Raw genomic sequence first — 469,196 nt, 5'->3', positions numbered from 1 at the left:
CATCACCTCACATTTGTTTGGATTGAAATCCATCTGCCACTTTTCCGCCCAACTCTCCAGTCTATCTATATTCTCCTGTATTCTCTGACAGTCCCTTATGCTTTCTGCTACTCCACCAATCTTCGTGTCATCTGCAAACTTGCTGATCATACCAACAGTGCTCTCTTCCAGATCATTTATGTTTATTACAAACAACAGTGGCCCCAACACCGACCCCTGTGGAATACCACTGGTCACCTTTCTCCATTTTGAGAAACTCCCTTCAACTACTACTCTGTCTCCTGTTGCTCAACCAGTTCTTTATCTACATAGCTAGAACACCCTGCACACCATGTGACTTCAATTTCTCCATTAGTCTACCATGGGGAACCTTATCAAACACCTTACTAAAGTCCATGTAAATGACACCAACAGCCCTTCCTTCATCGATCAACTTGGTCACTTCCTCAAAGAACTGTATTGAGCTGGTAAGGCATGATCTCCCCTGAATAAAACCATGTTGCCTATCACTGATAAGCCCATTCTTTTCTAAATATAAATAGATCGTATCCCTCAGTACCCTATCCAGCAACTTTCCCACCACCAACATCAGGCTCACTGGTCTGTAGGTACCCAGAATATCCCTATTACTCTTCTTGTACAGGGGGACAACATGAGCAACCTTCTGGTCCTCCGGAACCTACTTGTATTTAAGGATGCCACAAAGATATCTGTCAGGGCCCCAGCTATTCCCTCTCTTGCCTCCCTCAGCAACTTGGGATAGATCCCATCCGGTCCTGAGATTTGTCCACCTTAATAACCTCTAGCCTACCCAACACATCTTCCCTACTTATGCCAATGTGATCCAGACTATTCAAACTTCTATCTCTAATGTCAAGATTCATGTTCCTCTCCTCAGTGAACACTGATGCAAAGTAATCATTCAGAATCTCACCCATTTTCTCAGGTTCGACACACAGCCTTCCTTCATTATCTTTTAGTGGACCAATCCTTTCTCTAGTTACCCGCTTGCTTCTTATATAAGAATAAAATGCTTTGGGATTCTCCTTAATTCTGTTTGCTAAAGCTATTTCATGACCCCTTTTAGCCCACTTGCTTCCTCATTTAAGATTTGTCCTACTCTTCCAATATTCCTCCAGGGCCTGTTCTATTCTTAGCTGCCTACACCTTATGTACACTTCCCTTTTCTTCTTGACTAGTCGTACAATTTCTCCTGTCATCCACGGTTCATGAATCTTGCCCATAAGACCATAAGACATAGGAGTGGAAGTAAGGCCATTCGGCCCATCGAGTCCACTCCGCCATTCAATCATGGCTGATGCGCATTTCAGCTCCACTTACCAGCGTTCTCCCCGTAGCCCTTAATTCCTCTAGACAACAAGAACCTATCAATCTCGGCCTTGAAGACATTTAGCGTCCCGGCTTCCACTGCACTCCGTGGCAATGAATTCCACAGGCCCACCACTCTCTGGCTGAAGAAATGTCTCCGCATTTTTGTTCTGAAATGACCCCCTCTAATTCTAAGGCTGTGTCCACGGGTCCTAGTCTCCTCGTCTAACGGAAACAATTTCCTAGCATCCACCTTTTCCAAGCCATGTATTATTTTGTACGTCTCGATTAAGTCTCCCCTTAATCTTCTGAACTCCAATGAATACAATCCCAGTATCCTCAGCCGTTCCTCATATGCTAGATCTGTCATTCCAGGGATCATCCGTGTGAATCTCCGCTGGACACGTTCCAGTGCCAGTATGTCCTTCCTGAGGTGTGGGGACCAAAACTGGACACAGTACTCCAAATGGGGCCTAACCAGAGCTTTATAAAGTCTTAGTAGTACATCTCTGCTTTTATATTCCAACCCTCTTGAGATAAGAGACAACATTGCATTCGCTTTCTTAATCACGGACTCAACCTGCATGTTTACCTTTAGAGAATCCTCGACGAGCAATCCCAGATCCCTTTGTGCTTTGGCTTTATTAATTTTCTCACCATTTAGAAATTAGTCCATGCTTTTATTCTTTTTGCTAAAGTGCAAGACCTCGCACTTGCTCACGTTAAATTCCATCAGCCATTTCCTGGACCACTCTCCCAACCTGTCTCGATCCTTCTGTAGCCTCCCCACTTCCTCAGTACTACCTGCCTGTCCACCTAACTTCGTATCATCGGCAAACTTCGCTAGAATGCCCCCGGTTCCCTCATCCAAATCATTAATATATAATGCGAACAGCTGTGGCCCCAGCACCGAACCCTGCGGGACACTGCTCGTCACCGGCTGCCATTCTGAAAAAGAACCTTTTATCCCAACTCTCTGCCCATCCTACCCTTTGCCTTCAACAGGACATGCCTATCCTGCACTATCTTTAACCTATCTTGGAAAGCCTCCCACATATCAAATGTGGACTTCCCTTCAAATAGGTGTGTCCAATCCACATTTCCGAGCTCCTGCCTAATTTTGATATAATTGGCCTTGGCTCAATTTAGTACTCTTTCCTTAGGACCACTCTCATCTTTATCTATGAGTATTCTGAAACTTACCCAATTGTGGTCACTGTTCCCAAAGAAATCCCCCACCGCAACTTCTACCACCTGTCCTGGCTCGTTCACCAGTACCAGGTCCAATTGGGCCCATTCCTTTGTCGGACTATTGACATACTGCTCTAGAAAACTCTCCTAGACGCTTCTTACAAATTCTACCCCATCCAGACCTCTGACGTTAAGTGTATCCCAGTCAGAAAGAAGATGGTATTAGTAATAACATTCGCAAATTTGCTGATGATACTAAGCTGGGTGGCAGGGTGAAATGTGAGGAGGATGTTAGGAGATTACAGGGTGACCTGGACAGGTTAGGTGAGTGGTCAGATGCATGGCAGATGCAGTTTAATGTGGATAAATGTATGGTTATCCACTTTGGTGGCAAGAACAGGAAGGCAGATTACTACCTAAACTGAATCAATTTAGGTAAAGGGGCAATACAAAGAGATCTGGGTGTTCTTGTACACCAGTCAATGAAGGTAAGCATGCAGGTACAGCAGGTAGTGAAGAAGGCTAATAGTATGCTGGCCTTCATAACAAGAGGGATTGAGTACAGAAGCAAAGAGGTTCTTCTGCAGTTGTACAGGCCCTGGTGAGACCACACCTGGAGTATTGTGTGCAGTTCTGGTCTCCAAATTTGAGGAAAGACATCCTGGCTATTGAGGGAATGCAGCGTAGGTTCATGAGGTCAATTCCTGGAATGGCGGGACTACCTTACGCTGAAAGACTGGAGCGACTGGGCTTGTATCCTTGAGTTTAGAAGACTGAGAGGGGATCTGGTTGAGACATATAAGATTATTAAAGGATTGGACACTCTGAAGGCAGGACATGTTTCCGCTGATGGGTGAGTGCCGAACCAGAGGACACAGCTTAAAAATACGGGGTAGACCATTTAGGACAGAGATGAGGAGAAACTTCTTCACCCAGAGAGTGGTGGCTGTGTGGAATGCTCTGCCCCAGAGGGTAGTGAAGGCCCAGTCTCTGGATTCATTTAAGAAAGAGTTGGATAGAGCTCTCAAGGATAGTGGAATCAAGGGTTATGGAGATAAGGCAGGAACAGGATACTGATTAAGGATGATCAACCATGATCATATTGAATGGTGGTGCAGGCTCGAAGGGCAGAATGGCCCTACTCCTGCACCTATTGTCTATTGTCTATTGTCTATTGTTTATTGTCAATGTTGGGAAAATTAAAATCTCCCATCACCACTACCCTATTGCCTCTACATCTTTCCATAATCTGTTTATCAATTTGTTCTTCTTCCTCACATTCACTATTGAGAGGCCTGTAATACAGCCCCAACAATGTAACTGCACCCTTCTTATTTTTCAGCTCCACCCATAATGCCTCACTACCCATGATCTCGATAGTGTTCTCCTTTAGCACAGCTGTGATATCATCCCAGACCAGCAATACAACTCCATGCCCCCTTTTACTTCCCTCCTGTCCTGTCTGAAGCGTCTATATCCTGGAACTTTAGTTGCCAGTCATCATTCTGATTTTTGCAAGAAAGTGTTTTTGTTTTCTTTTAAACCAAAAGAACTGCGAAAGTTGTAAACAGAAACAGAAATTGCTGGAAAAGCTCAGCAAGTCTGGCAGCATCTGTGGAGAGAAGTCAGAGGTAAAGTTTCAGGTCGAGTGACCCCTCTTCAGAACCAAGGTTAATTCTGATTTCTCTCCACAGTTGCTGCCAGACCTCCTGAGTTTTTTTCCAGCTATTTCTGTTTTTACTTTTGTTTATTGTTCTGTTCCCCCAACAGATCTAAAAAGACAGAGGGTGTCAAACTTCTCTCAATCAATAAAATAACCTCTCGGGCGACATGATTGGAATCAAGAGGTCTACATGCACTGTTAACATAGTGTTGCAAATTGTTGGATTGTCTTTCCCATAAAAGTGCAACTCCATTAATGTTGTAGTAGAGACCTCCCAAACTTGTATTTGTCTCCCTGACCAAATGCATTGGGCTACTTACAAAGTTAAAAATTGATACTGATTCAGATTGTTGTGACACTCAAAACTGGTCAGACCACTGTTATTTTTGTAGTAAATTCTATATGAGAGAGTACATAATTATTAATTAATGGAAAATAAAACACTAACAATTTAGGGTGACATAATTTGGAGATGCCAGTGTTGGACTGGGGTGGGCAAAGTTGAAAACCACACAACACCAGGTTATAGTCCAACAGGTGTATTTGGAAACACCAGCCTTCAGAGTGCTACTCCTTCATCAGGTGATTGTCCAAACCTGTTGCACTATAACCTGGTGTTGTGTGATGTTTAATTTAGGGTGAGGAAGAGATATAATCTGATATTCAGTTGGCCTCAAAATTAGTGAATGTTTTGCTCCCCCATCCTTCGGACCACAAAAGTGAAAACTTGCCCTCAACTTCTGGGCAATTTTCAAAATATTCTGTTTTTGCCTTGTTGAAGTTACAACTGTGACCTATTTGTCTGTTAAGAATCACAGAATCCCATAATTATTGCAGTGTAGAAAGTAATTCTGCTAATTTGTGTCTCAGCCAATGAACATTGTGGTTTGATGTCATTGTCCTGCCTAGCCTACACCTTGTTTATATTCAAATAGGTTTATTTGGAAGTACAAGCTTTCGGAGCTAACTTCCTGATGAAGGAGCAGGACTCCAAAAAATTGTACTTTCACATAAACCTGTTGGGCTATAACTTGGTGTTGTGTGATTTCTAACTTTGTCCACCTCAGTCCACCATCGGCACTTCCACATCATATATTAAAATAATCATCCAATGTCTTCTCAAATGCCTCAATCAAACCTGTTCCGGCCATATTTCCAGGCAGTGTGTCCTAGAGTCTAACTACTCACCATGTCTAAGTTTTTTTCTGACCTGGTTTTTGCTTCTTAAAATTTGCTTTGAGATGGACAGTGGTCATGACAATATAAATGCCTTTTACTAGACATTTCACTCAGCCATTCCAGAACAGAAATTGAAACATTGCAGCCATTCACGCATCTCCCAAATTGTTCCTTGAAATTCATTAAACATTTTCCTACTTTTCCTTCCTTTTTTTCTTTCTCTCCACTCTTCCCCCGCTCTTTAATGCAATCTAGAAATATTGGAAAAGTGATAGGCTATTCAGCCCTTTGAGCCTGTTCTGCCATTCAATGAGATCATGGCTTACCTGCAGTCTAATGCTGTATACTTGCCTATTGTCCATATCACCTAATACCTTTGCTTAATAAAACTGATTTTTCTTTCTCTCTTGTTTTGAATCTGATGTGACTGTAATTGACCCTATTTCCTTCTCTGTGATTTGCTTGTTTCTTGTTCTCTACTTATATCTGATTACACAAGGAGATGACACTATTTCTCCAGGCAGGGTCGTACATAATTTTCAGTGCAACACATCTTTCAAACTGAGGGGGAAATCAATTCTAACAAATGGGGCATAAGGTGATGCCGCGCTCCTACAAATTCTAAATGATTAAATCAACTTTCAAAGTTAATGATACTTTCAAAAGAAAAAAAATCAAAAACATATTTTGTTTTGGTATTTTTCCAGAAAAAAAAGTATATCTGAAGACAAATCTTTAAACATATGTGTTCTGGGAGAGGATCTGCAGACCATCTTTGATGAAAGGGAGAGGATGTGTGAGAAGCTTTTGGGGAATGTTGGATTGAGTCCTTCCCCCAGATTGACATGGATGAAGGTAGGGGAGCCCTTTATGTCAAGTGTCCCCTCCCGTTGACAGGAGGCCAGAGCAGGGAAAAGTGTAATGCCTTGACCAAGGCAAACAAGTTCATCATTTTCAGAGCTTCAGTTCATCACCTTGTATCAAGAGTACAAAAAGAATCTTTTTGAAGGAAAGGTTAAGCTGAGAGTTGTTCATGTAATTATTCAAAGGAGTGACCAAAAGTAAGAATGTGATAACATGGGCCTTGGGAGTCATCTTTTCTTTTCTGATGAATTAGAAGTTTATTTTTACTGAACTGAAGTTTCAATGCTTGGAAACAAGCCTCTTGTATTTAACAATGTTTTTCAAGATGATCGATGTTTTCAAGAAGGAGATAAATGATGCTGTTGCAACCGAAGGGATCAAGGGACTTGGGGGAAGGTTGGATTAACGTATTGGGTTTCGTGATCGGTCATGATCATAATGAATGGCTCAAGGGGTTGAGTGGCCTACTCCTGCTCCTACCTTCTATGTTTCTAAGTCAGAACTTAGCTGTTTTCCCTTCATGGGTCCAGTTAGCATTTCTTACTGAATGTGGGTCCAGTTTAGGGGCAGGGATCCCCTTTCATAAAGGGCTACAAGGATAGCCTCCTGCTGTCCAAAGGCTTCCACAATGCAGCTGCTGTGCCTTCTCACATGGTTGGACCCCAAATCAACAAATGTCAATATTTCTTGGTTTGCCTTTTGGCCACTGAAGGGGCAAATTTAGGATTTGTGAAATGCGCATGTTCCCCAGGCTGCATGTTGAAACCCTTAATTTTCCAGAGGGCCCAGGAAAGGAAGTTATAATGGGAATATGCTAATACTGCAAACGACAAGGCTGAAGCATTTACTATTGTCTTGAGCTAGAAGTGCCAAGTGGCTAATCCAATTTGCCCTTCTCTTGAGGCGCCCAGCATCATTTAGGCCAGCCTTCAAGCAATTTCATTCACTCCTGGTGATAATCAAGGAAAGGCTGAAAGTACTGCTAAGGCTATCGGTCCTGACAACAGTCCTGCAACAGTATTGAAGACTTGTGCTCAAGAACTAGCTGCACTCCTACTAGCTGAACTCCTAGCCAAGCTGCTCCAGTATAGCCACAACTGTGATTACTGCCCAAAAATGTGGAAAATTGCCAGGATACATTCTGTGCATAAAATCCAGCACAAATACAATCCAGCCTGGAGTGCTGCCCCATCAGTCTATTCTTGATCAGTAAACGGATGAAAGGGGTAATTAAGCAGCACTTGCGCAGAAATAGTCTGGCCACTGACACTCTGTTTTGGTTCCATTTGGCTCCTGAGCTCTTTACAGACTTTATCCAATCATAGGCAAAACAGCTGAACTCCAGGGGTAAAGTGAGAGTGATCATACTGAACGACAAAGCTGCACTTCACTGAGATATGAATACAAAATGCTGAAAAAATACAGAAGGTCTGGAAGAAGGATATTACTGGACTCAAAACACTAACTTTGTTTCTCTCTCCATAGATGCTGTCAGTCCTGTTGAGTTTCTCCAGCACTCTCTGTTTTTATTTCAGATCTCCAGTATCTGCAATATTTTGCTACTTTTTGATCATTTGTCTGAGTGTGGTATCAAAATGTCGAGAAAAACTGGAATAAGGGAGTAAACTCTCACTGGTTGGAGTCATATCTAGCATAGAGGAAGAAGCCTGTAGTTGTCAGAGATCAATCAATTCAGTTTAGGGTCATCTTTGCAAGAGTTCCTCAACATTATCTACAAGGTACAAATCAGGAGTGTGATGAAATGTTCGCCATTTACTAGAATGAATGCAGCTCCAACAACACTCAAGAATTTTGATACCATCCAGGACAAAGCAGCTGGCTTGACTGACATGCCACAGAGGTCATAGTTCTCTACCTGCTCACTGGTGTCAGTGGCCAGATTATGTCTTGGCAAAGTGCTACTTGATAGAACTGTGAATTACCCCTTTTTATCACTTTATTGATCGAGAATAGACTGATGGGGCAATACTCCAGGCTAGTTTTTTAGTTCTGATTTTCATGCACAGAACTTACCCTGGCAATGTTCCATACTTTTGGGTAGTAACCACAGTTGTAGCTGTAGTGGAGCAGTTTGGCTAGGGGTTCAGCTAGTTATTGAGTACAAGTCTTCAGTACTGTTGCAGAACTGTTGTCAGGACCTATAGCTTTTGCAGTGTCCAGTACCTTCAGTCTTCACTTGATTATCACTAAGAGCTAATCCAATTGGTTGAAGATTGGCCTCTTTGATGCTGGGGACCTCAGGAGAAGGGCATGATGGATCAATTGTCAGTGAAGAAGAATGCCTTGTGTCTCAGAATGACAAAGCAATTGGTCTCTGCATACACTTACACTTGCATAAGTTGTGCAGGCAATAGCCCTTCCCATTGGTGTTACACAAAAGTTCAGCAATACAATGCAAAAATCTGAAAATCTTTTCTAACAAAGGGAAGCATTAACTCTGCTTTCTCTTTACAAGTGTTGCCAGACCTGCTGGGTTTGTCCAACAATTTCTGTTTTTGTTTCAGAGTTCCTGCGTCTGCAGTTTTTTTATTTTCTATTAATGTGAAAATGTTGTTCTGATGCTTGATAATTGATGACCATAGATTTGATAGCACATTCCAAATACCTGCTACCAAGAACTTGAAATGTTTTATAAGCAGTCACTGCTGCTTATCACCAAGCTCCCATCTTGGTCTGCTTATGTGGTGTGTTCTTTAGCTCAACAAGGTCTTTTTACCTGAAGAGGCAATACTTATGTTAGCTCCTGTAACATAAGAACTAAACATGGGTAATGTCATACTGTAATATTTAACAGACATTTATTACAGACCCTGGTATCTACTTACATTCCAGTCACACAGACATCGGCTTTTGGGCTAAGGTTATAAACAGTTGCACACTTTGATCATTTTTATATTCACTTGTGGGATATGAGCATCCTGGCTGGGCAAGCATTTATTGCCCGTTCCTAATTGCCCCTTGAGAAGGTGGTGGTGAGCTGCCTTCTTGAACCGCTGCAGTTCACCTGCTGTGGGTTGACCCACAATGCCCTTCGGGTGGGAATTCCAGGATCTTGAAGGAAACATGATGTATCTCCAAATCAGCTAGGAGGGAAACTTGCAGGCGGAGGTGTCCCAATGTATCTGATGCCATTGTCCTTCTAGATAGAAAGTGTCCTGGGTTTAGGAAGGTGCCATCAAAAGATCTTTGAATTTCTGCAGTATATCTTCTACATAATACACTGTGCTGCTACTGAGCATCGGTGGTGGAGGGAATGGATGTCTATGGTTGTGGTGCCAATCAAGCGGGCTGCTTTTTCCTGGATGGTGTGAAGTTTCTTAAATGTTGTTGCAGCTGCATCCATCCAGGCAAGTCACACTCCTGACTTGTGCCTGATGATAAGGTCCCCCATGGTAGGCTACTGCAGAAAATACAGAGATATGGCATTGAGGGTGAGTTGGAGGTTTGGATTAGGAATTGGCTCTCTGGAAGAAGACAGAGGGTAGTAGTTGATGGCAAAGGTTCATCTTGGAGTGCCGTCACTAGCGGTGTTCCGCAAGGATCTGTTTTGGGACCATTGCTGTTTGTCATTTTTATAAATGACCTGGAGGAAGGGTTAGAAGGTTGGGTGAGCAAGTTTGCGGATGATACGAAAGTCGGAGGAGTTGTAGACAGTGAGGAAGGATATGGCAGGTTACAGCGGGATATAGAGAAGCTGCAGAGCTGGGCAGAAAGGTGGCAAATGGAGTTCAATGTAGCTAAGTGTGAAGTGATTCACTTTGGTAAGAGTAATAAAAAGATGGATTACTGGGCTAATGGTAGACTACTTGGTAGTGTGGAAGAGCAGAGGGATCTTGGTGTCCATGTACACAGATCTCTGAAAGTTGCCACCCAGGTAAATAGTGCAGTGAAGAAGGCATATGGCGTACTGGCTTTTATTGGTAGAGGAATTGAGTTCCGGAGTCCTGAGGTCATGCTGCAGTTGTATAAGACTCTGGTGCGGCCGCTTCTGGAATATTGTGTGCAGTTTTGGTCGCCATACTATAGGAAGGATGTGGAGGCACTGGAACGGGTGCAGAGGAAGTTTACCAGGATGTTGCCTGGTATGGTAGGAAAATCCTATGAGGAAAGGCTGAGGCACTTGGGGTTGTTTTCATTGGAGAAAAGAAGGTTTAGGGGTGATTTGATAGAGGTGTACAAGATGATTAGGGGGTTAGATAGGGTTGACAGTGAGAACCTTTTTCCACGTATGGAGTCAGCTATTACAAGGGGGCATAGCTTTAAATTAAGGGGGGGTAGATATAGGACTGATGTTAGGGGTAGGTTCTTCACTCAGCAAGTCGTAAGTTCATGGAATGCCCTGCCAGTAGCAGTAGTGGACTCTCCCTCTTTATGGGTATTTAAGCGGGCATTGGATAGGTATATGGAGGATAGTGGGTTAGTGTAGGTTAGGTGGGCTTTGATCGGCGCAACATCGAGGGCTGAAGGGCCTGTACTGCGCTGTATTCTTCTATGTTCTATGTTCTATGAAGTGCTTATGCCCGAAACGTGGATTCTCCTGCTCCTCGGATGCTGCCTGACCTGCTGTGCTTTTCCAGCATCACACCCTCGACTCTGACTCTCCAGCATTTGCAGTCCTCACTTTCTCCTTGTGCCTTGTAGATGGTGGGCAGACTTTGCGGACTCAGCATGTCATTCTTCAAGTGACTTTGGTATAGATGAAATCTAAGACTTTTATACCATTAGATCACATGACATGATATGGTGATGATATAATGAGCATGTCACTGAATGGAAAACTGCATACTGGCTGTAAGATATGACACAAGACAAGCCACACACTCTCTTGCCTTGGAACTATATCACAATTCCTTCACAGTTGCTGGGTCAAAATCCTGGTTCTCTCTTCTTAACAGTGTTGTGGGTTTACCAAGGACCACAACAACTCAGAAGGTGGCTGGCCACTACCTTTTCAAGGGCAATTGAATGTTGTCAATTGTTATGAAGGTGTAGAGGTGTACTGTATCTTTAAGAGAGAGAGGAAGCTAACAAGGACTGACTGAAAGCACAGAGTTTCCTGAGCAAGGTAAAAATGTAACACTTGGTTGAAACAAATAGCTGGAGTTGTGTTGCCATAGAACAAAAACAAATTCGAATTCGGCCAATCAGTTTAAATTATGCCCCAGATATCAAAATCCAATCAAATTTGAATTTTACTTTTTGAGATGAAATCAAATCAATGAAATGATCCAATGTTTTGTGATATAAAACTGGACACTAACTGAACAGTTAATGGGAGAACTGCCAAGAAAACCAACAAGTATAGATGCTAGCTAAATAGCTCTCTGAAAGGTACCTGTTCATATGAAAGACTCATGAAGCAGAATACTGAAGAAAAGATGACAGAGGAAAATCTGCTAAAGAAGATACAAAGAGAAGATTCGACAGCTGGCTGGTTTTGAAATTTGAATTTTTTTGTAAATCTTAATCAGTGTTGTTATTGGACCAGTATTATAGAGTGGGGAGGTAAGAGATAGGCTTAAAAGACAGGAGTCATAAATAGTTGATTAACATACTCTTGTGGACTTAAAGAATAAAATTGTTAATTTTTACTTTAAATAGTGACTTCTGGGATAGTTCTTTCCCTATTGAAATTTAACAGATTATGGCCTGAGTGTCAGGTTTAAATTAGCAGAGGGGTTTACCCCATGTCATTGCACAATAAATACTGGCCTAGCCAGTGATGCCGACCTCCTGTGAACAAATAGCAAAAGACATACAAACATGAAATTTGGATGAGGTGTAGGCCTTTCAGACCCTGTAGCCTGTCTGCCATTTATTACTGACCTGATTTGGCCTCAAATTCACAAGGCTGCCAGCCCAATAACATCAACGTCCTTGTTAGTTGAGAATCTACCTGCTCTGCCTAAAAGCATCTGGGGAAGAGGGAACAGCATTCTGAAGACCAAAGACTCTGAGAGTAAAAATTCCTCCCCGCCACTAACTTAAATGAGAGAAACTTTAACCTGTGTCCCTTAATTCTAGTCTCTCTCCTGACGGAAAACATCCTTTCAGCATCCATCCTGGTCAATTCTCTCAGGATCTGATATGTTTCAAAAATATCAAATCTCGTTCTCCTAATCTCCAATGGATCAGGCCAACCATATCCAAACCTTTCTTATCAAATAATCCCCCCATATCCCAGTTACCAGTTAAGTGAACCTTCTCTGAACTGATTCTAACAAGTGGATATACTTTATTAAATAAGAAGACCAAAACTCTACACAGTCCTTTAGCTGTGGCCTCACCAATGTTCTAATGCAGCTGCTATAACATATCCTTGGCTTCATGTTCCATCCCCTTTGCAATAAATGACAACATTCCATTTGCCTTCCTGTATCTCTGCAGCATCTCTGCATTAATGCTTTGTAATTCATTTACCAGCATAGCCAAATCCCTTTGAGTACCACTCTCCATTTAAAGTGTGCAATAGTTGGAATGAATTGCTTTTTCCATGTGAAACTGACTATCATAACAAATACATTTATTGTAACATTTTGTTCTTCTTCTCACAGATCAGTCCCAGGACACTGACACTGAGCAGAAGGAATAGGAAAAATGTGAGGTCCAGAAGGATGAAGAGGAGGATGTCTACAATAGGAGGAGGGTGAGAAAGCATGGCAAAATGGCATTGCATAAGCTGTCCCCGTGCTCCATTACAGCAGTGCTGATGTGATAGGGATGTTTGACTGTGACCAACTTTCCTACTTCTCCCTGGGAAATCAGCAATCACCTCTGTTTCCCAGTCCCTCTACCTCTTTGTGAGATGCATCAGTCTTTTCTCTCTATCTCTCTCTCTCTCACACACACACACACACAGTCTCTCTCTCTCTCTCCATCAGGCAGCTGCTTATATTAGCATTGATAAGTCTTTAGGCAGGGACTTGCAGTCTAGACTCTGACTCTATGTCAGGAGATGAGATCCTACTTGAAAGGGAATGAGATGAACACCGGGCTCTGTAAGGTCAGGTCAGAAACTGGACCAGTGTGTGGAAGACTTGAAATAAGACTACAAGAGTCAAACAGCAAGAATAGAGGAGCATCTCAAGTGCTTGTGGATTCTGCAAGGTCCGTCAGCCACTGAGTTACTCTCCTCTCTGTGATTGTCAAGAAGCAGCTGAAAATACTCTGCCATCTCTTCTCAGGCAAGTGACCCAATTGTCACAAGACATACATCCTGCGGCTGACACCAGTGCCCATTTTCCTTGTGGAGACCAGTCTGGCCATGAAGAGCAAACTGCTGCCCTGTAGGAAGGGAACAGTCCCCAGTGATCATCTCCTTGCACACACCTTATTCTGCTCGACTTGGTGCCCAACTCACAGGTCCTTCAGAATTGCTGAGGATGATTCCCTAGCGTGCAGCCAGCAGCTGCTCCATCATAAGAGATGGCTATTGGTCACTATGGGTCCACAGCCCCTCAAAGCAACAATGTGGAACCCAATTTCCAACACCCTCAGAGTAACCAACACATCAGATGCTGGTATTAGGCCAAGGACTTTGCATGTAGGAACATGAGGCTCACAAAGGCAAAGACTATTGGCTCTCCTGCAGAGTCTACCTCCTGCCACATATTGTGGACAGCTTCACAAAAGTTTCAAAATCTTCTAAACAGTTTGATGCATTTTTCTAAGCGTTCATCTTTTGGAAGTTGCAAATTGTTGTCTAGTGTTGTTTCTTAGGATTGATGTTGATGATGTTAAATTATTTCAAACTTTTGATACTTTGAAACTGTTCAAGTTCCTTTGACCAAATCCAACTTTGCAAGTGTTTGCAGATCTGCACAATTTTTAAGATAAGTTGTAGCTTTTCATTTGGCTACCCCAATGCAGTGTTGCCCTTGCTGCAGACTTGCCAGTTAGTGATGTATACATGTTTATTGTGGAACATTTGTTAATAAATCCTGTGATTTCCCCTTTCTTGGACTATTTAGAATAATAAGCACTACCTTTTGGTTGAATCCTTTTGATGAGAATGCACAGTTTCTTAGTTCAAGTTGTGTTGAATTTTGGTGTTTAAACTGTAATGTAAAATGATTTTTGAGAAGATTTGTAGCCTCAGGTTGATGATAAGTGTGTAAGTTAGCTTGCTGAGCTTGAAGGTTTGTTTTCAGATATTTCATCACCATACTAGGTAACATCGTCAGTGAGAGGCCCTGGTGAAGTGCTGATGGTACGTCCCACCTCTCTATTTATAGGTCTTGGTTTTTTAGGGTGGGTGATATAATGTAAAATAAACGTGCCGTTATTTAATTTGCTATTCCACTTCCCAATGTGCACACTGCATTGGGAAATCATTCCAAATCACTCCAGACAAAGTCCAAACTTCCTGGTTTTCCTCCGTTCCTCCTATTTTATTTCAAACACAGCTGTATTCAATGTTGTGGGATAGTGCTGGTTGAATTTGCCAGTGAGCAAGATTAGTAATACTAAATTTTTTCACATAGAAACAGACAATAGGAGCTTGACTAGATCATCTGGCCTTTCAGGCTTGATCCACCACTCAGTACAATCATGGCTGATCCAACTTGGTCCCCTGTTCCCGCTTTCACACCATACCCTTTAGCACAAAGAACTAAAACTATCTCCTCCTTGAAAAGAACTGGAACACTGACCTATGTCTAACAAATGTCAAAGTTGAGACTATGGAGGGATGGACAATGAAAACCAGTATGATGGAAAGTGAACATCCCTTTGTTTTATTTTCAAAACTTTTTGAACTTGAAAGAACAGAATAAGACAGTGCTGTGACTGGAGAAAAGGCCAGGTGGATCTCAATGAATATGAGATCCCTAATTTGGGCTGTTAACCTGACCCAATCAGGGAGCCCTGGCTGACAGATTTAAATAGGAGGTTCAGGGAGTCTTCTCATTCTAGGGACTGACTCTGACCCAGTTGGTTGGATCCCATATACTGTGCACATGTAAATAAAGAGTAACTTGTTGATGGGATACCAGCTACTGTTCAGTTATTTCAGATAGATAATGTCTCATACCACTCACCTGATAAGATAGTTTTCATAGGTTCAATTTAACAGTTACATCAGAAATCTGGGACAAGATGGTGAAAACAGCCAGCAGTGTGAAATGAAAAGGGAATGATCTTTATCAGGAAATGATCTTCAGTAAATCAACACAAGCTTTGTTGACATGTCTAGAGGCCTGTTTTCCACTGATTCCATGCAATTAGTGAAACTATTAAAAAGTATGAATGGCTAATTTTAAGATGTTTCCATCCTTTCTACTGTCTTTAAAAAAGTCTAAATAATATTTGTTATCACAAAGAATTTTGAAGAGTTACTCTGACTAATATTGAGAGGGCTACCCCATGAAAGAAAAAAAAAGCTTCTTTGAGCTTTTTTCCTATTCCCTGATCCCTTGAGCAACAGGTAATCACTAACTGGAACCAAAAGGATAAAACAAGACGGAACAGGAACCTATTCCATCTCTGTTCACCTTTTTTGTCCTATGCCTACCACAAGGGGAACAATAATAAACTGTAATTAAACAGCAGCAGAAACTTATCTTCGAAGTCTATGCATTTTCCCCACTATGACCATATTCCTTGATGTCATTAGTTTCTAGAGATCTATTGTTTCTATCTAGAACCTGTTTAATGATTGACTTTCCACAGCCCCCAGAGATAGAGAATTCTAATGACTCACCATACTGTGAGTCAAAAAGTTTCTTCTATCCTCATTCTTGAGTGGCCTGCCTCTTATTCTGAGGATGTATCCGCTAGTTGTAGAATCACCAGCTAAGAGAAACATCAAACCCACATTTATTTCATCATATCCTGTAAAACGTTTATGAGTCTCAATGAGATCATCTCTCATTCACAAACTCCAGAGAATCCAGTCCCAGTTTCCTCAATTTCTGAATCAAATGGTCTCAATTAGTCCTTCATCAGCCTCTGTTCAAATGCAAATCCATGTGGCGTCTGTAAAAAGTTTTGAGACAGGTCTGTCACTCACCATGAGCAGGGCATTGGAAGACCTACTGGTATTCTAGAAGAGAATATGCTGGAGCATGGTAGGAAGAAAAAGCAATGGGGATTTAACGTTAACATTTTGTACATGTCTGACTTTTGAAGGATATATAAAGCTTGGCTCGCTCCATAGACACAGGTAATGGATGTAATCTTCTGTTGTCTGGCTCGTGCATCACAACACAACAATTAAGGTTTTGTTTTAGCCAGCTGTATAGTTCATTTTGCCAGATGCATTTAATCACATTAAATACATTGGAAGCATCTGTTACCTCTGGGCTGGAAATTTCCACATGATAAATACCCAGGACTGAGTTAGAGTCCAGCTTTGGCAAAGCACAACAGCCCTTCAGTTTGTTTACCTCTCCATCATTAATCCCTTGTTGTGGTTCCTATGGCCCCTTTGCAGAGCATTGCAGCTGCTACTTAATCAATTGACCATCTACACTGCTGAAAGGCTACCAGAGCCAGCTCAACAATACTTTGCGGACAGGTTTCTCTTTGAAGTGGGCTGTCATTGCTGAAACATAACATATTCAACGATTGACAGATATATGCAAAGGGATTAAAGAAAGATGTGAACATTTAGGAAGGATTTAGGGCCAACAATTCTGATGAATTGCTGGGCAGTGAGTTTTTATATACGGCAACATCTTTCAAATATAGATTCAGGTTGAGCCAGGTTGCTGAGGAAGATCTCTTTCTGTATGGTTGCTCATGTTTAACTCATTAACATGAATGTAGGTGACCCTGCATTAGGTCATTGGGAGCATTCTGTGACCACTGGGCATAGCTAAATACATCATTACTTCCAATACAGGGTTGAAAGTTTTACCAGTTGTAATTTCCAGGCTGTCATTCAGGGTCCTCTCTTTTCTGAGAGAGTTGCATGACTTTTCTTGCTTAAAATTGAGATTGATAAATTTATGCTGATTAATAGGATCAAGGGATATGGAGCAAATGGACATTGTGACTTTTTAAAAATTCATTCATGGGACGTAGGCATCATGAGCTAGGCCAGCATTTATTGCCTAGAGGGCAGCTAAGGGTCAACCACATTGCAATGGGTCTGGAATCACGTGTTAGCCAGATTAAGGAAGGAAGGCAAATCTCTTCTCCAAAGGGCAGAAATGAGCCAGATAGGTTTTGTAACAACAAATGTTGCTCAACACAAATTAAAAACTGTGTTGTTAAGCCAGTGGTTGCATGCCACTATTAAGTTAACTTTTCATGGTGGGTTTAGCTGACCTTTGTGGTGAGTTTGTGAGGTTGAAAGGTAATCTAATGACTGAGATTGCAGTGAGTTTTGTTCAGGCTAAAACAGTGTGGAATAAAAACTGAAACAGTCCTGAAAACACTCAGCAGGTCAGGCGGCATCTGTAGAGTGAGAGACAAAGTGAGTATTTAGGATCGATAATCTTTCCTCAGAATTGTAATCAGGATGGAAATAACCTGGCAGTTTTGGGTACTTCACAGGGAGACTACAGGAATCAGGAATGTTTCTTTGCTCAAAAGTGGGGATGGGGAATATAGTCATTCCTTGGGATTTTGACATAGAATAGAATCCCAACATTGTGGAAACAGGCCATTAGGCCCAACAGGTCCACACCAATGCTCTAAAGAGTATCCTACCCAGAAGCATTCCTCTGACTAATGCACCTAACATATACATCTCTGAACACTATGAGCGCTGTGAGGCAGCAGTGCTAACCACTGAGCCACCATGTCATGTGTCCAATTATGCTAGTCAGATCTATAAGGCCAACAGAGACCTTGCAGCCTCAGAGTCGCAGTTGCAGTAAAGGTTAAAAGATGGAGAAGGTTTATCAACAAGAGGGTAAAAACAATGACTGTAGATGCTGGAAACCAGAGTTTAGATTCGAGTGGTGCTGGAAAAGCACAGCAGTTCAGGCAGCATCCGAGGAGCAGGAAAATCGATGTTTCGGGCAAAAGCCCTTCATCAGGAATACAGGCAGAGTGCCTGATGGGTGGAGAGATAAGTGAGAGGAGGGTGGGGTAGGGAGAAAGTAGCATAGTGTACAATAGGTGAGTGGGGGAGGGGGTGAAGGTGATAGGTCAGGAAGGAGGGTGGATTGGATAGGTGGAAAGGAAGATAAGCAGGTAAGACAAGTCATGGGGACAGTGCTGAGCTTGAAGTTTGGAGCTGGGGTGAGGTGGGGGAAGGGGAAATGAGGAAACTGGTGAAATCCACATTGATGCCCTGGGGTTGAAATGTTCCAAGGTAGAAGATGAGGCGTTCTTCCTTCAGGCGTCTGGTGGTGAGGAAGCGGCAGTGAAGGATGCCCAGGACCTCCATGTCCTCGGCTGAGTGGGAAAGGGAGTTGAAATGTTGGGCCACAGGGCAGTGTGGTTGATTGGTGCGGGTGTCCCAGAGATGTTCCCTAAAGGGCTCTGCTTTATCACAAGAGGCCCCCTCTCCAGTTGCTTTTTAAAACCTTCAATGAACAAACATGAAGAGCAGCCAAACCATTGCCTTTGGGATTTGAAGGGTGGGGGTGTTAATCATATCTAGAGAATCACCTTTGGCTGCACCTGCATTGGCAGGGAGGGCAATTGGTTTGTCTATTGGCACAGCAGTTTACTGAATGGTGCTCAGCTCTAATCTCCGAACTAATTTGTATTTGTGCCACGTCAGCTGTTTGGAAAATCCTACTCTTCTCTTATTTTGACCAGGGCTCTTAATGGGCTTACTGAGCTGCTGTTCTCTCAGGGGTGATCAGCCTTACTGTCCCTGTACCCATCACAGCCAAAGCACTGGTACTGTGGGGTGAAGGAAACTGACGTTCCTAACCTCTGCGGGATCTGAAGAACCCATCTGTTAAAGTTTGCTTTTCTCTTCACAGAAGTTCCTTGGACAGGCTGCGGATTTCCAACATGGACAGTGGAGTCATAGAGGTCTACAGCAGAGAAAAAAAAGGCCCTTCAGCCAGTCAAAAACACTTTGCCCCCACCACCCCCCCCTCCCCCCAACCCCTGACCATTCTAACCCATTTTCAGCACTTGGTCCACAGTTTTGTATGCCTTGCCATTGCAAGTAGACTTGCAAATGCTTCCTAAATTATAACAGCTCCTGCCTCGACCACTCTTAAAGGTCTTTGCCTCTACCATCCTTACAGGCACAGTGAATTCCAGATTCCCACCACTGTCTGTTTGAAAAAAAAAATCCTATATCCCCTCTAAACCTCCCACCCCTTACTATTGGACCACAAGATATAGAAGCCTAATTAGGCCATTTGACCCATCGAGTCTGCAGCGCCATTTGAACATGGCTGATATATTTCTCAACCCCATTCTCCTGCCTTCTCCCTGTAACCTTTGATCACCTTAATAATCAAAAAATCTATATCTGTCTTAAATACACTCAGATGGAGTCCACACTCAGCCTGCACACAAGATACATCAGTACAATTACGTGACATTGCCAAACAGACAAGGCGAGAAAACTACACCACGTACATGCACGCCAAGAACAAAAAACTGGAGAAGCTTGGCATTCTTACCAGTAATAGCAAAGCCCGCCCTGGAACCACAGTAGACAACATTATCACTGCGGGGAAGTCTATTGTCAACTTATCGGACCACACCCTGCGACCGGAAGAGATTGAAGTCCTGAGTAGGGGTCTCAACTTCTGCCCCACCACCAAAATGGACTGGTTGGTTCTGGCAGCAGACACAGAGGAGTTCATCAGATGAATGAGACTCGGGGAATTCTTTCAAGGTGCTGGCAGTGATCCCAATGAGCCCACTGATGAACTAGAACAGTCATCACAGGGATCTGTAGAGGAGCGACCAAAAAAGGTGTCAACATGGACCCCAACGGAGGGCCGCTGCCCTGGGCTTGACATGTATGCTCAAACCGTCAGGAAATATATAAATGCCAGATTCATCAGCCGTACCCATAAGGTAGTGCAAAACATCACCCGTTCACAATGCAATGCCATCCAGACTCTCAAAACCAATGACAACATTGTCATCAAACCAGCAGATAAAGGAGGAGCCATTGTCATTCAGAATAGAACAGATTACTGCAAGGAAGTGTACGGACAACTGAACAACCAGGAACACTACAGGCAACTACCAGCTGATCCAACCAAAGAACACACCCGAGAATTAAACACACTGATCAGAACTTTGGAACCAGTCCTTCAGAGCTCCCTACATGCCCTCATCTCACATACTTCTCGTGTAGACGACTTCTACTGCCTTCCAAAGGTACACAAAGCCAACACAGCAGGACGTCTCATTGTGTCGGGCAATGGGACCCTATGTGAGAATCTCTCTGGCTATGTGGAAGGCATCTTGAAACCTATTGTACAGGGGATCTTCAGTTTCTGTCGCGACACTACGAATTTCTTACAGAAACTCAGCACCCATGGACCAGTCGAACTGGGAACATTCCTCGACACAATGGATGTTTCCGCACTCTACACCAGCATCCCCCACAAGGATGGCCTCGCGGCAACAGCCTCAGTGCTCAACACCAACAACTGCCAGTCTCCAAACACCATCCTACAACTCATCCGCTTTATCCTCGATCATAACATCTTCACCTTTGACAACCAATTCTTCATCCAGATACACAGGACAGCCATGGGGACCAAATTTGCACCCCAATATGCCAACATTTTTATGCACAGGTTCGAACAATATTTCTTCTCTACGCAGGATCTCCAACCAACATTGTAGACCAGATACATTGATGACATTTTCTTCCTCTGGACCCATGGCGAGGAGTCACTGATAAAACTACATAGTGACATCAACAAGTTTCATCCCACCCTCAAACTCACCATGGACTAATCTCGACTGTCTGTCTCATTCTCGGACACGTGCGTCTCCATCAAGGACGGGCATCTCAGCACCACACTCTACCGCAAACCCACAGACAACCTCACAATGCTACACTTCTCCAGCTTCCACCCAAAACAAATTAAAACAGCCATTCCCGATGGACAAGCCCTATGCATACACCGGATCTGCTCAGATGAGGAGGAACGTGACGGACACCTGGAAGTATTCAAGGATGCCCTTACAAGAAAGGCTTACAATGCTCAACTCATCGACCACCAGTTCCGACGTGCCACAGCAAGGAACCGTAATGACCTCCTCAGGAGACAGACACGTGCTGCAACTGACAGGGTACCCTTCGTTGTTCAGTACTTCCCAGGGGCTGAAAAATTACGCCATGTTCTTCGTGACCTGCAATACATTATCAATGAGGATGAGTACCTCACCAAGACCTTCCCCACACCTCCACTACTTGCCTTTAAACAACCGCCAAACCTCAAACAGATCATTGTTTGTAGCAAACTGCCTGGTTCTCAGGACAACTCCAAACAACCCTGTCACGGTGGACGCTGCAAGACGTGTCAGATTGTGGACATAGATACCACTATTACGCGTGGGAACACCTACCACCTTGTACATGGCAGGTACTCATGTGACTCAGCCAACATTGTCTATCTTATACGTTGCAGGCAAGGATGCCCGGAGGCAAGGTACATTGAGGAAACCGAGCAAAGGCTACGACAACGGATGAATGGGCACCGCACAACAATCAACAGACAGGAGGGTTCCCTCCCAGTTGGGGAACACTTCAGCGGTCCAGGACATTCAGCCTCAGACCTTCAGGTGACCATCCTCCAAGGTGGACTTCGGGACAGGCAGCAGAGAAAAGTGGCCGAGCAGAGGCTGATAGCTAAGTTCGATACCCATAGGGAGGGCCTCAACCGGGACCTTGGGTTCATGTCACATTATAGGTGACCACCATTGCACTACACATACACACAGATATTCCTACACACACACATTCTCATATACACATGGACACAGGTACACACAGATGCACACACAGACACCCACACATACCCTTATAGACACATACACTCCCACACTCACACATGAATCCCCTCACAGACTTAAGACACACTACACTCACTACACACACACACATACACACTTTCTCACACTCACAGCCCCCACCCCAGACAGACACACACACACACAGACAAAGACCCACATGTACACATATATTTTGTGGGGTAAATTTGTACTTGCAGAGTTAAATTGCACTTTGCTCAAAAACTGCATACATTCATGTAGAGCTCTGAGCTCAAAAACTGCATGAATTTATGTAAAACTCTGTTATCTCACTTTTTAGATTAGAATCAATCTAAACATCAGGTCATAGACAGAGAACACAGGGGGCTAACACCTTTAACATATTGTCTAGCTATCACCATTATTAACAGCTAACCCAAGAATACAACTTTAAAAAAAAAGATTTTGTGATTTACACATAAAAGAAGCCTTTCATCTGTTAGAATACAGTGATAAACAAACAATCACTTTTTCAATGTATAATTTCAGTTACATCACACTGCAAATTTTTGCTATAAATTCTGTGTTACGATTGAGCCCTCCACTATCACCTGATGAAGGAGCGTCACTCCGAAAGCTAGTGTGCTTCCAATTAAAGCTGTTGGACTATAACCTGCTGTTGTGTGCTTTTTAACTTTGTACACCCCAGTCCAACACCGGCATCTCCAAATTTTAAATACACTCAGTGATGTGGCCTGCGCAGTCTTCTACGACAATGAGTTCCACAGATTCCACACCCTCTGGCTGAAGAAATTGCTCCTCATCTCAGTTCTAAAGAGCTGTCCCTTCACTCTGAGGCTGGGCCTTGGGCCCTGGTCTCTACTACTGGTGGAAACATCTTCTCCACATCCACTCTATCCATCTCTCTCAGTATTCTGTAAATTACAATGGGATCTGCCCTCATTCTTCTAAACTTCATTGAGTGCAGATCTACTGCTCTTCATATGACAAGCCCCTCATTCCTGGGATCATTCTTATAAACCTCCTCTGCACCTCTTCCAACACAAGCACATCCTTCCTTAGATACGAGCCCCAAAACTGCTCCCAATATTCCAAATATGGTCTGACCACAGCCTTATCCATCCCCTGCAGTACATTCCTGCTCTTGGATACCAACCCTCTTGAAATGAATGTCAACATTGCATTTACTTTCCTAACTGCCAATTGCAGGGAAGAAGTGAGGACTGCAGATGCTGGAGATCAGAGCTGAAAAATGTATTGCTGGAAAAGTGCAGCAGGTCAGGCAGCATCCAAGGAGCAGGAGAATCAACGTTTTGGGCATAAGCCCTTCTTCAGGTGCCAATTGCACCTGTGTATTCATCTGAAGAGAATCCTGGACTAGGAATCCCAAGTCGCTTTGTGCTTCAGATTTTCAAAGCCTTTTTCCATATAAAAAAAGTCTACATCTCTATTGTTCCTACCAAAGGGCATAACCTCACACTTTGCCACATTGTATTTCATTTGTCACTTCTTTGCCCACTCTCATAATCTGTCCAAGTTCTTCTGTAGCCTCCAGCTTCCTCAACACTACCTGTCCGTCCACCTATCTTTGTCACATCTTCCAACTTAGCTACAATGCCCTGAGTTCCTTCATCTAGGTCATTAGTGTATAATGTGATTAGTTGTGGTCCCAACACCGATCCCTGCAGAACTCTACTAATCACCAGCTGCCATCTCTACCCTCTGCTTTCTACCAGTCAGCCAATCCACTATCCATGCCAATATCCTGTCTCTAAAGCTATGGGGTCTTATTCAGCAGCCTCCTGTGTGGAACCTTGTAACAGGCCTTCTGGAAGTCCTTAAATCCCCAGTCACTGGTTCTTTCACCATGGGAAAGGTTTCTTCCTGTTTATCCCATCTATGCCCCAGATAATTTTGATACATTGGCTTGGGTGGGAGTGGGGAGGAATGGTGGTTTGGAGTGCGGGATAGTAAAGATTTGAGACAAAGATACGTCAACAGCATTTTTTATGTATTTATTTTTTCACAAGACGTAGGCATTGTCACAAAATCAACATTTGTTGGCCATCTCTTGTTGGCCTTGAACTGACTGGCTGTTAAGAGTCAACTAAATTGTGGTAGGTGTGGTGTCACATTATGCTGATAAGGATAGTACGTTCCATCAATGGGTTTTGATAGTTTTAAGATCACCTTTATCAAGACTAGCTTTCAATTCCAGGTGTATTGATTGTATTTAAATGTCACCAGCTTCTGACGGTGTGATTCAAATCCATATCCTCATCATGACCCAGGGATAAAAAAGAACAGGGATACTCAGTAGATCTGGCAGCATCTGTAGAGGGACAAATAGAGTTTAATATTTTGTGTCTGAACTGACTCATGTTCAGCATAAATCCGGTGACCATAATATTCCCAGATTTTCCGACCCCGTGCACTCGCAATAAGTTTTAAAAGGGGAAGAGTTAGATTAGATTCCCTACAGTATGGAAACAAGTCCTTCAGCGCAACGAGTCCACACCAGCCCTCCAAAGACCCATTCCCCCTGACTAATGCACCTAACTCTATGGGCAATTTGGTATGACCTGCGTATTTTTGGACTGTGGGAGAAAACCCACGCAATGTTCAAACTCCACACAGACATTTGCGTGGGGCTGGAATCGAACCTGGCGCTGTGAGGCAGCAAGTGGTAACCACTAAGCCACCGTTAAGTTTTTTTTGAGGTATAATTGATGCCTTGGATGGAATTTCTAATCGCATCAAACCCTTGTTCGTGTATTTGTGACAAATAATGGCAACATAGTCGTTTTATAAATGTCTCTTCGTTACCTTATTATATTTGTCATTTTTACGAATCATTCTGCCCTATTTGACTGCTCGATTTCCAATGTGGTGGCTGACTTTGCTTCCTGTATGTTTATTTGCCCGATATTTGCTGCTCGGGGTGATGGGAGGATTGAAAAGTATAAGAGTAGGAAGTGAAGGGAAGTTTTGTCTGTCTTCAGTGTTTGATGTGACTGGTTTGAATGTGAGTAATCCATCCAGCTCTCCTGGTGAGTGCGGGAAGAGGAGAGGTTGCTGGCGAAAAGCCACAGAGTGAGCTCGGTCCCTTCAAAGGTTTGGACTTTGCCGCCACTTGTGGCGCCCAAGACAAGCTCGGGAGGGAACAAGCTTCCTTCGAGCATCGCCCTGCCTCCGGAGAAGACCGCAAGTCGCTAGCAACAGCCACAAGTGCCCACACAGCAGATTCGGTACAAGACTCCAGAGCAGGTCGCTGCCTGCGACCTCAAGGTAAGGATTCAAGACGTGGAGCTCAAGCCGTCTCGTTTACTAAGTCACACTGACTACACATTTCAATCTGTCTCTTTTTCAGAGTGCTGAAAAGTGCTTATGCCAAGTATAATAGCACCAGAAACCTTTATAATCTATAGCTACCTTGCTATTTTAAAATGCATATTGTTCAACGTAGACATATGTGTACCATGGAGATTACGCATCAACTGGACAGATCTGTTTTTAAATTTGGAAATGTGTTTTTAATGAGTAGTTCAACAGCTACCATAAGCTTTCATTAAAAAAACTTCTTCCCTGTAAACTTTAAGAGTTGATTGGCTTTAACTTGCTTAGCACGTTTTAAATGCAGGACTGACTAATCCGATTTATTTCCTGTATAGATGAATTTAGTGATAACCGCTTTATCTGTGTAGTTTTTTTTAAAGCTTTTTAAAAAGAAGACATGTGTATCTGTATTATTGGCTATTTTTATAGCAAATCTGTTACAGTAATTATTGTAAAACAGCTGCTGTTTTTCAAAAAATGGCCATTTGCTGTTTATGATTTATCTAAGTGTATAATATTTTAAAGTGGATTAATAGCTTTTGAAGCTTAACATTCATTAAGGGAATCACCCTTAAATTGGGGGATGGGGCACCAATGGGCTGGTTGGGAAGGTTTTTATTCGCTAAAAACAGGTGTTGAAAACTAAACGTTGGATGAGTTTTGTCTGTCTTAAAACTTTACTTCTTGAGCCACAACTCACAAGAGGGTTGAGAGCTGATTTGCAGCTTGCATCTGTATCTGCTGTGCCCTGTCTGTTGCTGTCAATAAGAGCTGGAGCCGCTTGGTACATTAAATCATAAAGCCCATTAATTTTTTATTTCCTTCCAATTCACTACCTAAAAATACCCTGCTCATGAAAACCTGTTATGGATGGTTGTGCATCTTTCTTTATGAACACTCCAGGAACATCAAAGCAGTCAGTGGTCATAAATACTGCTTCAAAGGAACTCATTTTTAGGTTTAGCTTCTCTGTCCTCCTACATATTATTCTAGATGGCCAACGTGAACTGAAGACATTGATTTTCACCTTGGGTTTCAAAACCTTGTAAATGTTTCAGTCATTTAGCTTGCATTTTAGTTTCCACAATTTAATGGCAGTTTTGCCGTTTATAACTATCCTCACAGTCCTCTGGAAAGTATTCAGTATTAATCCATACATTTATTATTCCTCAAGGTAAAAACTTTCAGTTGTCAAAAATTTTCCAGTGCTTGGTGTGGTATCCTTCATGTGCTTACCACCAATCCATTTGGAATCTGGGACTAATTGACAATGTCACTTGACATAAAATATCACTTCATTTAGTATCTGTTAATAATTAATTTATGTCAAAGAAAGACAGATTTGAAATTCTCTAAAACTTCTGACTAAAGCACGTTGGAATTTAATGAATGAAGTACTTTTGAACTGTAGTCACTGCCATAATTGAGGAGATGCAACAACCAATCTGAACACATCAAAGTTGTCCGAACATAATAATTAGAAGCAGGAATAGGCCATTTGGCTCCTCAAGCCTGCCTCACCATTCAGTAAGAAGTCGCATGACACCAGGTTACAGTCCAACAGGTTTATTTGAAATCATAAGCTTTTGGAGTGCTGCTTTGAAGTCACTTCACCTGATGAATGAGCAGCGCTTCGAAAGCTTGTGATTTCAGATAGTTGATCTATAACCCAGTGTCGTGTCACTTCTGACTTTGTTCAACCCAGTCCAGACCTCCACATCATGGCCACCATTCAGTAAGATCATGGCAAGTCTGACAAATAGCAAGTGCTAATGACAAGATAATCTGCTGCAGTTGGTTGATTTGAGGGACAGATATTGGCTAGAAATGAACAAATTTGCCTGTTCTCCGACAAAACAGTTTTACAGCTGATTGTAAAGGCAGCAATCTCCAACAGTGCAGCACTCCCTCAAAATCTACTGACATATCAGCCTAGATTATGTGGTTAAATCTTTGAAGTGGAACTTAATCCCTCAGCTGGATGAGAAGGAATAATATTCTTTTTTATTATATTATATTTATTATATTATATAATATTCTGGCGTATCAGTTTCACTTGGGTGACTGTTTATGTGTACCTGGTGTATGATGAATAATTTGTAAGCATTATGGGTGAGTCTGAATCTCCATCGAAGTAACGTTTCATTGCATAATAAAAACACAAAGTGCTCAATGTACTCATATAGGATCCATAAGGGCCTGACATGATAAATTCTGACAGGATGTCTCCCCTCATGGGAGAGTCTAGGACCAAAGGGCATAATCACAGAAATAAAGAATGTCAATTTAAGACAGGGATGAGGAGGGATTTCTTTTCTGTTTTTGGAACTCCAGTGAGCTGTAGGGGCAGAGTGCTTGTGAATATTTAAAGCTGGGATAGATTCTTGATCAGTCAGGGAATCAATGGTTATGGGGAAAAATAGGAAAATGGTAATGAGGAATGTCACATCAGTTATGATCCTATTGAATAGTGAAGCCGGGCAGAATGGCCTACTCCTGTTCCTATTTCTTGAGGAGTTACACTCAGGAGGTCTGGCAACATTTATGGCAAGTCTGACTCTTGGACACTTTGCATTTTCATTTCAGATCCCCAGCATTCAAATAGATTTTTAAAAAAATCTAGGTTGCTAGTTTAGTTTGGCTCTCACTTGCCTGCTTCTCCCTTATGAACCAATTTGATCAAGAATTTGGTCAGTTGCCAAAATGTGTCCATCTTTTGCTATGTGTCATTTTTTTGTTTGTCTGACCATGTTCTTGTGAAGATCCTTGGGATGTCTTATGGGGAGTAAGGTACTACAGAAAACCAAGATGTTGTTATAGGGAAAATAATATTGTCACTTTGAAAGACTTTTGCACAGTGCGTCTAAGAGAGTTTATGGTTGTATTTTAAGCAGCTTCGAGAACTAATACTGTACATGTTAAATTTGAGGACTCAATGATTCTTTCATGAAACTTCCAGAGTGCAGGAAGCTCAGTGTATTAATACACTGTTGTGTGGTGTTGCAACAATGGAGGATGTCGATTTAATTTCTCTCTTATTCCTTTTGAGGAGATTGATTGCAGCTCCACAAGCCTGAAAATAAAAGATACTATTGTTCCAAGTCTGCTTTGTGTACCTTTTGGTTCAAACTGAACACTATCTTTTGACCTTGAAAATAGAACCTTAACTTGGTAGTTAGCTTGATAGTATGAAAGATAAGAGGGATGTGATTCATTTTGAAGTGAACAAGGTTTTTAAAATCAGAGAACCTTACAGTGTGGAAGCAGGCCATTTGGCCCATTGAGTTCACTCCGATCCTCCAAAGAGCATCCCACCAAGACTCACCCCCCTCTACCCGATCCATGCATTTTCCATGGCTAACCCACCTAACCTACACATTACTGGACATTTTGGAGGATTTAACATGGCCGATCTACCTTACCTGTATATCTTTCAATCGTGGGAGGAGACTGGAGCACCCAGAGGAAACTCACATAGGCGGGAGAATGTGCAAACAGACAGACAGCCACCCAAGGCTGGAATCAAACTCAGGTCTTTGGCACTATGTGACAGCAGTGCTAACCACTAAGCCACCACACCGCGTAGTCTGGAGACTGACTTTTTTTTACAAGGCCAATGGTTGAGAATGGAGCTATTTGTGAAGAAGAAAATGCAAATTGATTTATCTGCTAAATAATTTTGTCAAAGATGCACAGTCAGCACCTTCCAAACCCATGACAGCAGATACATGGGAACATCACCACCTTGCAAGTTCCCCTCCAAGACACTCGCCATCCTGAATTGGAAAAATATTCCAAGTGTTCTTTCAGTGTAGCTGGGTCAAAATCCTGGAATTTGCTCCCTAACAGCATTGTGGGTCTAACTACAACAAATGTACTGCAGCCGTTCAAGAAGGCAACTCATCATAATCTTCTCAGGACAGTCAGGGGCATCTATTGATTGCGAGCCCACATCCAATAATTGAAAAAAAATCAGTATCAATCTGGGGTCCGTAACCTGAGGATTACCTACAACTCAACGCATCAACAGTATGTCCCTCAAAGCTCCCTCTATGATGCCTTAATTTTCATTTCTGTTTATATTTATCGTTCTGATAATTTTGGGGGCCAAGGAGGTTTCGAAAGGGCTGGTGCCTCATTTATGGGTTAAATTTTAAACCAGGACCAAACTTTTGAAGTGAGGATTTAAATTCTTTGGTGGATGTATTGAGTGTGCAACAGTGTTTCTTGATACTGTGGGAGTTGCCAGCTGAAAGAATGTTTCCGTTTATGGAAGAATCTCGAATTGGAGGACACACTTTTAAAATACAGTACGTCCTATTTAAAATTGGGATGGGGAGGTATTTCATCTCTCCATGTGTCTTTAGTCTTCTCTTCTCAGGAAGCAGTAGAAGCTATATCATTGAATATTATCAAGGCTGAGTTGGAGAGATATTTGATCTACAAGGAGTCAATATTTATGGTGGGGGCAGGCAGGAAGTGGAGTTATGGCCACAATTAGATTAGTCATGATCTCATTGAATGGAGGAGCAGACTCGAGGGACCAATGGAACCTACTAATTTTTCTGTTTCTCCTGATCTTATAAACAGGTGAATAATAAATGTGCAACCCATGTTACATCTTTCCCAGTTTTCTCTTTAATTGAAAATTGGGACAGTCTTTCCCCAAAACCCCCACTCTCCAGATATGCCCCTGAGGCTATGAGAAGTATTTATGTGGGCCATATGACAAAAGGCTAGCAATACCAAAACAAAAGGTTGAAGATTACTAAGCGTTCATAATTTTCACCCAATTCACTTGGGAAACTCATTTCTTAAGATAGCACATATCATTAAAAAGAGGGAGAATTGTATCACTCAAGGAGAAAGGAGGGTACCGTAGGTTGGACTGTAGCTTGCATTTACTTTGAGCAAGGACCCGGTCTTTCCAACTTAATTAATATCTCTAGTAATTGTCGGGTGGTCCAAGGGTTCCAAATATAGATGGTGTGGTGCCAGTCTCTGAAACACCACTGTCAAGGAATCCTGTGGGGTCCTGGGCAGGACTGAGGAATTGCAAGTAGACCTCCTTGTGTTTCCTTTAATCAGTCCTACTCTTCAACCAGTTCTGTTTGAATATTTTGATTTCTAGACTGCATCTGCATTGGATGCCCTCAGTACCCAATCACATATGTCAAACTTAGAGGACTTCATTGGCAGGCCTGGGTGTTGTTTGAGGTGTTGGATGATCAGGGCTTTGCAAACGGCAGTGAATGGGAATAGCTGATAATGCTCTGGGCATGAGTGGATAGGAACAGAGGCTCACAAAATGTCAAGCACACTGTTCCCAAACATTCAGCAACCCATGGATGTGATGTGATATGAACTGAACATGTTTGATTATTAAAAGCCTCAAATGCTTCAGATTCTTCCCAGATTTTCAAATTCATATTATTTCTTTCAAATCACTCATTCCTCCCTATCTCTGAAACCTCCTCTGGTCCTTGAACACTCTGAGAATACTGCGTTCTTTAAATCCTGGTTATGTGCACATCCTTGAATTTATCTCCTTTTAAAATTAAGTTATATCTCATAACATAATAGGCCAGCATCTAAAGTTTTGTATTTGATCCCCACAGGATTCCTTGACAGTGGTGTTTCAGAGATCGGCATCGCACCATCTATATTTGGAGTCCTTGGACCACCTGACAATTACTGGAGATATTAATTAAGTTGGGAAGACTGGGTCCTTGCTCAAAGTAAATGGATTGGCACAGATTACCTCATGACTAGGCAAGTAAAAGAGCAATCTGGGGTACAGGCAGTGAGAAATCTACCTCTGGAACAGTTTGAGACCTTGAATTCAAGGCAACCTAGCTCAAGCAATGATCTAAATGTAGAAAACATCTCTCTTATGACCTCCTCAAATTCAAATTACTGAGGAATAAGCATCCCATGCCATTAAAAAGGATCATAACAGATTCGGCATTCCTTCTATCCAATTTACTGATTTTCCCCATAACCCTTGAATCCCCTGCTGATATTTATCTCAGCTTTAAATATACATGAATACTTTGCCCCCACAGTTCTGTGTGGCAAGGAATTCCAAAGACACTCAATTCTCTGAGAGAAGAAATTCCTCCTCATTTTTGTGTTAAATTGGCACCCCTTTATTCTGAAACTGTGTCCTCTTATCCTAGACTCTTCCATGAGGGGAAACATCCCCTCAGCATTTACTTTAAACCTCTTTATTCAGACTCTGATTTGTTTCAATGAGATCGCCTCTCATTCTTCTAAATTTCAGTGAGTAGAGTCCCAATTTGTTTAGCCTCCCCCGAATGAACCTTATCTGAACTGCCTCTGATGAAATGATATCTTTACTTAAATAAATGGACAAAAACCGCTGACAGTTCTTCAGATGTGGTCCCTTCAGCACCTTGTACAGTCACAATAAGACTTCCCTACTCTTATATTCCACCTCCCTTAAAATAAGGGCAACATTCCATTCGCATTAGATTTTATTCCAAGGTGAATGGTGCTGTATAAACGCAAATTGTTGATGCTGGTCTAGAGTGTGGATATCGGCAAACCAAGGGTGTGCATCCATAGGTGGGTTATCGACTGAGTTGTCCCCTGATATGAGCCCAGTTAAATGTATTACCCAGCAATGCAGCCGAATTTGATACATTGCCAGGCCAAACCAACAATCTGTGTCAAGTGGTTTTGAATAACTTTTCAAACCAAATGTGCGTGTATAAAATGTGCATTTTCAAAGTCATGTTTTGCATACGAAGTGAACTTGTTTCAACCCTGGGGATAGCCAGTTTGCGGAACCAATTTTGAGTGACCAATTAGAGCTGTTCGGTTTTTAACTGTACATTTTTTTCTGTGATCTGAGCATTCGGATTCTTAATCATTCTGACACATACCAGAAGTTCAGCTGTATCTGGCATTTACCATCAGTTTGATGGATGGGAGTGTGGCATACCCTGGCTATCCAAATGTCAGCTGTGGCTCAGTTGCTTAGCAGAGTACTCTCCATTCAAGTCCACTTGAGGAAACGGCACTCAGTCACATAGAACTCACTGATGTACAATCCTATTCCAGGGATGAAAAACCAGAACAAACATCAACTTACCGCGAGAAGATCATCAACTCAGTTCTTTGATTTGCCCAAATCTTGCTGGCCTCCTCATGATAGAGCTGTTGATGGTGAGGTGTTGATGATTGTCATGTTCCAAGATTCAAGATGACTTGCTGAAAGACACATTAAAACTTGGGGCAGCCACCGCGAAGGTTCAGTGGTGAAAAGCCACTCTGTCAGGCTTACCTAAACCAGGCTGGATACTGTGGAAAATGAGCTGAATGCACCCAAGAATATTTAGCATGAATCATACATGTATATTTCAAAACAAATCTGCAATTGGAAATGTAGTGAGGAACCTCACGATACCAGCTATGTACAAGGTTATAGCAGAGTAATAGTTATATAGCATGGAAAAAGACCCCTTGGTCCAGCTTGTCTGCACTGACCAGATATCCTAAACTGATCTAATCCCTTTTGCCAGCACTTGACCCATATCCCACTAATCCCTTCCTATTCATATACTGTCCCAGATGCCTTTTAAATGTTATAATTGTACCAACCTCCACCTCTTCCCCGGCAGCTCATTCCACACACACTCCACCCTCTGCATGAAAATGTTGCCCCTCAGGTCCCTTTTAAATCTCCCCCCCCCCCCCCCCCCCACCCCCAAACCTATGCCCTCTAGTTTTGGAGCATGGACGTGTTGGACTGAAGGGTCTGTTTCCGTGCTGTACATCTCAATAACTATATGAGTCCCCTATCCTAGGAAAAAGAACTTGGTAATTCATCCTATCCATGTCTCTAATGATTTTATAAACCTCTATAAGGTTACCCCTCAGCCTCCGACACTCCAGGTAAAAAAGGCCCAGCCTATTCAGCATCTTTCTGTAGTTCAAACCTTCCAAACCCAGCAACATCCTTGTAAATCTTTTCTGAACCCCTTCAAGTTTAACAGCAGTTTTCCTATAGCAGGGACTGTAGTATTCTGAAAAAGTGGCCTCACCAATGTCATGTACAGCCACAACATGACATCCCAACTCCTACACTCAGTGTACTGACCAATGAAAACAAAATGCTTTCTTCACCACCCTGCCTACCTGCGACTCCACTTCCAAGGAACTATGCCTGTATCCCTCAGTCTCTATGTTCAACAATTCTACGTGGGACCAGATATCCTATCATTTACTGTGTAAGTTCTGCTCTTGTTTGTCTTAGCAAAATGCAGCACTTCACATTCATCTAAATTACAGGGGAACTTCGATTATCTGAAAGGAAATAGCAGGAGAACTTAACAAGTACTTTGCGTCAGTTTTCACAGTGGAAGACATGAGTAATATCCCAAAAATTAAAGGGTGTCACGGGGCTGAGTTGAGTATGGTTGCCATTACAAAAGAGATAGTGCTAGAAAAGTTAAAAAGTCTTAAAATTGATAAATCTCCTGGCCCCGATGGGATACACCCTAGAGTTCTGAGAGAGGTTGCTGAGGAAATAGCAGAGGCATTGGTTGAGATCTTTCAAGAGTCACTGGAGTCAGGAAAGGTCCCAGATGATTGGAAGATGGCTGTAGTAACCCCCTTGTTCAAGAAAGGATCAAGGCAAAAGATGGAAAATTATAGGCCAATCAGCTTAACCTCGGTTGTTGGTAAAATTCTAGAATCCATCATTAAGGATGAGGTTTCTAAATTCTTGGAAGAGCAGAGTCTGATTAGAACAAGTCAACATGGATTTAGTAAAGGGAGGTCATGCCTGACAAACCTGTTGGAATTTTTTGAAGAGGTAACAAGTAGGTTAGACCAGGGGAACCCAGTGGATGTGGTCTATCTGGACTTTCAAAAGGCCTTTGATAAGGTGCCACACGGGAGACTGCTGAGCAAGGTGAGGGCCCATGGTGTTCGAGGTGAGCTGCTGGGATGGATTGAGGATTGGCTATCTAATAGAAGGCAGAGAGTTGGGATAAAAGGTTCTTTTTCAGAATGGCAGCCGGTGACGAGCGGTGTCCCGCAGGGTTCGGTGCTGGGGCCACAGCTGTTCGCATTATATATTAATGATTTGGATGAGGGAACCGGGGGCATTCTAGCGAAGTTTGCCGATGATACAAAGTTAGGTAGACAGGCAGGTAGTACTGAGGAAGTGGGGAGGCTACAGAAGGATCTAGACAGGTTGGGAGAGTGGTCCAGGAAATGGCTGATGGAATTTAACGTGAGCAAGTGCGAGGTCTTGCACTTTGGCAAAAAGAATATAGGAATGGACTACTTTCTAAATGGTGAGAAACTTAATAAAGCCAAAGCACAAAGGGATCTGGGAGTGCTAGTCGAGGATTCTCTAAAGGTAAACATGCAGGTTGAGTCTGATTAAGAAAGCGAATGCAATGTTGTCTCTTATCTCAAGAGGGTTGGAATATAAAAGCAGAGATGTACTACTAAGACTTTATAAAGCTCTGGTTAGGCCCCATTTGGAGTACTGTGTCCAGTTTTGGTCCCCACACCTCAGGAAGGACATACTGGCACTGGAACGTGTCCAGCGGAGATTCACACGGATGATCCCTGGAATGACAGGTCTAGCATATGAGGAACGGCTGAGGATACTGGGATTGTATTCGTTGGAGTTTAGAAGATTAAGGGGAGATCTAATAGAAACGTACAAAATAATACATGGCTTTGAAAAGGTGGATGCTAGAAAATTGTTTCTGTTAGGCGAGGAGACTAGGACCCGTGGACACAGCCTTAGAATTAGAGGGGGTCATTTCAGAACGGAAATGCGGAGACATTTCTTCAGCCAGAGAGTGGTGGGCCTGTGGAATTCATTGCCACGGAGTGCAGTGGAAGCCGGGACGCTAAATGTCTTCAAGGCCGAGATTGATAGGTTCTTGTTGTCTAGAGGAATTAAGGGCTACGGGGAGAACGCTGGCAAGTGGAGCTGAAATGCGCATCAGCCATGATTGAATGGCGGAGTGGACTCGATGGGCCGAATGGCCTTACTTCCACTCCTATGTCTTATGGTCTTATGGTCTTATGATGGGCGGATACTATTTCGTTCGGATAATTGATTATTTGGTTAATCGATTAAATGCTTTTACGCTGGGGCTCGGAGTTTTTAACGTCTGCTCCCTGTTCCGGAGACAGAGCGAGGCCCCGCCTCCAACCCTACCCCAACACCATTCGACACCGCCCACAACCCTGTGCAAAACCGTTTCCCCACACCCAAGCCCGTGCAACACCTCCACCCTCAACATCGCACTCCCGCCCCCAACCCCGTGCAACACCCCTTTGCCCCCAAACCCGTGCAACACCGCCCCCCCACCCCCAACACCGCAAACCCCACCCACAACCCCGTGCAACACCTCCCCCCCCCCACCCCCAACACCAGACTGACACAAACAATAAATTACTTGGAAATGCAGTTTCTGTGTTAACACAGATAACGATGGAAGCTGTTTTGTACAATGCAATTGGAGGAGCAAAAAGTTAATTATTTTATTCCTTCAGTGGTATTGTTTGAAAAAGCAATGCTGCCAATGACTTCAACTTGTACTTACCAAGCACAATCCTTAAATCTGGATGTAGGTTTGCTCACTGAGCTGGAAGGTTCATTTCCAGACGTTTCGTCACCCTACTAGGTAACATCTTCAGTAGCCTAGGATGGATATGTTGTCCCTACATTGGACACTACACTACATTGGACAAACAGGCAGAAAACTAGCCATCAGGATACATGAACATCAACTAGCCACAAAACAACATGACCCTCTCTTAGTAGTATCCTTACATACAGATAAGGAAGGACACCACTTCGACTGGGACAACACACCCATGTAGCACCACAGGAAATTATGTCACCACAGGAAATTACATCACCAACCCAAAGAAGCCTAAACATATAAGTAGAAAGCAGGAATTATCAACAGTGCTTCGCCCGGAGGCCCACTGAAGATGTTACCTAGTAGGGTGACGAAACATCTGGAAATGAACCTTCCAGCTCAGCGAGCAAACCTACATCCAGAATTCAGGATTGTGCTTGGTAAGTACAAGTTGAGGTCATTGGTAGCATTGCATTTTCAAACAATATCACTGAAGGAAGAAAATAATTAACTTTTTGCTCCTCCAATTGCATTGTACAAAACAGCTTCCATCTTTAACACAGAAACGGGATTGCCAAGTAATTTATCGTTTGTGTCAGTCGGGGAGCTAGAATTGAATGATGATGAGATGATAAGTCAGCGTAAATCTTCCAATTTTCTTTCATTAGACCATGAGTAAGGAACAGATAGTGAGGAGGAGCGAGCAACGTGGAGCTTCCACTGGGACATTCATACCATTTAGGATAGAAAGTCCTCACAAGCTCGATGGTAAGTTCATTATATCTTTCTAGCATGGAAAGCAATTGAATGTAATCCCATTTTCAGTATAACTTAAATGCTATGTCCTCTCTTTAAGATAAGCTGAAGATAAGTAGTGATGAAAACTATGGTTCTGAAGTTGAATCTGATTGAATTCATCATTAACTGTGTTTCCTGTCTGTAGACTGTTTCTCCAGCACTTTGTTTTTATTTTTGCTCTACTGCACCCATAGTATTTTAATTTTGTATAATTAAAATATTGCATATGATATTTTAAGTTGGACATTTATATTTATCTAGTACAATATTTGTGTCATTATGGATCAAAATAACCAATGCAATTATGTATTTGTAGCATTAGGTTACAGATCAAAAAAACACATAAATAATAAGGTATTTGAATTCCATACTGATTACTTCAAGCCTAATGGTGCATCATGCAGGCATGCAAGTATTGACGAGTAATAATTGACCATTTGGTCATATCTGGTCCACTTTCTGGATGGCTGAACATCATGACTAAACATATTCCTTCCTTCCAACCCACTCATTTCCCAGCCACAAATGCCATAACAGTATATAAGGAAGGAATAAACACGATTAATAGGGGAAAATATGTTGGAAAATTGATCTCCAACCCCATCAGGCAATCAAACCCATCCTTGAAGATCAAATTGAACAAATGCCACTTATAATGGCACCTCCATTCTATATGAGACAGTCCCAGTCCCAGCCCAATTGTGGCTGTAATTTGTGTACTATGGCTGGCGTAGAGGTTATCTCTTTGAATTACAATTTTTATACCACCAATCTCAGAATAACAGCTTGATGAATGGCAGGAGCTTAAGTTTTTGTTTTTGCAAAATGTTGTGATGTGTGTGCTTTTTAAGTTTGTCTAGTTCACATGTTGTTAATTTCTAGAAGTGGACTTGGCTTTGGACAATCTTCAAGAGGCCAAATCAGTGGTGAGTGCAATTTTGTCAGAAGGTAACATGATGCATTCTGCACAGATTTTCTCCTCCCACATGGGAGATGCAGGGGGTGAATCGTCATCTAACTGCCCCAGCCCTTACCAGATCTACCACATGCTATAGAAATTCATATTCTGTAGAAATCAGGCTATGTGCCATATTTCACCTCCTTCATTTAGCATTTCATCCATTGGTGAAACTATTATCATTCTGCCTTATTCTGTCAAAAATACAGCTTCATCCCAACCTTTAGTCAATGCTGTTGGCAGTCTAACATGCTTACGAGAAAGAGAAAAAAACAGGCAAATGGGATCAATTGGTTAATCCTTTCAAATAAATGATAGACTGAATGGTCTCCTTCCATTTGTATGATTCGATGAGCTTATAGCACACCAGGTAATGCCATGTGAGATTAGAGTGGACACTAAAAACAATTCTCACCTTCTTTGTCTCTTCTTTTATCCTGTTTATTTGTCTCTGTCATGCAAATTTGAGGATTATGTGCATCGTATGAAACCAAAAACAGTCTGGATGTATTCACAAGATTGATGCCTTTTCTGAACAATGTACTTGGCTTTATTGAGCTCAAGATGTCATTTGAAAACCTATAAATGGAGACTCCCAAAATGTATTTGACAAAATTCCATACAACGCCAATTAGCCAAGTTCAAGGTTAGGGGGAGTTAAGGTCAGTTGGAAAGACTTGAGCAATTCACTGATGGGAAGACAACAGTGAGTATAATTTAAATCCTCTTTTTTAAAAGTTCATTCTCCCTGTTTTCAAAGCCTTTCATTCTGCAACACTTCCTGCCCTTTCCCTTCTGGCACTCTGTACTCCTTTAATGCTGGCCTTCTACGGAACATTGGTTTTAATCAATGTTCCTTAATCCTTGAAATTCCTTCATTATAAACCTCTCTTATGCTTTTACCTTCTCAAAGAACTTCCCAATCAGCCTTCAATCATCCAAACTACTAATTTTTCATGTACTTTGGTATCACATTTTGATCGAGAATGTTCATGGAGTCATACAGCACAGAAAGAGACCCTTTGGTCTAACTCATCCATGCTGACCAAGTTTCCCAAACTAAATTAGTCTCGCTTGCTTTGGGCCCATTTCTGTCTAGAGTCTAGATTACAGTGGTGCTGGAAAAGCACAGCAGTTCAGGCAGCATCTGAGGAGCAGGAAAATAGACGTTTCGGGCAAAAGCCCTTCATCAGGAATACAGGCAGAGAGCCTGAAGGGTGGAGAGATAAGTGAGAGGAGGGTGGGGGTGGGGAGAAATAGGATAGAGTACAGTGGGTGAGTGGGGGAGGGGATGAAGGTGAAAGGTCAGGGGGGAGGAGGGGTGGAGTGGATAGGTGGAAAAGAAGATAGGCAGGTAGGACAGGTCATGGGGACAGTGCTGAGCTGGAAGTTTGGAACTGGGGTGAGGTGGGGGAAGGGGAAATGAGGAATTTGTTGAAGTCCACATTGATGCCCTGAGGTTGAAGTGTTCCGAGGTGGAAGATGAGGCATTCTTCCTCCAGGCATCTGGTGGTGAAGGAGCGGCGATGAAGGAGGCCCAGGACCTCCATGTCCTCGGCAGAGTGGGAGGGGGAGTTGAAATGTTGGGCCACAGGGCAGTGTGGTTGATTGGTGCGTGTGTCCCGGAGATGTTCCCTAAAGCGCTCTGCTAGGAGGCGTCCAGTCTCCCCAATGTAGAGGAGACCGCATCGGGAGCAATGGATACAATAAATGATATTTTGGTGGATGTGCAGGTAAAACTTTGATGATGTGGAAGGCTCCTTTAGGGCTTTGGATGGAGGTGAGGGAGGAGGTGAGGGCGCAGATTTTGCGATTCCTGCGGTGGCAGGGGAAGGTGCCAGGATGGGAGGGTGGGTTGTAGGGGGGCATGGACCTGACCAGGTAGTCACGGAGGGAATGGTCTTTGCGGAATGCGGAAAGGGGTGGGGAGGGAAATATATCCCTGATGGTGGGGTCTTTTTGGAGGAAGCGGAAATGTCGGCGGATGATTTGGTTTATGGGAAGCTTGGTAGGTTGGAAGGTGAGCATCAAGGGCGTTCTATCCTTGTTACGGTTGGAGGGGTGAGGTCTGAGGGCGGAGGTGCGGGATGTGGACGAGATGCGTTGGAGGGCAACTTTAACCATGTGGGAAGGGAAATTGCGGTCTCTAAAGAAGGAGGCCATCTGGTGTGTTCTGTGGCCCTCACCCCTCCAACCGTAACAAGGACAGAGCGCCCCTGGTGCTCACCTTCCACCCTACCAACCTTCCCATAAATCAAATCATCTGCCAGACATTTCCGCTTCCTCCAAACTGACCCCACCACTAGGGATATATTTCCCTCCCCACCGCTTTCCGCCTTCCGCAAAGAATGTTCCCTCCATGACTACCTGGTCAGGTCCACGCCCCCCAACAACCCACCCTCCCATCCTGGCACCTTCCCTTGCCACCGCAGGAATTGCAAAACCTGCGCCCACACCTCCTCCCTCACCTCCTTCCAAGGCCCTAAAGGAGCCTTCCACATCCATCAAAGTTTTACCTGCACATCCACTAATATCATTTATCGTATCCGTTGCTCCCGATGCAGTCTCCTCTACATTGGCGAGTCTAGACGCCTCCTAGAAGAGCCCTTTAGGGAACATTTCTGGGACACCCGCATCAATCAACCACACTGCCCTGTGGCCCAACATTTCAACTCCCCCTCCCACTCTGCCAAGGACATGGAGGTCCTGGCCCTCCTTCACCACTGCTCCCTCACCACCAGACGCCTGGAGGAAGAACGCCTCATCTTCTGCCTCGGAACACTTCAACCTCAGGGCATCAATGTGGACTTCAACAGTTTCCTCATTTCCCCTTCCCCCACCTCACCCCAGTTCCAAACTTCCAGCTCAGCACTGTCCCCATGACTTGTCTTATCTGCCTATCCTCTTTTCCACCTATCCACTCCACCCCTCCTCCCCCCTGACCTAGCACCTTCATCCCCTCCCCCACTCACCCATTGTACTCTATGCTACTTTCTCCCCACCCCCACCCTCCTCTCACTTATCTCTCCACCCTTCAGGCTCTCTGCCTGTATCCCTGATGAAGGGCTTTTGCCCAAAACGTTGATTTTCCTGCTCCTCGGATGCTGCCTGACCTGCTGTGCTTTTCCAGCATCACTCTAATCTAGACTCTGGTTTCCAGCATCTGCAGTCATTGTCTTTACCCATTTCCATCTAGACCTCTCCTATTCATGTACCTATCCAAATGTCTTTTAAATGTTGTAACTTTACCTGCATCTAACATTTCCTCTGGCAGTTCATTCCACATACGAACCACTCTATGTGAGAAAAGTTGCCTCTCAGGTCCCTTTTAAATCTTTCTCCTCTCATCTTAAAAATATGACCCCTAGCTTTTAACTCACCCAGTCTACGCAAAAGACCTTTGCTCTTCACCTTATCAATGCCACTCATGATTTTATGAACCTCTATAAAGTCACCTGTCAGCCTCCGAAGCTCCAGTGAAAATTGTCCCAGCCTGTCCTTATCATTCAAACCCTCCATTCCTGATAGCATCATGGTAAATCTTCTTGAACCTTCTCCAATTTAATAATATCCTTCGTATAACAGAATACAATAACTGTACACAGTACTCCAAAAGAGGCCTCACCAACTTCCTGTATAACCTTAACATAACATCTTAACTCCTGTCTTCAATGATCTGAGAAATGAAGGCACGCATGCTAACTGCCTTTTTAACTATCCTGTCTATCTCTGATGCAACTTTCAAAGAACTATATGCCTAAACCCCTCGGTTTCTGTTCAACAAATGACCCATGGTCCTACCATTAACCTGCCCTTGTTCACTTTACCAAAATACAACACCTCTCATTTATCCAAATTAAACTCCATCTGCCACTCCTCAGCCCATTGACCTAATTGATCAAGATCCATTTGTAATCTTAAAGCTAACCTTCTTCACTGTCGACAAAACCACTAATTTTGGTGTCGTCTGCAAACTTATGAAACATGCTTCCTAAATTCTCATCCAAATCGTTCATGTAAATGACAACCAATGGTGGACCCAGCAATGATCCCTGTGGAACGTTGCTGATCACAGGCCTCCACCCTCCACCACCTCTCTCTGTCTTCTGCCATCGAGCCAATTTTAAATGCAATTCGCAAGCTCTTCCTGAAAACACTATATAAATATTATGTCAGATCCCTTCATGATTTTGCACTTGTGCCTCATAAAAAAATTTCAATCTTTATTTTTAAATCTTAAACAGACCACAGCTTCAATAAAATTCTTTGGAGGGAAACAGTTCCTGATTTCCGATTTGCTTTTAGTTTCACCTTTGATGGGATGTGAGCAACACTGGCAAAGTCAACATTGGCTGTCCAGTTCTCAGTGCCATTTGAACTGAGTGGCTTGATTGGCCATTTCAAAGGACATTTAAGAGGCAGATGTTGTGAATCTGGTGTCATATGTCGGTCAGACTAGGTAAGACAGCCAATTGCCTACAATGGAGGATCCAGATGGTTTTTTTTCAAACACTGGTGATAGTTTCATGGCTATCATTACTGAAATTAGCTTTCAATTCCTGATATGTTATTATCTGAGGTGAAATTCAACCAGCTGCCCTAATGTGATTTGAATCTGTTGCCCTTGTTCGCTTGGCTTGCTGGATTACCAATCCATCTTCCTGACTTCACCCTTCGGTGGCTTGGCTCTACTTTTAATGTCATGCCCTGTTCTTCTGGACTTGCCTAACCCAAGACATTGTTTCTCTTAATCTGCTCCATCAATCTATTAATCACATTTAACACTTATGCCGACTCTTAATTTTCTATACTCAAGGAAGTACACTGTTTTAGCCCCGGTATCATCCAGGTTAATCTGTGCTGTAACTCACAGGAGCCAATGCTTGGGTAGATTTCCTGAATGGAACACAATAATCCCAATTTGAATTTATTGTCCTGTGTACTGCGCACACTGAAAAGCTTTGTCTTGCGAACAATACAGGCAGATCACATAGTTAAATAACATAGATAAGCAAATAATAGGTAAACAGCGGCAAAAACCAAACCACAGGTACAGGCGAATGCTAAGAATTTGTGAGTCCATTCAGTATTCTAATAACAGTAGGGTGGAAACTGTTTCAAAACTGGCTGGTGCATGTGTTCAAACACTGGTGATAGTTTCATGGCTATCATTACTGAAATTAGCTTTTAATCCCTGATCTGTTATTAATTGAGGTGAAATTCAACCAGCTGTACCTTCTCACCGATGGTAGAGGTTTTAGAAAAACATTGCCAGGTTGGGATGGATCTTTGAGAATGCTGGCGGCCTTTCCTTGACAGCGGGCCTAGTAGATAGATTCTGTAGCTGGGAGGTTGGCCTTTGTGATTGTCCGGGCCGAGTTCACCACTCTCTGTAACCGTCTCTGATCTTGAATGATACAGTTGCCATAACAGGTAGTGATACATCCAGACAGAATGCTCTCGAAGGCGCACCTATAAAAGTTGGCAAGGGTATTCGCCATCAGGCCAAACTTTATCAGCTGCCTGACGAAAAAGAGACATTGTTGGGTCTTTGTAACCAGTGCGCCCACATGAAGAATCCAAGACAGCTTGTTGTTGATGACCACTCCCAGGAGCCTGATACTCTCCACTTGTTCCACATCTGCTGTAATGTAATGTGTAGCGGGGCATGAGTAACATTCTGCCGAAGTCAATAATGAGTTCCTTGGTTTTGCCGGCATTGAGAGCTAATCAGAGCTTTATCAAAATAAGCATTTCCCAGACTGGTGACTTCTTCCACCTTGAAGGACAAGGGCAGATGATACATATAAACACCACAGATGCAAATCCCCTCCAAGCCACACACCATCCCAACTTGGAAACCTATTACCATTCCTTCACTGTCACCGGGTCAAAATCATCAAATCTCCCTCTCTGACAGCAAACCAGAGGGCGTGCCTACATCCCAAGGACTGCAACAATTCAAGAAGACATCTCACCACCATCTTTGAGAACAACGAGGAATGCACAGCCAGTGTTGGCTAAATCCTGTAAATGAATAAAAACTGTTGCATAACATCCTCCATAGTGTATCCTGGCCCCAGTCCTGAAGTGAGATGATCATTTGACATGCTTATTTGTAACAATTGGCAAATATTTTGGCTTATTCCTAGTACTCAGTGCTTTTCTTCAGTCAGTAAACAATTTTTTTAATGTGTGACATGTAATTGGGTCAGATTAACCCAGCTTTACAATCTTAAAAAATGAGTCGAAATCCTAAACTGCACAAAACAATGTTACTGTTGCAACCAATCTGTCAAGTACCCTTAATACATAATGATGTGCGCATTGTGGTTTGTCAAAGGCTCAGTCTTGTCTGAATTACACTCCGACTGGAGGTCACACTGTGTGTTAGTTTGAATATTAACAAGACTGGACTTGCCCATTTTTCTGAACTTTGATTTTTTTGGCAGAATTTGCCACACTTGTTTGCCAGAACCCATGTGTCTCAATCACTTTGCAATATATGAAAATAAAACAAAGGACTGCAGATGCTGAAGATCTGAAACAAACATAGACAATGTTGGAGAAGCTCAACAGTCCTGGCGGCATCTAGCCATAAAGCATGGAAACAGATCCTTTGGTCCAACCAGTCCATGCTGACCATAATCTCAAACTAAACTACTCCGACTTGTTTACTCCTGGCCCATATCTCTTCGAACATTCCCTATTCATGTATTTGTTCAAATGTCTTTAACAATTACAAAAGCATTGAAATTGTATCCACATCTACTACTTCCTCAGGAAGTTCATTCCACAACTGAACTACCCTCTGTGTAAAACAAAATTGCCCCTCATGTCTTTTTCAAATTTTCTCTCCTCTCACCTTAAAAATGTGCCCCCAGTCTTGAAATTCCCATCCTAGGGAAAAGACGATAACCATTAACTTTATCTATACCCCTCATTATTTTATAAACTTCTGTAAGGTTGCCTCTCAACCTTCTATACTCTAGTGAAAAAGAGAAAACAGCGTTTACGTTTCAAGACCAGTGCCACTCTTCTCAGAACAAATGCTACCAGACCTGCTGAGTTTCTCCAGCAATTTCGTCTGACTTACAATCTCCCAGGATCTTGTGAGGTTCTCATCGTGGATTCATTTTTGATTATTTTTAGTGTTTGTCTTCTGCTCTTCCATCCCTCTCCCAGCCTGTAGTAGTAGGATATAGTTCCATCAGCAGCATCTTCCCATGTGCACATTCTTCCAACATGTATGCCAGGATTGTGAGTGCGACTGAGCTATTTGACTGTAGGAGGCATTACAGTAAAGACCAGGCTGGTGTCACTCAGCTTTCAGCAAGGCAGAAACCTGGTTACTGTATTTGACTTCTCCCTTGACTTCATCTTTGTGCCATGAATGCTAATACTGATGCACCTACTGCTATACTCTTGGATGTGTAGGGCATAATCTGTCTTGCTCTCTTCCCTGTTCAACAAGTCCTGGAATGAGCTTCAATCTCTGAGCTTCTGTCCCAGAGGGAGGGTTTCAACCCACTGCACAACATGAACTCCTGCACAATGTGGAGGACAGGAACAGGCCATTCAGCCCAACTGATATACATTGCTGTATATATTCCTCTATCCATCTTCCTCTAAATCTAAAAAAAACTGTCCAATTCTTTTTCCTAGTCCTCATAGTTAGGTTTCCCCTTCAATGCATCAGTGCTACTTTCCATAGTTCTCTTAAATGTTGCTATATTTTCAATGTTCTTTGATTAAGGAGAATATCCTGAAACCCATGTTAATTTATTGATGATTGATAGATATTCAGGGCTCCTTATATGGATCTTCTGTGGCTGTTTGCTCGTTAGCTTAGGAACCAAATCTGGCTTTACACGGTTTATATGGGGGACTGATCACCAAGGAGTTTACAACACAATTTTAAATTCAAGTCAGAGAAACTAATAAATGTGATATCATGATTTGAAGCTCTGAATCCAATGAAGGTGCAGTCACAGTTCTTGTAGATATTCAATGGGATAGGTGCAGAGACGCTTTGGTGAGGGAATTCAGTGGAAGGGAGTACAAACTAGACATGAAAGTTAATCCATTTGAGGAGTGAAGTCAGGAAGCATTTCTTAATACAGGTATCATGGAAGTTTGGAATTTGTTCCCTCAGTAGATGATCAGGATTAAACCAAGTTCAGCCAGCACCTGATGAACGAGACAACCACCTGGTGAAGGAGCAGCGTTCCGAAAGCTAGTGCTTCCAAATAAACCTGGTGGACTACAACCTGCTATTGTGTGATTTTTAACTTTGTACACCCCAGTCCAACACCGGCACCTCCAAATCATGTTCAGCCAGAGTATCGCAGGTTATGGAGCAAAGGAGAATAAATGGGGTTGAGGACTAGATGGACCATTAATATTGGAACAGACTGGAAGAGCTAAAAGTTCCAGTTTGCTGTTGATGAAGGTGTCTATCCTTGATTCAGATTCTTCATTCAGTTCTTGTTCAGACCCGGGTTCAATTCCCGCCTCAGGCGACTGACTGTGTGGAGTTTGCACGTTCTCCCCATGTCTGCGTGGGTTTCCTCCGGGTGCTCCGGTTTCCTCCCACAGTCCAAAGATGTGCAGGTCAGGTGAATTGGCCATGCTAAATTGCCCGTAGTGTTAGGTAAGGGGTAGATGTAGATGTAGATGTAGGGGTATGGGTGGGTTATGCTTCGGCGGGGCGGTGTGGACTTGTTGGGCCAAAGGGCCTGTTTCCACACTGTAAGTAATCTAATCTAATCTTGTTTTCCAATCAACTTCATTCTTTGCTGGAGATTTGAGCATATCCAGCAAGGTCAGAACTGTTGCCTGTCCCTAATTGCTATTGGACTGATGAGCTCGTTTGGCCACTTTAGAAGGCAGTGAGGAGTCATCCACATTGCTCTCAGTCTGGAATCACATGTAAGTCAGACCAGGTAAGGATATCAGATTTCTGTCTCAGTGGGCATCATAGAATCCTACACCATGGAACCAGACCCTTCAGTCTAACCAGTTCATGCCAACCATGTTCCCAAACTAAACTAGTCCCACTTGCTTGTGCTGGGCCTATATCCCTCCAAACTTTTCCTATTCATTTACTTATCCAAACATTTTTTAAATGTTATAATTGTACCTGCATCCACCACATCTTCTGGCAGTTCATTCCACATGTGAATCACTCTCTCTGTAAAAAGTTGTTGCTCCTCATGTCCTTTATAATCTCTCCTCTCACCTTAAAAATATGCACTCTAGTTTTGAACTACCCCACCCCAGGGAAAAGACTTGTCATTCACCATATCGGTGCCCTTCATGATTTTATAAACCTCTACAAGGTCACCTTTCAACCTTCTACACTCCAGTGAAAAAATTTATTTTTGAAGATCATTGCTTTCAGTTGTCATAGTCATCATTAATAGGACTAGCTTTATATGCCAGATCTTTTATGAATTTAATTTACATTCCCCTAGCTGCCCTGTCAGAATTTCGTGAAGGTATTTCCCACTTGCTGCGGTAGCTTAGGATCAGGGGCAAAATCTCAAAATGAGGAGCAGGCAACTTAGATGGATGTATGGAAAAATTTCTTTACTCAGAAGGTAGTGAACTTTTGGAATTCTCTGCCTCCAAGGGATGTGGAAGCTGGGTTTTTGAGTTTGTTGAAGACTGAGAAAAGTAGATTTCTATGGGTGGAAGCTTACAGGGGTCTGAGTGACGTGGGCTGTAGGGAGATTTGTGACAGAATTGCAGATGAAATCCAGTGAGGCCGACCTTGATTTTGTAGCAGCTCACTGTATCTTTTCTGCATCAGTGGAGTGCTGGGGGAAAGTTTCTCTTTTAGCAGCGATACATTGCCAATTATGAGCTAACATAGGTCGTTAAAAGTCTCATTATTGCCACGACTCACCTTATTAATCATCAAGTTCCTCTCTTACCAGACCCTGTCAGTCAAGAAGGTAGCTCATCACCTTCTCAAGAGCAATGAGGGACGGGCAATGAATGATGGGCCCAGCCAGCAATGCCCACGTCCCAGCACTGAATTTAAAAAAAACCGAAGCTTTGAGAATTTCTCAATGTGGAAGTTAGAGTAGGAACCAATTAATTAAGCTCACAGCCTGCTCCAAGTGATCTCCATGTTGGGCACTGGGCATCAACATCTCAGGGCATGTGCCAACACACACCCCACATCTATAGACATTGGCATTCGACATGTTCCAGCCTCAAGGATCCATCATGGCACGTCTCTGATCCACCTACAGGATTCTTGTGCATTTTAATGCAGCACCCTGAGCTGCATTGGGTACATTGTCATCCAGGACACTATGCTCTGAGGGACACGCACCCAGCTCATGGACTAGACCAGTCTGCATCCATTCTCTCACTGTTACAGCACTCACTCACTCACTTCGAGCCTACCTGGATGCTCACAGCATCTCTGCTTTGCCTTTATATGCTTTTCCGCCTCAGCCAGGGATACCAGGCTCACAACCATCAAGCACTCTCACAAAGCTAGCCATAGTTATCAGCAGTCATCAGAGATAGCCTTTGCTCACAGGCTCCCAACACAGAAAGTCAAAGGCAGCCTCCAATACCAGTCAAGGGGCTTTTTTTTCTTATTTACTCATTGGATGTGGGCATCCCTGGCTAGGCCAGCATTTTTTGCCCATCCCTAATTGCCCAGAGTTAGGAGTCACCACATTGCCGTGGGTATGGAGTCACTTGTAGGCCAGTCCAGGTAAGGATGGCAGATTTCCTTCCCTCAAGGAGATTAGTGAAACAGATTAATTTTCACAACACTCAGGATGTTATTAGCTGAGCATTTATTTTAATCCAGATTTTTATCGGATTCAAAAATCTACCATCTGCCATGGTGGGATTTGAGCCCACGCCCTGACAGGGTGAACCCAGAATTCTGAATTACATGTTGAGTGACATTGCCACTGTGCCACCACCTTCCCTTAGGTCTTATGGTTATAAACATTCCAAAAAAACTGGTTGCCACTGGCACTAGACCAAAAATCCGAAGATTCATCTCTCCGTGATGAAAGATATGGGTATAATGCAGGAAGACGAAGTTGAAATAGAAAATCAGCCATGATCTCACTGACTAGTAGAGCAGGCTTGAGGAGCTGAATGGTCCTATTTCCTGTTTCTATTTCTCATGTTGTTCTTTCCTTTTCTTTTGTTAATACCGACCTCCTCTAACATACTTCCTTATGGGATTTCTTTTCAAATTTTGTTGTGTAATGCTTTTCTTTAAATACTTTACTATGTGAAAGTGCTTTGTTAATTCAAATTGCTACTTAAGTGGATACGTTTCTGGAATTCTGTCTTGTTCCAAGGGACGTTTTATACTAGCATTGTTTCAGGAAATGTTTTCAGTCACTTTGCATCTGCCCAGAATGTGCCAGCATTGCCTCATTGGGCTGAATGGCCTTCTTCTGTCCCATTTGTTCAGTGTAATGTCAGTTTTAGAAGAAAGAAAATGCTTCAGGTTCTAACCTAAAACTTCTGCGCTTTGTTTTCTTTTGATTTGGTTTGCTCTTGCTGACTGACAGCATTTTTCAAGGACTTTGTTTTGCCCCTGTTCCTGGATGCCCTTCCCTGTTTTATCCTGTGCTAATTATCTGTTGCTGTACCTGTCAGCGGGTGAGCTTTCGCCCAGCTGGGGGTGTTGACTCAGCTTCACCAAGTAATAAAAATGCAATACAAACAAAGACTTCTAAGCTGAACTCTCTGGATGAATGGATCACATTTACCTTCTCTACATTTGGAGCCCTATGGCATCTTCCTTTGTGAACACTAATTGTCCATTAATTCAGCTTTCCCTTTGTGAATGGCTTTGTTCAGCTGATTGAATGTGTCAAACGATCTGAGTTTTGTTTTGTGTACCCAGCATAGAGCACAAAACATCGAATTACATCTGCCATTTTCCATCTGCATGCACTTCTTTCTCATGTCATTTGTGTTCATGTTCCTCTTGCCTTCCAGCAATTTTCCACTATAACTATAATGTTCCCTCAGCCCATATGTAAAAATGTAAAGCTGTTCGGCTGTAATGCAAGTTTGTTTTTCTTTCTTCTCTCGCCTCAGTTGGCAGGACGGTGCAATTGCAATTTGACAGGTTGATGCAGCCAGTTCCCATTCTTGTATTCATGGAGATCTACAGCACAGAAAAAAAAAACCATTGTGTCTGTAATGGTCAAAAACACAGGTTTAGGGTGAGAGGGGAAAGATATAAAAGAGACCTAAAGGGCAACTTTTTCACGCAGAGGGTGGTATGTGTATGGAATGAGCTGCCAGAGGAAGCAGTGGAGGCTGGTGCTATTGCAACATTTAAAAGGCATCTGGATGGGTTTATGAATAGGAAGGGCTTGGAGGGATATGGGCCGGGTGCTGGCAGGTGGGACTAGATTGAGTTGGGATGTCTGGTCGGTTGGACCGAAGGGTCTGTTTCCGTGCTGTACTTCTCTTTGACTCTAAGTATTCCAATCCCATTTACCTGCACTTGACCCATAGCCTGGTGATGTCAAGACATAAATAGGGGAGGTGATGCCCTAGTGATATTATCACTGGACTGTTCATCTGGAGATCTAGGCAATGTTTTGGGGGCCTGGGTTTGAATCCTGCCATGGCAAATGTTGGAATTTGATTTCAATAAAAATCTGCAATTAACAGTCTGATGATGACCATGAATCCATTGCTGATTATTGGAAAAACCCACTTGGTTGACTGGTATCCTTTAGGGAAAGAAACTGCCATCTTAGTCCGGCCTAGATGTGATTCCAATCCCACAGCAAAGTGATTGACTCTGAACTGCCCTCAGGGTAAATGTTGGCTTGCCAGTGATACCCTCATCCTGGGAATGAATGTTAAAAGTTTCACCTGGACATGAGAATTTATATAGCACCTTTCAATGCCACAGAATGTCCCAAGACTTGTTACATCCAATGAAGGACATTTGGAGAGTAGACACTGTTTTCATGTAGGAAGGTGTAGCAATGAAACTGCACACAGCAAGTTCCCACAGCAATGTCGTTGATGAGATATTTTGTTTTTATGATGTTAATTAAAGATTAGATATTGCCTGGGATGCAGGGGATAATGTGCTCCTGAAAGATAATATCACTGAGATCTATTGTGCCCTGCTGGGAGGTGGGACGTTGGTTGAACATCTCATCCAAAATGTGGCATTTCTGAGAGTGGCACATTCTCTCAGTCCTGCACTGACAGACAGGCTTAGTTTTTAGTCCTCCCATCTCTGGAGTGCACTTGAACCTGCAGTATTCCAACTCACAGGATAAAATGCTATGAATTGAACCACAGAGAAAGCAAAGAATATATGATTGGATTATTCCTGCAGACCCTCGTCCAAGTATTTCCTCTGTTTAACAGATCCATAATCATTAGTTGAATTAGATAGCAAAAGATGTTTAGAGATTTACAAGGGGTATTATAGTAAATTTATAGCTCAGCACAAATACTCCTTTTCCTTCTGGACCTTTTCTCCATCTGGATGAAAATCCCCTCTGACCCAGGAAAAACCCAACTCTTTTTTTCCTTGGTTAACCTACATTTCTGGGCTTTTGCCCGAAACGTCGATTTCGAAGCTACTTGGATGCTGCCTGAACTGCTGTGCTCTTCCAGCACCACAAATCCAGAATCTGGTTTCCAGCATCTGCAGTCATTGTTTTTACCTACATTTCTAATCAACCTGTTCAAGGATATTATTACACATTTCTGGAGCACGTGGGAGTTGAACCAGGGTCTTTCAATTTAGGGGTAGAGGCACTACCGCTGTGCCACACGAGGGCCCTACTAGCTATTTTCTTTCGAAATAAATCACCTCAAAATCACTTGTGTCATTAATTAAACATCCACAGGGGCAATGCAACAATACTAAAATGGAAGGGTAGGGTAAGAAGGAGGAGTTGAAAAGTTTGGCACTGGAAAAGTACAGCAGGTCAGTCAGCATCCGAGGAGCTGGAGAGTCACGTATCAGGCATAAGCCCTTCATCAGGAATGTGGGGAGAAAGGGGACTGAGAGATAAATTGAAGGGTGGGGATGGGGCTGGGGGGCAGTTAGCTGGGAAGGCGATAGGTAGATGTGGGTGGGGGGTGATTTTTATAGGTCAATGGGGAGGGTGGAGCGGACAAGAGGGAAGGAAGATGAACAGGTTGGACAGTTCAAAAGAGTAGTGCCTAGTTGGAGGGTTGGATCTGGGATGAGGTGGGGAGAGAGGAGATGTGGAAACTAGTGAAGTCCACATTGATGCTGTGCGGTTGGAGGGTCACAAGGCAGAAGATGAGTTGTTCTTCCTTCAGTTGTCAGGTGGCTTGGCTTTGGTGGTGGAGGACGCCCAAGACTTGCATGTCCTTGTGAGAGTGGGAGGGGGAGTTGAAGTGTTTGGCCACAGGGCAGTAGGGTTGTTTGGTGCATGTGTCCCAGAGATGCTCCCTGAAGGGCTAATGCCCAATATATCAATTCACCTACTCCTTGGATGCTGCCTGACCTCCTGTGTTTTTCCAGCACCACACTTTTCAACTCTGAGTCTCCAGCATCTGCATTCCTCCCTTTCTTCTAAGAAGGAGGAGGTTAAATTAAAATGCAAGTAGAAGGAGAAATTATGCACTCCAACCCTATGATAACCACCTCCTTGAGAACCCAGCTCTGAAATGCAAAGTCCAGTTAGCATCACCTACTCTTAACCAGCTATGGAGCTGTTCTGTTTGACTGTTAGCTGGACCTGCATTTCTATCAGTGACAGTCTCTAGCACCACTTCATCTCAAGATCACACTTGGGGCCAGGTTTCATTCAGGGGGTGGGTATTGGAAGTTGGGAATTTTTCCCATTTCTGCCTTGGAGGAGCCTCTCTGCCCTATTGCATATTATAGATTCAACTGTGACCAGAAGGTGGATACACTCCCTTTGGAAGTAGGTGTCAAGCAGAAACAGGGGGAGGCAGAGGGTGAGACTGGCAGATTAAAAGGCCTGGCACCTTGTTGGCCCAGTTGTATCCACAGATATTACATCCTGTAATCCTCGGCTCTGTTCCCTTCCCTGCCCCCCTTATCTTCCATGCTTACTCACCCAGAATGTACTCTGTACACAACCAATGAATGATATAATAACACTTTTCCTGATGAAGGGCTTTTGCCCGAAATATCGATTTTATTGCTTCTCGGATGCTGCCTGAACTGCTGTGCTTTTCCAGCACCAGTCTAATCTAGGCTATGGCTTCCAGCATCTGCAGTCATTGTTTTTATCTAATAACACTTTTCAGTCTACACATGAGGAAAAAAGAACAGACGTTCACCATTCTCTTGCTTTTCCTACTTATAAAGCTGTCATAAGGTCATAGAGATGTACAGCATGGAAACAGACCCTTCGGTCCAACTCATCCATGCCAACCAGATATCCTAACCTAATCTGGTCACATTTACCAGCACTTGGTCCATATCCCTCTAAACCCCTTCCTATTAGTATACCCATTCAGATGCCTTTTTAAATGTTGTAATTGTACCAGCCTCCACCACTTCCTCTGGCAGCTCATTCCATACATGCACCACCCTCTACTTGAAAAAGTTGCCCCTTAGGTCCAGTTAAATTTTCCCCTCTTGCCCTAAACCTTTGCCTTCTAGTTCTGGACTCAATCAATTGCAGGCAGTAAATGTCTCATTGAGTCAACTTTCCACTTCACACTTCTAACTCTTGACCAAATAAACAATGAGATTGGGGGAAAAAAATCTCTTCAAAGACCGATGAGGTTGCTGCATTGCAATGGGATGGCAATGATACAAAAGAAGTGGCACTTGGCTTCAAGCTGTGAAAACAGATCTCTGCTGAGCTGATGTCATTATCCATTCTTAGAGCTCAGCCGAGCATTCATAATGGGGAAAAGCAATGCCTGATAACCTGCTATCACTGCTTCTATGATTTGGAGATGCCAGTGTTGGACTGGGGTGTACAGAGTTAAAAATCACACAACACACCAGGTTGTCATCCAAAAGGTTTATTTGGAAGCACTAGCTTTCAGAGCACTGCTCCTTCATCAGCTGGTTGTCAATGGTTGTCTATGGATGCAGTTGTCAATGTTGTGGGGTTTATGTGCATGACATCTAATTTCTTCAGTGTCTTGTTTGCTTTCAGTTGCAGCAGATTGAGAACAAGTTGCATTTTCAAGAGGAGGACCCTCTTGGAGAGCCGAGCTTCCCAAAACGATCACAGTCCGAGGCATTTGGTGAGCTCAGCTGATGTACTGACCGAGGGATTTCTAAGTGAAGGGGTTTTGTAGAATGATTCAGCACAAAATAGACCATTTGGCCCACTATACTTGTGCTAGACTTTTGGTGAAAGTATGTAATTAATTCCACACAAACCGGTCTTTTCACATCATCTTGTATTTCTTTCCCTCTTCAAATGTACATCCAATTCCCTTCAGAATGTTACTATTGAATCTGTTCCCATTACCCAATAAGCTTATGCATTTCTTTTAGCAACAACCTGCTGTGTAATTTAAAAAAAAATGTTTCCACAGCTTACTTTGGATTCTTTTGCCAATCACCTGGAATCTGTTTACCAATCCTTTGTGCTATCATCCATTAGAGTCTGGGAGGGAAGCCTGAGACCAAATCAAATCAGAGCAAGTGATTATAAATGTTAATTATAGTTCACATTACTGTCACCATGTGTCTGTGGCGCAGCGAGTGAGTGTTAACTTTGGAGTATGGGGCTGCTGATTGTGTGGGCTGTTTTGTTCTGAATGGTATCGAGCTTCTTGAATGTTGTTCTTGAGTGCACTTCTCCAGCTTTCTTTACACTCCTGCCTTAGGCCTTGCAGATATTGGACAGGCCCTGGGGGGAGTTACTTGCTGTGAATTCTCAGCCCCCGAGGATCATTGGACCTAAAACATTAACTCTGATATCTCTACACAGATGCTGTCAGATCTGCTGAGATTTTCCAGCAACTTCTGTTTTGGTGAGGGATTCAGTGATTCAGTAATGCGGTTGAAGGTTAAGATGGATGGACTCGCTCTTCGAGTTTGGGTGGTTTGAATTTCTCTTGCTGCTGATCAAACAGAGCCTGAAGGCTTTCCAGGTCTTGCTGTATTTGGACATTTATTGCTTCAGTATCTGAGGGATTGGGAATGGTGCTCAACACTGTGTAATTATCAGCGAATATTCCATTTGACCTTCAGTTTCATTGTTTAAATGTAAACCCATTGTCTTGGCAGACCATAGAAGTGCTCTTTCATTAGGAAAGATGGCTGTTGGTGGTTTAACCTTATTTGAGGTTAGAGTAGAGTTTGAGAAGCAGTGTGGGTATTGAGTGCTGCATTACTAACTGACCCCTCCCATCATCTACGTGATGCCTGCACACCGTCTAATATTTCCTGTAGTTGTGTGGACCTCCAAGGTCTGTGTGTGGCAGTGTCTTCAGGAATCAGAAATCACTGTGGCCACATTCCATGCATGGACTCTCCAAGCATCTGCACCTTTGAGAGAACATTACTTGAGGCTCCAGCTCAGATTCTTGTGCTGCCTTGCTAGTTACATTCCAGCCAGTTTGAGTGCTTGCCTACAATTAATGATTGTGATTAACAGTGTAGCTGGTATCAGCTCATTGAACCTTCAATACTCACAGGGGCTATGTTAAGGGGCTGCCATAGTATCATGCAGGAAACTGGAAACTGAGCTGTAAACTAGCTCCCTTGCTAGCAGTACATAGATTAGTTGTTTTTGAAAGTGGAGATTGGACGTTGTTGAGGCATAGTGAGTTTTTTTTAGTTTAAAATTAAGATGGAACAAGGTGATTTCTTTATGGCTGATGAGTCAAAGTTGGTTTCGTTGGCTGCTCAGTGTACAATGAAGGATTGTCACTGGCACTAACAGAGTGGGATGGGCTTTAAGTAATCAGCAGGTCCAGAATTTCAATAGACAAGGGCATGTCGGGGCTTGTTCTGCTCTACTAAACAACTGACCTACAGGAAAAGAGAAAACATTTCAGTGCATTTTCTTTCAAGCTCTCGAGGTTTGAGGTGGAAGTCTGAGAGATTGTTATAAAAAACAGATTGGCGATTAATTTATCCTGATTGCGGTTGAAGGCCTGACCTGCTGGAATTACAACAGAAAGGCTTGTGAGATGGTTACCATGCCGATGTACTATGCTGCCGTTGTGTTCTTGTTGTAGGATGTGGTGTGAATTGCACTGGCAACACTACAAAGCAAGATCGTTCTCCCCAACAACCACGTTCCCGAAAATCCTGTGGACCAGACAAACACAAAGCCCTGAGTTCTGAGTGGTCTTCTCCCTTAAGCAGGTAAAAGTCTTTTATTCTGAGACTCCTTGTTACAAGATAAAGAGAGCTCAGGTTTACAATCAGAGACTTTGCGAGTTTGGGAATGGATCGTCGATCCGTATGTTTGTGGAAAGAGTTCACGGCGGCCCATCAAGCCAGCTGCTTGGGACTACTTTGATTACCCTCTCCTCCTCCTGACCTGTCCTGCTGTCCTTCAGTAAGAGCCCTGCAGCCGTGGCTGAAATGTGTGGTTGTGGCTTTATTGAGGAAGCAATGCACAGTCAGAGGTTCAAATCATACTGACAACTGCAGCACATGAGTTTATCCCTATTTTTTTGCAGAGTTCACAGATGTCAAACGGGACAAAACCAGGGTTAAAACTGACTGCCTTTACTCTGGACTCAGAAAAAAATTGACAATTCCATCTCCTTGGCCACTACCAAAGTGGAATGAAACCACAAGCCAAAATAATTGCCCTAAAGAAGTAAGTGGTCAGTGGCAGCTGTATCACAACACTCAAGACCACTCAAGGGTGGATTTTATGACCACAAATCAGATGCACCCCACCCCCAGCTCCCCGACTTCCACATGTTCTGGAATGCTGTGTCCAGTTTCTGGTCGCCATGTTATAGGATATCATTAAGCTGGATGGGGTTCAGAAAAGACTTACCAGGATGAGTTATAAAGAAAGGCTGAATAAGGTGGGACATTTTTCACTGGAGCATAGGAGGTTGAGAGGCGACTGTATAGAAGCTTAATCATGAAAAGTATTGATAGCGTTAATGATAGGTGTACTTTTCCTGGGTGGGGGATTTCAAAGTCGAAGAGTGTTGTGCTGGAAAAGCACAGCCGGTCAGGTGGCATCCGAGGAGCAGGAGAGTCAACATTTTGGGAATAAGCCCTACATCAGGAATGAGACATCAGGATGAAGGGCTTATGCCTGAAACATCGACACTCCTGCTCCTTGACAGGCTGTGCTTTTCCAGCACCACACTCTTCAACTCTGAACTCCAGCATCAAGTCCAAAATCAAGTTTCAGGGGCACAAGATGGCACCGACAAGCAAAAAGTTGGTTTGAAGTGTGTCTGCTTCAACGCCAGGAGCATCGGAATGAGGTGTGTGAACTTGCAGCATGGGTTGGTACCTGGGATTTCGATGTTGTGGCCATTTCGGAGACATGGATAGAGCAGGGACAGGAATGGTTGTTTCAGGTTCCAGGATTTAGATGTTTCAGTAAGAACAGAGAAGATGGTAAAAGAGGGGGAGGTGTGGCATTGTTGGTCAAGGACAGTATTACAGTTGCAGAAAGGATGTTTGGGGACTCATCAACTGAGGTAGTATGGGCTGAGATTAGAAATAGGAAAGGAGAGGTCACCCTGTTGCGAGTTTTCTATAGGCCTCCGAATAGTTCCAGAAAGGTAGAGGAAAGGATAACAAAGATGATTCTCGATGGGAGTGAGAGAGACAGGGTAATTGTCATGGGGTCTTCACCTTTCCAAATATTGACTGGGAACACTATCGTATGAGTACTATAGATGAATCAGTTTTTGTCCAGTGTGTGCAGGAGGGCTTCCTGACACAGTATGTAGACAGGCCAACAAGGGGCGAAGCCACTTTAGATTTGGTACTGGGTAATGAGCCCGGCCAGGTGTTAGACTTGGAAATAGGTGAGCACTTTGGTGATAGCGATCACAATTCTGTTATGTTTACTTTAATGATGGAAAAGGATAGGTGTATACCACTGGGCAAGAGTTACAGCTAGGGGAAAGGCAATTACAATGCGATTAGGCAAGATTTCGGAAGCATAGGATGGTGAAGGAAACTGCAGGGGATGGGCACATTAGAAATGTGGAGCTTATTCAAGGAAAAACTCCTGTGTGTCCTAGATAAGTATGTACCTGTCAGGCAGGGAGGAAACTGTAGAGCGCGGGAGCCGTGGTTTACGAAGGAAGTGGGATCTCTGGTCAAGAGGAAGAAGAAGGCTTATGTTAGGATGAGATGTGAAGGCTCAGTTAGGGCGCTTGAGGGTTACAAGGTAGCCAGGAAAGACCTAAAGAGCAAGCTAAGAAAAGCCAGGAGGAGACATGAGAAGTTGTTGGTGGATAGGATCAGGGTAAACCCTAAGGCTTTCTATAGGTATTTGAGGAATAAAAGAATGAAGAGAGTAAGATTAGGGCCAATCAAGGATAGTAGTGGGAAGTTGTGTGTGGAGTCAGAGGAGATAGGGGAAGCACTAAATGAATATTTTTCGACAGTATTCACTCTAGAAAATAACAATGTTGTTGAGGAGAATACTGATATACAGGCTACTAGACTGGGTGGGATTGAGGTTCACAAGGAAGAGGTATTAGAAATCCTGCAGAGTGTGAAAATAGGTAAGTCCCCTGGGCTGGATGGGATTTATCCTAGGATCCTCTGGGAAGCCAGGGAGGAGATTGCTGAGCCTTTGGCATTGATCCTTAAATCGTCATTGTATACAGGAATAGTGCCAGAAGACTGGAGGATAGCAAATGTGGTTCCCCTGTTCAAGAAGGGGAGTAGAGACAACCCTGGTAATTATAGACCAGTGAGCCTTACTTCAGTTGTTGGTAAAGTGTTGGAAAAGGTTATAAGAGATAGGATTTATAATCATTTAGAAAAGAATAAGTTGATTAGGGATAGTCAGCACGGTTTTGTGAAGAGTAGGTCGTGCCTCACAAATCTTATTGAGTTCTTTGAGAAGGTGAGCAAACAGGTTGATGAGAGTAAACCGGTTGATGTGGTGTATATGGATTTCAGCAAGGCAGTCGATTAGGTTCCCCACAGTAGGCTATTGTACAAAATGCGGAGGAATGGGGTTGTGGGAGATATAGCAGTTTGGATCAGTAATTGGCTTGCTGAAAGAAGACAGATGGTGTTGGTTGATGGGAAATGTTCATCCTGAAGTCCAGTTACTAGTGGTGTACCGCAAGGGTCGGTGTTGGGTCCACTGCTGTTTGTCATTTTTATAAACGACCTGGGTAAGGGCGTAGAAGGGTGGGTTAGTAAATTTGCAGATGACACTAAGATCGGTGGAGTTGTGGATAGTGACGAAGGATGTTGTAGGTTACAGAGAGACATAGATAAGCTGCGGAGCTGGGCTGAGAGGTGGCAAATGGAGTTTAATGTGGACAAGTGTAAGGAGTAACGAGAATGCAAAGTACTGGGCTAATGATAAGATTCTTGGTAGTGTAGATGAGTAGAGAAATCTTGGTGTTCAGGTACACAGATCCTTGAAAGTTGCCACCCAGGTTGACAGGGTTGTTCAGAAGGCATACAGTGTTTTAGATTTTATTAATAGAGGGATCGAGTTCCGGAACCATGAGGTTATGCTACAGCTGGGCAAAACTCTGGTGCGGCCGCGCTTGGAGTGTTGTGTACAGTTCTGGTCACCGCATTATAAGAAGGATGTGGAAGCTTTGGAAAGGGTGCAGAGGAAATTTACGAGGATGTTGCCTGGTATGGAGGGAAGGTCTTACGAGGAAAGGCTGAGGGATTTGAGGCTGTTTTCATTGGAGAGAAGAAGGTTGAGAGGTGACTTAATAGAGACATATAAGATAATCAGAGGGTTAGATAGGGTGGACAGGGAGAGCCTTTTTCCAAGTATGATGATGGCGAGCACGAGGGGGCATAGCTTTAAATTGAGGGGTGATAGATATAGGACAGATGTCAGAGGTAGTTTCTTTACTCAGAGAATAGTAAGGGTATGGAATGCTTTGCCTGCAACGGTAGTAGATTTGCCAAGTTTAAGTGCATTTAAATCGTCATTGGACAAGCATATGGACGTACATGGAATAGTGTAGGTTAGATGGGCTTCAGATTGGCATGACTGGTCGAGGCAACATCGAGGGCCGAAGGGCCTGTACTGCACTGTAATGTTCTATGTTCTATGTTCTATCTGCAATTCTCACTTTCTCCATGGAGGATTTCAAGATTCGGGGGCACATTTTTAACATGAGAGGAGAGAGATTTAAAACAGGCACGAGGACAATATTTTTACACAGAGGGTGGTTCGTGTGTGGAATAAACTTCCTGAGGAAAAGGTGGATGTGGGTACAATTACAACATCTAAAAAACACTTAGGTAAGTACATGAATAGAAAACGTTTAGAAGGATATGAGCCAGGAGCAGGCAGGTGGGACTAGTTTATTTTGGGATTATGTTTGGCATAGGCTGAAGGGCCTGTTTTCATTTTGTATGACACTTATGTGTTAGTAACCTGATGTCATTGCACTAATCTCCAATTATTTTCATTTTAATTGTTCTTCGGAAGTGAGTGTTGCTGTCTAGGTCTGTATTTATTGCCTGTCCCTAATTCCCCTCAAGGTTGGTGGTGAGCGTCCTTCCTGAGCTGCTTTGAGTCCCTAGATGTGAATGATGCAGTAGAGGTGTAAGTGTGGAAACCTGGATTATAGCCGCCATTTTTAGACAACTAATGAATAAATCATTGAGCTTTTGGATGGCAAAGGTTTGTTCGCAATTTACAGCAACTATGAGGACAAGGGCACAAATAAAAGCCTGTCAATGGGACCAATGCAATAGGGTGCAGTAAAGTCAATGGCTCAAAGGGGCAGCACTTGTAAGCTATTTTGATTTCATGCCTTAAGTGCTTTAGAATCATAGAAACCTTACAGAGTGGAAGCAGGCCATTCAGCCCATCAAATCCACATCAACCTCTGAAGACCATTTCATCCAGAACCATCCTATCCCTGTCACCATGCAATTCCCATGGCTAATATACCTAGTGTGTACATTATGGGTAATTTAGCATGGCCAATTGACCTAAGCTTCACATCTTTGTGAGTGTGGGAGAAAACCCATGCAGACACATCGTGAATATATAAGCTCCACATAGACTGTCACCCAAGGGTGGAATTGAACCCATGTCTCTGATGCTGTGAGGCAGCAGTGCTGAGCACTGAGCCACCATGCCATTTGATGTTCAGCCTGTCAAAAGGAAGAAAGAGAGATTGAGAGGGTAATGGGCATTTAAATTGGTGTCTGTGCACATTTCCAGTTCATGGCAAGGCCACTGCCTCCCCATTATTGTGTAACATCCCAGACTAGATATCCACTTGGGTACAGAGCTATCCCTTTGCACCCCTAACTCGCTGTCTTCCCATTGGATAGCCAGTGACAAGCTTAGAAAGCAGGGGCAAAAGCAAGTACGCCCCCCCCTCCCCCGCCAGTTTTCATTTTATTGCTTTCTCACTGAGAAAGGAATGCATCTGCATTGGGCATTGGAGCTTGGCTGTGAGGCTGCTATTAAACTGTCCTGACCAGGGGAGGGAATGACCTATTGGCATTCTCAGTGGATTTATTAATCGAGCAATGCAGGTAATGTAATGGGGACCTGGGTTCAAACCTTACCAGGCACTTAGCAGAATCGGAGTTCAACAGAAGTGTGGAATTAAGAGCCTAATGATGACCATGGTGATTGTTGGTGAAAACACATCTAGTCCACTCATGCCCTTTCGGGAAGGAAATCTGCTGTTCTTACAACAGGCGTAGTTGCTCAGTGGTTAGTACTGCTGCCTCACAGCACTAGGCACCTGGGTTCGATTCCACCTTTGGGTGACTGTCTGTCTGGAGTGTGCACTTTGTCTGCGTGGGTGTGCTCCGGTTTCCTCCCACAGTCCAAAAGTATGCAGGTTAGGTGAATTGCCCATAGTGATGTGTAGATTAGGTGCATTAGTCAGGGGTAAATATAGGGTAGAGGAATGGGTCTGGGTGGACTTGTTGGGCTGAAGGGCCTATTTCCACACTGTAGTCTTTCTATGATTCAAAACCCACAGTAATCTTATTGACTCTTAAATACCCTCTGGGCAACACACACCTAGTCAGTAATACCCACATCTGGTGAATGATTTTCTTTTTAGAGAAAAACTCCAAATTAACATAGCAGAACATCTTGAATGGAAACCTGTTGGGATGGTGGGTTTTGCACTTGTTTTAAGTATAGGCTGGGATTTGCTGATTTACTTTTTGTTCAAGATCCATTTCAAGTATATTTATTTATCCTTATTTAGAGAAGTTAACTTTTGAAATGTTCTTAAAATTGGACAGGACAAATAACACTGGAAGTTTCAATTCCTTGGTGAAGAATTGTCATTCTTCAAGAAGAATGTTCTGGAATGAGAGATCGAGCCCCTTATACAATGACATAATTGACCAAGACATTTCACTGTCTGCACTTAATCGTACAATACTATCCAGCAACCAAGATAAAAATGATAGCCTATCAACAAGAGTTACTCCAACAAGATTGCATGCATTGGGTGATATGGACACGATGGAAAATTATTGGTTCATGGCTGGTGATCAAGAGACTTGCAGTGGCTTTGAACTGTCCAACCAACATCTGCTTGATGAAAGAAGGCTAGTTGGGAATGACAGCAATTTGGCCCTAGATTGTTCAATCGAAAGACGGATCTTACAAGAGAGGAAAAGATCTCCCGACGCATCAATCAGTGCCTTGCCCCCTACCCCACCTGGAAGTCCATTAACTCAGCGGCTGGAGCAGAGTCATTCTCCTGTGAACAAATTGGAGAGACTTAAAGAGCGGATCAGGAGACAGAGGAATTTGGAAAAGGTGAAGGGGACTCTCTCAAATCAACAACAAGCAGAGCAACCTGTCCCAGCTCTCAAAACGAAGTTTGGAGACACTTTCAATAATGGGTCAATGAAGCATTGGGTCAGGAAGATGACCTTTGCCCCCCCTGCGCCAGCTTATAAAGGTAAGTATACATCTCATTGATTATCTCATGTGAGCCTTCAGTTTGAGTGAAGACATTAGGGTGGCTGAAAGATGATCATTGTGACCAGCTCGTGATCATCTTCCTTCAACTTCCTTTCTCTTCTCTCATTCCAGCAACTCATGCAGCTCCCATCTGAGACTCTGCGCATTTGCTTGTTTCAATCTTCTTATCTGGTCAGTTCATGTGTGTTTTCTTCTGGCCTCTTTCCCATCCCTGATTCTAAACACTCCAATATTGGCAGGCACAGCTTCAGTTGACAAGGCCAGAGTTGCTCCCTTAGACTGATCTGTGTATCTCTGCCTGCCTCTCATTTTATGACACTCATTTATAAGTTATGTCTTTGACCAAACACCTGTCCAAATATTCCCAATGGCACTCAGTGTTAAATTTTGTTTGGCTTCCTTGAAGAGCTGTACGATGTTTACAGCATGCAAGGTGCCAGATTAACGCAAGTTTTCAGTATAGTTCTGACACAGTACCATTTCCCCTGTTCTTAACTTTCCAGTTTTTAAAAAATCCCTTCTATTGTATGCACACCTCCACAGGTTTAACTGTGTCAATTCCAAGCACTCCAACAAAAAGTTTGACTCTGCTTCTGTAACTCCACAGATTCACCCAGAACTGCTGAATCTTTCCAAAATTTTGTGTTTTATTTCTGATTTCCAGCATACAGAGTTTTGGGTTTGTATCAGTTGCCTCCTCCCTCTCTCTATCAATGAAAGGAGCACTGCAAATGTACCATCCACCACCAACCACGCCTGCCCGCCCCCTCTTGAGGGCAATTAAGGATGGGCAATAAATGCCAACTTAGTTAGCAACACCAACATCTTGTGGACAAATGAATAAAAAAATCCAATCCAAATGGCAAAGTAGAAAATGGGATCCAGGATCAGCCGTGATCATATTGAAATGCACAGCAGACTCGAAGGGCTGAATGGCCTAGTCCTCCTATTTCCCACATTTTTTCGTGTCAAATCTTATCTTTTTTAAGATGCGTTTGCTTGGATGCTATGTACCTGGGAATACCAATGGTTCAGGACTGCTATTAGTTCATGGATTGTGAAGTAACTTTGTCCAGAAATGACATGCAGACCAATATGACAAGGACTTGTCACAGGCCTCATTTGGCATAGGACTGAGATTATGACCAGAATTTCTTCAGTAATGATCATTCTGTAATTGTCCGATGACTTCATTGGGAAGGGTGTACTGATTATCGAGTCCCACTGCTCCACAAGCTGTTGCGAATGTGTAATTACCCAATTAAACCAAGGTGACTGCTATTCAGAGCAAATTAATTTGCACCACACATCATCATTAAGTGAAACTAACTCTGCTATGAACAAACTCCTTCCTTAACAAGTGGCAAGTAAAAGTGGATGCTCATTACTGTGGTGCAACTTAAGCTATACTCCTTTAAAACCCAAAATTTTAATTTATGAATAAATTAGCCAAAAACAGATAATTTAACAGAAATATTTTGGTCAGAAACTGAATTCTGTTGTTCAAGAGTCCAGTTCACAAAAGTAGGATGAGTTTATTCATCGTTCTTCTGAGGTTTTGATTGATGGTATTATTGACACAGCAATGGTTAAGCTTTGATTTATTAGGTGTTCAGGTGGACTTAGATCATTTTTCATCTCAGAACTTTATTTTCAGAGTCTCCAAGTTTTGCGTTTTTCATTCTGAGAGCTGATAGGACCGTCCGAATATCGCTGTGTGCATGATACTTAGATCTGCACCAATTCAAAGGCTATTGCTTGGCAGTTTTGCCTTATTCAAAGACTCCTAGTACCACTTTGTCTCATAAAATATCCATTACTGCACTGCCCTGAGAAGTAACGTAATTTTGTATTGGTAAAGTGTACAATCTCATTTGATTTTCAAGTTGCAAAATCTCTTCTGGTATTTCTAGATGTATAGCAGCTTCCAACTTCCAGTTTATGACCCAAAATGAAAATAAAAATGTTATTCCTTATAATTGGCAACCAATCTTAACCAGTGACTATGCTCAAATACGCCATCTTATTTCTTTTTTCAAAAACGTGCTCGGAGTTATTTGTCATAAAGCCAGAACATCTGTGAAGTGAATCAAACTGCACTTGGGAAAATGAAAACAGGAGGTTAGAAAGTTTTGTCAACACTGGTACACGTCTCTTGAAACTACTCGCAGGTTTGATTCCAAGTGACGATGTAAATGAATAAAGTGCCACTGAAAACAGAGAAATGGAAAAACAGCTTGACTTAAGTGAATTCATTTCAATGAATCTGTCAGCTTAATGGGTATGGTTGTGTGAACATTCCTTTTTGGTGTTTACCTATATAATTCCAACTCTTAGGTCTTCCTTCTCACCTCAGTGCTTCATGCTTCTTAATGTCAATATTCACAGTTCCTGCCAGACTTCACTGATGGGTCAACATAAAGTGATGATACAGTGATTGTAACAAGAGAGTGATACAAGCACCATGGTAACAGTCTTCCTAGATCATAGGCCTGCTCTTCCATGAGAGAAAGAGAGAGATAACTTGTGTTGGTTTTACCTCAGAGTTACAGTGTCTCCAGTGAAGCAAGAGGTTGAGAATCCTTCACACTAATCTCAGTTGGTGCAAGAATTGAATCTATGCGATTGGCATTAGTCAGTATTATAAACTGGTAGTAATTGAACTGAGCTCAACCAGATCCCCAGCTTAATCATATCCAGGGATGGGCAATAAGCATAACAAGGAATGACCAATAAATGCCATTCTTACTCATGATGCTCACATCCTGAAGAATAATCTTTCAATATGTTAGGAAATGGCAAACTTGTGTAAAAGCCAGCTGACTGAGAAACAAATGGAGAGGATATGAGAAGACCCAATAAAAATCCATTCCATTCCAAACATTTCTTTTTCTGACACAATGCTTTTGACAGGTATTTTCTTTTGTACATAGTTATCACAAGGTTTCTGAAATAATAGATGAACATGAGGAGAAGTGTCATGAACAGAAGGAGTATATTTATATGTCACATCATTCATTTAGAGTATGAATGGTTTGTGCCAGGTCCACGTACCCTCCAGTTGACAGTCGCTATCTCTAATTTTGGGATAAGGCAATACAAAATGGCATGAAAGGTGGATGTCTTTTCCTCCTCCCTTTCTTCATTGTAACACAATGGATATCAAAATAAAATCTCTTTTCCTTTCACATTGGGCCGTTGAATAATATGGCACAGAAGGTGGTCATTCAGCTCACCATGTTTTGACCTGCACTTTGGTCGAGTGATCTAATACATGCTGAATTGAATAGACTTTCGCAGTAATATGCTTGAAACAACCAGGCATCAGCAAGTCCTTTTTTACAAGGTTTTGACATGTCAGATCCAAGGAGCCTTACTCTATCCTGAAGAGAATACACTGCCTCAGAAGGGACCCCTATCCATGCCGTCCAACTAAGACTTGTTGTGCACTTTCCCCCCACCTCTGTGTCTGACCTGTGGCCTCTGGTGTTTGTTGTAACAGATGTCTGCAGTTGACACTTTGTTCAAAGGAGGATCTTTGCTCGTTGTTTACCTCAACAATGTTTGAAAATCATGGGTGAAAACAGCCTGTAATCCCTCTTGTCATACCAATCTCACTGGCTCGCTAAAGTTCAGTGGTGAAGGATGACCCTATAGATGTCTCAGTAGAAGTGGCATGTCTTTGAGTAACAAGAAAGGCTTATTATACAGTAAGATAATAAATTACAGTAGAGAAAGACTGAATAATTACTTTACAATGGCAGTAATACTGAATCATGTACAAGATAGGGCTAGATCGAAATTACAGGATTCCAGACTCCAGAAACTAACAGCAGACTGACTACTGCCACCTGGAGGCAGTCATATATATCTACTGAGAGGGCTCTTGAGCAGTGGTAATGCCCCTACCTCTGAGCCAGGAGGCCCAGGTTGAAGTCTCACCTGCCCTGGATGTGTGCCATGACATGTTTGAACAGCTTAATGAAAAATAATGATACAGTCATGAGCAGAACGACACTGAGTGCTCAGTATTAACCCTTTCAGGCCGACTGCCTTGCACAACAAAGTGAAACACATCCCTGTGATGCTGCAATGTTTGTGTTGCTGCTGCCTCTCAGGTTAAGCTTGAGTGGTGGGGATGGCAAGTCAAAAGATCTGTGCGGCCACTGCAATCAGGATTCTTATCAGAAGACAATAATGATTAAATAATTGTCTGATGATGGACCTTTACTTTGTCATTGTTGTTCAACCGTTTAAATCATTTTTTATTCTACTGACAGTCACGAGTTCACCATCATGATTTGCAACCATTGATTGGTGAGTTTGATGGATGGCCAGTCAAGGTTTGTTTTGCTTCTTGTGTGTGTTTTAAGACAAACATACCGCCCCAAGTGCAGGCTTGGGTCGCACAGTGTTCAACTGTGTTCAATGTGACGCTGTAGAAAGGCTAGGGGCAAGGAGAAGCAAACTCGGGCAGATGAGATTATGTTAAACGCATTCAGGCTCCCAGTTAGAAGATGTACTTAGAAGGATTGCAAATCAGGAAGTAGCTGTCTCAGACCAGCTCTATGAACAGCTGTGGACTTCTGCTGGTTAGCTTGACCAATGCGCTGAGGACTGGCAGATGGAGGCTCATTTAGATAAATATGAGATGCTGCATTTTGGAAAGGTGAATCAGGGTCGGACCTCAACATGAAATGGTAAGGTCCTAGGGAGTGTTGCTGAACAAAGAGACCTTGGAGTGCATGTTCATAGCTCCTTGAAAGTGAAGTCTCAGGTAGATAGGATAGTGAAGGAGGCATTTGGTATGCTTTCCTTTATTGGTCAGAGTATTGAGTATGAGGTTTGGGAGGACATGTTGCGGCTGTACAGGAGATTAGTTATGCCACTTTTGGTTAATTGTGTACAATTCTGGTCTCCCTCCGATAGGAAGGATGTTGTGAAACTTGAAAGCATTCAGTAAAGATTTACAAGGATGTTGCCAGGGTTGGAGGATTTGAGCTACAGGGAGAGGCTAAATAGGTTGGGGCTGTTTTCCCTGGAGCGTCGAAGGCTGAAGGGTGACCTCATAGCGGTTTATAAAATCATGAGGGGCTTGGATATGATAAATAGACAAAGTTTTTTCGCTGGGTTGGGGGAGTTCAGAACTAGAGGGCATAGGTTTATGGTGAGAGGGGAAAGATATAAAAGAGACCTAAGGGGCAACGTTTTCATGCTGAGGGTGTTGCATGTATGGAATGAGCTGCCAGAGGAAGTAGTGGAGGCTGGTACATTGACAGCACTTAAAAGACATCTGGATGAGTATATGAGTAGGAAGGGTTTAGAGGGATATGGACCAAGTGCTGGCAAATTGGACTAGATTTATTCAGGATGTCTGGTCGGCATGGACGAGTTGACCAAAGGGCTCTACACAAGCAAACTGTCTGGTTTGCTGATGATTTTAGTCACATGATCTCAATTTGTAGCTAGGCGGACTAGAGGGTAAGCCATTTAGATTTGATGCTTGGCAGCGAACCAGGTCAGGTGTCAGATCTCTCAGTGGGAGAGCATTTCGGTGATAATGATTACAACTCCGTGACCTTTATTATAGTCATAGAGGGGGATAGGAGCAGACGTTATGGTGAAATATTTAATTGGGGGAGGGGGAATTACAATGCTATTAGGCAGGAACTTTGGCATAAATTAGGAACCGATATTCTTAGGGAAATGCATGACAGAAATAGTTTAGGAAGTACTTGCTGCGAGTGCTGGATAGGTTTGTCTAACTAGGCAGGAAGGGGTGGTAGGGTGAAGGAATCTTGGTTGACAAGAGGTGTGGAACATCTAGTCAAGTGGAAATCTTGAAAGGTTATTTAAGGTTGAGGAAGCAAGGATCAGACAGGGCTCGAGAGGGTTACAAGCTAGCCAGGAAGGAACTGAAGAATGGACTTAGGAGAGCTAGAAGGGGGCATGTAAAGCTTTGGCAGGTAGAATTAAGGAAAACACAAAGATGTTCTACACCTACGTGAGGAACAAGAGGGTGGCCATAGTGAGGGTAGGACTGATCAGAGATTATGGAGGGAACTTGTGCCTGGAGTCGGAGTAGATGGGAGGTCCTTAATAAATACTTTGCTTTGGTATTCACTAGTGAGACGAACTTTGTCTTTTCTGAAGATAGAAATGAAACAGGCTAATGTTAAGAAGGAGGATGGGCTGGAAATTTTGAAAAACATTAGAATTGATAAGCCCCCTGGGCCAGACAGGATATACCCAAGGTTACTGCAGGAAGCGAGGGAAGAGATTGCTGCACCTTTGGCAATGATCTTTGCATCTTCAGTGTCCACTGGGGTAGTGCCAGATGATTGGAGGGTGGCAAATGTTATTCCCTTATTTAAGAAAGGGAATAGAGATAACCCTGGGAATTACTGACCAGTCAGTCTTACATTGGTGGTGGGAAAATTATTGGAGAGGATTCTGAGAGACATGATTTATGATTATTTGGAAAAGCATAGTTTGATTAGAGATAGTCAGCATGGCTTTGTGAGGGGCAGGTCATGTCTTGCAAGTCTTTTTGAATTATTTGAGGATGTGACAAACATATTGAAGGTAGAGTAGTGGATGTTGTGTATATGGATTTTAGTAATGCGTTTGGTAAGGTTCCCCATGGTAGGCTCATTCAGAAAGAACGGAGGCATTGGATACAGGGCAATCTTATTCCTGATGAAGGGCTTTTGCCCGAAACTTCGATTTTACTACTCCTCGGATGCTGCCTGAACTGCTGTGCTCTTCCAGCACCACTAATCCAGAATCTGGTTTCCAGCTTCTGCAGTCATTGTTTTTACCTACAGGGAAATCTGGCTGTCTGGATACAGAATTAGGTGGCCCATAGAAGACAGAGGGTGGTAGTAGATGGAAAGTACTCTGACTGGAGTTCGGTGACCAGTGGTGTTTCGCAGGGATCTGTTCTGAGGCCTTTGCTCTTTGGGATTTTTATAAATGACTTAGATGAGGAAGTGGAAGGGTAGATTAGTAATTTTGCCGATGACACAAAGATTGATGAAATTGTGGATAATGTGGAGGGCTGTTGAAGGTTGCAACGGGACATTGACAAGATGCAGAACTGGGCTGAGAAGTGGCAGATGGAGTTTAACCTGGAAAAGTCTGAACTGATTGATTTTGGAAAGTTGAATTTGAATGCAGATTACAGGGTAAAGACAGGATTCTTGGCAGTGTGGAGGAACAGAGGGATCTTGGGGTCCATGTCCATAGACCCCTCAAAGTTGCCACCCAAGTTAATAGGGTTGATAAGAAGGTGTGTGGTGTGTTGGGCTACATTAACAGGAGGATTGAGATTAAGAGCCGCGAGGCTGTGCTTCAGCTCTATAAAACCCTGGTTAGACTGCACTTGGAATATTGTGTTCAGTTCAGCTTCATTATCGGAAGGATGTGAAAACTTTAGAGAGTGTGCAGAGGAGGTTTTCCAGGATGCTGCCTGAACTGGAGAGCAGGTCTTATGAAGAAAGGTTGAGGGAGCTCGGGTTTCTTTCAGTGAAGTGAAGAAGGATGAGAGGTGACTTGACAGAGGTGTACATGATGATGAGAGGCATAGATAGAGTGGATAGCCAGAGACTTTTTCCCAGGGCAGAAATGGCTATCACAAGGGGACAGAATTTTAATGTGTTTGGAAGAAGGTATAGGGGAGATGTCAGAGGTAGATTCTTTACACAGAGAATGGTAAGTGTGTGGAATGCACTGCCAGCAATGGTAGTAGAGTCAGACACATTAGGGACATTTAAGCAACTCATGGATAGGCAATGGATGATAGTAAAGTGTTAGCGAGTTTTGAGAAGATTTATAGCTCAGGTTGAGGTTCTGGATGTAGATTTGCACGCCGAGCTGAAAACGAACCTTCCAGCTCAGCGAGCAAACCTACATCCAGAATAGTAAAGTGTGGGCTATGTAGGTTAATTGATCTTCGAGTAAGATTAAAGATCGGCACAACATCAAGGGCTAAGGGCCTTTGCTGTACTGTTCTATGTTCTATCTCACTGTGTTTTCCTTTACCTGCCTGTTAACTTGTCACCAGACAGTAATAATCTCAACAAACTTACCCTGTGCTTCCCCAGTCACGTGGTCAGTGTATTTTTTTTTATCTTACTTTGGTCTGTTTCATTGCTCTACCCTTTTGTATTTGCTTCCACCCTTTTCTTTCAGCCAGTGCATTCCAGGTTGGAGCAACTTGTCGATTTTACCAAAATATAAAACCTCCCCTTCTGCCTCCAGTTCCTTTGGCCTCTGGGTGCTGAAACATCTGGCAGGGTAAACAGCTTCTGTTCTATCAGATACTGCTGAGCAATTCCAATTTCTTTCAGGTTTCAATGCCGTTGAGTTGGCATCTGACAAGAAATTCTCAAGATCCCAGGAGTTTGGAGAGGCGACTGCAGTAAAATCTTGGTCCAGTCAGCAACAAGTAATGCGACGCAGAGACTGGGGACGACAAAATGCAGGTTTGAGACAAATCAGATTGTTCCCATTGATCATGGATGTGCCATCGTCCGTTCCCTCAGGGAGGTCGTATTGCTATCACTAAAATAGTAACCTGGAGACCAAGGTAAAGAAATTGGGACCCAAGTTCCAATCCTGCCATGGCAGATGGTGGAATTTGCATTCAAGAAAAAAATCTGGAACGAAGAGTCTAATGATATTGATTGTAGGAAGGAGGAAAGTCCATCTGGTTCATAAATGCACTTAAAGGAAAGAAATTAATAAACAGAACAAGTGGTTCAGAGAGGGCTGTTTTGGTGCAGTGGCAGTGTCACTCTCTCTGAATAAGGCAAGCCTGGGTTCAAATCCCACCTGTTCCAGAGATGTATTGGAACATCTCAGGAATATCTGAATACTTTAGAAAAGGAAAATGCTGGCCTGTATGTGACTCTAGACCCAATGTGGTTGACTCTCAACTGCCCTCTTGGTAGTTAGAGATGGGTAATCAATGCTGGCCTTGCTAGTGGCAGCTGCATTTTGTGAATTAATTATATTAGAAAAATGGGGTGAGAAATTTGAGATTCTATGCACAGTGTAAAGGCTAATGCTGGTGTACACACAGACCACCGAACAACATGCATCATCAGATATAGACAGAATGACAGGATTGATGGAGACCACTTGATTTATCATTTTCACACTGACTGTCAACAAGCAAGTTAGTAATACCATTGCCCTGCTTTCTCCTACACATTGTTCCTTTTCAGATAACAGTCCAGTTCTGCTTTGAATGCCTTGATTGAACTTGCCTCCTCTAACTCTTTGGCAGTGCATTCCACACCCTCGCTGAGAGAAAGGGTTTCTTTCTTCAATCACTATTGCTTTTTACCCATTATTTTAAATCTGTGCTCTCTCATTTTCTATTTTTTCTGAGTTAGAACTATTTTTCCTAACCTAATCTGTCCAAAATATTGCACAAAAGATGGAAAAATATTGAGATAAAACGTACATACACTTTCCACATACTGGGATGATGAATAGCAACATCATAAATATTGTCCTGCTCATAGTTTTTATTACATTTGCCAGTGGATTTATACTGAGTGTGAGTCAGATGGGTCTCAGTGAGTCACTTCCATCTTGGATGATATCCAGCTGGTTTGGAAGCAGATGTAGACCACTCAGCCCTTTGAGCCTGTTCCACATTCAGTCCGACCATGGCTGATCTGATTTCTCTGCATTTCTGCTTACTCCTAACTAACCTTTCACCCATTTACTTATCAAGAGTCTATCTCCCTCTGCCTTGCAAAAAGTTAAAAACTCTGCTTTCACCAGCTTTTGAGAAAAAGAATGTCAAAGTTTCACACTCTTCTGTGATAAAGAAATTCCTTCTTGTCTTTGCCTGAGTGCCTTATTTATAAACAGTGATCTATAGTTTGAGAATCTCCTACAAAAGGTGCCAGTCTTTCCACAGCTGCCTCAAGGATCTTATATGTATCTAGCCAGCTGCTACTTGCTTTTCTGAACTTCAGGAGATCCAAGCCCTTGGATTTCTGATCTTTGGTGATAAGGCAACTCACCCATTCTAGGTATCGGTTTGATAAACCTTCCCCTGAACTGTTTGCAACATTTTCACATCCTTGTTAAATAAGGAAAGTAATATTTTACACGGGGCTCCAGGTGTTTAGAATACTGTGTACAATTCTGGTTGCCCTGCTAACATAGAGCGTAGAACAGTGCAGCACAATACAGGCCCTTCAGCCCTTGATATTGTGCTGACCTTTTATTCTACTTTAAGATCAGACTAACCTACATACCTTTCATTTACTATCAGCCATGTGCCTATCCACGAGTGGCTTAAATGTCCTTAATGTGTCTGACTCTACTACCATCGCAGGCAGTGCATTCATGCACCCACCATTCTCTGCGTAACCCACCAACCTCTGACATCTCCCCAAAACCGTCCTCCAATCACCTTAAAATTATGCCCCCTCGTGATAGCCATTTCTGCCCTGGGAAAATGTCTTCTGTAGGAAAGATGTTGTAGAACTTGAGAGGGTACAGAAAAGATTTACAAAGGTATTGCCAAGATTGGAGGATTTCAGTTCTAAGGAGTGGCTGTATAGGCTGGGGCTTTTGTCCCCTGGAGTGTCAGAGCCTGAAGGGTAAGATTGCAGAGGTTTACAAAATCATGAGGGGCATGATAGGGTGAATAGACAAGGTCTTTTTCCTAGGGTGGAGGAATCTGAAACTAGAGGGTATAGGTTTAAGATGAGAGGGAAAAGATTTTAAAAGGACCTGAGAGGTAACTTTTACACACAGAGGGTGGTGCATGTAAGGAATGAGCTGCCAGAGGAAGTGGTGGAGACTAGTACAATTACAACATTTAAAAGGCATCTTGATGAGTATATGAATAGGAAGGGTTCGGAGGGACATGAGCCAAACTATGGCAAATAGGACTAGGTCAGATTGGGATGTCTAGCCGGCTTGGACAAATTGGACCAAAGAGGTCTGTTTCTGTGCTGTATGACTCTGTGTGGTCTCACCAATACCCTGTGTAAATAAAGCATTACTGCCCTATTTTTGGATTAAATTTTGCTCACAATAAGCAATGACATTCTATTAGCTTTCATTACTTGCTGTGGCTGAAAACTAAACTTTGCAATTCATACACAAGAATAGCCAGATGCTTCTGCAAGTCAGAACTCTGCAATCTCTCACCGTTTAGACTGAATGCTTCTGTTTTATTCTTCCTAACAAAATGAACAATTTCCAATTTCCTACGTTATACTCCATTTGTCAGAACTTTGTGCACTCACTTCACCAACTATATCTTTCATAGCCTTCATGTGTTCTCTTCACAGCTTTCTTTCCTACCTACTTGTCGTCAGCAAATTTAGCGAACATATTATCCATCCCTTTGTCCAAGCCACTTGTATAAGAGCAAATCACATTGCTATAAGCATGTGAAGATTGAATTTCCTAGGATTTTTTTTAAACAGCAATTAATAATGTCATGCTCGCCTTTACTGAGTCAATCTTTCAATTATAGATTTATTTTTGAAACTAAACTTCCCCAAGATGCTGGGGTGGGATTTGAACCCTTATATAGAGGATTAATTTTATGGATTTACTAGTCAAGTAGATATTATCACTATGCCACAATTTCACATTCATGCCCTCTCACATGCCTTACATTGCAACAGTGACTTAACAGAAAAGCACAAAGTTAGTTTGAAATCACTCTGGAAAGCCCTGATGCCATGAAAGGCACCACCTAATTCTACGTCCCATCCTTGGAAATGCATTTCATTTTCCACAACCCGCAATGAGAAGCTGAAGACTCTTGTGGTGCAATTGTAGTGTCCCTACCTCTTAGCCTGAAAGTCCAGATTCAAATTCCCACCTACTCCAGAGATATGTTGTAACGATCCCGAGAGGGTTGATTATGAATGTCTGTGAGGGGAAACTGCATCTAGACTGGAGCTGACACTGTTTCCCACTCATCCATGTTGGGTGGAGTGCTGTGATGAGAAAGATGAGTACAGCATAGGCAGCAACTTGCTTGACCCCAGTTCTCAACAAAGCTTGAGTCTGTGGTGCTGCATTGCTACTAGCTTGCTGTAGGCAGGGGAGGTACAGAATTTTGCTCCCAAATCTGATCCAACACTGAAAACAAGCATGCATTTCCAGTACGAGTTGGAATTTCCCATGCCACTAGTCTACGAACTCTGGGCAATCTCATGCTAACATCCAAGTTAAGAACAGAGTAAGACAAGATCAAAACTGCCCGTGCAGTATTTGAGATGTCATCTCACCAAGGTCCTACATACTTGAATCAGAGCATCCTTACTTTTTTTGTGTGTTCCTCTGGTAATAAAGAGAAGCTTTACATTAGCTGTCTTAATCACTTGCTGACAGCCAGCTCAAATCAGCCAGGGCATTTGAGGTTGGGAATTAATAAGACCATAAGACATAGGAGCAGACGATAGGCCATTCAGCACATCACGTCTGCTCTGCCATTCAATCATGGCTGATGTTTTTCAACCCCATTCTCCTGCTTTCTCCCCGTAACCCTTGACAATCAAGAACCTATCTATTTCAGTCTTAAATATACTCGATGACCTGGCCTCCACAGCCTTCTGTGGCAGTGAATTCCATAGATTCCCCACTCTCTGGCTGAAGACGTTTCTTCCTATCTCATTCTAAAAGGTCTTCTCTTTATGCTAAGGCTATGCCCTTGGGTCCTAGTCTCTCCGACCAGTGGAAACATTTTTCCAACATCCACTCTGTCCAGGCCAGCATTGGGCACAAAGCTGAGCAACACACTGCTTATACAACAAAGCTCTTAATGAAAGGTCTGATGAAAGCTCCCCAGCAACACTGACCTGTTTTCTCTTTCTGTAGCTGTGCATTTGAGCAATTTGCTGCTCATTCAATTGTGCAGGACTGATGTACTTCCTTTCTGTCAATGTGGCACAATCCATTTGTTGTGTAGAGACATCAGGCATTTTTGAATCTTCCATTTCAGAGCAGAAAAGAAACTCCCTCAAAGCTTCCGTTAAGAACTGGGAGGCAAATCTCCAAGCGCAAAGGCCCTCCAAGTCACCAAGCCCAAAGAGAACAATCAAATCTGAAGGTAAGTGGCTGAAAACTTGTACAAGTTAGCTACTGCAAGAAACTTATCCTTTCACAAAAGAGGCAGAGGGTTCAGTTATGCATCGGTGTATTAGAGACAAAGGCCAAACATGTATGCGTTACCCATGGTTCAGTGAGTAATGCTCTAACCTGCGAATCAGATGATTGTGGATTGAAATCCAACTCCAAAAACTGTTCACACAAAGTCTGGGCCAAAGTCTGGTCCTTTACTGAGGGCATTTCACTTTTTAGTTCATTCATGGATTAGGGGTTTCATTGGCAAGGCCTGCATTTATTACCAATCCCTTATTGCTGGAAAGTAACGGCTTGGTGATACTGCTGCTTAAACTAGTAATCCAGTAAACAAAGGTAACATTCTGGGGATTTCGGTTCAAATCCCATCATATCAGATGATGGAATTTGAATTCAATAAAAGAAAATGTGGACTTAATAATGGTGAGCCTGAAGCTATTGTAGATTGTTGTTTTAAAAACCCATTTGATTTGATGCCATTAACGAAAGGAAACTATGAGTCTATATGTGCTTGTGGACCCACAGCAATGTGATTGACTATTATTACCGAAGGGCTTACCAAGCCAGTGATGCTCACATCCCATGCGTGATTGTGAAAAGATGTTGATGAGCCACGTACTTGAGGCATCACTGCCCATGTGCTACAGGTGCACCCACAGTCCTGTTTGGGAGGGGACTCCAGGAATTTGACCCCGTGGCAGTGAGGATGGTGATAAAGCTCCCAGTCAGGATGATGTGTGTCTTAGTGTCTGCTGACTGTGAACTGCTAGGCAATACTGATTGCAGGTGTGGAAGGTAGGACCTTAGAAGCACTGCCTTTGAGATGGAACATTAAACTAAGGTCTCACATTCCTTTCAGGTTGATTGAAGAAATCCTGTTGAAGAAGGGCAGAGCTGATCTGCTCTGTGCCCTGGCCTGACACTAATAGCATAAATGGCCATCATCACATGTTATTGTTTATGGGAGCCGTCTTCGAGCAAATTGGCTCCTATATTTCCGGCGTAACCCTGTGATTATACTTGAACTTTAATTCAAAGTGCTTTCAGCTGGACTGCAATAATGAAATGCACTACATAAATGCACTTCTGTTGTTAGACGATCACAACATCAATAAGCTGTTGAAGTGCAGTTTAACTATTTTTTCCTGATGCAGGCACAACACACCAGCTGTTCCTTTCCTGCATGTCAGTTTTACAATGTGTTTTCTCATTTCAAAATGATCAAAATCCCACACCAGTAATCCCTTTTCAGTCTTGGCAATCAGACTCAGTTCAGCTTTGAACAAGATGTTGGCTAAGTACCAGTGTCCTGCCTTGGGATTCACTACAATGTGGTTTTATCATTAGGATCCCACACCTGCATCGCTCAGAGAGCCAAGCATCAAAATATTTTTTATGTAATATAAACATACAATGAAAGAAGATTTGTGAAAAATAGTTTAATGGGTCTGACTTTCCTAATGCAATGAGTGTAATCAGAGAGGCAAACAGGATTTGATTTAATCTGAGATTTGGATTTAATAATGCTACGCAATGCTAATTAGGGCTTGACATCTTATAGTAAAATATATTTTCAATAGCTAAATAATTTCTAAATCGCAAAATAAGATACAAAACTTTAACTGTGTTGCCTGCAGGAAATATGATTTTAATGCAAACCTGTCAATTTTGATTTCAACTGGCACAGGAAGTCAAATGTCAAAGGGTGAAGGTCACTGTCAATGTATCTTTGGAACAATGTCAGTAGCTCAGGGAGTGAAAGACCTGAGCAGACCAGGAAATGCCAAGGTTCTGTCTCCGGTCTGCATTGAGTTCCATGTGTGCTGGGATTAAGAGATGGGAAAATTGGCCAGCAATCCCTGAATGCTATCCAGCAACTTCGCACTGGAAGAGTGTGTGAAAGAATAGAGTGAGGGCAGTGCTGGTGTTTCTGACTAACTCCAGGCATTCCAGTAACCAATTGTTCAGAGCATCTTGTAAGAACAGGAGTCAATTATTTCTCCGCCTCACTCTTGTTCTGTCATTTCCTGTGACCTAAATCTACCCGCCTGCTAATCCAATATACCCCTCTGGTTGATAGAAATTCATCATCCTGTGTTTAAAATTAACAATTGAGCCTGGATCAGGTGCCATTTATAAAGGAGATTGATGATGCTGACATGTTTATAAGTGATACTGAATGAAGTTCTACTGGACAGTATGTCAACCATGGTGAGGACCTTTGTCCTACTCTTTACCCAACCCATCTGAATGACTGCATTCATTATCAGGCTAAGTCCACACTGGTCATCGAACATAGAACAATATAGGGCAGAACAGACCCTTTGGCCCTTGATGTTGCGCCGACCTGTGAACTAATCTAAGCCCATCAACATCCAAGTGCTTACCCAAGAATTGTTTAAGTGCCTGTAAGTGGCTGTGTTAACTACATTGGCAGGCAGGGCAAACCACATCCTTACCACTCTCTGAGTAAGGAACCTGCCTCTGACATCTGTCTTAAATCTATCACCCCTCAATTTGCAGCTATGCCCCCCTTGTACAAGCAGACATCATCATCCTAGAAAAAAGACTTTCACTGTCTACCCTATCTAATCCTCAGATCATCTTGTATGTCTCTATTAAATCCCCTCTTAGCTTTCTTCTTTCCAATGAGAACAGACCCAAGTCTCTCAGCCTTTCCTCATAAGACCTTCCCTCCAGACCAGGCAACATCCTGGTAAATCTCCTTCGCACCTTTTCCAATGCTTCCACATCCTTCCTGTAATAGGGTGACCAGAACATCAAACAATATTCCAAGTGAAGCTGCACTAGCATTTTGTACAGTTGCAGCATGACATCATGGCTCCGGAACTCAATCCCTCTATCACTAAAGCTTAACACACCGTATGCCTTCGAAACAGCACTATCAACCTGGATGGCAACTTTCAGGGATCTACATACATGGACACCAAGATCCCTCTGCACATCCACACTACCAAGAATCTTTCCATTGACCCAGTATTCTGCCTTCCTGTTATTCTTCCCAAATTGACTCACCTCACATTCATCTGCATTGAACTCCATTTACCACTTTTCAGCTCAATTCTGCAGTTTATCCAAGTCTTCTTGCAACCTGCAACATTCTTCCACACTGTCCACTACTTCACCAACTTTAGTGTCATCTGCAAACGTACTAACCCATCTACCTATGCCTGCATCCAAGTCGTTTATAAAAATGATAAACATCAATGGTCCTAAAACAGATCCTTGTGGCACACCACTAGTAACCGGACTCCAGGCTGAATATTTTCCATCAACCACCACTCATGACCTTCCTCCAGAAAGCCAGTTTCTAATCCAAACTGCTAAATCACCCTCAATCCCATGCCTCTGCATTTTATCCAATAGCCTACCATGTGGAACCTTACCAAGGGTTTTACTGAAGTCCATGTATACCACATCAACCGCTCTATCCTCATCCACATGCTTGGTCACCTTCTCAAAAATCTCAATGAGATTTGTGAGACATGACCTGTCCTTGATGAATCTATGTTGACTATTTCCAATCAAATTGTTGCTTGCGAGGTGATTATAAATCCTATCTCTTATAATCCTTTCCAAACCTTTTCCTACAACAGACGTAAGGCTCACTGGTCGATGAGGCTCACTGGGTCATCTCTACTGCTCTTCTTGAACAAAGGCATAACATTTGTAATCCTCCAGTCCACTGGTACTAAACCTCTTAGACAATGACGACTCAAAGATCAAGGTCAAAAGCTCCGTCATCTCCTCCCTAGCTTCCCAGAGAATTCTCAGAAAAATCCCATCCAGCCCAGGGGATTTATCTATTTTCACTTCTTCTAGAAATGATAACACTTCCTCCTTACTAACCCCAATCCTTTCTAATCTAATAGCCTGTATCTCAGTCTTCTCCTCTACAATATTCTCCTTTTCCTGAGTGAAAACAGTGTGAACTATTCACTTATCATCTCTCTGGTCTCCACGGGGTCCACACACAACTTCCCACTAATGTCTTTGTTAGGCCCTATTTCTACCCCAGTCATCCTTTTATTCCTCACATACATATAGAAAGCTTTAGGGTTCTCCTTTATTCTATTTGCTAAAGACTGCTCATGTCCTCTCCTTGCTCTTCTTAACTCTCTCTTTAAATCCTTCCTAGCTACTCTGTAACTCTCCATTGCTTCCTCTGAACCATCTCGCCTCAACGTCACATTGCCTCCCTCTTCCGCTTAACAAGAGATACAATTTCTGTAGTAAACCACAGTTCCCTTATCACTTCCTCTCTGCCTGACGTGGACATACCTATCAAAGATGCGCAATATTTGTTCCTTAAACCAGCTCCACATTTCAATTGTCCCCATCCCCTGCATTTTGCTGCCCCATTCTATACTTCCGAAGTCTTGCCTAAGTCATCCTTGGAGAGGGAGCACGCAAGTACACTTGAGGTCTTCCAATATCTGAGTGCACTGTTGTATAAAGCAGACATACAAAATGCTTAACTTAGAAATATTGGAATAGTTCCACACATTGATAAACAAATGACTGTTTCTGCAAGAAACTAGCCAGTTCTAGTTTATCAGTGTTAGTCACTTCTGCAATGAATAGTCATGCAGCATAGACCTGGTCACTATTGCAAAGGAGATGATGAGTTAATGTAGTTAACCAGTCATAAATTAATATAACCTGTTTCCTTACTATAATTTCATGCATTACTTACTGTTACTCATATAACACACTCATTCTTTTTAAGTATGTTTCTCTACTGGTGAAAACTTATTCGTGGTTGATGATCCTGTGATGCAAGATGTATAACCTAGATATTAGAGTTATAGAATTATAGGGAAGACACGGAGACAGACCTCTTGGCCCAACTCGTCCATGCCGACCAGATATCCTAAATTGAACTATTCACCATTTACCAACATTTCGTCCATATCCCTCTAAACCCTTCCTATTCATAGACCCGTCCAGATCCCTTTTAAATGTTGTAATTGTACCAGCCTCCATCACTTCCTCTGGCAGCTCCTTCCATACACGCATCACCCTCTGTGTGAAAACTTTGCTCCTCAGGGATCTTTAATATCTTTCCCCTCTGACCTTAAAACTATACCCTCTAGTTTTGGACTCCCCATCCCAGGGAAAAGACTTTGTCCATGTTCCCTATCCATGCTCCTCATGATTTTATAAACATCTGTAAGTTCAAACTTCAGCCTTCGAAGCTCTGGGGAAAACAGCCCCAGCCGGTTCAGGCTTTCCCAATAGCTCACACCCTCAAACCCTGGCAACATCCTTGTCGATCTTTTCTGAACCCTTTCAAGTTTAATGACATCTTTCCTACAGCAGGGAGACCAGAACTGAGTGCAGTATTCCAAAAGTGGCCTCACCAATGTTCGGTACAGCTGTAACATGATTTCCTCATCCTATACTCAATGACCAATAAAGGCAAGCATACCAAATGCCTTTTTTTCATTATTCTGTCTACCTGCAACTCCAAATTCAAGGAACTATGAACCTACACCCCAAGGTCTTTTTGGCAACACACTCCAGAGCCTTACCGTTCTCCTTAGTTACCTGTTCTCCTGAGCTTGGATGACATCAGAGGCAATGAGGAGTCCCAGCACAGAGTGAGTCCAGCGTGGACCTTGTGGTAGCAGCAAGTGACCCCTTACTTACTTTACTAGGGTGGGTGCGGGACCTGGAATCAGAATCAGCAGCTGCCACATTGGCTGAGGCAGCGTTTGTTAAGTGGGGCATGCAGTGAAAGATGTCACCTGAGGATTGGTGACTTTATCATTGGGTCTGGCACTATTGGCAGAAGGGCAACACCGTGACATTGAGGTAGGCTTAGCAAGAAGAGATGGTGGTTCGGGTGGCGGAGGAGAATCAGCTCAGCAGTGAACGATGGCCTCTGAAGAATGGCAACTTCAACATTAGTTGGGTCTGGTGTCGATGATGGTGAGGATGTGGAGGAGGTCTGGCGGTGCAGGTATTGATGATGTGGAGGAGGTCTGGCGGTGCAGGTATTGATGATGTGGAGGAGGTCTGGCGGTGCAGGTATTGATGATGTGGAGGAGGTCTGGCGGTGCAGGTTTGGATGGTAATGAGCTGGCTCAGCATTGATGGACTCCCTCTCAGCTACATCTTTGCATTTGGCTAATGGGCTGAGAAGTGGCAGGTGGAGTTTAATTCAGATAAATGCGATGTGCTGTATTTTGGGAAAGCAAATTTTAGCAGGACTTATAAACACTTAATTATAAGGTCCGAGGGAGTGTTGCTGAACAAAGAGACCTTGGAGTGCAGGTTCAAAGCTCCTTGAAAGTGGAGTCACAGGTAGACAGGATAGTGAAGGCGCCGTTTGGTATGCTTTCCTTTATTGGTCAGAGTATTGAGTACAGGAGTTGGGAGGTCAAGTTGTGGCTGTACAGGACATTGGTTAGGCCACTTTTGGAATATTGCGCGCAATTTTGGTTTCCTTCCTATCGGGAAGATGTTGTGAAACTTGAAAGGGTTCAGAAAAGATTTACAAGGATGTTGCCAGGGTTGGAGGATTTGAGCTACAGGGAGAGGCTGAACAGGCTGGGGCTGTTTTCCCTGGAGCGACAGAGACTGAGGAGTGACCTTATAGAGGTTTACAAAATTATGAGGGGCATGGGTAGGATAAATAGACAAAGTCTTTTCCCTGGGGTCGAGGAGTCCAGAACTAGAGGGCACAGGTTTAGGGTGAGAGGGGAAAGATATAAAAGAGACCTAAGGGACAACTTTTTCACCCAGAGGGTGGTACGTGTATGGAATGAGCTGCCAGAAGAAGTGGTGGAGGCTGGTACACTTGCAACATTTAAAAGGCATTTAGATGGGTATATGAGCCAGGTGCTGGCAGGTGGAACTAGATTGGGTTGGGATATCTGGTCGGCATGGATGGGTTAGACCGAAGGGTCTCTTTCCATGCTGTACATCTCTTTGACTCTTTCTGGGATTTCATTTTCAAAATAGAGATCTGGGGCTCTTACAGGAAGAGCAAGTGGCAGTGTAGTGGTAATGTCACTGAGCTAGTAACCCAGACCCTCTGGCTAATGTTCTTGGGACATGAATTCAAATCCCACCATACATATAGTTGAAATTTGAGTCAAACAATATCTGGAATTAAAAGCTAATCTCATGAGGTTTCTTGTCAATTGCTGTTTGAAAAGCTGTCTGGTTCCCTAATTCCCTTCAAGGAAGGAAATCTGCCATCCTCAGCTGGTCTGGCTTTCATATGACCCGTAGCAATGGGGGTGCCCTCTGAAATGGTGGAAAGCCACTCAGTACAGGGGAAATGGATGATGGGTAACAAATACAAACATCTCCGTTCCAGAGAGGAATATTTAAAGGAGACCGGTGATACAAACAGAGAGGGAGAGAAAAAGGCAACATAAATCGAAGTGCTTTCTTGTCATTTGACAAAGATGACAGCCCTGACACAGTGTTGGTCCCTAATCTGGAAAATATGCCACAAAAAGGAAGTCGCTCACTGTTGCTCAGTACAATTTAGCTTCAGCCTTGTGTGAGAGACTCCATTTCTTCAGACAGGTCAAAACGGAGAAAATGGGGAACGTTAATCTTCAAACTTAATGTATTGATTGGCAGACATGGAGCATTATAAGAGCCTTTTGTGTATTCCAGCCTTACTGTGCTGCTTTGAAATGCATTAAAATTATTTCCTCAAACAGATTGCTGTGTAAAAAAAAAGAGATTGCCTGGCTTTCCCTCAGTGACCAGGCGGTGAGTCTGTGACACAAGTGGCATTTATCATTGTAACTGCCACTGTCAAAGAGTTTTTATTGACCATTTGTTTCTGTCAGGCACAATGTCAGAGCAGTGTTGCTCAGAGATGAATGGCAGATCAAAGATCACGTTGCCAGGGCCACAGGATTTAATGGGAATAATCATAGTTTTAGTTTACATTTTATTTTTTGCCTCACATGGCAGCATTGTTTGTGTTTTCACCTTCTGAGCCTGTCCATTTATTTTACTTTGATGTTTTATTCAAGTCTTGGTTTGATGAGGATACCTCAAAGTCACCTTTATTTTCCCTTACTCTCAGGCTTTCTTTGAAGGGTGAGACACTATTAATACCTCCACCTTTCTGCCTCCATCAGTGCTTATGTCCCTGTGGCTCTGACTCCATCAATTTTCCCCACTTTCACAGTGGTTTGCTCTTAGCATTTTCTCAGATCCTAAGTCTAGCTTCTCATCCTACTGTTAAGGCTATCCAATGATGTCATCAGGGTAAAACCCTCACCCATCTGACTCTCACAATTCCTGGAACCATTGGTTCTGAACACTGTCTGGGGCTGTACTGAGGGAGTGCTGCAATGGAAGGTGTGCCACCTTTTCTGATGAGATGTTAAACTGAAGCCCAGACTGCTGATTCGGATGGATGTAAATGTCAACAAAGCATTATTTGGAAGAAGGATGGCTGAGTTATTCTGGCCACTATCTATCCCCAAATTTGCATCACATCTTCTAGATTGCCTGATTATTATCAGATGCTTGTAAGATCTTACTGCGTGCCAACTGGCTTCTGCATTTCCTCCATTACGACAGCAACAATGCTCAAAACTCACTAATTGTCTGTAAAGCACTTGGGCATGCCTGATGGTAGTTGGGAGTTGCTATATAAATGCAGGGATTTTTCTCATTATTTTTTATATCACAAACTTAGCACACATTGTACCTCTCACCATAAATTGGTCAGGCAGTGGAGTTGGAGCTTTTCCCAATAATAGGAAGACCAAGGCCAATGGAATATAATGTCCAATTCTGAGCTAGGCTCCCGATTAGTTAGGAAGCATTTCTTCACACAGAAGCTACTGGAAATCTGGAACTCCCTCACCAAAAACAGTGTTGAGGCTGGGTCTCAGTCGAACATTTCCAAAATGAGAATGATAGGTTTTTGTTCACAATTTCAGGGAGTTCTGAAACTAATGTTCCGATTGGCCATGAACGAATGAATGGGAAATTGTGCTCCAGGGCCTGAATGACCTACTCCTTTTCCCACCTAGGAACCTACATCCAGGCATTCACACCCTCCAGCCGGAGCTGCATTCCACCACACTGTGCACACCTTCCTCTTCCATTGTAACTTGAACTAATGCCCTCAGAAGTACAATTCACAACTATACCAGAGGAAAGGATAACAGCACTTTGATACTGTACACTGATCTTCTTTTCATTGCTTTTCTTGTGAGTTGCCCTGATGAGTGCAAGACAAAAACATTTTACAAACTGTGTACTTCAGTTCTGTGCTAACAATCCACTGTTTGTTTAAATCCACTGATGTGCTAATCCTTGTTTGAAATGTAACAGTTTCCAGTATTAATCAGAAAGTTGCACAAGACATTTTTTCACATTCACTGTGGAAAAGGGAATATCTGAGATCTTGCTAGAATTAGTTTAGGCACTGCGGTGGAAAACGGTGGGAAGCAATATTTTTAAAACAGCAAAATGGATTTCTGCCAACAGGTGATGGTTTGAAAAGAGCACTCATTCTCTTCCACCAAAGTGGTCTTCAAAAGAGATTGAGGGGACCATGATTTTCTGGTCACTTGCCATTTTAGTACAACAGATTTCTATCAAGCTCACATTTCTGTTTCAGGACCTGCTGCACTGCTCCACTGAAGCCCAATATAAGCTGGAGTGACAGCACCTCATTTTCTATTTTGGTACTTACAGCCATCTGGACTCAACAATGACTTCAACAACTGAAGACTGCAAACACTGTCTTCTATTTTTATATAATTTCAATCCCTTCCCCAACTCACTTCACCCTGTGTCACTATCTCGTTCTCCATATTCTTTGCTTCTGTCAAAGTTCAGTTTATTTTTGACTCAAGCCTAATCTGGATCTATGCCATGTCTCTTCTGCAACCATACTGATCTCAGCCTGGTATTGGAGTATCGATAGAACCTTTTGATCAAGAAGCAAACTGTAATTAACTTCCAGGCTCTGGCCTCACAAACAAACCACAGTCTGTTTGTTCTTTTTTTTTAACACAAGCTGTTGCCCACACTCTAACGGTCATATTTAGTTCACAGTTCTCAGTTCACAGCTCCGAACCAAAACTGATAACAGAATAAAATAAAAATAATGAAACATCAGCAAGGGTTCCAACAAAATGGAGACAATGACTAATTTAAATGGGAAATTGGATGAGCATTTGAGGGAACGAAACTTGGAGGTTACATGGTGGGGGAATTGCACTTATTTGATTGCTCTACATAAAGCCAAGCTAGACTTGCTGGGTTAAACAGTCGCACTTTGTATCTTAAAGTCTCTCTCGGTGATGCATGTCAGATTGGGAGAACTGGAGCAGGAGCTCTATTCAATGTTTGAGCCACAGGGCAAGGCTGAATAGACTGGAGTTTTATTCCCTGGAATGCCAGAGGCTGAGGGTTCACCTGACAGAGGTTTATAAAATAATGAGGGGTATGGATAGGGTGAATAGCCAATGGTAGGGGAGTCCAAAACGAGAGGCATCGATTTAAGGTGAGAGGGGAAAGATTTAAAAAGGACTGGAAGAACAACTTTTTCATGTAGAAGCAAGTGGGTGTATGGAACGAACTGCCAGAAGAAGTGGTGGAGCCTGGTACAATTATAATGTTGAAGACGCACATGAAAAGCAAAGGTTTAGAGGGGAATGGGCCAAATCAGACTAGATTAATTTAGGATATCTGGTTGGAATAAATGAGTTGGACCGAAGGATCTGTTTCCGTGCTGTACAACTCTACGACTCTAAATTGGCACAGATGCCAGGATTGAATCAACAGTCATTATTGTCATCTTTATCATCTTTATGATATATTTAATCTGCAATTTTTGCCATTCATGTGCTTCATTTTACTGCTTGTTTACGAAGGTGTGCATGACAAAAATTTGGTTCGATGTTGAAAAACTGAGACAAGTTGGTCTGGCTGAAGTTTGCCCTTGTGATGCCTCTTTGTAAAGTGTAAAGATGAACATGTTGTGTCTGGGCGATAGACCAGTTTTCCACTTGTATGAACAGCTGTTGGATTATTGGAGAAAAGGAAGGGGGTTGCAGAACTGAAGACAGCAGTCTGTCACCTTTCCTTCCCCAAAGTGATCATCTCATCAAATATTTGCTCCAAACTAATCCCGGTCTCTTTGCCTTTCCACCAGAGTCCCATACTTCTGGCATTTTTGCGTGGAGAGAAGGTCAGAAATTGGTCAGAATGTTGCTTGGTCCACCTCCAAAATGTCCAAATGTTCTGACCAAGGCTCTTGATCACGAGGACAGGAATGACTTTGATACATCAGGTAATTTTGCAAACTCTTTTGCAAAAGTGAAAAAAGAAATCCTGTCTGCTCCTGTGACTTTGTGCTTTTCGCTGGTGAGAAAGTGGTGAATATCGTCCATTAGATTTCACCTAATTTCAAAAGCATTCCAAAAACATTGCAACAAAATAGTGTGGGTGCTGGAGGTCAGCAAGAAAACCAGAAAATGTCAGTCTTCTCTGTTCTAAATCATCAACTTTGCATTGAAGCTAAAATGTAGATGAACTGCCTTAATGATTTAAGATAATGTACCAGCTAATTGGAAAATATTCAGCAGGAGCAGTTGGAATTGAATAGAATATCCTTTATTGTCATTGCATTCTATCAGATGAAAGGTCACCAGCCTGAAATGTTAACTCTCCATTGATAAGTTATTGAGTATTTGCAACATTTTATATTTTAATTTCTGAATCCCAGCATCTGCTGTTGATTGCTGTTGTTGAAAGTACTGAGATTTTTTGGAGGTGCTTTGGGAGAGGGAGTGTGATCCAATTCTGCTGAGAGTTGGGTTTGAGGAGCCTGTTTGGAAAGGTGTAACAAATAATCTGTTAGTTTGCAAAAGAATTGACTTATAATCAACAATTAGTAATTAAATACTTGGATTTATTTTGGTAATAAATCATGAAGACCCGAACACATCACCTTTCTGCTGTGTGACTGTCTAATATGTGAATATTCTCTCACTTTGGCTCAATCTGTTATGTCAGTATAATTTCCACCAACCTGTAATTACTCTTTCTGTTTAATAAACAGCTGACCAGCAAGCAAGAGACCCAGAGGAACATAATCCAACCATTTCACATGAAAGGAGTCCCAGAAGAAGACTTTGTATTACAAAACAGGGTGATCATAGCTATACGTCTGTTAAAACTGGTCTGTCAGACTCTGATCAGCCTATTTCAGATGTCTTGCCATGGACCAGAACCTTAGATGATTTGGAATCTGAAAAAGATATTGGAAAGAATCAAAGCTCTACTTTGAAAATGGGAAGTGGCAGTCCGACCCTTGAAAGAGAACATGGTGAATGTAGTCACAGGCATCCTACGGGACATGGCTACCACTTCTGTCATAAAGACAAATCAAGTAGTCCAAATCTTGGTCACACCAGCCCTGTGAGATCTTGCAACCCAAGATTGGGATCGTGTCCTAGCAGCAAGAGAAGTTTATCACCTCTGAAAAACAGGCTGTCTCCGAACCATCCTGGAATTGAAAACCAGGTGGGGGGAGAGGCGGGGCCTGAGGAGCTTCTGCGATCTCCACCGACCCGCAGTTACAATGCAGACGAGGTCCGTGAGTATATGAATAGGCAGCTGGTCGAGCGCAAGAAGAAGGAGAGGGAAGAGAAGCACTCGGTGAAGCATGCTATGGAGATGAGGAAGAAAAGACTGCAGGAAGTCTACAGGAAGCAAAAAGAGGCTCTCTCAAAGAAAATGAGAGGGAAACCAAGGAGCAGCTCATTGGCTGCAGGACAAACGTCGACAAGACAAGTCAGTTCCAGGCTCAAAAAAAACTTCATGATTTTACAATTATAAAGTATAATTTGGATCTTTTCCTATTTGATGCAAGGCGCTGCAGAAAACTATTAACACCTTGAAGAGTGATGGTGATACTGTTGGATTGCTGTAAATGTCCAATTGGTTCACGAAAGTCCCTTTGGGAAAGGAGACCTGCCCTCTTTACCTGATCTGGCCTTTGACTGATTTAATTCCCATACTGCTCCAAATGGTCCTCTGCAGAAGCCTAGTTAGCATTCCCATTGTATCAAAACACCTTCTCAGGGTAATAAAAAAATGGGCCTGGCCAGTGGCACCCATACCCTGAGAATGAGTAATAAAAGAGGAAAACAGGAACTTTGTGATTGGAGATTTATTGTTTTGCTTATGACTTGGTTCATGAGAAGAATATCAAGTTTCGTGCATTTGGCACCACACCACTCAGTATATTCTTTTTGCAGATGTATCCTCTCTCTTTGTGTCTCCACTCTGTACCACCTCCAATCCAACTGTACCAAGATCACTCAATGTTTGCTAATATACTGGTTTTATTCATATTTTTCTTTCCTGCATTGCTTGTTTTCTTTTCTTTTGATAAATGCTCCGAATTAATGTGATTTAATGCTTTCAATTATGTTCCTTTCTTGGAGGTTGTTTATCGTACAAAACCAAAGGAGAGTTGCCAAATAATTTAGTGGAGTCTATTATAGCCAGGATAGTGCACAAAGGGCTGCCATCTGTATTGTAACTATTTGAACCACTGACTTAGAAGTGCCTTAGTATATCCTTATCAAGGGCAACTATTTAAGATAAAAGAAACTCTCACTAGATTTCATCAATAAACAAGAAAATTTTTTTTATGAGAAATAACCTTTGACAAGTGCAAAGTGGATTATTAACTACAGCTACGTAACCTTAAACTACATCCCCTTTAAACCAACAGAAGCACACATTCATTCCTAGATAGAACAGGGAAGACAGAGAGTTCTGGAGAAATATCACGGGTGGAAAGCGTAGGCAATAAGGGAACAAATTCTGTGGGTCAGAAATCTAAACCACAAAGGTGAAATGAGCTGACATTCTCGCAAATCTTTTGTATTTTTGGTGGTAATGTTAACGTAGTTGTTGACCCCACAGTTATAGAAGATCTTTAGCTTGGTAGCCAGTCAGTTGGACCTTGGTCTTTGCTTGAGTTAGGCGTTCCTCTTTCCAGAAAATTTGAGAGTTGCTTTCTCCCACTCATAGTCTTTCTGAAGGACTGACTTCAATTGCTGCCTTCCTATGTCAAAACTACAGACTAAAAGTTAAAGAGGCTGTTGTTAAATCCAGCTGCTCCACACTGTTTTACTTTTGAGTTGCAGTAACAAAAATGCATTCCCCATACCACAGCAGAATCCAAACTTACATTTTATCAAGATAGGTGGAGGGAGAGGTGGTGTTGCGGCAATGGGCAGGCTGCAGTAGACTTGGATATGCTGATAATTGGGTAAAGAAGAGGCAGGTGGAATGCAAGGTGTGAGGTTATACATTTTAGTCAGCCGAATAGAGGCAAAGGCTATCATATAAACTAGGAATGGCTTCAGAAATCTGAAGCACACAGGGACTTGTGAGTCCTAGTTCAGGATTTTGTTAAGGTTAACATGTAGGTTCAGTTGGTGGTTAGGAAGGCAAATGCAATGTTGGCATGCATTTCAAGGGATCTACAATTCAAGAGCAGTGATGCACTGCAGAGGCTGTATAAAGTTCTTGTTGGACTGCATTTGGAATATTGTGAGCAGTTTTGGGCCCTGTATCTAACGAAGGTTGTGCTAGTATTGGAGGAGGTGCAGAGGAGGTTTGCTAGAATGATCCCGGGGATGAAGGTCCTGTCATATGACGAGCGGTTGGTGACTTTGCATCTGTACTTGATGGAGGTTCGAAGGATTAGGGAGGATTTCATTGAAAATTACGCAATACTGAGAGGCCTGCGTAGAATGGACATGGAAAAGGTCTTCCCACTAGTAGAAGAGACTTGGATCTGAGGAGACAGCCTCAGAGTGAAGGGATGACCCTCTAGAACTGAGATGAGGAAGAATCTCTTCAGCCAGAGGGTGGCGACTCTGTGGAACCCATTGTCACAGAGGCCTGTGGAGGCCAAGCCATTGAGATGGATGGGTTCTTGATTAATAAGGGGATCAAAGCTTATGGGGAGAAGGCAGGAGAATGGGGTTATGCAATAACTGCACAGAGGTCTTTTTTTACTACTGCACAGTACACTGGCTGTGGCCAGCCAGCTCAGAGTCAGTCCTCAACTGAGGAGATTATTCTCTCCTGGTTATATTGTTTTTCATTTGGGGAAAGTAAAGAAATCTCTCTTCCTCAGCAGAGGCCAACAGCCGCAGTATAAACTAGCTGTGTGGCCAGCCAGCTTGGAGTCAGTCCACAGCTAAGGAAACTCTAAATCTCCTGGTTATTAGATTACTTTACAGTGTGGAAACAGGCCCTTCGGCCCAACAAGTCCACACCGCACCCGCCGAAGCGCAACCCACCCATACCCCTACATCTACCCCTTACCTAACACTACAGGCCTGCACATCTTTGGAGTGTGGGAGGAAACCGGAGCACCCGGAGGAAACCCACGCAGACACGGGGAGAACGTGCAAACTCCACACAGAGAGTCGCCTGAGGCGGGAATTGAACCCGGATCTCTGGCGCTGTGAAGCAGCAGTGCTAACCACTGTGCCACCATGCTGCCCTATTTTTTTTTTATATATTTTTTTCAATACCAGTTCACAAATTGGCTATATAATTCAGCCAGTTCAGGAATCTCCTTGTTAAAATATATATTTTTTGTTTTCTCCTGTTTATTTTTCATTCTTTCTATTTTTTTGCCCCCACACTACCACCTAACTGTGATAGTGCTTATATTATACCCATCAGCCATGTTGTGTGTATGCAGGTGTGAGACACAGTGAAAGACATAAATCTTTATTCAACTCCCATCACCAGGAAGAAATGAAACACCCGAGTGGCCAGTGACAAGCAGTGCCCTTCTCATCAAAGGGCAATGCTGTGTGATCAAACAGTGAAGGGGAGGACAGGGATTAAATCAAAATAGAGGTGGGGGTGGGGAAATAAAGCACTCCACTCCCTGCAGTGCCCACCTCTCCCTTTTCTCCTGGTTACTTTTTTTTTGCACGAATCTTTATTCAATTTCCACCACCAGGAAGATAGGAAAAAAACACCCGAGTGGCCAGTGACAAGCACTGCCCTTCAAACCACAGGGCAATGCTGTGTGAGCAAAACAGTGAAGGGGAGGGTAGGGACATAAGCTTTGATCCCCTTATTAATCAAGAACCCATCCATCTCAATGGCTTGGCCTCCACAGGCCTCTGTGACAATGGGTTCCACAGAGTCGCCACCCTCTGTGGAGGGAGAAATCATGCACTCCACTCCCTGCGGCGCCCACCTCTCCCTTTTCTCCTGGTTACATCTGTCAGCCAAGGCTTTCCTTGATTGGCCCAGGTTAACAACCCCAATCAAGAAGCTCATAGTCAATGGGATCCCAATCACTACAGGTTGAGAAGCATATCAGCCGTGATCAAATGATGAAGCAGACCCAGTGGGCCAAATGGCCTCATTCTGCTCCAACATCTTGTGGTTCTGTGGTCAGTTTCTCATTTTATATTCCATAATGAAATTGGTCTTTCCACTGTGTTGTAGGAAAGCCAAGTTATCTAATTCCTTGAAACATGGGTCCTACTATATTGTTCCTATTTCTTCTAGTTACAATGATGACTTTAATTAAGCGCTGCAAGATGGAAATTGATGGGTTTTTGTTAGGTAAGGCTATCAGCCTTAGATCTGATCTAATTGGTTAGCAGAACAAGACTTAATGGGCTGAATAGCCAATCCCTACTTGTTGCTATATTTGTCTCCAGCTAGTGCGATATATAATTACAACAACAACTTGCACTTACATTACACCTTTCAGGTAAAAATTAAGTGCCAAATTACTTTGCTGGAAAGTTATAAGGCAAAAACCTGACCTTGAGTCTCATAAACACTATAGTAAGGCAGGTGACAAAAGGTCTTGTTCAAAGGGGCAAGAGTTGGTGGGATTTTGGGAAGGAATTGCAGAGCTGCTAGCTGAACGCACCGCCCTCAGTAGTGCAATGATTAAAATCAAGGATGCTAAATATAGCTTTCATTAAAATGTTAGCCACGACAGGCAACTCACACACTCGAGACTTTGTACCCTGGCTGAGAGGGCTGAATTATAAAGAATGTTTGTATTTCCTATCTGTCCTGATGCTGAAATTCATAAAATGAAGCAAATTTATTATTGATCTTCTCACTTCTTCCTCCTAGGAAATGAGAGTTGGTGCAGCACATGTGATTAAAGATCAGGCATCGGCACAAGCCAACACAGATCCTGAAAACTTCCGGGAAAGGTACTGATTATCAAAATCAAGTTGCAATTCGAGAGACAGTTGGGTAGATTGAGCCAGTACTCATTGAAGAATGAGAGAAAACCTTATTGAAACATAGAAGATTCTTAGGGAACTTGACAGGGTTGGTGCGGAATAGATGTTTCCACCTTGTGGGAGAGTCTAGTACCCCCAAAGGACATAATCTCAGAATAAGGAGTTGCACACTGATGACAGAAATGAGGAGGAACTCTTCTGTCCAAGGGTAGTGAATCTGTGAAATTCTTTACTGCGGAGGTTGGGTCACTAAGCATTTTCAAGATTGCAGAGACTAGGGAGATCCATGTTTTCAAGACTGAAACAGACAAGTTTTTAATCAGCAAAGGAGTCAGGGATTATGGGGAAAAGGCAGCAAAGAGGATCTGAGCATTGTCTGAACAGCCATGATCTCATTGAATGGTGGAGCAGGCTCGATGGCACATGATCTCTGCTCAGTTTATTAACCTTGATCATGAAAGTACAGTATTCTGAAATGGTCACTTGCAATCCTGATTGAAGAAACTGATCATTCAGTTTCCTGCTGCTCGTTCTCTCAATAATCTCAGTTGCCCTTGTTTTAATTCATTGGGGAATATGGGTGTCCCTGGCTCGGACAGTGTTTGTTGGCCAGTCCTAATAGTGGAGAGCTGCCTTGTTGTGCCTCTGCAGCTCACGTGGTTCAATGGCACCTTATATTGTATGGAGGCATGCTAAGTATTTGATCCAGCGTCAGCGATGGAGCAGCAATATCATCGCCAGTCAGGATGGTACATGTTCTTAGAGAGGAGGTTGCGGATGGTAATGCTCCCATACATCTGCTACTCTTTGCCTCTTGAGTGGTGGAGGTCTGGGGTTTGGGAGGTGCTGTCAAAGTAGCCTTTCTGAGTCACAACAGTGCATCTTGTTTGTGGTATGCATTGCCCACCTGTAAGCTCATTGATGGAGGGAGGGTATATTTGAAATAATAGGCAGGACGGTGTCAAGCTTCTTGAGTGCTGTTGGAGCTGCACCCATCCAGGCAATTGGGAAGTATTCCATCACAATCCTGACCCATGCCTTGTAGATAGAGGACAGGCTGGAGTCTGGATATAGGTTGAGAGCATCACACTCATCCTGTGCATTGCCAGCATCCATGTGGCAGCTCCAAACACGTCAAGTGACTACTTCAACGAATTGCATGAGGCTCCCCTTCAGAATGTCCCAAAATGCTTTTCAGACAATGAATTTCATTTCAAGTTTAGTCACTTGTAATGCCAATAACACGGCTAGTTGCCCTTGAGAAAGTGATGTTGAGCTGCTTTCTTAAACCGCTGCAGTCCACCTGCTGTAGGTTAGGTACAGTAAGTACACTACTTGTGCACAGCAAGTTCCCACAAACAGCATCATATAAAGACTAAGTCATCCCTTCTCCCAGTGATGTTGGTTGCAGGTGAGATTTTGGACAGGTTGCAGAAGAGAGACACCCCTCCCCAGCCTATTCTTCTTCAGAATAGGATGGTAAATTGCCATCTCCACCTGAGAATGTTTTTTTTTTGTTTCTTTCAAAAGACAGCACCTCTGACAGAGCCGCACTCCCTCAAATGATCAACCTGAGGCCCATGATAATAGTCCCAGCTATCAAGGATGAGGAACCAGGTAGTAAACCTGGCAGCTGCTCCAAATACCCACCTAGACAGCCATGGAGGGCTTAGTGAACCGTGTGAGTGTACATAGGGGGTTGAGGTAGGCAGTCATCAACATCCTGCACAGTGTGAGCTGAAGACACAGAGCACAGTACTTAACCTGTGTAAAAAGCAATTATATTCTCAAGCAATCTCTGAGATAGCCTGGTTCACAAGCCCATGTCACTCCCAAAGAGAAATGTTTTGTTTAATGACTGATACAATCCACTTCCTGTCACTGAAGTGCTACATTGTGGGCCTTTCAAATGCCAATTAAAGACTCGTGAATTGATTAGGTAATAAATTGATTGTCCAAACCCTTTCTGTTATAACTGAGGTCTCCTTCTGTTACTCCAGTTTTGATAAATGCAGCCATTATTGAGACGAGTGGATAGTGGTCGCTCATAGTTTCAGGTATTTTTAATCAACCAGTTCAGAGATGCTCTGACACATCTCGGGAGCAGATGGAGCTTGAACCCAGGCCTTCTGGCTCAGAAATAGGGGACGTTACCACTGCACCACAGGATCCCTGCAGTTCACTGCTTCAACTGTACTAAGCCCTTGCAGCTCAGCCAATCGATATAAGAGACAATGGACGGTGCAAAGGTATGAGAGAGGGAAAGGATTCTGGCATGACTGATATAATTAGTCCTGCAGCATCACTGTGCCAAGCTGTGCCCTGCCAACAAGTCACCACGTCCCTGCCAACCCCTCATCAATCTTCCTGGCCCCTACCTGCTCTACTCAACTCTCCTACCCTCAGCCTCTCATTCCCTTGAAGCATAACCCATCCTACCCCCACAGCCCCTCACAACCTCAGCCCTCATTAGTCCACACCCCCTTGTACTCTCACCTAACCCACCCTGACCACTGATGCCTTTATACCTTCACTCCTTTATCTCTTCAGACCCGCAACCTCCTGCCACTTGTAACCTCAGTCCTCAGACCCACACCCCTCCCTACACCTCATCCCTTCATAACCTTACCCCGCATACTCCTCCTATCTCTTCTTACCCTTGCCTCTCATCCCTTCATACCCCACCCCTCCTACACCACATTTCCTATTGATGTAATGGAGGCCAGTTAACTTGGTGTTGAAGGGGGAACTGCAGCCTCAGTCTTACCCCTGTGATAAGCATCTGGCAGTATCTTCATTTGCATAGGGGAGACTAAACTCAAATTAAGACTTTAATCTTAACTTCGCTACAAAGGCATTTGGGCCTAAACTCATCTGACAGCCATCCCCATTCAAATGGAACATCATTGAGCCACTCATGGGATAGAGTGAGGCCATTTGGCTCATCACAGCTCTCCATTGTCATTCTCTTTCCCCTGGTTGATCCTCATCACTCTGTTGCAACAAGTGTCCATCCAAATTCCTTTTTGAAATTGTTGACCATCACTGCCTTTGGCAGAGAGTTCTTGGTCTCCACTAGCTGCGTCAAAGATGAAAGTTCTTCTTCAAAATTCTCAATTTTACGAAGGATTCCTCAGTGTAATCGAATGCTCTCTTGTGCTGTTGATTGTAAAAAGTAACAATTGGTCTTTTGTTACACAGTGGGATGTATCAGCGGGAGCTGAATGATACCAAGAGACCGTTCCATCATTGTCTATCCAGCAAGTATAGCCCATTGAGACTTCAAGACTTGGAATCACATCGACGCTGTCAAGACCGCTCCTCCACTCCAGTTCAGCTTTCATGGTTTATCGGTGAGCCCCTACCCCTGGCACACTGTGAGGGGATGATGAGCTGTAAAGCCAGTGGTGTTGGGTCCAAGGATAGGCAGCAGCGTATTGATGCCATCTGCTCCATGGCAACCGCCCTCAATGGTCGCATTGAGAATGAAGCTCGGAGGCTGGCTGTGGAGACAGATGTCTGGAAAAGGCCCGGAAGCCCAGGTAGGGATGAAGGGCGGGAGCGGGCCGGTTTGGGTGGCTTCACACATTCTGTGGTCAGCTTGACTGACCGCTCTGACCTGAAGCGGCAGCACGTGCCAAGCCCTGAGCCAGCCCCGTCACCGCCGGCGTCACTGAGTGACTTCAAAGTCTCACCCGCATGCCATCAAGAGTGGGGGGAGCAACGGGGAGCCACTGCACCCGAGGACGAGATGGTGGACAAGAAACATGCCTTGCAAGATGACCATCCCGAGGACAGCCTGCTGGGCAGCTCCTCTTCACAGAGTGAGAGCAACGTCCCATGGACTGACTTGGAATCTTTGGCAGAGCATGGATTGTACAACAAACCCAGAGGGATTTACAACCCCCCGACAGGGAAGCCGGAAGGTAGGACAATACGTTCTGGCATTTACCCCACCTTCCCCGAATCTCTTCTGGAATTATTCTGCTGTCTGATTTCGTTCCTCTTGTGAAATTTTCAACCGTTAATGGCCATCTCGTCCAAGTCCAGGAGCAGATCCATGGAGAGGTCCCTCAACTAGCCTCCATTTCTGAGCAAGGCTAGCATTTTACAGCCTGCCCTTGAGTTGGCCTGAGAAATCGAAGCTTCATTGTGCACAATTCAGTTGATAAGATACAACAGCAGTGGGCATTCTTTAATGTACCTCGAGCATTTGAAAAGAGAAACTGCAAGATGGTTGAGGGACCCTTCCATGGATCTGCTCCTGGTCTTGGACAAGGTGGCCATTAATGGTTGCAGATAGCAGGCTGTAGAGGGGGTAGTTACACCCAACTGCTGGCCTTGCTTCTGTAGTTATGCCCACACCTGAGTAGCACTGGAAAGGGAACACATGGTGTCCATTGGCACACAAGAGGGCTTCAGGACCATGGGGACCACAGGGGCTGAAGTGCATTATCTTCCCCTCAAAAAGCAGCATTTTGAAATAATGTTCCTTTTGGACACATGTCTAGTGCTCCTCTAAGGGGCCATTATTTTTTAGTTTGGGTTCATTTTGTCTCTTTTAACATCCATTGTTTTCATTGTAAGGTGAAACCACTGGTACACTGAGTTAGTTGGGAAGAAGCAGATGTGTAGAACGCTGCCTTCCCTGAGAATTTCAAAAATCAAGAGGAAAGTCTCAGTTCACCACCTGACTTGAGATTGAGAAAATCTTCCAGCAATTATTCTTTCAACTGGGTGGTGACTTGCTTGGCCACTTGCGAGAGGAATTAATCAGGCAGTTTGAGACTCATGTGAGTCCCATGTAGACCAATCCAGGTTTAGGGGCATTTGATGTGGGGAGAAGGTTGTGACACGGACGGTAGTTGAGCAGTTTCCTGCTTTGTAGGGCATTAATGTATCAATGGGATGTTTTTCACAATCTGCCCAGTTTTCACACAGCTCAAGTTCCAGGCTACAGTGGCTGATTTGGAATGGACCCTCTGGGATAATAGTTTGATGCTGGAACCATTAAGGTGGCAAGGTGGTTCAGTGGTTAGCACTGCTGCCTTAGAGCACCAGGGACCTGGGTTCAATCCCTGCCTTAGGTGATCCTCTGTGTGGACTTTGCACACTCCCTTTGTGTCTGTGTGGGATTCCTCTGGGGGTGCTCCAGTTTCCTCTCACAGTCTAAAGATGCGCAGGTTTGTCAGATTAACCATGGTAAATGTGGGGTTGGGTCTGGGTGGGATGCTCTTTGGAGGGTCGATGCAGACTTGATGAACTGAATGGCCTCATTGTGCTCTCTCGGGATTCTACAATTCTAACCACTCTGCAAATGTACATGAGTGATGTCCAGGTCTGTGGAAGCCAGTCAGTTCCATTGGCTAGAGTGCAGAACGATGCAAATAGTTTGGGTTCAATCTTATACAGTATCTGTTGTTAATCATTCTTTCCATCACTCAATATGGAAGGACGCTTCTCAAGGAATGTCCTTCTAAGTCAATAACCTGCTGCATTGATCCCTGAGGTTCATGCTCAGCAGTGACTTCTAGATGTGGCATTCACTTTGACAGTGTGCTGAGCATTGTGTGTGAAACCTCCCAGCACTTGCATAGCTTCAAGAGAACCTTGCCCTCAAACTGCCTGACTACTCACTTTCCGTCCTGCAGAAAATGATGCCTCTGGTTTCTCGTGGACTCGGGCTAATCGGTGTCCGGGATAAAATAGCTTTTGTTCTTAATTTCTCAAATCCAGTGATTGAACAGCAGAAGCTTCAACCTCCTTTGTCATGCCGTGTCGGCACAACTCCAGGTGCCTTGTCATCCTGCCCCATTGACCATCAAGTGGGTGAATGGAGAGAGGTGGATCAAGTTGTGTTTAAATGGACCCAGTGTAATTATTGACCTCCCACAGTCCACTCTCTGTGTGTTTGACACATCCAAGTCTCTGCTCATTATGTCGCAGCAAGCCCCTATCCAATTTGGAAAACTTTACATCCTTAATTTCAAATCCTTCAAGACCTTGCCCCTCCCCTATCTCTCTAATTCCCAACCTTACAATCCTCAGATCTCTGAGCTCTTGATTTTATCCGAGCCATCATCCATGGCCCTGTCCACAGCTCACTCTAAACTCTGGAATTCCTGCCCCACATCTCTGCTTCTCGACCTCACTTTCTCCTTTCACATACTCCTCAGAATCTAACACTTCAATGAAGCTCTTGAGCGTCAGAAATAATGGCTCCTCATGTTGCACATCACACTGGAAGTCATTGCAAAACTTAAAGTTTTTAACATAAATACTCAAAATCCCTAAACTAGCTGATTTTCAGATAGAAACCACAGACCAGGTTCCTGAACTAAACAAGAAATCACTTTTTATTACAGGTTATTGTATTCTAGCTACAGATAAACAGTTAAATTACACTAAGTAAATTCTACAGATTAAAACCCTTACTTGACAAACACACCCTCTCTCTTTCTCTCTCTCACACACACACATGCTCTTACACATGCTGTAAACAGGGAAAATAAACCCATGGGAGGAAGGAAAACTGGGGAAAGGTTCCATCATTTTTGTTCACAAAATCTGTTGGATTGGTTCTTGATTTACAAGACGCACACAATGGCTGACCCACTTATGAAAGTTCTCTGGCTTATCCAATTCAAAGTCACAACTTGCAGCATCTGCTGAAAAAAAGGCATGTTTGATTCTGATTTAAAATGGCTTACTGCAGAGAAATATGTGTGTGTGTGTGTGAGAGAGAGAGAGTTTTCAGCTCTGCTGGTTTCTCTTTTGTTCTGAACTACTTTATATATGTCTCGTTCACAGCCTAAACTGTTTAACTGTTTGGCTAATAGATGTTGGTAGACAGGGGATCTTTGTTTTTGACAATTGATCTTGAGTCCGCAAACCAATCAGCTTTACAGTTCAAACCATTAGAATTGCGGATGCTGAAAATCAGAAGCGAAAACAGAAGTTGCTGGAAAAGCTCAGCAGGTCTGGCAGCATCTGTGGAGAGAAATCCGAGTTAACGTTTTAATTGTGTTCTGAGGAAGGGTCACTGGATCCGAAATGTTAATTCTGATTCCTCTGCACAAATGCTGCCAACCTGCTTGGCTTTTTTCAGCGATTTCTGTTTTTGATTCTGATTTTCAGCATCTGCAATTCTATCAGTTCAGCTTCATAGTTCATCAGCATATTGCTGGAACTCACAACTACACAAATAGAATTCACAAAAGATATCAAATTCTTACTGAAATGTGCAGCCATCCTTGTAAATCCCTGCTTGAAAGCAATTTATTTCTCATTTCAGTCTGTAGTTTTTTTCAAAAATCACAGAAGTAAAAAGACACAGTCTTTACAAGATTGATGCCAGATCTTTTTTGACTATGGTTCTGTATAGCAGCACGGGACATTTTATTACATCAAAGGTACGACATAAATATTTGTCGGCATTGATAGGTTTTGCAGAGATCTCTCAGCTTTGTAAAGAATCTGCACCAAAATTGGTCAATTTGATGAAAAATGATTCCGGTTACAGATTGAAGAATTGCATTACTGGATAACTCATCATCCAATGTCTTTACTTTTGTATTAACAAGATTTGTTTACAAACTATCTTAAAGACCATTTGTTAAATTTATTTTGCCCTGCCTTTCGAAGTGTCTGAAATATTTTAATCCATCTTTTCTTCTTTTCTGGCTCTGCCTTTGTTCTCAGAAATGGTTAATAAATGTACTGGTGTCCAGAGATTCTTCAGTGAATTGGACCATCAAGCAACAAGAAAGGTCAAAAGTCACGAGCTCCCTTTTGAAACAGTCCTATCTGAGAACAGATCCCTGAGTGGAAGGTACTGAATGATTGTGAGACTGTTGCTGAAATGACCCAATATCATGGTGTCTGGAAAACACCAGAATATTGAGGGTCACTGAAAAGTCATTGAGCACTGAATGAGGTCATTTAGCCTATTGTATCTATGCAAACCCTTGGAAGAGTTACTCATTCAGCCCTTTCTCATTCCTTCTTATTCCCTTCTTGGGATGGGGATGTCACTGGCAGGGTCACTATTCATTACCCCATCCATGGTTGGCCTTGAGAATGTGGTATTGGGTTGCCTTCTGGAACTGCTACTATCCTGAACCCTACTCTATCCTGCAGTCTCTTTCTCCCTCAAACATTTATTCCAGTTGAAAGTTGCTCTTGAACCTGGTCCTGCCAATCTTTGAGGCAGAACATTCCAGAATACAACAACACAACCATTTTTTTGTTTTAAAATGCTTCCTCGGGATACCTTCTGCTTGTTTAAGCAACTTGTGCTGTAATTTGTTGACTTGAAATGTGCACCTTCTGGACCTCTGACAGGAGTCTCTGCATTAAAAATGAGTTCAAAATGACATCCAAAAACTGGTCCCTTAACTCTGAAAATATCCACATGACAGATATCTGTCTTTACAAGGGAGTTGGACCTCAGTCAAAACTTCTTGTCGGCTGATAGGGTTGGACGCTGCCTATTAAATAAAATGAGTTCCTCCTGATTAGTTTTTTCAGTCTGCGTATGATATGATTTCAGTCCGAGAGCACTTATGGCATTGTGGTAGTGTCCCTACCTCTGTCTCAGGAGGCCTGAGTATAAGTCCCATCTGTGTGTAATAGCACCTCTGGTTGGATCATATTGTTGAGTATGATCCCAGTCAGGGAAAACAAGTTCCCCTAACAAACCTGCTCCCCAAATAGCATGATGAGAATTTACTTTCCCATATGCATTAACCAGATGGAATTTGGACCAGATGTCCAGTTTCTTTAAACAGTGCTTCTCTATAATATGGATATCATGATAAGGCAGCAGGGTACCTGCTTTTCACTGCTTGGGTTCCAACCTTCTAGCAGAGTCCCTGTCATGTGACTACTGAGGTGATGATGTACCTCAGAGGCTCATTTGCATACCCTTTCTCTCCACAGAAAGAATCGGTGCCTGTCTGTGTGTCCCATGGGAGCTATGGACAATAAAAAATCTTGTCAATTCTGATAATAATATTGCAGTTTAACTTGTGAGCTCAATTCCATTTCACGTGGATCTTGTATTAATCAGAGAGATACTTAGAGTTCTAAAGTTATGGTACAGAAAGAGTCCACTTCCCCCTTTAGTCCATGCCAGAACCCTCCATGCAACTTATTGATGATACTGGGGAAGCCTGCAAACATATTTAATATGGGAATGGGTGCTGACTCCAGCTTTTAATGAGGGATTCAGTCTCCAGTCCAATGTGTTCTGGAGAGCCCAGGCAGCTCCTTTCTTTTCTTCATTCAATTTCTTCCTCTCCAGGTTCTTATGTTTTAAATTCCATTGGCCTGGCCATTTGGAAAGCTTAGTTCTCTCATTGTAGAGGTATATCTGAAAACAAATCATTAAGATTTGCAGCATGTTAATAACAACAGCATTGCTGTCACTTGTACTGTGACTTTTTTTTTAGATTAGATTACTTACAGTGTGGAAACAGGCCCTTCGGCCCAACAAGTCCACACCGCGCCCGCCGAAGCGTAACCCACCCATACCCCTACATCTACATCTAACCTAACACTACGGGCAATTTAGCATGGCCAATTCACCTGACCTGCACATCTTTGGACTGTGGGAGGAAACCGGAGCACCCGGAGGAAACCCACGCAGACACGGGGAGAACGTGCAAACTCCACACAGTCAGTCGCCTTGTAAAGCTTTGTAGAATAGACGCAAAAACTGGTGGTTTAGAACCAAACACGAATTGTGAGGACTTTTAAGATTGATTGATCTTCCTGGATATACCTGTGAGCAACGTGAGAGGGGAATTTTGTTTACCATTTCACTCCAACTAGAGTGTCAACAAACATACCCAGGATATTATGAAGACCTAGGTGTCAAGAGAACTGCACAAACAATAGAGTGGTTTCGGGGGAGCAGAGGATTGTGGGTATTGCAACCACCATTGTTGACTAATTGCAGCCAGGTTTGCCATAAGGTGGGAGTGAGATGGAGCTATTTGCGGTGTTCGGCCTTGTGATAGAACTTCTGAAAAATATGATCCAACCAGAATCAAAAGCAGGAAATGCCGGAGACGTTAAGCAGGTCTGTCAGTATCTGAAGAGTGAGAAATAGAGTACAGGTTTTGGCTCCAGTATGACTCTTGTTTGGAAATGGTCCAACTAGAGCTGGCAGTTCAGAAGATTGTTCAAACTCTCTGCTAGAGACTTGAGCTCAAAATCTAAGCTGACATTCCAGGGGAGTACTGAAGAAGTGTTGCACCATAGCTTTCATGTGAGACTTTGAACCCCTGTAGGTAAACATAAAAGATCCTATGGCACTATTTGGAAGATGAACAGAGGAGGCATTCCTGGTGTCCTGGTCAAAATCCATTTCTCAATCAATACCACAAATATAGATTACTCTGGTCATGTGATTCACATTTTGGGAGCTTGCTGTACACAGATTGGCTGTTGAACTTCCCTTCTTAACAATAACATCTGCATTTACTGATAATTAATTCTGGGAAGTGCTTTGGCATCAGGAGCAGATGCAAAACGTGTGAAATAAAATCACATTCATACTGTATTTTTTAAAACCTGTGATATATACATTGTCCACTAGATGACACTCTCACTCTGTTTTCCTGTTCACTGGTCCACTGAACAAGGCAATTGAAACAGTTTGTCAACTTGTTTCTAAGCCTCGTGCATTTGAACTTGGACAATGTGACGTGCTCACTGATCTGACTTGGTTCTTAATCTGGCAACTCAACAATGTTAAAATTCTCATATTCATTTTCCATTTCTCCTTTGGCCTGACTCCTCCCTGTTTCTGTAATCTCCTCCAACTCCACAACTCTCTGAGATTCCTTCACTCCTTCAATTCTGGATCTTTTGCATCCCTGTTTTAATCACTCCTTCATTGGTGACTGAGTCTTCAGCTGCATTCACAAATTCCTCCCTAAACATCTCCATCTTTCCTTCCTCCTTTGCAATCTCTTAGAAACCCATCTCTTTTACCAAGCTTGTGATGACCAATCCTAAAATGTTCTGAACTGGCTCGACATCAAATTTCTTTGGTGTTGCTGTGAACCACCACTAATCATAAGGTGCTGTCTAAAGGCAAGTTGTTGTTATGTAACAAGGTCACAATATCAATACAGTGGTGACTCCTGGCCCCATACTTGTATCTGCAACACCCAGCCTTGGGTACACATCAAGTGAGGAATCAAAGATAACTGTTGCGACCACCCACAGGATCCAGAGTTCTTTTAAGGAGAAACCATTTTCTGCAACAGTGGTTTGGATTTAGAACATACCATCAGATTGGGTGGTGGATACAGATTCAATTGAATCTTCAGAAAGGAATTCAATTAAAATTTTCAGGGGAACAAATGCAGGGAAAAGGGGAAAGAGCTGGGGAGTGGAGTTGATGGGATTACACTTTGAAAGAGATGGGACAGAGTCAAGGATCTGAATGGTTTCCTTCTGTGCAGTACTATTCTCTGATTCTATATATGGAAGGGGATTTGGCAGAAAATAAGCTGTCCAAGATCAATGAGCGGCATTTGTCCTAAAGTTAATATAAGGAAGGTACATGAAATGTGTGTAGCTGCGTATTTGTGGCTCTGTCTGTGTGGCTGATGTGTATCTGTGTGACTCTAACTGTCTATTTGACTGTGTGAGTGTCTGTATATGTGCATTTGTATTTGATTGTGTGTCTGTATGACTGTGTCCATCTATTTGTGTGCCTGTGTGTATGTGTGTCTGTGTGACTGTGTTTGACTGTCTCCATGAATGTGTGTCTGTCTCTGTTTGTGTCTTTGTGAATCTGACTGTGAGTCTATCTGTATGTGTGAATTTGTATTTGTTTGTGTGACTGTTTATCTGTATGACTGTGTGTTTGTCTAAATCTGTGAATTGTGTGTAAGACTGAATGTAGAGTTTTGAGAAAAATAGAAAGCTGACAAGTCTTAAAAATGTGTTGCTGGAAAAGCGCAGCAGGTCAGGCAGCATCAAAGGAACAGCATATGCCCGAAACGTCGATTCTCCTGTTCCTTTGATGCTGCCTGACCTGCTGCGCTTTTCCAGCAACACATTTTTAAGCTCTGATCTCCAGCATCTGCAGTCCTCACTTTCTCCTAGCTGACAAGTCTGTCTTGTTAAGTGTAATTTCTAGTTAACAGGAAGAACTCTCAGTTTATGAGATTGTCTCTATAAAAGATCCTCTGTATAAGTGAAGTCTTTGCTCAGTGAAGCACACAGTTAATTTGTCAGCATTAACAGAATTGATTATGAACTGAAAGTAACTGTGCCAGTTGAGTTTCATTTTAAATCCTAATGCTCATTGATCATTATCTGTTGGTTTTCCCTCCTCTCCTCTGTTGAAATATTGGCATCAGCCATTCCTTCATCCTTTTTGACAGCAGCCAATCATGTTTGATGAACTCCTGCTACCTCCAGACCAGCCAAAGGAGCATTGTGCATTCTCTGAGAAGATGTCTTGTCGAGCATGGTTGGTTGAGCGGCCCTTTGGAACCTCCTGCTTTATGAGTGTTTCCCACCAGAAGATTAGGGAGCCTGACAGCTGGAGCCCCTCTTGTGTTGCTAGCTGTCTGCATTTCTTTGAACCCACTTTCCTTCTCTATCATTTTACTGTGCATTGTATCAGCCTTCAGCTGTGGCTTGGAGGGAAGCATGCTCACCTCTAAGTTCAAAGATTGTGGGTTCAAGTCCTGCTCCGGAGACTTGAACCCATTAAACTGAGTTTACGACTCTCTATAGAAGGAGTTCTTGTGGTGCAGTGGTAGTGTCTTTGCCTCTCAAGTTGGAGGCCTGGATTTATGTCTTGCCTGTTCCAGATGTGTCATATCTTCTCTGAACACTTTGACGAGGAACATATCGATGTCTGTCTGTTGTACCGAGGGTGTGGTATACCATTAGAGGTGCTGTCTTTACAGTGAGATGTCTATCCTCTCTCGTTGTATCACAGACAGACGGTAGTGGAGAAGGCATTTGGTATGCTTGCCTTCATTAGTCAGATCATTGAGTTACAGAAGTTATGTTACAGCTGTACAAGACATGTGGTAAGGCCACATTTGCAATACTATGTAAAATTCTGGTCTCCCTGCTATAGGAAGGATGTTATTAAACTGGAAAGAGTGCAAAGGATGTTACCGAGACTGGAAGGGTTGATTCAAAAGGATAGGCTGGGACTTCATTCCCTGGAGCATAGGAGGCTGAGGGGTGGCCTTTATAAATGTTTATAAAATCATGAGGGGCATGGATAGGGAGAATAGTCAAATTCCTTTCCCCAGGGTAGGGCATCCAAAAACTACAGGGCATAGGTTTAAGGTGAGAGGGGAAAGATTGAAAAGGGATCTGAGCGGCAACTTTTTCACACAGAGGGTGGTGCATGTACAGAATGAGCTGCCAGAGGAAGTGGTGGAGGCTGGTACAATTACAATATTTAAGAGACATTTAGACGAATATGTGGATAGGAAGGGTTTAGAGGGATATGGACCAAACACCGGCAAATGGGACTAGTTCAGTTTGGGAAAGCTGGTCAACATGGATGAGTTGAACTGAAGGGATTGTTTCTGCATTGTATGGCTCTGACTTTATGTGGATGTAAAGGATTCTAGAACACTATTCTGTGAGGTTGAACAAACTGTCAGAGGAAGTTAAAATCTAAAACAAATTCCTGCCCCATTCTAAATTCCATTGGTGTAAATATTCAGATTATAAAGACTCCTGTACTTTGTGTAACCTGACCTGAATAAGATGCGCAAGTTCAACTTGGGTCACTTCTGGTCATGCCAGTGACCCCCTGTTAGGAGCAGCTGTAACAGAGTGGAACTGTCTCAGAATCAAGGGTCAGTCATTCAGGACTGGGGTGCAGACAAATGTCTCGACTGAGAGGAGTTGTGAACCTGCTCAATGATGCCCAGTTTGGGTTCTGCCAGGGTCACTCAGCTCCTGAACTCATTCCAGCCTTGGTTCAAACATGGACAAAAAAGCTGAATTCCATAGGTGAGGTGGGAGTGACTGCCCTTGACATCAAGGCTGCATTTGACTGAGTGTGGCATCAAGGCGCCCGAGCAAAACTGGAGTCAGCGAGTAACAGGGATAAACTTTCCACTGGTTGGAGTCATACCCAGCACACAGGAAGATAGTCGTGCTCCAGAACATCTCTGCAGGAGTTCCTCAGTGTCCTGGTCCCAACCGTCTTCAACTGCTTCATCAATGACAAGCTCAGAGGTGGGGATCTTTGCTAATGATTGAACAATGTTCAGCACCATTCACAAATTGCCAGATACAGAAGCAGTCCATGTTCAAATGCAGCAAAATCCATGTAATATCCAGGCTTGGGCTGACATTGGAAGTAACATTTTCACCACACAAAGGTCAGGCAATGGCTATCTTCAATAAGAGACTAATCTAACCAACACCCCTTGACATTCAGTGGTGTTACTATCACTGAATCCCTCACTATCAATATCCTTGGGGCTGCCATTGACCAGAAACTCAACTGGACCCGACACATAAATACAGTGGCTATAAAAGCTGATCAGAGGCTAGGAACACTGTGACGAGTAACTCACTTTCCGCTTCCCCAAAGTCTTTCCTTTATCTACGAGGCACAAGTCAGTGGTCTAACGGAATGTTCCCCAGGTGCCTGGATGAGTGCAGCCCCAAGAACACTCAGGAAGTTTAACACAATTCAAGACAAAACAGCCTACTTGATTGGCACCACATCCACAAGCATCCACCACCAAAGCACAGTAGCATCAATGTGTACTGTCTCCAAAAGGCACTGAAGAAATTCACCAAAGATCCTCAGACAGCACCATCCAAACTCACGCTTACTCACCACCTGACTTGGAAATAAATGACCAATACCTTCACTATTGTTGGATCAAAAACCTGGAAGTCCGTCCCAAAGGGCAAGCAACCTACAGCAGGTGGACTGCAGAAGTTCAACAAGGCAGCTCACCCCGACCTTCTCAAAGTTCAACTCGGGACAGGCAACAAATGCTGGGCCCAGCCAACAATATCCCATACGTAATTTTAAAAAAATTCTCTTTCACACAGCACATAATTAGAGCCTGGAAATGCACTGCCTGAGTGTGTTGGAGGCAGATTGAATTGAGACATTCAAGAGGTTTATTCAACTGGATTGTTATTTAGTAGAAATAATGTGCAAAGGCACAAGAGAAAGCAGGAGATGAGCTCTTGGTAATGGTGTTTGTTTGAAGAGCCAGTGCAGAGATAGAGTCATAGAGATGTACAGCATGGAAACAGACCCTTCGGTCCAACTTGTCCATGCCGACCAAATATCCCAACCCCCCCACCTGCCAGCACCCAGCCCATATCTCTCCAAACCCTTCCTATTCATATACCCATCCAGATGCCTTTTAAACGTTGCAATTGTACTAGCATCAACCATTTCCTCTGGCAGTTCGTTCCATACATGTACCATCCTCTGCATGAAGAAGTTGCCCCTTAGGTTCCTTTTATATCTTTCCCCTCTCACCCTAAACCTATGCCTTCTTAATCTAGACTCCTTTACCCCAGGGAAAAGACTTTGTCTATTTATCCTATCCATGCCCCTCATGATTTTATAAACCTCTATAAGGTCACCCCTCAGCCTCCAATGTTCCAGGGAAGACAGCCTTAGCCAATTCAACTTCTCCCTATAGCTCAAATCCTCCAACCCTGGTAACATGCTTGCAAATGAAGCAAAATATTACAACACTTGAAAATTTGGGCCTCCCGTTTTGAAGGAACCATGCTGAGGCCTCCATATACCCAGGTTTCAGAAGGCATTGATTTTGTAGGTGGGGAAAGGGACAGAAAAGGAGGAAAGAAATTATTCTGAACTTTGCAGTATTAAATCTAATGGGCTGAATAGCCTTCTTCTACCAAATATTCCAGTGATTCCATGATTCTCCAGTCTCATTGCTGTCTTCCACCTGGATCTTATTGCTTAAATCTTCCCAATGAGAGATCATTAAAAATGATCTGGAATTGAAATCTAGTGTCAGTGATGTTATATTTGATGTTGTGGAAATTCATCTGGTTCACTAATGTTCTTCAGGGAGGAATTCTGCTGTCATTATCTGATCTGGCTGACCAGAACCACACTAATTAATTTCCCTGTGAAATGGCCCAGCATTTCCGTCAATTCATGGACAATTAAGGTTTGCCAACAAATGCTGGCCTTTGCCTGCGATGTTCACATCCCACACAAAAATACGATGCAGGAGATAATTGAAAAGACCAATCTTGACCGGCGAAGCAGCAAGCAAGATCACTTTGCCTGAAGCGGATTCACTTGTAACTTTCTTGGACAAATACTTGAAGGGAAAACATTTCCAGGGGGTACTGAGTGAGAGCGGGGGACCAGGATTAATTGAATAAATGTACCAAAGATCCAGCACTGTTAGAATGGGCTGAATGGCCTCCTTTTGCCCTCTGTCATTGCATGATTCTTTGACTGGCATCAAGCTGATTAACTTCAAGTTAGAGCAGGACACTTATCTGGGACATGGTCACCTGAAATAGACCGGTTGCTCCAAATGGCCTATTTCTGTGCTGTACATTATCTGTCATTCCATGAACCCACATGACTCTGCAGATAAGGGGAGCGAACTGGAAGATTTGGTGCCACCGAACAGAAGCGTTCAAATGAAAATGCATCGTTAGTATATTGCTTTTTTTTTGTCTGTTGCAAAACAACATAATCTTTCTTTGAACCTATGGACCACTTAATGGCAGATGAATGAGGGTTGAGGATAGAGCTTAATAATCTTAACATGACAAACAATGGTATGCATCTCAAGGGCTTATATCATCAAATTTAATTTGGCTGAGATGCTGTGAAGTGAAAGGTTGTTCTGTTAATCTGGGGGTGTTTCAAACACTTGGAGCTGTTTTTCTGAGATGCTGGTAATTTTATTTTGGTCGGTTAATATATGTAATGCACATGCACACAGACACACGCACCCCTCAAACAATAGATGCTGAACTGCTTAATACCGCGGAGATAAATTCTTTTAAGGAGATTGTTTGGTGCTTGACAATTGCGGATGGATTAGGCAATTGAAACACTTGCCCTGGATTTCAGTGCTCCCGCTTTGTTCTTGCCAGATCAAGGTCAGTTGCATTGTCAGCTTTTTTTTTAGAAAAAAAGAGATTTCTGTCCCCTTTTATAGACTTAACAAAATGTGTGTTGAAAATGTGTGCTTGAAAGCACCAAGAGTGTTGTGGAAGTCGATTCAGTCACACGATGAGCTGAACATTCACTTTCTGGCATTTTTGAAAGCTTTCAACTCACAACAGCCAGGATGAAAAATTTCACCATACAGGATCCCACCATCTAGCCCACAGTATTGATTAATTCCACCCAGCTCACAAAAGACAGATTTAAGGAAATATTTTCCTTTGCTCCTCATTTGCAAGATCTCCCACTCAGTTACAGGAGGCAGAAATTACGCAAAAAAGATAAATGAGAATTTAAGTTGTTGGTTGGTTCTCTGAGCTGGTTGATTTTGTTGCAAATGTTTTGTCTGCCTCCTGGGTGACATCTTCAGTGCTGTGTGACATCTTCAGTGCTGTGTAGCCTCTGGATGAAGCGCTATCATTGAGATCTGCCCCAAATTTACACGGTTCTGTCTGTTCTGGTGGGTGGTTCTACTCCCAGTTTTGTACTGTATTGGTCTGTAGATGGGGTCTATTTCAGTGTGTTTGCTTATGTAACTGGTGGATGAATACCAGCCCTCCAGGAAATCCTGAGCTTGTCTTTGTTTAGCCTGTCCCAGTATCATCGCGTACACACCCACGAGTTCCACATATTCACCACCCTCTGGCTGAAGAAATTCCTCCTCAACTCAGTCCTGAAGGATTATCCATTCAGTCTGAGGCTGTGCACTTCAATCCTAATCTGTCCGACTGCATGTCCACTCTACCCAGGCACTGTCTAGAATCTCTGGTGAATTTCTGCAGTTCTACTTGTACACACTGCTGCTAATTAACGTCTGTGGAGAGAGTGGACATTTGTGAATATAGTGCTAATGAAGTGGGCTACTTCATCCTGGATGGTGTCAAGCTTCTTAAGTGCGACACCCATCCAGGCAAATGGGGAATATTCCATTACACTCTGAACTTGTGCCTTTGTAGATGATAGACAAGCTCTGGAGAGTCAGGAGGTAGATTATTCACCACAGTATTCCTAGCCTCTGACCTGCTCTTGTAACCACTGCCTTTATGTGGAGAGTCCAGGATGTTGATATTGGGGGAATTAGGTTATGGTAACACCATTGAATGACAAGGGGCATTGGTTAGGCTATGTCTTATTGGAGATGGTCACTACCTGGCATTTGTGTGACACAAATGTTGCTTACCACTTGTCAGCCCAAGCCTTGAATGCAGATTACAAGGTTCAAGGCAGAATTCTTGGCCATGTGGAGGAACAGGGGGATCTTCGGATCCACATCCATAGATCCCTCAAAGTTGCCAACCAGGTTGATAGGGTTGTTAAGAAGGTGTATGGTGCATTGGCTTTCATTGGCAGTGGGATTGAGTTTAAGAGCCGTGAGGTTATGCTGTAGCTCTATAAAACCCTGGTTAGACCACACTTGGAAGATTGTGTTCAGTTCTGGTTGTCTCATTACAGGAAGGATGTGGAAGCTTTAGAAAAGGTTTAGATAAGATTTACCAGGATACTGCCTGGACTGGAGGACATGCCTTCTGAAGAAATGTTGAGGGAACTAGGGCTTTTCTCATTGGAGCAAAGAAGGATGAGAGGTAACTTGATAGAGGTGTCCAAGACAAAGGAGGCATAGATAGAGTGGATAGCTAGAGATTTCTCCCAAGGGTGGAAATGGCTATCAAGAGGGGATATAATTTTAAGGTTATTGGAGGAAGGTTTAGGGGAGATGTCAGAGTTAGGTTCTTTACACAGAGAGTGGTGAGTGCATGGAATACACTGCTCGCAGTGGTAGTAGAGTCATATACATCAGGGACATTTAAGTAACTTGTGGATAGGCACATGTATAATGAATGGTAAGTAGGTGAGTTTGATCTTAGAGTAGGATAAAAGTTCGGCACAACATCGAGGGCCAAAGGGCCTGTACTGTGCTGTGCTGTTCTATGTTCTAAGCCTGAATATTGTCCAGGTCTTACTGCATTTGGACATGGACTGCTTCAGTATTTGAGAAGTTGTGAATGGTGCTGAGCATTGTGCAATTATCAGCAAACATCACCACTTCTGACTTTAGGGATGGTCAGGGTGTGGGGCCTACATAGCTGGCATCACACTGGCACTGAGACTTGTATATTGTGTTGGTGGCAAAATGACTTTTTTGCTTGATGGCAGCACTCTGTTAGCGGCGAAGACCACTAACAGATCTCCTGCATAGTCAGAGTGTGATAGAGCAAAATTATACCCACTTGGGAAAGGATTGAGAGCCAGAGGACACAGATTTAAAATAGTTGGCTAAAGAAGTGAAAGTGATATAAGAATTTTTTTAAGGCAGTGAGTGGTATCAGTCTGAAATGTAAGTCTGAGAGTGTGGTTGATGCAGGTTCAATTGAGGCTTTTTGCAGAGAATGAGAAGGGTTATTAGCAAAGGAGGAAAGTGCAAGGTTACCAGGAGAAGACAGAAGAGGGGAGAGCCGTGCAGGCACAATGGACCTCCTCCTGCAAAGCAATAATTCTGTGATTCTCCGAGATGGTATTCGCAAAAGTGGGAAAACGAATTCTTGGAAAGGGTTGTGGCATCAACTCAGTTATGTGCTACTTGGGAGTGCGAATATATTAAGGTTTAGAAAAATCAGATCTTCTTTGTTTACAACAAAACAAGCGAAGTCATGATCATGAATAAAATGTCTAAAATTCTGGAACAATGGGACACGGCAGATCGAAGCAGGCAGATTTTGTAGGGTCAGCAGTAAGGAGCCGAAGGTAGAAAATTCAATTTAAATGATTAAGAATAGTCAGCAGGAGAACTTTCTTCTCATGGAGAGAGGTTTGGGAAGCTTTGGGATTCACTTAGTTCCTGCATCAGTCACAAACTCTATCTGAACATTTGAGATGAGGCTGGTTAGGTGCATTAGAGAACTGAGAATGCAAGAGGTTTACAACAGGTTATTTCAGTGAAATGAGGGCAGATTGTTTAGACCTCCTTCCATGTTATAATTTTTTTGGTGTTTTCAGTATTTGGGACAAAACACAATCTGTTAAGCTCCTTTGGCTGTTTCTGTGGAGTCTCATGCCAGGAAACGGAACAGCTTATTACGGTCGAAAAGCAATGAGATTTACATAAGCCGATTGTGGCATAAAACACTTTGGCAGCTGTGTTTCCGTGCAAGAAACATAAGACATCTGTCACCATCGTACATCTGTAGCATGAGCCAAGACAAGCAAGAAATTCTCCTCTCTCTCAAAGTCGGCTGACTTAAAGCACCATCGTCCTTTTCCTGTGAAAATTCATGAATTTAAAAAGATCAGAGAAATCATGTCAGCTTCTTACAGTCAAGCTGAAAAGCCCCAGTTGATGAGTAAGCTTCCAAAATATTGAAATAGAAACAAGAGTAGGTCATTTGGCCCTTTGAGCCTGCTGTCCCATTCAATATGATCATGGCTGATCATCCAACTCAGTCCCCTCTTCCTGCTTTCATCCCATATCTTTTGATCCCTTTTGTCCTCAGAAATACATTTAACTCCTTTCTGAAAACATTCATTGTTTCACCCTCAATCTCTTTCTGTGGCAGGGATTTTAAATATCGTCCTGCTGTCCCAGGAATCAGTTCGGTAAATCTACATTGCAATCTCTCCATGACCAGAACATCCTTCCTCGGATTATAAAACAGAATGTCATTCAATTTCATCTGTGGATACTTTGATTTGTAAATAATGGTGGATAATGCCAAATTGAATACTTTGTGTCTTGCAGATGAGTTGGAAGTACAGGTCAGGCCTTGTACATTGCAGAGTCTCGGCATTGTTTATAGATTTCGCCCATCTCTACTTCTCTATCCTCCTCCAGGTCTCTGAGATCACTGTGTTCCTTCAATCCTGGTTTCTTGCTGCCATGTTCCTAAGCTCTGGAATTTCCTCCCTAAACCTCTCCATCTCTCTTAGCTTCATGGAACCTGTTGAACCTACCACTTTGACCAAGTCTAGAATCTCACCCTGCTTTTATGTGAATTGGTGCCAAGATTTGTTTGACAGCACTCCTGTGCTCTGTTAAAGGTGCTACAAAAATGCAAGCTTTTATTGTTGGGACACGGTTGCCCCTCCCAGTGATTCATATTCTCCTACTTTGAATCAGGCTTTGGAATACAGTGGCACACCAACTCTGACTGAAAATGAAAGTGTCTTGCTTTGACAAAGTGAACAAGGTCTATTTCAAGAACATTTGGAGTGTAGTTACTGTTGTGATGTAGGAAATGCAACAATCAGTTGTTGGAGATTCAAGATGCACATTTCTGGACTGGAAGAAAAAGACATAGCAGCAGAAGTAGACCATTCAGCCTATCAAATCAGCTCTGCTGTTCAATGAGATCATGGATGATTGATAATCATCAAACCACTTTCCTGCCTTTTCCCAATTATCTTTGATTCCTTTGCTGATTGAAAACCTATCTCCACTGCGAATATACATAATGACCTAGCCTCGTCAGCCCTCTGGGGTAAAAACAAAATCCACAGATTCACTAACCTCAGATACAAGAGACTCCTTCTCATTTCTGTCTCAAATGGGTGACCCTTTACTTTGAGATTATGCTAGCTGGTCCTCGACTCTTCCACAAGGGGAGCCAACTTCTCCATGTCTACCATGGCAAGCCCCCTAAGGATTTCGTATGCTTCAATAAGGTCTCTTCCTATTCTTCTAGACTGCAATGAGCACAGGCCTAACCTATTCAACTTCTCCCCATCAGAAGAATCCCTCCAAACCTGGGATCAACCCAGTGAATCATCTCTGGACTGCCTCCAATCAAACTATATCTTTCCTGAGATAAGGGACCAAACTGTTCACACTATTTCAGCTGTGGTCTGTCTATTTCCTTGTATAGTTTCAGCAGTACCTCAATATTTTATACTCCATGCTTTCTGAAATATAAGCCAACATTCTATTTGCCTACCCTATTACCTGTTGAACTTGGATGCTAGCTTTTTTTTAACATTCGTGCACTACGGCCCCTACATCCCTCTGTTCTGTTGTTTTCTCCAGCCTCTCTGCATTTAAGGAATATTCATCTCCTGAATTCTTCCTGCCAAAGTACATAACCTCATACTTTCCCACGTTAGAGTCCATCTGACAAGTTTTGCCCACTCACTTAACCAGTCCGCATCCTTCTGGAGACTCTTGTGCAATCGTCACCACTTGCTGTCCCATCTCTTTTTGTGTCATCCGCAAATTTGTCGATAATACATTCACTTCCGAACATTTTTATTCAGGGACTGGTACGAATTTGGAACTCAGTACCACAAAGTTGAGGTGAAAACATGGTTACTACCAAGGGAAAGCTGGAAAAACATTATTCAGGAGCAAGGATTAAAGAATATTGTCAATAAAGTTGGAGGAACATGGCAAGAGAATGGTCATGTGGAGCATAAACACCAACAGAGAACCACTGGGGATAAATGGCCTCTTTCTGTGTTGTACTTTTGAATTCAAGAGAAACAACTTCTAATAAGGAATAGCTGGTCAACAATGCTCTGTTTTGTAACATAGAACTTCTTGGGAAATGAGTGGAGTCCAAGATGCCAACAATTTGTCTCAGGCGCAGAAAAGTCAGAGACTGGGATCAGACTGGTCTCCATCCAGGACAGCCTCAGGATCAAAACAGATGGACAAAAGGAAGGATTCTGGTAGGAACCATTGGCATTTCTGCTTTTTTTAACAATGTCATGCCTGGGATTTAGGCATTTTTGGCTCAGCCAGCCTTTACTGTCTTCCCCTATTTGCCTTTGAGTAGATGATGGCCATGCAGGTACACCCACAGTGTTGACAGAACGAGTTCTGGGAGGTTGGCCCAGTGATTCTGAAGGGATGGTAACATGGTCAGGATAGTGTGTGGCTTGAGTGGAATTTGCAGGGTTGACATTCCCAGGACTGCTGTCATTTCCCTTCTCAGGTGGTGGGGGTCACAGGTTTGCAAGGTGCTAACTAAGGATCCTTATAAGTGTCAATAACAAGGGAGGCTATCACCCCCACTCACCGTCCAAATCTGAATGTTAAAGGAATCTTTATGTCAGTCTCACAGTGCGTGGGTGTGGAATTTCCTCCATTAAAAATAAATGGAAGCCTGGATTAAAGGCACATCACTCCTCCATGTTAATCTCTTAACCTTTGATCCTGTGAAGGACTGCATAATTCCTGTATTGGTTTCAAAGAGTTGAATTGTGAGTCAATGCAACACTCGGCTGTTCAAACTGTGCCAAACTGGAAATGTCAGTGACTGCTCTTACATCTCTGCCTGTTCACCAAGACACAATGTTTTGAATTTTGTTCCTTGTATTTTTCATTATCAGGCTACCACCATGACTTAAGATGCCAGCCAAACGCAAGTGACTGCTTGGAGATGAGGAAGGATTTCTCACTGACAGGAAAGTCCCATCGGAAGAAAAGGCAATTACAGGATCCACAGCAACTGTGCTTAGGTTGGGGAGAAGTTCAGTTACTATTGACTAAACTAAGAACTACAGAAGTGCACCACATAAAACACTTCTTGTTTTAGCGAAATTCTGGGTTGCTATTGTTTTTTTTAAAAAAATTACTAAGAAATTATCCATAAGAACAGGGAACCCTTTGAACCTGCCCCATCATCCAATAAGATCATGGCTGATTCTGATTTTAACCTCAACTCTACATTCCTGAGCATCCCTTGATAATCAAGAATGTATTTACCTCTGCCTTAAAAATATTTAATGCTTCTCCACTCACTGCTTTTTGAGGAAGAAAGTTTGTTGTGATTGGGACCAGGTGGATCTCATTGACCATGAGATCCTTGATTGAGGATGTTCACTTGGGCTAATCAGGGAGCCCTGGCTGACCAATACAGGCAGGAGATTCAGAATCTCTTCACTGACTCTGAGCTGGCTGGCCACAGCCAGTGTACTGTACACATGTAAATAAAGGATGACTTGGTGACAGGATACCAGCCTCTATGCAGTTATTCCAAATTTCAAAGACACTCAACCTCCTGAGAGAAAAATGTTTCCCTCTGCCTTCAATGGGTGACCCTTCAATTTTAACTATCATTATAACTTGCTTTCTGAAAGTGCAAAGTCATTTTCAACTATGGGCAAATACAGTATTTGAACCAGCTCCCTTTCCATACCAAGAAAGTCTGGATTTCCAAAATTACCAGCTAGACCTTTCTGTTAATGTTAATAATGTGCATAAGGACATTGTCAGGTAGGGTGTGATCTGGAACATACACGCTGCAACCTCTCCAAAGGAGCCCTGTGTTAATTTCAAAGCAGAGTAGAGTTGGATAATGGAAGAAAGTGAGGATTGCAGATGCTTGAGATCAGAGTCAAAGAGTGTGGTGCTGGAAAAGCACAGCCAATCAGGCAGGATCCAAGGAGCAGGTGAGTTGACATTTCGGGCATAAGCCTTTCCTGATGAAGAGCTTATGCCCGAAATGTCGACTCTCCTCCTTGGATGCTCCCTGACCGGCTGTGCTCTTCCAGCACCACACTCTCGACTCTAGAATTGGATTATCCTTGGTGAACATATTGAATATTTATCCTTCATTCAACATTACTGAAAACAGATTATCAGAACATAATTACATCACTCTTTTTGGGAGCTTGCTGTGCACAATTTAGTTGTCACATCTCCTGTTATTAGAACCACGACCATAATAAATAACAAACAGCACGAGCCATAAGGTGCCTCAGTAAGTCTTGATGTTGTCATAAATGATGCATAAGTACAAATCTTTTTTTGTATTGAGTTATGATTTTCACAAATGGCATCATCTTGCTATTTTAAATTTTTTGTGACCTTACTTTACAGCTATAGTTGAAGAGAACTATAACCTTGTGAGCACACCGTTTCCCAGAAGCTCTGCTGTCTCCTCAACACTGGACACAAGGGTAAGAATGTACGGAAAAATTTGGTCATGTTGACAGTACAGCTGGGAAATGCAGTGTTCTTCTGTTTGTTTCTCTTTTCACACTTCCCCTCTCTGCTCATTATGGGAATGATCACAAGGTTTTCCTTGAGCATCCAACTTCTTTGATAAAGTGTGCCTCAGCAGCAAGATCCACCCAAGTGTCATAATGTACCTACTGTGATATAGTGATAGCATCCCTAACTTTGAGCTATGAGACCTGGGTACAAATCCCACTTGTTTCAGAAGTGTATAATAACATCTCTGTGCAGCTTGATTAGAGAATAGTTTTTTTTTCCAACTGTGCCCTTTTTTTTTCTTCTGGAGCGCTGAGTTTCTCAAGAGTAAAATACTGTTGGCCCCATAATGCCTGCTTGAACCAGGCATATTGATTGATCCCTGTGATGTCTTCATTTTAGCTTGTGACTTTGGTATCTACAAACCTGTTGATCACCTTTAATCCAAATCTATCAGGACACATCATTAATCAGTTAAATAGAACAAAAAACTGCCAGAGGAAGTCGTGGATGCAGGTACAGTTACAATGTTTAAAAGACATTTGGATAAGTTCATGAATAACCAAGTTTGGAGGGATATGAGCCAAACGCCAGCAGGTGGGACTAGTTTAGTTTGGGATTATAATCATCATGGACTGGTTGGACCGAAGGATCTATTTCTATGCTGTATGACGCTGTAACTGTGGACGCTGAAGATCTGAAACAGAAACAGAAATTACTGGAGAAACTCAGCATGACTGGTTGCATCTGTGGAGAAAGCAGCTCACTTGACCTGAAACATAAACTCTGTTTCTCTCTCCACAGATGCTGCCAGACCAGTTGGGGTCCTCCCGCAATTTGTGTTTCTATCACTGGTCAGTCATTCAGATTCTGATATTCTTACCTTTCCCATCTAATGTTCTTTATGGAAAATATGTCAACTTGCTGTTAAAATGATGAGGAAACATGTTAGCCCTGACTTTCCTGTAATGAAACCTCTCACAGCAATGCTCTGTTTGTTCATTAGACTTGGTTATGCAGGTTTAGATTAGCTGATAGACAGATAGTTAGGCTAATGGGGCATCTGGGAACTTGGTGAGTGACAAGATCAACAGTTTATCTCCTTCACTGACCTGAGTAAAAGAATGAAACAGATGAAGAAGTGAGAATGAGGATGTATTCAACATTGGGACAGATACAGAAAGAACGAAGAGATCGAAAGCAAGACTGGAATTGAGAAAAGGAGGCACAAAGAAGATGGAAAGGAAAAAGAAGTATCAAATCGAAAATTATAATGTTTTGTGCAATGAACAGCACAGTTTGCAGTGCTGCTTGGTGACCTTTATAATTAACAGGATATTTCTCCTCACCAGAGGTTGTGTTGAATGTACACAACAATTGAGGAAAGATCAGGGGATTCTTTATTCCTTCAATTTATTTTCCCCACCTTGATTCCTGTCTCTTCATGTTTGATGGCTGAGCCATTAGTCCTCGAGTCATACAGCACTGAAACCAACCCTTCGGTTCAACTCGTCCATGCCGACCAAGTTTCCCAAACTAAACTTAGTCCCACTTGGCACATATACCTCTAAACATTTCCTATTCGTGTACCTGACCAAACATCTTTTAAAGGTAATTGTACCTGCTTCCAGCACTTCCTCTGGCTATTCATTTCACACACAAACCACACTGCGTGAAAAGATTGCCCTCAGGTCCCTTTTAAATCTTTCTCCTCTCATCTAAAAAATATGCCCCCTAGTTTTGAACTCCCCTGTCCTAGGGAAGAGACCTTTGCTATTTACCATATCAATGCCTCTCCTGATTTTATAAATCTCTATAAAGTGAGCCCTCAACCTCCTATGCTCCAGTTTATGCAGCCTCTCCTTAAAACTAAAAGCCTCCACTCCCAGCAACATCCTGGTCAATCTTTTCTGAACCATCTCCAATTTAATAATATCTTTCTTATAACAGGGCGACCAGAATTGTAAGCAGTATTCCAAAAGTGGCCTCATCAACGTCCTGTATAACCTCAACATTATACTTTCAACTCCTATAGTCAATGGTTTGAGCAATTAAGGCAAGTGTGCTAAACATCTTCCCAACCACCCTGTATACCTGTGATACAACTTCCAAAGAGCTATGTGCCTGAACCCCTAGATCTCTCTGTTCATCAACACTCCCCAGGGCCTGATTGTTAATTGTTTCAGTCCTGCCCATTTTTTTTTCCAAAATGCAATACATCGCATTTATCCAAATTAAACTCTATCTGCCACTGCTCAGTCTATTGGACCAATTGATCAAGATCACTTTGTAATGTTAGATAACATTCTTCACTGTCAACTGTACAATCAATTTTGGTGTTGTCTGCAAACTTACTTGCCATGCCTTCAATATTCTCATCCATGGCTTGGTGTCAGTTTTTGTTTGACTGTGCATCTTATGAAGTACCTTTGCACAGTGCTATATGAATGCAAGTTATTATTGTTTTCACCATATTCCAAGGAATGGTACTGAAGGTATGTGTTTCCTTTGTTCAGTCTTTGGACAGGTCTGGACTATCAACCAGCTCCAGGAAAACATCCACAAATGATTTGGGAAAGAGAAAGAAAGATCCTGTGACCCAGAGACTGCCTGAAATGATGAACGAACTCCAAGAGGAATCTGAGCAGTTAAGGTGGGGCAAGGGTTTCTGTTTGAAGCAGATGCTCAATTCGTTACTCACAGAACTGTGTCCCAGTTCTCTTTTCTAAATTGCAAGAAGGCCTGATCTGACGGCAAGACTTCACCGAGGCCAAAACGGACGGGAAGCGCTATTAGGCACAGAGTGGGAGATTTGAACATGAGGGCAGCCACAGGGGCTTGAGTGGTAGATGAGGTTCTGTGGTTTTGAGGGAAATTATGCTATTGTGTTCACTGAGGGGCAGTTTTCACTGAAATTACAATTGGGAAGCTGGTGGGATCGGGTGTGAAATCAGGTCTGGCTGATATTTTGCCTGATCCTATACTCTGAGGAATCAACTTCATGACTCCCAAGTTTGACACTCAGTGGCTGTGGGAATCAACAGATCCCAGACACCTCTCCAACACAACAATTATCATTCAGAGGAAATGATGGTGTCGTCAAATGTCACTGGACTCATAATCCAGAGTCCCAGACTAATGTTCTGGGGACATTGGTTTGAATCCCCACATTGCAAGATGGTGAAGTTTGAATTCAATTAAAACAAGTTTGACTTAAAAAAGCTACCCTAATGGCAGCCAGAGAACCATTGTTGTAAACATCCATCTACCTGGAAATGTCTAGCAGCAGAAAGGAAGCTCTCAGTAACCAAAGAGACTGTGACCTTGTCTTATAGATTTCACAAACCAGCTAAACAGCCTCTCTACACCTTTCCAGTGACGTTCTTGTTCGAGAATGTCATATGTCATATGTGGTGGCACAGTGGCTCAGTGGACAGCACTGTTGCCTCACAATGCCAGGCACCCAGGTTCAATTCCAGCCTCAGGTGACTGTCTGTGTGGAGTTTGCACATTCTCCCTGTGTCTGTGTGGGTTTCCTCCTACAATCCAAAAACATGCAGGTTAGGTGAGTCGGCCATGCTAAAGTATTATGTTAGGTGTATCAGTCAGGGGTAAATGTAGGAAAAGGAGTCTGGGTGGGTTACTCTTCGGAGGGTCGCTGTGGGATTTGTTGGGCCGAGGGGCCTGTTTCCACCTTGTAGGGAATCTAATGTTTTGATAAGATTGCCTCTTATTCTTCTTAACTGTTGAGGTCCAGACCTTTTTGGCAAACAGAGATGCCATCTGTTCCAAGCTGTTCATCTTGGTTCACTGAGAGCCAATCAGAGAGCTTAGTCAGGCTGATGACTTCCAGCGTTCATGACTGGTCACAATGGCACAAACCAATCAGCAATCTGTTGCCAGATGGATCTCACTCTGCACACAGACCCCGGTGCTATAGTGACTCATCTCTCCTCCTCTACCCACTACGCGCAAGGCAGCAGTGTGAACGCAACTGACAGCGAGTTCCAGGAGCTTTTCAAAGTTGCAGTAACTGCACTTAGTTTTGAGAAACTCCTTTTCCCATTTCATCCACACTCAAAGATACAGAGAAATAAAAGGATGCAGTCTTCACAAGGTAAATACTCAATAGCCAAATGCTGGGAAATGGGATTAAAAGTGGTGCTTATTGACAGGTGTGGACACAGTGAGCTGTAAAAGATTGCGCTATTCAACCCAGTATCTTCTCAGAGCATAACCCTCTCATTCCATATTACACCTCATCTTCCCACTTAAATTTGATGTAATTATTTCCTGCAACTAAGAAAGAGTTGAAGAGAACAAAACTCTTGGAAAAGTGTTGCAGGGAATGGGGTGGAACATTTCATCCGTGTCTCCTTGTTCTCCTGGTTTAGTGTGATTTATTTCAGCAGCTTTGCAAGCTATTTGTCCCTACACATCTGTCACCTTGAGTGCACTGGAGAGGGACCTTTACACCATGTCTCTGTTTGTCCTTTCTTCAAAGGAGCTGTTTTTCACTTTAAGGTGAAATTAGATCTCTTTTATCCGGAATCACTGAGCTTGAATCGCTGTCAGCTGTGCAGAGATGGCAGGATTAATGACATCACAAGGAGGTTCAGTCAAAATCATAGAGCACCCTCCGGTCAGAAGTGGCAATGTTTGCAGATAATTGTACAATGTTCAGCACTGTTCATAACTCCACAGATACTGAAGCAGCCAGTGTTCAAATGCAACGAGAGCTGGTCAAAACCAGGTTTGAGCCGAAAAGTGCCAAGTAACATTCGTGCCACACAAATGTCAGGCAATGACCATCTCCAACAAGACAGAATCTAACCATCGTTTCTTCACTTCAATGGCATTATCATCATTGAAACGCCCCCTATAACATCGACACCCCGCGGATTGCTCTTGACCAGAAACTGAACTGGACTAGCCATATAAGTACAGTCATTACGAGGTCAGGTCAGAAGCTAATAATCCTGCAATGAGCAATGAACCTCCTGATTCCTCAAAGCCTGTCCACCATCTCACAGGCACAAATCAGCCGTGTTTTGGAATGCTCTCTATTTTGCCTGCATGAGTACAATTCCAACAACTGTGAAGAAGCTTGACAGCTTAACATCTAGCACAAGCAGCTGGCTTGTTTAGCACATCGACTAACGTGCTCCACCACCAACGCTCAGCAGTGTGCACTATCTACAAGATGTATTGCAGAAATTTACCAAAGATACTCAGACAGTGCCTTCCAAACCATGACACTAGCATCTAAAAGGATAAAGGAAGCAGATATATAGGATTGCCACCATTTGCAAATTCCCCTCCAAGTCACACACTGTCCTGATTTGGAAATATATCACTATTCCTTCAATGTCACTGGGTCAACACTCTGGAAGTCTCATCTTAATGGTATTGTGGATGTAGCTACATCAAATGGTTCAAGGAGGAACCTCACCACCACCTTCCCAAGGACAACTTGGGATGGGTAATAAATACTAGCCAAGCCAGCAATACCCATATCACATGAATGAATAAAAAAATTCAACAAAAGAATGCCACAATCACTCGATCACTGTATCCAACTGCCATAGTCCCAGGATTTGATTCCAGGAATCTTACCCCTCAAAACAATTTTTTAAATTCATTTGTGGGACTTGGGCGTCACTTGGGCCAGGAATTATTGCCCATCCCCAGCTGCCCTTGAACTGAACGGCTAGCTTGGCCATTTCAAAGGGTGGTTGAGAGTCAACCACATTACTATGGGTCTGGAGTGACGTGTAGGCCAGACCAAGTAAGGATGGCAAATTTCCTTTTCCCTGCAGGACTTTAACTAGCCAGATGGGTTTTTCTCACAATTAGGCAATGGTCATCCATGAAATATCATATCATATCTTCATTTTCCATTCATGGAATGTGGGTGTGTCTGGTATGTATTGCCTGGAGGAGGTGATGGTGAGCTGTTTCCTTGAACTGTTGCAGTCTTTATTGAATACTGTTGGTCACTCAGTGTTATGACCTTCCTGACACTAGTTCTAAATTTGCCTTGTAGTACTTTGATCCTTATCCTTGTATTATGGATTTAAGTATTGATCTGAATGTACCTTTTCAACACCTTTTACTGTCAATTCCTCACAAGCCTTAAAACACCGATTTTCTCTTGCATTCTCTCGCATGTTAGACCCCTGCTACCCAAGGTCAACCTTGCAATTTTTCTGTCTCTCATCCCTAGCATTTAAGTAGTATTGTGTGTTGGAAGTATGCTGGAGTTACTGAGAGATGTGTTGGAGATATAGCAGAACTATATCAGAAGGGCTGAGACTTTTCAAACCAAGTGTGTCCTGAATTTAAAAAAAACTACCTAAAGTTTTCTTTATTCCCTTCCTATCCTGCCTTCTCCAAGGTTCAACTCGAAGGCACACAATTCACTGAAAGAAAACTCATCATTGGAGCTGAAGGTGTCCCCCAGAATGACCCCAGTGATAACTGAGACCAGCAACTGTCTGAGGAGCAACACAAAGAGGAGAGTGGATGTAGATATTTCACTGGACAGAAAAGGTACAGTTTATGGTCAAGTAACCTGAAATTTGTTTCTCCCTTCTTTATGTCCTGTGTGCTCTGTCATGTATTAGTGCTTTGAAAAGTATCACGTTGTATGTATTATTCACTCATAGTTACCATAGCATTGTACCAGCAGAGGGAGTCTGATTTCAGAATGAAACAACCTCTCGGCTTCAAAGTAATTCTACATTTGTGCATAACAACAATCCTCTGAAATCACTGAATGTATAATTGTTTGGAGAGGAAATGTCTATGTTCAGCTAACCTGCATGATGTAAGCTATACTGGTGGCTATCTTGAGCTTATCAGGATGATCCAAGTATTTGGATAATTACTGTTGCAGTGTTTTTCCTGAAAACTTATTTCGATGCATGAGGTAGGCAGACAGAGAGACATTAGCTCAGGTGAGGTGATCAGCAGGTGAAACCTGGGGTTGAAGCTATCACACTGGAGCTGTGTTTCTCAGCAGTAACTTCTGCTTACTTTTTTGGAAAGTTTTCAGTTAACATAAAACATGCCCCTCTCCTGTGACTTTTCAAATATAACCTTACACCAATTGGCATGTCACTTGTTTGACATGAATTCCCATGGGGTCCCTGCAACCTTCAGGACTCAGTATCAAGTTCATTAACGTTACAGCCTGAACATCTTCTTAGGAAGCACTTCTGCACACAAAAGGCGGTAGATATTTGGAACTCTCTTCCACAAATGGCACTGAATGCAGGATCAGTTGCTCATTTTATATCCGAGATAGATAAATGGTTGTCACGCAAAGATGTTGAGGAATATCGACCAAAGGTGGATATGGGATCTCATTGAATAGTGGAACAGGCTCAAGGGGGTGAATGGCGTACTCCTGTGGGTGGCACGGTGGCACAGTGGTTGGCACTGCTGCCTCACAGTGCCAGAGACCCGGGTTCAATTCCTGCCTCAGGCAACTATCTGTGTGGAGTTTGCATATTCTCCCTGTGTCTGCATGGGTTTCCTCCAGGTGCTCCGGTTTCCTCCCACAGTCCAAAAATGTGCAGGTTAGGTGAATTGGCCATGCTAAATTGCCCGTAGTGTTAGGTGAAGGAGTAAATGTGGGGGAATGGGTCTGGGTCCATTGATCTTCGGACGGTCAGTGTGGACTTGTTGGGCCAAAGGGCCTGTTTTCACACTGTAAGTAAGTAATCTGTACTAATCTAGTAATCTATACTATGTTCCGAGATGGGTCTTCCCTGTCCGCTCTATCTTCCCAAGCAGAGAGGTCAGTTACCCAGGGGCACAGGTGGTTGTTTGAAGGATTAGAAGGGATCTGAAGGAAAACCCTTTCACCCTGTGTGTCTGGAGTTTGCTGCCCAGTTTAATGGTTGAGACAGAGCTGTGAACTCATTTAAAAGAAACCTTGAACTGCCCTTGAAGAGTTGGTATCTGCGATATTATCAATCTAGTGCTGGAAGGTGGGAATAGAATGGACAGCCTGTGCAGACACAATGGGCTGAATGGCCTCTTTCCACGCAATAACCTTGCTGTAAAAAGTGAGGAAACATTGGAGCCAAGTGGTTCAAGGACAGGACTGCAAGTGGAGAAGGCTCCTAAGTCTCTAGCTCCAGTTCCCCAATGGCCCCCTGGAGTGGTTTCCTCTCCAGCTGCTTTGCTTGTTGCCTCAACAGCTGTAGCTCTCTCAGTGGTTCCTGTGAGGCCATCGGCTCCATCCTTTGAATGGACCAGCAGTGCAGAAGGGCATTTACCTTCCTTCAATGGTGACGCAACAGAACATTCTGGCAACTCTCAGTCCAGCTACATCGCTGTGGAGAATAGCAGCGTCAATGCCTTCACACCTGCTTCCATAGAAAACACCACACTAGAGATGCTGGAGATCTGAAACAAAAACAGAAAAATAGCTGGAGAAACTTCAACAGGTCCAGCAGCATTTGCAGGGAGAGAGAGGGTTAACGTTTCAGGTCCAGTCACCCTTCTTCAGGACTGACAGCAACTGGGAGAGGGTGAGCGGGAGGAGGAGTGAGAGGATAGGCAAGGATGGAGCCCAGAGAGAGAAAGAAAGAATGACAGTTAGGGTGACAAAGGGATGGATAATAGTGAGCCAGGGAGAAAGAGAATCCAATAGTGGCGGCCATAAGTAGGTGAAAAGGGGTTGGCAGTGTTGAAAGCAGCCCATGTTGTGACAGAGCCCAGGATGTGGGAGTAGGTAAAGGATATAGAAGAAGGTGTTCACGTTCTGGTTGGATAGCTTTCTTCTGATGTCTATTGAAATGGAGCGGTCTGCTGTCTGGTTTAGAGATTGAGTCTCCACATTCACTTCCAGTCCTACTGAACATTCCCAATGTTTTCTGTTTTTATGTCAGAATTTCAGCATCTGGAGTATTCTGCATTACTCTATAACAAACTGCTCTACCCACCAACAGCATGATTTTGCCTTTGCCCTTGCCAACAATAATCTCAACCTTTGTAAGCTGATGACTTTCTCCTCTTTCTTTAAGAAACCGTTTATCTTAAAAAGAGCTCACAATGGTTACATTTGGAAAGTCTTTGTGCTGTCCATCCATAATTCCATCGGGAAGGTGTCAATCTGATTACTGGAGGGACTTCATTCATTTTGTATTCCTACGCTCGGTTTTCCATCGTGCAGGATAACAACCCGTCTTTGATTTTCTCTCCTTCTCCTTCTGGTGGAGAGCTCCTGCACCATCAGGAATGAGTACTATCATTGTCAGTAATCTCCATGCTCTTGTGTAGCTTTTTCCAGAAAGTCTGTTCCTCCAGTTCAATAAAAACAAACAATAGTGCATCCTGGAAGTCTGAAACAAAAGCAGAAATTGTGGTGAGAGAGACAGTTAATGTTTCAAGTCTAATTACACTTGGCCTCATGTTCTGAGTTCTGATGATGAGTCACTGGACTCGAAACATTAACTTGCTGTTTTCTCCCCACAGTAGTTGCCAAACCAGTTGAGTTTTTCCAGCCATTTCTGTTTTCTTGTCTTCAGTTCATCTGCCATCATAGAACATTGAACAGCACAGTACAGGCCCTTCGGCCCTCGATGTTGTGCCGACCTGTGAAACCAATCTAAAGCCCATCTAACCTACAGTATTCTATTATCATCCATATGTTTATCCAATGGCCATGTAAATGCCCTTAACGTTGGCGTCCATTGCTGTTGCAGGCAGGGCATTCCACGCCCTTACTACTCTGAGTAAAGAACCCACCTCTGACATCTGCCCAATATCTATCACCCCTCAGTTTAATCCTGGCTGTCACAATGGTATTGGAGTTATCGACAGATTCGCAATGATCAATTTCCATCAATGAGTCTAGGACAGACCCTGATGTGAGGTGAGGATTCCACTCTCGCCATCCCTCCCATCTGTCCCAGTGGGGAGAGTTTTGGGAACAAGTCCTCCCAAGGTCATTTGACACTGGCCACATGTCATTACAGAATCACAAAAGTGTTACAGTGCAGAAGGAGGCCATTTGGCCCATTGTGCCTGTACCATATCATGTGTCTCAAGTTGCTCGTACAGAGGTTCCCAAAATATATCTGAGCACATGAAATAGGGGCAGAATTGGACCATTCAACCCTCTCAAGCCTGCCTGTCCATTCAATAATATCATGGCTGATCTACTTGTGTTTCAAGTTATGCATTCCCACGTACGACCCATAATAACCCTTGATGCCCAAAATGCTACGTCTCAAGGAAACCAAATAGTTAGCATCTGAATGAATCAATATTATCCGATCCCATCATCTTCCCAGGTAGCCTGCTTCAGAGATTCCATTTTTGCTCACTGGAATAGATTAGTTTTTTTTTAAAGATTAGATTCCCTACAGTGTGGAAACAGGCCCTTCAGCCCAAATCGACCCTCCGAAGAGCAACCCACTCAGACCCATTTCCCTCAGACTAATGCTCTTCACACTATCAGCAATTTAGCATGGCCAATTCACCTGGCCTGCGCATTATTGGACTGTGGGTGGAAACCAGAACACCCAGAAGAAACCCACACAGACACAGGGGAGAACTTGCAAACTCCACACAGTCACCAGAGACTGGAATTGAACGTGAATCCCTGGTGCTGTGAAGTACAGTGCTAACCACTGAGCCACTGTCTTGTCCCATAAGATTTCTGTTTATTAGTTTTGAATTTACCTTCTTTCAAACACAGTCCATATCCTCTGCTTGTGTAGTTCTGGACAAGGGTATCCTGAAAGTTTTTAGGGTCCACGCTCTGTAAAAGTAACAATGTTTTTGATAACATTATACCTAAGTTCGATTTTCAGACAAAAGAGCAGGATTAAGCAGAGTCAGCCATTTTCAACCCCTTTCTTTCACTACGGACTGCCTTAATATAGCCTGAAATTCTCAGACTCAATCCTCTGACCCTACCTCTCAGGACCTTTGTCTATATTATCCAAAATTAGAAATAAAATAAAATAAACTGAAACAGTGCAAAATTAAATGACGCTGTTAAAACTGCCTACTTATAGTGGTATGGATTGTACAATGTTTGCGTGGCATAATTGTTTCATTTTGGAACAAAAAATTTATCCTGCATTTCCTGTAATTTTCACATTGCTCTGTAAATTGTGCAGACCCCTTTAGGGATGCATAGATCCTGGGGAGGCCTGGCTGGAAAGGCTGTGATACCAGTGGATTGAAACGACCACCAAACACCACCTCATAATTTGTAATATTGATGCCTATAATTGTTAGAAACTTTGTTTCCTCCTTTTTATTAGGCACTTGGGAGGCTCCAGTTTTTTCAGATTAATCTCTCTCCCAAGTGTCTGCAAGTTGCATCTGTTGACTCTGATCAATATGGTTGGAAGCCAGTTCTTGACAAGTAGCAGATAGACCTGTCTGTCTATGTTCAGTGACCAGAACGATTCTTTACAACTGTAGAATCGGTCTTGGGAAGCACCCACACATCATTCGCTGATGGGATGTTGGTGAAGGATACATTAGTAGAACAGTCCTTTTGGTCCCTGCTACCTTCCGAGAGTCACTGGAGACGGACTATGGAAAGTAAAAAGAAGTCACAGCCTGGAGATGAATTTGTGCAGAATGCAACGGACGGTCCTTTTGGAAAGGTAATTCCAACATAGGAAATAGGAGCAGGAGTAGGCCATTCAGCCCTCAAGTCTGCCCCTCCATTTATCCTCCTAGAGGAAGGATTGGCCTAGTGGTGTTATCAGTAGATTGTTAACCCACAGTCCTAGGTAATGTTTTGGGGATCCATGTTTGAATCCTGAATTTGGATTCAATAAAAATTTGGAATTGAGATTCTTGATGACCATGAATTGATTGTTGAAGGAAAATCCATCTGGTTCTCTTAATTTCCTTTAGGGAAGGAAACCTTACCTTGTCTGGCCTCCATGTAACTCTAGACACACAGCAAGGACTCTCACCTGCCCTCTGGGCAATTAAGGCTGAGCAATAAATGCTGGTGATGCCATCATTTCATGAATGAATTTTTAAAATAATCCTCTGCTTCCCTTGATATCCAGAAGGCAATCAATTTCTGTCATGAGCTTGCTCAATGATTAAGCTTCCAGAGGCCTCTGGGGTAGTACATTCCAAACCTTCACTGCCTTCTGAGTGAGGAAATTCCTCCTCGTCTCTTCCCAGAATGGTCTGCCTTTAATTCTGGGTCCCCTGATTCTAGAATCTCTACAGTGCAGAAAGAGGCTTTGGCCTATCAGGTCTGCACTGATCCTCTGAAGAGCATCCCACACAGACCCACCCATTCCCCATAACTCTGCATTTCCAGTGGCTAATCCATCTAACCTGCACATCCCTGGACACTACAGGGCAATTTCCTACGGCCAATCGATCTTCCCGGCACGTTTTTGGACTGCGGGAGGAAACCGGAGCACCTGGCGGAAACCCGTGCAGATACGGGAGAATGTGCAAACACCACACAGACAGTCACCTGAGACTGGAATCAAATCCAGGTCCCTGGTGCTATGAGACAGCAGTGCTAACCACTAAACTGACCATGCTGCTAGACTGCACTGACCCCACCACCCTGAGGTTCTATTTGACATCAGTCCTGCTGTGCTCTGGAAAACTTGAGGTCACCTCTCAGCAGCACTGAATTGTTATCACATTGTTGTGTGTCTGGAGTCAGAAAGAGGCCATTCAGCCCATCATTCCCACACCATCTTGTTTAATGAGCATCGTTACCAAGTACCGATCTCCTGCTTTTTCCCCATGCCCTTGTACATTATTTTTATCAAAGTGCTCCCCCTTTTGAACGCCTCAATCGAACGTGCCTCCACCACAATTCCAGACCATGCATTCCATTATAAATTAACTCCGGGAGAACACAGGCCCCAATTTCTTCAATCTCTCCTCAGAAACCGGAGTAGAATTAGATTTTCTTTTCATTCAGACATCATGAGATGTCAAAATGGTCGAAGAGCCTTGGGATGTTCTGCTCATGGAGGTGCTACACAAATGCAAATTGCTGCTGTCCTTTGAAAAGTAATATCGTCCATTCAATGGTCTAAGTGAGAATATTGAGGTGCTGGTTACCGCCTGTTGACCTTATTGAGATGGTGCTGTTTGGGAAGATGAGGATGTTGTTATTCATTCCCAGTGGCAGGAATCAGGAACGTCTATCTTTGGCAGCCAGGATGCTTTCAGCCGGTTTACGCTTGAGATGGCTCAGCAATACCTCAAGGAAGAGGAAGTTCGAGCCAGACACCAGGCAGCTCTGTTTCGACTGAGGGAGAGAGCACTGAGGGAGAAAACCCAGGCTGAGTTGGCCTGGTTGGAGCATCAGAAAACGTGAGCCCCCTTTTTAAGATAAATTCTACATTTTGATGAAATCTTGGGTCATGCAGGGGTGGGAGATTTTTTAAAATTATATATTCTTTCATGGGATATGAGAAGATTTTGCCAGGCCAGCAACTGTGCCCATCGTTGTCCATGTTGGATGATTGCCTTTGAACTAAGTGGCTTGCAAAGCCATTTCATAGTCAACCACATTGCTATGAGTTTGGAGTCACACATAGATAGTGCTTGCCTGGTGGTGTTATCACTGGATTGATCATCCAGAGATCAAAGTAATGCTATGGGCACTTGGGTTCAAATCTCACTACAACATATCATCAAATTTGCGTTCAATAAGAATCTGGAATTAAGAGTCTAATGCTTGGGAAAAATGCCATCTGGTTCACTAATGTTCATTAGGGAACAAAGCTGCCACCCTTACCTGGTCTGGCCTACACGTGACTCCACACACACAACAGAGTGGTTGACTTCTGCCCTCTGGGATGGGTAGACATCAGTGTCAGTGACGCCCTCATCCCATAAATGAAGGTTTATTTTTTTTTAAATAGGCTAAACTGGATAAGGTTGACAAGTATTCTTCCCTGTAGCACTAATAAACCAGGTAGCTTTTTGACCATGTGGATTCCATACCCACAGAAATATGGTTGAAAAAATAGGCAAGAAGGTAACAACACCTCTATAGGTCAAGTGTTCATGTGTAAAAGATAGAAGGGGCTTACTTCTCACAGTCCCCTTGATTTCCTTTTGGCAAGATCTGAGTGCTGTTGGTCAAAGGTCTTTTGAGTAGGTTTCAAATTCAACTGGGAAACAGTTAGGAACCTTGATATTTGAAACTTGCAGACTTCAGAAATACTTCAGTACAACAGAGAGAGAGGGCATTTCCTTGCAAACCTTTCCAGCAACTGCCGGATTTCTTTCAACTTCCACTTTTCAATAGAGACAGAATTTGCTACTTCCAGCTCGGATGTCTTTTTTCAAGCTACAAGTCTGTGACAGAACAGATAACCAAACATTCTGAGGCTGTTCTTAGTCAACCTTCAGCACAAAGCCTCTTCCAAAACTCAGTCTATACATCTTGCAATTCAGGCCATAAACACAATGGCTTACCTCCCTTTTAAGAACTTTACTGGACACTGTCTTTCAAAGTTACTGGCTTTTTCAGTGATCAGAAAATGACTCAATTTTCTTGGATTCCAAGACATCACACTGTAAACCTTTTGCAGCCCAATAATTGTCCTAATTTTCTATTTTCCAAATCTTAGAATCCATAAATATGGATGCCTCCATCCCCAAGAAATGAATTGCCATTCTAGATTACAACATAAACTTTACACATTTAACAACAAAACACAAATATAAGTACATTAATTACATTCATTCGCTCTTCATACAGGATTTATACAATTTCTTACGATACCTTTTAAATCTCCAAATATTACAATATCATTATATTCTTGATCACGGTCTGCATTTATCTTACCTTTCCCAGCAATGTGAATAATTCTTCTAAGGTTGAATTAACAAGCTGCATCCAAATATCCTAGCATTTAAATATCTCTGCAAAAGCCAAGGGATCATGGTCAGTCAGCATTAACATTCCTTTGTGGTTGTGACAGACATAAACTTCAAGTTGTAACAGAATCAGTAACAATCCTAGCATCTCTTTCAACTTTTAGTTATTTCTTTCGCAGAGATTTAGTTTCTTAGAAAAATACCCTTACTGTTTCATCTATCTGTGAAAGTTAAAAAAGTCACACAACACCAGGTTATAGTCCAACGGGTTTATTTGGAAGTACAAGCTTTCAGAGCGTTGCTCCTTCGTCAAATAGCCAGCTACCTAACAAAGGAGCAGTGCTCTGAAAACCTGTACTTCCAAATAAACCTGTTGGACTAAATCTGGTGTTGTGTGATTTTTAACATTGTCCACCTCAGTCCAATACCAGCATCTCCACATTATCTCTTTGTCAGAGCAACTCTCCTAATCCTAATCTTTTCCTTCGCTCCATAGCCTGCAAACTCTGTCTCTTTAGATAATGAACCAATTTTCTATTGAAAGTCACAATTGAAGCTGCCTCCAGCACATCCTCAGGCAATACATTCCCAGTCCTGGCCACTTGTTCATGGGTGTCTCTGAAGTAGGGAGGGTGAAAGCACCAGGCCTTTTGGGAGAATGGCCTGTTGCTGAAGTGTAAAAATTCTGGATAATTCTCCAGACGTGGGTTTGCTCGCATCCAGAATCTACATCCAGAACCTCAACCTGAGCTACGGATAATTCTCTGTCGATCAGTACCTCGTGATAGAGAGTAGGGGAAATGATCACTGGAGTGCAGGGGGAGGATGAGGTGGAAGATTGAGGTAGGAGGTGGAGTGCCAGGGGAATGAAGAAGCTTTATCATGCTGGGGTGGCATTAGTTCAGAAAGCAGGGGCATGGATGGAGCATCGCAGGTGGTTTTAGTGCTCAGGAAAGGGGTAATTCCAGGCCCCAAAAGGGTCACCCCAGTTTTCTGGCACTTAATGCCCTCAGTTGCAGGAACCCTCTTTTATTTTTGTTCATGGGATGCAGGCATCACTGACCGGGCCAGCATCTATCACCTCAAGCTTCACTGCTCTTGTGAAAGTGGTGGTGAACCATCTACTAGAACTGCTGGTGGTCTACCCCAATGTGTTCAGGAGGGGATGCCAAGATTTTGATCCATTTGGACAGTGAAAGACAATGATATAGACTCAAGTCAGGATGGTGTGATATTAACTATTTTGTTAGATAAGATGCAATATAATGGGAGGCATCGGTCTTGTCCATGATACTTATAGCTCCAGGTTGGTTAGCTCCATTATCTACACAGCTAGAATGTTGTGCAGAATAATGGCAACCCCTGTGCCAGTTATGGTAGTCCTTGGAGTCCCCCTCTGGGCCTTACACTATGATTCATATTGTGTGTTTTAGAAAGGGATTTAGACAATTCAGAATGGTTCAATTTGGTTGAACTCCCCTCATTTAAAGTTTTAAATTAACCTCTGCAAACTCTGTAGTTTAGATCCTTCAACTTTAAAAGAGATACACCATTGGGCAAGACCAGGACACTGAGTTAATGAATAATATCAAACTTGACTGATCATAATGGAACAAAATTATACAGTAATCTAATAGATCAAGACTATTTGAGTAATGAACAAAGGAGTTACCATAAATCTAAAATGGGCTTCAATACTGAATACAAAATCCAGTTTGTTGAGAGGAAACCCTTCCCTTCCTCAAAACAAAATGCCTTTAGTTTTGACAATGACAGACTGTCCCCAAAAACTCAGTCAAATTGAATCCTAGCCTGAGGCAGAATGACACTTCACCTACCATGGATTCTTGGGAATTCTCAGGAATAGCACTGTGGACCCTTCTTTTATACTCCTTACAGCATTAACCACCAGTAATTAAAACGTATTGTTGAAATCCAGTTTGGTAATAATGTGGTATTGATTGGTTTGATTGGATCTGAATTTGTACATATGTAGTCTCTTACCCTAAATGAAGTTTCATGGATGTTCATCTTATCTTAAAATAAGCAAACAATGCTTCATAAACAGTGTTCCGTCTAAATTTCTAACTGACCCACATGTGACAGGGACTTTCAGAGATGGGAATCAATGCCGTGATCAACTGATTGCCCTACACGGAATATCAGAGCAGCTGCACACACTCACAACTTAGAGGGAACATTGATCATAAATTGTATTTTTGCAATTTGTTTATTGTGGTGGTCAGTCGTTGAAAACGTTCTAGCAGGCTAGCTGTCAGACTGCCAATATACTTTAACAAAAGAATGCATATTTATTAAAGAAAATTTTTTATAAAGTTGCATGTTTTAAATAAATAGCAATTCAGTAGGATCTTAACATAAACAGGTAAAGTTAAGGTTCAACTCTATTCTCAGCAATATTCTTTACAGATACTCAAACCGAGGGAGCTATCGTTATTTTAAGATCACTTACTCAACTGCACATTTAGCAGGTGTGACCCAGACTGACTGATTGACCTAGCTGGCTGTCATTCTTGGACGGCTGAAAAGTATTTCTCCAGCTCTGATGACCGAGATGCTTCTTTCCAGCTCTGATGATCTGAAGGTTTCTTTCGAACTCTCACAGCTTGAAGACTTCTCCGAACTACATTCTTATAAGCTGGAGATGTTGACAAACTAAACTTTCATAGCTTGGATAATTCTACAAAATTAAAAGCTGCCCTTGATCATCTGAACTCAGCTTGCTTCTGACAAATTGTTTTTATAAATAATTTGCATTTAACTTCCCAGGTAGATTGCTAGTCACTTAACCTAAGTCACATGTTTTTTTGGAAAGACTGTTTTAACCTCTCTGATCAGAAATATTGATCTTCTTTTCTCTTCTCTTTTTTTAAGAAGTCCCCTCCAAAGAATTGAAACCAAAACCCATTTACCTCTACTTTAGAAACCAAACTCCTAAATGATAATAATGTATTATAAAACTCCATCACATAATATTGAGGCTAGCTGGTTACTACTCAGAATTTAGTTGGTCAATGTTTTGAGATTGTTGGTGGAACTGTGTGACAGCACAAAATAGCTTCTTTCAAAAATAATGTATTGGAACAAAATGGCCTCTTGGACCCGTTAGAATAGCAAAATATGTGTTTAGGAAAAAAAATCTCTAAAATTGACCAGTTTAGACAAACTAACTCATAAATCTAAAATATAAAGGCCAAATTAGTTACAATGGAGTGAGTGTTCCTTCTTCAGCTATTGAATCAATTCTGCATCTCTAATAGAGAGAGAAGGCAACTCCAGCCCTGCCAGAACTCTGGCTAATTACCTAACCAGATATATGGGCGCAGATTATCATTTGCAGGTAAAGAATATTTAATACGCTTCCACTGAATTGATTGGTTTCATAGACATCTTCGGGACAAAGGACAAGATGACAAAATGCCAGCCATTGTCCAGAAGCAGCGGGAGATCCTGATGAAGCTACAACAGGAGAAGGTGAGAAAAATTGGGAAGTCTCTTTTTTCCTTCATGAACGATCATTCCCTCTCCCCTTTCCAGTCCCTTGTCTCTTGTCCCCTCTTTACTCCTTCTTTTCTTCTCCCCCATTCTTCTTCCTCGCCTCTCTCTCTCACCCCTCTCTTTTGCTCCTCTCTCTCTCTCTCCCCTCCCCTCTTTCTCTGTCAGATAGTTGAGTGTCTTTGGAACTCCTTACCATAGAGAGCTTCAGGGGCAGTGTCCTTGTGTATATTTAAGGGTGAAATAGATAGATCCTTGGTCAGTTGGGGAATCAGCGGTTACAGAGAAAATACCGGAAAGGAGGTATGAAGAATGTCGGATCTGCCATTGAATGGTGGAGCAGGCTCAAGGAGCCAAATGGCCTACTCACATTCCTATTTCTTATATCTTACGGATACATGGAAATTAGCAGTCACATTTGGAAATTCACTTGGTCAAAGTCATTTCAGTCATCTCTAGGCTAAAGCTGGTGGTCATCACATTAATCATAGACGAGTAATAAAATTTCTATTCACAAGCATAGCCTTATCACCCCGCCTCCCCCGCCCCGACTCACAAGATTTGTGGGTTCCTCTCCCACTGCTGACGGCTGAGCACAGGCCCCAGGCTGACATTCCAGTGCAGTCTGAGGGAGTGCTGCACTGTCAAAGGGATTGCCTTGATGAGAAGTTGAATTGAGGTCTGTCCTCTCAGGTGGCGGTAAAAGATCTCATGATTGATGAAGAGCGGTGGTGTTCTTTCCATTGTCCTGTGTAATATTTATCCCTCAATTCCACCTCAACAGAACAGATTAACTGATATCATCTCATGACTGTTTGTGGGATCTTGCCGTACAAAAATTACCTGCATCTTTCCACACTTCAACAATGACTGCACTTCGAAAATACTGGATTAGTGGTGCTGGAAGAGCACAGCAGTTCAGGCAGCATCCAACGAGCAGCGAAATCGACGTTTCGGGCAAAAGCCCTTCATCAGGAATAAAGGCAGTGAGCCTGAAGCATGGAGAGATAACTCCTCTAGCTTATCTCTCCATGCTTCAGGCTCACTGCCTTTATTCCTGATGAAGGGCTTTTGCCCGAAACGTCGATTTCGCTGCTAGTTGGATGCTGCCTGAACTGCTGTGCTCTTCCAGCACCACGAATCCAGTATTTGCTTTCCAGCATCTGCAGTCATTGTTTTTACCTGCACTTCGAAAATGTCAAGTGCTTTAGATTATCCTGAGATAGTGAAAGTTTCCATTTAAATGCTTTGTTCATGACTTTGTTTTTTGCTTCTTGCATGGTCCAGCTTCTGTCTGGATGCCAATGCGTGTATCACAGTGATCTGTCCTGACTTTGCTTCTCCATTCCTGTGCCCAGGCAGAGATCAGGCATCTCCAGAATGTTTACAAAGCAGCCCATCAGGAGAGGAAGCTGCTCCTAAAACAGCAGCAAGAGATCTTCAGGATTCATCAGACAACTGCACACCTCCAGTGCCAGTTAGATAGATCAGCAATGGATCCCCAGGTAAGAGGAAAAAAGACTTTGTTACTTTTGCAAATCCAACTGTTGCAAAAGTTCTCCTGATCAACTTCCATTCTTCATTGAGTTCAACTGTTACAAAACTCTACTTCTCCACAACCCAACCTATAACAAGCCTCACTTGCCTATCACCTTTGAGCTCATGGACCTAAACTAGTTTCAGGGGTGCAGTTCAGTTATCTCAGTTGGCTAAAGAGCTGTTTTGCAATGCAATATGATACCAACAGTGAGGGTTCAAGTCTCACACTAGCTGAAATTGCCATGAAGAATTCTCAACTTTTCCCACTACCTGAGGCATGATAACCCTCAGGTTAAAACACCACCTGTTGTCTCTGTCTCTAATGACTGCAGGTTAGGCAACGTTATTTTATTGGCATCTTCAGAGCTGGCCCCCTCCAACCCAACAACACTGAATCTCTGAATGTCACTCATTCTGATTTTAACCCGAAGCTCTGGAATACCTTCCCTAATCCTCTCAGTTTCTCTGCACTCTTTAAGACACGACTTCAAATCACCTTCTCAGGCCAAGCTATTGGTCATTTGTTCTATTATCATCTTATGTGGCTTAGTGTCAGTCTATGTCAGTTTGTTAAAGGTGAAACAAAGCTGCACGCTGCTGTTGTTAGGCCTTCGCAGTCATGTGAATCTTATACACACCCTCACAAAGCTCCCAGTGAGTCTCAAAATAAATGCTTCCAGTGTTGCCATATTAATCAGTGGTCCAATTTGAATCATAGAAGGAGTACAGTACTGAAAGAGGCCATTTGGCCCATCAAGTCTGCAACAACCCTTCGAAGGGCATCCCACCTCATCCCCATAATCGCAAATGGGGTTTTACCATGGCTAATGCACTTAACCTGCACATCCCTGCACACTATGGGCAATTTAGCACATCTTTGGACTGTGGGAGGAAATCCACACAGACACAGGGAAAACGTGTAAACTTCACACAGACTGTGGCCCAAGGGTGAATTTGAGCCAGGGTCTCTGGTGCTGTGAAGCAACAGTGCTAACCACTGAGCCACGGTGCCGAGCCATAAAATGAGCAGCTTGACCTGGGCTGAGTTCCGAACCAAAGTGCTACAGGGCGCCCTCAATTTCCTGGACTTAAAAGACAAAATGAATCAGTGATGAATCCTGAGTCCAAACACGCCCAGTGATGCCTCACTGTGCTGGGAAGGACCCCGGCTGACAGGAGTTATGGCTACAATGAATTCTGTAGTCGGGTAAATCCAAGACGCATGATGATTCAGTGATGCATCTTGTGGTTGAATAGTATGCTGTCCCTGCTTGAAGACTGGCTGCTCGGTTGAGCTGCAGATTTGTGAGTGGGTGAGAGTTGTGGAAAAATGCAGCAAAATGACTTGCAAAAGGCATTTGCTACAAGTGGAAATATGAATAAAAATGCAAGGTAGTATATTTCACTCTATGGGACATAATTTGTACCATTCCTTTGTTCCGGGAGTCAGGGAATCTGTCCAGTTCAGGTAGCAGCTCCTGTAGCGGTGGTTACATTGATTACCCCTTCCACCTTGCCTGGTTTTTGGCGCTCTATGTTTAGGTTTTGGGATCGAGGGACACCTTGCTTGACTCAGCAGTCGCCAGTCACTCTGAGGGCTCAGCAAGTCCGGAACTCAGTCCCAGGATTCCCGACCTGGATGAATGGAGCTGCTCTTCTCTGTCAGCCTCTGGGAGCGAGGACAGCATCGCTATGAAGCAACTGAAGAAGATGCACAGCAGGTTGGATGAAAGGTGAGTCAATTCGGTCAACACGCACTGATCATTGGCTCATTCACTGGAATCAGATACAAGTATGATGGAGGACCTAATTGTTTCAGATCCTTGCACAGGCAGATAAAAATAGGGAGGCCATTTAGTCCCTCAAATCTGTTCTCCTGGTCAATGCCATTATGGTTACATTTCCTTAGACAGAGTAAAGTACTTCAATACTTCAAACATGCTTGAAATCTGAAATGAGAGAAGAAAGTACTGGATATACGCAACAGGCATGGGAGAACCTCTGGAGAGAAACAATGTTCAGATTTTGAGTCACTGATCTAGCATCAGAAATTATTGTTTGGATTTCACATCCAACAAGAAAGTACTTGAGTGGTAGAGTGGTAGAGATGCACAGCATGGAAACAGACCCCTCAGTCCAACTTGTCCATGCTGACCAGATATCCTAAATTAATCCAATCCTATTTTACAGCATTTGGCCCATATCCCTCCAAACCCTTCCTATTCATATACCCATCCAGATGCCTTTTAAATGTTGTAAATGTACTAGCCACCACCATTATCCCTGGCAGCTCATTTCATACACGCACCACCCTCTGCATGAAAACATTGCCCCTTTACTTCTTTACCCTCTCACCTTAAACCATGTCCTCTAGTTTTGGACTCCCCACACTCGGAAAAGGTCCTTGGCTATACACCTTATCCATTCCCCTCATGATTTTATAAACCTCTATAAAGTCACCCATCAACCTCCTCAGCTCCAGGGAAAATAGCCCCAGCCTATTGAGCCTTTCATTTTTGAGATGCTTTGGAATGTATCGTGGTTGTAAGCTTAGTAAATGCAAATCTTTCTGATCTGTGTCTCAACTCCATAACTCACTTTGCCTCCATGTTACTTAATGCCCCTGGTGAACACAAATCTCTCAACCTCACATTTAAAATGATAAATTGAGCCAGCAGCACATGCTTTTTTGTTGAACAGAGTTCCATGCACCTTTCTCACCCTTTTCATGCTGGAAAGCAACCAATATAATCAGCACCTCCTTCCTTGGTTATATTCTCTTCCACCCTCTTATGTTGGGCAGATATATACAAGTTTGAATACACTTAGGAACAGATTCAAGAACAGCTTCTTTGCTGCTGTTATCAGACTTCTGAATGGACTCTCAAATGTTAATGTTGATCTCCGCACCTTCTCTGTGTTTGTAACAGTGTTCTGCACCTTGTTCTGCTACCCTAAGACATTTGGTATGATTTACCTGTAGATCAAGCAAAGCAACACTTTTCACTGAATCTCGGTACACGTGACATGAATAAATCAAACTAAATCATGATGAGGTGTTCCCTAAATTCTCTCTGGAACAATGGGAAGAATATGTCCACTCGCCCTCTATTCTTTTTGGTGTGCAGCTAAACCGGGTCTACACCTCTCCATGTGGTCTGTTTGCTGCCACCACCTTCTTGAAATGTAGCGATCTATAAGGCCTGATTACTGTGTTGTGGTACTGGGAAACAACTACATTTTCATTTTATTCATGCATGGGATGTGGTAACACTGTGGGTGGAAAACACAGGCAAAAAGAAACAATGTGCATCAAGTGCCCATGAAGGGAAATGAAGAGAATGTCACAGAGTTCTTCTAATGATGTTATCACTTTGCTTCCAACTTTGTGGCAATCTTCAATTCAGTATCAGGTCAGTTAGACCTAGGTCTCAGCTTGTGTTAGGAGGGTTTTGTTTTTGTATCCTTTCAGAATCTTTGAACAGTATTTCCCTTTAATTTTCCAGAAGCAGAGAGAGTGTTCTGGCTTGCTAGCAGAAGTTTGGAGGTCTGAGAGCCCAACTGCCCCCTCTCTTCTCCATTCTGTGACAAACAGCTACTTAAAACCAACCTAAAAGCTGTTGCTGAGTAGTTTAATTTCAACTCTGGTGCCAACTAGTCCCACAAATGTACCAAACCCAGCTTCTTCCAATTGTTACATATTCTTCAGTAACCAGTAAGGCAACATTGCACAGTTTTGCTTTTCCTTTGAATTATAATAAACAAACAGCTGGCTCTTTCCCTGCAATGAAGTCATCCAATTTCCATTTCTCACTTATATCTCCAAATAATCATGACATCCTTACACCAGCATAGGCTGAGGAAAGGTGGTCTTTGAACATTTGAGAATTTTAACTCAGCTGCAAGTTGGCACTTTCAGCTAATGTTGGTGATAAGGTGAGTGAAGGGGATATGGTGCAACCACCTCTACTGGAAGCCTAGAACAAAGGGATTTTGGCTGAGGCCTGGCATCAGATAGCCTGTTTCTCCCCTTTTTTTATTATTCATTCATGAGATTTTGGCATCACTGGCTCGGCCAGCATTTATTGCCCATCCCTAATTTCCCAGAGGCCAGTGAAATGTCAACCACATTGCTGTGGGTCAAGAGTCACATGTAGGCCAGATCGGATATGGATCCCTAACGGATATTCATAAGCCAGTTTTCTTTCTCTCTGACAATGTACACTGGTTTCATGGTCATCACTCGAATTGATTTTTCTTGAATTCAAACTCCATTGCAAGATTCAAACCTGAGTCCCCAGAAGATTATCGGGGTCTTTAGATTTAATTCTGGAGTGAGAATGCCAGTAGGCCATGACCCCCCCCCCTGTTGATCTGAGGAAAGGTGGACACGATGGAGTGGAGTAGGAAGGTGGGCATAGTAGTGTTGGGGGAACAAGTAAAGAAGAAGGGGGGCATGGTGGCTCAGTGATTAGCACAGCTGCCTCACAGCGCCAGGGGCCCAGCTTCGATTCCAGCCTCGAGCGACTGTCTGAGTGGAAGTTGCACATTCTCCCCGTGTCTGCGTGGGTTTCCTTCGGGTGGTCTGGTTTCCTCTCACAGTCCAAATATGTGTACGTTAGGGTGGATTGGCCATGCTAAATTGCTCATAGTGTTCAGGGATGTGTAGGTTGGGCTCATTAGTCAGGGATAAATATAAGGTCGAGAATGTAGTGCTGAAAACGCACAGCAGGTCAGGGAGCATCCGAGGAGCAGGAGAATCAATGTTTCAGACATAAGTCCTTCATCAGGGGTAAATATAGGGTGTGGATAGGTGACCATTCTTCAGAGGGTCAGTGTGGACTTGTTGGGACAAAGCGCCTGTTTCCACACTGTAGGAATTCTATGATTCTATGAAGAAGCTAGTCTTGGGGAATGTTGCATGTTACTTCTGTTGGTTCCTGAGCGACTGAGGAGCTGGAATGGGGCTTTCCTCATTGCTTTTCCCAGGTTCTTGACGAAGAAAGAGAAGGAGCTGATCAAACGTCGGCGACAAGCTGAGGATTTGCTGGAGTGGAAACAACGCTGCGATGCAGAGCAGCTGGCTGTCCACAGGACTGAGTCGGGCACTGTTGCTCCTTGCAGTCCACCAGCCCAGGAGATAGATCCAGGCAAAACAGAGACTGGTAAGATTCAGCAGAAATATTGTGTCTCATATTCAATGTGTTCTCTTGCACAGACTCTGGCCTTCAGATAACAATAACACACAATAACAAAGCATGTGTCAGCACCTCCCTGACATTTGCAACTGCAGTTCTTTAGCTGGCCTGTAGGAGGTGTGTGAGAACTTCGTGTGACCTTTTTGGCTGATGTTCTGATTTCTCATTTTACCAAAGGTTCCTGCTTCTATTCATTGCCCACTTTCCCCATTACAGTCATTTCCTCCTGCAACTGCACCCACACACACACAAACACATCCGTTTGCCCCAAACCCCGTTCCACCTCCCAATCTCCAACCATGAACTGGTTGGAACACTAAGAGGAAGTAATCAGTATCAAGTCCCTCTCCTACTGTTGAAGTGATAACTAAATGTGAGGATTTAGCTGCACTTTAAAGCAGATATAGCCCTATTCTACAACAGCAACATATGCAGAAATAGGTCATTCAGCCCCCCTGTACCTGCCCTGCCAGTCAATAATTTCGTGGCTGATCTGAATACTGCACATTCGTTCTTAACCTCCCATACCTTTTCACCAGTCCTCATGCTGATAAAAAAATCGAAATACCCATGCCTTCAAAATACTCAAAAACTCTGCTTCCTTCTGAGAGAGTTGAGGAACACAATTCACAAAGTCTGACTTCTTCAGAAAATGTTATTTGCTTGAGTATAAGAATTGGTAGGTCACAGTGCAGATGTACAGGACATTGGTGAGGCCACTTCTGGAATACTGTGTTCAACTCTGGTTTTGCTGCTGTGAAACTTCAAAGAGTTCAGATAAGATTTACAAGGATGTTGCCAGGATTAGAGGGTTTGAACTATAGGGAGCGGTTGAATAGGCTAGGGCTGTTTTCCCTGGAGTGTCGGAGGCTGAAGGGTTACCTTATAGAAGTTTATAAAATCATGTGGTGCATGGATAGGGTAAACAAACAAAGTGTTTTCCCTGGGGCAGGGGAGTCCAAAACGAGAGGTCATCAGTTTAAGGTGAAAGGGGAAAGATTTAAAAGGGATCTAAGGGGCAATGTTTTCATGCAGAGGGTAGTGCATGTATGGAATGAACTGCCAGAGGAAGTGGTGGAGGTTGGTACAATTGCAACATTTAAAAGGCATCTGGATGGGTATATGAATAGAAAGGGTTTAGAGGGATATGGGCCAAATGCAGGCAAATGGGACTAGATTAATTTCAGATTAATGGTCGGCATGGACAAGTTGGACCAAAGGGTCTAGTTCCATGTTGAACATCTCTATGACCTTGTGATTAAAAGTTGGCTTGATGGTTTAAAGGGAACTGGCAAATTGAAAAGCCAGACTGGAGTTCATTGCCAAGTGAGGAAATCTGGACTAATTGCAATGGTTCATTTCCATTCTGGAGTGCCCTACTTTTGATTTGGGCTGCCTGGCTATAACCTATTGTCTCTCGATCACACTTTGTGGGTCCAGAAATATTGCACAGACTTAGCTCAGCAACAATCCAAGATGGTGGGGGCCATGGTGCAAGTGAGGTGATCTCAGGGTAGGTGGTGTGTGGGCAAAACAGACCCAATCTGCCTCAAACTCATGATAAATCTCTCAACATTGTCTAAGAAGAAAGATAGATGAGTGGAGGCAATGGCCTTATTGCTAGACTGTTAAATCAGAGACCCAGGAAATGTTCTGGGAACCTGGGTTTGAATCCTGTCACAGCAGATGGGTGAATTTGGGTCTGATAATGACCATCGGCAAGGAAAAACTCATCTGGTTCATTAATGTCCTTCAGGGAAGGAAGCTGCCATCCTTACCTGGTCTGGCCTACATGTGACTCCAGACCCACAGCAATGTGGTTGACTCTTACCTGCCCTCTGGGCAATTAGGGATGGGTAATAAGTCCTGGCCCAGCCAGTGACATGCTCATCTATAAAAGAATGTTTAGCTAGCATCTTTCACAACTTCAAGACACACTAGCCAGTGGCCTGCTTCTTAAATTCTAGTCAATGGAACAGCCGATTTGTACATAGAAAGCTCCAACAAAAAAAAATCAGATCATCTACGAGCAGTCATGTTAGCTAAAGGACAAATATGATGTGAGAGAAGTGTACTTCTTTGAGTCTTTGAACCAGGATGGAGTCACAGAGTCATACAGCACAGAAACTGACCCTTCGGTCTAACTAGTCCATGCTGGCCATAATTCCAAACTAAGCTAGTCCCACCTGCCTGCGATTTTATATTGAGCATAGAGCCTGGTTTCATATCTCATAGAGAGAGCCTCGAAAGTGAGGAGAGCTGTAGCCAGGAGTTTGAACCCACGATCTTCTCACATAGAAGGTGAGTGTGCGACTGTGTCGACTGTATGAAACATTTAGTCGAGGTGTAGGAAATTTGTTTGCAAGGAGGTTTGTAACAAAAATGTTCCATTGTCCACCATTAATATCCATGAGGAGCAGTAAAAGGAAGATGGAGAAGCCAATAGTCTGCACAGAATTAATTAGCACGGCTTTCTGTTATTTTCAGTTAGCATTTTAAGAGGATGAGGGTAACTTATGTTGCTTTTTAATACCCAATATTCTGTGGCTTCAGTCTGGCATAAATAAGGCAGAACTAATTGCTACTGAACTCTCTGTAAGAGATTTGAGAACTTGCCAATTGCTGCCAGCCATTATGGGTTTATTGTGCGACAATATCCCTTGGCAAAATTTCACATTGTGCATTAGGAGCCTCTTCAGGGGCACTTTCCACTGGGATTGTTGGCATGCTTTTTATCATTAAAAAAGATTGATTTAGGGGCTTTGTTCTGGTGTTTGGAATGCTGGGCTTGACAGGGATAGAGATTAATTGGAAGGTCAAAGTGGAAACAGAAGTAGCTCACACAAAAACTAAGTGGTGAATCTAATCAAGAGAGAGGGACCAATTTGGCTGGGGTTCATTTCTTGAGAAAGGAGAAGACTGAGGGGTGACCAGTTATTGGTCAATAACATTGTAAAAGGTTAAAGGGGGAGTAAGCTTTTCACATGAAACTGAGGCCAGAACTAGTTTTGTTTTTTTTTTCATTCCTGGGATGTCCGTGTTGCTGAGAATGCCAGTTATTGTCACACGTTCCTAATTGTTCTTGAACTGAGTGACTTTCTAGACCATTAGAGGGGAGTCAGGAATCAACCACGTTACTGTGGGTCTGGAGTCACATGTAGGCTAGACCAGGTAAAGGTGGAAGATTTCCTTCCACAAAGGATCTTAGTAAACCAGGTGGGAATATAAGATGGCATTAGTACATCTAATAAAGAATTTTGGGGGAAAACTCTTTATCCAGAGAACAACCAGAATATTGAACTTACTAAAACAGGATGTAGTTGAAGTGAGTAGCATTGTTGCACTTTAGGGGAATGTAAATAAAGACATGAAGGTCCAGGAAATAGGTGGGTATGTTGATAGCTTCAGATAGTGGGCTGGGAGGAGCATTAATGACTGGCATGGGTCTGATGAGTTGAATAGGTCTGTACTGTACTGTCAATGATTTCTAACTTGCAGGAGGAGGCATTCCACCTCTCAAGGCAACTGCCTTGACATTTAGTGAGAATTACTAATCTTCACTTATGTCCCCCACCCCCCAATGTAATTCCCTAACCCTTAACCCCTTACTCGAGAATAGTTCTGAAATTTCATTTGACACCAACCTCAAACCCGTTTTGAAAGAGAGAGCTCTGGCCTTCTACCATGCTCTCCGTGGGGAAGCATTCTTTCTTGACTTTTCAGACCTTTCAGGAATAGTGCCCACTCTCCCTCAGATTACCCTGGAAGGGCAAGATACCTCAAACGTTGAACAACAAGATGGGAATTGGAGGTGTAGTTGCAGTGCACAGGAGGATGAGACTAGGAAGGACAGGGACAGGATTTCAGGGTCACAGGAATGTGCTGGCAGACAGCGAAGTGGTTTGAAGCGTGTCTACTTCAACATCAGAGGTATCCGAAATAAGGTAGGTGAGCTTGCAGCATGGGTAGATACCTGGGACTTCAATGTTGTGGCCATTTTGGAGACATGGATAGAGCAGGGTGAGGAATGGATGTTGCAGGTTCCAGGGTTTAGATTTTTCATTAAGAACAGGCAAGGCAGTAAAAGAGGGGGAGGTGTGGCCTTGTTAGTCAAGGATAGTATAACAGCGACTGAGAGAACTTTTGATGAGGACTCGTCTACTGAGGTAGTGTGGGCTGAGGTTAGAAACAGGAGAGGAGAGGTCACACTGCTTGGGGTTTTTTACAGGCCTCCACAGAGTTCCAGGGAGGTGGAAAAGAGGATTAGCACAATTATTCTGGGTAGGAGTGAAAGGAACAGGATGGTCATTATGGGGGACTTTAACTTCTCCAACATTGACTGGAAATGCTATAACTCCAGTACGTCGGATGGATCAGTTTTTGTCCAATGTGTATAGGAGGGTTTCCTGACACAGTATGTCGAAGGGCCGACAAGAGGGGAGGGCACACTGGATCTGGTGCTTGGTAATGATTTGCCAGGTGTTTGATTTAGTTATAGGTGAGCACTTTGGAGAGAGTGACCATAATTCAGTTACGTCTAGTTTAGCGATGGAAAGGGATGGGTACATGCCACAGATCGAGTTATCGATGGGGCAAGGGCAATTATAACGTGATTAGGCAAGAATTAGGATGCATAGAATGGAGTAGCGAAATGCGGGGGATGCAGACAATGGAAATGTGGAGCTGGTTTAAGGAACAGATATTGCGTGTCCTTGATAGGTATGTCCCTGTCAGGCAGGGAGGAAGTGATAACGTAAGGGAACCGTGGTTTACTACAGAAATTACATCTCTTGTTAAGAAGAAGAAGGAGGCTTATATCTTGATGAGTCAAGATGGGTCAGATAAGACAATGGAGAGTTACAGATCAGCTAAGAAGGATTTAAAGAGAGAGTTAAGAAGAGCAAAGAGAGGACATGAGCAGCCTTTAGCAAATGGAATAAAGGAGAACCCTAAAGCTTTCTATAGGTTTGTGAGGAATAAAAGGATGATGAGGGTAGGAATAGTGCAGGTCAAAGACAAAAGGGAGAAGTTGAGTGTGGACCCTGTAGAGATCAGAGAGGTGCTAAATGAACATTTTTCATCGGTGTTCACTCAGGAAAAGGAGAATATTGTAGAGGAGAAGAATGAGGTACGAGATATTAGACTCGAAAGGATTGAGGTTAGTTACGAACAGGTGTTATCAATTCTAGAAGGAGTGAAAGTAAACAAGTCCCCTGGGCCGGATTGGATTTATCCGAGGATTCTCTGGGAAGCTAGGGAGGAGATAGCAGAATCTTTGGCTTTGATATTTGAGTCATCATTGACTACAGGTTTGGTACCAGAGGACTGGAGGATTGTAAATGTTGTGCCCTTGTTCAAGAAGGGCAGCAGAGATGACCCAGGTAATTATAGACCAGTGAGCCTTACTTCTGTTGTAGGAAAGGTTTTGGAAAGGATTTCAGATAGTCAACATGGTTTTGTCAAGGGCAGGTCGTATCTCACAAACCTCATTGAGTGTTTTGAGAAGGTGACCAAGCATGTAGTTGAGGGTAGGGTAGTTGACGTGGTATACATGGATGTCAGTAAAGCCTTTGATAAGGTTCCCAATGGTAGGCTGTTGGAGAAAATGCAGAGGCATGGAATTGAGGGTGATTTAGCAGTTTGGATCAGAAACTGGCTTTCAGGAGGAAGGCAGCGAGTGGTGGTTGATGGAAAATATTCAGCCTGGAGTCCAGTTACTAGTGGTGTGCCACAAGGATCTGTTTGGAATCACTGCTGTTTGTCATTTGTGCAGGCATAGGTGGATGGATTAGTAAATTTGCAGATGACACTAAAGTCGGTGGAGTAGTGGACAGTGTAGAAGAATGTTGCAGGTTGCAGGGAGACTTGGATAAACTGCAGAATTGGGCTGAGAGGTGACAAATGAAGTTCAATGCATATAAATGTGAGGTGATTCACTTTGGGAAGAATAACAGGAAGGCAGAATACTGGGTCAATGGAAAGATTCTTGGTAGTGTGGATGTGCAGAGGGATCTTGGAGTCCATGTGCATAGATCCCTGAAAATTGCCACCCAGGTGGATAGTGCTGTGAAGATTGCATATGGTGTGTTAGGTTTCATTGGTAGAGGGATTGAGTTCCGGAGCCACAATATCATGCTGCGACTGTACAAAACGCTGGTGCGGTCACACTTGGAATATTGTGTACAGTTCTGGTCACCCAATTACAGATAGGATGTGGAAGCCTTGGAAAAGGTGCAGAGAAGATTTACCAGGATGTTGCCTGGTCTGGAGGGAAGGTCTTATGAGGAAAGGCTGAGAGACTTGGGTCTGTTCTCATTGGAGAGAAGAAGGCTAAGGGGGGATTTGATAGAGACATACAAGATGATCAGAGGATTAGATAGGGTAGAGAGTGAAAGTCTTTTTCCTAGGATGATGACATCAGCTTATACGAGGGGGCATAACTACAAATTGAGGGGTGATAGATTTAAGACAGATGTCAGAGGCAGGTTCTTTACACAGAGAGCGGTAAGGGCGTGGAATGCCCTACTTGCTAATGTAGTCAACTCAGCCACATTAGGGACATTTAAACAATCCTTAGATAAGCACATGGATGATTTTGGGATAGTGTAGGGGGACAAGCTGAGAATAGTTCACAGGTCGGTGCAACATCGAGGGCCGAAGGGCCTGTTCTGTGCTGTATTGTTCTATGTTCTAAGAGAAACCAGCCATGTCATGCTGTAGCACAAGTGGTGTGTATTAATACCCAGCCCCTTTAGGTTTAGTGTGACCAAATGAATAGATAGTGTTACTTTAAGGAAGATTAGGGACTTCTTCCAGTCTTCTGTCCAGCTTTTATCCCATCAACAGATATTTCTTAAACAGATGATCAGATCATTATCACATTGCTGTTTGTTGGAACTTGCTGAGTACAGACTGTTTGCTTGCTCTTCTATATCACAACTTAAAGCAGTTTACTGTGAAGTACTTTGAGGTATCCTGCGGTGGTAAAAGATGCTATGTAAATGCTATTAATTTATTTACTATATATATATATATATGGTAAGGATTCCTTGGTGATGTCTCTCTTGCTAATTCAGGAGCAGGGGTACAAGTGTCTCTTTAATCATGTTCTGTCGTTTATTAATAAGCTCAACACAGACCAGCAATTGAAATAGCAATTATCTCAATCTATGTGACAAAAGGCATTTCCTCTCTCCTTGCTACTCTCTTCTGTTTTATTCTCAAATTAGATAATTGGAACAGCGAGGAATGCTCACACTCAACCGAATCAAACAAATCCCTCTGTGCTGATGAAGTCGTGACCTTGGCTGTAGTTGCCCCTTTGGATGAGCATTGCCAAGGGCAACAGACTGTGGTAAATACATGCTTGGTGACTCATGTAATTGTCCTTGTGGGATGGTTGACTCGTGGGGTTGTGCTGTTAAATAGCCCTCCCAATGAGGGCTTTCAGACCAGCGTGATATGAGGCTTGTGTTGTTGGTTTATCTTCCCTTGAAAAGATTTCTTCTTGAAGGAGTTAATGTTCTGTGTATACAATGTTGTGACTCTGCCTGTCAGTTTGCTGTCTTTGGGTTTGCAAGTTGTGAACACCGAAATCAGTCGGCTTGCTGTAATGTTTGTTTTATAGCTTATTATGTGTTTCACTGTTCTAAATAAACTAACTTATGTAATTAATCAATTCATGACAAGGGATTGATTATTGGACTAATAGCATGAAGACACCTCGTCCAGAATGAGTTAGTTGACTTCAACCACAATGAGAGCAGTTTGAAACCAAGGAAGCAAATCAATCAACTCAGGTCCTCCCTCCTAACAGGCCTTCAGTGACCCCTGCTGAAAAGTTAAAAATCACACAACACCAGGTTATAGTCCAACAGGTTTAAATGGAAGCAAACTAGCTTTTGGAGCGCCGCTCCTTCACCAGGTGGCTGAAGGAGCGTCACTCCGAAAGCTAGTGTGCTTCCAATCAAACCTGTTGGACTATAACCTGGTGTTGTGTGATTTATAACTTCGTACACCCCAGTTCAACACGTGCATCTCCAAACCATGCCTGCTGGAAAAGGCATGTATGACTGTTGAGTGGGGACACCACTATGCTCAGAAATGCTGTGTGCTCAGACTCTACACAAACAAAAAAATGAGAGGTGATTTGAGCCATTGGGATTCTAGAATGGAATGGGAAGAGATTCATTTCTTTAATTTGCCCCCACCCAACCAATCCACCTTGGTCCAATGGTTTGCCCATATTCAATTTCCAGGTTCACATCAGATAGCAACGCTCATAAAGTCATAACCCAGCAGGAGTCTCAACCAGCAAGAGAAATGGAATAAAAGTGAAAAGGGAGGAAAGAAAGTAGATGCTTTAATGATAAATGAACTGTAAATTTAATTAGATAGTTTGAAAAACTATAAACTCACAGTTTCAGCATCTGCCAAGGTGCAAATTGAAAGGTTTTCCTGACATACAGTAAAAAATGAATTTTCTAATGTACTGTATGTTAATAAGGTTTTACACAGGATAAACAAAACACTAATCGAATTCCCTGCAATCCAGTTGATCTATTCTAGTGCAGTATTGAAGTGAGCAGAGTTGCATCAAAAACTAAGCTCTCACACTGTACAACATGTACTTAAGTTAATCCGGAATCCCCAGATGTCCTATGAATGCTTCAAAATCCCTTCCAACTTCAGAAATAGACAATGCGTGCAAAGTTTGATTACTTCATTATTCCTTAAACAATTTAGCTGAAAGCAAACCAATGGAAAATACTTAACAAATACAAATTGATGACTCAACGATGGTTGAGCTAAATTGTGCGGCTGCTTTTGGTTAAAGTTTACTTTTGGACTTGTCCTCAGCATTAACAAATAGTCCATGCTCAGGAATGTTGTGTGCTAAGGTTCCATACCAGAGCAGTAAATGGGAGGTAATTCGGCCCCTTAGGATTCCATAGATGTGCCGCTGAATGGCAAGAGGTTGGAATTCCTACTGATGAGAAATGGTTGGTTCGTTTGGACTTGCAGCAGGAAATCAATGGAAAAGGAATTCTGTTGCAATGCTGTGGCAGTTTGCTTCATTATGATTCTGGGAGTGACTGGCATGAGGCTTGGTTCATTGAAAGTTCACCCTGGGATGAAGTATTTGTAGACTCAGGGGAGGATGTCGATAAATGACCTTGCAGTTTTGATATTATTTTGACAATATTATTAAACAGGGTATGATCTTGTTATTTAACGGTATGTTAGGTCAAGGTTTGACATTATTGCTGAAATGTGAGCACAGGATTACTGGGGCTTTTTGATGTCAACTTAAGAAGTAATGTTGAGTAAATATGACACATAATATGTCTATCATCAGTTTTGGATCTGGAGAACCCAAGTCACATTGAAAAGTGTCACAAATGCAAAGCATCCTGATGACTGGCTAAAGTACTGTTTTCAGAGACCAGTAACAAATCAAAAGCGAGCCATTCTTTTAAAGAAAAGACATACAGAAAGCTCATCATTTTCTGTAGATTTTGGTTAATTTTGATCATCTGCAAAGTAGTTACAAACATCTATCAATGTGGAGAAACCTCTGCATTCCTCATCTTAACTTCAGGATGGGCAGCATGGTGGCTCGGTGGTTCGCACTGTCTCCTCACAGTGCCAGGGATCCAGATTTGATTCCAGCCTTGGGTGACTGTGTGGAATTTGCACGTTCTCCCCGTGTCTGTGTGGGATTTCTCCGGATGCTCCAGATTCTTCCCACAGTCCAAAGATATGCAGGTCAGGTCGATTAGCCACAGAAAATAAGGTAATAAGGTGGACGGATGAGATTCTATGGGCCGAATGGTCTTTCTCTGCACTGTAGTGGTTATATGATTCTGTGGCACATTTGCAATCTCTGGAAGTTCTGAGCAGTGATCGCCTGAGGACAGGACTATTCATGACAGCTCCGGACTCAACCATAACACTCATAAACCTGAAACCAGAAGATGAACTAGACTCCAATGACTCACACTGGACAACTGATCTCAGTCTTGAAAATTCAACTTTGCTTTGTAGTTTGCAGTTAATACTGGAAGGTTTTTTTTGCGTTTCCTCATTTCAGAAACCTCCTGCTGAAAGCTGGGACCAGACGACTGCAATAGTTCTGAAACCTTTGGAAAAGTCAGCAATAGAGATGGCCAAGACTCAGACAGAGAAAGGTTTACTTATCACTGGTAAGATTGGGAAAATAAATCTTTCAATTCAATATTTCAATTAACGTTTTCTTGCTAGATTTCTCATTTTCACCTGCCAACATTTCCCCCAATCTTTCAGTTCCTTTCTAAGGTACCATACCATAGATGGCTTATGGTTTTGAAACTAAAGGCTGTCCTTTATGTGTGTTTCTGCGAGGGGATGAACATTATGTTTGTCTGCCCTCTCCTGCCATGCTCCCAAGCACACACAAGAGCTCTTGGACACTGAAAGCATTCCATTCTAGGGAGTATGATGCCTCGAGGGAGGGAAAAGAAAGGCTGGCCAGAGTGGATGTGTCTGGATATCCCACAATGTGAATCTGCCATTTTCTCTGATTATCTATGCGAGTGTCAGGGCCAGGGTATGTTGGCTGTGGCTCAGTGGGTAGCACTCTCACGTCAGAGTCAGAGGGCCTGGTTTTTAGGCCTGACTGGGGTTGGGCTGGGAGGTAGACAGATACTAGAAGTTGCACTATCGACTGTGTCCTGCACCCTCCATTCCTTCCCTCCTCTAGACCATTTCCTTGGAGACATTCTACAAATGGAAAGCCTACCAGCCCTCATGTGGGAATAGCTTTTTAAGCCAATTAATGACCTGACAGGGCTCACAAACCAGCAGGAATTTTACAATTAGTCTTCAGGTCCCTAAGTCTAGTAGGACAACTCAGTCTCATCTTTTGGAAGCAGAATGGGGAAACAATGGCCTAGAAATATTATCACTAGATTGTTAATCCAGAAAATCAACAAATGTTCTGGAGATGCAGGTTCTAATCCCACTATGGCACCTGGTGGAATTTGAACTCAATAGCAAATAATTGGAATTAAGAATCTACCCATGGCCTTGAAACCATTGTCAGAAAAACCTATGTGGTTCAGTAGTGTCCTTCAGGGAAGGCAATCTGCTATCCTCAAATGGTCTGGCCTACATGTGACTCCAAACCAACAGCAATGTGGTTGACTCGCAACTCATGTTGCTGGTGAAGGGCTTATGCCTGAAATGTCGACTTTCCTGCTCCTTGGATGCTGCCTGACCTGCTGCACTTTGCCAGTGCCACACTTTTTGACTCTGACTCTCCAGCATCTGCAGTGCTCCCAGTCTCCTGGTTCTCTGAAATGGCCTAGCAACCCCGTTCTATCAATCGCTACAAGGGACACGCAATAAATGCTGGCCAGGCAGTGACATCCACATCACAATTAAATAAAACAACCCTCCCCACCCTCCTCTCATGGCAGTGACTTTGCTGTGATATTTACACTTCAGAGAGTTTGGAGAAAGAGTTCCTCCATTTAGAAGTGCCCTCTCTCTCATATACCCTGACTGATATCCTGCTGTGGCTCACTATCTGACAGGCCTCTAGGAGAAAGCTTCTAGTTGGCACTCTAGCTTTGACAACCTGCCCATGTTCCTCAATTTAGCACCAAGCCCAAGAAGCTTAATGCCACATGTAACCAATTGCCCACTTGGTTGGCATCATTTCCATCACCTTTAAAGTTCACCCTCTCTATCAATGCATTCTGGTAGAAGTGGGTACCATCTACAACATGCATTGCATATGATTTCAAAACCAGCAACTTCTACCCCCCTGGAGGGACAAGGGAACTTGAGAACACCAACCCCTGCAAGTTTCCTTCTGAGCCACTCACAATGCTGACTTGTCAATATATTGCGGTTACTTCATAGTTGCTGGGTCGAAATCCTGGAATTCCTTTCCTCATGGTACTGTGGTTCATCTTAGACCACATGAAGTGCAGCAGCTCATTGCCACCACCTTCTCAGGGTAACTAGGGATGGGCAGCCAAAGCTGGACCAGCCAGCAATACCCACATACCGTGAATTAGTTTCTAAAATGAAAATGCTGCCCTCTGGCTATTAATTAGCTACTCTGAAGGAAATCACATCAAGCAACTGTTTCCAACACAGTGATGGCATCTCATACCCATTTAAGCTCGAGGAGGGTACAGAGGTTTGGGTTATGTTTCAGAAACCCGCAGGGAATATCTTCTAGAACATCCACACAGCCAGTTCCCATCATTCTGCCTTTCCAGACTCAGTAGCTGATTTTGGCGAAGGATTGCATGCACCTGACCAACTCTATCATTATTTCTGTGAATAGTTGATTTTCGATACCCTGAGCTATAAAGCGCCATCACCTTCCATTCTAAGCACAGTGAAAACTCCTCAGTTTCCATTGAAATTTTAACTTGAATCCCACCAATCGGCTCTCAATTAATGCTCCATATTCCTTCAGTATTGCAGTGGTGTGAAGATGTTGAGCTCAGAAATCACGATGCAGACTTCAACCTCAGAACTATCTGTCAAAATGCACATAAGACAACACAATTGGCACAATGCAGCAGGCCATTCCTTTTTTTTCTGTGGCTACTTCCCTCAAGAAATAACTATTGAGGGAACAGTACAAGCAGTAAAGATCTGCTGCCAAATATGTTTTGGGGAGCGCTTGTTCTGGTCCTACACCTGGATGTGGTTTGCATCTGGTCTGGACGAGTTTTAAGACAGTTACATTCCTCAGGTTTGAAATCCAAATGATTATTTGGGACAAAATGTGTGTCAGGCACGTATTGTTGTTCTTTTTCAAAGAAACGGAGGTGGAAATAAGAGCAAAAGAACTAGGATCAGGTGTAGGTCATCTGGCCCCTTGAGCCTGCTCCACTATTCAGTATGATCATGGCTGACCTTATCGTGGACTCAGATCCACTTACCCGCCTGCTCACCATTGCCCTTAATCCCTTTACTGTTCAAAAATCTATCTAACTTTGCCTTAAAAACATTCAACGAGGAAACCTCAACTGCTTCACTGGGCGGGGAATCCCACAGATTCACAACCCTTTGGGTGAAGAAGTTCCTCCTCAACTCAGCCCTCAATCTGCTCCCTCTTATTTTGAGGCTATGTCCCCTAGTTTTAGTTTCATGTCATTGGAAACAACCTCCCTGCTTCCATCTTATCTACTCCTTTCATAATTTTATGTTTCTATAAGATTCCCTCTCATTATAGAAACATAGCCACCAGAGGAAGTGGTGGAGACTGGTAGAATTGCAACATTTAAGAGGCATTTGGGTGGGTATGTGAATAGGAGGGGTTTGGAGGGATATGGGCCTGGTGCTGGGTATATGAATAGGAAGGGTTTGGAGGGATATGGGCCGGGTGCTGGCAGGTGGGACTAGATTGGGTTGGGATATCTGGTCGGCATGGACGGGTTGGACCGAAGGATCTGTTTCCATGCTGTACATCTCTATGACTCTATATGCAGATATTATGGTTTAAAAAATGAGGCATAATTAGAACAAGTGCAGTTACATTTTAACACTGTGACATGTTTACCCCAGGCAGTAGGGTGTCATGATGGAGTTGGCCGTATAGTGGGGTAATATTACTGAATGAGTTATTCAGAAGCTTAGGCAGGAGCAGGACCAGCAACAGAAATCCAGGTTCCTGGCCCAGCTCCCAATTCCCACTCGAGCACTGCAGCCTGCCAACGCTTCCCCCAAATAGGATTCAAATGCAGACCCTTTGAGCCTTGGGCCCCAGTTATTGGACCCTCTTATAAACCCTGTCCCAGGCCCCAGGTGGTGAACATGGGTTCAAATCCTGCATCAGCAGCTGTCAATATTTAAAGCCAATGAAGAAAATCTGAAATGAAAGTCTCGTCATCATTGAAAGATGGTGACCATGACAACTTTCATCAATTATTGCAAAAACACACCTGGGTTCTGAATCTCTTTATTTTTTGTTAGGAAGCAAATATGCCATTTTTCCCTTGTCAGGCCAACAGTAATGACTCTTAACTGTCCTCTGAAATATCCAAATTTTGCAGTTCTTCAATACACTGATCCCAACAATTGGGGATCACAGCACCAGGCACCCGGCTTCGATTCCAACTTTGGGTGACTGTCTGTGTGGAGTTTACACATTCTCTTGAAATGACTCTTAACCCCCCCTGCTCAGTTTAAGGGTGAATTAGGCATGCTAAATTGACAATAGTATCCAGGGATATGCAGGCTAGGTGAATTGGCCATGGGAAATGCAGGGTTATGGGGATAGGGTGGAGCGTGTGATCTGGGTGGAGTGCTCTTCAGTGGATAGGTGCACACTCAATGGGCCAAATGGCCTCTCTTCACACTGTAGAGATTCCATGATTTATTTATCTATGAGTAACAACATGTGCTGGCCTTGCCAATGGTGCCCACATCCCATGAAAGAATAAAGACGTGTCATGGTATCGGAGGAGTGAATTCTCACTCCTAAGTTACACTCCACCACAGAAAGCAGTGGGACATTTCATTGACCAATCAAGGCACACGTGCTTTTCTTTCCAGAGGCAGCCCAGGAGCCAGATGCTGGAGAAGACCAGAGATCCCCGCTGAGGTGTGAACTGGTGAATGGTAAGGCAATGCTGGTTGACCTGCAGACTGAGCAGAAGAGGCAGCGAAGAGAAAGATTAAAGATGGAAGAAGCTGATCTGTGCAGGCAGCTGGAGGTTCGTTGTGCACGTCAAAGAGAATAATGTATGAGTGTCATTGTCCTTTTTTCCCCACAGGATGTCCCATTCCTCATAGCTACTGTTATTCGTCCTGTGCACCAACCTAATGAATTATCTAACAACTTTGGATGGCACAATAACTCAGCGATTAGCACTGCTGCCTCACAGCACCAAGCACCTGGCTTCGATTCCAACGTTGGGTGATTGTCTGTGTGGAGTTTACACATTCTCCCTGTGTCTGTGTGGGTTTCCTCCGGGTGCTCCAGTTTCCTCCCACAGGGATGTGCAGATCAGGTGGATTGGCCATGCCAGATTGCCCAGGGACAGATAGGCTAGGTGAATTGGCCATGGGAAATGTAGGGTTATGGGGATTGTGTGGGGTGCGGGATCTGGGTGGGGTGTTCTTCAGAGGGTAGGTGTAGACTCGATGGGCCGAGTGGCCTCTCTCCGCACTGTAGGGATTCCATGATTTATTTATCTATATTAAATGCCACAGGAAATTAAAAGGTTTGCAGATTTAAAAATAAATGACTATACAACAATCTCAGTTAAGCAACTCAGCAGTATTTCTAAGACTGGCAGCTGCTGTATCTAGCATTAAGAAGCCAGTCAAACTGGAAGAGTGATAATTGTTTGTAATGTCAGCCAATCTTTGACTGCAGCATTACTTTAATGTCATCCTCATGTCTGTGTTTTGACTATTTACCTAGCCTTTGAGACAGTAACATTTGGTCATTCCTGCTGTTTTTTTACTTCCCCTAGGAGTACGACGCCTTCATCACTAAGACACAGGCTGAACTGATGTCAGATGCTGAATTTTACCTCATTTCAAAGCCACAAATTAAAGCCCCTATTACAGCCCTGCACAAGCCTTTCCATCAGCTACTGAGGTACTGAGATTACAAAAAGTATTACAAGTAGATCTTGAAAGTCAGGAGGACATTATTAATCTCTGGACATGATTTGTGTCACATTGTGTCTGTTGAAATCTACTCTGCAAATGATTGTCCTGCATTAGAGCATTAGAATTGTAGGTCCTGAGCTAGTGGTTGAGTAAGGTCAATGGCAGATGTCATCCCGCATTGTCTGAGTGGGAGGGACTGAGAATAGTTCTGTTGGGTCTTCTTCTCCTGATTGCTGTCCATAGGTCACACGCTGGAGTGTCACAGAATGTCTTTGTTATCATTAGTTTTAATGTCCTGAATGCTAACAGTGAATTTTGAGTCAGTCATTCAGGGAAGAGCGCAGAGCAGAATCCTCCAGACCATAAGACATAGGAGTAGAAATTGGGCCATTCAGCCCATCGAGTCTGCTCTGCCATTCTGGTAAGTTTCTTAACCCCATTCTCACTCCGCCTCCCCATAACCCTTGATCTCCTTTACAATCAAGAATCTATCTATCTCAGTTTTAAACACGCCCAATGACCTGGCCTCCATAGCCTTCTGTGGCAGTGAATTCCATAGATTCATCACTCTCTGGCTGAAGAAGTTTTTCCTTATCTCCGTTCTAAAAGGTCTTCCCTTTACTCTAAGGCTGTGCCCTCAGGTCCTAGTCTCTCCTACCAATGGAAATATCTTCCCAACATCTACTGCATCCAGGCCTCTCGGTATTCTGTAAGTTTCAATTAGATTTCCCCCCCGCCATCCTTCTGAACTCCATCGAGTGTAGACCCACAGTCCTCAAACGTTCCTCATATGTTAAGCTTTTCAGTCTTGGGACCATCCTCGTGAACCTCCTCTGAACACAATCCAGGGCCAGTACATCCTTCCTGAGATATGAGGCCCAACAGTGCGTATAATACTCTAAATGTAGCCGAAATCCTATGGGTACCGCTAACCTCGGCTGCCTGAATGCATTAGGGTTAGGGATGGTACATCTCTCTCCTTAAAAAGGTTTCCTTACCCTCATTGACCTGCTCCTAGTACTGCCTCAAATGTTTGCCTCTTGGTCTCAAGCCTCTCCTTGCTCCCAACTAACCTCTTATGAGCGTGGATCTGAAAATGGAGATGCCCACATCCACAGGCCAAATGTATTACACTGGAACAGGTTTTTTTAGACCGGGATGAATAAAACCTCCAGAGTTAAGCCTTTGAGGTTGCAACTCCTTTATTCCCTGTCTTACGAGGAAGTCGTCAAAATAGTTGATTTCCTACCTTCCAAAGCCACTTTTGCAAAGTTGTTTTGTCACTGTCCTCTCCTCCCTTTGGCTGCTGTTACTCCAGATCATGAACTAATGAGCAGCATTGAGGCAGGAGAACAGAAGGAACCAAAAGGAGAATGAGACAAATGCATCAAGAAAGCAAAAGAAAAGGGACCAGTGATTGAAAATGTTGAGAGAGCACAGAAACACTTGAGCGGGTTCCTTAAATCTGTTACACAGTTCAGTGAGATTATGGCTGAACCTCCCCTTTCAACTCGAACCTGATCAAAACATGGGACACATGCGCTCTCAGTGCTGGGGTGGTAATGTCACTGGGCTGCTCAACCTGAATCCCAGCTAATGCACTGGGGACATGGATTTAAATCCCACCATGGCAGGTTGTGAAAACTGAAATCAGTAAAAGTCTGGAATCAAAGTAAGTTAGCCAAATGGTGACTATGTTGATTACAGTAAAAACCCATCAAGTTTACCAATGTCCTTTAGGGACGGAAATCTGCCGTTCTTACCTGGTCTGGTCTACACATGACTACAGATGCATAGCAATATTGTTGACTCTTAGCTGCCCTCTGAAATTGTCCTAATCTGGTCAAGATGTAGTTCAGGCAATAAATGCCAGCCCAGCCAGCAATACCCACATCCCATGAATGAACAAAATAAAGAGCCCTTTTGGGCCTGCATTGTCTTTCAATAATCCAACTCAGTGCCCTGTTCCTGCTTTCTCTCCTTCCCCTTTGATCTCTTTAGCCATAAGAATGATAACTACCTCCTTCTTGAAAACACTCAATGTTTTTGACTCAGCCACTTTGTGTGTCAGGTAATTCCAAAGGCTCACCACTCTCTGGGTGAAGACGTTTCCCTGTATTTCAGGGAACAATTGAGCACAGCACTGGGAGTGAGAATTCCTAAAAGGAACTTCCTCCTCTTCTCAGCTAATTCTCCAACCAACTGGCAATTTACCTTGTCAAACCCTCCCCAAGTGCTACTCATTTCAATGGGATGAAAACAAAGAAGAAATTAGATAAATGAGAAAAACGAAGCAAGAAACTGAATCACAATTTGAGCTAGTGACCAACACTGCTCTCTGAATGTGTGCCAAATTGGTTCCCTTTTAATTTCTCATCCTCTCTGCCTGTAGTGAATGTGATTCCTTCCTCTTTCCTTACCTTCTCATTTCATTTTTGTCAAGGTTATTATCTTGAGCAAAATGACCAGCTGTTTAACTGCTGGTAAAATCTCATGTGAATTATTTTTTACAATATGTGAGAGCAGTTGTTAACAGAAAATCTTTTTTTTTGCTGAGGTCTACCATTCTGAAACATCCAGCAAAACCAAGTGCTGAGATCCTTCAATCACAAAACCTACCTTCAAAGCGAGGTAGGGAGACATACAATGATTGATAAAATAATTCATTTTTATAAGATTTGCTGTCAAACAGTGTTGAACATGCTCTTACCTTACTCTTATTGCATTTCAGGTGAAAGGTTTAATGGTGTGGAAGAGATATCAAAGCAGCAGGAGATAATAGGATCTGTGCATGCAAGTTGTCCACTGCGTAAGTCTCAGATTAGTGACCAACCATCTCAGTACCCTGTCTCCCAGCTTCTACCTTCCTCTGTGCCAGATGATGGGAATCTGTGTGTGGAAAGCCAATTAGAAATGCGAACTCATTGTGGGTCTGCAGAATCATCACGAAGTTCAGACATAGTTATTGAGTCTTCAGACTCATCAGACAACTGCAAGGAAGAAACCCTGAGTTATTGCAAGTCGGACAATTCAGCTTGCAAGAGGACTAAAGGCACTGACAATACTTTGACTGAAAAGTCTTCTATCCTACTTGAGACAGAAGGAAATGTGATGATATTGTCATCAAAACCGAAAGGATCATTGTTTGGAAGGAATCCCCAGTTGCAACTCCATGATGCCTGGATTGATATTGCTCCCCAAGCAGCAGACAATTTGTCGCAAGCCTCTGCCCACAACTTATTGAGTAACACGATCAACCTGGAAGCTGAAGAAGGAATGCAACATGAGAATATGCAACCAGATTGTGTTGTCAAAAATTCAGAAGGCACCAAACATTGGTTTGCATTGCCTAATCATTCTAGAAAGGTCTTTGACTCTGGGGCTCCTGCAAGCTTCCAGACCTCATCGCAGGTCCCAATGGCACAGAGTGAAATGATTAAACCTGAAATAGAGGTAGATTTTGAGGAAGGGACAGCTGCTGGACTGTTCCTTCAAAAGGAAGATAATTTTTGGGAACCAACTGCAACTCCACCTTCCCTGAGAAGCAGACATGATCTGAACAAGAGTGCAGCTTTAGCATCTGCTCAAATGGCTCCTGCCATTGGCTGCTGGACTGCAGAGATTATTTCACCAGTGCTCCCTCTGCCGTTCCTGAATGGCTTTGCTAACACTGAAGAAAACTCAAAAGGCCAAGTCTTGGGCCCATTATCCAATGAGGTGATGCATTCACCTGCAAATGGTACTTTGTGCACAAATGGTAATTTGCTATCTTCATTGGAACAAGCAAATCTGTTAAGAAGTGAAACAGTTGAAGGAATGGCCCTGCATAGAGTGGGGGGGTCACCTGGGTCTGACGACATTGCATCCAAAAGTGATGCATTGTTCCCTTTGAATGCAAAGCAAAAATCAGAGATGTTATCTCCAGTTTTAAGGGAAGAAGATCTAGTTTCACTCAAAGGAATTAGCTTATTGGCTCAGGGGGCACAGCCATCTCCTGTGGAAGAAATCTCACCTATCAATGAGGAGCTGCTATCTTCAGTTGAGGAAGACAGCACCTTCAATACAAGAGAGTTAAGCTCTCCAATTTATGAATTAATGTTGTGTGAAAGTGAAACCAAAAATGTTCCTCCATCACCTGAAGAAAATATTTTCTATGTGAGCAATAAGCTTCCATCTTCAATTAGAGAAAATACCTTTGATAGAACTGAAGGTCTACAACCACCATCTGTCGGTAACTCTTCATTAAATGAAGAGTTACCACCTTTAAGTGAAAAAGACAGTGTGATGAACGCCGATGATTTCACTACTCTTCTTCCTCCTCCTATTGAAGCACTAGAAGAAGAAAAGGTTGATGATATGAATGAGAAACTCAAGCACCCATTAAAAATAAGTGGGGAAGAAACCGGCACACGGTTGGAAGAGGAAAACATTTTTTCTGAATCATTAAGAATTCACATACTTCAAACGGACCAACAAGTGGCAGACCCTTTAAAGGACAATCATATTGGAGACCAGATACAAGTTAGCCACAGAGAGTCTGATACTTTACGGTGTGAAAGATCATTTGACCAGGGCTGCTGTGCTGGTGTGGAAGGAGACCGTGATGGAGTCTTCAGGGGAGGGATGTGTTTTGAAGATATGAATAATTTTGATGGTTTTAACGCTCCTGACAATCCATGGGCTGATTATGAATTTGACACAATTGTCGCTAGTGACAAAGTCTGTGATGGAGTATGTGACCAAAACTACCAAAAACTGGCCAACCAATTGAAAGAAGCTCATGGCTTTGAAGAAATATCTGAAGAGAAGGGAAATGAGAAGCAAAATACTTCCCAGCTAAAGGTCAAAAAGCCAATTTCCTGCCATTTTGGCCAGGGAGATATACATTCAGGCAGTTTGGACAAGCCCGCACTAGAGCAGATCATTCTGGAGTGTGCGAAATCCGTGGAATCATTTGTTGATTGTCAAGATTTGCTGGACGTGGAAGTGGAACGAGAATTGCATTTGGACTTCCATGTCAATGTAGGAGATTTAGACCACCCACAGATATTACAACATCCTCGGGGTAAGGGCAGTGAACAGTTGGTGAATGAAGTTACAGAACATCTCACGGAAAATCTGGGGGAAGAAACTTTGGATAAAGTGACTGGGATCTCAGGACAGCAAAATCAGAGCAGCAAAGAGATGAAAGGAACGATGCTTGATGGACATCAAAACACTCAAGACTGTCTTAAATTTGCTCAGCAAAGCAGCAGTCCACTAAAAGGACAAAGAGATCATGACAAATACATTATAAGTGTTCCTAACCTTTCAAAAACAAACTGTATACAACTGAAAGATCCAATTAGAATTGCAAAGAGAGGCTGTCATGAAGAAAGCATTGAAAATGTGACTGAAAATTTGATAGAAAAATTGGTGGATGATGCAGCAAAGGAATATACCCGAATCAAGAGCAAACACAGTGGAAAATTAGATGCAAACAATATCCTGTGTCCTCAGGCTATGGTGAATTGGGCTGTAAGTAAATACACTATTATACATAGCTAAAAGAAAGCATTTCAACCTAATTAGTAGAAAAACTACAATGGAATTTAGGTATTATGTTTTAAGCAACTTGTTGCTACGGTCTGGAATGCACTGCCTGGTGGTGTGGCAGAAGCAGATTCAATTGTAACCTTCAAAAGGGAATTGGATATGTATTTATAAGTTGAAGAATTGCAAGGCTATGTGGAAAGATTTGGAGAAGGGGGCAACAAAATAGATGCATCTCTTAAAGAGAAAGACACCATCTGTAAATTGGTGTTCTACTAGACTGTAATACCCATGCAATTTTCCTGAGTATACAGGAATACTGCTGATCAAGTGAGGTATTTTTCACCCATTCCAGAGATTGAGATAGACATTAAAGTGGAGTGACTGGAAAGAACCGAAGATCTTCTTCATGTCTTGGCCGAAATTCCTCCCTGAATCAAACTGTTTTTGAAATGTTTCTGGTTTAGAATAATTTCCTCATTTGGCTTTATAACAGTCATTATTGCATTTCGAAGATTCATTCATTGTGCAAAGTAATTTGAAACAAAATTTCTTGATACGAAAGGCAATATCGAAATGTGCCTGACTATTCAGCCTATGATACTTTCTTTAACTCTGTGAGAAAAATGCCTCATACCTTATTTCTGTGTCTATGTTTTGGTCAGAGATGAAGAAATATTTCTTCACTGAAAGGGTAGTGAATGTATGGAATCGAGTCCATAAGGTATAGGAGCAGAAGTAGGCCATTCAGTCCATCAAGTCTATTCCACCGTTCAATTAAATCATAGCTGATTAGATAATCCCCAATTCCACTTTGCTGCCTTTTCCGTATAACCCTTGATTCCCTTGCTGGTTAAAATTCTGTCTATCTCAGCCATGAATGCACTTAATGATCCAACCTCAACAGCCCTCGGTGGTAAAAAGATTCCACAAATTCACCACCATCTGAGAGAAGGAAGTCTTCCTCATCTCTGTATAAATGCATGACCCCACATTCAGAGATTATGCCCTCTGGTCATAGGCTGTCTCACAAGAGGAAATGACATTTCTTGGCAAGACCTCCCCCGCCCCATTGCCAAGACTATTTTTTCCAATAAGGTCATTTGCATTCTTCTATATTCCAAAAAGTACAAAAATCTGTGGAAGCCATGTTACTGAATATATTCAAGGAAGAGAAATACTTTTTACAGTTTAAAGGTGTCAAGTGGTGCAGATGAAAGCAGGAATATGACGTTGAGAAAGAGGACCAGCCATGATCATATTGGATGGCAGAACAGGCTCAAGGACAGAATGACCGTTCCTGCCCTGAGTTTCTATGTTCCAAGGAGTCACATTTCTTAAGATCATACAGACATAAAAACGAGAAAGAGAAGTAGGCAATCCAGCCCCTCGAACCTGCTCCGCTATTCACTGCAATCATGGTTGATCTCATCTCAGCCTCATCTCCATTTTTCTGCCCACTCTCCAATTCCACAGAATCACAAACCTTTGGGAGAAGTAATTTCACCTCATCTCTGTTTTAAATCCTCCACCACTTCTCATAAAATCGGGACTTCTCATTCTTTCACAGAAACACCCATTCTATGTCTACTTTGTCAATCCCCTTGAATAGCTGACCTACCTTAATTGGATCCCTCACATTGTTCTAAACTCCAGAGAGTACAGGCCTGAACTGCTCAATTTCTTTTCATAAGACAAATCCTTCATCTCTGGAATCTATCTATTAAACCTCCTCCAAACTGCCTCCAATGTACTGACATCGATCCTCAAGTAAGGGAACTAAAACTGCACTGATATTCCAGGTGGGGTCCCACTAATTCCTTGAAGAGTTACAGGAACACTTCCCTACTTCAATATTATATTCCTGTAGCAATAAAAGTCAAAATTCCTTTTTTCCTTATTATCTGCTGTACCTGCATACTAGCTTTCTGTGATTCATGCACAACAATACCCAGATCCCTCTGTACTGAAGCAGTCTGAACTTTCTATTTAGATAATAAGTTGTATTTCTTTTCCTCCAATCAAAATGGACAATCTCACAATTATCCATGTGAAACTTCATCTGCCAGAGTTTGCCCCATTCTCCTGACCTATTCATATCCATTTGTAAAATTCTTATTTCTTTATTGCAACTTACGTTCCCACCTATTTTAGTGCCACCTGCAGATTTGGCTTAGTATTTTATGTACTCCATGGGACCTGTAATGAAGGTCATAAAGCACTTGACATTGATGCATTGTGTCATTCCAGTCACTTTAAGGATGAGTTTGCATATCTATCTAACCTTCCCCCCATCCCATCCCAAAACTTGGTACCAACTGTGGGGTATTCTCACCTCTTAAGTCGAAAGATCATGGATTTGAATTCCATTTCAGAAATGTGACCTTGTAATCAAGGCTGACATGCCTGATGCAGTACCGTTAAAGCTACTGCCTTTCAGTCAGAATACTAAATTAAACAAAAGGTTCCCTTTAGCTCTCAGGTGATCTTCTGGAAAACTATTTTGAGAAGAACTAGGTTATTCCTGATGTTTTGGCTGATATTTGTTCCTAAGCCGCTTCATTAAAACAGAGCTTTTTATTGCATTCTTGTTTTTGGGAGCTTGCTGTGCTCAAACTGACTGCTGCATCTCCTACATTACATCTATAACTACTCTTGTAAAAACACACAATTTAGAACAAAGCTCTTCAGGACATTCTGAAGTGTTGAATGTAATATAAACATGCTATGTACACTATACCCTAATTTAATTCAGGTTTGCTGTCTATTGTATTGTCTTTCTCTTGCAAGTCACTCGATGAGACTTTTAACACGGATATTTTTGAAGGCAGCCAGGATGTCAGCTGTGAAAAATGCAAAGGATTCCAGCCTTTCCCAGACAGTAAAACTCCAGGACAAAGGTTTGCATTGGACAGGTGGTGCTCGGGAATTCGTAGGAAGCCAAAGGAAGCTATTTTTGCTGTACCTTATAACCTCATGGATGTTCAGCAGTGGGTTGATAAAGCCATCAATGTCCTGTGGAACCAATGTTGCCGTGTTCAAGACAACATGATTAATGTGTCTGAGAATCGAGAGCAGACTGATGAGAAGGATGGTGATGCAGGAAGCAAGGGAGTGCACAAGCAGGTGGACATCAAGTCTTTAAGTGGCATTCTCAATATTTGGGGATACGAAAGCATCTCACAGTCAAGTTAAGCTAAAGTATAAAATACAAAGTGTTGTACTTGCTGGAAATCTGTGGAGAGAGAAGCAAAGTTCACATTTAAAGTCTGTGACCAGCCATAACATTTTAGGTTTGAGATTTTCTGATGAATGGCTTTAGTCTTGCCTCATTAACTCCGTTGCTCTCTCCACAGATGTTGCTAGGAGTTTCCAGTGTTTTCTGTTTTGTTATTTAACTAAGGATATGTAGCCTTCAGTGAGCAATGCCAGTATGTAATGGAAATGCATTTAAGGGGAATGGAAATGGACATAAGGGAAAAAAATAATAGGAGTATATCTGAATAGGGTTAACTGAAGACAGGTGGGAAGAAGAAGCTAATGGCGTGTATAAAAGGAAGCTTGACTACTTAGGCAAATTGTCTATTTCTGTATTCTACATTCTCCCGTAGTTCTGCCACATGGAGCAAAACGCTCCAATTATACAAAAGTAGGTCGTTGCAGATGCTGGAAATCTGAAATAAAAACAGGAAGTGCTAAAATACTCAACAGATATCATGGCATCTGTGGAGAGAAAAACAGAAAGGGAATTAAACTCAAATGATGACCATGAAGCCATTTTTGATTGTCAGGAAAGAAACATCTAGTTCAAAAATGTCTTTTCGGGACTGAAACTGTTGTCCTTTCCTGGTTTGGCCTACATGTGACTCCAGACCCTCACTCTGGGTAAATAGGGATGGACAATAAATGCTGGCCCAGCCATTGGTGCCCACATCCCGTGAATGAATAAACAAAAAAGTAACTGTTATGTGTTTCGAAAGTTTGACTAAAAATAAAGTGGTTTGGGACATTCTTTTTTAGACGATTGCCGTGATTAGGAACAGGATGAAAGCAGAAAAAAAGGCTTCTCACAAGAGATGCTCGGTCACTAAGGTGGATGACTATTAGCTGAAAGTGTCTCAGAATCTGAGCCAGCTCCAGCTCCTTTTACTCCTTGTGTTCTGCTAAATGAGAATCCCAGCCTCAGTGAAAAGTGATTTTTTTAATACGTGACACCAAACAGGGAAGACATAGTCTCTGACGGTTTAACTCTTTCCCCAGCTCAGTTTCTTCTAGAATGCCCAAATGGTGCAAAAATCATTTTTCAGCACTTTCATCAACTAGATTTTAGACAGATGTCAGAGGCAAGTTCTTTACTCAGACAGTGGTCAGGGCGTGGAATGCCCTACCTGACAATGTAGTTAACTCAGCCACATTAGGGAGATTTAAACAATCCTTGGATAAGCACATGGATGATGATGGGATAGTGTAGGGGTGAGCTTAGGTGAGTTCACAGGTCGGCGCAACGTCAAGGGCTGAAGGGCCTGTTCTGCGATGTATCGTTCTATATTCTATATCAGACTTTATTCTGTTTTCTTATTTACCCAGGTCATTTTTGATTTGACTTCTGATCTTTTTCAAAACCTCTTAATGAAGGAGCCAATGTCCAAATCATACTCATGGCTGACACACAAGTCCTGGGCTGGACTCTTATCTAGCTGTGTACCTGATACACAGCAGCAAAGGCAAATGAAGGTACAATAACAGATTTCCTTCTGAACTTGAACATTTTACTCAGTGACAAATACTGCTTTGGTCTAAAAAATGACTTTGATATCCTGAGATTATGTAAGATTATATCAACCCAAATTTCTCCGTCTCTTTCCTTCCATTATTTGTTCCACTCTTCCTCCTGTCCTTTCTTCATCCTCTTCTCTCCCACTCTCCATCCTTTCATCTATCTATTCTTACTTGAGTTCTTCCTTTTTTCTGCCCTTCTTTACCCCTCTCTCATTCCTTCCTATAGCCTTCTGTTGTTCTACCATCTCTCTCTTTTCTTCTTTCTGTTCTTCTCTTTATCACACTCTTACTGTCCTCTACCACCCTTCTTTCCATTCATTTTCATCCTTCCTTCTCTCTCCTTCCTTCCAGCCTTCCCCATCTCATCTTATTTTTCTATCTTTTTTATGAGCTGACAGAAACGTCGCTATCTATTGTGAACTTTGTTCTTGATTTTCCAGAGTGGGATGTTGGCAGGTATATTATAATCCTTAGGAATATGTTTTGGCTCTGGAGGTGAGAAAGTGTATAAGGTATGAGCAGGTGGGGAAAGAGTTAAGTTTTGGGTTGCGTGACAAAGGCTTCAGCTAGGGGCATGACTTTGACCAGATAAGAACTTGCAGTAAACAATGAGGTGCTGGAGCCAAAGGCAGTGGTTTAACGAGGTAAAGAACATCCATTGTATAATGCCAGTTAATGAGTTGAGGAACATCCATTGTGAAATGCCAGATGACTTAATCTTTACTGTTGATACTCGCTGATTGTAATGTTCACCCAATCAATATAGATGTTGCCTTATTTGGATGCTGCTCCCTGTAAGTGACCATAAAATTCCTTAAGAATCTGCTGTTTGAGAGAAGACCAAGAACTCATGTCCCTGGGCACATGGGCAATGGTTCTCTCTCTCCAGGGCCCAGAATAAAGATGAAGAAGGTAAAGCCATACTGTGTCTCTGAGTGTTTGCTTTGACGGATACGGGGACAGGGAAACAGGATGACAGAGGGACGTCAGAGGTTTACAAGGATAATACCTGGAATTCAGAACTTAAGCAATGAGGAATGATTAGACAAATTAGGCCTTTATTCCCTAGAATTTAGAAAGTTAAGGGATGATCTAGTCAAAGTGTTCAGGATATTAACAGGAAAGGACAGGATAAATAAAGATAAACAATTTTCATTTGGAGAAGATTCCAGAACCAGGGGACATAGCCTAAGAATTAGGGCCGGGCCATTCAGGAGTGATATTAAAAACCACTACTATCCACAAAGATGTTTGGAATTCTCTTCCTCAAATGACAGTCAATGTTAATTCAATTGTTAAATTTAAATCTGAGACGATTTTTTATTGAGCTAAGATATCAAGGGATATTGGCCCAGTGCAGAAATATGTAGTTAGGCCACACACCAGCCAAGATCTTATTGAATGGCGGATCAGGCTCAAGGGGCTGAATGGCCTACTCCTGCTCCAATGTTCCTATGTAATGAGTTGACCTGACAGGAAGGTCACCTGACAAATACTGACATAAATCCTTGAGGGGTTGAGTGCTTATTTGTCCTCAGGGTGTCCAATATTGATAGAGCCCATTTAAATATTCCAAATGTCTGTGCAGTATATCACTGAACAATCAAGTCGTTAAGATACCAGATAATTGTTTGAACAGTACAGCGAACTATTTCAAGGTGCCCCTCTGTTTAAAAGAAACTTTGTGAGAATGTTTCCTTAAGGTGATTTAAAGGTTGTAACCACAAATTAATCTTTTTAAAATTTTCTTTGAAGTCATTCATCCAACGCCAAGTTGCCAAGTTACTAAATCTGGATAGAAATGACCTGGAAATGAGAGAAAAGCTCCAGAAACTGACAAAGTATTGCAAGAGCAAAAGGGACCGGGTTGACATTATCCTGGTAAGCATGTGGTGAATGTCAGTTGTCTCCATCAAGTCATGGTTGGAGTGAGTGAAAGAACGTAGGAGAAATGACCAGCCTGTCTACCAAACTGCACTTGGTCATCATACGTCACTTTTATCTCAGATTCTTAAAGGGGAGTGTATTCTGGTGGGAGTGATAGAGGCGACGCAGAAAGTCAATTTTGTTATAACTTGGGGAGGCAGTGGTGTAATGGTAATGTCAGTGAGTTAGTAATCCATAACACGAGTTAATATTCTGGGGACAATGGTTCAATTTCCACTATGGCAGTTGGTGAAATTTGAATTCAATAAAACAAATTTGTCGTAAAAAGCTCTCTGGTTGACTAATATCCTTTAGGGAAAGAAATCTACCATCCTTACCCAGTTTGACTCCAGACCTACAACAATGTGGTTGGCGCTTCTGGGCAATTAGGATTGGGTAATAAATGCTGGCCTAGCCAGTTGACACCCATATCCCATGAGCAAATAAAGAAAACATAAATATATTCTGGTTGGGGTACTGATCTCGATTTCATTAATGAACAAAGCAGTAGAGTCTGAGAACAGTCACTGCATATAAAGTCTCAATTTTCCAAACAGACCGTACTCATTTCATCCAACTCTGATGCCTGAAGGATTAATTGAATTCTGATGATATTCAAATTCAATATCTTCTCCATTAACACCAGCATTAAGACTACTAATCAAACTTCCTCTTTGAGCAACTGATTGGTTGCATGATGCTTCCTATTGCAAAATGAACTGTTTCCAAATTTACTAATATTTCTTGATACTTTTTGCTGTGTTTTATAGATCTCTCATGCGATTGTGATATTGAGGCAGAATTTTCTAAAGAATAATTCACTGGATACTTTCTCTGCCATGGCCATCTTTATAACTTAGAAAGAAGGCTGTCAATTTACCAGCATGGCTGTTCCAATGATATTCTCTCGCCATGGATAATTAGATTGGTGACAGTGGTTGACTCTTCCCACTGTACCTGCTTCCCCCTTTTCTTGAAGATAAAGGCATAAGCCTTTTCTTGCTATATGGAGTGGGACAGCCTACGTCATTAGTAAATCTTGGTGTTTCCATGCAAATTTAAAACCAAGAAAATCATTATCAAACACTATATCTAATAAAAAAAACCTACACTAATCTCTGCCTAAAGAGCAACTACCAGGTGCTGGTAGTTGAACATCTCTGAGTCCATTGCACTGCAAGCTCACTCTGGTGTCATGAATGCTTGGCAATCATGTTTTGGCACATTGCTGATTTGGGCTTGTTATGACACAGGGTAAACCCTCCTGCTTAATTTAAACTAGCATAATACAGAAAAGATTTATCCAATGTAGTAATCTGTGAAAATTTGAGAGGCCAAGAACTATTTAAAGTAAAAATTAACAACTTTATTTCTTAACATACAACAAAGAATAATTAGCTAACAACTATTTACAACTCCTTCCTCTAGCCTATGTTTTACTTTCCCTTCTATAATGCTAGTCTGATAAAAAACCCCAAATAAGATTTACTGAAAAATTCAAATTTCAAAACCAGCCAGCTTTCAAATCTTCTCTTTGCAGGTTTACTCTCCAGGTCAGTGTTGATGTTCTTCTCTGTGCAGGTTCCTTCTCAAGACAGGTATCTGTCAGACAGTTCTGACTAGCAGTCTACATCTGTTGACCTTTTGGCAGTTCTCTCCCAACTGTTCAATTTTTCCCAGTCTTATACTCAAAAACATCATTGTGTCATTGGCTTTTAATATTGTCAAGACATTAAATTCAAACTTGATTGAAAGTTGATATTTCGGGGTATAATTTAAACTGATTGGCTGAATTTGAATTTGTCTTTGTCTCCAGGCAACCAGCTGCACTAACTGCTGGACCAAAAGGTTACATAGTATCTTGTTCAGAACACTTGGTGCTGTCAGGTAGTTCTGCTAGCTTTTAACTTTCTTAAAGGTACAGTACAGCCACATCTTCATAACAGGCTAGCATACTTTTTTGAGCTCTGACTTTCCAGTGTGATTGTCCCTTTGCCAGTGGGGGACTCCTAATTTCAGTTGGAAGATGATACTTTTCTGGACCAAGGAAAGCACAATGTTTCAGGGGACTGACTTTGTCACCTTTGCATACCTTCAGAGAGAGAGAGAGAGAGAGAGACAAGCAGACAGACAGACAGTCCACCTGCTCAATCTAAGCTAAGGGGTTAGAATCATCCAGGCCCACATGGTGTATAGAAGAACAGAGAGGAATATAACTTAATTTGCCTAAATCATGAGATTGGGAGACAGAATTGACCATAAAGTTAACACATTCAGAGTAAACAGTTAACGGATTCCCAGAATCCATCCTTGCCATTCCCCTCAAGATTTGACATGTTTCAATAAGTTCACTTGTCATTCTTCAAAGCTCCAATTGATGTGGGCATAGGCTGTTCAATCTTTCTTCACAAGACAAGCTCTTCATCCCAGGATGAGTACCGTGAACTTTATCTGAACCTTTCCAAATAAGGACACCAAAACTGTACACAGTATCCAAATGTGGTCTCACCTTTACCCTGTATAGCTGCAGTAAAAATTTCCCAACTTTTTATATTCCATTCCCCTTGCAAGAACTGATGACTCCCCATTTCCCTTTGAAACACTTTCTGAATGTTTATATTAACTGTTTGTGATTCATGTACCTGGGCACCCAGATTCCTCTATCCAAAGAGTTTTGCAATCTCTCTGTTCTCTAATAATATACTGGTTTTCTATTCTTCCTGCAAACATTGGTAAGTTCACTTTAACCACACCATACTCTATCTGCCAAATTTTTGACAACTCACTTAATCCATACTTATCCACTTATCCACATCTTTATCGACTCTTGATAACTTATGTTCATACTTACTTTGGTGGAATGGAAAAAAAACTGTCACACATTTGGTCCCTTCATCCAAAATAGATTATAAATAGCTGAAGACCAAGGGCTATTCTTTGTGGTGCTCCACTGGTTATACATTGCCAACCTGAAGAAGACCCTTTTATTCCTATACTATACTTCCTGCGAGCTAAACAATCTCTTATCCATGCTCATTTGTTACCCCCTACACCATGGGCTCTTATTTCATTACCCACTCTCCTTCATTGTTCAGAAACCTGGAATTGAATTTAGCCTTGTCTGTCAGTTCTAACTATTGGTAGTAAACTTCCACAGTCAAATGATCTTCGGACATTTCAATTTCACTTTGATAGCTTTTGGACTACTTTGTCACTGAATCAGAATTTCATTATTTTTTGACCAATGGAAGATTTATTGCATTATTTCTTGCTGGTCAAAATGCACAGGATTAAAGTAATGGGTTTTCGAGCAGCAGACACTGCACAGTCCAGACTGACTGATACGCGCTCCACATAATACAGCCTTGATGCATTAAATTGAAGGCCACCATTGGCCTCGGACGAGGGTCCCATCTGACGGATGAATCCGTTTTGGAACTGATTGATAGGTCTGGCTATTTTGTTCGGTTCAAACACCTGTCGTAATTGAAACTCTGGGAATCTTTCTAATGTTGATTGAAGCCTGTCCTTGTGCTGAAGGCTCCAGTCAGGCTGGCGAAGGAGGTCATGACAGTCTTCTGTTGCCAAGGAGTGTGCAGTTGCAAGTTTCTATTGGATCTCCTGATGTCAGTTCATTAAATCAGCCAAGGCCTGAGCTGAGCTGTGTCAGGGGACTCCATGGTAACCACCAAAAAAAAATGATGTTGTTTGTGAGTTTTTATTGCATTCAGGGTGAGTGCAGGAGGTGCATGTTTTTATTGTATTTCTGACTCTTTTTGAGGAGATTACAGAAAGCTTATTATTTCTGTGATGAAGGAAAAGGAGCTGAAGGACTTTGGAAAGATAAATATGATTATGACTGTTTTGCATTAATGTCGAGCACAAAACAGCCACACACTATTTGGGCCACATGGTCTATGTCTCTTTTACCTAGTTATTGATGATGTAAGATTTTGGGCTTCACTTTTAAACTTAGCTGTAAGACTTTAGTGAATTAAAATTATGGATAATTTTAAATTGGCTTACTAATCCTGAATAGTTAGAAGACGCACTCCAGACACCAACATATCGTCACATGGGGTGTCACAGAATTTATTAAATTTATCAATAAATGCACAAACGAAACAATACTTGATACATACAGTCAGTCTAGTTCGAGGCATCAGCTAGTGACATTGGTTGACGGGACACATTTATCATTCTCTTATGTTGACTTAACTTCTCCTTCTGTCTTCAGTTTTCCTTCTTGTCCACAAAACCATAGAAATTGCCACTTATTTGCATCTAATAGAAGGAGACTATGGCATAGTGGTAATGCCACTGGACAGAAAATCTGTCATCCTTGTCTGATCTACATATGATTTCAGACCTCCAGCAACTTCTCTCTGGGCAATTAGTGACGGGCAATAAATGCTGACCCAGCGATGCCCACATCTCATGAATGAATTAAAAAATTACCCTCTGTGCCTGTCCAGAGCTATCATGATCTCAAATTAATTTGCCACTGCATGAACAGCATTTAATCAATCCACATTGACTAAACAATATTTGCCCATTTCCTCACTAGTTCCTTTAAAAGTGAGAGTCATCTTAGTGGCATAGCTTTCTATTGTCTCCTGATTCATTCCTTGACATGCCAATCATTTTTGTAATGTCTTTTTGGAATAGCTTATCTTTTTCAACCTAACAACTTCACATATCTTTAATATGGCACCAGTGTAGCCATTTGTGTGTCTGTCTTCTCAAGATTAACTATCACCCCAACTAATGATTCACCAAAATTCCAAAGTCTGTCAATAATCTTTAATTAAATGAGCCATGTCTGACACCACAATTGCAGTTGGTGTGTAAAACAAATTAAAGCCCAAAATAATCATACAGAATAAATACACAAAGGTGTGTTTTAAGTTCTAAAACGAAACCATTTTAAAATGTTCCTGCGTCCTCGAGTAAAAGCATTTTACCTCAAAGCATTTTCCCATTTGTTAGTCTAAGTTTACATTAGCCTGAGCTATAGCAATAACCATAAAACCCTAATCCCATGATCACACTTCTGACCATGAGAAAAGGAAATCTTCCATCTATGCCAAGTCAGGCTTACATGCAATTCCAGACCCTCAGCAATGTGGTTGATTTTGAAATGGCCTAGCAAACCACTCTGTTGTATTGAACAAGGTGGCTTACCAACCCTTTAAGGGCAATTTGGAATAGGAAATAAATATTGACCTTGCTAGTGATGCCCACATCTTGGGAATTAATTTAAAAGAGAATAGCAAATACCTCAGTTAAGTCTACGTTGCATGAGGTAACCTCAGCCAGAGTGGTATTCATTTGGCATAAATATCAACTGTGGCTCAGTGCTACAATCAGTTTTAATAGACCTGAGCAAAGAAGAGATAAAAATGTGCCAGGGTTCCCAATCTTGATCGTGACCTCTGTACATGTGGACTGGCGTCAGAAGAAATCCTGATTGTACCCTGAGGTGGGGAGTTTTGCAGTTGAACAGCTTGATGGAACAAAAGAAATATGCAGATGAGATCTGGCACCTTTCCCAGAATATCCCAGAATTGGGCTTTGGGATGTTGAAGTTTTTTTTTAACTTAATTCCAGGGACATCAGCATTGTTGGTTGGAGCAGCAATTATTGCCCATCCCTAGTTGCCCTTGAGAAGGTGGTGGTGAGCTGCCTTCTTAAACTGCTACGTTCCATGTGCTGTAGATACACCAAACTTTTAGGGAGGTTGTTCCAGGATTTTGATCCAGTGACGCTGAAGGGACATTGATATATTTCCATGTCAGGATGGTGAGTGGCTTGGAGGGGAAACTACAGGGGGTAGTGTTCCCATGTAACTGTTGCCCTTGTACTTCTGTATGTAAGTGGTCACGGGTTTGGAAGGAGCAGTCTAAGGAGCCTTAGTGAATTTCTGCAGTGCATCTTTTAGATAGGACACATGACTACTATTGAACTTCAGTTAAGTAGGGAAAGAAAAGGAACATAATTGGTTTTCTCGGTGTAACATCACTTTCCTCTTTAGATTCAAGAACTCCAAGAGGAAGAGAGCCAATGGGTTGAGTATACTGATGATGAACTAACTGTGAAGATGAAACTGACTGAGGACATCTTTAACATCTTGGTTCATGACACTGTGGATGTCCTCAACACCATCTGCGACAGAGGATCAGCAAGACATTCTGTCACCATCTCCAGTATGTAACAGATGAAGGCAATATATTGTTCACCCAGTTGAATGGATAGACCATCAAACCAAGGCAAACTTCTGCTAAACCTTCACAACTACCATAGAAAGTGCAGATTTTTATATAAAATCCAGGAAGTTCCATGTGGAGGTGAAAAGACTGAATTAATTGATAAAATCTTGATATCATCCAACCACTAGTATTAGCTGTGTATGAAAGGGTATCAGTCTTACTGCTGAATCAGAGTTTTGAGTTCATCATCCCATTCTGGGGCTTTCTGCAATCCAAGGCAGACACTCCAGTGAAATTCTGAAGAGTGCTGCCCCTTCAGGAGGTACCCTCAGGTGGGTTTAAAAGATTCACTGCATGACATTGAAGACAAACAGGGAAATCTTCTTTACTCTCCTGACCAATGTTGAAACACCAACCAAAATCACTTGTGGGAGTTTACTGTGCATGAATTGGTTGCTGTGATTCCTGGGGTTACAATATTAGCTAATCTTCAAATAGCTTCATTGCCTTGGACATCTGGAGGTGAAAGCTGCTATATAAATAACAACTATATATTTTCTGTTACTTCTTTCCTTACCGTGTCTTCCCTTCAATTTTTTTCAAGTTTTGCCCCTTTTTTTGCAAATATTATTCCCACAAATTGAAAAACTTTAAAGGGATCTGGTGAGTAATGGGGCTGAAGGTATTTGTGTAGTGCTGAATTTTCATGGACAGAGGAGGGAAAGTTTAATATTAAAGTTTTTTCAATATTATGCAGTTAAGGATATAGGTGCACGCTGAGCTGCAAGGTTAGTTTTCCAATGTTTCATCACCATGCTAGATAACATCTTCAATGAGCCTCAGGATGAAGCAATGGTGGTATAACCCGCTTTATATTTATGTGTTTGGGTTTCCTTTGGTTTCCTGTGGTGACATCATTTCCTATGGTGATGCCATTTTCTGTTCTTTTTCTCAGGGGGTTGTAAATGGAATCCAAGTCAATGTATTTGTATTCCAGTTCAAATGCCATGCTTCTAGGAATTTGCGTGTGAGTCTATGTTTGGCTTGTCTTAGGATGAATGTGTTTTCCCAGTCGAAGTGGTGCCCTTCCTCATCTGTATAAGATACTAGTGACAATGGGTCATGTCTTTTTGTGGCTAGTTGATGTTCATGTATCCTGGTGGCAAGTTTTCTACTAGTTAGTCCAATGTAGTGTTTGTTACAGTTCTTGCAAGGTATTTTGTAAATCTTCTCAAAATTTGCTAACATCATGCAGTTAACTTAATTTGTAAACATGGGGAAGGCCTCTTGCAAATCATACTATTGTCTGTCAGCAACAAACCTGAAGTGCTTTCTGAAATTCTAACAGAGCAGAAGAAGATTTAAAGTATACTTAAAAAGTTCTACAAAGTTTTAATTCATCATTCCCACCATCCTAGAATATATTGACAATATAGAGGAAGATTTGTATTTCTATTTTAATTGTTGAATTATCTTGTATTGTCCAAACCTTTGCCACCTTATCATGATTCAATGCACTGTGGAATTTGAGCTGAAGATCACTCACGCATTTTGAGAGCAAGGGCTGGTGCAAAGTAGTGCTAGCGTACTAACAATGTAGCTAAACAGTTAGTCTAGGGACCCAGACTAATACTGGGAAGGCAAATGTCATCATTTATTTGAATTAATAAATCTGGAATAAAATGGTCATCTTATTAATATTGATCTTTAAATTGCAGGTTGAAGCAAAATTCCAACTGGTTCATTCACTCTCCCCCAGGGAAGGAAATCTGCCGTCCCTGCTTGTCTAGCCTCCATGTATCTCCCAACCTACATCTATGTCTTCAACTCTTAATTGCCCACTAAAGCAGGGAATGATGGCCTAGTGATATTACCCCTATTAATGCAGACTACTAATCCAGAGACTCCGAGAAAATGAGAACTGCAGATGCTGGAGAGTCAGAGTTGAAAAGTGCAGCACTGGAAAAGCACAGCAGGTCAGGCAGCATTTGAGGTGCAGGACAATTGACATTTTGGGCATAAGCCCTTCATCCTGATGCTTTTCCAGTGCCGTACATTTCGACTATTAATCCAGAGACTCAGGTAATGTTCTGGGTGCCTGGGTTTGAATCCTGATAGTGGATTTAGAATTCAGTAAATGGGGCAGCACAGTGGCTCAGTGGTTAGCACTGCTGCCTCACAGTGCCAGGGACCCGGGTTCAATTCCCACCTCAGGCAACTGTCTGTATGGAGTTTGCACATTCGCCCCGCGTCTGCGTGGGTTTCTTCTGGGTGCTCTGGTTTCCTTCCACAATCCAAAGACGTGCAGGTCAGGTGAATTGACCCTGCTAAATTGCCCAGAGTGATAGGTGTATTAGTCAGGGGTACTCTTCTGAGGGTCAATGTGGACATGTTGGGCTGAAGGGCCTGTTTCCATGCAGTAGGGAATCTAACCTAGGAATCTGGAATTAAAAATTTAATGATGATCATGAAACCATTGTTGACTGTTGGGGGAAAACCCATCTGGTTCACTAATTCCTTTGTGACTCTTAACTGTCCTCTGGGAAATTATGGCTGGGCAACAAATGTGGCCTAGTTTGTGACGCCCACATCCTGTGCATGAATGTTTAGAAAACAACAAACTGTTCAGTTGCAGGTTGTTGACCATCAGACTGTTGTTCAAGAGCAATTAGGGATGGACAAGTCAACACGCATACCCGCTTTCAAAGACCAAATATAAAAGAAAGTTTTCATTTTTTTCAAAAAAGGCTTTACATATGGCAAGGGAGTAAATATTTGAGGCAGTGTCACCTCAAGATATATCCTGCATTATATAACTGGTAAGAGCAGTAATGCTTGAGCAATCGAGTTCTCCTTTCTCCCTTTCCTCATGCTGAGTGGCAGAAAAAACATTCGCTTACATGTGGCTTCCATGCCTAGTTTCTCATGGAACAGACTGCTAGCCTGTCACCACATGCTATAGCATCATGGGCGCCACTCTGCATCAGGCATGGCTGAGCAAGGGACTCTTCCACTCTGACCATCTGGCACTAGCACATGGGAAGAATTTACAGGCTGATAATCATCCTGTTTGGCTACTTCAGGTACATGCATTCTGTGGCCGTCAAGTCCTGGATTGCAATTCCATGTGTTAATCATAAACCTTTGAATGTTTCAAAGCAGAAGTATTTTATCAGCTTAAAGGACCAATGTGACCCTGCTTAGGAGCACGAGTATTTGCACATTATGCACTGAGTTATGGATAAATTGCCTTTCCTTTTTGTTGCCACAAGCTGAGTGCTGATAAAGTGAGGCACTTGTTTAAACACGTTAATTCAGGCAGATATTTAGTGAATGTCACCTGCACAACAAGATTAAAATACCTCATTGATTTGTGCAATTGGTGAAAATGATGAATTCCTACTTCATTTTGCATTTCTGTGTGTTATTTTTGCACAGGAATTGACTCACTAAATGATTGTTAACCACAGAGAAGAAAATTAGTATCCAATTCTAAAAGCTCAATCGGAACTGGATAAGTACTATGTATAAACAGCCATTATCTCCCAGCCTAACTGCCTGTTCTGTGGTGCTACGGAGTCCATGGGTCATGTATATATGGGGTGTGGACGTTTGCTCTCCCTTTTTAGTTTTCTAGAGAACCTTCTCCTCTGCTTTTGGCTGCAATTCAGTCACATGTTCCTGATCTTTGGGCACCCAGTGTGGAGGGGGGATGGTAGGTCAGACGATCTCCTCGTGGGTCTGCTCCTGGGCTTGGCCAAACTGGCCATAAACATGTCCAGGCAGGGGACCGTGGAGGGGGATGTTAAAACAGATTGCCTGCCCCTCTTCCGTGGCTACGTCCGAGCCCAGGTGTCTCTGGAGAAGGAGCACACAGTATCTACCAACTCCCTCGAGCTGTTCCAGGAGAGGTGGGCACCGCAGGGAGTGGAGTGTTTTATTTCCCCCTCCAACTCTATTCTGATTTAATCCCTGCCCTCCCCTTCACTTTTTTAATCGCGTGGCATTGCTCTTTGATGAGAAGGGCATTGCTTGTCACTGGCCACTCGGGTATTTCCTTTCTTCCTGGCGGTGGAATACAAAAAAAACAGCCATTATTGCAGTAACATGACAAAAACAGCACTAATAGAGACCCTGACAAGACTCTGGAGTGACACAGTGCAGCTGTTTTCTATTTGACTCGTCATCAACTCTAAACCCTGTTTTTCTCAGTTTTAACTGCTTGTTACATGTTGCATGCTGTAAGTCAGACATTGTGTGTATTGTGCAAAATAGTCAAATCCCTTACATGGATACTTTGAAGTAATTTTATATTTTGAAATAATATTTGAAGTTTTTAATATTGAGCATTTTTAATCAATATTCTCGATTCAACAGTTCAGACTTCATTTTTGTTTCTCCCCCGATGCATCAGCTGAACTGTGACAGATGTGGTTACCTTGGAGATGTCCTGTAAATGTACAAATCCTGAATGAAAATTTCAAATCTGGCGTCTTCCTGTAAGACATAAGACATAGGAGTGGAAGCAAGGCCATTCAGCCCACCCTTTCTAAGCCATGCATTATCTTGTAAGTTTCCATTAGATCTCCCTTCAACCTTCTAAACTCTAATGAGTACAATTCCAGGATCCTCCGCCGATTGTCATATGTTTGGCACGCTCCAGTGCCAGTATGTCCTTCCTGAGGTGTGGGCCCAGAGTTGGACACAGTACTCCAAATGGGGCCCAACTAGAGCTTTATAAAGTATCAGGAGCACATCGCTGCTTTTAAATACCAACCCTCTTGAGATAAATGACAACATTACGTTTCCTTTTTTAATCACGGACTCAACCTGCAAATCAACCTTTAGAGAATCCTAGACTAGCACTCCCTTTGTACTTTGGCTTTATGAATTTTCTCACCGTTTAAAAAAATATAGTCCATGCCTGTATTCTTGTTCCACAGTGCAAGACCTCACACTTGCTCACATTAAATTTCATCAGCCATTTCCTGGACCACTCTCCTAAACTGTCTAAATCTTTCTGCACCCTCCCACCACCTCAGTACTACCTGCCTGTCTGCCTAACTTCGTATCATTGGTGAACTTTGCCAGAATGCCCCCTGACTGTTCACCCAGATCATTACTATATAAAGTGAACAGCTGCAGCCCCAACGCTGAACATTACTCGACCCCACTTGTCACCAGCTACCAAAAGAACCTTTTGTCCCAACTCTCTGCCTTCTGTCAGATAGCCAATCCTCAGTCCATGCCAGTAGCTTACCTTGTACACCATGGGCCCTCACCATACTCATCAGCCTCCTGTGAAAGTCGAGATAGATGACATCCATTGGGTTTTCCTGCTCTAGCCTACCTGTTGCCTCTTCAAAGAATTCTAACAGGTTTGTCAGGCATGATCTCCCCATACTAAATCCATGCTGACTTGTTCTAATCCAACCCTGCACTTCCAAGAATTTAGAAATTTCATCCTTAACGATGGATTCGAGAATTTTACCTACAACGGAGCTTAGGCTAATTGGCCTATAATTTTCCATGTTTGGTCTTGATCCTTTCTTGGATAAGGGGGTTACAACAGCAATTTTTCAATCATCTGGGACTTTCCCTGACTCCAGTGATTTTTGAAAGATCACAGTCAGCGCCTTCACTATTTCCTCAGCCACCTCTCTCAGACTCTAGGACATAGCCTATCGGGGCCAGGAGATTTATCGATTTTTAGAACTTTTAGCTTTTCTAGCATTTTCACTTTTGTAATGGCTACCATACTCAACTCAATACTGTACAGTATTGATACAACTGCCAGCTCTAAATGAATGATTCTCTAACAAGTACGTATGTCAGATATTACCTGAAGGGCATCCAGCACATTTTCTGACATAAATACATTTTATCTACTCTCACACTTTTCCAAGGATTGCTAATTTCTGCTTGTCCTAGAAATACACTTTAGTATCCTTGTTGCAGTGGCCACACTGCATGCGCAGAGAACAGAAGGCTGTTTGATCTTGGCATCAGAAGGGGAAATGTGTGCAAACACCATATACAGTATATAACCTTCTCACAGATGCAGAAGCTTGTCAGGTTTTAGAAAGAAGGACCCAGGCTATGCATGTCCTTCTTTCACCCCACCTGCCAAACACCAAGTTAGAATTATGCAAGGTACACTAGGCAATGGGCAAAGAAACTGACATGTTGGTTTTTACTGCAAGGGGATGAGAGTACAGCAAGGAGGAAGCCTTGCTCCAATTCTTCAGGGCTCCAGTGAGATCACACCTACTGTTTACAACTTTGATCTCCATTTGCAATGAAGCATATACTTGCTTTTTCTTTATTCTTTCATGGACTGTGGGCAATTATTAGAGTCAAACATGCAGTTGGTCATATGTAGACAAGACCAGGTAAAGATGGTTGACTTCCTTCCCTTATGGACATGAGTGAACCAGATGGGTTTTCAACAGCAATGGATTGTGGTTACACAGTTACCATTAGACTGGCTTTTGTTTTGATTCCAGGTTTTTATTAAATTCACATTCTCACATTCCCCCAGCTGTCATAGTGGGATATAAACCGCTGTCCCCAGAACATTAGCCTGGGATTCTAGATTACTGTGGCATTACCACTACGCTTGTTTCCCTGCAGTGAAATTTTACTAGATTGATTCCTGGAATATGAAGGTTGCCTCTGACAACGGTTGTCTAGGCTGAGGAAATTCAACCTAAATTCTGTGAAATTTAAATGAATGAAAGTTGATGTCAATGAAACTGACAAGATTCTGAAGTGGTATGATAGGGTAGGTGCTGAGAACTTGTAGCCCTGGCTGGGGAATTTAGAACATGGGAGTAACGTTTCGACATCCGCAGCTGATCATTTAGTACTCTGGTGAGGAAGAGTTAACTTGCTCAAAGGTTTGTAAATGTTTCAAATTCTCTACCCCAGAGGGCTATGGATTATTTAAACTGAATCAACTCAGGCCATCAATGGATGTAGAAAGTGGACAGGAAAGTGAAGTTGAGAAAGAAAATCAGCCACAAGTATCTTGAATGGGTTTCAGACTCAAGGGGTCAAATGATCTACTCCTGTTCCTAATTTTGATATTCTAAAGCTCAAGATGCTGACTCTATTTCCTGTATCATCACTTCTGCTCTGACAAAGATCAGCTCATTAAAGTACACTCATACGGATTTCTGTCATTATGGATCCCACTATCCATATAAATTGAGGAAATCAATTTCTGGCAATGTCTTTTCAGAGTAGGACCATTTAAAAAATACATATCAGATTTGCCTGCAAATTAAATTTACTGTGCAACTTGTTAACATTTTGTAAAACAGAAAGCAAGGTATGATTAGAACTGCAACATGTGTAATTGTTATTTTAGCTGTATATAATTATAACTATTAAAGATAATTGATAGTATTTACAACTAGAAATGCTGTTTTAAAGCAACTTTTAAACATTGTAATCATATAGATGTAGAATAGTAAGAGTATAGCACTAACAAGGCAATGGTGTTAGCTGATGCTATGAGAATGAATGTGTTTATTCTACTATTGGCCATTGCTGCCTTTGTATAGATTAACCTTCCCAATCATGGCTCTGCCCTGTGCTAACAGCTTTGGGCTTTGTCTAGCATCTTCAACTTTAAAAAACACTGACTTTCAAGTTAACTCAGTTTCATATACAATGACATTGACTATCAAGAGGCTTAATAGACTTAATGAGCATGAGATCATTGCAGCAGAAGAGTATTTAGAAATTCGAAGAAAAATTAAAAAACACAATGGAGAAACAGCAGAATTGTAGAAAGAGAGTGATATTAATGTTCCATGATGGAATGAATCATCATGGTTGCTTTTCCAAATTATTCAAATCTCCATTTGGTCACTAAAGTGTCCACTTGAGAGATTTTGACTGTAAGCCTAAGTTTTTCCAAGCGCAATATTTTCAAGTGTCCATGCAACATTGTTTCAAGAAATATTTAGAGTAATGATGTAATCCTAACAGGAATTGACACCAGGACTTGTCGTACTACTGGGATATTAGTTTAATTGTTCATCTATTATTTTGGGATCGGCACCTTTTGTGGCACACGAGTTGGTTCGGGATCACAGTCATTCATAAAGCAAGTATTAGTTTGAGATCATGAGCATTCATGCAACATGTATCGGTTTGGGACCAGAATCTGTCAGACTACAAGTATCACTTTGACGCCAAGTCTTGAAGCCAGCAGTCCTAATGGTCAAACATGCAGAGTTCCACATGGTTCCAGCTTATTCCTTCGATGCTCCTCATAGTTCAATTGACATTTGACTGTCTGAGGAGTTAGATCAACCAGATTGTCATGTTCCCAGGATATTCATTAGTACCTTATTTCATACCAGTCGTAGCTGTCCTGTAGGCAATGTGAAATTGAAATAGTCTGATACCTTGTGGAAGTGATATCATATAGTTTGCCAAAGTACAAGACATTTTCAACTCAGTGACATTAATCCCTATTTAAATTGGGCTGTAGTTGTTTCATAATTAACTATTCTTAAAGATTTTGTTTTTCCTAGAATCATCCACAAAATGGCCTGTCCACTGCACAAAATCAATAATGAAAAGGTGATGAGCACATTAGTGACCAGCCATTGGACAATACTGGGTGAGAGCCAAGATAAGCTGTTACTCACCCTTTCTCCACTGAGCTTAACCTTTCCTTCATGCTAATTGTAGTTGGAGAAACCAGAAATCTGAAAAGGATTTCCTGGAAAAAAAACGTTTATTCAAGATTGGGCTCAAGAGTGGATTTTCTAAAGCTTTGCTATTGTAGCTTTCAATATGATAAAAAAAGCTTTCACTTGCTGTTGTCCAAGGCAGAGTAGATATTCATTTAGGATATGATTGAGATATACACATGCTTTACAATGTTTTTCCATCTTTAACAGTGATTGTTCGTCATTTGGTACATTGAGCATCATCATTTTATGTGATTCAACAGATATGATTTGAAGTAAATTCTGTAAGATACTTTTGTATTTTATTTAACATTGCTTTGTTCTTGGTGTTAAAGATTTCCTTTTCATTACATTTTTTATTAAAATATCTCAATGTATAATAATGAAGCAGCTAATTTATTCTGAAATTATTTCAATTTGTTGCTCAATTGCCAAATAATAACTACATAACTGTTGTAAATATTGATACCCAGGAAAGCTATTTTATTTAATATATTTTCTTTGTAAAAATCTTATCAAAATTATAAAATGATTGTATTTTCATATGAAATAAAGTTTGCAGTGTTTTATTAAATGGTTGAAAGTAACTTTGCACTTATTTGCTTGGTTTGGGATTAAACATTGTGGCTTTGATAAAATTAATCTTTCACAATTTATGGTGAGTCTATTAACAAAGGAATGTTGCCATTTGCTTGTGAATTACCTCAAACTCAAGTTGAAATCCTTGAATAAGTTGAATAAGGGGTACAAAGTGAATATTTACTGTACTTTTCTGAAATTCTCTGAACTGCCATTGTATTTGGTTAAACAAGATATGTATCCCTCCTCATAACTTTGTATTTCTTTGATATTTCATTTGTCAGTGCTACTGCCCAAATAGCCTAAAAAATGTTTTGGCATTTGGTGAAGTTGTGAATTTTCAGTCTGGTAATGTCATTCAGTTGTGAAACAATCTGAAGATTAATTTAAACACATATAAGAATGTCAAAGAGATGGTGATAATAGAAAGTCAACATGTAGAATTGCCAATGAAGTGTAAACTGTCGCTGCTCTTAATTTGGTACAAATTGAATGTCAATTGAAATGATAAGGATAAGTAGAAATAATGGCAGCATGCACAAACTTTATGTAGTGTAAGTTCAAAATTTTTCTGATCATTTAATTCTGACACATGCAGTGATGGCAGCATCCTGATGTGCATTATTTGTTCATGGAATGGGAGCATCGCCAGTATTTTTCATCATCCCTTATTTCCCTTGAAAACTTGACTGCTAAGAACACAGATATGAATACTGGGTGGGGACAAGATGAGGTTGAGTTGCAAGGCCCACTGTGGCATCACAAATTGTACTGGCTTGCACTGTCCTCTGACAAGACAGAGACTTTGGGAGGAGTACAAAAGTTGGAATTTTGTTTTTGAAGGGTTACAATTTCTGCTTAAATATTGATGCTCCCATTTATATTTCTCAAAAGGAGATTATTTGGTCCATCAAATTTGTAATGGCTCCTTTTGTTGAATTATTTCCCTGCATCCAAATATATTTGGAATCATTTTCTTTTCAAGAATTTCGCAATAACCTTTACCATTCACTGGTTCCATCACCCCTTCAAATCGGAAATAACTTGCTTATTTTCTTAAAAATTAAACCATCTCACCCCCACCAGAACCCCCTTTTTTCAGAGTGGCTGCACTATTTCCAATATCGTCATGCTCTCTAAATATTACCATGTATTTTTAATTATGACCAAGCCTTTTAGATTTCAATATATCTTTTTATATATTAAAATGTCCCTTTACATGTAGCTAAGCCCTTTAAATGTGTTATGTTCCTCTAATCGCAATCTTGCCCTCTATAATGTGTATTTACCCCTTTAGATATGACTGTCTCTGAACGAGATATTTCTGCTTATAAATAGGGCAGCGTCTCTTCGAAATGTAGATTCATTTAGATATAGTTGCGTCACTTTACATGTTAAGAAATCCCTTTTAATGTGCCCACATCCCTTTGAAATGTAATCTTGTCCATTTAAATCTCTTTATTTGCAGAAGTAGTCCGTTAAAAATGTCCATGTCCCTTCAAAATGCAGATTTCCCCCTTTGGATATGATGATGTTTCGTTGTGTGTCGGAATATCTGTTTAAATTGAGCCGTGAGCTTTCCCAGTGTAGACAGGGCTCCTCGAAACGTGGCAGTGTCCCCCCTGCAGCTGTAGAGTGAGACCCAGGAGAGTTTGTTTTTTTTGTGAATGAGCAGTTGTAGCGCGAGGAGGCTGTTGCTTGGTGACGGTGAGGCGCCCCCGGCCCGCCCTGTTCCCCGAGCTGACGTCACGCGGGGGCGAGGGCGGTTGGGGAGGAGAAAGTCGCTCGAGCGAGGAAGCGGCGGCCGTTAGGAAAATGGCGCCGCGCGGCCGGGGCAGATACCCGTCGCTGGTCATCGCCGCCGCCTTCCTGGCGCAATTGTGCCACGGCCACACCGCCCGGCTGTACAGCAGCCAGGACTCGGTGACCATCCTGGAGGCGGATGGGGTTAAGGGCCTACTTGGGAACTCGTCGGCCGCCTGGGTGGTGGAGTTCTACTCGTCGTGGTGCGGCCACTGTGTCAACTATGCGCCCACCTGGAAGGCACTGGCCCGGGACGTGAAAGGTGAGGCAGGTTGGGGGGACGGAGGGGAAGGAGCCTGTCCTGTCATAGTGACATTGTACACTGACTTTCCATCTGCTTTTACTGGTGCTTGTGCTTTTTACCCTCACTTTTTTTTTAATCTTTGTACTTTTTACTCTCACTTTTTTTTAATCCTTGTGCTGTTTATCCTTGCTGTTACTTGTGCAATTGCTTAGGCTAGTGTGTAAATACTTAGTGAAGGAGATTATGTACCAGCATGTATATGTTCCCTCAGTCATTGAAGGGGCAGGACCTGTTGAGGATGGTTGGTAAAGCATGTGATGTACTAAGCCTTGTTAACATGAGTATAGTGTATTATTTGTCAAAGTATATTTTTTATTATTTAGAGTCATAGAGATGTACAGCATGGAAACAGACCCTTTGGTCCAACCTGTCCATGCTGACCAGATATCCTAAATTAATCTAGTCCCATTTGCCACTTGGCCCATATCCCTTTAAACCCTTTCTATTTATATACCCATCCACATGCCTTTTAAATGCTGAAATTGTACTAGCCTCCACCACGTCCTCTGGCAGCTCATTCCACACACGCACCACTCTCTGCATGGAAAAGTTACCCCTTGGGTCTCTTTTATATCATTCTGCTGTCACCCTAAACTTATGCCCTCTAGTTCTGGACTCCCCCACCCCAGGGAAAAGATCTTGTCTATTTGTCCTATCCAAGCCCTTCATGATTTTATAAATCTCTGTAAGGTCACTCCTCAGCCTCTGATGCTCCAGGGAAAATTATTAGTATTTCATTTGAGCAATGGTGTTAGGTGCTCAATTCAATGCAAGATTGACTAAAAGTGATCAGAAACTGTGTAAGCTCCAGTTTAAACTATATGACGTTGTATAACTTACCCATGGGTGCTAAAGTGTATGTGAATTGCTATGCAAATAACTAAAGAATTGGAGATGCAGGAAATCAGAAGTTGCTGTACATAATGCAGCTGTTCAGGCATCACGTGTGGAGAGAAAGCAGATTTAATAGTTCTTCAGTTCTGAAGAAAGCTCACTGGATCTGAAACGTTACCTCTGCTTTACCTCTGCAGATATTGCCGGACCTGAGTTTTTCAAGCAATTTTTGATTTGTTTATGGATTGTTGTGCTTGTGCATTGAGTACCATCTGGCTAAACAAGTTTGTTAGTGCAAAGTTTTCCAATGTTTGCTGTGTGTGCTGTCAAGTTAACATAAAAGAATCACGCCACTGCCAAGAATCTTGTTTACCTTAGACTAGTGTTTTATTGCTCAGTCTTATCATTTTTCAATCATATATTGCTGTTTGGTCAGTACGTGCAAAGATTTACAAAACAATCAGTTATCCGAACAAAATATTTCCTGCCCGTCTAGTTCAGATAATCAAAGTTGTTCTGTATTCCCCTTCACCATTACAGGTATTTTGCAACTAAACTTTACCATGCTTTTGAAAACAATAGTTTAACAAATAGAAAAGGAAGCAGTGGCATTAAAATTATGATTTAAGTCTACTTCATCTAAAATGCCTGCTTGATCTAAAAGATTTGAAAATGTGCTCATGCTCTTTAGGGAAGGAAGCTGCTATCCTTACCTGGTCTGGGTTACACGGGACTCCAGACTCTGAGCAATATGATTGACTCTTAACTATTTGGTGGGTAATAAACGCTGGCCTCGTAACTTCCTCATGCTGTGAATAAATTTTTAAAAATCATTAGAATCCTTGGTGCAGAAGGGGCCACTCAGCCCATCAAATCTGCACTGACTGTTCAAAGAGCACCCCACCTTGACCCATCAAACCCCACCCCATCACTGGCTAGCTTGCCTAACCTGCACATCCCAGGACACTATGGGGCAATTTTTAACATGACAGATCTACCTAACCTGCACATGTTTGGACTGTGGGAGGAATCCCATACAGACAGTTGCCCAAGGCTGGAAACAGACTAGGATCCCTGTTGCTGTGAGGTAGCAGTGCTAGCCACTGAGCCACCATGCAGAGGTGGATGTAATTGTGATCAGTTCCAACCAGAGATTTATAATGACTGCAGTCCCTTCAGTGACACTGAATCAAGCTGTTCTCAAAGGCTATCTGCATTCGCACCTGCCAGCTTTTCCACTCCCTCAGCCCTTGGAGGAAACTGTGGACTTGTAATCTAGAAGCCAAGCCTAATGCTATGGGTTTTGGATCCCATCTGACTCTGGCAGCAGATGGAGTTTAATTTGAATTGGAATAAGACTGGTCTCACTTACGGTGACAATTAATTCATCATTTGCCATAAAAATCCACCTATTTTAAATTCACTCATGGGATGTGGATGTTGTTGGCTGGCCCAGCATTTATTGCTCATTCCTAGTTGCACTTGAGAGCCATGGTGGTGTGCTTCCTCCTTAAACTGCTGGTAGGTCCACAATACTGTTTGGGAGGAATGCCAGGATTTTGGCCGAATGAAACTGATTTGTTTCTAAGTCAGGATGGTAAGTGTCTTGGGATGGGAACATGCAGATGGTGATGTCACTGTGTAGCTGCTGCCCTTTTCCTTCAAGGTGGAAATGCTTGTGGATTTGGAAGGGGCTGTCTAAGGAGCCTGAGTGAATCTTTTGATAACTGTTTTAGTGTTGTTGCAGTTGTCCTCATCCAGGCAGATGTGAAATATTCCATTACTTTGCTGACTTGTGCTTTGTAGATGACGGTAAAAACAATGACTACAGATGCTGGAAACCAGATTCTGGATTAGAGTGGTGTCGGAAAAGCACAGTAGTTCAGGCACCATCCGAGGAGCAGGAAAATCGATGTTTCGGGCAAAAGTCCTTCATCAGGAATAGAGGCTTTTAGATGATGGCTTTGGGGAGTCAGGAGCTGTGTTACTTGCTGAATGTTCCTGCTGTATTCTGAGTTGTTTATGTAGCCACTTCATTAATATGACTAGTCCAGTTGAGTTTCTGGTTAGTGGTAACCTTGGGGATATTGATGGTTGAGATTTAGTGATAGTAATACTGTTGAATGTCAAAGTGGTGGTTATGATGTTTTGGCGATGGTCTTTACCTGGCATTTGTGGGGCATGAATGTTACTTGTCACTTTTCACCCCAAGCTGCATGCTGTGATATCCTGCAGGGAATGAAATCTAACCTTGTTTGGCTTGCAGGTGACTCCAAGTGTTGATTCTTAACTGCCTTCTGAAACATTCTAGCAAGCCTCTTATTATAAAGATGAAGATGGTTAGAGACAGGCATGAAATGTTGGCTTTTGCCAACAATGTTGATATGCCCATGGAAAAATATTTTTCAAACCCTTCAATTCAGCCCCATGTCAGTCTTTTTGATAGTTGGAGACCGAACCCTGAGGGGGAGAGAAACAGTTTGGCAAACAAAGGAATGCATGATGATATTCATGGGAAAAATAAATATTTCAATCAACCTGTTCAGAGATTAATTGGGACCGTAATAAGTAGAGTTATAACCGCCCCCTTATAATGCTATGTCATGGATTGTATAATTCCTAAAGTGCAGATAGAGGCTATTGGGCTCGTCAAATGTGTACTGACACTCCGAAGAGCATCACTCCCACCCTGTCCTCGTAATACTCGATTTCCCATGGCTACTCCACCTAGACTGCAGATCTGTGAACACTACAGGGCAATTTAGCATGGACAGTCCACCTAACATATACATCTTGGGACAATGAGAAGAAACTGGAGCACCTGGCAGAAATCTAGGCATACGTGGGGTGAACGTGCAGACAGTCATTTTGATGAAATTGGACTCCGGTCCCTAGTGCTGTGGTGCAATCATTGTGCCTTCCTTCCAACAAAATTTGTTCCAAAGCCTTACTCTTAAGAAAGGAATGCACATATGTGATGTCATTGCTTCATTTTAGTTATTCCTTTTATGGTTCCGTCCAGGTTGCGAGATTGGAAATTTTCTTTTGCACCATGGCAGGTAGACTTAGTTGTGTAGCTTCATAGCCTAAACAAGAGCAACGGCAGAAGGTCAAGTCCTTTTGGCTTCTGGATTTGATTGTGATTTGCTGTATGTCAGTAATAACAAGAATTTTATACAGTTTGCAAAATGTCTTGCATGAGATGTTTTGTAGTCCGTGCAATTGCAAAAGGGTAAGCAAAACCTGACTTCAGGGTGAACTAAGTTGTGGAACGTGTTTCATTGACAATCTCAAACAGAAAGTGAACTTGATCTTGACTGATGCACAAAGTCCGTGTCTTGCAGTTAAACCCTATCCATATGTCATTTGGGAAACTTCCATTTTTGACTTTTGCTGATGTGTCCTCTTTGTCCCTGACTATTGGTGGTTGGTTGTGAACTTGCAGGGCATAAGGGTGCTAATCAGAGAAATTGAAATAAAATGTTCTGTGAATTTGTTTGATAATTAATTTGGAAATTCTCAAGCACAATGGTAGTTCTTTGACAATTGGATATTGGCTGGCCAAAAAGTGATATGCAAGCTGTTACTTGGCATCTCTTCAGTGTGAAAACAGGCCATTCAGTCCATCGAGTCCACGCTGACCATCTGAAGTGCAGCCCACCCAGACCCACCTAATGCTGAAAGTTGCTTCCTGAATTCACTCCTAAATGACCTTGCTTAGATCTGCAAATCATTACTTTCTTTCTCTGGATGTTCCACCTGAAGAAATGGCTTCTAAGATGATGAATCCTGTGAAAACAAACATGAGAACATCTCTTAAACTAAGATTGTTTTCTCATATGGTTATGTGACTTGTGTAAATAGGACTGCCATCACTTTGTGTTACTGTTGTGTGCAGTGTATGATTTATACATGCTGTAGTATCATTTAGTTTTGGGCTTGGATTTTTGAATTTGAGCGATATGTGTTACTGTACATGGACAGTTTAACAATTCACCGCTTGTGTTCTGGTGATTTATTTTGAAACAGTGAAATTTTGTGGAGAGTAATTGATTTCTGATAACATTGGGATGATTTTAGAACTGAACAAAGTCTTTTTTTTAAAAAAAGTGTGCACTTCATTTTCAGTTTAGAAAGTCAGGGTTGTTTGTTTTTTAACTTTTGGTTTAGGGGAAATAACCATAGCTTGGAAAAAATATTTATAATCAGTTTGGCAACTCTGTCATGTTGTGTGCTGAAGTTAACTATAATGCAGTTGCTCTAGAGAGGGGATAATTGAGAATTGTTAAAAATATGTTGCCTCAGTAAGACGTCCAGGAAAATTTGAAGACCAAGTGTTGTAAGTCTTGAAGGGGTTATTTGAAGCTGAGAGTATTTCAGCTCAGTTGTACCAAGACTTCAGGAAGAGGCTTGTGCTCTCAAGAGTGGCTATTTAAACACAGTTAAAATAATCCCTATGGATGTGACAGAGAAAAGAAGTCTATCTTGCCTATGTACTATGAATGGGTGCTTTTGTCGAAATAGGGTTTTTTTACCATATGATTTGAAATTTAAATGTAAATAGTTTTTATTATATTTCATAATTTCTTGTGCATAATAAACTTCAGTGTTATTGTCAATTGCAAATCTGCCTCATTAAACGCAGTACACAATTTTGTTAAAGGTCAGGCCAGATTTCAGTCACAGGTCTGAGTTGTCCAGTATTAACATGAGCTGAGGTCATGACTTTTAAAAGCTTCATAATTTTCTTTTGCCCATTGCTGTACGACTATGTCAAATCTGCCAAAAGGGATCAGAGAACTGTTGGTGAGAGAAACTGCTTTGCAATTAGTGACAGATACTATGAAAGAAAGATCAACCCATTGCTCCTTTACAGTAAATTAATATTGTCGTTACAATTACTTTTCCGTCTCAAGGATAAATTTGTGGGCTGTGTAAAAACCCCTAGGGTTGATCTGGTAGTCTAATTCTGGTTGCTTCATTTGTCAATGAAAATTTAAATTTGTTGAAATACAAATGAAAGAGCACCTTCTTTGACTTTTTCTTCTTGCCAAGTTCTGGGACTGCATTACATAGTTTCTTGCTAAGTGTTTTTTCCTGGCAGTGCCATCATCAAGGAGTTTGTGTTTGAAGCATGTTGACTACAGTAATTGATTATTGGTTACTTGTTTTGAAATAAGGTAAATCTGCAAGCAGGGCAGGCAGTTCAGTTTCATCCAAATTAAGAACAGTCTGAATCTAACTTCTGATCTTGGCCATAATTGCAACTTGATCAATCTTAACCACCTCTGCACCCACTGTATCTCAATGTTGATTTGATTTGTGATAAATGACACTATTTCTGATTCCCTCAAGTCTTAATGCAATCTAACCAATCAAAATTGGCATGGACTGTATTTGATTCCTGATGAAGGGTTTTTGCCCAATACGTCAATTTTCCTGCTCCAGGAATGCTGCCTGACCTGCTTTGCTTTTCCAGCACCATGCTAATGGACTGTTTCATAGCACTCTGAGTGCAGATCTAAAAGCACTGAAGATGGTCAGTGTAGTACATAACAAAACAGCTGTTTGTTTGATTGGCACTATCAACCGCTGGCAGTTCATGGTTGGCATGTGTTCAGTTTACAAAACACACTGGATGCTTTAATACAGCCTCTAAAGGTCTGACCTAGACTGGACTTCGTGAAGTGTGGTCAGAAACCCTGGTATGGTCTTGAGCTCCAAGGCAGCTATGGCCACTGTGGAGCTGTCACTGAGTTGCGAACAGCTGTACTGCTGGTCTGATGTGCTCCAATTTATCCGCACTCCTCATCACCCCTGCTCTCCTCCCCATCATGTGCAGGACTTACTGAGGGACATATCTTGCAGTGGGAAGAAATCTGGGATGGGCTGGCTCAGAAGGACAATGACAGCAGGTGCATGGATACATCACTTTCAAGTGCCCCTGAAAGTCGCATGCCACCTTGAACTCTGAACTCTCAAGGCTGAGACTGAATCCTGGGACTCTATATCCTACAGTACTATAAATGTTGCGAAACTCTGTGGGGTTTCAACAGTTTAAGAAGATGGCTGACCACCTTTCTGGGAAATGACAAATTCACAAACTATGTTGGCTTTGCCTAAAATGAATATATTTTTAAATTAACTTGGTTACAAACAGAGGGTTTGGAGTTGAAATATTTCATTATTCATTAGATAACACCACTTTAACCCCAATTATGACAGATGAAATACACTTTTATGATATTTAATCTTCATGGAACCCCTAAAACTAATTACAAGTCCCAGTTTGGATGTTTGATCATTTGAATTCCATACCACCACTACTTGTCTTTTTGTAATCTTCTTCCCCCACCCCCCACCTCCCAAATCTCCAATGAAGGTTGCGAAACACATTGAAAAACATAGAACTATGCAGTCTCAGTGGCATCCAGAGTCCATTTCCTGACACACTGTTAATGCAAATTTCTCGGTAGCAAGAACCTTTTTATAAGTGTGGTGAGACCAAGAAATGTATTTGAAGCCATTGTGTCCTGTAACCAAACAACCAGGCTTTGTACCCAAAAGCCAATGATCTAATGTCAACTACAACTTCAAAGGAGTGGACTTCATTGTCACATTCCAACATTCTCTATCGTGGTCTCATTCGTGTAGTGTTGTAATTGGGTTGAAATTGCCCCTTCTGTCTGGGGCTCTTGCAGATCAAGAATTTTTTTCTAACAATAAACAAAAAGAACTACAGATGCTGGAAATCTGAGACGGCAGGTCTGGCAGCATGTGTGTAGAGAAAGTAGAGGCAATGTTTCTGGTCCAGTGACCCTTCTTCTGAAACATTACCTCTCCTTTCTCTCCACAGACACTGCCAGATCTGCTAAGAAAATGTTTTATCTTGGAGTTTTCTGTCTGTAGTCTTTGATTTGCTAGGATTTTCCCATTCCCTAACAAAAAGGCAATTTGCACATAAATTGAGTTTGTTTTACATTTCATAACCACTGTGGACAAATAGTGTGCTTACACCACATACTGTTGGATTCAAAATGAGTTTTGTCTTGTTAATTGTCCTTTAAATATTAACAGCTATTCTGTTAAAATCACTGAAAGGAAGTAGAACATTGGATGCTGGAGATCTGAAGCAAAAATGAAATTGCTGGAGAAACTCAACAAGTCTGGCTATCTGTGGAAAGAAAGCTAACATTTTGGGTCAAGTGACCCTTCAGAACTGTCTCTTTCTGAAGAAAGATGCACTGGACTTGAAATATTCTCTGAACAGATGCTGTTACCAATTGGACATCAGTTTGATAACTGAGCATATGTTGTGTGAGCACGTGAAAAGGTTACTGGCATTTGAATGTTCAAAAACCCTGCCAGTGTCAAATGAAAATGAAAAAAATTGAACATGCCTAAAAGTGTCCCATGGAGATGCGTTTCTGATGTTCTGCCTAAAACATTACTTTTTTGGGACTAAAACTGTGTTTTCCTCAAACTGCTTTGAATTCAACATTTTAAAATTCACTTGTGGGGCATATGCACTACTGGCGGACCAGCATTTATTGCCTGTCCCTAGTTGCCTTGGAGAAGGTGGTGGTGAGCTGCTTTCTTGAACTGCTGTAGTCCTTGTGCTCTAGGTAGACCCACAATGCCCTTTAGGGTTGGAACTCCATGTTATTGATCTAGTGACAGTGAAGGAATGGCAATATATTTCCAAGTCAGGATGACTAGGAGCTTGCAGGTGGTGCTGTTCCCATGTATCTACTGCTCTTGTACTTGGAGGTGAAAGTGGGTTTGGAAAGTGCTGGCTCAAGATCCTTGGTGAATTTCAGTGCATATAAAAAATGGTGCACACTGCTGCTAACAAGGGTCAGTGGTGGAGGGAATGGATGCTTATGCATGTAGTGCCAATTAAGTGGGCTGCCTTGTCCTGAATGGTGTCCAGTATTCCTAGCCTTTGACCTACTGTTGTAGCTGTTGCATTTGTATGGTGAGTCCAGTTGAGTTTCTGGTCAAAGTTAACCCTCCAGGATGTTGATATTGGGGTAATTAGTGATGAGAAAGCCATTGAATGACAAGTACAGTTATACTTTCTGTATAATTGAAATGATTATTTTGAGTTGGAGTTTAGAGTGAGAGGTGATCTTCTAGAAATATCATGTTTGAGGATTTGACCGGATGGATTCTGAAAAGATGTTTCCATTTGAGAGAAATTAATACTAGGCAATACAATTGAAGAAGGAAACCTCTCCTGTTTGACAGATGAGCATGTTTTTCATGGGTATATTAGTCTGTGAAATTCTCTACCCAGAAAATGACAAGCGTGAGGTCATTAAATTTATTCAAGCCTGAGTTGGATACACCTTTTTGATGGACAAGGAATTTCAGACTAAGGGGACCAGTCAAGCAAGTGGAGTTGACACCACAGCCAGAGTACCCATGTTTTAGAATGGAACAGAGTAGAATCCCTACAGTGTGGAAGCAGGCTCTTTGGCCCAACAAGTCCACACCAACTCTCCGAAGAGTAACCCGCCTAGACCAATTCCCCAACCCTTTTATCTTATATTTACCCCTGAACAATGCACATAACCTACACATCCCTGAAAACTATGGGCAATTTACCATGGCCAATCCACCTAACCTGCACATTTTTCGACTATGGGAGGAAACCGGAGTACGTGCAGAATGTGCAAACTCCACACAGCTACCTGAGGCTAGAGTTATTAAATGAAGCAGCAGACTCTAAAGGACTAAATCGTTTATCCTGCTCCTAAGTTGTGTTCATAGATTTGATAAAAGTGCATACCTTAAAAATATGAAAAGCAAATATTGAGTAGTGTAAGTTGCTCTGGTTTTTGAGACAAAATTTATCAAGGTGCGTAAGGCGAGATGGGAGTATGGCGTAGAGGTAGAAGGTCAGCCATGAATATGTTGAGTGGCGATGCATTCAATAGGCAAATGTCCCATTCCTATTTCCTGTATCTATTAAATGCTTTCCTATCAGGTTTACTCAGATTAATGACACACCAATGGCCACTCCCATCTCTGGACTAATAGCAGAAGCAGTCATGCTGAGACTTGAAAACACAGTCGTTCCTCTGATCCGACCAAAACAATTGATACTTGGGTGACACATTTGTTGCCGTCAAACACGCCTCCTTATCAACAGTATACTCACTAGGATCAAGTTTACCATGGAGGAAGAGAACAACCACCTTCCATTCGTAGATGTCATGGTAGAACAGATGACCATATGGGAAACCCACCCACACGGACCAGATCCTCAATTACAACAGCAACCACCCCAACATTCACAAATGGAGCTGTGTCAAGACACGAGTCAGAAGAACCATGACACACTGCAATCCACGAGAACTGTGCAAAGAAGAGGAACTCTAACACACAGTCTTTGTTAACAGCAGTTGGCTCATCAGCTTTGTTCACCGTTGCCTGTCCAACAGACAACGCCAAGAAGACACTGTATCTTCCAATATACTGGCCACCCTACCTTATGTGAAGAACATATCAGAATTAACTCAGGCAGTTACAACCACTAGGTATTATGGTGGTACATCAGCCTACAGCCACACTATGCCAGCTACTTAGCAGAACTAGCTAAGTAGGTTCCATTCTTGCAACATATAGGACCAATTTGGTATATAAAATCTCTTGCAAGAACTGCAGCAAGCATTAAGTTGGGCAAACAGGTCGAAAACTAGCCATCTGATTTCAAGAACACCAACTGGCAACTAAACGACATGATCCACTCTCCTTCATCTCCATACATACAGACCATGAAGGCTATCAATTTGACCATTCCAGGACAGGCTAACCAGAGATGCACAAGAAAGTTCGTTGGAATCCTGGTTTTCAACCAAAAACACCATCCGTAAACACACACCCAGCGTACAAACTATTGCAGAGGGGACCTGACAGTGACACTCACCTGAACAGATCGGACCAAAGAAAAAGAGAGACCCTCTAAAGTGGCCAAGAGCACTGGGAAATCAGAAGATTAAGAAGGCTACAAAAACAAACAGAGGATAACAAAGAGAGAAGTAAGGAAGGAGAGGATCAAATATGAAGGTAGGCTAGCCAGTAATATTAGAAATGATAGTAAATGTTTCTTTCAATACATAAGAAACAAACGACCGGCAAAAGTAGACATTGGGCCACTTCAAACTGATGCTGGAAGCCTCGTGATGGGGGATAAAGAAATAGCAGGAGAACTTAATAAGTACTTTGCATCAGGCTTCACAGTGGAAGACATGAGTAATATCCCAACAATTAAAGGGAGTCAGGGGGCTGAGTTAAGTATGGTTGCCATTACAAAAGAGAGAGTGCTAGAAAAGCTAAAAGGTCTTAAAATTGACAAATCTCCTGGCCCCGATGGGCTACATCCTAGAGTTCTGAGGGAGGTGGCTGAGGAAATAGCGGAGGCGTTGGTTGAGATCTTTCAAAAATCACTGGAGTCAGGGAAAGTCCCGGATGATTGGAAGATCACTGTTGTAACCCCATTGTTCAAGAAAAGATCAAGACAAAAGATGAAAAATTGTAGGCCAATTAGCCTAACCTCAGTTGTTGGTAAAATTCTAGAATCCATCGTTAAGGATGAGGTTTCTAAATTCTTGAGGAGCAGGGTCGGATTAGAACAAGTCAACATGGATTTAGTAGGGGGAGGTCATGCCTGACAAACCTGTTAGGATTCTTTGAAGAGGTGACAAGTAGGTTAGACCAGGGAAACCCAGTGGATATGGTCTAACTAGACTTCCAAAAGGCCTTTGATAAGGTGCCACACGGGAGGCTGCTGAGTAAAGTGAGGGCCCATGGTGTTCGAGGTGAGCTACTGGTATGGATTGAGGATTGGCTGTCTGACAGAAGGCAGAGAGTTGCAATAAGTTCTTTTTCGGAATGGCAGCCGGTGACAAGTGGTGTCCCACGGGGTTCAGTGTTGGGGCCGCAGCTGTTCACGCTATATATTAATGATCTGGATGAAGAGACTAGGGGCATTCTGGCGAAGTTTGCCGATGATATGAAGTTAGATGGACAGACAGGTAGTACTGAGGAAGTGGGGAGGCTGCAGAAGGATCTAGACAGTTTGGGAGAGTAGTCCAGGAAATGGCTGATGAAGTTCAATGTGAGCAAATGTGAGGTCTTGCACTTTGGAAAAAAGAATACAAGCATGGACTTCTTTCTAAACGGTGAGAAAATTCAGAAAGCCAAAGTATAAAGGGATCTGGGAGTGCTAGTCGAGGATTCTCGAAAGGTAAACATGCAGGTTGAATCCGTGATTCAGAAAGCGAATGCAATGTTGTCATTTATCTCGAGGGTTGGAATATAAAAGCAGCGATGTGCTACTGAGACTTTATAAAGCTCTGGTTAGGCCCCATTTGGAGTACTGTGTCCAGTTTTGGTCCCCCACACCTCAGGAAGGACATACTGGCACTGGACCGTGTCCAGAGAAGATTCACACAGATGATCCCTGGAATGGTAGGTCTAACATACGAGGAACGGCTGAAGATCCTGGGATTGCATTAATTGGCGTTTAGAAGATTAAGGGGAGATCTGATAGAAACTTACAAGATAATACATGGCTTGGAAAGGGTGGACGCTAGGAAATTGTTTCCGTTAGGCGAGGAGACTAGGACCTGTGGACACAGCCTTAGGATTAGAGGGGGTAAATTCAGAATAGAAATGTGGAGACATTTCTTCAGCCAGAGAGTGGTGGGCCTGTGGAATTCATTGCCGCAGAGTGCAGTGGAGGCTGGGACGCTAAATGGCTTCAAGGCAGAGATTGATAAATTATTGATGTCGCAAGGAATTAAGGGCTATGGGGCGAATGCGGGTAAGTGGAATTGAAATGCCCATCAGCCATGATTAAATGGCGGAGTGGACTCGATGGGCCGAATGGCCTTACTTCCACTCCTATGTCTTATGGTCTTATGAAATTTAATGTAAATCTCGCCATTACTCACTTGGGGGATGAAACCTTTTTAATGCCGTCTTGACCATTGTAGTTTAATTACAATATATCTTCAGAAAATTCTAGTAATTTACTACTTTACCTGTATATTCATACTATGTAGTTGGTGTATTCTGTGTCACTTTTGTTTGCTCCCTTATCTAATCTTCCCCACCTCTGCCTAAAACTACTTTGTCTGCGGCTAAGAGTGGCTAGAATTTAAAAATCTCGTTGCCCATCGAAATGGGGATTTATTATGGCCACAGCTCACATTGTTGGGTGATGCCCTATTTCTATTAGCATAACAGTTCCCCCTATTCATTACGCTTGTGGGAACAGACAGGTGGAAGCAGGCGAGTGCTGGGAAGCCAGTTGCCCTGAAACCAAGCTTTTCATTCCACTGTGTTAATGCAGAAACTGTTGCCTTTGTGTTCAGTCTGAATTGATGTCCATCTGCTGCTGAAGACTTGTAATTGGGGCTTGTGCCTGTTTTGAGTTACTGGACTGCAATGCAAAGGGCAAATATGTTTGCCTCTGTTGAATGCTTCGAATTGATGAAAGCCTTAACAAGAAGCTACCTCATTTTGTGCAGTATTAAGGTTCCACTCTTCAATCTCAAACTTGTACATTTTTCTGGCAGCATGCGTCTATCTTGGCATAGGGTCATTAGCATGCATGTCTTTATGGAGTCAGGTTTTAAGATGTGAACTGACATCTGGAAGAATCTTAGATTCATTTTACATGTGGATTTATTTTTCTCCTATCTACTTAATCTCTGTTTCCAAATTAGGTCAAATTGTATAGATTCGTTGAAGATCTATTGAGCGAGTGGATTAGTGACCTTGAGGTAAAAATAACCACAGCAATTGGAAAAAGCTGATTTCAAAACAAACATGAGGTAAATGTGCTGCCTGAATGTTAAAGCTGAATGTTATCAGCTTTTTGGCTGATAAACACATAGCCCATACTATGGACATGAGAACAATTCAGAAGTTGGTAACCTTGAAGTTGGCAGAATGCGCATTGCCCAAGGGCATTCGTCGAATAAGTTTCAGAACAAGACTGCACTGTATCACTTAGCAGTGTAGAATAAGCTGAATTTTCTTTGGCAGTGTAATCTACAATTGCAGTGAAAATTTCCAGGCTGCTTTGTCTCCCATTTCTTTGCAAGACAATAAAAGTAACAGTTGTGAAATGCATGTGTCTTGCTTTTCTATTTTTTTTCAATTTCCTGGTCTGTGTTGTTCTTCTATGATGTATTTGTTCTCATAGAGGGCATTGATTTCAATCTGACCTTATTCCATAAACATGCATTAGGAAAGATGTCAGTTGGTGTCAACAGGTGGTAATTCCCATGTTATCATTGCAGACTAGGTCTTCTGTGCAGACATTGCAAGGAGGCTATAACTATTTTCTGAAGTTTGGAGATTTATTGTTAAGCTTTTGTAATTGTAGTCTTGGCACCTTTTACAGATATTGAGCATCTTGGTCTTGCAGACCCAATGGCAAAAGTATTCTCACTACCTACTGTAGTTAAAATATAAACTAGCTGACCCCATTTGCTTGAAATAGCAAGATCCATTTAATTGTGGGTCTCATGGGTAGTTAGCTGATTCACTGTCTTTATTTGAATAGTTCTTTTTATTTTCTCGGTTTTTCATTTTGCCACTACCCAAGAGCAACAGGCTGGTCTTGTGAAACTGCTGCTGCTTTAAGTATTGTAGTGCAGAAGAACCTTCTCTTAATTGTGTATGATTGCTGTCAGTCTTCTCCTGCAAGTGTTGATGACTGGGGGATATGTGAACTAATTAGTTAGATTCAATCTGCTCTTTACTGGAAAAGTTTCTCCAAGGGGCAACTGTGTGGTGATTAAGGTTTATTGCTGCTTGTTTTTACCAATTGCTTTATCAAGCTAGAATCAGAGAAACTGGGACCTGAGCAACTTCAAGAATAAGTTGTTTTCAATGCCAGCTGCCAAACCTCACAGACGCAGACAGCACCTTCTCACATGGCCTTTAAATCTGAAGGTAAATTAATCAGTTTGGTTATAGCTGGACACAAGATGAGTAGAGTACTGGACTCGTTGTACTCCGATCAAAGAGAATAACTTAAAGTGCACAATATAAATAAAGGGGCCTGTGGGAAAAGCAAGTTTGGGGCAAACCACAAAAAATATCAGTAAAAGTTGAAACAAAAATAGAAGTTAGCCTACCACAAACAATAGGACAGTCTAAGTAAATCTTTAAATCATTTATTTTAATGAAATAATACAGTACAGTTAACACTACAACACTAAAATCACTGACTATGGCACTGTACCTTTTCATGAAATTCATCAGAGAGCGCGCAAGCCGATTGAGCACGTGATGTTGTCGTGGAAGTCCAGTCCTCAAGTTTCTCACCCGGTTTGAAATAAAGTTCCTTCTAAATATAGATACAATTCCCAGTTTCAAGGTGTGCATTCCTGTTTTAACTGAACACAGTTTGTATTGTGCAGACAGAGGATGCTGTTTCAGCTAGTGCCGGGGATGGAATCATGTAACAGTGAAAAGCAAAAAAAAAACTCCACAATTTACAAATCTCATTACAACCAAATCGCGTTTAATAAATGTCTGTTATCGGGAGCTACCTGTAAGAGCAGGTCACTATTTGAGAACGTTCGTCATTCAATGCGATCTTGGCTGATTTAATAATTCTTAATTTAACTTTTTGGCCCTTGCCCCATAATCCCTGATTCCTTTGATTAATAATCTATCTCAGCATTGAGTACACTTCATGACAGCCTCAACAGCTCTCTGTGGTAAAGCATTCCACTGATTCATTATCTTCTGAGAGAAGAAATTCTTCCTCATCTATGTCTTAAATGTGCAATCCCTTATTGTGAGGGGATGTCCTATGGTCCTAGATTGTTCTCCACTGTGAAACAACCTTTTGCATCTACCCTTAATTTCCACAAAATACTCTGTGTATCAATAGGGTTCCCTGTCATTCTAATATGTTCCAATGGGTACAGGCCCAATCTACTCAACCTCTCAGAAGACAGTGCTTCCATACCAGATGTCAACCTCCAGAGTTTTGTCTGGACTGCCACCTATGACTATGTATCTTTACTTGAGTAAGGAGGCTAGAACTGTTGATAGTATTCCAGCTGTGGTCTGACCAGTGCCTTGTGCAGTTTTGGTAAAACCTCCCTATTATAATATTCCATTCCCTTTGAGACGAAGTCTAACATTCCATTTGCCTTCCCTGTTACCCATTGAACTCAGCTTTTTGTGTTTCATGGATGGGGTCTCTCAAATTCCTCTCCAGTAGTTTTCTGCAGTCTTTGAGTTTAAACAATCAACTCCCCTCTGATTCCTGCCAAGTTGTATGACCTCACACACTTCCCCATGTTACATTCCATCTGCCAAGTTTTTGCCCACTTGCTTAATCTGTCTCTGTCTTTTGTATCATCCTCAGCACTTGCCTTTCCATCTATGTTCGTCGTCCATAAACGTGACGAGAGTCCATTTATTGTTCTCATCCAAGTCATTAATATGTATTGTTTAAAAACTGTGGCTCAGTATTAAACCCTGACCACCAGTCATAGTTGCCATTCTGAAAATGTCCTCTCCCTTATTCCAATTGTCTTGTATGAATTAATCCCATATCCATGCTGACATACCATGGGCTCTGATCTTAAGTAACCTAATGTATGTACCTTATCAAATAAATTTTGAAAATTCAAATGTACTCTATCCACTGTTCAATTTATCCTGCTTGTTACTTCTTCAGAATTAGCAAGTCTCTGGTTTAAGTCCCCTTCATGAAGCCATACCAATTCAAATTGATCATATTATATGCTTGTAAATGCTCTGCTATTACATCCTTGTTTAAAAAAGACTGATGTTTTCTCCCACTAACAGGTGTTAAGCTCACTGGCCTATAGTACCCATTTTTTAAAATGTAATATTACATTGGCAGTTGACCAATCTGGGACCCTTCCAGAATCTCAAGATTCTTCGAAGATGACAGTGTCACATTTTTGTTGCTTTCATTTTAGGATCTCGATCAGTTCACCTAAATTAAGTTACGATCAGCTTTCAAGCTTATTACACTTGGAACCTGAAGTAGTATAAACATAACTCTGTATCTGAAACTATTAAGGTCAGTTGCATCTGCTGATTTTATTTCCCTCAACTTCAACGAGACGTATGGGTGTTTGACTGGGTTTCCTGAGTCCAATTTGCTTCCACCCAAAGGTACAAAGCTAGCCACATTTTTCACCTTTTCTGGTGATATTATTCTCAATTCTTGGTTGCACTGTGATGTTGCCAGATGTTATAAACATCCGGGTTAAACTTTTTTTTTAGTACATATTTTCCCCATCAAAAAAGGATTGAGTCAACTTCATGTGAGAGCTTTGAAAAAGGGAAAAAAAGAGAAACAATTTAAGCTTGGAGTTTTAAGCATGGTTAGATGAAAAGCATGACAAAACTAAAATTAAGGGAAAAGATAGCTTGTTTCTGTTGAGAGAATGAAATTCAGACATTAATTGTTACTGATAGAATTTTTAAAAGTAAGGATATCATCAAGTATAATCATAACGTTACCTTTAATCCCACAGTCAGAGAGACAGTTGGTTCAAAACAAATCTGAAGTGAGTCTAACAATTCAAAATTACACAGGTACCTGCACACTGAAATAGTTTCATAGAAAATGTTAATTTGCTAAGTAAATGGACCACTCTAATCATTCACCAATACTTGTTGAAGAATGTCAAATGTCTGCGGTATTATCTTTGAATTTGTCATTATAAACTTGTTTTGGGCAGTAATTACATTTGTCCACTTTGTTTATTCAAGTTACAACATCTAACAAAGAGTCTTTAAACCAAGCACTTCTTTGGCTGTTTTACTTAGAGAAATTTAAAAAGTACGTGCTCGTGTAGAAGCAAGAATATGTTGGATACAGTTTTTGTGTGTGCACCTAATTTGTGTTGGCTGTTTCATAATTTGTAGAGTTAACAATGTTGTGCTTGTGAGCTGGTTTTTGTCCCTGTTTTTCAAAATATATATCCTGCTTTAGGTTTTACTGAAAAGTAACTTAGAACTTCATATTCCTCCATCAATACCATATATTTGGAACGTGGTTTCTTCACACGTCTTCCACGATCTCTGGGTGTCTCAAAGGATTTTACAGCCAATGAAGAAGGCATTTTGAAATGTTATAATGTCGGCTTAATTGGTGCTTTTTTGTGTAACTGCATTAAAAACAGTGACATGAGAGTTAGCTTAAGTAGGGTAATATCAGTAGTTGTGCAACGTTCTGCTCACTGCTCCGCTCCGAACAGCTACTCTAATAATAATCTTCTGGGTAGATAGCTGATTGAAGTTATGCACTGTAATATTAGTTAGGTAATCCCATTGGATCTGATTTTATTCCCCCAAAGCTGTCATTGCACTCTATACCTTGAAACTTTTGTGTCTTTTTTTGCCTTGTCCTTGAGCCATGATTTTTTTTACTGGAAGAATAGAATCGTCCTTTCCTTTTTTTGATAATCCAACAGCATGGTATGTTGTACCTATAAGCAAAATATCCCTAATTTGGAACAATCTTAACTCTGACCCTAACCCTCCATTTGTGATGAATTGCCTAAGGAACTGAAATCAGACTCTTGATCGCCATTGCAGTTAATGTCAGAGACTGCTGGAAAATAATGAAGTTCAATTTGCATCAGGAATGCAACAGTTCATAATGTGCAGCATCCCTGTTAAGAAAGATCTAATTTCTCATGAGACCATGTTCCTGCTCAACAACTAAACACCATCATTACTAACGAGTTCTGACCAGTTATTTTCTTAAAACCCAACCACAAAAGCTAGTGTAGAGCCATCTGCAACAAATGTGCTTCCACTTACTCTATGGTGAAAGGCAGCTCAGGTCACAGGAATTTTGGGAATAGCCATTCCATAGCTTTTGAAATACTGGGTCATGACACAAGTGACCTGTAATAAAGAATTCACCTTACGCCAGCTCAAAGGTCAAGTATAACCAAATCTTTGAACCATATCCTTTTTCTTCTGGATATGTTCTTTATCCAATTGAAATTAAATTGTTGCTTTATGATCCAGCATGTCCCTTACAGAAATCAATTTGATATAGCAACTATGTTTCTCATCCTTTTAATTTATCTGTCCAGGTTTTGGGTGAAAATATGTGTTTTCAATTAAGTATTTTAAATAATTCTACCTCTTCCTATAGTTTGAGAATTATTGTAAGGATATATTAAGTAATTTACCCTCTTAATTAATTCCTGTTGTGCAAGCACCCTTTATCTGTATAATGAAACTGACATTTATTGATGCCAGCCTTTGATATTCTTAATAGTGATGCTGCATATTATGAGCAGTAGCGTTCCTAATGCTGATTGGATTTAATTATTTTTCAGTTCCTTTTTTTTGATATAACTCAGTAGCACAACCTATAAAAATCACCCATATCCTCCTGTTTAAATGTTCACTTGCTCATTATCCACTGTAATCTCCTTATTTTGTTAGATATAGATTAAAACGAATAATTCTTTTTTGAGTGATCTAGATGGTTCATTCAGTTTTGTAGATTCTAGTCACTACCTAGTAAGGCGATCAATTTATTATCTCTTCTGTCACTTGCAGCAATGTGTAAAAATGTTTCGTCTTAATACTTTTACTATCAAGCCATTGCCATTTGATTGGCCTTAACTCTAATATGATAAAAAATTTAATGCTCTATACAAGACTTCCCATTGTCTATAACCTATAAACCCATCTCCATGCAATCCAACTGACAAATCTGTTAGCTACCAAAGCTCTCACTGAGTTGATTTTTTTTTCTTCTTTTCTCTCTTTCAGAAGGTGGGTGAAGTAATATTTTTGCCTCTATTGTGCTTATTAAGATTGACTGACTGTAAACAATGTAATAGTCTGCTTTTAACACAACTTGGCAAATACGGGTTGGCCAAACAAAATCTTCGTGAAATCCAAATTCTGGAATTTATTCAAGAATCCATTCCCATTAGGAATTTTGGAATTTGAACTGAATTTTCAATTAAGGAGTTTGAATCTGAACTCTATCAACAAACACTTTGTGTTAGACCCCATTTCTTCCCCCCCCCCCTGAGAAAAAGAACCGGAAATAAAGTTACCACAGGAAATGATGTCATCAACCCAAAGAAATCCAAACATATAAATAGAAAGCAGGAATTATGAACAGTGCTTCGCCCAGAGGCCCACTGAAGATGTTACCTGGTAGGGTGATGAAACATCTGGACATGAACCTTCCAGCTCAGCGAGCAAACCTACATCCAGAACCTCAACTTGAGCTACAAATCTTCTCAAAACTCCGAGTCCTATCCAGTTATTTAGTTCAAATCTAAGACCTAGTGTATCCACTTGCTGTATGTTGAAAGGCAGCTTAGATCACAGGAATGTTGGGAATAATCATTCTATGGGTTTTGTAATTTTGGAATCATTTTTTAAAATTGAAGTGATGTATTAGATTATACAGGTATTGTGTTGCTTGACATTTTGATTTACTTTTCTGACAGTACAGATATTGTGGAAGAAGAAATGTTGCTATCGCTTTGACCATTCATCTATAATGGATATTTTGACATTTTGTTTTGGTAATCTTTCACCTGTTGGGGTTATTTTACTTTCACCAGATTCTGTATCCAGTAGTGTCAAGTTTTTAGTTGTATTTTAGCAGTCATATTTTCTACCACTTACACTTTGCATCCAAAGTGCATGTCTCAGAAGAGGGGACACATGTTGATGTACATTATACTACATTTAAAAAAAATCTGTGGGTTTAAATGGAAGATAAGCCATTAATGTACTTGGCAAGAACCACTCAATCACACTCTAGGTGCCTGAAATGAGCTTCTGTAGTCCCCAACAAGAATAATTAGTACACGCAACAAAGGAAAAACACACAAACTGCCTTAAGGAGCATGAACATTTATTATCTCCTTCAATAGATATTAAACCTGCCATTTCCACCATTGCCTGTATTTTTGGCATTCACCTGGGCATATTCCAAAGGATTACTTTGTGCTGAATTCTTGCCTTGCTGGTTTACAGAACTGTTTTGAAAATCAATATTTAAAATTGTTCAGTTGAGCAATGACACATTCATGAGCTATGTTGGCAATTGTAAGGTTAGAATCAAGTATACATAAGGTTGAATCGGAGGCAGGCACATCAAATGGTTGTCCAAGTGGGCTGCTATATCTCTCACCGTGTTGTGAATTTCAATAAGCTTGCATTTGAATCTTTTTCATTAACAGTTCCTGCATGCATTCTGAGCTTTGGCTTGAGAGCAGAGCTCTATGCACCTGACCAGCTAAAGAGGGATAGGGTTTTAAATTAGTTATGACTAACTGAAATCTTATTGCATACAAAAAAAGTTGATTGCTAGGTTCATATCCTGGAAGTAATACTTTGAACTTTGCTATTTCAGAGTGGGAATTAGCAATCCGAATAGGTGTGATGGACTGTGCCGATGAGAAGAATTTTGCCATTTGTGCAGAGTATGGCATTCACTTCTATCCAACTTTTAGGGTAAGAACATCGCTGAAAACAGGCTTTTGAAGAGAATCATTCCCTCAGCTTTTCCAATTCACTCACTCAGCTTTTCTAATGTTTTACTCAATTCCATCAATGTGCCATGTATTTTGTAGAAAGTTGTTGCTTGATGTCCCCATGTATGGGAGTGCAAATAGCTCCTGCAGCATAGGTTTTGAACTTATTTCACAATTCTACTGTCGTGCCTTACAAAGTTAAGAAGTTCTAGTTTTGTATAAATGTGATCATCTCCAACAATATGTAGTATTGAATTACTGTTGGTTGTGTGGTATTTTGTTAGCTTCCCACAGGTTTGATGAAGTTAAATAGAAGTTAGAAAGCAGAGCATATGATATACGGTGCACAAGGGATAGTCGCTCTCTAGGTTGTACCTACTTGCCTATTGTTACAAAACTGAGACAGGCAGCCAAACCAATACCTCTATTTGAAACACAGTAAAATTAAAACCTTCAAAGGAGCTCAAAATCTACCCTCAATGGTTCCTAACCATTGTTTTGAATAACCAATCCCAGTCTTTGCTTACAATAAATTCCATACACCAGTTTGTATCTGTAATATAGTAACTTTGTTTAACACAGTGAAATTAAATAACAAAGTAACTTAGTTGATCAGTGCTATAAAATCCACAAATCCTCGTGTTTTCAGCCCCATTCAAACAATGCAGGCAAACAAACTGTTAAGGGATTAAAAGTTGAAAATAACACAAGTAGCCAGATCACTTATTTGGTTTTCATGATGGATTGTTAGACAGGCATCACTCACTTTCTGAATATCTGTCAGGGTAATCCTTTTAGCTCACTATGATAAAGACAGTAGTAATAATTTGATACTTCATTCCCTCAGCTTCCAAGAACTGATAAGGGAGGTAAGGCAGGAAAATTTGAAATATCAATGCTGTCCCATCTACAGACAGATTTATTTTCTCCAAAAACAGGTGAAAAACCAATTCCAACTCTGACCACTCCCTGACAAACAGACCATGAGGTCCCAGTTAGCATTCAGCATCTGCCACCTGGTTGACATTGTTAACAGTTGAAAAGCGTGACACTGGAAAAGCACAGCAGGTCAGGCAGTATCTAAGGAGCAAGAGAGTCGGTGTTTCTGGCAGAAGCTCTTCAATGGAAATGTTGGGGAAGGAAGGGAGCTGAGAGATAATTAGGAGGGTGAGGTTGGTGGGGGGATAACTAGAAAGCTGATAGGTTGGTGAAGGTGGGGGTGGGTGCTTGTAATAGGTCAGTGGGGAGGGTGGAGCAGGTAGTTGGGAAGGAAGATAGGCAGTGGGACAGGTCAAGAGGAGGGTGGTGGGATGGGATGGGAGATTTGGATACTAGTGAAGTCGACATTGCCATGCAGTTGAAGGGTCTCAAGGCAGAAGATGAGTCTTTCGTCCTCCAGTTGTCAGGTGGCTTGGATTTGGCAGTGGAGGAGGCCCAGGCTTGCATGCCCTTGGTGGAGGGGGGAGGTGAAGTGGTCAGCCACAGAGCAATGGAGTTGTTGAGTGCGTATGTCCTTGAGATGTTCCCTAAAACCCTCCATGAGTTGACGTTGTGCCTCTAATGTAGAGGAGACCACGTTGAGAGCAACGGTCACAGTAGATGAGATGGGTGGATGTGGAGGAAAATCTTGGTCGGATGTAAAAAGATCCTTTGGGGCTTTGAATGGAAGTGAGTGAGGAAGTGTGGGTGCAGGTTTTACACTTCACGCAGCAGCAAGGGAAGGGTGTGGAGGTTAAGTTGTTGGGGTGTGAGGACCTAACAAGAGAGTCTGAGGGAATAGTCTCTGCGGAACGCAAATTGTGATGGGTCGGGAAATCTGTCTTTAGTGGGGTCTGATTGTAGTTGGAGGAAATTGCTGAGGATAATGGGCTGCATCCGGATATTAGTGGGGTGGAAGGTGAGGGAGGTGGTGTTCTATCCTGTTGCAGTTGGAGGAGTTCGGTTCAAGGGCAGAAGTACGGCTAGTTAAGGAGATGTGCTGGAAGGCTTCTCATTGTTGATCACAGGGAGGGGAAATTGTGGTCGTGGAATTAGACCTTGTTAACACCCAACTTGTGCTATCTGTTTAAACCTAATGCTCTTCCTTGTTAAGGAAGCATCTGTGGAATCTTTTTGATCAAGAACCAACCTTCAATCAACTTCCAGGCCTGGCCTCTCAAATAAACAAAGAAGTTGTTTGGTCTATTGTTAGAAAACACCAGCTATTATCCACAGTCCAAAAATCATTTTAGTTCACAGCTCCAAACAAAATTGGTATAAGAATAAGATAAAAATAATGAAAAATCAGTAAAGGTTCTAACACAGCCGTGAAAAAAGTTTGGTTAATTGATTGTCAGCCCTTTTCATGTTCCAGTGACATTGGAGAAATGACAGTGTAGTTCCAGGTCAGTATGCATTGCTTAGAGATGAACTTGCAGGTCATGGTGTTCCAAAGTATCTGCGATCCTTGACTTTTAATATGTTTTGACAAAGCTGGCAAAGGAGCCTTGGTAAGTTGTTACATTGTATTTTGTAATTCCACTGCGGTTGTAGAATGACAGGAAGAACTCAAGATTAATTGGAGTGGATAAACTCATGCAGGCTACTTTGTCCTGGATGGTCTCTATCTATCTTGTGTATTGTTGGATCTGCAGTCATCAATTGCGGGGAGTATTCCAACAATCTTTTAGCATGGACTTTGGGGTTGGTGGACGGGGTTCAGAGATACCTGAATTGTTCACAAGAAGATTCCTAGCCTATGACCTGCTTTTGTAGCCACAGTATTTGTATGGTGGACAAGTAGGAGGCTTGAAGAACACAGCAAAACAGGCAGCATAAGGAGGTAGAGAGGGCAACATTTGAGGTGTAACCCTTCTTCAGGACTTGTATTTGGTGAGTCAAATTCAACCAGTGGTTATTCTGAACTGTTACTAGTGGGAGATTGAACAATGGAAATGCCATTGCATATTTGGGGGAGTTGGTTAGATTCTCACTTGTTGGAGATTGGTGGGTATATTACTTGCCTCTTATCAACCTTAACATAAAAGTCCTAGTTTTGTACATGGGCATGATCTACTTTTTATTCTGAAATGTCACAAATGATGCTAAATGTTCTGTACCCTTAGCAAAACCCCATTTCTGACTGTATGGTTGAATAGGCTGAGCGAGACTTGTTCAAGGCTGCAAGAGCAGAATTTTCATCATTGGGACTTAAGGGTTATGTAGAAAAAGTGGAGTTGAGGTTTCAGATCTGCCATGATTTCATTGAATAGCATAGCAGACTCGCTGATCTAGTTCTGTTACGACATCTTGTCATTTTTTTTGCAATATCTCCTTGACATTTCATTTTCACACAGTGCACTGATCCATTGATTGTATCATCTGTCAAATTATACTTGTAGTAATGATGCCAATAATTTCTAATGTTTTTCAAGAATTTATCTGCAAGGGGTATGAGTGTGGCAGGAAAGTTTGTAGCTAAGGCCACAATTCAATCAGTTATGTATTTTTTGTGTGGTACAGTCCCAATGGGTCAGGTAGCCAACTTCTCCGATTTGCTTTTGTCAAACGTTAACTCAGGGCTCAGTTAAAATCTCACTTTCCCATGATAAGGTATGCTGCATCTTGTGTTTCAGATTGTGGTATGACTTGTTTGGCTACTGGACCAAATTTGTTTAGAACACTGTGCTCTAGATTAAAATGTACATTAACAACTATTATGTCTGGGAGTGGGCAAAACTGCAGCTTTTGATCTAATTTTAGATCAAGTGGAATGATTGTTTCTTATGCCATATTTTTGTTTTCATTTTCGCAATAGGCTTCTGCTTCCTGGAGCTAAAATATAAATTTTAATTGGTTTTGGAGAGCCATTTTATTTCTACCAACTCTAGTAACTGTCACTAAAAGGCTGTTGTAACGTTGTTAATTTTTATTGTTTTTCCCTTTTCAGTACTTCAAAGCCCTTACAACCCAGTTCACAACAGGAGAAAATTACAAAGGTACAGTACACACCAAGCTTTACTGCAAAACATGGAAATTTGTGCAAAATGAAGTTCTGTTAATTCAGCATGGTAATTCATTTGAGATTTTGGAGAAGGTTTGTAGCTCAGGTTGTAAATTTGCTCACTGAACTGGTAGATTTATTCTGAGACATTTCATCACCGTGCTAGGTAACCTCATCAGTGAGCCTCCAGTGATGTGTTGGTGTTCTGCAATGGTTGCTGTTTATTTGTTTTGGCTTGTTGTGGTAGGTGACATCATTTCCGGTTCTGCTCCTCAGAGTGGTAGATGGAGTCCAAATCGATGTGTTTATTAATGGAGTTCCAGTTTGAACGCCAGGCCTCGAGGAATTCCAGTGCGTGTCTTTGTTTAACCTGTCCCAGGATGGATGTGTTGTCCCAGTTCTTTGTCTGTGTGTATGGATACGAGTGATTGGTCATGTCTTTTGGTGGCTGTTTGGTGCACATGTATCCTGATTGCGAGTTTTCTGCTTGTTTGGCCAATATAATGTTTGTTGCAGCCCTTGCATTTTATTTTGTGTGTGACATTGGTTCTGCTGGTTGTTGGTCCGGGTTCCTTTTAAATTGATCAGGAGCTGGTTGAGTGTGGTGGTAGGTTTTTGGGCTACCATGATGCTTAGGGGCCAGAGTAGTCTGGTCATCAGCTCTAAGATGTCTTTGTATGGCAGGGTGGCTAGAGTCTCTGGACAGGAAATTGCCTTCCTGTTAATGACTTGGAGATGCCGGTCTTCTTGTTTAGGTCTGTTCGGCAGGAATTGGCGAACTGTGCTTATCAGGTACCTGTTGTTCCTGAATATGTTATGTGCAAAAGGTGCATCACTTGATGCATACTCCTACAAAAGACAGGAGTGAAGCAAATGTTTTTATGGCAGTCAACACTGGTTGGTTTGTCACCATAAGCTTTGTAAATCAAGTTTTTTAAAAAACTTTCTCATTTTCACCATCTGTGATGGAATTTGAACCCATCTGCTCAGAACATTAGCCTGTGGTTCTGGATTATTAGTCCAATGACATTGCCATAACCTATCGCCTCCCGTTAACTATTAAGCAATACAGTAATTCGCTAATGTTGTCTCCAAAGGAGTTGAAAGCTTCCCTATTAGTAGATAGAGGCAATGTAGCATAAAATTTTAAATGATCAGGAAAGCTTTTAACCCTTTGAACCTTTAAAGACCAAACGAGACTTTGGTTTCTCTGCCTAAGCATTTATTCATGCATGCATAAAAGATGTACCCATCAAGGATGTCTCTCAACACTGATTTGTTTCAAATCAATGTTTGTATACTGTTCATACAGATAGTGGTTTTCCAATAAAATAATTACTCTTACACACTTATTATTTAAGTGTTCGTTCTAATTTCCATTCCAAATGAATGTATATGACTATTTTACAATCATATTTAAGATTGTACAAATGACAACTGTATTATCCAGTCAAATCATTAGATTCATTTCTGACTGTAAATATGCACATTACCAAAACACTCTACTGTTCTTCTACATTTTAAAGATGAAAGTGATAAAGGGTGTCTTTTTTTGACTAAAGCCTTATATTCACAACGTTTCTAAGTTAGTTATGTTTTAATTGACACTAAAAATATTTGTTTGTCTCAATTCCAGAGGATTGAGGGCAGAGTGGTAGATGTAATCTATATGGACTTAAGTAAGGCGTTCAATAAGGTTCCCATGGGAGATTGATTAGCAAGGTTAGATCTCTCAGAATACAGGGAGAACTAGCCATTTGGATACAGAACTGGCTCAAAGGTGGTGGTGGCGGGTTGTTTTTCAGGCTGGAGGCCTGTGACCAGTGGAGTACCACAAGGATCGGTGCTGGGTCTTCTACTTTTTGGTAATTTACATAAATGATTGGGATGCGAGCGTAAGAGGTATGGTTATTAAGTTTGCAGATGACACCAAAATTGGAGGTGTAGTGGACAGCAAAGAGGGTTACCTCAGATTACAGCAGGATCTTGACCAGATGGGCCATTGGGCTGAGAAGTGGCAGATGGAGTTTAATTCAGATAAATGTGAGATGCTGCATTTTGGGAAAGCAAATCATAGCAGGACTTATACACTTAATGGTAAGGTCCTATGGAGTGTTGCTGAACAAAGAGACCTTGGCATGCAGGTTCATAGCTCCTTGAAAGTGGAGTCGCAGGTGGATAGGATAGTGAAGAAGGCGTTTGATATGCTTTCCTTTATTGGTCAGAGTATTGAGTACAGGAGTTGGGAGGTCATGTTGCGGCTGTACAGGACATTGGTTAGGCCACTTGGAATATTGCGTGCAATTCTGGTCTCCTTCCTATCAGAAAGATGTTGTGAAACTTGAAAGGGTTCAGAAAAGATTTACAAGGATGTTGCCTGGGTTGGAGGATTTGAGCTATAGGGAGAGGCTGAACAAGCTGGTGCTTTTTTCCGTGGAGCGTCGGAGGCTGAGGGGTGACCTTATAGAGGTTTACAAAATTGAAGGGCATGGATAGAATAAATAGGCAAAGTCTTTTCCCTGGGGTCGGGGAGTCCAGAACTAGAGGATATAGGTTTAGGGCGAGAGGGGAAAGATATAAAAGAGACCTAAGGGGCAACCTTTTCACACAGAGGGTGGTATGTGTATGGAATGAGCTGCCAGAAGAAGTGGTGGAGGCTGCTATGATTGCAACATTTAATAGGCATTTGGATGGGTATATGAATAGGAAGAGTTTGGAGGGATATGGACCAGGTGCTGGAGGGTGGGACTAGATTGGATTGGGATATCTGGACAGGTTCGACCGAACGGTATGTTTCCATGCTGTATGCCTCTATGATTCGATGACTCTATTTCTTTCTTTGCTGTGAAATCAAGCTTAGTATTTCATTATCGTATTTCAACATTTCTTTAAATTGAGTAAGGTCATTCACTCTTTGACTTCTAAATCTCCCACCTTTCAATAATGATCTAGGATTCGAAAACTAGTTCTCAGCATATAATTGCTGTGGCTGACAAAACCTGTTCAAGTGTGGGGCTTTTGTTATTTGATCTTCTGAAGGCCAAAGATCGCAATTTCATGAACCTTGTCTTTTTTTTTAATTCAAAAATCGTATCATAGGATCATTTGTTTTTCAGGACCAAACAGAGAGTTAGAAACTATTCGACAAATCATGGTTGACTTTCTGCAAAATCACACTAGTACAAACAAGCCGCCTGCTTGTCCAGTACTGAGCACTGCAAGGTACAGTTGTTGAATGTTTTTCCCCTGTGACTCCATTTAGAACAATTAAAATGGAACTGTTCTTGCACATTTCAAGCATCTTTTTAAGTGTTGTAGTAACAATAATGAGGCTCCAATTGTCTGCAAAGCATGCTGTGTGACCTGTGGTTTTTGAGAGACATTGCAGTCTGTTGCACTCTTGTGGCATTGAGCAGTTAGACCTTGAGTTAATTTTGTAGCAAGTTACTAATTTTTGAGTGCTTGTGTAGTTTCTCCTTTTGTTTTCTATTTGAGTCTGGGACATTTTATCTACTTGCTCCACACTCCACGCTACTCCCAGCCCACCTCTGTTCCTTTTGCACCAGTTTATGGAAAATGGAAAAGCATGTCCCTGGTGATTATCTCCTCCTCCCTTTTCAGTGTATAGGTTTATTTGTTATATGTATAATGTCACTAAGTAGATCACTTTTTCTCCCAATTGCTATAAAATTGCAGAGAATTGGCTGATCGTCATGAGTCTTGGAGCGTTCCTGGTTTTAGTACCTGGATGTACAGGCAAGAATATCCTGAGTTCAATTCCCTGTTCCTGCTGAGTTTGATGAAAATTCAAACCATTGTAATTGACCTTTGATCCCATGATATATAGAGGGAATGTATTGTCCAGTGTTCCCGATCCAAATTTATGTTGCTCAAGACCTGCTTGAAATGTGATATGTCAAGAAGGTGAAGAAAAGATTTTGGTTTCACTGTCTGCTCAACAATCTCTTTGCCTGACAAAATGCATTATTGAGAGCAATGGTGATTTGGGTGAAGTACATGGTTATTGGTTTACTCCTGTTGTAAACAAGCAAAACTCTGCATTGAGATGATGGGAAAAATAACTAAAACACTTGGCTGTAAAGTTGTGCACTTTCCCCACATTGTGCTGACATGGCATCAAAAGCTAAATGTTCCAAAATGTATTGTCTTTTACTTTGCCATAGTCCAGAACATTAATTTAATTTCATTAAAAAAATTTGAAGCCAAATCCGGTGTGCGTTTTGACATGTAGAATTGATAGTCATAGATACCTTGTACATTTGCTGAGTAAAATGTCGTTTTATGAAAGGTTAATGGCCTTCAAAACATTTTCCTTTTTGTTTCAGCTCGAGTTCTGTTCTGTCTTTGTTGGGAAAACACCAGACGCACTATACAGCTGTTATATTCGAAAAAGAAGTTTCATATGTTGGTCGGGAGGTGAGTTTGAGTTTTGCTGACCTATTGTATCCATACTTATATGCTGTACTCTACCTTCTGATTGTCCTATCTACTTGACCATCCAACAGTATAGTCCTCACAGACGTACCACCAACAAATCCAAAGGTTTTCTGTCTTTTTTGTTTTACTTTGGCTAAAATGGAAACAAAACAGTGCTTGGAGTTGGTTTAAAATGGAAATAAGTCGGTGTGAATTTTGAGAAGGTTTGTAGCTCAGGTTGAGGTTCTGATTGTAAGCTTGATGTCTAAGCTGGCAGGTTTGTTTTTACACATTTCATCACCATGCTAGGTAACATCAGTGCGTCTCCAGTGAAGTCTTGGTGTTCTGTTCCGCTTGCTATTTGTGAGACTTGGTCTCTTAAGGTGGGTGATATCATTTCTGGTTCGTTTTTTCTCAGAGGTTGGTAAGGGGTCGAAATCGATGTGTTTATTGATGGAGTTCCAGTTTGAATGCCAGGCCTCAAGGAATTTCTGTGCATGTCTCTGTCTAGCCTGTCCCAGTCGAAGTGGTGTCCTCCTTAGTCTTCATGTAAGGATATCAGTGATAGTGGGACATGTCTTTTGGTGGCTAATTGGTGTTTGTGTATCCTGGTGGCTAGTTTTCTGCCTGTCTGTCCGATGTGGTGGTTACAGTCCTTGCAGGGTATTTTGTAAGTTATATTCGTTTTGCTGGTTGTTGGTATAGGGTCCTTTAGGTTCATCAGTTGCTGTTTGTGTGTTGGTAGGTTTGTGGGCTACCATGATGCCAAGAGGTCGGAGTAGTCTGGTGGTTATTTCCGAGATGCCTTTGATGTATGGTAGTGTGGCTAGAGTTTCTGGGAGTGTTGTTTCTACTTGTTTTGGTTTTTGTTTAAGAATCGGTGGACTGTGTTTATCAGGTACCCGTTGTTCTCGAATGTGGTGATTCGGTATTTTTCTTCTCGTTCTTGGGTGCTGCAGTGTGTTGTGGCTAGTTTAAATGTCCTAATGCAGCTCCGTTTGTGGGTTTTGGGGTGATTGCTTCTCTAGTTGAGTATTTGATCTGTGTGTTGCTTTCCTGTAGACACTGGTCTGCAGTTCTCCGTTAACTGTTCGTTCCACTGTGACATCTAGGAAGGGGAGTCTGTTCTCGTGTATGAACCAGTAAGGAGGATGATGGTGATGTTGTAGGTTTCCTCTAATTTATTCCATTTTTGTTGTGACAAAGGTGTCATCCACATAGTGGACTCAAAATTCGGGTTGGATTGTGGGGAGGGCCGTTCGTTTGAGTCTCTGCATTATTGCTTCTGCTAAGAAGACTGTTACTGGTGATTCCATGGGTGCTCTGTTGATTTGTTTCTAGGTTGTCATTGAAGGTGAAGTGGGTAGTGAGGTACAGGTCTACTAGCCTGAGGATATTGTCCTTGCTGCTGAAGTTGGTGCTGTCTGATATTTGTGTCCTTGGTTCGTCTAGTCATATGGTCAGTGTTTCTTTGGCCAGGCTGATGTTAATTGATGTGAATAGGGTTGTTACTACAAAGGAGAACAACATTTTGTCCTTTTATATCTCGGTGTCTTTGATCTTCAAAAATTCTTGGGTGGAGTGCATGGAGTGGCATGAGTCTTCTAGGTATTTCAGTTTCTGGTGGAGTTCCTTTGCTAATGTGTATGTCCACGTGCTCTAAGAGGGGCCCCCGGTTTGTTAACCTAGGTAATCCTTAGAAGCAGGGTGCATCGGATCCATCAGGTTTAATTTTTTGGAGATCTTATTAATTTGGCCTGATTTATAAAGCTTCTTCAATGTAGTTGTGAGACGGTTTTCTCGCTGTGGAGTCGGGTCCGTCACCAGGATTACAATGTTTCTGCCTTTTCTGAGTCCTTCTAGGGCTTTCCTGTGTATTGAGGGTGTTCCCTTCTTCCTTCCTGCTGAGTGTTGGTGCACCTGTCTGTCTGATGGGTTTCTTCTATGAGTCCATTGTCTTTCAAGGTTGATTCTAATGCTGCTAAGAAGTCCTTTTTGTCTGCATCTCTGTAGTTGCGTTCATCCCTCTCACTAGAATGGCTTTTTCTGTGGTCTGTTAGTGGTCATTCCAATAGGTTTTTAATCCAAGCTTCTGAGTTGGTTCTCTGTTAATTTTTAGTGTGAACTGGTCCAGTTTTTCTTGGAGGGATAGTTTTTTCTTGTTCTTCCCCTGCCATGCTGACTATCAGACAGGCGGTTGCACCAGCACTAAGCAGGAAGAAGGAAGGGAACACCCTCAACACACAGGAAAGGAAAGCCCTTGCAGGACTCAGTTTCTTTGGGTGAGCTGTTAAAACAAAACTCTGTTTATGAAAAGCAATCAGAGTAGTATTTACTTTGAAACAAGCTGATGATTTGTAATAGTTTATAATGATATTGATGTGTTTCAATTGTTATGATGTAATATGTTAAGTCTGTGTTTTCTCACAGGTAATACTTGATTTGATGCAGTATGAAAATATTATTGTGAAGCGAGTGTTGGATACAGACAAAAAGTTAATGGATAAACTTGGTATCCATTCAGTGCCATCTTGCTACTTGTTTTACCCTAATGGCTCCCATGGATTAATTTACATGTAAGTGTACGACAGCTTTTTGCAGAACAATGCATCAAGAACCCTTCACCATCTTTTACTAAATAAATATGATATTAATATCAGTAATGTTGACCATGAAGCTATCTGATTGACATAAAACACATCTAGTTTATTAATACCCTTTGTAGTGAAGGATATGTATTATCCTTAGTTGTGCCCATATGTTACTCCCAGATGCATGGCAATTTGACTCTTGGATGGCCAGCAAGCTATTCAATGGCCTGTTTCCACGCTATGGGTGGGGGGTGGTGTGGGGGGGGGGGGGGGGGGGGGGGAGAAAGAAGAGAGAGGGGGGGGGAGAAGAGAGAGGGGGGGGGTGTGTGGCATTGTTAATCAAGGGTAGTATTCCAGCAGCTGAGATCATGTTTGAGGCCTCTACCACTGAGGTAGTTTGGGCTGAGGTTAGAAACAGGAAAGGAGAGATCACCCTGTTGGGAATTTTCTATAGGCCTTCGAATTGTTCTAGGGATGCATAGGAAAGCATAGCAAAGAGGGAGTTAGTGGTCAAGCGAAGGAGCCATGGTTTACCATACAAGGTGAAGCTCTTGTCAAGAGGAAGAAAGTTTATGTGAGGATGAATGTGTGAAGGCTCAGTTAGGGGGCTTCAGAGTTATAAGTTAACCAGAAAAGATCTAAAGAGAGGGCTAAGAAGAGCGAGGTGGGGACATGAGAAGTTGTTGGCAGATAGGATCAAGGCCTTCTATAGGTAAGTCAAGAATAAAAGAATGACTACAATAAGATTTGGGCCAATCATAGATAGTACTAGAAGGTTGTGTGTGGAATCAGAGGACAGAAGGGAAGTGCTTAATGAATATGTTTTGTCAGTATTCACATTGGAAAAGGGCAATGTTAGTGAGAGCAGAGATACAGGCTACAAGATTAGATGGGATTGAGGTTGACAAAGAGGAAATTTGAGCAATTTTGAAAGATCTGAAAATACATAAGACCGCCTGGGCTGGATGGGATTTATTCTCTGATTTTGTGGGAAGCTAGGGAGGAGATTATAGAGCCTTTGGCTTCAATCTTGATGTCATCATGTCAACAGGAGTAGTGCCAGAAGACTGGAGGATAGCAAATGTTGCTCCCTTGTTTAAGAAGGGGAGTCGAGACAACCTTGGTAATTGTAGGCCAGTGAGCCTTATTTCAATTGTGGGTAAAGTGTTGGAAAAGATTGAGAGAAGGGACTTATAATCATCTGGAAAGGAATACTTTGATTAGGGATAGTCAACATTGTTTTATGAAGGGTAGTTTGTGCCTCGGTAACCTTTACTGAGCTCTTCGAGAAGGTGACAAAACAGGTGGATGAAGGTAAAGCAGTTGATGTGGTTCATATGGATTTCAGTAAGACATTTAATAAGGTTCCACATGATAGACTATGGCACAAATATGAAGCTTCTGGATTGAAGGTGATTTAGCAGTTTGGATCAGAAATTGGCTAGCTGAAAGACGACAGTGTGTGGTGGTTAATTGGAAATGTTCATTCTGGAGCTTCGTTATTAGTGGTGTGTCACAAGGATCTGTTTTGGGGCCACTGCTGTTCATCATTTTGGGCGTAGAAGGACAGGTTAGTAAATTTGCAGATGACACTAAGGTAGGCAGAGTTGTGGATAGTGCAGAAGGATGTTGTGGGTTACGGAGGGACACAGATAAGATGCAGAGCTGAGAAGTGGCATATGGAGTTTAATGCGGAAAAGTGGAAAGTAGTTCACTTTGGAAGAAGTAACAGGAATGCAGAGTACTGGGCTAATGTTAAAATTCTTTGCTGTGTAGATGACCAGAGAGATCTCATTGGTGTATAAATCCTTGAAAGTTGTCAGCCAGGTTGATAGGGTTGCTAAGAAGGCATGTGGTGTGTTGGCGTTTATTGATAGGGAGATTGAGTTTTGGAGTTGCGAGATCATGCTTCAGCTGTACGTGACACTGGTGCAGCCGCACCTGGAGTATTGCGAGCAATTCTGGTCACCGCATTATTGGAAGGATGTGGAAGCTTTGGAAAGGGTTCAGAGGAGATTTACTAGAATGTAGTCTGATATGGAAAGAAGGTCTTAGGAGACAAGGCTGAGGGAACTGAGGTTGTTTTCAGTAGAGAGAGGACAGTTGAGAGGTGACTTAATCGAGACATATAAGATAATCATAGGGTGAGTTAGGGTGAACAGTGAGAGCCTTTTTCCTCAGATGGTGAAGGCTAACCCAAGGGGCATAGCTTTAAATTGAGGGGTGATAAATTTAGGACAGATATCAGGAGTAGTTTGTTTACTCAGAGTAGTAGAGACGTGGAATGGCCTGCCTGCAACATCAGTCGACTTGCTGATGTCAAGGGCATTTAAATGGGCATTGGACATACATGTGGATAATGGAATAAAGATGGGCATCAGATTAATTTCACAGGTTGGTGCAACATCAAAGGCCAATACTGCGCTGTAATGTTCTATGTTCAGTGCTGAAAACTTAAGCTCCAGAACTTGCCTTCATCTGATTCCATAATTTCAGCAATATGGCTCCTAACTACCCTTTGAAATGACCTAGAAAGCTCTCGTTGTATCAAATCACTGAAAGGGTAGCAAGGCAGATTCAATCATGGTTTTCAAAGGTGTATTCGATAAGCATCTGATTGTGCAGGTGGTTATGGCTTGCAAAATTGTTTTTGCAGAGAACAAATAAGCACAGCTGACTGAACATACTGTAACCATTCTGATTGTGTCAGTTGCATGACCAACACTGCTTTTCCTGACTTGGATGCATTCTGCCAGGAATTGGCTAGTGGCTAGCTGCTAGCCTTCCAACTGCTGCTAAACCTGGTGGATCAAATTCAATATTGAATTGTTTTAGCTCTTGAAAACAAAGCTAAGCTCCAACATTCCGAAGTTTTGTTTGTAAACAATGTGAAATCCAAGTATTAATAGTTTTACTATTTAATAGGATTTTGATCTTCAACTTATTTGTGTTTTTGCTTCATCCCCTATCTCTTGAAAAGATTGAAAGATTAATGGTTTTGGGTGCAACAGTACTTTTGTCAGCCTGCATTTTAGTTTGGAATATTGGACATCTGATGGAGCTTAGACCATCATTGTTCATAAGTACAGTCCTCTAATGGACATCCTGTAGTTTTCTTACAAAGCAGATCTTCTTAAGCTGCATTTACAAGAAGCTTTTAAATTCACAATCAAATTTAGAATATGCATCAGAAATACATGAAATAACTTAATTCAGATTTGCATGGACAAATAAGCTTAAAATGTGTTTGTATCTCTGCTTGGAGTAACTTCAAAATCCTGACAAATGTTGACCCCAGTTCATTTATTGTGTACTTTTTCAACAAATGACTTAAAGGTTCCATCTAAGTCAAAATAATGCTGAATTGAGCATTTCCCCTCCTTGATTTGTATGTATGTAACCTTATTAATTTGCAATAAATGTCGTGTAAACAGCAGCACAATAAAGAAGTTAAAGAAAAGAGAAATCTAATGCTCAAAGTCGGAAAATAGAATGTGACTTGTAGAAGTATCCAAAAACTCGATCCTTAGTGAAAATTTCAATTGCAATTGGAATGCTATTTGAACTGTAAAACATGCCATAAAGGAATACCTTTGTGCATTGTTTGGGGCCTTCTGAATATAGGGACGAAAATGTTTTTCATGATTGCCACTCGAATGACGCCTTGTTTGAATTCTTTGAGGTGAAAAAATATTTTTTTTGTGATTTTCTAATTAACTTGTTCAGATGTTGTTGAATGTCTCTGGAGCAAGTAGGATGTGAATGAAACCTGGTTCTCTTGGCCCAGTAGCAGGACAATTTCACTGTGCCACAAGTTAATGCAGCACTGCCTTGCTTCATTTAGCTTGAATTTTGTAAGTCAACAAAGATAATCCTACAAGTTTAGCATGTTGATTATGGCATTTGTATTCTTCTGTTATTAACTTCTGAAAGGGAGTGGTCATTGTTTAAAGCACTATTAGAAAGCGAATTATATCTGTCAAACAGGCTATTTGTCAAGAAGCGTTTCTAATTTTATGTAGTTGAGTCCAAACGGTGTATATTGTGACGAAGAGTTATGGTATGGTTAATTGGAAACTTTTTGAGAAAAATAGGATTTTGATTTTTTGTGTGAAGTTGACTTTTAAGCAGAGTTGTATGTTTTGTAAGCATCAAGTTGTCACAGCATTTCCAAGGAATAATGACTTAAACTAAATGAGTAGGCTAGATAAGTGCAATAAACCAGTCAGTTAAGTTAGCAATTGAACGAAGAGTGGGAATGATGCTTCACTGAGGTTGAATGTTTGTGAATGATTTTGCTGGGCAAAAGGGTTGAATCTTTTTGCTGTTGATGGTAAGATCGTTCCGTATTGTTCCATATGTATGTAGGTTTGTTTTTGTATTCATTTATTGGAAGCATATTGGCAGCCTTGTATAAGTAAGTATGTCCAGTGATGACCACAAGATTAACAAAATCGCAAAAATAAAATTTGATGTTCTAACAAGGTAGATTTCATTCCGGAATCTGACTTGTTCATTGTTTCTATCAGTTTTGATCATAATTAGGGAAAGTGGCCTTGTATTTTGATATTTGGGCTTCCAAATCAAATCTAGCTCACTGATTTCACTTTCGCAAATGTCTGGCTGTCCACTTCAAATAGTTGGACATCCTTGCATGATATATTTAACTATCCTCTCTTCATAACTTGGTTGCATTTTGAGAAGCTCATGGCACTTTTGAGAAACAGTGCCATTCTAATGCTCAGTTTGTTCCTGATTGTGGGCAGTTCTGATCATTTTCACCAGTCCCTGAGTCTATCTCCAAATTAATTTCATTTAAAATTATCAACCAAACACAAAATATGGTTGTTTTTAATTTGAAGACAACTGTAACTTTGGATCCAGTTGTGCCATTTGCTTTCTTTACTTTATTCTGTCAGCAATGGCAAATCATTTGCCTTAAAGTATGCAATTAAGTGAACAAATGATAGCCAGTAACACCAAATCAAATACAATACCAAAATACATTTTAATTGCAATTGCATTGCCAACTGAAGCAAGTAAATATCCTAACTGTATGAAAACCCGTGACAATCTGAATAAGTGCAATAAAATCCTTTTTTTTCCGGTGTATGCACATCTGAGTTAATGGGCCAGAGGTAATTGCAGAATGAAGTGCACAGCTGAATGTGGTTAATGGAAAAATTGTGTAGAAGATTGTACCTGAAAATGTGTTGCTGGAAAAGCGCAGCAGGTCAGGCAGCATCAAAGGAGCAGGAGAATCGCCGTTTCAGGCATGAGCCCTTCTTCAGGAATGAGGAAAGTGTGTCCAGCAGGCTAAGATAAAAGGTAGGGAGGAGGGACTTGGGGCAGGGGCATTGGAAATGCGATAGGTGGAAGGAGGTTAAGGTGAGGGTGATAGGCCGGAGTGTGGGTGGGGGGGGCGGAGAGATCAGGAAGAAGATTGCAGGTTAGGAAGGTGGTGCTGAGTTCGAGGGTTGGGACAGAGATAAGGTGGGGGGAGGGGAAATGAAACTGGAGAAATCTGCGTTCATCCCTTGTGGTTGGAGGGTTCCTAGGCGCAAGATGAGGCACTCTTCTTCCAGCCGTCATGTTGCTATAGTCTGGCGATGGAGGAGTCCAAGGACCTGCATGTTCTTGGTGGAGTGGGAGGGGGAGTTGAAGTGTTGAGCCACGGGGTGGTTGGGTCGGTTGGTCCGGTGTCCCAGAGGCGTTCTCTGAAACGTTCTGCAAGTAGGCGGCCTGTCTTCCCAATATAGAGGAGGCCACATCGGGTGCAGCGGATGCAGTAAATGTGTGTGGAGGTGTAGGTGAATTTGTGGCGGATATGGAAGGATTACTTGGGGCCTTGGAGGGAAGTAAGGGGGGAGGTATGGGTGCAAGTTTTGCATTTCTTGCGGTTGCAGGGGAAGATGCCGGGAGTGGAGGTTGGGTTGGTGGGGGGTGTGGGCCTGACGAGGGAGTCACTGAGGGAGTGGTCTTTACGGAACGCTGATAGGGGAGGGGAGGGGAGGGAAATGTATCCCTGGTTGTGGGGTCCGTTTAGAGGTGGCGGAAATGACTGATGATACGATGTATCTGGAGGTTGTGGGGGTGGTAAGTGAGGACCACTGGGGTTCTGTCCTGGTGGCGATTGGAGGGGCGGGGCTCAAAGGCGGAGGAGCAGGAAGTGGAGGAGATGCGGTGGAGGGCATCGTCGATCACGTCTGGGGGGAAATTGCAGTCTTTGAAGAAGGAGGCCGTCTGGGTTGTTCGGTATTGGAACTGGTCCTCCTGGGAGCAGATGCGACGGAGACGAAGGAATTGGGAATATGGGATGGTGTTTTTACAGGGGTCAGGGTGGGAGGAGGTGTAGTCTAGATATCTGTTGGAGTCGGTCGGTTTATAGTAAATGTCCGTGTTGATTCGGTCGCCCGAGATAGAAACGGAAAGGCCTAGGTAGGGGAGGGAGGAGTCTGAGACGGTCCAGGTAAATTTGAGATCAGGGTGAAAGGTGTTGGTAAAGTCGCTGAACTGTTCAACCTCCTCGCTTCATCTTCCGCCTAGGAACCCTCCATCCACAAGGGATGAACTCCGATTTCTCCAGTTTCCTCATTTCCCCTCCCCCCCCACCTTGTCTCAGTCCCAACCCTCGAACTCAACACCACCTTTATAACCTGCAATCTTCTTCCTGATCTCTCAGCCCCCGTCCCCACTCTGGTCTATCACCCTTACCTAAACCTCCTTCCACCTATCGCATTTCCAACGCCCCTCCCCCAAGTCCCTCCTCCCTACCTTTTACCTTAGCCTGCTGGACACACTTTCCTCATTCCTGAAGAAGGGCTCATGCCCGAAACATCGATTCTCCTGCTCCTTGGATGCTGCCTGACCTGCGTTTTTCCAGCAACACATTTTCAGCTCTGATCTCCAGCATCTGCAGTCCTCACTTTCTCCTAGAAGATTGCACCATCATCTATAGTAATAGCTTGCTCTTTGTTGTTCATCTTGGCAATAAATCACTTCCAAATTTCATAATTGAAATTTTGTAACTTGCCTTAGTCAAATACTTAGCAAGATGATTATTTGGGTGACCCTTTTTCTAACTAAACTGCAAATCCAACTAATATTGAATGGGTTAAGGCGGTAAGATGCGTTTCTCAATCCCATTCTCCTGCCTTCTCCACATAATCGTTGATCCCCTTACTTGTCTACAATCTATTTATCTCCACCTTAAATACACTCTGACTTGACCTCCAGAGCCTTCTGTGGCAATGAGTTCCACAGATGCACCACCCTCTTGCTGAAGAAATGCCACCTCATCACAGTTCTGAAGAGTCGTCCCTTCACTCTCGTGCTGTGCCTTTAGGTTCTTATGTAAACTACTAGCAGGAACATCTTCTCTAAGTCCACTGTATCCAGGCCTTTTAGTATTCTGTAAGTTTGATTGAGAGTCCTCAACTGGAAATCTCATGACAAGCCCTTCATACCTGGGATTGTTCTTGTAAACCTCAGGACCCCTCCAACACCAGCACATCTTTTCCTTAGATACAGGGCCCTAAACAGCGATCAATATTCCAAATGTGGTCGTGAGAATGTGTATGGATTTAAGCAGGCAGGGAAAGAGTCATGTTCTGAGTTTTTGTGAAACGAGATTTTGCTGATCATGACTCAGATCAGATAGGAACTTACTGTTAACGATGGGGTGCTGAAGGCAAGGGTAATGGGTTAACAAGGTGGAAAAGCAGTCATTATGTAGAGGCATTTAACAATGTTGGAAGCATTCAGTATGTGAGGTCAGTATAACAAGGTGAGAAGTACTCATTATTTGAAGCCAGTTATTAATTGCATAACAACAGATGGCTTAATCTTTACTATTGACACTCGCTAATTGTAACAGTCACCCAATTAATATGTGTTGCCTTTTCTGGATGTTCCCCCCTGTAAAATGGCTATATAATTCATTAAGAAACTGCTGTTCGAGAGAAGACCGAGAACTCTTCTCTCTGTGCATATGGGTGATTGTTCTCTGTCCGTCCAGGGCCCAAAATAAAGCTGGAGGTAAAACTATACTGTGTCTGTCTCTGAGCATTTGCTTTGACTGAGGGAGGGGAAATGGGGTGACAGTCTGACCAGAGCCCTGTACAGCCTCAGCAATACAATTCAGTTCTTGAATTTTAGCACTTTGAAATGAATGCGAAGATTGCATTTGCCTCGCTAACTGCCAGCTGAAGTTGCATGTTAACCTTAAGAGAATCCTGAACTAGAATTCTGAAGTCTCTTTGAAACCTTTTGCCATTTAGAAAATAGTTTATGCCTCTTCTTCCTACCATGTGCATAACCTCATACTTGTCCACTTCTTCTTTTGCCCACTTTCCAATCCTGTCCCAAGTCCTCCTTCAGTCTCTTTGCTTTCTCAAACTTCCAGGCCTTCCATCTATTTTTGTCATCTGTAAACCTAGCAGCAATGTCCTCAGTTCCCTCCAGGATTGTTAATGTGTGTAATAGTTGTGGTCTTGACACTGACCCCTGCAGAACTCCTAATCAGTCTGATCCTAAAAATGACCCCTTTAGACACTCTCTCTGTTTTCTCCTTGTTACACAGTCCACTCTTCTCCAAACTGGTGCAAATCTCCACCTTGTTCACAGAAGGCCAAGCATTTCACCAGGGAGGAAAATTATGGTCTCGCTTCATGCGCACACTCTGCTTCTCACCCCCACCTCCAAAATCCTAATGACTGCTGGTGAGCTACAATGTTTAAAAAAAACAAGGTGGTTGACTTGTAAAACATGATTATGCATAAAGTGTGCAGGATAGGTAAACTGAGAAGAAGATAATTTCGAAGACATATTTTTCTTTCAAGAAGCTAACTTGCAGTGAGGTTGTGGATTACAAAATATTTAAATTATGATAACAGAACTTTCAATGCTGAAATATGGGAACACTCATTCAGAGATTGCTGCAAATCTTCATGCATTTCAATCTTGTTTCATGTGCAGAAATACACAACTATTATCTAAACCTAAATGCACGCCTAAGACTGCTACTTTGATGAAGTAGCTTGCTCCCTCAAGGGTATTAAATGCCACCTAAGCTTAACCACTTTATACAATCTCACTTTCCTTCGACAGGAGATCACAAACAGCAGAAACATTAATATTCAGTATTGGTTTTAAATTTGGTGTTTGGAATGCAGCCAGCAAAGTACTTTTAAGCCTGGTAGTAACTCTAGGCACTTTCTGCACACTTGTCACATTGTCTCACTTTCTGCTTTTCCTTGTAATAGTTTTCTTGTTGAAAATGGTGACGTGTTATTGTGTAAAGTTACTTAGGGGTAGAATTGGGGATGTTTGTTCTTTCCTCCTTTTTTATTTTCAAAAAGAGCACTGGCAAGGGTAAAAAGTACTTGCATATATGTATCAAATGATTGAAGCACCTCATAACTGTATAGACGTTAGACTGTTAATTCAGAGGTGTCATTAGCATTTTAATCATGCAGTTATGATTTAGCCTTTTTTGTTTTTGGTGCTTTACTAAGATATGTTTAAAAGAAATTCTCCCCAGCCAGGTGAAAGATATAAATTAGCTTTTACGCTTCCAAAATGACTGCGGTGGAGAGCAATCTCTGCTGATAGTATTAATGCAGATATTTAGTGCAATTTAGTTTAATCATGAGGTTTGGCAATGTTCATGTTTTGTAGTTTGGGAATATTTGAAGAGTTTGAGAATATCAAATTTCATTTGTATCTCAGTCCACCTCCTAGAACACATTCCACTTTGAAACAAAACGGATGAAGCTTCCTTGTTCCTATAAAAATGCATGTTGCCTTAATGTGAAGTAGTTCTGGTTTTTAGTATTAATTGCTTGCCTTAAGTAAAATTTGCACGCTTCCATCTTGAGGTTGAGTTTTGTCTGATTCAGTCTAAAATACTAGCAGTCTATTGTTTAACATCATTTTACAGTTCCCAGTTTTAATAATTTTACTTCAATTGCTATTAAGGGGCACATTGTATTCTCTATGGACATGTCTGTATGCTTTCAATTGTAATCCCAGTAACTTGACAGGATAAAAACACTTGTTAATCGTTGAAAACCTGTAATGTTCTTTATGTAGCAATGAATTCAAGTCTCCTTGTCATTTCATGACTAGTTATGCAATACGTTATTTAAGACAATGATGTTATGAGAATTTTTGTCTGATGTGTGAAATGAGCAAAAACACCATCGTTATTGCAATGAAGTCTGTCCATTGCTTTTAACCTTTTTAGCCTTCTGAATAAGCTGGCGTTGGTCTTCCTGGAAGTGTAACAGCTCTTAACCCTAGCTACTGTAACTCTTGTAAGATAACAGAAGGTAGCTTACCATGCATTTCAGAATATTTGCTGACTGTTGCTTCATGGATTAATGCTGCAGAACCACTGAGTTTAATGGAACATGCTAACATTTGTTGCCCATTTCACGTTAATAAAAGCACATTACCACAACTCAACCAATGAATGTGAATTGCCTATGTCTGGCACCAGCTTGCAGTTATAACTCATGAGAATTTTTAAAGAAACAAAATATATCGGCAGTCCATTTTTTAATATGTTCTTGACCATATGAGCAAAATACTTGCAATATATTACTTCCAATGTAACTTTCTCAATCTAAAAATTAAATCAGGTTATTTTAAGAATTCCTGTTATCATAAATGCTGATGCATACTGTAACATTTTTATCCCTGAGTCCTTTAATGTATTTTCAGAGTTACAAGGCTTTTTTGATTTATTTTACGATATCCAATAATTAGGTTCAGAAATGTTAATACACATCCTGTAGCAGGTAGGACCTGCTTTGACTGAGGGAGGGGAAATGGGGTGACAGTCTGACCAGAGTCCCGTACAGCCTCAGCAATACAATTCTGTTCTTGAATTTTAGCACTTTGAAATGAATGCGAAGATTGCATTTGCCTCACTAACTGCCAGCTGAAGTTGCATGTTAACCTTAAGAGAATTCTGAAGTCCCTTTGATCTTTGAAACCTTTTGCCATTTAGAAAATAGTTTGTCTCTATTCTTCCTACCAAAGTGCATAACCTCACACTTGCCCACTTCTTCTTTTTGAGGTAAGCAGCCTCTTGTAAGCTGTTAGTTCCTTGGGTGGAAGCAAATCACCTCCAAGAAGTTGCAGGGTTTTTTTTTTTGCTTGATTGAGTCCTGCCACATTACATGGTGGAATTTGAATTGAATAAAAATCTGAAATTAAGAGTTGAATGATGACCATGAAACCATTGCCGATTACCATTAAAAACCACTGGTTCACTCATCCCCTTAAGGGGAGAAAACTGCATCCTTACCTGGTCTGGCATATATGTGACTCCCGGTCCATAGCAATGGGTCTTAACTGCCCCCCAAGGCAAGTAGGCACGGGCAATAATTGTTGGCCTAGCCAATGAGACCCCATAAATGATTTTTTTTTTAATTTAGTGAAGTTCATTATACATGTGGAAGTTGTTTGAGAACTAATATTCCAATTTAATATTATACTTGAGTCTTGCAGTTGAATAATTTAATTCCATTGCTACCTCTGTTAGATGTTTTGGCTGTCATTTTCCTTGCCTCCCTCATATCCGTAATGATCTTAACCTGATTTTGGATTTTATTTTGAACGCCACTTCTGCTTTCCACAGGATTGTTTGCAGTGTATGTGATCTTATAATAACTTAATGGTTTCCTGTTTTTTGTTTGGTTGATGATAACTGGGATTGTTTCAAAACTAACTGAAGTATGAAGCATATGACTATGAAATTGTGTGCCTTCAAATACTTGGGGAGAAAATGAGAACTGCAGACGCTAGAGATCAGAGCTGAAAATGTGTTGTTGGAAAAGCGCAGCATGTCAGGCAGCATCCAAGGAGCAGAAGAATCGACGTTTCTGGCATGAGCCCTTCTTCAGGAATGAGGAAGGTGTAACCAGCAGGCTAAGATAAAAGGTAGGGAGGAGGGACTTGGGGGATGGACGTTGGAAATGCGATAGGTGGAAGGAGGTTAAGGTGAGGGTGATAGGCCGGAGTATGGGTGGGACCGGAGAGATCAGGAAGAAGATTGCAGGTTAGGAAGGTGATGCTGAGATCGAGGGTTGCGACTGAGACAAGGTAGGGGGAGGGGAAATGAGGAAACTGGAGAAATCTGAGTTCATCCCTTCTGGTTAGAGGGTTCCTAGGCAGAAGATGAGGCGCTCTTCCTCTGGCCGTCGTGTTGCTATGGTCTAACGATGGAGGAGTCCAAGGACCTGCATGTCCTTGGTGGAGTGGGAGGGGGAGTTGAAGTGTTCAGCCACGGGGTGGTTGGGTTGGTTGGTCCGGGTGTCCCAGAGGTTTTCTCTGAAACGTTCTGCAAGTAGGCGGCCTGTCTCCCCAATATAGAGGAGGCCACATCGGGTGCAACAGATGCAGTAAATGTGTGTGGAGGTGCAGGTGAATTTGTGGCGGATATGGAAGGATCCCTTGGGGCCTTGGAGGGAAGTAAGGGGGGAGGTATGGGCGCAAGTTTTGCATTTCTTGCGGTTGCAGGGAAGGTGCGGGAGTGGAGGTTGGGTTGGTGGGGGGTGTGGACCTGACGAGGGAATCACGGAGGGAGTGGTCTTTGCGGAACGCTGATAGGGGAGGGGAGGGAAATATATCCCTGGTGGTGGGGTCCATTTGGAGGTGGCAGAAATGACGACGGATGATACGATGTATCTGGAGGTTGGTGGGATGGTAGGTGAGGACCAGTGGGGTTCTGTCCTGGTGGCGATTGGAGGGGCGGGGCTCAAGGGCGGAGGAGCAGGAAGTGGAGGAGATGCGGTGGAGGGCATCGTCGATCACGTCTGGGGGGAAATTGCGGTCTTTGAAGAAGTAGGCCATCTGGGTTGTCCGGTATTGGAACTGGTCCTCCTGGGAGCAGATACGACGGAGACGAAGGAATTGGGCATATGGGATTGCGCTTTTACAGGGGGCAGGGTGGGAGGAGGTGTAGTCTGGGTATCTGTGGGAGTCGGTCGGTTTATAGTAAATGTCCGTGTTGATTTGGTCACCTGAGATAGAAATGGAGAGGTCTAGGAAGGGGAGGGAGGAGTCTGAGACAGACCAGGTAAATTTGAGGTCAGGGTGGAAGGTGTTAGTAAAGTGGATGAACTGTTCAACCTCCTCGTGGGAGCACGAGGTAGCGCTGATACAGTCATCGATGTAGCGGCGGAAAAGGTGGCGTGTGGTGCGAGTGTAGCTGCGGAAGATGGACTGTTCCACATATCCTGCGAAGAGGCAGGCATAGCTGGGGCCCATGCGGGTGCCCATGGCTACTCCTTTGGTTTGGAGGAAGTGGGAGGATTGGAAAGAGAAGTTGTTTGGAGTGAGGACCAGTTCAGTCAGTCAAAGGAGGGTGTCAGTGGAAGGGTACTGGTTGGTACGGCGGGAAAGGAAGAAGTGGAGGGCTTTGAGTCCTTTGTGATGGGGGATGGAGGTGTACAGGGACTGGATGTCCATGGTGAAGATAAGGTGTTAGGTACAGGGGAAGTGAAAATCATGGAGGAGGTGGAGGTATTGGGTTGTGTCCCGAACGTAGATGGGGAGTTCTTGGGCTAAGGACTCATGCTCCCTCGAGGAGGTTGAACAGTTCATTCACTTTACCAACGCCTTCCACCCCAACCTCAAATTTACCTGGACCGTCTCGGACTCCTCCCTCCCCTTCCTAGACCCCTCCATTTCTATCTCTGGCAACCAAATCAACACGGACATTTACTGTAAACCGACCGACTTCCACAGCGACCTAGACTACACCACCTCCCTCCCTGCCCCCTGTAAAAACGCAATCCCATACTCCCAATTCCTTCGTCTCCGTCGTATCTGCTCCCAAGAGGACCAGTTCCAATACTGTACAACCCAGATGGCCTCCTTCAAAGACCGCAATTTTCCCCCAACGTGATCGACGATGCTCTCCACTTCCCGCTCCTCCAATCGCCACCAGGTCAGTACCCCACTGGTCCTCACTTACCACCCCACCAACCTCCAGATACATTGTATCATCCGTCGTCATTTCCACCACCTCCAAACAGACCCCACCACCAGGGATATATTTCCCTCCCCTCTACTATCAGCGTTCCGTGAAGACCACTCCCTCTGTGATTTTCTCGTCAGGTCCACACCCCCCACCAACCCAACCTCCACTCCCGGCACCTTTCCCTGCAACTGCAAGAAATGCAAAACTTGCGCACACACCTTTCCTCCCCCCCATCTTACTTCCCTCCAAGGCCCCAAGGGATCCTTCCATATCTGCCACAAATTCACCTGCACCTCCACACACATCATTTGCTGCATCCGCTGCACCCGATGTGGCCTCGTCTATATTGGGGAGACAGGCTGCCTACTTGCAGAACGTTTCAGAGAACACCTCTGGGACACCCGGACCAATCAACTCAACACTTCAACTCCCCCTCCCACTCCACCAAGGACATGCAGGTCCTTGGACTCCTCCATCGCCAGACCATGGCAACACGACGGCTGGAGGAAGAGTGCCTCATCTTCCGCCTAGGAACCCTCCAACCACAAGGGATGAATGCAGATTTCTTCAGTTTCCTCATTTCCACTCCCCCCACCTTGTCTCAGTCCCAACCCTCAAACTCAGCACCACCTTCCTAACCTGTAATCTTCTTCCTGATCTCTCCGCCCTATCACCCTCACCTTAACCTCCTTCCACCTATCGCATTTCCAACGCCCCTCCCCCAAGTCCCTCCTCCCTACCTTTTTATCTTAGCCTGCTGGACACACTTTCCTCATTCCTGAAGAAGGGCTCAGGCCCGAAACATCGACTCTTCTGCTCCTTTGCTGCCTGATCTGCTGCGCTTTTCCAGCAACACATTTTCAGCTGCCTTCAAATACTGTTGACTTTATCATATCTGTGTTTCTGTCCACCTGTAGTTGAGTAAATACATGACCCAAGTAGCTCAATAATAAATTAGTGTATTATTAAGACTTGATCTTTTGAATGATCAGTAAGGAGCAGCTGAGAAACTAGCCAATCTAGGAAATCTAGCAAACGTATGTCACTTAGTACAATATCTGTATCAACAATCTAATTTGAATAATTCTCATCCTTTCATTTCTTTCCTTTCTACAACAGGCAGAAGCCTTTACGATCATTCTTTTCTTCATACTTAAAGTCTTTGTCAGGAGTAACCAAGAGACCGTCTTTGCAATACAATGCACCTGTTTGGCAGAAGGATGAGGCAATAAGTCTAATAAAGCCATGGAAGTATTTTGATAGGTAAGCCTTTCCAAAACTTGATCACTTTAAAGCAGATAATCAGGTTGTGAACTTATGGGAAAGTAAAATGTTTTAGATTTATATCTGCGACATTTTCTGTTTTATTTATGTCATTCTTTGCAACTCCATCCAGAAGTGTGGATATTCAGTCAAGAATGTTCAAGATAGAGCTCGATGGCATTCAAAAATCTAAGGGAATATAAGGGTAAATAAGTGAAATGAAAATAAGTGGCCAGACATGATCCTATTGAATGGCAGATCAGACTTAAGAGATCATATGGCTATTCCTGCTCTCATGTCCTTGCGTTAAGCACCATAACATTATGATCTGCTGAATTGGAATATTGTAATTTCACAGCATGACGTGTTGATATCACTTCATGGTGAAGCCTGCAGCAAATCTGGTCCTCTAGATGACTGAAAGTTCTTGTAAACATTGAGCTTTCTGTGGCCTACTTGATACAGTAAAGAGGGAGCATTAACTGTTATGTTTCGTCTTTTGTCCATTGCCCAGTGGAGCTGCTTCAATTTACTATTGCTTTCAAAATTCATCCTCAGTACTTTGTTTTAAAAAAAAACCTTCTGCTCTAACTTCATCCATATTTTTCAGTGAGTTTGAACAGAAAGTGGACAAATCCAATTCTGCTGTTAATGTAAACCAGAACAAAGTGTTCCGGTCTTGATTCTTTCCCACTGTATTGCCTTTACCAAGCATGATTATGGTGGTGGAAAATACATCTATTTTATAGATGTATGCAATGTCCCTGTTTGTATACAAATATACAACATATTGTGCGCAAGTTTATATAGAATCTTTGTGTTTCTGGACATCTGAGTGTTTTAGAACTCCGAACTGACTCTGGGCAGTACTGTTTGTCAATAAACCTTTTATTTGAAGTCAGTTCTTTATCGCAACCACTGATATGATGTTGAGATCAGAAATTTTGTATCTAAAGAGCAGCAATGTCCCCTGAAGAAGTGAACAAAAAATATAATTTTTCATTTCAAAAGGCTGAAGAATCTTATCCTGTGATGAATTGGTCCTAACTGGTAATCATTTCTGGCTTTTCTTTGATTATGTATATGTATCAGTAGCTTCGCATTCCAACCAAGCTGCTTCCCAAAATAAGTTTCAATTCAACTCTTGCCCTGACTTGGGTAAGGAAGAACACTGCAGCACGCATTAAATAGATCACATAGACAAATGAGAATGTGATTCTGCTACCTGTTGGCAAGGCAGGGTAGTGCAGTTTGATGTAGAAGATGAAAGGAACAAATCCTGGTTCTGGTGAAGATCTGAAAACAGTGCATGTTTAGACAAAAATAATGAATGTAAGCATTAGATCTTTGTTTTAAAGCCAAAACTTGTGATTCCATCTTGATTAACATTATGTATTGCTGAACTTTGATGACTTCAATGGCCAGGAAAACAAATCGTGCTTTTACAAATACATGCCAATAACAAAACAATGGCAGGAAAGGGGGTTTAATGACCATTATTAATGCTGCTTGTATGGCAGAGTTACAGAACATAGAACATTACAGCGCAGTGTCGGCCCTTCAGTCCACGATGTTGCACCGACATGTGAAACCAATCTGAAGCCCATCTATCCTACACTATTACATTTTCATCCATGTATTTATTCAATGACCATTTAAATGCCTTTTAAAGTTGGCGAGTCTACTATTGTCGCAGGCAGGGCGTTCCATGTCCCTACTACTCTCTGACTAAAGAAACTACCTCTGACAGCTGTCCAATATCTATCACACCTCAATTTAAAGCTACGTCCCCTTGTGCTGGCCATTACCATCCGAAGAATTAGGCTCTCACTGTCCACCTTAACTAACCCTCTGATTATCTATGTCTCAATTAAGCCATCGCTCAACCTTCTTGCTAATAAAAACAGCCTCCAGTCCCTCAGCCTTTCCTTGTAAGACCTTCCCTCTATACGAAGCAACATCCTAATAAATATCCTTTGAACTTTTTCCAAAGCTTCTACATCCGCCCTATAATGCGGTGACCAGAACTGTACGCAGTACTGCAAGAGCAGCCACGCTAGAGTTTGTACGGTTGCAGCATGACCTCATGGCCAGGAATGTCGATCTCTCTACCAATAAAAACTAACAAGTTGTAGGCTGCCTTAACAACCCTATCAACCTGGGTGATAACTTTCAGGGATCTATACACATGGACACTGAGATCTCTCTGCTCATCTGCACTGCCAAGAATTACTATTAACCCAATACTCTGTATCCCTGTTGCTCCTTCCAGAGTGAATCACCTCTCACTTTTCTGCATTAAACTCCATTACCCACCTCGCACCCAGCTCTGCAGCTTATTTCTGTCCCTCTGCAACCTGCAACATCCATCAGCACAATCCACAACTCCACCAACCTTAGTGTCATCCGCAAATTTACTAACCTATCTTTCTACGCCCTCATCTTTGTCATTTATGAAAATGACAAACAGCAGTGGCCCAGAACAGATCCTTGTGGTACACCACTTGTCAGTGAACTCCAGGATGAACATTTCTCATCAATCACCACCCTCTGTCTTCTTTCAGCTAGCTGATTTCTGATCCAAACAGCTAAATCACCCTCAATCCCATGTCTCCATATTTTGTGCAATAGCTTACCATGGGGCACCTTATCAAATGCCTTACTGAAATCCATATACATCTCATCAACTGCTTTACCCTCATCCACTTGTTTGGTCACCTTCTCAAAGAACTCAATAAGGTTAGTGAGGCATGACCTACCCTTCACAAAACAGTGTTGACTATCCCGAATCAACTTATTCCTTTCTAGATTATTATAAATCCTATCTCTTATAACCCTTTCCAACTCTTGGCCCACAACCAAAGTAAGGTTCACTGCTCTATAATTACCAGGGTTGTCTTTACTCCCCTTCTTGAACAAGGGGACAACATTTGCTATCCTCCAATCTTCTGGCACCATTCCTGTAGACAATGACAATGTAAAGATCAAAGTTGATTTTGTTCAGAATGAATTTTTTAATTGTCTATTTCTTTGGCTTTTGTGTCGTTATTTTTGTTAAATGACATTCTTAAGTAGCTTGGAAAATCTGCAATGCAAATAAAAATTTGCTCCTTCACAATATTTTTATTGTGCTCCTCAATGCTTTTAAGGTTTAAGTGAGTTCTGATATAGAATTCATAACGCATTTGTCAACCAGTGCACAAATTAAGGAATGCTTTATTTTGGGTGAGAAATAAACAAAGATCAGATTGTTGATTGCATGTTGGCATAAAATAAGAGAATTTAATAGTTAACATCCTGAAACTGCAGGAGACTTAAATTATTAAAACTTCACTGTTTTTCTGTTGTGGCATTAATCTGTCACATTGAAGCAAACATTTACCTTGACATTGTCACTAAAACTTTAAACCTGTCTGGCACAGAAAAGGAAAAATGAAGTTTCTGCTACCACCTTTCTTAATAATGAAAACTAAATATGTCAATTAAACAAATAATAGGCATTTATTTGAAATGTATTTGTTTCAAGCCTCCCTTTGCTTTCAGGAGTAAGGTGTATATGGCTGATCTGGAGTCTGGTTTGCACTATTTACTACGAGTGGAACTTGCTAGTCACAAGATATTGGAAGGGCCAGAGCTATCTACCCTTAAGGACTTTATTACAGTCCTGTCTAAGGTGCGTTTTTAATTTGGTAACTATTTTCAAGAGACCATTTAATGTGAAAATAGAAGTATATTCCTGTGGAGGCATCATTGAAGCTCCTTTAAATGCCAAGACTGGTTATATGATAAAGAACTTGTATTTATGTTGTCATAACCCTGGACCTTTCAAAGAATAGTCACTGCTGTCAGAAGTGCACAGGACGATCTTATAAATGGCATGCAATTGACCAGATAATTGTTTTTGGTGACCTGATTGCATGGAAGGTGTACCTTCATTTTGTTCCAATATCTGGAATGTGACAAACCTCGTATGGCCTCATGGAAGACTGATGTTGAAGCCATTGTGATTTGAAGAAGACTCTCCACTGTTTGGGGTCATACCTAACAGAAAACAATATGGTAGCTGTTGGAGGCCAATCATCTCCGCTTCAGAACATCACTGCAGGAGTTATCAGGGTAGTGCTATAGACAGAACCATCCACATCTCTCCTTCATTGTAAGATCAGAAGTGGGAATGTTTGCTGATGATTGCTCAGTGTTTGGTTCTATTTGCAATGCCACAGGTAACTAAGCAGTTGGTGTTTCCACGCAGGATGACCTAAATGGCATAAAAGAACCTTCAATTGAAGTAGGACAAAGCAGTTCACTTCACTGGCATCCTGTCCATATTTTTAAACATGCACATTTTCCACCACGGGTGTGTCATGGCTACAATGTATATCCATCTACAAGATGCACTGCAATAACTCACAATGACATCTTTGAAAGAACCATCCCAAATTCAACATAGCAAACCATTTCCATTTGAAGTATTCCAAATAATCATTTGAAACATGAGACTGTAAATCATCGGTTATTTTGTGAAAATCTTAATTTGTTTCTCATTTCTGAATCCAAGATGTTACTGAGAAATCCTGTGAAAGTAATATAGCTTGCGCTATTGAAATTGATTTTTGTTAGGCTAAATATTAATGAAAGCAGTACAAGATCATGTCATGAAATTATATTGTTGTAAATGCATTAAAATGTTACCAGACCAATTGCATGTGTCTTTAGGTAACCCAATGGTACCAGATGACAATGTCTTTTGAAGACATTGTTTTAATATTCCCTTGAGAAAACAGTTGCTGTTTGGAATTCAAGTACTGAGTTAGGAAAAATGTGAATTGTTGAAGAAATGAAAATAAAGCTTGTGTAATTGAGTATCTCAGGTTTTGTGGTTCTGTGCAATGTATATGACAGACCAGGCATTAGGCTAAGCTGGTCCATGCAGAGTTTATATACTAGCCTGCATGATTATTTGAACGATTGATTGGATTTGTCAGAAATGATTATTGGGTGGGTTGTTGGGGGCTCTATTTTGTGGTCATCATGTTACTTGGCTGAGTATAAGTTTTTGGTCAAGGTGTCAGGTATACCCCAATGGTAGGATCATGAAACAGTGAAAGCCAGTGAATTTTGAAATGGACGAAACAAATGTGTCTGTGTCACAACAAGAGGTGAAAACGTTTGGAGCATTGAAAAAGAATTTTAACACATATTTTACATGTGATGCAGATGACACCAAAATTGGAAGCGTAGTGGACAGCAAAGAAGGTTACCTCAGAGTGCAACAAGATTTGGATCAGATGGGTCAATGGGTTGAGGAGTGGCAGATGGAGTTTCATTTAGATGCATGTGAGGTGCATTTTGGAAAGGCGGATCAGAGCAGGACTTATACACTTAATGGGAAGGCCCTGGGGAGTGTTGCTGAACAAAGACCTTGGAGTGCACCTTCTCTCTCTGCTGTGTTATTTATATCATGCATCATGGCACACAAGGCTGATGTGACACCAAATTAATTTTGAAATATGGCATCTGCTACAAATTCTGCTCTCTGCACATTGAGGTACCAAATAGGGTTCTGAAAAGATGCACTTCCTGCATTTGTTCTCTGCTTCCATCAATATTGTTACAATTGTCTATTTTTGTTTGAATTTCATGAGAGTGTCTGTGACCAGTTTTCAAGTTCTTCCTTCCTTTTAGAGAAGGAAATAAACTTAGTTATGAGGAATGGACGTCCCAATCCATGAAAATCAATATTGGAGATCACAGGAACAATGACTGGACCTTACACACTTCCTTCCTTTTTGATTCAGCATCTCCAAGGATGTGGAGGTTCTGGACACAGTGCCTGTCAGCGATCTGGGGGAAAATGAGAAATTGTGCATCCCACTTACCATTGATCGTATCTTCATGTCTTAAATGGCTGGCTTGAACGCTTTCTTCCTTCACTTTTTAGTTTGTAAATGACAGCCCTAAAGTTAAAATTTGCATTCGAAACATGTATTTTGCCAACCAATTTCAGCATAATTTCCCTAAATGCCTGTTTGTGTACACGTTCAATTGAGAAATGTTATCCATATTTATCGATAAAGTTTTCCAAATATGTGTATTTGAGAGTTTTCAGAAACTGATTATTTTTTTAATCCAGTTATATCTAGGTCATGGTCTTGTAAAATCCATAGCAATTGCATTATTGCTGAAACCAACATTTTCACTTCCTCAATTCTAATATTTGAGTGTTCCTTCTTGCTTTTCATTTTGTCCTGAGTACTGATGATTCTTCCTGGGAAGACACAGGAATAAACATTCTGTTGGATCCTGCAGCACTTCTGAGCACTGGAAATCAGACCCAAGCCTGTTATCACTTTGCTTCAAACTGTATTGCAATCTGAGTTATGTAAGCCAAGGAATTGTTCATGAAGTGAAGTTGGGTGTACTGCTCACTTACTATCTAATCATTTTGTTTCCTTTTAAACTTTACTGATTATTGCATTCTGAAGTACCTTTAATGTTGATTTGAGTGCCAACCTGTGTTTCCATCTTGTTGCTGGTATGAATACATGTTTTTTAAGAACCCTTGTTTGTGAAATATGAATCTATTATCTGACTCCCTTCGCCATGTGCTGTAGTGTTTCTAGTAGCATACCATTTTAATTTCAAGTGGGAAAGAACCTGGGCCATGTAATTCCACTGCTGTAGGCTCTGAAGTGCTTTTTCAATCGGATAACTTTGAGACACTGTCTCTCTTTCAAGTTGAAATTGAGTGAGTTGTCTGTTGTCATAAATATCTTGTTTCATGTCTAGTTGTTGAATACACCTATTTCCCCTCAGCTTGTAGGCTGTCTGTCTCTGCAGCTGCTTGAGAGTCGCAATTTGACTTCCTTTTGATTTTGTCACTATCTTCTACTTGAGCATGTTTTTCAGAAAGTGATTTATTGTTTTATGGAAGAGGCACTATTTTTAACTGCTTGTCCCTGAGATTTCATTACTCAGTGGCATATTTATTATCTGCTGTCAGTCCACAGAACCATAGAAATGATATAGCACAAAAGGGGACCATTTTCCCTTTGTAATCCCATTTTAGTGCACTCAACCCATAGTCCTGCAGTTTTCAGCACTTAATGTGCAGTTCCAGGTTTTTGTTTTAGTTTAAGGTTTCTGCCTCCACCACCAACTCAAGCAGTGAATTTGGGACACCTACCTTTTATTGACTAGTCTGCCATGTGAGCTCTTATCAAATCCCTAGCTAAATCCAGGTAGACAACATCCACTGCACTACCCTCATTGATCCTCCTTTTAACTTATTCAAAAAGAACAATCAAATTTGTAAAGCATCTCCTTCCCTTAATAAAGCCATACTAACTATCCCTGACTAGTCCATGCCTTTCAAAATGACAGTTTATGCAATCTCACAGGATTGATTCTAACAATTTTCCCATGACCAAAGAAAGACTAATTGTTTGTCATTTCTTTCGTACCCTTTTTAAACAGAGCCACGCTTGCATTCCTCCAGTGCTTCACCTGTGTCTATAACGAAGAATAGAAACTAATCCTCAAAGCAACTGCTAATCCTTCCCTCACCTCATTCAGCATCCCAGGGAACAATCCATCTGGCCCTGGTAGTTTATCCACTTTCAAGGATTCTGATTCCTTGAACACTTTCTTTCTGTTTTTGATTAATTTGTTCAATATTTCACAGTGCTCCTGTTGGACTACTATGTCCACATATTCCTTTGCCTTTGTGAATACAAAGATGAAAAATTCATTTAAAATTCTTCCCATATCCTCTATAGTTTCACACAAATTCCCTTCTTCATCTCTATGTCCCATTTTTTTCCTTAGCTATCCTTTTGCTCTTTACATACTAGTAAAACTTATTTGGGTTTTTCTTTTATTTTGCTTGCTGATTTTTTTTTTAATGTCCTCTCTGATTTCCTTATTTCCTTTTTCACTTGATCCCTGTACTTTCTATGCTCTTCCAAGCTATTTGCAGTGTTGAGTTTTGTTTTGTGATTGTCGTAGTCTTTCCTTTTGTGTTTAATATTCCCCTGTATTTTTCTATGGCAGCACCATTCTTAATTTTGGAAGGGACATGTCTGCTTTGTGTCCTCAGAATCTTCCTTTTCAGTGCCTCCCCCAAAGCACAAACAAAGAAATTACAGCACAGAACAGGCCCTTTGGTCCTCCAAACCTGCGCCAGTCCAGATCTTCTATCTAAACCTGTTGCCTAATTTTGAAGGACTCTATCCCTCTGCTTTCTGCCCATTTATGTATCTATCTAGATATATCTTAAATGACACTATCGTGCCTGTCTTTGCCACCTCTGCTCGCAACCCATTTCAGGCATGAAGAACTTTCCATCCGTATCTCCCCTAAACTTTTCTTCTCTCACTTTGAACTCGTGACCCCTAGTAATTGAGTCCTCCACTCTGGGGGATAAAGTTTCTTGCTATCCACCCTGTCTGCACGTCAAGATTTTGTAGGCCTCAATCAGGTCCCCCTCACCCTCCTACTTTCCAATTGAAAATAATCCTAATTTACTCAACCTCTCCTCATAGCTCGCACCCTCCAGACCAGGCAACATCCTGGTGAACCTCCTGTGCACCCTCTCCAAAGCATCCACATCCTTTGGGTGATGCGACAACCAGAATTGTACACAATGTTCCAAATGTAGCTGAACCAAAGTCCCATACAACTGTAACATGACCTGCCAACTCTTGTCCTCAATACGTGTCCGATGAAGGAAAGCATGCCGTGAGCCACCTTGACCACATATTGACCTGTGTTGCCAACTTCAGGGTACCATGGGCCTGAACACTCACATCTCTATGTACATTAATTTTTCCCAGGGCTTTTGCATATACCATTATAGTTTGCTTTTGAATTGGATCTTCCAAAACTCCTCACTTTATGTTTGCCCGGATTGAACTCCACCTGCCATTTCTCCATCCAACTGTCCCATCTATAGATATTCTGTTACATTTTCTGACAGTCCCCTTCACTATCTGCTACTCCACCAATTTTAGTGTCAACTGCAAACTTGCTAATCAGACCACCTATACCTTCCTCCAGATCATTTATGTATAAGACAAACATCAGTGGTCTGATCACGGATCACCTTTGTGGAACACCTCTGGCCACAGTTTTCCATTTTGAGAAACTCCCTTCCACTACCACTCTGTCTCTTGCTGCCTATCCAGTTCTCTATCCATCTAGCTAGTTCACCCTGGACCCCATGCACCTTCACTTTCTCTATCAGCCTAATATTATCCTTGCCTTACTGAAGTCCATGTATATGATATCTACAGCCCTTCCCTCATCAATCAACTTTGTCAAGTCCTCAAATAATTCTATTAAGTTGGTAAGACATGACTTTCCCTGCACAAAACCATGTTGAGCCCATTTTCTTCCAAATGTAAATAGATACTATCACTCAGTATCTTCTCCAGCAGCTTCCCTACCACTGACATCAAGCTCACTGATCTATAATTACCTGGATCTTCCATGCTACTCTTAAACAAGGGGACAATATTAGCAATTCTCCAGTCCTCCGGGACCTCACCTGTGATCAAGGATGCTGCAAAGATATCTGTTAAGGCCCCAGCTATTTCGTCTCTCTTTTACCTCGGTAACCTGGGATAGATCCCATCTGGAACTGGAGACTTGTCAACTTTAATGCATTTTAGAATAGAAGAAGTTTTTTTTAATATGCTTAAGTGAATGCAGTAAATGCTCCACTCACTTTTCTCTGGAGGCTATTCGACAGGAGAGTATTGTGGACTATGTGGGTACTTTATTTCTCTTCCAGTCTCCATTCTGGATTCATCTTCTACCCTTGAAGAAGACCATGGGTAGGAGAAGACTTCAACTTGAATTTTTTGACCAGTGAAGAAATTTGTGTTGCACTAGCATAAATTCAGGACTCTTAAAGCATATTGTAGGCATTGTAGTCATTCTAATTTGATCTCATGTATGTTGTTCTTTTCTTTCCCCACTCTCCTTCCCCATCCTTGATCATGCCTGCAGTCAGAGTCCTGTAAATTGAATGTGCACCTTCAGCTGTCATGACAAAGGCCACAATGCTGTATTATTAGTTTGTTTCATGTCAAAACACAGCAAGTTGCAAATATGCCCACTTTTAGCACAATTTTGTTTGCACTTTTTTAATTTCCATGGACTGCCAGTCTGCCCTGTAATACAGGTGGAGCAACTCTGCTTAATCCACACAGGATTATGTGCTGAGCCTAGATTATGATTCCTGATTTTGGCACAAAAAACATATTGCTGTTCTTTTTAATTTGAAGTATATCTCAAATCAAATAAACTATATTGCTTGCAAAGCTCTCTTTTGAATTGAAATTTCATTTGTTAATCATGTGAAACACAAACTGCCTACAACAATTTGCAGATGCTCCTTGGTGGCAGAAGGAAATCTAATAGAGTAATGAACCATACCATCTGTTATTGGGATTTAGCAAGCTTAAGGTAGATTCTGTGTTGTATTTCTGGAGAGGAAGAGAGGGAAGAATCACATGGTAGGATAGTGAGGGGTATACTTAAAACCTATTTATTTGGGAACATTACACAGCGAATTCTCTTTCATTTGCCCTTAGGATATGGGTGTCACTGGCAAGGCCAATATTTACTGTACATCCTAACTGCCCATGAGAAGGTAATGATGAATTGCCTTCTGGAAGTGTTGTCATTCATGTGGCAGTTATACCCACAATGCTGTTGGGATGAGAATTTTGACCAGGGACAATGAGGGTTTATATTTTATAGTCAAGCTGGTATTGCACTCAGCCTTATGAGAAATAAGGTCAGTGTTGATAAACAAATAACAGCTGATTTGATTTCAAATTCTGTTCCATGTTTTACCCATCGAGATAGGAAGGAGGCAGGGAAAGATTGCTGAGCTTTGAGACAAAATTGAGGATTGTTTCTTTGTCTGTCTCAATACAGTTAACATTTTTGCTTGTGTTCTCAACTTACAATTTGCAAAATTTAAAGTGTTTCTGCAAACATGCGATCGTTTAACATTGTCATTATTTGAGAAAATGGGCAGAATTCAGAATTGGACAAACTACTATTCACCTGCACTCATCATCTTTTTCCCACAAGGCCATTCTCTTTTCATATCCCTTTTCCACTTGCCCTAAACTATCTGACTCATTTCTTGAATGTCTTCAATCACAGACTTCAGTAATTCCACAGTCCCCCAAGTCTTTGTTTTTTCAAATTTAATACATTTTTCTAATCAAACTGTTCAGCGATGCTATTTCACACCAGTGGAGCAGATGGGACTTAAACCGGGTATCTTGGTTCAGGGTAGGGACACTCCCACTTCCCCACAAGAGGGCACCTCCCTTGAGCATGACTGGCTGTATATCTAAGAAACTGATCGGAGTGATAATAGGATTTCACATGTGGTTTACTCTAAACCCATAACGAAAATGAATGCCTGAAATAAGCACAAGACAGTACTGTCCTGTAACCTAAAATCTTAACTTTTTTATACAAAAGTTAACTGGGAAATGGCTCTCAGCAAGCAAGATTAGACCATCATTATCAATCGCTGGATAGGTCTGTTAAGCTATAAATTGAGCACGCTGAAGACTAACTATTGAAATGGAAAACCTTCTATCACAGGATTCGTCAAATGGTCATATCTTGTTTCTTTATTAATCTTCAGCTCCTAAAGAAATCTGGTTTGACAAGTAACTATTTTCCTATTCTTTCACAGTTGTTCCCTGGTCAGCAACCAGCAGTGAAGTTACTGGAAACACTGCAGGAGTGGTTAGTCAGCCTCCCATTGGATAAAATCCCATACAATGCAATCCTCGATTTGGTGAATAACAAAATGAGGGTAAATATCTTGTATGCCACTGAAACCACTACCTGATATGTCCTTTATGCAAGGATTTTGTTTCTTTTGAGTTGTAATGTCTCAGGCTTCTGCAGATAATACAAATATAGTGGAAAGATCTTCTGTTAATCAACTGAATTTATTTTGGAAGAAACTAACAGCTATGACTCTTCAATTTGCCATTACCATGTGAATAAATATTATTTCCTCATTTTCTAACCCTTTTTTTAACAGCTGAGATTTCAATCAAAAAAACCATATCTTTAAAAGTATATTTCATCATTTGAAAATACTTGCCCACAAGCAAAGTTCTCTCTAGCCATTCATGGTTTTAGCTTAACCTTTGGTTCTCATTAGCCCTCCAGCTATATTTGTACCTGTAAACTTAGCAACAGTGCTGTCAGTTCCTTCATCCAGATAATTAAAGTATAATGTGAATAGTTGTGGTCCCAACATGAACCCCTGTGGTTTCTCCACTAGTCACTGGCTGCCATTTGAAAAAGAGCTCCTTTCACCCAACAGCGCTGCCTCTATCTATGCCAGTACCTTGACCCTAACACCATGGGCTCTTATTTACTAGTTTCCTGTGTTGTATCTTGTGAAAGGCCCTCTGGAAATCCAAGTAGATCACATCCACATGCTTGCTATCTCCTCCACGACTTGGTCTCCACAGTCTTGTATAGTAGAAAATTCCCATAGGTTTTACAAGCCTCTAGTGCAGCAGATTTTCCTTTTCAAAGTCCAGCGTTATCAACCGTGTTACTTGAGAAAATGACTTCCTTTTCCAGACTACTCAGGTAAAACATCATTCTGGCATCGAGCCTATCCAGCTGTGTCAAGATGTTTGTACGTCCGAATGTATGATGACCGCTTCAGCATCAAGTTCATTTTTTTTCTGTGCATCCTTCTTTTGCAGATATCTGGAATGTTTCTCACAAATCGTGTTGAGTGGGTTGGCTGTCAGGGCAGCCAGCCCCAATACAGAGGTTACCCGTGCTCACTTTGGACACTCTTCCATACCTTGACAGTACAAGCTGCGACGCATCCTACAATGCACATCCTTCCTGGTAAAACAATTTCTTTCCAAGGTTACTTTATCTTCTGTAATCCAGAAAGAATTGCGATGATGCAAATGACCAGAAAATCTGACCACTATATATTTGCCCTGCACACTTTATCCATCACTGCATTGAATTAAAAGTTGTATTTCATTTTAAGAAACCTAAGCAGTAGTAACACACTGAAGACGAATTCTGGTAGTTTAAAGGTGACTCATTGGAGCTACTGGGATGAAAGCAAATTAGCTTTTTTCTGTTAGCTTAAGTGTAGAGGTGTCTAATGCATTCTCGTCATCTATTTTATTCTAAAGTAACTTGATTGCAGACGTTTGATTGCCTTTCATTATTTGGTTTTCAACACAGGATGTTGCAAATACAGCATTACTTCTGAGACGTGTTAGGCAAACCATTGAACCAACTGAGCACTTTGGTTGTATTTTAAATCCTGGGTGATGATTGCACTACTTTGGAGTAGACCTTTTATATGTATGTAACTTGGGGAAGGAGACTTGTGTAGGAGATACAAGTTGTAACAAGTGTAGCTGCAGTCCTCCTTATTATGACGGAGGCGGGGGACAACAAACCAATACCAGAACAATGTTACTAGGCAGCTTGCAGCATATAAGTCTCAACTCGTGCCAACCAAGTTTATGCAGCCATTAAAACTATAAACTATATCCCATATTTATTAAGAGGTTTGTTTATCTCCTTTCTGAAGTCTTGACTTGCCTGGAATTAGCTAATTATTGTTGAACCATTCCAATAACACTAATGCCCCTTCCTGGTAAACCTGTTTTTAATCCAGGATATCCAAACAGTTCCATATTCAAGACCCATTTTATCCAAAAGGATAAAAATGTGTTCCTAACATATTGTGTGTTTGACTCCAAAGGACACCAAGCTTGTAGTGAGACAGAGCTTGTATTTACGTAGCACCATTACAACTTTTGAACATGCCAAGTGTTTAACAACCAATAGATTATATCTTTGAAATGTCATGTCCTTTATAATACAGGAAACAAAGCAATCTTTTTTTATGCATCAAGGTACAACAAATGGCAGTGTGATAAAGACAAGATAATCTATTTTTGTGATAGTAGCTGAGGGATAAATATTGACCAAAACACCAGACAGAACTTCTCTGCTTTTCAAAATAATACCATGAAGTACTTTTTGGTCAGCTGTTTGAGCAAATGATTTAATCTCTCATTTGACAAATGGAAACTCTCAAAATAGCAACTTTTCCTTAGGTGGGCCCTTAACTGGAAGTCTTCAATGTGCCTAATCCCTGGAGTGATTTAAGGTTCTATCTGGTAATGGCACTACCAGGAGAGAGAGAAACTGAATTAACATTTCAAATCCAATGTGACTCTTTGGAACCTAAGCGGAGTTACATTGGACTATTAACTATTTTTAATAGTGTTAACTATTTTTCTCACCATTGATGCCAGACTTGCGTATCTCCTGCCCTCATGGTTTAGTTTTTTAGTTTTTGTCACGTGTACAGGAATACAGTGAAAAGTGTGTTATGTCTCCACACATGGCGCCGTCTTAGATACCTAGGTATAAAAGAAAACTTAGGTGCAAAGTAGTAAGGGAAATGAGAGTTTAAAAGGTAGGCATAGAATAATGGAAAAATAAATAGGTAATTGATTTTCATGTCTTTCATAGTTTAAGTTAGGAAAATGAAGGATTAAGTTAAAAGTTCAACACGTATTAAGTCCTCTGCTTATCTCACTCTCTGGGGACACCTCAGTTGTCTGCTGTTGATACTATCACTGCTGCTGGAACTACCGCCACTGCGATCTCCTCCGGTGCCTCTGGAACATGCCTGGGCAGGATCCACTCGCACGCTGAGCTGGAACCCGCCACAGGGAAGGTGAATATCAAAAAAGGGGGAGAAAACATGAAAAAAAGGATTGGGGGGGGAAGAGAGCCTCACATCCACAGTGTTTTGCCTTTTATCTGACTCAGTTGAGTGCCTTGTCTCTGGTGGCTACAAACAGAAGGTTTTGTCCGGTATACTGATTCCTTATTTGCAGTTAGACAGTTGAAGTAGTGCTAATTACTCTTCAGTCAAAACTGTGTCAATTTGCCTGTGCTGAGTTTCTCTTTCTCATCTTTTCATTACTGATCCCAATCAACAATAACCTTTTTTTTAAACTTGATACATTACAAAGCAGTACAACCTAAGCTCTCTCCTGTTAAATCTGTGGTCTCTGCTGAGTTCGCTGATCTCAGCAGAGTGCCTGAGATTATCGTCATCGTTCACCTCAACTAGTGAGATTAAAAATCTGTTTGATTTTTCCTGATGCAGTGACCCCTGCTGGAAAATGTTGGTGTTTAGACTGCCTGTGGTAGGCATTAAGTAAAATCTTTTGCATTTAATGATTAATTTGTTAAGCCTGAAAGTAACTATTCCAGAATGAACTGTTTCCTTGGAGAGGTGGAGGTAAAATCAGGGAATAGTTTAACTTTGGTATTTGCCCTGAAAGATGACAGCTCATACAATGGGTTGCTGTTATTTTGGAATTTTAAGAGTTGTCATTTGAGAGAGCTGGATTATATGTAAAATTATCTGCTACTTATTAGATATATTGACTAGTGTAACCAGTGAAGATCCTGTAAGCCTGCACTGCAGGTAGGTTTAGGTTGCTGTCCACTTTAAAGATTAGGATAAATTAAATTGCTGAAATTGGCATGATGGTAGCAAGGACAGAAGGATTGTTTTAAAAGTGTCTTTTAACAAAGTATAAATCCACCTCTTAAACAAAATAGGTCCCAATAAAACAAATGTGAATGATTAAATATTTATGGTGGTAAATCACAAGCTCATTTTATAACTGATATATTAAGTTTTTGTAATGTGCTGCCATTTATTTGCACATGCTTTTTTTGAAGAATCATTTATGCTAATAGCTTTAAATATGCAATTTTCATTGTTGAATTTACATTGAACCTAAATAGACAATATTTTGGACTACATGAGACTTAAATGTATAAAGCATTACTACTGATAAGGGTTTCAGGTCAATTAGCATCTGTATGATAGGTTCAAGTACATCATAAAGTAATGTTTATTTTTCATTCCGTGCTGACCAAACTAATGTTGGACTATAATTTCGACCTTGATATTGAGATGAGTATTTACATCCTCTGATCGTTAATAAAGGGTTTCACTGAAGGAAAAGTTTGCCAAAATGTTTTCAAAAGCACCACACCTTCTATTGTTTTGTGCTGTTTTAAGGAAAGTGATAGTGGTATTGAAGGGAAGTAATTTTGCAAACTTTACAGCCAGTACTTGTATCAGACCCAGCCATGTCTAGCCATAGTAGTTAGGGTTCAGTTAAGTTACCAATGCTACAATAATTTCCCACTGTGTTATGTGTTTTCAATCACTTGCTCTTTTGTCTTCCTCTCTTTTGCCAACCATCCTTTTGTTTTTCCAGTTATTTTCACTCGTTTATATATGTTAGTATGAGATTGTCCATTCCTGTACTTGAAAATAAATCTCTGCCTACATTAGTATGTTCCCTGTGATGGTGCTTATGATAACAATGGTGAAAAGCTGGTTCCAAAGCAGCAAAAATGTCTTAATGTGTTGACCTCAGCAGCAAAGCTGTTCTTAATTTGACCAATTTCTTTTCAATACCACGTTCTAATTGTCCAGAGACACACTATTTATAGCAATCAGTTAAATTTAACCATTTAATGAGGAAATGGATCGGTCGACACCCAGTATGAAAAGTGACTGCATTTGAGCAGCTGAGGCAGTGAAGCTGGGAATGTAGTTCCTATGAGAATCAGAATGGGAAGAAAAAGACATGAGGCAAATAATTTTACACAAGGTGGTTTGCAAGTGGAATGAACTTCCTGCCAAAGTGGCTGTGGGTACAATTACAAAGTTTTAAAGATGCTTGGTTAGATACATGAATAGGAAATGTTTGGAGGGATATGGGCCAGGTGCAGATAGGTGGAACTAATTTTTAGTTTGGGATTATGTTCGGCATGGACTGGTCGGATGAAATGTTTCTATGCTGTATGACTCTGACTGTATAAGTCAATCTTGTGGAGCTTGTAATAAATTTCTGCACTGCCCATTTATTTTTAGTAATAGAAAAGTTCTGAAAGGGAAGGTTCGAGTGCCATATTATACTAAATGTTGTTAGAAGTTCGAAGCAAAACCAGAAAATGTAATTGTTAGTGTTGAGTAAGTTAGCCATATTGTCACTAATTCTGAATGTAGGTAAGACTAATGGCACTTCTGATTTAAGAATTTTTTAAAATCGGTAAATGCCATAGTTAGGATGTTAGATGTAATTCAAAACAGTTTTGCACAATGCAAGCATGTAAATTGTATGATTTTCCTGTATTGGCTGGTAGACTGTTTTGATAAAGCGTTGTAGATAAATGCTCTTGGATTGAATACTTTAATTCCTCAATTACTGAATGGTGGTAAATCGTTAAGTGAATATCAACACAGCCTCTATTGCATTTTATGAAATAAACTTTCTATTAAAGTAATGTGTAGCTAAAAGTGTCACCCAGCCTAGATTTGAGACTGGGCAGTGCTGATTTAAAGATGAGAACAAAACTCATGCCAGCACTTTTTGTCCTTATTACACAGTCCAGCTCTGAATTTTTCTTTCTGGACTCCTTTATATCTCCCTGCTGAGTATATTCAATTAGTTCAATCACTAACAGAGATTAGAAAGATCTGCCATACAAGAACCACAATTGTCTTCCCCCCCCCCCCCCCCATTCTTTAAAAGATCTTTTTAGTATGCATCTGAAAGATAGTGGGTATTTTCACGAGCTCCATCTTTTGGCAATCACTTACAAAGATTGTGATGTTGATGTCAGGTAAAACCAAGGGCTAAGAAGCTAATTTGTATGCTGATCATGGGTCTATTTTAACATGAAATTAAATTCAGCCTTGTTATTTCATATTCTGAGTTATTTGCGTTTCTACCAGATGAGGGGGCAAACAAATTTATTGCAAGTCTCCTTCAAAAGGTACTGACTGTCGCCCCTGAAAAGAACTATGATTTCATATAGTTATATAGGAAAGTATATTTAGCTGTGTCAAGCTATTCTTGAATTTCCTATGATATAAATCATAGCCTGCACATCATCGTAGACCATAAGTCTAATTTGGCTAATCTCAGGAATGCTCACAGGCCTTGGTGCCCTCTGTTTAATGTGGTGTTAATCAGTTGTTAATGCATTGGAAGGAATTTAGAGAAGATCTTTGGACACCTGGAATAAGTGAATTTCCTATGAGGAAAGCTAGGAGTAAGCAAGGACTGCAGATGCTAGAGATTAGCATTGAGTGTGTGGTGCTGGAAAAGCACAGCAGGTCAGGCAGCATCTGAGGAGCAGGAAAATTGACGTTTTGAGCAAAAGCCTGTCATCAGGAATCTAGATGTAATTGAGGAAAGTTAGACAGGCTAGGTCTTTATCCTCAAGTTTAGAAGGATGAAAAGTGAATTATTTGAAACAAGTAAGATCCTGAGAGGCATTAACTAGGGGGAGGTGAAAAGGATGTTTACTCTTGTGGGGCACTCTAAAACTATGGATTGTAGTTTAATAATAAGGTGTTGCCTATTTGAGATGGATAAGGAAACTTTTTTTCTGAGGGTTGATTATTTGTAATTTCTTTCCTTGGAGTGCGCAGAATCTTGAAACATTTTTAAGGCAGAGGTACACGTTCCCAGTTACAAAGGGGGCGAAAGATTAGTGGGAATAGACAGGAGTTGTAGAGTTGAGATTATATCAGCCATGATATTGAATGGCAGAGCAGACTTGAGGGGCAGAGATGCCTACTCTTGTACACCTTGCATGTTTTTATTGATTGGCTTACTTTAATTAAAGATTCACATTATAGATATTTTTGATCAACCTGGTCAGACAAACGACTGGGACAACTGGGACTTCAGTCCTGACTTTCTTGTCCAGAGGCAGGGACCAAACCATTGTACCAGAAGAGTCCGCACAGTCAGAATATATGTTTTGAATTTCATGGTCACAGAAGTATTGGGCAGTGCGCTTATTTCCAAACTACTTTTGGGAATTAGTTGCAACAATTCTCAAACCAGAACAATGACAATCCAAACATTGTTTTTTTTTAAAAAAAGTTTGAACTGCACAGTTTATGAAGTCTTCCTATGTAATTTGTCATTGATTTACTTAGAAAAGGTTGTTAGGGGTGACTGGAGAAGCGGGCAATCCTTGATGTAATTGACTGCTAGTCAAATTACGTGATAAAATTCAGGCCTCGTGAAGAATGACTAGTGTGATATATCAGTTACTTGAAAAGAAATGAGCAAATTAGGATCACATAGGTAAAGGAGTACAGAGAGCTTCACACTTAGTTCTTTGGTTTAACACAGTTGATGTTTTTGCCTGAAACTGTAAAGTATCATGTTTTGCTCATTAACGATGACTTGACTATGCTAAGCTTTTCCAAGGTTAGTACGAGACTGATACCAGTTGTGTGAGGATCGATTCAAGTCATTTTAATTTGTTGCTCTGTGCTATATTTGCAATTTTTTTGCAATTAATAGGTAACTACGATCTGCCAAAGATCAAAAATAATTGCAAATAAAGTAGTGACTAGTTTCTTGACAAAATGTTTTTCAATTTCTTGGGTGCATGTCTAAGAGAACACAGAAACAGTGTGTTCATTCAGTTGCTTGCAGCAGGCAGAGTATGGTCCCAGTTGTTCTTGTAAAACCCAAAATTAAAATTCTACTGTTGATTGTGACTACGCAATTGAGCAGAACTTGCTGAACAGTCTTAAGTGTGCTGATAACCATGCCATCAACCAGTTAATGATATTCAAGCTCTAATCTTGCATGACTGACTTAGACTTACTAGAAGTGACAAATATTCAAATGTATGGGCATGTTCTGTGTGAAGGGAATATTTTCATGCCCTGCACCTTTGATTCTCAGGAAGCTTGGGGAGCCCATAATTTCCCAATACTTTGTCCACGGCAGTGCTTCTACTTCCCAGAGCCAACCTATTAGCACTTTTCTCCTGCCTTATGAATTGATTGTCCTAAGTGAAAGACACGCAGCTTCAACAGCGCATCTACTTTCAGCAATGTTTCTTAATTGTTGCGAGTTGCATTGCATGTTAATGTTTTGCGTGAAGGTTGTCTTTATTGAGGTAGAATATTTTTGCTTGCTGTCTTTTTAGAGAAAGAAAAACATTTAGCCTAACTTTCAGCATTAAGGCACCCAACATTTATCTTGTCCTAAGCAGCTTCTTAAACCCAATGTATTTTGGAAGGAAAAGTTAAATAGAAGATGTGAGAAGGTAGAGACCATCAAAGTAGGCATCGACTAGTTGGGTAAATTGATCTTTTTTATTGCTGTTTTAAATTCTGTCATTTTCTTTTATGTCTAGGCTTCGACAGCCCTCAAATACTTCTACAGGTTATCAGGAAATACATTCATTATTTCTTTGGATGCAGGGAGTGTGCACAGCACTTTGAGGAGATGGCAAAAGAATCTATGGATAAAGTGACCACGCTGGATGATGCTATTCTCTGGCTATGGAGAAAGCACAATGAAGTGAACAACAGACTGGCAGGTACAGACTGAGTTGTTTGATACTTCATGTCTAGGCATCCCAGGTTGTGTTGCAATAATGTTTAATGCAGTCAGTGTCTGAGTACTTACAGAAGAAATTGAAAGTGTGGGTTCTAAGACTTCAAAATTGAAGTCACTGAAATTGTGTATTACTTAAAACCCACCAATACTGTCACATATTTTGCACTCCCCCCATGAATATGCCAAGTGTTTACAGCAGTGAATAAATTTAAAGTTTTTAGTAATCTAGGAAATGCAGTAGCTAATTTGGACATAGCAAGATCCCACAGGCAGCAGTGTGAGAACAACCAAGTAATTTACCACTTATTTGTGTTGTTTGAGCAATTTATATTGGCCAAGTGACCACATGGATACTTTTATTCTAAGAAAACTCTCAGCGGAGAGTGTAGCCAGTACTTTGGTTTAACATCTTGTTTACAATGCATTACTTCCTTTGCAGTACACTGGAATGTAAATCAAGATTGTTCAATTCTCTGAACCTTACAATCTTCTGACTTGGGGATGAAGCATTCGCAAATGAGCAGTAGCTGATGTTCCTGAGAAACATTGCGCAATTCAGAATGAACCACAAAAGACTTGCATTTCTATGGAGTAGTTTTATTGTTTATCTTGTGTCTCCAAGAAGCAGTGTTGGAATCACTACATACAGAATAAATGACACCAAGCTTGTCTATGTTTGGAGGATGCTTCAGATGTGAGACCAGCGGGAGGTGGCAATATCTCATGATGCCACATGAGTGATCACCTCCAATCCCATCAAGTGGGAGGCAAGGGAAATGATTGCTGGGCCTTTTGCTGAGATACTTGTATCATCAATAGTCACAGGTGAGGTGCCAGAAGACTGGAAGTTGGCTAACGTGCCACTATTTAAGAAAGGTGGTATGGATAAGCCAGGGGACTATAGATCGGTGAGCCTGACGTCGGTGGTGAGCAAGTTGTTGGAGGGAATCCTGAGGGGTAGGATGTACATGTATTTGGAAAGGTAAGGACTGATTAGGGATGGTCAACATGGCTTTGTGCATGGGGAATCATGTCTCACCAACTTGATTGAGTTTTTTGAAGAAGTAGCAAAGAGGATTGAGGGCAGAGTGGACGTGATCTATATGGACTTCAGTAAGGCGTTCGACAAGGTTCCCCATGGGAGACTGGTTAGCAAGGTCAGATATCACGGAGTACAGGGAGAACTAGCTATTTGGATGCAGAACTGACTCAAAGGTAGATGACAGGGAGGCGATGGAGGGTTGTTTTTCAGACTGGAGGCCTGTGACCAGTGGAGTGCCACTAGGATCAGTGCTGGATCCACTACTTTTCATCATTTACATAAATGATTTGGATGTGAGCATAAGAGGTCCAGTTAGTTTGTAGGTGACACCAAAATTGGAGGTATAGTGGACAGCGAAGAAGGTTACCTCAGATTACAATGGGATCTTGACCAGCTGGGCCAATGGGCTGAGAAGTGGCAGATGGAGTTTAATTCAGATAAATGCGAGGTGCTGAGTTTTGGGAAAGCAAGTCTTAGCAGGACTTGTACATTTCATGATAGTCTTTTGAAGTGTGACTGAACAAAGAGACCTTGGAGTGCAGGTTCATGGTTCCTTGAAAGTAGAGTCGCAGGTAGATAGGATAGTGAAGGCAACATTTGGTATGCTTTCCTTTATTGGTCAGAGTATTGAGTACAGAAGTTGGGAGGTCATGTTGCGGCTGTACAGGACTGTACCACCCTCTGCATGAAAAAGTTGCCCCTTAACTCCCTTTTAAATTTTCACATCCTCACCTTAAACCTGTGCCCTCCAGTTTTGGACTCCTTCCATTCCAGGGAAAAGACCTTGGCTATTCAGTCTCACCATGCCCCTCATGATTTTATAAACCTCTTAAAGGTTACCCCTCAGCCTCTGCACCAGGGAAAATAGCCCCATTCTATTCAGCCTCTGCCTAGAGCTCAAGCCTTCCAAGCCTGGCAACATGCTTGTAAATCTTTTCTGAACCCTTTCAAGTTTCACAACATCATCCTAATAGCAGGGAGGCCAGAATTGAACACAATATTCTGAAAGTGGCCTGACCAATGTCCTGTACAGCTGCAACCTGATCCCCCCCCCCCCCCCACCAACTCCTATAATCAATGCTCTGATCAATAAAGGAAAGCAAGCACCTCGAGGAACTCCAAGGTCTCTTTGTTTAGCAGCACTCCCTAGGGCTTTACCATAAAGTGTATATGTCTTGCCTTTCCAAAATGCAGCATGTCACATTTATCTAAATTAAACTCCATGTTCCGCCACTCGGCCCATTGGCCCATCTCATCAAGGTTCCGTTGAACTCTAAAGTTTCCTCCTTCGCTGTCTACTACACCACCAATTTTGGTGTCATCTGCAAACTTAATAACTATACCTGCTATGTTCACATCCAAACTGTTTACATAAATGAAAAACCAATATGTGCACAGAAGGCTCACTCAATACAGCAATGACCACAGGGAGCATATTTGTCACAATCCTGATGAAGGGCTTACACACAAAATGTCGACTAACCTGCTCCTTGGATGCTGCCTGACCTGCTGTGCTTTTCCAGTGCCATACTTTTCACCGAGCATATTTCTCACATTGACTTTAAGACAAAAGATCCAACTTAATTTATGAATACACTGCCAGTGACAAAACTGCAAATCGTCATCAGCCTTGAGGGTAAATTTTATTTTATCCCCTGACTGGTTCGGAAAGTAATTGCAGGATGGTGTGAACAAGGATATTCAGAGGCACACATCATGGCCCCAATTTTTCTCATTCTGTGTTGACCTTGCTAATTGTTTGAAGGAACTTGTACACTTATCATGAACTGAGCTGTGGCATTTAGTGAACAGCTGCGAAGTCCAAAAATCTACAAAAGCCTGATGTCATCATAATTGTTAAAAGGTAAGTTAGTTACATTTTTTATTTACCTATTTTAAGTGGGATTAAGTAAGTCATTGATTCAACAATTTAAAAATAAAACTTTAGGAAAAATTGCACAACTGAGATTCAGCCACTGGGGGGTGCACTGAACCTATCTCCCAGATTCTCACTTGCTTTCTCTTCCTTATTGCTATTGTCGTGGCTATTTGAGTCAGATTTGTGCAAAGTTGCACCTGTTGCAGTCTATCCTTTCTTATTCCTCCTCATTTTTCTTCCTTCTGGGTCAATGTTCATCTTAACTGTGGGACTTATAAGAGTAACTTTTGCTTTCTGTTTGATTGTGGCAAATGAAGTATAATATTTGTGTATCCTAATGTTTTGCTGCATTGTTGTAGGTTTGCCAAAAAATAATCTTTTTGCTTAAGCTCTGCATTCATTTCAAAGACTTGGCTGAGAAGTTGTCTTTCTGCTAATTCATGGCAATTAATATCTCTTAAATTATGGCCACATTTCTATCTTTTTAAATGATCAAAGCAAAGAAGTTTTGAATGGATTTCTATTTCAGTAAAAACCTTCAGATGCAGCATTTAATTGTGTAGTATTGTGCCTGGTTTACACTGCCAACTTTGCATCAACACAACTTGCGTAATGCAGTTTAAGTGTGAAGTTGCCTAAGATGCATGAAATGTGGTAGTCTCATTCACATTGCAACAGGACAGTGTACAGCTTCACTTTTAATTACTTCACTGACTGCCAATTGGTACAGCTGGGAATTTGTCAAACCTGAGTTTTAATGGATGTCTGGAGTAAGCCATTACACTAGTGAAAATGTTTTAACATTTGAATTGCTTTCAGACTGCTCGTTGGTGCCTTGAGTAAGTGCATGCTTTAGGTATTGCAATCTCCCTTAATAAGGGATCTCCCATGTTGGGGGTTTTGAGTCTTCCGTTGCTCTTCATTTTTGGAGGTTTTGAATAGTACTTATTATATAACCGACACCGCAGGCAGTGCAGCTTGCGCCCCTAAAACTCTTTGCTTCTCTACCCCTTTGTGTTAAGGTGTGTGTTAGAACCTATCAGTTAGAGTAAGCATATAGCCATGTCGTAATATTGATTTGCTTAGTCTTATTTTAATTGTAATGTGCTACACCCCGTGGAACAGGCCTTTTATGCACCTACACTGCATTTTCATTTTCTATTTGATGGCAATCCCTCATTTCAAGAAAAAAGGTAGAAGAGAACTGGCCCATAGATGAGACAAGACAGCCAATAATCACTTAGAAAATCAGCTCTTTAAAGTCACACTTCTAATTATTGCCTTCCTTTGCTTTAAAAGCAGTACATCCATTATCAACACTCTTGAAGTGACATAACGTATCAATACTACGATCTAACAAAGAATATTGTGCAGGGCGCCTTCATGAAATTCACCAAATTGATAAATAATTATTACAGCCTTTTTCCTCACGTCATCAACCATAAACACTCTCAATCTCTAGTAAATTATGCTTCAGTTACACATGTTAAAAGATCACATCTCCTGTTGGTTTTGGTTTCCTTTTTTAAGAAAGGATTTAAATGTTCTAAGGTGGTTTGGAAGAGATGGCTAGATTGGTACCTTGAATGTGCAAGTTACCCTATAAGAGAAGATGGGACGTGCAGGGTTTGGTTTAATAGAATTTGAAAGAGTGAAGGATGATTGAATTCAAATGTATTTCATCATGATGGTCTTGACAAGATGGACATGAAAAGAGTTTCTTTTGTGGCTCAATCCAGAGCTAGGGGCACTGATTTAACATTAGGGGAAGCCCTTTTAGGATAGATTGGGGATTTGTTTAGTCAGTCATATGACTTCAGAATTCTCTGCCTCTGAAGGTGGTGGATGCAGGGTCAATTAATATACAGGCAAGGTTGGATGGACTCTTGATAGGCGATGGAAGCAAAGATTATTCACCTTGATGGGCATGTGGAATTCAGAACTCAGACTGATCAGCCATCTCTTTATTGAAAGACATGGCAGGCTCAAAGGTCTGAATGGCTTACTTCTGACCCTAATTTGTACATCTGCAACCTACCCAATTGTTGGAGACGTGGCAGTACTACACCTCCAAGTTTTGTCTGAACTGATTCCTTTTCCTCCAGCCTTTTTAACAGAGATGATGGGCCGAATGGCACCCTGTTTTGTATATGTTCTGAGATTTTATTTCAATTGGTGTTTTGCTGTCCAGACATTTACTGTGAGGTTCCACTATTAATTTATTCAAGGTAGAAATGTTTTCTTTTATCACGACTGCCATTTTTGCGTTTCTGAATAGTTGTGGGCATTTTCATTGGTGAACTGTGATTTGCTTAACCTGGCTATGAGCACATACTGTGATGTTGTAAACATGTAATATGTAAATTGTAGGTTTTGTTCAGTATCTCTATTGTTGAGTAAGGTCATTGTCTGAGTTGTATTCAATTACCACTTGAATGCAAGTGGACTGTTAAGTGCCGTTTCACTAATGTTGAAACGGAAAAGAGGGGGCACCTTCTGAAAGGCAATTTTTGAATTATTGCAGCCCAATATAGATGGGTTGTCTTCGTTTTGTGAAGGGCCACCCTTAGAGGGCAGCGTGGCCTGTCTGTTCAGGCATTGTTGCTGCAGTTTATTCCAGATATATTTTTCCTTATCTATACCATATACTGAATACCCAAGCCTGTGTAATGATCCATAAAATAGGACCCATTTACTAACACAAGACCAAATGGCGAGAACAATGATTGATACTGACAAACGTACAATAACACCACAGCAGGGGTGTGCGTAAATTAATTGTGCTCTGCAGCTGCAGCTACACTGCTCGACTTGTAGTGGCTACCTCAGTGCTTCTGCCCATGCAACTGAATAGCAGTCTGTTTTGTGTGTGAAGGAAGAAATGTCTAAGTCCTACCGGACAGCTGTGTTGTAACATTTATTTTAAAGTTTTGCTGCTACAAGTGGTGTAGGCTTGCATGTCTCCAAATAATTAGTTTTAAAAACATAAGTATCAATTGAAAGATGACCATGGCCTCTGAGAAACTGTCACATTTTCAGATGCAGCTTTTTTTCCATCTCTTTCTCCCCTCCCAAACAAAAAATGTACACACACCACAGCCAGCACCATCTCTGTTCCATCTCAGGAGAGTTATGACATGCAACCTGTCATCTGTCAACCAGTAACCAGTGAAAGAGAGAATCCCTTATTCACAGCCCACCGAGTGGGAGCCAGTTGGTTTTGTTTTACTTGTGTTGTAATGAATTGTTAACCAGGCTCAAGGCCTATACAGAACAGGCTTCAAAGAAACAGCTGGTAGAGGAGGCAGTTAAAACTGAACAATGCATCTGTCAGACCATACCTTTTTAGGCACAATGTACACATAAAACTTTCAGCAGTTCTTGGCCTTTCTCATTTAAAAACCTGGAGACTGCTTTTATTTTCTTTACTATTTTTTATATTTGTTTATATTTGAAAAGTGCCTGTATAATTTTCACACAAATGTGCACAGAAATGCAAATTCATTAACTATGTACATTTTCCTCCTCTGTAATAGTCTAATCTCTAGTCATTCATTGCAGTCTTGGTATAAATGGTTTTCATTTCCTATAGGTACATTTAAAAATGATTTTTTAAAAAATCATTTCAGTGAGGTCTGTTCTTTTAAAAAGTCAATGATTTAAACTCAGTCCCTGGGATTAAATGATCTGCAATGACTTGTAGTATGCCATTGGATATGATATAGACTGTTGGTTAATATTATTTAGAACAGTTATCACTTGCATTCTAAGCCTGCTGTAGCTTGACTTAATTCTGGACATACTGTTCAGTGGAAGGCTTGTGTCTTGCATATCCCTTCTGTGCTGGTGGTGTTCTTATTTTGTTGAGATGTTTTAAATGACCAATTTAGACAAAATATTCTTATGCCAAGTGGAGGAAAGCCTTTCAAAGTCAATGTTCCTAATATTTGTAACTTTAAAATGGTGGATTTTGTAGGACTGTTCACATGAAAGGCAAGAGTTGACATTCACTCTCTCTCAAGCCTGTTCTGCCATGTTCAGAATTTCTTGTTGCTGTATAAAGTGAGACTCTTCTTTAGGAATAGCTTTGTGTATCAGGTCTTTATTGTTTCTTTAAATAATTAACTAACTCATTTGAGATTACTCGTGTATTAGTAGCTAGTTCTGTCAAGACATTGGATGCAGGTGGGTGGAAGAGGAATAAGCTGCTTCAGCTCCAACCCAGTCTGCTCCTGACTTAATTTCTCATGTCCTGACCAGTCTTTTGTAGTCGTAGATGTCTACAGCACAGAGTAAAGGACCTTCAATCCATTGAATCTGCACCAAAAACCATGTCTAACTCTTAAAATCTCATTTTCCAGTACTTGCCCTGTAGTCTTGTATGTCTTGGCATTGCAAGTGTATAAGTATATACTTAAAAGTCATGAGGTTTTCAGCCTCTACCACCTCTTTCCATCTGACTTCTCAGCTCTAAAGAAGGGTCACTGGACTAGAAATGTTGACTGATTTCTCACCAAACCTACCCAGATTTTCCAGCAATTTGTTTTGTTTCCCATCTGACTGGTTGGTTGTGACCTCAGTCCTTTTCTCAGTCCAACCACTTTATATTCTCCATCAGAGCACATCTCAACTCTTTCACCCCCAAAACTGCCACCACCAAAAAAAAAATTGCAATTTATCATCAGGCTCCATGCCTGTGTCACCTCCTGACTTCATTATTCCAATGCTCTACTGACTGGCTTTCCCTCATTGGTTTGTGTAAACTTCCACTTGTTAAAAATTCTGCTCCCCCATCCATCCTGCTTTGCATGCAATTCAGCTGTTCTTCTGTCCTTTAATAGTTTTGGTTCCCTGAACATACACATTGTTAAATTAGGTCAAACATGCTTCATTAGTTTTGTAGCCTTCTCAATTCCTACAATTCCATCCAGGACCCTCCATTTGTCTGATTCCCGTGTCAACTTCCACTGGCACTGGCAACTATTTTTAGCTACCAAGGTCCAACCCTCTGGAATCCCTCAACTATACTCCCTTCCTTTTAAGACCCTCTCAGAAGCCCCTTTGACTGTGCTCTTGATTCTGTCACTACTCCACCTATTACTGTGGCTAGTCTCTCACTGTTCCCTTTCCACCCACTTCCAAATGTTGTATGTTTACTATCAATGTACTTTCAAGGTACTGAGACAGTACCAAGAAACATACTGTCGCTTTATTAATCATTTTGGGTCTTTGGAGGTCAAAATGGAGGTCGACTTGGAAACTTAACTGATTTAATCAGTCTGAAATAATGTATAGTGACTGTTCCACATTAGTGGAATGTTAACTGCATTTAAGTAATTTGGCAAGGCATATAGCAACAGATTTTCCAAACATTTACTGAATTTGACTTGCTATGTGGAAATGCATCACAAGATGAAGAGCAGTGAGAATTCTGATTATATTTTTCTGGGCAAGAAAACAAATACCAATCGCTATGAATACCGCACCTGATGTCCAGGTGTTCAATTATCTGTTGCTTAAGTGGAATTTTTTTCTCAAGGCTGAATTTGAGCATGGGATTAGTTCAATCTTATTATCCAGTTGGATAATATTAAGACCATTCTGACAAATATGTCCTTCGTTAAACACCAAATCTGAATAGAAAATAAGAATGGAAAGAGAAATTCATCTGTTTAACTCTTGTAAATGTTAGTCTGAGTGCTAGCCAGATGGATGTTGGATCTGATTACAGGTGAAGGGAGTGGGGGAGAAGATAGTTATTTGGAGCAAACAGGTGCCTGTAAGGCCTCATGCACTTAAAACTCTTTGTTTATATGCTGTAGAGGTTGGAACAAATGGATGAGTTGCAACTTTTAATTAAAACATTGGAAAATATGTAGGTTCTTGTTAGCGTTCAAATTTGCCATTGTACTGATGGATTCATGGGTTTGCATTCACTGGATTTAAGAAGAGTGAGAGGGGAAATATATAGAATTGTGCCAGGGGTTGACAGACTGGATGCAAGGCTGTTTCTGCTGCTGGATGGGACTGGGGGAAATATTGATGTTTGAGAATAAGAGGTCACATTTAATTTTGGACAGAGTTGAGAGCTTTTTTCATTTGAGTGCTGAATCTGTGGAATTCTCAATCACAGAAATCTATGGAGACCAGTTCACTATACTTCGATTTCTAGAGGCTAAAACGTAAAGAGAGTTATGAGGCGAGCAATAATGTGACATTAAACAGAAAATTGAATGGCAGAAATGGTTTAATGGGCTGAATGGTCTACTTCACCTCCTTTTTCCTTTTCTTTTTGATGCATCCAATGAAACATTTTCCAATGTGTTGAACTTTGTGCTCAGTATCTTGAGAATTAAGTGTACTATGGATAGCTATTCAGTGGCATGTACAAGGGAGATTAAAACTTTGATTCATTAGCTAACAATAAATGAGAAGCAGCTCTAAAAGACTAAACCCAAAAAGCTCTTTAGATTTACCTCTGAATGCTCACATCCAATTTCAAAATAATGTCTAGACTTGGCATTTAGGATATAGTACTTCTCTTGGTTTTGACCTTCTTATTTTTTTTATTAGGTGCTCCAAGTGAGGATCCAATGTTCCCTAAGGTGGCATGGCCAACTCCAGACCACTGTCCCACATGTCATGAAGAAATTAAGGGCCTTCATACGTGGAATGAGAAAGAAGTTCTCACATATTTGAAGTCTTATTACAGCGTGGACAGCATTTCTTTGAAATATAGTGAATATGAATTGCAAGCTAATAAAACAAAGAAACCAGCTCTAGAAAATAATGAAAGCCAGGATAAAAATAAAGTGTCCTCTCAACTGAGTAATGGCCATAAGGAGCAAAATGGCATCCCTCAGAACCCAGCCCAAAACCCTAGACTTAGTGCCTTGATAAAACAAGAAAAGGGCAATTTGGCTGATAGTAATCAGAAAAGAATTTCATTTGACCAGGAAGCAGCCAGCCTGAAGAAAGACCATAAACAATCCGTTTCATTTTTTGGAATCGGGTTTTCCAGTGTAGACATGAGCTTGTGTGTCATGTTATATGCAGCATCGTGTTTTTTCCTGATGGTCATGTGCTTCTACTTTCAAATGAGGTCAAAAAAATGGAAAACCAGGTATGTCTGTCCTATCGTTTAAACGGTGTTGCAGAGGGAAAATGGTTCTGTGTTCCAGCAGAAGTAGTCCTTGGTGAGGCTTTGTTTTCTCCAAAGCACGTCTTTACTTTTAGCATATTCAATCCGGACTGTAGACTTCCAGTTTAGTTCTAACATGTAACTTCATCATGGATGCATTTTACAGATACTCCTACAATGAGCATTATTTTCAATGCTTGATTGCCTTTTTAAGTGCATCTGCAGTCATGTCCCAGCAGTTAGGTTAGCCCCTTTTCTCTGGTATAATTCTGACTGATTCTTGTCGGGCTATGATTCTACACGGGTTGGGTACCCTTCGTGTCTCACCTGAGACTTGGTTTTTGCACTTAATGTCTTGACAATATTTCAGGCAGCTCAAATCCAGGGAGAGCTGAGCAGATGGTCCCAAACCCAGCCCAATCCTGTCTGACCAAAATTGGTGGTGCAATTCTGAACATTTCCTCCCAACTCTCTTTTGCCCATTTCCCCACTTCATTGATGTCAACTTAGTCAAAAGATATGAATGAAGCTTGCTATATGAAGGTCAGGGATAGCAGGGAGATATCAGATGTTTGCTTCCACCACTCTGCCTGACTGATTCCAAATGTTCATCACTCAAGTCCTTCCTAATCACTCATTCAGATTAATTTTCCAGTATAGTGTGTCTCCTGATCCTACATTTCTAGCTGTATTTTAAAGTGGTATTCAGGTACGTTCTACACAGGCCATAATTGCTGAAGTATTTCCCCACCCAATCTATATGTTCACAAAATCTTAATTTATTTTATTCTTCACAAGTTGAAATGTTCCTACTCAGCTCAGCTGTTGGGGTAGGTTTGTGTCTGATATTCCAACTTTGCTACTCTCTATAACCACACTGCTTTATACCAAGGATCAATCTCCTTACTCTACTCTATGTAAACCATTTCTCCTCCATGTTCATTGTGAATGGACAAGAATTGAATGCAATAATTCACCTCTGTTCTGACCAGTTTGTTGTTTAGTCCCTGCGTGGCCATTACTGGATGTGTACACTGTCACTTATTTTAGCAACTTCAACTCATTGTCCCTGCATTAGCAGTAATGATTTTGGCTATTGCTGGCAAGTTCCTTTCTATGTCCCTGAATCAAGCACATTCATTGCTAATTTGTGTGCACTTGCTTTTCATGTGTCTCTGTTATTTTACATGGATCATACTGAAACTTTCTAATTTTAAATAAGTCTGAGATTCTATGAAGTATTTTGCCTCTATTTTTGGAAGGTGTATTTTTCAACCTCAATTTTAACGAAGATAATAAAAACAGTTAATTCTTTTCACACTTTTTTTGCGGTGCCTACACTAAACCAAGCATCATGCTCATCTGTCTGTGAGGTGGGGTGAAGATTTTAATGCATTGATGCAGCTACCGTTTCATTGTTTTTGTATGTATTTTGTACAGCAAAGGTATTGATCAGGGCTACTATTTGTCTGCTTGTCCATCTCCTGCTAAGAATGGAGGTAATTATCATTTGCTTCACACTCCGGCTGTTACTTGAGTGAACAGAACTATTTTTGATGACATCAGATACGTGCCTTTCAATATTCAACAGGGCGATACGCTTTCAATGATTTAAAAGTAATGCCTTTTGACAATTTGTTCTTTTGAATGCTTGTTTAATGTTAAGTTCCATATTTTCTTGGCCATGACACAAGTCACTCAATTCCGACCAATTTTTTATTTTAAACAGTCTTTTATTTGGTCCAAAATACAACTGCCGTATCTTTAGAGGCTATAACAGGAAAGGTTTGCCAAATGTTGCACTGGTACAGTAGTTCAGGCAGATTGCTGTTGGAATTGAGACAAATAGCCATGGTATTTATCCAGGGTAATTCAGGGAAAGAGGAGTGTGGAGGTCTGGCAGTGAAATTTATTTGTACCACAGTCTGACATTTGACCACCTGAAATATATACTTCGAAACAAGAACCTTGTTTTTTGTAGTTCTCCATTTTAGCTTTTGCAAAGAAATGGTAAATTGCAATGTCTACACCATGGATTGAGATCAAGTGCTGTCATGTTTAGAGACTACTTCAGACAAGGCATGCTCCTGTTTGAATTTTAAAGGGATGTATTCGTTAGTTGCTCAGTTTTTAATGAATTGTCACAATACCTTGCATTTGCTTGCTCTTTCTGCATCCCATTTAAAACTCAGCTTTGCTTTAATTCATTTTGATCGATCAATTGAAGTTTCAACAGAATTACCTCCAGTATTATCCAGTGAAGTACAACCCCAAACCAATCTGAAGTTTCTTCAGAGATTCTGTTGTGCCATTGGAAGAATTTCCATTCTGTATGTCCAGATGTATTTTTAAAAAGATGAGTGCCGTTTGTTCTTTCAGAATGTCGCCTTCACTTTCAAAATCTTTTCTAAAGATCATAATTGAATTTATTTATTTTGTTTTGAGCTATCTTGTCCATTGTACTGTTATACCTTGATGTTTCGGTCACTGCTGTATATTTTCTATAGGAGAAAATGTAGGCAATCTTTTGTACTGAGAAGAAAAATGCAAGAACCTTAATCCTATTTGAAATAAATTGCTGTTCAAACAATTTGTAGACTTTGATATTCACAATGTCCTCCTGGCTAAGTTTAATTTAAAAGCAAAGATTACTTTTTTTTTCTTGACTGATTCCTAACATGGCAGTGGAACTTGGATAATTCTAGTACGTGATTGCAAATTGGAAATCTGCCCCACTTCATGAGTTATTTTTGCAGCTAAAGAGAGCATCTTAGGCCTCAGGAGCCATGTAACATTTTCTGCATTTCACTGCAGCCAGAGAAAACAACGTTTTGGACATTTGTGTGTTTTCATGCAGGCACAGATCTATTGACTTGAAATATTCAGCAATATTATGCAGTGGTCTAGAACATATCACCCAGTGCAGTAGATAGACTATGCCCAAAATAGAGAAACAAACTAAAAGGGTAATTCTTCACCTGGTTACAAAATAACACTCCAATCTATTAGACTAATATACTGGCAGAGAAATTTGCTAGAACTGCTTGGGAGAATTTAAACAAGTAGTTGGGGGGGAACCCAGGGAGATAGTGAGGAAAGAGATCAATCTGAGACTGGTACAGCTGACAACAGAAGTGAGTCAAACAGTCAGGGCAGGCAGGGACAAGGTAGGACTAATAAATTAAACTGCATTTATTTCAATGTAAGGGGCCTAACAGGGAAGACAGATGAACTCAGGGCATGGTTAGGAACATGGGACTGGGATATCATAGCAATTACAGAAACGTGGCTCCAGGATGGGCAGGACTGGCAGCTTAATGTTCCAGGATAGAAAGGGAGGCAAGAGGAGAGTGATGGCATTTTTGATAAGGGATAGCATTGCAGATGTGCTGAGGGAGGATATTCCCGGAAATACATCCAGCGAAGTTATTTGGGTGGAACTGAGAAATAAGAAAGGAATGATCACCTTACTGAGATTGTATTATAGACCCCCCCCCCCCCCCCCCCAAATAGTCACAGGGAAATTGAGAAACAAACTCTTAAGGAGATCTCAGCTATCTGGAAGAATAATAGGGTAGTTATGGTAGGGGATTTTAACATTCCAAACATCGATTGGGACTGCCATAGTGTTAAAGGTTTACGTGGAGAGGAATTTAAGTGTGTACAAGTCAATTTTCTGATTCAGTATGCGGATGTACCTACTAGAGAAGGTGCAAAACTTTACCTACTCTTGGCAGGGCAGGTGACTGAGGTGTCAGTGGGGGAGCACTTTGGGGCCAGCGACCATAATTCTGTTTGTTTTAAAATAGTGATGGAAAAGGATAGACCAGATCTAAAGGTTGAAGTTCTAAATTGGAGAAAGGCCAATTTTGACGGTATTAGGCAAGAACTTTCAAAAGCTGATTGGAGGCAGATATTTGCAGGTAAAGGGACGGCTGGAAAATGGGAAGTCTTCAGAAATGTGATAGCAAGAATCGAGAGAAAGTATATTCCTGTCAGGGTGAAAGAGAAGGCTAGTAGGTAAAGGGAATGCTAGATGACTAAAGAAATTGAGGGTTTGGTTAAGAAAAATAAGGAAGCATATGTCAGGATAGATTGAGTGAATCCAGAAGAGTATAAAGAAAGTAGGAGTATACTTAAAAGGGAAATCAAGAGGGCAAAACGGGGACATGAGATAGCTTTGGCAAATAGAACTAAGGAGAATCCAAAGGGTTTTTACAAATATATTAAAGACAAAAGGCTAACTAGGGAGAGAATAGGGTCCCTCAAAGATCAGCAAGGTGGCCTTTGTGTGGAGCCACAGAAAATGGGGGCAATACTAAATGAATATTTTGCATCAGTATTTACTGTGGAAAAGGATATGGAAGATATGGACAGTAGGGAAATAGATGGTGACATCTTGCAAAATGTCCAGATTACAGAGGAGGAAGTGCTGGATGTCTTGAAACGGTTAAAAGTGGATAAATCCCCAGGACCTGATCAGGCGTACCAGAGAACTCTGTGGGAAGCTAGAGAAGTGATTGCTGGGCCTCTTGCTGAGATATTTGTATCATCGATAGTCACAGGTGAGGTGCCGGAAGACTGGAGATTGGCTAATGTGGTGCCACTGTTTAAGAAGGTCAGTAAAGACAAGCCAGGGAATTATAGACCGGTGAGCCTGACCTCGGTGGGCATGTTGTTGAAGGGAATCCTGAGGGACAGGATGTACATGTATTTGGAAAGGCAAGGACTGATTCGGGATAGTCAACATGGCTTTGTGCGTGGGAAATCATGTCTCACAAACTTGATTGAGTTTTTTTGAAGAAGTAACAAAGAGGATTGATGAGGACAGAGCAGTTGATGTGATCTATATGGACTTCAGTAAGGCGTTCGACAAGGTTCCCCATGGGAGACTGATTAGCAAGGTTAGATCTCATGGAATACAGGGAGAACTAGCCATTTGGATACAGAACTGGCTCAGAGGTAGAGGACAGCGGGTGGTGGTGGAGGGTTGTTTTTCAGACAGGAGGCCTGTGACCAGCAGAGTGCCACAAGAATCGGTGCTGGTCCCTCTACGTTTTGTCATTTACATAAATGATTTGGATGTGAGCATAAGAGGTATAGTTAGTAAGTTTGCAGATGACACCAAAATTGGAGGTGTAGTGGACAACGAAGCGGGTTCAGATTACAACAGGATCTGGACCAGGTGGGCCAATGGGCTAAGAAGTGGCAGATGGAGTTTAATTAAGATAAATGCGAGGTGCTGCATTTTGGGAAAGCAAATCTTAGCTGGACTTATACACTTAATGGTAAGGTCCTAGGGAGTGTTGCTGAACAAAGAGACCTTGGAGTGCAGGTTCAAAGCTCCTTGAAAGTGGAGTCGCAGGTAAATAGGATAGTGAAGAAGGTGTTTGGTATGCTTTCCTTTATTGGTCAGAGTATTGAGTACAGGAGTTGGGAGGTCATGTAGCGGCTGTATAGGACATTGGTCACGCCACTGTTGGAAAATTGCGTGCAATTTTGGTCTCTTTCCTATTGGAAAGATGTTGTGAAACTTGAAAGGGTTCAGAAAAGAATCAAAAGGTTGTTGCCAGGGTTGGAGGATCTGAGCTACAGGGAGAGGCTGAACAGGCTGGGGCTGTTTTCCCTGGAGCGTCAGAGGCTGAGGGGTGGCCTTTATAGAGGGTTACAAAATTGAGGGGCATGGATAGGATAAATAGGCAAAGTCTTTTCCCTGGGGTTGGGGACTCCAGAGCTAGAGGGCATAGGTGTAAGGTGAGGGGGGGGGAAGATATATTAGAGACCTAAGGGGCAACTTTTTCACGTAGAGGGTGGTACGTGCATGGAATGAGCTGTCAGAGGATGTGGTGGAGGCTGGTATAATTGCAACATTTGAGAGGCATTTGGATGGGAACATGAATAGGAAGGGTTTGGAGGGATATGGACCAGTGCTGGCAGGTGGGACTAGATTGGGTTGGGATATCTGGTCGGCATGGACGGGTTGGACCGAAGGGCCTGTTTCCATGCTGTACATCTCTATGACTCTAAAAGGCTGCAGGATGGGTGTCTTTAATGAATGTTCAACTATAGTTAGTGTGATACTATCTTGAGTGGTTTCTTAGTTTAAATTTAATGATAAATGGGTGATGATAAACAATTTTTAATAAGCCCACTTCACGATATCTGGAAGCTTTACTGTTTCATGGGCAGTGTCTCATAACACTAGATCAAGAAGCATCTTCATTTGGCTCTGACATTCTTCATCTCAGATTGAAGAATGCACTTGAGTGATGCTCAAAATAATAAAAATATGTTGGTATCTGGTTTTGCACACGACTTACCAAAGTTGGTGGTCTCTAAGTTATCACTGAAAGTAAAGGTGCACATGATGAAACAAGGTTGTGTTGGGGAATGCAAAAAGCTAGCTAGTTTAATTGCTGTTACCACAATAGACCATAAAACACTAGGGTTTTTCCATTTAAAGAAGCATAGACTTAATGAGGTTAATGTCTTTAGAATGATGACCTTGTCCTAGTGAGCAGGCTATTTTTGTTTCCTTCATTTAGGAAGAGCTGTGCGCAATTATAAATTAGTTAGTCGTGGACCAAGGTAATGCTTGGGTATTTTTTTTTTGTAGAGTTTAATTGACCTCTACAGTAATTACTGCCTTCTGCAATGAATGCATAACTGTTAGAAACATTCAATAGAATGACCATAAAATATAGGAACAGAAGTAGGCCAGTCAGCTCTGCCATATAATGAGATCATGCCTGATCTGATAACCATCAGCTTCACTTTCCTGCCTTGCCCCATGACCCATAGTTCCCTTACTGAGTTAAAAATCTATCTGCACTTTGACTATACTTAATAACCCAGCCATGACAGCACTCTGCAGTAAAAGGTTGTGCAGGTTTAGTGCCCTCTGAAGAAATTCCTCCTCATCTGTCTTAAATGGGTAACCCCATACTCTGACTTTATGATCTCTGCTCCTAGACTTTCTCAAAAGGGGAAGAACTCTTTCTTCATCTATCCATTCAAACTCTTTAAGAATCTTGTGTCTTAATAAAAGTCTACTATTTCTAAATAACAATGGGTGCAGGAATAACCTCTAAAACCATTCCTCATAAGAGCCCTTCCAAATGTAAAATAAACCTACAGAACATTCTCTGGACTGGGTAATCCAAGATGGAGGATGGGAAAAATTTCTGGCTGTAACAGCTGCTCCTTTTTTTGAGGGATTTGAGGTGCTGGAGGTGATTTCCTCTAATTCCAGGAGCAGCAATTACTGTTTCATATGCTGTTGCATTATTTTGAAACTTTGGGGGAAAAAAAAGTCAAATGATAGCAATTCTAAAATGGAGAAGAACAGACAAAGGAAGCAGATGGTGAGGTCATTGCAGGCGAGAGAGAACCTGCGCAGTTACTGCCTTTGCTGTTTGAATTCATGTATCGTTGGACATCGGAGTGCATCTGGGAAAATTAACAAACAGCAAAATTCGCAACTGATCTTGGAGGAACTGTTGGGCAAAGTTCACAGCACAGAATCAGATAAGTTAATCATTGTTTTAAGTGTGGCCTACAGAGAATCTGCAGTAGTGAGTAGAGTGGGTTCTTTCTTGATTCTATGTTTTTGGGGGTATGTCTCTTGATTAAACTTAAAATATAAGCCATAACTATTCATTTAACCTGGGGCAGTGTTTGTAGAGGAATAAGCCGGTGTTAATTTCTGGGTCCGTAGATTGTGAAGGAGCAAAGATGGCCTTTAATAGTGATATATACTACTTGTCAGATGTGGGAGTTTAAAGAGAATTTAAGGGCTACTGCAGATTATATCTGCCATAAATGTTGTTGGCTGCCAATCTTATCAGATCGAATAGATTGGTTGGAGAGACAGTTGGAAGCAATGAGGAATTTGCAACAGCAACAATATGTGATGGATGGCAGTTATAGGAAGGGGGGAAAGTCTCGGATACAGTCACATAGATGAGTTAACTCCAGAAAAGGTAAGAGGTAGGCAGCTCATGCCGGAGTCTTTTTTGGGTATACCCATTTCAAACAGGTATGCTATTTTGGAGAATATAGGGGATGATGGATTCTCAGGGGAACGTAGCACGAACAGCCAAGTTTCTGGTATTGAGACTGGCTCTAATGCAATAAGGGGGAGGTCGGGTTCCAAGAGATCAATTGTGTTAGGGGCTTCTCTAATCCGAGGTACATACAGACAGACTGTTTGTACCTCTGACTAGAGAATCCCCTAACACAATTGATCTCTGTGGCCAGCAGCGAAAAAGCAGAATGGTGTGTTGCTTCCCTGGTGCTAGGATCAAGGATGTCTCAGAGAGGGTGCAAAATGTTCTCATGGGGGAGAAGGGCCCAGCAAGAGGTGATTGTCCACATTGGAGCCAACGACATAGGAAGGGAAAAGGTTGAGATTCTGAAGGGAGATTACAGGGAGTTAGGCAGAAATTTAAGAATAAAGCAGATGAATGCATGGCTGAGGAGCTGGTGTATGGGAGAAGGATTCACATTTTTGGATCATTGGAATCTCTTTTGGGGTAGAAGTGACCTGTACAAGAAGGACAGATTGCACCTGAATTGGAAGGGGACTAATATACTGGCAGGGAAATTTGTTAGAGCTGCTCGGGAGGATTTAAACTAGTAAGTGGGTGGGACCCAGGAAGATAGTGAGGAAAGAGATCAATCTGAGACTGGTACAGTTGAGAACAGAAGCGAGTCAAACAGGTAGGGACAAGGTAGGACTAATTAAATTAAACTGCATTTATTTCAATGCAAGGGGCCTTAATAGGGAAGGCGGATGAACTCGGCACATGGTTAGGAACATGGGACTGGGATGTCATAGCAATTAGGGAAACATGGCTCAGGCATGGGCAGGACTAGCAGCTTAATGTTCCAGGATACAATGCTACAGGAAGGACAGAAAGGGAGGCAAGAGAGGGGAGTGATGGCATTTTTGATAAGGGATAGCATTGCAGCTGTGCTGAGGGAGGATATTCCTGGAAATACATTCAGGATTGTTATTTGGGTGGAACTGAGAAATAAGAAAGGGATGATCACCACCTTATTGGGATTGTATTATAAACCCCCTAATAGTCAGAGGGAAATTGAGAAACAAACTTGTAAGGAGATCTCCGCTATCTAAGAATAATAGAGTGGTTATGGTAGGGGACTTTAACTTTCCAAACATTGACTTTGACTGCCATAGTGTTAAGGGTTTACGTGGAGAGGAATTTAAGTGTGTACAAGTCAATTTTCTGATTCAGTATGTGGATGTACCGACTAGAAAAGGTGCAAAACTTGACCTACTAGGGAAATAAGGCAGGGCAGGTGACTGAGGTGTCAGTGGGGGAAGGATTCACCTGCCAGTACCTGGCCCATTTCCCTCAAACCCTTCCTATTCATATGCCCATCCAAATGCCTCTTAAATGTTGCAATTGTACCAGCCTCCACCACTTCCTCTGGCAGCTCATTCCATACCCGTACCACCCTCTGTGTGAAAAAGTTGCCCCTTAGGTCTCTTATATATCTTTCCCCTCTCACCCTACACCTATGCCCTCTAGTTCTGGAGTCCCCAACCCCAGTGAAAAGACTTTGCCTATTTATCCTATCCATGCCCCTCAATTTTGTAACCCTCTATAAAGGCCACCCCTCAGCCTCCGACGCTCCAGGGAAAACAGCCCCAGCCTGTTCAGCCTCTCCCTGTAGCTCTGATCCTCCAACCCTGGCAACGTCCTTATAAATCTTTTCTGAACCCTTTCAAGTTTCACAACATCTTTCCGATAGGAAGGAGACCAGAATTGCACGCAATATTCCAAGTGGCCTAACCAATATCCTGTACAGCCGCAACATGACCTCCCAACTCCTGTGCTCCATATTCTGACCAATAAAGGAAAGCATACCAAACGGCGCCTTTACTATCCTATCTACCTGCGACTCCACTTTCAAGGAGCTTTGAACCTGCACTCCAAGGTCTCTTTGTTCAGCAACACTCCCTAGGACCTTACCATTAAGTGTATAAGTCCTGCTAAGATTTGCTTTCCCAAAGTGCAGCACCTCACATTTATCTGAATTAAACTCTATCTGCCATTTCTCAGCCCATTCATCATTGGATTCAAATATATATTCCCAGAAACAAAATCAGAAATTGCTGGAAATACTCAGCAGGTCTGGCAGCATTTGTGGAGAGAAAGCAGGGTTAACGTTTCACATGTAGCGATCCTTCTATGTAACTGATCATAGCAAGGAAAAGATTGGTATATATTCATAGAGAAGAGGTGTTGAGAAAGGGTAATAATAAACAATAGGTGAAGATGGAGTCTAGAGAGAGAGAAAAACAGTTGGGCAGATGAAGGAATAGGTCAAGTACAGTCTGGGAGAATGAATAGCTGCTAATTGGGGCTATTAGTAGTTGGGGTTTGTGGTAGCAGCTCATGTGGTGACAAGGCCTGATGTATGGTGTTTGGAATAAGGACATAGCAGAAGGTGCTCAAGCTCTAAAATTATTGAACTTGATATTGATTCCTTAAGACTGCAGGGTTCCCAAGTGGAAACTAAGATGCTGTTCTTCCAGTTTGTGCTGAGCTTCACTGGAGCACTGTAGCAAGTCCGAGACACAGATGTTGGCCTGGGAACACTATGGTGTGTTGAAATGGCAGGCAACTGGAAGCTTGGTCATTTTTACAGAAAGAAACAGGTGGTTCTACAAAGCAGTCACCCAGTCTGCACTTGATCTCTCCAGTGTAGAGACGACCACATTGTGAGCAGTGAATATAGGAGACTAGATTGAGTGAAGTATAGGTAAATTGCTGCTTCAAGTGGAAGGTTTGTCTTCGATAGTGCGAAGGGAGAAAATGAACACGGCTGTTACATCTGGAAAGATGTTATGGGGGTGTGGGGACGTATTAGGATGGGGGAGGTGTGAGCCGAGATAACCGGAGGGAACAGTCCCTGTGGAAGACTGACCAGGGAGGAGAGGTTAGTAAGGGTCCAGTGGTGTTGGAAATGATGGCAAAAGATCCTTTGGATATGAATGCTGGTGTAGTAGTAGGTGAGAACAAAGGGAGCCCTCGCTGTTATGGGAGGGAAGAGAGAGAGAGGATGAGGGCCGAAGTGTGGACGATGGGTCGGACACGGCTGAGGGCCCTGTCAACCACAGTGGTGGGTTTTCAAAGGTAGTTATCAGGCTTCTCTCAGCTTAGACTGGGTTCTGTAGCATAGAGTTTGCATAATGTTGGCACACCAAAGTTTTTAAACCACTGTCTGGAAGTGTTCCAGGTGTGTTTTCAGCTGATGCTAATCATGTGAATTATTTGTTTGGCAGTTTCTTCTTCATTTTTAAGCTTGTCTTTGAGTAGGACAAGGAGAGCTAAACACAAGGTGGGGCAAAGGTGGGAGAGGGGAGATGTGATGGTTGTGGCAGGTAGTGTGGATGACGAATTGCACTGCAATCCATCAATTATCAAGTGGACAAAGTAATGAACAGATGTGAGGAAAAGATAGGTAAGTGTACTTGAGAATTGTAAGATGAGTCATGAATCTCATTGAATGTGGAACAGACTTAATCAGTTGAATGGCTTACTTCTGCTCTCATGTCTTATGGTTTAACCATTGGTTACTTCTTGCATGTAGCTTCTATTATCTTGTATGCAACTTGACAACCCCAAAATGGCAGTGCGCTAAATAAGAGCCAATCCATCTTTCATGATATTCTCTGGAAAACCTCATTGGATCCTCTTGTATCCAAGCATGCTGGACAATTGGCAACCACATTCAGGATTACAGTGCACAAATTCAGCTCTGGTATCTGATTATCGAGCATTGGGGTCTGTTTTTAGCTTGGTGGTTCTGTACTTGTCTCTGTATCAGCCCCACTCTGGAGACATGTTCATCTGAGGGAATACTGCCTTATCCAAAGTGCCATTAATGCACTGTTAATATGAGGCATCCTCTGCTGTCTAGTAAAACATCTCCACTCCAATTTGGACAACAGCTACAACAGTTGATATCATTAGTCCTTTTTGAGGTTGTTTTCCCTGGAGCGTTGGAGGCTGAACGATGACCTTATAGAAGTTTATAAAATCATGAGGTGTATGGATAACATAAATAGCCAAAGTCTTTCCCCAAGGCAGGGAGTTCAAAACTAGAGGGCATAGATTTAAGTTAGGAGGGGAAAGATTTAATTGGAACCTAAAGGGCAACTGTTTTACACAGAGCGTGGTGCGTGTATGAAATAAGCTGCCAGAGGAAGTGGTGGAAGCTGGTACAATTACAATGTTTAAAAAAAAATCTGGATGGGTCCATGAATAGGAACAGTTTAGTGGGCCAAATGCAGGCAAACGGAGCTAGATTATTTTAGATATCTGATCGCATGGACGAGTTGGACTGAAGGGTTGGGTTCAATGCTGTATATCTCACTCTATTTGCTCTGCGTGGGTAGGACAGGTGATCAAAAGTATATACAATATGTTATGATTACAATTTACATTTAAAATGGTTGGTAGATTGATGTGTGTCCATTCTGTAAATGTTTTTTTTTAATTTAAAAGAAGAGGTCAAAAAGTCATTTGGAATAGTTACCTAAATGATTAAAAGCTGAAAAAGCATGAGACTACAGTCAAGTCCCAGGCAGGACCACTGTAGTGTGAATGGGTAAATGTTTGTTTTTCAGTTTGACAGGTAAACATTTTAAGGAATTAGAGGAGTTTGACATCAGAACAGACGGTTCAAAATTTAAGCCCAAAAGAACATGGAGTTTAGTTCAGAAGAGTGAAAATTTCTGCAAACTGGAGAGTCAAGCTTTGGTTCTGAAGAAGCGGTCACTGTTTCCAAAATACTTTCATTTGTGAAGCTTCCAAACCAAGAGAAGTGGATAGAAATTCTTAGCACTGAAGAGCCTTAGGCCATAAGAGTTATTGAAAGGTTCATACTCCAGACTTAGACAATTTTATTATTAATTTCTGAGATCTGTGAAAACCAAGCTACTGAAATGATTAAGTTGAAACTTAGGGTTGAGATAGAAGTAAAATTTCTCAGAAATTAATTCGAATTGTAAAAGGATAATATTGGGTAACGTGCGGAAACTTTGTTTTGCTATTTGTGTTAAGATCATTCTAATTCTCATAAATGGCTTTGTTTGATTGACGTCTTTATTTTGTGTAATAATGTTACACTCTGTTGTTAAAGAACAGCTGCAGCTTCTTGTGAATATTTACATCCATGTTAATGAACTGAAGAAAAAAAATGCACATGATCTGTCAAGCAAGGTTTCAAGATGGGAACTGACTTGACCAGCATACCATCATCTGAGACCTTAACAGTTATCAGTTTCTATAGTGACCACAGTTCAAAAATAAGCACTTAGTCTATTCAGGATTGATTTGATTTAAATGTCCAATCTCTCCCCTCAAACAGATCCGACTCACTTCTTTATAAAGGGTTGGGGGGGGGGGAGGGGGGGTTGGTTAGGTGGAAAGTAGGGTGAAGAATAACCATTATTTGGTCTATAAGTAATTGAAGATTGTGAGCTTAAGCCTTCGTAATGTGGTTGACAGGTGTGCCACATAATTGAGGTAGCACTTGCAAGTCCAGGCACGTAAAGTCTTTGGAACTCAATATGCTCTCTTCACTGCATTAATTTTTACCTATGAATGTCTTTGGTCAAACTTCATTTTATGTGGTTGCAGGCCAGGCATCTGAATGAGTCAGCAGAGATCTTTAACCTCTTCAGGCATACTCAGAGAATGAACCTAAAACATTTTTATTGTCTATCTGCCTTGACCGTATTCAGAAGAGTTGCTCTGGGTGTCTAGTGTCAAGTATATGTCCCACTCAGTGCAGCTGGTTTTTAGATAGCATCGAACTATTAGGTATATTGAATTGAGAATGCTGCAATTGGACCGTTTTTATTGCCACTAGATTTGGAACATCTTGTAAAGGCGTTGATTCTCCTGTTCCTTGGATAATGTCTGAATGCTGTGCTTTTCCAGCACCACACTCTCCATCCAAACTCCTCTACAGAGCCATTCATGTACTCTCTCAGACATACACACAGACACGCCCTCACCTTCAGAGACATAAGCATTCACTTGCACGCAGACGCAAATACTCAAACACATAGGCATAACTGGGAAAGGACTCCCATGTATAGTATCGCAAATACAGCGATTCGTGCACATAATGAACATTCACTTGTCTCAAACCTGACAAATATCGGCATCAGCAATATGCCTTGCAAATGCTTATGGGGTGCTCATTGTTTGGATTAACAGGAAAAGACTAGAACCTCTGTGATAACAATGGGAGATGCGTGAATACGCCAGAGGAGTTTCTCACCCAATACCCCTTGGATCCGGGATGGACTGTGCAATTGAGCAAGAACCTGGACATTTGTAGCCCTCTCCAATCTTGCGACTGGGTTTGTGTTTTAGCATGTGATCTTCTCACAGTGCCTGGCAAACAGATTAAACAGGGATGAGTTTAAAGGCGCGAGGATCAAAATACATCCTTTGATTTTGGCGGAGTCGGGGGGGTGTTAGACTGGAGAGTTCTCCTGTGTTTTTAACCTGACCGCTGGAGGGTCATCTGGGCGAGGGCTGTGGGGATTGGGGGAATGGTTAAAGGAACAGGGCGGTGTTGGGGACTAATATTTAATTCGTAAGGATTGAAGTTCTAAGTGAAAGCGTTCAGTCTAGTCTGCAGCCATTAGCAACCGTTGTGGGAATTTGGTTTTAAAGGCGGTAGATGCAGAAACCCTCATAACATTGCACTTGCGACGCAAGGTACACGAGGGTATAGGGCAAGTGGGATCGGAGCTTTTAACCAGTGCAGACACGACGGGCTGAACGGTCGTTTACCGGACTGTGAGAAGCATCATCAAGCCGTCAGCTCCAAGTGGTGGAGGTCGTGGGAGGTCATTTTTTAACAGAGGAAGATTGCAACAGAACCAGGTCACGAAGCAACGCACACAAACAGTGCCCTATCCAAACACAAAACCTATAATCATAAGATAAGTTAAATTCATAGGTTTCAATCACTTTTCAGTGCGGGGTCCCGCATAGATTCCGCTACATGTACAACTCTTTCTTCAAACGCTGAATGTGAGATTGTAGACACGCCTGGCCTGTAAAGGGAACTCTGTGCACTCTGTGGTTAAGCACACTCTCTGTAGTGCTGTTCTGCACCTACTTGCACGGGTTTACAGCCTGTTAGAGTCATACAGTCATGATCTGTTGATATTCTTTAACATGATGTTTTACAACACAGAGTCAACCAAGCCACTTTCTAAAATTTAACTAGCTCCGAGACAGGGAGAGAAAAAATCACTCCCCTCACCGTCCAGTGGAATTTTTAAATCATCCCGGGCAATTTTACTCAGAGAGTCAGAGGGCCGTACAGCACGGAAACAGACCCTTCAGTCCAACCTGTCCGTGCCAACCAGATGTCATAGAACATAGAACAAAATAGCGCAGAACAGGCCCTTCCGCCCTCGGTGTTGCGCTGACCTGTCAATTAAGCTCATCCCCCTACACTTTCCCATCATCATCCATGTGCTTATCCAAGGATTGTTTAAATCTCCCTAATGTGGCTGAGGTAACTACACTGGCAGGTGGGGCATTCCACGTCCTTATCACTTTGCGTAAAGAACCTGCCTCTGACATCTGTCTTAAATCTATCACCCCTCAATTTGTAGCTATGCCCCCTCGTACAAGCTGACTCATCATCCTAGGAAAAAGACTTTCACTGTCTACCCTATCTGATCATCTTGTATGTCTCTATCAAATTCCCCCTTAGCCTTCTTCTCTCCAATGAGAACAGACCCAAGTCTTTCAGCCTTTCCTCTAGACCAGGCAACATTCTGGTTAATTTCCTCTGCACCTTTTCCACATCCTTCCTGTAATGGGGCAACTAGAACAGTCCCATTTGCCAGCGTTTGGCCCATAACCCTCTAAACTCTTCCTATTCATACACCCATCCAGATGCCTTTTGAATACTCATTATCCAGATGGTAGTTATTTGCGAATATTTTTGAACATCTGTATTTATAACCTTCACCTTTGTCGTTTATTTAACAAAGGTCTGTCCTGGGCTTCTCGCTCTGGTCCCTCCAGCCGGCTGATTGGGCAGCTGAATTTACCAAAAACTGGTATCGATAAAGTATGGAGCTGGAAAAACACAGCAGGTCACACAGCATCGGAGGAGCAGGAAAGTCGACGTTTTATCGTCACTTACTTCCAGTATCTGCAGTCCTCACTATCTCTTATCAAAAGCTAGTGTCAGCTGTCAGAACTAACAAGAATTTCAGGTTCCGCTTTAGTTGCAAAAGCAGCTCATTGTGGCTCACACGCCCTCTTTATCTTTTTATGTGGATTTCGCGACTTCGAAATAAAATGCAATTTGAACGTTTATGAGGAAGTTAATCACTTTAAACACAGCCAGAAAACGTCAGCGTCAAAATGGGCAGGAGTCACATGGAATTGCTTATTGTTTCGGGGTTGGAGCTGGGGAGGGGATGGGATTGAGAGGGACCCTTACTCTGAAATCGCGGCCTTTACCATCCCACTCGTTTCTGAACGTTTCAACCTCCTCCGAGACTCTACAGCTTCACTCGCAGTGGTGTAACGGGAGCACAGTGCCATGCCTGGGGTGTTGCGGCGCAGAATCTAAGGGTTTGTCTTGAACGTTATATACGGTCTCTGGCTGACAGCACACTGCAATTGAAAGCTGTTTTTATCCAAGGAGTCCAACGATCTGCTCTCGCTTATTGAGGATGACCTATCTGCTCGCCAAGTTCATAGCCCATCCCCTCTGTCTTTCCGAACACTTGATTTGTGGACAGTACAAGTTATCTCTCTCTCTCTCAAACACACACTTCACCCCCATTATATATTCGTCATCGGACGCCACACGCCGTTTTTAATTAAATCAACCTCAGTCTTAGCTTCTTCCGGTGTAATTAAGAAAAACGAAACTGTCTATTTTCCAAACTAGTCAAATTAAACTAATCATAAGTTAAAGACATCGCTTTGTTCCCCGTAGCAGGCAGGATATAATAATGGTCCGGGTCGCATTCCCGTTCTAATCTGTGCAGAAAATTGTTAATAAGTCATATCGATTTTCGTTTATTTAAGTTCATGTCAGCTAAGGTTAGTGGTCCGGGTGATGTTCTCATCTTATCACTATGTGCTCGTGATATATTGCAATCCCCCTGCATCCAGTAAAAAGACTCGCACTTTTTTTTTACACAATAAAACACATCATTGCGAATAATGACTTGAGCGTTCTAAAGTAACGTTTGCATAATACATCGACTTTGTGACAAAGATTATCACTGACACTATCTCAGGGAACTGACTAACATTGCCCTGCCTAATGTTGGGCAATTCAGTGCTTGTAAATAAAATAAACATTTGCGAGCAATTCGAACTGTGCTTGTTGGGGGAGAAGAGGGGTTTGTTGGACAGTAAAATATGTGTGTGTGCTCCTCAGCCATTTGCGTCTTTAACAAATGTAACCAATAATCTAAACATGTAAAACTTGTTTTTTAAAAAAAATATTAGTGGAAGTGTTATAATCAGGGGGCTATGAGCATCAGGAATAATGTAGCCCAGAACCAGCTCCTCTCTTCAATCAGATCCGTGGCTGTTTCCAGCCTCACTCAAGTCCATTAACTCAACTCTGCTCAGGTTCTCGCCCAGCTCAGACAAACATTCGCCAAACTTTGTTCTGGTCGCTTCATTTATCCCACAATCTCAGAGTGAGATCCAGAATTATATTACAGTTTTTTTTTGAAGAAGTGTTACCTGAATTTTAGAATATATTCTCTTGTTCGTGATACCTTGCGATAGATTTTTAAAATATATAATTCACAGGATGAAGGCGTCGCTGACTGGCCCAGCGTTAATAGCCCATCCCAGAGTCAACCACGTTGCAGTTTCCTTCCCGAAAGGACATTAACGAATCGGATGGGTTTCTCCCCAACAGTCGTCAATGGATTCATTGGACTTTAGCTTCCAAATTTTTATCGAATTCAAATTCCATCATCTGCTGTGGTAGGATTTGCACCTGGTTCTCAGAACATTACCTGGGTCAATAGTCCAATGAGACTACCACTGGGGCATCGTCCCCTATAGATGGGTCCATGGATGGATGGCCGGGTGGATGATACACACTTGCATTGATAGATAGATAGATAGATCGATAGATAGATAGATAGATAGATAGATAGATTAGGTAATAAATAAATAAATGATGGATGGATGATGCGTAGCTAGGTAAACGGAAGCACAAACACATAAGTAGACCATGTTTTATTTAACTTGTCTTTTCAGATGTGACTAACCTGTCCGTTCCCGAGATTGCTACCCTGAGTTCCTGTTTAAATTCGTTTCATTTCTTTCCAACTGATCCCAGTGAAATGTTTAAGAAGTAGCAACATTGTCCCTGTGTCCGCAGGTAAACCCTACTATCGGATACTTGTAACACCGTGTTTATAAATGGAAACATATGTCAGGAAAATGGAAGAATTCTGCAACTGCTTAGAAAAAAAAACAAGAAATGGCCGGGGCGCAGATAAGCTTATGGCTTGGGATATCCCTAAAGGTCTCCGGGGACCTAATTTTATTAAAAAGGCTCTAACTCAAAGGATTTTTTTTTTAGTTTCGCATGCTCGCCGACCAGTCGGTATAAATCAGGAATTCTCGGTGTTAATGCCGCATTTACATTTAAACATATGGCACAGTTAGCGGCTATTCGGCCCACCCTCCAATTAATCTCCCTGCCCAGCGCTTCGCCACACCCCTTATACTTTGGCTTTCTCTTTATATCTAGTTTCTGCTAATCTCGGTCAGTGAAAATGTATTTACCGTTTGCCTTTAAAATCTTACCATTTTTCTTTCGGTCTATTCAAATAACAATGATATTCTGAAAATACCTTCTTTCTACACCGACAAGAGACAGTTGGCAAGATTTTGTTTCTGTGGAGTGATTAGAGAGTCCCTCCTTCTCGTTAAGGGAGATGCCTACCACATAAAGTTGCTAATAACAACGTCCCGCAGAATTCCGCGGGTCTGGGATATGTCTCTCACTAAAATCGTTATCTAGAGATTTTACCCGAAAGGTATTACTTAAATGTAACAACGTTGTGTAAAAGTACATATCCCATTATTTGCGAAGGCTCGATTTAACTCCCCCACCCTTTGTCTTTAACATAAACACCACCTTAAATCAGCTGCTATCAACGCTCAAAAAAGGGTCACTCGGGTCCAGATGTTAACTATACTTTCTCTTCAAAAACTTGTTAAATTTTGATTGATTTATTTGATTTATTGGCACGTGTACCTAAGTACAGTGAAACGCTTTGTTTATGAGCAGTAGGGGCAGGTCATAGTGAGCAAGGACATCCGAATCATAGCGTGGAAAAAGAAACGTGGACAGAGTGGGGTATACAGGTTACATTGCGCAGGCCTGGCGTGAGGCAAGAACAACATTGACAAGATCAGCATTCTGAAAGGGGGGAAGCAGGAAGGAGGGACTGGTGGCACAGTGCTTAGCACAGCTGCCTTACAGCACCAGGGACCCAGGTTCGATTCCAGCCTTTGGCGACTGTCTGTTTGGAGTTTGCACATTGTCTGCGTGGGTTTACTCCTACAATACAGTTCAGGTGAATTGGCCATGTTAAATTGCCCATAGTGTTCGGTGCCTCCTTCAGAGGGAAATAGGTCTGTGTGGGTTGCTGATTCCTGATGAAGGGCTTTTGCCTTTTACTGCTCCTCGGGTGCTGCCTGAACTGCTGTGCTCTTCCAGCACCACTCAACTCCAGAATCTGGTTTCCAGCATCTGCAGTCATTGTGTTTACCTGCTCTTCGAAGGGTCGGTGTGGACTTGGGCTGAAGGGCCTTTTTCCAGACTGGAGGGAATCTAGTCTATTTGAAGTTAGAGAGTCCATTCATCAGCAGGGAAGAAGATGTCCCTGAACCCGCTGTTGCCTGTGATCAAACTTCTGCATCTTCTGCCTGACGGAAAAGGTTTTAGGACAACATTAGTCTAGTTGTTCTGTTTTTGTTTCAGATCTTCCGCGTCTACAGTTCTTCACTTTATCATCTTTAAATGGATCTGCGTGTTAACGGTGTATATATGCCTTTATATCTAAGTATCTAAATACATGTGTGTTTCTGGTAATTAAACGCCCCTGGACTTTCAAGGTCAAAATGCAAGTTTAAAGGATTCACATAAATGCACAAAGTGGCGTTTCTTTATCAATGGAAGGGAATCGTGTCTGACTAATTCGGAGATAATTTGAGAGGGAGGTGGGGTGTGCTGTCTGAATTTCTCTATTGTTTAAAACAAAGCACTGACAAGTGGTTCAAGTTGTACTTGGGGACACAAATGTACACCCCTTAGCGCCCCCCGCCCCCCGGCGACGCGTCTATCCAGCTTTCCTCTGAGTCCCAAGGCAACACAATGTGCAGCAGCATTGGCTACAGTCGACGGCCAGATCAGCTGACAGTATTAATTCCAGGAATTCCCCACTCGATCTCTCACAAACACCAGTAGCTTCGACTCCCTGGCCCGCGGCTATCTCTCCTTGTCTTGCAAAAGGGATTTATATACCCCATACCCAGTTTCCTTTCATTTTTTTTTGTTTTGCTTGTGGTTATTTTAGGTTCTTTTATTTTTGCAAATTGTTATTTATGAAGAAAATTTCTGCTGTAGTACGAAGCGCCATGCTGCTGGAACATCCTGGACCTACAAGCTGCCCGAAATCGACAGAGCACCCACGGTTCAACGGCGGTGCAGGTAAAATGGGTTTGGCTGCCTCATTAATCCAGTGCATTCAGTTGACACTGCCTGGAAAATGTTGTTGGAACTGTCTTTTTTTAAAAGGGGAAAAAAAAGAAGAAACGAGTTTCTCAGTCATCACCATTTGACGTCTCTTTCAGCAAACACTTTCCCTCAATTTCACCCCCTCCCCCACCCCCGCAGCGCATCTTTTTCTCAAATTGACAGATCAGAGACACAGTTAGATCCAACTGTCCAACACTAAAATCCCTAATATGTCAGTCAGTACATAGAACATGGATTGCCTGCTTTAGAACTTCAGCACTGTAATGTTGCACCTTTCCCTCTATTTCTTTAATTTTTTTTCCAATTTGTACCTAATATTTTGTACCTAGGTATCTTTGTACTTAAGATGGCGCCGGAAATGGCGACTTTGTGCACTTTTCTCTGTACTCATGTATCCCTGTACTTGACAATAAACCTAATTCTAACTTTAATTCGAGAGGGGGGCGGGGGATGAGGACACATTTTACATGCGTTTCAAACAGTCTCGCAGCCTTTCGTAGACAACATCCCAACGCCGTTGTAACCTGACACTCAATATTAAAGCCTTCTGCTATCCCTTTCACTATGAATGTGGAATGAGGTTGTGTACTTTTCAGGACATTTAATACGTTCAGAAATTTCACAATGGTATTTGCATGGTCGCACGGTTGTGTGTCATTTTAGTCACTTGCCAACATAAAGGCAAGATGATGTTTGTTAATTTTTTTTAGGAAAGAAAACAAGATGTATTGTAACTTCACCCGCTCCGCTCCCCCCCACCCGCCCCCGTTCCCTGGGTAAGCAGCACACGTTATGAATATGTAATGAAGCGCATTGTTATAGGAAATTGTATCAACAGATGTACAGCGCGTGTCTGGGTTGAGTCCGCCCGTACAGGCACATCATTCATAGTCAGCATCCAGGACTGGTCTTCTGTAACCCCCACACAGCAAGATCCCAACCGGCTGTCTGTGCTTTTGCTCGCTTTCCCTAGTCTCCCCAAAGCAAGCTTTAACCAGGAGGTGGGGGTGAGGGAGGAGAGGACGAGGGGGGAGGGAGGATGCATAAAGGGCTGGAGAGTTTCCTCAACTCAGGCTCTAGTCTGTCCAAGGAACCACGTTTCGATTCCTGCCCTTGATCGAACTGCCCCGTCAAGTTCTTCATCTTTTGGGGATGGGAGAATGCATTGAGAATTCGTAGAGATCCCTGCTGCCTCCTTCCACTCCCCTTCATACCCCTCTACATCCATCTTTACACACCCACGTGTGTTTTTGTATATGTGTGGGTGTGTATGGGTATGCCTGTGTAGTAATGTGTGTATATGTGTGCTTGTGTGTGTGCGTGGGTGTGGGTGAATGTGTGGGTGTGCGAGTGGATGAATATGTGTGTGTGGGTGTGTTTGTGTGTGTGTGTGGGTATGTATATGTGTGAGTATGTGGGTGTGGGCGAATGTGTGGGTGTGTGTGGATGAATGTGTGTGAGGGTGTATATGTGTATATTTGGGTGAATATGTATGTGGGGCTGATGAATATGTGAGTGAATGTGTGTGGGGGGTGTATATGAGGGTGAATGTGTACGTGGGGTTGGTGACTGTGGGTGTGGGTGAATGTATGTGGATGTATGTGTGGGTGTAGGTGAATGTATGTGGCTGTATATGTGTGTGGGGGGAGGGCGGTGAATATGTGTGTGTGTGTGAGTGAGTGTGTTTGTGGCTGCAGGGGGCGAGTTGTGGGGGTGGGGGGGGAGGTGTGGAGAGGTTTGGTAAATGAAGGTCGTGGGGTGAGGTCGGCGGGGGAAATGGCTACAAAGAAGCGCAGCGAGTCATGTTAGTGAAATTCTACCGCCCGCCCATGCCCGGCCATGGGCACAGCAAGACTGTGCAGACCGGTGTCTGGGTCCATTTCTCGAGGTTAATTAGTTGGTGCTTGAGACGGTCTCGGGATCAGTTCAAAGGGGAAGGTCAAGATTAAAAAGCCCCAGCCACCTCTAATGGGACACGTCTCCAAAATCTGCTGCTTTCAGTTCACCCCACGGTCTATTAACGAGCTCCTCGGTGATTTAAACAGAGGTTGCTGACAGCACCGCCAGAAAAGGCAAATGTTTGTAGGGGCCGCAGGGGTTGGAGGGGTAAAGGGGGTGCAGTAAATGTATCCCCACCATGGCCCGCACTTCCTACAACACAGCATCTCCTCCGGCAATCCTTCGGGAATGAGATTCCTTTTTGTTTTGTTTGGCCTATCCCATCCCTGATCTCGTAGGAGGAGGCTAGTTCAGGTTAGCGGCCCAAACAAACCCTCGAGGTAAAGCCAGATGTCCCTTGGGGTAGTGGGTGACAGCGTGTTGTGTATATAATCTGCACTGTAGGGCATGCCCCCACCCATCGATCGTAGAATCAAAGGATCCCTATACTGCGGGAAGAGGCCATTCGGCCCATCAAGCCTCTACCTACTCCCCCCCAAAAAAATCCAACCCAGACCCAACCTCGCTACCATATCCCCGTAACCCTGCATTTCTCATGGCTAACCCAACTAAGCCTGCACATCCCTTGACACCGTGGGCAGTTAAGCATGGCCAGTCCACCCTAACCTGCCCATCTTCGGACTGTGGGAGGAAACCCACTCCTACCCGGGGAAAATGTGACAAACTCCACACAGACAGTGGCCCGAGGGTGGTATCTAACTTGGGTGCCTGGCGCTGTGGGGCAGCAGTGCTAACCACTGATCATTGCATTTCATTGAGGTTGTTCTCCAGTCTTAACCAGCCAGCTCAGTCATGCATTAGCTAACCACGGGAGAGTTGACATACCAGCGTCGAGAATAGCCTGGTCACCCAGCGCCTCGGGTTCAGGATGTAGGGTGTGGATTCACCGTCATTTGGTTTGCTCGTCTGTCACGGTTACCCGGTTTGGTCTACATGTGACTCCAGACCCACAGCAACGTGGTTGGCTTTTAAAGGCTCTCTGGGCAATTAGGGATGGGCAAGAAATGCTGGGCCCAGCCAGTGATGCCCTCATCCCGTGACCGTATGTCAATAGATGCAGCGCCTATTGAACTTATAACTAAAAGAAAACAAGGTTTATCTTCTCGTGTTGAGTCATGGTCACTTCCAGCCCTTGTGATCAGGGGTGAAACAAGAAGTCGTTTGGAAAAGGAAACCCGCGAAATGAGGTTAAAATCGCAATGAGAATTCAGAAACAGGTATACGGGCCTCGCTGGAAAATGGTGGTGACCTCAGAGATCCGAACCTTCTTACCTTCTAACTGATGGGTCAAAGTCAGACTCTAACGCTTACTGGACTTGAACTTGCACCCGGATGCTCCACTTGCCTTGCTTGTGCGCCTCTTGGATCAGGATAGTCATCTCGCCCATAAAGGTCTTAGAATACTCACTGCCATCCAACCCATGGAAGGATTTGCCGTTGAATTTACAACTGCTGGCCAAGTTTAACAAACAAATTAGCCACACCCCCGTCCCCCACTACCTCCCCTCTCTCTGAAAGAGAAGATGGTGGATCAGACTGCTCTCCTCCTCCCCTCCCCTCTCCCTCAGCCCACTCCCTCCCTCCCCATGCCCCCTTCTCTGCCCCCACTATTCTCGCCAATCCCATCGCCACTGTGCCTGGTTTGCTCTCCAGGTTCTGGACCCCAGCCCACCAAGCCCTATTTTCGTGAGCCCTTCCAGGGGAACTTAAAGAAACAAAAAAAACACTCATATCTTTAAAAAAAAGTTAAGGGAGAGATATGACTGAAGCACCCCTCGCTTGACAAAAAGGTGTTTGATAAGCTCCGGGAATACAAACAAATGGAACATTGATTTTGAATTCATCAGGAGGTACATCAGTAGCACTACTGCCTGATTTCCCCAGGCACCGCTCCGTTTTAAACATCACCGTCGATAAAATTTGTCAGGGTGTTACTTAACATTTCATTGAGCACAGAATGTTCCAAAAACAAACGGGAGGCGGTGGGTCAGGCAGATCATTCCCCCTCCCACCCCCCACTCCCACCTTATTCCTGAGAAATATAGCATTATTTACCTCTGTAACGAGTAGATGAGGCGTTTCAGGATAGCGTGCTCTATTTAGTAACATTCAGCCCCTTTCTGGGCTTCAACATTTCATAAAGTGAGAGGTGCCTGAGCTCACAGCTCCGTCTCCCAATCGAGTGACCCGACGGTGACCGACAGCGACCGCTTGTGTTGCGCGGGCAAAGGTTGTGGACCGAGCCCAGTGTTTTCAACTGGTGCATTTTTGCTCAGAAAACGTCGACAATATTCTCTGAAGGATAACCCGAGACGGGAAAAGGTGCATCGGGTGAGTATTCAGCATTAACAAGGGACAGAATCTCTTCTGTGTATAATATCCTGGGGACTGATGTCCTCTACGTGGCTTCGTTACATAATCCTCACGTGTTAATTGTTTTCCATTTTTTCTCAAATGAACCTTTAATTTGATATTTGATCGATATATTTAGCAGAGATAATTTACTCATACACTTAGCTGAATAGATGTTGTCTCTGATGCGCTGGACACCGTTGCTTTTAACAAGCAGAATTTGCACACTTTATTGCAAACTACATCAAACCAATTGAAACACGTGTCTCCTAGTGCTCAAGCGGCCAATAACATGGAAGTTATAGAAATAGTGAATATGTCCATACGTCCCTGGTGCATTGCACATGCCTGCCATATGTCAATGTATCCCTGGTATGTTATCATGTGTATACATATGTCAATATATCTTTGGTACATTGGTACATTACATGTGTACACTATATGTCCATGTAACCCTGGTGTAGTATCATGTGTATACTATGAGACCATGCTTTCCTGGTTTATGACATATACTTTATGACCACGTATCCCGATCTATATATCTATACTATATGACTATGTCCCTCTGGTATATGACATGTGTATACCATATGACCATTTACCCCTGGTGCAATATGTGTATCCCAATATCTAACGGATAAATGTCTGAGGGAACCAGTTCAGAGGTTTCCCTCACTCAGTTCCACAACCCTTCTCCAACACTCGCTGATATTATTGAGTGATAACATCCTTGGACAGAGAGCAAGCTAACATTTCGAATCTAGATGACTGCATCAGAGCTGAAGTGCGGAGGGGACAGTATTTATGCTATAGTTTGGAAAGCGTGGGGGTAGTGGCACCCCGACTAAACTGTAGTAAAAATGCAGTCCCCGCGACACTTCACCAGCTCTGATGCAGTTATCTGGACTGGAGACGATATCTTGCTCTCTCTCCATGGATGCTGCCTGGCCCGCTGTGATCTCCAGCATTTGTTGTTTTCAGTACAAGATTTCAGCATCGGCTGTAATTTCTTCCTGTATTTCGAGTGACAGTTGTACAAATCCAAGGTGGGTTTTTTTTCCCGGGATGCAGAAGCATTTTAAAACCCCAGTTTAAGGTTGACTGTTGAATTTTGTCGCATTGTAGCCCAAGTCAAAACAAAACAGGGGGGAAGGGACGCCGACACAGCCCTCAAGGATTGTACAGTATGTATATTAGAAAGTTGAAATTAAACAAAATCACTGACAGGGAAACACCAGACCGATATTACCAAACCGCGTCGGTAGTTTCCTGGAATTGTCTTTCGGTTCTGCCTTCAAATGGAATAAAGAACTAAAACAGAGTAGGGAGAAGGGAGATTTCTCGTATAGAATAATGTGTGTGTAATTCAATGCTCCGAAAGCATATTCAAATGGTGCAGTTAAAAATGCAAACAAAAACCAACATTCGTATATTCACTACTAGTGCAATTACAATTGTATAAATGTGTAATTAATAAATATGCCCACGAACCCCTGGTGTGTATATTTCATGATTATAATTATTAAATACCATAAATCATAAATAAATTAAAGTGTAATTTATTTTCATATAACCATCTTCAAGAGAAAGTCTAGGAGCAAGTGTAAATCCATGGGCGAGAATTGACAGTCTGCCTAATTATCTGCCGGCGGATTTTGCCCAATAACGTTGCTAAATTTCACTCGCTCCTTCCCGAGCCGTCTTTACCCGGTTCCGCCGTTGCTCAAGCAACTGCAAGCACCATACAGAACCTCGGCGCCCGCTTCTTCATAGGCAGTTTTCAACGTTTTTTTTTAATCCTAAGGGTCAAATTTGATTCAAGTTCCACTTCAGAACAAAATCAAGTTAAAGTACATTTTATGTAAAAAAAATAAACGTGTCGATCACAAATTAAACCATTTAATGGCAAAAAAAAGAAGAGAAGTTCAAGACTTTGCCAGTCACCTTATAATGTGTAATGCGGACAAAACCCTTAAAACTGTAGATGGGAAAAGTACCGGTTTATTTCTCGCCTGGGTACAGATGCTGCAATTTGTTCCTGTCCTCTCACCTCACCGCAACTTTCCAATCTTGGGCAGACTCCAGCATAGAGGAGCCAGATCAGATCTTTGCTTTTGACTGTACCTTTCAGTCGCTGGAGTTACTGACCGAGTGTGTGACCGTCTGTGTATTAGTTGTTGTCTGTCTGTGTGGGTGACTGTATCTGTGTGTTTGTGTGGGATCGTGTGTGACTACTCCAGTGTGTTTTTTTCTGCGTGTGTGAGATCGTCTGTGTTCGTGTGTGTGACTATTTTAGTATGTTTGTGTGTGTGTGTGTGTGTGTCTGTGTGTGTGTGTGTGACTATTTTAGTATGTTTGTGTGTGTGTGTCTGTGTGTGTGTGTGTGTGTGTGTGACTATTTTAGTATGTTTGTGTGTGTGTGTCTGTGTGTGTGTGTCTGTGTGTGTCTGTGTGTGTGTCCTACACCCAATGTAGCAGCTCCGCTTGGTCTGCCCTGCCAGCGCCTCTGGGATCGTTGTTCAATCTGCAAACAGATTAGGTCTGGCATCCCAAACCATCACTTTAGAAACGTTGACCCGGATCAACATTGAAGGTCGCGGGGAGTGCTTTCCAAAAGCAACAGGAGTTGACTTCGACTTTGGGGCAGAGATGTGTGCTGCTCGTGGGCTGAAGCCGGGAGAGAAGTCAAACTCGGAGGCGCCACAAGACTTCCTGACCCAGAATGATGATCTGTGCAAAGGTACTGAGTCCGACTCACCTTATTCATAACAAGGGGTGTTGTGATGATCTGAACTGACCAACATGTCTCTTCCAGACTCTTACTGGTTTACTTTCCGCTCGGAGGTTTGGAGGCAGTGTTACATCAGAGTCTGATATCGAAGGCCAGTCACTAACAAAAATTTAGCTAAAGAGGATTTCACTGTAGACAGATGCGTATCAATCAGTGCAGGTCAACTCTTACAACCAGTCAATTAACAAATTAGATGGCATTTCCATTTGAAAAATGTGCACACTTTAATTACATCAGGCAGGGAATTAACCATAAACCTCTCCCAACAGCCGGCTAACTATGTTCAAGTCTTTAAATTCACGGAAGAGATTCCGTTCTGTTGCCGAATGGTCTGATGGTCCGATTTACGTTAGGAATACCGCCGCTATGAGTGGGTTGTGAGTTTGTGGGTTATTTTAAACGGCTGCTATCCGGAAATAAATGCCTTTGCTTATAATTGCGCCAACCGATTAACTCAATGCAACAACCTGTTTTTTTTCTTTCAACTTAAATTATTTGGGGAATGTGAGATCCCGCGTGTGTAGAGGGGGCCTTGCTTCTTATTCCAGTATCACATCGCGTTCTTGTTAAAACTGGCAGCGGATTAGGGACATGCGAATGTCACAAACCGGATATATATCTCACCTCCCCCAATCTACCTTCTCCCCACCGCATTTAATAATGGGGTTGTAATTTTTAGAAACGTTTTTCATTCCCACATTGTGATTGCAGTCTTCAGCGGGAGAGACCACGACTGGATTAATATTCAAAGGTAGCAGTGTTTTATTTTTAAAAACTGCTGTGTTAAAGTAACGGGATGCACATGGCGACAGGGTAAGTTAATGCGAAGAGGGACTATTAAGGAGCCTCACAGATTCTCTTGACTGCGAGTATGTCCGCAAGACGCTATTATATAAAAGGAGCTAGCTGAGGAAAAGAAATGCAAAATGCTCACACCGGTGTATATTTAATGTCAGTTTGCCGCTACAGTCCATTCACAGTCCGCGTAAACTGCTTGTCCAACGCTATGCATTAGCAAAGGATGCAAACTTCAGACAAAAGCGCCGCTTTCTTTCCGTGCCGTGAAGACGTGTGATTTGGCGAATCAGTTCACAGGGAGTTTGCAGTTTGAACCGAAACCAGTTCTAACCCAGGGATTAATCCAGGAGCGTGCAGGAAGCAGAACAAAAACTGGAATTTGCGTCTCACATCCTGGCCGACGTCTGTCCCAGGTAAGCTAGGAAGTATTGAGCACTAAATATTACCTGGTTCACCAGTGACACTTTCATTCTATATATAGATACATTTCGAATAGAGCTCTAGAGATAATTGCAGTTTAAAGTAATGACAGAACGACCAAGATGAAAAATAAGAATTTGCATAATAATCTGAGGACCAGTTTAAAAGTGGACTGACCACTTTCACTGGAGGAAGTTACAACGTGAGAATACCAAACCATCGATAACCTACTGCTATATTTAATCATGGAAATTATTGCGCGTACTCCTTTGGTGTTCTGTTTCACTGTGTAGAAAAGATCTATATTTCACTGTTTAAAGCAAAACTCTGTCGCCTCAAAATTCCAGCAGTAATTTGAGGGATTGGTGCGCGGTTGATCTGACTGCAGTTCCCGACTGGGCAGTTTCAAAGTGACTCCTGTACGACCTCATTTCAAACAGAGGATTTAGATTTATCGAGCAAGCGGACCCACATAAGCGGGCGCGTGTTCTGGATCTCCCACTGTGATCTTCGCTATCCTGGTGACGGTTATGGGATTGTCGCTGGGAGACAGGTTCCTGCTGCATTACTTAGGGATTGGTCTCATGTTTGCCGAGGCTACCAGAGTGAGCTATTGGATGATTAAACCCTGAATTGGGACCCGAACCCACAGTATCTAGTTTTAGAAATAGAGACACTACTGTCCGCACCATAAGACACCCCCAAGGCCTTCTCCCCATGAGCTGATTTCTGCAGTATTGATGCTGGAGTTCGGTTACTAACTGGAATCCAAATCCCACTTTAGATGTTTGCAAATTTCAGTCGAGTTAATGGGTGTTTCTTGGTGAAATTTGACGGTGAAAGTGAGGTTGGAAATGGTCTAGAAATCAAGTATTTCATTAAAGCTGTGGAGAGAGGGAAAGCTGGGAGCAAATTATTGCAGATGCTGGAATCTGTACTGAAAACAACAAATGCTGGAGATGACAGCGGGTCAGGCAGGATCCATAGAGTGAGATAGAACAAGCTAATGCTTCCAGCCCAGGTGACTCTTCGTCAGGGAGGGAAACCCACCGTCTTTCCCGGGTCTGGCCTGTTGGTGACTCCAGTCCTACACCAATTTGGGTAACTACCCGTCGAAGTGGCCGGACGTACCACTCATTTGTATCCAGCAGCCAGCACTACATTCTTAGGGTATCTAGGGCGTCTGGCGAAATCATATCCGCAGAATGAAGTAAAGGTGTGTGTGCATAGGGTGGGGGCTGTTGGTGAGATAATGCTAAGCTAATCGTTGCATTTGGGACGTGAAGACGAATACTTTCCGCAAGAGAACAGTTTGTCAGTGGGCGAGGTGCTCAGATATAAAGTGGAGTTAACGTTAGTGCGCAAAAGTGGCCTTCCGCTTCCTGATGGCTGTTCTTGTGACCCTTGACCCACCTGTGTTTTTAATTTTTTTGCTATCAAATGAGCTCAGGCTCCCCCCGAAGCCGCGAACTGCAAGACTGTCCCTTTACAGGGTAATGTACGGAGGGGAGTACCTGTAGGAAGGATGCTTTAAGGACCATTTTCTTGGCTAGGATAACTGAGTTGGTCTAGATGTGATGTTAGCTTTGCTGTTTCCCCTCCCTTTTCTCTATGAGTCCACCAGCTGCCAATATCTCACCGCTACTTTAAAAAACACACGCACATCCCTCCCCCAATATAATTAGGTGGGCTGCCCACCCAACTGTTCATACCGGAAGTCACCATTCATTGGATCCCGCCCGATTCGCTCTAATGGTCACCGTGTAACGTATGGTTGTGATGTGATTTCACCTTTTTTTCAGTTAGGCTGGAGAGGGGCCAGATTTTAACGAGGCAATGATCTGGTTTTCACACAATTATTTCCTTAAAATCGAGTTGGAGGAGAAAGGTCCGACTGAGTTGGACCAAGTTAGTGGAATGGGCGGCACGGTGGCACAGTGGTTAGCACTGCCGCCTCACAGTGCTAAGAGACCTGGGTTCAATTCCCACCTCAGGCGACTGACTGTGTGGAGTTTGCACATTCTCCCCGTGTCTGCGTGGGTTTCCTCCGGGTGCTCCGGTTTCCTCCCACAGTCCAAAAATGTGCAGGTTAGGTGAATTGGCTATGCTAAATTGCCCCTAGTGTTAGCTGCAGGGTAAATGTAGGGGAATGGGTGTGGGTGGGTGCGCTTCAGCGGGTCGGTGTGGACTTGTTGGGCCGAAGGGCCTGTTTCCACGCTGTAAGTAATCTAATCTAATAACTCTGGACACAGTTTTAACATAAGGAACAGGATGTTTGGAGGGGATTTGAGGAAAGATGTTTTCCCCTGCAGCACACCTCCTAAAAAAAAGTGTAGAGAGAGGAGCCTTCATAATGTTTCTGTATTTAGTTGAACACTCGAATCGCCCATATCATGCAAGGCTACCGGGCTACCAAAGCGCAGTCAGAGTGTCCCTGTCTCTGAGCCAGGAAGCCTGGATTCAAGTCCCACCTGCTCCAAAGTTGTTTCATAACATTTCTGAACAGGCTGATTGGGAACATATTTGCAGGTCTACGGGCCTTCGAAGACAGAAACTGCATTAGAGTAGTTAGATGCTTGATGTGCAACACCGTTACGATGGGCCGTAGGTCATTTGTTCCCTGCGGTAAAAGCTTTATTTTCTGAAAGTTCATTTCTCTGGATCATGTCAACGCCCGCCCCCCCCCGCCTCTTTCACTCCGACCGATGGTCTCAAATCCGCAAACTAGACAGAAGTCAATGAATGCTCGTTTTATTGCAATGACAACTAAGACCGTAGGGGTTTTTTTTTCCTAAAAAAAACGAAATTACTCCGGATGCTGTAAATCAGAAACAAAAGTAGAAATTGTTGGAAAAGCTCAGCACGGCTGGCAGCATCTGTGGAGAAAGAAAGCAGAATTAACGTTTCGGATCGAGTGACTTTGTCTCAGTTCTGAAGAAGGGCTAACTAGACCCGAAACGTTATCTCTTTTACTCTCTCCACAGATGCTGCCAACCCAGCCGAGTTTCTCCAGCGATTTCTGTTGGGTTTTTTTGTTAGTTTCAGGTCTGCAGCGTCATCAGTTCTTTATTTATTGTCTCAGATGGTTCTCTCCCTCGTTCTGTTCTTCTTCCAAACATCGATGTACTGATTAGAAAGATCAATTGTTGAAATAATTTTACGTAACGCTCTTTATAAACCGTTTATTTTTTTTCGTAAATATTTTTGTCTTGTTAACAGGGGATTAACGATACCAGGGAGATTAATTTTGCAACAAAAGCACGCGCCCACACATCTGTACATAGACAGCTTCTAACTTTTCCAAAAACAATATAGCCAGGGTTTAAGATATTCCAAGGTTTAGGAAAATAGCCCCGATGCACAGCCGACACTGCTATATTTCTTAATGCGGTAGGAGCAGTGCTCCCAGACTGTGAATTGCGTTGTAGATTTTAAACACCGTCTGATTCCTATCACGGTCAAAAGCTCCGTTCTCAGTTCTTTGCACGCCGATGCGGTTGTAGTGGGAGCTATGTCGTAACTGCATAGGGATTGGATTGAAACTGTCGGTGTATGGACCTTGCCTGCTGTGATGAAACGGCTTTAAGTGTTGCTTACAGATACGCTCTGAGAATCCCATTTACTTTTACTGAACCTCACCAGGCCTTCCCTCAGTCCTACTGATCTACGACTCCAATCGTGTGCAAAGACCTTCCGCAGTGTCGTTTAAATAAACCCTGCTCTCCCCCCCCCCCCAAAACAAATAAAAGCAGGAAAACAATAGCAGGTCAAATCTTTACACCCGTCAGAACGACGGGAGGCCGGATATTGTCGTGCATTGTCATTTGACTTCTAAAATCTCGAAGGTACGTCGTTCCAAAACAAAATAGAAAAAAATGATAAATATTCGGATATTGCCGATAAACGTAGATGTAATCTGAAAGTAGGAGACAGGGAACCAAGCTGTTGTTGAAATGGGAAAGAAGTAAAGCGCTTAATATATAAATATATAATTATGTATTGTATTTATATATTAAACACATTAAACACTTTAATTCTTTTATCATTTATTATATTATGTATTCCTAATTATATATATTATAGACCATTATATATTATTATGATTAAAGTGTTGAATATATAGCTATTTTGCATGTCCCTGTGGAAATTGTACTAGAGATATGGACCTGAAGCTGGGGAAGATTCACCAACACAGAACCCGAACTGGCCATAGATCTCGCTTTCACTTTTGATAGGGCCCTGGTAGTCAAGGTGCTGGGAGTGAGGTGGAGTCAACATTACGTTGGGGAAGGTGCGGCCTACACGCTGGTCTTTCCCCTTTGCTGAACTGGCAGCTCCCAGAGGCTGTCACACGCCAGTGATCCCTGACCCACCTGCCCGGGGTTGGGGTTTTTTCAATATATCCAATGAGCTCAGGTTCTCCTTCAAGTGATTCCTCTCAGAATCTCCCTTCATGGAGTAGGTTGGTGTGAGGACTGCACCTGGACCTGTACTTCACTTTGGTGGAGAGCTGGGCTGGTGTACACACGGGGTTGCTGTTATTCCTCCCTTCCCTCCTTTAACTTAGCCCCCTCCCACCAATCCCATCAGCCTCTGTCTCCAATCTACCCCTCCCACCCCCACCGTCACAACATCCCCAACCATCTCCAGTCCTGTTGAGAGCCAAGCTGCTCCTGTCTGGAACATAAGCAGAAAGTGCTGGAGAAACTCGGTAGGTCTGGGGGCATCTGTGGAGAGAAAACAAAGTTCATATTTCGAATCCAGTAACCCTTCGTCAGAACGGATCATTCCCGGTTCCTTCAAAGGTCTTGAAGATCAAAATGCAACGTAAGGTTTTGCTTTGATTTCCGTATCTCTGTTAGACCAGGGAGGGGTCAGATCTAAATGAGACCGCCACCAGATTTGCATTTATATGTTGGATGCTCAGTTCTCCGCACGCTTCCAACCTCTATCTCCTTTTGCAGTCCAGCCGATTAATCTGCAATCCACAAATCAGTGAATATTTTCAAATAACAGCATTTTGTTTAGAGCCACACTTGGATGTTTCTGTGGCTGAAGTCTGTGTGACTGAGACGCGTCTTTGTGGCACCTTTGCCAGTGTGGATATGGGATGTCAACTCTGGAATCTAACTTTGGTCGGCAAATTCCGTTTCTTAATCAAAATAAATTACCACAATCTCCTCAATCTGAAGCCACACGACCCAGTGTTTGTAATAAGGGTCTGCGATTGATCGTGTTCACATGTTTCAACTCTGCATTCATTGAATTTAACCGAGTGATACACGTTACTCAGAAATTATATGCCTATTTCGTTTGCACTTTGTATATAATTCGTTGCGTCGTTTGCAGTGTCGGTCAGGAGTCCGGAGTTTCGTCATTATTAGTGCCGGAGTATTACTGTCGTTTGCAGAATTCATAGTTTTCTGAAGGCGTTTGCTTTAAATGTGAATGTTGTACAAGGCTCGCGGTGTGATTTGCCTGCATTAAACAGAGCGTGTTGTGTGTGCAGATATCCCGCTGTGCGCCGGCTGCAATCAACACATCGTGGACAGGTTTATCCTGAAGGTCCTGGACCGTCACTGGCACAGCAAGTGCTTAAAGTGCGGCGACTGTCAAAAGCAACTGACGGAGAAATGCTACAGCCGAGGAGATAGCGTTTACTGCAAGGAGGATTTCTTCAAGTAAGTACGATTTATCTGGCAAGATGTCACACGCACACACTCTCACCCACAAACATGTTCGCACACATTCACTCACACATCCTCTCCCAATCACTCACGTACACAGATACAAACACACATATTCACGCACTTTCGTTCATATGTATGTAACACGCACGTTCACTCACAAGCACCCAGACTTGCAGACACATGCACACTCCGGCATATGCAGGAGCAAGCAGATTTACATGCGTTCACTCACACATAAACACAGGCTCACAAACACAGTCACTCAAAGATGCTCACACATACAGATGCAACCTATGCAGATACACATGGATACAGACGCACACAAACTAACACATTCAGGCACACGGATGCAAACACACTCAGACATACAGATACAAATACACGCACACACATACAGAGACAAACATACTAAGACACGGATGCACATACAGATGCGAACGCACTCAGACACGATACAAACACACACACAAGCGCATTTACTCACAGATACAAACACATTTAGGCACCCACAGGTACAAACACACATACAAACACTTAGGCACACAGATACAAACACAGACACACAGATACAAACACACATACAAACACTTAGACACACAGATACAAACACAGACACACAGATATAAACACAGACACACAGATACAAACACTTAGACACACAGATACAAACACACATACAAACACTTAGGCACACAGATACAAACACAGACACACAGATACAAACACTTAGACACACAGATACAAACACACATACAAACATTTAGGCACACAGATACAAACACAGACACACAGATACAAGCACACATACAAACACTTAGGCACACAGATACAAACACAGACACACAGATACAAACACACATACAAACACTTAGGCACACACTTACAAACACAGGTACACAGATACAAACACACATACAAACATTTAGGCACACAGATACAAACACAGACACACAGATACAAACACTTAGACACACAGATACAAACACACATACAAACACTTAGGCACACAGATACAAACACAGACACACAGATACAAACACTTAGACACACAGATACAAACACACATACAAATACTTAGGCACACAGATACAAACACAGACACACAGATATAAACATAGACACACAGATACAAACACTTAGACACACAGATACAAACACACATACAAACATTTAGGCACACAGATACAAACACAGACACACAGATACAAACACTTAGACACACAGATACAAACACACAAAAAATACTTAGTCACACAGACACAAACGCATTCAGATATGATCAGGTACAAACACACACATAGACACACACACAAACACACACACACACACAAGTACATACAAGGATTGCAAACACACAAACGTCAAACATGAATAGGAAACGGTAAAAGCGTCTCTATCTCAGGCTGACGCCAACAGGAAAGAATAGCAGCTTCCCAAACCTGCACATATACAACAATCGAAATTAGATTTTCCAGACAGATTATCAAAAATTCAAAGACGCCGTTTCAGACTTAAAATGCAGGGCATTCCTAAATGAGAAAGGAAATGCTGGAAATGCTCTGCAGGTTTGCCAAGCTTTGAGGAGAGCGAAGCAGAGTCAATGTTTCCAGGATAAGGATTTTTCAGTAGAATACAATATTTCTAGCATCCTCTGCTTAGATCCTCGGTCTGTTGCTTTCGTCCGTTAATTTCAGATTTCTTTAAGTTAATTGACATTTTTGGAGAAAGAAAAGGTCCTCGAATAGATACTGTCTCCAATCTACAGGAATATTGGACTTCAGAAATACAGAATGTGTGTGGGAAAAGGAAAAGCCTATTTAAATAGAATAATAATGACCAAAACCACCGAAGAAACTAAAATAAAGAACTGCTGACGATAGAAATCTGAAACGAAAGCAGGAATTGCTGGAGAAACTCAGCAGATTTGGCAGCATCTATGGAGACAGAGAGCAGGGTTAACAGTTCGGGTCCAGTGACTCTTCAACTGACCGAGTGCTTGTCCCTTCATGGCGGTTACATTGATCCTGACCCTGAAACCGATGACCAAACCGCGCTGTATGTGTGTGTGTATATTTGTGTCTAAGTGTTTGTGCGTTTGTACCTGTGTATATCTGAATGTGTGTGTATCTATGTGTTTAAGTGTTTGTGTCTGTATATATATATATATTAATGCATCGCTTTCCACACGGATCTGGTAACGTTAGCGATTTTACTGAGCCGCAGTTCAATGGCCTCTGAGTCAAAAGGTTCAAACGCTGAATCCTTACAGAGAGGAAGCCACAGCGTCGCAGTATCCCCAAGCCCTCTCAGACCAATGTTAAAATAAAATCAATGATTCCATTGCTAGGAGATTCCCCTCCCCCCCACCCCAGCCTGTCTCCTCGCTGGTATATAGCACCTTCGAACATCACTTTAAAGTCATCTCTCAGACCCCTTGGTCCACAAGCCTCATATCTGATGAAGGGCTTATGCCCGAAACGTCGATTTGCCTGCTCCTCGGAAGCTGCCCGATCTGCTGTGGTTTTCCAGCACCAAGCTATTGACTCTGACCCCCAGCATCTGTGACCCTCACTTTCTCCCCCTTAAAGTACATGACTGTCATAATGCTATTTGCCGGACCTTTTCATGCAAATTGCAATTGCTGCTGTCACGCGAATGCAATTGAAAAGTGCATGTAAAATACTTTGGGACGTCCCGGGGGCTCTATATAAATGAATTCTGTCTTTCTAAAAAAAATCAGGACGATAGGGAGAAAAAAATCGGAACACTGCCTTTTTTCCCAACATATTCACAAAATAGAATTCAGAAACATGAGGGAGAGTCAAGAAGGGTGGGATAGATCTTTTTTAAAAAATTACATGTGTCAGACTGTTGAAACTGTCCGATTTAAAATTATTAATTCCATCCAGATCAGTTCCCCACTTAGAATAATGAATCCCAACTGAGGGAGAAATATGAAATTCCCCAAACTGACCGGGATATTGTTAAAATATGATGTTTTTTTCAAAAAAGATTTTGAGTTAAAACAATAGTGGTTCTCATTTGAAAATATGCGTTAATTACAGATATAGCTACACCTCTGTAAATATGGCAAGACCGTATAGTTTAACCTTTCTTTAATATTTAGATAAACACTGCAGAATTTAATTTCACTTTTACGTTATTTATAAATGTTTGCAATTATGTTCTGCTTCTTAATTCGTGCGCTCCATCTCTCAAAGATATGTATCTGTGTAACATCGTTAGCAATAACCTTGGTCTGCAGCAAATCTCCTGCTGAATTTAGGATTTCGATGTGAGGCTTCGTTTCCCATCCATGTGCGTATCGGTGAGAGACACAAAGACACGGTCTGTATCCTCAGCACTTACACATCCAGCCAAGAGACTAAGCTTCTTATTTGTCTTTAAATTTGTCCCTGAACCCCCCCCCCCCCCGATTCCTTAGTTTTATTTTCTGATCCCAGAAGATTAATATCTCGTTTCTAGCTTCTTGCTGGAAGCAAAGATTGAAAGGCGAGGATTAGTTTTTTTTTCCAAATCCCTCAGCCGTCGGAACTGGGTCAGGGCTTTGACAAACGGCGGTGGTAGGAGATAGAACTGGAGGCCTTGGTTTTAGTTTTAAGAGACATTCACCGATTAGCGAACCGGCATAGGATTAGAACAGGTTTACTGTTTTATAATTCTGCATAGATAATTAAAATGTTACGTTGAAGTAACGATGAACATGATCTACATAATTTAGTAACCCACAGTGTAAATTTACTTAAACTAAAAAAAAACTATTTGAGTGGCTGTAGTTTTATATGTCTTTCCTGTGTAGCATTTTCTTAAACATAAGTTTAGAAGTGGTTTCTTTTGCATTTAAACAAAACAACAGAAAAATAACAAGATACGTCGATTTAAAGAACGAATCCATTTCAACTCATTTAAAAATGTATTGTCACAACCTTTAGATATTTTACTTTTCATACGCTGGTAGTAAATTCCATTCAGGAAGTGTGAGTTGTCCAGTTTAGATTAATTCCAGTGCTGCGGTTGAAGGTTGGAGTTCAGGCGAACCAGGGAATCGGAAACAGACCAAAGTCCAATCCTCTCGGGGTTAATCCCGGCTGAGAAATTCTGTTCCATCTGCATCTCTAACCAGCTTTCAGTCTGTTTCATTCTCGCTTAGGAAGCAACTAATATCTTGAAGCGACCTTTATTTCAATCAAGGGAATAATCTTAGACATGCCCGAAAATCTGAAATTAAAGTAAAAAGTAACACCAGACAGTGCTATAGGAACACAGTAGGTCTGGCAGCATCTGGCAAGGAAAAGAGAGTTAACATTTCAATTCCAGTGACTTTTAGAACTTTCTTATCATAACTGTTATTTAATTATATTAATGATATTAAACCTTAATGCACAGTGACGTCCACTTGTCTACTGTTCGCCTCTAGCGAGTTTAATTCTTATTTAAAGATGTCGAATGTTAAAATTCATCAAGATATAGTGATATAATGTATATTAGATATAAAGTCATTGGAAAGTGATAGGTTCAATGATTGGATCACAGCTTGCAATTACAATATGCATCAACAAATAGCCTACCTTTAGATGCCGTGATAAATTAAATTCCGGGCGGGTAGAAAGAATGAGTTTTCTAAAACACTTTTCTCCCCCCGCCAAACTCAGTTGTCAATGGAAACAGCTCAGCAGGAAACATCGATCAATAAATGTTACCCAGGCCTAAATATATTGGTGATATAGTATTAGTAAAGTGGACGAGTTCTTTGTGATGGTGGGGCGGAGGGAGGGGGCGAGCTTGTGAAGTTGGAGGTCACTAAGCCTGACCAAGAAAATAATTTTGGAGAGTTCCTTACCCGACATTCGATCCGAACAACCGAGATTACATGCTAGCACAAAAATTGCGGGAGTAAACTTGTTTTGCAACCCCTGCATTTCACTATCATGGTAAACTTCCCGTTTTAATTTAAAACTTACCGCCATGTTATCCGTGGAAATATTGCCATTTATAATTTTGCTGATGGTGCGTAGTAACATTTCGGGTGAGGTATTTAGCACGCGAAACAGTGCAGAAATACGGCTCACTTTTTTTTTTACATAGAAACCCACCTTCCTAGTTAAATGTAGTCGTATTTTGAGGTCAGTTTATTTAATACTCTGGCAAACTGTACGGTGTCACATAAAAGCAAGGAACTGCGGATGCTGGATATCTGAAACAAAAAGAGAAATTGCTGGAGAAACTCAGCAGGTCAGACAACATCTGTGGAAAGAAAAAGCAGAGTTAACGTTTCGGGTACAGTAATTATTCACTGAAGTTACTATTCACAGAAGCTGCCGGACCTATCTGAGTTTCTATTTACGCCTAAGATGTCACACTCTAGCGTGTGGACTGGTACAACAGTCTTTCCATCAATTTTATTTGCTTCTGTCCTTTTACATAATCCCGCTGGTAAAGTTGGAACTACCCCGATAAGCCACTTTAACAACAAAACACTGGGAATGTGAGAAGTCCGATAGTTTAAATGTCTTCGCTTCCCACGGGCAGTCGATCCGACAGCTGGAACATCCAATCGCAACTTGGTTTTCATTCTGCCCTGTTTTTTGGAGAATGAGTCCTTCCCGAATCGAAGCAGGAAGTGCTGCCAAATGTGGTGAGGGGATAGATGTAGCGATTCAGGTCAAGTCAGCGTCAACACGTCGACGGTGAGAGAAACCGCTTTTACAGGAGTTCTTACACATCTCTGGGTGTGTGCTTCGCACGAATAGCCCTGCCTTTCCAGTTGAGTGCCTTGGTATTTTGGAGTTAGTTTGATCACCCACAGTTTATAATATCCCATATTGGCTTCGGAGTTCTCGCACTTGGGGCTTTTTTTTGCCAGGACCGACAGGAACTTGCTGACCCCTGCCTTTAGCAAATTGTCACCACCAAGATTAGAATTGACCATACGTTTTGATTAATTATTCTAAGCCGCCCTCACCAGGTATGGTTTAATTTACACTGGATAAAGCAATGCAAAGATTTGTTTACAATTCGTACAGTCCAGCAAGGCAGGCCGTGAGATGGAATATTTATAAAATACAGACACCAAACGCAGTAATTCTAAACTGATTTTATTCACAAAAGAAAGTTATCCACTCAGAAATGTTGATAGCAGTTTTGATTAAATCATTATACAGGGACGTTGTTTATAATATTAAAAGCTGTGTTTTAAACACATAGAAAATATGCTCCCATCAAATATCAACGTTGTTTGTAATATTTTTTAAAAGCTATACCCTTAAAATAAATATACTCCACATCAAATAATAACATTGTTTATAGTATTGAAAACTATACTTTAAAATGTAGAAAACATAATTACACTTAAAGGACACAATGTGGTTCCCACCTACTAATTGATGCCCCATGTCGATCCTTCCCAGTACTGTTATCTGTTTATTTTTCTGGGAATGCGGTGGGACTAATATCACTGGATTTGTGGTCGAAAGGCCCAGGGGAGACACCAGGCCAATGATGAAATTTAAATTAAATAAAAATCTGGAATTTAAAAAAAAGATTGGTGATTGGTGACCGTGTAAACATGGTCCATTGTTATAAAGTCTGTGGGTCCTTACCTGTTCTGCAGCACGTGACTCCAGACCCACAGCTATGTGGTCGAACTCTTAACTGCCCTCAAAACCGGCCGAGCAAACCTTTCATGTTTCTAAGGTCAGCCACGTTCACATCCTCTGAACAAATAAACAATAACCAGGGTACTGTATCTATTTATCTGGTCTACGTCGATACTTTGGCTAGTTATCAATCTGTGTTAAAGATGTCTTGATCAATCTGATATTGTATGAGTATGTCTGGGAACAGTTCTGATTAAAGGTCACTTCAACCTGAAACATTAACTCTGGGCAGAATTTTCCACCATGAAAATGTTTGATAGCAAAGGCCAGACGTGAAAGTCACTTTTGTTTATAGGCACATTGTCTTTTCTCTTGTGATGTCCTTGGCAGCTCATTAGATATGCAAGCAGATAAAGTATAAAGAGTATTGCATGTGGTCATCAGGAAATCACTGCCCCCCTGCCATTACTTCACAGGGTTTATGGTTTGGATTAAAAGAATGCCAAGACAGCAATTAATTCCATGCAACCTGGGGGCATCCCTCTCTGCCTGCAACTCCATCTTCTGGTCCTCATCCCCCTTCTTGGTTTTGCTGTTCAGGATGTCACAAAAGGGCTCTGCTGATCAGCAATCTGAGACTGCAGGTTTTTTTCCTGGGCTGTTCAGGAAAGGCAGGAGTTCCCCAAGGATGGTAGCAGGAGGCCCTTGCTGGCCTTGCTCCACAAGGCTACCTAGTGACTCTGTATAGTCACTGCAAAGTGACAGTCTTATGGGCATCAAGCAGTCTTTGTGGAGGTGCAGAGGCCTACCAGACAGGAGTTTGTGTTGCACACCTCATCAGCAGATGGAATAGGTGGTTTGAATATATGGCAGTCATCCATTGAGTTGTTCCCATTGAGGGCAGTGTGGGTTTTAAATGTGTATGGGGGAAGTTGGGGGGGGGGTGTGGGGGAGGTGAAGGTGGTATGCGCTTTGGAGCAGTCATACTGATGCACACTTATGAAATGATTTTGTACCAGTTGGGAAGATAATCAATCATGCTTCTGTCTACCTGCAGGAAAAGAACACTTACAGCAGAAAATAACATGAGTTGTCCCAAGATATGAATCCTTGCCCCTCCACTCTAAGGAGGTGGCCATGGAAGTTGCTTGACAGGAAAGGGACTGATTCCTGAAGAAGGCCTTATGCCTGAAACGTCGATTCTCCTGTTCCTTTGATGCTGCCTGACCTGCTGCGCTTTTCCAGCAACACATTTTTAAGTTAAGTAAAGGGACTGAACCTACATGAACAGAGAGACTGTAGACTGACAGCCATCCACTGAAGGTGCCTCCATTCTGCTTTGACAAGTTGGCTTTCTTTGTTGAGAAAAGGGGTTGTGCACAACAAAGAACAAAAAACAAAGAAATTTTACAGCCCAGGAACAGGCCCTTCAGCCCTTCAAGCCTGAGCCAATCCAAATGTACTGTCTAAACCTGTCCATCAATTCCTAAGCATCTGTATCCCTCTGCTCCCCACCTACTCACGCATTTGTCCAGATGCATCCTAAAAGAATCCACCGTGCCTGCCTCTACCACCTCTGCTGGTAACCCATTCCAAGTGCCCACCACCCTCTGTGGGAAGTACTTGCCATGTGTATCCCCCTTAAACTTTCCACCTGGCACCTTGAAAATGTGACCTCTTGTTATTGAATCCTTCACCCTGGGATAAAGCTTGTCTCTATCCACCCTGTCTATACCCTTCATGATTTTGTAAACCTCAATCAGGTCCTCCCTCAATCTTCTTTTTTCTAATGAAAATAAGCCTAACCTACTCAATCTTTCTTCATAGCTAGCACCTTCCATACCAGTCAACGTCCTCATAAACCTTCTCTGCACCTTCTCCAAAGCATCCACATCCTTTTGGTAATGTGGCGACCAGAACTGTACACAGTATTCTAAATGCGGCCAAACCAATGTCTTGTACAATTTTAACATGTCTTGCCAGCTCTTATACTCAATACCCTGTCCAATGAAGGCAAGCATACTATATGCTTTCTTGACTACTCTATCCATCTGTGCAGCAACCTTCAGGGTACAATGAACCTGCACTCCCAGATCTCTCTGCCCATCAACTTTTCCCAAGGCTCTTCCGTTCATGTATAATTCACTCTAGAATTAGTCTTGCCAAAAAAGCATCACCTCACATTTGTCTGGATTGAAAACCATCTGCCACTTTTCTGCCCAACTCTCCAGTCTATCTATATCCTCCTGTATTCTCTGACAGTCCCTTACACATTCTGCTACTCCACCAATCTTCGTGTCATCTGCAAACTTGTTGATCATACCAACAGTGCTCTCTTCCAGATCATTTATGTATATTACAAACAACAGTGGCCCCAACACTGACCCCTGTGGAACACCACTGGTCATCTTTCTCCTTTTCGAGAAACTCCCTTCAATTACTACTCTCTGTCTCCTGTTGTTCAACCAGTTCTTTATCCACCTTGCTAGAACATCCTGCACACCATATGACTTCACTTTCTCCATTAGTCTACCATGGGGAACCTTATCAAACACCATCAAAATCCATGTATGTGACATCAACAGCCCTTCCTTCATATATGAACTTGGTCACTTCCTCGAAGAACTCTATTAAGTTGGTAAGACATGATCGCCCCCACACAAAACCATGTTGCCTATCACTGATAAGCCCATTCTTTTCTAAATATAAATAGATCCTCTCCCTCAGTACCTTCTCCAGCAACTTTTCTACCACTGACGTCAGGCTCACTGGTCTGCAGTTACCCAGAATAGGTACAATGACTACAGATGCTGGAAACCAGGTTCTGGATTAGTGGTGCTGGAAGAGCACAGCAGTTCAGGCAGCATCCAAGGAGCAGTAAAATCGACATTTCGGGCAAAAGCCCTTCATCAGGAATAAAGCTTTATTCCTGATGAAGGGCTTTTGCCCGAAACGTCGATTTTACTGCTCCTCGGATGCTGCCTGAACTGCTGTGCAATTCCAACACCACTAATCCAGTTACCCAGAATATCCCTACTACCATTCTTGTGCAGGGGGACAACATGAGCAACCCTCCAGTCCTCCGGCACCTCACCTATATTTAAGGATGCTACAAAGATATCTGTCAGGGCCCCAGCTATTTCCTCTCTCGCCTCTCTCAGCAACCTGGGATAGATCTAGCCTACCCAGCACATCTATTTTCATCCTCCATTATAGGTTTTGGCAGCAAGTCCCCAGGAAGCAATAACTTTCTCCTTGCTCCCAGTCCAGTTGCACTTTGATCTTCACCACTGATGAAAAGAAGTCAGAAACCTCAGAGGATGCAATGCCATGGTATTCACTGACACTCTCCAGCATCACAGATACCTTCACCCCAATGGGCGTACATTCAGGGTCACAGGCTGTTGAGCACATCACTGACATGCAGTCAGCTGATGAAGGATGTGACAGTTAATGTCTTTGATTGGTGAACAGCTAGAGACCAGACCTCTGCTGAGCCCCATGCAGATGCCAATCCTCTTGACTTGGTTGTAAAAGACCTGTTAGAGATGGAGAAATTGAGGCCATGCACAGACAGGAGCAAATGCTGCAGGGGTCTATCCATGTTGTCAGTAATGTCATGGCTCTGGCATCTAAACACTTGGTTTTCTCCATAGTGAAGGTTGCAACAGCCATGGGGAGGCGGGTGGGTCTAAGAGAGTACTCGGTGGCTGCTGCACATATAGTCATACCAGCACACCATTGCAACAGTACAGAGCAGTAATGGTTAGGCAAGAGGGGAATGAGATACATTTTTTCCTGATGGATCTTCTCCATAAGGAATTAGAGAGTTGCCTTCATGCACTAAGAGGGGAGAAGGAAAAACTGCAAAGTACCCCCAGGGTATCCATCACAAGACTCTCCAAGGGTAGCTTGCCTGTTGAGCTGCTCTCTGCCAGTGACTACATGTGCTCGAGCAGGTCAGACTGAGGTGGATGCACTGGCTGGAGTCCTCTCAGCCTTGGCCCACCAGAGGACATCCTCCAAGATCATCACAGGCATTTGGGAAGGCTGGCTGCCTCCGCCCTGACTGTGGATTTCGGGGTTGCATCGAGGTGTAGTTGTAGAAAAAAAAAGCTGAAGAAATTATAAGGCACAAAGATGGCAGGGTTGACAGCTCACTGTACATAAGGCACACATTTGTAAATATACCTTTAATTCCACTTAGGTTTCAATATTGTCATGCAGCCAATGACTTAACTGGTTGTGCACACTTAAGGGCATTGCTTTTAATTTTTAATTAATGTTTGAAATGTTTGCCAATGGGTATGCTAAACATTGTGTCACATCATTCATAGTTATACTGACAGGTATAGGTTTGCATGTTGGGTATCATTTGTAGCCATGTAGAAAAACAATGCATCATGCAAGCCATCAGCTCATGTTCATCTGATTATCCCCCACCCTGAGGCTGCTGTCTAGGCAATGTCTACAACCAAATCATTGCATGCCTTTCTCATGTTTGCATGAGAGTCCTTTGTAAGTCCTTTCCCACACTTGGAGGATGTGAATGTATCCATGCTATATTAAGATTAGAATGTGGCTTTCAACGTTGCATGCAAATGGGCTTGTCTGTGCAAAAGGCCTGCAGTCCTGTTCCTTCCCGTTGCCGGGGTGGTCACAGGAAGATACAGTGATACCCAGTGATACACTCCTGCTGTCACTAATGGTGAAAAGTTATGTGAGTAGTGCGACCGGAATGTGCATCATCTCAGATTGGGACATGCAAAGGATCAATAACAGCAGATTTAATGTGAAAATGTAAAATTTAATGCAGCCACCAGAATATAAAAGCAGCGAAACAAAATTAAACCTTTGCACATTTATGTCCATTGATCTTCCCACAGACATTCTGGACTTATGGATTTCTGCTGTTTCCATGCATTGCATGGACTAGTATCCTCCCTATGTCCCACCTCACCCCAGGTTCTCTTGGTTGTGCCAATTCCTTCACTCCCTCCCACTATTCCTTGGTCAGCAGAAGCTGCTCTTCAGTCCATCCAGTTCCCAACCTTGTTGAAATCTCACTGGAAGGAGACCATGCATAAGGCATCAATGCTACTGTTTTTGGAGGATGGCTATAAAGAGTGGAATACACCTGAGCAAGGTTCTCATCTAGTTGACTAGATTAGGGTGCTTCTGTGGTAAGCTACTCACTCCAATTCCAGCAAATTAACTACCCTAACTGTTGCAAACCACCAATGTGAGTTGTGAATCTGCAGGTACATATAGCTCATTTCTGGATGATTGGGAAGGGGAAATTAATGCTGCCAAGATTGCCATTCATGGAGGAGACATGAAAAGCAAATATGTGCAGAAGACTTTCTTTGATGCTTGCCATTGAAAAGTTTGATCTGCCTACAAATTTTCCTGAACGTATTGCTTAGAGTCATCCTGCCTTTGAGAAGTTGACTACTGGGCTCACATACAATGGAGTTGTCTAGCTTGTCTTGTTTCCTGCTGCCTGGGTGCAGCAGAAGATTCCGTCTTCTGTTTTTCGTCACAGATGTTGTCTGATATGTTATGATTTCATGATTTCTTTTTCAGTTTTTTTTCTGTGTTTATTTCAGGTTTCCAGCATCTGTGGTATTTTGCTTTGTTTCTGGGGACAGCATCAACTTGTCTATCTGTGTTGAATAACCTATCAGTATTGTACCGATTTATCAATTTGGTGCAGCAATGTGACTATTTATTAATCTGGTACTGCATTTATTTAGCTATCTAGGTGCTTTACTAATTTATTTTATCACTTCCCAATCATCTCATCAACAAAGAAGATAATGTTTATATTGCACTGTTCACAATCTTCAGGGTCTCACAAAGTATTCTAAGCTAATGAGGTGGATCACTTTTTCAGTGCAGGAAAATGTTGGCCTATTTAATCAGCCAATACTCACAAATTCATTTATGGGACATGGATATCATTAGCTGGGCCAGCATTTATTGTCCATCTCAAGTTGTCCTTGAAAAGGCCAGCACTTTGTGATCGTGGGCAGGCTTTGGGGAGTCAGGAGCTAAGTTACTTGCAGCAGGAATTTCAAAAATTCTTTTTCATGTTGTGGACATTGCTGTCTAGGTCAGAATTAATTGCCCAAAGGGCCGTTGACAATCAAATGTAGGCCAGACCAGGTAAGCATGGCAGATTTCCTTCCCTAAAGGGGAAGTAGTGAATCAGATGGGTTTTCCTCCTCAGCTATCAATCAATCTTAGACTTTTATAGAATTCAAATTCCACCATCAGCCATGATGGGATTTGACCTTGGGTCCCCACAACACTGTATGGGCTTCTGGACTGATAGTCTAATAATACCAGTACAACTATCACCTCCCCTAAGATTCCTAGCCCCTGATCTGTTCTTGTAGCCAAAGTAACTGGATAGATAGACGAAAGTGAGGACTGCAGATGCTGGAGATCAGAGCTTAAAAATATGTTGCTGGAAAAATATGCAGCAGGTCAGGCAGCATCAAAGGAGAAAGAATCGACGTTTCGGGCATAAGCCCTTCTTCAGGAATGAGGAGGGTGTGCTAAACAGGCTAAGATAAAAGGTAGGGAGGAGGGACTTGGGGGAGGGGCGTTGGGAATGCGATAGGTGGAAGGAGGTTAAGGTGAGGGTTATACGCCGGAGAGGGGGTGGGGGCGGAGAGGTCGGGAAGAAGATTGCAGGTCAAGAAGGCGGTGCTGAGTCTGAGGGTTGGGACTGAGTAAAGGTGGGGGGAGGGGAAATGAGGAAGCTGGAGAAATCTGCATTCATCCCTTGTGGTTGGAGGGTTCCTAGGCGGAAGATGAGGCGCTCTTCCTCCAGGCGTCATGTTGCCATGGTCTGGCGATGGAGGAGGCCAAGGACCTGCATGTCCTTGGTGGTGTGGGATGGGGAGTTAAAGTGTTCAGCCACGGGGCGGTTGGGTTGGTTGGTGTGGGTGTCCCAGAGGTGTTCTCTGAAACGTTCCGCAAGTAGGCGGCCTGTCTTCCCAATATAGAGGAGGCCACATCGGTTGCAGCGGATGCAGTAAATGATGTGTGTGGAGGTGCAGGTGAATTTGTGGCGGATATGGAAGGATCCCTTGGGGCCTTGGAGGGAAGTGAGGGGGGAGGTGTGGGCGCAAGTTTTGCATTTTTTGCAGTTGCAGGGAAAGGTGCTGGGAGTGGAGGTTGGGTTGGTGGGGAGTGTGGATCTGACAAGGGAGTTGCGGAGGGAGTGATCTTTCCGGAACACTGACAGGGGTGGGGAGGGAAATATATCCTTGGTGGTGGGGTCCGTTTGGAGGTGGTGGAAATGGCGAAGGATGATCCGATGTATCTGGAGGTTGGTGGGATGGTAGGTGAGGACCAGTGGGGTTCTGTCCTGGTGGCGATTGGAGGGGCGGGTTTCAAGGGCGGAGGAGCGGGAAGTGGAGGAGATGCGGTGGAGGGCATCGTCGATCACGTCTGAGGGGGAATTGCGGTCTTTGAAGAAGGAGGCCATCTGGGTTGTTCAGTATTGGAATTGGTCCTCCTGGGAGCAGATGTGGTGAAGGCGAAGGAATTTGGAATATGGGATGGCAGGGTGGGAAGAGGTGTAATCTAGGTATCTGTGGGAGTCGGTCGGTTTACAGTAAACGTCCGTGTTGAGTCGGTCGTCCGAGATAGAGATGGAGAGGTCTAGGAAGGGGAGGGAGGAGTCTGAGACGGTCCAGGTAAATTTGAGGTCAGGGTGGAAGGTGTTAGTAAAGTGGATGAACTGTTCAACCTCCTCGTGGGAGCACGAGGTAGCGCTGATACAGTCATCAATGTAGTGGAGGAAAAGGTGGGGGGTGGTGCCAGTGTAGCTGCAGAAGGTGGACTGTTCCACATATCCTACGAAGAGGCAGGCATAGCTGGGGCCCATGCGGGTGCCCATGGCAACTCCTTCGGTTTGTAGGAAGTGGGAGGATTGGAAAGAGAAGTTATTCAGGGTGAGGACCAGTTCAGTCAGTCGAAGGAGGGTGTCAGTGGAAGGGTACTGGTTGGTTCGGCGGGAAAGGAAGAAGCGGAGGGCTTTGAGGCCTTCGTGGTGGGGGATGGAGGTGTACAGGGACTGGATGTCCATGGTGAAGATAAGGCGTTGGGGGCCGGGGAAGTGAAAATCATGGAGGAGGTGGAGGGCATGGGTGGCGTCCCGAACATAGGTGGGGAGTTCTTGGACTAAGGGGGACAGGACCGTGTCAAGTATGCAGAGATGAGTTCGGTGGGGCAGGAGCAGGCTGAGACAATGGGTCAGCCAGGGCAGTCAGGTTTGTGGAGTTTGGGCAGGATGTAGAAACGTGCGGTGCGGGATTGTGGGACTATGAGGTTGGAGGAGGTGGATGGGAGGTCCCCTGAGGTGATGAAGTTATGGATGGTCTGGGAGATGATGGTTTGGTGGTGGGAGGTGGGGTCATGGTCAAGGGGGCAAAAGGAGGAGGTGTCCACGAGCTGTCGTTTAGCCTCAGCAATATAGAGATCGGTGCGCCAAACTACCACCGCGCCTCCCTTGTCTGCCGGTTTGATGGTGAGGTTGGGGTTGGAGCAGAGGGAGTGGAGGGCTGCACATTCTGAGGGTGAGAGGTTAGAGTGGGTAACAGGGGTGGAGAGGTTGAGGCGGTTAATGTCGCAGTGGCAGTTGGCTATGAAGAGATCGAGGGCGGGTAAGTGGCCAGCACGGGGTGTCCAGGTGGATGGGGTGTGTAGGAGGCGGGAGAAGGGGTCGTCAGAGGGTGGGCGGGAATCCTGGTTGAAGAAGTAGGCGCAGAGGCGAAGGCGGTGGAAGAATTGTTCGACGTCTCACCATGTGTTGAATTCGTTAATCCGGGAGCATAGGGGGATGAAGGTGAGGCCTCTGCTGAGGACTGAACTTTCATCCTCAGAGAGGGGTAGTTCTGGAGGGATAGTGAAAACATGGCAGGGCTGGGAGCTAGGTGTGGGGGCGGAGCTGGGAGTGGGGCAGGGTTAGGTTCGGTGGCAGGGTTCAGCGCGGGGGCGGGGTTCGGCACAGGGGCAGAGATCGGCGAGGGGGCGGAGACACATTCGGCGTGGTCGGTGTGTAGGCGAGTGACGTCACTGGGGGCGTAAGTGGATTTGGCGACGGCAACTCCGGGGGCGGAAGTGGCTGCGGCAAATGCAGAAACGGTGTTGTTCCCGGTGGTTGTGGACTCCGCGAATCTGTCGGCGATGGTCTTCCTGCCGATCGTGGAGGCTGTTGTCTGGGCGGCGATCACGGAGGCTGCATGGTCAGTGGGGGCGGAAGTGTCGTCATGGTTCGCGGCGGCGGTTGCTGCAGCGGCCGCGTGGTTAATGGCGCCCGAGCGCTTCCAGAGGCTGATGGAAGATACTGGAACGGTTGAGGAATCCGGAATGTGGGGGTAAGTACATGAAAGGTTTTGGTACTTACTGTCTTTAATTTCCGATATGGCTAGGAAGAACTGTTTGTTTAGTGTATGGATTCTTCTGTGGATGAAGTACAGGAGAGATCCTTTACAGGTCTGTGAGAGTGTTGTCCTGAGCTGGAGTAGGGCTGACTGTAGGGAATGTAGGTAGTGGGGCATGGCTGCAAGCGTGGAGCGGAGGATCTGGAGGGAGGTCTGTTGCTGGAAGCTTCGGATTTGTTGTAGGTACTGGTTGTCCTGGTTGGGTCCAAATTTTGTTGGTCTGAACGTAGTCCGGAGTCCGTGTGGGATCAGTCGGTTCCGTAGGCAGGTGCTGAGGAAGGAGATGTGGCTGTGGTAGCGAGTCTGTTTGAGGACGTGGCTGAAGAGCTTCAGGGCAGAGGAAATGACCTGGGGGGGGAAGTGAGAGAGGGACTCACTGAGATCCTTGTAGAGGGAGGAGGAGAGCTTCTTCAAGGAAGGCATCCTTGCAAGAGGATTCGCAGTAGGTTAAAATCAACTAGCAGAAAGTGAGGACTGCAGATGCTGGAGATCAGAGCTGAGAGTGTGGTGCTGGAAAAGCACAGCAGGTCAGGCAGCATCCAAGGAGAAGGAGAATCGATGTTTCGGGCATGAGCCCTTCTTCAGGAATGAGAAGGGTGTGCCAAGCTGGCTAAGACAAAACGTAGGGAGGAGGGACTTGGGGGAGGGGCGTTGGGAATGCAATAGGTGGAAGGAGGTCAAGGTGAGGGTGATAGGCCGGAGAGGGGGTAGAGGCGGAGAGGTCGGGACCCAACCAGGACAACCAGTACCTACAACAAATCCTAAGCCTCCAGCAACAGACCTCCCTCCGGATCCTCCGCTCAACTCTTGCAGCCATGCCCCGCTACCTACGCTCCCGACAGTCAGCCCTACTCCAGCTCAGGACAACACTCTCACAGACCTGTAAAGGATCTCTCCTGTCCTTCATCCACAGAAGAATCCATACACTAAACAAACAGTTCTTCCTAGCCATATCGGAAATTAAAGACAGTAAGTACCAAAACCTTTCATGTACTTACCCCCACATTCCGGATTCCTCAACCGTTCCAGTATCTTCCATCAGCCTCTGGAAGCGCTCGGGCGCCATTAACCACGCGGCCGCTGCAGCAACCGCCGCCGCGAACGATGACGTCACTCCCGCCCCCACTGACCATGCAGCCTCCGCGATCGCCGCCCAGACAACAGCCTCCACGATCGCCAGGAAGACCATCGCCGACAGATTCGCGGGGTCCACAACCACCAGGAACAAAACCGTTTCTGCATTCGCTGTAGCCACTTCCGCCCCCGGAGTTGGTGTCGCAGCGTCTACTTCCCCCCCACAGTGATGTCACTCGCCTACACGCCGAATGTGTCTCCGCCACCACGCCGATCTCTGCCCCCTCGCTGATCTCTGCCCCCTCGCCGATCTCCGCCGCCGTGCCAAACCCCGCCCCTGCGCCAAACCCCGCCCCCGAGCCTAACCCCATCCCCGCCTAACCCCGCCCCCACTCGCAGCTCCACCCCCACACAAGGCCCTAGCTCCCAGCCCTGCCGTATTTTCACCATCCCTTCAGACCTACCCCTCTCTGAGGATGAAAGATCAATCAGGGCCTCACCTTCATCCCCGTACGCTCTCGGATTAATGAATTCAACACGTGACAAGACATCGAACAATTCTTTCATGGCCTTCGCCTCTGCGCCTACTTCTTAAACCAGGATTCCCGCCCACCCTCTGACGACCCCTTCTCCCGCCTCCAACCCACCCCATCCACCTGGACACCCCGTGCTGGCCTCTTACCCGCCCTCGATCTCTTCATAGCCAACTGCTGCTGTGACATTAACCGCCTCAACCTCTCCACCCCTCTTACCCACTCCAACCTCTCACCCTCAGAATGTGCAGGCCTCTACTCCCTCCACTCCAACCCCAACCTCACCATCAAACCGGCAGACAAGGGAGGCGCAGTGGTAGTTTGGCGCACCGATCTCTATATTGCTGAGGCTAAACGCCAGCTCGCGGACGCCTCCTCCTACTGCCCCCTTGACCATGACCCCACCTCCCACCACCAAACCATCATCTCCCAGACCATCCATAACCTCATCACCTCAGGAGATCTCCCATCCACCTCCTCCAACCTCACAGTCCCACAACCCCGCACCGCCCGTTTCTACCTCCTGCCCAAACTCCACAAACCTGACTGCCCTGGCCGACCCATTGTCTCAGCCTGCTCCTGCCCCACCGAACTTATTTCTGCATACTTTGACACGGTCCTGTCCCCCTTAGTCCAAGAACTCCCCACCTATGTTCGGGACACCACCCACGCCCTCCACCTCCTCCATGATTTTCACTTCCCCGGTCCCCAATGCCTTATCTTCACCATGGACATCCAGTCCCTGTACACCTCCATCCCCCATCACAAAGGCCTCAAAGCCCTCCGCTTCTTCCTTTCCCGCCGTACCAACCAGTACCCTTCCACTGACACCCTCCTTCGACTGACTGAACTGGTCCTCGCTCTTAACAACTTCTCTTTCCTCCCACTTCCTCCAAACCAAAGGAGTAGCCATGGGCACCCGCATGGGTCCCAGCTATGCCTGCCCCTTCGTTGGATATGTGGAACAGTCCACCTTCTGCAGCTACACTGGCACCACCCTGCACCTTTTCCTCCTCTACATTGATGACAGTATCGGCGCTACCTCGTGCTCCCATGAGGAGGTTGAACAGTTCATCCACTTTACTAACACCTTCCACCCCAACCTCAAATTTGCCCAGACCATCTCAGACTCCTCCCTCCCCTTCCTAGACCTCTCCATCTCTATCTTGGACAACCGACTCAACACGGACATATACTATAAACTGACTGACTCCCACAGCTACCTGGATTCCACCTCTTCCCACCTTGCCCCCTGTAGAAATGCCATCTCATATTCCCAATTCCTTCGCCTTCACCGCATCTGCTCCCAGGAGGACCAATTCTAATGCCGAACAACCCAGATGGCCTCCTTCTTCAAAGACCGCAATTCCCCCTCAGACGTGGTTGACGATGCTCTCCACCGCATCTCCTCCACTTCCCGCTCCTCCGCCCTTGAACCCCGCCCCTCCAATCGCCACCAGGACAGAACCCCACTGGTCCTCACCTACCACCCCACCAACCTCCAAATACATCGGATCATCCTTCGTCATTTCCGCCACCTCCAAACGGACCCCACCACCAAAGATATATTTCCCTCCCCTCCCCTATCAGCATTCCGGAAAGACCACTCCCTCCGCGACTCCCTTGTCAGGTCCACACCCCCCAGCAACCCAACCTCCAATCCCGGCACCTTCCCCTGCAACCGCAAAAAATGCAAAACTTGCGCCCACTCCTCCCCCCTCACCTCACCTCCAAGGCCCCAAGGGATCCTTCAATATCCATCAGAAATTCACCTGCACTTTCACACACATCATTTACTGCGTCCACTGCACCCGATGTGGCCTCCTATACATTGGGGAGACAGGCCGCCTACTTGCGGTATATTTCAGAGAACACCTCTGGGACACCCACACCAACCAACCCAACTGCCTCGTGGCTGAACACTTTAACTCCCCCTTCCACTCCGCCAATGACATGCAGGTCCTTGGCCTTCTCCATCACCAGACCATGGCAACATAACACCTGGAGGAAGAGCGACTCACCTTCCGCCTAGGAACCCTCCAACCACAAGGGATGAATGCGGATTTCTCCAGCTTCCTCATTTCCCCTCCCCCACCTTTTCTCAGTCCCAACCCTCAGACTCAGCCCCGCCTTCTTGACCTGCAATCTTCTTCCCGACCTCTCCACACCCACCCCCTCTCCGGCCTATCACCCTCACCTTAACCTCCTTCCACCTATCGCATTCCCAACGCCCCTCCCCCAAGTCCGTCCTCCCTACCTTTTATCTTAGCCTAACTGGATAGATAGTCTAATTCAGTTTCTGGTCAATGGTAACCTTCAGGATGTTGCAAGTTGTTGATTGAGCAATACGTATTAGCCAGAACACTGAGATAACTCCATATCCATCATAATACAGTAAGCCTTCATTTAAAGTAATAGTTCCATTCCTGAAAAATACAACTTTAAGTAAAACAATTTGATGTAAATCACATTTACCTCTTAAATCTAATCTAAAAACTTTAGTTAGGTTCTGCAGAATCTAGTTCATCTGGAATAAAACATTATACTTTGAAATACTTTCTCATACTAACATTTTAACTTGGTAAATGGAATAACTTTTGAAATAAGCTGGATTTTAAAATGCAAGAGAAATGGGTTGCTTTCTACTTGCTTTCCTCTTCCTGTCAATCCTGCTCACCACTGGTCCTGCTTCCAAAACTCTCAGTTCCCACACAACCCATTCCCTAAGCCTCCTCCTCACTGTGACCTTCTGCTACTCCTTGACACTCCCTCTCTCTCCCACTCTTCAGGCCTGTGGTCTCTGTTGCATCCTGTCCTCCATCTCATCAAACTTTATGATCCCCAATCTCCCCTGCTCACTGCTTCCCTCTTGGGAACCCCTCGCCGTGAACGAAAGCCCTGAAGGTGAGAGGCAGCTTCAATTGGCAGGGGCTAAACCATGACTGTGTGGTCATTTGAATGAGGTCAGCAAATTGGACATCATAGAGTATGAGTTCCCTGATTGGGGCTGTTAATCTGGCTAGATCTGTGAGCCCAGCTGACAGATAAAAAGAAGCATTTCAGAGATATTGACACTCTGGTAGCTGACTCTGAAGAGGCAGTACTAAAGACAAGGACTGTTCATCCGTAAATAAAGGGTAACTTGGTGATGGGATACCAGCCTCTGTTTCAGGAGGGTTGAAAGTGAAAGGGAGCTTCAAGAAGTGGCAGGTGACATAAACCAGAGGACTGGTATTGAAGGAAAGGGCCAGGGATTGGACGTGGCTGGTCCAAAGTAACACCTGTCAGGTCACGTGTTCCTAAACCTGACCTGATACTATAAATGTTTAAAATGAAACTTGTCTTGCTAAGTAAGCCCCATTCAATGAACAATGTTCATGTGAATTGACTTGAAATAAGGCAACAAAAGAATCGTATTGGACTCAGAATATTAACATCCGGAGAAGTTGCCAGGTCTGGTCAGTGTCTCCAGCCCTTTCTGCTGTTTTCTCAAAAAATAGGGAGTTATTATCATTTAAATCAACCTAAGAGGGCAGGTGGGACTCTGGGTCAACCTCATATCCAAACAACCACACCTCTGACAGTGCAGCACTCCCTCCATACTGCACTGGAGTGCCAGCCTAGATTTTTGTGCTTAAATCTCTGGAATGGAACTGAACCCACAATGTCGCGACTCGGATGCCAGAGTACGATCAGCAGGTGCTGACCACCCTGTCCCTTCCCTGTGGCACCCTCACATGCTAGTGTAAAAGATGCAACCGATCACCAAAGATAGCCCTTTGCCACCAGTCGTATTTTTGGTACGGTTGGGAAAGAGCCTGTAAAATAAGATGGGTAGACAGTCCACCACCAATCCACCCAATCCTGAACAGCCCTCAGGATATGTGGCTGGTGCTAGGCCACCCACTCTTGGGTTTATTGAGGCCTTTACCTGACCTAATATTCCCTCTGCTGTCACAATGTGGGTGGGCAGTCAGTGCCAGAACAAAATGTCCAGCCTGCTATTTTGGCAGTTCTGTTTAAAAGGCAGGAAAGGATGGTCGTGGTGGGGGTGAGGATCAGGGAAGGGGTGGCAGTGCAGTGGTGGGGGCTATTGCCCTGTTCACACTGGAGCCCCCTACGATATTGGCCCTCCAAACCCTGACCACCACCCCCCCCATCCCCACTCCAAAGTCCACCATATTTGGACAGGGGCTATCTCCCAGAGTCATTTTGTCTTCTTCAGGGGGACTGAGTAAAGTGTCAGCAGTGGCAGAACTGAGATACAGTACTGTTGCAACTACTTGGCTCTCAAGGGCAGGACTTCCCTTCCCTGAGAGGTGGAGGTCCCACTTTCAGGTGGTTATGGCTGCCCCCAAGTATATCATGGCTGCAGACAATGGGTAGGCTTAGCTCACTTGGCTGGACAGTTTGCAAAGCAGACCGATGCCAACAGTGTGGGTTCAACTTCTATCACTGGCTGAGGTTACCATGAAGGACTCTGCTTCTCAACCTCTCCCCTCATTTGAGGTCTGGTGGTCGTCAGGTTAAATCACCACCAGTCGTCACTCTCTAATAAGAGAGCAGTCCTATGGTCTGGTAAGACTAAGGCGACTCAATAACAATTGCTGCAGAGCAATGCTTTGTAGTTGGTTGTTGACTACCTTTTCTACCAAGGGTCAAGCAATACCCCAAATAAGGTAAACAACATGGCCTGGATGCTTTCCCATTTTCCTGTGCCCCAGACACTGCTTCTATGCGAATCAGTGATTTTCTTACATTTCTGACCTTGCACTTACAGTCACCTTTGATTTTTGTTCTCTGTCCCATTCTCCAGTATGATTTCTCTGTACATGGCCTTCTACACTATTTTAATGGAGCTCAACCTTGATTTGAGAAACAGCATCTCGCCTTTTATTTTTAGACACTTGTAACCTTCTGAATTCAATGTTATGTTCAAACAGTTTATATATCACCTTTATGTTCAAACAGTTTATATATCACCTATGTTCACATTATTTCTCCTTTTTTAAACTTCTGGATGACCGGTGTCGGTGATTTTTCAGCTTTCCACATTTACTGCTCTGTGAACACATCTTTTGTTTCTTCATTTGTTCCCTGACCACCCACCACTATCCCATCTGTCATTGAATCTCTCCTACCTTCCAGCCTACTACTGACCTTCCCTTTTGTTAATTTTACCCATCTCCGCTTTCCTGGTTTCTGTACTAGCTTGTAAACTAGTGTCTCTCTAATCTTTTTCAGTTCTGTCAGGCACCTCTGTTTCTCTCTCCAGAAGCTTTGCTCAGGTTTCTGACTATTTCCAATGCTTTCTGCTTTAATTTCAAGCATCCAGAGCATTTTGCTTTTAGATTTATTTACCCACCTAGATATAGTACTTTTCCCTTCAAACTGTGCCTGTTTATCCAGCTAGTATCGCAGCCACTTGCCAGGATCTACCTCTCTGTCTGAGTACGTTATCTATTTAACTATTTGTCTGGGGACAATATCTATTTAGTTATATGGTTACATAGAGCTCACTCACTAAGATATTCTTTTATGTATCTGAGTATTTTATGTCTCTCTGAGTACAGTATCAATTTATTTCTCCGCGTACTGTGATTAATCTTGGTTACACCAGCAATTTTCCAGTTTGAATACAAGACAGATTTATAGATCACCATCATGCATCTCCTTATTTTTATTTATTCATGGGATGTGAATGCTACTAGAAAGACCAGTTCTGAGAACTGAGTGGTGAGCTGCCACCTTGAATTGCTGCTGTCTGTGCATTGATGTTTTCCCACAGTGCTGTTGGATTTTGCCCTGGTAGTGATGGAGAAATGGTGATATCATTCCAAGTTGTAATTGGAGGGCACTGGCAGATGGTGGTGGTGTTTGCATGCACTTATTTGCTGTCTGTCACCTTCTAGGTGGAGAGGTCAAGAATTTGGGATGGTTCTTTCAAAGATGTGTTTGTCACTTACTGCAGTGCCTGTTGCAGATGAAATACATTGCAGCCATGACATACCTGTGACGGAAAATGTGTATATTTAAAATGATGGACAGGATGCCGGTGAAGTGAACTGTTTTCTCCTAGTTGAGTTGAAGATTCTTCAGTGCCATTTAGGTCATCCTGCGTGGAAACACAGACTGCTTAGTTACCTGTGCCATTGCAAATGGAACCAAACACTGAGCAATCATCAGCAAACATCCCCACTTCTGATCTTACAATGATGGAGAGCTATAGATGGTTTGATCTAAGCAATACCCTGATAACTCCTGCAGTGATGTTCTGGAGTTGAGATGATTGGCTTCCAACAACAGCAACCATATTGTTTTCTGTTAGGTATGACTCCAAATAGTGGAGAGTCTTTTCCAATTCACATTGACTTCAACATTATGATTACTCCATGACGCCATACTGAGTTTGAAAGGGCAGCCATTGCCACCTTACCTCTAGAATTTATCTCACTCATGTTTAAATTAAGGCTTTAAATGAGGTCTGGAGCTGAGTGGTCCTAGCAGAATTCAAACTGAGCATCAGTGAGCAGGTTATTCATGCTGCTTAAATACAAATGCTGCTTAATATCACTAGTGATGACACATGCGCACACATTGTCAACAATTGAAGATGGTTGTGTGGATGTTAATTAGCTGGTTATGATTTGCCAACAGGATATACCTGGTCAGTCTTCTACTTTGCTGTGTAGAATTCCAATGTTATAGCTTCTGATACCATTTTTTTAGTGGCATGGCTATTTCTGGAGCATAAAGTTTCAGCACAGCAGCCATAACCTGCAGTGATTATCAGAGTATTGTATTTAAAAGACTTATCTGAATACTGTGACATGTTTGTATATTTGAGTGCTGCATCTATTTACACATCTGAGTGTTGTACTGTTTATTTTTGTGAGTTAACTGTTCACATTTCTACTACTCATGCATCAGAGCACTGTTCTTCCCTTTGATATTGCATTCATTAATTTGCTACTGTATCTATTTATCTATAAGGTATGATACTGTTTTATCTTTCCAAATGCTGTATCAGAATCCAGCAGCTATTTATCTCTTTGACCTCAGTGTCTAATTATTTATTTGTACTAACCTATGAAGCATCTGTATCTATTTATCTGGGTACAGTATATTTTAAATTATATCATGGGATGTGGGAATCAATGTCAAAGTTAGCCTTAATTGCTCATTTCAAATCACTTTTGTAAAGGATCTGGTGATGCACCTTATTGGATATAACAGTGAGAACTTTTCAGAAGGCATCAAGAATTAACCTCATTTGCTTTAGGTTTGCCTTCATATTGGCCTGACTGGGTAAGGACAACACACTCCCTTTTAAAATGACATTGGTGAATCTTTCTTCCAATGCTAATCTTGCAGTTTCATGGTCATCACCATTTCTACAAATGTTTTATTCCAAGTTTGTTTCAATCTCTGAAATTAAACTCCCCAACTTTGGTAATGGGATTTGAAGGTTTATCAAACATCCATGTCTTTGGACTACTTTACAGTACCACATGCTCTAGAATAGAATAGAATCCCTACGGTATGGAAACAGGCCATTCAGCCCAACAAATCCACACAAATCATCCGAAGAGTGACCCATTCCCTTACTCTATATTTACCCCTGATTAATGCACCTAACTTACATATCCCTGAACATTATGGGCAATCTAGCATGGCCAATTCACCTAACCTGCACATCTTTGGATTGTGGGAGGAAACTGGAGCACCTGGAGGAAGTCCACACAGACTGTCACCCAAAATTGGAATTGAACCTGGGTCCCTGGTACTGTGAGGCAACAGTGCCAACCATTGAGCCACAGTGCCATCAAATCTCTACTAGTTGCCTGGAAATGATGGCTGTGATGTTTTGTTTTATGGCATCGACATTGTTAGCATGACAATTACCAATTTAGCACAATCTCCAGGGTGGGCTTCATTGTTTGACATTTTGAGGGGGTCATTAATATAGCTTTTGAGAATCTGTAAGAATATTTAGAGTAAGCAGACTATGACATGAGTAAGTATATGACAATGTTTTCACTCCCGGTGCTATTTTTGACTTCATATTTTAGTTTTAAAAAGCATTTGTGAAATAACTCTTATCGGACAAGTTATTGCCATCCTTTGGAGCAGGTGAGACTTGAACTCAGTGGTAGGGACAGTATGACTATATCACAAGGGTCCTCCAGTTACTTCATTCTCTTAAACTCCCACCCTATACAGAAGAAAGAATGATCATCTGCTTTAATTTGAAAGAGATGATTTACCACATTTTGATTAATTTCCATTTGATTAACATCTACTCATTGTCATGGAGGCAGAAAAGGACTTTAGATGCTACCTACATCATAAAATTGATGAAGTCTACAAGGAATTGTGCGCAATACAGTGAAAGCCTTGGTTCTTGATTCAAGAGTTCTCATGTTCCAATGTTCTGTAGTTTCTAGCCCATTGACTTGCAGCACGAGAAGGAGATTGAGCAAGCATGATGGAAAGTGGATAAGCTTTTTTGAATAGAAAGGAGGGAAAAACCGACAGTAGTAAAATATGTCCACCCATAATCTTCAGGTGGTAATTCTCCTACTGTAGCATCAGTTGTGAACAGTGTTTGTAACATCTCCATTTCACAAAGTCTGGGTACTGTCTACAAAGTGCACTGCAGTTGTCTTGCAGCCTCAGAACAGGAGAAGGGAAGCATTGTTAATTGCTATAAAGGGAACTATGGTTTTTGAACTCTTTCTTGTTGGTTGGTGAACACAGCATTTCCAATATCATCCAGTTTGTGTCATTAGAGACATCTCTGGCAGTCTGTTTACAAAATGATGCATACAGACTGTATTTGCTGTTTCCAAATAGAAGCAGGAGAAGAGATCATTGGTTTCATTGACTTAGTAGACGACTTGGTGTTGCTGGGAGCCATTGATTGCACACACATCACTTTATGGACATGTGGAAGTAAATTTAGAGATTTACTGCAACCAGCAAAGATATCAGCTCAGTATCCAGTGGGCATGTGACTGTTAATATTTCAGGTTAAGCTGACTAGTTGATGGAAGGTCATTGTGACCTAAAATGGTTTATTCTGTTTCTCTCCACTGACAGCAATTGCTTTTGTATTACTGATGATATAAAATTAAACCAGAAACTCAGCTGGACCCGCCAGTGGCTACAAGAGCAGTTCAGAGACTAGGAAATCTGCAGTGAGTAACTCCTGATTCCCAAAGCCTGTCCGAGGCATAAATCATGATTGTGATTGAATAATCTCCACTTGCTTGGATGAGTTGGAGCTCCGATAGCATTCAAGAACTTGATACCATTCAGCAGATATTGGCCCAATTGAATGGTACCCACAGCCAATCAAGGTGATTTTTAAACATTTACTCCCATCATCACTGAACAGTGGTAGCAGTGTATACTGTCTTCAAGGTGCACAGTAGTTGTTCACCAAGGCACTTTCAAAAGCATCTTTTGACTCTTCAATCTCTCCTTCCTAGAAGAACAAGGGCCTGATTTGGACCTATATTGCTATTCCTTTACTGTTACTGGATCAAAATCCTGGAAGTCCCTCCCTAAGAGCACTGAACATAACTGTACATCATACAGACTTCAGTTGTTTAAGAAGGTAGCTCGCCAGGACCTTCTGAAGAGCAATTAGGGATGGGATACAAATGTGGGCCAACTGTACAATGCACAAATCCTGGGGAGGAATTATTTTAAAAATTCAATACTACATACAGATCAGCTAGAGTCTACTTTCTGGTTATCAATTATGATGCTGTACTTTTGCTGTCTGCATATAGGCCACAATGACAGGCTACAGAAAGCTGACTCATTATTTCAACAGACAGAAGTGGGTACTGCACTTGCTGGACATTAGAGTCATGATTAGAGTGGTGCTGGAAAAGCACAGCTAGTCAGGCAGTATCCGAGGAGCAGAAAAAAATGACATTTTGGGCAAAAGCCCTTCAACAGGAATGAGCCTGAGAGCCTTGGTGGTGGGGAGATAAATGAGAGGCAGTGGGGCTGGGGAGAAGGTAGCTGGAGTGCAATAGGTGGATGGAGGTGGGGGTAAAAGTGATAGGTTGAACAAGAGGATGGAACGGATAGGTGGGAATGATGATTGACGGTTGGGACAGGTCATGAGGATGATGCTGAGCTGGAAGGTTGGAACTGGGGTAAGGTGGGGGGGAGGGGAAATGAGGAAACTGGTGAAGTCCACATTGATATCTTGGGGTTGAAGTGTTCTGAGGTGGAAGATGAAGCGTTCTTCCTCCAGGCATTGAGTGGTGAGGTAGTGGTGGTGGAGGAGGCCCAGGACCTGCATGTCCTTGGCAGAGTGGGAGGGGGAGTTGAAATGTTCAGCCACAGGGCGGTGGGGTTGGTTGGTGCGGGTGTCCCAGAGATGTTCTCTGAAGCAAAATGGGCAGCATGCTTCTAAGGAGAGCTACACTGCCACGTGAAATATATTTGTACAGACTACCTTAGCCAAAGTGGGAACTGAACCCACACTGCTTTGCTTCACTTTGCTGTGTAAAGCAGCTAACTGACCTCCATGCTTAAACATCAAGAGGCTCGCAAGAGGTCAAGCTCACCAATTTAAAGCCAATTTGCAATGCTTAAATGCTTAAGCAACACTTCAGCTGCCTACACTATTGGTGAAGTCATGTGATAAGCAGTTTTTTAAAATTCAAATGTGGGACATGAGTATTGGATGATTTATTACCCATCACTAGTTGCTTGAGAAGATGATGGTCAGCTGTTCTTGAACTGATGCAGTTCCTGTGCTGTAGACATACCTACAATGCCCTTAGGGAGGGAATTCCTGTAAGAGATGGTTTCATGCTTGCAGTAGTCAGAGATATGTAAGAATGAGATTAACCTTTGACGATACAAGATAAAATTGTTGGAGATTTTTCATAAACGAATGATTTGAATGGTACAACCTGAAATGGATTTTGAGACTCGTACAACAAATGGTAGAATAAATAAATAAATAACTGCAGGTGCTGGAAATCAGAAACAAAATCGGAAATTGCTGGTAAAACTCAGCAGCTCAGGCAGCACCTCTACAGGTGGTGCCAGACCTGTTGCTGTTTACCAGCAATTTCTGTTTTTGTTTGTGGTAGAATATGGAATCTGTAGATGCATTCAGTGATCTTGAACAACTGTGTATGGTCATAGAAAGTTTTAGCACTTCACTCAGGTCTTCAGGGAATTCATAGTATTTGCAATGTGCTTCTTTACAGTGTCTATTTGAAAGGTCTCCTATGCCCCCATGGATGAGAACAACTCTCTCTTCTTGTCCACTTCTGTGTCAAAACCTCTACAATTGCATTGAAGAAGCTTGGACCTCTCTGTAACATAGTCGATTATCATTTAAATCAGACACGGTTTTTAAGCACTTGTTGTAGGTGAAGTGCACCTCCCTTTAAGCATTGCAAATTGGCTTTAAATTGGTGAGCTTGAACTCTTGCGAGCCTCTTGATGTTTAAGCACGGAGGTCAGTTAGCTGCTTTACACAGCAAAGTGAAGCAAAGCAGTGTGGGTTCAGTTCCCACTTTGGCTAAGGTTACCATGAAGGGTTAATCTTTTTAACCTTTCCCCTGGCCTGAGACGTGGCCTCCACAGGTTAAACCACCATTAACTTGTCTTTCTCACAAGAGATGAGCCCTATAGTCTGTTAAGGTGGAGCCTTCACCTTTAGTGCTGGCTGCACATTTCAATCATATAAGTGATTCGCCAACATACAGTTGGCGTGCTTCCAACTTTGGAAACAATGGGTTAACTACAAGTCACGATCCCTGTACTTTGACGTCATTGAATATCACGGCATAAATATACTCTTTCTATTAGGGGGTCAGATTATATATCGGGATAAACCATTTATTTATCAATCTGTCTGCTAAATCTATTTATATATCAGGAACCTACTTTTCTTGATTAATCTGGCTTCTTTCTTTTCATTTCGTGCATGTTCAAGGAAAGGACCGTTTTATTGAAGTTATAATCGATCATGCGTAAATGTTGACCACTAACCTCTGGTCAAAATTCCTTCGTGTTGCATATATCGCGTGTATAAGCCAAGGTCAACTTTTGACCCTAAGATTCTTCCCTTTTTTTCAATACACCTCATGGTAGTTTTGCTAGTGGGATTGAAGGGAACAGCCTAGTGACTCATTATCATATTTATCATTTACACCAGTGAAGTGTTTGGGACAGCGCTTTCCTTCTGAATTCAGGACCATAGCCAGCGACCACGGCGGCGGTTCCCAAGGACTGGCATGGATTTCAACCTCTCCAAAATATTAGCCACGCATAAATCTAACCCCCAAAGTCTCGGCATCTTTATTACCGCATGAGCAAAAATGGTTCCGATCTATCTATTAGGGCGCTCTATTTTTAATCGATCAGTGGAAGTTATTTGTTGCTCGATTTGTGTCAAGAATCTGTTTAGCTGTTGGTGCACAGATCTATTTTTTTCTGTCTTGATACAGAAGAATATAAGGAAAATAGAAATGGGCTATTTTGCCCCTCAAACACACTTCACCATTTAACGAGAGCGTAGCTGATCTTTTCCATAAACTGCATCTTCCTGCTTTATCTCCATCGCCAGCATCCTGTGAGTACCGAAACTCTGCCAATCTCTGACTTCAGTTTGCTGAGTGACTGAGCATTCCCATCTCTCTGCGATATAGAATTTCAAAGGTCCATTACTCTTTGAGTGAATAAATTTCTCTTTATCGTAGTCCTTTGTAGAGAACCACTTATTACGGCTCTGTAACCTCTGATTGTCGCCTTCCCAGGAATCTACTCTGAATGGTTTTGTAAAGATTTTGTATGCTTCAATCAGATCGCTTTTCATTCTTCTAAATTCCCAATGTATAGTGGATTATATTCAGATGGTCAGAAGTAACACCGTATTATCTCTGTTGTCGCTATCTCTAAAACCATCGAATTTAAGCTATCAGGTGCTGGAAATTTGCTGGCTCTCTGTGCCATTAATGTCTCTAAGTATTTATTATTTACTACATTTATATAGCTCTCTGGGTACTGCATTTACCTTAATATCAGAGTACTGAAAATATTTCTCCAGCTAAGTGTTGTAAGTATTTTTTGATCTGTATTGTGCACTAAATCGATTTACCTTTTCGTGTACTGTATCTATCTGTCCGACCATCTGTCCATCCATCCATCCATGTGCCTCCAGTTAACTGTCTGAATGGTTACATACCTGTTATTTCCCATCACTATTTCTTTTACCTGTTAGAGTATAGTATCTCAAACTATTTGAGTATATGACTCAGATATCAATATGTAGCTATTTATCAGTCTGGGTATTGTATTGATTTTTCTGTTGGACACAGGACTTACTTATCTCTCTCGTTATCTATCATTGTGCTGTACTTATGTACCTTTCTGTTTGGGTATAGTATATTTTTATCTGTTTGAATACAATATCAATTCATCATCTGGGTTCTGGAAATATTTCTCCTTTTGAGTTGCATTAATTATCTTGGTGTACAGTGTTTTTTGGGGGGAGTATATGGTATTTGCTTATCACCCTGGGCATGTTAACTATTCATTTTGTGGTTAAAAGGCCTGTTTGTCATCCTGTGTACTGGCTTTAGCTAACTGGATACAGTACCTGTTTATCTCTCTAGTTACATCTCTTAACTATCTGAGTATTTATCAATTTATGTTTTGGGGCACTGTTTCTATTTCTCTAACTGAATGTGTATCTACAACAACCTGATGAAGAGACAGCGCTTCAAAAGCTAGTGCTTCCAAATAAACCTGTTGGACTATAAACTAGTGTTGCTATTTTTAACAGTCTAACACTGACACCTCCAAATAATGTGTATTTATTCATCTTTCAGGTTACCTGTAACTACTTAACAGTCTGAGTACTGTATAAATTTATCTTGATATACTGTACTTATCAGCCTGAGTAGATTATTTACATATGTCAGGGCATTGTATCTTCATGCTTTTTTGAGTACTGTATGTATTTGTCTCATTGGCTTTGGTACCTATTTATTTATCTGGCTAAGATATTTATTAATCTTTTTGAGTATAGTATCTATTCATGCATCGTTGTATAATGTCTATTGGTTATTGTGTCTGTTTATTAATTCCGCTTGCTGGATATCATATCTGTCTGTTACTAGGGTATGAAACATTTGCATCTAATTGGATACCTATCAATCTGAAAATAATATCTAATTGAGCATCTGAGTAAGTTTCTATTTATCAAACTGATTTATGTATCTTTCTGGGTATCTATTTAGCCATCATTATATGTTGTCTGTCTATCACTCTGGCCACTAGATCCATTTACCTAAATGGCACATTATCTATTCATTTATCTCAATACATTAATTTATCTATCTGCATACTGTATTTATTTATCTTTGTGAGCATGATCTATTTATCTATCTGAATACTACTTCTTTTTTTAACTCTGGGACTGCAGTATGAATTTATCTGTTTGGGACCTTATATATATATTTGTCCTGGTACTATATGTAATAATTAATGTATTTGCATTTATTTATTCATCTGTCTGGGTATAATATCTACTTACCTATCTAAATACTTTATGTACATACTCTCTGGATACTAGTGGATTCATCTGTCCATCCCTGGCTAAGTATTATCTATCAATCTGTGTTCTGTATTTCTTTATCTATTTGCATGCATTACTCAGATGGATAAATAGATATTGTATTTATTTATCTAATTCAGCACAGTATTTATTTATTCATCACTTTACAGTACGAGCATAATATCTTCTCTTTTTTGCGTACAATATCCATTTGTCTATCTATATACTATATTCATTTAAATTAATGAATCTCTTTAACCGTGGGTGAATTATGTAGTAGCAATATGGAATACTGTAATCTGTTTATTTATACTGTATATATTTATCTATGTAAAGTATCTATTTATATGTTCAAGAATGCTTTAGCTTCAAGTAGGGTATAGCTTCAATGCATGGCTTTGTGTATTGTACCAATTATCTAACTTTGTACAGGATTGATGTACATATGTATTACCGTATCTGGACGCTGTTTTGGTCTATCAATCTAGATACTGTACAATGTTTCCATCTGAGTACAGTATCTACAGAGCTATTGTGGGACTATAATTATTTAGTATTTCCTTATATATCTAGATATGAAATTTATTTTATCAGATACTCTGTTTATCTGTTTGCAGTATTGATCTTTGCACTGAGTCTATTTATCTATGTGGGTACTATATCTATATAAATATATCTATATCTCTTTGGAACGTATATTTAATTATCTATCTGGGACTGTGTACCATATCTATTTATCTATTTGGTGCAATAAGTATCAACCTGGTTACCATTTAAACTCATTTATTTTTCTCCCTGGCAACTCAGTCTAAATATCTACCTGGGTTCAGAATACAAAGTATTTAACTATCTGAATAACATATCTATTTAATCACATGGATACAGAATGTATGTATTTGAGTGCTGTATCTATTTACCTATCGTGCCATAGTCTGGATCTGTCATGGGGGTACTGTATCCATTTATCTTTTGCCATACAGATTGATCCACAGATCCACTCCCGGATACACAAATTTATATATATATAATATATATATACACACACACATTGTTTCATGTTTGATAAGTACATAATCTACTCAGGTACATAAGCAGGTATGATTCCAGATAAATAAGCATTGCAAGTAGCATTCATGAATCTATATAGAGTATCTATCTACTATCAATTAAACACCTAATATGTTTATCTCTCTTCAATAATTTGTTATTTATGTTTCTGAGTCCTATCTATTTATTTTTCAGAGTGTATTATCTTTTTGTCTGTAGTTTCTATTTTCTATAAGTGTACAGCATCAATATATTTAGCTTGAACTGTATATAGCTGTCTGTCTGGATACAGTATCCGTTTGCCCTAATTGATGCATATTTTATTTTTCAATTTAAGTTTATTCAATTGATTCATGGGAGGTGGGCATCACTGGCTAGGCCGAAATTTATTGCCCATCCCTAGTTTCCTTTGTGAAGGTGGTAGTGGCTTGCCTTTTTGAAATGCTGCAGTCCATTTGATGTAGGTATCCCATAATGCTCCAGGGTTTTGACCCAGCCAAAATAAAGGGATGGTGATAAATTTCCAAGTCAAAATGGAGAATGGCTAGGATTGGAACTCATAGGTGGTGGTGTTTCCATGTATTTTCTGCCCATCTCCTTCTAATAGGCAGTGGTTAAAGTGTGGTCTAAGGAGCACTGGTGAAGTCCTGCAGTGCAGCTTGTAGATAGTCCACATTGCTGATATTGAGTGTTGATAGCAGAGGGACTGAATGGCACCACAGCCACAAACAATCAAGTGGCCATGTTGTTCTGAATACAGTTGAGTTCTGCACTCACTCAGACAAGCACATGGATGATTTTGGGATAGTGTAAGGGGACGAGCTGAGAATACTTCACAGGTCGGCGCAACATCGAGGGCCGAAGGGCCTGTTCTACGCTGTATTGTTCTATGTTCTATGCTCTAATCCATCAGACTCCTGATATGCCTTGGGAAGAGTAGACATGCTAAAATTGGACATAGAGTGCTTCAGTGTCTGAAGAGACACGAATACTGCAGAACTTTGTGCAATCGTCAGTGAATATCCTCTTCTGACCTTATAATGGAGGTAAGGTCATTGATAAAGCAGGTGAAGCTAGTTGGGCCTTGGATGTTACCCTGTCAAATTCTTGCAGTGATGTCCTAGAGCTGGGATGACTGACTTCCAACAATGAGAATAATTTTCCTTAGTTCTACATATGACTGCAACTAGAAGACAGCTTTACCCCAGCTCCCATTGACTTTAGTCTTGACAGGTTGCTTTCATGGTGCACTCAGTCAAATGTGGCCTTGACGTCAAGGGAACTCACTCTCACCTCACCTCTGGAATGTGTGTCTCTCCTCCATGTTTGAATCAATGGTGTAATAAGGTCGGGAACTGAGTGGCTCTGGCAGAACCTAAACTTAGCATCAGTGAGCAAGTTATTGCAAAGCAAGCATTGCTTGAAAGCATTGTTGGACATCTTCTATCACTTTACTGATAATCAAGAGCAGCCAGAATGCGACAGTAATTGGCTGGGATGGATTTGTCCTTCTTCTTGTGTAGAGAACATACCTGGGCAAATTTCCTCATTGTTGGGACAGTATTGTCGTTGTACTGGAACAACTTGACTAGGGGTGCAGCAAGTTCTAAAGCACATGTCTTCAGTACCATTACCAGAATATTGTCAGAACTGATAGGTTTTGTGGAATCCAGTGCCTCCAGCTGCTTCTTGGTATTACATTGAGTGAATTGAATTGGCTACAGTTGAATGCAATGTACACAATTTTGACTGATTTATTTAAATGTTGTATCAATAATTTGTCAGGGTAAAATATCCAGTTTTTTTGTCTGTACAATGAATGCATTTACCTGTCTGGGAAAGTATCTGCTTCTGACTCTGGGCATGAATTCATTTATCTAATTGCATTTTAAAAATAGCTATGCTATCAGATAGGTAAATAGATATTGTATATAGGTTATTATCTAACTGCATACTGTACTCTATTTATTTATCTATTTGCATATAATATCTATTTATCTGTCTGGGCGCTGTATCTATATTTCCCAAAAGGAATATAATATTGATTTAACTATCATCATCCAGAGTTAAATTATCTCTCTGAATACTCATCTTTCTGTAAGCAATATCTATTTATTTATCTGATACAACTGATATCTAAGTCATTGTGTGCATTGTCTATTTGTCTATTTTAATAAAATGTGTGCCTTATGTAGCACAGTACCATATGTATTAATCTAGTCAGGTACAATATCTATTTATATATCTAAAGGAACTGCAATAATCAAATATGATTTGGTTTAAATGTAGGTCTCTATGTTGTGTATGTTTACCGAGCTAGGTATAGGACCTATGAATCCATATATGCTGTGATGATGTTTAGCTTTGGACATACTGTATTTATTTATTTATCTGATCTATGTATTCATTTATGTATCAGACTACTGTATCTATTTGTCAATCTCAGTAAAATGAGTACTTAATTACATGAGCACTGTATGAAATTATCTATCATTACTTGGATAAAGTATGAGCATGGATAGAGGATTGGTTGAATAACAGGAAGCAAAAAGTAGGGATAAATGAGTGCTATTCTGACTGGCAATCAGTGACTAGTGGTGTGCCTCAGGGATCGGTGTTGGGAACTACAATTATTTACAATTTATATAGATGATTTGGAGTTGAGAACCAGATGTAATGTGTCAAAGTTTGCAGATGACACTAAGATGAGTGACAGAGCAAAGTGTGCAGAGGACTGTGAAACTTTGCAGAAGAACGTAGATACTTTAAGTGAGTGGGCAAAGGTCTGGAGATGGAATACAATTTAATAAATATGAAGTCATCCATTTTGGTAGGAGTAATAGTAAAAAGGATTATTACTTGAATGGTAAAAAGTTGCAGCATGCTGCAATGCAGGGGGACCTGGGTATCCTTGTGCATGAATCACAGAGGGTTGGTCTGCAGGTACAACAAGTAATTAAGAAGGCAAATGGAATTTTGTCCTTCATTGCTAAAGGGATTGAGTTTAAAAACAGGGAGGTTATGTTACAGCAGTACAAGGTGCTGGTGAGGCCACATCTGGAGTACTGTGTGCAGTTTTGGTCTCCTTACTTGAGAAAGGATGTACTGGAGGGGGTGCAGAGGAGGTTCATTCGGTTGATTCTGGAGTTGAGGGGGTTGGCTTCTGAGGGGAGACTGTGTAGACTGGGATTATATTCATTGGAATTCAGAAGAATGAGGGGGGACCTTATAGAAACATATAAAATTATGAAGGGAAGAGATAAGAGAGAAGTAGAGAGGATGGCAGGTGAAACTAGGACAAGAGGGCATAGCCTCAAGGTTAGAGGAGCAGATTTAGGACTGAATTGAGAAGGAACTTTTTTCCCCAGAGTGTTGTGAATCTGTGGAATTCCTTACCCAGTGAAGTAGTTGGCGTTACTTCAGTAAACATTTTTAAAGCTAAGATAATTTTTTTTTGAACAACAAAGGAATTAAGGAATATAGTGAGAGCACGGGTAAGTGGAGCTGGGTCCATGACAAGATCAGCCAATGGCAGAGTAGGCTTAAAGGGCCGGATGGCCTACTCCTGCTCCTAGTTCTTATGTTCTTATGTTCTATGTTCTTGTATATGTAATTATCTCTGATGAGACAGTGTTCTATTTATCTTTTAAGATGCTGTATCTTTCTGCCTGGCTATTTATCAATTTACCTCCAAGGCGCCATAATCTAAATATCTTTTTGAATACTGTTTCCATTTATTGATTGGGAAACCAAATCTATTTAACTAAATGAGTATATTAACTATCTAGCTATTTGTATATATAATCTATTTGTCTAACCATTTGCCTATCCAGGTAAGTATTTATTTATCTATCTGGGCACTCCACAATTTATTTGTCAGAAAACTATTTATTTGTCCATCCAGGAACTATTTCTTAATATTTCTGGTTATGTTTACGTTGATCTATCAATATCTAATATGTATTTGTTTTTATGTCTACTGTGGCTACTTAACTCTCTGAGCACAGTATCTATTTATCTAGTTTAAATATTGTTCTGTATTTAACCATTTGATTGAATATATCTTAATAACATATTTTTTAATCTATGGTGATTCAACAACTATGAATCTCTGTCTTTATGCTATTGCCATTTAATTCTCAAGCTAGTATATTTACCTCACTGTGTGCTGAATCCTTTTATTTGCTTAGGGTATTTGTATTTCTTTTATCCAACTGGTACTTCCTTCTGTTTATCTCTCTGGTGTTGTTTAGTTAACTAATTGTATATTTTATTTATATATCTATTTATGTTCTGTACCCACTTATTTAAGTTGTTACACTGGTACATGAGAGTGTCCATTAATTATGATGACCACAGTACTTATCTCCCTGAGTTATGCGTCCACTTGCTTTTGTCAGTTCCCTTTCTGTTTATCTCTCAGGTTATTCTGTCTATACGTATTCACTAATGATGACACAGTGTATCATCTCAGATATTAAAACCATTGTACTGACTTGCAACAGTATTTGTACAACATTTTGGTTTGGGTTGATAAATGTGTAGTAATGACAACCTTGACCAAATGAGAATCTAACCATATCCTTTAACTTTTGATGGAATCATCATTGCTTAAAAATGTGTTGCTGGAAAAGCGCAGCAGGTCAGGCAGCATCAAAGGAGCAGGAGAATCGACGTTTCGGGCATCAGGAAGAAGGGCTTATGCCTGAAACGTCGATTCTCCTGCTCCTTTGATGCTGCCTGACCTGCTGCGCTTTTCCAGCAACACATTTTTAAGCTCTGATCTCCAGCATCTGCTGTCCTCACTTTCTCCTATGGAATCATCATTGCTTAAGACTCCAACATCAATATCTTGGGTGGTCACCATTAACCAAAATCTTAACTGGATGAACTATATAAATACCCCACAGCTACAAGAAAAATTCAAAGACTATCCTGCGGTATGTAAATCATCTCCAGAACTGTCTGCCATCAGCAAGGCACAAGATTGGCATGTGATGGAATATTCTCCACTTGCCTGGATGAGCCAACTCCAGCATTCATGGAGCACACCACAATCCAGGGCAAAACTATTTTGCTTAGAATCTCATTTGCATCCTTATAGATTCCTTCCTTCCGCCAACAGTGCAGCAGAGCAAATGCATGTACAATCTATGAGATGTGCTGCAGAAACTCCCCATGGCATCTTGACAGAATCGCTTAACCCACTAACTCTGTTGTCTAGATGACAAGGGAAGTAGGGAGCATCAGTTTGCAAGATTCCCTCTGAGTTATGCAATTCCTGACTTGGAAGTATATCACCATTCCTTCATTGTTTCTGGATCAAAATATTGGATTGTCCTACCCAACTGCACTTTGCATACTAATAACACATGGCCTGCAGCAGTTAAAAAGTACAGCTCACCATCTGATTAATAAATGAAAACAGCATCCACCTATGAATTAGGACTAAAAACTAACATATCTACTATATCTATTTAAATATCTTCAGTACTGCATCTATTTATGTATCTGGATGCAATATGTATTTATCTATTTTGTTGTGAATTTGTGGAATTCTCTATGCCAGGGAAATATGGATGCTCAGACATTGAGTATATTCAAAACATAAATCATTCCATTTTTGAGTAATAGAGAATTAAACAATATCAGGATAGCTTGCGGAGACAGAGTTCTAGAAAACAATCAATCATGACCTTATTGATGTAGTCTTTTAGGGGAAAAATGTCGACCATTGCATCTATATGTCATGCTCTTATACCTGGATGCTGGAACCATTTACCTATCTGGGTTTTGTATCTGTGCACCTCTCTGGGATGGGCATCTGTTTGAAGAGTCAGACTTGAAATGTTAATTCTAGTTCATTCTTCATAGATACTGCCAGACCTGCTGAATCTTTCCAGCATTTTTTGTGTTTATAATCCATTCGTAAGTCTAGATATCTGATCATTTGGACATATTGTCTATCTCCCTGGCAATGATGTCCATTTATCTATTAAATATCAATTTTCCCATCTCAGTATGCTATCTATTTATCTATATGGATGCTATATCTATTCTCACTCTGGGCACTTTTTAATATTTATTTAGGACACTGAATCTATTCATCTTTCACAGAATAGTTTGTATACAGCTCTCTAGCTACGGTATTTATTTCATTAGATTCTGTATTCTCTTTTGGATAGCTAACAGGTACCTTACTTCAACTCTCTGGTATCTATTATTTATATGCATAACCTATATATTTATCTATCAACATGGGTTATGTATTTTATCTTTTTTTGTTTGTATTCAGCTTACTTGACTATGTACTCTGTCCTTTTATCTCTTCGAGTGCAGTACTCATTATCTTCATGGGATTAAATTCATCTCTCCGAGTGCTACTTATATCAATCTATCTGTGTAGTGCGTCTATTTCTCCATGCGAATATAGTGTATTGATGGGAATTTTTTGTACTTAATCTATTTAGCTTCTGCATCTCTCTACCTGCTACTGTACAATATCTGTTCATTTGAGCACTTCACCTGTTCATCTTTCTTGCATAATTTATTTGTTTATCTATCTGGATAAGGTAGAATCTATTTGTCTTTCTGGTACTATACCCATTAATCCACCTGGTATGGAAGCTATCTGGAAAATGTAACTATGCATCTTTTGCATATTGTACTGATTTATATATCAATGTCCATTATATATTTATCTCTCTTTGGTATGTATATCCCTGCATGAGTTCCTAGCCCAACCATTTACACAGGGCTCAATTCCATTTGCAACTTCTCAGAAAATGAAGTAATTATGACTGTCTGCAGCAAGATCTTGGCAATATCTACATCGGGCTGATAAGTAACAACTGGGTCAGATAAAGCCCTGTAAAGGTCACTTTGAACAAGAGAGAGTCACCTTCCAACTTTCAATACAATTGCTATCACTGAATATCCCACTATTAACATCCCAGAGGACCTCATCAACCAAGAACTTAACAAGAAAAAAACACACACACAAAGACTATGGGTACAAGACCAGGTGAAAGGCTGGATAATCAGCAGTGAATAAATAATCTCCCGATTTATCAGTATCTGCAAGGCACAAGTCAGGGATGTGATGGAATACTTTCCACTTGCCTTGATGAATGCAGCACCACCAGTACTCAGGAAGGTCATCACCATCAGGTCAATGTAGCCTGTGTGATCAGCAGTACATCCATCACCATAAACGTTCACTCCATCCACTGTCAACACATCCTGGGCAGCAGTGTGTACCAAATGCAAAGCAGAGCTACACCAAGGCAACTTCTGCTACCTCTTCTAAACTTGCAACTTCTGCCACTCAGACAGATAAGGGTAGCAAGGCATATGGAAACACCACAACCTTGTAGGTCCCCTCCAAGCTATGAACCATCCTGACTGGAAATATATCACTGGTCCCTCATTATCACTGTATCAAATACTGGAATGCTGTACCCAATAGTAGTGTGAATTTGTCTAAAATATATGGATTGCAACAGTTAAAATATGCAGCTCAACATCACTTTTCCAAGGACATCTGATACCCACATTGTTTAAATGAATAAAAGAAATATTTATCAGTGTACTTCAGTCATTTATCTGTCTGGGCAACATAAAAACTTATCCATTAGACAGCAACACCTATCCATCTCTTTGAGTACTATATCTATTTCTCTGGGTATCTATTTATCTATCTGTATTCTCTATTGCTATGTCTCCCTGGGTCACAATCCATTTATCTGTCAGGGTGCTGTATATGTCAAGTTCTGAATCATTTTTATCTGTGTATGTAGTCTGTAGACATTAATTATTTGCAATATCTTTATTTTGGCTTCTGTAGACATTTAATGCAGCATATAAAAAAACAAAGTGACAGAAAAACTCTGCAGGTCTGGCAGGATACGTAGAGAGAGAAAACAGAGTTAATGTTTCAAGTTGAATAACTCTTTTTCAGAGCTGCTTGAGAAACATGCTGGAGGAGAGACATAATTTGAAACATTAACTCTGTTTCTCTCTGCACAGATGCTGCCAGACCTGCTGAGCTTTGCTAGCACTTTCTGTTTTTACTTCAAATCTCCAGTATCTGCAGTATGTTTATTTAAAGTTTGGGAGGAGATTTGTACCTCGGGTGCTCGTTGTTGTGGTTCTGCTCGCCGAGCTGGGAATTTGTCTTGCAAACGTTTTGTCCCCTGTCTAGGTGACATCCTCAGTGCTTGGGAGCTTCCTGTGCCTCATCCACAGGCTCTATCAACAAACACATCGACCTGGACCCAATATACCGGCCACTACAGCGGACAGCTGGAACTGACAACCGGAAGCGGCAGAGACAGGCCACTATAAATGCCAGAGGAAACATCACAGAAGCGCTTCACAGGAGGCTCCCAAGCACTGAGGATGTCACCTAGACAGGGGGCGAAACGTTTGCAAGACAAATTCCCAGCTCGGCGAACAGAACCACAACATGTTTATTTATGTATAGCAACTGCATTCAGTGTTTAGGGCAGGAACTAGTCCTGTGTGTGTTTACCTGTGTGCAGATAATATTTATTGGATATATTACGTAAAACAACAATTTACATTTATAAAGTACCTTTAATGTAATGAGATATTATAAAACATTATAAAAACAACTATGGGAAGGAGCCACATAAGGAGATATTATGTTAGATGACCAAAAGCTTGATCAAAAAGGTACTTATGAATGTCTAAAAGAAGGAAAGTGAGGCATAGAGGTAGAGAGATGTAGTCAAGAAATTCTAGAGTTTAGGATCTAGGTCACTGAAAGCACAACTGCCAATGATGCAGACATTGTAATTGGGAAAAATACAATGGGCCAGACTTACATATCTGAGAGAGTTGTGGGACTGGAATAGTTACCAGTCTTGGATGAATTTGAAAATGAAGATGAGATGCTTAAAGGTAAGTTATGGTTTGACCAAGAGCCAATGAAGGTCATTGAGCATAAGAGTGAGACCCAGATATATACCAATGTACAAGCTTAAAGTGTGCATTACACTGCTTAATACTTAAGTACCTGGACAGCCTATGTACATGTGTATCACTAGATAAATGGTCTAATATTCTTCAAGTGGTGAATTTACAATAGCGCAGGAAATAAGAGTTTGAGCTCTTAGTTCTGTCACAACAACTTTCACTAATACACAGGTACCGTAAATTGCATTTCCAGCCTATATATAAATCTGGAGTCGATTCAGTTGAGACTTTTTTTTGCTGTTGCAGGAGATTTGGGAGGAAATGTGCTGCTTGTCAGCAGGGAATCCCTCCTACCCAGGTGGTCCGGAGGGCGCAGGATTTTGTCTATCACCTGCAGTGTTTTGCTTGCATTGTTTGCAAACGCCAACTAGCCACTGGTGATGAGTTTTACCTCATGGAAGACAGCAGACTGGTCTGTAAGGGAGATTACGAAGTGGCAAAGCAAAGAGGTGAGTTTACTCCTACCCTGCCTCACATCAGTAAATCAGTGAAGCATTATTATTGTTCCTGACTTTCCAAATACATCAACAATTCAATTAAGTTAATTTTTTGATGCAATTAATAGGTCAGCCATCAAATCATTTTTTATTGACAGAAGTTATGTGTAAAATGCAACTGAGCAAAGATCTGTGTCTTCTTTTATGATACATCACTCAATTTGATGAATAATAATAATTAGGAGCACACATATATATATATATATATATATATATATGTGTTCATAAATTCATGTACACATATGTTCATCTAAAGATAAAGTCACCATAACCTTATTCCCTCCTGAGAGATAGACAGCTGGCGATGGTGTAACACAAGGGTCACCATATCTTAAGTGAGGGGAAGTGTTGAAAAGGAGAACTTTTTTATGGTAACCACTGCCACTGCAGAAATTGAACCCACATTGCTAACATCACTAATTGGTCATCTGGTCTACTGAGCTAACTGACCCCCAATATGTTCTGTAGAGTCCTGATGAAAGGTTCTGACCTGATACATCGACTACCCCCCCCCCCCGATGCTGCCTGAACTGCTGTGCTTTTTCCAGCTCAACTCTCTATCCACTTTGACTCTCTAGCATCTGCAGTTCTCACTATCTCCATGTTACGAATGCTGACTCATTCAGAACAAATTAGCAAGCACCTTGTCATGGGCACCTACATTGTCACCCTGTTACCCAATCACAGGTATTGTCACACACAATGCTGATATATGTTACCCGCTTCCTGTGGCTAACAACCTGTCCCAATTCCATTCCCCCATTCAGTTTGAGGGTCGGGGGTGATAGGAGTCAAAATGTGTGGTGCTGGAAAAGCACAGCTAGTCAGGCAGCATCCAAGAAGCAGGAGAGTCGATGTTTTGAGCATAAGCTCTTCATCAGGAATGTGAAGAGATCCAAGGGGGCTGAGAGATAAATGGGAGGGGTGTGGAGGGACACTGGGAATGCGATAAATAGATGCAGGTGGGGGTGTGTGATGATAGGTCGGGGTGGAGGGTGGAGCGGACAGGTGGGAAGGAAGATGGAAACGTATGACAGTTCAAGAGGGTGGTGCCCAAGTTGGAGGGTTGGATCTGAGATAAGGTCTGGGGAAGGGAGATCAGGAAACTGGTGAAATCGACATTGATCCCGTGTGGTTGGAGGATCCCAAGGTAAAAGATGAGGCATTCTGCTTCTAGGCATCATGTGGCTAGAATTTGGCAGTGGAGGAGTCCCGGGACTTGCACGTCCTTGGTGGAGTGGGAGGGGGAGTTGAATTCTTCGGTCACAGGGCAGTGGCCAGTCCACACTTTCTCCTGGGGGTGGGGGGGGGGGGGGGGTAAAACCTAAGCAGATGATTGTTAAGATGATTCTGGAAGAAATTAGTCTGCTCCTGACAACTGAGCCCACTCAGATATGGACTTTTTTATTTCACTTGCAGAAGCAGAAACCAATGCCAAGAGGCCCCGAACCACAATTACTGCCAAGCAGTTGGAAACTTTGAAGAATGCCTATAACAATTCCCCCAAACCAGCTCGCCATGTGAGAGAACAGCTTTCGTCTGAGACCGGGTTGGACATGCGTGTGGTCCAGGTATGGAAACACTCACTGGAGCTTTTACTTTCTTAAAATTGTAACTTCTGAAAGGAGAGAAACCCTGGACCCATACAACAGAACCTTTACAGAAGAGGAAAGGTCATTGATACAAGGCTTTGATTAGATGTGATGAAGGAACTGACGCCCATCAATTACCTGCTGTTCTTCATCTACCGATTGCCTTTTAAGCTCCTTATATTCTGGCTTTAATCACTCAGAGAGTAGGGGGTCTGGTAACAGGCATCAACCAAAACTGTTGCACTCTAAATTTATAACAATACTGGTTTGCCAGAGGAACATGTGTAAAGTTTAGTTTAAGGGACGTTCTCTCCATAAATAAGTGTTAGACAATTTCTAATCTCTCTAAATACAATGAAGGAAATTACCATGAAACTGTAGTTTGGGACTCTTGTGATCACAGTGAAGTTCAAAGTAAGAATAGTATTCCTTTAAATCCTATTCCACTACCTTTCAGATAGGCGATGTCTATTCACTGCTCCCTACCCTCAATGTCAATATTCTTGCTCCCACATTGAGAGTCCCAGTTCAGATATAATTATACACATGTAAATAGATAGAACTGATATCAACAACCTGGAGAGAATGGACTATTCTGTCTTGTACCACAATGAAATAGTCACCAGGTTTCCACGGGGATTCCTTCTGGTCATTATTTCTTGAGGTTGTGGGGGCATGTTTGAAAGTTATTGCCCAAGCCTGAGGTAAGCACATTTTGCAATGTCACTCCATGTAAAGATTTTATCAATTTGAGTTTAATGCTTGAAGGAGATAACAAAAAAAGATCAGGGGACCAACTGGATAGATCCCTCAGAGAGCAGACTGGCTATGATGGGCCAACTGGTCCTAAGAATCCTATGAATTAATCTCACAATGTAGTTTGACCTCAAGCTATATGATTAACATCAACAAATTAATGGAACGATGTGAGAAAGGTTTATACTTACATTACCACTTTTATACAAACGTGAGGTGATCCCCACTTTACATTTTCCTAATCGAACTGTTCAGAAATGGTACTATGTACCTCAGGAACAGGTGAAACCTGGTTCTCCTGGCACAAAGGTAGGAACACTTCCACAGCACCACAAGAACCCCTGACCCTATTTTACATGAACGGAGTGAACAGGAAGAAACTCTTTCTGTTTGTTGGAGGGCCAATAATAAGACCACACCAACTGAAGATCATTGGCAAGTGAATCAGAGGAATTTCTTTTTTAATGCAACTGGCTGAAAGGGTAGTAGAAACAGATTCAATATCATTTTTGAAAGAGAATCGGATAAATATTTGGAAGAATTTCCTTTTTGTGAAGACATGGAAAAAGATCAGGAGATTTGGATTAATTGGGTAATGTGACCAAAGAGCTGGCCAAAAGGCCTCCTCCTGTATTGATCTAAGATTCTATCTATGTTTATATAATTGGAGGAGAAGGACAAAATTTGTGAGAAGATTTGTAGCTCGGGTACTCATTGTTGTGTTCGCCGAGCTGGGAATTTGTGTTGCAAAGGTTTCCTCCCCTGTCTAGGTGACATCCTCAGTGCTTGGGAGCCTCCTGTGAAGCGCTTCTGTGATCTTTCCTCCGGCATTTATAGTGGTTTGAATCTGCCGCTACTGGATGTCAGTTCCAGCTGTCCGTTGCAGTGGTCGGTATATTGGGTCCAGGTTGATGTGCTTATTGATTGAATCTGTGGATGAGTACCATGCCTCTAGGAATTCCCTGGCTGTTCTCTGTTTGGCTTGTCCTATAATAGTAGTGCTGTCCCAGTCGAATTCATGTTGCTTGTCATCTGCGTGTGCGGCTACTAAGGATAGCTGGCCATGTCGTTTCGTGGCTAGTTGGTGTTCATGGATGCAGATCGTTAGCTGTCTTCCTGTTTGTCCTATGTAGTGTTTTGTGCAGTCCTTGCATGGGATTTTGTACACTACATTGGTTTTGCTCATGCTGGGTATCGGGTCCTTCGTTCTGGTGAGTTGTTGTCTGAGAGTGGCTGTTGGTTTGTGTGCTGTTATGAGTCCTAGTGGTCGCAGTAGTCTGGCTGTCAGTTCAGAAATGTTTTTGATGTATGGTAGTGTGGTAGTCCTTTAGGTTGTGGCATTTCCTCCTTCCGTTGTCTTTCCCTTAGGCATCTGTTGATGAAATTGCGCGGGTATCTGTTTTTGGCGAGTACATTGTATAGGTGTTCTTCTTCCTCTTTTTGCAGTTCTGGTGTACTGCAGTGTGTTGTGGCCCTTTTGAATATTATCTTGATGCAACTTCTTTTGTGTGTGTTGGGCTGGTTGCTTTCGTAGTTCAGGACTTGGTCTGTGTGTGGCTTTCCTGTAAACCTTTGTGGTGAATTCTCCAGAAAAGGGCCACAACACACTGCAGTACACCAGAGCTGCAAAAAGAGGAAAAAGAACACCTATACAATGTATTCGCCAAAAACGGATACCCGCGCAATTTCATCAACAGATGCCTAAGGGAAAGACAACGGAACGAGGAAATGCCACAACCCAAAGGACTAGCCACACTACCATACATCAAAAACATTTCTGAACTGACAGCCAGACTACTGCAACCACTAGGACTCATAACAGCACACAAACCAACAGCCACGCTCAGACAACAACTCACCAGAACGAAGGACCCGATACCCAGCATGAGCAAAACCAATGTAGTGTACAAAATCCCATGCAAGGACTGTACAAAACACTACATAGGACAAACAGGAAGACAGCTAACGATCTGCATCCATGAACACCAACTAGCCACGAAACGACATGGCCAGCTATCCTTAGTAGCCACACACGCAGATGACAAGCAACATGAATTCAACTGGGACAACACTACTATTATAGGACGAGCCAAACAGAGAACAGCCAGGGAATTCCTAGAGGCATGGTACTCATCCACTGATTCAATCAATAAGCACATCGATCTGGATCCAATATACCGACCACTGCAACGGACAGCTGGAACTGACATCCGGAAGCGGCAGATTCAAACCACTATAAATGGCGGAGGAAAGATCACAGAAGCGCTTCACAGGAGGCTCCCAAGCACTGAGGATGTCACCTAGACAGGGGACGAAACGTTTGCAACACAAATTCCCAGCTCGGCGAACAGAACCACAACAAGGAGGAGAAGGATTCATAACTCTACTTACCTGAATGAGCCCAACAGCCTGAGAGGGAAGACTACCTACCAGTTCTGCAGTTTTCCAGTGAGCATATGGTAATGGTACAAATGATTGTAATGTTATTATGCAAATGTTTGGAACATTTGATATAAAATTATTTGTTGTGCTATTTTCAAAGTGCAAGTGCAGAGAGAGGAATTCAGGGTGAGTGTGTAAAGTGTTCCTACCATAACATAATGGATAACGATATTATTATGATTGTTAGATTTTCCATTGAATTTTACAGCACAGCAATGCACCATTCAGGCCAATACCACCTTGCACAAAAAGATCTATCCACCTCACTGTATCTAATCCTATCAGTATAACATGCTTCTGGACAAGGTGTGTCAGGTCAAAACATTATAAGCAAGATTAGGCAATTACTTTTCCACTAGCTAATAAGAGGTATTAGACATAATGACAATAAGTAACTTCTATTTTATATAGTTGCCAAAGTATCAGAATGTCCAAAGACTTCACTGAAGCCTTATCAGGCTGATAGTGAGCCCCAGAAAGGTATCTATTAAGGCAGGTGCTCCTATGCTTGGTCAGATTGCATTGTTTTAAGCAGGGGCTTGAAATGAATAGAGGAAGGTGGAAAGAATTCTTAGATTCCCTACAGTGTGTGGAAACAGGCCTTTCAGCCCAACAAGTCCACACTGACCCTCCAAAGAGCAACCCACCCAGACCCATTCCCTTACATTTACCCCTGCATCTAATACTACGGGCAATTTAGCGTGGCTGATTCGCCTAACCTGCACATTTTTGGATTGTGGGAGGAAACTGGAGCACCCGGAGGAAATCCACGCAGACAGCTGCCCACTGAGCCACCGTGCTGCCCCAATGAGGGAGGGAATTTCAGGGTGTGTAACTGGCTGGAGGCACAGCCATCAAGAGTGGAGTGAAGGGACTGGGGGAATACCCATGCATACATATAGAAGGTGGTGTTGAAGTATTGATTCTATAAATGATCATCGGGTTGTTACAGAGGTTTACATTATAGCAGCTAATAACATTAGAAGTGTGACCATTACCTCTGTCCAATACTTATGGTCCCACTGAGCCAATTGTCTAATTAGTATCCAGTTAATGGCTACGTTAAATGTCCTTTTATTCAAGCTCACTGGGACCACAACCAGATCCTAGGAGTGAAGGGGAAATCATACACTGAAGGATGGGAGGACATAGTTAGAAAGAGTAATAATCTCAGCAGATTGATTAGAAAAATATGAACTCTAAAGGAAAGGTTACTGTTGTCCTTTGAGGCAGTTCCTAATTTGATCCAGTTAGGTCAATGGATGTGGGAAATGTGGAGTTGTCCAACAGACAATGCAATCCTTGCAACCAGTGGATTTGAATCAACAGTTTTAAAGCGCATGCTGACTCTGCAATGCTACCATTACCCTTGAGATCAACTTTTATATTGCATTCCTGCTGTTCTGACCTTCAATGTGTGGCCGGTGCTTGGATCTGGGTTTAGTTTGAACTGAGAGATCATTCCTGGACGAGTAGAAGTGTTTGTGGGGGTTAAAAAGTATTACCCATAATGCATATAGAACAGGCCAGAAAATCTATGCCAGTAATTAAGCATCACACCAGATTCTTCCTTCAACATCCTGTCTCCACCTTCTCCATCCAACCCCCTTCAATATATCTTTCTAATCCTTCCTCCCTTGATTGTTTGCTGGCTGTCTCTTATTTGTATCCACTCCTTGTTTTGTAACTATTCACTGGTAAACAAGATTATCCTGAATTCCTTATTGAATTGATTTGTAACTACGTTTAGTTCTGATTTCACTGGTAAACGGAAAAAGATATTATTTACATCTACCTTATAATCTTAAAGACCTCTAACAGGTCATCCCGCAGTATGTCTCCAGACTGTTAACTGTCTAAAGAAAAACGCTGCTTGATAGGATCAGGGTCATGATGTGTTCATTGGTGAATTACCCAGTCTGACAACCGCCTAGCAAGTATTTAATTACAGTGCCTGCTTACTGAAGGTCATCCATGGAATAAGGATTGCAACCCACTTCACATAAGCTGCTAATGGCATTGCATTTAAAGAGATGCACAGTTCTGATTATTTAGCATGAATAAGAGCAGGCGCCACACAGGAAATCCTATTCCTTCTCAATGCCGTGTAATTGAACACCCTTAGATACTGATTAATTATTTCATTTTGTTTTGTAATCTGCCGCAGCCCAATCTGGTGCATGACTCTCTAGGCCTCCTGTTAGACAATGAAGCTTCTGCTCTGGGGTTGAAGGGGGAGAAAAGGTTGCCTGATTACCTTTGTTGCCACTGCAATGGTAAGGAACCATTTAGAAGAACAGGGCCAAGAATGGAACAAGTGGCTTTCTCGTAGGCAGCAAGTTTCCTGATGAGGAGAAACTGTTGTTTGAACTTGTACCACATTACTGTTATAAAAACAGAAAGTGCTGGAGAAACTCAGTAGGTCTGGCGGCATTAGTGGAGAGAGAAGCAGAAATAATCTTTTGAGTCCAATATGACTCTTCGGAACCCACTGTTGTAACCCTGACAATCAAAGGGAAGAATTACATTTGAGCATGACAGCAAAGATATTGAATCCAAAATGCTGCAGGATCCCCATATAGAAGATGAGATGCTGTTCTTCCAGCTTGTGGTGATCTTCGCCAGGGCACTGCAACAAGCCTGAGACAGAACCATTGGCCAGGGAACACAGCGGTGTATTAAAGTGGCAGGCATCTGAAACTAAGTTGTCTTGATTTTATGCCACTTGGGGATCTCCAAAATAAAAGTCCAGTGCCAAACGTGATATGAAAAGTATACACAGATGACTCAGATCGCATCAGCATTTTCTAAATGTATCAGAAGTTGACTTCGACGTTTTGAGAGTATGAAGGAACCAACTCCTGTTCTCAAAAATTTCAAATGCAGCACAGAATTCATCTGATTTGGAGAATTACAGCTCGAGCCAAATAGCATAAGTGAATAGTATAAGATATAACGGAACCCCCACTGCATCAAATGAAGATATTAATTTGACTATTGCTGCTCTTTCAGACATTTCAAGGTTAGTTATGCTGTACTTCCCGTCTCAATGTGATCCCATTTTTGAAAGGCAATGCAAGATCAATGATCTGAGTACAGTCTTGATTACTTTGAGTCTTACTATGCCCGGTTTTAAAGCGATTGGAATACAACTCCAATACTCTAAACTTTTTATTCACAATTTGTTTATAATGTTAAAAATTTACTGATGTCCTGACCTCAAGAGCCTGAAGCGCTAACATGTAGAATTGGCAGTATAACCTGATGATCCAAGTCAGGTTCGGTGCCAAACCTGTAGTAAATTACCTTTTTTTGGTCATATTCTCATTGCAACATTGTGCAAAAGGTTAAAAATTAAAGCAGGACCTCCAGAGGTTTTTGCTGGTTAACTAAAATGCAAGAGTATCTTTGTTTTGAGGTAGTTCAAAATAATTGACACACAGGTGATAAATGCTTATCTTGCTTTTGTCTCCCATAGGTTTGGTTTCAGAATCGCCGAGCAAAGGAGAAACGACTGAAAAAGGATGCTGGGAGACAGAGATGGGGCCAGTATTTCAGGAACATCAAGCGATCCAGAGCAAGCTCCAAATCAGACAAGGACAGCACCCAGGATGATGGGGTAGCCAGTGATGCCGAAGTGTCCTTCACAGGTTGGCATCCGATAGTCACAGCGAGTTGGGGTTGAGTTTTAGTTGCTCTTGACAATCAGCAAATCCAAGAATAACTACCCTTTGGACTATCATTGTAAACAGCATCTCAGCTATGTGGAGAGACAGAAGAAGCTGGATCGATTCAGTTAGAAAAGAGACTGTTTGGAAGAGATTTAATAAAGTGCTTCATATTATGAGGGGCTTTGATAGAGTGAATAAGGATAAACTGTTTCCATTGACAGAAGAGCCTGTCACCAGGAGATACAGCTTCAAGGACTTGGCAGGGTGAGGGAGGATGTTTCACTTTGTAGGAGGGCCCAGAACCAGGACTGTGGGACACAGTTTACGATTGAGGTCTCAAATTTAAAATGGAGTTAGGGAGATGCTCTCAGAGGATCATGAGTTGCTGGAATTCTTTTCTTCAGTAAATAGTAGATGCTATTTGAGTTTGCTCAAGCCTGGGTTCAATAATATTTTAATAGATAAGGGAGTCAAAGGTCATGATTAGGGGGTGGGTGGTGCAGACAGGAAATTAGAATAGAAACAGCAACCAATCAGCCATGACCTTAATGAATGGCAGAGTAGGTAGGAAAGGACAAATGGCCTATTCCTGTTCCCATGTCCCTATATTCTGCCCAATGTTCCCATTTTAAAAATTATCCAGTTCGCTATTAGGAAATACCATACTCCTTGTAAAAGTGGTGAAAGTAGGGTCAGTAGCAGCTTACAAATGTATTTGAAAAGTGAACACCTGCACAGTTGTGAGGGAAGAGAGTGGTGGAAGTATGGAATGAATTCAGTACCTCCTTCAGAAAGCTACCACATGTACAAAGGGCTTGAATAGCCTCCTTCTACAATTTTATGATTCTAAATAACTTACAAATGGTTAATATAAGGATGGAAAATCTAACAAAAGAAATGCATATTGATAGTAATTCATGTCACTGAGAATGAGCCTGAGTGGTTATACATAGAATGAATTCACAATGAGGTGTGGGTGGGTGGGGAAGGTGTTGTTTCTGGAAGTAAAGAGTGATATTGGTGAAATGAATAGAGCAAAGATGCAAATACAAACAAAGGAGACAGCTCACAGTTGAAAAATCACCCAATCTCTCCTTTCAACAGCCAGTCTTATCAAACTGCATGTTCTAAATATCTATAGGGCTACCTAGTGTGTCAGGAGTCAGTTAGTTCATTTGGTTGGATGCCTGGTTTATGATGCAAAGTAATACAAACAGCATGGGTTCAATTTCCATTCTGATTGAGGTTACCAGGACAGACTTTCTTCCCCCCCCATTACACTCATTGCCTGAAGTGTGGTGACCCTCAAGTAAAACCACTTCTTGTCTCTTTCTAATGCAACAGTTTTATTTGGAGGCGTTAGCTTTGAAGTGATGCTTCTTCAGCAGCGCTCCGAAAGGTAATGCCACCAAATAAAGTTGTTAGGCCATAACCTGGTGTTATGTGATTTTTAACTTTGTTCACCCCCGTCCAACACCGGCATCTCCAAATCATCTCTTTCTAATCAGGGAGTGGCTGTATGATTTGGTCAGACGATGCTGACTTTCCCATAGTTTGTTAGTAACAGTTTGAGAGTGGCCTTTGAAGGAGGCTGGTGTGACAATAAGATCCCCGAGCTGGTAATCTAAAACCTCAAGCCATTACATGAGAAATTTAAATTCAACAAACTTTGGAAATAACAGCCAGCTAAATATAAATTGTGTTATCATTGTCAAATATTGTAAAAACCCATTTGGTTCACTAATGTCCTTTATAGAATCCTGACAGTGTGGAAACAGGCCATTTGGTCCATCAAGTCCACGCTGACCCTTCAAAGACCCAGACTTACCCCATCATCACCTACCCTGCACATCCCAGGACACCATGGGCAATCCACCTAACCTACTCATCTTTTGACTGTGGAAAGAAGCTAGAGCAACCCAGAGGAAACTCATGCAGACACAGGGAGAATGTGCAAACTCCACACAGAATTGAACACAAGTCCCTGGTTTGTGAGGCAGCAGTGCTAACCACTGAGTCACCGTGCCACCTGTTTTAAGCACAGAAATCTGCTGTCCTCACTGGGCTCACTTGCATGTGACTCCAGACCTACAGCAATGCGGATGACTCTTAACTACTCTCTGAAACAACCAATCAACTAAGGCCAGGAAACAAATGTTGGCCTTGCCGGCCATGCACACATCCTATGAATGAATTAAGAAGACATTCAATTAGCATGACTCATCAGGCAGTGCCAAACCAAACTGTCACAATGCTTTCCATTTTCAAGAGATATTCAGCATTGTTCTTGGATAGATTTTGAATTATCTCAGTGTTTTAGCCATAACTTAATAATGAAAAAGTACGGAGTATCACATGTCTAATCAGGAACAAAAACAAAATGCTACGAAAATGTGTAACCTGAAATAAAAGCAATAAATGCTGGAGGAACTCAACAGTTCCTGTAGAGAAAGAGAGAGAGAGGATTAACATTTCAGGCTAAGAAACTGAGTGGAGTGGTGAGTGTTCATTTTGGTACATTATTGTGCAGATTTACGAGAAACTGATGTAATGGGACAATTGCTTTCGTCTATTCCAGTATAGCATGCTTGGGTAGCTCTCCTGCTGCAGCAATAGATTGTGGGCAAAGACCTCCTGGTGGGGAGGGAGCAGCCAGACCAGTCCTTAATGCAATATATTATTCAGGAAGCCTCACCTTTTAAGGATGTTGTTTTTTCATCGGGTTCACGATTCTCCTGGTATCTGGTCTTCTTTGTAGACCCAAAATCTTCTTTGCATCAATAAGACGAAATGTAAACTAAGGGCATGTTTCGCTGAGCATCTCAGCTGTACCCATAAGGGCCAACCTGACCTCCTGGTCACTGCCCATTTCCCATATGTCCATCCTTGGACTCCTCCACTACCACAGTGAATCAGACCACAAATTGGAGAAACAACACCTCATCTTCTGCCTGGGCAGCCTATTGCTTACGGAACTCAACGTTGAGTTCTTCAATTTCAACTAACCTTCCCACCCATCACCCAACACACTTTCCAGCCCTGTCCCCTCCCTTTCATACCTCCAACTGAACTTCATTCCGGATTCCTTCCTCCTATTGACCTAGCGGATTGTACCTACCACCTGTATTCACCTATTACCAAATCACCACTCTACGCCCTTCTCCACCCATAACCTCTTCCCTTCCCCTCTCTTCATCTGTAGCTCCCCCTACCTCCCCATCCCCAGTCCTGAAGAAGGATTACACACAAAATGTCTACTTCATCACACCTGATGCTGCCTGGCTTGCTGTGTTATTTCAACCTCCTGCTTATCTGTTTAACACTAGCATTTTGACAGAAATATGTCTTCTTCTGAACTGTTGACAAGAATGGTGCTGTTCTTATCTGGCGTACCAGCCACTGCGTTGAAGATGCTGAATTCCAATTCTCAGACACTTCTTCCTATCTCCCTGGACCATGACTCCATGACTGAATGTCTCGCTGTTGTTTCCAGGACTTCGCAACGACCTCCTCTCCCATGAAGACCGAGCAGAAAGTGAGGACTGCAGATGCTGGAGATCAGAGTCGAGAGTGTGGTGCTGGAAAAGCACAGCAAGTCAAGCAGCATCCAAAGAGCTGGAGAATCGACATTTCAGGCATAAGCCCTTCATCAGGAATAGTTCCTTATGATGGGCCTATGCCCAAAATGTCAATTCTCCTAATCCTCAGATGCTGCCTGACCTGCTATACTTTTTCAGCACCACACTCTCATCTCCTATAGAGATCTGCTCATAGTTTCCCCATTCCCTTGCACAGCTCCCTTTGCCCCAAAACAACACAGTTCCAAAGAACAGTCACATTGGCCTCCAAGTGTTAACACTGACTCTTGCTCCACAGTTGCTGCCAGACCTGCTAAGTTTCTCCAGAATTTTCTTTTTTTCAATTTTGATCACCAGTATCTGCAGTATTTTATATTTGCAATCTAATATGGGGCTGGGTGAAATTGGAGCATGCCCATCAGGACAAGGTAACTCTCCAAACAAGCACAGAAAATGTTGGAGAAATTCAGCAGGTCTGGTAGCATCTGTGTAGAGAGTTGATGTGGTGCCAGTGTTGGATTGGGGTGGACAAAGTTAAAAAATCACGCAACACCAGGTTCTCGTCCAACAGGTTTATTTGGTAGCACAAGCTTTCGGAGCTAGCTACCTGATGAAGGAGCAGCACTCAAAAAGCTAGTGCTTCCAAATAAACTTGTTGGACTATAACCTGATGTTGTGTAGAGAGAAACAGAGGTAATGTTTCAGGTCTAGTAAGATTTCTTCTGTAGAATTCCAGTTCTGAAGACAATAGACAATAGGTGCTGGAGTAGGCCATTCTGCCCTTCAAGCCTGCACCACCATTCAATATGATCATGGCTGATCATCCTTAATCAGTATCCTGTTCCTGCCTTATCTCCATAACCCTTGATTCCACAATCCTTGAGAGCTCTATCCAACTCTTTCTTAAATGAATCCAGAGACTGGGCCTCCACTGCCCTCTGGGGCAGAGCATTCCACACAGCCACCACTCTCTGGGTGAAGAAGTTTCTCCTCATCTCTGTCCTAAATGGTCTACCCCGTATTTTTAAGCCGTGTCCTCTGGTTCAGCACTCATCCATCAGCAGAAACATGTTTCCTGCCTCCAGAGTGCCCAATCCTTTAATAATCTTATATATCTCAATCAGATCCCCTCTCAGTCTTCTAAACTCAAGGGTATACAAGCCCAGTCGCTCCAGTCTTTTAGCGTAAGGTAATCCCGCCATTCCAGGAATTGACCTCGTGAACCTATGCTGCACTCCCTCAATAGCCAGAATGTCTTTCCGCAAATTTGGAGACCAGAACTGCACACAATACTCCAGGTGTGGTCTCACCAGGGCCCTGTACAGCTGCAGAAGAACCTCTTTGCTTCTATACTCAATCTCTCTTGTTATGAAGGCCAGCATACTATTAGCCTTCTTCACTACCTGCTGTACCTGTATGCTTACCTTCATTGACTGGTGTACAAGAACACCCAGATCTCTGTACTGCCCCTTTACCTAAATTGATTCTGTTTAGGTAGTAATCTGCCTTCCTGTTCTTGCCACTAAAGTGGATAACCATACATTTATCCACAGTAAACTGCATCTGCCATGCATTTGACCATTCACCTAACTTGTCCAGGTCACCCTGTAATCTCCTAACATCCTCCTCACATTTCATCCTGCCACCCAGCTTAGTATCATCAGCAAATTTGCTAATGTTATTACTAATACCATCTTCTATATCATTAACATATATTGTAAAAAGCTGCAGTCCCAGTACTGATCCCTGCGGTACCCCACTGGTCACTGCCTGCCATTCCAAAATGGAGCCATTTACTACTCTTTGTTTCCTATCAGCCAACCAACTTTCAATCCAAGTTAGTACTTTGCCCCCAATGCCGAGCGCCCTAATTTTGCTCACTATCCTCCTATGTGGGACTTTATCAAAAGCTTTCTAAAAGTCCAGGTACACTACATCTACTGGATCTCCCTCGTCCATCTTCAGAGTTACAGCCTCGAAAAATTCCAGAAGATTAGTCAAGCATGATTTCCCCTTCATAAATCCATGCTGACTCTGACCTATCCTGTTACTACTATCCAGATGTGTCGTAATTTCATCCTTTATAACAGACTCCAACATCTTTCCCACCACTGAGGTCAGACTAACTGGTTTATAATTTCCTGCTTTCTCTCTCCCACCTTTCTTAAAAAGTGGTCCATTAGCCACCCTCCAATCTGCAGGAACTGATCCTGAATCTATCGAACTCTGGAAAATAATCACCAACGCATCCACGATTTCTCGAGCCACCTCCTTCAGTACCCTGGGATGTAGACCATCAGGCCCCGGGGACTTATCAACCTTCAGACCTCACAGTCTCTCCAACACCAATTCCTGGCAAATATAAATTCCCTTAAGTTCAGGTCCTTCAGCCACTGTTACCTCAGGGAGATTGCTTGTGTCTTCCCCAGTGAACACAGATCTGAAGTACCAATTCAATTCTTCTGCCATTTCTTTGTTCCCCGTAATATATTCCCCTGTTTCTGTCTTCAAGGGCCCAATTTTAGTCTTAACCATTTTTTTGCCTTTCAAATACCTAAAACAACTTTTACTATCCTCCTTTATATTATTGGCCAGTTTACCTTCGTACCTCATTTTTTCTCTGCATATTTCCTTCTTAGTAATCTCTGTTGTTCTTTAAAAGCTTCCCAGTCCTCCGTTTTCCCACTTATCTTTGCTATGTTATACTTTTTCTCTTTTAACTTTATATGTTTCTTAACTTCCCTCGTCAGCCATGGCCACCCATGCCTCCTCCTAGGATCTTTCTTCCTTTTTGGAATGAACTGATCCTGCAACTTTTGCATTATACACAGAAATATCCACCATTGTTCCTCCACTGTCATCCCTGCTAAGGTATTGCACCATTGAACTTTGGCCAGCTCCTCCCTCATAGCTCTATAGTTCCCTTTATTCAACAGAAATATTGTCACTTCTGATTGTACCCTCTCCCTCTCAAATTGCAGATTGAAGCTTATTGTATTATGGTCACTACTTCCCAATGGCTCCTTCACTTTGAGATCCCTGACCAATTCTGGTTTGTTGCACAATACCAGATCCAGAATTGCCTTCTCCCTGGTCAGCTCCAGCACCAGCTGTTCTAAGAATCCATCTCTGAAGCACTCCACAAAGTCTCTTTCTTGAGGTCCAATACCATCCTGATTCTCCCAGTCTACCTGTGTGTTGAAATCCCCCTCTACATCCCTTGATTCTAGATCCCCCCTAGGGACTGAATATCATCCTTTACCAACACGGCCACCCCACCCCCTCTGCCCTTCAGTCTGTCCTTACGATAGCATGTGTAGCCTTGAATATTCATTTCCCAGGCCCTGTCCACTTGAAGCCACGTCTCAGTTATCCCCACAATATCGTATCTGCCAATTTCCAAAAGAGCCTCAAGCTCATCTATCTTATTTCTAATGCTTCGTGCATTCATGTATAGTATTTTTAATTTGTTACTGCCCTCACCCTTCTCATCAACTCCTATTTCACTCAACCTTACAGCATGATCCCTTTCTGAGTTTTCTGCCTCATTGATACAGTTGTCTTTCTTGACTTCCCTTGTTCTAACTTTCCCTCCAAATTCCTCCTTAAACATCCAATTTGAAGAATGCAATCAGACTGAAAAACTCTATTTCTCGCTCCGCAGATGCTACCAGACCTACTGAGTTTCTTCAGCCTTCTCTGCATGTGTTTTATGTTTCAGGTGGCTCAGTGGTTGGCACTGCTGGCTCTGAGGACCACATTCGATTCCAGCCTTGCGCAACTGTCTGTGTGGGGTTTATACATTCTCTTTGTGCCTGTGTGGGTTTCCTCCCACAGTCCAGGGCTGGGTGGATTAACCATCAGCAATGCAGGGTTAAAGGTGCCAGGGTGGGAAGCTCTGTGGAGGCTAGGTAGGGGCTGAGTGGCCTGCGACCACATTGTAGGGATTCTATGATTCCCAGCATCTGTATTATTTTGCCTTTATTTCTAGGTATCCAATGGGTCTGGGTGGATTTGGAGCATGCCATTCAAGGTAGGGCAACTGTCCCTTTAGGGTTTTAGATTTTAATGTCTTTTTGTTTGTTACTCTTCCATCTAGATGAGCATTCGATGCCCGATATGGGACACCCGAACGTCATGTACAGAAGCATGGACGACTCCTCTCCGGGTCTCGGCAGACAGGCAGCGAGCAACGGGGGCTTCTCAATAGATGGAGTCCTCCCCCACGGCCTGAGGTCCAGCAGTCCTTACGGCGTCCCCCGCTCACCAGCTTCCCTGCAAGCCATTCCGTCCCACCCTCCCCTCATGTCCGGCCTGGTGTACCAGGACACGGGCTTGGGGATCCTGGCTCAAGGAGGGGGACAGAGTATGGGCCAGGCACTGCGTGTCTTGGGAGGAAACGGACCCAGTTCGGATCTATCGACAGACAGTAGCGGTGGTTATCCTGATTTCCCAGCCAGTCCCGCCTCCTGGCTAGATGAGGTGGAACACACACAGTTTTAACACATTCCCTCTCTCAATCTCACACACACACAGTCTGTTTCTCTCTCTCCCTCCCTCCCTCCCTCCACACCTCATTTTAAAATCAGTACGTGTTCTTTCCGGGGGGGGGGGGGGGTGATGCTACAATTGAGTAGCATTTTGTAGCTCCTTTAGCTGGAAATTAAGTTAGAATCTGTCACCACGGTTTAAAATCAAAGGAACTTTCTACATATCAACCACGATCATTGCAACTTTCAGCCCTCGTTATCTTGTGTTCTGTTTAAAAAAACATACATTGACTGAGCGTGACAACAGGTGGGGCTCTTTTGGAAGACTTTAAACTGGCGCTGTTCAATCTGAAATAAGAACAGAAATTGCGTGATAAACTTTCAGCACATCGAGCAGCCTCTGCGGAGAGAGGGAAAGAAATTCAGGTCGATGACCTTTCTTCAAAACACGCGTTCGTGACTCTTTTGCTGTTTAAATTGCCAAGCCACACGCATTTCACAGGAGGTGCATCTGCTGAAGCCGTCTCTATGTCTGTGTGTGTATGTGAGAATCTTATAGTCCTTATTGTGATCCACGTGCACACATCAAAACATCACAGTGTTAGGATTCTTGACACGAATTATACGAGTGAATGTGATTATTTAAGAAAATGTTTCAGACCAGTTACCGGACAGAGCCGTGCGGTGTATTAGGAAACTCTCTGAATGTGAAAACTCCTGGTATAGTCCATAATCTGTCATCTATTGTTCACTTTTTTTTAGTAACATGGAAGTTACTGTTGGCGTTCTACCATCGGCAGGTGACGGTTATGGGTGTAATAGTCCAGAAAACAATTTGGGAAACTGTCGAGTTTCCTCACCTTGCAACACGTGACCGCACCATAAAGTGCGCCAGACATCCAGAGGCTGTGAACGGCGCTATATAAATGCAAGTTTTTATTTTCAAAAAAAGTTCAGATGAAGCAACGGCTGGCTCGGTGAAGTGCCGTACAAACGTATTATACAGTGGCCAACAGTAATTTCTAAGCTTGTACCTGTTCTCTATTTGTTTTTTTTTGGAGTGGGTTTCTTTACCAGCTGCACTTTGTTTGTTGCCAAATATCCCCCCTCCCCCCCCATCAACCTTTTCCCGTCTCTGGCGGGGATGAAAACGCGTAAAGTGTATTTTATATTGTGGAAACAGGGAAGCGGTTCTCTTTAGTGGTATTTTTTAGGATCAGAAATAGTGGTGCGATTTTAGAGAAAAAATGTAAAAATGCAAAAAAAAAGGACATTTCTTGTTTTGAATCTTGCCACGTCATTTTCTGAGTTTCTCTGTAGTTGCTGAAACATTTTGTCAGCGAAAGCTAGAATAAGGTGTTTTACATGGTACAAATTGGAGTGTGGAAGTTATTATAGGTCCCGTGTAAATGTTTTATCGTCTTTTATTTAATCTTTCTGAATGAATAATATGACAAATCTTTAATAAATTTATCAGCTAAACGAAGATGATTATGTGTAGACAACTAGTGTTTTATCTACGATCTACCGATTTCACTGACTTGTTGGACTGGGGTGTACAAAGTTAAAAATCACTCATCACCAGGTTATAGTCCAACAGGTTTAATTGGAAGCACTAGCTTTCTGAGCACTGTTCCTTCATCAGATGGTTGTGGAGTACACAATTGTAAGACGCAGAATCTATAGCAAAAGCTTACAGTGTGATGTAACAGAAATTATACATTGAAAAATACCTTGATTGTTTGTTAAGTCTCTCATCTGTTAGAATGACCACCACACACACACACAGACATTCCCACAGCCAAACATACACTCTCAGACAGACACACACACTTCCACACTCACACATGCACCATCTCACAGACTTAGACCCCTTTATACTCACACACCCACATAAACTCTCTCTCGTAGAGACTCACAACACCACCCCCTCCCCCACATACACACACACACATATACATTTGTGAGGTGATTTTGTACTTGCAGAGTTACATTGTACTTTGCTCAAAAACTGCACGAATCCATGTAAGACTCTGTTAATTCATTTTTTAAGATTAGAATCAGCCTAAACATTATGGCACAGACAGCAGCACCAAGGGGGCTAAAATCTTCAATACATTATCTGGACTGACACCAAATGTTAAAGTTCACTTGAGAATGTAACTTTTTAAATTTTTTTTTGCAATTTTCATATGAAAGAAGTGAAACTGACATGGTCACTCTAACAAATGAGAGACTTAACAAGCAATCAAGGTATTTTTCAATGTATAATTTCAGTTACATCACACCGTAAACTTTTGTCATAAATTCTGTGTCTCACAATCGTGTACTCCACAACCACTTGATGAAGGAGCAGCACTCCAAAAGCTAGTGCTTCCAAATAAACCTGTTGGACTATAACCTGGTATTGTGTGATTTTAAGCATATTTCACTGACAGTCAAGTGGTTAAAAATACTAGACCATAGAGCTGCTTTCTCAATAGAGAGATACCTAAGGGTCACCGTGCTTCAAGGTAAGGTTGAAAAAGCGTAGACATTGAATACAAACAGTTATTATCACTGTGCATCACACAGCAACTGTCCAGCCAACTGGTCCTGAAAAAAGGTTATACCTGAAACATTAACGTCTCCACCTCCTGATGCTGCCTGGCTTACTGTGTTCTTCCAGCTTCCTGCCTGTCTAACCGGACCTCTAAACAGTAGAAAGGCATTAGCTACATGTCGAAAATCTAAAGTGAATCCAAAACAGAAAATGCACGACATCCTCAGCAGGTCAGGCAGCATCTGTGAGGAGAGAAACAGTAGCAGTTTGAGATTGGTTGCTGTTATGATTGGAAGCCTTTTCAGAACCTTGAAAAGACCTCTCGTTGACTGATTCAGTAGTGCCGTGCCCTGGGGAGATGGCATGGATGGGTGCAGTCCCTTATTTACAACGCGGAACTTCTGAATGGACTTTACTGCCCTTTTACTACTTTGTGTGAATTACACTGGGAGTCATGGCTACATTTGACTTCAGATACCCAGCACACAGGAAGCAATGAACATCAGGTTACTGGTTAATCAGAGAGGGGCAGTAAATACTAGCCTCACCTGTGACTCCCAGACCATGCACAAATACAACAAACCTGACAATCTAAATTTATGTGCCACATGCAAAGTGACAAAGTTCCAGCAAAATATTTGGAACCATAGACTCATGGAACAAAACGGAGTCAATCAGCCCATGATACCCGTGGTAGCCTTTTGAAAGCTCTATTCAATTGACTCAACTCCCATAGTCTTTCCTCATTCTCAGTTTAAGGTGAATGGTGGGAGGTTTGGAGGGGTTTTGAGGAAAATGCTTTTCACCCAGAGGGTGGTGGGAATCCGGAATGCACTCCCTGGAATTGGACTTGAGTGAGTAATTTTGCAACCTTGAAAAATTACTTTGGGAGAATAATTGCAATGTCTTAACATTCAAGGCTATGGACTTAGTGCTGGAAAGTGGGCCCAATGCAGCTTTAGTGATGCAAAACTCAATGGGCTAAAGGACCTTTACTGTATGAGTCTATATCCATCACCTTTTTTTCCTTTGCAAGTACATCTAATTTCCTGTTTTAGAGATTGGACTTACTACCTCTACCCTTTCATATACCAAATTCCATGTCATAACTCATTATATTTGCAGTTACCTCATCAATTCTCTTTTCAATTTTTTGCCAGTTATGATCAATCTTTGTCCTCTCACTTCTAATTCTTTGGGCAGATGACTTTTCCTCATTTCCTCCATCAAAACCTTTCCTAACTTTGTTCCTCTCCAAATCATGCATTCATCAAAATCTTCTTCATCTTTATCTTCTCGGGAACTTCACAAAAGGAATACAGTATCAAATGTTCTGGTCTCCATAAGTCTCTGGTACCATTCTAGTTAATTTCTTCTGTGCACTTCACCCTGTGGTGGATGTAGACATCGAAAATGAGTAATGGAAGGCGATAGATTATGGTCAAAGCTATAACTTAACAGGTAAGTTTGTGAAGGGGTTGCTGATGATGATGGAATAAGGTGAATAAATTGGAGATAATTTCAGAATGTGGGAACATGACAACCAATATAACCTCAGCTGGTCTGGGTTAGGAAATTCAGAAAAATAGTGGCATAGTGGCAATATCACTGAACTAGGAATCAAAGACACCAATACAAAACACTAGGAGTAGGCACAATTTGCCCACTGTCGCAATTTGAATTCAACTCATTACAACATTTATTCAATATAAACCTGAAACTGAAAGTTGTTCATTAATGTCCTTTCAGGAAGGAAATCTGTGATCTTTTCCTCCAGACCCACAGCAATGTGGTTCACTCTCAACTGTCCACTGAGGTTGTAGCAAACTGCTACAATAAAGTCCTAACAGTACTACAGGACTACCCATGCCACATGGACATCAATGGTTTAAGATGCCTTACTTCCAACTTCTCAAGGAAAATTACAAGATGCACTTCAGAAATTTACCGACACATGGGACCACCATCACCTGCATGTTCCCATCCAAGTTACTCATCACTTTGACTTGGAAGTATATTGTTGTTCCTTCCATGTCATTGAATCAGACTCCCAAAACTCTTTTCCTAACTGTATTGTAGGTGTACCTACATCAAGAAGGCAGCTCACCACGACCTTCTCAAGGGCCACGAGGGAACGGCAATAAATGCTAGCTCACCCAGTAACACATTCTGTGAATTAACAACAAAAGAGGGAAGTGTAACAAATGAGCCAGCAGCATTCATATGAAAGAATAACATTAATCACCACTGCTGAGGACATAAAGGAATTGAATATTTCAAAGTATTTTTCCATCATCAGATATTTCACCAGCAGTTGGAAGCTGATGAACAGATCAGTGTGTGTTACATATATCTGGTAGCTGCTGTATAAGAAAAGGTCGAGGAAGTTTAAAAAATTACTGAATTGTGAAATTCCATCCATATTTTGAGAAAATCTGTAATTAGTTTCAGGTCACGGTAGTTGCTCAGAACAAGGCAGGGTATTTATAGCAATGGTTCTATTCCATATTTTGCATCCCTCATATTTCTGCAGGTTTGCAGGATATAAGGGTAAATTAGTGTGAATTCAGATTCAGCTTACCAAAGAAACAGTGAATTAACTGATACTAACAGCCTTCTACAGACTTAGTAGTCACATCATCTAACATTATCGAAATTATTGATCTAGTAGACTCAGTATGTCAGAAGTAAAATCCCAGGGATGCAGATTTTTGGGAACCAGGAGTCCAATTTTTTTTTCCATCAAAACATGTGATATTTATCATATAACATATTTCAAATCCTTCTGACTGTGTTCCAGTATTGCAGTCCCATTGTGTTGTTGATTTTGTATCAGTGAGTAGGGCAGGACTCAAAGCCATGCTTCATCAAGCCTGGTCCACCATTCAATATGTTCAAAGAAAGTCTTCAACCTCAACTCCACTTTCTCCCTCTCCCCACTTCCCTTGATTCCCTGAGGGACCAAAACCTGTACATCTCAGCCTCAAATTTGTTTTCTTCCTCCGTGGAATTCTTTGTTGTCCATTGAGAAGAACTGCCTTCTTAAACTATTACAGCCCATCTACTGTGGATACGTCCACAATATTGTTGAAAGGGTCTATCATGACCTTGGAACAATGAAGGAATAACAAGATAGTACCAAATCAGGGATTGGAGGTAAACATGCAGATGTTGACATTCCCATGTGTCTGCTGCACTTATCCTTTGGAGTTGTAGAGTCATACAGCCTAGAAACACAGCGGTCATGTGTTTGGAAGGCGCTATCAAAGGCCCCTGGTGGGTTGCTGCAGTACATCTTGTAGATAATATACAGTGCTAGTGCGGTGCCTCTGTTGTGGAGGAAATGAGCATTTAAACTCTAAGTAAAACCAAAGAACTGTGGATGCTGGAGATCTGAAAGAAACAAAAAGAAACTGCTGGAGAAATTCAGCAGGTCGGGCAGCATCAATGGAGAGAAACCAGAATTTTCATTTCAAGTCCATTGATACTTCCACAGATGCTGCCAGACCTGCTGAGTTTCACTAGCAACTTCTGTTTTTGCTTGAACGTTTAAACTGGTGCATGGGCTGCTGTTCAAATGGGCTGCTTTGTCCTAAATGGTGTTGAGCTTCTTGAGCACTGTAGAAGCTGTAATAAACGAAAGGTAGGTGGAGAGTTTTCCACCACGTTCCTGACATATGCATTGCTGATGTAAGACATGCTTTGGTGAATCAGGAGATTATTTACTCACCTCAATATTCCCAGACTCTGACCTGCTCTTGTAACCACCATATATGTATAGCTGGTTCAGGTCACTTTCTGTTTAATATTAACTGTCAGAATGTTGATGGTGTGTTTCAGAGATGGTAATCCCATTGCAGGTCAAATGGAGAGAGTAAGATTTTCACTTGTTGGAGATTGGCTGGCACTTGTGTGACACAGATGTTACTTTCCATTCATTATCAGCCTGAGCTTGATTGCTTAATTGCTGAATGTAGATTAGGACAGCTTTAATATCCAAAGATTCGCAAATTGTACTGAACATTGTGCAGTCATCAGCGAATGTTCCCACTTTTGACCTTATGACAGAGGGAAGGTCATTAATGAAGCAGCTGAAGATGTTTGGGCCAGAACACCATGACTCAGAAGAACTCCCACAATGATGTCTTGGCACTCAGATGATTGGCCTTCAATAATCACAATCACCTTGCTTTGTACAGCTCTGTATGACTCTAGCCATTGGAAAGATTCCCCATGATTCCTGTGGATTAAATTTTCCTAGATTTTTTGATGCTACGTGCAGTCAAATGTTACTCTGATATTAGGGATGATCAGTTTCACCTCATGGCATCCCTCTCCTGTTTGATCATAAAATACCCACAATCCTCTGAGGTAGTGATTTCCAAAGATTCTCAATTCATTGCGTTGTAGAGAGAAGTAAATAAAATTTTACAAGAAACTGACAACTGGAATAAGATGACACCTTACAGGCTAGTAACATAACGCTAATTTTATCTGGTAAGAACCTTGAACATCTTAAGATTCTGCACCAGTAGAAATTACTGGAGAGGAATCTTGTACACACGAGAGAATATATCAGCCTTTGGGAGCAGACTAGAGTGTAAAAACAGATTCATGTACACTGAATAAGAGAAATACCTAGCACAAACAATTTCTGTTTAGTATACAAGATTCATAAACAGTTTAATCGTGTATATGGACAAAGTTAAAAATCACACAGCGCCAAATTATAGTCCAACAGGTTTATTTAGAAGCACTGGCTGGAAGTCAGTAACAGGAAAGGAGCAGTTACTTTATTGGTTTTTTTCTATAAATCCACCAATAGCAGCAGAGAGGAGGAAGAACAGATTGGACGGCAGATCTCAGATGTAACAGGGTTGTTGTTATGGGTGATTTCAACTTCCCAAATATTGGTTGGAACCTCCTTAGTGCAAATGGTCTGGATGGAGCCAATTTTGTCAGGTGACTCCAGGAGGGATTTCTGATTCAGTATGTAGATAGGCCAACTTGGGAGGGGGTTAGCATATTGGATTTGGTGCTAGGCAATGAGCCAGACCAGTTGTCAGATCTTTCAGTGGGAGAACATTTTGGTGACAGTGACCACAACTGCCTCACCTTCACCATAGCCCTGGAGAAGGAGAGTAGCAGACAGTATGGGAAGGTATTTAATTGGGGGAGGGAAAATATACTGCTATTAGACAGGAGCTATGGAGTATAAATTGGGAACAATTGTTCTACAGGAGAGGCAAACCAGAAATGTGGAGGTTGTTAAAGGAACACTTGTGAGTTTTGATAATTTTGTCCCACTGAGACAGGCATGGGATAATAAGGTGAAGGAGCCTTGGATGACAAGAACAGAGGAGCATTTTGTCAAAAGGAAGAAGGAAGCTTACTTAAGGTTGAGGAAGCAAAGATCTGGTGCAGTTTTAGAGGATTACAAGGTAGCTAGGAAAGAACTTAAAAATGGACTGAGCAGAACTTGGAGGAGGCATGAAAAAGCCTTGGTGGGAAGGATTAGGGAAAACGCAAAGGCATCTACACATACTTGAGGAATAGATAATTGATCAGAGAGAGGGTAGGGCTGGTCAGGGAGAGTGGAGGGAACTTGTGTCTTGACTCTGAAGAGATAGGGGAAGCTCTAAATGAGTTTTTACTCCAGTATTCACTAGAGAGAGGGACCTTGTTTATAGTGAGAACATCGTGGACCAGGTTATTAGGCTTGTAAAGATTGACATTAAGGAAGTGGATGTGCTGGAAATTCTGGGAAGCATCCAGATAGATAAGTCCTCAGACCTGGACTAGATATATCCAAGGATACTACAGGAAGTGAGGAATGAGATTGCTGTGGCTCTAGTGATGACCTTTGCATCCTCACTCTCCATGGGAGTAGTAATGGATGATTGGAGGGAGGCAAATGTGGTTTCTCTGTTCAAGAAAGGGAATAGGGAAATCCCTGAGAATTATAGACCAGTCAGTCTTACATCTATGGTAAGTAAGGTACTGGAAAGGATTCTGAGAGATAGGATTTATGAGTAATTGGAGAAACATAATTTGATTAAGGATAGTCAGTATGCTTTGTGAGGGGCAGGTCATGCCTCACAAACTTTATTGAGTTCTTTGAGGACATGACAAGACATGTTAACAAAGGTCAAGCAGTGGATGCAGTGTATATGGATTTCAGTAAGGCATTTGATAAGACTCCCCATGGCAGGCTCATTCAGAAAGTTAGGAGGAATGGGATACAGGGAAATTTGACTGTCTGGCTATAGAAGTGGCATGCCAAATGTGATGCTTGTCTGAGAATGCCTGATGTCAGAAGCTAAGCACAACTCAGGCCTGGTTATTACATGGATGGGAGACAGCCTGGGGATACCAGGTGCAGTAGACTTTTAAAATGGGCAGCTCAGTGGTTAGCACTGCTGCCTCACAGTGCTAGGGACCTGGGTTCAATTCCAGCCTTGGCGGACTGTCTGTGTGGAGTTTGCACATTCTCCCTGTGTCTGCGTAGGTTTCCTCCGGTTGCTCCAGTTTCCTCTCACAATCCAAAGATGTGCATGTTGTGTGAATTGGCTGTGCTAAATTGCCCATAGTGTTCAGGGATATATAGGTTAGGTGCATTAATCAGGGATAAATGTAGAGTAATAGGTTTGGGTGGGATACTCTTGGGGGGCCAGTGTGGACTTGTTGAACCAAAGGGCCTGTTTCCACACTGTAGAGATTCTATGATAGTGGATGGAAAATATTCTGCCTGGAGGTCAGTGACTAGTGGTGTGCCTCAGGGATCTGTTCTTTGTAATTTTTACAAATGACTTGGATGAAGAAGTGAAAGGGTGGGTTAGTAAGTTTGCTGAAGACACAAGTTTGGTGGTGTTGTAGATAATGTCGAGGGCTGTTGCAGGCTGCAACATGACATTGACAGGATGCAGAGCTGGGCTGAGAAGTGGCAGATGGAGTACAACCTGGAAAAATGCGAAGTGATTCATTTTGGAAGGTCAACTTTGAATGCTGAATACAGGGTTAAAGATAGGATTTTGGCAGTGTGGAGGAATAGCAGGATCTTGGGGTCCTGGTGGAAGAACAGATTGGACGGCAGATCTCAGACATAACAGGGTTGTTGTTATGGGTGATTTCAACTTCCCAAATATTGGTTGGAACCTCCTTAGTGCAAATGGTCCGGATGGAGCCAATTTTGTCAGGTGACTCCAGGAGGGATTTCTGATTCAGTATGTAGAGGAGGGGTTGGCATATTGGATTTGGTGCTAGGCAATTAGCCAGACCAATTGTCAGATCTTTCAGTGGGAGAACATTTTGGTGACAGTGACCACAACTGCCTCACCTTCACCACAGCCCTGGAGAAGGAGAGGAGCAGACAGTATGGGAAGGTATTTAATTGGGGGAGGGAAAATATACTGCTATTAGACAGGAGCTATGGAGTATAAATTGGGAACAATTGTTCTACAGGAGAGGCAAAACAGAAATGACAAGAATACAGGAGTTTTTTGTCAAAAGGAAGAAGGAAGCTTACTTAAGGTTGAGGAAGCAAAGATCTGGTGCAGTTTTAGAGGATTACAAGGTAGCTAGGAAAGAACTTAAAAATGGACTGAGCAGAACTTGGAGGAGGCATGAAAAAGCCTTGGTGGGAAGGATTAGGGAAAACGCAAAGACATCTACACATACTTGAGGAATAGATAATTGATCAGAGAGAGGGTAGGACTGGTCAGGGAGAGTGGAGGGAACTTGTGTCTTGACTCTGAAGAGGTAGGAGAAGCTCTAAATGAGTTTTTACTCCAGTATTCACTAGAGAGAGAGACCTTGTTTATAGTCAGAACATCATGGACCAGGTTATTAGGCTGGTAAAGATTGACATTAAGGAAGTGGATGTGCTGGAAATTCTGGGAAGCATCCAGATAGATAAGTCCTCAGACCTGGACTAGATATATCCAAGGTTACTATAGGAAGTGAGGGATGAGATTGCTGTGGCTCTAGTGATGACCTTTGCATCCTCACTCTCCATGGGAGTAGTAATCGATGATTGGAGGGAGGCAAATGTGGTTCCTCTGTTCAAGAAAGGGAGTAGGGAAATCCCTGAGAATTATAGACCAGTCAATCTTACATCTGTGGTAAGTAAGATACTGGAAAGGATTCTGAGAAATCGGATTTATGAGTAATTGGAGAAACATAATTTGATTAAGGATAGTCAGTATGCTTTGTGAGGGGCAGGTCATGCCTCACAAACCTTATTGAGTTCTTTGAGGACATGACAAGACAGGTTGACAAAGGTCGAGCAGTGGATGCAGTGTATATGGATTTCAGTAAGGCATTTGATAAGACTCCCCATGGCAGGCTCATTCAGAAAGTTAGGAGGTATGGGATACAGGGAAATTTGACTGTCTGGCTATAGAAGTGGCATGCTGAATGTGATGCTTGTCTGAGAATGCCTGATGTCAGAAGCTAAGCACAACTCAGGCCTGGTTATTACATGGATGGGAGACAGCCTGGGGATACCAAGTGCAGTAGACCTTTAAAATGGGCAGCTCAGTGGTTAGCACTGCTGCCTCACAGTGCTAGGGACCTGGGTTCAATTCCAGCCTTGGTGGACTGTCTGTGTGGAGTTTGCACATTCTCCCTGTGTCTGCGTAGGTTTCCTCCGGTTGCTCCAGTTTCCTCTCACAATCCAAAGATGTGCATGTTTGGTGAATTGGTTGTGCTAAATTGCCCATAGTGTTCAGGGATATGTAGGTTAGGTGCATTAATCAGGGATAAATGTAGAGTAATAGGTTTGGGTGGGATACTCTTTGAAGGGCCAGCGTGGACTGTTTGGGCCAAAGGGCCTGTTTCCACACTGTAGAGATTCTATGATAGTGAATGGAAAGTATTCTGCCTGGAGGTCAGTGACTAGTGGTGTCCCTCAGGGATCTGTTCTTTGTAATTTTACAAATGATTTGGATGAAGAAGTGAAAGGGTGGGTTAGTAAGTTTGCTGATGACACAAAGTTTGGTGGTGTGTCGATAATGTCGAGGGCTGTTGCAGGCTGCAACATGACATTGACAGGATGCAGAGCTGGGCTGAGAAGTGGCAGATGGAGTACAACCTGGAAAAATGCGAAGTGATTCATTTTGGAAGGTCAAATTTGAATGCTGAATACAGGGTTAAAGACAGGATTTTGTCAGTGTGGAGGAATAGCAGGATCTTGGGGTCCATGTACATAGATCCCTCAAAGTTGTCACCCAAGTTGATAGGGTTGTTAAGAAGATGTATGGTGTTTTGGCTTTTAAAAAAAAGGGGGGATTGAGTTTAAGAGCTGCGAAGTTTTGCTGCAGCTCTATAAAACCTTGGTTAGACCACAACTGAATGTTGTGTCCAGTTTGATTACCTCATTAACAGAAGGATGTAGGTGCTTTAGAGACGGTACAGAGGAGATTCACTAGGAAGCTGCCTGGATTAGAGGACTTGTCTAATGAAGAGAGGTTAAATGATCTTGAGCTTTTCACACTGGAGAGAAGAAAGAAGACAGGTGACTTGATAGAGATGTACAAGGTAATGAGAGGCATAGATAGAGTAGATAGCCAGAGACTTTTCCCCAGGGCAGAAATGGCTGTCATGAGGGGTGATAATTTTAAGGTGATTGGACGAAGGTATAGGGGAGATGTCAGAGGTAGATTCTTTATGCAGAGAGTGTGGGTGCGTGGAATGTACTGCCAGCAGTGGTAGTAGAGTCAGAAACATTAGGGACATTTAAGCAACTGCTGGACAAGCACATGGACAGCAGTAAATTGAGGGGAGTTTAGGTTAGGTTAATCTTAGATTATCATAAATGCTCAGCACAACATTGTGGGCTGAAGGGCCTGTACTGTACTATGTTCTCTATGTACTATGTTAACATGCACAAACAAGTTCTCCTGTGCAGATTAACCACAGTGAATTTCTCCTCATCCCAATCACAAAGAGTGGCCCCTTATTCTGACACTGTACCCTTTGTTCCAGATTCTGGAATTCCGTTGTCCCAAATTTCTTGGCGGGAGATACAACCTATCAATGCCTAACCTCAGAATCATGAATGATCCCTTCCAATTCTACAAAAACTTCAGAAAAGTGGATCTAATTTCCTCAGCTTCTCTTCATAACCACCAGACTCCCAGTGAAGTGTATAATGAGAGACAGTGTAATCAATTTATGCACAGCAAGCTCCCACATCTATGTGATGATAGCAGGGTGATCAGTTTCTTTGTTGTTACCAAGGCACCAATATTGGTCAGCAAACAGCGAGGTGAACTCTTGTTTGAAATTATGGCACAGGATCTTTTAGGGTCAACCTGAGTTGTCAGATGAACCCGCAGTTCAATCTTCCATCCCAAATTAGGGGATCTCTGACAAAGCAGCACCCCCACACCCGGCAATAGCACTGGGCAAGTTTTAGGCTCAAGCCCCCTGGAGTGGAAATTACACTCAGGACCTGTTTACCATCCCCAGGCTAAACCTGATACCTGAAACACAATTTTCGATTTCATTGTCAATGTAGCCTCCTTTACAAGGTGGTGCTGGGAGGGAAGATTAGATTAAAGAGAAAAAAAACTTGCATGAAACAATCGGTGTTCTGAGGAAAGGTCACTGGACCCGAAACGATAACTCAAATTTCTCTTCACATATGTTGCCATACCTGAGCTTTTCCAGTAATTTCTGTTTTTGTAATCTGTGTATTGATCATTAAGAGCTATTAGATTCCTTATTGACATTACATTTAGGGTTTAAAACTTCAATAATTTGCAAGTTTGGAGAAGATTTGTAGCTCAGGTTGTAAGTTTGCTCGCTGAGCTGGTAGGTTTGTTTTCAGACATTTTGTCACCGTGCTCAGTAACATCATCAGTGAACCTCCAGTGAAGTGCTGGTGTTCCGTCACATTTTCTATTTATGTGTCTTGGTCTGTTGTGCTGGGTGATATCACTTCCAGTTCTTTTTCTGAGAGGTCACGGTAGAACGCAAAGCCTATGGAGAGCTATAGACCAGCATTAACAGGAAAGCCACACACACTGACCAGATACTCAACTACAAGGAGCAATCATCCCAACACCCATAAACGGAGCTGCATCATGACATTATTTAAATGAGCCACAACGCACTGCAGCACCCAGGAACTAAGAGAAGCCAAGGAAAAAACACCTATACAATGTAATCAGGAACAATGGGTACCCAATAAGTGCAGAGGTAAAAGCAATGACTGCAGATGCTCAAAACCAGATTCTGGATTAGTGGTGCTGGAAGAGCACAGCAGTTCAGGCAGCATCCAAGGAGCAGTAAAATCGACGTTTCAGGCAAAAGCCCTTCATCAGGAATAAAGGCAGAAAGCCTGAAGCGTGGAGAGATAAGCTAGAGGAGGGTGGAGGTGGGGAGAAAGTAGCATAGAGTACAATGGGTGAGTGCGGGAGGGGATGAAGGTGATAGGTCAGGGAGGAGAGGGTGGAGTGGATAGGTGGAAAAGGAGATAGGCAGGTAGGACAAGTCCGGACAAGTCATGGGGACAGTTACTGAGCTGGAAGTTTGGAACTAGGGTGAGGTGGGGGAAGGGGAAATGAGGAAACTGTTGAAGTCCACATTGATGCCCTGGGGTTGAAGTGTTCCGAGGCGGAAGATGAGGCGTTCTTCCTCCAGGCATCTGGTGGTGAGGGAGCGGCGGTGAAGGAGGCCCAGGACCTCCATGTCCTCGGCAGAGTGGGAGGGGGAGTTGAAATGTTGGGCCACGGGGAGGTGTGGTCGATTGGTGCGGGTGTCTCGGAGATGTTCCCTAAAGTGCTCTGCTAGGAGGCGCCCAGTTTCCCCAATGTAGAGGAGACCGCATCGGGAGCAACGGATACAATAAATGATATTAGTGGATGTGCAGGTAAAACTTTGATGGATGTGGAAGGCTCCTTTAGGGCCTTGGATAGAAGTGAGCGAGGAGGTGTGGGCACAGGTTTTACAGTTCCTGTGGTGGCAGGGGAAGGTGCCAGGATGAAAGGGTAGGTTGTAGGGGGGTGTGGACCTGACCAGGTAATCACGGAGGGAACGGTCTTTGCAGAAGGCGGAAAGGGGTGGGGAGGGAAATATATCCCTGGTAGTGGGGTCTGTTTGGAAGTGGCGGAAATGTCGGTGGATGATTTGGTTTATGCGAAGGTTGGTAGGGTGGAAGGTGAGCACCAGGGGCATTCTGTCCTTGTTACGGTTGGAGGGGTGGGGTCTGAGGGCGGAGGTGCGGGATGTAGACGAGATGCGTTCGAGGGCATCTTTAACCACGTGGAACGGGAAATTGCGGTCTCTAAAGAAGGAGGCCATCTGGTGTGTTCTGTCGTGGAATTGGTCCTCCTGGGAGCAGATCCGGCGGAGGCAGAGTAGTTGGGAATACGGGATGGCATTTTTGCAAGAGATAGGGTGGGAAGAGGTGTAATCCAGGTAGCTATGGGAGTCAGTGGGTTTGTAAAAAATGTCAGTGTCAAGTCGGTCGTCACTAATGGAGATGGAGAGGTCCAGGAAGGGGAGCGAGGTGTCAGAGATAGTCCAGGTAAATTTAAGATCAGGTTGGAATGTGTTGGTGAAGTTGATGAATTGCTCAACCTCCTGGCGGGAGCACGAGGTGGTACCAATGCAGTCATCAATGTAGCGGAGGAAGAGGTGGGAAGTGGTGCCGGTGTAATTACGGATGATCAACTTTTCTAATTAGCCAACAAAGAGACAGGCATTGCTGGGGCCCATACATGTGCCCATGGCTACCCCTTTGGTCTGGAGGAAGTGGGAGGATTCGAAGGAGAAATTGTTAAGGGTGAGGACCAGTTTGGCCAAACGAATGAGAGTGTCAGTGGAAGGGTACTGTTGGGGACGTCTGGAGAGGAAAAAACGGAGGGCTTGGAGGTCTTGGTCATGGTGGATGGAGGTGTAGAGGGACTGGATATCCATGGTGAAGATGAGGCGTTGGGGGCTGGGGAAACGGAAGTCTTGGAGGAGGTGGAGGGCGTGGGTGGTGTCTCGAACGTATGTGGGGAGTTTCTGGACTAGGGGGGATAGGACAGTGTCAAGGTAGGTAGAGATGAGTTCAGTGGGGCAGGAGCATGCTGAGACAATGGGTTGGCCAGGGTGGTCAGGCTTGTGGATCTTGGGAAGGAGGTCGAACCGGGCAGTGCGGGGTTCCCGGATATCTACCCACCTCCATAACAAGCGCTACTCAAACATTCCAGAAGATTCTCTGGTCTCAGAAACTACTCAGACGCCATTAGCCATGCGGATGATGCAGCTGCCACCCCCCACGCTGATTGATGATGTCACTTCCGCCCCCATCATGGCCACTCCCACAACCACTTCCGCCCCTCACAATTCCTCATGCACCACACGTGATATCACTTCCGCCCCTCACATCATCGCTGATGCCACACGCTCAGTGACTTCCGCCACCCCTACTGCCATGGTCACCACCACTTCCGCCCCCACCAGCGCCACTCATCTGCATTCTGCTGACACGCCCCCCACAGACCCCACTGTCACTATTCCCACCGCCCTGCTCATGACTCCACCCCATTCCCCATACCACCACACCCACTCCAGTTACAGGTTCCGCCCCCACTCCCAGCTCCACACCCACACCAGATCCCAGCTCCCAGACCTGCCGAGTTTTCACCATCGCCCCCAGACCTCCCCCTCACTGAGGACGAACGATCAGTCCTCAGCAAAGGACTCACCTTCATCCCCCTCCGTCCACGCATCAATGAATTTAATACATGCCGTGACGTTTAACAATTCTTCCGTCACCTCCGCCTCCGAGCTTACTTTCACAATCAGGATTCCCCCCCACCTTCCGAGGACCCCTTCGCCCACCTCCAACACACTGCATCCACCTGGTCACGCGGCACTGGCCTGTTACCTGCCCTTGACCTCTTCATTTCCAACTGCCGCCGGGATATTAACCGCCTCAACCTGTCTACCCCCCTCCCCCACTCCAATCCCTCACCCTCACAACGCGCAGCCCTCCAATCCCTCTGCTCCAATCCCAACCTCACCATCAAGCCAGCGGATAAAGGGGACGTAGTGGTAGTCTGGTGCATTGACCTTTACACCGCTGAAGCCAAACGCCAACTCGAGGACACCTCTTCATACTGCTCCCTCAACCATGACCCCATCCCCCATCACCAAACCATCATCTCCCAGACCATACAGAACCTCATCACCTCAGGAGATCTCCCATCCACAGCTTCCAACTTCATAGTCTGGGAACCCCGCACTGCCCAGTTCTACCTCCTTCCCAAGATCCACAAGCCTGACCACCCTGGCCGACCCATTGTCTCAGCATGCTCCTGCCCCACTGAACTCATCTCTACCTACCTCGACACTGTCCTATCCCCCCTAGTCCAGGAACTCCCCACATACGTTCGAGACACCACCCACGCCCTCCACCTCCTCCAAGACTTCCGTTTCCCTGGCCCCCAACACCTCATCTTCACCATGGATATCCAATCCCTCTACATCTCCATCCACCATGACCAGGGCCTCCAAGCCCTCCATTTTTTCCTCTCCAGACATCCCTAACAGTACCCTTCCACTGACACTCTCACTCGTTTGGCCGAACTGGTCCTCACCCTTAACAATTTCTCCTTTGAATCCTCCCACTTCCTCCAGACCAAAGGGGTAGCCATGGGTACACGTATGGGCCCCAGCTATGCTTGTCTCTTTGTTGGCTACGTAGAACAGTTGATCTTCCGTAATTACAGTGGCGCCATTCCCCACCTCTTCCTCCGCTACATTGATGACTGCATTGGTACCACCTCGTGCTCCCGCCAGGAGGTTGAGCAATTCATCAACTTCACCAACACATTCCACCCTGACCTTAAATTTACCTGGACCATCTCTGACACCTCCCTCCCCTTCCTGGACCTCTCCACCTCCATTAATGACGACCGACTTGACACTGACATTTTTTACAAACCCACCGACTCCCACAGCTTCCTGGATTACACCTCTTCCCACCCTACCTCTGGCAAAAATGCCATCCCGTATTCCCAACTCCTCCGCCTCCGCCATATCTGCTCCCAGGAGGACCAGTTCCACCACAGAACACACCAGATGGCCTCCTTCTTTAGAGACCGCAATTTCCCGTTCCACGTGGTTAAAGATGCCCTCCAACACATCTCGTCCACATCCCGCACCTCTGCCCTCAGACCCCACCCCTCCAACCATAACAAGGACAGAACGCCCCTGGTGCTCACCTTCCATCCTACCAACCTTTGCATAAACCAAATCATCCGCCGACATTTCTGTCACCTCCAAAAAGACCCCACTACCAGGGATATATTTCCCTCCCCACCCCTTTCCGCCTTCCGCAAAGACCGTTCCCTCCGTGACTACCTGGTCAGGTCCACGCCCCCTACAACCCACCCTCCCATCCAGGCACCTTCCCCTGCCACTGCAGGAACTGTAAAACATGCACCCACACCTCCTCCCTCACCTCTATCCAAGGCCCTAAAGGTGCCTTCCACATCCATTAAAGTTTTACCTGCACATCCACTAATATCATTTATTGTATCCGTTGCTCCCGATGTGGTCTCCTCTACATTGGGGAGACTGGGCGCCTCCTAGCAGAGCACTTTAGGGAACATCTCCGGGACACCCGCACCAATCAACCACACCGCCCCGTGGCCCAACATTTCAACTCCCCCTCCCACTCTGCCGAGGACATGGAGGTCCTGGGCCTCCTTCACCGCCACTCCCTCACCACCAGACGCCTGGAGGAGGAACACCTCATCTTCCACCTCGGAACACTTCAACCCCAGGGCATCAATGTGGACTTCAACAGTTTCCTCATTTCCCCTTCCCCCACCTCACCCTAGTTCCAAACCTCCAACTCAGCACTGTCCCCATGACTTGTCCGGACTTGTCCTACCTGCCTATCTCCTTTTCCACCTATCCACTCCACCCTCTCCTCCCTGACCTATCACCTTCATCCCCTCCCCCACTCACCTATTGTACTCTATGCTACTTTCTCCCCACCCCCACCCTCCTCTAGCTTATCTCTCCACGCTTCCTTTATTCCTGATGAAGGGCTTTTGCCCAAAACGTCACTTTCGCTGGTCCTTGGACGCTGCCTGAACTGCTGTGCTCTTCCAGCACCACCAATCCAGAACCCAATAAGTGCAGTCCGCCGATTCCTACTCAACAGACCGAAACAAGAAGACACAATACGTCCATAAAAAATAGCCACCCTGCCATATGTGAAAGGCATCTCAGAGATGATGCCCAGACTACTCCAGCCCCTCGGCATCATGGTAGCCCACAAACCTACCGTCACATTCAAACACCTCCAGATGAATTTAAAGGACCCCATACCAACAACATCATATACAAAATACCCTGCAAGGACTGCATCATACATTACATTGCACAACTGAGCAGGAAACTAACTGAGCATGAAATAGCCACCAAAAGACATGACCAACTATCACTAGAATCCATCCACACAGATGAAGAGGGACACTAGTTCGACTGGGACAATACATCCATCCTGGGACAGGTTAAACAAAGACACGCACTGGAATTCCTCGAGGCCTGGCATTCAAACTGGAACTCCATTAATAAACACATCGATTTGGACTCCATCTACCACTCTGAGGAGCAGAACCGGAAATGATGCCACCCATGACAACAGACCAAGACACGCAAATCGCAAATGGGACAGAACACCAGCACTTCCCTGATGAAGGGCTTATGCCCGAAACCTCGATTCTCCTGCTCCTTGGATGCTGCCTGACCTGCTGCGCTTTTCCAGCAACACATTTTCAGCTCTGATGATATTACCTGGCACGGTGACAAAACGTCAGAGAACAAATCTACCAGCTCAGCCAGCAAATTGACAACTTCAAATAATTTTTTCCCCCCATGCCTTCAAAGGACGGGTAATCTTTGGTTGGTGAATAGAACAAAAGCAGGATATTGTGGCTGGTAGAGATCTGTGAGATAGAAAAACAGAGTTCACGTTTCGAGTCTAGTATGACTCTTTATAAGAACGGTTCGGAAGTGGTTGACTCTTTTACAGCTGGTTCCCTCTGAGTGGGGGAAGAAAGGAAGCATCCTTGGAGGAGAGGTTGTTAGTCCCAGTTGAAACGGGCCTACAAATCCTGGAATCGAAAACTGAGAAATCTGAACGCGGAACATGATCAAATAAAGATCGTAGTTGGAGTCCGTGACCTGGGTCATTCGCCTAACTTAACTTCACGACAGTTCTTTGTGGGGGCGAGGGGGAATTGTTCTTTTTAACGAAATCCGTCCAATTGGTGTGATGGCGCCGCAGATTTTTGAGGTCAGCTCTCGGATCTTGCAAAGATTTCTTGTCAAATAGGGTTTTTATTTTAAAATCGCTGGAACCGAGAGAGGTGCCGGGGATGCGGATTCTCTGAACTCGGGGTGGGGGGGGGAAGGACGGAGGGTGGTGAGTCAATCCCAGGATGATCTTGACCATGCCAGAGATCTGAAAATAAACTCGGAAAATGCTGGAGAAGCTCAAGCAGGTCTGGCAGCGTCTGCGGGGAGAGAAACAGAGTTAACCTCTCGAGTCCGGCCATTTCGGTTCACCGAGTTTCTCCAGCAATTTCTGTTCTTATTTCGGATCTTCGGTATCCGCCGTTCTCATGTTTCTCTTTTCAACGAGTTATTTCCAGGATTCCACCCCATCCTAACGTTGACTGGCCTGCCTCTTCTGATTATTAAATCGAGTTTGTGAAATCGTTGAAGTTTATCCGGATAAGTCTTTTTCAAAAATAAAGTACTGGTCTAGTTGCAAATGATCTTGCTATCACGTAGTTACAATGCATGTTCACTGCAGTGCTGAACCCTTACAGAGGGAATTCGGATTTATTCCTGATTTCAGATTTAGTCGAATGCTCGGCTGTGACAATAATAGGTGGTTTCTATTTAGGATAGTGTTATTCGATCTCTTCTGTGTGACTCGCCTACTCCTTGACAACGGACTGAGTGTTCATTTTAAAGTCATTCAGGCAAAAGCCGCTTTCTAATCGAATTATTCCGCTGCATAGAATTTGAACTGTGCTCTCTATCTCTTCCGGGGATGTGCAGGTGGCTAACTCTTAACAACCAATGCACAAGATTAAAAATCACCCAACACCAGGTTATAGTCCAACAGGTTTAATTGGAAGCACACTAGCTTTCGGAGTGACGCTCCTTCATCAGGTGATAGTGGAGGGCTCAATCCTAACACAGAATTTATAGCAAAAATTTGCAGTGTGATGTAACTGAAATTATACATTGAAAAATTGATTGTCTGTTAAGCCTTTCATCTGTTAGAATACAGTGATAGTTCCACTTTCATGTGTAATTCACAAAACCACTTTTTAAAAAAATTGCATTCTCGGGTTAGCTATTAACAATGATGATAGCTAGACACTATGTTGAAGGTGTTAGCCCCCTGTGTTCTCTGTCTATGACCTGATGTTTAGATTGATTCTAACCTAAAAAGTGAGATAACAGAGTTTTCCATAAAGTCATGCAGTTTTTGAGCTCAGAGTTCTACACGAATGCATGCAGTTTTTGAGCAAAGTGCAATGTAACTCTGCAAGTACAAATTCACCCCACAAAATATACGTGTGCATGTGGGTCTTTGTCTGTCTGTGTGTCTGTGTGTGGGGGTTGTGAGTGTGAGAAAGTGTGTGTGTGTGTGTAGTGAGTGCAGAGTGTCTTAAGTCTGTGAGGGGATGCATGTGTGAGTGTGGGAGTGTGTGTGTCTATAAGGGTGTGTGTGGGTGTCTGTGTGCACGTCTGTGTGTACTTGTGTCAGTGCACAAGATGTAATTCAAAACAAAGCCAAGCCGCTGGGAAGGCTGTCGGTGCTTCTTTTGCATCCCAGTCCCACTAGGAGATAACAAGCAAGGTGTTGCTGAATGTTTAAACGGCACGGTTCTCAAATTGAGCCGAATCAGCCGCTACACCCTCCTCCTTTATATGGACTGTCGGCTTTTGTAAATGTCATTCTGCAATCAAGTATTAGAGTGGAGAATGTGCTTAACTATTAAACGCATATAGACATACAGTTAAAAATACAGAGTGGCACTGGGCACGGATATTAATAATCACGCGCAGAAGCAGGGACACAGATATAACCAGGTACACAGATATGAACACACACACATAAAAGTAGGGACACAGATATCATCAAATATACAGATATTATCAGGTACACTGCAGGGACACAGTTAATCACCAGATACAGCTATCAGATACAGACATAAACATGTAAACAGGCAAGGATACAGATGTAATGAGAAAGATACACACACACACTCACACTCACACAAGTAGAACCATAAACACACATACAGAGATAAAGATATAGTCACTTACACATAGGATTGACCACAAACAATGACAGAAACACTCACTTGAGTACATGCAGATTTAATCACTTTCTGATATGACCACATACACATTGTCACAATCACAGCTGATCTTATTACTTAGATCTCAGACTGAAATCTGCCCTGACAGATCACATATTCCATTTTTCTTATTTATTTAAAGAGATGGCATTTCACTGAAACACCAACATACATCATTGCAGATTTGGGTTTAACAATAATACAGATGCTTATTGTGCAAAAGAAGGGAAGATAAATGGAATAAACCAATCATTTTATGTATAACACATTTTGAGAGATTCTGAAATATATGATCAAAGCACAATCCCATCTAACTCAATATCGTCACTTCACAGAACTAAATACCAGAAGCAATTTCCTTCTCTATCACATCTGTAGGTTTGACTAAATTGTACCTTTCAATTCCTAGCCTTGATACTTTTATAGCCTCTTTGTTAATTAGTCACATAAACGTTAACTTTAAAAAGCCCATTCAGGGTTCTACCTATACACTTCTACTCTGGAACTTACAAACTAAACCTACATTGTGGTAAACTCTTTCCTAACTGTTCTGAACTAACTCTTTTCTTCAGGAGAAACTGTTCTCATACCCGACTTCAACCTAAGAGTACAACAGGATCTTGATTAACACAGGAATGGGCCCTTCTGCCCACAATTCCACAAGCAGTGGGCCAAAGAATGGCAGATGGAGTTTAATTTAGGTAAATGCACAGTGTTGGATTTTGGTAAGACAAACCAGGACAGGACGTACACCATTAATGGCCCTGTGGAGTGTTGTTAAACAGCGGTGCAGGTACATAATTCCTTGAAAGTGACATCACAGGTAGACAGGGTGGTGAAGAAGATGTTTGGCATGCTTGCCTTCATCAGTCACAACATTGAGTTCAGGATTTGGAAAGTCATGTTACAGTTGCACAAGACACTGGTAAGGCCACATATGGCATTCTGTGTCCAACTCTGGTCACCCTGTTCTCGGAAGGGTGTTATCAAACTGGAAAGGGTGCAAAAAAGATTTACAAAGTTGTTACCAACACTGGAGGCTTTGAATTGCAATGAGAGGCTGGATAAGCTGGGACTTTTTTCCCCTGGAGCATAGAAACCTGAAAGGTGACCTTATTGAGGTTTAAAAAATGATTAAGCGGCATAGATAAGGCAAATAGCCAAAGTCTTTTCTCTAGGGTAGGGGAGTCCAAACTAGAAAGCATAGGTTTAAGGTGAGAGGGGAAAGATTTAAAAGGGAACTGAGGGGCAACTTTGTCATGCGGAAGGCGGTGCATATATGGAATGAGCTGCCAGAGAAAATGTCAGAGGTCAGTACAATTCCAACATTAGAAAGGTATTTGGAAAGGCGTAGAGGGATATGGGTCAAATGCAGACAAATGGGACTAGTTGAGTTCAGGAAACCTGGTTACAGACAAAAAAAAACTGCAGAAGAGTTATATCTGAAATGTTGACTTCTCCACCTCCTGATACTGCCTGGCCTGCAGGAAACCTGATTGGCATGGATAGGTTGGACCGAAGGGTCTATTCCCGCGCTGTATGACCCTATGACTGTAACCAGGATGTCTGCAAACTGGAATCAAAAGCTTTGTAATCTGTGGGGTTTTCCATTAGCAAAGCAAAACATAATCACTTTCCAATTTTTCTGAACCAACAGCAAGTCAATACACCTCTATATTAACTTTTGTCCAGTTGTAAAACTATCACAAGATGAACAAATTCCCATTATCACACCTCTAACTCTCTCTTATGCTAGTTTTATTGAAGAATTATGACTTTAGAGAGACCCCCTTTCACACACACAAAAACCGTACGGTGCTAGTTCAAAGTCAAAACTCTATATGACTTGCCAGGGGAAGTGGTAGATGCAGGCATGCGCAAAACAATGAAAAGACATTTGGACAGGCACATGATGAGGAAAGGTTTAGAAGGATATAGGTCAAATACAGGCAAGTGAGACAAGTTTAGTTTGGGGTAACTTGGTCAGCATGGACAGGTTGGACCGAAAGGACTGTTTCCCTGCTGTATGACCCTGAATGATGTGATACATAACATCTGCACAGAAATATAGGACAGGGTGAAAGAAATGTCACATACAGACAGTTTAAGATACATGAAGCTTGGGAAAGGTGCAGTGGTTGGAGATGGGCGAATCCATATTAAACCAAACCTGGATGGTGTCTCAGTTTTTTCAGTGTTCTATTTTCAGTGCACACAGATGCGCAGATATGGAAACAATGGTAAAGAATGTAAGCAAGGAGACGGGCAGGTCGCCAACCCACACGTACTAATTATTGTAATAAAAGCAAAACATTGTGGATGCTGGAAATGTGAACTACTTCTGAAGAAGAGCCAAACCAGACTCACAACATTACCCCTGGTTCTGTTTCCACAGCTGCTTCCAGACCTGCTGAGTTTCTCCAGCTTTCTCTGAGTTTATTTACTCATTCGTGTCACATCTTCAAGTGATTGTTAATTATTTCTTTGTGTTGTTTACACTTGCTCCAGTCAAATTGCCAACAGTAGCTACTTTATTTAAGAGGTAAAAACGATAACTGCAGATGTTGGAAACCAAATACTGGATTCGTGGTGCTGGAAGAGCACAGCAGTTCAGGCAGCATCCAACGAGCAGCGAAATCGACGTTTCGGGCAAAAGCCCTTCATCAGGAATAAAAGATCCCAGTGTATTGCTGAAGAGATTTCACAAAACCTGATTGGCAAGAAGAGAAATCTCCCAGCAAGGGGCTGGAAAACTGCAGTGTAAGTATTTTCAGGTTATCCTCAGATGCACAGACATGCACAAAGTGCATGCACCAACACTGTTAGTGGATAAATGCACACACACACACACACATAACTAGTGAATGACAGACCACATAGCTACAAATAGAGAGATGCTGAATTAAATGCTGGAGATCACAGCAGGCCCAGATTAGAATCCATGATGAAGGAGAGCAAGCTAACATTTTGGTTCTAGATAACTCTTCACCAGAGCTGAAGTGAAATGTGGAGGGAACAGCATTTATGCTATAGGTTGGGGGGTGTGGTGGTGTGTTAGTGGGTCAAGGGTGCTGATGGAGAAAAGATGTTGATAGCTCAGATTAAGTGACCAGAATGTGGAATGGCAGAACAACAGTGTGTCTCCTGCCAGATTTGAAAGGACAGACACTGAGATGGAGGACATGATAACAAGCTAAAAGAAATGGGAACTAAAGCACAATTTGAAGGTGTTGAACTCAATATTAACTCCAGAAGGTTGTAAAGTGTCTAGCCTGAAGATGAATGATGTTCTTCCAGTTTGCGCTGGGATTCAGTGGAACACTGCAGCATGCTCGGGACAGACATGTGGGCATGTGAGCAGGATGCTGTGCTAAAGTGGCCAGCTACTGGAAGGTTGAGGTCCCTGCTTGCCCACAGGTTGGAGATGTTCCACAAAACGGTCACCCAGTCTGTGTTTGGTTTCTCCAATGTAGAGTAGGCCACATTGGGTGCAGCAAATACCATACACAAGGTTGGAGGAGGTCCGGATGAAATACTGCTTCACCTGGAAAGACTGCTTGGGCCCTTGGATGGTGAGCAGGGAGGAGGGGAAGGGGCAGGTGTTGCACCTTCTCCTGTTACATGGGAAGGTGCCGTGGTAAAGGGGAAGGGTTGGTGATGTTAGTGGCTGTGGAATGAACCAGGATGCCCTGGAGTGAATGATTTCTGCAAAATGCAGACAGGGAGAGTGAGGGGAAGATGTGTTTGGTGGTGACATTCTGCTGGAGCTGTCTGAAATAGCAGAGAATGATCCTTTGCATGCAGAGGCTGGTGGGATGAAACGTGAGGACAAAGGGGGACCTGATCACACTGTTGTGGGTGATGGGAAGGGACGAGGGTGGGAGCATGGGTGATAGGTTGGACGTGGTTGAGGGCCCTGTCAACCACAGTGGGTGAGAAACTATGGTCATGGAAGATGGAAGCTATGTCAGCAGCGCTGTTCTGGAAGGTGGCATCATTTGAACAGATGCAATGTAGGTGAAGGAACTTGGGAGAATGAGATGCTAAGACAAGCTTAAAAACACACAGAAAACACTGACATCGCTTATTGAACATCCCCACGTACACACAGTTAGCAAAAAAGAATTAAACACAATTATCAAAGATATCGAAATTCCCGCTTCTTTAAAAAAAACGTGGGTGAGTTTGTATTTGGTTATTTGAACGAATATTTAAATATGGAACATTCTCCTTAGGATTAGTCACATCCCCATGTATTCCCTTGTTTTCGTTAAAAGATGTTTTCAGGATGAAATTAGTTCTCATTCAGTAACATGCTGTGTGGGACTTTTTAAAAACCATCACATTACCTTAAATTCCAAATTCAATTAAACCAGACCTGCTTTAATGAATATTGACTCTTTCGTGTTTGTGTGTGAGGTTGTTCGCCATCTTTGAGGAGCCCTGGGAGGAGAGACATGGGGCCATGTACCTCAAGCTAAGAAAAACACGGAGGGCAAACACTTTGGAAAGAGTTGTTTCACTCACACAATTAAGTGCAAGACGGTCCAACGGAAAGAGTGATGGGAACTGGAATTATATCTGGGCGTGCAATTGCCTCAATTGCATTCCCAGTTGAAATGTAAGATGCTACATAAATGCATGCCTTCCAACACATTTCTTCCCCACGCCCCTTTTGAAATAATTTCTCGCATATTGTTGAACTCTCTCTGTCCAGCGGCAGAGTGTGGGGGGGGGGGGGGAAATACAGAGTGCGTTTTCCTGCATCGTAAGGAAGCGGCTGTTCCCGTTGTGACCGCGGTTACATGAGCAATGCACGCAGCCCATGGCTTTGCAGAGCTGCTCCGGGAGACTTTTGGAAAGTGGTTGTGGGCGGCCTCGCTGAACCCGGGACCGCGGGGTGGTTGGCTGGGGTGGGGAGGCTCCGAGCGCTGATTTCCTCAGGGACTGGGTGGGGGAGGGGTGACAGTTCCAAAGAGGAGGATGGGCTGTGGGTGGGTGGGGGAGCGGTGGAGGTTCCAGCTTTTAAACTGCTGCTGATTACAATGAATATGCCGAAAAGGCAATCTGCATTACATTTCAAAAATTAAACATGGTCTTATGGGAGCTCTGGTTAACGGGACACAGGCCTGATGAAGCTTTTGTTTTAGTTGGGGGAGAGGGTAGTGAACTGGCAAATTAAGTGAAAGGATGAACCAGTAAAGATGAAGTGGCAGAAATTTAAGGGGACAACTCAGAAAACAAAATCCATACGTTCCAACAAGAATTCCAAGGGGACAATCTCGATATTTCCTCAATCAACCTGTACAAACTGTATTACATAGACCCAGAGTGAGTGGGACTTGAAGGCAGACCTACTGGCTTTGAGATTGAGGCAGTACCATTGCACCACAAGAACCTCCAAATGTTAGCAACAAGATCTGGTTTCAGCAAGATTAGACCTCATCACTGGAATTAAAGTCCAGAGTGCTAACCATTATACCATGGTAGATCTTCAAGGGGGGATTTAGATCAGCTGAAAAAAAGTAGTATCAAATTTAAAGGAAAGAGCATATAATTGTGCAAAGGTAGGCGGCAGATCAGAAGATTGGACCGAATACAAAAACAACAAAGAATAACTAAATGGTTACAGGGAAAGGAAAATAGTGTATTAGAGAAATATAGCTAAAATATAAAATACTGTACAAGAGTTGCTATAGATATTTTTTCAAAAAGGAGTTACAGAAGTGAGCATTGATCCTACAGAAAGTGAGTCTAGGGAATTAATAATGGAAAATATAGAATGGCAGGTTAAATAAAAAGATATCTTGCATTGGTCTTCATTATAGACAAAGTCTCTTCCCTGGTGTAGGGGAGTCCAGAACTAGAGGGCATAGGTTTAGGGTGAGATGGGAAAGATTTAAAAGGGACCTAAGGGGAAAATTTTCATGTAGAGAGTGGTATGTATATGGACTGAACTGCCAGAAGAAGTGATGGAGGCTGGTACAATTGCAATATTTAAAAGGAATTTGGATGGGTGTATGAATAGGAAGGGTTTGGAGGGATATGGGTTGGGTGCTGGCAGGTGGGACTACATTGTGCTGGGATATCTGGTCAGCATGGACAGGTTGGTCCGAAAGGTCTGTTTCCATGCAGTACATCTCTATGACTCTAATTATAGATACAATTAACATCCCAGAAATAGTGGTAAAGCAGGAAGTGGAAGGGAAGGAAGAATCCATGAAAATTGCAATCACTAGGGAAGTGATACCAAACAAATTGTTGTAGTTGAGGAATTATATATCCCCAGGACCTGACTGACTTGATTCTGAATGACTTTGAGATAGTGGGAACCGCAGATGCAAGTCAGAGCCAATAGATGTGGAGCTGGGAAAGCACAGCAGGTCAGACAGCATCCGAGGAGTAGGAATGTCAACATTTCTGGCTGAATCCCTTTGTCAGGACTCAATGGTACACTCATAAAAGGAGGAGCTACCCAGTTAATTGATGCATTAGTTCAAATTTTCCAAAATTGTGTAGATTTGGGAAAGGCTGTATTCGACTGGAAAATAGTGAATGTAATTTCTTTATTCAAAATGTGAGACAGGAAGTAGGGAGTTATAGGCCAGTGAGCTTCACATGTGTCATAGTAAAAAATATTAGAAGCTGTAATTAAAGACATTGTCGCATTTGGCAAAGAAATAGGGCAATCAGTCAGCATCACCATGGGGTGGTGAAGGGGAATTACGTTGAACCAATCTATAAAGAAGTTCTTTGAGGAAGTGATGTGTTGCTGATAAAGAGGAATGCTTGGATTACCTATACTTAGATTTTTAAAAGGCATTTGATAAGGTGCAACACCAAAGATTATTGTGGAAAATATAAGCTCAAGTCGGGGTATCATATTAGCAAGGATAGATGATTGACTTGCTATTAGGAAACAGAATAGGCATAAATAAGTCATCTTCTGGTTGGCAAGATGTCACGAATGGTGAGCCAGAGGGATCAATTCTTGAAGTTCAAATACTTACGATTTAGATTAGATTAGATTCCCTACAGTGTGGAGACAGACCCTTTGGCCCAACCAACAGGCTGAGCCTCCGAAGAGTAACCCACCCAGACCCATTTCCCTCTGACAAATGCACCTAACACTATGGGCAATTTAGCATGGCCAATTCACCCTAACCTGCGCATCTTTGGACTGTGGGAGGAAACCGGAACACCCAGAGGAAACCCACACAGACACGGGGAGAATGTGCAAACTCCACACAGAGAGTCGCCTGAGGCTGTAATCAAACCTGGGAGCCTGGTGCTGTGAGGCAGCAGTGCTAAACACAGAGCCACCCTAAATATTTATATGAATGATGCAGATAAAGGACCAAAAGTATAGTTGTTACATTTGCTGTTGCCACAAAGATTAGTAGGAAAGTAAGTTGTTAAGAATACATAAGGGATATCAATGCAAAGAGATTTAAATAGATTAAGTGAGTGGGCAGATTTGGCAAATGTAGTATTACATGGAAAAGATGACATTTTCCATTATAATAGAAGAATAAAAGAAACATATTATCTAAATGATAAGAATTGGAGAGTTTTGAGATGCAGAAAGAAGTGAGTTTCCTGATCACAACAGCTAGTATGCAATGAGTTTGGAGAATATTTGTAGCTCAAGTGAAGTTCTGGATGAAAGTTTGCTCAATGAGCTGGAAGGTTTGTTTCCAGACATTTCAACAACATACTAGGTAACATTATCAGTGAGTCTCCAGTGAAGCACTGACGTTATGGCTGGCTTTATATTTATGTGTTTAGGTTTCCTTGGGTTGGTGATGTCATTTCCTGTGGTGATGTCATTTCTGGTGTTGGTGATGTGATTTCCTGTTCTTTTTCTCAGCGGGTGATAGATGGGATCCAAATTGATATGTTTGTTGTTAGAGTTCCGGTTGGAATGCCATGCTTCTAGGAATTCTTGTGTGTATCTCTGTTTGGCTTGTCGTAGGATGGATGTGTAGTCCCAGTAAAAATGGTGTCCTTTCTCATCTGTAAATAAGGGTACTGGTGATATTGGGTCATGTGGCTAGTTGATGTTTATATATCCTGGTGGCAAAAAATAAGATGATGTTACCTAGAAACATCTGAAAATAAACCTTCTAACTCAGCGAGCAATCTTACATCCAGTTAGTATGCAGCTACAGCAGTAATTAGGAAAGTTTCAAAACAAAATTATTGCAATGAATGTTGTTGTTTATTGTGAGGGGAATTGAGTTCTTACTTCACTTGTGCACAGCATTAGTGAGACTTGTAGGCTTGGCTTGTATTCACTGGAGTTTAGAAGGAAAAGAGACAATTTGATTGAAATATATAAGATTCTGATTCATTTGACAGAGTGGTTGCAGAAAGAAACCTTAATTATGTGGGAAAATCTAGAATTAATGGTATCTATTTAAAGTTAAGGGGCTGGTCATTCAAAGTAAAGTTAGGGAGAACGCATTTCTCAGAGAGGGTTATGACTGTTTGAAAATCTCTTCCTCAAAAGGCTGTGGAAGCAGACACTTTGAACAAAGAGCTACTGGATTCTTGATAAGTAAGGGGGTAAAAAGTGATCAGTGGTAGGTGGGAATGTGGAGTAATCAGATCGGCTGTAATGCCATTGAATGGCAGATCAGGCTTGAGGGGATGAGAGGCCTACTCCTGTTTCTGAATTCTATGCATGAAATCTTATTCACGGAAATCCCAAGCATGGCTGGAGTGAAGAATGTCATATGTCAGTAGGTCTGTATCCCTCATTCCAAGACATCTCACACCTCCATTTTAGGAGAGGTGATGGTCTGGTGACAATATTGCTAGATTATTAATCCCAAAACCCAGGAATTATTCTGGGCACCTGGGTTTAAATCCTACCAAAGCAGAAGGTGGATTTTGAATTCAATAAAATCTGGAATTAAGGGTCTAATGATGACCATGAAATAACTGTTAGGGGAAGAAAAAACATTGGGGTCCTTTAGAAAAGAGCTGTTGTCCTCACTGCTCTGCTCTGCATTTGAATCTAGACACTTAAAAAGGTGGTAGGCTCTTAACTGCCCTCTGGGCAATTAGGAATGAACAGTAAATGTTAGCCCAGCCAGCAATATCCACAATGAATAACAAAATAAAGCAGACAAAAAAAATCCACCCATCCTTTTGATGTGGGTAATCTTGCTTCCATCTATGGTTAGTGCTGCCGAAGTACCAATGTTGAAGTAATTAGCCCACCAACTCTCTCTCACTTAAAGTCATAGAGTCATAGAGATGTATAGCACGGAAACAGACCCTTTGGTCCAACTTATCCATGCTGACCCAGATAACCTAACCTAATCTAGTACCATTTGCCAGCACTTGGCCCATATCCCTCTAAACCCTTCCTATTCATATACACATCCAGATGCCTTTTAAATGTAATTGTACCAGCCTCCACCACTTTCTCATTCCATACATGCACCCTCTCTACATGTAAAAGTTGCCCCTTTTCTGCCTGTTTGGCCTATGTAGGCCACCAGGATACATGAACTAGTACCAAACTAGCCACCAGGATACATGAACATCAACTAGTCACAAAAAGACACGACACACTCACTAGTATCCTTACATACAGATGAGGAAGGACACCACTTCGACTGGGTCAACACATCCATCCTAGGACAAGCCAAACAAAGACATGCACGAGAATTCCTAGAAGCATAGCATTCCAACCAGAACTCTTTCAACAAACACCTTGACTTGGATCCCATTTACCACCCCCTGAGAAAAAGAATGGGAAATGACATCATCATAGGAAATGACGTCACTACAGGAAATGGCATCGCCAACCCAAGGAAACCCAAACACATAAATAGAAAGTGGGTTACACCGCCAGTACTTCATCTGGTGGGTCACTGAAAATGTTACCTAGTATGGTGACAAAACGTCTGAAAATGAACCTTCCAGCTCAGCCAGTAAACCTACATCCATTAGTTTAGGTGCACTGAGGATCCACACCCTATGCATTTACAATGGACCTATTATAAAGTTTGGCATGTTAGTAGGGTCAAGGAGTAGAGGAAATTGGATAAATTACATATCTCTTTACAGAATGTTCATCATCTGATTGCAATGTTTCATGGTGCTTTGCACACATCTCATTCCTGATAAAGGACCTATGCCCGAAAAGTCAACTCTCCTCCTCCTTGGATGCTGCCTGACCTGCTGTGCTTTTCCAGCACCACACTTTTCGACTCTGATCTCTAGCATCTGCAGTCCTCCCTTTCTCATTTGCACACATTAAGTCACATTTGGTTCACAATGACTCTATAGGGACTGCAAAGATTAAGGTTTTCATGTTGGAGGGTTCATGAATATGTCATATTGAAGTGAAAAGAGAAAGAAGATAGATTTCGCCCAGAGCCAGTACTAGCCCACAAATTATGTTTTTGAAGGTTAACCATTGTTGCAATGTAGGAAACGGAGCAGCCAGTTTGTAATAACAGTAGCAACTTACATAGCACCTTTAACAGGAAAACATTCCAAGGTACTTTCTCACCAATGCAGCGAAACAAAATTTGACATCCAGCCACATGAAAAGGTTTTAGGGCAAATGACTTTAAGGAAGCTTTTAAGGGCAATCTTGAAGCTGGAGTGGCACAGAAGGTTAGATAAGGAATTCCAGAGTTCAGGGTTTAATCAGTGGCCTTCCTTTGCTGAACAGTTACAATTGGGGATTCACAAATACCAAAATTAAACAGTGCAAAGATCTCAGAACATTTTGGGACTGCAGGAGATTAGCATCTAAGCATAGAGAATATCAGTGTTAGCATCTATTTATTCCAAATGTATACTTAGCTATTCAGCAGGTTCAAGACAGAAATCATTGGCAATGATCTTGGGCTGAATTCTGAAATGCATGTTCAGCAGTAGGCTACCACTTTCTGGTGTCTTCTCTTTCCCCCTAGCTCGGAGCATACACGAGGCTGTTGATCACCAGTATACACTGCAGTTAAGTATTGGTATATGGTGGGGACCGGTTCTGCGATGAGCAAGTCAAGGAGCATTGAGTAACTTCATAGAGAAATTACCCGAACAGTACGTTTGTGTAACTGCAACTAGAAAACATTTTTTCAAAAATGCATACACATTGAAAATTTGATTCTTATTTGTGTCAATGCTATGTTGTTCAATTTCTGCTCTTCCACAATTTCTGACCTTCAAGGGGAAGCTAAGCTCTTTGACCCTCATCAAAGAGTTACAGGCAGGCATTAATACAACTAAATAGTCCAGTTTGTTACACTCTCCCTAGTGACAGCCACCCAGTCAGCTGGAGGGATGTAAATCATTCTTGACAGCTACAATTCCCCAGAGGGCTTGGAATTAATGTAACAATTTTGTGGGCGATGTAGCAGAAATGTTATCCCAAGGGGTAGGCTGGGATACATAACAGCAGCAGGTTACTCGAACTCTGCCTGTGTTCCATCCCACTGCATTTTAATACAACTGCTCGGGTGAGGCATAGATGGAACGTAGCAGCACTATAAAGGGGCTACGATTTAAACAATTGCTCATCTTATTTTCCTCTTGTGTGATTTGAATTTTTATTATCTAGCTTTTGTCTCCTTGCATTTGGTTCTAATCTGTCGAAATATTTCTGAATTATTAGCCTGAGCAATTGTATTAATGAATTACTCAGTTTTTAAAAAAAGTATATTTGTTATTCGCAAGGTTTACATGAATTGACTCAGATCAAATGAAGTGGGAAGTTATTCAGTTTTCACAAATGAAATTTAAAAAAACACAGTTGTGTCCATGTCTGTCACTTACCTCAGTTCATCCGCTGCTTAACTCCTTCAATGACTTAATTGTTACCTCCAACTATTTCAGTGCTCTCGTTGCTGGTCTTACAGCATCCATCCTCCATCAAACAGATTTCATCCAAACTTTGTTGGAGGTATCCAAAAACACACCAAGTCCCTTTCATTCATCACTCCTGTGCTTACTTAAATATATTGTCTCTGTGGTTTGGCAACAACTCAGAATCTAGTCTTGTTTCCAAATCCCTACATGGCTTGGTCTTTTGTTATTTCTGTAACATCACCATCACTTCAACCCTCTGAGATATCCGTGCTTCGACAAATCTGACCTCCTACATATTTTGGTCGCTGTGTCATCAACTGCCTGCACCCCTACACCCCAGAATTTCCCCTGTGAATCTCTCTGTCTTATCTATCTCTCACCTTCCTTGAACACACTCCTTAAAAGCCAGTTCTTTTAACTAAGTATTTGGTCACTTCTCCCAATGTCAATATGTGGTTCGGTATCAAATGTTGTCTGATTACAGTCCTGAAAAATACCTTGGGATGTCTATGACATTAAAAGAGATATATAAATTGTCAATGTTGGTGCAAATAGGGTTTGGCAGTTTATTTAAGAGCCCTATCAATTGTATATATTTTCTAATCAGCTTGTTCTGAGGTGTTATTACACACCTCTGGAGCAGTGAGACCCGAAATCAGGTCAGCTGCCTCAGAGGCAGGGAAACCACCACTGCACCACAAAAGCCCTTCATGACTTAATATTGACTGAACTTAAAGCCAGCAACAATGCCACACCCTCACAATTGTACAGAGTTAAAAATCACACAACACCAGGTTATAGTCCAACAGGTTTATTTGGAAGCGCTAGCTTTTGGAGCTAAATCACAATTGTACAGGAATGCATTTGCTGAACGTTTACTCACAGTACCATAAACCAATTTAAACAGCCTAATCTCCAATTTGCAGTATTTATGAGGTAGTAATCTAATTAAAGGCTATGTGTAATGTCTACCACGGATCAGTTTGTAGTATTCCTGACACAATCATGAAGGTTATGGCTTCAATTCCCTTCCACAAATGCAATGTGTAGCCTTGTGGGGAGACAGTGGTATAGTGGTAATAATAGTAGATTAGTAGTGTTCTTGAAACTCAGATTAATGCTGTGGGAGCAAGTGTTCATATTCCACCACCACAGGTTAATTTAATATTAAACTTTAACAAATCTGGAGTTAAATGTAATGGTGACCATGAAACTATCATTGTCATAAAAAACCCTCTTGCTCATAAATGTCCTCTAGGGAAGAAAATGAAGGGTTCCACCCAAAACATTGACTTCTTCACTTCCTGATGCTGCCTGGATTGCTGTGTTCTTCAGGCCTTCTGCTTGTCATTCTTACCTAGTTTGGCCTACATATCATTCCAGACCCATAGCAACACATTTGACTCATAATTTAAATGACCTTACAAAGCTCTCATTTTAAGGACAATCGGAGATAGAACAAGTAATCATTGCTGCTGTTTTTTTTTAAATAGTGCTGTGGACACTATTATATCTATCTGTTGTGCAAATAGATCCTTGCTTTAAGATCTCATTTGCAAAACAGCAGCGTTGATAGTGTGGCAATCTCTCAGTATTGCACTGGAAAATCAGTCCAGATTATCCGCCATGGTTTTAGGAGTAGATTTTAGATTTTTTGACTTGGAGATGAAAGGGCCATGTGTGATTTGATTTTTGTATAATAATTTTCTTAAGTTTATGTACAATGTTGATGTGAAGAAAGAGTTTTCCTTCCTATTTGGTGTAGATTTATGCAAATTGCATTACAAATAAACCTCTGTTACTAGCAACTCCACAACAAAAACTATGATTTTGTTTTGAACTGCCATTGACATTGTGTAACCATGGCTAAACATTCAGAGTTCTTATGGTATATCCATGGATATAGCCTGGGGCTAAATTTTTATGTCAATGCAGTCAAAACATTTTATAGGATTTCAGAGAGAATAGGCTTGTGTGGAATCCTGATTTGATTTCAGTTCTTTTAGATTACTTACAGTGTGGAAACAGGCCCTTCGGCCCAACAAGTCCACACTGACCCTCCAAAGAGCAACCCACCCAGAACCATTCGCCTACATTTACCCCTTCACCTAACACTACAGGCAATTTAGATGGCCAATTCACCTAATTTGCACATCTTTGGACCATGGGAGGAAACCGGAGGAAACCCACGCAGACACGGGGAGAATGTGCAAACTCTACACAGACAGTTGCCCGAGGCGGGAACTGAACCCAGGTCTCTGGCGCTGTGAGGCAGCAGTGCTAACCACTGTGCCACCGTACCACCCGTGTCAATAGGATGACAGACCCAATATTCACTTAAACAATTCAATGTATTAATTCTCTAACCTTCGGGCTGAAAATGGAATAAGATCCTTTTGCGTTTGGCACTGCACTTGATGTATTTTTAGTTGCAAATCAGTGATAAGGATGGGATTACAATAAACAGAGAAATAATTCTACTAGAGCCAGTCCCGAGGGTGTTCACTGGGTCGAGAACCCAATAGCTTTGGCTTGTAAAACTCTGTAGTCCTTAGCACTGCGGTCTTGACAGGTTTATAAACTGCAGTGTCCCTCTGGGACTTTAAATCTCTTTGCAAGTTCAATCAGTCATGACTCACTCAGCTTAGATATAAGAGAGAGAGGAAATCCAAATTAATTCTCAAAATGTGGTCTGTATTTTTATCTTTGAAATCACTATTATGGAATACATCCCTTAACTATCTGATGGCTTGCCCAGATTTTGGGGTAAAACAATGGTCTCACAGTTGCTACACTTCACAGTGTTGATTATGTTATGTACAATTATGTTAAGGCATAACTTCAAACATTTCTTAACTACTGGATGGCTTTCCCCAGTTTTGAGAGGAAAAACAAATCTTGTAGTTGCTACACGTTACGGACTATTTTCTTTCTATATTTAAACTCACAATCTAGTTCAGTATTGAGGGAGTGCTGCATCATCAGAGGTGCAATCTTGCAGATGAAGCATTAAACCCCGCATCCCCCCCCCCCCCCCACCCACCCACCCCCATCGTGCTCTCAAGTGGACCAAAAAAAACCCATGACATTATTTCAAAAAATAATAAGGTAATTTTGCTTCATGTCCTGGCCAATATTCCAGCCAACATCACAGAATAAAAAAGCAACTTGGTCACTGGTCACTGGGATATTGTTGTTTGTAAGAGTTTGCTGTGAGCAAGTTGGCTGTCGTATTCCCTATCGTGATTTCAGAAGTTGGGACAGATCTTTGTCCCGTCAAGAGCATGATAGAGTTTAGTACTCCATCCGAAAGATTGTACCTCTGACAATGCCTTGTTTCCTCAATACTGAATTAGATTGTTAGTTTAAATTTTCTAATGATGGTAAGTAAATAGTCTGTATACTCTAGCAACTACAAGATTTGTTTTCCTCTCAAAGCTGGGAAAGGCCATCCAGGAGCTAAGAAATGTTTCAAGTTATATCTTAACATAATTGTCTGTATAATGTCCTGGTCCACCCATGTAGGTCTGACAGTGAAGAAAGCACAAAAATGCCTCCACTTCCTAAGGAGGCTAAGGAAATTTAGCATGTCTGAAGAGATTCTTACCAATTTTTATAGATGCACCATAGAAAGCATTCTATCCCTATTCATCATGGCTTGGTATGGCAACTGCTCTGCCCAGGACAGTAAGAAACTACAAAGAGTTGTGAACACAACCCAGACCTTCCATCTATCGACTTCATCTACACTTCTCACTGTCTTGGAAACATCATCAAAGACCCTTCCAACTCTTCCAACCTCTCCTGTCAGGCAAAAGATACAAAAGCTTAAACACACAGACCAACAGATTCAAGGATAGCTTCTTCCCCACTGTTATTAGACTTCTGAATGGACATTTCAAATTTCAAATTGAATGTTGATCTCGCTGTTTGTGCACCTTCTCTGCAGCTGTAACATAGTATTCCTTGCTCCGTTCTATTACCCTTATGCACATTTTACTGTATGATTTGCCTGTACTGAATGCAAAAATAACTTTTCACTGTACCTAAGAGCATGAGACAATAATAAATAAATCAAATCAAATAACCGTGCTTTGGGTTGCCCTTGAATCATGAAAAGTGCACATAAATGCAAGATTTTATTTTTTTCTCATGTTTAAAGGTATCCTTCCTGACTCAGATGGAAACTTTAAAAGTACATACCAGACATTTAGGCAAATACAAATCAAACACATTACTAGACCATGGCCAACATAGAGAATTTAAGGCGTTCTTTAAAACCTTGCATTCCCAATGGATGCGATACAGGTTGTTATTCTATAACGTAATGGTGTGTTCTTGTGCAACCTCATGTTATAGAAAAATTGTGCTGTAGAAACAGCACATTTGTGCTTTGGAGTGTTGGTGACATAATCGTGTTACAGCCAACATATGTTTTAAATGTTCACGTTTTAGAAACAGTATCTACAATTTTTCCATCGCATTATAGCGAACTCGCGTTAATGAAATGTGTGTTCCAGCAGAACAACCTGTATGTTACTACAAGTGGGGAAAGAAATAATTTCCATAATCTTTCTATATTATTTGTATCTTAGTAAAGTGTACCTTGAGAAGGAGGCAGCATAGAGTTCTACATTGGGAGAATGAGCGACCAGAAAAGCCATTTGAAAACTACATCATCTTGAATTTAACAAAAGGCCCTCTTGCTTCCTAGTCATTGTTTAGAAACACTGACAGGACTCAGGGAATTTGGAGCAGGCAGCTGGAAACATTGGTTTTGTCATTTTCCTTGGTTCGGAATGTAGGGCTGTGTGAACTCAAAGGTCCTGGTGAGGAATTACCGCAAGAAATTGGTCAAATTCAAGACTAGTTTTACTGGTAGAGAGTTTTAATATCTTTTGTGTCATACCTCACTGGAATAGCAGACCAGAGACCCAGTCCTACTATTTTTGGAATCATTGCAAAAATAACAGTTTTCAAAATGAATACATGAAGTCCCTAAACTATCTGATTTTCAGACCCAGCTTGATACAAAGCCTCAAGCAAGTTTCTCGACTCAACAAGAACCACTCTTTACTGCATATCATTTCAATTCTAGCTACCAGCAGACAATTGAACAAAATTAAGTAATCTCCACAAATTAGATCTCTAAACCCCTTATAAACTCTCCTTTATACTCACAGATGGACAACCATAAACAGAAAATGGAAAACCAATGGGGTGGGTTGAGAAACTGGAAAAAAAGCAATCCTGTAATAATTGTTCACCACATGCTGAGGTTGATACTAAATAAGAACTGAAATAATTGTGGATTCTGTAAATCAGAGACAAAAACAGAAATTGCTGGAAAAGATCAGAGGTCTGTCAGCATCTGTGGAGAGAAATCAGAGCTAATGTTTTGGTGAAGTGACTCTTTCTCAGAACTGATGGTGACCAGAAAGATGTCGGTTTATATACTGACGATAGGGTGGGGAGTGGGTAAAGACTAAATAGTAAGTGGGAATCGAACCCAAAGAGAGCGAAGAATAGTTGGACAGACAAAGGAGTGGGTAATGATCTGGCTAGGAGGGTGACTATCTATTAATAGGGATTGTTTGTGGTTGTGTGTAATATCAGACCATGTGATCACAAGGCCTGGTTTATGGGGTTGGGGTCAGGATAAGGGAGAGCTAAAGCCCTAAAGTTATTGAATTTGATATTGAGTCCAGAAGCCTCAGTTCAGTTTGTACTTGCTGATCCAAAGGTTTCTCCTTGACCTTCCTTTTTCTGAATACCTCCATGAGTTTGCAAGAGGCACAGGGTGGCCAGGTCACTGTGTGAAATGTCTCTGGCTTATTCAATTCAAAGTCACAACTTGTGGCACTTGCTAAAGGAAAGACAGCCTGGTTTTCTTAAGGTTTAAAGTGGCTTACTGCAGAGAACAGGGGGGAGACCTGTTGGTTTCTCTCCTGTCTGTCTCACTTTTCTCTGTCGTACTCACAACCTCAAGCTTTTCTGCCATCTGACAACCAATCACCTTGCTATTGGCATGTAGAGGGCCTTTGTCATTGATAATTGGACCCTAGGCCACACACCAATCAGCTTCACTTGGAAGCAACCTTTTGGTTCCAGTTCATCTGCATACTACTGCAGGTCAAAGCTGCACAGATGGGATTCACAAAAAGGGTCAAATTCCTTACTGCGAAGTCCCTGTTTGAAACTATTCTTTCTCAATTCAGTCCATAGATTTTAAAAAAACTCAAAAGATTGAAATTTTACAATGGATCCAATAGTGGGATTTTCCTTGCTGTACGGCTGCGACTCATAGCATCATACAGTGCAGAAAAGGCCATTGGACCATTGAATCTACGCCAACAAATGATTACTCCAGTTCCACTTTCCAGCAGTCAGCCCATAGCCTTGAATGTTATGCCATTTCAACAGCTCATCCAAGTAACTTTTGAAGTTTGTGAGGTTGCCTCAACTAACTTCCCAGGTAGCACTTTCCAGACTCCCACCAACCTGTGAGTTTTGTGAAAATATTTTTCCCCAAAAACTCCTGTAAACTGCTTGCCTTTCACCTTAAAATTATGTCCCCTTGTTCTTGACCTTTCAACTAAGGGAAACAGCTGCTTCCTATCCATGCCCCTCACAATCTTATATATTTCAACTTGGACCCCATTCAACCTACTCTGCTCCAAAAAACAACCTGAGCTTATCCAGCTTTTCTTCATAGCTCAACAGCTCTATTCCAGGTAACGTCCTGGTGAACCTTCTCTGCACCCTCTCCAGCAATCACCATTTGGAGATGCCGGTGTTGGACTGGGGTGGACCAAGTTAAAAATCACACAACACCAGGTTATGGTCCAACAAGTTTATTTGGAAGCACTACCTTTCGGAGCACTGCTCCTTCATCAGGTGGTTGTGGAGTATAAGATCATAAGACACAGAATTTATAGCAAAAGTTTACACTGTGATGTAACTGAAATTATATATTGAAAAATACTCTCCAGCAATCACATCCTTCTTTTGTTGTAAACTAATTGATTGATTAGCATGTGTTTCGTCACCAGTTCTATTATCCTTGAACATGTGATTATCAAGATAGCAGACAGTGAGGTAGCTGGTGCTTGATCTTTTTGCAGTTACTAATTCCTATCTATCCCATCACTGGGTTGTTCAGCTCTACTAATTATTATAACATGCATTATGACCTTTTGGGATTCCTTTTCAAAAGCGTCATTCACTCCTTTTTTTTATTAATATTGTACATAAAGCCCTTACATTTTCCTGTTGTTTTAACAACTAATATTTTATGAGCGATTTAATGTCTTTGCCGATTCAGATCTTTTAATATCTTGTCACTAAGAGATGCCAATGACAATGGGTTGTGCCCGCACACAAACGGTAAAATGTAGTTGCTATGTAATGGGTTTGGCGACATTTTGATGTGATAAGGCATTGATAAACATAAGTGCTTTTTTAGTGAATAGCTGGACAGTTGTACAATGAATGAAGCCCCCCCAGGTCAGTCATCTTCATTTGACCTTGCATAGTTGCTGAAGCTCAAGTGCTAATAAGGATAGTACTTTAGCACTCCAGTCCTACTTAACTGCTCCCAGTGGAGCTGCTGGTAAAGTTACTGCACTGCATTGATATGAGTTAAGGTCCAGGATTTGAACACCAGTCTTATTGAGAATGAGGGGTGGAAGTTGTCTTGCACAGCAATCCAATGGGATCTACATCTGCCGCATCATCTTTTAAATAATGTGGTCGGATAAACATTCTTCTGTGTAGTTCTTCCCAAGACTAAACAACTGACTTTCTTCCCAGGGTCACAAAAATAACTATTTATGTGACTTATTCAAAGGATCCCTGATTTCCATTGAGGCAAACTTTATTTATCCCTCGGGTCTTCTGGAGAGCTGAAGCAAGAACATTTGGTGAATCGTAAAGAATTTGTTAATTTCTTAATCAAAGCAGTGTGTTTTTATATGCTTTTAGCACCTTTCACAATCTCAGTGTCTTGAAGTGTTTCACACTTGTTTTACGTGATCAAAAAAGCGAGGTGTTTTGGAAGGCCGTTTTAGTCATGTAGGAAATGCAGCAACCAATTTTCTAGCAGTAAATTCCCACCATCAACAATGTGATAAAGGGCAAATAATTGGTGATGTTGGTCGAGAGATAAATATTTTTGCTCGGTCTTTGGGGAGAAAACCCTTCACACCTTCAAGGTGTGTTACAGAGCACTTTGCATCCATCTGAAAAACAGCACCTCCAACAGTGCTGCATTCCCTCAGTTTCGCAATAGCACATCAGCCTCGAATACACACCCAAGTTTCTAAAGTGGGATTGGAGCCCATAACTTATTGAGTCTAAAGTAAGAGTACTACCCAAAGACCCAGACCCAAGAGCAATTTCAGTTTATAATTCCATATTGCCTTAACATGCAAGGGTTAAAACTTTGCAGCCTGGGAAACATTGGACTGGTTTAATTGATGAGAAAATATATGGCCAACTAATTGCCTGATAAATACTCAAGCAGCATTTTTCCATATAACCCCTCAGTATGACAGCACGCAGCGGTCTTTAATTAATTAGTAGAACACTACTACCACATAGCAGGTGTACAACAGCATCTCTACTACAAGTCAATAAATCCAGCAGAGTTCGCATTTTCAGTGTATTCGGAGAACGTATTCAGCAAGTGCTATTAATCAAGGCCTTTCCAGTGTGTTCTGTTTAAATTCCCCATCCATCTGCAGAATATTAACCATAACATGTCTATAAGCTGCAACTACAGTATGACATGTGATGCCAAGCTACCTTGTAAAACGTTTGTTCAGCTGATAATAACAGAGGGATTGAATATCCTTGAGTGGATGAAAGGATTTCTTGAACTGTGCAGTCTTGTGTCCTTCATGTTCATGTTATTAAAGGATAAGGAAACTGATTTCACATTTATATCTCTTTACCAACATTAAATCTCTAGCTGCAGGAGATACTATTTCAGAGAAAAAGATAAGAAGATCTGTTTTTCATAAGTACAGTAAGTGTTGGAGAAACTCAGCAGGTCTGGTTGCATGTGTGGAGAGAGAAGCAGAGTTAACATTTGAAGTCCACTTTGACCATTTTTCAGAACTTTGGTGGAGATGGCAATACAGCAGTAATATGCTAGGCTAGTAAGCTAGAGGGCTAGGTTAATACTGTGAATTTCAACTCCCATGTAAGGTTGTGGGATTTAAATTCATTTAACACATCTGGAATGGAACCTAGTTGCTGAAATGGTGACTGTGAACTTGTGAAGGGGTGGCACGGTGGCTCAGTGGTTAGCTCTGCTGCCTCACAGCACCAGGGTCCCAGGGACGATTCCAGCCTCGGGCAACTGTCTGTGTGGAGTTTGCGCATTCTCCCCGTGTCTGCGTGGGTTTCCTCCAGGTGCTCCGGTTTCCTCCCACAGTCCAAAGATGTGCAGGTCTGGTGAATTGGCCATGCTAAATTGTCCGTAGTGTTAAGTGCATTCGTCAGAGGGAAATGGGTCTGGTGAGTTACTCTCCAGAGGGTCAGTGTGGACTTGTTGGGCTGAAGGGCCTGTTTCCACACTGTAGGGAATCTAATCTAATCATTATTTCACAGAATCGTACAAAGAGGCAATTTGGTCCATCATGCTTGCACTGGCCTACTAAATGAGCATCATTACTTAATAAAAGCAAATTACTGCGGATGCTGGAATCTGAAACCAAAAGAGAAAATGCTGGAAAATCTCAGCAGATCTGGCAGCATTTGTAAGGAGAGAAAAGAGCTGATGTTTTGAGTCTAACTGACCCTTTGTCAAAGCTAAAAAAAAGGGAGAAATAGGGAGGTATTTATACTAGGCTGAGAGAAGGTAAGTTATGGCTCCAGAAGTAAAGGTGGTGTCACTGTCATTATCACCTCTTTATTGCTACCTTTGCTTCTGGAGCCATGACTCACCTTCTCTCAGCCTAGTATAAATACCTCCCTATTTCTCCCTTTTTTTTAGCTTTGACAAAGGGTCAGTTAGACTCGAAACGTCAGCTGTTTTCTCTCCTTACAGATGCTGCCAGACCTGCTGAGATTTTCCAGCATTTTCTCTCTGAGCATCATTACTTGATTGTTATAAAAGCTGGTTCAATAATGTGCTTAATGGAAGTAAATCTACCGCTCCTACTTAGTCTAGATCTCTCCACCTCACTATCTCGCTCTCTCTCCTCTTTTAAGGTGCAACTTGAAACCCACTTCTTTGACCCAGTGGTCATTTGTCCTGATACATTGGTTTTTGGCTTCTTGTCAAAAATGTGCATGATGATGCTTAACATACTAACCCCTGGCAGAATGTTTCGCAGTATTTCTTTCTGTTCCGATTAATCATCACTGCCAGTGCATGGCTCATGTTTCTAGTTAGATCGTTCAGGTTTCTCAAAGTGAGGGGATCTGGTCTGGAATTGCTGAAAGTTTGACATCTCCTGCTCCAAAGCAGCAATGATCACCACAGAGCTCCACTCACTCCCCTTCCCAGCAGTCACAGCTCTTTCCTCACCATTCCCTACTCTCACAGACCTTCTCAGCTCCCTCTCCACTCTCACAGTTCTCCCTGCAGGCTGCGACAATTTTAAAGTTTTGAATCAGGGTCACAGTGGGGAACAAGTTTGGAACACACAGGGTTAAGTGTTTCAGGATGTTTTACTGTGTTGCATATTGTACTATGGTGGGGACATGATGGTATCGTCACTGGATTAGTAGACAAGAGAGCCAGCCTAATACCTGGGGACATGGCTTTGAATCCCATTGTGGCAGATGGTGAAATTTAAATTAATGAAAATCTGGAATTAAAAAGCTAGGCTAATAGCAGCCATGTAAAACCATAGTCCCAGAGGACTAGAGGGCTACTCTGTCATTAGAGAGAGATGACTGGTGTTGAGTTTAACCTGGGGGTCACCACATCTCAGGCAATGAGTGAAGTTGAGAAAGTGGGGCCTTCGTGCAACTATATAACCTGTCGATTGTTGTAAAAGCACTTACGCCCTTTGAGGAAGGAAATCTGTCATCCTTGTGTTCTGGAGAAAGGTCACTGGACCTGAAACTCTGGCTTTCTCTCCACAGATGTTGCCACACCTGCTGAGCTTTTCCAACAATTTCTGATTTTCATGCTTACCTGGTCTGGCCTCCACGTGACTCCAGGACCGCATCAATGTGGTTGACTCTAAACTGCCTTCAGAAATTACCCTCAGATTAAGGGTCAGAAGTTAAGGAATAATTACTGGCCCAGCCAATGGCACACGTGTATGAGAATTAGATATTAAAGGTCTGAATGTTCTTTATAAGTGTAAGCAGTTGTTTTCTTAGATGTATAATTTAAAGAGGCAAATGACACCTTGGTTTTCTCAAGACAAGAGAATGCAAAGTTTCTTAAAAATATCAGAGAAGGGGCAAGATGCATGACAAAATAATGATGTAGGGATGTCAGAAGTGGCTTGGGTGATGTGCGAATAATACAATTTCCAATCTGGCAGTGACCTGTTGGAAGCTGAAGGAAGGTGGCCAGGAGTGAAGCAGTAGCCAGCTAAAGGCTGTCTGCAGCAAAATGTGATCATTACTGGAGCAAAGAACAGCAATGAACAAGGCAATGTGCCTTAGTACATCAATGCCTGCAATTGCTCTGAGCACAGATAAATCCTTATTAATGTCCTAGAATGCTGTTTGTTACCCAGATTGGTGAAAATCACAGGAATTGACATAAATCCACAGTTCACAGGATCCATGACCCCATGACCCCAGTGACATAATTGCAGAAAGAATAATGGATGGCTAGCATTTAGCTATAGATGTATATGTCGACTTTGAGTTACTTTGCTGCTCACATATACTTGCCCGGATAGGAAAGCAATACAGTGACCAATACAAGCCGGCAGTTCACATCATGGTACAAATTATCCTCTTCATTGCTCACCACTTTCCTTCTCTTCACAAGGAACCCAGAGACTCACAGGCTAAGGGTAAGTTAATTATGCAGACAAAGCAACCATCTGCTATGGGAAAGAAATTGTGGTATAGCACAGGAACACAGCCTACAATAGTCCATTGCAAGAATGTACAGTGACATCTAATTCAGAATGTGTTGGGGTAGGAGAAAATAGAGTGGCCTGTTGTCATATTCCAGAGATTTTGGATGATTGCTTTGCACTTGTAGTGAATGGCAAAATTGCATCCATCTGTCATTGGTCAGAATATCCATATTTTAGCAAAACATAAGAATACAAGAACTAGGAGCAGGAGCAGGCAGTTCAGCCTCTCCAGCCTGCTCTGCCATTTGATACGATCATGGCTGACCTCATCTTAGCCTCAATTCCACTTTCCTGTCCAATCTCCATAACCCTTCAACCCGTTACTAATTGAAAACCTGACTATCTTCTCCTTAAGTTTACTCAAAGTCCCAGCAACCACCGCACTCTCAGGTAATAAAGTTTCACGACTCTTTGAAAGAAGCAATATCCCCTCATCCCTGTTTTAAATCTGCTACCCCTTACCCCTAAAACTACGGTCTCTTGATCCAGATTGCCCCACATCCTTCTGAACTCCAGAAAGTTTAGGCTGAAACCACTCCATCTTTTCAGAAGACAAATCCCTCATCTCTGGAATCAGTCTCGCAAACCTGCTGCGAACACTCTCCAATCCAAATATAACCCTCCACCAGCAAGGAGACCAAAATGTCTGTGAACAAGTTCAGCAAAGGAAAGGTTAACACAGTTGCAATTTTAAGCATAAATTCAGGACAGCAAATATTCAAGAGGCCCTCAATATTGGCTGGATGAGTCATCCTGGGAAGGGTTTAGTTGAATATAATGAAGAAAGTCTCTCTCATTAATTGCTCTTCAATGCTGTCCATCGCTCCTTATGCCAAGGAATGTATTGAAGAAGACAGACAATAGCAGAACCTGTTCAATCAGAGGACTTTCGTTAGTGGAGTGCTCGTAGATTCCTGTTAGTCCCTTATAGATGAAAGTGCTTAGCAAAGTTTATGCTCTTAGTGGAAGGTCAATATCAGGTCAACCACTTTGACTTTCATTGCATTATTTCAATACTACCTCATAATTTGCAGGTTGGCTGACAGGTTCCATGCCAATTGTACTGATTATCAATCATAATACAAGATACAATTCTACTATCATGACTTTATCCATGAAATAAGCAGGATTTTTAATCATCTAGACAGAAATTTATGTAAAGAGTTCACTGCTGGAGCACCCTAAGTAATCACTTGTTTTTGAAAAAAAATCTCTTCTCTGAGTTTGGGACGTGCTTTGATAATTTGGTGGCACGTAATTTCCTACTTGCTGCCACTAAACTCCACCTCACCCCCGCCAAAACCACCCCCCCCCCCCACACCCCGCAAGTTGTCTCAGACTGGAACATGAGAGCCGAATGGAATTTTGGTGAAGGGGGTCAGCTGTCAGAATCCAATGGCAAATGTCGTTGGGCTGTTTGGATGCAGAAGGCTTCACAGTCCAGCCAAATGCTGTCCAATGTCCTATCAAGTTTGCAGCTCCTTACCAAAGCAAAGCAACTGTTAATCTGCCTCCAGATTCTTTGACCAACTGGGGAGGCAGGAAAGGATAATGTGTCTGCTCTGTCAAGAAAAGATCTCTAACTAAAGGAACCCAGCCATGTACCAGAGCATGAATTTTTGTGGCTCATCCTTGTGCTATTGTCCACTCTCACTGAGTCTCACAGTCACCTTCCCTTCTGCATAAGGCAGGGTGGGGAAGTCCAAAACTAGATGGCATAGGTTTAAGATGAGAGGGGAGACATTTAAAATGGACCTGAGGGGCGACCTTTTCAGGCAGAAGGTGGTGCAGGTATGGTATGAGCTGCCAGAGGAAGTGGTTGTGTATGGTACAACTACATTTAAAAGCCATCTGGATAGGCAGATGAATAGGAAGGGTTTAGAGAGATATGGGCCAAATATTGGCAAATGGGACTAGGTCAGTTTAGGATATCTGGTCAGCATTGATGAGTTGGACTGAAGGGTCTATTTCCATGCTGTATAACTGTATGTCCAAACATTTTAAATCTGTGTTCTCTTTTGCTAATGGAATCAGTTTCTCCTTATTTTCCCTTATCAAAAATTGTTCATAATTATAAATGTTTCTATTAAGTCTCTCCTTAACCTTCTGGGTTAATTTTCAAATTTTAAAAAATAATTTACACAATGGGTCATTGTATATTGCCACAAGACTATATAATTGGTACTGCATTTAAATGTTCTTAACATTTGTCCTGATAATTGACTTCCCCATACACAGAGCCGAGTACAGCAGCATTTTTATGTACTTTCAAATGGAATGCTGTTGTTCACTCAGTTTTAATATATGCTGGAGCAGCTACTCAGAACCGTCCCCACTGGGTCAGGATGTATCATTATATATCATGTAGATAAGCCTGTTATCAAGCTCCCTAAACAACCATTTGAAGTGGGATGCTTGCAGGAGGACAACAGAAACACTTTTAGGATGCCCACAAGGTATTTCTGAAGGAGTCAAACATCCTGGCAGACTCTCAAAGATCTCTAGCTTGTGATCAACAAAAATAGAGAGGGTTCAGAAATTGAGATAGGGCGATCAGTTCTGAAGAAGCATCATTGGGCCTGAAACGTTAACTCTCTACAGATGCTGCCAGACCTGCTGAGGGTTTCCAGCATTTTCTGTTTGTGTTTCTGATTTCTGCAGTTCTTTTGTTTGATTTGATTTGATTTATTATCATCACACGTACCTTAATACAGTGAAAAGTTTTGATTTGCGTGCAGTACAGGCAAATCGTACCATAGACGGTGCATTAATGTGATACAACAGAGCGAGGAATACAATGTTACGGCTGCAGAGAAGGTGCACAGACAGCGAGAGCAACATTAAATATAAAATTTGAGAGGTCCAGTTAGAAGTCTAATAACAGCAGGGAAGAAGCTGTTCTTGAACCTGTTGATGCCTGTGTTTAAGCTTTTGAACCTTCTGCCCACCTGAAGAGGTTGGAAGAGATTATAACCGGGATGGGAGGGGTCTTAGGTGATGTTGGCTGCCTTCCTGAAGCAGCGAGATGTATAGTTGGAGTCAGTGGGTGGGAGGTTGGCTTGCGTGAAGTATGTTTGAAATGTGCCACTATTTCAATGTGGGAATTGAAGGAACAGCTGGCTTATGTTCATCAATGTCCCCACAAACAGCAACGTGATATTTACCCTATAATCTGCTTTTGGTGATCTTGACTGAGAAATGGATATGGTGCTGGAAAAGCACAGCAGGTCAGGTAGCATTTAAGGAGCAGGAGAATCGATGCTTCGGACATAAGCCCTTCATCAGGAGTATTAGCTGGGAGACTTAGAATAACTCCCCTGCCCTCCTTTGAATCAATGCTGGAGGATTTTTTTAAACGTTGACTGAGCGGATGGAAGGGGCCCAGAAATTTCTGGAGAAGCTCAGTGGGTCTGGCAGCATCCGTAGAGAGAAAGCAGAGTTAATGTTCTTCAGAACTGACAGAAGGCACCTTGATTTAACATTACACCTGACAGACAGAATCTTAGATAACGGAGCTCTCTCTCAGAACTGCAATGTAGTGGCATCCCATGTTTATTTTTCTTATGAAAACTGTAAGAGCTCCTTGCAAATTTGAATAAATAGAGCCACAGAGTCATAGAGATGTACAGGACAGAAACACACCCTTCAGACCAACTACTCCACGCTGACCGGATATCCTAAATTAATCTAGTCCCATTTACCAGCATTATGTGCATATCCCTCTAAACTCTTCCTATCATATACCCATTCAAATGTTTTTTAAATGTTGTAATTGTATTAACCTCCACCACTTCCTCTGACAGCTCATTCCATACACGGACTATCCTCTGCATGAAAACGTTACCTTTTAGGTCTCTTTTAAATCTTTCCCCTCTCACCTTAAACCTGTGTCCTCTAGTTTTGAACTCCCCTATCCTTGATTATTCATCCTATCCATGACCCTCATGATTTTATAAACCTCTATAAGGTGCTATCTATTGTGTACAGTTAGTCATCTTTTGATCAGATTTTGCATCAGGTGAGTTGGAAGCAAAACGTGCAAGTTTACTTTGTAAAACCTGCCAGTTTATTTGAATTTTCCATGCACATCTGCATTGTGATGTGTAGCTGCTCACCTAGCCCAACTCTTTTAAGACCTCTGCAGTGAAAGTAAAAGCCATATGAGATATAAAAAGGATTTCCCACTTGCAAAAGTCCAGATCTCCCTCAGTGGAGAAAAGACAGTAACCTGAGACCAAAATGCCAGAATACTCAAATTATGGAGAAACTCTAAGGAAATTGTACATTGTTGATAAAATGTATGAAAGTGCCCCAGCTCTATTAATATTGTAGAATTTATTGACTGAGTATAAATGTTGTTATTCATAGCTGTCAGTTAGAGTACATTTCCAGGCATATGATTATGAGAAAAATGAGGGACAGCTCTTGAAGCTATTTCACTATATTGAGATTTTCCATCAGCAGAATAAGGGAGGGATAAAAATAGGAAACATTGGACTAAGCAATGCATGTGCTAGCTGTACAGTGATTTCTTTATGTGTTTGTAATTCTTGCAAGAAAATGGAAACTTGTTTGTATTTTCCCTGACCTGGCAATTTTCTCGCCTTCCCTCTTGAATGTTGACTGCAAGAACAAACAGCGATGGGTAGCAAATCCATCTCATGAATGAATTTAAGAATTGGTCTGAGTTTCTAATTCTGAGTTACCAACCTCTGTCGTTATGGGCCCCACATTCCTTACAATTCTTGAGTTTGTCATTTCTGTCTGATATCTGGTCACAAGATAGCTACAACCTGGAGTTTCCTCCAACCAAATGGGTCCTTCAACAAGCTGGTTATTGAAATCATGTATATACTAATTGCTTCTCTCTTGCCATGTGCTTCCCAAGTCAAATCCTGGAATTTCTGCCTCTCTCCAGGATAAAGCAACTTAGTGAAACACATCTGGCTCACTAATGCCCTTTAAGGAATGAAATCTGCCATTTTTTACCTGTTTGGCCTATATGTGACTCCAGACACCCAACAAAAGTGAGTAGGGAAGTTTTTCCTGGTGACCTGGCTAATAGTTATCTTAATCAACATCACTGGGGCACAGACCGTATTGCTGTTAATGGAGCTTGCTGCATGCAAATTAACCATTATGTTTCTGGCATTACAACAGTGACTATATTTTAATAAAATCTTTGATTGGCTTTAAAGTGCTTCAGATGCCATGAGGTCATTAAAGGTGCTATATAAAAGCAAGTCTTTCTTCTTATTGATGTATATACTCTAAATCAAACTTGTTGATATTACTAACTTGAGACACATGTAAACAAATAACATTTAAAAGGCATCTGGTTGGGTAAATAAATAGGAAGTATTTAGAGGGATATGGGCCAAATGCTGGCAAATGGGACTAGATTTAATTAGGATATCTGGTCGGCATGGATGAGTTGGACCCAAATTTCTGTGCTATACAACTCTATGACTGTAAATGGTCAAATAGGTTTAAACAATGTTGGACTTGAAATAACAACATAATCCATAAGACAGAAAGTATGGATGACCTTGTGTAAACAGCTGAGCATCTTGTGGAGACCTTCAGCTCTTATTAATGAGGAACAGTGGATCTTTGGTTTTCTTTTATTTATTCATTCACAGGATGAGGGCATTGCTGGCTGTCCCTAACTATCCAGAGGGCCGTTAACAGTCAACCCCATTGCTGTGGGTCTGGAGTCACATGTAAGCCAGACCAGGTAAGGATGGCAGTTTCCTTCCCTAAAGGGCATTAGTGATTGATCATAGAGAGTTGTTGCCTGGACAATGGGTTGGGGTGATTCTGTATACTCTCAAAACTCATCAAAGAGTGAAGATGATTGTAGGTTTAACAGTGATTCGTTTTGCCACGAGTATATAAACCAGGATGATATTATGAGTGCAAGACTTGATGGAGTGCTAAACTGTCAGAGGTGCCAACTTTTATTAAGTGCTAAATTGAGGCCGCATCAGGCACTTATAAAAGAGGATGATGAAGGGCAGATATCCCTGGGCCCTAGCCAATCCTTATCCTCCTACCAACATCACTCCGATAAGTTATTTGGTCATTACATCATTGCTATTGTTGGAGATTTCCCAGGCTCGCAAGCAACTGACTGCCCGCATCGGTCCCCAGTCTAAAAGCTGACCGCCCACCGACATAAACCCCCTCACCACAGACCATCCCTCGCTAAACACAAACTCCCCTACCACTGCCCATCTCCCTCCACACAAACCCCCCAACCACTGACCATCCCCTGCCCACACAAACGCGCCCACCACTGACCATACCCCTCCACACACTCCCGCAGCTTACTGATAATCACCATGCCCACACAAACCCCCTGCTCACTGACCATCCCCCCACCCACACACACCCCCAGCTCACTGACTATCCCCCTCCACACACTCCCCCAGTTCACTGACCATCCCCACGCCCACACACACCCACAATTCACTGACAATCCCCCTGCGTACACCCCCCCCAGCTCACTGACCATCCCGCAGCACACTGATCATCCCCCTGCCCACAACCCCCCCAGCTCCCTGACCATCCCCTTGCCCACACACACCGCCAGCTGACTGACCATCCCCCCGCCCACACACACCACCAGCTCACTAACCATCCCCCCGCCCACACACACCCGTATCTCACTAACCATCCCCCCGCCCACACACACCCGTATCTCACTAACCATCCCCCCGCCCACACACACCCGTATCTCACTAACCATCCCCCCGCCCACACACACCCGTATCTCACTAACCATCCCCCCGCGCACACACACCCGTATCTCACTAACCATCCCCCCGCCCACACACACCCGTATCTCACTGACCATCCCCCCGCCCACACACACCCGTATCTCACTGACCATCCCCCCGCGCACACACACCCGTATCTCACTAACCATCCCCCCGCCCACACACACCCGTATCTCACTAACCATCCCCCCGCCCACACACACCCGTATCTCACTGACCATCCCCCCGCCCACACACACCCCCAGCTCACTGACCATCCCCCCGCCCACACACACCCGTATCTCACTGACCATCCCCCCGCCCACACACACCCCCAGCTCACTGACCATCCCCCCGCCCACACACACCCGTATCTCACTGACTATCCCCCCGCCCACACACACCCCCAGCTCATTGACGATCCCCCCTCCCACAACCCCCCCAATTCACTGACCATCCCCATGCTCACACACCCCCCCAATTCACTGACCATCCCCACGCTCACACACACCCCCAATTCACTGACCATCCCCCCGCGCACACATGCCCCCAGCTCCCTGACCATTCCCCCGCCCACACACACCGCCAGCTGACTGACCATCCCCCCACCCACACACAGCCCCCAGCTAACTGACCATCACCCCGCCCACACACACCCGTAGCTCCCTGACCATACCCCCGCCCACACACACCCCCAATGCACTGACCATCCCCTCGCGAACACACGCCCCCAGCTCCCTGACCATACCCCCGCCCACACATCCCCAGCTCCCTGACCATCCCCCTGCCCACACACACCCCCAGCTCACTGACCATACCCCCGCCCACACACACCCCCAATGCGCTGACCATCCCCCTGCCCACACACACCCCCAGCTCACTGACCATCCCCCCGCCCACACACACCCCAGCTCACTGACAATCCCCCCGCCCACACACACCCACAGCTCAATGATAATCCCCCACCTCATATATCCACTGCTCACTGACCATCCCCCCGCCCACATACACCCCCTGCTCACTGACCATCCCCACTACCTGCACACACCCCGAGCTCACTGACAATCCCCCCACTCACACACACCCACAGCTCACTGACCATCCCCCCGCCCACACACACCCCCAGCTCAATGACAATCCCCCACCTCATATATCCACTGTTCACTGACCATCCCCCCGCCCACATACACCTCCAGCTCACTGACCATGCCTGCTGCATGCGAGCTCCCAGGCCTAAACTGCTCAATATCTCTTCATAATACAAGCCCCTTGTCTCTGGATTCAGTCTAGTGAATCTCCTCTGAACTACCTCCAATGCAAATAAATCCCTCCTAAAGTAGGGGGACCAAAATTGTATGTAATATTCTTGTGTTTGTTGTAATACCATATCTGCAAACATTGTGCTTTCTACTCATTCTGCATTAATGGTGTAGCCCACATATCTTCGTAAGCTACATGCCATGGTTAATATGTAATAATGGACTTTCACCGCTGTCGTTACATATGCTGTGTTTAATCCTCATTCACCTATAATGCATGATACTATGCCATATTAGATTTAATACTCAATAGTGTACTTTCAACTTTATCATTACTTCCTATACTTAATAATCATAAACATATGACCACCGATATCAGTTCCATATTGGTTTTCTCCTCAATTTTCTCTCATTACTTACTTTGTAAGTTAACATGTTGAGTTCAGGTTTGAAAGTACTTGACTCAAAACATTAACTGTTTCTCTCTCCACAGACGCTGACAGCTCTGCTGAGTTTCTCCAGCACTTCCTGTGTTCGCTCGCGAAAATCCTTTCTGCTCCTGCTCTGTTTTAGGTTTTCCCAATCTAAGCTTTCGTTTTAGGCAAAACTACTGAAGACTGTGCTCCAGAACTTGCCATGCCACTGGACAAGCTGCTCCAGTGCAGCTGCAACACAGCGAGCTCCAACAAATCTTAACTCCGTGCACCCACCCTGGTTCCATACCTTCAAGCAATTCACCGAAAACCAATCTATTAAAATGAAGCCAGCTACTTGAAATAAATGTAGCAACTATTGAGGAAACGTAGCAAAATCGCCTGCCACAGTAGCTCCATGCTCTCAGGGGTTAGGGAATTAGTCTTGTCAACCAGGGCATATACATCTAAATCTTATTGGGGTGTGTTCTGACATATTTTGGCTTTTTTAAAATTCACGATCAAATTGCTGAGAATTTGTTTCAATTAAGCACTGGCCTTGATCCATCTATGCTTGTGCAGTTCCACCAGTGATGTAACAACATTAGTGGAAAAATAAAAGAATTGTGCTTATGAATTTGCTGGTCAGGCCACAGTTGGACTATTGTGTGCAGCTTTGGGCCCCATATCTCAGGAAAGATGGACTGACCCTAGAGTGTGTTCAGAGGAGGTTCACGAGAATGGCCCCAGGAATGAAAAGCTTGACATACGAGGAATATTTGAGGACTCTGGGTTTTCACTGGATGGAGTTTAGGAGGATGCGGGGGGACCTAATGAAAACATACAGCATACTGACTGGCTCAGACAGAGTGGATGTTGGGAAGGTGTTTCCATTGATAGGGGAGAATAGGACCTGAGGGAATAGCCTTAGAGTAAAGGGAAGACCTTTCAGAACAGAGATAAGGAGACACTTCTTTAGCCAGACGGTGGTGAATCTATGGAATTCACTGCCACAGAAGGCTGTGGAGGCCAGGTCATTGGGTATATTTAAGATAGGTTCTTGAGTATCACGGGGATCAAGGGTTACATGGAGAAAGTGAGAGAATGGGGTTGAGAAACATACCAGCCATGATTGAATGGTGGAGCAGACTCAATGGGCTGAATGGCCTCATTTCTGCTCATGTGTCTTATGGTCTTAGGAATTGGTTGTGAAAGGAAGCTTCAGGAGCATCCTCAAAACATTTATGCTACTTATATTATTTCCTCAAACATACATTTACTAAATTATGGCAAAGGGTCACTGAACCTAGAATCATAGAATTTTACAGTACGGAAGGAGGCCTTTTGATCCATCATGTTTGTACTAGCTCCTGAAAAAGTTACCCACCCTCCAGCCCTATCCCACTCGAGCTCTAACTTTGTCCCTTTCAAATGTATATCCAGCTCTCATTTAAAGCCTCCTTTGGAATCCACCTCCACCATGGTCCCAGGCAGTGCATTCCAAATCCTAGCAACTCTCTGAGTAAAGAAGTTTCTCCTCATCTCACTTTAAGTTGTTAACTCTGTTTCTCTTTTTTGTGGATGCTGTCAGACCTACTGAGTTTCTCCAGTAATTTTAAGATATTCTGTAGTAATGGAAAAGGATAAGATGTGTCCTCGGGTGAAAGAGCTAACTTGGGGGAGGGAAGCTAATTACAACAGTATTAGGTCGGAACTGGAGAAATTAAATTGGGCAGTGACAGCTGATTGAGAGTACATCCATATCTGACATGCAGGAATCTTTTAAATGCCAGTTGATCAGAGTTCAAGACTAGCCCATTCCTGTGAGGATGAAAAATACGGATGGCAAAATTCAGGAACCTTCGATGACAAGAGAGACCGAAAATTGAGTTAAAAAGAAAAGGAAGCATATGTAAGGTTAAGGAATCTAAAAAAAAGATTTCTGAGGAATAAAGGAAGCAGAAAAGAACTTGAACAGGAAATTAGGAATGCTCGAGGGGCAACAATAGATTGTTGGCAAGTAGGATTAAGGAGAATTCCAAGGCATTTTATACATATATTAGGAGCAAGAGGATAACTGGGGAGAGGGTGAGTCAACTCAAGGATATAGGAAGACAATTATGCATGGAGCCAGAAGAAGTGGGTAATGTCCTTTATGAATACTTTGCATTGGTATTCAGTAAAAAGAAAGACAGGGATGTTGGTAAGATTAGGGAGGTGTAGATTGATATTCTGGGGCAAGTCAATATTAAGGAGGTGGAGGTTTTGGGTGTCTTGTAAAACATTAATATATATCACTCCTCAAGCCCTGATGGGATCAATCCTAAGATACTGAAGGAGGTGAGGGAAGAGATTGCTAGGGCATTGACAGAGATTTCTGTATCCTCTTTAGCCACAGGAGAGGTACCAGAAGAATGGCAAATAGCCAATGTTGCTCTTTTGTTTAAGAAGGACAGCATGGATAATCCAAGAAATTACAAGGCAGTGAGTCTTACAGCAGTGATAGGGAAGTTATTAAAGAAGATTCTTAAGGACAAGAATTAATCACATTTTGAAAAGAACGGACTTATTAGGGATAGTCAGCATTGCTTTTTTCAGGGGAGGTCTTGTCTCACAAACTTGATTAAGTGTTTTGAAGAAGTGGGGAGAATGATTGATGAGGGTAAGGCAGTGGATGTTGTCCACATGAACTTTATTAAAACATTTGACAAGATCCCTCAGAGTAGGCTATTCCAGAAGATTAAGTCACATGGGATCCATGGTAAATTGGCAAATTGGATATAAAATTTGTTGGTCATTGTAGACAGTGGGTAATTGTGAAGGAGTGTTTTTCTGACTGGAGGTGTATGACCAGTGGTGTTCTGCAAGGGTCAATGCTGACACCTCTGTTTTTTGTAATATATATAGATAAATTAATTAGATGAAAATGTAGGTCTGATTAGTAAGTTTGTAGATGACATAAAAATTTGTAGCGCTGTGAATAGTGAAGAAGGTTATCAAAGAATACAGCAGGATATAGATGAGTTGGAAAGTTGGGCAGAGAAATTGTGGATGGAGTTTAAGTATGAGATGATGCATTTTGGGAGGTCAAATGCATGAGGAAAGTATACAATAAATGGCAGGACCTTTACGTCCTGATATGCAAAGGGATTGTGGGTCCAAGTCCACAGCTGCATGAAAGCACCCACATCAGTGAATAAGGTGGTAAATAAAGCGTACAACATGGTAGGCTTCATTGGTCAGGGCATTAAGTATAAAAGTTGGCAAGTCACGTTGTACACATTAGCTAGGCCACATTTGGAGTATTGTGTGCAGTTCTGGTCCCCACATTTTCGGAAGAGGCTTTGGAGAGGATGCAAAAAAGTTTTACCAGATGTTGCCTGGATTGGAGTGTGTTAGCTATAAGGAGAGGTTGGACATACTTGGATTGTTTTTGCTAGAGCATTGGAAGCTGAAGGGCGATCTGATAGAAATATATAAAATTATGAGAGGCACGGATGGGGTGGACAGGGGAGTCTTTATCCCAGGGTGGAAGTGCCAAACACTAGGGGACATACTTTTACAGTGATCTGGAAAACATTTAAAGGAGGTGTGCAATGAGAGATTTTTCTACAGAGAGGATAGCAGATACCTGGAATGTGCTGTCAGAGAAGGTGGTAGAAGCAGATGCATTAGCAAAATTTGTGAGGCATTTAGACATTCACATGAACAGACAGGGAATAGAGGAACTTGAACCATGTGCAGGCAAATGGGATTCATTTATGGTCGGCACAATCATGGTGGGCTTGTTGATAGTAAAATATTACCACGCTCAGATCGATAGTGGATCAAACACAGAGTTTATTGGCAAAAGCTTTTGGGAGAAGTCAAATCCTCAAAGGGGTGTCTGGACTTCTCATCAAATACAGTGTGGGCTGGTTTATTTATACAATTTAAGAAACCTACAAGTTACATGCAAATTTTGCAAGAAATCGCCTTTGTTCCCGATCGCTGTTATCAGCAGATGTTCCAGCTTGAAAGCCTTTGTGTTCCTTGATCTGATTTATACACCAGGTGTTAATTGCTGTATTCCCAAGCTCTTCCACAAGTGCCTCCTTGCCCTTTGTCCTCCTTGATTCAGTTTGCTGTACTTCATTCACAAGGTCATTACAAGTCTGATGCTCATTTTGTGACTCACTAACATTATTACAGATAACTGAGGTATTACCATGTGTTAATTATATTGTTTCAAGATCTTAAATATTAACTCTTTCCTCTCCGCCTTTAGTCCCCCCTTTTGGTCATGGGAGTGCAACTGCATATCTCCTTGACCAATTACAGTCAAATATCTCTGGGGGATCCATCAGGCTCAGGGTCTTTTACCAATGGCTCAGTTCTTCCAGCTTTTACGTTAGCTCCTGCCATAACTCGCACGACTATAACTTTCTAACATGTATTAAACAGTGCCATGATAACACAGCAGCCATGACAATTACAAGCAAAATGGTTAATCCTTGCATTAGATATGAGCCTCAAGACCTGTCAGCCAAGCCATCCCTGTGAATTGTCTTCAATGAATTGCTTCCCCTCCTCTCTTATTTCATCAGATTCCCATCGTATATGGTCCGCTAGGCTAGTTATGTTTTCTGAGGTGTCCGGGATGTACGTACGACATTCAGACCCTATTATGGCACAAGTTCCACCCTGTGAAGCTAACAGATAATCTAGAGCTAGCCAGTTCTGCAGTGCAACAGAACGAAGGGCGACTGTTTCAGGAAACAGCCCCTGCAATGCAGCATTTGGTTGTGTCAACCCATCAGCCATTTCCTTCACTATTGCCTCTAAGGTGGACTCTATAATTATCAACTTTTTTGCCGCCCTGGCAGTTCCATGTGAGAGGGAAGGCAATCATAAAGAAATACCTGGCCTCAGTAATAATCCACTTAGACCTAAGCAGATGTATTTTAGGATGCTGGTATAGCGAACTATAGGTACGAAGATAGGGAATGACATAGGCCAGGTAACACATCCTAGACCAATCATATGGGAGCCATGGGTAAGTATTGAGGGCGCAGACAAAATGAGTGTCATAGTAGGATGTTAGATTCTCTGCTTGCTGCCCCTTCCACATTGTTACAAAAGTCTCATTTGGGCCCCCCATCAGGTTGGGGGCCCTTACATCAAAGATGCCTTTATTACCTGTGGTCTGTATGGACGAGTCAGACATATTTTGGTACTGCTTACAGAGACTCTTTTCCAGTTTGGGCACACTTGCTGATCCATTCTTAAGCAGACATCTCATTCCAGTAATCTCCCCAGGCTCCGAGACATCTACGGTGGTGAAGTGAGGGGTTTTGTTATACTCTGGAAGGTTCCATCCTCGGAATCGATTCAGACATTCCCCCGCCTGTTCTCTTCATTCTTTGCTATTCTGGAAGTTTATTAATGGTAACTTTGGTAACCATGTCCATTTGGCCTTGCTTTGGTTTTCCCTGTCTATCAACTATTCTGCCATTTCGGACTCATTAAAGGGGACTGGCCGGAGAGGGATGCCTTCCTTAGAATGTCTGGGTATTTGAGTACAAACCCAGTATTTGGAGGCATTAATTCTTTGGGCATGCATGTAGGACATGTAAAGACATGTCCTACATGCAAAGGCAAGTGTTAACATGCAGCTCCCTCTTTGGCCTAGATGCTCGCAGATTGGTGGCTACTCAGGTCAGGATCACAATTACCCACAAAAGCAACATCTTATCAATCTATTTTAAAATTTTCCAAAGGCTATATCGCCTGTGTGCAACTTCCTGTGCTCCCAATCAGATCGATTGGAGGTCTAGTAAAGGGTCATTCTGTAAAACAAACATATCATTCAGGATCTCAGGTGGTGTCAGTATACACTTTAGGTTGGGACCAGTGTTTCCAGGCGCACTTTGCTTGCATATCAAGCAAAGTGTCTTCACTGACGATAACTTCATAGAGGCCATTCCATTTGGGGCTGAGCCTAAGTTTCCTGGGTAGCGTCTCTACCATAACCTTGCTCTCTGCTGGCGGGACCTTGGGACAATCCTCTAATTCCCTCTGTTTGCCTTGTCCTTCCTGTTTGTCCCTCACTGTTATGCGCATGTCCTTTAACTGGGTGCTTAGTTTCAGCACGTACTGCCATATTCTATCTCAGAGTGGGCCGATGTCGGAATATGATCGACTCGGGCCGTTGTATTGCTCTGCTGGTCATCAATCCATATGGGGCCAGTCCAGTTGTGCGGCTCGTGATAGCCCTTAGTCTCATCAGTGTCTCAGGTGGGACCTCTGTCCACCTTTTTTCCCCCCGAGTCCTGCATAGCTTTAGCCAGGGATATTTTAAGGGTTCTGTTCATACTCTCTTTGGGGATGGCAGAGTATGTGGAATTTTTGTTTGATGCCCGTCAGTTGACATACAGTCATTACTACTCATCCAGTGAAATGGGTCACCTGGCAGAATCAATCTGGAGTGGCACTCTCCACCCAAGGTTGATTTCTTCAGCCAGCATCCTTGCTACTGTGTTAGCTGAACAATTCTGAGTCAGATAAGCTTCTATCCATCTGGTGAGTTGGTCAATAATAACCAGGCAGTACGTCTTCCAGTGGTATTTGGGCAAATGGTCCCACAAAATCTATCTCTATACACTCCCAGGGTCCCCTTGGGCACGGCTGGTGCCCACTCCTGATTTTGGTGGGCCTGCCCGTGTTGGATTGGGCACACATCACACACCGGTGACAGTATTTTGCTATGTCTCTGCCCACGCTTTTCCACCACCGTTCCTTTCCGATACTGGTCATCATAGCGTTTCGCCCCATGGACAGGCCCTGGTGTAATTGCATTAAGGTGTGTTGAATGCACTCGGGGGATCATGACCTTGTCGCCAGACGCCTTCTCCGTTTGGTGTGACCCCTTGTGCCTTCCACCTAGCACGTTCACCCTCAGGAGTATCAGCGTGTAGTGGGTCATACCAATGGTGGGACCATCCTCAACGAACGTGGCTGACAAAGCTTGGATGTCCTCTGTTGCCAGGGCTGACTGAGCTGCTTTATCTACAGCTTGGTACCTCTTCAAAATGTGTCATTCAGGGATTTGCTTGTCTGTTTCCCTCTGGTGGGCTTTTACCTTCAACAATACAGCTTCGCTGGTGTCCACTAAGGTTTCCATTATCTGTCCATGTTTGATTGGGGTGACTCAAACATTATTACAGATAAAACTATGGAGTCTTCCTGAGGTTTTACCATGCATTAATTACATTGTTACAAGATCTTAAATATTAACTCTTTCCTCTCTTCCTTCAGGCTGAGGGGCATGTTCCTCGACATGATGTGTTCCATTTTGTTTCAGATTTCCAGCATCTGCAAGTCTTTGCTGAATCTTTGAATTCATGAGGTATCCAAGCAAAATTAGAGTGTGGCAGTGGATCTGATTGGAAATCAGAAAAATCTGCAACTGGAAACGATGTAAAACCTGCTGGCACCCCATCTCCCCTCACCCCCATCCAGGGTCCCAAACAGTCCTTCCAGGTCATTCAGAGGTTCACCTGCCTCTGTATTACTGCATCAGGTGCTTCCGATGTGGTCTTCTCTCCATCGGGGAGACAAAACAAAACCTGAGGGAATGGTTCACCAAGCCTTGCAGCCGGGCCCTCAGGGGCCAACTGGACCTCCCAGTGACCACCCATTTTAATTCCCCTTCCCACTCCCTTTCGAACATGACCATCCTTGGCCTCCTCCATTGCCACAACGAACCACACCACAAATTAGAGGAACAACATCTCATCTTCCACCTGGGCAGCCTACAGCCCGGAGGACTCAACATTGAGTTTTCCAATTTCAAATAACCTCCCTTCCCATCCCCCAACTCCCTTCCCAGTCCCTCCCCTTCCCTTCCACTCCTCCCTACCACCTACCAGATTTATTCCTCCTATTGACCAACCAGGCTGTGCCCTCTATCTGTCTTCATCTATCCCCACTTCACCACCCTACCTCCTCCACCCCCATTATCTGCAGCGCCCTGCACACTCACCCTCAGTCCTGAAGAAGGGTTACGCCCAAAATGTCAACATCTCCATCTCCTGATGCTGCCTGGCTTGCTCTGTTCTTCCAGCCTCCTGCCTGTCTACTTAGGGTTCTCAACTAGGTGGGATATTTTCTACCCCAACCCCTCCCCTGGACTCCCAGAAAAAGGATTATTAGTAAAATAGGGTTTCCCCAATCCTCACTTTTTACCCCATCAACCTGTGTAGGATCATCGTCTCCTGTTGCTACCATCTCCAACAGGATTCCATTAAAAAGATATCTTTCCCTGCACTTCTCCCTCTGTCAGCATTCTGATATGGCCATTCCTTCTGTGATACTCTGTCCATTCCTCTATCACCCTCAACACCTCATAGAGTCATGGAGCCATACAGTACAGAAACAGTCCATACCGAACATAATCCCAAACTAAACTAGTCCCACCTACCTGGTCCTGGCCCATATCCTCCAAACCTTTGCTATTCATGTACTTATCCAAACATCTTTTAGAAATTGTCATTGTACCCACATTCACTACTTCCTCTGGAAGTTCATTCCACATGTGGATCACCCTCTGTGTAAAAGATTTGGCACTCATGTCTTTTTGGAACCTCTCTCCTCTCATCTAAAAATATGCCACTAGCCTTGAAAGCCCCTATCCTACAGAAGAGACAACTACCATTAATCCTAACCATACGCCTCATCATTTTATAAACCTCTACAAGGTCATCTCTCAATCTCCTATGTTCCAATGAGTAAGGTCCCAGCCTATCCAGCCTTTCTTTTTAATTCACACATCCAACAACATTTGTTCTGAACCCTCTCCAGCCTAAATAATATCCTTCCTGTGACTGAGCAACCAGAACTGGACACGGTACTCCTAACCTCTTCCCATGGCACCTTCCCATGCAGACGTTGAACTTGCCTTTTTTTTTAACCTCCTCCATCCTTCGTGTCCAAGGTCCCAGACACACCCTCCAGACATGCCACTCCAATATTCCCTCTTACAATCACACAAACACTTTCTGTTCGATGTCTACTCTAGTGTTCCAGGGAAGCCCAATGCTAACTTGAGGAACAGCTCCTCATTTTCCACTTAGGCAATCTGGATACAACATCATTGGGTTTTTTATGGTGCAGGAGGAGGCTGTTCAGCCCATCATGCATGCACCATCTCTCCCAATGGTTATCATTGCCTATTGACAATCTCCTGCTTTTATTCCCATATCTACGTAAGCTATCTTTATCCACATAATCATTTAATGTGTTCTTGAATGCCTCAATTGAAGCTGATTCTACCATATTTTCAGGCAGTGCACTCCATACTCTAACCCTAAAGGGTAGTTTTCTCAACACATCCTTGTTTCTTCTGCAAATCCCTTTAAATCTGTGTTCTCATGTCCCTGTTCCTTTCACAAACAGTGACAATTTCTCCTGTCTACTCTACTCTGCCCAGTCATGAGGTTGAAAACCTCAACCAAACCTCTTCTAGGCATTCTGCTCTCCAAGGAGAACAGTCCTTATTTCTTCAATCCATCCTCGCAACTGAGATGTCTCAATCCTATAATGTTACTTTTTAACAAATAATCACAGTGTTTGGAGTTTATTTCAGAAAGTGTGGTCCAGTGTGTAATCCAAGCAACAACTTCAGACAATGAACACTGTGCTCTATTTTTTCCCTTTTGTGTCTTTGTCTTCATTTCATGCGTTTGCTCTCAATTTGAGCTGACCTTTATTCTGCTATTAACACTTTCACTGAACTGATGCTTTATCTCTTCTCTGAGACCACTGCCATTCCCTTTGCCTTCTGCTCTATGACACCATTGATCTCTAACCTCCCTCACCCTCTCACCTTACCTTAACTTTCCATTCTGTCCTACTTGCCTTCTACCCACCTCTTCAACAGCTTAAAACGCAACAGTTTTATACCTCTCTCTCCAGTTCATATTGATTTGAAATGTAAACTGTGTTTAATTCTCCGTAGATGCTCTGGAGCAGTACTGTCGGGTTTCTCCATCACTTTGTTTTAACGCGAATCCATTAAGTACAGATTTGAAGTCTTCAGTCGAAGGAGTTACTTTGTTATTGTGCGACATGAATATATATATTCATAAAGACCATTTGAACATTCCCGCCTCAGGCAGCTGTCTGTGTGGAGTTCGCACATACTCCCTGTGTCTGCGTGGGTTACCTCCGGGTGCTCCGGTTTCCTCTCACAGTCCAAAAATGTGCAGGTTAGGTGAAATGGCCATGCCAAATTGCCCGTAGTGTTAGGTGAAGGGGAATGGATCTGGGTGGGTTGCTCTTTGGAGGGTCGGTGTGGGCTTGTTGGGCCGAAGGGCCTGTTTCCACAATGTAAGCAATCTAATCTAATCTAACCTAATCTAATCTAATATAAATTACTTTGGCTAAATTATACAGACAAGAAAAGATATAAAGAAACCTTAGATATATTTATAAAATAATGAGGGGCATAGATTGGGTTAATGGGTTTTTTTTCCCTAGGATGAGGGATTTCAAGACCAGGACACATTTTTAAGGTGACAGGAGAGAGACTTAATAAGACATGAAGGGCAAATTTTTTACAAAGAGGGTGGTTCATGTGTGGAATGTACTTCCTGAGGAAGTGGTGGGTGCGGGCACAATTGCAACATTTAAAAGACATTTGGATAAGTACATGAGTAGGAAAGGTTTGGAGGGACATTGGCCAGGAGCAGGCAGGTGGGACTAGTTTAGTTTGGGATTTGGGTCGGCATGGACTGATCAGGCCAAAGGGCTGTTATGACTTTATGACTCTGTAACAAACGAAATGTGGAAATTGAGAACAGGTATACAAATTGAGAAGCAGGAAGACCAGCCTAATTTGATCATAATCCTTGTTTTGTCATGCAGCTTGAAAGCTTGAAATGGGGAGCCATTTCTTGCCGAATGGATTGATGCCAAGCATTTGTTAATGGAACTATCTCATTCATCAAATGAATATGTTTATGATGCGATGATTCCTGCATGGAACAGTGCACTGAGTAGCACAATGCACTGACATCTTATAGCCATAAGCAGCAGCAAAAGGCCCATGAGCCTATTACTGTGTGCATCAATACTGCGCATAAACTCATTGAAATCTACAGCACAAAAAAAAGGCCCTGCAGCCCATTCGGTCTGTGCCAGTTAAAAGCAACTGCTTAACTGTTTTAATCCCATAATCTGTGTGCCTTAGCATCACAAGTGTACATCTAAATACTTCTCACAGAGAAGTATTTTGGTTACCAGGGAATCTCTGCTCCAAGGGGGAAGTGAGGACTGTAGATCTGGAGATCAGAGGCGAAGAGTATGGTGCTGGAAAAGCACAGCCAGTCAGGCAGCATCCGAGGAGCAGGAGAGTCGACGTTTCGGGCAAAAGTCCTTCATCAGGAATGAGGCTATGAGCCAAGGGGGTGGAGAGATAAATGGAAGGGGGTTGTGGCTGGGGGGAAGGTGGCTGAGAGTGCCATGGGTAGATGGAGGTGGGGGTGATGGTGATCGGTCAGACAGGAGGGTGGAGCGGATAGGTGGAAAGGAAGATGGACAGATAGGACAGATCATGAGGGAGGTGCCGAGTTGGAAGGTTGGAATTGGGATATGGTGGGGGGAGGAGAAATGAGGAAACTGGTGAAATCCACATTGATGCCATGGCAAGGAAAATATCCCCAGCCTATCTAGTGTCTCTTCATAGTTGAATCACTTCAGCCCAGGCTAACATCCTGGTGAATCCTTCACATCCTCTCTCGTGCAATTACACCCTTCTTGTAATGTGGTGACCAGAACTGCAGATAGCACTCCAGCTTTAACCTAAATAATGTTATTTACATCTCCTTGCTCCTGCATTCAATGCCTTGACTAATAAAGGCAAGTATTCCACATACATTCTTAACCACCTCATCTTCCTGTCCTGCTGGTTTAAAGTGTCTTCAGCCATTCATACAAGGTCACTCTGACCTCTACTGCTTTGAGTCCTACCAATGAATATGTACTGCCCTGATTTGTTAGTGCTTCTAAGATTTAAAAAGCCTGAGGAGGCAACAAATTAGAATCGTTATTTTTAGAAGCACCTTTTTGCATAGAGTAACACAGAAAAAGGCCGCAAAAGCTGATTCACTAATCGGAAATTGATCAATACCGTTGTTGATCTCCACACAATTCTCCTCCTATCTCTCTTCAGCATTTCTTCTCACCTGTCTGCAACATCCCTTTCCCCGTGCTAACATTTTGGGTGAGTGACCCTTCCTCAGAACTGTTCTGAGGGGTCACACGACCTGGAACACTAACCCTTGATCTCTCTCGTCAGATGCTGCCAGACCTGTTGAGCTTTTCCAGCAATTTTGGGTTTTTTCTCCAGTTCTTTCACTTTTTATTCCTTTCTCCCTCTAGTGCTTCTGTCTCTTAAATGCAGACATGATGTTTACCTTCTGCGGTATTGAGTGTCACATCCGAACCACTCTCTACATGAAGCAGTTTCTCTGTGATCTCCTTTGTGGGTTCATTAGTGTATTTATACCCCTGGTGTTGGTCTCCAACACAAGCACACATGGGGACATTCTCTTCCTGTTTCAGGATGGCTTCACCTTTGGATTTTTCTTTCTTTCATTCATTCCTGGGATGACAGCATGCTGACTTGGCCAACATTTACTACCCATTTACTCAAATCACAGAAAAGCCAGCATCCAGGTTCAGGAAGTAATACAGAAGGCAGTAGAATACTGGCCTTTATTGGAAAGGGAATCAAAATGGGAGGTGTTGCTAAAACATGGAATGCTGTCAACTGTTTTGGTCCCCTCAACTAAGGAAAGATATATTAGCATTGACAGCAGCCTAGAGAAGTTTCCCTATGTTGATCCAAAATATAGATGGACTATTTTATGTGTCATAGAGTCATAAAGGCATAGAGTTATAGAGCATGGAAACAGACCTTGGTTGATCCCAAGTACGGATGGAGTATTTTATGTGTCATACAGGTATAAAGACATAGTCATACAGTCATACAGCACAGAAACAGACCCTTTAGTCCAACTCGTCCATGCTGACTACGTTTCCCAAACTAAACTAGTTCCACTTACCTGCATTTGACCTATATCCCTCTAAACCTTTCCTATTCATGTAACTGTCCAAATATTTTTTAAATATTGTAACTGTACCCGCATCTACCACTTTCTCTGGCAGTTAATTCCGCACACAAATCACCCTCTTTGTGAGAAAGTTGCCCCTCAGGTCCCTTTTAAGTCTTTCTCCTTTCATCTTAAAAATGTGCGCTCCAGTTTTAAACTCCCCCATGCCTTAGGGAAAAAAATCTTTGCTATTTATCTTACCTATGCCTTTCTTGATTTTATAAACATCTATACGGTCACTCCTCAACCTCCAAGCTCCAGTGAAAAGAAAAATCCCAGTCAACACAGCCTATTTTTTTAACACAAACCAGCCAGTCCTGGCAATATCCTAGTAAATCTTTTCTGAATCCTTTAATAATATCCTTCCTGTAGCAGGGCAAGCTGAACCATACACAGTACTTCAGAAGTGGATGAGAAGAGGTTGAAAAGATGGGGCCCGTAGAATGAAAGACAATCTTATTGAGATATATAAGATCCTTGGGAGACTGGACAGGGTAGGTGCAGAAAAGTTGTCTCCTCTTTGGGAGAGTCTACGACCAGTGGGTATCATCTCAGAGTATGGAGCCCCCCATTTATGACAGCAATAAGGAAGAACTTATTCTCTCAGAGGGTAGTGAGTCTGTGGAATTCTTTACCAAAGGGGCTGTCAAGGCTGGGTAATTAAGTCTATTAGATGATGAGCTAGACAGGTTTTCAATCACAGATGAATCAAGGGAGGGTTTTAGGGAAAAGCTAGGAAAGTGAAAAACTTTGAGGGTTGGCAGATCCGTTAAGATCCCAATGAACAGCAGAGCAGACTCAGTGGACTGAGTGGCCATCTTCTGCTCCAGAGGGCAGTTAGATGTCAACTGCATTGCTGTGAGTATGCAGTCATGTACAGACCAGACCCTGGTAAGGATGGCAGATTTCCCTCCCTAAAAAGACTATTCACGAATCAGATTTTTTTGTCTGGGACAATTGACAGTGGCTCCTCCAGAGTTTTACTGAATACAAATATTATTTCATAAAAGCATCCACCATGATGAGATACAAACCCATTGAATCACTACAGTGTACAGAGTGGCCATTCAGCCCATCAAGTCTGCAACAAATCTCTGAACGGCATCCCACCCTACCCCTGTAACCCCATATTTAGCCCATCCAGCCTTGGACACTACAGCATAGCCAATCTACATACTCAGCACATCTTCAGACTGTGGAAGGAAACTGGAGCAAATCCACACGGACAGTTGGGGGGACTTGTGCAAACTCCCATAGTCACCCAAAGCTGGGATTGAACCCAGGACCCAAGAGCTGTGAGGCAGCAGTGCTAACCACTGAACCACCATGCCACCCACATCAGCAGAACACGAGCATGGGAGTCCTGAATTAATAGTCAAGTTATTACCACCACGCCACTGTCTTCCCTTTACAGAATAGCCTGGAGAAATCCCATCGGCTCCACAGTGATGGGGCATGCACAGGAAGTCAGATTCACACTTGTGTGTATGTGCCCTTTAAGGAATGTCAGGAGATTAGCTGTCTAGGTGGGGGGAGGAGGGGATCAGCTGGTGGGCTGTGTGTAATTTCACTTTCTTGTTAATGACCTTGGGGAAGATCAGACCATGTCCTCCACATCCCCGGATATATTACTGCTCACGGCCAGCTGGTACCTGTGGCTGAGACCAGGACGTTTTCATTAGAAGCTGACATGGGGTTGCCCTCATTGTCGTCAATTCTCCACTGTCAGGCTCTCGGAAGGAGGAAGATCTTGCCGAAGTGATTTATTGAAGGCCATCAATTCTAGTGGTTGTTCCTGGGACGTAAACGGGCCAAGGGAGATGATTGCAGAACTATAGCTGAGAGGCACTTTGCTCAGTCTGTCAAATCTTCATTTTAAAGCAAGCTAAAAGTGAGCTATCATTAAGCGGGAGAGGAAACAGGATGCGTTTGTTCGCTTTGGCCAACCACACACCCCCTCCCACCCCATCCACAATTTCGCACATTTTCTCGATCCCATTCCCTTCTGAATGCCACTGACTTGGGGTTGCCAAGCCTCCAGGTCCTCCCTTGGCGCAAAGGATGAATCTCACTGGCACTGTTACAAGCAATGCCAGGGGAGAACAGGCTTGGGGGGAGAACAAGCTGTGCATGGTTCCTCCACTTACTTTCAATGCATCTTTTTTGTTTCTTTATTCAGTATAAAAACATTGGAATGGGGAATGGGTGGGGAGTCACAGTCTGTTGGACTGGGCAGAGCAGTTGGGAGATTGTTTAAGACAAAGGCAGGTTCTTTATTGTTAAGGGAATCAAGGTCAGAAGGCAGGAGAAAGGAGGTGAGAAACATATTAGCTGTGATCAAATGGCAAAGCAGACTCGATGGGCAGAATGGCCTAATTCTGCTCCTATATAATGGAACTTTGATTATCCGAAGGAAACGGGCAGGGAGTCTTTCATTTGGTTAATCAAATTCTGGATAATGGAATGCTGGATAACATAGTTTAGCCAAGTATCGGGACCTTGCTCTCTTGCTAGATAACCTGATATTCGAATAATCAAACGCCAGATAATCAAGATTCCTCTGTATGTTATGGTTCAATGGAATGGAGAGTCTTTTAAGGATGGAATAATGTCTCAAGGTGCTGAGGGCAGCCTCTATTTAGCTCAGAATCCCTACAGTGTGGAAACAGGCCATTCCACCCAACAAGTCCACACCAACTCTCCAAAGAGTGTCCACCCTGATTCACCCTCTCCCCACCATATCCCTGTAATCCTGCAAATCTCATTTCTAATCCACCTAACCTACACATCCCTGAACACTATGGGCAATTTAGCATGGCCAATCCACACTAGCCTGCACATCTTTGGACTGTGGGAGGAAACCAGAGCACCTGGAGGAAACCCACACAGACATGGGGAGAATGCGTAACTCCACACAGGCAGTCGCCCAAGGCTGGAATTGAACCTGTGTCCCTGGCATTGTGAGGCAGCAGTACTGACCACTGAGCCATCTCAGGGTATGATCCGCCAGCGACAGTCATCTCCCTGCAACTCCCAAAGTCTACACACATTGGTATCTGATACATCCCAATCCCGTAATGCCATCCTGCCTCTTCCCCAATTCACATGCAGGTGGCTTGGGAAGCAGAGATTGGCACTGTAGAGCACACCAACAGCTGGCATTTAAAGGATGTTGCATGGACAGGTACCCAGTTCACAGAGTGGATCAGGCTGTGTCCTTGCTCTTCTGGCATTCATTCACTTAGCACCTACTGGGATGGTCACATCATCTCTGCCTTGCCTTGCCTTGCCATTCCAATTAGCACAGTCATGCAACCAGACAGTCTGCCTTGTTGGGGATTACAGGAAGGATTAGTAGGAAGACTATGTCCGGATATACGGGGTCCCACCAACACGTAGAGTTGGAGTCTGGCAGCCACTGCACAAAGAGTGATCAGTGTCACTTCCATTGTGCTAGAAATGGGAAATGGTGAGTGCAAGGTAACAGAGAGAAATATGTCGCACTTAGCCTAGTGGAGTGGACAAGGTCATTGACCTTCCTGCAGCCCCACTGCTGGCCATTCCTCTGGATCTGGAGATGACACTGGGTGACAATCTTGGACCAAGCTACCAGGGTCTGGTGCATGGTCTCCTCCATTGATTCTTCAGGATGATGACACTCCTCCTTTTCACCACACCCTTGACCAGGGCACATACGTCCCTGTCAGAGAATCACGGTGCCTCGGCCCCTTCTGAGACACCTTCAGAAAATGTCCTTGACTGAGCAGATCAGCTTCAGAATGCCAGTGCTTGTCCGGGTCCATAGCAGCCCTTTAACTATGGCGAGGCCAACAGGAAAGCTTTTCATTTGTCAGCAAAGTGGCATATTATTTTGGAATGGCACGTGATTAGATGCAGATAAGATTGGACAAGAGAGATGCCTTAAGGACAGGGCGGGTAATGATGAGGCGAATTTGGTAAGATACTTCCTCAAAAGCCTCTGAATGCAGAATCTTTAAATATTTTGAAGGCAGAGGCAGCTTCTCGATTACCAGGGGATGAAACATTATTGGAGATGTGCAGGCATGTAGAGTTGAACAACCACGATCTTATTGAATGGCAGAACAAGGTAGAAGGGCTGAGTGCACTCGCCTAGTATTTTCATCTGTTTATATAGGGTAAAAAATATTACAGGGTCTCACAGTGGAGATCTCTTTAGAAAATGGAACGCACCTTAGCACTTAGTCAAGAGACATCAGACTTAGCCTGATGAATATCTCATCAATCATTCTAAAATCCATCTGGTTCACTAATGTCCTTTAGGGAAGGAAATCTGCCATTCTTACCTAGTCTGGCCTGCATGTGACTCCAGACCCACAGCAATGTGGTTGGCCCTTAACTGCCCTCTGAAATGGCCTGAGCTGCCAACTCGGTCCAAAAACAGTTATGCGAAAGTGAGGACTGCAGATGCTGGAGATTAGAGTCCAGAGTGTGGTGCTGGAAAAGCGCAGCAGGTCAGGCAGCATCCGAGGAGCAGGAGAATCAACGTTTCGGGCAAATACCCTTCATCAGGAAGTGCTTTTGTCCGAAATGTTGATTCGCCTGTTCCTTGGGATGCTGTCTGACCTGCTGCGCTTTTCCAGCACCACACTCTCAACTCAAAAGCAATTATGAATAGGGAACACCTGCTGGACTGGCCAGCATCACTGACACCACATGCCCAAAGAAAAAGAAATTGCCTTTGATGTTTCTGTGGTACCTATATGGTAAGGCAGAGGTTGGGTGGCTTGTGTTGAATTGGAGCATCTCTGAAAGAGCAGGCTATATTCCTGCATTCTTTGAAAAAGTTGCAAGTGTAAACTGGTGATGCAAAAAGAGGCAACAAGGCATCAACGATGAGAACAGCAATCTCTTCTTCACCATCATATTTAAGACCAAGAAATAGATCGAGAAACAAGGGAGAAAGATACAGTTTAAAAAGTTACAGAAGGAGAAATAAACAGAGAAAAGTTTGGATTTAGAGGGTGAAAAAATGTAAGGAAGAATGAGTTTTCATAAAATCTTGCATTTTTAATATCCTCATCAATGTACTAATTGTAGGAGTGAGGCTTTACAATTTAAATTGTTCCCTTTCTGTTCCGGGGTAACTGATTGGCACTGCACTACAGTGATCATATCGGTAAAAGGGTGCTTGCACAATTAGTTACATGGCCTAACTTTCTGCAGGAAGTTGAATAAAGGATCCATTTGCAAATCCAGCAAGACCATAAAAATTATGAAAGAGCTAAAGGTGAGATGAAACTTTTATGCAGGCAATGGTGTAACACAGTAAATTGGCCAACACATTCTGGAGATTTGCAGTTCATGGAATATCCCTTAATCCTCTGCACTTGTGGGTTGAATAGTGCATTAACAAATTATTACTTTTCCAGGAGCTTTATGTGTTTGTGCGATACATGCATGATAAGTACAGGGAATCAAATAGGTATCTAGGTGAGTGTTAAAGGCATTGACGAGTTCAAATAAACCACAAAAGCAAACCTTCATACTGGATCTGGATTGAGTCAGTGTGTGTTTTTATTTAATGCACATCTTTGGGATTGCTTTCACTTTGAGAGAGACTATTATTCACTGTGATCACTGATTTTGGGCCCCACATTCTCGATGCTCGATGATGTTCATACTGCAGGATTAATGGGATTCACCATCATCATTGAGGTTTACTGAGTGTTAATCTGCCACAGGTTATCGACAACCTTTATGATCAAGTATATGGCACAGGTCAGGCTCATTCCCCATTCCTGTGCTGTGGCAATACAAAAGCCATCTCCCACTTTATCTGGTGGTTACAGGCACACTGTGATCGCAGGGGTACAAACCTTCAGATAACTTTCAAACAAGCACCAAGATGTAACTTGATTGATAGTGAGAAAGTGTCTTCCTGTAAGATCTTACCTTCCTCTGCCTAGAGATTCACCCTTTCCACATTCCAGATAAGGGAGGAGAAAGAGGACCAACATTTCATAACTGCACAAATTGTGTGTCGACACTCAGTATACAACAGCAAGTATCATTAGATGCTAAGGTTGTACCTATCTCTGGTGTTAAAAAAGGTATAGAACATGGAGAAATAGATGGTGACATCTTGAAAAATGTCCATGTTGCAGAGGAGGAAGTGCTGGATGTCTTGAAATGCATAAAGGTGGATAAATCCCCAAGACCTGATCAGGTGTACCCAAGAACTCTGTGGGAAGCTAGGCAAGTGATTGCTGGGTCTCTTGCTGAGATATTTGTATCATTGATAGTCACAGGCGAGGTACCAGAAGACTGGAGTTGGCTAATGTGGTACCACTATTTAAGAAAGGTGTTTAGGACAAGCCAGGGAACTATAGATCGATGAGCCTGACATTGGTGGTGGGCAAGTTGTTGGAGGGAATCCTGAGGGACAGGATTTACGCATATTTAGAAAGGTAAGGACTGATTAGGGATTCAGCGTGGCTTTGTGCGTGGGAAATCATGTCTCACAAAATTTCTTGAGTTTTTTTGAAAAAGTAACAAAGAGGATTGATGATGGTAGAGCGGTGGACGTGATCTACATGGATAAATAGACAAAGTCGTTTCCCTGGGGTGGGGGAGTCCAGAAATGGAGGGCATAGGTTTAGGGTGAGAGGCAAAAGATATAAAAGAGACATAAGGGGCAACATATTAATGCAGAGGGTGGTACGCATATGGAATGAGCTGCCAGAGGAAGTGGTGGAGCTGATACAATTGCAACATTTAAAAGGCATCTGGATGGTTATATGAATAGGAAGGGTTTAGAGGGATATGGGCCAAAGGCTGGCAAATGGGACTAGTTGAGGTTGGCTTATCTGGTCGGCATGGATAGTTTGGACCGAAAGGTCTGTTTCTCTGCTGTACACCTCTATGATTCTTTGACACTCTAAAGATGAGTCTGGCCACATTACTTTGGAATACTGCAATATGCGTTCCATCTGTTTCCTTGTGCAAAAAGCATTTGAGCACAAATTGAGCCAGTATGTAAGTTCCTCTAAGGCCCAACAGAACGGTAGATCCTGTCCGATGGTTCCCTGTCTGTTCTGTCAATGTCATTTGTCACAATGCCTCAGCGCCAGAACTTTCAAACAAGCACCAAGATGTAACTTGACTGATAGTGAGAAAGTAGGCAAAAGTGAGGATTGCAGATGCTGGAAACCAGAGTTTAGATCAGAGTGGTGCTGGAAAAGCACAGCAGGGCAGGCAGCATCCAAGGAGCAGGAAAATTGATATTTTGGGCAAAAGCCCTTCAAATTCATTGCCACGGAGTGCAGTGGAAGCTGGGACGCTAAATGTCTTCAAGGCCGAGATTGATAGATTCTTGTTGTCTAGAGGAATTAAGGGCTACGGGGAGAACGCTGGTAAGTGGAGCTGAAATGCGCATCAGCCATGATTGAATGGCGGAGTGGACTCGATGGGCCGAATGGCCTTACTTCCACTCCTATGTCTTATGGTCTTATGGTCTAAATTCCCTTCAGGAATTCCTGAAGAAGGACTTTTGCCCAAAACATCGATTTTCCTGCTCCTCGGATGCTGCCTGCCCTGCTGTGCTTTTCCAGCACCATTCTGATAGTGAGAAAGTGTCTTTCTGTAAGATCTTACCTTCCTCTGCCCAGAGATTCACCCTTTCCACATTCCTCTCACATTGGTGAGATAATGCAGAGACTATCGCACACCACCTTCTGGAAAGTAGTTTTGCAAAGAATCTCTGAAGAGAGATGCAGATATTTTCTTGAGGTTTATTACGAGCAATTGCATTTTCCAGCTATTCCCAGTGACGCATTCTGAGATAAATGTCACTGCAGCTCGAGGGCCAGCAATTCGGTGGAAGGTGCTCTTTGGTCTGCCTGAAACTTGCAGTGCAAAGAGTTGTTCTGAGGGACTGTTGTAGGCTGGCACATTCCAATGGTCCAGGACTACACGCTGAAGAATGCACCAAAGCTTGGAGCAGCCACTGAAGAGATGTTTCAGAAATCGATGCTGAGGGGCTGAAAACTGCTCTTGAGCTGTGTGTCTTACAAAAGATGTACATTGTAAATGCAGAGTATTGAATAGGGTATTGAGGCACCTCAGGGTGAACAATGGTGTGCAGAAAAATATCAAATTTATTGCATTTTCTGTAATTGTCAATTTGAAATTATTTTTCCTTGGGCTATACACCTGACATAGGATGTATTTTGCAAATATTCATGCTGTGATAATTGTATTGAATGGGACGTGCAGTTGGGTGACAAGTTGAACTTTCTTTCAAATATTGTGTTATTGAAGTTGAAATATTTTGTAATGTATTGTTATGAATGTAATTACAATGTAATTTTGTAAAAACAAATACTCTTTGTGTTCCTGTATATAACTTAATATTATCATTTTATCTTTTAATACATATGTTGTGTCCAAGCAATTCTCTTTTTCATTTAAATCTTGAACTGATTGTATTACTTTTCAATAAAATCAATTTTCAGATCAATTAGTGATCAAAACATGAAGACAAATTGGATGATATTAAACATTAGGATATGAATTCTTACCTAGTTCCACATGTTGCATACATGTTAGAGTAAACCATTTTGAACACTCATTCCTTCCACCACCAGTGAATAGTAGCATCAGTGTGTACCTTTTACCAGATATGGGTACAATTACAACTTGTAAAAGACATTTTGATAAGAACATAAATTAGAATGTATGGAAGGATATGGGCCAGGAGCAGACAGGTGGGGCTAGTTTAGTTTGGGATTATATTCAGAAAGGACTGGTTGAACCATGTTTCTGTGCTGTATGAGTCTATGACTCTATGAAATGCAACAACTCACCATGACTCCTTGAACAGCACCATCTAAACCCACAGCCTCTACCATCTAGACAAACAAAGGCAGTTGGTGCCTGGAAGCAGACGGAGCTAAAAGGGGGATTGCTCATTCCTAACTGCCCTCTATGGCAGAGACAAGCTTTCTTGAATCACTGCTGTGTGTGCAGTGTACACTCAATTACAATACCATTAGGGAGAGAGTTCTATGCTAATGCCAATGAAGAAAGGTGTGTGACTCAGATAAAAACTTGCAAGTGGCGATGGAATGAATGTATAAGGTGAAATGTTGCAAAGGATGGAATATCAGAATATTTCTGCCTACATGGTGAAGAGCTTCCTGAGTGTTGTTGAAGGTGACGTCAGCCAGATAGGTGCAGAGTATTCTATCATACTTCTGATTTGTGCCTTGTATATGGTGGACAGCTTTGGGAGTCCAGAGGTGAGTTACTTGCTGTAGAATTCCTAGCTTCTGACCTGATCTTGCAGTTACAATATTTATATGAGTGGTACAGTTTTTGATCAATGGTAGCCTCCAGGAAATTAGTGCTGGACAGTTCAGTGATGGTAATGCTGTTGAATATTAAGATGAGATGGTTAGGTTCTCTTTTGTTGGAGGTGATCATTACCCAATCCTGATCTGGTTAGCCCTGAAGCTCTTGAGTTCCCTCACTAATCACCTCCATTTCCCTATTACTCTTATCTTCTACAAAACAGCTCCATGATCACATCCTCCTGATTGAGCCTTTGGTCACCTATACTGATATCCAGGTGTCAAAATTTGATTGATAATCGCTTTGTGAAGAATCTTGATAGGATATGCAATGTTAAAGGTGCTATACAAATGCAAGTTGCTCCTAGCAGCATTACAAATACTAGCTTCACATTGATAAGAATTCAGTGCATTGAACAGGGAACAATTCCTTGTGTTGTGCTTGGATTGGATTTTCTTTGGTATTGGGGTTGGGGTGGGATATAGTTTGGAGAATACACTACACCATCCAAATAATTAAATGATTAAACTCTGCTATTGTAAACCATGTCAAGCTAAAGGCTCCTGTTTTGGGGAAAGGAAAGAAAGGCCACTTGTTACTAAGACATGAGAGGATTAGAATAATCATGCTGACCCAAATATCGAATCCTACAAGGCCTTTATATTTGGTTTGTCAGTTTAATAAGTATTTACACGCATTTAGTATGATGCCTGCTGGTTTATCTTTGAAAAGCATCTCTTTTTATATTTCAATAATGCACTTGCTTAACTACCCCCGATGACAGTGACCTCACTAAACAATCAGCATCGCTTTAGACTTTTTGCCTGCTCTCATTAAAAGTACAGTTTGAACTCAGGAGCGAGCATGCTGGATTGATTTTAGATTGTAAAATGGCAGGAATCTAATCTCAAAGCCAAAGGCTGCGATTTGTCCCAGGGCCCAACTACCTGTGCGTCACAGCAAAGTTATTCTTTTATAAGTGGTTTACAGATTTAAATGAAAATTATTTCTGTTTGTAATCTTGCACGCTTGCACAGTTACAGATTATCTAAGCTGCTGAGGGTAGGGAACCATGACAACAGGGTCTGTGCTGTGATCTATCCCTTTCCTGATCCCTGGAAACTAGCCATTCAGGGCTTGTGTTTTGTTTTCAAGGGATAAGAATGGACTTTGCACAGTAACAGTAGGACAGTCTGGATTACACCCTAAAAGCAAAATACTGCAAATCTGAAACAAACACAACAGAAAGCTGGAGAAACTCAGCGGGTCTGGCAGCATCTGTGGGGAGAGAAAACAAAGTCAATGTTTCGAGTCCGCTGTGACTTTCCTTCAGAACTGAAGAACTTGCGGCGTAGGCTGGAATAAACCGCAGGGCAAATGCAGTGAGGCAGCAGTGGCCCATGGTTGTGGTAGGCCCAGAGCCAGCACTCCTGGTGATGTTGGCAAGGTGGCTGCACAGGGAACGAAGACTCATGGTGGCCCAGGGACTGGATACCTTACAGAAACCCCCAGAGACCTTAAGAAAACCTGGAGCTGTGATTGACAAGAAAGACATTATTTCTTATTTTTCTGCCTTTATATATTTCTGTCAATTGAAAAGTAAATGAATCTCGATGAAGCAATTTCTTTTTATTCATTTTGTAATTCAAAATGGTGCCAGATTGTGGTGACAAAACATTTTTCACCGTACTTTTCCAAATACATGGGACAAAAAATTGTTCATTCATTCATTCATTCATTCATTATTCATTCATTTTCAAAGCCAGCTCTTTCAGGGAGCCACCCTGGACAAAATGGCCTCCTTCTTTCTAGAGTTTCTATTCATATAGAATGTTTCACACCTTCTGGATTTTTTCAGGAGCTGTGCATCAATCTTTAATGTTTGTTCACTGCTGCGGCTTAAGAAGTGCAGCAACTCAACTTTCTACAACAAGATCCCACGAACAACAAATTGTTTCATAATTTATGGACAGGATGCTGTAGAATTTTGCTGTCCCTCCCTGAACACTGCAAGATATTTATTTATATGTTGCGTTCTGAGGAAGGGTCACCCGACCTGAAATGTTAACTCTGATTTCTCTTCACAGATACTGCCAGACCTGCTGAGCTTTTCCGGCAATTTCTGTTTTTGGTTCTTGTTTACGATATTTATTTATGTGGGCTTCACTGGCTGGGCCAGTATTTATTGCCCATCCCTAATTGCCTTTGAGAAGGAGATAATGAGCTGCCTTCATTTCATTTGGTGTAGTTATGCCCATCATGCTGTTAGGGAGGGACTTCTAGGATTTGGACCCAATGGCACGGAAGGAATGGTGATACACTTCCAAGTCAGCATGCTGAGTGGCTTGGAGGATGGTGTTCCCATGTATCTGCTGCCCTTGTCATCCTAGATAGTAGAGGACATGGGTTTGAAAGGTGGTGCCTAAGGGGACTTGGTGAATTTCTACAGTGCTCCTTGTTGAAGACTATACCAATGTATGCTGGCAGTGAAGGGATTGAATATTTGTAAATGTTATGCTGATCAAATGGGATGCTGTGTCCTGGAGTGTAGTTGGAGCTGCACTCATCCAGGGAAGTGGGGAGTATTCCATCACACTCCTGACTTGTGCCTTGTAGATGATAGAAAGGGTTTGGGAAGTCAGGGGGTGTGTTACTCGCTGCAGGATTCTTAGCCTCTGACCTACTCTTGTAGGCATTGTATTTGTATAGCTTCTGTTTTAAGTTTAACACCCAAGATGTTGATAGTGGCAGATTCAGTGATGGTAATGTCACTGAAAGTCAAGTAGTGGTGGGTAGATTCTCTCTTGCTGGAGAGATTCATTACTTGGCACTATCCAGAAAGTGTGGTACAAATGTTTCTTGCCACTTGTTAGCTTAAGTCTGGAAATTATCCCAGCCTTATTGTATTTTGACATGGATTCCTTTGGTATTTGAAGATTCCTGAATGGTGCTGAGCATGTGCAATCATCAGAAAATGTCCCCAAGTCTGACCTAATGATGGAGGCAGTGTCTTGGTAATGCAGCTGCAGATGGCTGGGGCTCAGATACCAACCTGAGGAACACATGCAATGAATTCCTGGAGCTGAAGTGACCGACTTTCAACAACACAGCCATCAATCTTTGTGCTCGGTATAACTCCAACAAATGGAGGTTTTTCCGCTAATTCCCATTGACTCCAGTTTTGCTTGACCTCCTGACTCTACAAATGCAGCCTTGATGTCAAGGGCTGTCACTCTCCTTGTTCTCCCCCCCCCCCCCCCCAGAATTCAGCTCCTTTGTCCATGTTTGCACCAAGTTTGTAATGAGGTCAGGAGCTGAGTGGTCCTAGTGGAGACCAAACTGAGCATCAGTGAGCAGGTAATTGCGAAGCAAGTGCTGCACGATGTCAGCACTGATGGCATCTTCCATGACTTTTCTGATAATCATGAGTAGATAGATGGTGGGTGATGGACCAGGTTGGATTTGTCCTGCCTTTATGTACAAGATGTTCCAGGGCAATTTTCCAAATTGTATGACATATGTAGCTGTATTGGAACATGTTGGCTCAGAGTACAGCACAAGTCTTCAGCTCTATTGTTGGAATATTGTCAGAACCCATACCCTTGCAGTTGCTAGTAGCTGTAGCCAATTTCTCAGTATCATATGGAGTGAATTGAATTGGTTGAATGCTGGTATCTCTGATGCCGGTGACCTCTGGAGGAGTTCAAAATAGATCATCCACTCACCACTTCTAGCTGAAGGTCATTGCAAATACTTCAGCCTTATATTTTGCACTGATGTGTAGAACTCTCCCATCTTTAAGGATGAGGGTATTTGTGGAGCATCCTCCTCTTCCAGTGTCCACCTCTATTCACCATTGGACGTGTCATGACTGCAGAGCTTAGATCTGACCCATTGATGGTAGAATCACTTTGCTTTGTCTATCACTTGCTGCTTATGATGTTTGGAACGCAGATAGTCCTCGTTGGTCGCTTCACCAGGTTGATGCCTTAATTCTTTAGGCTTGCTGGGCATGCCCTTCTTTGAACCAGGGTTGAGCCCCTGGCTTGACATGGCAACTTACCAAATAGACATAGCTGCTCTGTACTAACCTTGCATACCTGATTTTGTTCCATAAACCTTGCCTCCTTGAGATCTACCAATTTCAGTTTTGGAATGTTCCATTGACTCTCAGATCAAAGTTCCGGAGAATGTTCCAGATTTCTCAAATTGTCTGTGTGATGAAATGCTTCCTTGTATCAAGACTAAATGGTGTAGCTCTAACTAAAAGGTTTGTTCTGTTCCTCTGGACTCACCAGTGGAACTGGTTCTCTCTATCTACCTTCTCAACCCCTTTAATTGTCTTAAACATCTCAATTAGATAACCTCTTAATCCTCTAAACATCAAGGAGGCCTAATCTATGTAACCTGTTCTCATAGTGTAATCCTTATAGCCCTGGCATTGTTCTGGTAAATCTGCACAGCAGCCAACATGTCCAACTGATGTGAGGACCTTTGTGGTACAGTGGTTGTGTCGCTACCTCTGAGCCAAGAGGCTTGGGCTCAAGTCCCACCTGCTTTAAGTTGTGTTACAATAGGTTGTTTTAACATATCTATCCTAGTGAAGCGCAATATCTAAAATGAATGCAGTCAGACCGATAGCCAAAGTTTTATGTAACCATAACACAATTTCTATCTTTTGTTTACTTCAACTCCCTTGAGATAAGGTTAATGTTGGATCAGCCTTCTAAATGATTATTTGTGCCTATCCACTCGCCAAATCTAACTCTAGCATTTGTCTTGCCAATAGCAGACTGGAGCTAGGGGCATAACCCGAACTGCTCCTCATCTGGGCATGTTCAGTTCTGGGTAAGTCAGTAAGTAGCCAGGGGTTAGGGTACGGTCTGTTTAAACGCAAAGGGGTTAATGAGCTGTATCAAAAGAATAGAATAACAATTGTAGCATCTGCTGCCTGCATGGTGGCACAATGACTATCACTGTTACCTCACAGCAATCAGGGATCCAGATTCATTTCTAGCTTGAGTAATAGTCTGATATTCTCCACATGTCTGTGTGGGTTTCCACTCCATGGTCCAGCTTCCTTCCACAGTCCAAAGAAGTGCAGGTTAGGTGTATTGGCCACGCTAAATTGCCCATAGTGTCCAGGGGTGCGCAGGCTAGATGGATTAGCCTTAGGAATTGCCTTGGGTGGGGTCTGGGTCTGTGTGGGATGCCCTTTGGAGGCTTAGTGCAGACTCAATGGGCCAAATGGCCTCTCTCTGCACTGTAGGGATTTTATTGTAAGATCTGGAAGGTCAATGCTGTTTCAACATTCTATTGGAGCAGGAGAATCGACATTTCGGGCATAAGCCCTTCTTCAGGAATGAGGCTGGTGCGCCAAGCGGGCTGAGATAAAAGGTGGGGGGGGGGGGGGGGGGGGGCGGAATTTGGAGGAGGGGGCGCTGGGAATACGATAGGTGGAAGGAGGTGAGGGTGAGGGTGATAGGCCGGAGAGGGGGTGGGGGCGGAGAGGTCGGGAAGAAGATTGCGGGTCAAGAGGGCGGTGCTGAATGCGGGGGTTGGGACTGAGATAAGGTGGGGGGAGGGGAAATGAGGAAGCTGGAGAAATCTACATTCATCCCATGTGGTTGGAGGGTTCCGAAGCGGAAGATGAGGCGCTCTTCCTCCAGGCGTCATGTGGCCAGGGTCTGGCAATGGAGGAGGCCAAGGACCTGCATGTCCTTGGTGGAGTGGTAGGGGGAGTTAAAATGTTCAGCCACGGGGTGGTTGGGTTGGTTGGTGCGGGTGTCGCAGAGGTGTTCCCTGAAGCGTTCTGCAAGTAGGCGGCCTGTCTCCCCAATGTATAGGAGGCCACATCGGGTGCAGCGGATACAGTAAATGATGTGTGTGGAGGGGCAGGTGAACCTTCCATACCTGTTGCAAATTCACCTGCACTCCACCAAGGACATGTAGGTCCTTGGCCTCCTCCATCGCCAGACCCTGACCCTGACGCCTGGAGGAAGAGCGCCTCATCTTCTGCCTAGGAACCCTCCAACAACACGGGATGAATGTAGATTTCTCCAGCTTCCTCATTTCCCCACCCCTCACCTTATCTCCGTCCCAACCCCCGGATTCAGCACCGTCCTCTTGACCTGCAATCTTCTTCCCGACCTCTCCACGCCCCACCCCCACCCCCACATCCTCTCCGGCCTATCAGCCTCAACCTCACCTCTTTCCACCTATCGTATTCCCAGCGCCCTTTCCCCAAACTCCCCCCCCTCCCTCCCCCCCAACCTTTTATCTCAGCCCGCTTGGCACACCAGCCTCATTCTTGAAGAAGGGCTTATGCCCAAAATGTCGATTCTCCTGCTCCTCGGATGCTGCCTGGCCTGCTGCGCTTTTCCAGCACCACACTTTTCAACTCTGGTCTCCAGCATCTGCAGTCCTCACTTTCTCAACTTTCTATTGTACTTGTAGCTCTAACCCTGTCCATGCAACTCTTCAGTCAGCTGACTGGACCACAGAGCCAAGATGCTGGTTATTTCTGTCTTTGAATTACCATTGGTTTATTTCGAAAAGGGCTTGGGTACTAATTGAGAAAACTTTACTTTTCTGTTTCTTTGGGCAATAATCTAACATTCAGAGTTGATCTGGAGATCTCTGATTTGAATTTGAATAAGCTAGAAAGTAGCAACTGAATCCTAAGATTTCCAGAAGAGATTTTTAGGTTGCTCACAGACATCTCTTCAGTCTGTTAGCTTAGTTGCTGTAACTTGTCATAGTTTGAATCTTGGGGAATTTTAACTGTGATCTCTTTTCTTGGCACTGACAAAGATTAGAGAGACATTCTCATTGATAACAGTTTTAAGGTAAGTTCAGGCCAAATATGGCCCTGTGGAAGTTAATCCCAGTGCTTATCCCTATTATAACCAGAGTGGAGGGAAATGATACCACTGCAGCCTGTATTCATTCATGGGATGTGAGTGTCACTGATTATTTACTGCCCATCCCTAATTGCCCAGAGGGCAGTTAAGAATCAACCATATTGCTGTGGATCTGGAGTCACATGTAGACCAGACTGGGCAGTTGATTTACTTCCCTGAAGGGAATTTGCGAATCAGATGTTTTCCACAACAATTGACAATGGACTCATTGTCATTATCAGACTCTTAATTCCAGATTTAAAAAAAAAATTGAATTCAAATTCCACCACATGCCATGATGGGATTCAAACCTGGGTCCCCCGAATATTACCCAGGCCTCTGGATTAACAGTCTAGTGATAATGCCATCACCTCCCCCTTGTATGTTTTTGTATGTTCTCTAATCCTTTATGTTTCAATAAGGTCACCTCACATTCTTCTACATTCCAATGAGTACAGGCTGAAGCTACTCAGCTTCTCCTCAACATAAACAGCAACGCAATAATGACCAGGTAATCCGTTTTTGTGATGTCGATGGATGTTTTAATAAAATATATTGGATCAATAGCTCCCTGGACTTCTTTGAACCAATATGATGGTATATTTTGCACCAACCTGCTGGGACCTCAGTTTAATTTGGTTTATTCCTTCAATACTTCACTGGAGTGTTAACCTTCACTTTGTATTCAAAGCATAAGGTAGGTTTGAATTGAGAGCCTTGTGACTCAAAGACAAAAGTACTATAAATGGTACTTCAGCTAACATATTGCACCTACTGTTAAAACAAAACATTCCTTTGCAAATGCTGTACAAAATTTGTTCAGTTATATTTCATTCAGCATTTGTTGAGGGGAGAAATATTAAATTGAAACAAATTATATTCAAGCTCAAAATCTTTCTTTAAACATCACGACTGCAGCCTGTTTAAGTTCGGTGGTATGATACATGCCTGTAGCAATTAATTTTAAAAACAAATGGTCTTCGCCGCTTATTTTGTACTTTGACATTTGAACTTTCCCTTCAAGTTCCTTATCCACAATTATTGAAAAGGGTTTGAGTGTGTTATACATATAGCATTAATTTACATGCCTTGGAAGCCTAAAATTTTAATATTCCTTTGCCTATCTCCATAAGGAAATTGCATCGAAGGTCATTGAATATGTGCAGATGCTTTTCATAAACTAATGGAATTACTGCTTCAACCTGGAGAGATTAGTCTGGGCCAAAAGTGCATCTCTGTAAGGGTGAGAGAGCAAAGTTCAGGGTTCATTTCTCATACATATTATTCATCTGCTTAATAACATAATAGCATGCATATATTATACAGCCAGATGCTGTCTGACCTGCTGAGTATTTGCAACATTTTCTGCTTTTATTACTCTGCCATGACCTTGGTCTTGAAGAACACAGGACATAACTTTATTCTGCCACTGAAGGCATGTTTCAGATCGGAAATTCAGTCCCAACGCAGATCATGGATTTCCAAGCACTTTGTTTTGTCATCAACAATTAATAGCTAGTACAAGATATCTGATTTTTAAAAAAAACAATAGCATTCACAGTTCAGTTACAATTATAAAAGTAACACAATGTCTGGGTTCAAGTCCTACCTGTTCTCCTTTTGTGTTTGACATGTCTGAGCAAATTGATTAAAAATACCTATTCGTAACATTTTCTCACCTGCATGTACCATGTATGTGTGCTTTTATGTATATAATTTGTCATATATCTATGCAAGAAATAAGAAAATATTGCATATATGTATGAGCAGTTCCTGACTTAGAAATATCCAACTTAATGAACACTGGACTTAATTATATTATTATTAATTTTAAGGATTGAGCATATGATCATTGACTCGTACTTAACAAATATTTTGTACTGAACTGTACTGTGTTCCAACCTGTGTACAAATCAGTTTACCCTGGAATGAAATCAGTTTGTAATCTGGGGACTGCCTATCGAATACTTCCTAACTGTAGGATATCTCAAAGTGCTTTACAGCAGTATGTGTATATTTCCAGAATTGGTCTTTTGCACATCCCTAATTTTACTTGTTCCATTATTGCCACGCCATGTCTTCAGTTGCTATGACAACTCTCCATCTCTTTCTCTTCTTTAAGCACTTCCTATAAACCTACCTCTGTGACCAGGCTTTTTGTCATCTGTGCTATTATGTCCTTATGTGGCTTAGTGTCAACCTTTCTTTGATGGTCACTCCTATCAAGGGTGTTGAAATTGTCACTGCTAAAGATGCTGCCTGAAACTGAGTTGTTGTTACAATAAGTTCTAATGTCTATCCTGGTGAGGAGGATGACCATAGATCTCGGAGCAGAATTAGGTTTTTCAATCCCATTGGGTCTGCTCTGCCATGTTTCTCAACTCCATTGTCCCATTTCCTTCTTATAACGTTTGATCCCCTTACTAATGAATCTATCTCTGCCTTGAAGACACTCAATGACTTGACCTCCACAGCGTTCTGCGGCAACGAGTTCCACGATTCTGCTTGAAGAAATTCCTCCTCATCTCAATTCTAAAGGGTCGATCCTTTACTCTGAGGCTGTGCTCTTGGGACCCAGTCTCTCCTAATAATGGAATCATCTTCTCCGCATCCACCCTATCCAGGTCTCTCTGTTTTCTGTAAATTTCAATAAGATTGACTCTCATCCTTCTAAACGCTATTGAGTACAGAACCCAGAGTCCTCACTCACTCCTCATATGCCAACCTTTCTTCCCTGAGATCAGTTTTGTGAACCTCCTCTGAGTGCCTCCAAGGCCAGCATGTCTTTCTTTAGATACAGGGCCCAAAACTGCTTGCAATATTCCAAATGCTTCGCATTTAGATTAGATTAGATTACTTACAGTGTGGAAACAGGCCCTTCGGCCCAACAAGTCCACACCGCCCCGCCGAAGCGTAACCCACCCATACCCCTACATCTACCCCTTACCTAACACTATGGGCAATTTAGCATGGCCAATTCACCTGGCCTGCACATCTTTGGACTGTGGGAGGAAACCAGAGCACCCGGAGGAAACCCACGCAGACACGGGGAGAACGTGCAAACTCCACACAGTCAGTCGCCTGAGGCGGGAATTGAACCCGGGTCTCAGGCGCTGTGAGGGAGCAGTGCTAACCACTGTGCCACCGTGCCGCCCAGTGATGCTTTTAGATTCACCCAACATTTGATATTAGGAAGATGGTGAGGTTGTAACAGCAAGAGCTATGTGGCAGTGAGGAAAAGACAGGTGTCCTACTCCTGTAAGCAAATTGCTGAAGGCTACAACTGGAGCCAGTCTTTTCACATGCACGTATGTATTTATAGAGAAACAGGTTACAAGCATACAACTTCTAGTCAGGGTTCCTGTGGCACAGTGGTTGTAGTCTTGTCTCTGGGCCAGAAGTTCTGAGTTTGACTCCAACCTTCCAGCCCAACACCAAAGTTTCAGCATTTGTTCATTTATGGGAGCTCAATAATAGTAGGTTTCCTTGGTAGACAGGATCTGTCCCTCAATATTTGTGGGTGATATGCAGCTCCATAAACACTTAAGAAGCTTGACATGATTCAGGACAAAGCAGGCCACTTGATTGACACAACAGCCACAAACATCCACCACTGATACTCAGCAGCAGCATGTACTATCTACAAGATGCACTGCAGAAGATCAGCAAAGATCCTTAGACAGCACCTTCTGGACCCACAACCACTTCCTTCTCGAAAGACAAGATTAACTGGTACATGGGAACACCACCATCTATAAATTCCCCACCAAGTCACTCACCGACCCTACTTGGAAATATATCATTGTTCCTGCAGTGTCATTGGATCTAAATCCTAAAATTCCCTCCCTAAGGGCATTGTGGGTCAACCACTAGCATATAGACTGCAGTGGTTAGAACATAAGAACAGAAGGAAGTAAGAACTAGGAGCAGGAGTAGGCCATCTGTCCCCTCGAGCCTGCTCTGCCATTCAGTAAGATCATGGTTGATCTTTTCCTAGCCTCAGCTCCATTTACCCACCCTCTCGCAATAACCTTTGATTTCTTTACTGTTCAAAAAATTATCTTAGCTTTAAAAACGTTCAATGAGGAAGCCTCAACCACTTCACTGGGCAGGGAATTCCATAGATTCACAACCTTGAAGAAGTTCCTTCTCAATTCAGTCCTGAACCTGCTCCCCCTAGTTTTGAGGCTTTGCCTTCTTATTTCTAGTTGCACCTGCTAGTGGAAACATTGTCTCTAATTCTATCCTATCTATTCCCTTCATAATTTTATATGTTTCAGTAAGATCCCCCTTCATTCTTCTAAATTTGAATGAATATAATCTCAGTCTACTCAGTCTCTCCTCATAAGCCAACTCCCTCAATTCCTAGTGAACCTCCTCTGCACCCCCTCCAGTACCCTCTCTCACGTAAGGAGATCAAAACTATACGCAGCATTCCAGATGTGGCCTTACCTACACCCTATCCAGCTGCAACATAACCTCCCTGCTTTTAAACTCAATCCCTTTAGTAATGAAGGACAACATTCCATTTGCCTTCCTAATAACCTGTTGCATCTGCGACCAACCCTCTGTGATTCATGCACAAGGACACCCAGGTCCCTCTGCACAGCAGCGTGCTGCAGTTTTTTTTACCATTTAAACAATAATCCTTTTTACTGTTAGTCCAACCAAAATGGATGACTTCACATTTATTAACATTGTACTCCATCCGCCAGACCTTTGCCCACTCACTTAAACTATCTATGTTCCTCTAAACAATTTCACAGTCCTTGGGCGGCACGGTGGCACAGTGGTTAGCACTGCTGCCTCACAGTGCCAGAGACCTGGGTTCAATTCCCGCCTCAGGCGACTGACTGTGTGGAGTTTGCACGTTCTCCCTGTGTCTGTGTGGGTTTCCTCTGGGTGCTCAGGTTTCCTCCCACAGTCCAAAGATGTGCAGGTCAGGTGAATTGGCCATGCTAAATTGCCCGTAGTGTGAGGTTAGGGGTAGGGGTATGGGTGGGTTACGCTTCGGCGGGGCCGAAGGGCCTGTTTCCACACTGTAAGTAATCTAATCCTTTGCACAATTTGCTCTACCATTCATTTCAACTCCAAATGTTCTATGTAAGCTTCAAGCAGGCACCTCACCAACACCTTCTCAAGGGCATCAAGGAGCAGGCAATAAATGCTGGCCAGCCAGTGATGCCCAAACAAACTTCAAAATAAATCTGAATTTATTGCATATTATCAGCTTTTTTTTTCATTTATTGTGTCTTTATTAATAACAGTGGTTATCTAAAATGTAAAAAGTCATGTCTGGTAGAAAGGTTTGACCTTGATTCTGCTCCTGACATGGTAATGTTGCCAATTATACGCAAATAAGAAAAATGTTTACATGGATGGAGTTCAGCTGATCATCCTTAATTCAAGACGAGTCCGACTGTTACACTCATCCCCTTCCCTCTGCAAGTGATAGAAGTCATTCCACATTTGTTTTGAGATTATATGTTTGCGAGGAACACTCGTCCATCTTTTCAAATCTCATCATTGCCTCGCCACCCTCTCTCTCTTTGTCACTCTCTCTCTCACACACATAAAATCATAGTATCAATGTGGAAGCAGGCCATTCGGCCCATCAGGTCCACACTGACATTCCGAAGAGATCTCACCCAGACCCAACCCCCCCACCGGCTGTAACCCTGCATTTCCAATGGCTAATCCACATAGCCTGCACATCCCTCTCCTCCGAGCTTATCAGCATTTGTGGTACCCACCACTTCTGGCTTCTTGCCATTCCCAATTTTTATTACTCCACCATCAGCTAACTGGGTTCTGAGTACTGGAATTCTTTTCCTATGTACCGCTTTCTCCTCCTTTAAAGGCTTTCCTAACACCTACCTCCTTGACAAAGCTCTTGGCCTAATATTTCCTTACTTGGCTTAGTATGAACGAATAATGCTCCTTTGGAAACCCTTGGGACTAGTTATTTTGTCACAGGTGCCGTGGAAGTGCAAGTTGTTGTCAAGTGGAAAATATGTGTGTGGTTTTCAAACACCTCTCCTTTGAGACAAAGGCCAGCAGTCTTTTCAATATTCTGTTTGATCCTGTCACTGGGCTCGATGCGTATCGTGAATGTAGGATGAGCTCAGCGATCTAACCACACTGCACAAAGCTGCTGCATTTACCTCCATTCTCTCTCAACCTCAATGACCACCCATGTATCAGAGAGGTTCACATAGTATCGATGTTTACCACTGCCTTCACTGTTCTCCTGAACAGATTCGACTGGCTGCAGAAAATTGTTTCCAAGGAATTTGGGCTGTGGTTGACAGAGTCGTCATGGAAACACAAGGGAAATGTGAAACAACTTCACAGAGGCCAGTGTCCCATCACTAAGTCACCCTTTATTTACATGTGCACAGTACATGGACTCTATCCAACCAACTCAAAGCCAGTCCTTAGACTGAGGAGATCATCTGAATCGCCTGTCTTTTTTTTCTATCTATGAACTTGGAATTCTGTGTAAGGAAGATAGTTGACTATTAAAGCACCAGAGCTGTGCACATCCCCATCCTTATTTGGATCTTCACCAACCAAGCTTTCCTGCAGAATTTACTGTATGGCTTTCAGGAGCATGAACCCTAGCTGTGTTTCCCACTTCTGAGACCAACTCAGCCAACCAAGTCATTATCAATGAGGAATTGAGCCTTCTGGATCTCCATAATTCAGTACTCCAATAAACAGATAATTTATTAGCTAATGCATGAGAGGAGCCAACATGTGGCTTAGGAAATCCCTTCAATAAAAACAAAATCAGGAGAACTGCAACTTTACTGAGTTCAACATTACACAATATAAAGTAATTCAACAGAAACATATCCTTGAAGCCCTTTTTTATCGAGACATGTAACAAAAAAACTGAACAAATGCTTAAGTTGCATGTCCAATATGAAAGGCATACACTGATTTGGGGGAAAATGTACACAAAAAGTTTTTAAAAAACACATTTAAAACATAGAACAAATCCGAAGTGCGACACGAACACACAATTCCTGGTTTAGGGAACCACCACTTTATCCATTAAGCCACTGTGGCCACTCCCCTGTTTATTCTTTTTCTCTTACACACAGTCCCACACTGATCCAATTCTCAAGATAGGCAAAACACCCAAGTGGCCAGTGACAAGCAGTGCCCTTCTCATCAAAGGGCAATGCTGGAATCCCCTGCTTATTTTTATTAACCCCCACACTACCGCCTAACTGCGGTAGTACTTATTTTGCCCCAGCACCCATGGTGTGTGTATATAGGTGTGAGACACAGTGAGAAACACAAGGTGCACGACTCTTTATTCCATTTCCAACTCTCCTGTTTATTTTTTTTTAAAGGGCAGTGCTGTGTGATCAGACACTCCCGTTCTTTTTTTTCTTTCTTCTTTTTTTCAGACACTCCTGTTCTTTTTCTTTTTTTTTATTTTCCTTACCCCCACACTAGCGCCTAGCTGCGGTAGTGCTTATTTTTCCCCCAGCACCCATGGTGTGTGTGTGTGTGTAGGTGTGAGACACAGTGCGAGACACAAAGTGCACGAATCTCCTGTTTATTTATTTATTTATTTTTTCTTTTTTCCCTGTCACAGAAATGGTCCAATCTCTCCAGAAGGGAAGGAAACACTCAAGTGGCCAGTCACAACTCCAGGGTGTTGGTGGAGACCGCGTGCTCCTTCTCCAAGGACACCCGGACTCTAACGTAACCCCGGGGTCCTGCGTAAATTTCTTTTTTTTTATACACTGAGCCAATCGTCCACACAATGGGGGGAAAAAACACCCGAGTGGCTAGTGACAAGCACTGCCCTTCACATCAAAGGGCAAACACTTCTGTTTATTTTTTTTAAATTTTTTTTTCTTCTTTTACCCTGACACTACCGCAAATCCCCTGTTAAAGAAAAAAAAAATTATATTTAACCCCCACACTACCGCCTAGCTGCGGTAGTGCTTATTTTTCCCCCAGCACCCATGGTGTGTGTGTGTGTGTAGGTGTGAGACACAGTGCGAGACACAAAGTGCACGAATCTCTTGTTTATTTTATTTTTTTTCTTTTTTTTTTCTTTTTTTAGGGAAGGGTAACAATCACCCTTTTTATATGTTTTTTTTTATCAATGGGGGGGAAAAACACCCGAGTGACCAGTGACAAGCACTGCCCTTCACATCAAAGGGCAATGCTGTGTGATCAAACAGTGAAGGGGAGGGTAGGGAAACATTCTTGTTTATTCTTTTTTTTTATATTTAACCCCCACACTACCACCTAGCTGCGGTAGTGCTTATTTTTCCCCCAGCACCCATGGTGTGTGTGTGTGTGTAGGTGTGAGACACAGTGCGAGACACAAAGTGCACGAATCTCCTGTTTATATCTGTCAGCCAGGGCTCCCTGATTGGTCCAAGTTAACCAAGCCAATCAATGATCTCATAGTCAATGAGATCCACGTGGCTCTGGTTCCAATCACTACAAAATAATCATCAGTTTATGGACTACCTGAGGAATTTTGCTACAATTGGATTTACCTTGTCATTTGAGACGATGGGCTAACACAGATATTATTGAATGGCAAGAGTAGTGTAGTGGCTATGTTACTGGATGGGTAATACCAGTTCAAATGTAACAATGGGATTGAAGTTCAGTGATTTTAATAATTTTGGAATAGAAAGCTAGTATTTGCAATGGTGATCACAAAATTCGCAGATCATTATTTGAAAAAAATCCATCTGGTTCCCTAATGCACATTAGGGAAGGCTGGAGGTCAGTTAGTTCAATTGGCTGACCAACTGGATTACAATGCAGAGTGATACTAACAGCATGGATTCAATTCCAACACCAGTTGAGGTTATCATGACCCAATGTTCCTTCTCAATCTTTCCCCTTAACTAAGGCATGGTGATCCTTGGGCTAAGCCATCACAAGTTGTCTCTCTCATGAGACAGTAACACTTTGGTCTGGTCGGACTATGCTGACTACCTTTAGGGAAAGAGATCTGCCATCCTTACCAGATCTGACCTACATGTATCTTCAGACCCACAGGAAAGTGGTTGGCTCTGACATTGCTAACAGAGCCAATCAGGTACCTGCTATAATCCACATAAGCTGCAGCAGACCAAGAGAATGACTCATCAACATCTTCTTAAAGGGAAATAGGAATGGACAACAATCATGCCAGTGATGCCTATATATTGAGAATTAATAAAAGAACAAAGTACTTTTGAGAGATTTGTTTGGAATATGCAAATAGGGCTGTAGGGTTCACAACTTATATCACTTAATGTGTATTAATACTAAGTATATAAATAGAAGGCAATCGTTTATTTATTTTCTTTTTAATCAACGAACACCCATTAAAAGCTCCAGTACCTGGGATGATCTGATTGTAAGGGAACCAACCCATTTATCAGATTGGTGGCACTAAACCAAAATGTTACTGTGACTGATTTAGATATTCTGGTGCCTGAAGGAGAGTTCCCTGTGGAGGAATACCCACATTCACCACATTACCATTAATTAATGTTAAACCCAACTATAGAAGCATTTGAGTTTCTCAGCAGATGCAACAACATGGGTGGGAACGCCCAACCAAAGGTCTTCATTTTGTGTGTGTGTGTGTGTGTGTGTGTGTGCATGTGTGTGTGTATATGTGTGTATATATAAGTGTGTATTTATGTATGTGTGTGTGTATGTGTGTTTGTATGTGTGTGCGTGTGTGTGCGTGTGTATATAAGTGTGTGTTTATGTGTATATGTTTATGTGTGCGTGTGTTTACATGTGTGTGTGTGAACACACATGTGTGTATGTTCTGCATGTGTGTGGACGTGTGTGCGTGCATGTGTGACTGTGTGTATGTGCACGCACACATGTGTATGTATGTTGTGTGTGTGTATGTATGTATGTTGCATGTGCGTGTGCTAGCCCCTTCAATACAGAGTTCACTCTTGCCTCAGCTTTCATTCCTCAGTCACTGTTACCAGCATTCCTCTGGTTTTTGATTGTATTTATGGCCACTTAATCCGTGCCACCGGCCAAGGTTCAAATATATCTCCAAATATTGATCAGGGCTGGCCTCTACGAAATTCAGATGAAAAAGGCCTTGGACTTTGACCCTTAAATAGGAAATGAATTTCAATCCAATAGACTGATGAGGAGAGACTGGCTGCCTGGGTTGTTGGCAGCACGAAAAAAAATCAATGGCACTGTGTTAATGATGCACAATTTATTGGGCTGAAGCCATTTTAATATTGTAATGAATGTTGGCCATGATGGGATCGTACCACATTGTGTGCTCAGGGAACTGCAGTATATCACAAAATGCAGCATCTATCTTGATGCTTTTTAAATGTGTCCGTTTTTCATTTAGAAATAATCAAGCCACATGCACTTCCTGGACATTGTGCTTTATTCCTTTGAATACATGCTCCAGGCCAGTGCAAGATTTATAAACATAAAAGGTGGGGGAGGGGGGTGTCTGACTCTACAATATGTCCTGCAGCTTACAGAAATCCATTTCTCATCCATGCTTACAAAAGAAAATTGATATTTGCGCACATGATGGATCTTCTCAAGAAAGGGGAAAGCAGTATGGGGTTGGGGGAAGTATGCTCAAGGCTAAGAGAGACAGATTTTTAATCAGTAAGACAATCAAGGATTATGGGGAAAATGGAATTGAGGATTATCAAAACAGTCATAATCTCATTGAGCAGGAGAGCAGTCTTGATGGGCTGAATGGCTTACATCTTGTAGGCTCTGACCTGACATGGCATTAAACAAATGTTTGGTGGAGTAGGCACTAAAATAAAACAAAGACATGTGGAAGTTGGAGATCTAAAACAGAAGCAGAAATTGCTGGAGAAACTCAGCAGGTCTGGCAGCATGGGCGATGAGAGAAAACAGAGTTAATGTTTCAAATCGAGTGACACTTCTTGAGAACTGGACCCAGAACATTATCTCTGCTTTGTCTTCCCAGATGCTACTAAGCTTGCTGAGTATCTCCATCAATTTCTGTTTTTGTATTGGTAGGATAGATATGGACAAGATGTTTCCAACTCAGGGAAGACCAGAACTGGTGACTATAAATTTACCATAGCCACTAATAACTAAAAATCACTAAAAAAAAGGGAATTCAGGAGAAAAGACCTTACCCAGAAAGTGTGGAGAATGTGGTACTTGGGGGTAGTTCAGTTGAGTAGTATAGATGCACTTGAGAGAAGATTACATAAAGACATGAAGGAGTAAGTAATTGAAGAAGATGGTAACAAAGTGAGGTAGAAGGAGACTCGTGTGGAACATAATCATTGTCATGGGTGCAACAGGGGGATGACCCGCTATTTTGTAGATAGTTGGCACAGACTCAATGCAAAGTTGTGTTGAATTCCATATTTGCTTCAGGCTGATGTACAGGCATGAGAGGCTGACATGTTTAAACAGATGATAAAAACTTGTATTTTTTTTAACAAGGTTACTGCTGGTGGATAGAAACCTATATTCCCAACAGTTTAGGAGGGCATTTGAAGCACCTTTCAAATGCACTACTTGCAGAATATCAGAGGAACAGAGGTGGGAGTGAGACTTACTGAATTGATTTTTCAAAGTGCTGGCACATTCATGAAGAACTGAATGGCCTCCTATATCGTGGGATTCTACTGTTTCTTGGAAAAGAGTTGTTTTTCATCAGCACAATAGAGTCTTTGAAAGCCAAATCGATAAAAGTAATTGAAATGGTTTAAGGTCCAATGATGTAATAATCCTCTAAAAGAGGAATAAAAGGTCTCTAAAGCTCTCTTGCTCTCTCTCTCTGTAAACAGTGCAACTGTATGTGGGCATGTCTGGAAAATGTTTACTGAGAAACAACCTTGTGCTGAAATGATTGGCAAATATTTTAATTCCTTTGCTGTATTTTCTTAGCAAGTACTTCGTAGCCACCAGAGACAGACCACACGCTGCATTTGCTCTATAACCATGTGTGGAGTGCCAAATTGTTTTACTTGAAAACTACAGCCTAGAAACTTGGTTACCCAGTGCCCATGTGTTTTTTCAGGTGATGACTGACTTTTGGAGCTCCCAATCTAGTGATCCGGACACACAAGCAAACTTCCAACAAGAAGTAGGGTAGCATAGTGGCTCAGTGGTAAGCATGGCTGCCCCACAGCACCAGGGACCTGGGTTCGATTCCTGGGAGTCCATAATTAGGCATTGCAGTTTCAGAATAAGACAATGGCCATTTAGGAATGAGTTGAGTAGAGGAATTCTCTTCACTCAACACTGTGAGTCTTTGGAGCTCTTTACTTAGATGCTAAGTTGTTGAGAACATTTAAGAAAGAAGTTGATAGGCTTTTGAATTGAGAGATATGGGGATAGTGCCGTAAACTAGCAGAAGATTAGCCATGATTGTATTGATTGGCAAAGTAGGTGACATGGCCTAGTCCAGTTCCTATTGCTAGTGGAAGATGGACAAGGTCTGGTTAGTTTCCTCAACATGCCCGCTATCTTTCAGCATTGCTCCAACTAAGGGACTTTATCGTTTGCTGTCACTCGGCTGACTGACTTAACCTTCTTCCAAAAGGACAGGTAGCAGTGCACAGTCGGTACCTGTTACCTTTCCCTCCTTGACCTACACTCAAATCTTCAGCCTGGTCTTTGTTCGATTTCTAAACGACAAGTCATGGCAGAGAGCACACAATCACATAGCTGGAAAATAAAGCATGATTTATATTTACAGGACGCTTACGTTTTATGTTAATGAACCTGGAGATTTATGGGAATAATTAGAGAATGTCTACATTATCATATAATCCAAGCTAAATGATGTTTAAAGATTATTTGCTTGCTGTGATGTTAAGGGAGCACTAATGATAACGATTTATTGGAAGTGGAGTGAGAAATTTAAATATTTGCTTGGAATTATAGGTCCCCCATTACATCAGTGGTCAATTTTATAGTCCCTATAATGTAAGAATTAATTTTTAAAAAATAATTCCTTCAAATAGCCATTTAATCAGTTTTGACTAATGTTGATTTAAATAAGTGTGTTTATTGCAGAGAGGGAAAGGAGTAATGATCTTTGGCTTGATATAGTTGATGTCAAAATATTGGAACAGTGATGTCAGACTGATCTTTATTCTCTAGGTTTCAATCTAGTTTACATTGTCGGAATGGATGTTGCCAATGAGAATCCAAATCGGATAACCTGAATCCAATTCCTAGTAGATCTAATATCATCCCTAATTAATCAGTGTCTGGCTTGGGGATTCAGAGTTGCCATAATGATATAAACTTTTACATGTTGTCATCTGGAGCTATGGTTAGTCATAGGAAAGGTTCCAATTTCTTTCTGTCATTGTGGCTGACCAGGAATCTCTCCTGCTCTTTCTAACTGCCGTTGGCGTGTGTTGGAAAGATTTGCAGGGTCATACTATTGGCTGGGTTACAAATGCACCTTCCTTGGTCATCAAGTCATGGGGTGACACAAATCAATAGCTTCTCACTCAGGAGACTGGAGTGCTACTCATGATACCCACAAGATGTCCGACCAGCTCGATAGAAGCTGACACTAATATCACAGTCTGAGTGAGGAAGTGAAAAAATATTTAAGTGTTGTAAGTAAGCACTTTCCTCAGAGGTTGAGACTCAAACAGGTTGTTGGGGTAGTGTGAACTGTGCTGCACCTAACCTGTGACCGAATACCCATAACAGACCAACTAGTCATGGCAGCCTTGGCTCGCTTGAAGCACTTTCAGTTCTGACTAAAGGTTCTGGCATTCAAGCCCCAGTCTAGAGACTTCGAGCTCATAAGAGACTGATAGGGTAACACATTACTGAAGGAGAAATGCATGATTGGAATTGCTGTCTTTTGGGTGAGATGTTAAACTTTAAGTCCTCATCCCCGCATCAGTTAGACATGAACAATTCCATGAAGCTATTTTAAGAAAGCAGGAGAGTTTTCATCCAGTGTCTTAACAACATTTATCCCTTTACCAGTATGAATGAGAGAGATTCTCTGATTGTTTATGTTCCTGCATGTTTGTGGGAACCTGCTGGGTGTACATTGGCAGCTGCTGCTCTTTGGATGGAAACATTTGTAGGTGGCATGGTGGCACAGTGGTTAGCACTGCTGCCTCACAGCGCCAGAGACCTGGGTTCAGTTCCCGCCTTGGGCAACTGTCTGTGTGGAGTTTGCATGTTCTCCCTGTGTCTGCGTGGGTTTCCTACAGGTGCTCTGGTTTCCTCCCACAGTCCAAAGATGTGCAGGTTAGACGAATTGGCCATGCTAAATTGCCCACAGTGTTAGGTGAAGGGGTAAATGTAGGGGAATGGGTCTGGGTGGGTTGCTCTTCAGAGGGTCAGTGTGGACTTGTTGGGCAGAAGGGCCTGTTTCCACACTGTAAGTAATCTAAGCTAAAAACTTCCAAACTCTCTAAATGGGTGAGGGAGGGCTGTGAGCTGCAACATTAAAGTCGGTGTGTTAACTTGCATCTCTGTAATTGTAATGGTCTTAAAGCTGTCCTATTAATGTCGTTTGTTTTAGCCAGGCAGCTCCACGTCGACATGAAACTTGCCTCATGTGAAACATGTCCCAGTGTACAAAATCCCACGTTCTATCCATCCATTATCACCTTGATGAGCTTGCAGAGCTTGGCAAAGAAAGCAGATGTGTCCAAATTTTCTAAATGGAGTGGAAGATACTCCATTAGTTCAGTGATCAGATCATTATATGGACTGGAAGGAAATGATCAATACAACACACTAATTGATGTCGCAAAGTAAAGTTAAAGATTTCAATTGTTTGTTTATAAAATCCATACAAATGCTTAATGGTTTTCCCACAGCCAAAAGCTTAAAAAGTCTTTGGTTTACTGTTTAAAACTGTTCTTTACAATTGGTTGAGTGAGGAATAAATATGAAAGATATACAGGGCCTCGTACCTCAAATTAATAATTCTCACTCGGGATCCATGTCAATACTTATTCACGAACAAATATTGCTTACAAAAGTAGATTATCTGAGCAGCACTACATTGCCATTTTATTTGGAACCTACTGTGTGAAAATTAACAGTCATGGTTTCTACATTATAACAGTGACTGTACTTCAAATGTGCTTCAGTGGCCACAAACAAAGGAATAGGTCTTTGGGTTGTGTCAACTGATTCCGATGCCTCCAAGATAAGTAGCAAAAAATATCACAGGAGTCTTTTGCTGATCACTATCTACTGACTAGCATTGGGCAGCGACTATGGCTATCAGGCAAAAGTTAATTGTCATTTCCTGCTAACACTCTCTTAGGAAGTTACATCATATTTGAATACACAAATATTGTGTAAAAGAGACATTCTGCCAAAGCTTTTTCATCTTGTACTCATCAGGACAAATGCAAGAATGCCAAATTTCAAACAATCACAATAATTTATGCTACAGGAGAAAATGATGCGGATTGATTTGCTGATTGTCTATAATTGGCAAAAGCATTGCCATGGAGGAAGCATTGAGGACCTCTTGGCTCCCCATGCTTCTCAGTGATTTGAGAAAGGGGCAAGCTTGAACACATTCCTTTTGTTTGCACAGAACCCAGCCCTTTACCAAGCATAACAAAACATTACAAACTCAACTGATTATCTTAAATCAACAACTCTTTTGTCACTTAGTCACTCCTATTACACACATTCACTTTTTAAGATTCTTTGAGACAGAGATAGATAAGAAAGGGGATGAAAGGTTATGGGGAGAAGGCAGGAGAATGGTCTTGAGAAACATATTAGCCATGACTGAATGGTGAACAGACCTGAGAGGCGAAGTGACCTAATTCTGCTCCTATGCCTTATGGTCTTTATTTCTCCCCACTCTCCCTCCTTTTCACGCCTGTAAAACTTTCTCTAGTTCTAACTTTTCCCACTTGTGGTGAAAAGTCATCGATCTTGAATGTTCATTTGGTTTTTCTCTCTCTCCACACATGAGTATTTTCAGCATTTGCTGCATTCTGTTCTGATTCCCAGCATCCACAGTATTTTGTTTTTGTGTTAAGTCAAGAGGAGCTGTAATATTCAAAATGAGTTATTTCAGAGAAGTGAATCAGATACAAAAACAGAAATTGCTGGAAAAACTTAGCAGGTCTGGCAGCATCTGTGGAGAGAATTCAGAGTCAATATTACGAGTCCAGTGACCCTTCCTCAGAACACTCAAGACCATTCTGAAGAAGGATCACTGAACCTGAAACATTGACTCTGATTTCTCTCCCTAGATGCTGCCAGACCGACTAAGTTTTTCCAACAATTTCTGTTTTTGTTTTTGATTTCCAGCATCCATAGTTGTTTTGGTTTTTAAGTCAACCAGATATTCTAGTTGCCCTTCTATAGGAAGGATGTTGTTCAACTTGAGAGGGTGCAGAAAAGATTTACAAGGATGTTGCCGGGACTGGAGGGTTTGCGTTATTGGAAGGGGCTGAATAGGCTGGAGCTTTTATCCCTGGAGTGTGAGAGGCTGAGGCGTGACCTTATAGAGGTTTATAAAATCATGAGGGGCATGGATAGGGTGAAGAGTCAAAGTATTTTTCCTAAGGTTGGAGAGTCCAAAACTAGAGGGCATAGGTTTAAGGTGAGAGGGGCAAGGGTTAAAAAAGACCTGAGGGGCAACTTTTTCATTCAGAGGGTGGTGCATGTATGGATCAAACTGCCAGATGAGGTCATGGAGGCTGGTACAATTACAACATTTAAAAGGTGGGTATGTGAATAGGAAGCATTTAGAGGGATATGGGCTAAATGATAGCAAATAGGATTATGTCAGATTGGGATGTCTTGTTGGCACAGATGAGTTGGACTGAAGGGTCTGTTTCGTGCTGTATGACTCTATGACTCTAGACATATTGACCAAGCGACCTCTTTCTATAAAAGCTAAAGAACATTGGCATGAGGTCAAAATAATGCTTAGAAATTTGGAACTCATATTCACAAAGTAGACCAGCACTACCCTTACAAGTTCAGACCCATTACTAGGATATAAGAACAACACAGGCCTTTCAGCTCCTCCAGCTTGAAATCATGCCTGATCTGTAGCCTAACTCCATGTACCTGAGTTCAGTCACAAATGCCTTAGTTCCTTCACTTGTCAAAATAAATCTACCTCAGACTTAAAACCAACAACAGATGCAGCATTAACTGCTAATTGTGGAAGAGAGTTTCAATCCTCTACCAGCCTTTGTGTGTAGAAGTGCTTCCTAACATCTCTCCTGAATGGTCTGGCCCTCTTTGGCAGACTATGCTCTAAAGATCTAGAATCCCCCACCAGTGGAAATAGTTTATCTTTGTATAATCCCTCCCTATAATTTAACCCCTGAAGTCCTGCTATTAGTTACATCAAATAAAATTCAAAAGTGGTTTGTTCACTTGGGCATTTAACCTTTGACTCATTTAGCCCAAACTGCACTCCAACTTAGCAAGACCTGGTCCGAGGATTATCGTCTCAATGACCATACCCTTATGGTTTGCTTCATTAGTGAGCGGCACGGTGGCACAGTGGTTAGCACTGCTGCCTCACAGCGCCAGAGACCCGGGTTCAATTCCCCCCTCAGGCGACTGACTGTGTGGAGTTTGCATGTTCTCCCCGTGTCTGCTTGGGTTTCCTCCGGGTGCTCCGGTTTCCTCCCACAGTCCAAAGATGTGCAGGGCCAGGTGAATTGGCAATGCTAAATTGCCTGTAGTGTTAGGTCAGGGTAGATGTAGGGGTATGGGTGGGTTGTGCTTTGGCGGGGCGGTGTGGACTTGTTGGCCCGAAGGGCCTGTTTCCACACTGTAAGTAATCTAATTTGTGACTAGTATCTGAAATACCTCAAAGAGAACAGGGGAAACAGTTATAAGATTCGTACATGATATTGAGGGTAGTATTTTCATGGGAGAATCCCTTGATTTCCGAACATAATTCTATCGAGCATGGCTTGATAGAAGCTTCTGGACAAATAACATTTATGCAGTTTTTCCTGGGATCCTGCCAATTTTACCTCTCAAGTTACAGTCAGGTGTTCTGTGCCAAATTACCTTCTGGGTTTTTGAGCAATTATGTGCTTTATAATCCAAAAATTTTAATTTGAATCCAGAAATATGTCGACACATTTTGATTCAATTGAGAAGAAGCTTTCTCTTTAGTCCTCTGAAGTTCTGTCCTGTTGGAAATTCTGTTCAACCTGTAGTTTTCAGAAATAAGTGACTGATCCTGAAAGCGTTTAAAGTTTATTGGAATTTGGACAGGCCTAAATGATCAAATTGAAAATTTTGGCCTAGCTGGAACTTTTGGGACCTTGCAAACGTTACCTCGAGCACTTAGATATTTGAAGTTGAATTGTAATTCGGTATGACTCAACTTGATTCACTCAGTTATCTCTGGAGATCAAAAATATATTAGAAAATAACTTTGAATTTACTATTACAAAGCTTTGGAATCTTCTACCTGAGAGAGAGGTAGATTCTCTATCTTAGAAACATCGAAAATAGGAGTCGGCCATTCATCCCTTTGAACCTGGTCCACCGCTCAATATGATCATGGCTGATCATCCCTGTACCTGTTTTCACCTCATACCCTTTGACCCTCTTCAGCTCTAAGAAATATGTCTAAATCCTTCTGAAAAACATTTGATATTTTGGTCTCAACTGTTTTCTGTGATAGAGAATTCCACAGGCCCACCACTCCCTGGACGAAGATATTTCTCCTCATCTCTGTCTGAAATGGCCTACCCCATATCCTTAAACAGTGATCCCTGGTTCTGGACTCCTCATTCATCACAACATCCTTCCTGCATTCGCCCTGTGTAGTTCTGTTAGAATTTTATAGGTTTCTCTGAGACCAATCCCCCCAACCTATCATTCTTCTGAACTCCAGTGAATATAATCCTAACTGAACCAATGTCTCTTTATACATCAGTCTTGCCATCCAAGGCATCAGTCCAGTAAGTCTCTCCAAAGTGAGAACATCCCTCCTCAGATGAGGAGATCAAAATTGCAAAATTGGTGTAGTTGAGTATATTCAAGACAAGTATTAATATATTTTTGATTTCTTGGGGATGTGGAAAGGAAAGTTGGTGAATGACAGATCAAGCGCGAACAGACAAACAAACTATCAATGCTCCTATTCGATTCTGTAATGAGCTGTCTATCCTCTATTCCCCTCAAACAGAGATAAGATCTGAAGGTGAGGGAATTTTTAAAATTTATTCATGGGATGAGAGTCTCACTGGCTAGGCCAACATTTATTGCCCAGCTCTAATTAGCCAGAAGACAGTTTAGAGTCAACCACAGATCTGTGGGTCTGGTGTCAAACAGACTAGACCATGTAAGGGTAATAGCTTCCTTCCTTAAAGGACATCAGTGAACTAGTTGGGAATTTCCCCTATAATCGACATTATGTTAATTAGACTCTTAATCTCAGATATTTATTGAATTAATGGCAGGATTTGAAATGAGAACATTACCTAGGTCCCTGGATTAACACTCCAGCAATAATACCATTAGGCCGTTGTCTTCTTACTATCCCACAATAATACAGTTTGTATCTAATCTGTGGGCATGAGTGAGGCAGATGAGCCAATTGATCTTCTACAACTTTACTCTTTTACTTCAGCCAAACCCAGAGATAACCCTTTCAAGCTTACGTCACTCAAAGGACACATAGGAGGGTCCAAACTCATTTTTTTTTTGCATGTGAAACACTTTCAAGACTGGACCTGGGTCACTGCCTACTATATAACTGTAATGCCGATCAGAATGGAAGCAATCAAACCTGTCAGGAGAAAGACTCATAAAACCAGCAAGCTTCTTGTGCACTCAATTCACTGCATTTTTAAAATGTCACTTGCATGTTTGACTTTTATTTAGTACGTCTTACCATTTAAACCATAAATGAGGGAGAGGTGGCCTAAAGCCCATAACCAGTCTCTTTATGTAATGGAGTGAAGAGAGCGCTCATGTTATTACTTGGGCTGAGAGTTATGGCAGAACATTGTGTGCATTTAACATAAAATTCAGATTGCAGGCTGATGCTTGCATATTTACATTTCCAAATGTATTAAAGGAATGAAGGGTATGCTTCAAAGGTCGTGGAGCTCGTGCAGTCAATTTACATCCTGGGAGGCTGTAAATTTTACAGCCCAGTGATTTGTTACACTTCACCGCCTATAAATTCAAGACCACTTGATAAAAAGGCTGGCCACAGTATTAATCTTTGGATAGGTCAGGGTAACATGGACAGATGTACAGTCTGACTCATGGGCAGGAGCTAGTTATTCAAATTACACATGGATTTAAATGAAGGGGTTTGGAGAGAGTGGATTGGAAGGAATCATTTCCACTGTCTGGAGGGTCGGTAACCAAAGGACACGCACTTACAAATAATTTCCACAATGCAGATGAGATGATTTGTTTTTATCTGAACAGCTTGCTTTGTTCTGGAATACACAGCCCCAAAGGCAGACTCAATGGCAATTTTCAAGAGGGAATTAGATACTCACTTGGAAAGGGCCAACAAATGGCCGGCGTCTTGGAAAAGAGAACAGCAGTGAGGCAAATTGGATGGTTCTTCCAAAGAGCTAGCACAGTGATGTTGGGCCGAACAGCTTCTTATGGTGCTGCCTTCTAAAGCTCATAATCAGTGCCAGTAGAGAACCAGTAAGTTTGATCAAAAGCCTCGAATGTTTTCAGGTCTCTTTCTAAAAGCAAAAGGTGTCAGCTGAAGTATAATTATTAATTAATTTGGAGCTCATTTTAAATTATTTAAATTCTCCATTATTCATGGATGTAAGTAAAACCACTTCCTTGTAATGTTCTGTATGATTCACAGATGCAGGAGCTTTCAGAGGCTTGAGCATGATACAGGTATCCCCCTGCCATCCGGCTCACCCCAAAAGGCTCTGAGTCATTATTGGCATCTGGTTCCACCAGAACTGGCACCACTCCAATAGCTCAGCTAGCGGACATCCTGATCTTGCGTGCAGCTCAACAGAACATGTGGACCAACTTCCCTACTGGGTATGTGGAAACAAAAAATCATAGGTGCATACAGGCCTGAAGGAGGCCATTCAGCACCCCCAGCATGCCTATACTGACTCATTGGAAGAGCCATCTAATTGGTCTCCTCACAAACAAATTGCTGGAAAAGCTCAGCAGGTCTGGCAGCATCTGTTGGTGGGGAGGGTGGAATCAGAGCTAACGTTTTGGGTCCAGTGACCCTTCCTCAGATAAGAACTTTGTGGTGCACTCACCAAAGGGGAGTTCTGTCCGCTGTCCTGGCTAATACTTATCCCTCAGTAAACTTCACAAACTTCAGACAGTCTGATCATCATCACATTACAGTTTGTGGGAGTCTGCTATGCACAATTTAGCTCCCATGTGTCCTATATACTGCAGCAGTAACTGCACTGTTCATTGGGCACCAATTGGAGACGCTCAATGGTAATGAACAACCTCAACTAAGTCCATGTTTTTCCTGTTATTGGTGCACATTTACATACATAGCACATCCAGAGAGATTGAAAGGTGTGACACACGTGCAGAAAATGCTGGGAATACTCAACAGGTCAGGCAGCATCTGTGGAGAGAGGCACAAAGGTAACAATTCACAATAATGTTTCAGGATCATCAACCTGAAATTGTAGCTTTGTTTCTCTCTCCAAAGGAGCAGGCAAACCTGTTGAAATGAGGTGGGAGGTGAGAGTAATTACTCTTGACATCAGGGCAACATTTGACATTGAGGATCCCAAGCAAAACTGAAATCAGTGGAGATCAGGGGAAGACTCTTCACTAATTGGAGTTACACTTAGCACAAAGGAAGATGGTTGTAGCTTTTGGTGTTTAATTATTACTTTAAGGGTGATGTTCAACATACAGATCAGGAGAAAGTGAGGACTGCAGATGGTGGCGATCAGAGTCGAGGCTGTGGTGCCTGATGTGGAATTCCTGATGAAGGGCTTTTGCCTGAAATATTGATTCTCCTGCTTCTCGGATGCTGCCTGACCTGCCTGCTTTTCCAGCACCACACGCTCGACAACATACAGAGCAGCACCTCGAATACTGTGTGCAGTTCGGGTCTCCAAATTTGAGGAAAGACATTCTAGCTATTGAGGGAGTGCAGCGTAGGTTCACGAGGTCAATTCCTGGAATGGCGGGATTACCTTACACTGAAAGCCTGAAGCGACTGGGTTTGTATACCCTTGAGTTTAGAAGACTGAGAGGGGATCTGATTGAGACATATAAGATTATGAAAGGATTGGACACTCTAGAGGCAGGAAACATGTTTCCGCTGATAGGTGAGTGCCGAACCAGAGGACACAGCTTAAAAATACGAGGTAGACCATTTAGGACAGAGATGAGGAGAAACTTCTTCACCCAGTGAGTGGTGGCTGTGTGGAATGCTCTGCCCCAGAGGGCAGTGGAGGCCCAGTCTTCATTTAAGAAAGAGTTGGATAGAACTCTCAAAGATAGTGGAATCAAGGGTTATGGAGATAAGGCAGGAAGAGGATACTGATTAGGAATGATCAGCCATGATCATATTGAATGGCGGTGCAGGCTCGAAGGGCTGAATGGCCTACTCCTGCACCTATTGTCTATTGTATATATCTACAGACCTGGATGTCATCACATGATCAGTGTCATACAGTCATTGTGCCTTGCAGGACCCTATACATAGGATGTGTCGAGATTACTGTGGACTGTCGGACTAGCTTAGCTGTAAATAAACCTACCAAAGACCTTCATGTTAATGGATTCGTTCTTCTTCATTTGTGTTACATATAGTTAGCAAAGTTACTTAGTCCCAGGACTTCTTTATAAGCATTCCTCAGGGTAGTACCCAAGGCCCAACTACTGTCAGTTGCTTCATCAATGATCTTATCTCCATCATAAGGACAGATGTAGGGATGCTCGTTGATGATTGTCCAGCACCATTTGGAACTTCTCAGATACTGAAGCAGCCAGTAGCTATTTGCAGCATAACTTGGCAATTTAGAACTAAGGTAAGGAGAGATTTTGTGACTCAGAGGGTTGTGAATCTGTGAGATTCTCTATCCCAGAGGTTGTTGAGAATATTCAAGGCTGGGTTCAATAGAAAATGACATCATTTGTTTCTTGGGGCTACCTAGCAAGATGATTAGATATGTTCTCAATGTCCCACTCTAAATTCTCTGAAGACAAATCCATGAGCTCTATTCATCACCTTTTGGATTTGTTACCCAATCTAGAGCAGTACTGCTGCTAACAAAGCATCTATCGCCTATTCACAAACCTGTAAAGTACACTTCAAATTCATTTTTTCATGGATGTGAGTGTCACCAACAAGGTCAGTTTTTATTGTCCATCCCCAGTTGCTCTTGAGAGCAGTTAAGTCGGCCATATTGCTATGGGTCTTGTCTGGAGTCATATATTGGTCAGACTAGGTAAGAATGAGGGTATTGAGGGAGTGCAGCGTAGGTTCACGAGGTCAATTCCTGGAATGGTAGGATTGCCTTACACGGAAAGACTGAAGCGACTGGGCTTGTATACCCTTGAGTTTAGAAGACTGAGAGGGGATCTGATTGAAACGTATAGGATTATGAAAGGATTGGACACTCTGGCAGGAGGAAACATGTTTCCGCTGATGGGGGAGTGCCGAACCAGAGGACACAACTTAAAAATACGGGGTAGACCATTTAGGACAGAGATGAGGAGAAACTACTTCACCCAGAGAGTGGTGGCTGTGTGGAATGCTCTGCCCCAGAGGGCAGTGGAGGCCCAGTCTCTGGATTCATTTAAGAAAGAATTGGATAGAGCTCTCAAAGATAGTGGAGTCAAGGGTTATGGAGATAAGGCTGGAACAGGATACTGATTGGGAATGATCAGCCATGATCATATTGAATGGCGGTGCAGGCTCGAAGGGCTGAATGGCCTACTCCTGCATCTATTGTCTATTGTCTATTAATGGCAGATTTCCTTCACTAAAAGACATTCACAAACTGAATAGTTTTAATGGCAATCAA

The 469,196-nt window shown here is 42.5% G+C and overlaps 3 protein-coding genes across 10 annotated transcripts; all 3 read left to right on the top strand.

Annotated features, from left to right (window-relative positions):
* Nucleotides 1-24,964: 24,964 nt before the first annotated feature.
* On the top strand, nt 24,965-186,831 carry LOC140469383 (centrosome-associated protein 350-like). Of its 4 annotated transcripts, XM_072565846.1 has the most exons (35): nt 24,965-25,420; nt 31,087-31,240; nt 36,780-36,879; nt 37,792-37,835; nt 54,022-54,112; nt 56,063-56,192; nt 62,256-62,926; nt 71,301-71,435; nt 75,944-76,051; nt 87,260-87,397; nt 88,169-88,902; nt 93,259-93,341; nt 96,576-97,300; nt 101,076-101,205; nt 116,099-116,235; nt 116,899-117,027; nt 118,391-118,470; nt 121,021-121,157; nt 124,902-125,056; nt 129,959-130,146; nt 131,658-131,848; nt 136,774-136,861; nt 138,241-138,387; nt 139,964-140,154; nt 143,411-143,586; nt 150,849-150,973; nt 153,713-153,824; nt 158,182-158,342; nt 159,108-159,235; nt 161,807-161,880; nt 161,981-164,766; nt 167,572-167,907; nt 169,369-169,515; nt 171,316-171,441; nt 177,521-186,831. In XM_072565846.1, exons 3-35 carry the CDS (start codon nt 36,783-36,785, stop codon nt 177,698-177,700), a joined length of 8,880 nt encoding a protein of 2,959 aa, XP_072421947.1. In that variant the 5' UTR covers nt 24,965-25,420; nt 31,087-31,240; nt 36,780-36,782; the 3' UTR covers nt 177,701-186,831. The 4 variants fall into 4 exon arrangements, with proteins under 4 accessions (XP_072421947.1, XP_072421948.1, XP_072421949.1 ...); XM_072565847.1 differs by lacking the exon at nt 31,087-31,240; XM_072565848.1 differs by lacking the exons at nt 24,965-25,420; nt 37,792-37,835 and having other exon boundaries at nt 31,220-31,240.
* Nucleotides 186,832-188,670: 1,839 nt separating this feature from the next.
* On the top strand, nt 188,671-269,924 carry qsox2 (quiescin Q6 sulfhydryl oxidase 2). 2 transcript variants are annotated; one of them, XM_072565845.1, is made up of 12 exons: nt 188,671-189,050; nt 210,358-210,458; nt 214,407-214,455; nt 218,807-218,897; nt 221,017-221,179; nt 221,328-221,473; nt 236,601-236,744; nt 240,288-240,417; nt 248,473-248,595; nt 249,512-249,662; nt 257,067-257,252; nt 266,767-269,924. In XM_072565845.1, the coding sequence occupies exons 1-12, from the start codon at nt 188,801-188,803 to the stop codon at nt 267,336-267,338; spliced, it is 2,106 nt and encodes a 701-aa protein (XP_072421946.1). In that variant the 5' UTR covers nt 188,671-188,800; the 3' UTR covers nt 267,339-269,924. The 2 variants fall into 2 exon arrangements, with proteins under 2 accessions (XP_072421946.1, XP_072421945.1); XM_072565844.1 differs by lacking the exon at nt 221,017-221,179 and adding an exon at nt 217,577-217,682 and having other exon boundaries at nt 188,726-189,050.
* A 17,923-nt stretch (nt 269,925-287,847) lies between these two features.
* Nucleotides 287,848-363,031, top strand: lhx3 (LIM homeobox 3). Of its 4 annotated transcripts, none has more exons than XM_072565840.1 (6): nt 287,848-288,124; nt 302,002-302,173; nt 344,766-344,968; nt 346,436-346,587; nt 353,285-353,456; nt 361,155-363,031. In XM_072565840.1, exons 1-6 carry the CDS (start codon nt 288,019-288,021, stop codon nt 361,556-361,558), a joined length of 1,209 nt encoding a protein of 402 aa, XP_072421941.1. In that variant the 5' UTR covers nt 287,848-288,018; the 3' UTR covers nt 361,559-363,031. The 4 variants fall into 4 exon arrangements, with proteins under 4 accessions (XP_072421941.1, XP_072421942.1, XP_072421944.1 ...); XM_072565841.1 differs by lacking the exon at nt 287,848-288,124 and adding an exon at nt 294,964-295,223; XM_072565843.1 differs by lacking the exon at nt 287,848-288,124 and adding an exon at nt 301,201-301,319.
* The last annotated feature ends 106,165 nt before the right edge of the window (nt 363,032-469,196 follow it).

The sequence above is a fragment of the Chiloscyllium punctatum genome, chromosome 49, assembly GCF_047496795.1.
Source record: "Chiloscyllium punctatum isolate Juve2018m chromosome 49, sChiPun1.3, whole genome shotgun sequence".
In the NCBI taxonomy this organism is placed as follows: Eukaryota; Metazoa; Chordata; class Chondrichthyes; order Orectolobiformes; family Hemiscylliidae; genus Chiloscyllium; species Chiloscyllium punctatum.
This window is presented reverse-complemented; position numbering and strand designations above follow the sequence as displayed.

What these genes read in the sequence shown, in the direction of transcription:
- LOC140469383 (XM_072565847.1), top strand. Translation starts at nt 36,783, where the DNA reads ATGAGTAAGGAACAGATAGTGAGGAGGAGCGAGCAACGTGGAGCTTCC. An exon ending in TGGTCTTCTCCCTTAAGCAG is followed by an intron (nt 56,193 to 62,255) that starts GTAAAAGTCTTT and finishes AAAATTGGACAG; the next exon opens with GACAAATAACACTGGAAGTT. An exon ending in AACAGATCCCTGAGTGGAAG is followed by an intron (nt 101,206 to 116,098) that starts GTACTGAATGAT and finishes TTTGTAACATAG; the next exon opens with AACTTCTTGGGAAATGAGTG.
- qsox2 (XM_072565845.1), top strand. Translation starts at nt 188,801, where the DNA reads ATGGCGCCGCGCGGCCGGGGCAGATACCCGTCGCTGGTCATCGCCGCC. An exon ending in TGGTGAATAACAAAATGAGG is followed by an intron (nt 248,596 to 249,511) that starts GTAAATATCTTG and finishes CTTCTTTTGCAG; the next exon opens with ATATCTGGAATGTTTCTCAC. An exon ending in AGTGAACAACAGACTGGCAG is followed by an intron (nt 257,253 to 266,766) that starts GTACAGACTGAG and finishes TTTTTTTATTAG; the next exon opens with GTGCTCCAAGTGAGGATCCA.
- lhx3 (XM_072565840.1), top strand. Translation starts at nt 288,019, where the DNA reads ATGAAGAAAATTTCTGCTGTAGTACGAAGCGCCATGCTGCTGGAACAT. An exon ending in ACGGTTCAACGGCGGTGCAG is followed by an intron (nt 288,125 to 302,001) that starts GTAAAATGGGTT and finishes TTGTGTGTGCAG; the next exon opens with ATATCCCGCTGTGCGCCGGC. An exon ending in CGAAGTGGCAAAGCAAAGAG is followed by an intron (nt 344,969 to 346,435) that starts GTGAGTTTACTC and finishes TTTCACTTGCAG; the next exon opens with AAGCAGAAACCAATGCCAAG.